Below are 576716 nucleotides of genomic sequence, written 5' to 3' on the forward strand. Positions count from 1 at the left end.
ATTTAAAAGCAGATCTTTGTCTTTTTCTGTCTCCGTCCACTGGTCCCAAGAACGACAAAGGACAGCAACTCGCACCTTTTACACCTGAACGGTGTGCGTGGAACTATAATTAGATTCTGATCCACAGACCTCAGAGCCCGAGCTGGGGTGTAAGGCTGGATCATATCAGTGATGTAAGGAGGAGCTTGACCGTGAATAGCTCTGAAAGTAAGAACCAGAATTTTAAAGTTGGTCCTGAAAGAAACTGGAAGCGAGTGAAGAGTTTTAAGGATTGGAGAAATCCATATAAGGTCTGGTGTATGTAGTATTTGGGTATGCAAAATATATGAATGAAAGACATAGTAATAATATTTGGAAGGTGTTTGAAAAGTGTCAAGTGCAACTTCATTTGTGGTTATGGGAGATCTCAGAGTGTTTTGGATTTTAGTAAGAAAAGTGAATTGTGTGCCAAAAGCAGGAAAATAAATATATTGATTTACAAGCCATATATTTTGATAAAGGGAGTAGGTCGGTGACGCTTTTGTTCATGATGACAGGTATATAATGTCCCATAGGAATTGTTGTCTAGAATATAATTAATTAATTAACCTAAAACTGTTCAATATAATAACTTAAGTAATCCTCCAACCCATTATATGCCCAATTAGAGGTATTATTAGAAACTCCCAGGATGCCACGCCTCATCTTTTGGCTCTGGTCATGACTTCTCTTCCATGTGTTGTCCAAACAGAATAATTAGAAAAATATCAGTGAAATCTCATACCCTGTCATTCAGCAACTCCACAAGTCAGTAATTTTGCAAGGAAAGTCATTGAAAACCAAGAGCTAAACATTTAAAATAGCAATGCTACAATGTGAACAGGAATCGAATATTTGGATCACATGATCACATCAGGGAAACCGGCTTCAGCAGCTTTCATTCTGCATGTTACAGTTTGATAAAACTGACGTGGTTTTATTTCACAAGAAAGTTACTCTTGTAGAGAAGACTTATAGCGATCAGATGCAGATAATTTTGTTTGTCATATATAAAAACAAGCTTATAATTCCTTTACATTTTTTCTGAATTGTGCGAAATAAAGGATTAACATATTCACTATAAAACGTTAGATGTTGTCTTAATAAACAAAGATCATCAAAGAAACATCATTTTGTGAATGAGAACATATTTCTAAGTTTGTGAATTATCTGCTTGTTAACACATGTTTGTGTTAATATTAATTCAATATTGATCATTAATGTAACTCTGATGTGAACATCTCAACACGACTAATTTTTATATTTAACAATCCAAATCTATCGAATTTAATATCAAACCAACTTCACCGCGGTATTATAGTGCAGTGTCTATACTGTAATTGTGCAAATCCTGTATTGATAGTTGCGTATGTAGCAATTGTCCGACGGTGTTATGAAATCCTTTGAGTTCATGTCTGACTAAACTTTATAATCTACTGGGTCTGGCTGACGACAATTTCAATGCCTCTGTAGGTACAAATTCTGTCCCCCCCACTTCCTACGTGATGACGTCACACGCGGCATATGCGAACGTCTCTTTAAACTATTTTTTATGGGTTAAAGAAACGTCAACAGAAGGTTTACATGATACTTTTTACCACACATAAAACATTTATATTGACAGAAAAGACGATGTTCTGAAGCTGTTTTACTAATAACGCACAACTGTACAATGCAATACAAACATTCGAGTTCCGAAATAATTCGCTTATGTACATTTAATAATTGATTTAAATCGGGAAGAAAAAAAATCGGAATGAAAACTAAATAATTACTGAGGTTTTTATGATCCTAACTACAGACAGGTAGAGTACAGAGGTGTACAGTTGTGCGTTATTAGTAAAACAGCTTCAGCCAATCAGCGGCTTCGTCACATGTAGCGCGGTCACTTCCGTTGGTCTCAAAGTCACGTGTGTCGTCAGACCAGGAAATGAAAGAACAGAAAGTGATTATGTTGACGAACATCGCCTTTTCGTCAATATAAATGTTTTATGTGTGGTAAAAAGTATAATGTAAACCTTCTGTTGACGTTTCTTTAACCCATAAAAAATAGTTTAAAGAGACGTTCGCATATGCCGCGTGTGACGTCATCACGTAGGAAGTGGGGGGGCAGAATTTGTAACAACACCGCCACTGTTGTCGACAGAGATTTATGTGAAGGCCCGAGTATAACCTATTTACGTTGTATTGTAAATTAAATCTCACCAAATACAAATTTTAGTAATTAAATGTTGTATCTGACAATAATTACCTGTTTGGTGGCGGAGACGAGATGGCTGACTTTACGGAGGTGCATGGCGTTGGAGCCCATGTTGTAATGATCTTCGGCGAACTTCAGAACTTTCTTCAAGCCTGGATCGCTTTCTTTCAGATGAATGGGAGAGCCAGGAGGGCCTAACCGTGGCCCATCCAGGTCCTCTCCCAGCCCCATCACTGCGGCCAGAGCCATTGTTGACGCCGCAAGCAATAGCAGGCAATCGAGTAGTCCTGTCGCCATGTTAGAACCACTGTTTTCTCTGGGAAGAGATCGGGTTCGTAATCAGTTCTGTTTATTATTTTTTAAATAGCTGTTACACAAAACCAACCTGGGTCACTGCGGTTCTGTCTGTTGTCAAACAAAAACACTTAGTGGGAGGGGTTTAACAAGAAACAAATGGTGTGTTCATGAGCAGTCGGAAATCCTTTTTACATGACAAACTCGCTGAATCTTTACAAGCACACTGGTGCGTTCTCTGATCACATCCTATCAGTTATACCTTAACAATTGTGTTTAAATAATCTATATAACTGCAACGGCTGCCAAGGCTCACTCTTTGTGTGTGCGAGTAAAGCAACTTAGAATTTAGACTTTCTTTATTGTCATTGCACAGAAGAACACAGCAGTGAAAACTGGCAACGAAATGACGTTGTTTGGCAATCGTTTAAAAAAAAGCAGCATATGGTATTTTAAAGGGTACGTGACGTCATCAAGTTTGCGCCGCAGGGATACTGCAGGTTCCCCCGATCCTCTACTGATAGGACAGAAAGTGTACCTACAGCGCCATCTACTGTATGTATATATGTCTGTGGTTTTAGGGCAGTGGCACCTGTCGTCACAAACGTGAAGTGACGATGTTTTGACGGATGTGACGTATCATGTTAAAAAATATAACTTTTTCGAGAAAAAATAAATAAAATAAACGTTTTAATGATCAACGCTCGTTTTGTGCAAGTTTATTCATTTAAAGAACACACATTTAAAAGCAATTGAAGGAACATTTTAAATACTCAATGAAGTGCTGTGAGGTTCATGAGTGAAGTCAATTATAAGAAGTGGAAAATAGCATATTATTTCATTATTCATACAACAACATGCAACTCTTAATGGTTTATATCAAACCATCATCATTCTCTTAGGTTGACACTTAAACAAACACACACAGAAACACATTTGTCCAACCAAATATGTTTATTAAATGTCAATATTGTTTAACGAGACTGCACACATTCACCAACGACATCACTGACACACGGTGGAACCGCTGCCCCCAAGTGTCAAAACCGCATATTGCCTAATTGTATTTTTCTATTTACAAGACCTTATTTTCATTATTTATTGCGTTTTATAAAAACACATTTACACAATCCTATTGAATGTGTCTAAATATGTTATTGTGTCTATATAAAAATAACAAAAGTCAAATAAAAAAAACACTGACAAACAACCATCATGAAAAAGTGCAAAATAATTTATTTAAATTAGCACACAAAGTGAAAATGCAATAAATATAAATGAATGTGCATATTGAAGGACAGAACCACAATGAGAAGTGCAAAATGCAATAGAAATAAATGAACACCCACGTGGAAACACAACTACAAAAGTGCAAAAGGCACAATGTCTAAACTGGCTACAGTTTTCTCTGTCTCTTGTCTTGTAGCCAGTTTTCAAGGGTCTTGGCAGCACGCTCGCAGAAAGTCTCGCTGCCATGTCCATGTCTTTGGTTGTATACACTGGCTATAAGTGTTGTACGCCACCTTTCAGGAATATTTTCTTTTCTGGACACCACTCGCCTCCTCCTTGGCCTCCGCTGCCGCTTAAGTGTTCTCCTCCTTGCAGCAGCTGGCCGCGGACGGGCCGCAGAACAGGAAGGGCTCCTCCCAGATTTGGAGGAAGAACAAACTCGTGCCTTTGGCCGGAAGGCGACGGGAGACGATCCAGCTTGCGCTCCGGTGGGTGATGGGAAACGGGCGCCACAGGAAGGCGGGGCGTCTGATGGAGTCCTTGAGACAGGACACTCAACTCCTGGTTCTTCTGACGCCGTTGGAACCTGAGAGGTAATTATTGTTAGATGTGTTACTTTGTCATATTACTAGATCACTATTTTGTCAACGATTTGACTGACTTACCACTGGGTGAGTGTCCGCTGATTCACCTCAAACAGCTGGATCAACGTGCCATCCACCACCCGCTGGCTGTCGAGAACCATCTCCCGTAGTTGACCGTAACTCCGGAGGATCGTGGACCATCTTGGGGTGGACACTCCAGCCTTCTTGGTGTCATTTTCTGCATGTTGCACAGCTTGATGCACTTCGCTTCAACCAATGGCTGGTGCTGGGCCACTGAGCCGGTTACAGGATGGCCGATGAAGCAGCGCTTGACGCTCTCGGCACCTTCCGTGACTCCCGCCCGCTTCGGAGCTTTGAAGCGGCCGCTCACCAGACGCGGTTGATACCTGTGTACTTTCCAGGTCTGTGGAACCGCTCATCCCACATCCGTTCGAGCACCAGCCAGCTCAGCTGCTCCACCGCCTCCCTGACAGTGCAGTCATCGTTCCAGCGCATCAGCCCCTCCAGAAGATACGCCGGTAAATGCACTGGTTCCTGGAGATTAAATAAACATGAGTCAATGGGTTTAAGCTGTGCAATGATCCTGAATAATAATGCCAATGGTTATTACAACGGTGTCTCGTCACTGAGAAGGACTGTGGTGTCATTGTTAAGACTCGTAGCTCACCTGGGATGAACCTGTTTAGGTGGAGGTGGAAGGACTGGACAGGGACGTGGAACCACGGGCACACCTGTAGCACGGCAGCTCAACGCCTTTCCTCAGGGTGCCTGTCTTCATGTACAAAGACACGCCCTTGGGTTCCTCGATAAACAGCACGTGTCTCCGCCGCTCCTTCCAGATTTGCTGGATCCACTCGTGGTCCAACAACAGAACGCCCAAAGTGTCCTTCCTGCTCGCGCTGTCAAACAGACTGATCAGCGAACCGATCTGTTTGACGGTCACCTCCGTCCCCCTGGTCCTCCTCCGGCAGTGGCGCGCCAACTCATTCCGGCTGATGAGACCGTCGACGGCGTCCACCGAGACGCAACCGGCCTCCCACGCCACCATCTCCTCCTTTTTGGCACGACGTCCTCCGGATCCCACTCGAAGATGCACCTCGAGAGGCGGGCCATGAAAATGCCGTAGAGGGGATGGGCCTCCGTGGTGACGCCGGCGCAGAAGCGGAGCATTAAGTGCCATATGTCCAGGCGAACCGTAAGCAGCAGCCACTCGGAGAACATGACCTTCACCCGAAAATGGCGGTGCCTGCTACAGAAGTCTCTGTCCACTCTGTACCTCTTCATGAGGCCGGCCGCCATGGCATCCAGGCCTTTGCCCTCGCTCGCTGTGAGGACAGAGACAAGGACCTGGCCGTGCTTGTAGCACCACGCAGCTGTGCCCGTAGCGGCGCCGGCCAGTTTCTTGGTCACCTTTGGAGATAATACTAAAGAGTCAAAAACTATATGGTGTGTATGCAATCAGTATTCTGTGTGTAAATAAAACATAGTATTGTAGGGCATTATAATAGGTGCTATGATACCTTTTTGGTGGAGTCCATCTTCAGGAAGGAACCCAGGACGCTGGTGATCTTGGCCTTGACTTCCGGAAGGCGCCTCAGAACATCCCTGGCTCTCCGCCGCCTCCAAAGGTGCCATCAGATGCTGTGGGTCGACTCCCGCCGAAAAACCGGATATGCATACATTATTCTGAAAAGAGAAAAGGGACTGTTACGTCTGGTGATTTGATATACTTTATTAATCCCTGTCAGGAAAATGGAGTCTCCAGTACACAGCAGGCAGAGTTAGTGAGACAGTGGAGACAAGTGTCTGTCCTGAGTGAATGCCATCCCTTCCCCCAGCTTTGTTGTGCAAAACACTGGCCATCCAAAAAACACACCTGAATGGGCAATAAAACATTTAACAACCAAGACATTTAGTCACACTTTATTTGTTTATTTGACAGGCTGGAAACGTACAGTGTTTTTAAAAGTAACAGAATATCTACTACATCTGCAATGTTTGTTTGTAATCGTCTACACACAAGAGTCTGTCACGTTAGGCAGCTACTGATTCGTGAGACACAGATTCATTCAGTGAACGAGGATTCACATCCAGGGATTCGCGAGACACGGATTTGTTCAGTGAACGAGGATTCCCATCCGGGGATTCGCGAGACACGGATTGGTCCAGTGAACGAGGATTCTCATCCGGGGATTCGCGAGACACAGATTCGTTCAGTAAAGGAAAATTCACATCCAGTGATTCGCGAGACACAGATTCGTTCAGTGAACAAGGATTCGGCTGTGTTTTCGGCTGTGAACACACCTCAAGATCTTCTCTATTTGCCTAATTTCTCACGAATGTCTGTGTACTGGTCCTTGTTTGGAACGCACCGGTCGCCCTTTTTTCTTTTTTTTGCATTGTCCCTGAAGTGCAGTGAATGTGAACCTCGGGTCTGAATCATTAAACCTAGTAACGGATTGTTTATCTGCGTTCAGGAAGTAGGAGAAATTGCAGTCAGGGCTCTATAAGCACTGAGTTAGTGATTTGGTGAATGAACAATCTGAACAAATCTTTTGAATGAATACTTTCAATGAACTGATTCTAGCGATTCAGTACAGTCAAAAGAACTGCCGATCCCATCACTATCCTATTGGACAGAGTTCATTTAGATGAATAAACTCTTCCTCTCTCTGCCAAGTCTCAGAAAGACATATAAAATCCAAATTTACTCTTGTAAAAAGATCATTTAGAGAAAAGGATTTATTAGTAATGGAGCAAACATTCAAAAGTCCCAAGTTCAGCACCGATGACGTCACTGATGACGCCGGGTCACTGACAGGTGTGCAGAGCAGGATCTTTTGAAGAGAACAGCAGAGGTCACGTGGGTGACAGCTGTCACTCACGTTCAACTCTGTTGTAAAAGCCGAATTAAAGAGAGGAAATGAAAAAATCTTAACACCTTTCGTTGAGGTCCAGGCAGCGGCAGTGCTGACGTGTCACCACTCTCTTCAGTGAGAGGAACGTCAATCAAACATCGATGACATCCAATGACGTTGGAGTTCTTCCGAACGTTCGCGACTGCGCATCTCATCCGCACCTGTACTCTGGATCTCCTTCTCGGTCTCTTGTGGAAATCGCCCGATACCCGAGAGTTCAACCGATATTCCACAGAGTCCGATTCGATGAGAAGCGGAGGAGATGTAAGGAGGAGCTTGACCAAGAATAGCTCTGAAAGTAAGAAACAGAATTTTAAACTTGATTCTGAAAGAAACTGGTAGCCAGTGAAGAGTTTTAAGGATCGGAGAAATGTGAGTTCTTCTACTTGAGCGGGTTAGAATTCTCGCTGCAGAGATTTCCTGATGTTTCTTATCAAATTTTTGCTGATGAAATCCAGCTCTACTGCTCTTTTAATCCAACTGAGCCCCAGAGGCTGAAAAGCTTAGTCAATTGTTTGTTAGAAATCAAACAATGGCTGAGTGAAAACATTTTACAGCTAAATGTGGACAAAACTGAAACTCTGGTGATTGCTCCTGATAAGATTCCAGGGTTGAGTCAGTACTTGGGTGACTTGGGTCAGTCTGTCAAACTGAGCCAGAGAAACCTGGGTGTTGTAAGACATGTCTCTCAGAAACCGTTTCCTTTAAATGAGAAAAATCTCTAAACTTAGGAAAATGTTGTCACAACATGATCTGGAGCTTGTAATCCATGCGTTTGTTTCTTCTCGTCTGGACTATTGCAACAATTTTCTTTTAATGATGACGTGATGCAGATATTTATTTCATTTCAAATTAGCAACAATTAGATGCATTGTTATGAGTAACAATTTAAAATTGAATAAAAGGCCAACTCTCTTTTTAATTTAGACAATGTGTAGCGTTCGCAGAGAGAGAGAGAGAGAGCATGAACGTTTTATCAACTTTATGATAATGCTGATTAGGCTGCTGGGCCACAGACAACGCCAAAAAACAGTGAACACACCTGTCCCTGTCTTCTTCTTCTTCACAAACAGAGACTTGCGATGCCTTCAAGGACCTCCGTAAACTCTGAACTTAACACTTCAAACCACAGTTACAATTGTTTGTATTCTGACATGGTTGACACCTGAGTAATTATACAAGTTGTTAGACTTGAGAGACATTACACTGTGATTTGCTCACCCAGCTGTGCAGGAAATGAATAACTCAGGTTCTCTGATCACTAGACAACTGGACACAAAACTTACTTATGAACATAAACGCAGCACAACCAAATGAACGTGTGATGCTCTCAAGGCAGTGGTAGTTGATCCGAGGCTGTCCCAATCACTGTCTTAGACTGATGTTAGACCCAGCCACTGAATTTGCATACGGACAACGAAATGTCAAAATGTCAAAATGATTGACCTATACTGTATCTCTTAATCTTGGAACCTCTAGAGTTGCTGTTGTTATATAGAATCATTATATTTTGTTATTTTCAATAATCATCCTCTGGTCTAAATAGCTTAATGTTTGGTTTGGATTACAGAGATAAACAGTATTTGACTCAACTGGCTTTATTATACATTTGTAGCTATATTGATTGGCTTTCAAGCTTCTTTTCCCAGCTTTTTCAACTTCAATTGTGTTCATTTTACTTATTTGGTCCGTTTGCTTCTAGCTATGGTAATTAATAACTACATCTCTTACCACAATCTGCCAGCAAGGAATGGTATGCATTACCTATCTTTTTCTGTGCAAAAGGTGACACGGAGGCCCTAAAATAAGTGTGTTTGTGGTATACCTTGTGTTGCCACTGGGTCAATATGAACTAGGGATAATTATTTAAAACATATCAGCTTAATTCAAATCACTTAGCTACTGTATATTCCATTTTCCCATTTACAAATATACAAGTTAAGGTTCAGCTCCTGAAACACAACAGGGAATGATCAGCATTAATGCCAAATTTTGCAAGGACAGTATAATTTTCTCAACGATACTAAATTGAGGAACATATTCCTTGAGAAAAGGAGAAAATACATTTTTTGTTTCGTTTTTCAGCGGCTGCCGTTTTTTTTAGAAAAAAAAATCAAAACTGACAGAGTTGCAGTAGAGGGACACGCTCCAGAAGTTGATCCCCTATGCACCTGATAGGAGGAGGAGAGTGGCGGAGTTGCAAGACCAAGGAAAAAAACGAGCTAAGAGGACAAATTGTTTAATTAAATACGTTGTTCAGGAAATTGTTTATGTTCATTATGTTTATTTAGATGTTATTATGCATGAATATAGTCATTTGGAATTATTTGGCTAAATACCTTATAAATAACTAAACTAATAATGGACTTCATTTTGTCATAATACTATGCAGTAAAGCAGCCGTTATGTTTGTGTCTATTGTAATGCATATACCGTTGATTCAATGTCGATTTATTGTTATAATTGTTCTAAATGTAATGTTGTTTTAATGTTGTTAATAACATAGTTGAAACAACGTTGATTCAATGTCAGAATTGACTGAAAATCTAACATTGTTACAATGTTTATCATAGCGAGCACTTTCAGTGTAGGTTTCAATATCAGATATCAATGTTGAAACTAACCATCCGCCTGCCAATGTATCAATGTTGATTCAATGTAATGTTGCTATCTGAGTCTACAATCTCCTCTTTACCCCTGTCTTAGTTACTCAAATTATTGGGCGGCTGTGGCCTTTATCCCTCTGTAAAACACAATACGCGTCTTCATTTGTTATTTCTGCTAGTAACTTCAAACAAAAATAAAGCGTATCGTACGTAAATATCGTTTCGAAGAGAATCGTTTTATTCTGAAAAGCCTGGTCGCGGATGTTAGCTTTAGCTCTGTTAGCATTGCCGTTTTATGTTGACATTAGCTGTTAGCTAGCCTCAGGGTTATTCTTTTATTCCTGACGCTGCACAAAAACTCTCCCCGTAGCTGGCCGTGATCAGCCATAGAGCACTAAGGTCTCAACAGATGTGTTCGTTATGACTCACCTATTTTTGGGGAGCAGGTCCTGGTTGTGTTCATAGCAGTGGCCACTGAGTGAAGGCTCGACTTAAAAAAAAAATGGACACCACGGTGATTGAAGATATGTTTGACTTTCGTCGGTAAGTTAATCTGTCTCTTAGAACCTCTAATGTACCTCGAAAGACCTGTTGTAGGTCAATGTAAACATTTTGAATAGCTAACGTTCCTACTACGTGTACACTATGTGTTGTTGCAGCTAACGAGCTAGCTTTGCTAAGGTGTCATTTATTATGAAACGGTGCTATAGATTATTACATACACCTGATAATATATGGGTATTGTATATTGTAATCGAGTATAATAGAATAGAAGTCTACAAAACGGAGCCCTTTAGATAGTCTTCAAATGAACTGGCATCGTGTACGGTGTCAGGATAAGGAGGTATAAGATATTTGTACCTCTTATCTGTCTTTCTTTTAAATCTGAAAATAAACGATCTGAGGGAATTAAATATGATATAAGAAGGTAAAGCATGTATATAAAAATATTTTAGCTTAAGCATGAATGTAAGGACACTGTTCTATTAACACAAAATACACTGATAAAGTGACGCAATATCCCAAACATTTTATTGCCAATGTTGTAAACACAATATTGATTTTTTTTTTTTTTTTTTTTATGGTGAGAGTACAGAATGAAGTAATGAAAATGCTTACGTTTTTTACAATTCAGAGCCTAATGCATGTCTTATTTTCACTTAAAAAAAAAAAAAAAAATTGCTTCTATTTCTAACAAGAATTCAAAATCCCTCTAATGCAACCTCTGTCAATGCTGAATAAGAAATTGTTAAATCTAGGTGTAGGTTAAGCATTGTAAAGGTCAGGCCATACCGCCACTTTACGTATGTGGCCAGTAATTTAATCTTTCTCAGCACAGAGGTCAGGCCTTGGGGTGGTAAATTACAGAAATAGCCAGTAGGAGGCAGAGTATGCATGTTTATCATTGATTACAATTCGCAGCTGCTGTCACTGTCTTAAGGCTTTTTAAATGTTTTTTTAACCAGGTTTCCTAAAGATGGATTTCTTCTCCTGCTGTTGCTGATATATTTTCCTATTGGCATTTGTTTAATGCTTATAAGGATTTTTATCGGCATTCATGTATTCTTAGTCAGCTGTGCCCTACCTGAAAGTTTTATCAAAAGGTGAGTGTTTAATAATCTCTCATTTTATTATGCAAATATTTTACAATATACAAACTTAGACTAAATGTGATGTGTATAATGTGAGACAGAGTAACTTATGAATTGTAGAGCAGTAACATTGAGATGCTTTAAGGGGGATTTACAGCCAAGGTCTTTATAATTAAGGAGGTAAACATGAATTCCTTTTATTTATTTTACCATTATGCTTTTAGAAAATTTGTGAAGCTACAGGGGATTCTTAATATGTACTGTGTGTAAAGAATAATTTCCCTCCAAAATAAGGAGTACGATGCAAATCTCTGTGATAGCCAAATCAACCACACATCTTAAAATTGTGTCAACAAGAAGAGGTTACTGATGAGATCGAAATTATTATGTTTGTCAAACACTTTAAGGGAACAGGCATATAAAATGAATACATTACGTTTAAATAAGTACATTAAGTTGGTAAACTTATTAACCTGCTGTGGTCCTAGTGTTTTAACATTCCTCATGGTCCGTTATATGTCTTTTTTCATCTGTTAGGTTTATTGTGCGGGTAATGTGCTCAATGCTGGGGATGCACGTGAGACAGAAGTATCCTGGCGCTAGAGACCGAGCTATCAAGCTCTTCATATGCAATCATGTGACAAGGTTTGATCACAACATCATCAACCTCCTGACCTCCTGCTGCACTGTAAGTTTACACGAAGGTTGGCTAAATAAGATATAGTGCTAACACAAGTATTTATGTACAGTGGTATGCAAAAGTTTGGCCACCCCTCTAAGATTTCATGATCATTTGTAAGAGAAGATCAAAGCAACACAATTTGATTTTCTACAGAGCCAGTAGTCATTTCAGTTTTTTCCAGACCAAAATTCTTAGAGTATCATTACATAACTTTATGTTGATAAACTGAAGAAGGTTTGAACTGTCCGTCTCCACAGTCAGAAATGTAGTGCAGAAATGGAAGGACACAAAACATCTTAACATCATTGAAAGTGTATGGATTGATTTGAAGCAGGCCGTCTTCGCACAGAAGCCAAGAAACCTGACTAAACTAGAAGAACTTTTGTATGGAGGAATATGTCCGTGTTTATAGTAGGGTCTACAGGCTGTTCTTTCAGCAAAAGGAGGCTCTACTAAATATTAAAGAAATTATTTCTTTAGGGTGCCAAAATGTATGCACATTCCTATTTTTGCTTAAATGCACCTACAAATGTTTCTGTTCGACCAATAAAAATGATTTCACTACTGAGATGTTTCTGTTACCATAAGGTATAACATGTTAAAATTAGGTTGCTGCTTCAAAAGCTCAGCAGGTGCCCAAACTTTTGCATACCACTATGTATGTATCACATGATGCTGTGCTATGGTGGTAAATAATTAAGTAAGTAATTGACAACATCTTCTCAAGCCTCAACTGCAGGGTTCCACAGGCTTCATGTGCTGGGCCAGAGGATTCATGGAAGTCCAGTCGGGGGATGAAGCCATCGGTGAGTCTCTTCAGAGATATTGCTCTACTGAAGGAACACCGCCGCTGCTGCTGCTCCCTGAAGAGGAGACCACAAATGGTCGGGCAGGCCTTTTAAAGTTCACGTGAGTCCAAGATCACCTTTTCTATTAGCATCATTCATAATTAATTTAGTTTACTGTATAAGGGAAATCTTTTGTCTCTTTCAGTTCCTGGCCTTTTTCTCTGACTCACACTATTCAGCCAGTGGCCTTACGAGTTACAAGACCCCTGATTGCATTGGTAATGCCAAAGAAAATTGCTTCTTATTATTATTTCATCACACTGTTATTATAAATGCCTGAAATCGATGTCTATTTGTCTATTTGTGTATTTCACGAGATTGCCTCATTATAAAGAACAGGGCATTCAATATCATAAATGAAGCCAATGAATACAAGTCACCTTGATGATAACAGGCTCATACAGTACCTCTTTACTGTAATTCCCATCAAGAGTTATCGTAAAATAATTATGCTGAAGGAAGCACTAGAGCAAATCCTGTTGAAATCTATTCTAGAGGTTTTAAAATAGTTTGATGCTGCTGTCATGTTGCATTTACCTGATCTATATGGAAGTTGCGAAGTATTTCTGAATGAGGCAAAGTAGAAGATAACTGATGTTGCTACTTCAGGTTAAATATTCTTTATGCATGCTTTATGAAGTCATTTGTGCTTGATGACCATTGGGTTTTCTGTCTACAGAACACACCTGAGTCCGGCTGGCTGATTGAGCTTCTGTGGACATTCTTTGCTCCATGTACAGTGTATCAAGTAAGGTAGTAAATAATTTATATCTTTATAAACCTCTGCAAAGTACACATTGAAACCATAATCAAGGTTTTTGTTGTGGTCTTTAATAACCAAATGAATTCTGATGTTTTATTTGAAAATCTTTTCACGAAGTAAATGTGACTTTAGTGACCGAAGCTTATTTTTTTTTTACTTTAGTTGGCTGCCTCCAGTGTCAAGACAAGCTAGTGAGTCCACGCAAGAGTTTGCCAACAAAGTTCAGGAGGTACTTAAAATCGTTTCAAGGTCAAAGTACACGCATGCGTTCTACATTCCCTCCGCATTGCTTTGCCTCACTAGATATATTATGTTTTTCACTTGTATCAGTGTAGTGGTTCCCTGCTGTGACATTGTCGATATGGCATCATTAATGTGGATTGTACTTTTAAAACTAATTTATTAAGCGCATGCATGCAATGAGCTTAACCTATTATAAAAAGTGCTTGAACATTAACTTTCTTGGACCACCTTGTCCTTTCTCTTTGGTCACACCTACCTTCCTCATGTCCATAGTTAGCCTTCTGACTTGTATAAAGATTTTTCCGCTCTTAGACCAGCAACCTCTGTTACTGACGACGATCACTGTCATTCCAACAAGTCTTGTTTTCTTTTCTTTTTGTCTTTCTCTCCTAAAGATAAGTAAAACATAAACACGTTTTAGAAGATTTTCTCTTACAGAAAAAAAAATTGACATCCTTTTTCAAGAGGAGCCGCATGATTGACATTTTAATGCATTATCTCCAATTCTGTATGATGGCATCATTCATTAGTATTTCATTTTAATTAGCTGTGGCATGAAGACAAATGCATACGAAAATCTCTTTGGTTTTAAGATGAACACTGTGTGTTTTCCAGCTGCTGGCCTGTGAACTAGGCCTGATCCCAACAAAGATAACAAAAGCTGACAAAGCTGAACACCTCAAGAGAAAAAGACACTCAAGGCCACAAACCACCACAAGTGAGTTTAAAAATACAACCTGTTTTTTTAATATGTTGTGCAGTCTCCGTTTAAGATGAATCCTACTGCATAGTATTTTTAAGAATTATTTAGTCCTTTTATTTTATTTAGTTGGAACAAATTCTATTACATCATCAACCTTTTTTGACTCGTGTGATCATTTCTTATTGCTGATGTTTAAGTTCTGGTATTTTGACAAAAAAAAGGTCCGGTTTGTGTTAACGATTTCTCCTCTCAGGTGTTCGACCTGTATCCATGGGGCTTGGGTTTATGGTTCAGAGGGTGGGAGTGGGTGACAGCAGTATGGCTAAAATGGCACAGCAGGTGAAGGATGTGCTGCCTCACATTCCTCTGAATGTCATCAGCAGAGACTTGGGTAAGTTAATGCTCTCCCTCACATGGATTTATGGGCTTGATCATATAATAACCATCTTATTAACTTCCAGCAAAAACAAATTGTGTCGACACCACGATTACCAATCTGCTGGAGAACAATGATGAAAATCAGGCAGAGGCTTCTGGAACATCATTTGAGGCCTCTAAAAGTAGCGCCTACTGCTATGAATCTGCCGCTACCATTAAGGTTTTACTTTTTAATTCATTCACAACTCTGTTTTTGTGTATGTGTATTTTTGTTTACTTGTCAAAATTAAAGAATCTGTTTTATCCCTTTAAACACACAGTCATGAACATAAAATAAAGTTAGATATCGTTTATACTTCTTTCCATTTTCAATAAACTCTTGTTTTCCGTTCACAGCCTGCTGTCCAATCTTTTGGGAAATCACCAGCTGACAGACACTTGTCTTTCCAGGAGAGAAAAGAAGCGCTTTATAACTTTGCAAGAAGGTAAAATGTGTCTTGTGACAAAATATCAATTTATCTCATAAAGATGTGCTTTTTTTGTAAAATATTTCCTCAACGCTATTTAATTACCTCAGGCAAAAAGGGCGTGATTTTCTGTCTTTGAGGACAGAAAATGTTCTGGATCAATTGACCTTTTTTGGATTTGTGACACTCTAGACCAGGGGGTTGAGGTGTTTGGCTTCTTTTGCTTTTGTTGGGACCAGGCCTAGTTCACAGACCAGCAGCTGAAAGACACACTGTGTTTATCTTAAAACCAAACAGATTTTCATATGCATTTGTCTTCATGCCACAGCTAATAAAAAAAAAACTAAAGATTCCTGCCAACATCACAGAATTGGAGATAATTCATATGTATCAAAAATGTATCAAAAAGTTTGGACTTCCCTACAGGCATTACACACAATTCAGAAAAAAGAGAAGGAATTGTAGGCTTGTTTTCGCTTAAAATCTTCATTTTGAGAGTCGCAGAAACCACATCACGTCAGTTATTTCAAACTAAAGCTGCAAGCGTGATCAGAGATGCATTCTTTAAAAACACACTTATATTAATACACATCACATGATGACTATTTGTAAACACTAGTCAGATGAGTATAATAAGAATGTACGTGTTCTGCAGGTGATCAACAAAATCTCTGAAGCTCAAAGACGATCAGACAAAGCGCTCAGTATTTATGACGATGTTAAGATTAAGTTTCTGAGTAACAGTTTTATTCTCGCTAAACTTCATCTGAAGATGTTTCAAATAAGCCACGGATCGTCAACATACAGTATTCTTGTATTTAACCGTGGATGTAACACTTACACCGAAGGTTGTCTGAACCGAATGTTGTGTAATCCATGTCAATAATGTTTCAAAGTAACAAATTTCATTTTTTCTATGATCGCGGAGAGAAGAGTCTCTGGTCTCGTGGTTTATTTAAATATGACTGACTCATACGCTGGAATTTTTTTAGTGAACCATTTTCTGAGTTTGAATATTTTTAGTAGGAATTACACAAACTCCTTTGTACATTAGGCCTGAACTTGTCTGTATTGGAGGTTTGAGAACATGAATAGGACCCATGGGCACTTCTGGAAGTTAATTTTACTTTAAATATTTTCTCTTCAGATGCTACATAGAGAAACATGGATTGGATCTCAAGGACGACTCCCAGTGAACTTCAAAAGCCGCCATCACTGAGAAGAAGGAAGCATAAATGATTTGCTTTACTTTGTAATTTGAATGATTATTTTTATATTTCACAGGTCCTGTTGAATCCTTCCATTCAGTGTGAACAATAATGGAGTGTCCTAAACATGTATCGGTTGATGATTATGCATGTTGTTTAATTCTTCATTCTGCTCAACACATAATTTTGATAACAATTTATATTACGGTCACAGATAGGAAGCATTTATTTATTTTTCTATCGTCAAGTTATAAATGATAATAAAGTCCCGCTCAAAGGTTTTCTTCCATCTGAACTTTTCTTCAACTAGTGTTAGGCCAAAGAAACGACTACAAGAAGCAGTGGCATTATTTTCAAAGCTTGGTAGGTAGTGCGCTCTGTATCAAAAGTATCTGCCATTAAAGTGACAATGGCATTCAATGAAAGCAGACAGTCCTAATCTCTAATACATAGGCATGCCTAGTTTAAACAGGTACGTTTAGTTTAAAATGTACACTTAAAAACAATAAATTCTTAAGGTTGCTATAAAATGCACGAGTTAGCACATGGGTTTGGATTTTTAATTTTAATCTCGGAACGTCTGAACATTTCAAATGTAAAAAGAAATTTAATCAGAGCGATATTTCATTAATTCACGGGAAGTGACGCATTCCTTTTCTGCCGGGGCACGGGCAGGCCATCTTGGCTAACAAACTTAGCTATGTCTGCTAACGACGATGTTTTTGATGGAACTTCAAAAGTTACTGAAGAAAAGGAGTACGAGGACGAGTTGCTCTGTGACCCTACCAGATATCAATTTTACAGGTATTGTTCATCGATTCTCCTCCTAAAGCTCGCCTCTGGCTAACAGACTAGCTTGTTTGTGACGATAACTGCCAGCATGTCTGACTCAACTGCGAATGTTACAAACGTTTTTTCGTCATATAACAGCTATTAAAGTTACAAACTGTGTAATGTATTGTGTATGCATCTGACAATAATATAAAAGTAACCCGTGCTACATTTTTGCATGTAGAAATCACTGTAATAAACATTCTCTAGTATGTAGCTTGATAAATGGGTAGATCGATCCCGAGCTTGTATAATACAGAAGAATATATGATATACACACATTTTTCTCTCATTAAACTGGTCCAACTGCTGGGGACATACGTTCACCTGTAATAAGAAATAAAAAGGACCAAAGCAAGTAAAAAAAAACTCTAAAGCCGATAATGACTGCGATGCAAATGCGCATTATGTAGTCCTAAAACGTTATATTTTACGGTCAACTATCAACATTTTAACAATTAAATAATTCGGCACCTATTTGTATTAAGTCAGACTGATTTAAATGACGTTTATATACCTGATTATTGATGCATATTGTGTGTTCTAGGGATAGGAAAGAATGGGCAGATCTAGAGCCCGTTCCTCAGGACGATGGACCAAATCCCGTTGTCAAGATCGCTTACTCTGAAAAATGTAAGCCTGTTCAAACTGAGCAAAAACAAGATGTTTGATTAAAATGTGTGGGGTGTGAATATTATGTCCAAATCGCACTGTGATGCGTTCTTTTTCCCTTCTATAGTCTCTGATGTGTACGACTACTTCCGAGCTTTACTGAAGAACGATGAAAAGAGTGAACGAGCTTTTGGCTTGACTGCGGATGCCATTGAACTCAATGCTGCAAATTACACAGTGTGGTGAGCACTATCCATTTAAGAATAATAACGGTATAAATGACTGAAGTAGAAATGATCAACAATTGATTTTCTGATTCTTTTTAGACCATTAAATGTGCTCACATTATTCCATGCAAGAACTGTTGTTAGTGTTTATTTTATTTCATTTTCATTTTATTTTAAGTGATTAGATTTCTTTATATGTGTATTGAATAAGCTCACTGCAAGCATGATCAGAGTTGGAAGTATTCATAGTATAAAAGCATAAATAAATATTGTTGTTTCAAATATCTCGCCAGGCATTACAGACGAGTTTTACTACAAGCTCTTTCCAAGGACCTGAAGGAGGAAATGAGGTACATCACTGCCATCATTGAGGACCAACCTAAAAACTATCAAGTTTGGTTAGTTTGACTTAAACGCTATCAATTTTCACTCAAGTTTGCTATCTGACCCTTTTTCTCTGGGTGCCAGGCATCACAGGCGTATGGTGGTTGAGTGGCTGAATGACCCCTCAGAGGAGCTGGAGTTCATCGCAGATATTCTCAGCCAAGACGCGAAAAACTACCACGCTTGGCAGCACAGACAGTGGGTCATCCAGGTAGGTAGTATGCCTCTCCTTCAAAGTGAAGAGTGCCATTCAGTTCCTGCCTGCTCGTTAGTAATGTGCAAGGCTGACTAAATAACATTTGTTTTATTATCCTCATTGTTTTCTTCAATTGGAGTGATATCCAGAGTTTAAATTAGCTGTGTTATTTCTCAGGAATACAAACTCTGGGACAAAGAGCTGGAATTTGTGGAAAATCTCCTGGAGGAAGATGTGAGGAATAACTCGGCGTGGAACCAGAGACACTTTGTTATTTCACACACTACAGGCTTTTCTGATCCTGCCACTTTGGAAAGAGAAATAGAGTACGTATTGAAACTATCTTGAACCTTAAAATGAATCATCAAAAGATGGCTAGTTGCTTTGACTTTTGTTTCTGAAGTCAGATTGTAATCAAATGAATTTTTCAATTTTATTTAAAGTGTAAAATCAAGAATCTTTATATTTTAAATAACATGATATTAGAGAAGTGAAAAAAAGACCCCAGCGAAGCAATGAGTGACAGTGGCAAAGAAAAAACAAACACAAAAAAACATCCCTTTTAACAGATAGAAACCTGTAGAACAAAATATCCTGCTTGATCAATGATTTCCTTCATCCTGCCATAATCTATCCAGTTTCCCCTCCATGGCTGTCTCTGGACACTACTGACCCTGCCAGGAGCATGATTGGGAGTTGCAGAGGTGGAGCACTGGGAACACCTAAAATGTATTCTAAATTCTACTGAAAGTCAATGTAAAGAGGCTAGCACAGGATAAATGAGATCACCCCTCTTAGTTACCAGCTGCAGAGCAGATCATAGCTACTCGGTAGTTTTGCAATGTGTAAGATGCCATGGACCAAATAACATTTTGGGTCATCCAGGAATTTATATATATCACAGGATTGCAGTTGTGTTAGCTGTTTGTGTTACTTTATTCTGGTTTCATTGATAAATACAATTGGGTGTCATCAGCATCACATTGAAAAGGTGTAGTGTTTTATTATCAAATTGCCTAGTGGGAGCACTCACTATATATTGTGAATAGGAACAGGCCAAGATGAAAACTTTGGTGTGCATTGTCGAGGGGAGATTGAAATGTACAAACTTTGTCTGCCTGATGGCAAGACTTGGCCCAGTTTACACCAATTTCATTTCTAGTCTTTCTAAAAATGATGATTTTTACCAATGCAGTCTCTGTGCTGTGGTAAACTAAAAGAGAAAAAAGATTTCAAATGGAGTGTGAACATGGATATACTTGCACAGCTGACTAGCAACAATTTTCAAAATCTTAAATAAAGAGAAGATTGAAGATAGGCTTGTAGGTTATTGGATCGCCTGGATCATGAGTGGGCTTTTTATTTGAGGTTTTATTACAGCAACTTTAAAAGACTGCTAGACAGAAGATGATTTTATTGAAGTTAACAATATCAAGTACTGATGTACTGAGTAATGGGTAGCAGCCCTTTAATGAGGTGTAGTTGTGGATTTAGTGTAGCCAAGATATACCATGTTGATGTTAAAGTCACCAACAATTTAACTGATCAGATTTAGGCACGATATTTAAGAACTTGGGGAAATCGGATACAATTTCAGAATATGTACCTGGAGGACGATACAGTAGAGCAAATTAAACGGAATGACCTTAGTCTGTCTCACACCACCTTGAGATAAGGACAATGCTTTCTAAAGTTTTAATATCTGATTGTGGTCTTGTGTATAATGGAAAAACACAGAGCCATCCTTAACCCCACTTCTTTGACCAGAGCATTGAGTTGGATTAGAGTTAATATTATTAGGTGGTGTTGATTCATTTAAATCATTCTCAGACAGACAGGTCTAGTTACTTAGTTACTTAGTTAATTAATTAACTAATGGGAAAACCCAACTCTCACAATATTGAAGTCTTCCTCTCCAAGATGCAGCAATTCTCTCATCATGACTCTGTTTTGAAGTTGTTACTATATATATAAATGAGGAACATGCACTGTTCTTATAGGGTTTGGGGCAATTTTGAAAGGGATGATCCTCTCTGTGAGCCGCATCATAGAAGTCACAGAAGATGCACCAGCAATATTTTTCTCTGAATTTGTTTTTTGCACTCAGGTATTGTCTGACACAGATAAAGAAGGCACCACACAATGAAAGCGTTTGGAACTACTTGAAAGGGTAAGATGTCAGATGTGTTTGTTTGTTAAAGAGATTAGACAAAATAAATAAGTGGAGTGGCAATTTCAGACCGTAGAAAAATCAACGAATTAAGAAATTGGTTTACTGGTATTAATTATATCGGTGTCATCAAAATACTGCTTGGTTAAATTTAACATTTTAAATGTTGAAACTTATGTTACCCCATATATCTGTGATTTAAAACAGTTTCAGTCACACAGACAACTTTACTTTCCTGAATCAAGCTTCAGATAAAAGAAAAAGTAAAAATGGATGAGTCTATCATCATTTGTCAACTTGTATTGTTATGACTAAAGTTGCTCTTGTTCCAGCATGCTACAAGATAGAGGCCTGTCAACTCAGCTGGGTCTTCTGGAGAAGGCTCTGGAGCTAAAAGACACACACTGTTCACCACATCTTCTTGCTTTCATCTACGACTGCCACGAAGATGTCCTGGAGAGCAACAGTCAGAACGAACATGCAGACAAGGAACGAAAGGAAACTTTACTAAAAGCTTTAGAAGTACGTGACTATAGCTTAGATCTTACAAAAGTTTTCTTATTATTATTATTATTATTATTGTTGTTGTTTTTGGTTAAGATGTTGGGATTACTGCTGCTTGCTGACAGTTTCGACCATACTTCAATCTTCCTCAGAGCTTCTGTTTTCTTCCAATGCGATGTGTTTTTAAAAACAGCTGTTGGGGCTGAGAAACTTTTGAAGCAAAGTTTCCCGACTCAACTGTGTCCGTTCCTCACCCTGTTGCTGCTGGCAGGGAATGGTGTCACAGGTGTTTGGGAGTAAGTATGCCCCCTTGTCCATGTGGATGGTGTTGCCCTCACACGCCTCCTTGATCCATCTTCAGGATTTGTTGGTTCCTGCTTTAATGAGTTTTCCCCTGTCCCAGTAGTTGTCTGTTATGGCAGATTTTTTTGCTCCAATTTAATAGCATTCTGCAAACCGCTAGTTTGTGTGCTTTGGGGTGTTCTTTATTTTTTTTTTTTTTTTAAACGCATCATTCCAGATGAAAACTGAATCTCTGAGGAAGACTACAGTAAAGTCGAAACTGTCAGCAAGCCAGTCAACAAACGGTGTCTATAATGTTTCTTTAATATAAATAAAAAGGACATTGAGAACACTTCATATTAGATAGAGCTAAGAAGCAGCACTATAATAAAACTTTTTTTCCAGATCTGTGACCTCCTTGCGCAAAAGGACACCATCCGGAAGCAGTACTGGCTGTTTTTGGGGCGGTCTTTACAGAGCAAGTATGGAAGTGACCTGTCAGAGTAGGGGCTTTCGTTGCCAACATCTGATCAGATGGCATGAACTACACATGTAAGGTTAAGGTAAATTGTTTAATTAGCTTCTTGATTTGCTTACTGAGTTTGGATGTCACCTCTTGCTGTCTTTAACAACACAGTTTATTTAGAACGGCACATGTGATTTGTTTTTTTTGACCAAAAGTCATGTCTGTTGGCTACAGACCTGTAGAACCTTGTTTTTTAATGAATGTCAGTTTTCTTGAAGGAAGGAAGGAATGGGTATCAATCGTCGTCTTCTTTCAACTTCTGCTCTATTGACGACACCATTCATCCTTTCCAGCTTTTTGCCAAGCAGCCCAGAAATGTTTAACCATGGCTTTACACATGGACAAGACCAACCTGATTAGCTCTTACCGCGATTACGACGTCACCCAAGTATTAAGTGTGTCCCAGATTTAGGACGTTTAAATGTGATGTTTTATTCTGCTCCAGTTATTGGAAACATGCGTGCCCTTTTAAAGTTGTCTAATTATCATTGTGTCTATAAAGTTTGTGAATGGGAAATAATTGTGGCACAGGCTTGTGATGAATATCTGCTAAATAAAACTCCTCGCATACATTTCGTTTATCTTTCGTTGAGCTTTTCACAGTATTTACATTGACTCATTGTTTCAACCACACATAAGATCTTGTTCTAGCATACGGACTTGAAATTAAAAACAAAGTCTCCTCAACTTGTTTGACAATCAATGAATAACTTGATTTTATCTTAACTGACCCAGCACTAGAGAGCAGAAGCACTCAAAAGAGGATCGAGTGCTCGGACTTTGGCATTTTTTAATAATTTGAACATCTTTGAATAGTTATTACATTGCACTTGAGGTCTTGCATATTGCCAATTTTTAATAATCATTTTACCTTGAATAAATGTACTGTTTTAATTCTAAGTTTCACTCTTCCTAGGATCAAACAAATGCGCAGAACTCAAGAGAAGCAGAGGACTGAGTTCTTCAATAATACTACGACTCATTTTTACCACTAAGTCCTCGACAAGTACCTTCTGTTATTTCCCCCTATAAATCCACAACATGTCTTTTGGATCCTAATGTCAAACAACTTGTCAAATCAGGTTATGTCCCTCAGTCTTTTAAAGTGGCAGTAATGAAACCTCTCCAAAAAAGCCCTGTCTTGATCCAAGGGGATCTTATAAACTATTGCCTATCTCCAATCTTGTCTTCATTTCAAAGATTCTGGAGAAAGTGGTTGTTAGTCAGCTGTGTGATTAGTTCCATGATATCAATTAAAAGTTTGCAATAACCTGTTAATTATTAGTTAGTTATAATTAGTACTATTTCAATTCAATTTTATTTAAAGTGTCTTATCATAACAAAGTTATCTCAAGACACTTAACAGTTGAAGTTAGACTATAGTGGAGAAAGGAAAAACAGATCCCAGCAATTCCACAATGAGCAATAAGCAAAACACTGCAATGAGCTGTGGCAAGGAAAAACTTCCTTTTAGAAGGCAGAAACCAGACAGATGGATGAAGAGAATAGTGAAGGACGATACAGTGAGAAAAGAGGAGAGTATGGGAGAGTCCATGGAGATGCTGGAGAGAACTTTAAATTGTATTCTAAATTCTACAGGAAGCCAATGTTTATTTGAAGCCACAAAATTATTCCACAAAGACTAGACTAGACTTCCAGGCCAACTATAGGATGATAAACCCTCTCATTTCTGACAATGTCGCATGACTAAGATGGTTAAAATACGACAAATTAATTGACAATTTCTCTAAAAGTCTATATTAAATTTGGATAGTAGTATCTTCTAGGAGAGATGTAAGGCTAACTTGGGATGATTATGGACTTTTAGCATCATAAACCTTATGAGATGTATGTAACACTAGGAAATTAATGAAAGCAAGTCATGTCTGCTCCCACACAGTTATGACGCTGCATGACCCTTTGCACCATAAACTTGAATTGATTATATGGATGTTCATGCAGTAACAATAATGAAAGACTTAATTTAACAATGAAAATGTTGAAAATATTTCATTAAAATTTGATTTTGAATAATTTAATTCAATAATATCTATGTTGAAAGGAAGAATTTAATTTGGGGGCAGGGTCAAACACCAGAGATAAAGGATGTGTATTTCTGTTGTATTATTCGCTATTCACCTACGTAAAAACGGCAATAGCACTCTCTAGAGTTTCTGTAGATATTTGGAATACCATTTAATTTGAATTAATTTTCTATTGTTAATAATTGAATTTTAAAAATTGAATATTGTAAAAATTAATGCATTTTTTTGTTTTACATATAAAGTTTGACAATGCCAATGAGTATCAAGCTACTTATTGGATTCCCAGCTGTGGTCTTCAGAAAACTTTAAATAAACCACTTTAGCACTGGACTCACTGTTTAGAACTCACAGAGTGACAGCCGTAACTTGTGAGCCAATTTTAACTCATTATCATAGCCTTCTGGGTTAACCTTGGCTTACACCGGCAAAGAAAATGTTTGTCTATGGTACGTGTTGTGAGAATGTTGTAGGCGGGATGCGTTCCAGGTGCTTGCCAATGCAGAGCCGTATCAGTGCAACTTGACCACAATCAAGATTAAACAAAAGTTACTGTTGTAGTCTCAGAGCTGCCGAAGATTGTCTGCAGCTCTGCTCTAACCCTGTCATTTTCCCAGACCCTTTCCAAAATAATAATTTAACAATCAAAAAACAATTTTTTTATTAAAAAAAAACAAAACAAACAGAAAATCCACAAGCTTCAACAGAGTAATATTCAAATGAAAATACTACACACGTCAACCTTCAAAATGCTTTCCTTTACTTCGAAACATGAATATAATAAAATGAATGAATGAATACTGTGGCAGGTGCAAATTTAACTCTACAACCTGATTGCTCCTAGTTTTGTGCAACTCTTATCATGTGATTGTGTGCGTGATTAAGTGTTGTATGCTGTAAGTAAGAACCAATTGCGGTATCTTTTCTGTTCCATTATTCATGTTATTGAGAGGATTTCCAGAAAACACACGGGGTCACGTGACCAATGGTAACTATTTCAGGGTAGCAGAAGTCTCCGTCCAAAAAAACTCTACTTTTGATTTTGCGCTGGATCAACAGTTGATCCGGAATGGAGAAAAGTGTCAATATTCGGGTCTCTAGTGCACCAATTTGCGTCAAAAGACTGTATTTATGTGGTCAGTGAGTCCTTTCCTCCTCCGTCAGTCTGCAGCTGCTCTCAGCAGGAGAAGCAAACTTTTGTCCTGGTGATGCAGCACAGTAAAGTGATATCTGTGCTATTTCGGGATTATCGACGAGCCTGTGCCGCTGGTTAAATATTCATCTGATCGTGTGAAGCGCTGGATAATATGCGGCAGCGACGCCGCGGAACCTCTGCTCTAGACCGGGGGAGTCGCCGGCAGATGATGCCCCGAAGTCAGCGCCCTGCCAGAGGAGCGGAGCGAGGATGAGGCAGTGGGGCGGAGGGTCGAGCGCGGCACCGGCGGGATATAATGACGTGGAGTGGCAAAGGATTGTGCACCGTCTTCTCCAACACGCTCCTGTTCGTGTGCGCCCTCGGCGAAGTTGTGGTGGGATTACGGTGCGTCTCTCTGGGCTCCACGGTGAAGGACCACTTCCATCTGGGCGCCGCGGCAGGAGCCTTCTACTCGGGGATACTGGTGGGGTTTGCCCAAGTCCTGCTCGGCACCGCCATGCTCTGTTGCACCGACAAACCCGGCTGCAGGAATTTCTTCCTCCTCGGAGTAGTGGTGTTTTTGCTCGGGGTGCTCACCGCCTTCTCCGGCGCCGTGGTTGACGGAGACACGGCGGCTCTGGTGGAGCGGAAGTACTCGCACTACTGTTACCAGTCCATGTTCCTGACCCCCGCCTGCGAGCGGCTGAAGGGCTACCAGCGTGGGCTGGTGGTCTCCACGGTCCTCAGCACTCTGGAATGTGTCCTGGGTCTGATCAACCTGCTGGTCATCAAGCGCTACAAGGCGGCGCAGTTTGCGCGCAGCCGGCGCGGTCAGCGGGACAGCGGGGCGATCCTCTGCCGGGACTCTTTCAGCGCGGACCTCCAGCCGGTGTCTTACATCAACCTGGCGGTCTTCAGTGTGCTCGAGGAGGGCGGGGTGGAGGTTCGAAGCGCCGGACACCCATCAGTGGAGCTACCGGGCTACTCGTCCTCCGATCCGCAGGTCAACCACTGCTTCCCCTTCAGCTACCCGCTGCCCAGTGAACTGCCGCCCGCATACGAGGACATATTTCCCGCTGAACCTGTCGCTCACAGTCGCTCCTGATCTTCCGCCGAGGCAACCAGACTTGAAGCAGAATTCCGACTGAGTCATCAGCCACAAGACAAGCGCATACGCTTCTCAGTATATGTTCATTCGTTTGCTGATTTCTACCTGTGAATAAAAATGTATTTAATCTTACAGCAGCTGTTAGATTCTTGGATGCTGTCCAGGTGACTGAACTTAATATCAGCACTGCGGGGATTTTTCACAAACATTCCTGAGATATCTTTTTTTTATTTTTCTCTCACAATGGAGTCTCATTCTCAGTTTCTGTTACGAGTTAGCCCACCAGAAAGCACACATTATTGATTATCGATTAATCCTTCTATTATTACATAAAATTTTGAGGCACAAAACCAACATAGAACAAGCAAAGAAAAGGGTATATATTTACAATTAAAATTGTAATCTAGAAGAAAATGATTTCAACATATATTTAATTTTAATGAACACGTCAAGCTGAGAGGCCATATGAGTGATAAGTTATTGAGCAAGTACAGAGAGTTGCTTAATTTCAATGAAAAGGTTTGGAAGTTACATCTCAATAGTTAAAGACACCTGATGTGATTTTGCCCTAAGACCCCTTAGCTGCCTGTAATTGTAGCTAAACCCATGCCTTTTTCCTTGTGGATAATTTTTACTTTTATGGCACATAAATCTTCTTTTAAATCAGTGCAACTGCTCTTATTTAGTTATCATTTTGAGCTGAATCCTAGTTTGAGAGTCACTATCCAAACATAAACTAATGTCTTATGACAATTGTAAATCAATTCATAAACATGTTATACAATATGTTGTTGGACGAATATCTCTTAAAATTAAACTATTAATTGAATCTGTTTCAAGGATGTTTTATATTCAGGGAAATAAAATACTCTAGGATCCTCTACATGGGGAAAGTTAATGTAGTTTGACAAATGAGATGCCAAATGGTCAAAGGAGAAATGTTGGGCAATGTACGATAGAGGAAGTTTTATTTAAATCACAGAATGTTATGTTTTTAATTCTGGTCTAGAAATTAATTTTTGTCCTAATCAAATCTAAATGCATAAGGACTGGATATATCCCACAGGCCGGATGTTGGAAGAGCCTGATGTAACTACCTCTTCCTAAAGCTCTATCTTCACTTTCCCCCATCAGCTTTGACTAGTGCAATTTCGCCACACGGGTGGAACCACTTTGTCAGGAAAAAAAATCTGAAAAAACATTGTTGTAACTTTCTATCTATCACAAAAGAAGACAAAAAGAAATAAATTACTGTCTAATTGTCAGAGCTTCAGTAGCCTCTGAGCAACTAAGGGTTGCCAGCGGTTTTGCTGAAATGGCTCCCAAAAGGCTGAAAATATTCATCATGCATCCTAGTCTCTGAGTGAGAAAATATGAAATCTGCACGCAATAGCCAACCCCTTAACCGTTTTCTGAAAAGCTAGCCTTGGCTCATTAGGCTGTCTTTCAAAAATGCTCCCCATGACTGTCATGAAAGAAGAAAGCAGAGGAGTAAGAGGAGCAGGAGCAGGAGCAGGAGCAATCAGATTTTTGCTGGATTTGTTAAGAATTCCCATTGAAAAGTTCTGGAGACTGAAGTTCCTGTCCTCACCTGTGCTAGATACTGAAATTTTGTTAATTTCAGTAGAACAATGCAAAGGCAGATGAGCTTTGTGTCTCATTTCCTAAAGTGGAGTGAATTTTATTGAAAAGAAAACCACAGATTTTTTATTATAAAATTTGCATTAGAATTAAGATATTATATTGACAAATACAGTGCTTGAATGCATTCCACTCACACATGTCACCAATTCATCTCAGCCCCCATCCTTCACTCACTTGTGAAAGAGCCACCAAAATACTTACCTGGCGATAAATAGAGATTAACTCACCTAATAATAGGTGAGTAAATAATACACTGTGCATCTAATGCTAATGCCCTTTTAAACCTGCTAGCCTCAATTTTGTACTATGAAAAGTCCCCTTGTTTATTGCAGGGTTTAGTGTTAGGAAACCCCTGCATTAAAGTAAAACCAAAGTGGTAAATATATTATGACAAGAAGATAAACAATGGACATGGTTTAAAATAACATTTATGTAACAACATGTATTTTAACTTGCAAATCAACATTGCATATATATATCTCACTCCAACAACCACCTTTGAAATTGCAACATAGACTTATCATTAAAATACAGCTTATATTAATTCAAATACTTAGCACCCTCTAGCAAAAACATGTGTAACTATGAGGGGCTGTTTGAGACAAAATTCAGTTTTTCTCTCACACCTTCTATCAAACTCTCTCACATCTACTATAAACTCTCTCACATCTACAATCAAACTCTCTCACACCTTCTATCAAACTCGCTCACATCCACTATCACATTCTGTATGAGCACTTAATTAACTAATAACTGTAGTCTTATTTCAACTGTATAGTGTCTTGAGATAACTTTGTTATGATAAGACACTTTAAATAAAATTGAATTGAATTGAATTGAATTAATAGAACATGTATGAGTACTTGATTTTATGTGTATGAGTATTTGATAGTACGTGTAAGAGATCTTGCATGTAAGTGCATGAGCACTTGATAGTGAGTGTGAGAGATCTTGACATGAAAGGAAGCCGCCCCCCTTTTAAAAAAGAAATTCAAAATAAAGTTGTTTAATCATTACTTAATCTCCAGCAGTTTAATACAAATGTTTGGATTGGTATCATGTTATTTTTGACATCATCATGTTATTTAATCATATCATCGCATAAATAACGTGGTTAATAAACGTTTATGCTGAAATACGTCATATCCGCCTGAAGTGCGTCTAAGTGTTGGACTATTTACAAAGTCATTGAGCCTGAAGAATGAATTCAACGCTTGGAAGATGAGCTTGTAAGATGTTTATTAGTAGTAGTTCTTGTTGTGCACATATTAGATTGTCTATTTTTTATGTACTATTGCAGCAATATCATTGCTATCGCTAGGAACGTTTTTGCAAGTTTCCGGTCAGACCGTTACTTGTGTTCCAACAGGGAAAAATGATTTACGGCCTGTTAAAGTTTGCTCCTCAAGTTAATGTTACAGAATTTGTTCATGAAGAAGTAAGTTTCTATAGCAGTACTGTGTGCTTGTTCAATTTTAACAAGGTTTTTCTTTTTATATTTAGACGAGTGTTTGTTTACTTATGCATACGATGCATTGAGTTTAAAGGATCACTAATTTTTTCTTCTATGAAGTCTCTTTTTTTCAATATTCTTTGCAGTGTTCTCACTTAAATCTTTTATTGCCTGACATGTTCATGAGGTCAAATTACAAGTAAAATGTTCTTCATTTACTTGCTTTAATATGAACTATGAATTTTATGGTTTTCTCTAGGTGTCTCCACTTCTTCCAATTGTCTTAAAGCGGCAATACATATGATTAAACAGATAATTTCTGGCTCCCCCCGCGTTTGAACAATTCAAATGATTGGCTGAATTATTAAAAACACGAAAATAACAAAACAATTCAACCTTTTAGTCTACAAACTTTTTAATTCAGTTATTAAATAAAAACAAATTGACCCAATATTAAAATAATTGAATTGAATCAATAAAAAAAAATCAAATAAATGTTTGAAAAAACAACAGCAATTTAAAAAATACCCAAAAACCGTTCTGGTCACCTTGACCGTAAGATAACAAGGCTTAATAGATAAAAGTAGATGATTAAGAATGTATGTTATGTAAAAGAAACTTAATAAAAAAAACATTATATGTCCTTAAAGATGGAAATTTGGAATTGTTTGTGTTACTTCTGTGCTAGATTTCTTTCATCTATCATCGGAAACTGATTTAAAACTGAATAAACTACAAGGTGTCTAAAGATAGCCAAAGATACAATTTAGCACATGTATTACACAAAAACTGAAAAGATTATTAACCAACCAGGATTAAGTTTGGAATTATTATTTAAATATACTTTATCAGACAAATATTGCAAATGTATTTAACAAGTAATTACAGAACGTTTCTCAACAGCTATGATCTGACTTTGCGTGTTATATATATTTATATATTTATCTGTAAAATTGTGATGCAAACCTTTGAAAAAAACAATAATGAACTTGTGATCAAGAAATCACATAATGCGCCCCTGCAAAGCAAATTCTATTTCGTCCCTACTGACCGCCACAGGCGGTGCTTCCATCACGCGACTTCTGTCGGAGCTGCGAAACTTTCGCCCTCCAGAGCGTTCTGTCACTCAGAATCCTTGTGACTTTGCGAGAAGATTCTGCAGGAACAGATCCTCTGATGTCACCAGAAGATATACCCTATCCGGGGTCATCAGGGGTCACAGGTGACTTTGTTGGTATTAAACTCGAACAGCGTATGCGCGAGATGGATACATTCAGTGCCTGAAGCACCGCCTCTGGCGGTCATCCGGGACTCATAGAACCGTAGTTACATACGTAACTTTTGTTTTAAATGCATAGGATCTTTTTCGGACAAAACTTCAAACAGAATACACTTAAGTAGTTAAATTACTCAACAACCGCTTCACAAAGGTATGGCTCAACACAAGAGAGCCAGCTCCTCAGGCCAGGACTCGGCTGTCCATCTGCATAGTACAGGTGTACAGCATAGTACAGGTGTTGGCCAGAGAGGAAAGATGGTTTGAGAGAGTGAAAGAAGCCATCTTTACAAGACTAGAAAAACCCTTCTCTCAACAGAGGTGGGAGCTTAATGCATATTCTTATCGGCTACTTACAATGCAGTTCTTAGCTCTCTCCCTAGAAAAGTCCCCCTCACCAGGCTTCAGCACCCTAATGGGTTTCTACCGACCTCACCAGGCCAGTTACCCTGATGGGTTTCATTCCAAGCATTGTGCCAAACCCTGGCAGGCTCCTAAACTCCAGCTTTGTTGGAAACAAAAAAGCCTCTCGGATGAGAGGCGAAACGTCTTCCTAGAAACTCTATACAGTCCAGTTGACTCGCTTTTGAATCTCTTGGAAAACCATGACCCGGATGAATGAGAACCCCAGTTATTCATTTCACTTTATTAACCCCTTAACACCGAGTGTCGCGAATTCGCGACATACCGCTTCCATTAAAAATGCGCCAGAGACAGTGCGCGAGTTTCCCTAATGTTGGTTCATGCCTCTTCGATAGGAACCTAGGAACGTTTTGCAATCACTAGTTTCTTGTAGGACCAATAACATTTAAAACCACGTCCGGTTTACGATCGTGTTTTCTTCCTGGTGTTGCGCAACCCATTCAAAGTTGGAAGCGCGAAAGGATCGTCTTGTTTGAGGTAAGTTACCGTAAAAAAAAAATACACGTCTGCTTATTGTTTGTCTGTGGAATTGGGAAAAGTAAAATAAAGTAGTTTTGAACGTAATTTTTGAAGATATTTCAAGTTTTCGGTTTGTCGCGAATTCGCGACATTCGTCCATAAGGGCTAAATTAATCAGTATGGCCAGATGCGCAATGGCGCAGTACACACTAATATATTCAGATGGATTTTAGCCGTCACGCTTTCTATAGCAAAAACAATTCTTGTAACAATCTGTAATCATGTAGCATGTTTTATGAATTAAATTATTGACTTATTTTTCCTCAGGAATGTTTTATGGTAAGCAAACTCCTGTAGAAACCAGAGTTCCACCAGCTGAGAGTGAGGACATCCGTCTCAGTGAGAGTGGAGAAGTTGATGAGGAACACATACCTGCACAAGGTGGTGAAAATAGCAGTAATAATGCTATAATATTGTATTGTACAGACTTTCAGCTTTTGTGTTGTAAGCCACATATTTGAGGACGTCGCTTTGAGAGCAGGTTGTGTAAAGTTCTACCTAACCTAACCTAAATAGAATAGTCTGCACTTTTCAATGGTGTTTTTTTTTTTTAAAACACCAGGTGACAGCAGTGAGGAAAGCTTTACTGCTGAAGAGGATGATGAGCTTCCTAGTGTAGCTACTCCTGAACAAAAAGACAGAGTAGAGTGAGATGAAATAAAACCTTACATCCATTTCAATGACAACATGGCTACAAACAATGACAGACTTTTCAAAATAAGGCCACTGATTGATGCACTTCTTCCCAAATTTCAGGCTGTTCTACAAGAGCAAATGCTCTGTGTTGACGAGCAAATGGTTCCTTTCAAAGGAAAATCAAGTTTAAAACAATATGTCCCCAAGAAGCCACATAAATGAGGATATAAAATATTTGTGCTTTGTGACACAAAAGGGCTGGTGCATTCCTTTGATGTCTTTGAAAGGAAAACTGACCTTTTGTTCAAGTGTTCTAAGTGCAATGTTCCCTTGTGCCTGAACAAAAATAACAATTGCTTCAGGGAGTTTCATGAGTAAGGCACCCCACAATTGAAACAGCTCAGTTATCGTTGTTATAGTAGTTGTTGTTATAGTATTAGTTGTTGTCATTGTTGTTGTTGAATATTCAGGTACTGCATATCTTGGTGTTAGCTTTTACTCAGTGCACCTTCACACCTGGGGATTCCTCGCACCAGAGAACACACAGTGGGACCAGAAACGACCAGCTTATTAGTGACACGTCTGCAGCACGTCAGGTGACGATTCTGAGGAAGACTTGAGTCACTTTTTTTTATTGTTGTTTTCTTACCACTGTAATGTACATGTTGGCATTAAAAAATAAAATTTCATGCTTAAGATGGGAAATGTGTTTTTATTATTTTTTGGTCCTCCAATGCCTGTTTTGCCAATTTTACAATAATTTTATGTTCTACAGTAAAAAAAAAATTATCTTCACTTAATTTAGTCTCTGCTTGAAAGCAAAAACACACATAATTATTTTTTTTGAACAATTGCAAATAAATTCAGGCGTCAAGGGGTTAATAACCAGTCATTGTCTTAGGGGCCCAGGCCAGCTGGGGACCTCAATAAGTAGCTTGGTTTGCTTGCCTTCTTGTGACAGGCCTTCATCTGTGAGAGACATATGCACATCAATGTTTTACAATAAGAGTCAAGAGTGTCATCCTCGACAGTACACTTTCATTTAATATCACATAAACAATATAATCCGTTCTGCATTTTCACCTCCAAAACATCAACAGACTGCGCCTCTCCCCAACCCCGCCACACCGCTGCCATCCTTGTCCACAGCCTCGTTACATCCATCACCAAAACCCCGACTTCCCGTCAAATCACACCAGCATCTTCACTTGCTTCCCATCAATCAACAAATCATCTACAAACTACTCCTGTACACCTTCAAGTCCATCCACAACCTCACCCCTCCATACCTATCCCCCCTCATTCACACCAACGTTCTCTCCATTCCATCTCCTCCATCCACTTCTCTGCGCCCTCTGCCTGCATCAGCACCATGGAGAGTATAGCCTTCAGTCACTCTGCTCCCAAACCATTGAGCTCTCTTCCACCAGACCTCCGCAACTGTGACTCTCTCCCCAAATCTCAACTCAAAACCCACTTGTTCCATATTTGTTTTATAACCCCTTTCATCTGCTGCTATAACCTTGTTTTATCATGTTTCTTTTATCCTCCACCTCCTTGAATTGCTGGGATCTATTTTTCCTTAATCAACTGTAGTCTTATTTCAACTGTATAATGTCTTCAGATAACTTTGTTATGATAATACACTTTAAATAAAATTGAATTGAATTGAATTGTATTATTGTATTTTGTGATTTTATTATATTGTGTGGTTTTATTGTGAAGTTTCTTGAAAGGCGCTCTTAAATAAAATGTATAATTATTATTATTATTATGAGTTGGCAGCAGAGTGTCAAAGCTACTGTAGCTTCTCCAGACACAACTTTCTCTGGCAGCTGCACACAGAAATGGATAAGTGTCTAACTAAAGGCCTTTAGAGGATATTGATTCTGTTGGTGTACAAGTATGGCCTGAAGTTCGCCCTTGACATATAATCACTTTTTTAAAAGAAAAACTGAAATGGATGGTTCATATGTGATGAACGGTAGTTCCACCAGTAGGTATTTATTTGTTCTTTCATTAAGAAAGACCACAGCTTGTCGGTTACTGGATCAATGCTGACTAAAGACCACCTGATATTCCTCCAAGTAAGAGCATTAAAGTGCAAGTCAGCACTTTTCCCCTCATTGTGACCGGTGCCAGTGGCTGTCATTATGCTAAGGCTGTTATCCAGCAACGGATCACTGGTGTGTAAGTCTGGAGGTAATAGACACTCTGACATGTCAAGTGCACCATTACTCCTCAGTATCTGTCCCAAGGCCACCATTTTCTTTCTTTCAAAATCAGAATTGGTTGGCTTCAGACAGAAGCTACTGACACAAACAGGGAGACTTTTGGGATATTTGACATGCCTGTTTCCCCCATAACCTATATCTTGTAAAACTGAGAAGAGATCAGTTGCTGCTCCGGAGGAATATGGGTCCTGTTCCTGTTTCTGGAGCCACACCTGAACACACCACCGTGTAGCGGCTCTCTCCCTCTGAGCCGAACGATCGTTTCTCGCCTTATCTTTTTTGTTAATGGAGCATTTTTTAACATCTACATTTATTTTTGTATCAACATTCTGAAAGATTGTTAGCTAGATTGGAGGTCAAGCTCATTGAACTAGAGGGCCTGTGTAGGTGCAATTTCGGTCCCCCCTACAATTTCGCCCCCCCCCCTCGCTGCATCTGCGAACGTCTCTTTAAAAAAAAATTTTTGGGTTAAAGAAACGTCCACAGAACGTTTACATGATACTTTTTACCACAAAAAACATTTAAATTGACAAAATGACGATCTTCGTCAACATAATCACTTTCCGTTCTTTCATTTCCTGGTCTGACGACTCAACGGAAGTGACCGCGCTACATTTGACGTAGACGCTGATTGGCTTAAGCTGTTTCACTAATAATAACGCACAAGTGTACAATGCAATACAAACATTCGAGTTTTTGAAATAATTCCCTTTTCGAATAACAAAAATGTTAGAATATTCCCCTTTCTGTAACTCATTCTACCTAGTTTGGATCATAAACAACTCAGTAATTTAAATAAATTGTTAAATTTATATACGCCCACTTTATTGAACAAGTGATTTCATTTTTATTTAATGTGTTCCATTTGTATAATGTATGCGATACAAAAAACTAATTGTGTCTTAACACTTCTGGCAATAACCCTTTTCTAATTTTCATGATATTATTGTAATTTATTCTCTTCACAAAAAAGGTTGTAATATATGAGGCTTTTATGGTCTTAATTGTAACATTAAAGTAGCTAATCAGCGGCTTCGTCACATGTAGCACGGGCCGTTGCGTTGGTGTCAAAGTCACATGTATCGTCAGACCAGGAAATGAAAGAATGGAAAGTGAATAGGTTGAAGAAGATTGTCTTTATGTCATTATAAATGTTTTGTGTGTGGTAAAAAGTATCATGTAAACGTTCTTTTTTTTAAAGAGACGTTCGCATATGCAGCGTGTGACGTCATCACGTAGGAAGTGGGGGGACCGAAATTGTACCTACACCGGCTGCGCACTATTGAAGCTAAACTGCTAGCTAGCCAGTCTCAGTTGGATAGGGCTGGGCAACAAAGCTTAGCAGTTAGCTCTCATCCAGCAATTCCGGAGCAGCCAATCCGTACGTGACTGTTCATGGGAAGAATAGTTTGAGACCAAAGCCCACGGGGCAACACCAACCCCTTAATGTTTCGAATAGATTTTCCCCACTCGACGAGACACCAGTCGAGCAACCAGCTCTGTTTATTGACGATTCTATACTTAGGAACGATAAACTAGCGAAGCCAGCCACCGTAGTCTGCATTATTGGGCCAGAGCAGGTGACATTTAATCAAATTTAAATCTGCTGGCTGAAGCTTAACATAAATACAGTAAGATAATTATTCATGTTTGCGGCAATGACACCCAATTACACCCGTCGGAGATCACCAAAATTAATTTTCAGTCGCTGTGTGCATACGCACAAACAATGTCCGACTCTGTATTGTTCTCTGGACCCCTCCTGAATATGGCCGATGATGGTGTTGGCTTTGTAAACAAATGGAAGATTTTCTGGGGAAAACCTGGCCTGATTAGGAGAGACTGCATCCATCCCTTCTCTCATTTCTAGCAATGTGGACAGTTTTATTAGTCCTCGTTTAACCTGACAACTCAGAGCTATGCACTTCTCCCACAGCAGTCTCCTGCCTTTAACCACATAGAGGGGTTGAATCTAACCCGTTTGATAAAACAAAGAACAAATGTCCAAAGTAGAAGAGCTGTTAAAGAAAATATAATTAAAATAAATACTTCCACTACTATTGTGCAGGACAGGAAAATTAAGTGTGGATTGTTGAATATCCGTTCACTGTCCTCAAAAGCTGCACTTATTAATGAACTCATATCAGATGAAACCACTGACTTGTTCTGCTTAACTGAAACCTGGCTGTCTATAGATGATTACGTATCTTTAAATGTATCAACACCAAACTTAACTTTAATGCCCCTCGGCGCTCTGGTCGAGCCGGTGGGGTCGCAGCCATCATGAACTCCTGTCAATCAGCCTCTTCTCGACCACAATCTGATTTCAACTCTTTTGAAATTATCGTTATTAGCATGTCTCATACAACCGTGAGATCAGGTCAGTCACTACTTTTTGCTGTACTCTTTCGTCCTCCTTGTCCATATTCTGGAGTCTCAGTTCCTTGAGTTCTTGACCAGCCTGGTGCTTAAATCAGATTAAGTTATTGTTGGCGACTTTAACATGCAGGTGGATACAGTCAGTGACGTGCGGTGAGGTTCATGGTTGGTGAGGCAGTGACTCCTTTAGTGTCAGATTTACAAGTATATAAACCCAAAAGAGTAACTTATTCAATTGTCTACTGGTTATTTAATATCTCATCAGCATTCTTCACACACATATGAAGTACAAAAAAATATATGATTTAATTAATAATTTCTCAACAAGTCTATATTGAATTGTTGTGCTAAGTTGTGGGATATTATTCTACATCCTCTAGATCTACGGCAGTCATCGATTGTGGATAAATATTGACTTATAGCTTCATAAAACTGTCATCTTTGATAAAGACATAATTTAATTTAATTTAATTTAATTTTAATTTAATTTCAGAGCCAGATATTACTCATCACTTGTAGAAGAAAATTAGAATAACCCCAGGTTCTTATTTTATAGATAGAGCCCTCATTCCATTGAGCAGTCCATTCCCCCATATCTCAGCACAACACGTTCTCACACCCAAGACGTCATACCGTCCTACGCCGTGCAATGTCCCCCTGGCGTCCCTAAGGTAACGTTACAGGGGGGACAAAAACGTCGGTTTTCGCCTACCTGGGTCACCCAGTAATATACAGAGCACTCCCCGACGTCGGATTCAAACGACCTGGGTTACATTTGAGGCGTCGCCTAACTCGTCGTTGCCATGGTAACGTGACGTGACGTGTCGCTGTTGTCATTTGGCTACCGTAATTCTAGAACTATGAAGCGCACTTGAAATGTTTAATGTCAACAGTGCAATTCTACCCCCGATTGTGCTTAACGACCTCGAACCACTTTAAGAGATGAACATAAATCGGTAAAAAATGCTTAATTTTTATTTTTTGAAGCTTGGATTGTTCACGCATCGCGGAAGCCAAAGGCTCTCACGGATTAATACATGCCTAAAAGGTCCTGTAAAAGTGACTATATTGTATATTTTTAGGTGTTTCAACTCCATAATGTTGACATTGTTTTATGAATGAGTAAAATAAAGTCTGGATGTGTTATTTCGCTTGATCCTCTTTATAATCTGGTGCGCTTTTCTATGAAAATAGAACCTTTCATTGAGATTGCGTTTATGGACATATGTTTTCTTTTTATTTAGCTGCGATTATGAGCGTCTACGTGTCGTTTGTCAACAGTAATCGCGATCCTGTAGAGGTGACGTCACACACGCTAATAAACTGATCATACAGAGGTGACGTCACACCACAGGAATAAAATGAGATATTGTGCTTGTTTGTTTAAAAGCGCCATGGAATACAATTGTAGATGTGTGCTTGTATAAAGACCGAGTTAAGTTTTGTATTTTGCTAAAATACAGCTAAAAAGTTTTCAAACTGCCGCACACGCAACTTCCCCCAAACCCCCGGATGATGACGTCAGACTTGTTGTTACTCGTCCCAGAACATGCGGTTTTGCCTCAAGTTTGTGCTGTAACTTGACGGAACCAGGTGCGCGTCACTCGTCTATTGAGGTAAGATATAATTATTGCTTTAAGACTCAGAAATAAGGTTTCATTGCGTATAATGTAACTTACTGTGGTGCGTTAACACGAGAGCTAGTTCGCTAAAACTTAGCCTTTTAAATGATAATGTAACTCACACACGTATTTTGTTTGTTATTTTGAAAGGACGAAAATATATTTATATTACAATAAAAAGTTTGCTATATTGGTAGGTCATGTTAGGCGATTTATTTTATTAGTATTCAAGATATTGATGTCATTTATCACTTCCTTATATTAATACAGATAACATATTTATCGTATTTAAGTATATAAGTATACGTTTATTTGAACCCTTTTGGATGAGGGATTTGATCTTTTGTTGTTTTCTTTAAATGAAAGAATATATATATAATAATAATGAAAAGTATTTTAAATTCCAGCATAAAGAGGTAAACCAGATGGAAACACCATCAAACAACGGATGAAGGAAACATGGAGAGCTTATCTCTGAATGATCAAGTATACCTGCTTGTATTTATTGATTTATTATATTTAAAAGGGAGCACTAGTATGTTTTTGTTTTGTTTTTGCATGGAAGTGACCTGCAAGAACTGCCCAGAACTCCAGACCTGCTTGACATGAAACCTTTCTCTCTGTGGTTCCTGCCAAATGATGTCAAATGTGAAGTAAGTGAGTAAGTAATATTTGTAACATAGTGAACACAAACTTGTAAACCTACAGCACATCCCATCATGGAAATAATCTAAAATGCAATTCTATGTTCTTTTCTAGGTGAGATGGAGTGCTGCATATCAGGTGCTGGACTAACCATCGGAGGTGGAAGGGGTCAACACATGTCAAAAGCAGGTGAGATGGTTACATCACACACACTTTGGTCATTAAAATAGTCATGTTTGGTAATAATGATAAATACATTTCTGTGGCAGGACGCACTGACATGCTGACGCTTATGTCAAGGTTTTCTGGGTTCTGTTGTTGGAAACACTTGGTTTTGCCCGTCAAGGTGAAAGGTACCAACTGAAGAGCCTTTTTAAATAGAGTTTACACTTTAAATGATCAGAATCATACAACTTCATTAATACAATGTTTTCCAGGTTCAGTTGACTTTCAGACAAAGAGGATTCAACGTTGTTATGGCAGTAAGGAGACGGCAGGAAGTGAAAGATTCTTGAGAAGGAGATGAACCACCACTGGTCTCTGTCAAGTCGTTGTGATTCCCTGAAAGAGTTGTCTCGCATGACAGCGTCACAGCAAGGTAAGAGTTTATTTAGCAAGTGAAGAACAGAAGTACAGCTGATCATTCTTATTGTCTTATTCTTTTAAGATGCACCATGGGCTTGACTGGTGAGGCTTTGAAGGATCTTCAGAGCCTTTGAGGAGCAGCAGCAAGTCAGCGTGACGTCACTCGAACCATAACTCAGACCAGAAACTACTACACACAAGTCTACGATGAGGATGAGACCATCAACGTCGTGCAGATTGACTCTGATGGTTACTCGTGACATTGGTGACGATCTGTGAACATTTGTTTGATATGAAACCTGTAATAAAGCACAATTTGACATCATTTTGAATAATGCTCCCATAGTATTCATCATAAGTGCAGTAATGTGTTTTGAAAATGACTATTGGTGATTTAAAAGTTGTAAAAAGGTCTCTGTTTACCCCAGTTTGAGATCGACGTAGAGTTCAACATGAACAATATTCAGGCAAAGCAGACATCATATGTTAATGATCATGAATGAATTAATGCTGTATTTCGAACATGTTACATAAGAAAGTAAACTTAAGAAAAAAAAACAAAACCAATGACATTAGTCAAACAATAATATTCACCCAACATGTCGAAAAACTAAGAAGGATGAAGCATAAGCTCGTCTATACCTAACCCTTCACTACTCAATTCAATTCAATTCAATTCAATTTTATTTAAAGTGTCTTATCATAACAAAGTTATCTCAAGACACTATACAGTTGAAATAAGACTACAGTTGATTAAGGAAAAATAGATCCCAGCAATTCAACAAAGAGCAAGAAACAAAACACTGTACAGTGAGCTGTACAGTGAGCAATGGCGAGGAAAAACTTCCTTTTAGAAGGCAGAAACCTCGAGCGGAACCAGACTCATTGTTGACGGCCTCCTGCTTTGACCGGCTAGGAGGAAGGATGGGGGGGTGGACAGATGGATAAGGAGAGGAGTGAGGGAGGATATAGTGAGAGAAAGGTTGAAATAGCCAGGCCAGAGGGCACATACCTAGCACAGCAGATCCAGACACAGGGGCCCAAGCCGCGGCAGGAACCCACGGGAGACCAGGACCCGGCAGGCGAGATAACCACCAGAGCCGACCCCAAACACCAGTGAGAAGGCGGACCACCACCGGGGGCGCGAGAGGGCAAGCACAGGCGAGGGCAACAGGGGAAGCAGAAAGGGGGAGGCACCAGGCGCAGGCACCGGGCAGAGGGGCAGCCAGAAGAACCAGTCAGGGGATAGGGCCCCGGGGCCAGGCCGGGCGACGGAGGACCCCCACACCGTCAGGCTGCCACCAGGTCCATAGCAGGGGACCGAGTCAAGGAGATAGGGATCTACCACAGCAGCGGCGGCGGAACCCCCCCCAATACCCTGCGGACACGGCCAGTAGCCGGGTCGAGTGCCACCGCATGAGCCCGGGGGAGCAATGGCCAGGCACCGGTCCAGGTCCCCCGGGTCACAGGGGGGCCACGGTTGTGCGGGCAGGGCGGGGGCAATGGGGCTGCAGCCGTCCGGGAACGGCCCCCAGTCTTTGAACTGTAGACCGTCCCCAACAGCCACAGCCCACCTCCCCCATGAGGGAAGTTTGGGGGCCCAGCAGTATTCCATGGGCGGTCCACGGTCTCTAAGGTGCCGAGGCCCCGCCCATCACACGTACTGACCCCCAGCCCCCGCCCCCACCCACCATGCAGCACCCAGGGGGACAGCAGCACTTGCATGGTGGGTACATGGTCACTACGGTAACGTGGGTCCGCCCAATGCCTCCGCCGTCCCCCCAATGTGGCCCCGCCCAGTTTGCCCCCCCCCACCCGGGAAGCCCCCGAAAGACCGACCAACCCGGCCACGAACCCCCGGGACCAAGGGCGACAAACTCCCCGACCACGGCACATGCCACACAGGGCGGGTAGAGGACCACAGCCACCGCTGCAGCAGACACCCACCCCAAGACAGGCCCCCCACCACAGACCAGGTGAAGCCATCGGGGCCGGAAGGTCATCCAGAACACCCGGCCAGCCCCAGCCCCACCCCTAACGGTTCACCCGCCGACCCCGTCGGACCCCCCAGCCCCAGCACCGCCCCCAGCGCAACCCCCCATCCACACCCCCAGCCACTACCGCCAGCACCAGCCCCCACGCACCATCAAAAAAACCCCGGAAGCGGGCCACCCCCCCGCCGGCACACGGGGCCATCGCGGCACCAGCGGTAACCACCACCAGGCCCAAGGCACCCACAGGCCCCACCCGCCAGACCCCCACACCCGAACCGGCCAAGCCAGAACGGCCCCGGCGAGAAAAGAAGGATATACAGAGCCCGGTGTCTAAAACTAAAACTAAAACTCCCCCAGCATTCTCAGCCTATAGCAGCTAAGATAAACAGTTTTGTTAGTTATGACAGCTAGAGATAAACAGTCAAGTTAATTATAGGCTTTATCAAAAAGTAAGGTTTTAAGATTATTTTTAAACATAGAGAGGGTGTCTGCCCTCCGGACTGAAGCCGGTAGTTTGTTCCACAGCAGAGGGGCTTGAAAACTGAAGGCTCTGGCTCCGAATCTACATTTAGAGATTTGTGGTATAACTAGTAGATCAAAGTTTAGGGATCGTAAGGTCCTTGAGGGTTGGTAAGTTTGGATTAAATCTTTAATGTATGTTGGCGCTAGACCATGTAAGGCTTTATAGGTTAGGAGAAGGATTTTAAATTGTATTCTAAATTCTACAGGAAGCCAATGTAGGGAAGACAGTACAGGGGAAATGTGTTCGCGCCTCTTAGTCTTTGTCAGGACACGAGCTGCAGAGTTCTGAATGAGCTGAAGAGTTCTGAGAGACTTTTTAGAACAGCCTGACAGAAGAGAGTTACAATAGTCCAGCCTGGAGGTAACAAAAGCATGGATGAGCTTCTCAGCAGCATCTAAAGGAAGGAAGTGCCTAATTTTTGAAATGTTACGAAGGTGGAAGTAAGCAGTCCGTGAGATTTGTTTTATGTGTGAGTTAAATGATAAGTCCTCGTCAAAGCATACACCCAGATTCTTTACAGTGGTGCTAGTAGCAGGAGCAAGTCCATTTTCTAAAGCTAGATCATTAGTTAATGATTGTCTGAGATGTTGCGGACCAACTAGTAAAACCTCAGTCTTTTCCGAGTTCAGTAGGAGGAAGTTTTTGGTCATCCATGACTTGATATCTGTGATACAAGACTGTAATTGTGTTAGCTGAATTCTTTCATCTGGCTTCATGGACAAGTAAAGTTGGGTGTCATTAGCATAACAGTGAAAATGTATAGAGTGTCTTCTAATCAAGTCCCCTAGTGGGAGCATATAGATTGTGAATAGTATTGGACCAAGAACAGAACCTTGTGGGACACCATAGCTGACCTTAGTGTGTGTCGATGAGAGGTGGTTGACATGTACATAGTGCGTTCTATCCGACAGGTAAGATTTAAACCAGTTAAGAGCAATTCAACGAATGCCTATATGGTTTTCTAGCCTCTGTAAGGATTTGGTGGTCGACAGTGTCAAATGCAGCACTAAGATCTAGAAGAACAAGAACTGAAACATGGCCCTGATCAGAGGCCAATAGTAGGTCGTTACTTACTTTTACCAGGGCGGTCTCTGTGCTGTGGTGTTCCCTAAAACCAGACTGAAACACCTCAAATTGATCATTGTCCTGGAGATAATCACAGAGCTGACTCGTTACCACTTTCTCCAGAAGTTTTGAAATGAATACTAGATTAGAGATAGGCCTGTAGTTAGTGAGGACCTCTGGATCGAGAGTGGGTTTTTTTAAGCAGAGGTTTAATTACTGCAACTTTAAAAATCTGAGGCACATAGCCGGATGTTATTGACAAGTTAATAATGTCAAGTATGAAAGTGCTAAGTAAGGGGAACAGTTCTTTAAGTAGCCATGTGGGAATAGGATCGAGAAGACATGTTGTGGACTTTGAGGAGGAAACAACCTGGGACAGCTGTCGAGGACTCACTGGTAGAAAGGAGTCAAAGTATGTATCAGTCATAGTGTCTGTGTCCGGTGAGGCTGCACTGGTTGTATTAGACGAATCTAGGAGGTCTTGAATCTTTCCTCTAATAGTTTCCTCTAAAATTTTTTCATTAAAAAGTTCATGAAGTCACTGCTACTAAGATGAGAAGGGATGGACTGCTCAATGGACTGATGGCTCCGTGTCAGCCTGGCTACAGTACTGAATAAGAACTTGGGGTTATTCTTATTTGCTTCTATAAGTGATGAGTAGTAGCTGGCTCTGGCTTTCCGAAGAGATGCCTTGTATATTTTAAACTTATCCTGCCAGTCCTGGTAGAATTCATTATGTTTTGATGAACGCCATTTCTTCTCTAGTCGTCTAGAATCCTGTTTTAATTTACGTGTTTCCTGAGTATACCAGGGAGCAAGACTACTTCTGTTAACAGTCTTTTGAGTTAGTGGTGCGATTAAGTCAAGCGTATTGTGCAACGAGTCTGTAAAACTGCCCACAAAGTTATCAATGTCTGGGTGACTATGGGTAGAGTTTCTTGACACACTGAGGCTAGGCGTTTTACTGAGCACAGAGGGACTTATTTCCATAAACTTGGTAACGACACTTTCAGACAGACATCTTTTGAGAGTGCTCCTGCTCTGTAGACTTGGCTCATTTAAAATGAAGTCAAAGGTTATTAATTGATGGTCAGAAAGAACTGAATTCTGAGGGGAGACAATAACATTTAATTTCAAGTCCGTATGCTAGGACAAGGTCTAATGTGTGCTTAAAACAGTGAGTCGGTTCATGTACATACTGAGAGAAACCAAATGACTCCAGGATAGAGTTAAACCTGTTAGCTAAGCTATCATGGACCATATCAACATGGATGTTAAAGTCACTAACAATAATCACTTTATCTGATTTAAGCACCAGGCTGGTCAAGAACTCAGGGAACTCAGACAAGAATTCAGAATTAGGTCCAGGGGGACGATAGACTCCAACAAAGAGAAGTGAATGACCTGATCTCAAGGTTGTATTAGATACGCTAAGTATAATACTTTCAAAAGAGTTGAAATCACATTGTGGTCTAGTAAAGGTTGACAGACATGAGTTGATGATAAGGTAAGGTAAGGTAAGGTAAAACTTTATTGATCCCTCAGGAGGTCTCCTTTGGGAAATTGTTTTTTTACAATAGCCAGCAATTTTCCATAAACAATAAGAAATAATACATAAAAAATAAAATAAGAAGAACATAAAGAGGAAGAACAAGATGACACAATCTAAGTCTAAAGACAAAGACAAAGAACATAGGTCAAGGAAAGAAAAACAACAAAGACAAAGATACAAAGACTAACATGGAACAGAACATCCAGATACTCTCACTCCACTCCTGCCCCCGAACTCAGAATTGTACAATTTAATAGCCCGAGGGATGAATGAGTCCCTGAATGGCTGATGGCTGCGACTCCACCTCCTCGACCAGAGCGTCGAGGGGCGTTAAAGTTAGTGTGGCTGGGTGGTGTTGATTCATTTAAAGATACGTAATCATCTATAGACAGCCAAGTTTCGGTTAAGAATAATAAGTCAAAGGTTTTATCTGATATAAGTTCATTAATTAGTGCAGCTTTTGAGGACAGGGATCGGATATTCAACAATCCACACTTAATTCTCCTGTCCTCTACAATGATAGTATTTATTTGATTTAGATTTATTTGAATTAGATTATCTTTAATAGCTCTTCTACTGACATTTTTACTTGGTTTTATTAAGCGGGTCAGATTGACCCTCTATATGTGGTTAGAGGCGGGTGGCTGTTGTGGGAGAAGGGCAGAAGAGTGTGGAAGACTGCAGTTCTGCCTTCTGATCTGTGCTCTGAGTTGTCACGTTACACTAAAACTGTCAACACTGCTAGACAAGAGAGATGCTCCTTCCAACGTGGGATGGATCCAGTCTCTCCTAAGCAGACCAGGTTTTCCCCAGAAGGTTTTCCAGTTGTTAACAAAGCCAACCCCGTTTGCGGGGCACCACTCGGACAACCAGCGATTAAATGATGAATAGCGAGTAAACATATCATCATTGGCCATATTGGGAAGGGGTCCAGAGAACACTACGGAGTCCGACATTGTTCGTGCAAATGCACACACCGACTGAACGTTTACCTTGGTGACCTCCGAGCGACGTAATCGGATGTCGTTGCTGCCGACATGAATAATTATCTTACTGTATTTATGTTTAGCTTTAGCCAGCAGCTTTAAATTTGATTCAATGTCGCCCGCTCTGGCCCCAGGAATGCAGACTACTCTCGCTGGCTTCGCTAGTTTAACGTTCCGAAGAATGGAATCGCCTATGAACAGAGCAGGTTCCTCGACCGGTTACTTGTCGAGTGGAGAAAATCTGTTCGAAACGCTAAGGGGTTGGTGGTTCTCCGTTGACTTTGGCCGGGAACTATTCCTCCCACGAACAGTCACCCACCGACCCTGGTTTCCCGGCTGCTCGGGAATTGCTGGGGGACTACTTGCTAGGCTATGTGGCTGTGCACTGTCTACCTGACACTGGCTAGCTAGCGGTTTAGCTTCGACAGCGCACAACCGGCTCTCTAGTTCAACGAGCTTCACCTCCAGTCTAGCTAACAGGCTACACTTTACACAACTAATGCTATCTCTAAAGGAGGTCGAAGCGTAACTAAACATCTGACACACCGAGCAGGAAAGAACAGAGGAGGGAGAGGGAGAGGGAGACATAGTGAGGGGAAAGTTTGACGAATGCGCTCACCGGGAAGTTTTTCAGACTTGTCCTCGGCCCGATTCGACTTCGGAGGATGTTGGTCCAAAAATAAATGTAGATGTTCACGGATGCTCCTGGAATAAGGCGAACAAAAAGAAAAAAGATTGTTCTGCTTGGAGCGAGAGAGACGCTGCACGGTGCTGCACTACGATACGACAGGCGCTAGGACCAGTAATCATCATTGTTTAAAATAGCAACTGAAGAGCTATTTGTAAATTACACTCAAACTATGAAATAGAAGACAGCACGTCTAAAAGCTTTGTGAGACCCACAGTACATGTTTGAACTTTAAAATATACATATTTATGTTATTGATAGGTGACTCAAGACTGCGGTTATACTATCAGAAAACTACACACACCAACATAATTCATTTGTTTGTAGTGGCCTGTGCTACATCAAAGGGTTAATTCTCTATCTTCAAGAGGCATGAAGGCCCTTGTAAAACTGATATTTATATGACACATTCAGATGGTCTCCTACTATCATGTGAGAAGTTTGGTGTCAATGAGTCCAAAAATGAGGGAGAGGTTGTCATTCTTCTGTCAAGATGGTCTCTGAGTGTAACAGAATGACCAGACCTGATCCTTCAGAAATGGACTTAGGCAACTTTTTTTCTACTTGGACCTCAGAGCTGATATTTGGATATGTTATTCTAGACGTTGTTGCTATGAACTTCCTGTGCCCCATGGTATCATGGGAAACTTGGAGAAATCTGGACTTTGAAGCTCTATAAATAGACCATTGTTAATTCAAATGATCTGAAACTTTTAGAGGTTCTTCATGTTCCATTTGTACACATATGTTTTCAAGGGCGTTTTTCTAGGTGCTTCCTGAAGCTACTTCCGGTTTGGGAAGGGCTATCATTATGGTTCTACCAGCATATTATTTTAGAGGTGTAAGAGGTCACGCAGACCAAGTTTCATATGTCTGAGGGTCACAGAGGTCAAATAAGAGCAAAATAGCAACAGTCATGAAAAACACGTTTTTGGCCCCGGTTCATTCCCAGCGGCCCCTGGGGGTCTGAAAATGATAGTTCACACTAGCCTCAATATCAAGCCTCTGTTAATTAATGTACATGTTATTGATTACTAATGTATGATTATGTTTGTACTTATGCAATACATATTATTGATTAGGTGTGATTATAGAAAATAATAGTAATTATTCCAATTGTAGTAAACTTTCAACTTTTGACACTGGATAAGCTATTAACTCCAATATGAATATTGTACATGAGTTGCTTTTTATAAACCTGTCATAATAAAAGATATGAACTGTTATCATAAAAACTTTATTTTAATTTTTTATGCATTCATTGGTATCAATTATAGGCATCTCTGAAGTTACAACTGCATTGATCATGTTGGGATGAATACTATGGGAGCATTATTCCAAATTATATCAAATTGTGCTTTATTACAGGTTTCATATCAAACAAATGTTCACAGATCGTCACAAATGTCACAAGTAACCATCAGAGTCAATCTGCACGACGTTGATGGTCTCGTCCTCAGCGTAGACTTGTGTGTAGTAGTTTCTGGTCCGAGTCATGGTTCGAGTGACGTCACGCTGACTTGCTGCTGCTCCTCAAAGGCACTGAAGATCCTTCAAAGCCTCACCAGTCAAGCCCATGGTGCATCTTAAAAGAATAAGACAATAAGAATGATCAGCTGTACTTCTGTTCTTCACTTGCTAAATAAACTCCTACCTTGCTGTGACGCTGCCATGCGAGACAACTCTTTCAGGGAATCACAACGACTTGACAGAGACTTCCAGAGGTGGTTCATCTACTTCTCAAGAATCTTTCACTTCCTGCCGTCTCCTTACTGCCATAACAACGTCGAATCCTATTTGTCTGAAAGTCAACAGAATCGGAAAACATTGTGTATGAAGTTGTATGATTCTGATCATTTGAAGTGTAAAATCTATTGAAAAAGACTCTTCAGTTGGTACCTTCCACCTTGACGGGGACGACCAAGTGTTTCCAACAACAGAAGCCAGAAAACCTTGACCAAAAGCGTCAGCATGTCAATGCGCCCTGCCACAGAAATGTATTGATCATTATTACCAAACACGACTATTTTAAAGACCAAAGTGTGTATGATGTAACCATCTCACATGCTTTTGACACGTGTCCACCTCCCATGGTTAGTCCAGCCTCTGATATGCAGCACTCCATCTCACCTAGAAATGAACATAGAGTTGCATTTTAATATTACTTAGTCACTTCACATTTGAAATCATTTGTCAGGAACTACAGAGAGAAAGGTTTCATGTCAAGCAGGTCTGGAGTTCTGGGCAGTTCTTGCAGGTCACTTCCATGCAAAAACAAAACAAAAACATACTAGTGCTCCCTTTTAAATATAATAAATCAATAAATACAAGCAAGTATACTTGATCATTCAGAGATAAGCTCTCCATGTTTCCTTCATACATTGTTTGATGGTGTTTCCATCTGGTTTACCTCTTTATGCTGGAATTTAAAATACTTTTCATTATTATATATATATATATTCTTTCATTTAAAGAAAACAACAAAAGATCAAATCCCTCATCCAAAAGGGTTCAAATAAACGTATACTTTTATACTTACGATAAATACGATAAATATGTTATCTGTATTAATATGGGGAAGTGATAAATGAAATCAATATCTTGAATATTAATAAAATAAATCGCCTACCATGACCTACCAATATTGCAAACTTTTTATTGGAATATAAATATATTTTCATCCTTTCAAAATAACAAACAAAATACGTGTGTGAGTTACATTATCATTTAAAAGGCTAAGTTTTAGCGAACTAGCTCTCGTGTTAACGCACCACAGAAAGTTACATTACACGCAATGAAACCTTATTTCTGAGTCTTAAAGCAATAATTATATCTTACCTCAATAGACGAGTGACGCGCAGCTGGTTCTGTCAAGTTACAGCACAAACGTGAGGCAAAACCGCATGTTCTGGGACGAGTAACAACAAGTCTGACGTCATCAAAATACAAAACTCAACTCGGCCTTTATACAAGCACACATCTACAATTGTATTCCATGGCACTTTTAAACAAACAAGCACAATATCTCATTTTATTCCTGTGGTGTGACCTCTGTAAGATCAGTTTATTAGCGTGTGTGACGTCACCTCTGCAGGATTGCAATTACTGTTGACAAACGTCACGTAGACGCTCATAATCGCAGCTAAATAAAAAGAAAACATATGTCCATAAACGCAATCTCATAGAAAAGCGCACCGGATTATAAAGAGGATCAAGCGAAATAACACATCCAGACTTTATTTTACTCATTCATAAAACAATGTCAACATTATGGAGTTGAAACACCTAAAAATATACAATATAGTCACTTTTACAGGACCTTTTAAGCATGTATTAATCTGCGAGAGCCTCTTGACTTCCGCGATGCGTGAACAATCCAAGCTTCAAAAAATAAAAATTAAGCATTTTTTACCGATTTATGTTCATCTCTTAAAGTGGTTCGAGGTCGTTAAACACAATCGGGGGTAGAATCGCACTGTTGACATTAAACATTTCAAGTGCGCTTCATAGTTCTAGGACGTGTTGCTCAGCAGCAGTGATTCCATGAAAATCGTAACTATTAAAGGAAAGATTGAAGACCTCCTAGAATCTTATTATACAACCGATGCAGCTTTGCTGGACAAAGAAACTAAGCCTGATTCATATTTTGACTCCTTTTTACCAGTAAGTCCTCAACAACTGTCTCTGATTGTTTCCTCCTCTAAATCCACAACATGTGATTTGGATCCTCCATGACACAACAATCAATTTGAAGTGTTTCAGTCTGGTTTTATGGAACACTGTGGCAAGACAAGGAACGCAGATATGTGGTACAGATCATGGCCTTTAGTTAACAGTGCCATGGATCAGAGAGAGCTCAAATGCTCTACACACAAACTATATAAACTTGGGTGACACACCACTTCCCACAATCCACTGGGTGAAAGAATCCACCCCTTAGTGCCCGCCACACAACCGTTCCCCGAACACCAAGAAACCCTAGGGTTAAAACAGGTTTTGCCTGGGAGGCTTAACAAGCCTGCCACAACAGCTACGCAAAACTGTGTCCAAGACCTCAGGAGTGTGACAAGAAAAGGGGACCGGATCAGCAGAAGGCACTGGAGAATAACTTATTTTAAAAGGGGGACGACCTCGACTGGGAACCCGGCCTGGCAAAACTTCCTCATCGGCTAACAAATAGGCTAGCTTTAGTCAGTCCAATGAAACCCGTTCTCTGCGCCCACCGTAGTCTAGGAGGAAAGTATACAACCGGTGACGCCTCAATGGACACAGACACTTTGACTGATACATATTTTGACTCCTTTCTACCAGTGAGTCCTTGACAGCTGTCCCGGGTTGTTTCCTCCTCAAATCTCTAATCTTGTCTTCATTTCAAAACTTCTGGAGAAAGTGGTAACAAGTCAGCTCTGTGATTATCTCCAGGACAATGATCAATTTGAGGTGTTTCAGTCTGGTTTTAGGGAACACCACAGCACAGAGACCGCCCTGGTAAAAGTAAGTAACGACCTACTGATGGCCTCTGATCAGGGCCATGTTTCAGTTCTTGTTCTACTAGAGCTCAGTGCTGCATTTGACACTGTCGACCACCAACCACCTGTCATCGACACAGACTAAGGTCAGCTATGGTGTCCCACAAGGTTCTGTTCTTGGTCCAATACTATTCACAATCTATATGCTCCCACTAGGGGACTTGATGAGAAGACACTCTATAAACTTTCACTTTTATGCTGATGACACCCAACTCTACTTGTCCATGAAGCCAGATGAAAGAAATCAGCTAACACAACTACAGTCCTGTATTACAGATATCAAGTCCTGGATGACCAAAAACTTCCTTTGGCTGAACTCGGAAAAGACTGAGGTTTTACTAGTTGGTCCGCAACATCTCAGACAATCATTAACTAATGATCTAGCTTTACATAATGGACTTGCTCCTGCTACTAGCACCACTGTAAAGAATCTGGGTGTATGCTTTGACGAGGATTTATAATTTAACTCACACATAAAACAAAGACAAGGATTCAATTCAATTCAATTTTATTTAAAGTGTCTTACCATAACAAAGTTATCTCAAGACACTTGACTCATTGTTGACAGCCTCCTGCTTTGACCGGCTGGGAGGAAGGATGGGGGGGTGGATAGATGGATAAGGAGAAGAGTGAGGTAGGATATAGTAAGAGAAAAGAGGAGAGTATGGGAGAGTCCATGGAGGTGCTGGAGAGAACTCGGGATCTGATGACGTGGTGAAGATCCTGGATCAGCACCGGCCTTGGAGGTGGAGCCCTGGGGCTCCGGGAGAGAAATAAAAAGGTGTGGGTCTAAACTGCACAGGTGATGAATGTAATGCAGAAAAGAAGGATAAACCTCCAGCATTCTCAGCCTTTAGCAGCTAAGATAAACAGTTAAGTTAATTATCGATTTTATCGAAAAGTAAGGTTTTAAGAATAGAATAGAATAGAAAATGTTTATTCATCCCCAGAGGGAAACACACTTTTACAACAGTACAGTTGAAAAAAATAAAGTGCAAGAAAAAAATAAATAATAAAAGAGACAATAAAAAAAAATAATAATAAAATAAAATAAAATAAAACGATCTTAAAAATATACAAATTATTTAAAATATTAGAAATGTAACACTATTAACAAAATAAAATAGAATAAAATAAAAATAAAATAAAATAAAATAAAATAAAATAAAATAAAAACACACGAGAAGAAAAAGAAAAACACACTACGTATTAGCATCAGGATATTTAAAGTAGAGAGTTAAATATCCTGACACCAGTTGGGATGAACCTTGACCTTCTATAACGCTCCGTCCTACACTGGGGGTGCCTGAGCCTGCCACTGAAGGAGCTGGCCAGCACCTCCATGGTCAGGTGCAGTGGGTGAAGCGCGTTGTCCCTGATGGAGGATAGTCTGAGTCTGAGAGTGTCCTCCTCTCGCCCACTGGTTTCCACCGGTGCTGCAGATGGTCACCTCAGACCTGCAGTCCTGCAATCTCACATACTGCGGCCTGTTGGTGAGGTAGTCCATCGTCCATGCTGCCAGCTGTGTCCCAACTCCTGCGTCCCCCATCTTCTTCCTTAGCAGCGCCGGCTGGATGGTGTTGAAAGCACTTGAGAAGTCAAAAAACATGACTCTCACAGTGCTACCGGCGGCTTCCAGATGAGTCAGTGCCTGGTGCTGCAGGTAGATGACGGCGTCATCCACCTCCATCTTTGGCCTGTAGGCGAACTGCAGCGTATCCAACGCAGAGCTCACCGTCATCCATAGATGGTGGAGTACCAGCCTCTCCAAGGTCTTCATCAGATGGGAGGTCAGGGCGACTGGTCTGAAGTGGCTTGGCTCCTTCGCGTGCATCGCCTTGGGAACCGGAACCACACAGGAGGTCTTCCACTGGACCGGGACCTTCTCCAGTTTGAGGCTCAGGTTGAAGATGTGTGTGACCAACTCACAAAGTTGATCAGCACAGTCCCTGAGCAGTCTGGGGCTGAGTCCATCTGGTCCAGCAGATTTCCTGATTTCAGTCACCTTAATTCTCTCCTCACCTGTTCAGATGTAACAGAGAGAGGTGGCTGTGGGGGGTTGGGCAGCTGAGGCAGTAGGGCATGTTGGGGGGGGGGGGGGGGGGGTAGAGGTGGCTTGGAGGTGAGAACAGTTGGGGGGAGGGGGCTGAAGCAGAGGAAAAGCAGCTTTGTGAAGAGTGGGGGGCAGAGGTGGAGGGGGGCCCTGATCAAACCGGTTGAAATACTGGTTAAGTTCAGTGGCCCATCTTTGGTCTCCCCCTGCTGTGGCTCTGGCTCCACTCTGGCCATGACCTGAGATGTTCTTCAGGCCTTTCCACACAACCCTTGTGTTGCCCTGCGCCAGTTGCTCCACCAGTTTCCTCTTGTACTCCTCCTTGGCCATCCTGATCGCCTTTTTGAGCTCTCGCTGGACCTCTTTAAGCTCCTCTCTGCTCCCTGAAGCAAACACCCTCTTCTTTTTGTTCAGCAGAACTTAAAGTTGAGGGGTCACCCATGGCTTGGTGTTGGCAAAGCACCGCACCTTGCGGGTCGGTGCGACGTTGCCCTCACAGAACTTGATGTAATCCGTGGAATAGTCATTGAAGGTGTTGATGTCATCACCATGAGAGAACACGCTCCAGTCTGTAGACTCAAAGCAGTCTCTCAGCCTCTCCTTGGCTTCATCATTCCACATCTTAACAGTTCTTTTCTATGCAGGCTGCCTCCTCACAATGGGAGTGTATTCAGGTCGCAGACGTATCAGGTTGTGATCAGAGCGGCCGAGGGAGGCTAGGGGGGTGGAGGTGTAGGCACCTTTTTACATTTGCATACATAAGGTCCAGAGTCTTGTCCTCCCGGGTGTGGCACTTCACGTATTGTGTGAAGGTGGGAAAAATGGAGGAAAGTGAGGCATGGTTAAAATCCCCGTTTATGAGCAGGAGAGAGTTCGGGTGTTTGAGCTGCAGGTCAGACACTGAGGCGCTCAGTCTCTCGCTCGCTGCGGCTGCGTCCGCAGAGGGGGGAATGTAAACAGTGAACACAATCACATGTGAGAACTGCCTCGGGATGTAATACGGGCGGATGCCCACCGCAACAAACTCTATGTCCTTAGTGCACACCTTTTCTTTAATGGAGACATGCGCGGGATCGCTCCATCTCTCATTAATAAACACCGCCACTCCTCCTCCTCTGCTCTTTCCGTCCATGTCCCGGTCTGCACGCACCATCTTGAACCCCTCCAGGGAAACAACAGAGTCCGGGGTCTTCTCCGTCAGCCAGGTCTCCGTGAAACATAGAAGGCTGCTCTCACGGAAATCTCTCTGATGCCGGGTCAGCGCAGCGAGCTCGTCCGTTTTATTCACGATCGAACGTACATTTCCCATGATGATCGATGGAATAAAGGGACGGAACCTACGTTTCTTCTCTTGTTTCATCCGACCTGCTCTGCATCTGCGTCTTTTCCTCTTAATTTCCACGGGAATCATCCATTCCGCGCTGAGAGAGAGAGCGGTATTGCGCAACACCAACAGCTGATCCCTTGTGTAAACAATAGACCCGCTGAGCGTGTCTGCCGACGGAGTTCCCAAAAGTGATGAAAGTAGTAGAAAACCGTAGGCAAAAGTTGTAAAAGTGGTCTCATTTTGTGCACAACGGCAACAAGATCCGACCATTCTAAAGAAAAAATCAAAAAGACGCCAAAAAAATGGAAAAAGTGTGATAAAGAGTAAGAAGAGAGAGGGAGCTGTTGTAACAAGCTGCTGCTCGGGCAGTGCCATATTGATCATAATATGATACGTATATATATATGAATTATTCGCTTTTCAAATAACAAAAATGTTAGAATATTCCTCTTTCTATAATTCATTCTTTCTGTGTGTAGTTTATAAACACCTCAGTAATTATTTAGTTTCATTTCGATTTTTTTTCCCGATTTAAATCAATTATTAAAAGTACATAAGCGAATTATTTCTGAACTCGAATGTTTGTTTTGCATTGTACAGTTATATAACAGCGTTATTATTAGTAAAACGGCTTCAGCCAATCAGAGGCTTCGTCACATGTAGCGCAGACACTTCCTGTTGGCATCAAAGTCACATGATCGTCAGACCAGGAAATGAAAGAAAGTGATTGTGTTGATGAAGATCGTCTTCTTGTCAATATAAATGTTTTATGTGGTGAAAAGTATCATGTAAACGTTCTGTTGACGTTTATTTAACCCATAACAAATATTTTTAAGAGACGTTCGCATATGAAGCGTGTGACGTCATCACATAGGAAGTGGACACGATATTGTAGCTAAACCGGTGCTCAACTTGGCGTTGCAAATCATGCAGATACGACGCTCACTCCCATCACATTCCGTGATACATGTGAATCCATGTTGTACATATTTGTCTGACCACTTTCCTGTTTTGCCCGACATAGTGAGTATGGATTAAAATATGAACAAAGAAATCTCACAACGTACTACCACGACAGTCGCACGTTGACTACTGAGCGCACTAAATTCCCCGCAGCACTGATAGGCCACACATTATCATCTGCAGCCAGTGATGGCCCAGCTGGGTGTGTCATCATGAATTTAACACGATAATTCAGGTGTGTCGGGACCTCAGCGGCGGAGGCTCTGCCGAACCCCTGAGGTTCGATCGAACCCAGGTTAAGAACCACTGTCCTAGAGGGTAGGTAAGTTTGGATTAGATTTTTAATGTCATCGGCATGACACACTGTCCCTTCCATTCCTGTCAACATTTGTGTCAGCCTCTTTTGAAAATGTTCAGGTGCAGACGAAATCCCGAATGGCAGTCTTTTGTAGCAGTATCTCCCAAAAGGAGGGATGAAGGTGGTCAGCGGGACTGAATCTGGATACAAAGGTATCGGCCGGAAACCCGCTGTTGAATCTAGTTTTCCTAGTTTTGTAAAGATTGTTGCTCCTGCTAGCTTGACCAGGGTTTCATCGATGAATTGTAAGATGTACCTTTCTCGGCAGATATATTCATTCAACCGGGTCATGTTGGAAGAGATTCTGATCTTTCCTGCAGGTTTTGGGGCTACCACTATACCTGCACACCAGTCTGTAGCATCTTCACTGGGCATTATTACCCCCAATTTTCTCCATTCTCTTGAGCTCTTCTTTTACTTTTTCATAAAATGGAAGTGGGAGAGACAATTCATAGGGCTTAACCTCCACTTTAGGCTTGATCTTGTATTCCCCTTTTAAGCAGCCCAGTTATTTGAAGAACTTTGGGTATTGACTTTACATGTCACCCTCCAGCTCTTTTACACTATCTACTATGTGCAATAGCTATAAATCAGAGATTGCTGGAAACCCAAGCAGAGGAGTGGCTACATTTATGCGATGGTTTCAAACTTCACCCCGCAGTCTATCACTCAACTAACGTTAGCCACAGGAGATGTGCTTCAGCACTCTTCTGACACCATGTAACATGCCGTGCTCAGCCTGTCAATCAGGGACCAGACGGGAGACGTTCTGAGCTCCGTGTTCAACGTTTATTGACAACCACTATCTCTTATCACTTCCGCTTCCGGTAAGCCTTTGATCGGCCTGCTTGAACGTAAGCTCCTGCAATAATTGCCAAAAACAGTCGTTTTAACGACTACTTGTCCGGATATTATGCTCATATCACTAAAGATATGTCTCAAGCATCTCGGATCTATGATGGTGATGCTCTTTTCAACATCAGAGAGTCGATGGAGGATTATAATCGCGACCGTTATCAACGTCCGGAGAATGTGTTTCCGGCTCCGCTTCTCATCGACTAGGACTCTGTGGAATATCGTTTGATCTCTCGGGTACCGGGCAATTTCCACAAGCGATCGAGTCGGTCTGGAGTACAGGTCAGGATGAGACACGCAGTCGCGATCACTCGGAAGAACTCTGACGTCATCGGACGTCATCGATGTTTGATCGACATTCCTCTCGCTGAAGAGCGCTGCCGTCTGTCCAGACCTCAACGAAAGGTGGTAAGATTTTTTCATTTCCTCTCTTTAATTCGGCTTTTACTACCGAGTTGAACGTGAGTCACAGCTGGTACCCACGTGACCGCTGTTCGCTTCAAAAGATCCTGTTCTGCGCGCCTATCAGTGACGCGGCGTCGTCAGTGACGTCATCGGTGCTGAATGTAGGACTTCTGAATGTTCGCTCCATTACTAATAAATCCTTTATTCTTAATGATCTTTTCACAATCTAATTTGGATTTATTATGTCTTTCTGAGACTTGGCAGAGAGAGGAAGAGTTTATTCATCTGAACGAACTCTGTCCAGTAGGGAGTGCTGTCCTGGGGAAGCCTCGCCTCTCTGGTCGTGGGGGAGGTCTTGCTACTGTTTATTGGGAGAGTTGTTCTTGCAGAGTGATTCAGATACAGGAATTCACTTCTTTTGAGTCTCAGATGATCTTGATTGGTTCTACAAGACCTTTCTATTGTGTATCAATCTACCGCCCGCCTGGTCCTGCGGCGGTGTTCTTGAAAGACTTCAGTGACTTCTTATCTTCCATTATTCAAATGGAATCTGTTCTTGGAGACGCTAATCTTCATGCTGATGACGTCAAATCTTGTTCTGCTAAAGAACTTTTAACTTTAACAGAAGCCTTTAATTTTGAGCAACATGTTTCTGAACCCACTCATCAAAAAGGCCACATTTTAGACTTAGTTTTTACTCTTGGCCTGGACATTTCTAATGTATCTGTACATGATGTCCATCTGAGTGATCATTCTCTTGTCTTGTTTAACCTGGACTTCATCCCTGAACCTAAGCCTTTGAAAGTTAGGTCTCAGAGACGTGTCATCTCAGCTGATACTGCAGACAGTTTTTCTGCTATGTTTGACCCTTTTTCCTTTGATGACTGCCCAGATGTGGACAGTTTGGTTCACTGTTTCACTACTCATTGTGTTGAAATACTGGCTCAAGTGCCAACTGTTAAATTGAACTTGAAAATTCAGAAAAAACGGTGCCCTTGGACAAATGAAGATCTCCTGAGTCTGAAGAGACTTTGTCGAAAGACTGAAGTCCACTAAACTTGAGGTCCAGAGACTTCACCTCAGGGATCTGATTTCTACTTCTTACAATGAGATGGTAGAAACTGCTAGATCTGATTACATCAGAAAACTGGTACCAGCAAACAAGAAAACCCCCAAAGTTTTGTTTGACACAATTAATTCACTCCTGTCTCCTGCTCCTCAAATCACGCCTGTCTTCTGTGAAGCTGACAGCAATGCATTGTTGAAATTTATCATTGACAAAATTAAATTGATCAAAGACAAAATCTCTCCCCCTTTGTTTGGAACCCCTACTGTCTCTGAGCCCCTCTCCTCCTCTTGGTCCTCCTTCACTGCTGTATCTTTGGTTGATATTTCAGCACTAGTGAACAAGATGAAACCCTCCTCTTGCTCAGATGACGTCCTTTCTTTTTATCAAAGTATTTGATGTAATTGGCCCCTGGGTTACCAATATGGTGAACCTCTCCCATTCCACGGGGGTTTTTCCCAATGCATTTAAACATGCCATTGTGGAGCCTCTGCTCAAAAACCCAACTGACCTCAGTAATTTCAGGCCTATTTCTAAGCTCCCTTTCTTGTCCAAGATCTTGGAGAAGCTAGCAGCAGCTGTCTTTGTTCCTGGATCAGTGACATCCATGAGAAGTTTCAGTCTGGCTTCCTTAAACATCACTCTACGGAGACAGCTTTATTGAAGGTGTCCAGTGACATCATGATGTCGGCTGACTCGGGTAAATCCACTGTTCTGGTTCTCTTGGATCTGTCCTCTGCCTTTGACACAGTTGATCACCAGATCCTGCTAAGTAGACTGAGGGATGAAGTGGGACTGTCTGGGTCTGTGTTAGAATGGTTCTCGTCTTACCTTTCTGGGCGCAGTTTTAGTGTATCTGCCAATCAAATGAGGTCTGAATCGGCAGATCTGTTGTGTTGAGTCCCTCAAGGTTCTGTTCTGGGTCCTTTATTGTTTTTGCTGTACTTGATTCCCCTCGGTAAAATCATTCAGAGATTTCCTGATGTTTCTAATCACATTTTTGCTGATGACATCCAGCTCTACTGCTCTTTTGTTCCAATTGAGCCCCAAAGGCTGAACAGCTTAGTCAATTGTTTGCTAGAAATCAAACAATGGCTACTCCAACCAGATTTCTTTTTTTTTTTTACCTCTTGAGTGAAAAAACTCTACAGCTAAATGTGGACAAAACTGAAACTCTGGTACTTGCTCATGATAATAAGGTTCCAGGGTTGAGCCAGTACTTAGGTGACTTAGGTCAGTGTGTCAAACTGAGCCTGAGAAACCTGGGTGTTGTATTTGATAAAGACATGTCTCTAGTTTAACACTGCAGAAAACTGACCAGAAACTGTTTCCTTCAACTGAGAAAAATCTCTAAACTTAGGAAAATGTTGTCGGAACATGATCTGGAGCTTTTAATCTACGCGTTTGTTTCTTCTCGTCTGGACTATTGCAACAGTTTGTTTTCATGTCTTAACAAGAAGGCGCTGTCTCGCCTGCAGTTGATTCAGAACTCTGCAGCGAGAATTCTAACCCGCTCAAGTTAAAGAACTTACATTTCTCCGATCCTTAAAAATCTTCACTGGCTTCCAGTTTCTTTCAGGATGAACTTTAAAATTCTGGTTCTTACTTTCAGAGCTATTCATGGTCAGGCTCCTCCTTACATCACTGATCTGATCCAGCCTTACACCCCAGCTCAGGCTCTGAGGTCTGTGGATCAGAATCTACTTATGGTTCCTCGCACACGGTTCAGGACCAGAGGAGATAAATCTTTTCAGGCTGTTGCTCCTAAGCTTTGGTACAATCTTCCTCTTTCTTTGCGCTTGATGGAATCTACTGACTCCTTTAAGAAACATCTTAAGACGTTTCTATTTGTTCAGGCTTTTCCTTGATTTTCTGGAACTCCTGTTGTGTTATCAGTTTTATCTTGCCCTTTAAAGTATATACTTTTTTGAATATTGTTTTGATTGTTTAAGCGCTTTGTGACCCTGGTCTGGAAAAGCGCTATACAAATAAAAATGACTTACTTACTTACTTATACACTTGTACACCGTCCTTCTATTGAGAGCCTTCGAATACATATAGTGCTTGCCAAGAGGAGTCAGTTTAGGTGTCTTGAGCTTCTGAGTAAGATGCCTCCTGGACACCTCGCTGGGGGTTGTTCAGGGAATGTCCCACTAGTATGAGACACCAGGCAAGCAAAGACACAAATGCCAAAGTCTGGAGAATGTCATGTGACAGGATTTATCCAATGTTGCTGGTTTATTGTTGAGCGCGCACACACACACTTTTTATTATCATATTTTAAGATACATACATATAAATATAAATACACATATATAAAAATCATTGTTTCCCTTTCCACAAGGCAGAGAAAATAGCCCATTAGCATTTCGGAAAGAAAGAAAACATCATAGAAACAGAAACACAAAGCTACAATTTGTCATTCAGAATAATATCAGGAAAACAGTTAAAGACAATTGATGATATTTTGATTATGTTCTTCTTAATTAATTTGAAATTTGATTTAGCAAAAAAACCCAAGATTTTCCCAGAGGTGAAAAAAAAAGAATGTGTTTATGTTTATTAGTCCCAGAAATAACAATCCTGTGTGAGTGTTTCAAGTGCACATCCAGCTCTGTATCACTCTGCTGCTGGGAGCATAAACACTTTGTCCTTGAGAGACTTTGGGGGATATCGCAGCAGTAAACGAACAAAAGAGACTATCTTTGTTACTTCTAGTCATTTTAAAAGCCCTTGCTCATGGGCCTCGGGAGAGTTTGTGTATCCAACCTCCTCAAAGAGAAGTCAAGTCTAAGACTGGCTGTGACTTTGCTCCATCATGTTGAAGATCAGACAAACTACAGCAGTCAGAAGCAAGTGCATGGCCTCGTAGAGGAGTTTGGGGGAGAAGACACTCCAGATGAATAGATGGTAGCGCAGGACAGTCACCAAGATGATGAAGGCAGCGGCTGGGATCGACCTTAACAGAGCCAAACAGTAGCAGCCATGACCAATAGAGACGGTACTCCTGCAGACAGAAGGCACAACTTGACGTGGTGGTAATAAAAACAGGTTAAAGACAGACGAGTCTTCATGGACAATCATGGCGAGAAGAGACAGTACCGGACAAAGGCTGTTGGAGATGAAAATGCATCATAGACAAACTCATTTAGCTAGTAATGAACAAGTCAACTCAGATTCCAAAATGACACTAATGTCATGATGGTGTTGGAGCCTTGTCTCCTACACTAGGGGTTCCCAAACTTACCAGGCTTATTATTCTTCTTCATGTCTGTGTTTACTTTTAGGTTAGTTTAGGTTAGGTAGCACTTTATTTATCTTTATTGTTTTTTTCCAATTTGCCACAGCAATACAGCAATTATTCATAAAAATAAATAAAAATAAAATAAGAACAAGGACAAAAAGAAATAAAGAGAAAGAACAAGATCATACAATCCAAGTCTAAAGATAAAGAACATAGATCAAAGAAAAACAACAATGACAAAGGATACAAAGATTAACATAGAACAGAACATCATGATACTTTTACTCCACTCCTGCCCCCAAACTCAGAATTGTACAATCTAATAGCACGAGGAATGAATGAGTCCTTGAGTCTATTTGTTTTGCATCTGGGAAGGAGCATTCGTGCACTCCATCTGCTTCTCTGCTCACTGATGAAAGTGTTAAGAGGATGAATCATCATCCAGGATGGACAGTAGTTTGTCCAGTGATCTCCTCTCAGCAACTGTCACCAGTGAGTCCAGCTTCATGCCAACCACAGAGCCAGCCTTTCTGATCAACCTGTCCAACCTGTTGTTGTTTAGTTTGTGGTTAAACATTTACATTTCAAGAAAAATGTATTAACCCCTTTTATACGCTGATATTTGCTGCTAGAATAGAAAATCTAATACAGAAATAACATATTTATTTTAAAGATTGCCGGTTAGCTTCCAGGTCGGGAGGGAACCGACTTGTGACCTTTAAGTGTGGAGTTTGTATGTTCTCCATGTGTTGCGTGGGTTTACTCCTGGCACTCCAGTTTCCTCCCACTGTCCAAAAACATACAGAGGTTGATTGGGAACTTGGGGAAATTGTCCATGGGTATGAGTGTGTCTGTTTTATTTATTTTTTTATTATCTCTTTTATTATTTCTTTTTTCCTTGCACTTTATTTTTTTCAACTGTGCTGTTGTAAAAGTGTGTTTCCCCTCTGGGGATGAATAAACATTTTCTATTCTATTCTATTCTATTGTGTGTGAATGTGTCTTTGTGTGCCCTGAAACAGAATGGCTTCCCCCGAGGAAACTGGGAAAAACTCCAGCCCCCCCGCAACCCCCATAAGGGAACATGCAGCAAAGTCAATTTATGAATTAGCTCATAATGGTGGCATTGATCTGTACAACATATTTTATCCAACTTTTTTTATAGACTCATTAAGTGTTCGGCAATTTTCAAATTACCCCTTTGGATAGAGTCGCTTTGATGATGTCACAGAACTGTTTCATTCTCTGTGAAAACTACTATCAGAATTATATCTTTTTTTATTAACAAAGTACAACAAAAGTGCTGTTCCATAAAATTTTGTTTAGTGACTCTACTGTTAAGTTCATTCTATCTGGCAAAGGCTTAACGGTTCTGCCAAACCACAGAGGCTTGATGATAAAGAAGGAGGAGAAACAGGATCAGGCCCAATTTGGAGGTGGAAATCTAATCAGATGGCCAGCAAACACACTTTCACTTTAATTTTGAGAACTAACACTGAGCAACTGATTAACAAAACTGTGACACACAAGGAACAAGACATTATATTATCCAAACCGTTGGTAATTAATATGAAATCTTTTAAGACTGTAAAGCATTGTCAAAGCTCGTTGAATTGAAATTCTGATCGAGAGGGTGGGTGTGTTTTTAGCCCCATTCCTTTATAACCACATGCACAACGCTCTGACCAGCTCAGACACAAACATTAGTAACCTGATACACGACATGAAACTTCAAACAATGGCCTTAAAATTGTTACACTGCTGATTGATCTATAGTTTAAAGGTAGATGTGGGCCTCATTAATACAACTATCAATGGGCCACATGCATGTGCCCGGTTGAAGGAAATGTGAAAAATTCTAGCTGTGGGAAATGAACGATTTTGGGATAAGACAAGGGTTCAGGTAGTTTCCATACCGTCGCACCCAACAGCCATTTTACGAGTTAATTGTTAGGAGTTTCTATCCGTTAATACACGCAGGACTGACCAGCCTTTGGACATTGCTGCTTTTTGGGTCGATGATCATGTAAATTGTTTTACCTGACTTTGCATATTTCACAAAATTTTATTTATATTCATTTTATTTTCAACTCATTCCTGTGTCTCCGCCTTTCTTCACCACCCGCACCACCAACACCACCACCATTCCAATTACTCCCAAAGTTTTGGACAAGAACTGGATCATTATGTCCACATCAAGATTCACATACTGCTGAGGAGCAGCAGTTCATAAATGTTTAAATGCTACAGTTGCTGGGACAGTTGCAATAAATGTCGGAGCTTCTTGGTGGGATCAATCAAACACGGCATCAATCAGAAGTACACTTGAACAGCTTCAACAATTGTTCATTTTTTTTCTTGGTTATCGAGCAAAGAGGATGCTCTCAGGACACTGGCTGCTATCAGCAAGGGTCTCTGCAGGTTCTTCACAGCAACAGGAATTTGTTTGATAAAAGTTCCGGGTCGTTCAGCCAACAATTAGGAGAGAGGTTGATTGAGGTAATTCTCTGCTACCCAATTCTTGCAAAAATAAACATTTATCAAAGGCTAAAGGATGAAGGAAGGATCAGACTCACCGCCTTCTCTCGGAGCTGAGGTAGCAGACAAGGTGACAGGCCCAGAGCAGTGGGCCGGCGTAAGTACTGAGAGCAGTCAGGAGGACGGCTGGAGCTTCCACATAACTCTCCAGACCAACAAAGCCAACTGAGATGTCAACAGTGCCGATGTTGTTGGAATTTCCCTGCAGAAGCAGAAAAAAAAAGTTTAACGTCAGAATGATGAGAGAGACTGAGAGAGATAAGTTTGATAACGTTTCTTAAGACCTATTATTTAAATATGTCCATCGTCTTCTATCTCACACTCAGTTCCTAACACAACGACCATCTAACAGTGGCAAAAGATGCCCTCATTGCCAAGAAATATGCAGTTTTATTGTCTTTTAAAGTTTCCAGCCAAAGTTTACGGGGCATAGATGATCCTTAAAACATTATGAACAAACCTAATTCTGAATTTAAAGAGCACCTCTGTTACGAATGAATGAGAAATATATCATTGATATCTTATAGCTTATATAGCTTTGTGTTTCTGCTTTTTTTTTTTCTTTCAAATTGTAATGGCCATTTTCTCTGCCTTGTGGAAAGGGAAACAATGATGACTGTTACTAATAATGTATATGGTCAAATGGTTACCCTCAATTTAATACATTTTTTGAAAGAGTCAATTACAGAGTAATCAAAGGGAATGTCATTTAATTTTGAATATGTTATTGTCCCTTTAGCAAGCGTGTATGAACTTATAAAGCTGGTTCTGTCATTTATTGGCTGAAAGCGACAGATTCCACAAAATGACGCGGAAGCTGCTAAGGGCCAAAAATGTTGGGAGGACTCGAAGCTTTTAAAAAGCTGTAACTGCTTAATATTCGAGCTACATTGCTCTTATTTAGTTTTAAAGTGCCCTTTATAGATAAAGATATAAGAGAAAAGAAAAATTTAAAACAATTCCCAGCAAATCACAATGAGCAAATGCACAATGACTGCTCTGAGGGAAAACTTCCTCATAACAGGCAGAAAGAAAGGGAAATGAATGAATCCGACAAAAATGATCATTTTATTAGATTATTAATTGTGTTGTTGACTATTCAATACTATGTTATTGTCATTTTTACAGATATTTTATGAAAATCTGCAAATATTTCAGTAGACTCAGTAGTAGTTGACTTCTGCAGTTCTATAATATTGTTGTGATTTCCACCTACATAGATGCTGATAGCAGGATTGCCTAATGGGTTGCAGAATAACCAGGAGATGAGAAAAAAGTGGCTCAACCACATAGCAAGGATTGTGTCTCTCACTATGAATCACTAAAAACTGCACTCAGGGATCCAAGAATAAAAATATGGAGCTGGAATCAATGATCATGTCCCCTTTAAGAGTACATCAAGTACATCTTTTGGTGCGACTGGTTTTTGATTGGGTTTGCGAGGACACCTACACACACTGCTAGCAAACACACTCCACATCAGCTGATGGTCCACGTGATAACAATTATTCTTACCACACCATTTACTTATCGGAGAAATTACTGAGTAGCCTGATAATGTCTTGGTGGAGCCTAGTGCAGCACGTACCCCTCCATCAAAAGCTGTTCTTCCTTGAAATGGATTGTCTGCAGGTTGAGAGCTGCATATGGCTCTTTTTAACTTGATCACATGCCAAACTTTGCTGCAATGTTTATGGGCCGTCATGTCGCAATGGTGAAAGGGTAGGAAATGTTGGAGAAAACAATGCTGACAGTGCCCCACAGTTATTATGAAAGATTCAGCAGTACAGTAGAGTTAAAAATTTCATTTAATGTCAACTTGGAGGAGCTAATATGTATAATATATATCTATTTACCTGATACGTGTTGCATGTTTAGAATGCCAAACACTGCCAATCATCACCAACTTGCTTAGGCGCTGGTCTGCCTCTCTCCCCTCTGCCTTCTATTCTTCATACATTTCCTACATCAACGTCATCATCACACTGACATAGTCTCAGATATCTGGCGCTCAAGGTCTTCTTCATGTCAAAATGGGATGCATTTATGACTATTGTGGCATCTGTGATGCAGTTGCAAGTTGCTCCCTGGATGTAGTGCGCCAGTATCATTGGGTAAACCTGGTGAAGGTGTGAAAGAAATGTGACACTGGGAGGGACCAAAGTCAATTCTAATTCATTTCTGGGTCAATTTCATGTAAATACAGGGATAAACTTATTATTCTGGTGATTTGGCTGCAGTATAGAAATGGGTAAATTGTTGTGCTACAAAATAGGAAAGGGCAGCTTTCAATATGTCATATACACCAGGCCTATTCCTCAGAGATTTCTTGAGGGACATCTTTTCAGAAAGTTGTCAGACTTTGAGCTGCTTAACCCCTCTACTAATGTTTATATTGAATAATATGCAAACAGGTGAAAAATATGTACACGATAACTTAGCACGTATTAAAATAACAACTGTCTCCTCACTATATACTCCTTGTAGTCGGTAGGAATCCTGGAGTAAAAAAGGTACATGGGAATGCCTCTGGCATTTTCTTTGTAGGAATCTTTTGTCCATTCATTGTTAAATCTTCCCGTTTTCCATGTGGAATTGAAATCCCTCTGAGAGGACCATGTTGTATTGTTTAAACTGTTCTTCTGCTTACAGTAAAAAAATAATCTTTCCTAAGTCATAATATCTGCAAAAATAGTTTTAAAACTTTTTAATAATGCATCAATTATTCATTGGTAAATAGGACAGTCCAAAATGCTTGAGGGCCACATCTGACTCTCAGGCCTTAAGATGTAGAGCACTGCTAGGCACTATTTTTGTACCTGTTGTATCAAAGAGGTCAAACATGATCAACCTTTGGACAGATACAAATGCGATCTTTAAAAATGCAATTCCTAAATTGCAAAGCTTGTGATTTAATTTAATTTAATGTTAATTTGACTTGACGAGTAGAACAAGCTGAGAAAGACGTCAACACTATGCTTTAACCTTATGTTCAATGACCTCAGACTCAAAAGAAGCTGCCAAAGAGTAAGGCAGCTGTATTGCTAAAATTCTACAGGTGTCTCAACTTCATAGAAGCTGCCAAAACCAAACAATTCAAAACCGCCATATAACCACATCTCGAAACAACATACGGAAAGAATGAGTAGTGAGTTAATAAGACACAAACAGCATGTCAAATATGATAATGGGAGCACAGCTGGAAGAAAGGACCAGACTCCAGTGTTTTAAGCACCGCTTACATGATACATTGAACATTAGTATTGTGACTTGTGCTGCTGGTGCGTGTGTAAAGTTCATTACTGTACAATCACAGAATTCAAAATGTATAAATCATACTCTTAGTGCATCTCCTATAATAAAGATAGATACTAATAATAATAATAAAGGGAAACTCATGTCATACAACAAGCAACTTTTTGAGTGCCGGTGAAACCTATTGCATAACCACGCTTGGTTATTTTTTACATTTGTTGGTGACGACAGCGTGTTATCTCCCTCTCCCGACATCTGTACCAATGATATACAGCTACCGTTATTGAGTGCCGCTGAAAACTATTGCACTCGCTTGGTTATTTTTTACATTTGTTGGTGACGGCAGTGTGTTATCTCCCTCTCCCGACATCTGTAACGCTGATATACAGCTACCGTTATTGAGTGCCGGTGTAACCTATTGCACTCACTTGGTTATTTTTTACATTTGTTGGTGACGGCAGTGTATTCGCTCCCTATCCCGACATTTGTACCGCTGATTTTCAGCTACCGTTATTGAAGTACCTGTGCAACCTATTGCACTCGCTTTTGTTTATATTTTTATATTTGTTGGTGACGACAGCGTATTGGCTCCCTCTCACAGCATTTGTGCTACTTCTATCTCACATGTGTAACACTCGTTGGTGAAGGCTGTGTTTTCGCTCCCACTCCCAGCGTTTGTTGTTTTCTCTGTGTGGCCTGCCGCTCGTTACTAACATGCTTGACGGCCACTCTTGCTCAGCCTGTATGGCTTCTCTGCAGCCTGAAGATGGCCATGATATGTGTCCCTCATGCCTTGGTCCTGAGCATCTGAGGGATGTCTTTCAGAAGATCCCTGCATGAACTGCAGCTTCATGCCCCGGGGAGTAAGGCCTGCCAGACTTGCTGAGGTGGAAAAACTGTTGGGCCTCGTTTCGTGGCCTGAGCAGTTGACCTCAGCCCAGCAGCAGACTCCAGCTCAATCCGGCCAATCTAAACGGCGGGCTGCTGAGACTAGAGGCCCCACTTCTAGGAAGAAGGTTAAAGAGTCCGGACTTGCTTCCAAGGTGGACCAATTAACGGAGGAGGTTAATCAAATGAGATCCTCTTCCTGGCCTTCAAGTCTGGGACTGGTGAAAGAGAGTTTGGTGATCCTGCTCCTCCTCCAGCCATCTTGGAACCGGAGGAAGCTATAATCTCTGTGGTAAACCGATAACAATCTCCATGGCAGCTTCAGCCACTGAGTTCGCCGAATATGGAGAGGATGTGGTGCCCACAGCTCTACTGTTGGTTCTGAAGACGGCTCTATGGGGGCCATCATTCGTACGGCCCTGGCTCGCCTGCAGTTGGATATACCGCAGGCTCAGCCAGCTTCGGTCAGTGCCTTTTTCAGGCGTGGATCAGCTCCCGCCAACTTTACTGTGCGAATATTTGAGGGAGTTGCATGCAAGACTCAACAAGTTCCTGATGGTCTTGAAATTCCACATGCTCAGCCCTGTAGTGGTTCTGCGCACTGTTTCCAGAGAGGAGTGGTTTACTTCAATAGACCTGAAGGATGCTTACTTTCATGTGCCCATAGCACAACACCACAGACAGTTCCAGAGGTTCGCTTTTCAGGGCCGTCATTTTCAGATCAGGGTGCTCCCTTTCGCCGCGGGTATTTACCAGGGTTGTGATGGCAGCCCTCTCGCCCCTGCAGTCGCAGGGCATGAAGATCCTGCCCTATCTAGACGATTGGCTCATCTTTGATCCGTCCCGGTCTCGGGTGACCCTGGACACCACAAGCCTTCTTTCCCATGTGTCTCGACTAGGTCTCAGGGTGAACTCTACAAAGAGTTGCCTAGTTCCCTTGCAGAGCACAATTTTTCTCGGGATGACACTCGATACCGTCTCAATGAAGGCCTTGCCGTCACCACAGCGGGTGGACGACATCCTACGCCTCCTTTCCCTCTTTTACAGGGGCATGTGGTTGCATTACGTGGAGTTTCTGCGACTCTAGGCAAACTGACGGCTGCCGCCACCGTGATCCCTTTGGGGCTGTTGTCGCTACGTCCCCTTCAGAGGTGGCTGAACAGCTTTCATTTGGATGCCAGGTGACACCGGCACAGGAGACTCAAGTTGTCACACCGTTGCTTCCTTGCTCTGGCTCCGTGGAGAGAGAGACATTTTCTCCTCCAGGGCATGCAGATGGGTTCGGTTGCATTCCGTCGAGAGGCCATCACAACAGATGCCTCCCTCTCGGGATGGGGTGCAGTGTGGCAAAACCTGATAGCCCAGGGGCTGTGGTCTACTCAAGACTGCTCGGAGCATATCCATGTTCTAGAGCTATGAGTTGTGTATCTGGACCTGCAGTACTTTCTTCCCTTCCTGAGAGGGCTACATGTGCTTGTGCGGTCAGACAATGTGTCGACCGTATCGCATATAAACCACCAGGGTCGCAGAGCTGCTCTCTCGGGGCAAGCCTCCGCCAGGGGAGTGGCGGCTTTATCCAGAGGTGGTGCTCAATATCTGGGACATCTTCGGCAGACCAGAGGTAGATCTATTTGCCACAGAGGAGTCGACCCATTGCCCCCTCTGGTTCTCCCTGAAAGAGGAAAGCAGTCCTCTGGGCCAGGATGCTCTTGCGCACGACTGGCCAGAAGGTCTCCTCTATGCTTTTCCCCCAATCCCTCTGATTTTTTTTAATACTACAGAGGATCCTCCAGCAGGGTCACAGGCGGCTGTTGGTAGCCCCCTTCTTGCCAGGGAGAACATGGTTTCCACGGCTGCGTAGGCTCTGCCACAGCTCACCATGGTGCCTCCCTGACAGGAAGGATCTCCTGTCTCAGCTAAAGCGAACCTCTTTGCCTGCAGCTATGGGTCTGGCAGCTGCAGGGCCCAACCTGCTCCTGATGGAGTGTTCAGATGCTGTCTGCGATACTATACTAAATTGCTTCAGCGAAGCGTGTCGGAGAACTTCATGCCCTGTCTGTGAGTGAGTCATGTCTGCGGTGGAGCTCAGATGGCTCAGGGGTTACCCTCGGGCCAAATATGGCCTTTCTCCCAAAGGTTCTGTCATTATCGAACCTCAACCGTCCCATTCAAGTGGCACAATTTATTCCCCCGGAAGGGGAAGACAGGTTGGGAATGCTGTGCCCTGTGCGGGCTTTGAGGAGCTATGTAAGTGCAACCGCAAGTATAAGATGGTCGGTGGCCCTATGAAAGGCTGTGCTCTTTCCAAACAGCGACTGTCTCACTGGATCGTAGATGTTATTACCCACGCATATGAAGGAAGTGGTCACCCCCTGCCATCCAGAGCGATGTCTACGTCATGGGTGGCCATACACGGGGTACCCATGGAGGACATCTGTGAGGCAGCGTCATGGGCCTCACCAAGTACTTTTTCAGGTTCTATCGGGTGAACGTCACCACTCCTCATCCATTAGGTGTGGTCCTGTTGCCCGACTCTGCTGCTTCCTCTCAATTAGGTATGTACTGGGATTCCTCGTGAATTTGTTGTTATGGTTCAACCAGTGCTTGAAGTACCGCCTCTGGCGGTCATCAAGGATGAAATAGAACGAAAGTTACGTATGTAACTACGGTTCTACAAGTCCTGGATGACCGCCAGAGTGTTCTGTCACTCAGAATCCTTCTGACTTTGCGAGGAGATTCTGCAGGAACAAATCCTCTGGTCAAGGAAGATATACCATATCCGGGGTCATAAGTGGCTTTGTTGGTATTAACACTCGAACAGCGCATGCGCGAGAGGGATACATTCAGTGCTTGAAGCACAGCCTCTGGCGGTCATCCAGGACTGATTGAACCGTAGTTACATACGTAACCTTCGTTTTATCTCTTCAGTGAGAATAATCCAGTCTGATCTGGGCTTGAAAAAGTTCAGTGAAATCTGTCTGAATGTCTGCCTTAGAGTGCTTGGGCTAAGTATATGACATCAAGTTTGTTCGTTAGTGCAGTCATATCCACAGCAAATCGAGGTCTGGTCTTCATCAGAAAACTCTGGGATGCTGCTCTCTCAGGACACCTTTCAGTACTTTGACCAGGCTCAGCCAGTGATAGCTTATATAACCATGTTCAATCTCATTTTCATCCAAAAATGCAACAAATTGTCTGTGATTTAATGCTCTCATGCTGATGAAGTTAACTCTTTTCATTACAGCATCAACAACATAGTTCATTTTTAACACAGACTTAACAATTTCCCAAAGGAGACCTCCTGAGGGATCAATAAAGTTTTTTTTTTACCTTACAACACTTCCTGATGTAAAAAGTCCTTGTTGGGTTTGCAGTTTGGCTAGCAAAGCATCAGACTCTCTTGCACGCTCTTTATCAGACAGATTTCTGTATTCATCCTCATGCTTTGTCGTGTAATGGCGATTTAAATTATAATCTTTAAACACAGCGACCTGTGAACCACAAATCAGGCACATGGCTTTACTTTTAATTTCTGTAAAAAAAATACCTGGCAGTCCATGTCTTGTTGAAAATATGGCATTCATTGTCAACTTTTCTTTTCTTAGCATTAGCACTCATCTTGAGGGCAGCATCACTTATCCATACAGAAAATAGGCTTTTCAAACGCACAGTTGTATTTCATACTCAACATATATATTTTTTAAATTTATGTTGTAATGTAATTTATGATTGGCCTCACGCGGGCAGCTTCGCGTTGCAAGTGAGATATCAGCTTGACTGAGTAAAACTCCAGTCATTGATTATCCATGACAGCCCTCAGTGTAGCAAGAAGACATTTCATTGCCTCTGGTCGAGGTAAAATAACAAGATGGGCATCACTTAGGTGGCACACACGACTAATGTGAGTGTGGAGGTGTGGTTGCTAGACAACAGTGTGGCAGTTTCTTCGGAGAGCTCAGAAGGTGAGAGGTGCAGCTAAGATGTCTATAATTCACAAACGATCAGGCTTCAGGACGAGGGCAGAATCAGACCTGATGTGTCAAGAAACAATACTATGAGCTTGGTGATGTTTGTCTAATTTTCATTTAAAAAATATGACTTTTGAAATAATGCAAATAGAACAAAACCCTCAAGCCAGCTGCTCTTTAAGATACATCTGTGAATATCTCAGACGGACTACTCTATAATTTCAAGTGGCAAAGGTGAGACATATTTTACAGACATTTAAATAAGAGAACTCCATAATAAATGTTAAGTCTTTTAATCCATTGTTAACCTATTTGTTAAAGTAAATTTCAGTTCTTAACATTTTGAAAAATACATGCATACAAATATATACTTATTTATATATATTTATTATATTTATTTTGTTCATGAAGTTGAACCATTTACGCACCTGGAAGTAGAAGAAGGCCTGTCCAAACCAGTAATGCATGATGGTGGTCTGGGCTGCATCGTAGTGGAGCTTCTTCCAAATGAACTGGCTCATGAGTGTCTGGATAAGCAAGCTGCAGCAGAGGACTGGCATGTTGTGGGCACGGAACAAAAGCGAGGCCAACAGAACCAGGCCGCTGTAGATCTCCCACAATCCTCTACTCATCAACTTTGCGTCTGCGGTGATGATCTGGGAGCGCAACAAGTCCTTGGTGCCGGAAAAGAGGATGCCCAGGACAAAGACGTAGACGAAGCGTGCCTCCACTGTTCCTCTGGAAAGCAACAATTTTGATAAGGTTATCACATTAACTAGGATTGTGGCAAATGTAAAATGTATTTTATCTATTCCTGAAAAGTAAACCAAGGAAGAAACTTAAAAACAAGCTTGAAAAGTAAATTTTGTTTGACATTGCATAAAAGTTTTTTTTTTTCTTAAGTTCGTCAAACCTGATGAATTGATTTAGTTGTGAAGCACATTTTAGATATGTCCAATGAAGAAACTACTTTTTGTCTAAATAAATAAAAATGAATCGTTTCAATCAAGTAAAATCCATTTTATGCATGCTTTTTGCTGTGTATTAAATGGTAATTAAGTAAATTAAAAAAAGGTTTAAACAACTAATTGAAAAAATGTGCAGGAAATAATTATATATTGAGCCCCCAAATACACTGACACAAACTGCAAGTTTACTTGCAAGCTACTTCAATGAAAAATTGAATGACTACTACAAGCCACCTTTTTCAGCAAGTAGATTAGGAGAAGGAGCAGTCAGAGCAAAGATGCCATTTTCTCTCACAAGAGACCTCTTCCAGCACATCTGCGAGAACAATGAGCTTAATAGGTTGCATCTCTAACATGGCCAAGGGACCCCTTGAGGTCTTCTCCCAGTTGGACATGCCTGCACATCCCAATATGATATCCAAAACATTAATAAGTATAAATGAAACTCCATTTTAATTTCTACACCCGTGCTGCCAATCCACATCTTGCATTTTTTAAAGAGGGAAGCTTAAGCCCACCTATTTCACATGGAATTAGGTAGTGCTTCAGGAAGTTCTTGAAAATAATCCAAAATCTGGGTAGAGTAATCATTTTAATGAAATGTATTCGCTCAAAAATTGATATGGGCAAGTTGAGCCAGCGATCCAATTAATCAGTTAGCAAATAATTATGATTCGCAGAGACAGATCACTAGAAGACCTCAAAAAATATGTATTTACTCTCACAGAACCTTTATTACTCTCTTGACAATATTTTACCTATTTGGCTAAAAGAAAAAAGTAAGCACCTTTTCCTCATCTGTAAGTCATATAAATGAATGAAAAAGCTGCAACTTAGGGAGGAAACCAGAAAAACCGAGGGATACCAGAATACAATAACACAGTGAACGTAAAAACCACAGGAAATGTACTGCCTCCCTTAGAGTACAGCTTTAACAGTAAAGGAAACAATTGGGGGGAGTTTAGTAAAACCTAAGTGATGATTTAGAGGTTTAACAATTACATTACAATACTTTTATTTCAAAGTCTCTCAGCAAGTCACTATTGTGAGCGAGGAACAAAAGTTTGGCTCTCAAAACTGCAAGTTGGCAAAAACGGACTAACATTCAGTCAATCTTCAGCCAGAAGATTCAAGAGGGAAAATTTTGCAGTGACTTCTTGGCATTGCAGGGAATTATTCAGATTTATTTTGGCAGCAACATTTGTTTACATCATCGCTGATCCTCCAAGGATGTCTGGAAATATAGAATCCCTATTTTAGGAGGCAGAAATATTAAAAAAAAAAAATATCTTAAAGAAGTGACTCTTAAGTCACTAAATATCTGATTATTAGCATAACTCCATGTGCTTGAAACTCTGAAATAGGAAAAAGCTTCCATTGGAAATCTGGAGAAAATGGAGAGCTGTTGACTCATGTGCCATCCATTAGTTTAAATAACAGCTGTGTTGAAGCAGCATGTTATGACACCCTAAGAAGCATTATGTGGACAATATTTTAACAGCAGTTGTGAGAGGCTATAAAACAGAAAGGAACAAGAAGCCATAACTTCCTAAGAAGAAGTGTAGAGTCAGCAAATGTCAGGCGAGATGAAAGCTTATAACTCCTGCCTAGTTCTTCTGTTTAAATTTGAAAATTAGCTGGCGTTTCCACTGTGATGGCAAACATTGATCAATGAGTCGAGCAGGGATGAATGCCTTTTAAAGAATAAAAATAAAAATTCTGAACAACGATTTTGTAGTACGACAATTAATGGTGTAGAAGATCTCCTTACTTTTCCATTACCTTCATTACAACAACTCTTTTGAGTACATACCAAGGATAAGTTTTACATTCTTCAACTATGAATGAGACAAGCCTCCAAACTCATTAACAGGAATCAAGCTTTTGACTTTCATATTTGAAGTCAAATGTCTTTCTCCCTCTCAAGTCTAAGCTACATTTTTTGCCATGCTTTACAAGGCTATGATCTACCAAACCATGGACGGGTTGCGATGTCTAACGACACTCCGCGGCCTGGTCTTCCGTGCTGGTAAAGTCAGACCAAAGATGGAGTTTGCATCTCAACTCTAATATAAATTAACCTTAAGTAACTCTATGACGAGCTATCACCTCTGTAGTCAGCCTTTAGCTGTACAGCGGTTTCAACTTGAAGTTGCCAACAGAACTTGGGGTAAGGCAATAAATATCCAACCTAACTTATTAATGATGCACACAAAACGGCCACCTCCCGTGATGCATCCCTGCCCAATAGTGAAAGCTGATTGGTCGCTTCAAATATCTCAATGATATTTAAATGAACCAGAAGCAGTGATTCTCTTCTTCAGGGTTTTCATTTGATCAGAAAACAAATGAAAACTTTTTGATAAATGATTTTGAACTGGATTAAAATGATTTCGAACTGGATTAAATGAAATGAATCACATATCTTAAGATTTAATTGAACAATTGTAAAACTGCAAATCAGTAACTTAAAGCGCTGAGTTGTGATGATGAAGATTGTCTGATGTCACTGAGCTACATTAAAATGTGAGGGTCATCCGGGCAACACACGCGCATATTATAATTATATTTATAGAATTAAAAATATTTTGTTAAAAAAATCCCCATGTGATGTGCATTAATATAATTTGTTTTTTGAGGAGATAGCTTCGATCACGTGATCACACGAGGAAAAAAATGGCTTTCTTCAGTTTGATATAAGTGATGTGATGTTGTTTCACAAGAACGTCTATGACTCTTGTAGACTCCACTTCAAGCGATCAAACGCAAATAATTTTGTTTTGTTGTATTACATAAACAGATCTTATTCCTTATATACGTGTATTAATATTTGATCAATTTATTTTAATACAAAGGTTGAACAAAATCCAAGAAGCTTTACTTGTGTACATTAGTCATTTATAAAAATACATTTAAATACATCAGCTGGATGTCAGTGGATTCACTTCACTGTTATGTCATCACTGCATGTTGTTGCTTTTGGAAGTCCAACAGAGCTCCAACAAGCCCAAAATGGCGCACAGACACAATGTCCTGCTTAAAAGCTAACTATTAATTGATTTAAGTACCTCTTAAATTGATCTTGGACCTCCATTGTACTCATCAGCATGTGTCTGTTTGTACAAAACTCTCTTTTAATTAAAAAATAAGATAAGCGATAATATCTTACACAAACCATGGCCACTTTTCTGTGATTGTTTTTTCCAACCGTGCATCATCAATCCCGGAAGTTTACACTTCCAAGGGACTTTAACAAAGAGGGGCGTAACTACAGCTGTCTGGAGGAGGAGCAGAGCCCATTATTACATCATAATCACCAAAATTTCAGATAGAAAAACTTTAATCTGCAAATAAATATACTGTATATATGTATGTATACTTCCAAATTAAAGTTTTTTACAAAACCAACGCAGTCAGACTTACATTTGTAACAAGATAATAACAGAACCTGCAGCAGAAGAGCTAATTAATCATTACATTAATCCCTCTGGAGAGCTCCTTCGGCAAATTAGGTTAGGTTGTCTCTGTTCGTCATTAAAATTTGGGCGCACCTGCGCAACACAAACACACACATATTATTATTATATTTATAGAATAAAGGGGTTTTCTGTTTACATGAAGTCATCATGTGATTGTGCTGTTATAGCACCTAGCACGTGACCACACAATGTAAACAGGCTTTTGCCGCATTCTAATTTCAACCTTTATAGCTTCATTTTTAAACAAAGGGCTGACAGTGATTCCATCTGTTATTAGATGACTGCGACTCTTGTAGAGAAGACTTATGCAAACTAATGGGATCCTGTACTTTGATATATGATAAAAAAATGTATCCAGTTATATCAGCCATTTTTTCTGAATTGTGTGAAAAACCTCAAAAACAAGCAGTATAAAACGATCATGTGGTCATAATCAATGAGATTAAAATGAGAAATATATTTATAAGTGTGAATAATTTGCTATCCACTCATGTCACTGCAAACATGCATACATATGTGCGGTAATATCTGACCAATTTTAATTGTCAATTTGTCTCTGATGTGCACAAAGGCTTCAACATGAGGCCCCTGCAAACTGAAACACTGCTTTCATAAACACAGTCATACTCATATCTGAAACACTGCCAAATGTTTACATGAAACTAATGTAAATTAAATTAATCTGCGGTGTGAGAAGCACGACCACTTCTGGGAGATATTTGTGGAGGTTGGACGGAGTAAATTTGTTACACGGAATCATCAATAGCTGACGTAAACAAAATAAGGACAAAATGACTAAATCAAAAGAACTAGTATGAGAATAACAACATGAACAATAACATGGACAAGAACATGAACGACAAAAAAAATGGGGGACAAATTAAGTGAAAACCGAATTTAATGCTTCACTGGTATGAACTGACCATCACATGACGCAGGAGGAAATTAAATTTACAAAGTGTGATAGCATCAGGTGAATCAGAAGAGAGAAAGAGGAACATTTATGTGCTAAGCACTTTGCTGGCACATTGCAACTCTGGGACTAAAACTCTGCCAGGAGAAGACATTATTTGAAGGTCGTGATACATTCAGGGCAGGTTTAAGGTGCATGAAGATGTAAAATGTGAGCTGGAGTACTAAAGCAGAAACATTGAAAACCTGATGTTCATGACTTTATTTCTGAATGAAAAATAATGAAAACAAAAGACTTGGAACATTATTATTAGATGGTTTGAGGATGCTGATCATCATTTATGGTGTCACCGTACATTATTAATCCTAAAAGATGCCACCTCTAAGGGATAAAGGTATATAAACAACAAGGGTGTCATAACATCGGGCTCCAGAAGGAGTGAAGCACATTACTGCTTCATAACAGGCTGCGCTCTCGTTCAGTCCCGTTCGCAAAGATTTCGTACAGGAGAGGAATTCAAAAATGATTAAATGAGCAATGTCATGATGAGGGACTTACTGAATACTTGAGAGGAAGACAACCTCTGAAATACATGTGAAAGTCAGAAAAGTTGGGTTTTCGCATTAGTTGCCCTATAATGAAATTGTATATTTTAATACAATATAATAATAACTAATTCTTAAGTTTGTGCCAGTTAGGCCTCATCCTAAAGAAGTCTTGAATCTTTTCATGTACCCTCACATCTGACTCTACTTCACTCTTCATAATTAATTCATAATTAACATTTTATCTGTCTTATCAGTGTTATTACCTAAATTTTCTTTCACTTCATGTAGTTGTTGTTTGATAGACGTGGTCACTTACGCTGTTGGAAATTCATTACATGCTGAAGAAACACACCTCAGGTAGCAGGCTACATTTTTAAATTGTGATAAACATATTGTGAAACGGCTGCTTTTCACACTGTATCTAAATTAGTGTATTTACTTGAGAAGGAAGAAAGTTATTCTTTTTTTTAACAGATGAAACAAGAGATTGGTTTAAGTTCTGAAAAAATAAATGAAGAGCCTTCTTCTTATGCACCCATAAACCATGCTTGGATTCCATTCTGTGTGTGTAAGGTGCACAGGTGCTCCGAGATGGGAAGGAATACATTTCCATTTGAAACAAGCATTGCATTGAATTGGAAACCAAGTACAAAAGCCGTCTGGTGATGAATCCGAAACTGATAAAATGGGATGTGACATGCATGAGTGCATACACACAGTCAAAGCCTCAAACCACATATTCCTTCCATGTACTCTAGATATACTCATAGACAACTTAACATAGAATATTGAACATAGAATATTGAAACTTTTGAATTGAGAGTTGGGCCCTGGTACTCACCAGACAGCACAGATAAATAAAGAATCTATAATTTATGATTTATGTCATATGATCATGATGAAATGACCAGATATTATCCGATGTACCGTATGACTGTTCCTGAAAACGACCTCAAATTCTCCAACATTACTGGAATAGTAATTGTATTATTATATTTTCTTCAGTCATGTACAGTTCATCCCAAAAGTATTCACAGTTCTTCACTTTTTACCAATTTTGTTATGTCACAGCCTTATTCCAAAATGGATTACATTAATTTTTTCCTCAAAATTCTAAACACAAAACCCCATAATGATAATGTGAAAAAGGTTTTTTGACATTTTGGCAAATTTATTTATAAATTTAAAAAACGAGAAATCACGTGTACTTAAATAATCACAGCCTTCGCTCAAAATTCCGGCAGTAATTACAGCCTCAAGTCTTTTCGAATAGGATGCCACAAGCTTGGCACAACCATCTTTGGGCCGTTTTCCCTCACTCTACAATCCTGTCTCCAAGGTCTACAGACAATTCCTTTGACTTCATGCTTGGTTTGGCACTGTCAACTATGGGACCTTCTATAGACAGATGTGTGCCTTTTCAAATCATCACTGAATTCACAATTAAGCTGCAGTAACATCTCAAGGATGAACAGTGGAAACAGAATTCACCTGAACTCAATTTTGAGCTTCATGGCATAGGCTGTGAATACATATGTACATGTGAGTTTTTTAAATCTTTAATAAGTTTGCAAAATGTAAAAAAAAAAAATGTTTTTTCACATTCTCATTATGGGGTGTTGTGTGTAGAATTTTGAGGAAAAGATGATTTTAATCCACTTAAAATAAGGCAGAGAATAACAAAATGTGATGAAGAAGGTGAAGCGCTGAACCAGCAGTTTGGAGTTACTCAGCCATCCAGGAGTGGCTCAAATGAGAACCGCTTCTTTAGGAAAAGCTAGTTGCTCAGGCATCTAGTCAAGATGTCTCCTCAATGCCCCACTTAGAGAGGTCTAAGGTTACCAGGGGATTCCTAAGAATTCCTCCAAAAATACTTGAGGGTGTTGTGGGGAAAATGGAAGTCAAGATGTTTTGTTTAGCAGATTTTTATACAGATAACCAAACAATACATTTGGAAAAGCAGAGAAAGTGGAATTAAGTGACCAGAATCGAGTCTTAGAAAGTAAATAATAGAAAGAGGGCTGATATTTAGCAGCATGGCACCCAGATGGCAATGTCATGCACTGTGCTCTGTTCAACGATAACATAAAAAATACAAACAGAATGTGGTGAAATGTTGGCTGGAGGACGATTGAAGCACATTATTAGGCTGTAATGCTCTGCACTCTCGTCATCTATCGTTTCCTGAAGATTTCAGACAGGGGAGAAAACTTTATATTAAGTTCAAAACAGAGCATCTTCATGTTGAGGGACTTAAGGGAGTGTGAGCAATTAAACGTTATCAAAAAGTCTATAGGAAGGACATTTTGTCATAAAATGTAAAGCTTGTAGGCCAAACTAAAAGATAGGCCAACCAGATTCACACCACAGGCCTGAAGTTAAACACATGTGCTTCATACCATTATTTCTTTAAATTGCTGATTACACTGTGACTATAAGTGTGATAAAAGGCTCTAAGTCAGGACTACACCGCATGTAAAACATTTAATGAATGGCACGCTGGGTCTTCAAGGTGACAGCTAAAAATGTAACACTTTCTTGAATGTGTGGCTGCACATGGCTTAAAAGACAAGGGCTTGGATTTGTGTGCAGATTGATACATCAAATAGTGAACCATTTACTGGGTTTGAGTGTACATCTTTTTCAGTAGGATATGAAAAAGATGAGAAAAAAGGCGTTTTATGTGTTTTTAAAGTTTTATGAAGACAACTTGGAAATATTTTAGAAGGAAGTGCCTTATTCACAGAAAAGCCTTTATAAAGAGACTCTGTATCACCAGATACAAGCCAATTCTAAAAAAAAAAAACACTTTAAAAAAGTCAAGAGCAGGGACGAGGGTTTCAAACCTGCGACTAATAAAACAAACAAACATTTTTTGCAAATTTAAATATATTGGAGCAAGCTGCCATCAGAATGGCAAAGCCCCTTGTCATTTATCACAATGATACAAACAATAATGTATTAAAACAGCAGATAAACTTCAATATAACCACAGAACTTAGTGGAAGGCATTCACACACCCAACCTAATTATGGTGCCAACAAAACAGTATACTCCCATGATGCCTTTCTACACACAGCTCTATTTAGCTGATTTGTCGCTAAAATTCTATATTTAAGATATATGTTTATTTTTGCAGGGTAAGAGAATAAACGAGGGACCACAAGAGGGACTATTGTAATCCATACTGTAAATATAATAACAAGTAACAAAAAACACTCGTGCCATACAGTCTCTGATTGCAGAGACATTGACTTGAATGTTTTCTCATTAAATACTGTATAGTCACAACTTCTTATAATAGCAGCAACGCAGCGACTAAAAGTAACATTATCTTCGGGAAAAGGATTATAATAATAAGAATCCCAACACAACATCGGAAAATTCTAAAATGTGAGCCTGCTCAAAGCTATAAGGCTTCATTGCGAAATGGTCTGGACAGATAAGTTAAAAAGCGTCCGGGTGCATTTAATTCAAAATCATGGCTGGCTGAAATAGCCATCAACTAGGCTTAGATTATGAAGTAACCCTGTACTTACACCAAGCTGGCTTGGGACAGCACTTGGTGATCAATCACAAGCTACATCGCAAGATAAATGCTATAATATTGATGAACTCGTTGAGGTCATGAATTGTTTTGATTGTGTGTAAACGATTGCAGGAGTTGATATATATAGTGAAGGTATACCAGAGAACAGCTGTGGAGACATAGGTCTAAATGAATGACAGGCTGTCAGTGTTCATAAAGTGTGGCTTAATTTTTTTCCCCTGATGAACAGGAACTGACCAAATCTGAATGATGAGATTATTTTAAAACGTATTTTTCCATTCATTTTAATTCCTCTGATTGCATGTGAGAATGTTCTACACAAGCGTTTTGTCATTTATTCTTTTTGGAATATTTGATATTTCTTTTGGATCTAAAGTGATAGTTCACTTAAAATTCAAAATTCACTCAGTTTCTACTAGTTATCCATCTATTTTTGGAGTTATAGGCAGAAATGTATGTACATATGACAGTCACGAACCGTGTTCCTTAAATTTGTCCAAAAAGAGAGACTTAAAAACATCCAAATACCGTTAGTCTGTAATGTCTGTCTTCTAAAGACACCTTAACAAGAGAAATTGTCCGGATTTTTTTCAAGTCCATATTTTAAGCTTGTTTGTAGCAGAAGCTAAAAGGCTGATATGCAATACAGACAGGAAACACTCTGGGTAAATATTGCAGGAACAAAAAATAATCCTAACCCTTAGTTCAACATGACAGTGAGTAGAAAAATAGTACATTTGAATTATAGGTGACTTTCAATTTTGAAGCAAAATAGCAGTGATGAAATCTGATTATATGAATATTCACTTCATAAAGTGTTTAGAAGATCATAGACGGCACTGAGAGAATTCAGCAAACTCCCTAGTAAACACTATGACATTTGAGTCAGCTAACAAGCTGAAACAGACATTTTTCTGGTACATCACAGGACAGATTTTACCATGCAATGCATGTTGTTTTTTTTCCATTACTCGAACCATGATATGTGACCATGAATGCAGTCCATTAATTGAATCTGTAATATGGACTTAATGAAGTATCAGTATGGATAAGGGAATTTGGTCCTGGAGAAACTTACTTGGAAGTGTTGGGATCAGAGTGATGCCAGGGGAACACGACATTGCCGACAGCTGCCCGGTAGCTGTAGACTCCTAATAGACCAAGGGCGAGTGCAACTTTAGAGACACAGGAGCAACGTCTTTGGACCAGGAGGTAGATGAGAAGCAGGCAGAAGGCAGCCAGCAGGGACAGTACCATCTTGTGTTCCGAGCTGTAAGTAATCAGACAGACATACATATTTTAAATGTTTGCCTGAAATATTTCAAGAGATTTATGAGGTGTATTGGATGGAGAAAGGGGAAATCTAGTCATTTTAAATTAAAACAATGAAAGATGCTGACGATAAGACCAAACAAGAAAAAACATTGAAAGTCTTCTTCTCTAGCACTAGCTTAAATATCGAAGAGAACAGGATCTTAAATTATTCTCTTCATTCTAAGCAATACAGAGAACTTTTTCAAAGATACGGATGATAACTGTGCGAGAAAGCATAGAGCGAGGGATGGTTGATGATGTCATTACCCAGAGAAAGTATTAGGAAGGTATAACATGGATATAAAAAGCCTGCCTGACCCAAAAGATGAACAAGAACAAGTTGGTTGCCTGGATTGACCAAATCTGTCAAAAATCCTGCTACCACTCGACATCAAACCTAAGAAGAGGGGTGAATCTGCCCCGTTTACTAAAACCAAGAAAAAATGTCCGCAGTAGAAGAGGTATTACAGAAAATCTAATTCACATATATACTTCCACTACTATTGTACAGGACAGGAGAATTAAGTGTGGATTGTTGAATATCCGATCCCTGTCCTCAAAAGCTGCACAAATTGATGAACTCATATCAGATAAAACCACTGACTTGTTCTGCTTAACCGAAACCTGGCTGTCTATAGATGATTACGTATCTTTAAACAAATCAACACCACCCAGCCACACTAACTTTAATGCCACTCGACGCTCTGGTCGAGGAGGTGGAGTCGCAGTTACCATCAACTCATGTCTGTCAACCTTTACTTGATCACAATCTGATTTCAACTCTTTTGAAAGTATTATACTTAGAGTACAGCAAAGACAAATGACTGACCTGATCTCAAGGTTGTATTAGATATGCTATAATCCTCCTGGACCATATTCTGAATTCTTGTCTGAGTTCCCAGAGTTCTTGACCAGCCGGGTGCATAAATCAGATAAAGTGTTTATTGTTGGTTACACATACATGTGGATATGGTCCATGATAACTTGGCTTACACTTTAACTCTATCCTAGAGTCATTTGGTTTCTCTCAGTGTGTACATGAACTGACTCACTGTTTTAAGCACACATTATTCTTGTTCTAGCATATGGACTGGAAATTAAAAATGTTATTGTCTCCCCTCAGAATTCAGTTATTTTCGACAATCGATTAGCATATTTTGATTTGATCTAAATGACCCAAGTCTACAGAGCAGGAGCACTCTCAAAATATATCTGTCTGAAAGTACCTTAACGGAATTTAAGGAACCAATTCCCTCAGTGCTCAGTAAAATGTCTAGCCTCAGTGTGTCAGGAAACTCTACCCATAGTCACCATGACATTGATAACTTTGTGGGCAGTTTCACAGACTCGTTACATAACACGCTTGACTTAATTGCACCACTAACTCAAAAGACTGTTAACAGTAGTAGTTGTACTCCCTGGTATACTCAGGAAACACGTAAATCAAAACAGGATTCTAGACAACAGGAGAAGAAATTGCGTTCCACAAAAAACTATGAATTCTACCAGGCCTAGCAAGATAAGTTCAAAATATACAGGGCGGCTCTTTGGAAAGACAGAGCCAGCTATTACTCATCACTTATAGAAGGAAATTAGAATAACCCCAAGTTCTTATTCAGCACTGTAGCCAGGCCGACACAGAGCCATCAGTCCATTGAGTAGTCCATCCCTTCTTTTTAATTAAATAAATCGTAACTACTAGAGGAAATATTCAAGACCTCCTAGATTCTTCTAATACAACCGATGCAGCTTTACCGGACACAGACACTAAAACTGGTATATATTTTGACTCCTTTTTACCAGTGAGTCCTTGACAACTGTCCCCTTTTGTTTCCTCCTCTAAATCCAAAACATGTCTTCTAGATCATTTTCCCACATGGCTACTAAAAGAAGTGTTCCCCTTACTTAGCACATTCATACTTGACATTATTAACTTGTCAATGGCATCAGGCTATGTGCCTCAGTTTTGCAGTAATCAAACCTCTGCTGCTTAAAAAACACACTCTGGATCCAGAGGTTCTCATTAACTATAGGCCTATCTCTAATCTTGTCTTCATTCCAAAGATTCTGGAGAAAGTGGTTACAAGTCAGCTCAGTGATTATCTCCATGACAATTATCTCAGTTGCCCCTGGTAAAGGTTAGTAACAACCTGCTAATGGCCTCTGACCAGGGCCGTGTTTCAGTTCTTATTCTTTTAGATCTCAGTGCTGCATTCGACAATGTTGACCACCAAATCCTTCTATAGAGATTAGAAAACTATATAGGCATACGTGGAACTGCTCTCAACTGGTGTAAATCCTATCTGTTGGATAGAAAGCACTATGTACATGTCAACCACCTCTCGTCGCATACACTAAAGTTATCTATGGTGTCCCACAAAGTTGTGTTCTTGGTCCAATTCTATTTACAATCAATATGCTCCCACTAGGGGACTTGATCAGTAGACAATCTATAAACCTTCACTGTTATTCTGATTACACTCAACATGTCCATGATGTCCATGAAGCCAGATGAAGAAATCAGCTAACACAACTACAGTCCTGTATTACAGATATCAAGTCCTGGATGAACAAAAACTTCCTCCTACTGAACTTGGACAAAACTGAGGTTCAACTAGTTGGCCCACAACATCTCAGACAATTGTTTAAATAAAATCGAATTGAATCGAATTAAAGAGGGAAATTAACCTGAATGACTTGCAACCACCATCTACCCTGCAACAACTAATTTGTGCTGATACATGCAGCACCTGAAAATGGTGACACAACACAAAATACTCTAAACCCTAAAATACATACGAGGGTGGAAAATATATTTCTTCTGAGGCAATGTTTCATATTGTGGGTCGTAAAGCAAAAATAAATTACGAAAAAAGAGCTTTAATATAATAGAAAATAGAGAAAATGGTTCTAATTTATAATATATTAGGGTTCGCCTCGTAGCTCTACTCGTGTAGTGAGGGACACGGGACACCAGACTGGATGTTGTTCCGGGTAGTTTTTTAACTAATGACTTACGTAAGCAATGTACGTTAAGTGTGTAATTAATGTGCTTCCGTAACACACACACACACACACACATCATCATGAGGACACAAACATAGTCAAGAACTCCTTGTAGTACAATGGCTGACATAATACATAGAATAAGTATAAATATATATATCCATATATTACACTCCTCTAGTTTAAATAAAAACTCCTGCAAGGTCTTTTCTTTTTGTTTCTAATGAACATAAATGCTATACAAACGGCATCTTAATTACCTTTTTTTTTTTTACAATAAAGAACAAAAAAGATAGCCATAGCTTACCAATAAGATACACAGAAACAATTATTTCTGTATATATATATATATATATATATATACACACACAGAAACCAAGTCTAAGGGATTATTCTTCCCTTTAAACAGACTTGGGTCCTATGCTAATATTTCAGTTGAGCAGGTTTCAGGCGCACATGTTAAGGATAATGGCGCATGGCAGGACTTCTGGACTTGACAGGCATAGTCAGATGATCTCAGGGTGGCACTATACTGTCCATGGTAGGTATTGCTGGAACGTGAGTCTTCCTCAGTGTAGGCTCCCTGGTCATCTGGGTTTCTGTAGCAGCTGGGATAGCAGGTGATTTTACAATATCTCTCATCAGTAATAAGTTGTCACTGTTAGTCTGGTGAATTTGACCGAGAATATTTCCATTCAGTTCAGCCTGAAGGTGTTCAGCCAGACAAAACCTAGTAGAGTGGGCCTGTCACCCTTCACAATCATCAGGCGCAGCTTTGCAGTTTGCTGTTTATATTGTACAATCACCTTCACTTTTTCCAAACTGGAAATTTCTTCTCCGTTGTAGTTACTTTTTGTACAAACTCTGTCTTTTTAGTTCAACATGCCCATGCTATATGTCCAATCTTTGAACAGAAATTACATTTTTCATTTTTAAACCCCCAAATGCCTTGGCCCCTGGTTGTTGTCTTTTATTTCTTTGGGTTGATTGGAACCTCTTCTGGTCTTTGGTTGATTTTGACTGGCTATTTACAATTCCAGCATCTTTAAACTTTCTAAAAAATTCTTTGCATTGAGTGAGGCAGTTTTCATTGCTGCTGCGGTCTCACATGCATCCTGAAATGTCAATCCTAGCCCTGACAAAAATCTCTTTTACACGCTCTCACTTTTTAATCCGCTCGGTCATGGAGAGCATCATTGAGGTATGCACCAAAATCACAATGTTTACAATGCACTATATAGTCAGTAATTGTCTCACCATCATGCTGATTTCTTATCTGAAATCGGAATCTTTATCTGCCAGTAAGTTCTTGTGCTTGGTTTATCAGGGCTTACCTATGGCGTTTTATTTGTGCCCATTTGTTGAACGTGCAGACAGAAATTTTGAGCACCTGAGAATATATATTTTTTTCCACGCGGTTTGCATGGTTTGAGCAAACAAAAATCTCTTTTATGTTCAATAAATCTCACTTTGCGCACGCTTTTCCAATGCTGTATGAGTGCTGTACGAGTCCTCAACTTCATCTCCCTGCGCACGCGCGGATTTTTCGTTTAACGATCGCTCAACTTCGATAGAGCACTTCATTTGTGCCAATGAGCCAACCAATCACAGAGACCGGGGAAAGCTTGTTTCTGATTGGCTGTTTGGTTTCATACGGCAACAACATGCCTGGAATAGAAGAAAAGGTAAAAATGTCGAATGAACAATAGTTTGCATTTTTGCTTCATCCCATCCTCGTGACAACACGATATGGTTGTTTCACAGAGATAGTCTATTGAGGCAAAAAAGGTTCTTTACTGTATCTTTGCTGACCAAAAAACTTTGGATTAAAATCCTTAACTTAAAGCTAAAGTAATCTAAAAATTAAACATTTCGTTAAAGACCATACTGCATGTATACTGCATGCTGTAACTTAATGATATTTTACTTCTACATAATTCAATATTTCAATTATTGCACTCTTGATCAGTGATTCTCAACAGTTGAGGGGCAAGAAGCAGCATTTTGCACCGGCAAAATAAATCTACTTTTGTTTTTAAAGATGGAATTGGAAACCTAATCATAGTTTTAAATTCAAATTCATCATATCAGTTTGCTTATTTATCTCTTTTTAGCGTTCTAACTATGTTAAACAGTTTGCATTTAAACAGAAATTACATTCAAAAAGTCTCAGTAATGTCAAATAACCACTTAAATTTAAACATTTAAAAAGCTTTGCACACTTTTCCAACAACCATGAAATCATAGAAATTTAAGTCTGACCTGTTGAGCCAGTGTCCTACATCAGGAAGATGAGCCCACTGGACTCCAGTCTGGTTGAGGGACCGAAGCAGGCGACAGCAGAGCAAGATGAAGGGTGGCGTCGCTAATGATAACCACTTCTCTGAATTACAGTCCTTTTTTTTGTGGGCCAAGGGGAGATAATCTTTGGTAGGAAGAAATCGCTCGTCTTCTTCCTCATCCTCTTCCAATTCTTTAACAATGGTCTTCTCGCTGAAGTATTTGCGGCAGACGTCCTGGAAGACAGCCATGCAGAGCGTGCTTAGTAGGAAGTACCAGGTTTGGTGCTCTTCCTCAACAAAGCTGCTTGCCGCAAGGCTGAGGGTTTGAGTCACTGTGCCAGCCAGAAGTAGGACATCAAGCTCTGAGAGTGACCACTCACTTCCACTGCTCAGTTGAGGAGACTAAGGACAGAAAGAGAATTTATTAGAGATTTCTTATTTTTCACTGTTCTACTAACAGGTTTTTGACCAAACAAGGTGAGACAAGAGGGACCAAAAGTCAGGTCAAAAACAAAAACAAAAACCACAGAGCCAATGGACTTAATGTTGCAGAAGGCAAAGATGTCACAGAGGAAGGCCTACTGGTGGGGAGAGAGTCCCCCCCCGAATACCAAGACCCAGTCATCAACAACTCACACAGGACAGAGCCCAGGTCAGAGACTGTAGGAAATTCAGCTGGTTTAGGCCCCGAGTAGAAAACGTGTAGAGTAAAGGAGTGTTCACTCATCAATGTTCACTGTTCAAAACAGTGATTTTGAAGTGAACGAGGAAAGTTTGGAAAGCAAAACTGACTTGAACCAATTCCCACCTGGAGGGTTCTGATTCCAAAGTATTGCAATGCAGGGTAAAAATCCAATGAAAACAAAAGCCCTAAAATCTTACATTGCTATGCTGAACGAAATTAAACATTACATCAAAAATAGTGAGAGTTAGAGAGTCCAGCTGCTTACATTAGAAGACAGTTTAAGCAGTGTTATAAAAAAACCCAGAAAGGACGGGGGGAAGTCGGGGAAAAGCCCTCAACTTACTACCGTGTTCCGGACCTCAGTTGTTGAGGCAATGCCATTCAAAGTCAGAGACAAGTTGGAGGACGTGGTCAACTTGAAATCCATGTCACACAGACAGTTCTGTGACCATGTCATGCATGCCGTTTGAAAATACAGAAAGAATGAAAAGCAACAGAGAGAGAAAGAAAGCGGACGCAACTACAGCTCACTTAACTACAACTCCAAGACAAGAGTAAAGCAAAGACTGATTTCCGTCAAAGAACAGCCCTTGCCATTTAAAAAAAATGCATAGAAAAATATTTTTTGTTTGTCTTTTAAGGAATATCAAGGGGATGAGGCTTTGGTAAATATCCATTCAACCTCAATTGATGTCAACCCTGGCATAATACAATTCAAAATCATAAATCGTCTTCATTACTCTAAAGTGAGATTAGCTAAAATATACCATATTGTGGACCCTATCTGTGATAGATGCGAACAACACCCTTCCACTCTTGGACATAAGTTTTGGCACTGCTCACTTCTGGACCTCTTTAAAACCATATGGCATATAGGGCATGTTTTTAATTCTGATTCTGGAAAGATAATTTGATTTCAGTCACATAAATACAGAGCTTTATCTGTCAGGATACCGGAGCTCTTAACCATATTCCCTTCATCACCATACTACAGCAATTAACGTGGCCACACATGCCGTTTATCTGCATTGATTATTTCTGTATAACACCTGTGGACAGCAAAAGGCAAATTCTTGCACTAAAACAGGTATGAATAAAAATAATTGTTAATGTTACGCTGTGCAAGTCAGGCTCCTTCATTTTAATTTACCTCTCTAGTCATGTGTACATGTACTGCTTTATGGCATCCATGAACTACGACTTTATCTTTTCATTCCACCCCGATTTTCCCTTTTCATCTAACACTTTCTGTAAAAACCTTATGTCAATAACGTTCTCACGATCCTCTCTACACAAGCTGTTCCACTTACACCCATCTTGAATCTTTAACTTTCTAGAGACCCAAAGTTTTTTTTAACTCTGAAATGTTTCATTCTAATTGTTTTCTTTGTGTCAGAGAAAATGTATATGTATTTCTTTGCAGGGCTGCGTACTGTCCCCCACTCTCTTCTCCCTCTACCTTGGGGCTATGATCCACAAGCTCCCTGACACGGCCTCCAGCATCTGGCTTTGCTGCCGAATGGATGCAGGCCTTCTCAACACAGGACGACTTTGTGCCTGATGACTCGCCATCTCGGTCAGAGTCCAGGAGCTGCAGAATGCTGACTCCTTTTATCACAACTTGAAGATGGCACAAGATCCAGAGGAGCTCCCAAGCACCAATTTCGCAACCCAATGAAGGCAACTCTCCTTCACTGCAACATTGACCAGGCCAACTGGGAGATTCTTGCTGAAGTCTGCACTGGATTGAGGCAAAGCATCACAATGGGGACAGACTAACTGGAAAAGCAGAAAGAGAAAAGAAGCGGCTTCTCCAGCCTCACTCTGCCGTGTACAAAAGGCCCCCAACATTTCTATACAGCTTTGGGCTTGGGCAGTCACACCAGACATTACCACCCAAGAACAGCTAAAACCTAACAAAAGGGCAATACTGAACTTGACTAGGATACAATGTTCAGACATGAGCCCCACCGATGATAAACATAAACTACAGCAAGCAAGAAAAAAAACATCACATCAAATTTCTGTACCTTAAACTTGTTCTTGTTCCATAAGTTTAGTATCGGTAATTGGTTAGTTATACATTATTGGGATGTTATTTCAACTATTCATAATCAACAAACAGTTAGGAAATAAGTAACTAAGTTTAAGTATTATACTTATAGCTTGTTCATGATCCATTTCTGATTCATAAAGTCAAAGTGTAAATCATTTACAGTTAACTAGTCATTATATCTAGTTAACTGAAAGTTAATAAAGTCTTTTTAAACTACAAGGTAAATACATTTACATATAATAACTTATTACAAATACTACAAAGTCATTAATAACTCATCAATTAAGTAATGATCTATGAACCAGTTACTAAGGATAGTTATTCTGAAGTGTTACCCCTGATGGATTTGTTAAATATTAAGAGCCAATGACACCCACAGTGAATGCACAGAAGGACACTGCAGCAAAGTCAGCCTTCTATAATCCTGTCATTGGCACTTCTTGAAAAAGTGGTCTGTGACATTCACTTCTTTTGCAACACATTTTAAATACTGTATTAAAAAAAAGTGTTGATGCAGCCAAACAGAGATATTGTTTCTTTCTTTGCAATATTTTATTTGAGCACATTTAGAAAGGTTCAAATTATAGTTGTTTTTGTGTTCTCTAAATAAGATGTCAGAAGTGTTTCTGGCTAACGGAAAATGAAACAACAAACATTGAATTACCCAAAGATAAATAATCATGTTTTTTGCTCAATTTTGAGTGAAAAAAACTCACCTTGCCCTGAATCCTAGATCCTGCAGGAAACCGCCTCGCAACCATGGACACCAAAATACAGAACATGGCAGAGCAGAAGACAATTACAGCAAACACCAGGCCCCAGGAAAGGCTGCAGAAGAAACAAGTGTTTCCAGCTGATGTGCACACCAGGACGTGCACTGATGCCAGGAACAGGCACAACAGGTAAAAAGGAAGCGACAGCAGGGCTGAGAGGATGGGGATGTCTACTGCTGCAGTGCCACTCAGGGCTTCAGGCATGGCCAGCAGCAACATCAGCACCAACTGATTGAAAATAAAGAGACATCTTGGTTATAATAAAGAATCAGGAAAATTGAAATGACCATTTAAACGATTGTTTAACTAATGTTTTGTCGAAAATATTAAATATCAATTTACATTGGGTTACATTTTGAACTTTTAAAACATTTATTTAGCAGTTATTGCAGACAATCTTCTTCTTTTTTTAAGTATTTTCTCATGTAAAGCATTTTGTGACTAGAAAGGTTGTACATTCATTTAGATGATGATGATTTAGATGAATATATCATAATAATTCTATCATTATTTTCATTATCAATTCAACACATTTCAATTGATATTTTTGAACAAACTTAAGTAAATACTGTAAAGTGTGACGTGTGTTACTTAACCTTTGATGATTTAAGTGCATCTTACATTGATGTTGGACCTCTATTGTATTCATCAGTAAGTGTCTGCACCATCACCACTTTGCTGTGATTGGATAAGCATTGAGGTTCGTCTATGTGCAATATAAATCACAGAGGTCTCCACCTCCAATGGATTCAAGCTGAGTGTGATGACAGATGACTGGAGGAGGAGTGAAGCCCATTATTGCGTCTCACATACCGGGCTCCGCTCTCTTGACCTCCCATTTTTCCGGAGATTTGAGATGAAAGAGAACGTTATGAAGAAGTAACTTCCAAACGGAGCATCGTCATCATGAGGGACTTAATACATGTTGGTGAGGAAGACTTTGGTGTTTGAAACATGTGAGGAAAGTTGGGTTTTGACATTAGTAGCGCTTTAAGAGGTTCAGACTGAGAAAGGTCTGGAATGGCGCTCTACAAAAATAAATTACTTACTTACTTACTTACAGGTAAGGGGGCAGGGGAGCAAAAGTGGTGAGAGTGAGGATCTTGTGTACTTTTTCTGCAAGTTACCTCTTACAGTAACAGTTTTTTTGAAATGTACTTGTAAATGAAAGGCAATTTCACTGTCATGGACCAAATGAAAAATGCTAGAAAACGTTTTAATTTAATACCCACATTTATACCAATACCTATTTTCAAAAACCCAAGTGAACCACATGAAGAGTCACATGGCCATGTTGCTGACTTTTTCTAGAAGAATAATCGTTATTGTATTGTGAAATGAAAAAAGTAATTAAATCACCTGAAGGACAAACACCATCCCGACGATCATGGAGTACATGTCGTACTTGCCCAGCTGTTTGCTGAGAGCCAAGCTCATGGCCGCCAGTGCCTCCAGATATTGCTTCAGGACTTTTTTGCCCATGTTGCTAAGAACCTCTGATGTGTTTCCTTCCAGGTACAGCTTCACCCAGTTCCCATGAGCCCGCTCTGCCATGCGGAAGTTTTCAAAGCCGACATCTGAAACACAGAAAAATGCTTTTTCTTGAGTAATTGATAGCCCGTCACAAAAATAGTCACACATTTGATGATATTTTGCTTTGAGAAAGATTTAAGTTTGTGTTTTGTTTAAGACATTTATTCAATTTGCTATAAGGAAATTGACGCTAGCTTTATGAAAAAGTCCAGTACAATACTTTATTTCAAATATCACTCATAAATTGTGTAGATCTATAACAATGAAGCTAAAATAGTCAGTTTGTATATTCGATACACAGTTCTTCTTGTACATATTAATCACACAATCTGAGAAATGAATCGATAGGTTCAGGGAAAATGTTAATGGGAATATTTCCAAATAGCCACTTAAGATTCACTCGATGTGTAGTAATGATTTCACATCATGCACCATTACTTACTTTAAGTTCTAAACCTTGACAGGAGAAAGCTCAAATAGGGGAGTTGACGTTGCACTTGGTTAAAGTGATAGTTCACCCAAAATTCTAATTTTACTCATGTATTTACTGATATGTATATTATTTTTTAAGCTTTGGGAAACCTTACCTCTATTTAACCTCTAGCAGTTGATTGCTTACTTTTAGCACTGTAAGTGATTTATAAGACAGCTTTAATTTAAAAAAGAAACTGAAACAATCGGGGTGTTCTTAAACTTTTGCCCTAAAGTGTATGTTTGGTCATATGTGAAAATATGTGTGACTTTATGGTTGTTGATAAAATGACCAAAAGAGTGAAATTTAAATTTAAAACAAATGACAGAACAAAGCAATACAATAAAATATTTTTTTTGATTATTTGATACATGCTTGTCAATTCCTGGGTGGCAAAGGTATCTTTGATAAAGATTTTATATACAGTATCTTAATTAAAGCTAAGATTTGAGTGAGATCTTTTTTGGGCATAAGACAACAGTTTAAATGAAAGCTTGTATGCATTTAGGGATAGTGAAAATACCTTTATGGTAGTCGGGCATGCTGTCTTTTAGCAGGGAGCTAAGCTGGTGGCCATTAAGATGCAGGAAGCGCAGCTGGTCTCGCATTGAAGTTTCCTCCATGACACTCAGGATGAGGCGACCCACACTGTTCAGAGATATAGGGAGGCCAAGTCCCAGGGCAAGCGTGGGGGTCAGGTCAACCTGCTCCACGACTCCGGGCTTCTCCATCCCCACTGACAAGACAAAAAAAGAGGTCACTTCAGATGGGAAAATGAGGGATGCAAAGCCTGAGTTTTCATGTTTTTCACTTACCAAACAGAAATGTATTCATATTGGTACAACTAAAGCACAGCGATAACGCTCACTTTCAACTCCATTAATGTCAAGATAAAATATAAAATAGAGAATATAGAAACGACAGAATAAAATATATTTATAAAATTACAAAAAGTTATCCATTTTTAAATTGAAACCTTTCCTTCAGGACTTTGTGAACATAAACAGACGATGATCCATAAAAATGTTTTCAGCTCTCTGCTGGCGAATGAGGATTTAGAAGAGCAAGATGACTGATGGTATAGTCCTGAGCTTAAGTATGTTTATAACATTTACTTAACCACATACAGTGCAATCTGAAAGTATTCACGACGCTTCACCTTTTACATATTTTGTTACGTTACAGCCCTATTTCCAAGTGGATTCAATTCATTTTCCCCCTCAAACTTCTACACACAACACCCCATAATGAAAATGTGAAAAAAGTTTTTTTTTATAAATTTTGGCAAATTTAATAAAATTAAAAACTGAGAAATCATATAGATATTCACAGCCTTTGCTCAATACTTTGTTTATGTACTTTTGGTAGCAATTACAGCTTCAAATCTTTTCTAATATGATGCCACAAGCGTGGCACACCTATCTTTAGGCAGTTTCGCATATTTATCTTTGCAGCACCTCTCAAGCTCCATCAGGTTGGATGGGAAGTGCCGGTGAACAGCCATTTTCAGATCTCTCCAGAGATATTAAACTGGATTCAAGCCTCAGTTCTAACTTTTATTCACGACCAACAAAGCAGCTGAGTATCCCAACAGCACAGCCCGTCCATGGAGACATCAAAGGCGGCGTGAGAGAAAGCTGCCAAGGTGGACTTAAAGCTTAGCCAAAAGCTAACCCGTTCCGATCGTGGCTTCCCTCCATCCTTCTCGCCAACCTATGTTCCCTTGAAGGACAGTTGGATTACTTGAAGCTGGATTTAACAACCAAAAGGGAAACAAGTGACTGCTGCATCCTTTTTTTTAAACTGAAACGTGGCTAAACCCATCTGTCCCTGAAGCTGCGATTAGCCTGGACAGGCTAACAACATTCGACAGGAGCCACACTATCACAGGTAAAACCCGAGGGGGGTGGCATTTGCATATACACTAATAACTGCTGGTGTAACAACGCTACCCTGGTCACCAGTCATTGATCTGTGGACATCCGAGTTTTTGATTGTGAGATGCAGACCCTTTTATCTGCCCCGGGAATTTACCACTGTCATCGTTGTTGCTGTGTATATTCCACTCAGTGCTAACACCAAGCTAGCACTAAGTACTCTCTATAGTAAGTAATTAAGTAATTTTTATTTGTAGAGCGCTTTTCCAGACTAGGGTCACAAAGCACTTAAACAATCAAAACAATATTCAATAAAGTATAGACTTATTAAAATATATACTTATAGTACCATCAATGACACGCAAACTACACATCAGGAAGGAGTTTTCATTGTTGCTGGGGATTTTAACCAGGCCAATATGAAGACTGTGCTTCCTAAATTCCATCAACATTAAGAAGGCCTTCAGAGCAGACCCTCGCCCACACCTCGGCTCCTCAGACCATCTCTCTGTTATGCCAGCTTACCAGCCCTTGCTCACCAGAGAAAACCCTGCTGTGAAGAAGGTGAGAGTGTGGCCAGAGGGAGCTATGTCTGCACTGCAGGACTGTTTTGAATGCAATGAGTGGAAGATGAAGCGGCTGCAACAGACAATCACACAGATGTGGAGGAGTATGCTGCTTCTGTGACCGGTTACATTCAGTGGTGCATTGAAGAGGTCACAATAACAAAGACAATAGTCACACAGGCTGACCAGAAACCTTGGATGACCAAAGAGTGCCTTTAAATCGGGTGATGCTGAGGCTCTCAGATCAGCGAGGGCCAATTTGAACGGGGTCATCAGGCTAGCAAAACAGGCCTACAGTCAGAAGATCCAAGGTTTCTTCCATGACCCCAACAACACCCCTTTACTGTTTAGTGAGTTTGTGATTATTTGGTAAAGATTTTGATCAATAATCAACCATTTTGTATACATGGTTTAAAATCTCTCTGCTGCGCGCTCAACCAGTCATACACACACACTCTAGCTGTCATACACTGGCGCTCTAGCTGTCATACACGGGCTTAACCTCACTGCTGCGTTTTAAAATGATCTATTATCGGCCCTCGGATTATCAAAAAGCCAGACTATAGGTCTATCCCTACTCTAAACATAGTTCGTTACTGTTTATATACTTTTAAAATTTACAACAAAGAAACACATACATCGCTCTCTGTAATGTTGGTAATTGTTTTCAAGCAAAATCATACCGTGGAATGTTCCACCAGCACTTTGATGTTTCGAAGATATCTTCTTTTACGCAGATGACAGCGTCTTATTGTTTAAAGACGCAGGAGCAACACCACTGTTGTTATTGCAGACATGTTGTCAGTCGCTTCTGACGATGTAGTAGTCAGTGAGCAGCAACGATTGATGAGTAGTGAAGGATAGGGCTGGCCCAATTCTGATATCTAGCCCTACCCCTTGACGCTCTTTTTAAAGGGGAAGACAACAGGGAAGGGCTAAGGGGTAGGACTAAGACAGAGACTGGGAACACAACCTTAAAGGGTTTACCTTTCCTCCTGAAGGCTGGGCTTATGAGCACCAATGGTGTATTGACTTCAGTCTCTGTGGAGCCTCCGTGGCTGCCCGTCTCCGACATTCCGTGGTCTCCGCAAAGCACCAGAAGGTAGGGCAACGATCCTTCTGACTCCTAGGGGAAACAGACACAAGGGTTGATGGACTCTTGCATGTTTTTTGCAAATGTGGGAGAGTAAATCTGTCCGTTGTCAGTGTCAGGTAAAGAATCTGACGTAAACTGTAAAGCTAAACAAGGCAAGTATATAAGATTTAGATAAGATCTTACATGCCTGATGGACTGCAGTCTAAAGCACAGAGCTGTTAGGTCACTCTTCTACCCTCTGTGTAGTAACACAAGCTGTTAAATATAATATTCAAAAGCTTCAACCAAAAGCACACTTTACTGAGTTACAGTTGTCCAAGGCCAGACCTGCGTACCATTCTTCAAGATTTGAAATTGTTGGATTAATGCTGGTTAAAATAATAGATATCTTGTGATTATTTGTTGAAATTACATAATTTGTGTTGAATTTTAAAATATATAATATATGTGGTGCCTGGACTGAAAAACTACAAATACTAGTTAACAAATTGAAATTCCATACAATGTCAATAAAGGAGCATTAGGAATGTAATGCGAAGTTATGTAGGGTTGCAGTTTACACAAGAAGGCGCTGACGAGAACGGAAGCCTCTCCAGTAATGATCAATAACTTTCTGTTTTTTATTAATATTTTTTATTATAATCTTTTCGCACAGAGGAGGAGATCTAATCATGTAAATGAATAAACGCTGGTGGACCTTACTGTGAAGAAAGTTTTGTGTTGTCAGGATTTAGAACTGTTGGCCGTCACCCTGCGGCCATACTATCCACCATGTAAGTTCAGTAACATGATCGCACTGCATGTCCTCCAAGTGCTGCGGCTCCCTCTGCCTGGGAGAAGATTCACACAATGACAGCTAGACTTCAGAATCAGCATCCTGATGCTTTTGTCTTCATTTCTGGGGATTTTTATCATGCCAGCCTGGACTCTAAACTGCCTACTTTCCACCAGTCGGTGGATTATCCCACAAGGAATAACAGGACAATTGACCTTCTTTATACAAACTTGAAGGATGCGTACAGAGCCAAACCTCTTCCCCTACTTGAAAGGTCCGTTCATAACCTGGTCCACCTACAGTACAGTCACAGTACACTCCTCTGGTGCAGATACAGACTGTGACCACTAGGACAGGAAGTGGACACCAGCTGTGGAGGACAACATCAGAAACTGCTTTGACACTATAGACTTGGATGTGCTGATTAAGTCTCATGGTGAGGACATCAAGTGTCAGACACACTAACAGATTATTAAAATGTCTGCTTAGACGTTGTCGCTCCTGCCAAGACTTTCTGCTGCTACCCAAATAATAAACTGTAGGTAACAAAGGAGGTCAAGGATGTCCTTAACAGGAAGAAGGTGGCTTTCAGGAGCAGGTACCTACAACAACTTTTTCCAAAAGGTTTAGGCAGACCGCCTCAGCCTCATTGCAGCCCGCTTCAGAACCTGCCCCACCTTCCTCTACCTCCCTCAGCTCCACACAACCACTTTCCAGCATCACCTCACTCCAGGTACGCGATGTACTTCGGAACATTCGTCCAGGGAAGGCTGCTGGTCCTGAAAAGTTGTCTGCTCAGCTGCTAAACACCTGCGCTGCTGAACTAGCTGAGCTGCTCCAGCATGTCTTCAACCTCAGTCTACGGCTGGGGAAATTACCAACCCTGTGGAAGACTTCCTGTATCGTTCCAAAAAAAATCTAGCTGAGCGAGCTGAACGATTACGGACCGGTGGCACTGACTTTGCAGCTGATGAAGAAACTGGAGCGGCTGGTCCTTAAACATCTCAGGCCACAAGACCAGCACGCGCAAGACCACCTGCACTTTGCCTACCAGCTCACGGTTGGTGTAGAAGACGCCATCCTTCACCTCCTGCATTGGACCTATTCCCACCTGGATAAAGGAAGCAGCTAAGTAAGGATCCTGTTCATGGACTTTTATAGCGCCTTTAACTACATCCAGCCCACTTAATGCAGGAAAACTGACAAAGCCCGGTCTCCTGGATTTCGGACTATCTCACTAATCGACCACAGTATGTCAGGTTGAAGGACATCACGTCTGACACTGTGGTGTGCAGTATAGGAGGAGCACCTCAGGGGACAGTACTGGCCCCGCTACTCTTCACCATATACACATCAGACTTCTGCTACAAGTCCGAACTGATTCTTGTCCAGAAGTATGCTGACGACACTGCCATTGTTGGATGCATCAGGGACAACAGCAAGGATGAGTGGACTGAAGTGAGAGGAACCACTTGCAGCTGAACACCGCAAAGACCAAGGAGCTGGTCTTGGACTTTGGGAGGTCCAGGACAAAGCCCGACCAGTGTCCATCAGAGGCGACGAGGTGTAGATAGTTCACAACTATAAGTACCTTGATATGTATAATAATGTATAATTGACCTTCTTTATTCCAACTTGAAGGATGCCTACAGAGCCAAACCTCTTCCTCCACTTGGAAGGTCAAAATCACAACCTGGTCCACCTTCAGTCACAGTACATTCCTCTGGTGCAGAGACAGACTGTGACCACTAAGACAATCAGAAAGTGGACACCAGCTGTGGAGGATGCTATCAGAGACTGCTTTGAAACAACAGACTGGGATGTGCTGCTGAAGTCTCAAGAGGACATCGAGGGTCAGACACACTGTCTAACAGATTATTTAAATTTCTGCTTGGACGTTGTCGCCCCTAGTAAGACTGTCCGCTGTTACCCTAATAATAAACCGTGGGTAACAAAGGAGGTCAAGGATGTCCTTAACAGGAAGAAAGTGGCATTCAGGAGCAGAGACAGGGACGCCATGAGGTCAGCTCAGCAGGAGGTGAAGCGATGCTTGAGGGAGGCAAAGGACACCTACAGGAGGAGGTTGGAGGAGAAGCTGAGCCGAGAAGAAATAAGAGAGGTCTGGGATGGTGTTAAAACCATCACTGGACACAAGACCAAGGCCTCTCTGACTGAAGTGGACACGGTGGAGGAGACAAATGGTCTGAACAACTTTTTCAACAGGTTTGAGCAGGTCACCTCACCCTCACTGCTGCCCGCCTCAGGACCTGCCCCACCTTCTTGTGCCCCCCTCAGCTCCACACAACCACTTCCCAGCTTCACCTCACTCCAGGTACAGGATGTACTTCAGAGGATTCGTCCAGGGAAGGCTGCTGGTCCTGATAAGGTGTCTGCTCGACTGCTAAAGACCTGCGCTGCTGAACTAGCTGAGCCACTCCAGCATGTCTTCAACCTCAGTCTACGGCTGGGGAAAGTACCAACTCTGTGGAAGACTTCCTGTATCGTTCCAGTCCCTAAAAAGACCCGACCGAGTGTGCTGAACGATTACAGACCGGTGGCACTGACTTCGCAGCTGATGAAGACACTGGAGCGGCTGTCCTCAAACATCTCAGGCCACAGGTCCAGCATGCGCAAGACCCCCTGCAGTTTGCCTACCAGCCAGCAGTTGGTGTGGAAGATGCCATCCTTCACCTCCTGCATCGGACCTACTCCCACTTGGATAAAGGAAGCGGTTCAGTGAGAATCCTGTTCCTGGACTTTTCTAGTGCCTTCAACACTATCCAACCCACTCTGCTGCAGGACAAACTGACTAAGATGCATGTGGACCCTGGTCTGGTCTCCTGGATTACGGACTATCTTACTGATCGACCACAGTATGTCAGGCTGAAGGACATCAAGTCTGACACTGTGGTGTGCAGTACAGGAGCACCTCAGGGGACAGTACTGGCCCCTCTCCTCTTCACCATCTACACTTCGGACTTCTGCTACAACTCAGAGCTGAGTCTCGTCCAGAAGTATGCTGACGACACTGCCATTGTTGGATGCATCAGGGACAACAGCGAAGATGAGTACAGGAGTCTGATACGTGACTTTGTGGACTGGAGTGAGAGGAACCACTTGCAGCTGAACACCTCAAAGACCAAGGAGCTGGTCTTGGACCTCGGGAGGGCCAGGACAAAGCCACATCCAGTGTCCATCAGAGGCGACGAGGTGGAGATAGTGGACAACTATAGGTACCTCGGTGTGTGGATGGACAGTAAACTGGACTGGTCCTGCAACACAGACCATGTACAGTATATAAGAAGGTTCAGAGTAGACTGTACTTTCTGAGGAGGCTTCGATCATTTAACATCTGCAAGAAGCTCCTCTGCATGTTCTAACAGTCTGTGGTGGCCAGTGTCATGTTCTATGCTGTGGTGTGTTGGGGTGGAAATGTTTCCAAGAGGAGTGTCAACAGGTTGGACAGGTTGATCAGGAGGGCTGGCTCTGTGGTTGGAATGAAGCTGGACTCACTGGTGACAGTTGCTGAGAGGAGATCATTGAACAAACTACTGTCCATCATGGATGATGACAGTCATCCTCTGAACACTGTCATCAGTGAGCAGAGAAGCAGAATGAGTGCACGAATGCTCCTACCCAGGTGCAAAACAAATAGACTCAGGGACTCATTCATCCCTCGGGCTATTAAATTGTACAATTCTGAGTTCGGGGGCAGGAGTACAGTGAGAGTATCTGGATGTTCTGTTCCATGTTAGTCTTTGTATCCTTTGTCTTTGTTGTTTTTCTTTCCTTGACCTATGTTCCTTGTCTTTGTCTTTAGACTTAGATTGTGTCATCTTGTTCTTCCTCTTTATGTTCTTCTTCTTATTTTATTTTTTATGTATTATTTTTTATTGTTTATGAAAAATTGCTGGCTATTGGTAAAAAACAATTTCCCGAAGGAGACCTCCTGAGGGATCAATAAAGTTTTACCTTACCTTACCTTACCTCGGTGTGTGGCTGGACAGTAAACTGAACTGGTCCTGCAACACAGACCATGTGTATAGGAAAGTTCAGAGTAGACTGTACTTTCTGAGGAGGCTCCGATCATTCAACATCTGCATGAAACTCCTCTACATGTTCTCTCAGTCTGTGGTGGCCAGTGTTTTATGCTGTGGTGTGTTGGGAATGTGTCCAGGAGGAGTGTCAACAGGTTGGACAGGTTGATCAGGTGGTGGTTGGCATGAAGCTGGACTTACTGGTGACAGTTGCAGAGAGGAGATCACTCAACAAACTACTGTCCATCATGGATGATGACATCCTGTGAACACTGTTATCAGTGAGCAGAGAAACAGATGGAGTGCAGTGGAGTGAAGAGATGATATTCCATGTTAATCTTTTTTATCCTTTTTCTTTGTTATTTTACTTTGATCTATGTTCTTTATCTTAAGATTTAGATTGTGTCATGTTGCAATTTATTTATATTGCACTTTGTTCTTGTTATTGTTTTATGAATCTATTTTCTGTGTTGCTGTGTGCTGGAAAAACAAATTCCCGAAAGAGACCTCCAGAGGGATCAATTCAGTTAAGTTGTAAAGCAGCCAGCTTTACACAAGGGGGATCACACTGTAGGCAAGTTTTCGAGGCAAGTTCAGCAATGCTGTAATAACTGAATGAAGGAAATTTCATTAATTTAAGAGCTCAACTAAGATTTATGTGTTTTTTTATTGGAGTTCTGGCAACAATCCATAGCTGGTCCACTCAAATGTAAGGTACAAGATCGGCCCTGCACTGAATTTCAAAAGGTTTTTAAACTTGAAGCAATCAATTTATTCTGTAGTAGAGTTTCCACAAGGTTCCAAAGCAAAGCAACCGAATTGTGTGGAGTTTTTCTTGTCTTGGGAAGTCAGAGAAACAACTTTGTTTGCCTTGCTTTGGAACCTTCTGGACCACTATGAACTGGAAAAATGAGAATATTAGCAGACCAGGCAGAGTAAAACTGAATGATTAACCTCATTAAACTGAACTAACTAAACTGAAACTGAAGTGTAATTATTTTTCAATGTCCTCTTTTTATGCATTTCTTCTCTTACACAAGACTTCCAAAATACATTTAAATAAACATCACTTACATGTTTTACTTTATAATTTTTAAACTAAACAAACTTTTGTGCAGATTAAAACAATAAAGTGGGGAAGTTTTACTCTCATCAATCACCTAGCTTTAGCAGACATTTCAAATAGTCGCTTGATTATAAAGAGACTCTATGCTCGGCTTCCTATTCATTGAAGTGGATGGCGGCTTGTAATGGATGAGCAAAAATGTAGGAACAGACAGAAAGAATGACTTAGAAAGCCATGGAAGAATGTTAAACAATAACGATCTGAAATCTTTCCAAGATAAGTAGTTTGGCAAAGCATACTGAACAGTAAATGCGAATGTTGACAATGAAAAGTAAGATTTGTGTTCATTTCAGTGTCTTGCTGCAGGAGTTTTTCAAACTTCAGAGTCTTCAGGTTAGATGCAGTCACTGAGTAAGGAATTTGTGAATGACCAAGAGAACTAGTTTGACACAAAGACCCATGAGCAGGCTGCACAGTGTGTCAGACAGGTAGCACCTGTTGATAGTCGGTCCACATCATCAAAAGTGACCATTCGAAGTAAAGCTTCATCACAGTGTGGAAGCTCCTTTTCCTCAACATCTTAGATTGAAAGGAGAAACGAAATAGGAATCATTGAGAGATGGAGAAGTTGGCTTAAGAGTAGTAAGGAGCAGACTGGGATAAAGAGAAAAGAAGAAAGGAAATACAACTTCAAAAAATGAAAAGCGAAGCCGAGTTCGAGGCCCAGAAAAGGCAGATAGAAGCTCCAATAAAGGCTAAAAAAATAACGCATGCACTGGCTGAGTCCGATGCTAAAATGGAGCCATCAAGACCCATGTAAGTAAGTAAGTAATTTTTATTTGTATAGCGCTTTTCCAGACCAGGATCACAAATGCGCTTAAACAATCAAAACAATATTCAATAAAGTATATACTTTAAAGTGTACAAGAAAATCAAGGAAAAGCCTGAACAAATAAAATCATCTTAATGTTTCTTGAAGAAGTCAGTAGATCCCTCAAACAGAGAGAGAGAGGAAGATCGTTCCAAAGCTTAGGAGCAACAGCCTGGAAGAATTTCTCTCCTCTGGTCCTGAACCGTGTGCGTGGACCCATCAGTAGATTCTGATCCACAGACCTCAGAGCCCGAGCTGGGGTGTAAGGCTGGATCAGATCACTGATGTAAGGAGGAGCCTGACCATGAACAGCTCTGAAAGTAAGAACCAGAATTTTAAAGTTGATCCTGAAAGAAACTGGCAGCCAGTGAAGAGTTTTAAGGATCGGAGAAATGCGAGTTCTTCTACTTGAGCGGGTCAGAATTCTCGCTGCACAGTTCTGAATCAACTGCAGGCGAGACAGCTCCTTCTTGTTAAGACATGAAAACAAACTGTTGCAGTAGTCCAGGCGAGAAGACACTAACACATGGATAACAAGCTCCAGATCATGTTGTGACAACATTTTCCTAAGTTTAGAGATTTTTCTCAGTTGAAGGAAACAGTTTCTGGTCAGTTTTCTGCAGTGTTGAACAAGAGACATGTCTTTATCAAATACAACACCCAGGTTTATCAGGCTCAGTTTGACAGACTGACCTAAGTCACCGAAGAACTGACTCAACCCTGGAATCTTATCATCAGGAGCAATAACCAGAGTTTCAGTTTTGTCCACAATTAGCTGCAAAGTGTTTTCACTCAGCCATTGTTTGATTTCTAGCAAACAATTGACTAAGCTGTTCAGCCTCTGGGGCTCAGTTGGATCAAAAGAGCAGTCATCAGGATGTCATCAGCAAAAACATGATAAGAAACATCAGGAATGATTTAACCGAGGGGAATCAAGTACAGCAAAAACAATAAAGGACCCAGAACAGAACCTTGAGGGACTCAACACAACAGATCTGCCGATTCAGACCTCATTTGATTGGCAGATACATAAACTCCCAGAAAGGTATGATGAGAACCATTCTAACACAGACCCAGACAGTCCCATTTCATCCCTCAGTCTTCTTAGGGGGATCTGGTGATCAACTGTGTCAAAGGCTGCGGACAGATCCAAGAGAACCAGAACAGTGTATTTACCCGAGTCAGCCGACATCATGATGTCACTGGACACTTTCAAAGCTGTCTCCGTAGAGTGATGTTTACGGAAGCCAGACTGAAACTTCTCATGGATGTCTCTCTGATCCAGAAACAAAGACAGCTGCTCAGACACCACCTTCTCCAAGATCTTGGACAAGAGAGGGAGCTTAGAAAAAGGCCTGAAATTAAGCCTGTTTTTTTGAGTAGAGGCTCCACAGTGGCATGTTTAAATGCATTGGGAAAAACCCCTGTGGAAGGGGAGAGGTTAACCATATTGGTAACCCAGGGGCCAATTACATCAAATACTTTGATAAAAAGCCTACAAGGAAGGACGTCATCTGAGCAAGAAGAAAAAAGGTTCCACTTGAGCCAGTATTTCAACACAATGAGTAGGGAAACAGTCAATCAAACTGTCCACGTGTGGGCAGTCATCAAAGGAAAGAGGGTCAAACATAGCAGAAAAACTGTCTGCAGTATCGGCTGAGATTACACGCCTCTGAGACCTAACTTTCAAAGGCTTAGGTTCAGGGATGAAGTCCAGGTTAAACAAGAGAATGATCACTCAGATGGACATCATGTATAGATAGATTAGAGATGTCCAGGCCAAGAGTAAAAACTAAGTCTAAAATGTGGCCTTTTTGATGAGTGGGTTCAGAAACATGTTGCTCAAAATTAAAAGGCTTCGGTTAAAGTTAAAAGTTCTTTAGCAGAGCAAGATGTGACGTCATCAACATGAAGATTAAGGTCTAAAAGAATAAGAACAGATTCCATTTGAATAATGGAAGATAAGAAGTCACTGAAGTCTTTCAAGAACACCTCCGCAGGACCAGGCAGGCGGTAGATTGACACACAATAGAAAGGTCTTGTAGAACCAACCAAGATCATCTGAGACTCAAAAGAAGTGAATTCCTGTGTCTGAATCACTTTGCAAGAACAACTCTCCCTAAAAACTGTAGCAAGACCTCCCCCACAACCAGAGAGGCGAGGCTTCCCCAGGACAGCACTCCCTACTATATATTCCCTACATACAATATATGTAGTGACTTGTTATTAAATAAAACAAAACAAACCTAAGCCACTGAGGGGCTGCTGTAGGGTATATTTTAGTTGATGCGTCGTCTTCCCACATGTTTGGATTTTGTGATAATCAAACTTTATTTTCACTTTCTTCTTTGCATAACATTTTCTAACTGAACTCAAAGGATTTTAAATAAACAATGTGGTGACGGTGATGGTCAAAAACTGTGTGCTCGTCCCGTCACTAGCACACCTGTGCTTGATTGCCTGTGGCTCATTTAAATCCTCACACAAAGTCAAGTGCGCCACCTACTGTGGACTTGGGAAATAACAAAAACCCATAAAATGGCTCTTACAACCCATATTACCAGAACAAAGGGTCACAAAAATGATCCAGTAGTAACACATCTAAGGGCTGCACCACCAAACTAAAGATTCGAAAGGGCAAGTACTTGAAGGACTTTTTCAGGCCATTTCTCAACAAGCCAGCTGGCAAGAGTATCTTGTGAAGAGTAATAAAGCATCTCCACTTCCTGACCTCACCATAAAAACAATAACAAATCTTTCATTAGACCCATTGGAGATGGAATTGAAGGCCACACAGACGACAGCTGTAATTGTCTTGATTTTTGCTGCACTTTACAAGCCACAACCAAATGTGTTCACATGGAATCTTCAGTAGGGTATACACAGTTAACAAATGTTAACGGAGTTCAATGGTGATAACTTTAATATAGCAGAAGCTTACATTTAGGAGCCTATGGACTGGCCCACAATCAAGCCAGAGGATGGTGTTTCTCTGCAATCATTTGCTTTATTCCTCACAGGATCTAGTAACTCAATGACAGATATTAGCTACTTGGACGACACAATATAAAGGCAATATGCCAATATAAAGGTACTGGCAAACAAAAATATATAAACTCAAATAAAGAAAGTCTGCTTGTGATCTGTAGGATAGAACACAGAAAAGAGTTAAGTTCAAAGATATCGTAGACTTTGCAAACAAGCAAGTAAAGTATATTTTGCTCTATGGAAACAAAGTAAAACACAATGAACATGAAAAGAGTTTCAAACCCACAATAATCAGAGACGCTTAAATCAAGGAAAGAGTTTACAACAGTTGTTTTTCTCCAAAGACAAAAACAAAACCCATCTTAGTAGACACCAAGTCAAGATTGGTTTCTTGAAGAGCAAAGGTCTGTGTTTCGCCTTTTTGAAACATGTGAAGAATGTTCCCACACCATTGCACATTACAAATAAAGACTCAAGATTACAATAGGAAAGAACTATTGTGAACAGCCATCAGTGTCAAGCGCCCTCTCTCTTTGCGCTTGATGGAGTCTACCGACTCTTTCAAGAAACATCTTAAGACGTTTTTATTCGTGCAGGCTTTTCCTTGAACTCCTGTGTTGTTCTCAGTGTCATCTTGACCTTTAAAAGTACAGTATATACTTTATTGAATATTGTTTTGATTGTTTAAGCGCTTTGTGACCCTGGTCTGGAAAAGCGCTATATAAATAACAATAACTTACTTACTTACTAGTACAAACTTCTGAATGTTTTGGTGTAGCAGGGGCGGGTAAAGATGATTGTGTTCTTTTAATAGTTCCAGTGTGTGTCAAGGCTCAAAGGGAACCAAGACAGTGACAACGTATACATTGCTGGATCCAGGAAGCTCGGCTACATTTGCAACAGAGTGATCTAATGACTGATAAACCCAACTGTACATGAACAGGTGACATGTAAGCATCTCGTTGAGAACTATGGGGAATAAATGTTCATAGAAAAACACGCATTCTGACTGGTCTAGAAATAAGCAGTTTGAACAGCAATCATGAAGTGTATTGACAGAAAAACTTTCCTGTAGCAAAAAACAATATAATCCATCAAGAGGATCTTAAGTTTTACAAGGAATGCATGGATACTTTGCTAAAAAAAAGGTTGTAATAAGCAAAAAACCTGCCAAGGGGCGAACATGGTTTCTGTTTAACCACAGAGAAGATCAAACCAAGAAGTAACATGTAGTCTTCGACTGAAGTCCCAGCTTTAACGGATTGAACCACCAGCTTATGCAGAGTCCTGACCTTACAAGTTCGCTAGTAGGAGTCCCATGAGGTTCCGACAGGAGGACAAATTTAGATAAAGAAATAACTTTGTCAAGAGCTTCAAGGAGTTTCTAGTGTATCAAGCCGATAGATGAGGAATAGATGAGGACATTTACCAACGTTGTTAGCTACATGCTACTTTAGCAACTATGTTTAAATTTGTTGATACATTGCTTTGATGTCTGCCAGTTGACTTAATCACTTTGACTTAATGTAAAACATGTCATGTCCATGTTTTTCTCATTAAAAAGTGACATATCAATCCTCAAAAAGATTGTGTATCTTATTAGGCAAGTTTTTATCTTGTTCATATTCCCTATATTCACACCTCTCCTCTCATGTAAGTCATGATGAAGGTTGGAATAAACACTACTATCTGTAGTTACTATTAATTTGATTTTTTATATGTCAACAGTTACAGTAACTCTCTCACAATATTATTGTACCAGCAGCCATAAATTAAGCATCATATTTTAGTAATTGATGAACCACTTCTCTTCCTGGGTAGCTTTGAAACATGCCATAGGCTAGTTCTTGAGACTCAAATATTTTCTGAGAGTGCTAAAGGAAAAGAGAAAGAAACAACAAGCAATGGTAAAAACATTTTTTTTTTAAAAAGGCAGGAGGATTGATTTCAAGAAGTTTCGTTAGGAAATGATCTGACTTGCGTCGACTTGTTTAAAGCAGAAGCAGAAGTTGTACGAGTATTGTGAAGTATCAAGTAATCTTAACTGTAACTTTCCATAACAACCATGTGGCAAGGCCATTTTAGGACCCAATTGTTTTGAATTCAGAATTGCTGTTGAATAGTATGCACAAGACTGACCAGAGGTGTTTACTCTCACCTTTTAACACAGCCCTGTTGCTCTTTTCACTTTCATCCTTGAGTGCATCTACTCTTGTACAAAAGAATAGTGTAATGTATCACAATTTAATTGTGAGATGACTCAAACTAATTAGTAAACCTAGTTTGGTTAGACACACCCACCAACCCTGGAGCCAGATCCTTTTATTCAGCTGTGCTGCAATCACTAATTAGATGCTTTGTCTTTTGTTATGAACATTATTTTCTAAATGAAGCGTTAAGGGGGTCACCAGTCCGGATAAATACAGAGGTTTGTGTCATGAAGGGCATTTGACGTAAAATCTTTGCCAAAACCAAATATGCAAATCACAACCATGACTTCCATATCGGATTGGTCAAGGCCCGGATTAACAATAACCTACTGGGCAACAAAGGAAATTGGACTACTGTGGGTCGAAGTCGAAGAAGGAGAGGAGGAAGGTGGGTTAGATTCAGAGAGAAAAGAGGAACGGCAAGAGTCTTGGACTGAGAGTAGGGACTTTGAATATTGGGACAATGACGGGAAAAGCTAGAGAGTTGGTTGACATGATGCAGAGAAGGATGGTGGATATACTCTGTGTTCAGGAGACCAGGTGAAAGGGCAGTAAGGTGAGAAGGTTAGGTGCAGGTTTTAAGTTGTACTACTATGGTATTGATAGGAAGAGAAATTGAGTAGGGGTTATCCTAAAAGAGGAGTTTGTTATGAATGTTCTGGAAGTGAAAAGATTGTCAGATAGACTGATGAGTCTGAAGCTTGAAGTTGAAGGTTAGATGTTAAATGTTATTAGTGGCTATGCCCCACAGTTGGGATGTGAATAAGAGGAGAAGGAAACCTTCTGGAGTGAGGTAGAATATGAAGCAGAAAATCCCCAGAGGTGAGAGAGTGGTAATTGTTGCAGACTTCAATGGACATGTTGGTGCAGGAAATAAAGGTGATGGCAAGTTTGGTATCCAAGACTCGAACATAGAGAGACAGATGGTGGTACAATTTGCAAAAAGGATGGAGATGGCTATAGTAAATACTTTTTTCAAAAGAGGCATGAGCATATGGTAACTTATAAGAGTGGAAGTAGGAGCAAACAGGTAGACTACATCTTGTATAGATGATGTAATCTGAAGGAGATCAGCAAAGTAGTGGTGGGTGAGAGTGTAGCATGTTGGCATAGGATGGTGGTTTGCAGGATGAATCTGGTGACAAGAAAGAGACAAAGGGAGAACAAAGGACAAAGTGTTGGAAGCTGAAAAGACAAGATTGTTCCATGGTTTTCAGGGAGGAGTTCAGAAAGAATCTGGGTGGTCAAGGGGAGCTCCCAGATGACTGGACAACTACAGCTAACGTTATCAGGTGGACAGGTAGGATAGTACTTGGTGTGTCATCTGTAAGGAGAGTAGATAGGGAGACTTGGTGGTGGAATGGGGAAGTGCAGGAGTATATAAAGAGACAGAGGTTGGCAAAGAAAAAGTGGGACACTGAGAAGACTGAAGAGAGCTGACAGAAGTACAGGGGGATGCAGCAAAGTCCAAACAAAGGGCTTATGATGACTTGTAAGCTAGGTTGCTAAAGAAAAGAGGGAGAGAATGATTTATAATGGTTGGCAAAACAGAGAGATGGGAAAGACGTCCAGCAGGTTCGAGTGATCAAGGATAGAGAGGAACATGTGTTGACAGGTGGCAACAGAAGTGATAGGAAGATTGAAAGTGCTCTTTGAAGAGCTAATGAATGAGGTAAATGAAAGAGAGCAAAGGGTGGAAGCAGGGACTACTGTGAACCATGAAGTAGCAGAGATTAGTAAAGGTGAAGTGAGGAAGGCATGAAAGAGGATGAAGAATGGAAAGGCAGTTGGTCCTGATAATATACCTGTGGAGGTATGGAAGTGTCTAGGTGAGGAAGCAGTACAGTTTCTGTTTAGACTATTCAACAAGATCTTAGAGAGTCAGAAGATGCCTGAGGAATGGAGAACAAGTCTGATGGTGCCCATTTTTAAGAATAAGGGAGCTGTTAGGAAATGCAGTAAGTATAAACGAATAAAGTTGATAAGCCATACAATGAAGTTATGGGAAAGAGTAGTGGAAACTAGACTAAAAGCAGAAATCAGTATCTGTGAGCAACAATATGGTTTCAAGCCTAGAAAGAGTACTATGGATGCAGTATGTGCTTCAAGAATGTTGGTAGAGAAATACAGACAAGGTCAGAGCAAGCTTGAAGTGCCTTCGTAGATCTGGAAAAAGCCCATGACAGGGTGCCAAGAGAGGAACTACGGTACTGTATGAGGAAATCTGGAGTGGCAGAGAAGTATGTTAGACTGGTGCTGGACATGTATGCCAACTGTGAGACAGTGGTGAGGTGTGCTGTAGGTGTGACAGAGAAGTTCAAGGTGGAGGTGGGACTACATCAGGGCTTGGCTCCGAGTCCCTGCGTTCACCAGCTCTTCTTGGACTAAACCGTTCAGAACTGTGTTGTTTAATGGACCCGACATCTGGACCAGCCCAAGTTGTTATTATCGGTAGTGAGTAGGTGATGTAGTTGAGGTTGTTGTGGTCTGACACACATGTATTAATCTCTTTCATCAATTAAGTAACTTCAAATAACTGAGTTACTTTTGAAAGAACAAGTAAATTTAACCAAGTATCTTCACTGCTTGAAGAAACTTTGCCCATTACTTTTCACAAAAAGAAAAGAGGATCTACAGATCAGCAGAAAAAATAAATGTATATTAAATTAATTACATTACACCCCACTACCAAAGACCACATTTTTATTTGTTTACAAAATTAAACAAAGGATAGTGATATCTCCAGAGCTGCTGCTGAATCCAGGTTATCCACCATGTCAAGGTATCCAGATTTCTCTCCATGACTTCTGCCCTTCTCTATACTCTCATCTTTTCTCTCACTGTATCCCTCCTCATTCTTTTCTCCTTCTTCTCCCTCCACTCATTATTTAGAACATTTTACAGAGATGACCAAAGTGCAGTTCAGGGGCCACATGCGGCCCTTTGACTGTAATCACGTACAGATAAAAACCCAGGTATAATTTGAAATCTAACTTGTGGCTGTGTGACAAGCAGCTGTGATTAAAATGTTTTCATCTCGAAAACGAAGAAAGAGGTCATGTGCTATTTATTGACACGAGTTGAGTTAATTTGAATTACTTACTGGAAACCAGGTTTTGTTGCAAAACAATGTGATCCATCTCAATCAGGCTTCTGATATCAACCCACGAGGATATTTATATTTCAATCTGACCTCACAGCAGCAGCAGCCAGCTCATGCATGAAGTAGAAATTAAATGATGAGATTACCCCGCTGGCATCCAGAGAGTGAGATAATCAATGAGAACATCACTGTGTGTGTGTGTACTGTATTTCTCTGAGGGCTTCACACATCAGTCTGTGTCAGGGTATCAGGTGAGTCAGTGCCTCGCCTCTCAACGCGCAATCCACCACAAACTGCGTTGATACATGCAATTGACGCGCGCTGTTTATGCATTTCTTTATGTCGTCAGTGCTTGCAGATTAATTTATTTGCATGATTTTCCACAATCTGGCTTATGTCTTAACCATTAAAGATTAATGTTTGTAAGGGTCTTATTTAGTTTTGCATATTGGAAATACAACCAGTGAAAAGGCAAAGTTTGAGGCACACACTACTGTGCATCATAAAACTATGTCACATCTCCATTCAGGCAGAGAGACTTTTAAAACTAAAGGAAATAAGGTGGACTTTTATACCAAAGTAACTGAGGTTTTGGGAGGCGGATGGACTTTATCTACAGATAAAGGTAAGATTAGAAATGATTTTAAGATATTCTTTTTTTTCCTCACCCTTATATTGACCTATTTAATACTCAATATTTATAGTTTCATGATAACAAACTTTAGTGTTTTTTCGTAGATCTAGCCAATCACAGATATATTAACCAATCAGAAGCAACAAAAGATGGGTCTATCACGGAAGGAACCACGTAATATTAACCAATCAGATGCAACATAAGGCCGGTCTATCTTTCAATACAGCATCACTACTATTCACACAACAACAAGTGATGGAGTCATCGTCACTTAACATACAAATACAGCGCTGACATCATAAAGCTGTCAAGCTAGGCTTCGCTCTGGATTCTTTACTCTTGAGCTAAATTTAAATCTGGAGAGTTCCCGCTAAACTTTACGGTAAATTCCCTTCAGTGAAAGGAAATAAATGTTCGACTTCCAAATTAAGTGCATTTAATCAGCTGCGTCTTCCTTGTTATCTTTTATTATCATATAACTCTATACTGTTTAAATCTACGTTTGCTAATCCTTTTTTTTATAATTATGTATCTGTTCATTCATTTTTTCTATATCTATTAATTTTTTTAAACAAATTTAGATTTTCAGCCAAATTCAAAGGTCTCAGATCATTAAATATGGGAGGTTAATATTTTGAATATAGAATGTTAAATACATTGATAATTAAAACATCATATTTGAGCAATGACTTATGTCGTTGTCAAAGATGACAGGTTTATTAAGCTTTAAATCAATTAACCACGATTGATGACTGCCATTGATCTAGAGCAGTGATTTTCAACCAGTGTGCCGCGGCACACGAGTGATTTAATAAAATATAAGAAAAATAGTGAAGAGAGCTAAGATTGGCTGCTGTGCATGTCAATCAAATAGTTATTGCGCCGATTGGTTGTCAATTTGATTGACATGCACAGCAGCCATTCTGAGCTCCCGCCTCTTCCAGTGTATGCACGGCAAAGTTAATGTAAATCAAGAATAAAAAGAGCAAAACGTGCTCACTTCTTGACAGTCATTTTACGCAATTCAGAAAAACGATATAGAATTAAAAGCTTGTTTTTTTAATAACATATCGAACAAAATAATGCGCGTTTGATCGCTTCAGGTCCAGGGCTGGGTCTAGACAGGCATGTATGAGGGGGCAGCCACAAATCTTGAGGGGGCATTGTGCTGTTACTTACTTACTTACATGTACAGTGCCTTGCGAAAGTACATATTCTTGCCCATTCTTCCTTGCAAAACAGCTCGAGCTCAGTGAGGTTGGATGGAGAGCGTTTGTGAACAGCAGTCTTCAGCTCTTTCCACAGATTCTCGATTGGATTCAGGTCTGGACTTTGACTTGGCCATTCTAACACCTGGATACGTCTATTTGTGAACCATTCCATTGTAGATTTGGCTTTATGTTTTGGATCATTGTCCTGTTGGAAGATAAATCTCCGTCCCAGTCTCAGGTCTTTTGCAGACTCCAACAGGTTTTCTTCCAGAATGGTCCTGTATTTGGCTCCATCCATCTTCCCATCAAGTTTAGCCATCTTCTCTGTCCCTGCTGAAGAAAAGCAGGCCCAAACCATGATGCTGCCACCACCATGTTTGACAGTGGGGATGGTGTGTTCAGGGTGATGAGCTGTGTTGCTTTTACGCCAAACATATCGTTTTGCATTGTGGCCAAAAAGTTCGATTTTGGTTTCATCTGACCAGAGCACCTTCTTCCACATGTTTGGTGTGTCTCCCAGGTGGCTTGTGGCAAACTTTAAACAAGACTTTTTATGGATATCTTTGAGAAATGGCTTTCTCCTTGTTTGAGATGAAAGTTTGGAGGGACGGCCGGGTCTTGGTAGATTTGCAGTGGTCTGATACTCCTTCCATTTCAATATAATTGCTTGCACAGTGCTCCTTGAGATGTTTAAAGCTTGGGAAATCTTTTTGTATCCAAATCCGGCTTTAAACTTCTCCACAACAGTATCTCGGACCTGCCTGGTGTGTTCCTTTGTCTTCATGGTTCTCTCTGCGCTTTAAACAGAACCCTGAGACTATCAAAGAGCAGGTGCATTTATACTGAGACTTGATTACACACAGGTGCATTCTATTTATCATCATCAGTCATTTAGGACAACATTGGATCATTCAAAGATCCTCACTGAACTTCTGGAGTGAGTTTGCTGCACTGAAAGTAAAGGGGCCGAATAATATTGCACGCCCCACTTTTCAGTTTTTTATTTGTTAAAAAAGTTTAAATTATCCAATAAATTTCGTTCCACTTCACATAAAGATATAAAATTAAAATTTTATATCTTTATGTTTGAAGCCTGAAATGTGGCGAAATGTTGAAAGGTTCAAGGGGGCCAAATACTTTCGCAAGGCACTGTAAGTTTGAGGGGGCACAACATTTATTTGAGGGGGCCAGGCCCCCTCTTGCCCCTGCCTAGACCCGGCCCTGTTCAGGTCTTCTCTACGAGAGTCACAGGAACTTGACGTCAGATCCATCAAAGTCAAGCTGCAGGTTCCAATGAAAGCGCAACAAATGCTGGTTTTCCTTATGTGATCACGTGATCGAGGAAACATCCTTAAACACACTTGTATTAATACACCATTGCATGATGACTATTTGTAAATAACCTTTATCTCACGAATATAATAAGAATAAGCTCAAAACCAAACACGTTAAACAGTTGCAGGTGAGCCACAAATTCTAAAGACTCTCAGAGACGATCAGACAAAGCGATGATGATGTGAATTTAATGATGAACAGTTTTATTTTCGTTAACTTCATCTAAAGATGTTTTAAATTTTAAATAATCCACTGGTCGCCTCTCTAAATGCAGTATTCTTGTTAATAACTGTGTGTGTAAAATATAAACATTTACACAGAAGCACATGACTCATTAACAATAGTGTGAATCATGTCAGACATGTTTAAAATAAAAAAATATAAACTGTTAGTTTGAATTCATGTTTGAATACATATAGTTAATATGTTTTTTAATGTATTTAAAAACCATCTTAGTCATATAAAGGATGTATGCTATTCTGGCATAAAGGTGAAGACCTCAGTCTAATAAAATAATTTAAATCGTCTTTAAAAAAATTCACCCAAGACCATGCGTGTGTGCATGTGTGTGTGAAGAATGCTGTTGAGATGTGAAATGGCCAGTACCCAATTGAATTAATTACCCTTTTGGGTTTATATACTTGTAAAACTTACCAACCAACCATGAACCTCACCGCACGTCACTGGTCTGTGTTCAAATTTATTTCATAGAGAGAAAGAACGTTAACAATTACCAATGGAGATTTTGCATTGCTTGAACCTACCATAGCTTGTATACTTTCAATCCATGATATATTTCACAATTCTAAAATAAACAACTAAATGAATTGATAAGTCGTGTTACTAGAATAAATGCCTTTAATAAATAAATAAAGAAGCCTAAAGCATAACTTACTGACATGATTAAAATATTGTCTAAAGCAGGGGTAGGGAACCTGGTCCAGAAAGAGCCGCAGTGGGTGCAGGTTTTCGTTCCAACCATTCAAGAGGACACATTTTATCCAATCAGGTGTCTTAGGAGTGTAATCAGTTGATTGTCAGTCTGGTGTTGCTTGTTCAGCTGAAACCTCATTGGTTAAACTGTACATGCTTGATCGGTTGGAACAAAAACCTGCACCCACTGCGGCTCTTTCTGGACCAGGTTCCCTACCCCTGGTCTAAAGTCTCTAAAGTCAAGATGCAGTCCCATATCTTGACAATGCTCTGTTTTAAATGTATTACTTCATGATGTTCTTCCCCGTCTGAAATCTAGGCAGTGAGAGGTTACGAGAAAGGGACCCATGATGATGTAATAAAGCGCTCCCGACTCTTCCAACAAGCTGTAATGACGCCCAGCTTTGGTTATACTAAAGTGCTGAGTCTCAAATCGCATACTTGCGTACTCAAAGTTTAGTATATTTAGTGCGTAAAAGCGTCTCAATTCTTATTATGCAAAATTTAATGCGCCATGCACACCAAATTGGCGTACTAAAACGCCCAAAAAACTGAATATGGTTCGATGGACACTATCTACCCTGAACCTCTGCCATCTTAAGGAGTCATTAGACTCCATCAAGCGCAAAGAGAGAGGAAGATCGTTCCAAAGCTTAGGAGCAACAGCCTGGAAGGATGTCTCTCCTCTGGTCCTGAACCGTGTGCCAGGAACCATCAGTAGATTCTGATCCACAGACCTCAGAGTCCGAGCTGGGGTGTAAGGCTGGATCAGATCAGAGATGTAAGGAGGAGCCTGACCATAAATAGATCTGAAAGTAAGAACCTGAATTTTAAAGTTGATCCTGAAAGTAACTGGAAGCCAGTGAAGAGTTTTAAGGATTGGAGAAATGCGAGTTCTTCTGCTGTCTGTCCTCACCGGAGGACCTGAGCCGGTGCCTGGCCATTGCTCCCCCGGGCTCATGCGGTGGCACTTGACCCAGCTACTGGCCGTGTCCGCAGGGTATTGGGGGGGGCTCCGCCGCCGCTGCTGTGGTGGATCCCTATCTCCTTGACTCGGTCCCCTGCTATGGACTTGGTGGCAGCCTGACAGTCTGGGGGTCTTCCGTGGCCCGGCCTGGCCCTGGGGCTCTATCCCCTGACTGGTTCTTCTGGCTGTCCCTCTGCCTCCGTGCCTGCGCCTGGTGCCTCCCCCTCTCTGCTTCCTCGGTCGTCCTCGCCTGTGCTTGCCCTCTCGCGCCCCCGGTGGTGGTCCGCCTTCTCGCTGGTGTTTGGGGTTGGCTCTGGTGGTTATCTCGCCTGCCGGGTCCTGGTCTCCCGCGGGTTCCTGCCGCGGCTTGGGCCCCTGTGTCTGGATCCTGCTGCTAGGTATGTGCCCTCTGGCCTGGCTATTTCAACCCCCCCCCCCCCCCCCTCTCCCCTCTATATATCTTCACCCGTCACCGGAGTCTGTATACCCGTGTATTGTATACATTTGTCCCAAACCCACACCTTTTTATTTCTCTCCCGGAGCCCCGGGGATCCACCTCCAGAGCTGCTGCTGATCCAGGGATCCACCTCCAGAGCTGCTGCTGATCCAGGATCTTCACCACGTCATCAGATCCCGAGTTCTCTCCAGCACCCCCATGGACCCTCCTACACTCTCCTCTTTTCTCTCACTATATCCTCCCTCACTCCTCTCCTTATCCATCTGTCTACCCCCCCATCCTTCCTCCCAGCTGGTCAAAGCGGCAGGCCGTCAACAATGAGTCTGGTTCCGCTCGAGGTTTCTGCCTTCTAAAAGGAAGTTTTTCCTCGCCATTGCTCACTGTACAGCTCACTGTACAGTGTTTTGTTTCTTGCTCTTCGTTGAATTGCTGGGATCTATTTTTCCTTAATCAACTGTAGTCTTATTTCAACTGTATAGTGTCTTGAGATAACTTTGTTATGATAAGACACTTTAAATAAAATTGAATTGAATTGAATTGCTAGAGCGGGTCAGAATTCTCTCTCCAGAGTTCTGAATCAACTCTAGGCGAGAAAGCTCCTTCTTGTTAAGACATGAAAACAAACTGACAGACTGACCTAAGTCATCCAAGAACTGATGTCATCAGCAAAAATGTGGTAAGAAACCTCAGGAAATCTCTGAATGATTTTACCCAGGGGAATCAAGTACAGCAAAAACAATAAAGGACCAAAAACAGAACCTTGAGGGACTCCACACAACAGATCCGCCTTTGATTAGTAGATGCACTGAAATTGACCCCAGAAAGGTAGACGAGAACCACTGTAACACAGACACAGAGAGTCCCACTTCATCCCTCAGTCTTCTCAGCAGGATCTGGTGATCAACTGTATTAAAGGCTGAGGACAGATCCAAGAGAACCAGAATGAAGTATTTACCCGAATCAGCCGACATCATGATGTCACTGGACACTTTCAGTAAGGCTGTCTCCGTAAAGTGATGTTTATGGAAGCCAGACTGAAACTTCTCATGAATGTCTCTCTGATCCAGGAACAAAGACAGCTGCTCAGACACCACCTTCTCCAAGATCTTAGACAAGAAAGATAGCTTTGAAGTAGGCCTGAAATTACTGAGGTCAGTTGGGTCTAAGCTGGGTTTTTTAAGCAAAGGCTCCACAATGGCATGTTTAAATGCATTGGCAAAAATCTCCAGCCTCAGAGGCTGAAAAGCTTAGTCAATTGTTTGTTAGAAATCAAACAATGGCTGAGTGAAAACATTTTACAGCTAAATGTGGACAAAACTGAAACTCTGGTGATTGCTCCTGATGATAAGATTCCAGGGTTGAGTCAGTACTTGGGTGACTTAGGTCAGTCTGTCACACTGAGCCAGAGAAACCTCGGTGTTGTAAGACAGCTTGTAATCCATGCGTTTGTGTCTTCTCGTCTGGACTATTGCAACAGTTTTGTTTTAATCTCGTCTTAAAAAGAAGGAGCTGTGTGGCCTGCAGTTAATACAAAACTCTGCAGCGAGAATTCTGACCCGCTCAAGTAGACCCGCTCATTTCTCCGATCCTTAAAACTCTTCACTGGCTGCCAGTTTCTTTCAGGATCAACTTTAAAATTCTGGTTCTTACTTTCAGAGCTATTCATGGTCAGGCTCATCCTTACATCACTGATCTGATCCAGCCTTACACCCCAGCTCGGGCTCTGAGGTCTGTGGATCAGAATCTACTGATGGTTCCACGCACACGGTTCAGGACTAGAGGAGAGAAATCCTTCCAGGCTGTTGCTCCTAAGCTTTGGAACGATCTTCCTCTCGCTTTGCGCTTGATGGAGTCTACTGACTCTTTCAAGAAACATCTTAAGACGTTTTTATTTGTTCAGGCTTTTCCTTGATTTTCTGGAACTCCTGTTGTATTATCAGTTCTATCTTGACCTTTAAAGTATATACTTTATTGAATATTGTTTTGATTGTTTAAGCGCTTTGTGACCCTGGTCTGGAAAAGCACAATATAAATACAAATTACTTACTTACTAATTACATCAAACACTTTGATAAAGAGCCTACAAGGAAGGACGTCGTCTGAGCAAGATGAGGGTTTCATATTGCTCACTAGTGCCGAAATATCACCCATTGATTACAGCACTGAAGGAAGACCACGAGGTGGAGACAGGCTCAGTGACAGCAGGGGTTCCACACAAAGGGGGAGAGATTTTCTCATTGATCAATTAAATTTTGTCAATGAAAAAACTGTCCACGTTCAGGCAGTCATCAAAGGAAAGAGGGTCAAACATAGCGGAAAAACTGTCGCCTCTGAGACCTAACTTTCAATGGCTTAGGTTCAGGGATGAAGTCCAGGTTATACAAGATAAGAGAATTATCACCCAGATGGACATCATGTACAGATACATTAGAAATGTCCAGGCCAAGACTGAAAACTTAAGTCTTAAGTGTGGCCTTTTTGTTGAGTGGGTTCAGAAACATGTTGCTGAAAATTAAAGGTAAGTAACTTATATTTATATAGCGCTTTTCTAGACAAGGGTCACAAAGCGCTTAAACAATAAAATAAAAAAATAATAAAAACAACTAAAAAAACAAAATAAAATAAAGGCTTCTGTTAAAGTTAGAAGTTCTTTAGCAGAGCAAGATGTGAGGTCATCAACCTGAAGATTAAGGTCTCCAAGAATAAGAACAGATACCATTTGAATAATGGAAGATAAGAAGTCACTAAAGTATTTTAAGAACACCGCCGCAGGACCAGGCGGGTGGTAGATTGACACACAATAGGAAGGTCTTGTAGAACCAAGCAAGATCATCTGAGACACAAAAGAAGCCAATTCCTGTGTCTGAATCACTTTGCAAGAACAACTCTCTCTATAAACAACAGCCAAACCGCTTCCCCAGGACAGCGCTCACGACAGGACAGACAGACATTCGACTCAGACAGACATAATAAATCCAACTTTTCTCTTGTGAAGTGATCATTCAGAGAAAATGATTTATTTGTAATGGACCGATGACGTCTCTGATGACACCGCGTCAATGATAGGTGTGCAGAGCGGGATTTTTAAAAGAACGGCAGAGGTCATGTGGGTTACCGCTGTCACTCATGTTCAACTCTGTTGTAAAAAAAAAGCCCAAGTAAAGAGAGGAAATGAAAATATCTTACCAACTTTCGTTTCGGTCTAGGCAGACGGCAGCGGTGATGTGTCATCACTCTCTTCAATGAGAGGAACATTGATCAAACATCGATGACGTCTAACGGCATCGGAGTTCTTCTGAGCAATCGCGGCTGCGCGTCTCATCCTGACCTGTACTCCAGATCTCCTTCTTGATCTCTTGTGGAAATCGTCTGGTAGCCGAGAGGTCAACCGATATTCCACAGAGTCTGTGTCGATGACAAGCGGAGGGGGAACAGACTGGCGGGACATTGGTCACCGTCGCGAATGTCAAACTCCTCCATCGACTCTCTGATGTTGAAAAGAGCATCACGATCGTAGATCCAGTCATGGGTAATATTCAAGATTACTTGGTGTTCTACAATCCACGGATGTAGATCTGTGATGCTTGAGACATATCTTTAGTGATATGAGCATAGGACAAGTAGTCGTTAAAACGACTGTTTTTGGCAATTATTGCAGGGGCTCTCGTTCGTAGCAGCCGCTCAAAGGCTCACTGGAAGCTGAAGTGAACTTAAATTAACATTATGTCTCACATCATTATTTTTACCGTTACTAAGCGTTGATATTATATGTCATATTATTTGGAATTTAAATTAGTAATGGGTTGATGAGGTCTCATGATACAACAGTTGATGTATGATGATGAACAGTCTTCATTTTTGATTGCACGGTCTTATTTAAAATGATTGGCCTTGATCTACTAATTCAGAGCACATTAACTTAAAGAGTTAGTTCCCCAAAAATTCAAATATAATTTTCCTTCGACTAAGGTATAAAATTATTTACAGGTTAATCTGTTCCTTTTCATAGTTATATGTATACTGTGTACAATATACAGATGCCTTCGAAACATGCAATATGAACATAGCAAAAAATACAAATATTACATATTTAGTTAAACTAGTTGGCTATTAGCATATTTACCATCCAGATTATTTATTATTATCAGATTGTAAATCAAAATAAATGGATACAACAAATGACACGTTATAACATGATGAATGTTAATTTAAAAAAAAATGAAATAGAAGAAGATTGTTTAATAATAGGCGAACATTACAAAATATGTAAACAACCTTCCTGACATAGATGTCAAGTTTCAGATAACAAGCTACAGTTGAAGTGAAGTAAAGTACTTAGGTTTTCTGCTAACTCAAGAAGGAAGATTATTAAATGAAAATAGAAAAACTGCTATACTCTATGCCAAAACCGATAACAAAAAGACAAGTTATGGCATTATTAGGAATGAAAAACTTTTGTAGATTGTGGATACCAAACTATTCATTTATGACATGATTGCTACAAGAATTGATTAAAAACTGACAAGTCTCCATCCGATCAAGTAGAGTGGACAAAAGAAGCTGAGAAATCTCTCATTGATATTAAAAAGGCACTCACAGACAGTTTTAAGTTTGCCTAATTATGGTAAACCTTTTGAGCAAATGATCCATTGTAAAAGTGGTCATATGACATCGGTGTTATTTCAAAGTTCTGGAAGTTGGCTTAAACCTCTAGCTTACTATTCTAGAAGACTTGATGATGTGTCACGTGCACTACCACATTGTGTAAAAGCAGTAGTAGCCTGCTCAATGGCTATACAAGCATCTGCACACGCAGTCCTGTTTCATCCACTCACATTGTAGGAGCAAAGCAGAAACAGCATGAGGCACTTTCAAATTAAAATACAGTTTTTGTCACCAGCAAAACACTTTCAGTCATGCTTAGCTGTGTTGTTATCACAACCTCACAACAGAATAGAAAGATCACAACATTAAATGCAGCCACTCTTTTGCCAACAGCTGAAGATGGTGATCCACATGGCTGTCTAACAGAAAGCACCTCTGATTCAAAGCCTAGACAAGACCTCAGTGATTATCCTCCAGAAGGAACACAGGACATTGTCACTGATGGCTCATGCATGAAAGATCAATTTGGTAAAACAAGGACAGCAGTTGCAGTTGTTACAAAAGATATTATCTTGCACACGTCAGAAAAAAATAAAAAAAATAAAATCAGCGCAAGAAGCTGAATTATTAGCACTCTGCATTGCACTTACACTATTAGAAGACAAACAAAAATTAACAGCACAATGGGAAAGACGAGGAATGGTGACATATACAGGAAAACCAGTTAGACATGCTAACCTATTAGCTAGATTGCTTAATGCTATCTAGCTACCAAAGAGGGTTGCGGTTTGTAAATGTGAAGAACACACAACAAAAACGAACAGACTAAATTTCATCAAGCAATGCATTTGCAGACAAAACAGCAAAAGAACTCATCCATGCTTTTGTTACCTCCAGGCTGGACTATTGTAACTCTCTTCTCTCAGGATGTTCTAAGTAGTCTCTTAGAACTCTCCAGCTCATTCAAAACACTTCAGCTCATGTCCTGAATAAGACCAAGAGGCGCGAACACATTTCACCTGTGTGGTCCTCTTTACATTGGCTTCCAGTAGAATTTAGAATACAATTTAAAATCCTTCTCTTAACCTATAAAGCCTAACATGGCCTAGCACCAACATACATTGAAGATCTAATCTTTAATTGCCAGGGCCATCAGTTTTTAAGCCCCTCTGCTGTGGAACCTATTTTTTGTAAATCTTGATGTATATGTATTAAACACAACCCAAAGGGTAATATCAGTCAAGAACTTGGAACATTTCCAAAACCAACTTTATCCATTTCAGTCAATCTGTATGGACTTTATTGAGTTAAATCCATGTGAAGGGAAAACATACTGTATGGTAATCATTGATTAATTCTTCAAAGTGGACTGAAATAATTCCATGTAAAAATAACAATGCTATCTCAGTAGCAAAAGCATCATTGACTCGCATAACACCAGTATTTGGAATACCACAAATAATCAGATCAGATAATGGTACACATTTTGTGAATCAAATTATCACACACCTCTGTAAACAGTTTGACATTGAATTGAAAAATCATTCACAGAGTGCAGGGTTGGTAGAAAGGGTTAATGGCACAATTAAGAACAAATTAAGGAAATCAATGGAACAAACGGAAAGAACATGGGTACAACTATTACCATTGAAAGCTTCTATCCAAGAATAACACCGACTAAAGAAGGATTAACACCATTTGAAGTAGTTCATGGTAGAAAATAACATTGACCAACAACAGCAAAAAAGAAACATTCATACTGACTCTTAAGGAATAAAGACTCAGCAACTGAAGACAGGAGAAAAGATTTTTACCAAATCCATCAAAAGAAAACACTAGCATTGTGCTCGTTGGGAAGGACCCAATCAGGTGATCTTAAGTACACCTACCGAAGTAAAAATGGCAGAAAGGCCTATGTGGATTCACAACGCCCACTGTAAAATTGCACCAACAAACCTAGTGTCAGAGTAAAGGGAAAGGTCCTAAGCCTTCCCATCCGACAAGTCCAGTTAGCTTAAAAGGATTGGGAGGTGGAGTGACTAGCACCATCTTCTACAATCTTCTGGCAGAAGAAACCAATGGATGATGGGATTGGCAGCATGGATAATATTAGGGACATCGCTAGGGAAAGCAGGTGCAAAATTGTGTGGGACAACTGTGATTAAAGTATGCCAGGGAGAAACAACAAAGATTAGGGAATTGGACTTATTATATCAAGAAATGCAAGCTCAGTTAGTACCAACTTCTCTTATGAGCCTAACAAAACAGAATGGCGTTTGATATCCTTTTAGCAGAAAAGGGAGGAACATTTTTATGTTTAAAGATCATTGTTGTACTGTCATCCCCAATAGTACAGCACCTGATGGATCTATCACTAGGGGGATTCAAGGTTTAAAGGCATTTTTTCTGATGCCTTGACCAAGTGGTTCGTTAGATGGGGAGGTTACATGAAGAGCATCTTTTTGGCAGTACCTTTCGTCATGCTTTGTTTCATTCTTCTAGGGTGCTGTTGCATTCCTAGTGTCCATATGATGATGGAGAAGATGATTGGATAGGAAGAAACATTGAACTTCCCGTTACATTTAACGACATCTGTTGTGGTTCTGTATTTGTAACTCTCCTCAGACTCTTTATGAGTAAACAGTTGTGAAGCTGAATCAAATGTGATGTCTCTTCTTTTCTAAGTTTACAGCTTTAGGTCAGATTCCTAACCTGACACTAACATTCTTCGCTGCCACCTGGTCTCTTCTCTCACCACAGATCACAATGCCATCTCCAAACATCATAGTCCATGGAGATTCTTGTCTAACCTCATCTGTCAGTCTGTCCATCACCACCACAAGCAAGAAGGGACTCAGAGCCTAATCCTGATGTAGTCCCACCTCCACTTTGAACTTCTCCGTCACGCCTACAGCACACCTCACCGCTGTAGGCACCCTGTTATGGGCTTTTTCCAGATCTACGATGGCACAACACATGCACATCTTATAATTATGTGATGGTGCATTAATCATTTATACAGTAATTGTGTTTTTCGAGGAGACATGATCAGCTACGCTTTGCTTGCTGAAGCTTCAGGTTGATGTAACAAGGTTTTTTCCTTAAAAAAAACATCTGTGACTCTCGTAGATACATTTCAAGCGATCAAACCCAAACCCATTTTGTTCGTTGTATTATATAAACAGATCTTATTCCTTATATACGTGTGTTAATATTTTATCAATATTGTAGTGACCAATAAGCTTTCGCTGATGGGCAGGGATGCAACATGGGAGATTGAGGTTCTGTATGCATCATTAATCAGAATCAGAATCAGAATCCTTTATTTGTCCCGCAATGGGAAATTCGGTTTAAACAGCAGAGCAATATACAAACAAATAAAAACACCCATTAATAAAATAATAAAATGAAATAAAATATAATTCTGCACCATATTATATATACAACATATTTACAAAAATAACAAGAAGAGGTGCTTTTAAATATTATCTGGCTGTGTTCTTGTTGTGGAGTCTGATGGCAGCAGGGATGCTCCATCCCCTCACACACCGGGGATGGAGCATCCTATCACTGATGGAGCTCCTCAATGCCCTCAGTGTGTGCTGGAGAGGGTGAGATAAGTTCTTCCTCATGGAGTTCAGCTTGCTCTGTATCCTCCTCCCAGACACTTCCTCCACAGGATCCAGGGGGCGCCCTAGGACATAACCGGCCTTCTTAATAAGGCTGTCCAGTTTAGCCCTATCCTTTGCTGTCATGCTGCTCCCCCAGCAGACCACACCGTTGAAGATGGCAGAGGCCACTACTGAGTCATAGAATGACTTCAGGAGTGGCCCCTGGACACCAAACGACCTAAACCTCCGGAGCAGGTAGAGTCTACTCCGCCCTTTTTTATAAAGAGCAGCAGTGTTATCCACTCAGTCCAGGCGGTTGTTGAGGTGAACACCCAGGAACTTGTAAGATGTGACAATCTCAATGTCCTGTCCCTGGATGTTCAGTGGTGAGGGGGAGATGGAGGGACACCGCCGGAAATCCACAATCAACTCCTTAGTTTTGCTGGAGTTGATCTGGAGGTGGCTTTCCAGGCACCAGTCAACAAAGTCCTGGACAAGTCCCCGGTACGACCCGTCATCCCCGTTCTTAATGAGGCCGACGATGGCGGAGTCGTCCGAGAACTTTTGCAGGTGACTGGTTGGAGACAGGTGTTGGAAGTCTGCAGTGTACAGTGAAAAGAGGGGGACCCCTACACTGCACAGTACAGTCTTCGAAACACCATCCCGGGTCGGTGAGGTGAGTGTCCGCTCCAGACAGCTCCAGCTTGTCCCTCAAGATGTCTGACCTGATGGTATTGAAAGCACTGCTTAGATCCAGGAAAAGGATCCTCACAGTGCTTCCAGGGGACTCCAGGTGAGAAAGTGCTCGGTGGAGAAGGAATATGATGGCGTCCTCCACGCCGATGTCAGGTTGGTAGGCAAACTGCAACGGATCCATGGAGGAGCGCACCAGAGGACTCAGGTAACTAAGGACCAGCCGCTCCAGAGCCTTCATAAGGTGGGATGTCAAGGCCACAGGTCTGAAGCAGCTTAGGGTGCTGAGTCTTCACCACCAGTACCACACAGGACGTCTTCCACAGTAGTGGAACTCTTCCCAGGGTCAAGCTCATGTTGAACAGAAGTCCAACAATTTCACTTAACTGGTCAGAGCATGTCTTGAGTACTTTGCCACCGATGCCGTCTGGTCCAGGGGGCTTTGTTGTCCTGGTTCTACTGAGCTGATTTCTCACCTGGAGAGGTGTGAGGGACAGGCTGGGGTGGGGGGGGCATTGTCCCCTCTGGAGTCAGCGGGGGGGCTGAAACAATACAAGCTCGGGGGGGAGGAGAAGGTAAATGTAGAGGTGTGAATGGTGGAGCAGGGGGGAGAGCAGACACCTCAAACCTTGAAAAATAACTGTTTGAGTTTTCCGCCAAATTTTGATCCCCCGCCGCTACAGAGAGCCTGGTCTGATGTCCGGATATGGATTTTAAACCTCTCCAGACATCTCTGGTGTTGTTATTGGCCAGACTCTCTTCCATCTTCCTCCTGTACCTCTCCTTTCCCTCCCTGATCTTTCTTCTAAGCTCCTTCTGAACTGCCCTCAGATCCTCTTTGTTTCCTGACCTAAAGACTCTCTTCTTCTCCTTTAAGAGAGCCTTTATATCAGGATTAATCCAGGGTTTGTTGTTGGAGAAGCATCGTACAGTTCTGGTTGGCACAATGCTCTCCACACAGAAGTTAATGTAGTCCGTGACACATGTGGTTAGACCGTCAATATCCTCCTTGTGGGACTGAAAATGCTCCAGTCCTTGGTCTCAAAGCAGACCTTCAGAGCTTCCTAAGCTTCTTCAGACCACTTCTTGACCGAGCGAGTCACTGCTGGTTGCCTGCTCACAAGTGGCTTGTAAACAGGTAGGAGATGGACCAGACAGTGGTCAGCTCGTCCCAAAGGAGGAAGGGGGGATGATAAATAAGCGTCTTTTGTGTTCGCATAAAAAATGTCCAGTGTGTTATTGTCCCTGGTGGCACAAGTGACGAACTGCATGAATTTGGGCAGACAGGAAGAAAGAGATGCGTGATTAAAATGATAAAGAGGGCCTGAGGGCTCTGAGTCTCTAATCCGTTCACTACTCCAGTGATGACGTCACATGCTGCCTCCGCGCTCGCCGACGGTGGGATGTACACAAGCACCGCAACAACATGTGAAAACTCCCGTAGCAAGTAGAAGGGTCTCAGACTCAGCGCCAACATTTCAATGTCAGGAGAGCAGTGTTGATCCTTTAAAGTGACGTGCCTGGGAAGGCACCACTTCTCGTTAATGAACACCGCCAGTCCTCCGCCCTTTCTCTTCCCGCTCATCTCCATCCGGTCCGCACGTAATAAATAGAATCCATCCAGCACAGCAATCGCGTCCGTGTGGTTCTGGTTCAGCCATGTCTCCGTAAGCATCAGCATACTGTACCGTCGATATTGCGGGTCGTACCTGGTCGCCGCCGCGAGTTCGTCCATCTTGTTTGGGAGAGATCTCACGTTGCCCATGGCGACCGATGGGAGCGCTGGTCGATAAGCTCTCCTCAGGTCCCGGCGTTTAACTCCGGCGTGGCATCCCCGGCTCCTCTTCATAATATCCCGGGGGATGATGGGTCGCTCCTCCAGCCGCACCGCAGAGAAACGCAGCGCCAGCAGCTGATCCCGACTGTAGACAATGGCCATTACGCGCGCAGGACGCCCGTTGCGCACCAGAAAAAGCGATGAAAAACTTTCCTTTTTCACTGAAAGTTTCCAATTCTTGTAGAAAACTGTCTGCGAGTCTTAAAGAGACAGTGTGATGAAAAGAAAAGTTTGAAAAGACGGAGGCAATCCTCGGAGAAAAGTGAATAAACCCAAAAAAGCACTCGAAGCTGCTGTTTAAGGCTGCCGTCCTGTTGGCGCCATCTTAAGGCTAAGTAAAGTTGGATAATAATGGTCTACCCACAAGTTATTTTGACAAGTACAAGCTGTTAGTAATGACAAATAAAGCTAACTGTCGTGGCAAAGGAAGCCACAAGCCTTTCGGGTTTGACAACGATCGTTACCGATCCGCAGGGATTGGGGATCCCTGTTATACGGTACACTTTGTCAGGTGCTTGATCAATAGGTTATGTGCAATAATTTTAATATGTTTTAATAAACATTGAATCAGTCCAGCACTTGGCCTTCTGATGTATTTGACTTTGACATCCCTGCCATAAGGGAATAGGTGGCTGGAAAATGGATGGATAGATGGTGTTGAATCTTGTGGCGTGCCTTGTCCCATGAAACATTCGTACACATCTCCACTGCAGCAGAGCCGGTGCTTGACAGGCACCACATGTGACGTCAGCACAGACATGAAGTTATTCAACTGACTAGAGCCAATTCCCGTATCTAACCTCTTTCACCGATTTTGAGAGGATGGACTGGACCGATACCCGATACCAGGATCGAAGTGTCTCTAAATAAAATGCTTTTCCAAAAACTTCTAATCTTCACTTTAGTTCTAAACTCCACCCAATATTATTTCAATCTATGCATGAGAAAAGATTGTTTCTCTCATTGCTGACAGGATGCATTTAAAACACTATATAGTGTTTATTGTCTATTCTTGGGCGAGGATTTAGGCCAATTTCTCATTACCACAAGCTGCACTAATTTTCAAGTGATCGGCATTCACCTTCATACACAGATTTGACAATAAGTTCTGAGTTTTCTGCGTGGTTCATATTTCCAGAGTAGGATTTTAGCAGCTTAACTTTTATGTTCAAATCTGTATATCTGCATATTTACATTGTTGGTGAATGATGACATGTTGATGAATATGCATTGTCCTAGTTCAAATAATTAATTTAAAATAGACATTATAACAATTGTATCATCTTTGTTATTATTATTATAACAACAATGCAGAAAATTAAATAATGGCACATTCAAAATGAAATGATTTGCTATCAAACTTACCTTAATTTAAAATATTGTTAAGATCTGTAACTGACTGACTTGCTGAAAATATAAAACGTTTTCTATGTAGGCTGATAGAAATTATAGTTTACCAGGTCTGCCAAAAATTCAAACATTTTTGAACAAACTAAAGTAAAATACTATAAAGCTCATTGCAACACTTCACACCCACGTCATCAACCGTGTGAGGATGTGTTGGGATCATGTTACATTTGAGGGAGACAGGTGAGGGAAGAGAGAGTTAGTTAATACGCAAGCGGGGCTTCCAACTGTGTTGCTGATATAGAAAACTGATTCATAACTATGTAAGCGGGCAATCGACCGATTCTACTTGAGTAAAATTATAAAAGCGAGGGCAAAAAGTCTCAGAGGGCAGTTTTGTGTACAGGTGGAATGGACCTAACAGACCCCAAATTATGGACACAACACTCTAAACCAGGTGGCCTGGATTTGAGCCAGTAAGATGCTTTGGTTAATTTATATGAAGTAGTTAATAATGAATGATTAAATAAGTTAAAACTGATAAACATATTGATAGGTTGATTATTTAATTTTTAATTTCAATATTCGTAAATAAACAAATAGAGCAATGATTTAATGATTTAATTGAATGGAAACTACATCAATAAATAATATAAATATAATATATAGTACACTTTTAACTATAAAAACAATGCATTATATATATAAATAATGCCTTGTTTTAATAGTTAAAAGTGTACTATATATTATTACATTTTGCTTTTTATATTATTTTGCTCTATTGGTGAATTCTGATTGTGATCTAATGTGACATTAACCTATTCATCATTCAAGAAAATAAAACTTGATTAAACAAAGTGGAATTATAACGCATCCTCTGAGGGGTTTGAGAAAAAAAAGGAAAAAGAAGATATATTTTTTCACCATACTATAGCAATATTGATAAGCACTGTATCATAGATCTTTTTGGGTTCATGGATACTCAATCAATAGTTTGTATAGTATAACTGCATCAGTGGACAGAAAGGTCTAGTCACATGTAGATGGTAAAAGTCGCACATGTCACCTTGGAGATGAGAGCACTGTGAATCTTCTTTAGGATGTCATCCATCTCCATCAGCTTGGGTTGGATGAGGGAACTGTGTGGCCCGCTTATGTGGCCGATGTGGTCCAGACCCAGGTAATGGAGAATAAGGATGTCCCAGTCGTCTCTCTTCAGAGTGCTGTCCAAGTGTCGAGTAACATTGTTGTCCACCTAACATGACACAGCCAACTTTCTCTTTAAATGTGTATGCATGTATATATAGTATATATATATATATATATATATATATATATATATATATACTGTATATATATACACTGAATATTTACACAGACAAACACACACCAAAATACTTACATTAACATACTACTTAATTTCTGGCAACACATAACCTCAAAAATCTGGCTCAAGTTGTGACTGTTAGTCTGGTTAATAATAATACATCTATAAATCTGCACTAAAAGCTTCTCAACCCACCTCTGTGTAGTCCGACACAAAGAAGGAGGTCACGCCATCGTACTCCATGAAGTGTTTTGGAAACAGGCGCACCCACGTTTCATCCCCATAGAAGATTATCCTCTTCCCGGCAGTTTTGGCCTGCCAAATGAGGTTGTCTTCCAAGAGGGCAAGAGAATTCAGGTTCACAACCACATCGATGAATCCTGGGATGCTGCCAGTGGTAAGAGCCTGCAGAGGGCAAAGTTTTGTCAACAAGACTTAGTAAGAGTATTAATCAAGCTAAAAGTTGCACAGAAATTCCTTTAATTTTTTACCGGCTCGTTACATCACAGCTTTTTTCTTGTGTTTGTGTAATAATATTTTATTTCTATTTTTTTTTACATTGTGTCATATACAGTAGGTCATAGATGTTTTAACGAAATATGGTGAAGTGTGAGGGTGCAAAGATGGAATTTGATGGATGGGTGGGCGACTGTATAAAACCAAAACGCTTCTTCATTTTTGGTAGGAGATCTTAATGAATGCTTTTTCCGGGCCAGGTACAGAAAGTAGAGTCGTCACTTTACAAAAATGTTCAACTTTTGATATGAAAAAAGGTGACACTCAATAACATTTTGGATGAAAACAAAGAACCCCCTATTTAAAAGAAATCTTTTAATTCATGATAAAAATTTAAAAAATAACCTCTGTTGCAACATCTAATTAGCAGAGCCACCCATTCAAAATGTACAATACAAATATATATATACTGTATATATATATATATATATATATATATTGGAGCATCTTCCACAGATGGGTCTCTTAAGGGTTCCTTCTCACTTCTTTGAAGACATACTTTTCTTGGTTTACTTTTGACACCTTGTGTCCTAGGACTAGTGGCGTAGAGCAGTGGTCCCCAACCACCGGTCTGTGGATCAATTGGTACCAGGCCGCACGAGAAATAATTAATAATTTCCGTTTGATTTATTATCCAAGTTTGAGCAATCTTTTATTTTGAAAAACCTTTTATTTGGATAAATGACCGGATTCTCTCGATTACATCTGTGCGCCAAAATTTAACCCACAAGCTAGCAAAATGAGTAAGAAACAGACGTCTTTGGAAAGTTTCATTGCGAAGGGGAAAAGGTGAAGAGACAGAAGAAGAGCCTACGACTTCCAAGAAAAAGAAAGCTTTTAACAGACAATACCAGAAGAGCTACTTGAAATATGGATTTATTGCGGCAGAAGATTCCCACATACCAAGCCCGCTCTGCATAATATGCGGCGACCGGCTTTCAATGAGGCAATGAAGCCTTCAAAATTGCTCCGCCACTTAGAGACCAGGCATCCTGGATTAAAAGACAAGCCCCTGGAGTATTTTGAAAGAAAAAAAACAGGAAACGAAGGACAGAAGCAATTGATTTGGCGTTATGGTGAGTTAAAATTTTCATGCACTTTATCTTCCTTTTTGTGGCGTATCGGTATCTTATTTTGCAGGCATGTTTAAATGTTACCATAGCAACTAGAGTTAGATCTGACGCTTCAAACTTTATTTCAGCTGTTTAATAATAAATAATAATAATATATTACAATACCGGGCCGTGGTAAAATTGACAAGCGTTGACCGGTCCTTGGTGATGAAAAGGTTGGGGACCACTGGCGTAGATAATCGTCCCAGCCTAGGCCTGCTCTGCCTACTTGCACCCTGCCAACTATCTTCTGGTGCTGGAGCCTGCCAATGGCCTTGGAAACCTCTGGCTCTGCATGCCACTTCCGGCTTGTTAGGACTGGTAACAGGATTCTTTCAGCTCCAGAACCAATCTAGTCTATTCCTGTTAATAGTCCAGGATGTTGAACTGGATGGGTGGAGAAGGGGATGTACCCTAGCGGCCCTAAAGGCCTTGACATACCGTGCCGTTTAACGGGTGCCGTTGGTTAGTCCAGTGTGGTCAGACTACAGACCACACAGGACTGCGTGGCGGCGTCAGACGCCCAACAATCCCCATGGTGTGCCCAGGCCTTAAAGGATCGTTCCATTTCAGGTTGCTGTATTGGCGCTTGATGTGACAGGCAACACAAATCATTCTGATTCCGAACATACGGACTATACTCTCTAAAACAGTTTTTGTGACTGTGTAAACTTGTAGCTCGTCTTAATAAATGTTAAACAAGACCCTGAGTTTTATCTTTGTGTCTTCTCCCTCATAGTAATAAACTGTTTGTGTTGTGCATCAACAAGTTTGTTGTGCTGTGTTGATTCTCTGCGTTGTTTGTGAGATAAAAACTCCACAACTTCACTCTGTGTGCAAGTGGGTCTCCCTCGCATCCCCCCTTCGGGGTGTTCGCCATTGGCTGGCTTCAGCTGTCACTCATTGGCAAAGGAGGTTTGTGGCCGGCTAGAACGGCAGAAGCAACTTTGCAACTGCCTCAGTTTACATGCAGGGTAACGGGGATAGCCAGCGATAAAGTTGGTTTTGCAATATTAATATCCTGAAATTTAGTTATCCAAAATAATGAAACCCTGTGTGTTTCTATTATATATCCTGACCACAGTAGGCAAGAAAGAGCGGGGCATTATCTCCTTAGAGGGAATGAATGAGTCTATCACTTAATGTTGAACAGAGTTTCCTGGATGGGACAGGTTTGCTATGATGGAAGACAGTAGAATTGAATAATAAATAACATAAACAATAAAGTGCTTGATTAGATTGCAGGATGCTGCTTTTTAAATATAATTAATAAATAGAAGATAGTAAGATGATTAGAGGGTTTTTTTTTAATCATACAATCAACATTTTGTTAAATGTCTAGCCCTCTTTTGATATTTTTTTTATCGAACTAATAAAAAGAAAAGCAGATATCAGTAGTATCCATTATTAACTGCGAAGAGTGATCAAACTTAACCTAAAAGGCGGACGGAATGCTTGAATAGAATTGAAACTCGTAATCTTCCTCTTGCTCCCCCCCCAGTTACCCAGCTGTATGCAGCACAAGTGAAATAAAATAAAAACACCAGGTAGATAGATGAGTAAGATGTTTTTTCTGGGTTTCATTATTACATAAACAAGGGTTGTCTCTCCTTGACTGACAATGAATGCTGAGAGTGTTTTTACAGTTCAAGTCCAGCTTGAACACTGCAGGGTAAAGTATGAAACTCCAACATGGAAATAGACGGGCAAGTAAGTAAGTAAGTAAGTAAGTAATATTTATTTATATAGCGCTTTTCGAGACCAGGGTCACAAAGCGCTTTAACAATCAAAACAATACTCAAAACAGTACATACTTCAAAGATCAAGACAACACCGAGAACAACACAGGAGTTTGAGAAATTCAAGGAAAAGCCTGAACAAATAGAAACGTCTTAAGATGTTTCTTAAAGGAGTCAGTAGACTCCATCAAGCGCAAAGAGAGAGGAAGATTGTTCCAAAGCTTAGGAGCAACAGCCTGAAAAGATTTCTCTCCTCCTTCTCCTGAGCCGTGTGCGTGGAACCATAAGTAGATTCTGATCCACAGACCTCAGAGACCGAGCTGGGGTGTAAGGCTGGATCAGATCAGTGATGTAAGGAGGAGCCTGACCATGAATAGCTCTGAAAGTAAGAACCAGAATTTTAAAGTTGATCCTGAAAGAAACTGGAAGCCAGTGAAGAGTTTCAAGGATCGGAGAAATGTGAGTTCTCCTACTTGAGCGGGTCAGAATTCTCGCTGCAGAATTCTGAATCAACTGCAGACGAGACAGCTCCTTCTTGTTAAGACATGAAAACAAACTGTTACAATAGTCCAGACGAGAAGAAACAAACGCATGGATTACAAGCTCCAGATCATGTTGTGACAACATTTTCCTAAGTTTAGAGATTTTTCTCAGTTGAAGGAAACAGTTTCTGGTCAGTTTTCTGCAGTGTTGAACAAGAGACATGTCTTTATCAAATACAACACCCAGGTTTCTCAGGCTCAGTTTGACAGACTGACCTAAGTCACCCAAGTACTGACTCAACCCTGGAATCTTATCATCAGGAGCAATCACCAGAGTTTCAGTTTTGTCCACATTAAGCTGTAAAGTGTTTTCACTCAGCCATTGTTTGATTTCTAGCAAACAATTGACTAAGCTGTTCAGCCTTTGGGGCTCAGTTGGGTCAAAAGAGCAGTAGAGCTGGATGATGAGCTGAAGAAACATCTGGAAATCTCTGAATGATTTTACCAAGGGGAATCAAGTACAGCAAAAACAATAAAGGACCCAGAACAGAACCTTGAGGGACTCCACACAACAGATCTGCCGATTCAGACCTCATTTGATTGGCAGATACACTAAAACTGCGCCCAGAAAGGTAAGATGAGAACCATTCTAACACAGACCCAGACAGTCCCACTTCATCCCTTAGTCTTCTCAGCAGGATCTGGTGATCAACTGTGTCAAAGGCTGACGACAGATCCAAGAGAACCAGAACAGTGAATTTACCAGAGTCAGCCGACATCATGATGTCACTGGACACTTTCAATAAAGCTGTCTCCGTAGAGTGATGTTTACGGAAGCCAGACTGAAACTTCTCATGGATGTCGCTCTGATCCAGGAACAAAGACAGCTGCTCAGACACCACCTTCTCCAAGATCTTGGACAAGAAAGGGAGCTTAGAAATAGGCCTGAAATTACTGAGGTCAGTTGGGTCTAAGCCTGGTTTTTTGAGCAGAGGCTCCACAATGGCATGTTTAAATGCATTGGGAAAAACCCCTGTGGAAAGGGAGAGGTTCACCATATTGGTAACCCAGGGGCCAATTACATCAAATACTTTGATAAAAAGCCTACAAGGAAGGACGTCATCTGAGCAAGAGGAGGGTTTCATCTTGTTCACTAGTGCTGAAATATCACCCAAAGATACAGCAGTGAAGGATGACCAAGAGGAGGAGATGGGCTCAGAGACAGTAGGGGTTCCCAACAAAGGGGGAGAGATTTTCTCTTTGATCAATTTAATTTTGTCAATGAAAAATCTCAACAATGCATTGCTGTCAGCTTCACAGAAGACCGGCGTGATTTGAGGAGCAGGAGACACGAGAGAATTAATCGTGTCAAACAAAACTTTGGTGTTTTTCCTATTTGCTGCTACCAGTTTTCTGATGTAATCAGATCTAGCAGTTTCTACCATCTCATTGTAAGAAGTCAACAGATCCCTGAGGTGAAGTCTGTGCACCTCAAGTTTAGTAGACTTCCAGAGACGCTCAGTCTTTCGACAAAGTCTCTTCAGACTCAGGAGATCTTCATTTGTCCAAGGGCACCGTTTTTTCTGAATTTTCAAGTTCGATTTAACAGGTGCCACTTGATCCAGTATTTCAACACAATGATCAGTGTAACAGTGAATCAAACTGTCCACATCTGGACAATCATCAAAGGAAAGACGGTCAAACATAGCAGAAAAACTGTCTGCAGTATCGGCTGAGATGACACGCCTCTGAGACCTAACTTTCAAAGGCTTAGGTTCAGGGATGAAGTCTAGGTTGAACAAGACAAGAGAATGATCACTCAGATGGACATCATGTACAGATACATTAGAAATGTTCAGGCCAAGAGTAAAAACTAAGTCTAAAATGTGGCCTTTTTGATGAGTGGGTTCAGAAACATGTTGCTCAAAATTAAAGGCTTCAGTTAAAGTTAAAAGTTCTTTAGCAGAACAAGATGTGAAGTCATCAACATGAAGATTAAAGTCTCCAAGAATAAGAACAGATTCCATCTGAATAATGGAAGATAAGAAGTCACTAAAGTCTTTCAAGAACACCGCCGCAGGACCAGGCGGACGGTAGATTGACACACAATAGAAAGGTCTTGTAGAATCAACCAAGATCATCTGAGACTCAAAAGAAGTGAATTCCTGTGTCTGAATCACTTTGCAAGAACAACTCTCCCTAAAAACAGTAGCAAGACCTCCTCCACGACCAGAGAGGCGAGGCTTCCCCAGGACAGCGCTCCCTACTGGACAGAGTTCGTTCAGATGAATAAACTCTTCCTCTCTCTGCCAAGTCTCAGAAAGACATAATAAATCCAAATTAACTCTTGTGAAAAGATCATTAAGAATAAAGGATTTATTAGTAATGGAGCGAACATTAAGAAGTCCCACATTCAGCACCGATGACGTCACTGACGACGCCGCGTCACTGACAGGCGCGCAGAGCGGGATCTTTTGAAGCAAACAGCGGTCACGTGGGTACCAGCTGTCACTGAAGTTCAACTCGGTTGTAAAAGTCGAATTAAAGAGAGGAAATGAAAAAATCTTACCACCTTTCGTTGAGGTCTGGACAGACGGCAGCGCTGATGTGTCGTCACACACAGTGAGAGGGATGTCGATCAAACATCGATGACGTTCGATGACGTCAGAGTTGTTCCGAGCGATCGCAACTGCACGTCTCATCCTGACCTGTACTCCAGCCCGACTCGATCCCTTGTGGAAATCGCCCGGTACTCGAGAGATCAAACGATATTCCACAGAGTCCGAGTCGATGAGAAGCGGAGCCGGAAACACGTTCACCGGACGTTGGTAGCGGTCGCGAGTGAAGTCCTCCATCGACTCTCTGATGTTGAGAAGAGCATCACGATCATAGATCCGAGATGCTTGAGACATATCTTAAGTGATATGAGCATAATATCCGGACAAGTAGTCGTTAAAACGACTGTTTTTGGCAATTATTGCAGGAGCTTACGTTTCAAGCAGCCGATCAAAGGCTCACCGGAAGTGGAAGTGGAAGCGGAAGCAAGCACAGACTCTGGCAGGAAGTACCGTTATTCATAACCAGGAGAAGAACACAATAGCTGAGCCATCTACCCTCAGAGCGGGTGGGTAACCATCCATCGTTTAGGTCTCCTCTAACAACATTATTACATCATAAATGCATTTGCCCTTCAATAGTCCAATTCACTGCTCTGCTCTAGCAATAAATTATATGAATTTATATCCTCACCTTAAGTGTTTTCATATCGCTATATGTCATAGTTATAGTAATTTGTAAACCGCCTTTCTAGACCAGAGTCAGAAAGCACTTGAACAATCGAAATAAAAACACAGTTAGTTAAAAAAAAAAAAAGTATTTAGATCTCGCTAGGATCTATATCCCGTTAGTTTATCGCTCAATATTTCATCCGGTGACTTTAAGTCCTTCGATCTTGTTTATCGGTCTTTCAGCTGCTTTTGAGGCCCAGATGTGCTATTAGTGACACATACTGCAATACTGCACAGCGCTGTGGCTGAACTACAAACACAGCATCCAGAGGCTCTTGTGTTAATCTCTGGGGACTTTAATCATGTCACTCTGGACAAAACACTGACTGCTTTTCACCAGTATGTGGACTGTAACACCAGGGGGAATAGGACTTTAGACCTGATGTATGCAAACGTGAAGGATGCATACACAGCCTCCCCCCTGCCTGCACTGGGAAAAGCTGATCACAATCTGGTCCTGTTAAAACCTCATTATATCCGTCGTTTAGTGTCCGGGGGCCACTCCTGAAGTCATTCTATGACTCAGTAGTGGCCTCTACCATCTTCAACGGTGTGGTCTGCTGGGGGAGCAGCATGACAGCAAAGGATAGGGCTAAACTGCACAGCCTTATTAAGAGGGCCGGTTACGTCCTAGGGCGCCCCCTGGATCCTGTGGAGGAAGTGTCTGGGAGGAGGATACAGAGCAAGCTGGCCTCCATGAGGAAGAACTTATCTCACCCTCTCCAGCACACACTGAGGGCATTGAGGAGCTCCATCAGTGATAGGATGCTCCATCCCCGGTGTGTGAGGGAGAGGTACCGCAGGTCCTTCCTCCCTGCTGCCATCAGACTCCACAACAAGAACACACCAAGATAATTATTTAACTGCACCTTTCTTGTTATTTTTGTAAATATGATTGTGTATATATAATATAGTGCAGATTTATTTTCTATTCTATTTAGATTTTCTTTTTCTTTTTATTATTTTATTTCTGGGTGTTTTATTTTTTTTGGTATATTGCTCTTGCTGTTGTTAAACCGAATTTCCCCTCGCGGGACAAATAAAGGTTTCTGATTCTGATTCTGATATCCAAAGAGTTAGGAGGCTGCCTACAGTCACACGCACATTCAGGAAGTGGTCTCCTGAGGCTGAACTGGCACTACAGGAGTGCTTTGAGACCACTGACTGGGATGCTTTGCATGGATCCCACGATGAGAACATTGAGGAGGCTGTTGACTGCACAACTGAGTATATCAACTTCTGTATGGACGTTGTTGTTCCAGTAAGAACTGTACGCTGCTTTGCTAACAACAAGCCCTGGATTACAAGCAACATCAAGGGCCTTCTGAACCAGAAAAAGAGGGCCTTCAAGGATGGCGACACCCAGGAGCTCAAGCGGATACAGAAGGAACTCCGAGTCCAGCTCAGAGAGGCCAAAGAGCAGTACAGAAAGAAGATTGAACAAAAGATGCAGGAAAACAACATGAGGGAGGTGTGGGAGGGCATGAAAACAATCACTGGCTGCAACTCCAAGAGGAAACCCCCCATGGAGAGCGATGTGGGAAGGGCAAACCAGTTAAACCAGTTTTTTAACAGGTTTGATCACCCACTCAAACCTATGAATGCAGATGCCCTCACCCCTCACCTCAGCCCCCAACTCACACAAGCCTCCACAAACTCAGATGAGGACAACTCCCAACCCCCCACCACACTACCCACGATCACAGCAGCTCAGGTCCATGGAGAGCTGAGGAGGCTGCGCCCTAACAAAGCTGCAGGTCCAGATGGAGTGTCGCCTCGACTACTAAAGGCCTGCACGCGGGAACTGGGTCACCCCCTTCAGCACATCTTCAACCTGGGACTGGGGAAGGTTCCCCAGCAGTGGAAAACATAGTGCATCATCCCAGTCCCAAAGAAACCCCATCCTGGAGAGATGAACGACTTCAGACCTGTGGCCCTGACGTCACACGTGATGAAGACCATGGAACGACTGGTGCTTCATCACCTCAGGCCACAGACCTGCCACGCCCTTGACCCCCTACAGTTTGCATACCGGGAAAAGGTGGGAGTGGAAGATGCCATCATCTTCCTGCAACACCGATCTCTCTCTCACCTGGACAGAGGCAACGGTGCTGTGAGAATTACATTTTTGGACTTCTCCAGCGCCTTCAACACCATCCAGCCTCTGCTCCTGAGGGACAAGCTGTCGGGGATGGGAGTGGATTCACACCTAGTTGCCTGGATAAGCGACTACCTGACCGGCAGACCCCAGTATGTGAGACTGGGGGAATGCAGGTCTGACACGGTGGTCAGCAACACAGGGGCGCCACAGGGAACTGTGCTCTCTCCTGTCTTGTTTTCCCTGTACACATCTGACTTTCAGCACAACTCAGAGCTCTGCCATGTACAGAGATTTGCGGACGACACAGCCATTGTTGGCTGTATCAAGAGCGGAAAGGAGGACGAGTACAGGGAGCTCATCCAGGACTTTTTCAAATGGTGTGACAACAATCATCTGCTCCTAAACACCACCAAGACCAGGGAGATGGTTGTGGATTTCCGGAGATCCAGGGTGTACCCAGAACCAGTTCTCATCAAGGGGGACTGTGTGGAGGTGGTGCACACCTACAAATACCTCGGAGTACAGCTGGATGACAGGCTGGACTGGACCACCAACACAGATGCTCTGTGCAAGAAAGGACAGAGTCGCTTGTACTTCCTTCGAAGGCTGACATCCTTCAACATCGGCAGGAAGCTGCTACAGACCTTCTACCAGTCTGTGGTAGCGGGTGCCCTCCTGTACTCAGTGGTGTGCTGGGGGGCAGTCTAAAGAAGAAGGATGCTTCACGCCTGGACAAACTAATAAGGAAGGCAGGCTCTGTTGTAGGCACAGAACTGGACAGTCTGACATCCATAGCTGAGCGACGCACACTCAACAGGCTCCTGTCCATCATAGACAATCCACACCATCCTCTTCACAGCACCATAGACCGACAGAGGGGCAGCTTCAGTGACAGACAGCTGTCAATGTCCTGCTCCACCGAAAGACTGAGGAGATCATTCCTCCCCCATGCCATCAGACTCTTCAACCTGCATCACACATGACGCAGACTCATCCCATCCTTTTTAACGATTTATATATATTTTTTAATATTTTTATTTTATTTTATTTTATTCTATTTTGTTTCGTTTGTTTTTTCCCGTTTTATACATATGTTTCAGTATATTTTAGACTGTACATAACTTGCATGCCTCTGTGTTCTATCTCTTTGTAACATATTCTGGAGCTGCTGAACTGTGAATTTCTCTAAGGAGATGAATAAAGTATCTATCTATCTATCTATCTATCTATCTATCTATCTATCTATCTACAACATTATTACATCATAGATGCATTTGCCCTTCAATAGTCCAATTCACTGCTCTGCTCTACCAATAAATTATATGAATTTATATCCTCACCTTAAGTGTTTTCATATCGCTCTATGTAATAGTTATAGTAATTTGTAAACCGCCTTTCTAGACCAGAGTCAGAAAGCACTTGAACAATCGAAATAAATACACAGTTAGTTAAAAAAAAAGAAGTATTTCGATCTCGCTAGGATCTATATCCCGTTAGTTTATCGCTCAATATTTCATCCGGTGACTTTAAGTCCTTCGATCTTGTTTATCGGTCTTTCAGCTGCTTTTGACGCCCAGATGTGCTATTAGTGACACATACTGCAATACTGCAGCAAGCAATATTGGGCCCATAATGGGGTCTGTTCTCGTAACCTCTCGTTCTGCAAGAATCCAGACAGGGAACTTTAAAGTAATAACTTCAAAACATCACCATGGTAAGGGACTTGGAGCGGAAGACTTCAACATTTGAAACATGTGAGTAAGACAGGAGAGTTGGGATTTCACATTAGTTGCCCCTTAATATATTTTAAACAATTCTAAACATTGTGCTCTCTGGTTTAATGGCAGCAATTTATTTATTTTCAAAAAGATGTCATTGGTGTATCCACCTGTCACTCAAACATGTCTGGCAAATGAGGAAGTAAGCAACTGCCCATATGAGAAAGTTGTGTCAAAATGATTAAACAAAAAATAAATAGATATTTAAAAAATTCACTTCAATCAAAAACAAAAACATCTTCAAAAACGTTTTCACTTGAAAACTAGTTGGTTGAGGTAACCTTTTTGCGATTGAATAATTACCCATAACTTGGCCCGACACAAAATTAAAGAAAACAGTTTGGAAATATTTTTGGGAAATATTTTTATTAAAGTAACTTTGCTTTTGATTGAAGCAACTCTTATGTGGGTGGAAAATAAATACTTTTTGATTGAAGTAACTTTTTATGGAACAATAAAGATACAAATCCATCTGCCAAAAGATGCTAGAAACCAGTGGATAATTGTGACCAAAAAAAGGTGGCCTCTACGGTTGATACTGATGGCCTTTCTGGGAAGAATTTTGAAATTTAAATATAAAAAACAAACATTTGAGGCTAACTGGGAAAAGTTTTCAATTAAAATTGATTACTCTTTATGCTCATAGCAAATGAGATTTATTCCAGTTTTTGCTTAGTCAATTCTCATCAGGCCTTCTGTCTTTGACAATGTTACTCCCCTGGTGCTGCCAGTGTTGGTCACTTGTAAACAGCTGAGTGAGCAGTATTTTAGTTTAGCTACTGCCAGTCAGCCATCAGTGTCTCCAGCGGTGGATTCCAATACAGTACAGCATTCTGGCCGCCAGCATCTTCTTAACGTTTGGCAGCACCAGGCTTGTGACAAAAGGTTTTACCATTTGTTAATCTTTGTATCCTTTTCTTTGTGTCATTTACTTTTGATCTATGTTCTTTATTCTTGAACTGGTCATCCGTGGCACTTAGTTCTTGTTTTTATGATGTCTGCTTTGAACTGGAAACAAAGATTTCCCGAGGGCGATCTCCAGAGGGAGAATTAATGTCAATTTATATATCCATCTAGCTATTGTCCAATCTGAGACTATTTTCAGTTGATATTACTTCGTCACTGTGAGAAACTTTTAATCACAGGTGAAAGTGGTTATGTTGGAGATTGTATTGATAATTTGTTACGTTAGGTTAGGTAGAACTTTATTGAAAATTGTTACAAGATTAATAATAAATACTCTTACAAATTGTCAAATTTGAATAAAACAAATGTTGCAGCTTCAGCATGTATGACATAGAATAATGTGTATAGTAGTATAGATTGATTATTTGTTAAATAATAGTAAGTAAGTAAGTAAGTAAGTAATTGTTATTTGTATAGCGCTTTTCTAGACCAGAGTCACAAAGCGCTTAGACAATCAAAACAATATTCAATAAAGTATATACTTTAAAGGGCAAGATAAAACTGATAACACAACAGGAGTTCCAGAAAATCAAGGAAAAGCCTGAACAAATAGAAACGTCTTAAGATGTTTCTTAAAGGAGTCAGAAGACTCCATCAAGCGCAAAGAGAGAGGAAGATTGTTCCAAAACTTAGGAGCAACAGCCTGGAAGGATTTCTCTCCTCTGGTCCTGAACCGTGTGCGTGGAACCATAAGTAGATTCTGATCCACAGACCTCAGAGCCCGAGCTGGGGTGTAAGGCTGGATCAGATCAGTGATGTAAGGAGGAGCGTGACCATGAATAGCTCTGAAAGTAAGAACCAAAATTACCAGAATTAATACCAGGGGGTGCGTGCTTGGCAGTAAGACGTGTTGTGCGTGTCTCCTGTAGATTTTGTCTAGATTGTCATTTAACAACCTTCGAACATTTTTTCCAAGTTCGTGCTTTTTTATATCACTCTTGGATTAAAAATAATGGAACAAATTTGGATGCTGTCTCTAAGCTAAGCAAAGAAGCTGAAGAAGGCGTTGCTACTTGACCGAGCGCACCGGACCAGCCAGCCTATGCCAGAACCTGGGGAACGGCTCTGGCCGATCATTGCGAGGGTCCACTACTACCATGACTGTTTCGACATACTATGGCGCATGAAGGATATTTCACGGAGAGGCCCCAGAGATTGAGGATATCCATTTTCCCTTCAACTAGGTCAGGCAGGAATTACGCGCCATGCAGGGGATTCCCTATGGTCTTGTAAAAAATTTCAATTTCTGATAAAGGTTTTGTATATATGAATGCACATCCACAAAATGTGTCACTTGGAATAATAAAGGTATGGGTAATCCTATTAAAAGGTTTTAAAATTTTTAAGTCTGTGTTTCCACCAGATGAAACACAGGTGAATGACTTCCTAACCACTTCGAATAACACTATGATTACTTGCACTGCCCTTTAACATTAATACAACTGGTTTTAAATATCTCGGTATTAACATAACCGTACATTCCCAAAGCTAATATCTGCCAATTTCACTCCACTAATGGATAAAGTGAAATCTGACCTTCAGAAATGGAACAATGTACCCCTCTCACTAATAGGAAAGATCAACATAACAAAATGAACGTCTTTTCGATAAATTGGATAAAATGGTTGGTAGCTTTTCTTTGGGGTGGGGGGTCTCCGAGGATCCGCAGCTCACTACTCCAGAGATGCAAGTTTAACAGAGGTCTCGCACTTCCTAACTTTCAATATTATTATTGGGCTACTCATAGCACAAAAGAGAGGACACAAGCTGGAAGCCTGGGGGAGAGGGGCAGTGACTTGGCCAGTCACTGCAGACCCACAAACTGGAGGGCGTCGTTGTTAAGGGTCAAAACGCCCAGAGAAGGTTGGGGACCACCTGATGACCTCCCTCCCAGGCCAAGGCTTCACCCATTAGAAATGGGTGTATACTAGCATCCCAAATGTATTATACAACATTGGGCTACTCATATCCCAAAAAATAAGATATCTTTTTGACGCTCTAGATTTCCTTTGGTGCAAGTTTGAATCATCTTCATGCTCACCTTCCTCACAGCCAACAAAGATACCTACAGAAGTCCAGAATCCTATAGTACGCCATGCTGTCAGAATTTGGTATCAATTTCGGAAACACTTCAAATACAAAACAACCACTCCATTAGGTCCAATACAAAATAATAATTTGTTTCCCCCCTCTTACTTAGACAAAGCCTTCTCCTTCTGGTATAAAAAGGGAATACACAACTTCCAAGACCCATGGAGTCGCCATAGCTCGGATAGTTGAGAGGTTGCAGGTTCAATCCCAGCTCCAGACATGTTTGAGGCGTCGTGTCCCTGAGCAAAACACTTTATCCTGATTGCTCCTGGTGGCAGAGCTGGCGCCATGCGTTGCAGCCTACTCCCATCAGTATGTGATTGTGTGTGTGAATGGCTGTCAAAGCGCTTTGTGACACTGGTCTAGTAAGGCGCTATATTATTATTATTATTATTATTATTATACTGTGATGGCTCTTTCAATAGTTATTAAAACCTAATGGAAAAATTTGAACTCCCTTCAAATAATCTTTCCAGATATTTTCAAGTAAGACATTTTGCATCAAATTTTGCCGGACTGAGCACTATAATAACTTGTTGTCAACCATATACTGTTTAAACCACAGTTCATAGATGAGTAAAGTAATGAGCGGGGGTTGGGTAGGTTGGGGTGTTCTTTGTGTCTCTGTATTTTTTTATTTTTTGTCTTTCATTTGTCATCGTCTACCAAAAACAAAAAAATAAACAAGAAAATGCAAATGTATGTATGATGCCATGTACGTCTTCTTGTCAATAAAACATATTAAAAAAATGAAAAGATAATACTGTTCATGGGGATTCTTCTTCAACCATTATTTTAAAGGCTTTAACATCAAAATTTGACAATTTTAAAAGAACATCAGCAGTAAAACACGTCTGACACGTAGATTAAGAAATTCGTTTTTTAGTAAGTAATGGAAATTTAAATATTGAATGGTACCCCACTGAAGGGAAAATAATAATATCACATAATATCTTATGTTAACAGGACAAAGGTTGTCCTAATAAATATAAATATAGTCGTCTCACCTTGATTCTGGGCATGGTGACGGTCGGAGGTCGTGCTTTGGCCACAAAACTATGCGAGGAACCTTTCTCCACCACATGTCTGGTGTAAGGCATGTTCAGATGACCATTGGGACCAAAGACGAAGTCTTCTCTCAGGGCGTCCACCAACAGGACGACAACTCTCTTGAACAGAGGACCAGGCAGGCGGCTAGAGTTCTGTCCACCTCCTGGAACAACATCGATGGTTGAGTGCAGGTCAGTGCAAGCATATCAGGTGTACTTGCCTGTCCGTGGTTCGGTCGGCAGGTCTGACAGTTTGTTTTTAGAAGCCGCGGGAGACTTAACAGGTAAAGGGAAGAACCCCCGGAGAAACAAAGCTACCCCGATAACTTCAAATATTAAAATAAAAGACGCGAAGACAGATGTGCGGACTTTCATGATGCTGTTGGTACAGAAAGTCAAGACGCTTGTGGTCACTTCTATATTAAAGCTCGCAATTTAATCATACATACTAATTAGCCAACTTCTTACCGATTGTAGTGAAATGTTAATCTTAAATTATATTATTTTAATCTCGCGTGGGACATATTACTCGCTGCGATTCATAATAGTAACAGCGAATCTTGAATCACTTCCGCATAAGGGATTACAATACGGGTCCCAATTTAGGACAAACTATGTCCGTGTTTGCTTTTGGCTTTTTTCTTTTCTTTTCTTTTCAGATTAAGCAAATAATTACTATGGATGATCATGGCAACCAGGAAAATAAAAATGAGTATTCAGAAGAACAATTCATCTGCAGTCGTGTTGTTTACTCGTCGCTGTCTATAAATGATACATTTTATATTTAAATGTATTTTAGTTGCGGTCAGATACAACGATATCGTTGATTGTTGGATCTAAGGAAATACATTGAAAAGATCTGCACTAATGATATGTTATTTGGATTATCCTATGGAATTATGCATTTTCAGATACAGTATACAGAATAAATACACTAATCTTTTGACAACAGCTCGCTACTATTGCATCATAATAAATTATAATAAATAAACAGTCTTGTTAAATACTTTTTTTACATAGTTGGATGTGCTAACAAAAAATATCAATGGAAATCAAATGTATTGATCCATGGAAGTCCGGATTTTGAATCACATTCATAATTAAAGTGGAAAAATACACTTTGATGAAATGTCCTTCAAACAAATCAAAGCAATGACCTCCCAACAACGCTTGGGCATGCTGTTGATGAGGTGGCGGGTGGTCCCCAGACCAGGACTGAAACATCCACCAACAACTGGACAGTCTGTGGTGCTACTTGACATTGGTGGTTGGAGCGCGACATGATTCCATTGTGCTCAATTCAAAATACTTTATTATTGAGTATACAACAATTTCATTTGTTTAGAATAATGTATGTACAGTGCCTTGCGAAAGTATTCGGCCCCCTTGAACCTTTCAACATTTCGCCACATTTCAGGCTTCAAACATAAAGATATAAAATTTTATTTTTTTGTCAAGAATCAACAAGTGGGACACAATCGTGAAGTGGAACGAAATTTATTGGATAATTTAAACTTTTTTAACAAATAAAAAACTGAAAAGTGGGGCGTGCAATATTATTCGGCCCCCTTGCGCTAATACTTTGTAGCGCCACCTTTTGCTGCAATTACAGCTGCAAGTAGCTTGGGGTATGTCTCTATCAGTTTTGCACATCGAGAGACTGGAATTCTTGCCCATTCTTCCTTGCAAAACAGCTCGAGCTCAGTGAGGTTGGATGGAGAGCGTTTGTGAACAGCAGTCTTCAGCTCTTTCCACAGATTCTCGATTGGATTCAGGTCTGGACTTTGACTTGGCCATTCTAACACCTGGATACGTCTATTTGTGAACCATTCCATTGTAGATTTGGCTTTATGTTTTGGATCATTGTCCTGTTGGAAGATAAATCTCCGTCCCAGTCTCAGGTCTTTTGCAGACTCCAACAGGTTTTCTTCCAGAATGGTCCTGTATTTGGCTCCATCCATCTTCCCATCAAGTTTAGCCATCTTCCCTGTCCCTGCTGAAGAAAAGCAGGCCCAAACCATGATGCTGCCACCACCATGTTTGACAGTGGGGATGGTGTGTTCAGGGTGATGAGCTGTGTTGCTTTTACGCCAAACATATCGTTTTGCATTGTGGCCAAAAAGTTCGATTTTGGTTTCATCTGACCAGAGCACCTTCTTCCACATGTTTGGTCTCCCAGGTGGCTTGTGGCAAACTTTATACAAGACTTTTTATGGATATCTTTGAGAAATGGCTTTCTTCTTGCCACTCTTCCATAAAGGCCAGATTTGTGCAGTGCATGACTGATTGTTGTCCTATGGACAGACTCTCCCACCTCAGCTGTAGTTATCTGCAGTTCATCCAGAGTGATCATGGGCCTCTTGGCTGCATCTCTGATCAGTCTTCTCCTTGTTTGAGATGAAATTTTGGAGGGACGGCCGGGTCTTGGTAGATTTGCAGTGGTCTGATACTCCTTCCATTTCAATATAATTGCTTGCACAGTGCTCCTTGAGATGTTTAAAGCTTGGGAAATCTTTTTGTATCCAAATCCGGCTTTAAACTTCTCCACAACAGTATCTCGGACCTGCCTGGTGTGTTCCTTTGTCTTCATGGTTCTCTCTGCGCTTTAAACAGAACCCTGAGACTATCAAAGAGCAGGTGCATTTATACGGAGACTTGATTACACACAGGTGCATTCTATTTATCATCATCAGTCATTTAGGACAAAATTGGATCATTCAAAGATCCTCACTGAACTTCTGGAGTGAGTTTGCTGCACTGAAAGTAAAGGGGCCGAATAATATTGCACGCCCCACTTTTCAGTTTTTTATTTGTTAAAAAAGTTTAAATTATCCAATAAATTTCGTTCCACTTCACGATTGTGTCCCACTTGTTGTTGATTCATGACAAAAAATTAAAATTTTATATCTTTATGTTTGAAGCCTGAAATGTGGCGAAATGTTGAAAGGTTCAAGGGGGCCGAATACTTTCGCAAGGCACTGTAGTTATACTAAGTGTCCAGTAGATGGGAGTAATGTATAGAAAAATAAAAATGTTGAGCGATAGAAAGAGAAAGACGTGTGATGTCATACAGTAATTCGATTTCAGTATTATTTTCTGTCTTACCAAGCATTTATTTATGAATCCTTCAAAAACAATGACATTTATAAAATACTAATTAAATAAAACAAAGGCCTGGTGTTCAGGTTGTTTACTTCATGAAAAAGTATAACATATCAATCTGAATCAAAGATTATATATATATATATATATATATATATATTAAATATATTACTGCTATCTAGTTGATTATCAGTATAACTAAACCTTATATTCTAAGCAACAAATACAATAATAATAACACACCATACAAATTCATGAATAAAATAACTTCAATGAACAAACAATTGTCTTCGCTCACGTTAAAAAAAATAAACCGTTATTGGTATTTCGCCAAATAGTTTGTTTTTTAGTTGCATTCCTTTTGAAGAATGGAAATTAAAAAAGTTGAATGTTGAAACACCTTAATATTTTGTACATCAATGTGCTACTTTAATAATCCCCAAATAAAAATAAAGCTACTTAATGAATCCATTTATTTCAAACAAATAATCGTCAATATCGTATCGTTATTCAGTTACCATTTGGATTCTATCTCTCTCTGTCCCACCAAATATTCATTAATGTATACGTAAACAAAAGTGATATGTACAAAACACTGATTAAGTAAAACTAAGGTATGTTCTTTTTCACCCGTTTACGCACGACACCATATTAATGTTTTAAATAATTGTTGGTAATTGAGTTGACACTTGACAGTAAAAAGTTCCAAACCATTTTTAAGGTGCATTGTCTGCCCAGATCAAGTGCCAACAGTATTTACAAATGTCAATTGACGATGTGTCCAAAAACATTTTATATTTTTTGAAAAACTTAACTAAACCAAACCGTAGTTTCATGATGGTGGACCACCCTTTACGCAAACCAACATTTAAAATCATTAACAAAAAAAACCCCATTGATATAAAATTATTAACAGCTTTTTGAGATGCTGATCTAGAACTATAATATCATTTGGATAGAAGACTTTGATTTACATTTTTATGTGGGAGGAAACGGGAGTGCACAGAAGAAACCCACATAGGGAGAAAAATCACAAGTATGCAATCTTTTTTTTCATTAATTCTTTATTTGTCTTTTATTTTCAGAACTTTAATAAAAGCATCTTTAGGGACCTCCACGTTGCCGATGCGCCTCATCTTCTTCTTCCCTTCTGCCTGTCTCTTCAAGAGCTTCATCTTCCGTGTGATGTCGCCACCATACTAATGAGATGAGGTTAGTTAAGAACTTAAGAGTGAAAATTGTAAAAGAAACGAAAAAAACGTTGCAATATTTATACTGCACTTACGCATTTTGCTAAGACGTTTTTCCTATATTGTTTTATCCTGAAAGAGTAACACAATTTAGTTGATGAGAGATCATTTTTGAGCAATCTGGAGTATTCTTACGTCTCTCTTGCGATGATTTTACTTCCAATGGCAGCCTGAACAGCGATATCAAACATTTGTCTTGGTATAGTGTCTTTCAGTCGTTCACAAATGGCTTTTCCTGCACTGTAGGCACGGGCACTGGAACAGAAAATATAACTAGTTAACCCTCATTTTAATTGGATTATATACATGTTCATACAGTTTTCACATTCTAAGGACATTTAAACATTTAAACAGAATGAACCTGGTAATAACTGTTTATAACTGGTGGTCTGATCAAAACAATCTCTCACAAAAATCCTGCTTAATTCCTTTCCATTTTCATCCAATTCCTTATTATATTATATATTAATTTTGTTGTAGGTCATAACCCTGACATACATTTGAGGTGTTCCATTTTTGATCCGATTTTGTATTGAATTGCATTTTGAGGAATGTTTGTTTTAAAAGTCTTGCAGGCAAAATAAATCTAGTTGTAGGGCCAGGTTTAAATTAAAGTCGAGTCTGACAAATGTGAGGTAGATAGATTAAATAAAGACAATTGCCCACCACTGAATTAGACCAAACATAAGTTTAAAGTTATTTAATATGTTTTAATCTTGTTTGTATTTCAACAGATTCTGCAGTACAATACTCACTTATGCACTATAGTGGCAAGTTCCTCCACAGGACTTCCATTTAGCAGAAAGTCTATCTTGATCAGATCTGCTTCCTGGTAGCCTGCGTTCTCGTAGTCAAAGCTGTAAGAAATTATGTGATGTCATCAACTGTTGAATTGTTTAGGCTATATATAGGCTTTATTTAGGCTCATATCTCACCTGGCGTATCCAGAGGATATGGACTTGAGCTGGTCATAAAAATCCACCACAATCTCATTTAAAGGAAAAATGTACTTCATGATAACACGCTGCTCGTCTATGTAAACCATGTTCTTCTGGGTCCCTCTGCGATTCTGAGAAAATTATTCAAAACATGGAGACAGTTATGAAAGACAGTAAGTAAGTAAGTCATTTATATTTATATAGCGCTTTTCAAGACCAGGGTCACAAAGCGCTTAAACAATCAACGAAAAAAAACAACTAAAAAGATCAAGATGACACCGAGAAAAACATAGGTGTCCCAGAAAACCAGGGAAAAGCCTGCAAGAATAAGAAAGTCTTAAGATGTTTCTTGAAGGAGTCAGTAGACTCCATGAAGCGCAAAGAGAGAGGAAGATTGTTCCAAAGCTTAGGAGCAACAGCCTGCAAGGATTTCTCTCCTCTGGTCCTGAACCCTGTGCGAGGAACCATCAGTAGATTCTGATCCAAAGACCTCAGATGCCGAGCTGGGGTGTAAGGCTGGATCAGATCAGTGATGTAAGGAGGAGCCTGACCATGAATAGCTCTGAAAGTAAGAACCAGAATTTTAAAGTTGATCCTGAAAGAAACTGGCAGCCAGTGAAGAGTTTTAAGGATCGGAGAAATGCGAGTTCCTCTACTTGAGCAGGTGAGAATTCTCGCTGGAGAGTACTGAATCAACTGCAGGCGAGACAGCTCCTTCTTGTTAAGACATGAAAACAGACCGTTACAATAGTAGCAGAGTCTCAGTTTTTTCCACATTTAGCTGCAAAGTGTTTTCACTCCGCAATGTTTAATTTCTAGCAAACAATTTAATAAGCTGCTCAGCTCAGTTGGATCAAAAGAGCAGTAGAGCTGGATGTTGTCAGCAAAAATGTTGTAAGATACATCAGGAAATCTCTGAATGATTTTACCCAGGGGAGTCAAGTACAGCAAAAACAATAAAGGATCCAGAACAGAACCTTGAGGGACTGCACACAACAAATCCACCGATTTAGACCTCATTTGATTGGCAGATACGCCAAAACTGGGCCCAGTAAGGTATGACGAGAACCACTGTAACACAGACACAAAGAGTCCCACTTTATCTCTCAGTCTTCTCAGAAGGATCTGGTGATCAACTGTATTAAAGGCTTAGGACAGATCCAAGAGAGCCGGAACAGTGTATTGACCCGAATAAGGGGACATCATGATGTCACTGGACACTTTTAATAAAGCTGTCTCCGTAGAGTGATGTTTACGGAAGCCAGACTGAAACTTCTCATGATGTCACTCTGATCCAGGAACAAAGACAACTGCTCAGACACCACCTTCTCCAAGATCTTGGACAAGAAAGGGAGATTAGAAATAGGCCTAAAATTACAGAGGCCAGTCGGGTCTAAGCCTCGCTTTTCAAGCGAAGACTCCACAATGGCCTGTTTAAATGCATTGGGAAAATCCCCTGTGGAAAGGGAGAGGTTCACCATATTGATAACCCAGGGCCCAATTACATCAAATACTTTGTTAAAATGCCTAAATGGAAGCACGTCGTCTGAGCAAGAGGAGGGTTACAACTTGCTCCCCAGTGCTTAAATATCACTTTAATTTTGTCAATGAAAAATCTCAACAATGCATTGCTGTCAGCTTCACAGAAGACAGGCGTGATTTGAGGAGCAGGAGACGACAACACTTTGGGGTTTTTCTTATATGCTGCTACCAGTGTCCTGATATAATCAGATCTGGCAGTTTCTACCATCTCATTGTATGGAGACATCAAATCCCTGAGGTCCCTGAAGTCTGTGCACCTCAAGTTTAGTGGACTTTCAGAGACGCTCAGTCTTTTGACAAAGTCTCTTCAGACTCTGGAGATCTTAATTTGGCCAAGGGCACCGTTTTTTCTGAATTTTCAAGTTCGATTGACAGGTGCCACTTGGTCCAGTATTTCAACACAATGAGTAGTGAAACAGTGAATCAAACTGGGCAGTCATCAAAGGAAAGAGGGTCAAACATAGCAAAAAGACTCTCTGCAGTATCGGCTGAGATAACACGAATCTGAGACCTTACGTCTAAAGGATTATGTTCAGGGTCAAAGTCCAGGTTAAAGAAAACAAGAGAATGATCACTCAGATAGACTTCATGTACAGATACATTAAAAATGTCCAGCCCAAGAGTAGAAACTAAGTCTAAAGTATGAGTAGAGTTTTTCCGAGCTATCGCGACTGCACGTCTCATTCTGACCTGTACTCTGGACCTTCTCGATCACTTGTGGAAATCGCCGGTACCCGAGAGATCAACCGATATTCCACAGAGCCCAAGTCGATGAGAAGCGGTGGAGGAAACCGTCTCACAGGACGTTGGTAACCGTCGCGAGTGAAGTCCTCCATCGACTCTTTGTTGTTGAAAAGAGCATCACGATTGTAGATACGTGATGCTTGAGACATTTCTTTAGTGATAGGAGCATAATATCTGGACAATAATTGTTTTTGGCAATTATTGCAGGAGCTCACGTTCTAGCAGCCGTTCATAGGCTCACCGGAAGCGGAAGTGGTTTGTGGAGAAGAGAGCTTTGCGATTGAGGAAGAGGAAGACAACCAATTTGGTTAGGAAAAAAAGCATTATAAAGATGATGTTAAAACCTCATGAATGCTTGAAAATTTGCTCCACAAGTGGCTGCAGGTGCATGTTCAATGTTTGCGTGGAGAAATCCTCACCATACAGAGAGTCATTATCTGCCCAATGAATTCATCTGGAGTCAGGATGGTTCCCTGCACCAGGGGCTCCAGATACGCAGACACAGCTGATCTGTCTGGAAACTGGGCTGGATTCACGATGGTGATCTCTTCAGCACCATGCTCCTGGAACAGGATTAAAGTTTAAATATAAGGCGTACATTTATAACATACAAGTCATAAATTAACAGGGACTCATTCCAACTCTTAGCTCAGGTCTGTTTAATAAAAAAAAAAAGTAATTAATCACAACTGCGGCTTTTGCAGACCAGTGTCACAAAGCGCTTAAACGACAAAAGGACACAGTTAAAAGTACATACCCTCCAATGAATGTTGAACATGGTGCTGCGTTCACGTTAATTCATACACTAAAACTGATGTGCACCAGCAATGAAAGAACGTTGCATAAATTATAGAATAAAGGTACCTGCTGCTGATCTGAAAAGTTTTCAATCATTTATCCAATCTGGCCGCAATCTTTCTTATCTGTCAAGGGTTTTGTTTTTTATTATTCTGTCAAGTCCTGCTCTTCTGCAAGGAATCACAGCATTGATGTCCACACGGTTCTATTGATCATCTCTTTCCACAAATGATCCCAAAAAAACATCTGGCTCCACAAAGGACTCGAGCAGACATCCAGCACTTACCTTGATGAGTTTTAGCGACGAGAGAATGGCCTTGTAAGGAACCGTGGGAGCGGTCACGATAACAGAGGCATTGTATTCCTGCTCAAGCCGCTGATTGAAAACTTCCATGTGAAGAAGACCTAGAAAGCCGAGCCTGCAAATTAAAAAAAAAAATCTTAAAAAAGATAATGTATTTTTTCAGAGCCCCGGCTATGACATGGTAAAAAAAAAATTGTTTACATTTGTGGCCACAAAAAATTAAGTCATGTACACAAAATAAGTTACATTTTTGAATTCATAAATGGCAGTTTCCCCCTTTCAGGCCAACAACTGGTATAGTTCGTGGCTACAGCATACAGCACTTCACCTCAAAATTCCAGGTTTAAGACCTGTCTATGTGATTGTTTTTAAAATTATAGTGAGAATTAAATATTTAGGTATTAGTCTCAATAAGAGAAAATGTTTAGAGGAATAACTAAACATTGAAAAATAGGTAACTATAACTATTACTCTCGTTTTCTTATTTTTGCTTAGACATTATTTTGGATTCTCACATTATTGACACCAGAGAGTTTATTCTGAAGAATGTACAACCCTAATATTATTTCCATTCGTTAGACCAGAAATGAGGTATTACATTGTATTATGTTAAAAATCGGAATACTTTGTAACAGAGAAGACTATGGAAGGTTTCTCGTAAAGGTGTCCTCGGTTTGTTTACCTGGGTCAGCAAACCGAGCGCACCTTCGTATATGTATATACCAATATATGTATATAAAATGGAGCTTAAAAAACAAGTCAAATATACAGTATTTCCAATCAACGGTCAAACACATATTTTAAAAGACCATTTAGAAAAAAAATGTAACCAAAAGACAACTCAACTATGTATCTTACAAATTTCTTAAATATGTAATATCAAACAGTAATGTGAAAAATAAGAACCCTATCAAAGCCAGCGTGTTTGGACATATAGATCATCAATTTAAACCATAGAGAGATATCTTAAAACTATTTGAAATTTACTATACATTTATTTTTGATTCCCCAATGATCTTTGTTGATTATGAGCACATGATTGTCATAATCAGCTATCTCACATAATTTAGGAAAAAAAAAATTCAGGAATGCTAGGCTTGTTTTTATAATACAACCAACAAAAAGTTATGCTAACTAATCGCTTTAAATCTTCTCTACCAGAGCCGCAACCGACCAACGTCATCCGCATGTCCGCCCTCCACACCAAATTGTGAAATGTTTCTATCTAAACCACGGCAAGAGCCGGTTTTCTCATGTGGTCAGAGTGATCTCCTTTAAAAACACTTCTATAAAAGCACCATTACATGATGATATGTGAACAGAAAACATGCGTGTTTGTGTGTGTTGAACAGGTGTGCCCCAAATTCTAATGAAGCACTGTGAAGCATGGAGGTGGAAACGTCATTGTAAGAGAATGGAATGGCAATTTTTCATTGAAATCATCGTCTTTTCCAGACGAAAAAAGTAAAAAGTAAAAGTTGATCTTTAAATAGTGACAACCAAGCAAATAAATAAATAAATAAATATTGGATGGAAATCCAAACTCCACCCACCTTAACTTAATTTTAAATATTACAGTAAAATCATGAACATCATTTAATAATGATGCTGAATAATGAATAATAATAACGATGCTTAAATGACATTGTCATTGTCCAAATTCATTATTTATTCATTAAGTTAAAATACTGCATTAAAAATGTACTGTAATTCTAATTCTATTTATAAGAAACAATGTAGTTGTTTTTTTTAACGAAAGAGCTTAGATGTATACTAAAAAAGATTTATAATAAGAGATTATTTAGCAATTTAAACTAAGAGATCAGTATTAAAATTGTTAAATTTTTTTTTTTTTAAAGCATGCCGCTTAAAGTTTACATTAGTCAGTGGTCTGTAACAGCAGTTGTCATTGTAATTCAGAGCGTTGATGCTGACCTCCAACCAGCTCCAAGGGCCTGACTGCTGTCTCTCTGCACCATGACGCTTGAGTCATTCAGGGTTAGTTTCTCTATGGCACTGCGAAGACCTGGGTATTCTGACTGGTCCATGGGATATATGCCTGGGTGGCAGAAAAAGCAAAATTAGTAGCCAAATTGTACATGAACAGCACAATTTCCATCCATGCAGAAAGCCCAAACCACAATCTCCACTCCCAGAAATGAGTCAAAGTTCATTAGTCTTCAGGTTAAAACCTTTTTGCCTTTGGCCTTTCTTCAGCAAAATACAAAACACACTAGAGTGTTTAGATTAGTTACAGACAAGATAGTAATTAAAAGTTCTACCTAACCTAACCTAAGTAACAGTTCATTGTAAAGTGCCTTTCTAGACCAGGGTCACAAAGTGCTTGAACAATCAAAAGCAATACATGGTTAAAAGTACGTATAGATAGATAGCTGCTATTTGGTTTATAAGAAGAGAAAAGTACCGTATTTTCCGCACTAAAAGGCTCTAATTTTCTTAAAAAACAACAGTGCGCCTTATAATCCGGAGCGCTTTATATGAACATTACCTGTTGGGTGACTTGTTTACAAACACTTCATGACTCTACGCCCGACTCAGCCGACACTCCGTGGGCGGGATTACGTCATTGCGTCATCACCGGGTGGCATTTACTCAACCAGTCATACATTTAACATGCGTTAAACATGTCATACACGCCCGCTCTAGCTGTCATACACACGCTCAACTTTACTGCTGCTCGCACAACATTTGTCTGCTCACAACACCAGTATCACACGCTGCTGCTGAAGCCTTTTAAACATCATTTGAACATTGTTACAATGGGAGTGAACAGAGTTTTCAGAACGCTTAATAAAATTTGACTTTATCTGACTGTTATGTTGACATTCCCTTTAGCAAAGCTTTATCTAGTGGATGCAGAACGCAACCCCAGTTAAACTTTTGACTGTATCTTTTATTCTATGCGCTTTATATCCCGTGCACCCTATTTATGAAAACATTTCTAAAATAGGCTATTCATTGAAGGTGCGCCTTATAATCCGGTGCGCCTAATAGTGCGAAAAATACAGTATGTGCCATTTTAAAAGAATTGAGCAGTTCAAAGACTTTAAAGTTACTTCTGGCCATCTTCCTTAATTTCCTATGATGATCACAATCTCAACTCTTAAAACTATGGATGGGTTAATAAGGCTACCTTATAAAATGTCCTGATATTTAGCTCTAAGCTCTTTAACACAGTACTCGGTTCTGAAGGATGAACTCAATTAACCCTCACATAATTTTGAAGCACCACCTGCTTAGAACTAAAAATTACAACACTGTATCATAAAACCTCCATTGCAGTTTCATGAAACCTCATTAACCCATAACTATACAGAAGGTGTGAGACTACACTTGAATACTCTCACTGATCTCAAAATGGATGTTTATGGAAAGCTGTCCTACAAAATCCTTACCAGCAAAGACCATAGGTCTGGCTGGCTTGAACCCAGGAAGAGGCGTTACTGGCTGCAGGTGGTTGAAGAGTGTGTCTCCGATCTGAGCTTCCTTCACCTCTTTCATCCCAGCAATGAGGTAGCCCACCTGACCCGCAAACCTGCAGGAGAGCACAAATTCCTTATATGTATTACATGAAGATTTATAGTGACTCATCACTTTGCTCATTGCACATGTTTTAAAAAGGAAAAATGGAACCAAGCACAGAGTCAACCATCTGCGGTGCCATGCACGTAATTTATTTTTAATCATTTCATTTTTTCTTTTTTGTTGAGAGGGGATTCTGTGTGTGATGAAAAATGTGTTTATAAAATGGCTACGGAAAGTATTAAGATCCCTTCAAATTTTTCACTCTATTTAATTGTAGCCATTTGCTGAAATAGAAAAACAGAAATGTAAGTAAGGAAGGAGATCTCCAGAGGGATTCATAAAGTTTATCGATCTATAGATCTATCTAATAGGCATTTGTAAAGTGCCTTTCTAGACCACGGTCACAAAGCGCTTATACATTCAAAAACAATACACAGTTAAAAATATTACAAATTTAAAAACTCTAAAAGGCCACAACAACATAACACAAACACAGGAGTCCCAGGAAATGAGGGAAAAGCCATTAAAGCCCATTAAACGCAGAGGAAGAAGATCGCTCCAAAGCTCAGGAGCAACAGCCTGGAACGATTTCTCTCCTCTGGTACTGAAACGCGTGTGCAGAACCATCAGGAAATTCTGATCCACATACCTAAGAGCCAAAGCTAGGGTGTAAGTCTGGATCAGATCAGTGATGTAAAGAGGAGCTTGACCATGAATAGCTCTGAAAGTAAGAACCACAATTTCCGAATGGATCCTGAAATTAACTGGCAGCCAATGCAAAGTTTTAAGGATCGGAGAAATGTGAGTTCTCTAACTAGAGCTGGTCAGAATTCTCAATGCAGAGTTTTGTAGTAACTGCAAGCGAGACTGCTCCTTCTTGTTTAAACACGAAAATTAACTATTACAATAGACAAACGAGAAGATGCAAACGAATGGATAATAAGCTACAGATCATGTTGTGACACCATTTTCCTATGTTGAGAGATTTTTGAGAGATTTTTTTCAGTTGAAGGAAACTGTTTTTGGTCAGTTCTCTGTGTTTTACTAGAGACATGTCTTTGTCAAATATAACACCCAGGTTTCTCAGGCTAAGTTTGACAGACCGGCCTAAGTCACCCAAGTACTGACTCAAACTCCTGAAGTTTGCTAACGACACAACCGTCATCGGCCTGATCCAGGAGTCTGCATATCGTCTTGAGGTGGAGCGGCTGGTTCGGTGGTGCAGGAGCAACCTGAACTTGAACACGCTAAAGACTGGACTTCATTGGGCACCCCTCACCATCAGAAGAAGCCTGATGGCAGCCGCGGACTTGTTCAAGTTCCTGGTAACAACAATATCCTGGAACCTGAAGAGGGAGACTAACATCAACTTCATCCTGAAGAAGGCCCAGAAGGCAACACTTTTTCCCTTCCGCCACCTCACTCATGAACAGATTATTGCCATTTATTGCACTGTTTGGCCTTTTTTTTGCATCGTGTTTATTTTTTTCCCCTTTCTTTCAGCAAAATGTATATTTTTGTATATATCGTTTATCCTTATCTATAATTCTCTTCTAATTTTTGTTACAACCAATTCTGAAGACGTCGACAGCCACGAAAAATTCCAAGTATATATTTATATATAATTTATATAATTGTATATATAATTTATTCAGTTTTGTCCACATTTAGCTGCAAAAGGTTTTCACTTAGCCATTGTTTGATTTCTAGCAAACAATTGACTAAGCTGTTCAGCCTCTGGGGCTCAGTTGGATTGTGGTAAGAAACATCAGGAAATCTCGTAATGACTTTACACAGGGGAATCAAGTACAGCTAAAATAATAAAGAGAACCTTGAGGGATTCCACAAAACAGATCCTGTCACAGAGACACTGACAGTCCTTCATTCCTCAGTCTTCTCAGCAGGATCTGGTGATCAACTGTGTCAAAGGCTGAGGACAGATCCAAGAGAACCAGAACAGTATATTTACCTGAATCAGCCGACATCATGATGTCACTGGAAACTTTCAGTAAGGCTGTGTCTATAGAGTGATGTTTGCGGAAGCCAGACTGAAACTTCTCATGGATGTCGCTTAGATTCAGGAACAACAATAGCTGCTCAGACACCACCTTCTCTAAGATCTTGCTCACCAGTGCTGAACTATCAGCCAGAGTTAAAGACTTAAAGAAGGCCCACAAGGTAGATACAGGCTCAGTGACAGCAGGGGTTCCACACAAAAGGGGAGGGATTTTCTCTTTGATCAATTTAATTTTGTCAGAGAAAAATCTCAGCAATGCATTGCTGTGAGACATGCAGCAGGAAACACGAGAGAATTGATCGTGTCTAAAAACACTTTTTTTTTCTTATTTACTATTACCAGTTTCCGAATGTAATCAGATCTGGCAGTATTCATCTTCTCATTGAATGAGGAAATCAGATCCCTGAGGTAAAGTCTGTGCACCTTAAGTTTAGTGGACTTCCAGAGACGCTCAGTCTTTCGACAAAGTCTCTTCAGACTCAGGAGATCTTCATTTGTCCAAGGGCACTGTATTTTCTGAATAGTCAAGTTCAATTTTGAACAGGTGCCCACTGATTACGTATTTCAACACAATGATTAGTGAAAAAGTGAATCAAATTGTCCATGTTAAGGAAATCGTTGAAGAAAGAGGGTCAAACATAGCCGAAAAACTGTCTACAGTATCGGCTGAGATAACACGCTTCTGAGACCTTACTTCTAAAGGCTTAGGTTCAGGGACAAAGTCCAGGTTAAAGAAAACAAGAGAATGATCACTCAGATGGACATCATGTACAGATACATTAGAAATGTCCTCGCCAAGATTAAAAACTAAGTCTAAAATAGGGCCATTTTGGTGAGTGGGTTCAAAAACATGTTGCTCAAAATTAAAGGCTTCAGTTAAAGTTAGCAAGATGTGATGTCATCAACGTAAAGATTGAAGTCTCCAAGAATAAGAAGAGATGCCATTTGAATAATGGAAGATAAAAAGTCACTAAAGTCCCTTAAGAACACTGCCTCAGGACCAGGCAGACAGTAGACTGAAACACAATAGTCTTATACTGTAGTCTTAGAACCAAACCAAGATTATCTGGGATTCAAAAGAAGTGAATTCCTGTTTCGGAATCACTTTGCATGAACAACTATCTCTATAAACAACAGCCAAACCAACCCCCACGACGACAGCGCAGCCAGCAGGACAAAGTTCATTAAGATACTTCCTCTCTTGGTCATGTCTCTGAAAGACACAATAAATCCAACTTTTCTCTTGTGAAGAGATAATTCAGAGAAAAGGGTTTATTTGCAAGCGAGCATTCAACAAGCCAATATGCAGCGCTGATGACGTCACTCAGGCAGTGACAGCGTAGCAAAGCGGGACCTTTTGAAGACTACTCCACCGGTCACGTGGGATAAAGCTGGAGTAAACACCGAAGTAAAAAGAGGAAATGAAAACATCTGACCACTACTACTGCGCTGTGTAGGCTCCAGGATCTCCGTTAAGGTCCAGGCAAACAAAGCCGCTGAAACACTGTCACACACATCACAGATCACAGGGAGGAATGTAGCGCAGACATCGAGGATGTCCGATGACGTCAGAGTCCAGGCGAGCTGCAGCGTGTCTTCTCTTGACTTGTACACCAGAACGGGAACCTCTCCTCGATTTCTTGCGGAACTCGCCCGGTATCCGACAGAGCAGCAGATATTCCGGAGAGTCCGTGTCCATGACAAACCGAGGAGGAAACGCTCGATCAAAACTGTCCTGTGTGTAAACTTCCTCCATCGACTTTCTGATGCTAAACAGAGAGTCTATATATCCATCCATCTAACTATCTATCTATCTATCTTAGTGTTCATTAATGAGAAAGAATAACTTTAGCAAACGCTGGCAATGAAACAAAGAAAAGAAAAAAGACAAGAACAATTTAAAGGCTGAATACTTTCGATACCCACTGTAAAATATCTATCACTAACAAAGCAGCTAATGTTTCAATTCAATATTTTGATAGTGATTTGAGCAATTAATTAGACATAGCATTCTTTGTAAACATGTTTTAAACAGCTCCATACACAAAATAAAAACATATGTAAATGGAAACTGCATTAATATGTAGATATTTGTAAAGATAATTGCAAGAAAAATAAGAAAAATAATATATAATTTTAATCAAGAAATTAAATTTATCAAAAGAAATGTAGTCAATACCTTCTATAGTATAAGCGCAAACATCTGACCAAATAAAGTATAACATACAGTTTTTGTGTCGGATGCTCATTTGGCCGCAGAATCCCAAGCTCGTTGACCTCGTACGTTTTGCCGAAATGTGACGACATGATCTTGTCCCCTTTCTGGACCATGCCGCCAAACACTGCAATGTTGGCCACAACTCCTCTGTATCTGTCAAAATTAGAGTCAAACACCAGAGCTTTGAAGGGGTCCTGCACACTGGCCGGAGGTCTGGGAAGACAAGGTGAGGGAAACACAATTATTGTAACGACAAACGATGACTTTAATAGTTGAATGTCAAGAGAGGATACTTACGGCGGGATTCTTTCCACGACTGCTTGCAAAACTTCATCAACATTGGTTCCTAGTTTAGCAGAAATCTGTTAATTTAGAAATAAATGTTATGTGAATACTGCTGCTTTGCTCACTGCTGCACCAATTCTCTTTTATACTCACCCTGATAATTTCATCTCTTGGAATGTCAAACACCTTTTCAATCTGGGCCTCCACTCTCTCTGGATCTGCGTTCTTCAAATCAATCTAAATAGCAAATAAATGTCCATATATGACTGAAAATTATGCATATTATTATCTAAGAACAAACCTTATTAATGACAGGGATGATGGTGAGCTGAGATTCAAAGGCCAAGTAGAAGTTGGCCATGGTTTGCGCTTGAATTCCCTTTGAAAAATAAAAGTAAAATCGGATTGTTACGGACAAAAAAAAAAAGATTAAGTTAAATTCCAAGCTTCTACCTGATTGGCGTCGACAATCAGCAGAACCCCCTGACATGCAGAAATAGAGCGAGAAACTTCATAGCTGAAGTCAACATGACCCTTGGAACAGATAAGACAATAAAATAAAAATTCTTCATTATTACTTTCTTCAAACTGAGTTAATGACTGAATGTCACACATGAAGCTCCTGGATACATGGGGAATTACTAATTCTGATTAAGTCTGATTAAGTTCAGAACATATCAATTACAGTGATATAGGGAACAATTAGGGAACTATGTATTGTTAACATTCCACCTGTGAATGACTTTTGTTTGTTGCCCTTTGGGTTTGAAATAGAAATTCTACAGTTCAAAGAAAATATTACTTGTGAGAAACTGCTTCATTTGGGGATGAATGCAAATATATAATCTATTACTCTAACCATCTTACCGGTGTGTCAATGAGGTTAAGGAGGTACTGCTGACCCTTGTAATTGTGGAACAACGAGGCAGTCTGAGCCTTGACTGTGATCCCCCGTTCTCGCTCTACCTGCAGCTTGTCCAGCACCTGCTTATTCTTTGTTGTCTTGGATATAGCTCCTTTAGTAAATAAAATAAAATAAATGTATACAGAAATGCATGATCCTGAGATGAAACTACATCCAACGAATTTAACATCAACTTTATATATCAAAAATCATGTCATCATGAAGAGAAGAAATCTTCATACCCGTCATCTCCAACAACCTGTCAGCCAAAGTGCTCTTGCCATGGTCGACATGAGCAATAATGCTGAAGTTCCTGATCCGATCCACAGGGAACAAGGTCAGATCAATTACCTCCTGGAAGATACAAGAAAACAAATAGTGTATTTTATTAGTTGTTTAATGTTTTGATGTTTTTTTGTTTGACTTTTAAGCATGCATCAATATTAAGCCAGAGGAATCTGTCAAAAGAAGAAGATGCAGGTTTTTGCTAATAATTACTTCTGTCAACATAAAAAGATTATTGTTGCAACCCAAAACTGTGTTGGTTGGTAATGAGAAAATAGTTATTTGGTGTTTTGTGAATCCTTTGCAAGTATGGATTTCTGTGTTAAAAATAGAATTAAATCGGCTATTGTTATTACAATGAACTGTTAATACCAATTACACTTATCTTACCATAAACGTTCATGTATCAGTCTACTTTGCCCTTTCAAAATCAGCAGTACATTTAACAGTGTTTTCATTGTGATTTTAACATATCAAATGTTGACCAAAGATAAAAATGTCAAATGTTGGAATATAATATAATTACATTTTCATCTCATATTTAAAAATAACGATTCTGTTAGTCTACTCAACATCAAGTATAACTTGTATAAACATATATTTCCGATTATGTTAACAAAAGAAATGTCAGATTACCGGACAGTAAAAAATAATTGTCACAACCATGTTTCCTAGTTAACATTCCAACCTTGTCAGCTTGTGTGCTCATCATCTGTAGGTCACTGGAGTCAATTGACAACCTTCTCATACGTTTTAAAACCGAGTAATTTAACCAAGATGCATGTTGTTTCCTATTACGCAATCCAAACTGCTTGTCACAGTTCAAAAATGTGGTTCCACGCAGACTTTTAACGAGAAAATGAGACATATTTAAAGCTCACGACTGGCTAGCAGCATTAGCCAGCTAGCTAGTCTTAAAGCTCGTGTTTGAATTTACACAAGTCACACTGCTCTACTTAAATACTATATTTAATAAATTAAATCCAACTATATGAACAAATATGTTTTGTAATGGTTGCCTAAGAGCCTCACTAACTCGTAAGTTCCATGAGGTTTGTGACGATTACTTTCAGGGACTTCTGGGAAATGGAGTTGAGTCTATGCAAAGATGAAACAGGAAGACAAGATGTTCCCCCCCCCGTTATTTCATCTCATATACAACGGAGCGGTTAGAAAAATGGTCGTTTGAGCTACAACAGGGGAATTTAAATAAATGAAAACCCAACCACGCTAATCATATATTGTTAAATTGGTTACAGAATAAATAAAATAATATTATAATAAAGCAAGACGAAATTTGTTACAATTTTAATCTGTCCGTAATCCTTGCAGGTTTAAACCGGAAATCGAAGAGATGGCGGATTAGGTATAAAAATGGATGCCAGTTGCTATGACAACGAAATGTACTCAGAGGTAGGTTATGTTTCCTTTGTTTGAAAGAACACACAACGAGCACACACTTTTGTTATTTCAGTGATATATACACATTGATATTGTATCCAAGATGATCATTTATGACACATTTGCAGATCATAATAATTAAACTGCAAATTGTCATTTTATTTTTCCTTCCAAGTCAAAACAAGAATGATATAAATGTATTTGTGACATTCCCATGCAATGGTGTCTAGCACATTTCATGTGACACTTGATTAGTTGATGAATAAGGTCAGCTGTTTGACGAGGAGTTCACTCACGGCACCATGGTGATAGAGAAATGAGACCATGCAAAAAGAATTCTATCAAGTCCTTGCATCACCGCGCAGTGCCACAGGGCTTTGAACCAACACTCATCATGATGGTTCAGGATGATGGTGTTGGCACCCTCTGACGTGTTACTTTCCCTCGTGGTTCCAATCTCCAAAGGCTGCAAAGAATATAATGACACCACCCTAAAGATAGTAAATGAATGAATGAACATTTAAAATAACAGTTATCTGAGGTGCCCCAAATTTAATGATATGTTTAAATGTCATTGTAAACACAAATCTACACATTTTAGTCATTTTAATTAATTATTTAACAATCTCACAATGAATTTCAACTGATGAAGAAATGCACATCCACGATGCTTTGTAGTGATGTTTTAATAATGCCTAATGAGGCAGCTGATGCAGCATCATGATACAGTTTGAAAGGTTTCATAGAATTAGTAGAGTGCCATCTAGCAACCATTGAAAATAATATTATAGTGCCTGTCTGCAAGAGCCCTTGGACAGCAAACAGTTTGTGATTTAGGACAATGAAATTAGCACTGCACTGATTGTAGGATGTATCCTTCTCCTCTGATATCCTTAAAAGTTATTTAAGGTGGGCAAAAGATAGGCCAGTGCCCCACTGACTTAATGCAGCCTTTTTCCAGTTGACTCCTTTGCACAACAAACACTTCTTCGTGTCGTCTTAGATATTTCCGAAACAAAGTATTTGCTCCTTGGTTGCTTTTCTGGCTAGCTCAGCTCTCAATTTACACAATATAGAGTAACACTCTATAACATAACAAAACAAATGGAGTGTTATGTGCTTGGTATGGACCTACTTATGGACACTCGTGATTCCTAAGAGTGATAAATAACAGTCAGTAGTGGAAAGTGATCATCTACTAAACCATGATTCTATGTTAATTAATCACATCACTTGCAGAGTATTAAGTTGCTCTATGGTGGAACCTTTAATCACTATTCATTCTAGAAGCTTCCCTCAATATAAGGTTAGGTAAGGTAAAACTTTATTGATCCCTCAGGATCAATCAATATAACGTGTTGGATATGGTCAAACTTTGTTGCTTGGTTATAAACCTTTCTGTTGCCTTGGATTGAAAATGTGTTGTTTTTTTTCTTAATTGAAATCATGTTTCACCTTATTCCGACGTATTTTTACCGACTAAATGACAAAGTTCCATGTTCCACCACCTACCCAAGGTTAAGTCGAAGGGGCAGCCGCTGAAGAAAAGTGGCCACCTGTTATTGACAAATACTGTAGTTTTCTCAAATATACAGTACTTACTAACATCAAAATAAACAAAACATAAATATAAAGAATAATAAAGAACAAAAACTCTAACACCACATCTCTACCACAACAGTTGACCCAATTCAACATGTTGTCACAGCACTTATAAGACTCAATATGTTAGAGATGATATGTGTTTTTATTAGAAAGTGCATGTGCACCGAAAATCAAGCATCAACCTTGTGAACAATCATTTTAGCTTTAATGTTTTTAGTTGTTTTCTTTTTACATGAAGTTGTGATAAAAATAAATACAAGAATATGTTTAAAAACTGGTATGGGAAGAAAATATAAATAAAGATATTAATCAAAAGAAAGAAAGCAAATGAGCTACTTCATGCAACATTTGGTTTAGCATTTGTAACTAAATAGCTCAAATATATATATATATATATATATATATATATATATATATATATATATATAAATAAATAACATCTTGATAACACATGGGTGTCCAGCAGAGGCTCCTGGGACATAATATGAGGTTAAGATAAAAAAGTACCGGTATAATAATAATGTGGGGAGATACATGTAGGTGCTTTTTGTGGTTTTGTTCGTCACTTAAGCGTGCTTGTGCTTCTGGCTGTTAAGCTAGTTTAGCTGGCCAGTAAAAAAAAATAATTAAATTCTTCTACTCTTGATCTGCATTTAAGGCCAAGTTGAGCTCTTCTGGGGTAATAAAGAGTTCCAAGATCAAAGTTTCACTTCTGCTCCAAATCATGGATCTTATCTCCAATCATGACACCCAATATGAGAATCAGAATCAGAAACTATTGCCCGTGTTGTAAACACAACATAGACTTTTTTTTTGTGGAAGTTCAGAATATTTTATATTAGGAAAACATTTTTTTTTGTTTTTGTTATATGAAAATACACATTTTGTTCTGTGTTTTTGTACGAGTTTAAGTCTTTATTCTTCGAATAGGCGTTTTCAAACGGATGATAACAGGAGATAAGAGCACAATGCCAGTTTTCTTTCATATGAACAATATTTTTTACTAAGGTTTTCATTGTAACTTTTATTTTTTTTTAAATCATTAAAAATCCAACTTGGAATTTATTTTACAAGAGAAATTATGCTGGACAAGTTTAAATGAGTCAACATTTTTTGATGACTTGATATTTAAAATGTTGTCAGGCCCCACACAAACAACTACATGTCATCAAAGCTCTCGTTCACAGTAACAATATAGTTCAACAGTATTTTTGCATTGGCTTGGATGGAGAAAATAGGCCAGTTAAAATTGCTACGAGGAAAAAAAAGAACAATTTGCCTCAAATGTGAAATTCCTTCAAGATATAGTAAATGATCTATTCCAGTCTATCAAATTCCAAACATTTACACGTAAATTATATGTAATAAATAAACTATGTGTCTGAGTGTTTCGTTGTTTGAGTTATGTATAGTGGTCACATATTTAGAAACAAACCTTTAAGTAAATAAGAACTTTAGTTGAATAAGTAACACAAAGATATCAACATGAAACCATCGATATAAATATACAGACACATTTACAAAAGTACAACTTTTCAAAAGTGCTGTGGAAGGTATATAAAACAGGTGGAGATAGAGGACCAGTCTAGGAGTTCACTCTGAAAACGGATGTGTACACAGCTGGAGGTATTTGGTTCATCTGTAGGTCCCCAGACCAGAACATCAAAAGGTGGGCTCTAGGTGCAGGGGACCATGTCCTTTATAACAGGTTCTCTGTTTAAGTAGGTGGCCCAGTAGACTAAGTTGAACGAGCCAAAGAGAACCGGAAACAAAACCCTTGACATCCTGTCGATTTTGCTAACGCTGTTGAACGTCTTCTTGCTGTCTGGGGTTTTGCCATCACCTTTTGGTTTGTTAGGATCCAAAGCTCCATCTTTGGCGATTGTGGGCAGCGTGCCAGAGTCCTTTGTAATGTTGGGAGTGTAGTTGGCGACAGCTACAGCATAGGCATTGTTCTTCTTGATGATTGAAGCTCTCTCCTTCTTCTGTAGATACAAAAAATGGTGAATACAAAACACATTGACCACTTCTACCATCACCAGTCCAGTTGTACTGTAGTTTACCTTTTTGGTAAAAAAAAATAATAATAATAATCTGGCACAACACAATTGCTGCCTATTAATTAAAACGCTTGAACACAAAAGCAAAAGTTTTAGGCCATTAACTTAATGACACTGCCAAACATGACTTGATGCACAAAGATTCACAGCACTTGAAGTCGTGTCTAAACAGCTCATTGCCTCAAGCAAAATGAATTATGTTAATCTTGTGATGTAGTAACTACATCTGACCGTCGAGTAACAGTGTATTCTTTTGCATTTATATTGAAAAATAAAAGTTATGACAAGGATGTTTTTCTGCCAGTTTAAGTACAGTGCATGTGCATAGCGATGCCTGCCTACATGGCATGCACCTGCTTCTCAGCACCAACACAATTTCCAATTGTTTACACGGCAACAAAGCCGGCACTGACGAGTGACCATTTGTTTAAATTCAATAACAATAGTCTTGGTGATTTGGTTGGTAAGAAAGCAGTTGCAAGCTAAAAACAAATGCTGAATAATGTTCTTTAACATTTCTGCTTTGGGTGTTCTTATGTTTTTTTATTAAGCCTTTTAATTTAAAGACCCAAAAAATACCAACAAAGTTAAAGTTCAATGAACACATGTTTTGCAATTTCTCCTATTTTACGTGCTGTATATTAGATATGGACAGTTGAGCATTCAGGTCAATGCATAAAAATATAACCATTATGTGTTAAGTTGGGAACCCAATGTTTCTTTACAACTGCATCCTGCTATGATGATTTTTAAAACATGAAATAAATATTCAATATAAGTTTTGATGTTAGATATTTCATTGTGGTTAACTTGGACCTGATTTTTTTTATATAGAGTTATTTAAACTGCGTCTTGAGTTAAATCTGCTATGATTTGGACATTAAATACATTTCAAAAGTTCCCACTCAGGACCCAATTTTCAAAAGTTCAGGGGGTCGACAGCAGCAGCATCATGTAGCCGAAAAACAATTGTTGAATGTAGTAACAAGGATCAGCCTGAGAAGACAGAGATTCATGAGATTATAGCTTGTTCGCCTACACATAAAAAAACAGTAGCATCTGAGATGAGTTTCTTATTCTGTCTAAGAGACAGACCAAAAAAAATTTGATGAGGTAGCTGCCCCAATAGCCCCTTAAAAAACTATGTCTAGGTAATCTCCTTTTAAATTAAATCTATTTCTGGTACCATCTAGTGTAGCTTTTTAGGAAGTGTGTTTGTCACCTAAACGTTTACAACAGAAGTTTTATTAGCCTGGGTGCCATCCTATTTTTACCAGGGGCTCCTACACTCACTACCCTATAAAATACTCTGGGATCGCTTGACCCACTTTTGGAATTCAAAATCAGGTAATGAAGGCCAGTTCCAATCAGATCGCCTTATTATTCACCGACCTTGTTGTCGTGTTGGGATTAGAAATCATTAGCGAGGGCGAGAATGTCTTTCCTGGTAGGAAAAGCTTTCAGTTCCTCATGTTGCGCACGTTTCAGCTCTGAAACTCATTCTAAATCAGCAAGAACAGACAAAAATCGCCTGTTCGATCAAGCTACAAGTATCGCTAGCATTGGCTTCCATGTTGGCCATGTTGATGACAATGTGAAGCCCTGATGATGAGGCGGAGATAGCAGGGACCAGTCAGCGCTTCGTCCACAGTTGGGACAAATTTTTTCGATTTCCAAACGGAGGCGGGTCAAGCGATATTTTTTCAGGGTAGCGAGTATAGGAGCCCCCAGTAGAAATAGGATGGCACCAAGGCTAAAGTTTTTTTTAAGAATATTTAAGAGCTTTCTTTGACCTGTCCTACCACGTTTACACTGTATGAATCAGTGTCAGAGGTTCCTTTAACACGTTAACATCAGGCTGGACTGACTCTCTTGCGGTATTGCTGCAGCAATAGCCTTGTCCCAAACACTTTTCTTGCATCAAAAACAACAAAACTTTCTGATCTCCCTCATCACCTTTTCAATCACGACACTCTTCCCATCCCAGGCCCAGCCGCGCTTGGTGAAGTAGTTAACTGTGGCAAACTCAATTAAGGCCGAGAAGACAAAGGCGTAGCAGACGGCAATGAACCAATCCATGGCGGTGGCATATGCTACTTTAGGTAGAGAGTTCCTTGCACTTATACTCAAGGTGGTCATGGTCAGGACGGTGGTCACACCTAAAAACAGAACATTTGAATTAATGATATGCAATTTCAGCTCAAAAACATCCTATTTAGGCTGGATATACTTGATAATAAAGTCTTTAACAGTTTGTTTCTCTTATATAATTGCTATTCTATTAATACCATTAAGTGACCTCAGTGACCTATCAATTCCAACTCTGCTTTCCAGGCTGATATTTCCCTTTGGTTTTATGTAATATGACTTCCAGTGCTCACTGAACTGTTTTCAAGTGTGAGGCATGAGCAATGGAAATGGGCACTACCAAGTAAGGACGTAAGGTTTTTGTCTTGAGTCAGGGACCGATGAGCCACGAGATTAATTCAAAAGAGTGAAGTGTGTTTTTGTTTTGTTTTTTACATAAGGAGTAACATACCGTTTTTTTATACTGCTGGCTACACTGAGCGCACTGAATGAACGACTACAAGTTTGATACTGCTTTCCAATGTAACAAAGGTTGCTTTTTAATGTTTTATTAATGCTGAATATAATATGTCAATTTACTATTTACAATAATTGTCAATAATTTCACTGATAGGAAACATTAAATCATACATTGTAAGTGGGTGGGCACAATGTAGGTGATCCCTATTTACAGCACTCATAGGCTGAAAATATACAATAATAATGAAGGTTGCGTATGAACGAGACTTCAAATGGACTTCTTTGTTGATCGACGAGGTTATACGTTAATCAAATAACAAATGAACCCAAAGTTAGCATTGGTAACATTGTAAAGTACATTTTGTTTACCGGAATTAAAATAAGATTACCTTCGAAGTCTAAGATGTACTCCCTGTTTTTTTTCCCATTTTTTATGTAAGATTTATCTCTCAGTTTGATTGCCCTACATCTATTTTTTTTTAAATACAATTTGAATTCTTTATTAGCATGGTAAATCAGGTTGCTTGCAATGAGCTCAAAGGGACTTGCACAACACACAATAAGCAGGACATATCACCAGACAAGTGACTTATGTTTAATCTTAAAAGTTAAAGTAAAATATTTTAGTTTGTTACTGAGTTCTTGTTTTGCTCGAAGAGCGATTAAAGATAACACAACACCATGACACCACGAGTAACTAACCTGTATAAATTGTATTTCGATTTTTATAATTTCTTAAATTTCTCAGTTGTTTTACATTTAATATTTTAAATATTTCTATGAACTTTACATCTCAGAAGCACTTATTTCTTATAATTTTTTTCCTACAAAAAAATGCATCTTCACTGGAGAAAGAGACTAAGCATTGTTAATACCTAGATTGAGTTCTCTTGCTAATCCTTGGCAATTGCCTTCTATTATTTCCTCCTCTTCTTAGATTCTATTCCCACGTGGTTGCTTAAGTGTTCCCCTTACTTAGCCCATCCCTACTTGACATAAAGAACTTGTCAATAACATCAAGTTAATGTTCCACAGGCTTTGAAAGTTGCTGTAATTAGAAAATCCAAAAGGAACTACTTTAAGGTTTCTCTATCTATCAGAAAGAAAAAAAGATATGTTCATATTATCCACCTCTTGTCCACTTGCAGGTTAGCTTTAATGATTCACATGGTTCTGCTTTTGGCCATAATCTTGCTCACACTCTATATACTCACTATGCAATTCTTTTAGAAATCAGCCTATAAATGTCCACAGCCACCTTCTGTATGTTTAAAAGTAGTTTTAAGACTGCCAAGTTTGGCGCACTCACACAGTTAGCTTCTGAGATGATCTAATGATAGCTATGTAAATATGCATGTTTTTTGTTTACTTTAGATAGGCAATAAATGAACCAGTCACTTATAAAATGGGCTTAATTATATATTATATTGTTATTATATATTATTATCGTCATTGCTTACTTTTGCGTGGGGGTGGGGGTATACATTTTTTTCTTTAAGAGAAGGACAAAAAAAATCTAACTAGTATAAATCAGTTATTTCTAAATTGGAGACCATTGAGTAGTCCTACTGACTATTTTTGATTTCTCGGTAAGTTGTCCTTCTAGCTTATCAATTCTGAGACTCTGTGATCGATTCCTTTTGGCTTACAGGAACAGACCTAATTAACCCATGGCGATATGGCTTTGTATTCCTTCTATTTTTCATCACACAGCAGACTTATCCTCCCCCACGCTGATATTGGTGATGTCTTACAAAGCTGACATTTTGGAGCGAGATAAAAATATCCTGGAATTGGATATGAATTAGAAACAAAGGCGTTTACCGAACACAGTCCTGGCCGGCACGGATTCTCTGTTCAACCAGAAAGACACTTGGGAGAGGATGACAGTCATGATGCACGGGAGGTAAGTCTGGATAACAAAGTAGCCGATCTTCCTCTTCAGATGGAAATGAGCTGTCATTACTGTGTATTCACCTGTGGAGACAGAAATCATGGTCAGCGAGGTGCATTGAGACAGCTCCTGTGGCTCCACTCTTTCAATCTAAAGGTTTAACTTCAAATGAACTTGTGAGAAGTCTCAGCCCTGAATATTCCATTCTGAGTGTTGAATATAATAATCTGTATCTGTCAAAGTACATAAATCAATTGCATAAATATATATACAAATTTAAAAAATATTTTTAACATTATTTCTTCCCAGCGTCTTGGTGGAGGGCCAGCTGTTTCTTCACGTTTATGTTCAAATTAGGGTTTTAGCAAAGAAGACAGAGTTAACAAAATAACCACAGCACATTTTGCTTATTCATTTATTTTAAGTTAGATACAAATTTTACTCACAGCTTTTTTTGGAGGTTATCAACACAGGACGAGCCACATTAAAATGAAAACATTTAAGTATCTTTTAACCTGACAAACATTAATTAATTTTGTCACTATTAAACTATACATACTATTAAACAAAGTTGCTGAAAGTAATAAAGTGTTGGATGCTGGTGTCGTAAATTTCAAAACTCGTGTGTACGGAAGACAAACAGTAGATGGCGGCTAATAATAATGTCTACTTTTTACTTATTTGTCCTTATATGAGACATTTTTTAAATGTGTGTGATCATGAATTTATAAAAATAATTCAACAAGAAGTTAGAACTTGAGCTTGCCTTGATGAATGTGCTGCTTGTTTATGTGGAAAAAAAGACAACATTGATGGGTTGATCTGACAAACCATGTACCAGACGTCAGTTGAAAGAAGACGTTAAACTAAATAAGCTATAAATGCAAGGGTAAGTAAATTGCTTATAGCTGACGAAGCCTTGAGTCACTGCCATTGTTGCAGTATCAGGCAGACTTTCCAAATGGAACATATCTCATAGAGAAGCCAAGATTAGAAATGAGAAGAGGAAGATGTGTTACCCATGGCAACAGAACAGAGAAACATAGCCCATTTGCTGCAATTCTGAAGTGAAGCCTTTGGAACACACACACATGCCACTTGGCAAGAGGAAAGTCCTTTTCAGCAACGCAAAAGGGGAAAGGGGGTGTCAAATCCTGAGCGCTGTACTGTGTTTTATAGTGGCCATAAAAAGAGAAACGCACCCCGGCACATTCAGGCGGTGGGAATTTGTGGGTAGTGAGTAGGCTCTCGCTATCCTACAGAGCTTTGTATGATCTGTAATTTAATTTGCATGCCAGTGGTGATGCCCATGTTGGGGGTGGGGAGGAGGCATAGAAATCCAGCACATGAGGCAGAAGCCTCTCAAGATGAGCTTGTGATCTCTTGACAAAGGGAGGAAGCTGATAATTATAGAATTAAAATATTAAAAATTGTGTCATGTTTTTCAACATTGTCCCCTGATTTCACCACAGGAAAGCAACACTCAAACCAGATATGCTGAGATGAAAACTGCTGCAATTATCTCAGCCCAGACACGGACCACAGCACGGAGGACACAAGACAACATCTAGGATAATTATATTTTACTTATATCACCTATTGATTAAGCTAGAAGCTGTGAATAAAATCATCACACAAAGTAAAAAGAAAAATAACTGGAGTGATCCAAAAATTATTTTGCATCGCCCCAGAGGTTTGCTTTTTTAAATCAAACCAAGCAATCATAATTATTTAATCTATCTTGAAAAATCGCGTTATGGGCCCACAAAGGTATTATATAACACATTTCACCATTTTTTTTCAGGATCAGGAATAAGTTAATTGATGTGTTAAATTAGTGCACATTCCGTGTATTTTGATACGCAGAGCCGTCTAAAGAGGACATCCTAAGGATCTCTGCTGTCACTGGAAACATAGAAGATAAATAAACACACCAATGATTACATACTCTTTGATGAAGGAATAGTAAGGAAATGACAACTCACACTGAAGGACACAAGTCGCTGGGAAGAGACAGATTTGAGAAAACAACAACCTTCAGTAAGTTTCCACTACGATCACGTGCGACATTTTAGAATCAAGTGTTTAGAGTCACTGACCAATCCTACATTCACATTTGACTAGAGGCGTTAACCTGAATATTCTACTATAAAGATCCACCATTTTGTCTGATCTTTGCGTTCTGGCATTCGAAGACGTCTGCGATAGATCTCTCTGCTTGCTAGCGCCCGTGTTCACGTAAGTTTGTCTCTGACTTTTGCATAATTCACTAAACAAGCATTTTTCTTAAACTCATCCATGTGTCTGTCCTTCATTCCATCACCACGTACGAGGCTGGGGAGGGGTCGGTTCATCGGAACACAGAAACCCCATAACAAATCAAACTGCATCACTTCTCAGATTTACACTCATTCTTATATTTAGACTCTGGTGTCTATATTTCTCCATGTGAACCAATATATTTGTACATAACTACATAGCTGTCACCGCTTATGTTTACATGGTGGCAGTAATAAATATTCCATAAGCATGTTTTCTCCTGGAAATGTAAATTCTACATGAATGTGGAGCAATGATGATAAGGAATTTTAACATAACGCATGTGTGTGACGTATGGATGATTTAAGAGAATTGTTTAAACAAAGCTTTGAATTTTTCAAGCACTTATGCAAGATGCTCGCCCCAGCGAAGCCTCTGAGCACATTCCTACGTGCCAAATGACCTAGTTTGCGAGTACACCACAACACTGACACACTACTAATGAATGATTAATTTAAAGTCAGCCATGATGTAGGCTGACTAGTTAAACAAGAGAAAACTGTCACTGCTAGGTATTTTTTGCCTCCTTTCAATCATACACCACTAAACATACATTCATTGGAGCATTTAGTTCATAAAAGAATATACTCACGAACTGTAACAGAAGCAAGGGAGACCCTTGATATAGAAGTGCAGTTACTGTCGTGGCCAGGCATTTAGGGTTGCTGCTATAGTACAGTACAATATGCTGGTACATTTTCAAAACCAAAGACAAATTAACTTCCAAATAGAAAAAAACCTGTCGACTGATGTCTCATCTCATTTTGAATGTTCACGCCTACACATCCCCAAAACGACAGCAGATGTGAAAATAGTGAACACTCATAATCAGGAATGTAAAAATAAAGCAGCTCACGCCACAGCGGTGCTTCAATGTTTTGCTAACCACCCACCACTTATTCTATTTTACAGTTTTAGACTGAAGGCAGACTAGGGCTAGCTGCCCCTGTGTAAGGCAGGGAAGTAGAAAATGTGGTGTTCCATAGAGAACAATGTATAAAACCAAGTGTAAGGAATATCAGAGATATATGTTTGAAATCATTCTTTGAATAATTTAAAATTACCACTGACAAGGAGCTAATGTGGTTATCAGTCTGCTTGAAAACAACTAAACTTAGCTAGAAATCAAGGTAAGAAAGAAGAGTAGGTGTCTTGGGAGAAGGAAAAAAAAATTACATTTATTTTTTGGAATTCGGTATAAACTTAACGTCACCAGCATGTTGTACTGTACCGCCCCTACCTATAGATATTAGCTAGTAGTGTAAAGGATTTCCACAGTGACCGTGTCCTATCAAATAAAAAACAAGATGACACAAAGTTCAATGGCACTTTAGAATCTTCAACAAAGTGCAGAAAAGTTAATCTGAATCAAACGATAGTTGCTCCACAGATTAATAAAAAAAATAAAAAAATAATCTTTGAAGATCATTAGCGGATATGTGAGAACACTGCTCTTCACTCTTTACACCACTATTATCCACCCTGTTACCGCTGCTCTTCAATAACTATCTATCAAACGACTCTTTTTTTCTCTTGCTAGTAAGTTTGTGTGGCAAAATTTAGAATTGGCTGTCTCTCAGCGACACAATGATTTTCATTCTTGCTTTTATATTTCTCATCTTGTAGCAGTCAAGAGAAAACCCCTCACAATAATCTTGTTTTCCTGCTGAAAGTGTACAACCATTGTTGTTTTGGGGAATTCCAATCATCCACTTCTGACACCTTTAGTTCTCAAATTGATTTCTGGATCATACTGTTTTTTCGGAGGCGTATTATACTCCTAGACAGAACCATTATAGCTGAGGTCAAGTTGTATCACTTATGCCATAATTTACATAAAAATGGTTTTACTGAAATTCCTACCAGGCTAAAAAAAAGGTAAGTAAATATTTCAGTGTTGTTTTTTTTGGTGTCATAAGGGGACTTGCAGACCTTTTCCCAGAAAGAATCTTAAGTAAAGGCATTCTATTTACAGTGGATATCACCACTGTAAATCATATGGCTTTTTTTTTTTTAACAGGACTTGTTTCGTTATTTCATACACATTAAACAAATGTCATCGATTGATACTTCCACTTTCATATGTTTGATCAGGCATATCCTTCCCTTAGACACTGCTGAGAAGCCTGTCCATGCTTTTCTTTCCACTAGGCTGGACTATAGTTCTTTTCTGTCAGGATGGTAAGTAAAACTTACTTATTTTTCATCACAATTTCTAGTACCATATGGCCATGGCGTTGTGTTTCAACTTCTAAGAGAGGGTAAAGGGCATAATTTGGGCTGGGGCGGAATACAAGGTCGTGACGATTTCTTGCTTTACCAATGCAAAGAGGAAGTTGCTCTGATGATAATGTATTTCTTCCTTGAAATGTGAGAAGAACTGAAAGAACTGAAGTTCATTCAGAGAACTGATCACTTTTGTTTTAGCAGACATCTAAAGTTGTAGCTTCTCAAAAGCAATACTGTAGTCAGGTCGAGTCAAGGCAGAAAAAAAACAACAGTCCTCTCCTTGGATCAAACCTTTACAGCGTTAATGTGTAAATAGGGATCAGGCGTCTCTATTGATTTGTAGTATATCTTTGATTAAAGGTGAATTGTGTTTACAGCTGTTAATAGATTGCACCGAAATCAGTATGAATACAGATAAAAACTGACCTCAGGCTGAAAATGTCTAAAACAGGGAAATTGTTTGATTATATTTGAAATGTGAATGATAAACATTATACATAAGCATGAAACCCAGAGTGCAAGATATAGATGTTACTTATACATTTAATGGAACTGTTGTAAAGGGAAAGATGAAATGAAACCACCCAAACAAACAGTGTTTACAATGCTAAAATGTATTACTAATTTATTTAGAAAAATACAAAATTATTACAGACATCTATTTACAATTGGTGTGGGACAAGCTATTTCTTCTGCCCCATTGCAGCCTTGACCAGGTCTTCAAAAACACCAGGGAATGCCTGGTTCAATAAGTTGTTTTGGGCAACCTCCTCTCGCCTGAATGTCTCCTCCCAAGCTTCTTGGAGACAAACTGGAAATTCCTCTCTGACTGTGGGCACTGTTCTCCGTCCTTTAATGTATAGCTCAATCATTGTGGACCAGTTCTCTTAGTAGCTGGGTCTCTTCCTCCTCCCTGGACGACAAAACACATAAATATACATATTGATCAGTTTATGATGAAATAACACAAACTGTAAAAACAGAAATACATTAAAAAAAAAATCTGCCAATAGGGTAAGATACATAAAACATATTTGTTTGGTTTCTTGTGTTTTGACATTATTTTTGTTTGCAGCAACTTGATAAGAAAATGGTACAAACCCCATTTGCAAAATGTTTTAACTTTAAAATAGTAATTTAAATGTATTATATATTAAGTATCCTAATAGTCATGTGATGAAAAAAGGACGAAATAAGACTAATTACTTAAAATAAGACTCAAACACAATTAAACTAAATTTCAATGTTACCATGAACAACTGGCGTTGGTGAAAAAACAACACCAAAAAATAGAACTAGATGTTTTAATCAAGATGATATATGTAAACAGTTCAGTTTTGCTCCAGAAAGCAACAGGTATTGTCACACACCAATAGGTCTTAAAAAAATGTATAATAAATTAAGAAAAATGGCAACACTCACCCACTATTGTCTCCAGTAAAACTGTGGCTGAGTCTGTTTTACTCTCTGACTGCTGGCCAAATAACACCGTCACTGTTTTCTGTCGGATCCACTTCAACTATTGTCGTAAGGCGTATGTGTATACAATATACATGTGACCACTAGGACAATCAGAAAGTGGGCACCAGCTGTGGAGGACATCATCCGAGACTGCTTTGACACCACAGACTGGGATGTGCTGCTGAAGTCTCATGGTGACGACATGGAGGGTCAGACACACTGTCTAACGGATTATTTAAATTTCTGCTTAAATGTTGTCACCCCTGCTATGACTGTCCGCTGTTACCCTGATAATAAACCGTGGGTAACAAAGGAGGTCAAGGATGTCCTTAACAGGAAGAAGGTGGCTTTCAGGAGCAGGGACAGGGACGCCATGAGGTCAGCACAGCAGGAGGTGAAGCGATGCTTGAGGGAGGCAAAGGACACCTACAGGAGGAGGTTGGAGAAGAAGCTGAGAGGGGAACAAATAAGAGAGTTTTTATCTATTTTGGTCCTTCGCACTGCTGCAGTTGTGTTTCAGTTGTGTTTCATATATATATGAATATATATATATATTCGTGTTTCTTGAACCAGAAAGTCGTTTACCTTGACCCCGAGACAAGGGATTTTGGACCAAAACTAAATGGACTTCAATCTACTTTTGGTGTGTTTGGCATTTTGATCTGTGCTATGTGTTTGAAAGCCAAACAGTACTCAACTTGTTGGATTTGTATTAAATTTATTTGGTAAACCTTAACTGATGTAAACAGTCCACTAACTAAGCTGCAAAGAAATACTCCTCTTTGCTCTACAAAATGACTATAATACAAATACTAGGACCAAAACACACCCTACATAACTCAAAGAGAATGAAAAACAAATTGTAGGTCACAGTAACCTGCTAGTCCTGCAATGCATGCTTTGACAAAATATTAATTTTTAATTATCAGCAATGAAGGGTTAGCTTACCCAAAATTGGAATTTCACTCATTTTCTACTCAACCTCATGTCCAACCAAGGGGTGGGAAAACTTTCAGAGTTATCGCAGTCTTTTTGGAGTTAAAGGCATAAGTGAATGTCGCAGCCAGGGCACACTTTTCTTTCTCCAAAGAGACAGACTTAAAATCATTCAAATATCTCCATACTGCTTGTTTGTAACAGGCATTTTTTAAAACAAACACAAAAAAATGAATATACTTGCTGTAGCTAAAAGGCTATCATGCTACACAGACAGGAAACCCTCTAAGTAAATATTGTGCAACATACCAGTGTAGACAATAGTAGCCTGTGTGATATCTGTTTCCTTTTTGTAGCATGTTGGCCATTTAGCCTATGATACAAACAAGCTTAAAATGCAGACTTATTTAACTATTTATATTTAAAAAGTCCGTTACCAGAGGGGTATTGAATATGAGCAGTATGGAGATGTTTGCATGTTATTTAGTGTGTCTTTTTGGACGAAGAAAAGAAAAGTTAGCTTTGGTCCCAATTTTTTTTTTATGGAAATACATTTCTGCTTGTAAAAGACACAGATTACTCTGACAATAATAGCAACTGTGAGTGAGGAGGTCAAGGATGTCCTTAACAGGAAGAAAGTGGCTTTCAGGAGCAGGGACAGGGACGCCATGAGATCAGCTCAGCAGGAGGTTAAGCGATGCTTGAGGGAGGCAAAGGACACCTACAGGAGGAGGTGGGAGGAGAAGCTGAGCCGAGAAGAAATAAGAGAGGTCTGGGATGGTGTTAAAACCATCACTGGACACAAGACCAAGGCCTCTCTGACTGCAGTGGACACGGTGGAGGAGGCAAATGGTCTGAACAACTTTTTCAACAGGTTTGAGCAGGTCACCTCACCCTCACTGCTGCCCGCCTCAGGACCTGCCCCACCTTCTTGTGCCCCCCTCAGCTCCACACAACCACTTCCCAGCTTCACCTCACTCCAGGTACAGGATGTACTTCGGAGGATTCGTCCAGGGAAGGCTGCTGGTCCTGATAAGGTGTCTGCTCGACTGCTAAAGACCTGCGCTGCTGAACTAGCTGAGCCACTCCAGCATGTCTTGAACCTCAGTCTACGGCTGGGGAAAGTACCAACTCTGTGGAAGACTTCCTGTATCGTTCCAGTCCCTAAAAAGGTTCCGACCAAGTGTGCTGAACGATTACAGACCGGTGGCACTGACTTCGCAGCTGATGAAGTCACTGGAGCGGCTGGTCCTCAAACATCTCAGGCCACAAGTCTAGCACGCGCAAGACCCCCTGCAGTTTGCCTACCAGCCAGCAGTTGGTGTGGAAGATGCCATCCTTCACCTCCTGCATCGGACCTACTCCCACTTGGATAAAGGAAGCGGTTCAGTGAGAATCCTGTTCCTGGACTTTTCTAGTGCCTTCAACACTATCCAACCCACTCTGCTGCAGGACAAACTGACTAAGATGCATGTGGACCCTGGTCTGGTCTCCTGGATTACGGACTATCTTACTGATCGACCACAGTATGTCAGGCTGAAGGATATCAAGTCTGACACTGTGGTGTGCAGTACAGGAGCACCTCAGGGGACAGTACTGGCCCCTCTCCTCTTCACCATATACACTTCAGACTTCTGCTACAACTCAGAGCTGAGTCTCGTCCAGAAGTATGCTGACGACACTGCCATTGTTGGATGCATCAGGGACAACAGCGAAGACGAGTATAGGAGTCTGATAAGTGACTTTGTGGACTGGAGTGAGAGGAACCACTTGCAGCTGAACACCTCAAAGACCAAGGAGCTGGTCTTGGACTTGGGGAGGTCCAGGACAAAGCCACGTCCAGTGTCCATCAGAGGCGACGAGGTGGAGATAGTGGACAACTATAAGTACCTCGGTGTGTGGATGGACAGTAAACTGGACTGGTCCTGCCATACAGACCATGTATATAAGAAGGTGCAGAGTAGACTGTACTTTCTGAGGAGGCTTCGATCATTTAACATCTGCAAGAAGCTCCTCTGCATGTTCTACCAGTCTGTGGTGGCCAGTGTCATGTTCTATGCTGTGGTGTGTTGGGGTGGAAATGTGTCCAAGAGAACTGTCAACAGGTGGGACAGGTTGATCAGGAGGGCTGGCTCTGTGGTTGGAATGAAGCTGGACTCACTGGTGACAGTTTAACAAACAAAAACAATACACAGCTAAAATACATGCTGTAAAAGGCCAAGACACATAAGACAAACACAGGAGTCCCAGAAATTCAAGGAAAAGCCTGTACAAATAAGAATGTCTTAAGTTGTTTCTTCAAGGAGTCAGTAGATCCATCAAACTCAGAGGGAGAGGAAGAACATTCCAAAGCTTAGGAGCAACAGTGATTTATAATTAGTTCAAGCATCTCTATAATGCAAGCTACCTGTTTAGCTGGACTGTTAGCTGCTGATTCTGACTTTTACTCTTTCCTTTCTTTGATGGCATTATGGTAATGAAATTCCTTTGTAACTTTTTGTATTTTTCAATGAGATTCAATAAGTATAATAGATAGATACTTTATTGATCCTCCAGAGGATACATGTTTTAGTCCAGCAGCAATAACACATCCATCCATACAAGCAAGCATACAACCATAAATACATGTAAAACAATCAAATGAAAACAATCAAATGAATACTTCCATAATACTTAAAACATACATTGTATTGTATGTATTGTATGTATTGTATGTATTGTATGTATTGTATGTATTGTATGTATTGTATGTATTGTATGTATTGTATGTATTGTATGTATTGTATGTATTGTATGTATTTTATGCATTGTAAGTATTTGATGTATTGTATTAATTGTATGTATTGTATGTATTGTATGTATTGTATTGTATGTATTGTATGTATTGTATGTATTTGATGTATTGTATGCATTGCATTGTATGTACAAGAAAAACAAATCCTATGCATTAACATTGCACTTGAAGAATTGTTGTCGGACATTGGATACCTCACCCAGGACAGACAGAATATTGTTATTGTCTTTTTTTTCTCTCTCATTGTCACTGGTGAAGGTATGTAAATAAAAAAATATATACGTAAATAAATTAATATGTTCATGTCTACATGGTGAGTGTTAATGATTACAGTTACATCTTACACTGATTAACATATAAGTCAAGGCAAAAAATGCTATATTGTATATATTTGTGTATATTACATGACAAGTGTGTTACGTTTCCATGGCAACAAGTGCTGCTACCATGGTGACAAGCCCCTTTTTAAAGATAGTCCCCAACATGCCTTTATCTGACAGGTAAAGCTTTAGTTCCACCCACAATTAAATTATGGGTGATTAAGAGGATTTTGGTTTTACTATAGCCTCAGTAGTTTTACATACACACTTACTCTACGCTGCTATTTATCCTGTCAGTCACCTTGCACACATAAATCACATCTATTTTAAGAAGCCTCTCCTTCACGATCATTCAGCACTGTCTGAGGCTTTTGTAACCAGATACTGCACAAGCACTACCTGTTTTTGACTTAGTTATGTTTTTGAACACAGCTAAAAGGCTGGACAATCATTGGTGTATATGATCGGCTCTAATCTCCTAAAGAATAATAGAACCCAGAACCCAAGACTTGGATGATTATCAGTGTAAATTAATTATTATGTTAAAGTTGTGTTATGATTAAATCAACAAATAATGAATCTTTTCAGGTTTCTGGGCCAAAATGCATGCAAGTGAATACAAGCATTTCATCGAATATTGTAATGTAAAAATACAAAATATTTATTATGTCTAGTTCCATATTTAATTACACAAGTGGCATCAAATTTATCAAACCTTTACATTTTAGAACGAGCCAAATTAATTGTTCAATAATTGAGGCGTTGCCTGTGACCATTATTGAGTGTTAAACAGTTGTTTTCACAACTTTTTATGCCGATATTATGCTCATCTCTCTAAGGATATGCCTCAAGCCATATGGATCTATGGTCGTGACTCTCTGTTTAGAGAAGACGTGCAGCTGCTGCAGCTCGCCTGGACCCTGACGTCATCGGATATGCTCGATGTCTGATCTACATTCCTCCCTGTGATGTGTTTGACAACGTGTCAGCGCTGCCGTTTGCCTGGTATGGTATAGCTGTGCCCACTTGACCGCTGCAGTAGCCTTCAAAAGGTCCCGCTTTGCTCCAGTGACGTCATCAGCGCTGCATATCGGCCTGTTGATTGCTCGCTCCATTGAAAATGAATCATTTTCTCTGAATGATTTATCCACAAGAGAAAAGTTGGATTTACTGTATTGTGTCTTTCAGAGACATGGCAGAGAGAGACAGAATTATTCATCTTAATGAACTTTGTCCTACTGGCTGCACTGTCGTAGGGGAAGACCGTCCCTGTCATTGTGGGGGTGGTTTGGCTGTTGTTTATAGAGATAGGTGATTCAGACACAGGGGTTCACTTCATTATCTTTGTTGGTTCTACAAGAGCTTTCTAATGTGTTAATATCTACCGCCCCAAAGTGTTGTTTGAAACTATCAATTCTCTTGTGTGTCCTGCTGTCCTGCATGTTAAGATCTTTCATTGACAAAATTAAATTGACCAAAGAGAACATCCCTCCCATTTTCTGTGGAACACCTGGTGTAGCTGAGCCTGTCTGCACCTTGTGGGTCTTCTTCTTTAACTCTGGCTGATATTTCGGCACTGGTGAGCAAGATGAAACCCTCCTTTTGCTTGTCTACCATCTTTCTGTGTATGCTCTTTATTAAAGTGATGTAATTGGCCCCTTCATTACCAAAATGGTAAACCTCTCCCTTTCCACAGGGGTTTTTCCTAATGCATTTAAGCATGCGAATGTGGACCCCTCATGAGTCCTATTGCAGAGGGGAAGAAGGAATTGTTGCGGCGGGAGGTTCTGGTCGTGATGGAACACAGTCTCCTGCCTGATGGCAGTGGTGTAAAGAGTCTGTGCCAGGGTGAGAAGGATCAGCTTTGATCCGACCTGCACGTCTCCCGGTCTTGGAGACATACAGGTCTTAAAGGGATGGAAGTTTACAGCTGATCACCCTCTCAACTGCGTGCACAAAGCGCTACAGTCTGGCTTTGTCCCTGGTGGTGGCGATGGCACACCACACAGAGATAGATGAGGTGTGGATGAGGTCAGGTGTTTCTTCAGCTGCCGCAGGAAAAAAAATCCTCTGCTGGGCCTTCTTGGTGAGGAAGCTGATGGTCTGCTCCCACTTAAGGTCCTGTGAGATGGTGGTGCCCAGGAAGCGAAAGGAGTCCACAATGGAGAAGGGGGTGGAGGAGTCAGCTAGGGTAAGGGGCAATGGTAGGGCTGTGACTTTCCTAAAGCTGACGATCATCATCAATGTTTTCTGAGCGTTCAGCTCCAGGTTGTTGCTGCTACACCAGGACACCAGCTGATCCACCTCCCTCCTGTAGTTTGACTCATCCTAGTTTGAGATGAGTACAATGAGGGTGGTGTCGTCTGCAAACTTGATTAGTTGAACAGACTGATGGCTGGACATGCAGAAGTTGGTGTACAGGGAGAAGAGCCAGGGGTAAAGTACACAGCCTTGAAGGGATCCAGTGTTGAGGATCCAGTTGTCCGAGACAGTTGTACGAAGCCTCACATGCTGGCTCCGGTCCGTCAGGAGATTTATGATCCACCTGCAGAGGGAGTGCGGCACGTTTAGCTGGTAGAGTTTGTCAGAGATGGGAGGATTGTGTTGACTGCAGAGCTGTAGTCCACAAACAGGATCCTGGCATAGGTACTTGGGGAGTCCAGATGTTGTAGAACGAAGTGAAGGGCCAGGTTTACTGCGTCATCTAAAAACCTGTTCTCTCTGTAGGGTGAACTGCAGTGGATCCAGGAGGGGGGCAGTTAGGGATTTGAGGTACGGCAGTACCAGGTGCTCAAAGGATTTCATGACTACAGATGTTAGCACCACTGGCCTGTAGTCATTCAGTCACATGATCCTGGGTTTCACTGGAACAATGTTTCAGAGTGGACAGGGAAAGATTGTCTGGTCCTGGACCTTTCTGGTTTTTTTTTTTTAAACTGTCTGTAGATGTCCCTCTCCAGGATTTAGAGGGCAGGGGAGGGAGAGAGGGCGGGGGTCTCAACCATGCCTGTGCTGTCCGTTGATGGAGTTGCCACAGCGGTGTTGGAGGGGGAGGAGGTGGTGGAGGGGAAGACCAGAGAGATGCCGTAGATAACAGAGGTGTCGGAGGTGCTGAGTGCAGACGAACGGTCAAACCAGCAGGAGTGTGTATTCAAGCTCTGAGCAAGGGCAAGATTGTTCAGGGAGGCTTGTAGTTGGTTATGCTCTTCAGCCCTTTCCACACCGCTGCCGAGTCATTGGTCGAGAACTGCTGCTTGAGTTTATTTGTGTACAACTTTAGCTTCCTTCAACTCCCTTCTCAAGCAGAACTTCAGCTCCTTGCTGCGGTTCTTGTCTCCATTTCTGTGAGCTACTTACTTCTCACATCAAAACTGGTTAAGTGTAGGTGTAAACCAGGGTTGGTCTTTGTGATAAAACACACTGGTGCGCCTTGGCATAATGCGCTCCTCACAGAAACTGATCCATGACGCCACAGTTTCCGTGTACTCGTCCAGATTGCTGGAAGCAGCTCTGAATACCTCCCAGTCTGTGGTCTCCAAACAAGTGTGCAGCTCCTCCACAGCTTCTTCAGACCAGATCTTTGTTTTCCTCACCACAGGCTTAGTGGGGATAAGATGGACCATCACGTGATCTGAAAAGCCGAATGCTGCGCTGGGGAAAGCGCGGTATGCGTGGTTTACAGCGTGTAGCAATGATCCAACGTGTAATCTCTGGTGGCACATTTTACAATCTGTTTGTAGTTTGGCAGTTCCTTGCTGAGATTCGCTTTGTTGAAGTCACCAAGCACAAAAACAGGAGAGTCTGGGAAGGTTTGCTCCACATGTAGAATCTGGTCTGCGAGCGCGCTGTGCTTCGTGCGCATATGCGTTCGGCGGGATGTAAACAGTGGCCAGAGGAATGAAGCAAACTCATGCGGAGTGTAAAATGGCTTGTAGTTAACAAAGAAATATTCCAGAGTAGGAGAGCAGTCTTGATAGATTGCAGTCACGTCTGTACACCAGCAGTTGTTGATGTGGAAGCACACACCTCCATCTTTGGTTATCCCAGAGAGTCCCAGGAGACGATCCGCGCGGTGGAGCTGGGACCCCTCCAGATGAATCGCCCTGTCCGACACGTTCACTCAACCACGTCTCCGTGAAGCACAAAGAGCAAGATTAGGAAAAGTCTGTATAGTTTTTCATCATCTGTGTCAGCTCATCCATCTTGTTGCAGACTGAACGGACATTTGAGAGAAAAATACCAGGAAAGGTGTGCGCACTGCTCACCGAGAGCTCCAGCTCACTTTTCTATCTTGTGTTTTCTCCCACTTTTGGCCAAAAATTGGACCAATTCTGAGGCATAGCAATAAAATGATGATGTCGTCTTATTCGGGTTAATACACTGTTCTGGTTTTCTTGGATCTGTCGTCAGCCTTTGACAAAGTACACGATTTTACCCTCCCCTACTGGCTGTCCATTTTCTTTTTTTCCATCAACTGAATATATACTCTGAACTAAATTTGACTTGCAATCTCCAAGCTCAGATTTGCTTTCTGATTTGTCTTGTGGTTTCAGTTCCGAGAAATGTTCCATTTTAGTTACACACCAACATCCTCCCTCACTGGGTCCAAAATGTTAACGCATGACTGCATCATTGCACTTTATTGAATAATCTTTTGTGTGTTTGTGAACCCACACGATATACAGAAAAAGACAGCAGAATATCATCTTGAATATAACTAAATGTCAGACATTTGCAGATGTGTGCTGTCTCTGCAGATTGTATCACACTCTATCTAAGCAACTAATCGTGAAAGTGATAGATTTCCACACCACAGATTTATAAGATATGGCCATTTGAGGTGTCAGAAGTAGAGGGGATTTTCAAACGAAGGACTATCTGTTCAAAAATTAACTTCATCCTTTCATCAGCAAAATAACTACATACATAAAGTTACATCCATGTTCTATCTAGAATTACTAAAAAAAAGAATGCAAGTATTATTGTATGGATAAGATGTTTCTACTAAGATGGGTTAAAAAAAAGGTTTTTATTACAACATTATCTAGGTTGATCCCAATATATTGACATCACAGAAATATAGCTTTGCTAAAAGCACTGACATTTAATTTTTGCTTTGTCCCCAAATATATTGAATTATATGCTGTATTTTTATTAAGTCATGCATCATTAGTTCCTTACTTTTCTATTTCGTATCAATAAATGCATATGGCCTAACCTGAGCTAATCATATGACCTAACCTGAGCTAATCCCAAAAATAACCATGGTAGAAACTTAAGCATGTGGCTGTAATAGCTGCAGCTCCCCAACTAGCAATACAGTGTGTTATTAGTTGTCTATTTTCAATCAATGTGTCATCTAAACAGCCTTTTACAAAAGTCATTAATCAACCCCAGTGCTGCTAATAAAGAAACAGTCTACACGGCAATGATCTTTCTCAAATGTTGTATAGGTCTAAGAAGCAGAGAGAAATGCAAGTGCTGTGCTGTGCTGTGCTGTTGTAATCCAGGCATTTAATATTTTTTCTCTGAGGCCTGTTTTAAAAACAGCTGGACATTAAGTCCAAAGAATGAGGGGCGCAGGAAGTTAAGAGATATTTTGGCTTGGTCTTATCACAACAAAATCTTACCTGTGCTAGATTTGATGGTTTCCTGTCCCACTGTTTGTCCCAGCAGGTCATACTGGTTTAGACGAGAGCTTTCACCTCCAACCACTACTGAATCGGTGGCGTTCAGAGTCCAGGCATAAGTCACTTCTGAGATTGTGTAGGCGTCTGAAAGGATGGGACAAGAGAGGCAGTGAATCAGGGGTGGCCTTTTTAGAAACGGTTAAGAAAATACCGAATACATGACGGATATGATATTTTTTGACTTCATTGTGATAGGAATGACAATACCCAGAGCAAACGTTAGAATAAAGAAGAAGAATATGAAGTACTACAACCTTTTGCTTAATACTCTCATACCTATTGACTTGCTGCATGTGACTCAGCCTTTCTCAGTAGAAAATAAAGTTGTATCTAAATTTTGTCCCATTCGAGCAAAAAAAGGTAAAATCGTTGAACTGATTTCCAAACTATTCATATATTTTATTGCTTTTCCATGAACTGAACTTATTAAATTCTGATGGGCCGCTGCCAGAAGCATGAGCCATGTATTTCAATTAAACCCCAATTTTTTTTCCATTGGCCAAGAATCAATAAGTAGAGGGGGCGGGGAAAAGCCAACATTGCATATAAGTTAAAGATTCCTCAGGCACTATTATCATCAGTTACTCACAGCTGCCAAATTTGAGTGGACAGGAATGGAAGTCCATTGGGAAATCCTCCAGATGCATCGGGCACTCTGCATGTACAGTTAACCTGCACAGATGGCATGGAAAAACAAGTGAATGCAATACATATGCATGGAAAATAAACACCACAGACAACTCATATAGATACATGCACTGTTCAAAACACATTGTTATTAAAAATTAAATGAGGCAGAAAAATCAGTTAATTTACAGGTGAAGTTGGTAATTTTAGCTTTATAGAATTTTAAAGACATGTGCTATGAGTGAGGACATTGACAAAAATAAATAAATAAAAAACGAAAACAAAGTAAAACCATTAACAAACTTGACTGCATTGTCGCAGGTGTGTGTGTTTTCTGTCATCGCGCATGTCCGTTAACTCTGAGGGCCTTTGTTGTGCTTTTAGCCTTTTAACATTAGTTGCTCTTTAAAAAAACTTTCAAAATTAAACAGTTAAACAGAATTTGTATTTGGGTATTACAATTTACAGTAAGCCTATCTAAGTTATGTTAAAAAACATCTAACATGCTTGAGTGATCTTGGTGTGTTTCTTATTTACCTCATAGTGTAAAGCAGTGTCCCATCATCTTTAATCCTGAGTAGTTTGTTTGGCATGGTCATGTTGTGAGCCACTGACTTTTTCCCATTGTGGAAGAAAGTGTCAGGGGTCCAGATTTTACTCGCCATCAGGTTGTTGAGGGGCAGTATGTTCATCGGACCATGAAACTTTAACCTCTCATCCTTCCAGCTTTGCCTGAAGAACACGTCTATGGTGTACTCCTGAAATACAGATGCAAAGTATTTAACAGTTATTGCTGATCCAAAATTATGCTTGATTTCCCTGTGGATATTCAAACTTTCAAGTCTGCCATTTTAATCTGAAGCTAAGACTAACCCTTGACGTGCAATCTTAAAAAACCTCTTAAAAATTAATCGTGATTAATGTAGATCATGGATCATAATGAAATGTCTGCATATACTACTGGAAACTATTTACATTATGTAAATCTATATATATATGTGATCTAGTGTTAGTAGTAAAGGCTGCAATGACCATGAACCTCACTATAAACATCTGTGTAGGAAGTGAAAATTGTGGCTGTGTAATGACGGTACATAATGAATAACATAATACTAAATAAACTCAACTTAAAATCAGGAGTTCATATTGCATAAAAGATGAAGGATGAACAAGAGGTGGAAAAAATGGTACATTTCATTCCGCCTGGCCAAGCTCTTACTCATGCTGCTATAGGTTAGGATTGCCGTAGGAGTTCTTTATACACAAGCTCTCTCGCTCTACTTTTCGTTCCTGCATCATGTCTCAACACCTGTGCACTTCTAACTCGTCCTCTTCCTCTCCAACTCCCCCCTCTTTTCACAGTTCCTCCAGAGCATGCTCCTGGATCCTGCACTTCCTTCATCCTGCAATGATGGTGTCAATGCAATGCATCCCTCTGCTTCACTCTTCTCTTCCGCTCTCTCTCTGCTCTTCTTTTCCTCGTCTCTTTTCTACCTCCCAGCCACTCACAGCAGAAGGCCATTCACACTGAGTCTGGTTCTGCTAGAGGTTTTTGACTAGTAAAAGGAAGTCTTTCCTGCCGTTGTAGCCCATTTTTGATGGAAAATCCATTGAAGGGCTGGAGAATTATGTGTATTTTTAATGGATTTATGAATAAATCATTTGAGGAGATGTCATTGATTCCTTATTTCTATGTAAGTACTGCACTGAAGCTTTTACTATCACTCTGGATGCAAAAACTTAAACAACACTCAACACTCAATTGCGCACTGCAGCGCCATAAAAGACCAAACTTATGTTTCAATGCACAATATTTCATTTCAGATTTCAATTTTCACACTATTCACACTATAAAAGGCCTTAATCATCATTCAACTAACTGTCATTTCAATTTATTATGCAAATGATGTTAACAAATGTGCAGTCATGGCTAAAGCTTATTTAGACTGTTTTCTTAGATCATGTTCAGCACTTTCCTAAACAATAGATTACAAGTGATCTCATTTGACAAGTGATGCATTTATTCCCAGGGGAGTGCTTTTTATTCTACACATCATCCAGAGGCTACCAAAACTCTACTGTCAATCCATCAATCAGCAGGTACACAAATCTTATACAATATAATATGCTGATGGTATGTCATGCATTGCCAAATGGTGAACAGGGAAGCCAGAATCTATATACGTAGTTAGTGACTGGAATAACAAAAGTAAAAACTTATTTAAGATGAAAGTTGTCGGATTAATCGAAATTGGACTACAGCAAGCAGCACTGCTTTGTGCGTGTAAAGAAAACCAAGGAGCACAAAATGTGGATGTGGATAACAAGATGTTTTTTTTTCCTTTTTAAGTGAGGCAAATCAGGCTAGATTGAAAAACAATGAGTTAATGTCACACACGTAAATGTCTCACCATGTCTGTATCAGAAACCGGTCCCAAGCTTGTGACGTAGATGTTCGTTTTTACCTCGGTTACCCGGTCTGAAGGGAAAACAACCATCAAGAACAATTGGTTAACATTAAACATGTCTTTTTTAAATTGTTTCCTTTAATTATTTAACATGTAGCCTAGTATGAATCCTGAATTAAACATTAACTTAAGAGTTAGAGGAAGGAAAAGTGAATGTTATACTGCAATTTTCAAGACAAAAGCACTTTTGTAATCACAAGTCTTTCTTGTCTAATAAAATAGGAGGCAGGAGCTTTTAATCATTTCAGCCACTCAATCACTGCATCATTCCTGGGTAAAGAAAAACACTGCTATGATTAAACAATATATTAAATATGAATGTCCATTCACATAATATCTAACCACAGTGGCATATAGCCATGCTCACGTCACTGATTGAATTTAGTGGTTGCTCACGATACTTGACCCGTGCTGAACCTTAACATAACCCACTTGTACAAGACTGAATCTAGCAGCGGTGTCATGCATGCTATGTTTTTAAGCGTACAAAATTTGTCCTAAATGTTCACACCAATGTGACAGATAGGAAGAGGGGAGCCTCATATGCTCCCTACTCAAGTGATAATGTGCTCCTGCATCAGCGGCTGCTGCATTTGGTCCATTTGGTACTTCTACACTATAGCTTTTGTCAATAATTACTGAAGCTCCCTCGCTCATGCTTAGTCCATTCAAAAAGCTTTACTTTGATTCTGTAGGACAGAGCAAACAGAATCACAAGTACAATCTACAGCGATCATTGCTTGCCAGTAAAGTGGTCTCATGCCTAGCGAGGCGGCCCGCAATCCATGTTCCTCGATCAAGACATATCACGCCATTGCTTTCTTATTTATAGGATGATGTCAATTGAAAGTAGCAGGTTGATGGGAGACAACTGCAATTCATTGAGTGAGAAATACTGTGGTTGATTTTATTTTTGTAAACCAGAAAAACAAGTGAACCTAACTCATTTAATTACTATCATTATTTTTAGTAATATTATTTTAATCTGGTTTCTCCTCTTCTATGATGTATTTAAATAGTACAATTCCCTGAAAAGGAGCACCTAAGGGGGAAAAAATCTTGATGATTTATTTTACCAGCCCCCCAAACAGATTATGTTGGGGCAGGGTATAAAATATGCAGAGATGTTGATGCGCTAACATCAGGGATACACAGACATTCAGAATAACATCAAACATCACTTAATCCCAATTGCCTTTTAAAAAAAAAATCCAGTGAAAATGAATTGAATGGAACAGACATTTTTATGTGGTGTAGAATTTAGGTTGGTGAAAAGGTAGGGAAGAGTACAGGAGAGTACAGAGTTGGGAAGCAGAGGTAAGGTATGGTCATGGAGAGAAATATAGACCAGTTTACATCATTGTGGAGGAGATCCTGGATCCAGCAGCACCTCCAGAGGTGGAGCCGGAGCTGTGAAGCTCCAGGAAAGATGGAAAAGAAAAGTGTGGTAGAGAGCTTGGTGTCTAAAAACTCTTCCTCCAACAATTTAAGCCTATAGCAGTATAACAAAAAGGGCTGATTCAGGCAGAGCCTGGGTACTATAGGATTCATCTAAAAGTAAAAATTAAAGATTACGCTTGAACATTGAGATGGTGTCTGCGCTCTGGACTGAAGCTGGTAGTTGGTTGGTTTAAGGATTGTAACATCCTAGATCGCTGATTTGTTTGGATTAGACCTGTGATGTATGTTGGTGATTTGTAGGTTAAAAGAAGGATTTATTCTAAATTCTACTGGAAGCCACTGTAAAGGTGACAGCACAGTAGATATGTGACCACACAGTCAGTCAGAAAATTAAGTGAAGAGTTCTGAGAAACTTTTCTCAGCCCCCTGAGCAAAGAGAATTAAGTCCTGATCAAAACACATAGTCAAGGTGCCAAGATTCTTTAAAATTGTGCTAGCATCAGTCCATTATGGAAAGCTAGATCATTAGTTACGGGTTTGTCTAAGATGTTGGATTGTAGAATTGTAGTCGTGTTAGCTCATGACTTTCATATGGTTTCATTGACAAATACAGTTGGTAGTAATCAGCATAAGAATGAATGTTCATAGTGTTTTCTGATAAGATTGCCTATTGGAAGCATATAGATTGTCAGCAGTTCCACTTATACCTATTTGGTTTTCTAGTGTGTAAGGAGGAGCTCTGAAAGTAAGAACCAGAATTTTAAAGTTGATCCTGAAAGAAACTGGAAGCCAGTGAAGAGTTTTAAGGATCCGAGAAATGTGAGTTCTTCTACTAGAGCGGGTCAGAATTCTTGCTGCAGAGTTTTGTATTAACTGCAGGCGAGACAGCTCCTTCTTCTTTAGACACGAAAATAAACTAACTTTTACAATCGTCTAAACGAGAAGACACAAACTTGTACAGATACATTAGAAATAATTAGGCCAAGAGTAAAAACTAAGTCTAAAATGTGTCCTTTTCGGTGGGTGGGTTCAGAAACATGTTGCTCAAAATTAAAGGCTTCAGTCAAAGTTAAAAGTTCTTTAGCAGAGCAAGATGTGTTATCATCAACATGAAGTTTAAGGCTCCAAGAATAAGAACAGATTCCATTTGAATAATGGAAGATACAAGACACTAAAGTCCTAACAGCCAAACCATCCCACTACAAAAGGAGGTTGAAGAATAACTGAAATCTGACAAATGTCTAAGATGATCAAGTTTAAAAAACATTTAAACAAGAAGGATCTTCCAATCAGAGGGAGTGAGACAATGTTTAGTGGGGCATTCAAGTTCTCCAAATGTTTTGCTTGGTTATTTATACATTTGTGTGTGGTGCGACACAATAACTTTTTAGGAAATGCGAATGTAGAAAGAAGAATTTAGGAATCTCTTCAAATTTTTTCATGGTGAGGAGAAGAGAAAAGGACTGTGCACAAGTTTATCCTTTAATGCAGCATAAACTTTACTTAACAAACACAAAGTAAGGCTAAGCAATAAGTGCTGCAGGACCGACTCTCTGGTGGCAGACCATAGTCATCTCTGGACACAGTGGAATGTGCTCAGTGTCATCATACCAATTTATTATGGTTCAACAAACCCAACTGTACTAAATTATTCATGTTGCATGGAAATTATGTTTAAAACTGTTACTGTGGAAGAACTATAAATCTCCATCCTCGCATCCTTGGGCAATAAATGCATCTTAGTTATTTATTAACAACTAAAAATTGTTTTAGAGCAAACATCAAGAGTTTATATTGGTTGGTAACCATTACCTGGGAGGAGAGGGTGGAGGAGGCCCAAGAAAGGTAGAGGGAAAAGTACCAAGAATTGGTGGAAGATCAGTATCCAAGTTAAAAATAAATAAAGATAAAAAAGCAGATATCGTAAAAAAAACATATCTGATCATTTCTGGAGCAGAATTAAGTAGAATTTGATTTATTTTGACAACGGAGAAAAAAAGAAAACAGTTGTAAAAAGTAAAAAAACATTTTTTAACGTCCTCTTGAATTATGTAATACTTAACAACCATATATGTTTACTTCAATGAAGGATTGTGAACAGACAAGCATCCATCACACTGCTATGGATGTATTAATCTACCCCTTATACAATTGTACATTACTTCTTATACAATTGTACATTACTTCTCAGACAAAGGTATAGTAGGCATTGTAAACAAAGGTATAGTAGGCATTGTAAATTTTTTTTTTTTTTTAGAATCCCTTATTAGTCCCGCGAGGGGAAATTCAGCCATTCACACATACTGATGTGAGTAGGCATGCACACTTGCGCCAAGTTCACCATCAGGAGCAATCAGGGTGAAGTGTCTTGCTCAGGGACACAACAACACAAGCTTGTCTGGAGCTGGGATTGAACCTGCAACCTTTTGGACTGCAGGCAACCACTCTACCATCTGAGCTATGTCGCCCCTCTAATGCAGAATTAAGGTAGGACAAGACCACACTTGTGTTACCAGCTTGTGAGAAGTACGATGTGTTTACTCATGAAACCAATTGGCACTTTATTGGCCTATTGTGTATTAGCGTTGCATTTATTCAAGTGAAGCACATTTAGCCAAGCCCACAATTTACTGCTGTAGCGATTACTGTGGTTGTTTGCTCTCTTCTCTCAAACCTCTCCGTAGCACAGAGGAGACACGTTGGTTAATCATGAAAATGTCTGTGCTACATTTTTTTTTTTCCATCTTGTAATTGGATCAACAGGAGATCAATTCTTCTGCAGTACAACAGTTGTTAAAAGCCAAACAGCAAACAATGTTTGCATTTTACAAAACATTTACTGTCTATCATTGCATTGTTAATGTGCATTTGTGTATTTGGTTTTTCCGATGTACTGAGTGGTAGCAATCACCACAACAAAATCATCAAATCCACAAGGAAAAAGTTAAACATTCTATTTAATATTTAGTTACAAATTTACAGTGTGTATGATTTGCAGGAACAATCCTGCAGTCCTTTAAGTGACAAAGCTACTTCTGGCAGTCTCATTACTGGCCTACACAGCTTCCTTATTTACTATTACTGCTACAATTCTGTCACACATTAGCCAGTATGTCTTACTTCACTCACTCGCTAATATCTGATTGAGACTAAGGTGCTTTGCTAAAATAGAAATTAATAAGTATCAGAATCCTTTTTTTTTGCAATTAATAGTGGAGAAGGTCCACTAATTTGGAATTTGTTTTGGTCCACTGTGCAACATACATCAATAAACATCAAATATTATAATAATAATAATAATAATTCTTTGCTCAGCCTTTCCTAACCACTATAGACTGCACTTGCTTCAACCAAAGGGGGGGCATTTGACATTATAAAAACCATAAAACAACCGGTGGAATGATGGAACGTGAATTTGTCATCACAGTCACATGCAAATGACATTACTTTACTGTATATGCTTTTGCTAGGTTATATTTTCTACTGTTGCTAGTTAATATCATTGTGTTCATCCTGCGGTGAGGTATCCATTGTCCAACAGTTTTTCATAAATAGCAAGTGTAAGCTTAGTTGTTTTTGTTGTGGTACATTCAATATTGGACCTGATTAAGGTCAGATTTGTTGCAAGAATCCTTCCAAAACCTTCCTAGATGCTGATGGACCTTCAACAACATCATTCACTTGTCATTGCCTTCCATTCTTATAACCTTAGCTACAAACCAAGCTTCAGGCATAGTTATTGTCCTGTTAATATTGTACCGCCTAATTCAATATGTAACAACTGGATCGATAAATGATTGATTGGCTGGCTAAATGTTTCAAACAGATAATTAAGAATAGAAGACAGCAGAATACAAATATTAGCATCATACATACAGCATATTAATATATAAAACACCCCCACAGCGGCAGTGATGTTATTTTCCAGCATTTAAAAACGTGTTAGGAGCCAAACTCCATTAAAGCATTAACATGTTATCCCGCAGATAAGATGTACAGTTCTAATGTGTCTTCCATGTGGAAAATTCCTTTTCCTCTTCACATGCAATTCTGCTTCTCAGTGTCATCTGTATGTACTGTATGTGACTGGCTACGAAATGTGAGGGAGGGGGATAGGAGTGGGCTCCAATAAGGCTCCGCTGATAAAAATGTATGTTCTGAGAGTTCCGTCACACTTAGGTTAGAGATGGAATTTATGTTTGGATGATTTATTCATTTGTCTACAGAATGGTTAAGGTCTTCATCTTTCTTGTTGTTTTGTGGCAGATAAAAATTAATTAATTAAATTCGGCTGTTCCCTAAACTGTAAACAAGCTAGCAGCATTGGTTTAGCTGTAGAAATGAAGCGCTGCCAATCTTAGGGAGGTTGCTGCCCATATGCCATCTTCTGGGCTGATGGCCCCAGGAATTTAAATTTAAAATGGCACCAGGTCCTGAGGGATAAGCTCTGATTTTGGGGTGAGGGACCAGCTGCAAATGAAATACAGAACAAGAAAGATGATGTGAGGAGTGACACAAGAAGAGAAACATTTATCTATCTTCAATTTTCCTGATGTGAAGTTTCATGCTTGCACTGCATATCAGGAGGTGACAAATTAAGACATCACTGTCATGACTTTCTTTTCTTCACGATCTTGGTTAAAATCAATTTGAAAGAAAATCAGCTTTTTCATTTTTGGACACAAAAATATATAACTGGCTGGGTAATAAGTAATGAGTAGTGTTTCTTTTGTCATCAATATGTTGCCTTGATATTTTTGTTCAGAAAATCCTAAAGCTTCTATCAATTACATTTTTTCAATCAATGACATTTCAGTGAGGGCACAGACCTTTGGAGTGCAGCTCAGACTCATACTGTGATTTTTATCCTTTAGTATTCATTTACCATCACGAGATGCATTTTTTTTAATGCAATTCATATCATCAGTACTTCAATCAAAATTAGCTTCATGGGTCAGCAAATGACAGTAGAATGCCAGAACCAGTTTTCACCCTCCATTAGAAACCAATCACAAAGTCAATCAAGCCGGAGTGTGGCAATGGCCCCCTACAGAATCCAGATGATAATATAGAATACCACTAAATCCTTTAATCCTTCTTATTTCATTATTTTATTAAAATTCAGTCATATTCTTTTGAAAACGGACAGAAAATCAATCAATGAATTGCTCAATATAGCACCTTCCTGGTGTCAAACTATAGTTTATTAGCCGTGAGAGATCTTCATTATATCTGTAAAGCTTGGACTTATCTAATGAATCAACTTTTAAATAAAAAAAAACATAACAAGATACATCTGCATATCATGATGAAAGCAATACAAAAAACTACTTTCAGGCTTGTAGATGACCACAGGACCACAGAAAATAGACTGAAAATGGAAAAAGGACACTTATTTGGACCCACTCTAATTAACTATGTGGTATCTTTTTCATTTTAAAATGCCAATTTTATTTGCCAACAATAAAACTGTGTGTCTTGGCTACAATTTTATGAGGTTAGTTATCTTCTTTGATGTGACAGTTGGCCAAGTTGGTCGCTGCCATACTCTGAAAGAGCTTTTGACACTAGATCTACTCACCTCCCAGACCAGGACGCAAACGGTTGTCGTAGCCATCCAGCAGACTATCCAAAATACGTGTGAAATAGGTGATGTTGGTTTTAGTGGCATCAGATGTGGCTCCAACACTCACTGATCTGGCCAACGCACACAAAAAAGACATTTAAATAAAACAGATTAAATTTAAAAACATTTCTTCACCTGTGTTATAGAGGGGACAAAAAAGGGGTCGCTGTTATCTGGCAGAGATCCCTTCTCTGCCCACACAAATGCACACATTATTCCTCCTCATCCACGCACTGATGACCCAGTTCAAGCCAGAACATTTCTGAGCCATCTGATCTTGACGCCAAAATCCCAACTGATAATGTAAATGCGCAAATTCAAAGTGAATTTGTTCACGTTTAAAATCTCAGCTTGATGGCCGACAATTTCCGTGCAACAGCCCAAGTTCATGGGTGTAATCTGTCTACAATTAGGGAACATTAGGCACTGTACATGCAGCACTAATAATTTTGTATCATTTGGGTATTTACAGTTTGACAACATTCCTCTAATTACCATTAGTGAAGTAGCGTGATTGATGTAGTCTACTTACTGGAAACACTTTCAGTTACAATACTTTACAATAATGCTGTTTCTGCTCTAGAATTCTATCAGCAACAGGTCTTGGGAAACCACTGCTTACGGAACTTTACGTTTCTATCATAGGTTGATTTGTATTTTGAGATTTGTGGAAACTTGGAAATACCATGGAGATAAATGGAGTCAAGCTAACATTACACATTTTTAATATTTGTTAAAGTACTTTAGGAAGATACATAAAAGCATCATTCATTATGTCAATAATTTCACTCAGCATTTTACAATGTCACTGCTCCCTGAGCAAATGTATAGTCAACCACTTAGTAGTGATGGGCTGATGAAGCTTCATGAAGCAGGGTCATGTTGTTTAGAGGTAAGTAGTTTGCACCATAAGTTTAAAAATGTGATCTCTGGAGAAACCTCAGCTAGCTTAGGGAGAATGTTTCACCCTTACCTATTGCCATAACAATTATTTTATATTATTATTATTTACTAAATATGTTTATCACCAACACTGGGCTGGTGGTTTATGCAGACTGTTTGAATTAGAACTGCCCCATGTCACTAATAATTTAATTCAGAAGTGGTAAACTAAAAATTAACTAAACATGACAAAAAAAGTAAATAAATGTGTAATTGATAGATTATTGCTTTGTTCTATTTAAACATTTTTTGGAAATAAAGGAACATGCATTTGTGGGCTGAGCAACAGAAACAAGTATCTTGGATATGTATGGATAACAACAATAAAAAATGTGACAAATGTTCTCTGCCCCGTCAAACAGCTTATTTTTTATAATTATTATAATAATGTGCTTTGATTTATCCGAGGCAAAGGTGCTGCCAATCGGGTGCAGATTGGAGTTAATTGTTTGGAGTGAGCCGGTGTACTGTCCAAACTAAAGAACAAGTTCAATATAATGGTGGATGTCAGAGACAAGCCTCTAAGTGGGCGTCCCAAGACAACGACACCACAAGGAGAATGTTTCCTCACCCTCTCAAAACTAAGGTGTCGCAGGCCTCATCTACAGATTTGCATTTAAGGATTGTAGAACCATATGAAGATAAAGAGATAGCAAGATTGATTCTTTAACTAGCGGCATGGGATTGCCTCGTAGCAATCGAATCTTGCTATATCTTTGCATCTCCACAGTCTGGGACCAATCCACCCTCTAAGATGACAATACTCGCCCCCCCCCCGGCATGAGGTTTAACAGAGACTACGAACAAAATGTAGTGGAGTGGAGAGGATAAAATGAACTGCCAGAAGTCATGACCTCTATCTTATTGAAAGTGGGATAAGGCTGGGCGTGCTATTAATACAAGAGAGATCAACGCAGCCACGTTGGCTGACTTGTGACATGCTGTTTCAAAATGGGATACCATCCCACCACAGCAGTGTGTGAACAGGCTGGTGACCAACATGAGGAGGAAATGCCAAGCTGTTGTGTGTGTGTATAGTTCATCCACATGCTAATGAGCACTCTCTTGTTAAAAAATTAAATTGGTAAAACCTACTCCTTATTCTCCCTTCTGCTTGCTGGAAGACGGATAGTAGGAAACTATTCAATTTTGATCATACAAGATTATTTTTTTTTCGATATTTACAAGTTTGACTAATTCTCTAAGATGTCCCTCATGCACCCCCTGAAAATGAATGTGCTGAGGGCACAGCAGAGACAGAATATCAGTGTTATGAACCCTACTAGTCGGTGCACTTGTAGGTTAAATTGGCATAAATACATAGTAACAAAGTAAAAGCCTTGTCTAATCTAATTTCCATTTGAACTGTTCTTATAAGTTTATTTGTGTAAGTATTTTTTTATGGACCCTTATGCTGCTTCTAAGACATTAATTCAGTCAAAACAATTCATGTTTTATAAGTGTGTTTTTGTTTTTTTCAATACATTATTCCCTTTTAATTACCTCCTATCTGTTTCAGACAGTTAAAGCTGGGGTAAAGGTAGCAGTGATGGTGGTGGAACACAATATGCCATTTGCAAAAACCGAAGACTGCAGCCCATTGTGAAATAATGTTTTAAAGATTTAAGTGCCCCAAACAAAGATGTGCTAACAAGAAGAGAATGTAATAAGAATTATTATTTAAATGTATAATTTGGCTGTTAAATCTACCATGGTGCCACAATAATAGATGAAATTGAAGATTCAAAATATACAGTATGTTCATTCGGTTTCAAATGCACTGAAATAAAAGGCTCCTTATTTGGTGGTGATGATTTAACAAATCATTTCTCCAAAAGTCTACAATTAATAGATATAATATTTTGGGATAAAACAAATTATACCTTTTCTAGAATAGATCTATGGTCATCGATTGTAACTTGGGATAGTTATTGATTTGTACGATTATCTTTGACAATGACATGTATAAGTCACAATAATATGTTTGATTTCTCGATTTTTACGAAATTCTACTCTTTTAAAAAAAAATTTGTAATATTAAATTATTATTCTATTTTTTGCATATTAAACACAGTATGTTCATATATTCAATTATTTTAAAACGATTTGTTGAATGACAATCTAAATTCGTTTTAAACAATCTATATGTCAAAAATAAATGGACTAATGAATGATGATAAAAAATTACGAACGTGCATTTAAAACATTTCAGAGAATCACAGTGAAAATGAAGGCAGACAGTTGCGCTGATCGCTTCTATTAACCTGAACAACTGATAGATTGACAGAAGTAGGATGTTGTTGTCAAATTGAGATATAATGAGATTGAGAGAGTCTTTCACGTGATTTCTTTCTGTTTTATTTTCATCACGTTGTATTTGCAACCGCATTTCTACGGAAAAACCTTTTAATTTTTCTATGGCAGATTATGCACTCCAGATCAGTTTTATGGCAGTTCTTTACTGCGGTCAAGCTATCACACGTTTGAGTTTCGCCACTCTTGAACTGATGTGCCCCTTGTCACTAAACATTACGGTAATATCCCTGAACGCCGTGCAAAAGAATGAGACAAACCCCCGGTTTCAAAAATAAGAGCAACGCTCTGCGTGCCTTTAATCCTTCATTATTACGGTCATACTTGGAACTGAAAGAAACGTTTGTTCTTTATCGATTCATACAACTTTTTGTTATTGTTGGTCATTATTATTTTTCATACAAGGTTTGATTGGTTGAAACAAGTTGAGTTTTAAACAAGTTGCTGTTACATGTCAAACATGACACGTTTGAAGGACTATAAATCAATAAATCTCCAGAGTTCCAATTAATGTCTACTGTGTATGCATTAAAGAGGATGTATACTACTATAATACAAAGTATTATAACATTTGAAAATAGAAATTTATAGATATTGATGTTTAAATATCTACATTTTGTTGCTGTTTCACATGTCAAACATGGGTTTGAGGGACTATAAATCAATACATCTCCAAAGTTCCAATCAATGACAACTATGGATGTATTATAGAGGATGTATACTACTATAATAAAAAGTATCACAACATTTACAAATATAAATGTAGAGATATTAATATTTAAATATTCATATTTTGTAGCTGTTTCAAATGTCAAACATGACAGGTCTGAGGGAGTATAAATCAATAAATCTCCAGAGTTCCAATAAATGACAACTATGGATTTATTATAGAGGATGTATTCTACTATAATATAAAGTATCACAACATTTGAAAATAGAAATTTAGAGATATTGATGTTTAAATATTTACATTTTGTTGCTGTTTCACATGTCAAACATGACAGGTTTAAGGGACTATAAATCAATAAATCTCCAAAGTTCCAATCAATGACTACTATGGATGTATTATAGAGGATGTATACTACTATAATAAAAAGTATCACAACATTTAAAAATATAAATGTAGAGATATTGATGTTTAAATATTTACATTGTGTTGCTGTTTCACATGTCAAACATGACAGGTTTGAGGGACTATAAATCAATAAATCTCCAAAGTTCCAAGCAATGACTACTATGGATGTATTATAGAGGATGTATACTACTATAATAAAAAGTATCACAACATTTAAAAATATAAATGTAGAGATATTAATATTTAAATATCATATTTTGTAGCTGTTTCAAATGTCAAACATGACAGATTTGGGGGGAAATAAATCAATATATCTCCAGAGTTCCAATCAATTACTACTATGGATGTATTATAGAGAATGTATACTACTATAATATAAAATATCACAATATTTGAAAATAGAAATTTAGAGATATTAGGATTTAAATTTAATATTTTGTAGCTGTGTTGCATGTAAAACATGACAGGTTTGAGGGACTATAAATCAAGAAATATTCCAAGTCTCTCTATATAGAGAGAAATATACCGTGTGTATATATATGTATAAATACGTTAAGGTTCACCTTCAACCCAAGCTAGGTTAGCCTGGTCTGCGTGACCAGAATGTCTTCGGTAGCACCAGAGGACAAGAGAACCAGGGTGCAGAAATACAGGAAAAACATGTATGACATTAAAAACTCGAAAAAAAAAAGCCAGAAGAAGCAACTATATTTTACAGTTTATTGTGTCTTCAGAACTCTTGAAAATTACCACTTCAGCGCTGGAGTCACAGCTCAGACCTCACCTAAAAGCCGGAACTTGTCAACTTGTGAGCCCAGACTCACAAGCTTAGATGTTTCCTGTAGCTTTAGGCCTGACCTTGGTTCACACAGTCACACCTTTCTGGGCGCAGTTTCAGTGTATCTGCTAATCAAATGAGGTCTGAATCGGCAGATCTGTTGTGTGGAGTCCCTCAAGGTTCTTTTCTGGGTCCTTTATTGTTTTTGCTGTACTTGATTGCCCTGGGTAAAACCCTTCAGACATTTTCTGATGTTTCTTACCAAAAATATTTGCTGATGACATCCAGCTCTACTGCTCTTTTGATCCAACTGAGCCAAACAACAGCTTAGTCAATTGTTTGCTAGAAATCAAACGGCTGAGTGAAAACACTTTGCAGCTAAATGTGGACAAAACTGACTTTGGTTATTTCTCCTGATAATAAGGTTCCAGGGTTGAATCAATACTTGGGTGACTTAGGTGTCTCTAGTTCAACACTGCATAAAATTGACCAGAAACTGTTTCTTTCAACTGAGAAAAAACTCAAAACTTAGGAAAATATTGTCACAACATGATCTGGAGCTTGTAATCCATGTGTTTGTGTCTTCTCGTCTGGACTATTGCAACAGTTTATTTTCATGTCTTAACAAGAAGGAGCTGTCTCGCCTACAGTTGATACAGAACTCTGTAGCGAGAATTCTGACTCGCTCTAGTTACAGAAGAACTCACATTTCTCCGATCCTTAAATCTCTTCACCGGCTGCCAGTTTCTTTCAGGATCAACTTTAAAATTCTGGTTCTTACTTTCAGAGCTATTCATGGTCAGGCTCCTCCTTACATCAGTGATCTGATCCAGCTACACCCCAGCTCTGGCTCTGAGGTCTGTGGATCAGAATTTGCTTATGGTTCCTCGCACATGGTTCAGGACCAGAGGAGAGAAATCCTTCCAGACTGTTGCTCCTAAACTGTGGAACGATCTTCCTCTCTCTCTGCCCTTGATGGAGTTTACTGACTCCTCCAAGAAACATCTTAAGACACTTTTATTGTAGGCTTTTTCTTGATTCTCTGAGGCTCCTGTGTTCGTCTCGGTAGTTTCTTGACCTTTTAAGCATATAGTTTATCAGCTATTGTCTTAATTGGTTAAGCGCTTTGTGACCCTGGTCTAGATGAGAGCTCTACAAATATTACTTACTTACTTACTTACAGGCACAGAACATGTTTGTGTATGGTATGTGTTGAAAGGATGTTATAGGCAGGATGCATGCCAGGTGCTTGCCAATGCTGAGCTGTATTAGTTATACTTGACCATGAATGAGATTAAGCAAAAGGGTGCATCTTAAAGCTGCACAAGATGGTGTTTGTAGCTCTCATTTAACCCTAATTTCAATATAATTATTTTTTTCTTAATCATGAGAAAATTCTCATTAACCATGGCTTTTCACACAGGAGCCTGTAGAACCCTCATGCCCTGACTGCTAATTAAGGTCATATCGAGTTCACATCTAATGAATAGAGGGGTCACATTTTTTTTGAGATACTCCCAGTGCACTGGGTGACACAAAGGGAAACTATCAGTTTGTTCTGAAATAACGTATATTAGTTATAAAACGTAGTGTGATGTTTTCCCGTGGTGCTCAAAGGATGACATGTGTTCTTTCTCCAGATTGTTATTTTCAAATAAACAGTTACTCTTGGCTTCAAGTACGCAAGACAATCTTCCAACACAAAACAATGGTCTTACTCCTTCAGTAGTCAGCACACACCTGCCCAAACAAAGACTTCAAACAAGAGTTCTCACTTCTGCTGACCCTCCCCCACCTGCCTCAGCTTTGCACCTCAAAGCAACAGCCGCACACACACAAACAAACAAAGTTACAATATATTATTATATATACTAAATGTTTTTGCTCAAATACACTATCTTATGGTGGCCAATAAAGCTCAACAAATGCAAACACAGAGACGAGAACACTTCAAAATTAAGCCACAACAGAAATGTGCAGCATAATTCCTCAGAGGAAGTGATGTCTTTGTGAGTTTGGGGACTATTGTTGAAACACAGAGAGACTGGAGCAACATGAAGCGGAGGATTTGGAACGTAAGAGACTAAAAAGTAAGTACATTTCATCTAATGTCATGCTCCGAGTGTCATAAATCATTGATATTTACGGTATATTAATTAATATTTTATTGTTCTTTTAGCTTCTCCGTGTTAACGTCAGGGTTAATCTTACAAATAAAGCAAACTAATGATTTAACTCAATCAAATTCATGGATGGGTTTGTTTGTTTGTCTGTAATAATGTTAATGAAAGGGAAGATTCAGAAAACCCTTTAAAGGAAATTCTTCATTGTTTATAATATTAAGGTGTAGTTGATTTGTCGTGTATCAGTGATGTTTAATATAAATGATAGTTGAGTAAATGTAAGTAAGTAAGTAAGTAATTTGTATTTATATAGTGCTTTTCCAGACCAAGGTCACAAAGGGCTTAAACAATCAAAACAATATCCAATAAAGTATACCTGTATACTTTAAAGGTCAAGGTAACACTGAGAACAACACTGGAGTTCCAGAAAATCCAAAATGTTTAACAATGAATGTCTTCTTTGTTCCCCTGTAGATCTCAGTCCACCTCATGCAGCTGAAAGATGTTAACCTGACATCTGTTAGAGGAAAGTACTCACTAATTAACTTACTTACTTTCATTTAAACCAGGGCTACATTACAAGTTATAGTACAATGCAGCGCTTCCAAAATTAAAGGCCTATATCAAAATGTCCCCCCCTCTTCTGCTATACCTGACGTTAAAGATTACAAATATTACACAGATTTTACATTCTCTTCATTGTAAGGAAGTGGTGTGGTAGACCTATCAATGCATACCTAGATGTCTATTATGATGGATAGATTCGACATAGTTGTCTTCTTAGGCTTCTTAAGTTGAAGCTTTTCTCCTGATTACGGTGATATTTAAGACTGAAAATCAAATCAATTAAACAATTTAAAATAAATGTTCCTGTTAAAGGCTTGGGGCAGACTGTACACTTAACATAACATTATATTTTATGGACACACATGTGTTGATTGAGTCTTTCATTGTCTCAGCAACATTGTGAGTGGTCAAAAACTGCAAAGATTAGTGCATCATTTTTTAATAGAACATATTATAGATGGATTTTACAACTTCCTTTAAAAAGGCTGTCAAAGAAGAGGGAGAGTCTCGGACAGGAAATGCTTAAAGCCTAAGGTAATTACATAAATTCAACTTTTTTGGTTTAGTATTGTGTTGTTCATTGCCATAATGAGGTCCCTTTTTTTCTGCTCCAGTTTTGATTATTACAACAACTGCGGCATGTGTGCCACTGCTGAACCACCAGGCCAAGGAACAGGACTCATTGACTAGGTAATTATAATTCTCATTATATAGATAAAAGGAAAATGTGTATGCATTTCAAAAAATGTAATTGTTTCTTTGATTGTAATCTCCAGTGTTCAAAATGCAAAGGTGGTATCATCAAGGTTGCCTTCAGATGACTGCACCACAATTGAAATTGACGACTAGAATTGTTGTCTTTGCTAGGTTGAATTGTTTAAATATGTTGTTCTTATTATTGTGTTCCCTTTAACATCTGCGATGTTAAATAAAACTTGCAATCAATTTAAAAGCTTCCCACACTTGTATTAACATTGGGAAATGTCATGTTATAGCTGAAGTAAGATTATTTAATAATTCATATCTGTGTTTTTATTTTATTTACTGTATACTCTCTCAAACCTGTCATGTTTGACATTTGAAACAGCTACAAAATATGAATATTTAAATAGTAATATATCTAGATTTCTATTTTCAAATGTTGTGATGCTTTATATTATAGTAATATAAATCCAATATAATTCATCCATACATGTCATTGGTTGGAACTCTGGAGATTTATTGATTTATAATCCCTCAAATCCGTCATCTTTAACTCAGCTCCGAAATATGAATATTTAAATCTTAATATCTCTAAACTTCTATTTTCAAATGTTATAATACTTTATATTATAATAGAATACATCCTCTTTAATACATCCACAGTTGTCACTGATTTATAATCCCTCAAACCTGTCATGTTTGACATGTGAAACAGCAACTTGTTTAAATCTCAACTTGTTTCAAACAATCCGAATTTATGTCAAAAAATAATGACCAACAAAAACGAAAAGTTGTATGAATCGATTAAGAACAAACGTTTATTTTACAGTACCGAGTGTGACCGTGATCATGAAGGTTTAAAAGGCACACAGAGCGTTGCGCTGATGTGCTGCTCTTATTTTAAAACCGGGGGTTTGTCTCATTCTTTTGCACGGCTTTCGGGGTTATTACCGTAGTATTTAGCGAAAAGGGGCACATCAGATCTAAGAGCGGCTCAGTTGACCGGCGAAACTCGAACGCGTGACAGCTTGACCGCAGTCCCTCACTGCGCATCTGTGGCTAGCTTGATAGAGATGCCATGGTCAAAGAAATAAATGAAAAAAACAGGACAGAGTGTAGATCTTCCCATCGCTCTCAGACTAGGGATGCTTAAAGGGGCAGCACTCACCTGGTGTTCCAGAGAGACGTGAGCGCCAGGCAGCTGAGGAGGAGAGACGCGCTCCTCCTGCTCCACATGACTGCTTCAACACCTACACACATCACAAAACACCTCGACATGTCAGTGGGTCACGTTTTTAACATACACCTGCAGCCATTATGTCAGCCGGGGGTTCCCTCTCAGTGGGAGGAATAACAAGCGAGTGAGAAGAATTAGTATTCACTGTCATGTCCCACTCCTCATGTTACTGACGCCAAAAAAACAACACAATCTTTGTCACCCATAAAACCCACATCAAATGAATAAGTTATTTCACATTTGTGTCGACCAGTCAAAGCGGAGCCACACCGTTGAATTTAAATATTTCTTTTGTGCTGACGGTTAAAATAACAAGTGCTCAAGGTACCTGCTGCTACCAGATGTGTCCGAGATTTAAAGAAAGTTAAAGACAATTCAGGTGTCTCCTCTGCTCCTGTTGGTTCCAAGTCTGTCATGAGAACAAAGCTGCGAGCTCTGACAAATCATAGTACCCGCCAGCAGGAAAGCACCATGCATCCGCTGGCTTTCATAGTGACCCCCCAGTAATGAACTCAAATGTTGTATTCATATAAAAAATAATAATAAAGGAAGCAGGCGGCCGTGCTGGTATTCCTAAATGTCCTTGCTCATCGCTCCTCAGCTGGTACAAACTGGATAAAAGTCGTGATAAGCAAGAAGCACATCTCAGTCTCCCTCATCTCCCTCACACCAAAACTACAAAGGATGATGAGGAGGAGACGCACTGGGTCCTAGAGCCAGCAAAACTCACTCACCATAAGGAGAGAAATTCCTGCGTCTGATGTTGGATAACTAGAAATTGATTAGAAAAAATGCACACAGCAGTCACAGAGGGCTGGTGAGTCAGAGGCCATGGAGTGACATATGTGATGCGGGAATTGACTTTCTATCTATTTGCATATATTATACTGGCTTCTTCTACTGGATTTATGTCAATGTATTAGCAATGTCACCCAGAGAAACTGGACAGTTTAAGAAAACAAACGGTGAGTGCAAGGATTTTATATAGCCATTGAAACATTTTGAAAATGCCTTTGCTCCTTCAGAAGAAAAAAAATGCTTCAATGCATTCACTTGTATGTGTCGTGCAAGGTCTAGAAGAGTACTGAAGTGTTTGTTGAAGTGACTTTGATTTTCTTTTTTTAGCGAAAATCTCATAAATTCATCTCATGGCTTTTCTTCAAAAATAAAAAATAAACTTTAAGGTAACTTTTCATCTTTTAACAACGTATATAACATGACTTTTAAAGGGCTGATGTAAGTAAGTAAGTAAGTAAGTAATATTTATTTATATAGCGCTTTTCGAGACCAGGGTCACAAAGCGCTTTAACAATCAAAACAATACTCAAAACAGTACATACTTCAAAGATCAAGACAACACCGAGAACAACACAGGAGTTCGAGAAATTCAAGGAAAAGCCTGAACAAATAGAAACGTCTTAAGATGTTTCTTAAAGGAGTCAGTAGACTCCATCAAGCGCAAAGAGAGAGGAAGATTGTTCCAAAGCTTAGGAGCAACAGCCTGAAAAGATTTCTCTCCTCTGGTCCTGAGCCGTGTGCGTGGAACCATAAGTAGATTCTGATCCACAGACCTCAGAGACCGAGCTGGGGTGTAAGGCTGGATCAGATCAGTGATGTAAGGAGGAGCCTGACCATGAATAGCTCTGAAAGTAAGAACCAGAATTTTAAAGTTGATCCTGAAAGAAACTGGAAGCCAGTGAAGAGTTTTAAGGATCGGAGAAATGTGAGTTCTCCTACTTGAGCGGGTCAGAATTCTCGCTGCAGAGTTCTGAATCAACTGCAGACGAGACAGCTCCTTCTTGTTAAGACATGAAAACAAACTGTTACAATAGTCCAGACGAGAAGAAACAAACGCATGGATTACAAGCTCCAGATCATGTTGTGACAACATTTTCCTAAGTTTAGTGTTGCTTTGAGCATCCTGCAGCATCTTGAGTCAGCTGCAAGGTCAACTCTTTAACCATGGAACACCTTCTGGTGATGAAGCGGTGACCGGACCCTGCCATCCCATGCAGCTGGCCAATCTTATTGTCTTGATCCACAATTATTGTACCTTCTCCTCAACCATAGCCAGAAGCTTACTTTTATGCTTACTCAGCAAGGGCGATTGTTTTCCTTCCAAGCTTAGCCTCAGTTGTTCCCACGCCCTGAAGCAGCCTTGTTGTTGAGGTGCCATCATAACTCCAACAGCCTACTTCCACCGGGTAGATGTTAGTGGACAAGCCTGCCTCAGCGGCCAGATCAGAGTACTTTGCTGCTCTACGCGTATGGGTGGAATGGCATGGACTTGGTAGCGGTATACCAAGGCACTGAGAGTGTCTGGCCGGAGTGAAGTGGAGGTAATCTCGAGGTGAAAATGAAGCTGTTTACAGATGTCGACCTTCATGTTCAAGTGTCTTGCCAGAGAATGGACTCTACTTGGGCCTTGGTGGTTGGTGAAGCCTTTGCCTTCCTCTGGTCTCACAAACCTGACAGGAAGTTCTTTGTCTATGGGTTGGTTGGAAACGCTTTGTCTTTAGCTCTGTAGAACTTGGGCCAATTTTGTATATAATATAATAATAATTTATATTTGTAGAGCGCTTTTCGAGACCAGGGTCACAAAGCGCTTAAACAATCAAAAAAATACTCAATAAAATATATACTTAAAAGGTCAAGAAAACACAGAGACAAACACAGGAATCTCAGAAATTAAAGGAAAAGCCTGCACAAATAAAAAGGTCTTAAGTTGTTTCTTGAAGGAATCAGTAGACTCCATGAAGTGCAGAGAGAGAGGAAGATCCTCTAAAGCTTAGGAGCCACAGCCTGGAAGGATCTCCCTCCTCTTGTCCTGAACCGGGTGCGAGGAACCATCAGCAGATTCTGATCCACAGATCCTTGATTAAACTATGATTTGAAGGCGCTGGACACCCATCAGACTTTTGCAATTAATATGTTGAAAATAATGAAACATAGCGAGTAAGTAATTAAGTAAGTAAGTAAGTAAACGTTATTTGTAAAGCACCTTTCTAGACCAGGCTCACAAAGCGCTTTTACAAACAAACTCAATATACAGCTAAAATACAAGCTTTAAAAGGCCAGAACACATAAGACAAGATTCCCCCCAAAAACAGGGTAAAGCCTGCACTAATAAAAATGTCTGAAATTGTTTCAAGAAACAATTTCTAAGAATTCAGTTTTAGACCAGAGCCAAATATTTAAGAACAGAGAGTGCCATCTAGTGGCCCTTCAAAATTATGAGATACTGTATCATGATTGAGCTGATGCTGTATCATAAGGCCTTATTAACCCATGACTAGAGGCCAGTGCGTGCAGAACTTTTAAAATACGCCAATCACCTATTAAAAAACTAAATCTCATTTAGAATATAATATTCACCACAGGAAAGAATGTTATGTTTTTAATTATTTTCGCTTTACATGGACATATCAACAAAATCAAGAAAAAGTTTGTGATTGTTGTATAAAAGCAAAGTAAAATAAGACTTTACTTCAGAATAAAAAAAGGGGATTAAAAACATTGTTTCTAAAAAAAACAACCTTCACCTTGACCAAGAGACAACACAAGAAATGCCAAAAACTTGTTTTCAGACCATTAGGTCCCCTTGACCCAGAGATAACACAAAGTTTTGATACTTGATCAACACTTGCTGAATCATGTGACACACAACAATATTCAGTAGGCCCGTATTATGACAACGTGAAAAATGTCTGCAGGCAAAACTATAGATGGAGTGCAACCTTTTCCCGGCTCACTATATACTACGATAATCTGGTTTACCTGGTCCAACATTTCTGGACTTGCTGTTTTCTGTGGAAATCTGCACAGTCAACATTTTGGACAGGTTAAAGCAACATGTGTTTCTTTTCACAGTGTATTTAAAGATCAGGCCACATATATTCATTTTATAACATTACATAACATTCATGTAACAGTGATGCAAATGAAATGCATATTCAACATGGCAGAAATAACACTTTCAACAAAAGTAGGATGATTTCTTGCATTTTACAATGGTGTAAAAAACAACAACAAAACAACACTCGAGAATAGAAAACACTGTCTACATCTGATACCTAATGGTGCAGCACGTGCTCCTCATGAGGCCAACCGCCTGCTCTTCTGAATATCCCTCTCTATATCTTGAGTAAATTCTTGGTTCACTGTCTCATTATCCTCTCTTTTGTCTTCTCACTTTCATTCTCACTCTTGAACTTTCATTCTGTCTTTCTCCTCCAACTCATCAGGCTATCCATCTTGAATTGGGCAAGCTTCCAGTTCTATGTTTTTGTTTTTATTGAATAGAGCAAATATTTTACAACATTTCTTCATGTTTTTTATGTTCATCATCAGAGGATAGACAGGATATATACCACATTTTTCACAAGTTTCGATTATTGGCAGACCATGATGATGACTTTGATCATCATAATCGTATAAATGATTTAACGAAATTCAACGGTGCAGGCTGATACAAAATTAAGTTAGATAAAATTGTTTCACTTACCAGAGTCTTTAACAATATATGTGAAAACTTGCTGTCTTCAGCCATCTTCATTGTCATGGTCATATTGGCATATATATTTAATTGCAGAAGAACAATGGTCTTCTGATTTAAGTTAGATTAAATCCTTGTGAACTTTGGCACAACATGTCATGTCCCTTTTGTTGGTTGGAATTCATTTAGCTCACATTAAACGTCCAACTGACCCCCATGTTGCATCAAACTAGTGCTGTCTTGAATAGACGGAGATGAAAGTGTTCAGTCACTTAGACAAATAACCTCATGCAGTTGGTAGGTATTCATTTAATTTTAATTAATATGATTTTTTTCATTTTTTTTATTTTAATTACTTGCACAAAGCTCTCTTGACTGTGCCATCTATTATTTTTACATTTTGTCCACATGCACAAGCCCAGCATTACCAGAGTGGAGACAATCACGACATTTGTGTGAAATAATACCTGAGCAAGTGAGTCTCTGTGCTATTGTCAGTTGGATGTCAACGTGAGTTGATTCAACAGGCCAAAATGGAAATGCTAAGTCAATCTTTGTCCAGTTACCTCGGCAACAAGCCATGCATGGCGAAAGATAGATGTGGAGAGAGGGGAGGGAAAAAAGGATGAGGAGCCTATTGAGGAGCTCTGGTACTCTAAAAGTGACAGGATGACCTAAAAAATCATTAGTTTGACACAAGCAGCTCACACAATAAAAGCTCATTAGGGTCTCAGCTGACCTGTAGATCAGACATGTTATCTACTTTTATCTTAACTATAATAAAAACAATAATTTGTATTATAAGCACCTTGCAGGATTCAAAAGCATACTTTACCCATTTCTTCCAGAGTATCTGACATACATTTACATGTCACACAAACAACAAAGTTGATGTTAACACCTTTTACAGTACAGCAGGGGTCTACTTTTTTTCATCAATTGAAAAAATATAGAAAAAAAAATTGTTATGTTTTATATCAAGCCTGTAAGTAGTAATGAAGAACGAAAGGATTCAGTTGAGACTTAAAGCACTCAGATGTGACTTGAAGAGGGAGCAGACCTCAGCCAAGATTCTCATTTTCTCTCAATATTTTCCTATACATTAACTTTATTTAGCAGCGTTTAAAAAAACATTGATAATAATGAGCTGATTATGACATTTATTGCATTACTGCCACTAAGACTCCTCATAACTCATGCCATATCTGAGTTACCTGAGATTAAAAAATATGAGGTCAAGTTATAACACAACCAATACTGGTCTCTGATTATTCTGTGTCTTACCCTTGTTTGTATCCTTCCATGTCTCATGACTACCTCATTAGCTCAACTAAGCTGTATTCTGAAGGCAGCATGACTTTGTAATTTCGGCCAGGTTACCACGGAAACTAAAACCAATGCTGGTAGTTAGTTACTGCAATAGGTGATTTGACTCAGAGCTAAAATTAACCCAGTGAGGCTGTGGAGAGACATACTACAAGCACTCACCTGAAATCTGTTCCATCTCAGAACAGCAAGAAGTGCAGTGGCCAAACAATGAAAGCAGATCATCTTTCTTAAAACAACTCCCCTATCCTGCTCTTGATATTCATGTTTCAACATTTGAATTTTTATTGGCTCTGACAATATGGTGAGGGCAGTTGCTGAGATTGAGGGCACATCATTTCATCAGAACTTCTTCTCCTCACGTATCTCCATATCCATCAAATCCAAAATGACATTTCTTCCCCTTTCCTGGCTGAAAATGTAGAATCTATAAATATGAGAATAATTTAACTGCACGACCTGATAAATCCATTTAAGTCAGCTTTTCGGAAACCTTTCTGGGGAAAGAATTTCAGGGGGAAAGAAAATGACTTTCTCTAGTCTAGAACAACATTCCAAAATAAAAGCACAAGAGCCTTACCTGAACGAAGTAACCAACAAAGTCTAGCAATTTTTAATTAATCAGTACGATAAATGCATGTTCTTATTCTTATAAGTGTTATTCATTTTATTATAATGACACCACAGTTCCCAAAGCCCAGCATGTGCATGTCATTTTGTTTTTGTATTCAATTTCCAAACACACTTGCATCAGAACAACATTTGAAATGTTTGAGTTTTGAGTTGTATGTAAGTTTTTTTAAATCTTGCCCCTTTGCTAAAAATAACTGATGCTGCTTGTTCATGACTGTCCCACATTCCTTTGTAGTAATGCTCCTATTCATAACAATCCAACATATTATTATGGGCAACACTTTAGAATGGGGAACACCACAACTGCTGATTATTAACCTGAAATAAAGAAATGATTGCAGATGTACTTGATAAAATGAAAATTCTCTCCGTTGATCCCTTATTAAATCCTACTACCACGAAAGAAGTAATACACTATTAACATTACTATTAGTATTAATAACGCAGTAAATAACCCCCCCAAAAAAATTAAAATTTGTGAATATGTTGTTCCCTCTTCTAATGTGGCACCATATTCATACTTAATTTACAAGTATTTGACAATTAAAACGTCAAACATGTTTACTTAGACCCTTTTTTTTCCTGGAGTACAATCATTAACACCCTCCTAAATGGCGTATATGCTCACAATTACAAAAACTTTTTGAGTAATTAGGATGCTATCAATACTAGTATATATATATATATATATATATATTTTTTTTTTTTCCCTTTAAAATAGAAAATATTATTAATAGAGAAGTACTACTCTCATGGTAACTACATCTAATAAGGGGTGAATAGAGGGAAGTTAGTTTTCACCATAGCTAATATTTATGAACTTCTTTATTTCCTGTTTATAACCATTAATTAAGCTGTTGTTCAGCATCAACTCATTATTATCATGCTATTATAGGTAGAATATAGTCACAATGAAGAAAGCATAGGTTAGAAAGAATGAGTAGAAAGTTAAGTGTTTCCCATTCTAGTGTGTTACCATTATTTTTTGTTAAATATTGCGCTGCAACTGTTTTAATTCTCAAAACGGCATTTCAGAATTAAGGCATTTTACCGTTCTTCTCCTACTTAACACATAACACAAGATAAACGAAGTACTATCTCTATCTAGAAACAAAACTTGTTAGTGATGGGTTCCTGAAGCATCATGAGCCAGCTGATGCTACACAGTTATAATGTTACAGTTAGAAATGCTACCATGCGACTGGCAGTAGTAAGTAAGTAAGTAAGTAAGTAATATTTGTATATATAGCGCTTTTCGAGACCAGGGTCACAAAGCGCTTAGACAATCAAAACAATACTCAAAAAAGTACATACTTTAAAGATCAAGATAATACTGATAATACTCTTCCGAAAAAAAAAAGAAAAAAGAAGCATCCCCACTTCCACTGGGTTTGTGGAGAGGATTTTCTCATTCATGAAGAGTAAGTGGACAGATGTGCGGAATAAATGTTCGGCTGAACTGATTGAAGTTGAGCTAATTGTGAGCCTAAGCTATGACTTGTCTTGTCCTTGCTTTAAACTGTAGCAGCCAAAGACAAAGCGCTCCTTACAGCAGCAACATCTCAGAGGAAATATATATGGAAAAAAATAGTATAAAATAAATGACACTGAGCTGTTCATAAATTACAGGATTATTAGTTTAGGATTATATTTATTATTATTTATACAGTTTTAAGTTAAGCAGGAAAGGTTTCTGTTTGAGAGTTAAAGTTAATGTTGTTATTTTGTATTAAAGTAAATTTTTGGATAATAACTTGTTTATCATGTGTTCAATCAAAAATACTCATTCAATCAATTCAATCAATCAAATCAATTTCAACTCAGGTTTAAATAGTTTAAATAAATAAATAGTAAAATATTTCACACACAATAAAAAAGAGGTTAAAAAAAATCACGACCAGAAAGGTTGAAGGCAATCAGGTCGGTTGATCCTGCCGATGAGGTGTCCGTTATTTATTTTTCAGGGAGTTGGCAACCCTAGCTTTAGAACAAGCAGCTAAAGTGGATCTTTGAACAACGTTTACATCTTTTATTGGTCACTACTAAGACAAGTCAATTAAGGGCAATAACAGCTCTTCCGGGCCACAAAAAAATAACCCTGGAGCTGGATTTGGCTCCCGGGCTCACAAATTTGACACATGTGACCTAAACTATTCAAACAGACTTGTTATTTTACCTTCGTCAGCGCCTGATTTTTGGCTTATAAGAATTTAGCTTTCCCTTTTCCGTTTTTTCATATTAAAACTAAAAGTTTAACATAAAGCAGCAGCACATGATCCAGCATCATAGTTGAAGCATACAACTTTACATACAACCGCTAGAGAGCAGCACAATTCTTTTTTTAATTGTATTTGAGGCCTGAACAAAGATCAGCACAGGGGCCACATCACATCCACTTCCCTTTGACTATACATGTGGCTCAGCAGCTCAGGATCAAACTCTAATTTAGAAATGTTTCGGAGAGACTATACATTTTTTTTAAAAGTGGACAATTTTAATTGTACTTAAATATTTATTTTTATTATCTTATTTATAGATAAAAATACTCAATGGAATTATCGAAGATAAGCTCACATTTATTTTCAATTTCAATTTACCTTGTGTTTAAACAACTACTTTATGTTTATAATAATAACTAATATAGTTGGGATGTTTAGTTTTATTTCATGTATAATATAGCAATGTATTTCATTGCATCCTCCCTTTTATGATTTTCATTAATTATTATTTTTTGAATGCCAATTTATCATTATAAAAGGATGTTATCGTAGGTAGAAGAACAATATTTAGAACAATAATCTAAAAGCAATCAGTGTTAAAAGAATCATCTTGCGCCAACAACCACCTTGATCTTTGTTATGGTTGCTAAACGTCTGACCTGTTTCTAATAAATCTCACGTATCGCAGGTGATCGCAGTCCAAAACAACCTTACTTTTGGGCCATTTTTTAAAACACCAGCAGGTGACTGTGGACCATCTCGAACCATCTGTCGTCCAATGTGTCCCAGCACTAGAAAATACCCCCACAATCTTTCCATCAATCACATATCATATCTTCAACCTCAGTCTACGGCAAAGAACCGAAAAAGATCCGACTGAGCGTGCTGAACGATTACAGACAGGTCCAGGACAAATTAGCCACAGCTGTATTGCTGTGGCTAATTGGAAAAAAGCAATTTCCCGAAGGACACCTCCTGAGGGATCAATAAAGTTCTACCTAATCTAACCTAACTTGACGGTAAATACAATCTGCCATTGACTGTGTCCTCATCTGAGATTTATTTTTATAATGAGATATGTTGAGTTTATATAAGCAATAAAAAAAGAGAAAATAACTTCAAAAATCAATTTCACACATTGCTAGGTTGATAAGAGGTGAGCTGCTTGATCTGTCCATCAGTCTGTTGCGGACGCATCAGAGTCCAAATGAGTGATGAGCAATTTAAGAATAATAATTTAAAACATAATATTTTCTCATGATTTCCCTGTCATTTTGTCCAGACTAAATAATGACATTGAGATCAAATATACTTAAAATACACAAAGAATAACAAGGAGTAAAAATACAACACAAAAATACATCAGCCTGAGCGAAACCTTTTCTGAAAGCTAAACTGACATGAAGATAAGAGTTTGAAATTCAAATCTCTCACCGAATGCATCACTGATCCACTTTACAAAATAAAATGTGTTGCTGAATACGAGGTGGTGGTTATCTGTTAACAATAGTAAGGTAAGGTAAAACGTAATGGGTTGATGAGGCCTCAGAAGAACAGCATTATTTTGACTGCAATTGCCATCTAGTTGATAAAACAATAAAGAAAGATCTCTCATCGTCTCAAATCAAGTTCAAGTTCTATTTGTCAAATATACATGTATCAAGACATACAGCTACATACATCAGACCCACGATGCAAAACATGAAGTAGACAGTGAAAGGATATTAAAAAATAAATTATAAATGAAAATAAATATCAACAAAATGAAATAAATATTTAACAATAGCTAAATAATCAACTAATAAACAGAATATCAACAAAAAACAAAGTTAAAGCACAGGTAGTGCAAGCAGAGGTGAGAGTGAAGGTAGGACAGGGAGGGAGTTGAGTCTGCTGACAGCCTGGTGGAAGAAGCTGTCCTTTAACCTGGCCTGAAGACTGCGCAGTCTTCTGCTTGACGGCAGCAGGCTGAAGAGGCTGTGGGACGGGTGAGTGGGGTCACCAGCAATCCTGATGGTCTCATTGCAATTGTTAAAACAAGCTTGGTATCTTGAAGTTTCATTTAAGTGCATATGACATCCCAAGACAACAGGCTTATTATATGTAACAATAGTATTATTATTCAAAAACCCAGCCCCGCAACTAAAAAATCTACTCGCCGCAAAGAAACCGGAATCGACGTAAGGAAGAGTTATCATGTTCCCGCTTGTTTCTGCCTGCATGCCTGGAGACATTGTTTAGCCTGGGTCAACAGAGTCAGAAAGTTTGGTAAACACAGTTCTCATGGATTTGTTTTGTTGTATAAGTGTTCACTTATGCAAATGAGTGTGGGGGATCCCAGGCATGGAGACAGGGAGAAGGAGAGAAGTTGTGCTAAGAGAGTGTTCAAATAAACAGCATTATCCGAGAGCCTCAGCGACCTTTTATTCTTACGGAAATAACTTCCAAAGACATGCTCAGCTACTGTTGCACAGCATTTTGATCAAACAAGACGGATGGTTTTAGACTTTTCTTCCAACGGACAAAAATCCGCGAGCAAAGTGGATTGAGCAAATTCGTTGTACACGATCGGGACCAAATGGGACGATGTGGAACCATACTGACAGTTCAGTTTTGTGTCTTGCACATTTTGAAGAGGATTGTTTCAACCCATAAACAAAGTAGTGAAAATACTTTGGGCTCAAGGTGCGTTACAAGAAGGTTCTGTTGCCTGGGGCCATTCCAATAGGTGATAGAGAAAAGGCGCAGACAGGAGGTGGGTTTTTAGATCTTTTTCTGATGAGCACTAGAACTGAAATGCGTTTGGGAGTGGGACTGTAGCAAACATTTCATAGGTCTTGTCGAGTCAGAGTCGAGTTACCTCCTTACAGAGACAGTCCTGGACGAGGAGTCTGAAATGTCTCAAGATCGTCACTGTCCATGCTGTTATTATGGGGACCTGGCACGAATAACGGCCCTACTCTTTGAGTGAGTGAGTAACTCTAATGAGTGACTCTTCGTTACGTACCAGCATCACATGAAGGCTGATGGAATGTTTGCATCATGCTCTCTTTGATGACAACTTTGAGAAGCTGTATAAAATTAATTAATTGGTCAAAGTGATTACGAAAACTTTCAATTTACTGCACAATAGGTATATTTTTGATGTTTATATCGATTTTACTTACATTTCCATACGTCATATGCACTTTAAGCCTCATTTTCAGATCTTAGTAGGTTGGTGTACAGACATGACTGTGATATCTCAAGACTGCTCTCCTACTATTTATTTGTGGACAGCATGCCATTTTACTCACTGCAGGTGTGCGCTTTATTTTTGTTTACATCCCGCTGGATGTGCACAAAGCGCAATGTGTGCTCGTGGACCAGATTCTACATGTGGAGCGAACTTTCCCGGACTCTTCTGTAATTGTGCTTGGTGAATCTCAGCAAGGAACTGCCAAAGTACAAACAGATTTTAAAATGTTCCACCAGAGAAGACAACACGCCGGATCATTTGTTTAGCGTCTGTAATCAATGCACACGCGCCCTCCCCTGCGCAGCATTCAGCTTCTCAGATCACGTGATGGTCCATCTTATCCCCATTGGAGATGACAGACTGGGAGGTATTCAGAGCTGCTTCCAGAACAGAAACCAGGATGAGTACACAGATGCTTTGAACTCATGGATCAGTTACTGTGAGCTCTGCATTCAACACCATCCTCCCGTCTCTGCTCCAGGACAAGCTCTTCCAGTTAAATGTGCCGGACTCCCTCTGCAGGTGGATCCCAGACTTCCTTACGGACTGGTGCCAGCATGTGAGGCCCGGGGACAACTGTCTCAGACAATCGGACCCTCAACACTGGATCCCTTCAGGGCTGTGTACTTCCCCCTGGCTCTTCTCCATATACACAAACTGCTGTGTTGCCAGCCATCAGTCTGTTTAACTAATCAAGTTTGCAGCACCACAACCGCTATTGGACTCATCTGAGATGGGGACGAGTCCGCCTACAGTTTGGAGGTGGTTCGGCTGGTGTCCTGGTGTAACAGTAACAACCTGGAGCTGAACGACCAGAGACCATTGGAGATGATCGTCGACTTCAGGAAAGTCACAACCCCACTCCCCTACCCCCTTCCTGGTCACCACCATCACGCAGGACCTCGAGTGGGGGTAAACCTCCAGTCCCCTCACCAAGAAGCCCCAACAGGGGATGTTCTTTCTGAGGCAGCTTAAGAAACATTGTCTGCCCACCGTGATTCTGGTGCAGTTTTACACATCCATAATTTAGTTTATCCTGATCACATCCATCTCCGTGTGGTGTGCCAGCGCCACCACCAGAGACAAAGTCAGACTGAAGCGCATTGGGCACGCAGCTGAGGTGATCGGCTGTAAACCTCCATCCCTTCAAAACCTGTATGTTTCCAAGACCAGGAGACGTGCAGATAGGATTACAGCCGACCCTTCTCACCCTGGTCACAGAATTTTCACACCTCTGCCATCAGGCAGGAGACTGTGTTCCATCAGGACCATAACCTCCAAGACTCATTAGCATTCACTCTTCACTTTGTAAATAGCCAAATTGTAATTGTACCTGTATTGTATTTATGTTTAATATTTCATTCTATCTGGTTTGATGTTGATGTTGCACAGTGGACCAAAACAAATTTCTAATAAGTGGACCCTCTCCGCTAAAAATGGCAAAATAATTCTGGTTCTGATTCTTTAGATGTGTTATTTAGTTAGTGGTGTTGAATATTTTGGTCTCGCGTTGTCCCCCAACCTAAGATTACCAAAAGAAAAAGGATCAGGGTTTATTTTATGCAGCGTCTTTTGAAGTTGATGTGTTTGATTGAGAGAACAGGTTTTAGAGGAAGTTGAAAAAAGAATGCCATTTGGGGTTAATTAAGAGCCAACATTACATTGCAACACATACGTCTGTTTTACACAAGTCAACCCCTCAGCCCAAATCCATTGTAGCCCCCCCAGTGTAGCCTCTTCTGTAAGTTGCAACTATGACCTTGAGGTCAATATGGTGAACAAATTCAAACAACAAAACTAAAAAAAGAAACACAGTGAAATGATCAACATGTGTATTATTGCTTTAATTGAACAAATGTTATTGGCTTGGTCACAAACAATCCTCCATTCAGTCCCTTCAATTCAATGATGATGAAACAGCAGCTTATGTTTTTTTCCCCGACTGCTGAACTACAAACCTACACAGTGACTCAATTCAGACTCTTTATCATGGTGTCAGGGTGAAGAAAGAAGCATCCTATTATAACAGGAATTTGAAATTACAGTCTGGTTCATCCTAACCCAAATTTGATCTTCAGTAACTTGTATTTTAATCCAAGTTTAATTTGTTAGGCTTTTTGGTATGGATCCAACCTAAAACAAAGCCTGCTTTGCTCATACTTCATGGCAGATGTGTTTTCCAATCAGTTACTTCTCTTTACCAGTGATTCAACCTTCCTTTGATCGACCAGCAGATATCCCAAGATCAGTCGGAAATTAGTTAGCGTATCCAAAAAGACAACATGAAACAAGAGGTGGTGCTTGTAAGTGGGTATTTACAACGTACTGCAGTGTATGTTTGCACATTCACACGTCTTCAGGTACCAGATACAAAATAGGAAAATACTCTGTGACTGCAGGCAGTGCTGACATCCAGAGAGGCGGGGCAGTGGTATAGTCCAGTGAGTCATATGTTTTTGATGTGATTTCAAACGTGAATCAAATGTTATCAAAGTGCTTCACAAGGAAGTTCTGTGGATTTGTTTGGTGAAAAGACCTTGTATTGCTTGCAGACACATAATCCATGTTTTTTTCTGCAAAAGTTCTCAATGCAAATCTTAGCTAGCCTTAGCCACCATGGTTTCCTTGGACAGGTAGACTACCCAGTAGACTAAGTTAAAGGCGGAAAAGGACACTGGAAAAAAGATCCTTGCATATTTGTCAATTTTACTGGTTCCACCCATGTCAGCGACCGTGGGCTGAGAGCATGGTGTCAGTTTCCTCTCCCCCTTGTTCACCATCAGCTGTATTCGCTCTAGTTTGGGGCCCAGTAGTTGATGCAGAGAGACGTTTTGATTGCATTGGTTCTCAACGCTAGTGTTTAGCGTAGAGGCTACCACCTGACTTGTGTTTTTGACCAACTTTGTGGAGGAAGACACCACGCTGAGCAACCTCTCTGATCTAAGACTGGATCGTGAGAGCGTGGAGGAGCTGCCCTTGGCATTGATAGCTACATGACGCAGAATCCTGGCTGGTCCTGGTCCTGAAATGGTGGTGGTGGCCCAAGGTTGATGGTGGCCACACTCCTGCTGGGAGATATAGTTGATCCTTTTCCTTAGGTTACCATTGGTGTCCTGGTTTTGCTGTTGACGAGACAAAATATATACATTTAAAAATTAAAATGTATTGATATGGTACGAATATTATGATAATAGTGTTCATAGAGATATACTCTCAAACATCATCAGGATGTATATTTCCTGTTAGTGGGAAAGCAAAATGCTAAATTGTGGATAAATTGTTGCTCTTGTTAAAGTGAGGAAACAATTTTAAAATTGACTAGGCTGAAGTACTGTTCGTCATTCCCGTGAAACATTGCACTCATAATATGCTTTAGATAATTGCCTTGACCGACACGTTACATTGTTCCTTTAGCAGATGCTGACTTACTATAATTATTTAACTATTGATATATACCTCAAAAATAAAATATAAACTTATCATTGGTTTGAGGATGTTTGAGTGAAAATATAACCAGTTGAAAAAAGGATTTTAAGTGTTACACAATTTTGTTAAGGTAATCCACAAAGCACTACAAAGGGGACAACATTTGGAAATATGGGTCTGAAAGAGACTCTTGACTGTGAAATAACTCATGTACATTAGAGAAGTCCAGAAGCATGGAGGACATAGAGAAATTCTCTACAGAGATAAATATAAGTATTTATTATGTTATCTCAGAACAACTAACACCTTGGATAAATTATTTTGGATTATTTCAATTATTAGGTTGAATCAATTGATTCACAGCTGCAGAGTTTCCAGTTTTATTTCTTATGAGGCATAGGTGTACAGTCATCACAAATGTTGAAGTTTAAGTTTAGGACAAAAGTAGGTTTTGCAAGTTGCATCAAAGATGTTTCAAAGAAATTGAGACACATTTACAGAATTAAAATCCACCCCTCTAAAGTGTTTTGTGTCACTGGATAGCTGGCCGGTTTTCACTCTAAGCACCCTGAGCCTCTCTGAAACCTATACAGATGTAGACAACCTCCTAATCCACTGAAGTGCTGTTGTCACTTTTTTGCAATGAAGCGTGATAGTGCTACAATGGATTGAGGAGTTTTTCACCTTCTTCTAAAACCTGCTCCCTCAATCAAACACATCAAGTTCAAAGACGCTGCAAAAAAGAAACCCTGATCCGTTTTCTTTTGGTTATCTTAGGATGAGTTGCAGGGTTAGCACTATAAGAAATAAGGTCTGAGTGCCTCTCACTCCCCTCTTAAAACAAAGACATTTTGAGGCAAACGGAGGGTCAATAACCCAATTCCTATGAATAATATATATAGATATTATTGGTAAGTATATAAGTACACATATAATCATAGGCTAGTAATCAATTACATGTATTGCATTAATGTACTGCTAACAGCAAATAATAAACACATTAAGTCCCAGAGTCAAATTAAGAAAAGGATACGCATGAAAGGGTGCAAGTGGAAATGTACTGAGCATGGGTCAAGAAAAAGTTTTGCAGATGGGGAACTGCACGGTTGAACAACGATAAGCAGCGGAGCCAAGGCCAGAATAAGCAAACACAAGGCCATGTTTACCCACAAGCTAATGTTAACAATATTACCTTTTGTATTAGAACTAATATTGAAATATATTTTTGTATTAACCTTCATTACATTTTCTTTTATCATTCACAAACCAAGGTTGAACTATATTACTTTATACATCCTGCATTGAAAGTGTGTGAACTCCGTGACCCTGAATGTTTTTCTGTTCCTACATTTCAACAGTTTCATGATTATCGTTTATACATGAGTTGAGAGTGACACTGCACTCAACGTGGGTGGTGAATGTTTTCAAAGATATATGTTCCATTAGAGGCATGTGCTGAATAATTTTACTATCTGGTAACCATCACAGGTTTAAAGTAAGTAAAGTAAAGTAAAGGTTATTTGTAAAGCGCCTTTCAAGACCAGGGTCACAAAGCGCTTTAACAAACACAAACAATATACAGCTAAAATAAATGCTGTGTCAAGTCACCTAAGACAAAAACAGGAGTTGTGACATAATTTTCAAGTTTAGAGATTTTTCTCAGTTGAAGGAAACAGTTTCTGTTCAATTTTATGCAGTGTTGAACTAGAGACACCTAAGTCACCCAAGTATTGACTCAACCCTGGAACCTCATCATCAGGCGCAATAACCGTTGTTTCAGTTTTTTCACATTTAGCTGCAAAGTGTTTTCATTCAGTCACTGTTTGATTTCTAGCAAACAATTGACTTAACTTTTCAGCCTCTGGGGCTCAGTTGGATCAAATGAACAGTAGAGCTAAATGTGGTAAGAAACATTAGGAAATCTCTGAATGAATTTACCCAGGGGAATCAAGTACACCATATTATAAAATAATACAAATAATAAAGGAACCAAAACAGAACCCTGAGGGACTCCACACAACAGTTCTGCTGATTCAGACCTTATTTGATTGGCAGATATACAGAAACTGCAACCAGAAAGGTATGATGAGGACCACTGTAACACAGACCCTGACAGTCCCACTTCATCCCTCAGTCTTCTCAGCAGAATCTGGTGATCAACAGTGTCAAAGGCTGACGACAGATCGAAGGAAACCCGAATCAGCCGACATTATGATGTCACTGGACACTCAGTAAGGCTGTCTCCGTAGTGTGATGTTTGTGGAAGCAATACTGATTAATGTCGCTCTGATCCAGGAACAACGATAGCTGCTCAGACGCCAACTTCTCTAAAATCTTCGACAAGAATGGAAGCTTAAAAAAGGGCCTAAAATGACTGAGGTCAGTAAGGGTTAAGCCTGGCTTTTTCAGTAAAGGCTCCACAATGGCATACTGAAATGTATTGCAAAACCCCTTTGGAAAGGGAGAGGTTTACCATTTTGGTAACCCAGGGGCCAATTACATCAAACACTTTAATTAAGAGCCTACACAGAAGGGCGTCGGACGAGAAAAATTAATAACCAAGATATTTATCTGCATTCTACCCTGCATTCTATGCACCTCCACTTCTCCTTCTTCAAGAGTCAAGGTCAAGTTTCATGTAACCCACTGATAATTGCTACTTCAAGTCAAGAGCTTTCCAGACCATTTGCACTTTCACACAAATCACCTGCGGTGCTTCCTCCACGCCCTTGTCTTTGACGGACGTGGTCTGAGGGCCAGGGGGACATTTTGCAGGTTTCTTCTTGGTGCGCTCCAGCTCCGCATTGGTAAAGTAGTTAACGGCGGCAAATTCGATGAGGGCGGAGAAGACAAAGGCGAAGCAGACGGCTATGAACCAATCCATGGCAGTAGCGTAGGAAACCTTTGGAAGTGAGTGTCGAGCACTGATGCTGAGTGTTGTCATGGTAAGGACCGTTGTGATACCTATTAGAACACAAGAAAAAACTTCAGAACAGAAACTCGGAAGAGCTTTCTTTACTTCACTGAAGAAGATAGTAAGTAAAATAGACCATTTGCAGTGCCTAATAACCCGTGTGCTCATGAGCGTTGGCATATTTCATAAGCTGATGAGACATGGTGCTCCAATATATATTATATATATATATATTCCCAAAAACATTTAAGTTCTCATGCATTTGTCATGGCTCATATGTCAGAGAGAGAGACAGCATTCTGACTTGAAATATACAAAAGTCAGTAAAACCAGCACAGTGAAAGTAAAATTTTCTTACTTCATTACATGTCTGCAATGCTTTAGTTTATAAGATTTGATAAACAATATATTCCTCGATCAGTGTGCTTCCTATATTTTGTTAAAAAACTGAAAGCATCATTTAGAAAAGAGAGAAAACTGATGGGGTCATTTTTCTTGCACATTCTAGACTTGTCGTTGGAGAATTACAGTTTTCAGTCATCATACGATATTATTTGACTCAATTACTGGTTTAAAAGAGTGGTGACCAAATGATTGTTGAACCTGCAAAATCCTCAACCAGGTTTTGATGGGCTCCCTTCTAAGTGGGATTGAAGATGAGGTGGAGGGGATCTGTGGTGGTTGCCCTTCTCAGGATGACGTGGATATTTGCTGTCCTGGAGGAGATATGTGTTTTTCCATCTTACCAGTGGCATGAAGTGGGAAGAAGTCTAGAGGGCAGTCGTTCCTCTGGTATCCTGGGTAATGTCGGGGCGAGGAACTACCACTCACGCTGATGGAAAATATGTGGAGCTCCAATCTTGAGATGGGAATCTCCAGCAGAGCAAGAAAATGAGTAGAACACTACGCTTGATGCACGCCTGAGGTTCTTCACACATTTTGTGCCCTTCGCTACCGGCCCACTTCAGCACAGTCATGGATGCAGGAAGAGAAACGTATTTGGCATAAGAGCCCTCTGATTCTACTTTAGTCCAGATGAGCAAATGAAAGTGATCAGGTGGTGCTGAGCGCTCCAGTTTGCACTTCAACCTCCATCTTGTTCCGGAGTTGGTGTTAAAAGCGACAAAAAACAACAAAATTAGGGTGTGACTCTTGACTAGTGAAAATGAATAAAACACAAAATCTTTAGAAACTAAACTATTGTTTCTGCTTCAAAACATGCTTACATATTGGCACAAAGTCTCTAAAAGCTATGAAACATAAAGAACACCATCCTGTGAATAGGTGATGTCTGAACTTCCGGACACATGTCAGCCTTACAAGGAAAAAACAGTCCCTAGTCGGCTTCTCCCCAGGAGATAAAGATGGGAGGTGGACTACTTGATCATCTGGTTTAGGAGATAGAGTTGCTCTCGTCACAACCTTCTCCCGGTTGGATGGGTCTGATCTTTTCGCTGAAGCTCAGGACAGGAATTACGTAAATGTCCTGGCCGACCGCATTAAATGCAGCATCTCAAAAGCCTCCTCTGTTCCTTCTCTTCCGGTGAGACCTTGTAGCGGCCAATCTGCATGGGCTCAGGTGCTGCTGAAGGTAAACCTGTAGTCTCACACACATTGTTGAATGGCAATTGGTCCCTACAACCCCCCCATAAACAACTATGTTGTCAACCGGACTAATGGAGAGAGCACAAGGCTTGCTCTCTTCGTGGATGTGTACCAGAAGGAGCGAGACTTCAAACAAAATGTCCAGTGGGACTTGGTTCAAAGAGGCTCAAATGTCAGGTCTGCGAGAGAATCCAGCACCAGCTGGAGATCCCGAGAAGGGCTGGAAGGCCTCACAGGAGGTTGAAGCCTGTAGGCCCCCAGTGAGAAAAACACCACTAGAGGTTGGGTACGCGCTGAAGCACCTGACGTGCCTTGTTGGCTGATATGAACACTCACAGTCCGTCCTTTATCCAGCAATGTTGCAGGTAAAACAGGACAGCAGAGGCCAATCAGTAGCTGTGGACCAGGAACCATCCTCATTCCAGAACATTCCTCATTTGGAAGCATAAAGCCTATGTGTAGACGGGGGACTCGGGCATTCTCCAGTGTGTGGAGACCAGAGTACCGCTCAGCTCATCCCGTGCAAGAGCCACAATTTGAGAGGCAGACCCAGCACCGGGGGTGCTGTCAGAGTCTCCCCAGCCCGGGGGGGACTCTGACGGCCAAGGCGTCCACACCTAGTCGGGGCAATCAGAGGCCCTGAGGGACAACCAAAGAAGACATTTGGGCTGGTGATCTGACTCCACCCTGGCGATTGACGTACGCCACCAGTGGAGCTGTCTGATAGTACTAGGGCGTTGGACTGTGACAGTTGGGGAGAGAGGTGAAGCAGGACGTTGGGAATTGCTTTCAACACTAGCCAGTTGATGTGTCTGTACACCGGTCTGTTCCAGACACTGCTGGCGTAAGTCTGACCAGAGGTGCCTCCCCAACGTGTCAGTGAACACCTGATTGTAATGAAGGATGCAACCTAATGGAACTCTCCGTCTGAGGTTGGTTAGAGAGTTCCAAAAACTTGATGTCCTGCAAAACCAAAGCGGGAAGGCTCACTTTTCGACATCGGCCCTGCTTAGGGTCTAGCTCAGGAGTGGCCAACCCGGTCCTCAAAGACCTAGACCGATCAAGCATGCACAGTTTTACCAATGAGGTTTCAGCTGATACAAGCAACACCAGACTAACAATAAACTGATTACACTCCTAATACACCTGATTCGTGAAAATGTGTCCTCTTGAATGGTTGGAACAAAAACCTGCACCCACTGCGGCTCTTTGAGGACCGGGTTGGCACCGCATCACTCTCCGAGTCCAATACATTCTCAAGCTCTGCTGGCGGTCCTGACCTACTCGCTCATGAGATCAGACCGCCACGCACCTCTCCAGCTGCCTGACCAGCAGGGGCGGTAGCTCCTCGCCCTCCTCTGGTCCCGGGGATGCGGGAAATTCTTACCTCCTCAGATGACGAAACCCGCCGGTCTGGCATCTCAAACGTCACACAGAAGTGAAAGTAAACACAGCTGATCGAGTTGGTCTCTTGAACATCTGTATCTTAAAGGGCAATAAAAGATGGGCAATCTCTCAACTGTCTGGACAAACCAGACTATGAAATAACAGACTAAGGTGTTAGACAACACTTTAAGTTATGTGGTGAGAGTAAAAACCTTGCCAGCTTAGAGCGGCAGAACATGATAGCTTAGCATTAGCAGCGAAGACTTGCGAGTAACTTACTGTCACAGGCTTGAAGCTGCGCGCTCTGCCAGTAACACTCATAATAAACCCCAGAAGAATCATCCGTTTCAGTCCTCTATTGCCATAAAGTGTATTTTGTAGAAGGATGAGATCGCTCAAAGACAACTGTTGCATGATCGGTGACAGTGCATCCGATGTCCGGGGTTTTGAAACACTCAGCTGAACTGACACCTGCTGAGCGACATCACTTCTGACGTCTGTGTCCAAGAGGTCCGGTTCGATCATGGGAAAACTCCCACACCGGACCTCCGGGGATATTCCTGCAATCTCAGGAAAAATATGTTCAAACTCACCACAGATGTCGATGTTTCATACGGAACCTCCTCCAGTGAAGCATTTGCACACGTCATCCTGAGGAGGGCAGTCTCTGTGGTTCTCCTCTACCTCATCTGCAGTACACTGTAGAAGTCAGCCCATCGAGTGCACTGCAGGAGGGCCATGTTGTCTGCAAGAGATACTTACCTGGATCGCTCTTGCATACCTCATGGCCAAACTCCATGCAGCGAGCCAGTCGTCCTCCTCGTCGCAGTCTGTTCATGATCGAGGGACGACTCAGCTCGACTCATCAGGGCCCAACAACCTTTTTTTTCTTATCACATTGGAACGTGAGCTTGTCTAGTGTACCGCAGAGGAATGCCATGTTGTTTGTTTTTCCTAAACAACATTGTGTTAACCTGTCTTGATCATAATCATGATCTCTGAGGCGGTGGGGGTCGACAAGCCTCGAACGCTTCCCGTCACTGTCAAGAGCCGTGGGAGGTGTCAACAGGCCACACAATCAGACATCGTGTGATTTGGGCCTAGGCAAACTAAGCAGACATGTGGTTCCCCCCTCTTCAGGGAGGCTTAGCACTTCATGCACACACATTTGTTCACTTCAATATTCATTCTCCATCATTACAATCCACTGTTAGGAGCTTTCTGCTGAGTTGTAAAGGAGGAAGAGCGACGGGTATTTCCCGCCTTTATAGGAAGTGGACTGCACCCAGCTGGGTAGCGAGTTCATTAAGCTTTCTCAGAGACGAGGCGGGGACTCGAGGATAAACCAATAGCGAAGCAGTTAGAGGGCGAAGCACCAAATGACGTAGAACCACCTGAATTTATCAGGGATTATTTTGTCATTTGGGCTAAAAATAAGCATAATAAGCATCAACCTGATTTTTTTAATGTCCAGCATTGAACACCAATTTCATCAAAAAAGTCACAACAATACACCTGTGAATGATGAGGAATACGTACCAAATACAGTGCGAGCTGGGACTGACTCTTTATTTATCCAGAAGGACACTTGGGAGAGTATTACTGTCATAATGCAGGGGATATACGTCTGAATCATGAAGTAGCCCATTTTACGCTTCAAATTGAAGAAGACAGTCATCACCACATATTCACCTAGAGAGTCAACACAAAGCAAAAAGATAAGAGATGTTAAATTAAAGGAGTTTTGCCTGGAACTGTGCTACTTACATAAAAGTAAGTAAGTAAGTAATTTTTATTTATATAGCGCTTTTCCAGACCATGGTCACAAAGCGCTTAAACAATCGAAACAATATTCAATAAAGTATATACTTTAAAGGTCAAGATAAAACTGATAACACAACAGGAGTTCCAGAAAATCAAGGAAAAGCCTGAACAAATAAAAACGTCTTAAGATGTTTCTTGAAAGAGTCAGTAGACTCCATTAAGCTCAAAGAGAGAGGAAGATCGTTCCAAAGCTTAGGAGCAACAGCCTGGAAGGATTTCTCTCCTCTAGTCCTGAACCGTGTGGGTGGAACCATCAGTAGATTCTGATCCACAGACCTCAGAGCTCGAGCTGGGGTGTAAGGCTGGATCAGATCAGTGATGTAAGGAGGAGCCTGACCATGAATAGCTCTGAAAGTAAGAACCAGAATTTTAAAGTTTTAAGGATTGGAGAAACGTGAGTTCTTCTACTTGAGCGGGTCAGAATTCTCGCTGCAGAGTTCTGAATCAACTGCAGGCGAGACAGCTCCTTCTTGTTAAGACATGAAAACAAACTGTTACAATAGTCCAGGCGAGAAGACACAAACACATGGATTACAAGCTCCAGATCATGTTGTGACAACATTTTCCTAAATTTAGAGATTATTCTCAGTTGAAGGAAACTTCTTTATATAATTTATTTTTATTCTGATCATTATATTTGTACAAACAACTGAACCTTAGCTGTACCACACATTAAACTCAAAAGCAACAAAGTGTATGAGTGTATACACTGATAAATGATTAAGTGTATTTATAATGATTATTTGATGGGCGTCTCTTCAAAAGACGATCAGAGGAGTTGAAAGAGAAAACAAATCTCTTGTGATTAGAAATGCGTTTTCAGCTCAATTGGAATTGAATGCGAATTAAAAGCCCCTGAAGGGAAGGGACCTTTTTGATTATAGACAACGATATTTTCTTATGCCTCCTTATTAAACATTCAGACATCTTTAAAGTCAATCAACATCTGAGTTTAGGATGACATCTAAACTAGGCTGCTGATTAAGTTTTAAGATGACCCAAAAGCTCTCTCAAGTTAAAAAGTGTCCACACTTTTGTGAAGAAAAACTGACTTCTTCTGACAGAATATCATTTTTGTGCTAAAAGTCAAAAATGGAATGGTGCATATTAAATTCGACAAAACATTCATGTAACCTCTTGTCCCGGCAAACCTATTCTTTATAAAAAAGTAAAGACACAGACAATTTAGACGAAAAACATGCAGCAATCCTCCTGATCAGAGAATCTTCTTACCTGTGATGGACTTGATGATTTCACTGGAGACCGTCTGGCCAATGAGATCATACTGAACTAAGCTGGAGGACTCAGGAGGGACCTCCACTGAGTCCTCAGGACCCTTTGTCCATGTGTAGATCATTTCTGTTTTAGGATAAGCATCTATGGGCAAAGAGCATAAAATTCAGAAGGTTGCCGGTAAAACCGAGTTAGATTAACACTGTACGATTCCTCTACCTGTTATAAGGCTGTTGTCATGTAAAGCAGTATAAAGAGAGACTATTCAGAAGCTTCTCTCCAGAATTTTTCTTCTGTAAACAATATAAAATAAATAAATAAAATCCCTCAGAGACAAGTTTATTAAAAAATCTAAGTATTGCTTTGTTACTATTCAACTTAATTAACTCTTTCCTGCTGGCTGTCACCGTGGGGTGGTTTGGCTGTTTTTTATAGAGATAGTTGTTCATGCAAAGTGATTAAGACACAGTAATTCCCTTCTTTTGAGTCTCAGGTGATCTTGGTTGGTTCTATTTTCTATATTCTATGTTCTATTGTGTTTCAATCTACCGTCCGCCTGGTCCTGCGGCAGTGTTCTTAAAGGACTTTAGTGAGTTTTTATCTTCCATTATTCAAATGGAATCTATTCTTATTCTTGGAGACTTCAATCTTTACGTTTATGACATCACATCTTGCTATGCTAAATAACTTCTGACTTTAACTGAAGCCTTTAACTTTAACTGAAGACTTTAATTGAAAACTTTAACATGTTTCTGAACCAACTCACCAAAAGGACCCCACTTTAGACTTAATTTTTCCTCTTGGCCTGGAGATTTCTTTTTTCTTTTTCAGGTTTATTATTTACATTGTTAGTTTAAACATGCTCTATGCTACCAGTGCAGCTCTAGTTCCCTGCCAAGAGCTCAAGATAACAACATCACTGTGGCAAGGAAAAACTGCCTCTGGGAGGCAGAAACCTTGAAAGGACCAGGCTCCCGGCAGGCAGTGTCCTTCACAACTGGTCAGGCCAGTTGCAAATGTATGTAATACACAGGTAAACAGACTCAATTGGGGGGAGAAGATACAGAGGAGAGTGTGTGTGTGTGTGTGTGTGTGTGTGTGTGTGTGTGTGTGTGTGTGTGTGTGTGTGTGTGTGAGTAAGAGTGCGTGTGAGAGTGTGCAGAGACCCAAAAGCGCCAGCTGTACACATCTGCAGGAGGGGCAAGAGGGACCCAAACAAGCCCCCTCCTAAACATGCCTGTGAGCCCATGCCTTGCTCGGCAAGATCCCGGCGCGAGTGCCCCAGCAGCGGTCGGAGCCCACGGGAGGTCCAGACCTGGCAGGCAAGATAACCACCGGAGCCAGCCATGACCCAGAACACCGGCGAAAAAGCAGACTACCCACGGAGGCCCCCACACCGCACAGAGGCAAGGACCAGCGAGGAGATGGCGGAGGAAGTGAAGAAGGGAGGCACCAGGAGCAGGCACCGGGACAGAGGAGCCCGAGGGCCAACCGGCGAGGGACAGCCAGCGAACCAGTCAAAGGACAGTGCATCAGGGCAAGCCCTTGCTCCAGAAGACCACCAGGCCACCACCATGCCCAAAACAGAGAACCATAGGAAGACAGGCCAGTGGGACGGAAAGCCACCACAGCAGCAGTGGCGGGGCCCACGCATGCAACGCAATAACAGTGGGGTTGAGTACCACCCCAGGAGCTAGGGACATTTCTAATGTATTTGTACATAATGTCCATCTGAGTGATCATTGGATTGATTTGTTTAACCTGAACCTAAGCCCTTAAAAGGTAGGTCTCAGAGGCGTGTTATCTCAGTTTTTCCCTCTTTTCTTTAATGAAAAAACGGTGCCTTTGGACATGTTCTCGGTGTTATGACTTTAAGTATATATTTTATTGAGTATTGTTTTGATTGTTTAAGCGCTTTGTGACCCTGGTCTAGAAAAGCGCTCTATGAATATAAATAACTTACTTACAGTACTTACTTATAAGTATAACTATTAATATTAGTATAACTATAGGTATAAGTATAAGTATAACTATTAATATAAGTATAAGTATAACTATAAGTAAAAGTATAAATATAACTATTAGTATAACTATAAGTATAAGTATAACTATTATTATAACTATAATGAAGATCTCCTGAGTCTGAAAAGGATCTGATGTCCTCATTCATTGAGATAATGGAAACTGACAGATCTGATTCCATTCGGAAACTGGTAACAGTAAATAAGAAAAACCGCAAAGTGTTGTTTGACACGCTAAATTTTCTTGTGTGTACTACTGCTCCAATCACCCCTGTCTTCTGTGAAGCTGACAGCAATGCATTGTTGATATTTTTCAGTGAAATTAAATTGATCAAAGAGAAATTCCTTCCCATTTTGTATGGAACCCCTGCTATCACTGAGCCTGTATCCATCTTGCCTGTCCGACATCCTTCCGTGTAGGCTCTTTATTAAAGTGTTTGGTGTAATTGGCCCCTGGGTTACCAAAATAATAATTCTCTCCCTTTCCACAGGGCTTTTTCCTAATGCATTTAAGCAGGCCATTGTGGAGCCTTTTCTCAAAAAGAGAAACCTGGGTGTTGTATGTGTCTCTAATACAACACTGCAAAATCTGACCATAAATGGTTTCCTTAAACTGATAAAAATCTCTTAACTTGGGAAAATGATATTGCAACATGATCTGGAGCTTAGAATCCACGCTTCTGTGTTCTCTCGTTTAGACTATTGTAACAGCTTTTTTCATGTCTAAACAAGAAGTAGCTGTCTTGCCTGCAGATAATACAAAACTTACGCAGCTATAATTCTGACCCTGAAACACTTCACTGGTTGCCGGTTTCTTTTAGAATCAATTTTAAAGTTCTTGTTCTTACTTTCAGAGCTATTCATAGTCAGGCTCCACCTTACATCAGTGATCTGGTCCAGCCTTACAGCCCAGCTTGGGCTCTTAGGTCTGTGGATCAGAACCAGAGGAGAAAAATCCTTCCAGGCTGTTGCTCCTAAGCTTTGGAAAGATCTCCCTCTCCCTCTGCGTCTTAAGTTGTTTCTTGATGGAGTTTACTGACTCTATCAAGAAACAATTTAAGAAATTCTTATTAGTGCAGGCTTTACCCTGTTTTTTGGGGGAATCTTGTGTTTGTGTTATATGTTCTGGCCTTTTAAAGCTTGTATTTTAGCTGTATATTGAGTTTGTTTGTAAAAGCGCTTCGTGAGCCTGGTCTGGAAAGATGCTTTACAAATAACGTTAACTTACTTACTAACTTACTCGCCATGTTTCTGTTCTCTCATTATTTTAAACATATTAATTGCAAAAGTCTGATAGGACTTTCTGGTGTCCAGCACCTTCAAATCATAGTTTAATCAAGGATCTTCAATATCACATCTTTTCTATCTATTTTCATCAAGTAATAAAGGGTATTAGAACAATATTTTACTCTTTCGGTTGATCATGGCGGCTTCTCTAAGTGCTATGTATATGGTTGGGTTTTCCCCCTTGATGGATGCAGTTAAAAATGAGAGTTGTCTTTGCCTGCTTCTCACTCCGGGGGTCCACATAGGCTGGATATAAAGGCTGTGCTGCCAAAATAAAATGACTCTTGTGTGTCATGGACTGGAACTCAGTGGTTATGCATGTATATCGAGATGGAGAAACACAATAGGGGAGAGGGTGATGGAGAGAAAATGAAGGCAGGGCAGACACAATTAGAACACAAATCAGCTATCAAAACTAGGTGCATATATCTGTGCTATCCTGTGACAGAGGAAGGGAACCTGACCTTTCCTGCGCTTTAGGCCACATCCGAAACATGGCTGATGCCTCTTTACCAGCAAAGGATGACAGTGACAGAGACAAGTATTTGTCCTTAACAATGTCACCAAAGTGGGTAATTGACAGTACAAACACAAATCTCTTTTGTTTTGTGGAAGATGGAATCTCAACACCGCTGCATATGTCCAATTAGACTGAGGGAAAGACTTGAGAGAAGCTATTTCTGCTGATCAACGCCTCCAATACAAACACTGATGCTGAGTTAGGCCTTCATTTTTAATTTGGAGAACAGAACATTTCATTATCCATAATAAAATTCCATTTTCTGGCTTTGTCTTACAAATGGTGCATTCCAATCCACATCACTTCCATTTTTTCATTTTAATTTCACACTCAGGAAATTCATGTGGTCAAGCTGTTAAGACCAATATATAATTGTTTCTTACATTTCTAAGCTCCTTAAAACACTCTTCAAAAGGCACTGCCTGTTTACTAAGATGCATTATGCTTAAAATACCCATGCACAAGATGTCACAGATATTTTTAGGAATCACTTTGAAGTTTTCCAGCTAAATAAAAGGGTAGAAATGGTTCAGGGATCAATCTGTCCATGTAGGTTTTCATTCAATGAGGTCATTGTTATCAACGTTGTTCCTAAGCAAGTCTACTGAACGGAGCACAGTTTCAGAAAGATAGTTGAACTTGCATCCAAGAAGCTTCTTCAGTTCCAAATGAACTTTGTAGTTACTCCAAAACTGATCACGAACAGATCAGTGGTGGACATCATACGAGCTACAGACTCTGAAATCTGTAACAACAAGCTGGCAGGACCGGAGGCTGAAAGACTTCAATATAACTACTCTCTCCAATACCAGAGAAACTTCTTCGTAAGTCACTATTTAGCAAAAAAGGGCCTTGGTGTCATTGCAGAAGGAGAAAAACATCACTATATGGCACCTGTGGACAAAGAGAGGTGCACTGTGCTACTCAACAAAAAGGGCTACGAGGAAAAAGTAACAAACCTTAGTGATACTGCCACCTACGAGACTCTGAAAGGAGATCTCTGTCACATATAATCTGGCTAAATATTGGCTACCATCCTATCCCCATGGTTATCATCCTAACTCCCACGGCATTTCCCATAAAATCAGGGAAATCACACATCACGCATGACTGAAACAAGGAAACAACACCTAGCCACTAATCAGATATGTTGATGACACTTGAAGATGTCAAAGAACAACTTTTGAACCTTTCCAGAGTACACGGTACACATGGAGGGAGATGGGTGCCTCAATGTGGAAGTATACAGTAAAATCACACATATGGACCCTACACAATAAAACAAACAATTTCCCGAAGGAGACCTCCTGAGGGATCAATAAAGTTTTACCTTACCTTACCTTACCTTACACAGTTCAGTTCACTTGCATTGATACAACTTTGTTTTACGAATAAATATTGAATTCATTATACTAATCCAACAACCAGTGTTGCTCACTACTAGTCACTAACAGTAATATTTAAATTTTAACTGGCCTACAAGTGAGTGTAGGTTCTACTTTATACAGATCCCTTATTAATTCAACATGTGACTGGCACCAGTTAGAATCATCAGAACACTGCAAAAGCATTTTCAGGTGAAGCTTGACTAAATGTAATTTAAAAAAAGTAAACCCTCTCTGCAACTGAAAGACTGGCAGTGCCTCCAGAATCGACCTAGTAAGTAATTTAGCTGGTCTTCTGTGAAATGTGTGAGAAAGCAAAGTGTGCATGGTCCAAGACCTTAGAGTCTGCATGTGGACATATAACAACTATTCCTGTCAAGAGATTAACTTTTTAATTCTAATCTGTAATGAATTGATCAAGTAATCTGTTTTTATTTTACATGTCAAAAGAAATTTAAGTAGTTGGATGGATGGGTGGGTGGATGGTGGTATTTCACCATATCGCAATTCACTCTATGCAGTCTCGCTTTTTCACAAGCACTTTTTTTTCAACACAGTACTGAATATTTAAATATTTTATAGCAAGCCTCAGTCAGGATGTCAAAGCTCCTCTGGTGAATAATCTAAACGATATAAACTTCAGATAGAATTTTGTTGGTACTTTTGACAATGCTTGGTGTAATACCCACCCGAGTAGGGGTTGGACTATTGTTTCTTCACCTGTACTGTTGCAAGCTCAAGTTCTTATGACCTCATTTCTATTTGGTTCCGATAGAATAAGATCTTTCTTGTTTCCTTCATTCTCTTCGTACTTAGCTTAAACAATAGGATAAGGACTTACACCTAGCCACTAATCAGATATGTTGATGACACTTGAAGATGTCAAAGAACAACTTTTGAACCTTTCCAGAGTACACAATACATGTGGAGGGAGATGGGTGCCTCAATGTGAAAGTATACAGTAAAATCACACATATGGACCCTACACAGTTCAGTTCACTTGCATTGATACAACTTTGTTTTACGAATAAATATTGATTTCATTATACTTATCCAACAACCAGTGTTGCTCACTACCTCGTCACTAACAGTAATATTTAAATTTGAACTGGCCTACAAGTTAGTGTAGGTTCTACTTTATACAGATCCCTTATTCATTCATTCCATTCTCCTCCTTGTAATAACATGTGACAGGCACCAGTTAGAATCATCAGAACACTGGAAAAGCATTTTCAGGTGAAGCTTGACTAAATGTAGTTAAAAAAAAGTAAACCCTCTCTGCAACTGAAAGACTGGCAGTGCTTCCAGAATCTACCTAGTAAGTAATTTAGCTGGTCTTCTGTGAAATGTGTGAGAAAGCAAAGTTTGCATGGTCCAAGACCTTAGAGTCTGCATGTGGACATATAACAACTAGTCCTGTCAAGAGATTCACTTTTTAATTCTAATCTGTAATGACTTGATCAAGTAATCTGTTTTTGTTTCACATGTCAAAAGAAAGTTAAGTAGTTGGATGGATGTGTGGGTGGATGGTGGTATTTCACCATATCGCAATTCACTCTATGCAGTCTCGCTTTTTCACAAACACTTTTTTTTTAACATGGTACTGCATATTTAAGTATTTTATAGCAAGCCTCAGTCAGGATGTCAAAGCTCCTCTGGTGAATAATCTAAACGATATAAACGTCAGATAGACTTTTGTTGGTACTTTTGACAATGCTTGGTGTAATACCCACCCGAGTAGGGGTTGGACTATTGTTTCTTCACCTGTACTGTTGCAAGCTCAAGTTCTTATGACCTCATTTATATTTGGTTCTGATAGAAAAAGATCTTTCTTGTTTCCGTCATTCTCTTCGTACTTAGCTTAAACAAAAGGTTAAGGACTTACAGCTTCCGAACTTGAGCGGACAGGCATGTCCGTCCATGGGGAAGTCCATAAGCTTCATGGGACATTCAGCACTGATAGTTAATCTGTGAAAGGTCACACAAATACTATCTTAACAAAATTAAACATCAGTTAAACATTGAATATTGGTTTATATGAATTAAAATGTTTTCCAAGATAGGGATGTACTTAAAGCAGCATTAATTGAGCCTTAAACAGGTCATATAACCTTTTGTATGGGAACCAGGAGAAATTTTTATACAAATTACCATATTTGATTATTTTAAATACATTTTCTGAGAGCTCATTAACATGCCAGAATATGTGCTGTTTTATAAAAAATGACCAACAGTTAATATCATATGAAATAACAAGATACATATTAAAGCATTATCAGACTCACAACAGCACCATTATAAAGTATTTGTAATCACTTTGCACCGAACAAGGTCTGTGCTCTGGTTACTTGAACCAAACCTTGCGCTGTGTATTCCAGGAACGGAAGACTCACCTCATGGTGTAGAGGATGGTGCCGTTCTTCATGATGCGGAAGAGTTTGTTAGGGGCAGTCATGTTGTGAGCAACAGACCTCTTGCCGTTTCTGAAGAAGGTGTCTGGGGTCCAGACTTTTGTCACCATCAAGTTGTTCAGCCTTAAAATCTCAACGGGGCCATCATACATTAAGCGGCGATCCACCCACGTCTGCCTGAAGAACACATCCATGGTGTACTCCTGACAATGTGAAAGGTGCAAGTTAGTTGTTTACATGAAATTGATTTTAAATACATAATAATAATAATTATTGGAGCTATTAAATCATTTGTCACTGTGACATATGCAGAGTGAAAATCAACAAGAAGTAACGAGATAGAATAAAACCCACGGACAATAGAACCTCTGAATGATCCTATAAAATCAGAGATGATTGTGTCTAAATATTTATTTTGCTTTTTTCTTACTTCCACATTATACAAGCGGAAAAATGGTTGCCTCTCTGTTCCACTATTACGAGTTTTCAGTAACTTAAGGTATGTTCTTAGTTCTAGGCACATGCACAGTGCTGTTTTAGGTTAGGTTAGGTTAGGTTAGGTTAGGTTAGGTTAGGTTAGGTTAGGTAGAACTTTATTGATCCCAAAGGAGGTCTCCTTCGGGAAATTCTTTTTCCAATTTGCCAAAGCAATAAAGACGGCTATTCATAGAAATAAAGATCAAGAACATAGATCAAAGACAAAGGATACAAAGATTAACATAGAATAGAATGACAAGATACTTTTGCTCCACTCCTGCCCCCAAACTCACCTCCAAATCACCTCCACCTCCACTGATTATCACTGTGTGTGTGGTACTTGGGTGCAAATGTAATGACCGACTGAAGCTGAACTGAACTTCTCCCTGATTTTTCACCCACTTATTGCCTCTGTCTTGTTTTTCTTAACCCTCGTGTTATCTCAGGGTCAAGGTGAACGGACAACCTCCTTCGGTTCCAGAAATACATAGAGGTTGTTCATCTTGACCCAGAGACAAGAAAAGGTTTACTTAAAACACATTTGTTTCATGCCACCCAGATATCTCAAGGGTGAAGAACTTTTTGTGATTTGGGAAACTCACCCTACTGGTCCGATAATTATTACAAGTCACAAAGCCTACTTTTTAGAGCAATAGAATTATTGAATTATTTATATATTTGTTTTATTAAATAGTATGCTAGATGTTTATCGAGCAAAAAAGGCTCCTTGGCAATAGTATGCACTGCACTGATTTTCTGATTCTGTGATATAAAGTGCTTTGGCGCATCTGATCCATTTGTGTTGCTTGAGACAGATGGTGCATGTAGAGATCCTAAAGAGATCCTAAAGTATGTTAACAGTTTTTCCTCTTCATAATTTGTAAAAACACAATTTGAAAATTGTAAGTTTACTTACCATTTCAACATCTGAAACCGGACCAAAACTTGTCACATAAATGTCAGTCTTGACCTCTGTAACAGGACCTAAAAAAAAGTGTCTCATTTAATGTTTTATCTTTTAAATCCTTCCGTGTCCTATCCAAGCTATCCAAGTGCGTGGTCTCTGCAAACTATCTTGGTAGTTCCATAAGAATGCTATCTAAAAAAATGGACGGAATACATAGCTTAAAATAAGTGAAAACCTTATCGATTTTGACTTCCTCACATCTGTAAATGAACATATGTGTTCTTCATATACAGACTGGATGCAGCTGTGTCGTTAGTGTATATTCCTGACAGGATGTGGTTCACTGAGAACAAGCCATCAAACATGTCTCATAACCAAAGCCGCAATTTAATTGGGCATTAAACATTCTGTCGGCAACATGGTTATATAACAGCAGAAACCTGTGAGCTTAGAGGAATGGCTTCTGCAAAAATCAAAAGTAGCAAGATTACAGGATGAAGCCTGTAATATAGGATATGGTGATGCATGAGATGTCAAGCTCTCAACTTTATTTTAGTCTTGTCTACAAATAGAACAAAACTCAATACCTCCAAATCCAGGTCTAAGCCTATTATCATATCCATCCAGAAGTCGGTCCAGAATGCGAGTGAAATTCTCCGGGTATATCCTCTCATCTTTCCTTGTCTGTCCTGTGCTTCTGTTCACGCTGAAACAATGATGATACAAACTTGAAGTTGAAGCAGCAGATCAGCAGACAGATTCACTCACCATGTAGTCAGGCAGAAAAAGTACATCAGGGTCCGGATTCGATTGGGAATCATCGCTGTCACCATCTCCGTCTTCTTGGCAGAAACCATTTTTACATGCCATACTTAAAGCTTCTTCACATTTCACCACCATACATCTTGTCTTTTCATGGAGCAAGAAAGTTTTCCTAACGCTCTCAAACACATACACTTCACCTCCAGCTCATCCTGCTCCCAAAGCCAAACTGCTGCTGCTGTAGCAGCTGACACACAGAAGAAAGGGAGCAGAGCTTCGTCCATTCTCTCTCTCTCTCTTTTTCTCTCTTTCTCTCTCTCTCTCTCTCGCTTACTTTCTCACAGCTTGCCAATCTGTTCATCCGCGCTTCTACTGGCTCTCCTGGAAACCCGTTTTAAACACACACATGTTCCTGAGGTGTAGAGGATTTTTTTTTTTATACTAAACTGCTGTAACATTTTTGTAATTTCTGCTGTGGCTTAAAGAATCACAAACGTGTTTGCCTTTTCTAAAAACTGCATTTGTGACAGGATCAATTCATTTTCAATTAAGATTTGATTAAATTATTAAAAATCCTTTTTTTTTTATTCAAATATGTACAGTAGTTCCCTACAAAAAAATTATTCAGTTTGACCATGCTGTGTGTGTAAATTGTTCTTATAGTTGTTCTAGTTAATGGAATATTGAATGGTTGAATATGTTTTTATGGGAGATTCACAATTCACACACATTTTATATATAATATAAAAGGTAAAACATGGCAATTTTTAATCACAGTCAAGCAAGAAACTGTGGATAGAATTCAAATGGGTCATCACTTGTTGCAACAACCCCACACACGCAGATGCACGCACACAGAGACACAGTTGCGCACACACACACACACACACACATACACACACACACACACACAGTTAATAGAAGAAGTAGGACACGCTACATACTGCTTCAAAGATTTCTCTGCACCTGTGACAGGAACAAGTCCTTCACATTGTGTGTGTTGTTGTGTATGCAGCTATGAAGGTCAAGTGTGGGTAAATCCTGCGGGAGTTACAAGATGTCTGTGGTCCACAACTGCCTCCTCTGATTGGTTTGAAATAATAAAGGGTGATGGTCGAGGAATGTGAGACCTCACTAAAGATTCTTTAGATTGGACCTCAAATAATAAATATGTTGAAAAATCCTGCTCAGCCGCCCACTCAGTACACCCATTACAAACCATAGAAGAGCAGCGCAGCCAAAAAAATGTTTTATTCTTAAATGATATCTATAATTATTTATTTTTTCCAAGATAATTGAAAACCTTACAGAATTTAAAAATAACACCATGTTTCAATGTATTAGAAATTGTTTAAATGAACTTCCCTTCCTGAAAAAAGAAATAGTAGATAATAAACAAAAATCTGATTTACTGGCCTCAAACCTCAGTGGAGGATTTTGTCCACATATGTGCCACATTAAAGGGCACAAAATGCCCTTTTAGGTTCAGTCTGGTGTGCCTGCACTGAAGGTGGGTTGTTTCGTTTGCTGGTGAGAATTTAAATTCACAATTAACTGAGAAGCTGAAAAAAATAATGGTTTACTTAAAAGAATACTGATCTTGGTTAATAGGTCCTTCAGCAAATATTCATGTATACAATTCAATTAAGAATTAAACAACCTATACATTTTAATGACCACAATTTAATGACCAAAAGATTTTGCACATTTTCCTCCTTAAGGATCTACTCCTCTCCTCAATTGCTGTTAAGTGGTTCTTTTTACCTGAATCCAGATGACTTGTCTTAGGGGAGAGCCTGATTAAAGGACTTGAATTCAACCTTAAACTTTGGGCAGTTTTCCTCCAGGGTGTCCCTTATGACCCTGGTATTCCAAGATCAATTGACTCAAGATGCCACCAAAGCTGTTAGGACAAATTAAGTTTCAACTATAATAAGGGTCCTGTGACATTGGATAGTTAACAGAAGGTGTGCCATTTCAGTACTTCTCAAGTTCAGTAAAGAAACATAAAACATAAAATGTTTAACCTGCTGCCTGAATATCCTCAGATAAACCCCCCTAAAATGTTTCAGATGTATGAGGAAAAGCTGTTACAACTAATACAACTAAGGCTCCTTGCAGTAGTTCAGGGAGCTAACAAGAAAAAAACACGAGTCAAGCTGCTGAAAAATCCATATATTTCTCGAGAGAACAAACTACTAGAAAATGGGAAGAAAGGAACAGACACGTGACAGAGCAGTGCAACTGGATAATTAGCTCAAAGGGACACAATAAGGTTACTGAAGGACTCCCAAATGTAAGCTTCCATTATGTGCTGATATCTTGAATAAATTACGCCAACTTTTGAGAAAAATCAAAAATTGAATGGACCATTTAGATTTTATGCATGTATGTCCTGCACTAGAAGTAACTTTTGCTCTGTTTGAAAATGTATATACAGTGGTATGAAAAAGTTTGGGCACCCCTGTACATTTTCATGATTTTCCTTTATAAATCATTGTTTGTTTGGATAAAAAAATCCAGTTAAATATATCGTATAGGAGAAAAACACAGTGATATTTGAGAAGTGAAATAAAGTTTACATGATTTACAGAAAGTGTGCAATAATTATTTAAACAAAATTAGGCATAAGGTTAGGTCATAAATGTTCTGTTGCCACCAAGTACTGTAGATAAATATCTCGCTTTCAAAATTGGCTCTACACTTTGACTGTCCTGAGAAGTGGCACATGCGCAGACTCCCACTAAAACAATTCGGGTGAAATTGTTTGAAAGAAGGATACCATCAGGAGAGGGAGAGAAGTTATTTTTATAACCACATAAAGTACACAAAAACACATTTCGGTATTTATATTTTTCTTTCACTGCAGGAGAAACGACAAGCATATTAGGTGGTATAGATTTTAAGATTTAGACGCTGATATTCTTCTTTCACATTTCTTCATCAAATTAATCCAAGCATGCACTGACTCGTGCAAGCGCAGTCAGAAGTGTGTTGTGTAAAACAGCTGTTGTGGGCGTCACTGTCTTAGGTTTTGTTTTTTTGTTTTCTTCTTGACTTGGGTGGAACTGGAGGGCTTGCATGAAGATGTTCTAATATGATCTTTGTGCTCCACCTGTTTCTTTATTTTGAATATTTCCAGGAGAATGTTGGCTGTCTATCAAATTATCTTTTTTCCTAAATTTTACTCATTAAGGGGTGGTCTTGGGTGCCAAAGTTAGAGCAGTTGAGAACCACTGATAGGTACTCCATGCAGTAAATGTATATTAACTGACTTTTCTTAACACAGACAGACAAGCAGCTTTTTCTCTATCCTCCATCCTAAATGAGCTGGGGACACATTACACATCATAATGGGTGATATGATGAAAATGTGGTCCCATTGTGCTCTTGCTCTGCTTCCTCAGTCTTCTCCACAGCAGCCGGCCCCCCCGCCAGCAGCAGCAGATGTATCCAGAATACTCCACTGAGCTGTTTTGCTGAGCCATGACAATCTCACCATAAACAGTGTATCTTCAGATAACCTTCAGACACAAACACTTAGCCGGACAAACTTTTACCACACTGCAGCAACAATATAATTAATTTGATCTAAGATTAGGTAACGGAATTTGGGTGCCAATTTTAGCATCAACTCTCCCTTCGATCAGCACTCACCTTTAAACCTATGTAACTTACTGCCTGATAGCGCGTCCTGTCATCAGCCTTAGCAGTCCATGCATTTCCAGATTGACCCTTCTCTAAAGACTAGAATAGGAGTGAACAATGACATTTCCAGTCTTTTATGTGGCAATTTACAATTAAAAAAAAAAAATGTTGGAGTTTTGAAGAGGTAAACAAAAAAAAATGTTGGAGTTTTGAAGAGGTAAAAAAAAATAAAAAATGTTGGAGTTTTGAAGAGGTAAAAAAAAAAAAAAAATGTTGGAGTTTTGAAGAGGTAAAAAAAAAAATTAAAAAAAATGTTGGAGTTTTGAAGAGGTAAAAAAAAAAAATGTTGGAGTTTTGAAGAGGTAAAAAAAAAAAAAAATGTTGGAGTTTTGAAGAGGAAAAAAAAATAAATAAAAAATGTTGGAGTTTTGAAGAGGTAAAATTTAAAATTCATCCTGAAAGAATCTGGCAGCCACTGAAGAGTTTTAAGGATCAGAGAAATGTGAGTTCTTCTACCAGAGCGGGTTGGAATTCTTGCTGCAGAGCTTTGTATTAATCAGACAGTCTGACTTCATCCCTCAGTCTTCTCCGCAGGATCTTGTGACCAACTGTGTCAAAGGCTGAAGACAGATCCAAGAGAACCAGTCAACCGACATCATGATGCCACTGGACACTTTCGGTAAGGCTGTCTCCGTAGAGTGATGTTTGTGGAAGCCAGACTGAAACTTCTCGTTTCTTCTCGTGTGTTTTATTTTATTTTTGTTTTTATTTTATCTTATTTTATTTTATTTTATTTTATTTTAATTTTATTTAATTTTGTTAATAGTGTTAAATTTCCAATATTGTAAATAATTTGTATATCTTTAAGATCGTTTTATTTTTTTTATTTTTTATTATCTCTTTTATTTTTTATTTTTTCCTTGCACTTTATTTTTTTTCAACTGTGCTGTTGTAAAAGTGTGTTCCTCTCTGGGGATGAATAAACATTTTCTATTCTATTCTATTCTCATGCCTCTCTGGTCCAGGAACAATGACAGCTGCTCAGACACCACCTGCTCCAAGATCTTGGACAAGAATGGGAGCTTAGAAATAGGCCCTGAAATTACCGAGGTTAGTTGGGTCTAAGCCTGACTTTTTGATTAAAAGCTCCACAATGGCATGCTTAAATGCATTGGTAACCCAGGGGCCAATTACATCAAACACTTTAATAAAGAGCCTACATGGAAGGACATCTGACGAGCAGGAGGAGGGTTTCATCTTGCTCACCAGTGCCGAAAATATCAGCCAGCGTTACAACATTAAAGGACCACAACGTGGTGACAGGCTCAGTGGTTCAGGAGTTCCACACAGAAGGGGAGTGATTTTCTCAATCTCAACAACACCAGCTTCACCGAAGACAGTGGTGATTTGAACAGCAGGACACGCAAGAGAATTTATTGTGTCAAACAACACTTTGGGGTTTTTCTTATTTGTTGTTACCAGTTTCCGTATGTAATCAGATCTGGCAGTTTCCATTATCTCATTGTATGAGGACATCAGATCCCTTCCAGAGACTTCCAGAGATGCTCAGGCTTAAGATAAGATAAGCTGGTCAAACAGCAAAAAAACTGACTGCAGTATCGGCTTAGATAACGCGCCTCTGATACCTAACTTTCAAGGGCTTAGGTTCAGGGGTGAAATCCAGGTTAAAATAAACAAGAGAATGATCACTCAGCTGGAAAGCATGTACAGATACATTAGAAATGTCCAGGCCAAGAGTAAAAACTAAGTCTAAAGTGTGGCCTTTTTGGTTAGTGGGTTCAGAAACATGTTGCTCAAAATTAAAGGCTTCATTCAAAGTTAAAGGTTCTTTAGCAGAGCAAGATGTGATGTCATCAACATGAAGATTAATGTCTCCAATAATAAGAATGGATTCCATTTGAATAATGGAAGATTAAAAACACACTAAAGTCCTTCAAGAACACTGCCGCGGGACCAGGCGGATGGTAGACTGAAACACAATAGAAAGGTCTTGTAAAACCAACCATGATCATCTGAGACTCAAAGGAAGTAAATTCTACTTCCGAATTCTACAGCTTTTAAAAATTATAATTCTCCTACTAATTCTACTACTACTACTACTTCTACTTCTAATTTATTACAAATTCTTCGACTACTTCTTCTATTTCTACTACTAATTCTACTACTGCTTATACTACTTATACTTGTACTAATAATTCTACTACTAGTTTTACTAATTCTACTTATACTTTTACTCCTTATTATACTACGTTTTCTACTCCCACTACTACTTCTAATACAAATTCTACTACTTCATCTGCTTCTACTACAAATTCTACTACTTCTTCTACTTCTACTACAAATTCTACTACATATTTCTTGTTCTTTTTCTTCTTCTCTTTTGGATTCTTTTTTTTTCTTCTGAACCTTTTTCAGTTTATTTCAAGGTCATCACATCAGTCTTTTTCCTTCATGAATTATTTCAACTGTTTACATTTTTACTTTGAATACTAATCCAATACTTTCAAGCATTACAGTTTACAGCTTCAGGAAATTCAGCACTGCATTTCCTTGGGAAATGCAAATTTTCTAGTGAATTCAGCTGAGATTGTAGTGATGCTTGTCAGATATTATGGAACTGGTTTTGGTTTTGATGCTTCCCTTATAAGTAGGTATAAAAGACTACAGTCTAATCAAACTGGATTTAGGAGTAAATAGCAAAACCTACACTCTTACCTGGGTAGTTTGGTGAAAGAAAATAAGGGGATGTTGTCAGTGTACTTAATATGATACTGCTGGTGCCAAGATCATTTTTTTAGAATGAACACTGTTGTGTTTCATGTTTAATGGACTTTAGAAGGAATGCTGCAAATGATTTTGATTAGAAGACACCTTAAGCTTCCTGGCCTGATTGCTTCAAAGACTGTAATCCATTCCCTGTCTCTATTGAGGCAGTCACTGTATAAATGGAGATACTGGAAATAGCAATTTACTCTCTGAGGACCTTGTGAGGGACCCATGGACATGATACAGATGTAGGTCGGAACAGTACAGGCATCTGGGTTGATGAAAAAAAGATTTTTCCTCCTCTTAAGAGATCTCAAAGTGATGCTGAACATAAAAAGAAACGCATTCCCCTGAGACCAGGACAGAATCGGGTGATTGAGAAATGTGTGTGTGAGAGTGTCAGGACACTGGGCAGGAAACTCAAATTCAGAGGCAGGGAACATGATTAAAGAATCGACTACTTTATTAATAAAAAGGCAATCAACAAGAGCTGGCACAAGCCAATAATTAAAACGCACAAAAACAGGTAACCAGAACTGAAATGAAATATTTTTACACGTACCATTAATTCTGTGACGTCACGACAGAGACTGACAGACAAAGGAGTGTTTTAAACACAATCAAGGGGAACAGGGACGTGAGACAAAGACACTGGTGACACAAATCATGGCAATCAGGTCAGGAGCACGAGAGGAAGTTTACAAGACTAAAACACACACATAGGGATTGGGACTTCACAATAAAACCAGAAAGTAAGACAAGAGGGTAGATATGTGACCGGACATGACAAGAGAGTACATATGAGAAATCATCTCAGTATTTAAACACTGGATTGTACCAAAAGGTTCTAAAGAAATCAAACTTTAAACTTACTCCAGGTGTCAGGTTAGGAATATGACTTTGGATGTGCACACAAACAGAAGAAAGATGTTAGAGAGGGTAACATGTAACACAATACTGTATGACAGTTGTATAAGCTGTTTCAATATCACTATCAAATGTAAACATCTGATGCATCGATTTTTCATCGGCCTATCAGAGACAGCATCACTTAGTTGCTCCTTCCCAATGAGTCAATTCAGTTTAGCTCCGTCTATATATTATCTGAAGGGAAATTTGGTGCTGTACTGTTGATGGTGATGATAACATAAATGACACTCTAGCTCAGTCATTTTCAAACATTTCCTTCCTTTTTGAAATTATATAGATTTGTGCAAATCACAAAGCAACTAAGCAAAATGTATTATCAGGTATATTCTTTTTCTCTTGGTTTTTAGTACTGTAATGTCAATACTTCTTGAAAGATCTCAAAATGATAAACAATAAAAGGAATAAGGGAAATAATTAATTTAAATACACCGTTTTGGCACCCTATGTAGGACAACCTGTCCTTCTCAGAAACTCCACTACCAGCCCACATTGACTGAGAAGTAACGTTAAAATATTTCATATCAGACAGTCTGAAGTTATTCCAGACACAAAGGATAAAATCACCTTTCACCGTGTCCACCGCCTGGAAGCGATTAGGAAGGACAACAAACATCCTGACACAGATAAGTTTCAACATTTCAAACACAAAAAAACTGTAGAGAAACAAAGAGTCCAGATGAAAGGATCTATAATAAATTATCAATATCCTGGTGAGATCCAGGCCCCATGCAAGATGCTATTTCAATTCCCTAAACCTTACCTGGTGAAGCAGAAGAGAGCGCAACTGCTGTTGAGACACTTAATATTGATGGTCAATTGTTCTGTAATCGAGAATTAACCTCATAGTTCAATAATCATAACATAAGCAAACATAACACATACTGTAAATAGTAATCACAAGTCTCATAATGCTACCCTGCACAGTCACTACAAAAGGGTTTATTTCCAAAAACTTTAGGTTAAACAAGGGCACCATTGTGTGCTTTTATTTAACCTCTTGCAGCATCAATCAGGAAAAAAAAAGCACAATTAAAGGCATCCCAAAACCAATGTAAGGAAATGACATCTTTACTGTAATCAATCATCTAGATTTAACACACATTTCAAAAAGTCACTTGATTAACTGAGAATCTTCATTCGTTCTGGCATTCGAAGACGTCTGCGATAGATCTCTCTGCTTGCTAGCGCACGTGTTCACGTAAGTTTGTCTCTGACTTTTGCATAATTCACTAAACGAGCATTTTTCTTAAACTCATCCATGTGTCTGTTCTTCATTCCACCACCACGTACGAGACTGGGGAGGGGTCGGTTCTTCGGAACACAAAATCCCAACAACTTGGTGCCGTGACCCGGATCGAGGGGCTGCACAGGTATTTGGCAGTATAGTTAGGGCTAGTTAATTTTCCGAACAATCACGGTGATGGACAAAGTCTCATTGGTGATTAGTTTAGAGTTAGTTCGACAGGGGTTGAAATAGATGGATGAGTTGAGGGGTCTCCTATCCAGTGTGTTTGGAAGCTAATTGAGCGGTCGAGGGGCTCCCGCCATTATGACTTCAACACTTTAGACACGACAAGCTGGTAAGAGTCTAGTTCCACGTAGCATAGTGTGTCTCTCTGACCTGTTTTGGTAAAATACTGTTGTCGTCGTATTGTCATGACATATTGTTTTGTTTAAATTGTCTGTGTCTGTATATTTTTATCTTTTGAATATTGTTTTCTCGCCGCAGTACTTGTAAAAAATTGCATTAATTTGTGTGAGATCTCTGACTTTTTGTGACTCAGCTGAGAGTCCGCGTGTGTGTGTCTTTGGACACTATCTCTTGCTGATAAGAACACTGCTGCTTGGCAGACGTTGTCTTTTCAGCTGCTACAAGGCAACTGAGCTCCAAATCCTAGTTTCCTTGTTGGTGGGAGTGGTTTCGCTTGGAGGTTGAACTTTTAAGACTTCCTTCTTTTCCTCACCGACCCTCCCATTGTATTCATGTCTTCTCTAACACACATTCTTACGTCATTTTGAATTCTATTCACTATTGGGTTTGATATAATTATCTTTTCTCTTTATAAAGTAACATTCTTTGTTGACTTTTACTATTAATCCTGTTTCTTAATTGAGGTATATATGAATATATACAGTTAATTACTGGTATAATTGGTTTAAGAAGAAAAACAAAACAACTCACATTTAATTGTTCTCCTTTTTCTGCTGTGTTCAATAACAATAACACAATTAACATTGATGGTTGGCACACTGTTTTATGTATTAATGATCTTGACCATCCTCTCTTCCTATTTCACATTGTCAATTGATCAACTCACAATTGGTCACATTGCGTGTAACTTTTTTTCACTTCCGCTTCCGGTGAGCCTTTGATCGGCTGCTTGAACGTAAGCTCCTGCAATAATTGCCAAAAACAGTTGTTTTAACGACTACTTGTCCGGATATTATGCTCATATCACTAAAGATATGTCTCAAGCATCTCGGATCTATGATCGTGATGCTCTTTTCAACATCAGAGAGTCGATGGAGGATTATAACCGCGACCGTTATCAACGTCCGGTGAATATGTTTCCGGCTCCGCTTCTCATCGACTCGGACTCTGTGGAATATCGTTTGATCTCTCGGGTACCGGGCGATTTCCACAAGCGATCGAGTCGGTCTGGAGTTCAGGTCAGGATGAGACGAGCAGTCGGGATCGCTCGGAACAACTCTGACGTCATCGGACGTCATCGATGTTTGATCGACATTCCTCTAGCTGCAGAGCATGACGACACATCAGCGCTGCCGTCTGTCCAGACCTCAACGAAAGGTGGTAAGATTTTTTCATTTCCTCTCTTTAATTCGGCTTTTACAACCGAGTTGAACTTCAGAGACAGCTGGTACCCACGTGACCGCTGTTCGCTTCAAAAGCACCCGGCTCTGCGCGCCTGTCAGTGACGCGGCGTCGTCAGTGACGTCTTCGGTGCTGAATGTGGGACTTTTTAATGTTCGCTCCATTACTAATAAATCTTTTATTCTTAATGATCTTTTCACAAGAGTTAATTTGGATTTATTATGTCTTTCTGGGACTTGGCAGAGAGAGGAAGAGTTTATTCATCTGAACGAGCTCTGTCCAGTAGGGGGCGCTGTCCTGGGGAAGCCTCGCCTCTCTGGTCGTGGAGGAGGTCTTTCTATTGTTTTTAGGGAGAGTTTTTCTTGCAAAGGGATTCAGACACAGGAATTCACTTATTTTGAATCTCAGATGATCTTGGTTGGTTCTACAAGACCTTTCTATTGTGTGTCAATCTACCGTCCGCCTGGTCCTGCGGCGATGTTCTTGAAAGACTTTAGTGACTTCTTATCTTCCATTATTCAAATGGAATCTGTCCTTATTCTTGGAGACTTTAATCTTCATGTTGATGACGTCACATCTTGTTCTGCTAAAGAACTTTTAACTTTAACAGAAGTCTTTAATTTTGAGCAACATGTTTCTGAACCCACTCATCAAAAAGGCCACATTTTAGACTTAGTTTTTACTCTTGGCCTGGACATTTCTAATGTATCTGTACATGATGTCCATCTGAGTGATCATTCTCTTGTCTTGTTTAACCTGGACTTCATCCCTGAACCTAAGCCTTTGAAAGTTAGGTCTCAGAGGCGTGTCATCTCAGCCGATACTGCAGTCAGTTTTTCTGCTATGTTTGACCATCTTTCCTTTGATGACTGCCCAGACGTGGACAGTTTGATTCACTGTTTCACTGATCATTGTGTTGAAATACTGGATCAAGTGGCACCTGTTAAATCGAACAAAAAAACAGTGCCCTTGGACAAATGAAGAGTCTGAAGAGACTTTGTCGAAAGACTGAGCGTCTCAGGAAGTCCACTAAACTTGAGGTGCATAGACTTCACCTCAGGGATCTGATGACTTCTTACAATGAGATGGTAGAAACTGCTAGATCTGATTACATCAGAAAACTGGTAGCAGCAAATAAGAAAAACCCAAAAGTTTTGTTTGACATGATTAATTCTCTCGTGTCTCCTGCTCCTCAAATCACGCCTGTCTTCTGTGAAGCTGACAGCAATGCATTGTTGAGATTTTTCATTGACAAAATTAAATTGATCAAAGAGAAAATCTCTCCCCCTATGTTTGGAACTCCTACTGTCTCTGAGCCCCTGTCCTCCTCTTGGTCCTCCTTCACTGCTGTATCATATTGGGTGATATTTCGGCACTAGTGAACAAGATTAAACCCTCCTCTTGCTCAGATGACGTCCTTCCTTGTAGGCTTTTTATCAAAGTATTTGATGTAATTGGCCCCTGGGTTACCAATATGGTGAACCTCTCCCTTTCCACAGGGGTTTTTCCCAATGCATTTAAACATGCCATTGTGGAGCCTCTGCTCAAAAAACCAGGCTTAGACCCAACTGACCTCAGTAATTTCAGGCCTATTTCTAAGCTCCCTTTCTTGTCCAAGATCTTGGAGAAGGTGGTGTCTGAGCAGCTGTCTTTGTTCCTGGATCAGAGCGACATCCATGAGAAGTTTCAGTCTGGCTTCCGTAAACATCACTCTACGGAGACAGCTTTATTGAAAGTGTCCAGTGACATCATGATGTCGGCTGACTCTGGTAAATTCACTGTTCTGGTTCTCTTGGATCTGTCCTCAGCCTTTGACACAGTTGATCACCAGATCCTGCTGAGAAGACTGAGGGATGAAGTGGGACTGTCTGGGTCTGTGTTAGAATGGTTCTCATCTTACCTTTCTGGGTGCAGTTTTAGTGTATCTGCCAATCAAATGAGGTCTGAATCGGCAGATCTGTTGTGTGGAGTCCCTCAAGGTTCTGTTCTGGGTCCTTTATTGTTTTTGCTGTACTTGATTCCCCTCGGTAAAATCATTCAGAGATTTCCAGATGTTTCTTATCACATTTTTGCTGATGACATCCAGCTCTACTGCTCTTTTGACCCAACTGAGCCCCAGAGGCTGAACAGCTTAGTCAATTGTTTGCTAGAAATCAAACAATGGCTGAGTGAAAACACTTTACAGCTAAATGTGGACAAAACTGAAACTCTGGTGATTGCTCCTGATGATAAGGTTCCACGGTTGAGTCAGTACTTGGGTGACTTAGATCAGTCTGTCAAACTGAGCATGAGAAACCTGGGTGTTGTATTTGATAAAGACATGTCTCTTGTTCAACATTGCAGAAAACTGACCAGAAACTGTTTCCTTCAACTGAGAAAAATCTCTAAACTTAGGAAAATGTTGTCGGAACATGATCTGGAGCTTGTAATCCATGCGTTTGTTTCTTCTCGTCTGGACTATTGTAACAGTTTGTTTTCATGTCTTAACAAGAAGGAGCTGTCTCGTCTGCAGTTGATTCAGAACTCTGCAGCGAGAATTCTGACCCGCTCAAGTAGAAGAACTCACATCTCTTCGGTCCTTAAAACTCTTCACTGGCTTCCAGTTTCTTTCAGGATCAACTTTAAAATTCTGGTTCTTACTTTCAGAGCTGTTCATGGTCAGGCTCCTCCTTACATCACTGATCTGATCCAGCCTTACACCCCAGCTCGGGCTCTGAGGTCTGTGGATCAGAATCTACTCATGGTTCCAGGCACACGGCTCAGGACCAGAGGAGAGAAATCTTTTCAGGCTGTTGCTCCTAAGCTTTGGAACGATCTTCCTCTCTCTTTGCGCTTGATGGAGTCTACTGACTCCTTTAAGAAACATCTTAAGACATTTCTCTTTGTTCAGGCTTTTCAGAATCAGAATCAGAATCAGAAAACCTTTATTAGTCCCGCAAGGGGAAATTCGGTTTAACAACAGCAAGAGAAATAAAAACACCCAGAAATAAAAACGAGAAAGAAAATCTAAATAGAATAAAAGATAAATCTGCGCTATATATACACAATCATATTTACATAAATAACAAGAGGTGCAGTTAAATAGTTATCTTGGTGTGTTCTTGTTGTGGAGTCTGATGGCAGCAGGGAGGAAAGACCTGCGGTACCTCTCCCTCACACACCGGGGATGGAGCATCCTATCACTGATGGAGCTCCTCAATGCCCTCAGTGTGTGCTGGAGAGGGTGAGACAAGTTCCTCCTCATGGAGCCCAGCTTGCTCCGCATCCTCTCTCCAGTCACTTCCTCCACAGGATCCAGGGGGCGCCCTAGGACGTAACCGGCCTTCTTAATAAGACTGTCCAGTTTAGCCCTATCCTTTGCTGTCATGCTGCTCCCCCAGCAGCCCACACTGTTGAAGATGGCAGAGGCCACTACTGAGTCATAGAATGACTTCAGGAGTGGCCCCCGGACACCAAACGACCTCAACCTCCGGAGCAGGTAGATTCTACTCCGCCCCTTTTTATAAAGAGCAGCAGTGTTATCCACCCAGTCCAGGCGGTTGTTGAGGTGAACACCCAGGAACTTGTAAGTCGTGACAATCTCAATGTCCTGTCCCTGGATGTTCAGTGGTGAGGGGGAGATGGAGGGACACCGCCGGAAATCCACAATCAACTCCTTAGTTTTGCTGGAGTTGATCTGAAGGTGGTTTTCCAGGCACCAGTCAACAAAGTCCTGGACAAGTCCCCGGTACGGCCCGTCATCCCCGTCCCTAATGAGGCCGACGATGGCGGAGTCGTCCGAGAACTTCTGCAGGTGACTGGTGGGAGACAGGTGTTGGAAGTCTGCAGTGTACAGTGAAAAGAGGAACGGTGCTAACACTGTTCCCTGGGGGACCCCTACACTGCACAGTCCTCGAAACACCATCCCGGGTCCTCACGAACTGTGGACGGTTGGTGAGGTAGTCCACAATCCAGTCCGTGAGGTGAGTGTCCGCTCCAGACAGCTCCAGCTTGTCCCTCAGGATGTTTGACCTGATGGTATTGAAAGCACTGCTTAGATCCAGGAAAAGGATCCTCACAGTGCTTCCAGGCGACTCCAGGTGAGAAAGTGCTCGGTGGAGAAGGAAGATGATGGCGTCCTCCACGCCGATGTCAGGTTGGTAGGCAAACTGCAACGGATCCATGGAGGAGCGCACCAGAGGACTCAGGTAACTAAGGACCAGCCGCTCCAGAGCCTTCATAAGGTGGGATGTCAAGGCCACAGGTCTGTAGCAGCTGGGATCCTTAGGGTGCTGAATCTTCGGCACCGGTACCACACAGGACGTCTTCCACAGTAGTGGAACTCTTCCCAGGGTCAAGCTCATGTTGAACAGAAGTCCAACAATTTCACTTAACTGGTCAGAGCACGTCCTGAGTACTTTGCCACCGATGCCGTCTGGTCCAGGGGCCTTTGTTGTCTTGGTTCTCCTAAGCTGATTTCTCACCTGGAGAGGTGTGAGGGACAGGCTGGGGTGGGGGGGCATTGTCCCCTGTGGAGTCAGCGGGGGGGCTGAAACAATACAAGCTCGGGGGAGAGGAGAAGGTAAGTGTAGAGGTGAGAATGGTGGAAGAGCAGGGGGGGAAGCCGACACCTCAAACCTTGAAAAATAACTGTTTAAGTTGTCGGCCCAATTTTTATCCCCCGCTGCTACAGAGAGCCTGGTCTGATGTCCGGATATGGATTTCAAACCTCTCCAGACATCTCTGGTGTTGTTGTTGGCCAGACTCTCTTCCATCCTCCTCCTGTACCTCCCCTTTCCCTCCCTGATCTTTCTTCTCAGCTCCTTCTGGACTGCCATCAGATCCTCTTTGTTTTTGTTTCCTGACCTAAAGACTCTCTTCTTCTCCTTTAAGAGAGCCTTTATATCAGGATTAATCCAGGGTTTGTTGTTGGAGAAGCATCGTACAGTTCTGGTTGGTACAATGCTCTCCACACAGAAGTTTATGTAGTCCGTGACACATGAAGTTAGTCCGTCAATATCCTCCTTGTGGGACTCACTGAAGATGCTCCAGTCCGTGGTCTCAAAGCAGACCTGCAGAGCTTCCTCAGCTTCTTCAGACCACTTCTTGACTGAGCGAGTCACTGCTGGTTGCCTGCTCACAAGTGGCTTGTAAACAGGTAGGAGATGGACCAGACAGTGGTCAGCTCGTCCCAAAGGAGGAAGGAATGATAAATAAGCGTCTTTAGTGTTCGCATAAAAAAGGTCCAGTGTGTTATTGTCTCTGGTGGCACAAGTGACGTACTGCGTGAATTTGGGCAGACAGGAGGAAAGAGATGCGTGATTAAAATCACCGGATATGATAAAGAGGGCCTGAGGGCTCTGAGTCTGTAACCCGTTCACTACTCCAGTGATGACGTCACATGCTGCCTCCGCGCTCGCCGACGGTGGAATGTACACAAGCACCGCGACAACATGTGAAAACTCCCATGGCAAGTAGAAGGGTCTCAGACTCAGCGCCAAAAGTTCAATGTCAGGACAGCAGTGTTGATCCTTTAAAGTGACGTGCCTGGGAAGGCACCACTTCTCATTGACGAACACTGCCAGTCCTCCGCCCTTTCTCTTCCCGCTCATCTCCGTCCGGTCCGCGCGTAATAAGCAGAATCCATCCAGCGCAGCAATCGCGTCCGTGTGGTTCTGGTTCAGCCACGTCTCTGTGAGCATCAGCATGCTGCACCGTCGATATTCCGGGTCGAACCTGGTCGCCGCCGCGAGTTCGTCCATCTTGTTTGGCAGAGATCTCACGTTGCCCATGACGACGGACGGCAGCGCCGGTCGATAAGCTCTCCTCAGCTCCCGGCGTTTAACTCCGGCGCGGCATCCCCGTCTCCGCTTCATAATATCCCGGGGGATGATGGGTCGCTCCTCCGGCCGCACCGCGGAGAAACGCAGCGCCAGCAGCTGATCCCGACTGTAGACGATGGCCATTACGCGCGCAGGACGCCCGTTGCGCACCAGAAAAGGCGATGAAAAACTTTCCTTTTTCACTGAAAGTTTCCAATTTTTATAGAAAACTGTCCGCGAGTCTTAAAGAGACAGTATGATGAAAAGAAAAGTTTGAAAAGACAGAGGCAAACCTCAGAAAAAAGTAATAAACCCAAAAAACACTCGGAGCTGCTGTTAAAGTCGCCGTCCTGTCGGTGCAATCTTGAATTTCTCGAACTCCTGTGTTGTTCTCAGTATTATCTTGATCTTTAAAGTATGTACTTTTTTGAGTATTGTTTTGATTGTTTAAGCGCTTTGTGACCCTGGTCTCGAAAAGCGCTATATAAATAAATATTACTTACTTACTTACTTACTTTTGGTGTTTCGTCTAGCTAATACTGCTTATCTGAAACAATTGTGTCATTGACTGCTTGCACATGAGTACGTTTGTTGATATCTAGTTCCTGTTTTCTCTTCTTCTACTCTCAATTTCTGATCTTTGGTGTTGTATTTGCTATGCTGCCCCCTGCTGGTTTTCTCTTTGCTTGATTCTTAATTGACTTTTGTTCTGACTCAATTGGTGTAATTATTTAATTAGTAATTAATTGAATCAATTGCAGTTTATTCTGTTTTCTTAATTTTTCAATTATTACTTTAAATTACATTTTATTATTTTAACAATACGTTAAATTTACTACTGTTTTATTATTTTTAGAAAATTAGGGATTGGATTTTTATTTTTTTAATTATTGGAGGAATATTTAGTTATATGTTGTATTTGGTCTTTAGACGGTCACTTTTATTCCTCTTTGTCAATTGTGCTATATATATGTGTAACCCCTTCAAATCGTTCGCGCTTCAAACGGAGGAAGTCCACACAATCCAGGCTTGCAGATCTCTTTACTGTTGAAACAGACAAACATGAAGTGATGCTCTTGACGCACACACAGCTCCTGCACCTCATACGTCTTGAGTCCAGTAGTCAAGAGAGAGAACTACTACAATTGATCGTATAGTGGATTTGTTGTTACGAATTCTGTCAAGCCTGATTTTCCTTTTTTATAACCAAACATATAAAATATAACAAAATTACAATACATACATATTTTACAAATAAACACAGGCTCTTTAAATAATGAATAAATAAAATCAACATTACACATACCTGTTGAAACAGACAAACATGAAGTGATGCTCTTGACGCACACACAGCTCCTGCACCTCTAAAAAACACACACACACTCAATGAAGTACACACCCACATGGCTAAAACGTTAGCACGCGCATGCTAACAGTTTAGCGATCTTTCTATATGACGATAAAACGCGTCAAAAGACAAGTGACACACAAACGGAACGTTTCTTAAACAAGTAATGGTTAGTAGCCATTCGTGTGTGTAGTAAACACCACAACAAAACAAAAACACAAACTTGAACGAACACCACGAGTGGAGCTGAAAGTTTCACACACCATACGTCTTGAGTCCAGTAGTCAAGAGAGAGAACTACTGGACTTCCGCCAAAAAGCAGAGCATTGACCTTCAAAATAAAAGCTCGCAAACAAAACAAATAGAGCCAGAACTTAATATAAAAAGTAATAAACACACAAAGTGAAAACAAAATACAAACACTACTAAACAGAACAACAATTTGGACGAACTTCAATCTATACCAAAACATACTTGTTACATATGCAACTAATTAGGAAGTTAAATAAATAATGAAAAATAAATAATAAGTTGTTAATTGACAATTGTTTTGACTTGAATAATTTTAATTAATTAGTATACATTTGATTAGATCTAATTGTATTAATTATTTTCAAATTCTTCCATTTAATTTTATTGTTTTTATTATTGATATCTTAATTTACTATTTGTTTTATTTTTATTATTATCTCGGATTTTATAATATTTGAATTAGTTAATTAAGGTTTTGGTTCTTAATTTAGATTTTTAGATTCTTCCTCTTTCATATTTTCATTTAATTGTTTATTATGGTAATTTCTTCTTTACCTATTATTATTATTATTATTATTAATAATTATTAATATTATTATTCATTTGTGCTATTCATTTATTGACCTTCTCTTTTTAAGACAAAAGTAACTATTACTACAGGTGACAAGTTAAGGCTCCTGACAGGGAAGAAAAATAAGAAATGTTACTCTGTTTTTTAATTTAATGGTAAATCTTATGAGTAGGTTACTCACATCAATGATTTCTGAGAATTCATAATAAATAAAATAGTTACACAAAAAGCTCTCATTTAGCTAATTAAAGACTTGAAAGAGCTTCTCTAAAAATAGAGAATTGATGATAGTTCTAGGGTCCTATCATAGCTCCCTATTGGCCACTGGCTGGAGTGCATGGGTGTGGCAGGAGAAGAGGACGAGGGTATGGAAACAAACAAAGAATTTTGGTCAACAATGGCGCATTTTTGGCTTTTAGTCCAGGAACTTTGGATCAGTTACCTATTGGTGACACCTACGATTGAAGGAATTTTTCTGAGTTGAACAAACAAGAACTCAACCTCAACAACTCTCCACCAAGAATGAACTTCTGTGAGGGAGGCAGCTGTACTGGTTCAACGTGATTGAACATCTGATTTCCCTGATCTTGAAAATACTTTTGAGACTTCATTCCTATGATCCACCTTTGGACCCCCCACACTGCACTATGAACTACATCTGGGATGATGATGTACGTGATTATGACGACAAATGGCACGATCTGGTCGCAAACATGAACTTGACTCTTGTCTGCGGTGACATTTTTGTGGGTCCTGATGGTGAGGCTGCTGAACTAACAAACGAACAAGGTGTTCTCTAGGCTCTCTCTGACACTTCTGTCCCTCGTGTTGCTCTTGCTGTGGTTGCTGGTGGAGAAGCTAGGGCCCTGAGACACATGATTAAGAAATGCAAAGTTGTTTGCGATTTGACGAAAAAAGCATAGAAATATAGCCTGTTAGAGACATGATATCAGGTCATAAGACACTAATTGAAAACTTGTGTGGTCAACTGATGCAGAATTTTATTTAAACTAATTAAAAGTGACTCTGTCTAGAGCTGCTGACTTGTCACCTCCAGACTATACTATAGAGACTAGACTAGACTATACTAAACCACCCCATCTTGATGCGAATGAAATTTATGATATTTTTCTTTGGTAATTAGACTAAAATAGTGAAAATATTTTTAAAAATAGAGACTAAAATACTGTAGGAGGAAAGGTCAAAGAAAAAATAATAGATTAAAAGATAAATTAAAAGGAACACTGAGAAAAATAAATATGACATTCTTCTCTCTAGTTGAATAAACCAAACAACTATAGACTAAAAGGAAATCTCCTTGACGTGAATATTAATTAAAGAAAACAAGTTAAGATAAGCAAAAGAGTAATCTAGAATAGATATTGTATTTCTGTTGTGGGTAAATAATCAAAGAGATCTGACTGACACCTGATCTAATTAACTTTTACATTCATAAAACACATTTGAACTCACACAACACTCTCAGACATTCACATAGATATTACAAATAACATACTGAGCTCAGAGATAAACAAACACATGATGTCTTAAATTTTAAATTGAATAAGATAAAAAAGTGTCTCTGCTACAACCTGCTCCCTGTGTGTGTGTGAGAATGAAAGAATTCCCTCGAACCCCCGCCTCTGTTTCTCTCTTCTCAATGAAGTCAAAACATACTGATAATTTGAACTCTCTGCTAACTTCAAGGTTTATTCAAATAAAACACATGACAAACTTTAACAGACATCCACATATCTACAAAGTTTGGAATACACAACTCATGACACACACACAATATCCTGATCACCACCTGAATAGATTCATAACTGACCTCATAACTTCTGATCATTCTTATCCTGTTAGAGGTGGTGATCTGAGAAGCCCTCCAGTGAGGGAGAAATAAGAAGCCACTGTCCACTGCAGACTTAAATATATCATAGAAGGTGAACAAGAAACATGAGCCAACATGAGTAAAGCTAAAAACTTGACTAGCATACTTTTAAATATATGTATGAACAAATGTAGTTTTAGGAAACTACTCTTTGGACATGTGGTGAGATAGTTAAGATGTTTAAATTACCAAACACAAGAAATCTTGATTTGAGATAAATACAACTTCCCTCAAACTAATAAGACTTGCTAAAAGAAGGAACATATTGGTATTATATATTTATATATATATATATTTAAAAGGACAATCAAATGGGCTGGAAATTGTCCAAACATTAGAAACTTAAAAATTAAATTGATTAATTAAAAAAGTTAAATAAGAAATGGAAATATGTTTCTAAAGCTGCTTCTAACGACCTATCAGAAATAAATAAAATAAATGATGCCTTCAAAAAAGAAAATAGAAAATAATCGATTTAGAAACTACAGAATCATATCAGTCTCTAAATTACCTTTGTTAAAGATAAATGTACCTTAAATCTAAGTTAACCAATAAAAAAAGAACTAGAGCAAGAGATTGATGGAAAATAAACAAGTTGAATTCTAAATTGAAAACATATGGACTTGCAAGTGTAATTTATTGAAGGAATTAAATTATACAAGCATTGAAAATTACTAGTCTTCATCCACATGACAAAATTATTTGATTGAAGTCTTAAAAGGTGTTAACCTAAAATAAATACCAAATTAATACTAGAGTTTAACAGTTCTTTGGGGAACTTCAAAATAAAGATAATAAATTGGTTGTTACGATAAGACACTTAAAATAAAATTGAATTGAATTGGTTAATAATGGAAAATAACGTTAACAATTTTAGTGGAGTTCTATATCTAACAAATGAGAAGAAAATAAAATAATGAATCATTATAATTATAAAATCAATTGAATATATTTTATAGAGTATATTTTTACTTTTTACTTTTTTAGTTTTTTAAATTTTTTTTTACTATTCATAAATTAAGTCTTAGTTAGTCTTTTATTAATTGGTTAAACTTAGGTCCAGAAATCCAACAATAGAAATGCTAATATAGAAAAAACAAAATTGAATAAATAAACGACTGCAGAATAGTTTGCACATAGTCACTTTTTTCTATTTGATATTATCCATTTACTTTAGCAATAGACTTTCAAACCAAATCTAAGGAAATAATAATGATTCAACTTAGAATATCTTTCTGTAGCCAATCATGTCATATAATTGAATAAATGTATTCATAAATAAATTTAGGAGAGTTAATACGAAAGTTATGTATGTAACTACGGTTCTATGAGTCCCGGATGACCGCCAGAGGCGGTGCTTCAAGCACTGAATGTATCCATCTCGCGCATGCGCAGTTCGAGTTTAATACCAACAAAGTCACCTGTGACCCCTGATGACCCCGGAAGGGGTATGTCTTCCGGTGACATCAGAGGATCTGTTCCTGCAGAATCTTCTCGCGAAAACACAAGGATTCTGAGTGACAGAACGCTCTGGCGGTCATCCGGGACTCATAGAACCGTAGTTACATACGTAACTTTCGTTCTATTTCGTCCCTACTGACCGCCAGAGGCGGTGCTTCAAGCACTGGATGACCCATAACAACAAGGTCACAAAGAATCCCAGTACATACAAGAGAAAACAGAGTCGGGCAACAGGACCACACCTAATGGATGAGGAGTGGCGACGTTCACCCGATAGAACCTGAAAAAAGTGCTTGGTGAGGCCCATGATGCTGCCTCACAGATGTCCTCCAGGGGTGACCCGCGTAGGGCTGCCCATGACGTAGACATCGCTCTGGTAGAGTGGCACCTCACCCCGAATGGCAGTGGGTGACCACTTCCTTTATATGTGTGGGTAATAACATCCACGATCCAGTGAGACAGTCGCTGTTTGGAAAGAGCACAGCCTTTCCTGGGGCCACCATAGCAAATGAAGAGCTGGTCCGACCGTCTTATACTTGCGGTTGCAGCTACATAGGTTCTTAGAGCCCGCACAGGGCACAGCAGTCCCAACCTGTCTTCCCCTTCCGGGGGAATAAATTGTGCCACTTGAAAGGGACGGTTGAGGTTCGATAATGACAGAACCTTTGGGAGAAAAGCCATATTTGGCCAGAGGGTAACCCCTGAGCCGTCTGAGCTCCACCGCAGACATGACTCACTCACAGACAGGGCATGTAGTTCCCCAACACGCTTCACTGAAGCAATGGCAAGGAGAAAAGCAGTCTTAGCAGAAACCCACTTCAGCTCTGCCTGAGCCAGGGGTTCAAAGTGAGGCAGATACAAAGTGTCGAGAAATCCCATGCTGGGGCACGCTGTGTGTGTGGGGGGTGTAATCGCCACACGCCCTATAGAAAGAGGGACACCAGTCTGTGGGACCCCACTGTGTTATCATCTACCGGAACATGTCGAGAGGAAATGGCTGCTGCGTATACTCTCAGTGTAGCAGGAGACCGGCCACTGTCCAATAGTGACTGGAGGAACTCCAGAATCTTTGGGACTGAACAGTGCACAGGGTCCTCACCCCTGTCTGAACACCATGCAGTAAACAGTTGCCACCTATTTGCATACTGCAGCCGTGTAGAAGGCGCCCTGGCGTTTAGTATAGTGTCGCAGACAGCATCTGAACACTGCGTCAGAAGCGGGTTGGGCCCTGCAGCGGCCAGACCCATAGATGCAGGCGAAGAGGGTCGGGATGCCAAATCTGGCCCTCTAGCTGAGACAGGAGATCCTTCCTGTCGGGGAGGCGCCATGGTGAGCTGCGGCAGAGCCTGCGCAGCAGTGGAAACCATGTTCTCCCTGGCCAGAAGGGGGCTACCAACAGCAGCCTGTGGCCCTGCTGGAGGACCCTCTGTAGTGTTGAGAATATCAGAGGGATTGGGGGAAAAGCATAGAGTAGACCTTCTGGCCAGTCGTGCGCAAGAGCATCCTGGCCCAGAGGACTGCTTTCCTCTTTCAGGGAGAACCAGAGGGGGCAATGGGTCGACTCCCCTGTGGCAAACAGATCTACCTCTGCTCTGCCGAATTTGTTCCAGATATTGAGCACCACCTCTGGATGAAGCCGCCACTGCCCCAATGGGGGCTTGCCCTGAGAGAGAAGGTCTGCGGCCTGATTCCGGTCCCCGGGCAAATACATTGCTCTCAGGCTGGCCAGGCGTGGAGCCGCCCACAGCAGGAGGTCCCGAGATGCTTGCAACAGCTGTGCAGACCTGGTGCCCCCCTGGTGGTTTATATGCGATACAGTCGACACATTGTCTGACCGCACAATCACATGTCGCCCTCTCAGGAAGGGAAGAAAGTACTGCAGGGCCATATACACAGCTCGTAGCTCTAGAACATTGATGTGCTCCGAGCAGTCTCGAGCAGACCACAGCCCCTGGGCTGTACGGTTTTGCCACACTGCACCCCACCCTGAGAGGGAGGCGTCTGTTGTGATGGCCTCTCGGCGGAATGCAACCGAACCCATCTGCACGCCCTGGAGGAGAAAACGTCTCTCTCCACGGAGCCACAGCAAGGAGGCAACGGTGTGAGACCTTGAGTCTCCTGTGCAGGTGCCACCTGACATCCAAATGAAAGTTGTTCAGCCACCTCTGAAGGGGGCGTAGCGACAACAGCCCCAAAGGGACCACGGTGGCGGCAGCCGTCAGTTTGCCTAGGAGTCGTAGGAACTCCACGTAATGCAACCACATGCCCCTGCAAAAGAGGGGAAGGAGGCGGAGGATGTCGTCCACCCGCTGTGGTGAAGGCCAGGCCTTCATCGAGACTGTATCGAGAGTCATCCCGAGAAAAATTGTGCTCTGTGAGGGAACTAGGCAACTCTTTGTAGAGTTCACCCTGAGACTTAGTCGAGACACATGGGAAAGAAGGCTTGTGGTGTCCAGGGTCGCCCGAGACCGGGACGAAGCACAGATGAGCCAATCGTCTAGGTAGGGCAGGATCTTCATGCCCTGCGACAGGGGCGAAAGGGCTGCCATCACAACCCTGGTAAATACCCGCGGCGAAAGGGAGAGGCCGAACGGGAGCACCCTGAACTGAAAATGACGTCCCTGAAAGGCGAACCTCAGGAACTGTCTGTGGTGTTGTGCTATGGGCACATGAAAGTAAGCGTCCTTCAGGTCAATTGAAGTAAACCACTCCTGCCTGGAAACAGTGCGCAGAACCTCTGCAGGGCTGAGCATGTGGAATCTCAAGACCTTCAGGAACTTGTTGAGTCCCCTCAAGTCGAGGATAGGGCGGAGTCCGCCATCTTTCTTTGTAACCAGAAAGTAAGTCGAGTAGACCCCTCCTGGTTGTAACAGGGGATCTATCTGCTCGATTGCACCCTTGTCCAGGAGGACGGACAACTCCTGGGTGAGGGTTTGGGTTTTTTCCGGGTCGCGTATGATGGTCATCTTGACCCGGCCAATGGTTGGGGGCCGGCGTCGGAACTGAAGTTTGTACCCGTTGGTCAAGGTGGAGAGCACCCAAGGATCCCGGGTGGAAGCAGCCCAATAGCTGAGCTGCTGTTGGGAAAAACAGCTGACGGCCGACCCCAATGCCTCAGCGCCGGGTCCCCCGGCCTCGAAAGGCTCTGGAGGAGGAGCAGGATCACCCAACTCTCTTTCACCAGTCCCAGAATTGAAGGCCAGGAAGAAGGATCTCATTTGATCAACTTCCTCCGTTAATTGGTCCACCTTGGAAGCAAGACCGGACTCTCTAACCTTCTTCCTAGTAATGGGGCCTCTAGTCTCAGCCGCCCACCGTTTAGAGCGGCGGGATTGAGCTGGAGTCTGACGCTGGGCTGAGGTTAACTGCTCAGGCAACGAAACGAGGCCCAACAGTTGCTCTACCTCAGCAAGTCTGGCAGCCCTTATTCCCCGGGGCATGAAGCTGCAGTTCATACAGGGATCTTCTGAAAGACCTTCCCTCAGATGCTCGAGACCAAGGCATGAGGGACACATATCATGGCCATCTTCAGGCTGCAGAGAAGCCATACAGACTGAGCAGGAGTGGCCGCCAAGCATGTAGCAACGGGCGAAAGGCCACACAGAGAAAAAACAACAAACCCTGGGAGCGGGAGCGAAAACACAGCCTTTACCAAAGAGTGTTACACATATGACATAGAAGTATTACAAACGCTGGGAGCGGGAGCGAAAGCACAGCCTTCACCAACGAGTGTTTACACATATGAGAGAAGTATTACAAACGCTGGGAGTGGGAGCGAAAACACAGCCTTCACCAACGAGTGTTACACATATGCGATAAGAAGTAGCACAAATGCTGGGAGAGGAAGCGAATACGCAGTCGTCACCAACAAATATAAAAGAATCCACTTCAGTAGCTGAAAAGGCAGCAGTACAAATGTTGGAAGAGGGAGCGAAAACACTGCCGTGACCAACAAATGTAAAAAATAACCAAAAGAGTACAATAGGTTGCACCGGCACTCAAGGGTAGCTGTATGTCAGCGGTATAAATGTTGGGAGAGGGAGCAAAAACACTTCCGTCACCAAGATAAATCAAAATACAACCAATGGCGAGTACAACAGGTTGTACTGATATTCAATGATATATAAATAAAGAATACAATGTCGGGAGAGGGAGCGAACCCACTTCGTCACCGAAAGAAATCAAAATACAACCAATGGCGAGTACAACAGGTTGTACTGATATTCAATGATATATAAATAAAAATTACAATGTCGGGAGAGGGAGCGAACCCACTTCGTCACCGAAAGAAATCAAAATACAACCAATGGTGAGTACAACAGGTTGTACTGATATTCAATGAAAAGAAAATTGGTACTTAGCCAAACAAAGACGATCTCTCGGAAGTGTCCACGGCGAGCCGCTACAACTTCTCCACGTCAAAAGTTCGTTGCAGTCTCTGGAGGGCGAAAGTTTCGCAGCTCCGACAGAAGTCGCGTGACTACCACCAACGAAAGAGCTAGTCCTTGAGCTAGCTCGGTGACATGCTACTTGCGCAGCGAGAAGATGAAAAGGAACAGATCCTCTGATGTCACCGGAAGATATACCCCTTCCGGGGTCATCAGGGGTCACAGGTGACTTTGTTGGTATTAAACTCGAACTGCGCATGCGCGAGATGGATACATTCAGTGCTTGAAGCACCGCCTCTGGCGGTCAGTAGGGACGAAATAGAACGAAGAGTTTTATGATTAATTAAATGATTTGACGATAGATTGGAATATAAAGTTTGTCAAGAAAACATATTTTAAATACAAATAAATAAGGTTGTTTATTTGTCCCTCAGGGGGAGGACTTAGATAGATACTTAGCTGGATAATTGGTTTGTTACATGTTTGGTGATTGTTGTTGCACGGTTCTGCCGATCAACACTGCTGAAGGGAGCTTCGTCCAGATTGCATTCAATTAGTTTAAATTGTTCATGTAGACAACAGCTCGAGAATAAGGTACGACTGTGTTTGACTATCTCTCTGACTTAGGTAGTAAATAGGAAGGGGTTAATTTTGTCTGCATGAAGTAGTATTAGTAAATTCTAAATAAAAAGCATGATTTAAAGATGTATTGGTTCTCATTTGTCTAAGAATGCGATGCTGTTCATGTCTTTTCTATGTTGCAGGACGAGCTCAATGATGCACTGTTGACGGGGGAGTACGTCAACAACACCTCACATGAAGAGCCCATGCAGTGGATACTGGCTCCATATCAATATATATTTTATCAAAATTTCTACTTCAAAATAGACTTATTAGATTTGAGTTAGTTAGTGTGAATATGTTTGTTTTGATGATTTGGCATTCAATTACTTCAGTTTTAATTCATAGCATAATTTGGAATTATTATTATTTTTAAAAAAAAATTGGATTTTTTCTTTTTTTTGTGATTTGAGAGAAATGCTCATAATGTATAATTGTATTCATTAAATGAATCTGCGTTTCCTCTGTTGCTTTCTCACCATATGTAATCTTTGTGTGGCACTACGGATGATAGTTTAGCATGTTTAGTTTATAATCAGATTCGCGATTATTTGTAATCAGACTTGTCTTTGTTTTATTGCATCATTAGTTCATGATGCAATCAGGGGGAATGTAAGGAAATGACAACTTTACTGTAATCAATCATCTAGATTTAACACACATTTCAAATAGTCACTTGATTAACTGATAATCCTTCATATTCAATTCATATTAAATAATCCTATTCTTGCATTGGATTCACTGACTGCAACACAAGGCAACAAATTACCCTTTGGGGTCCGTGTGCTCTCTTACACACACCTTACCTATTCTCCCCCTTAAAAAAATGTTGTTGGACAATCAGTCGGTGTCTGTGTTCTGAAGACACAATAAACGGATCGAATCTAGTTCCTTCTTTTGTTCTTAATCATCATTACCCAAAGTACTACAAAAGGTATTTACACAACTGAACTATTTCAGTGCTGGCTCGCTTCATGATTGAGAGTAAATCGGGTTTTAGAAAGTATCAGTCAGATACCTGAGACTTAGGACTGTAGCGATCACACGATACAATTTGCTAAGCTAAATGGCTACCTCCATGTCCCTACGGGATCATCAACAATTGAAGAAAGCTCACAAAAAGATCGTTGACCTGAAAGATGATAATCGCCGACTTTCTGAAGAGCTGAGAAGGAAGGAGGACCTTCTCCAGCAATCCCTGGACGTTGCTTACAAGCAGTGTCTCCGGATCTCATCGCTGTCAGCGGCTCTCCAGGCGAGGCTAGCCGCTCTGCTGGTGCCTTTACTGTTCCCCTGCTGACAGACACCACAGCCTTTCCTCTACTCACGGCTGCCTGCGCTCCAGCGGATAGACGTCCTGCATCTGGCCACTCAGCCCAGAGGAGGCGGCTCCTGAGGGATGCGGTGCAGTGGCACCTGTTATCCTCCCCACCAGGACCGACATCACCCACAGTCCCCAGACGGAAGCAACGGCGTCTTCCAACCGGCCTCCACCCCCAGACAGCAGGCAACAACGCTTTCCTTTCCCAACGCCACCATTGCTGGGGTGACGGATAAAATCCCAAACGTCCTGGCCCACTCACAGGTAAATAAGGTTGTTATTCACTTGGGTACAAAGGCCACCTCCAAGCAACAGTCTGAACTTTTAAAGCCGGATTTTACGCAGCTTTTTAATCAACTGTCCCTGTTCCGGCTGAATGTTTTTATTTCCGAGCTGTACAGTGAGCTATGGCGAGGAAAAACTTCCTTTTAGAAGGCAGAAACCTCGAGCAGAACCTGACTCATTGTTGACGGCCTCCCGCTTTGACCGGCTGGTCGGAAGGATGGAGTGGGTAGACAGATGAGTGAGGGAGGATATAGTGAGAAAAAAAGAGAGTGTAGGAGAGTCCATGGAGGTGCTGGAGAGAAGTCGGGATCTGATGACGTGGTGAAGATCCTGGATCAGCAGCAGCTCTGGAGGTGGAGACCTGGGGCTCCGGGAGAGAAATAAAAAGGTGTGTGCAGACCACTTTTAAGGACCTTTTATGACTCCGTGGTAGCCTCTGCTATCCACTACGCTGTGGTCTGCTGGGGAGCAGGCAGCACGGACCGGGACAGGAAGAGACTGAACAGGCTGGTCACGATGGCCGGCTCTGTCCTGGGCCGCTCGCTGGACTCGGTGGAGGAGGTGGGAGAGAGGAGGACACTCTCCAGACTATCCTCCATCAGGGACAACGCTCTCCACCCACTGCACCTGACCGTGGAGGAGCTGGCCAGCTCCTTCAGTGGCAGGCTCAGGCACCCCCAGTGTAGGACGGAGCGTTATAGAAGGTCCTTCATCCCAACTGGTGTCAGGATATTTAACTCTCTACTTTAAATATCCTGATGCTAATCCGTAGTGTGTTTTTCTTCTTGTGTGTTTTTTATTTTATTTTTTTCCGTTTTTATTTCTATTTTATTTTATTTTTATTCTATTTTATTTTGTTAATAGTGTCAATTTCTAATTTTGTAAATAATTTGTATATTTTTAAGATCGTTTTTATTTTATTTTGTATTATCTCTTTTATTATTTCTTTTTCCTTGCACTTTATCTTTTTCCAACTGCGCTGTTGTGAAAGTGTGTTTCCCCTCTGGGGATGAATAAAGCTTTTCTATTCTATTCTATTCTATTCTAAACTTCACAGGTGATGAATGTAATGCAGAAAAGAAGGATATACAGAGCTCGGTGTCTAAAACTCCTCCAGCATTCTCAGCCTATAGCAGCTAAGATAAACACTTAAGTTAGTTATAGGCTTTATCGAAAAAAAGGTTTTAAGATTGTTTTTAAACATAGAGAGGGTGTCTGCCCTCCGGACTGAAGCCGGTAGTTGGTTCCACAGCAGAGGGGCTTGAAAACTGAAGGCCCTGGCTCCAAATCCACATTTAGAGATTTGTGGTATAACTAATAGATCAGAGTTTAGGATCGCAAGGTCCTAGAGGGTTGGTAAGTTTGGATTAAATCTTTAATGTATGTTGGTGCTAGACCATGTAAGGCTTTATAGGTCAGGAGAAGGATTTTAAATTGTATTTGTCTAAATTCTACGGGAAGCCAATGTAGGGAAGACAGCACAGGGGAAATGTGTATGAGTCCCCTAGTGGGAGCATATAGATTGTGAATAGTATTGGACCAAGAACAGAACCTTGTGGGACACCATAGCTGACCTTAGTGTGTGTCGATGAGAGGTGGTTGACATGTACATAGTGCGTTCTATCCGACAGGTAAGATTTAAACTAGTTAAGAGCAGTTCCACGTATGCCTATATGGTTTTCTAGCCTCTGTAGAAGTATTTGGTGGTCGACAGTGTCAAATGCAGCACTGAGATCTAGAAGAACAAGAACTGAAACATGGCCCTGATCAGAGGCCATCAGTAGGTCGTTACTAACTTTTACCAGGGCGGTCTCTGTGCTGTGGTGTTCCCTAAAACCAGACTGAAACACCTCAAATTGATCATTGTCCTGGAGATAATCACAGAGCTGACTTGTTACCACTTTCTCCAGAATCTTTGAAAGACAAGATTAGAGATCAGCCTATGGTTAGTGAGAACCTCTGGATCAAGAGTGTTTTTTTTAAGCAGAGGTTTAATTACTGCAACTTTAAAAATCTGGGGCACATAGCCTGATGTTATTGACAAGTTAATAATGTCAAGTATGAAAGTGCTAAGTAAGGGGAACAGTTCTTTAAGTAGCCATGTGGGAATAGGATCGAGAAGACATGTTGCAGACTTTGAGGAGGAAACAACCCGGGACAGCTGTCGAGGACTCACTGGTAGAAAGGAGTCAAAATATGTATCAGTCATAGTGTCTGTGTCCGGTGAGGCTGCACCGGTTGTATTAGAAGAATCTAGGAGCTCTTGAATCTTTCCTCTGATAGTTACAATTTTTTCATTAAAAAAGTTCATGAAGTCACTGCTGCTGAGATGAGGAGGGATGGACTGCTCAATGGACCGATGGCTCCGTGTCAGCCTTGCTACAGTGCTGAATAAGAACTTGGGGTTATTCTTATTTGCTTCTATAAGTGAGTAATAGCTGGCTCTGGCTTTCCGAAGAGATGCCTTGTATATTTTTAACTTATCCTGCCACTCCTGGTAGAATTCATTATGTTTTGATGAATGCCATTTCTTCTCTAGTCGTCTAGAATCCTGTTTTAATTTACGTGTTTCCTGAGTATACCAGGGAGCAAGACTACTTCTGTTAACAGTCTTTTGAGTTAGTGGTGCAATTAAGTCAAGCGTGTTATGCAACGAGTCTATAGTGAATTTTCAGAATTTTATCAATAATCAATGCCACTTACAATTTTATTATTATATCTGGTGATTTTAATCTGCACATAGACAACCCATCCGACTCTATGGCAAAATAGTTTTTTAATGTAATTAGTTGCATGAACTTCAAACAACTTTACTCTCAGCCGACTCACAACAGGGGACACACTCTGTATTTAATCCTCACACATGGCCTGTCAGCGCGTGTGTCCTCTGTTGTTGACTTGGCTGTCTCAGACCATTACTGTGTGTTTTTTAATGTCACCAGTTTTATTCAACGGGAGACATCGGTGCGAACTGTCAGGAAACGCCATTACCCCAGAAGTGGCTGCAAATGTTATTGATATCTTGAGTAAGAACTCTCCAGCTATTGTACCTGCGTCCTGTGATTTTATCGTTGAACATGTTATGGATAAACTCAAATCAACAGCTGATCTTGTGGCTCCACTAACTGTAAAAAAGGTGCCTACTGCCTAAGCAGTAGGAGAAGTGAAGAAATAAAAAAACTGAAAAGAAATTGCAGGGTAGCAACATGGAAATGGAGAAAAAATTAATTAACAATAGATTATGAAATATACTGTGAGCAATTAAAAACTTATAATTCTCTCAGGAATGCAACAAATACCTATTTTTCTAATCTAATCACTGATTTATGATCAGGTAACCCAAAAGTACCTTTTGATACTATTGATCTTTTAGCCTGATTTTAACAGATGTCAAAACACTCCTACAGACTCCCTTTGCGAGGACTTTGCAGACCACTTCAGGGGTAATATTGATTCTATAAGATCTTCTATTTTATCTAATCAAAATACTTTTCTTAACACATCTGAACGCTTGTTGTAAAACGGATGAACCAGGAGTCCGTTTCCGTCGCTCCAACACGACGTCACGTCCGGGTCTTAATACTTTGCTTTATGGAGAAAAAAGGTAAATTCAGAGTGTAACGGGTCGTTTATTCGCCGCTTCAAGTCAAACAAAGATAAAAACCTTTACGATCGATCGGACACGCTCTTTGCCGGCAGCTTTACATATCAATAGCTCCGGGAAAGACGGTCCTGAACAATAGTAACATCGCTATATTTAACGCAAATTTGCGGGCCGAGAGGTCCTCCCCCTATCGCCCTATTGGTTCCCTCAAACTCCCTGTGTCACGATCTCCTGTGGAGAGCTCCTCCAACTTTGCTTCCTTTTACAATCATGCAAATGCTCTTCAGTGGAAGCTCCTGTCGCCTAAAAAAACTTGTTTTTATTCAGTTGAACGATTTTTTTTAAATAGCAATTTTATCTTTGAGAAATTTCAATCTGGATTTAGAACTAACCACAGTACTGAGACTGTGCTACTGAAAATTGTCAATGATATTGGGTGCAACTTGGACTCAAACAAGCTTACAGTTCTAAGCGCTGCTTTCGACACAGTTTATCACCTGATTCTTCCTGAGTTCTCACAGAAAGAACATTTCTCAAGTCTGGACACATGCTCCTCAAGGATCCATGACATTAAATGTGGTGTGCCTCGAGGTTCAATTTTGGACCCCGTACTTTTTAACTTGTATATGCTCCCACTGGGTAATGTCATCAGGAGGCATGGTATCAAATTCCACAGCTATGCGGTTGACACACAGCCAATTGATGCCTTTTTTAAATGTATTTTAAACAAAAAAACTTGGATAGCAGAAAACTTCCTACAGCTAACCCAGGACAAGACTGAGGTTTTTGTCACGATCCGATCAGGGCAGGAGACCCAGATGCGGAAGAGTCAATAATCCACGGAGGAAAAGTTCAGAAGAAAAGTCTTTAATAAATCCAGAGCGGTCCGTAATAGGAAGGAACAGGAACAACAAACAAAACAGGCACTCAGGACGAAAGCAGGGCACGTCTGGAGATCGGGGTCTCAACAGCAACTAAAACAAAAAGACAAAAGGACTCACGTGAGTAAAATAAAGCGCTGACAACGTCAGGAGTATCCACAGGATTTCCAAAGTTCAGATTCAAAGGCGAGGAGCGAGATCGAAGTGATAGCCAACCTGGTCTGGAAACGCAATACTCTGTTCTTCCGGGTAGAGACGCTCCTTATCAATGGGAAGAACCCACCACTTAATCATCCCCAGCCGCGCACCTGCCAGCGTCTGTCAACGGAAAACACAGGACACAATACAAACGGAAAACCACCTTCAAAATAAAACGGGAAGAACATAAACATGACAGTTTTAATTATCGATCCTAAGGCTGAGAGAGAATCTTTTATCAAAACTGTTTGTCAAAACTCAAAACCATCCAGTCAGGTTAAGAATCTGGGCGTAATTTTTGACTCTGAGCTCAATTTTATTCCACACATTAAACAAGTAACAAAAACAGAATAGTTTGCCGGAGGACCTGAGGGCCGCAGAGAATGTTAATATTTTTAAAGGCAGGCTCAAGACCCACCTATTTAATTTTTTTTGATTAACGTCTTACATTAATAGTGGTTTTAATGTTTTAATTTCATGTCTTTAATATTGGTTTTATGTTTTTATTTCATGTCTTTTATAGTGGTTTTATGTTTTTATTTCATGTCTCCAGTGTTTCCTCAGTAGGGGCCGTCTGTACTGGGGGCTGTGATTGGCTCTCACTGGGATGTCTCTGACTTGTGGTGCATAGCTGCTCGGCCTGGTGGGGGATCTATGGAAGTGCGCCACTGCTGTGGACACCCTCCCCTCTAACTGGCCTGTGATGGGTGCCTGGTTGGAGGCGTGCTGGCCGTGTCCGGTGACCAGTGCCCAGTTCAGACAGCCTGGTGTTTCCTGACCTTGCGCCTCTGTATTCAGCCACATGTTTTCACGTTTCCTAGATCTTGCGTCATCTGTGCGTCCGTGCGTTTGAGCGTATGGGTGTGCATCTGGGTGTGGTTTTCATGGGCTGGGGTTTGGTGCTGTGGGGTAGGGGTGGCTTTTAATCATGTTAAGTACTTTGTGCTACATTTTTTTAAGTATGAAAAGTGCTCTATTAATAAAGTTCATTATATTATTATTATTATTATTATTATTATTATTAATGGAAACCTATGATTCTGATTACATTGTCAATGTATTACCCACCCAAATAAATTTAATTAATTCTACATTTAATATGACACATTTAACATGGTGAGCTTACTTTATTTGTCAGCACAGGCTCATTTAATCTCTGGTGCAGAGACAGACTGTGACCACTAAGACAATCAGAAAGTGGACACCAGCTGTGGAGGATGCCATCAGAGACTGCCTTGAAACAACAGACTGGGATGTGCTGCTGAGGTCTCATGGTGAGGACATCGAGGGTCAGACACACTGTCTAACAGATTATTTAAATTTCTGCTTGGATGTTGTTGCCCCTACTAAGACTGTCCGCTGTTACCCTAATAATAAACCGTGGGTAACAAAGGAGGTCAAGGATGTCCTTAACAGGAAGAAAGTGGCATTCAGGAGCAGGGACAGGGACGCCATGAGGTCAGCTCAGCAGGGAGGCAAAGGACACCTACAGGAGGAGGTTGGAGGAGAAGCTGAGCCGAGAAGAAATAAGAGAGGTCTGGGATGGTGTTAAAACCATCACTGTACACAAGACCAAGGCCTCTCTGACTGCAGTGGACACGGTGGAGGAGGCAAATGGTCTGAACAACTTTTTCAACAGGTTTGAGCAGGTCACCTCACCCTCACTGCTGCCCGCCTCAGGACCTGCCCCACCTTCTTGTGCCCCCCTCAGCTCCACACAACCACTTCCCAGCTTCACCTCACTCCAGGTACAGGATGTACTTCGGAGGATTCGTCCAGGGAAGGCTGCTGGTCCTGATAAGGTGTCTGCTCGACTGCTAAAGACCTGCGCTGCTGAACTAGCTGAGCCACTCCAGCATGTCTTCAACCTCAGTCTACGGCTGGGGAAAGTACCAACTCTGTGGAAGACTTCCTGTATCGTTCCAGTCCCTAAAAAGACCCGACCGAGTGTGCTGAACGATTACAGACCGGTGGCACTGACTTCGCAGCTGATGAAGACACTGGAGCGGCTGGTCCTCAAACATCTCAGGCCACAAGTCCAGCACGCGCAAGACCCCCTGCAGTTTGCCTACCAGCCAGCAGTTGGTGTGGAAGATGCCATCCTTCACCTCCTGCATCGGACCTACTCCCACTTGGATAAAGGAAGCGGTTCAGTGAGAATCCTGTTCCTGGACTTTTCTAGTGCCTTCAACACTATCCAACCCACTCTGCTGCAGGACAAACTGACTAAGATGCATGTGGACCCTGGTCTGGTCTCCTGGATTACGGACTATCTTACTGATCGACCACAGTCTGTCAGGCTGAAGGACATCAAGTCTGACACTGTGGTGTGCAGTACAGGAGCACCTCAGGGGACAGTACTGGCGCCTCTCCTCTTCACCATCTACACTTCTGACTTCTGCTACAACTCAGAGCTGAGTCTCGTCCAGAAGTATGCCGACGACACTGCCATTGTTGGATGCATCAGGGACAACAGCGAAGACGAGTACAGGAGTCTGATACGTGACTTTGTGGACTGGAGTGAGAGGAACCACTTGCAGCTGAACACCTCAATGACCAAGGAGCTGGTCTTGGACTTCGGGAGGTCCAGGACAAAGCCACGTCCAGTGTCCATCAGAGGCGACGAGGTGGAGATAGTGGACAACTATAGGTACCTCGGTGTGTGGATGGACAGTAAACTGGACTGGTCCTGCAACACAGACCATGTATATAAGAAGGTTCAGAGTAGACTGTACTTTCTGAAGAGGCTTCGATCATTTAACATCTGCAAGAAGCTCCTCTGCATGTTCTACCAGTCTGTGGTGGCCAGTGTCATGTTCTATGCTGTGGTGTGTTGGGGTGGAAATGTGTCCAAGAGGAGTGTCAACAGGTTGGACAGGTTGATCAGGAGGGCTGGCTCTGTGGTTGGAATGAAGCTGGACTCACTGGTGACAGTTGCTGAGAGGAGATCACTGAATAAACTACTGTCCATCATGGATGATGACAGTCATCCTCTGAACACTGTCATCAGTGAGCAGAGAAGCAGAATGAGTGCACGAATGCTCCTACCCAGGTGCAAAACAAATAGACTCAGGGACTCATTCATCCCTCGGGCTATTAAATTGTACAATTCTGAGTTTGGGGGCAGGTGTGCAGTGAGAGTATCTGGATGTTCTGTTCCATGTTAGTCTTTGTATCCTTTGTCTTTGTTGTTTTTCTTTCCTTGACCTATGTTCTTTGTCTTTGTCTTTAGACTTAGATTGTGTCATCTTGTTCTTCCTCTTTATGTTCTTCTTCTTATTTTATTTTTTATGTATTCTTTTTTATTGTTTATGAAAAAATGCTGGCTATTGGTAAAAAACAATTTCCCGAAGGAGACCTCCTGAGGGATCAATAAAGTTTTACCTTACCTTACCTTTATAACCACTTTTCATTTTCAACGAGTTATTGGGTTTAATCATTTAAAATGGCAAGGTTCTGATGCTTAAAATCAATAATTATCGCAGGTTAATATCAATGACGGGCTCAACTCCTCATCTAGAGAATGTGAACTATTACTTAAAAAACTTCATAACATTTCAGATGAAAGGTTTATGCAATTAAACTTGCAATACTTAAAAATATTCCACATTTTACATGTCATTTAGACAATTTTATCACACCACACCATAGGAATACCGCTTGTTGAGGTCCAACATCTATTTAAGACACACTTAAATCAACACATTAGGTGCCCTTTAAGTTCTTACCCAGTCTTCCAAATCAACTATTACTTACCTACTTACCTACAACCTTGTCTCTAGTGGATCTCAAACCTATACGATTTCCAGTCCCAGGTTGATCACCAGAAGTATTGCTGATGGCTCCCAGTGTAGAACAACAGACCAACGTTAGAAGGACACAAGATCAATTAACCAAAAAAATAACATTCGACAATCTTAAAATAAAAACTAACGAACATACTGTAATGCATGCACACACAACGTTTTTTCATGTTAGTATTACAGTAGAAACTTTTTAGAAACGTATTATTCGAAAAAGATTAACAAATATAAATATAAATATAGATGTTTAAGTAATGCTACAGAATGTTAGAGGTAACTACATTAACAATTATTTCAAGTTATCAAGGATATTTTGCGGATTTCAATAAAGTTGCGAGCAGAACAACGTACATCCAGTTTTTCGTTTGTCTTTGACAGGCTGGCGAAGCCGCTGATAGGCTGAAGCTGTTTTACTAATAATAACGCAGAACTTTACAATGCAATAAAAACATTTCAGTTCCGAACTAATTATCTTTTTAAAATAACAAAAATGTGAATATTCCCCTTTTTATAACTCATTCTACCTGTCTGTAGTTCGGATCATACACACCTCAGTAGTTATTTAGTTTAATGAAAACTAAATAATTAATGAGTTGTTTATGATCCGAAAAAAAAATATGGAAAGCGAATTATTTCGTAACTCGAATGTTTGTATTGCATTGTATAGTTGTGCGTTATAATTAGTAAAACAGCTTCAGCCAATCAGCGGCTTCGTCACATGTAGGGCGGACACTTCCGTTGGTGTCAAAGTCACATGTATCGTCAGACCGGTGCTGTGTCTCAAATCGCATACTAGCGTACTAAAAGTTAGTATTTTTAGTACGTTAGTGTGTCTCAATTCTTAGTATGCGAAATTTAGTGCGCCATGCATACTAAATTGGCATACTAACACGCCCACAAAACTAGCACGGTTTGATGGACACTAACCATACTAAACAGCCGCCATTTTAGTGACGTTTTAAACGGAAGTTACGTCATATATAAATGCATATATGTGCTTATACTTAAATGTGTATTTTCAGCAGCAGTAGGAGGATAAACACGTCTTCGCTGCTGATACCAGCTTAAATATCTCGCGATTATTTCGATTCTCATATTTTTTCTTTATTTCTTTTTCCAAAGTTGCAATACGTGCTGCCAGCAGGTGTCGGCGATAGCGTTCAAACAGCTGCTTGAAACATCGTTAAATAGAAGTAGAAGAAGAAGCTGTCATGTGATTTCCGGTTAGTGTGTAGCTTCAGGGTTTGATTTGAGACATACTATCTGCGGAGAATTTGCGTACTAGTTAGTATGCATACTAAACTGATGCATACTAACTTCTAGCATACTAAGATTAGTATGCGATTTGAGACACAGCACAGGAATTTAAAGAACGAAAACTGATTAGGTTGACGAAGATCGTCATTTTGTCAATATTAATGTTTGATGTGTGGTAGAAACTATCGTGCAAAAGTTTTGTTGACCTTTCTATAACCCATAAAAAATATTTTAAAGAAACATTTGCATATGCAGCGTGTGACGTCATCATGTAGGAAGTGGGTGAAAGAAAATGTAGGGGGGGACAAAAAATGTACCTACAACGATCTCGATTCACACAAAAATATAGCAAAGAACACGATCTGGGAAATCAGCGATCAAAATATAGCATTTTTTATATATATATATATATATATATATATATATATATATATATATATATATATAACACGCGCATGAAAATGGCTCACTCATTTCCCAGATCGTTTACTACGCTTTATTTTTGTCCGAATTTAGTTGCCGTAAAAACATGGCGAAACTAGATATGCAGTTTCACATGCGCTCCCGGATCGGGCAGATTTCCCAGATCGTGTGATGACACGCCGCTGTAGGTACAAATTTAGTCCCCCCTACAAATTTAGTTCCCCCACTTCCTACGTGATGACGTCACACACGGCATATGCGAACGTCTCTTTAAAATATTTTTTATGGGTTAAAGAAACGTCAACAGAACGTTTACATGATACTTTTTACCACACATAAAACATTTATATTGACAAAAAGACGATCTTCGTCAACATAATCACTTTCCGTTCGTTCATCTCGACACACGTGACTTGAGACCAACGGAAGGGTCCGCGCTACATGTGACGAAGCTGCTGATTGACTGAAGCCGTTTTACTAATAATAAATTAAATACATTATACAAATGGAACAAATACAAATAAAATGACTCGTTCAATAAAGTGGGCATATGTACATTTAATAATTGATAAAAAAAAATCGAAATGAAACCTAAGTAATTACTGTGCAGTTGTGCCTTATTATTAAGTTTTCGATTTATTTTAAATCAATTAAATCAATTATTAAATGTACATATGCCCACTTTATTGAACGAGTCATTTTATTTTTATTTGTTCCATTTAAAAAAATCGAAACCTAAATAATTACTGAGGTGTTTATGATCCGAACTACAGACAAGTTATTGAAAGTGGATTATTCTAACTTTTTTTTTATTTGAAAAGCGAATTATTTCGGAACTCGAATGATTTTTATTTCATTGTACAGTTGTGCTTTATTATTAGTAAAACAGCTTCAGCCAATCAGCGGCTTCGTCACATGTAGCGCGGACCCTTCCGTTGGTCTCAAAGTCACGTGTGTCGTCAGACCAGGAAATGAAAGAACGGAAAGTGATTATGTTGACGAAGATCGTCTTTTTGTCAATATAAATGTTTTATGTGTGGTAAAAAGTATCATGTAAACGTTCTGTTGACGTTTCTTTAACCCATAAAAAATATTTTAAAGAGACGTTCGCATATGCCGTGTGTGACGTCATCACGTAGGAAGTGGGGGGACTAAATTTGTAGGGGGGACTAAATTTGTACCTACACCGCATCGACTGTAGACGGATGTGCCTAACGCGCCGCCATCTTGGTACAGTATCATCAGAGGCAGCGGCGCATTAGCAACTGCAGGGAAGGAGGTCCTTCTTAATCTTAAAATACAATTATTCGCTGAATTTTGATTTTCGAACGGTTTAGTTAGTTAAAAACGCCAAACAAGTAGCTATGATACAGGGTGCTTGGATAATAATAATAATAATAATAATAAAAAGATTCCTTCTGATAATTTAGCAACTATCGCTAGACCTTGGATAGTTCCTGACCATAGAAGCTGCCGTTTGAATTTAATGTTCTCAAAAAGTTGTTGACAAATGAGAACTTCTGTAATAAGAAGAAAATATTCAAATGCAGTAGAACTTCAAGCATTAAAGACCTGAACGATTTCTGGGTTATTTTCGTTTTATTTATGTCTGTCTGTCTATCTAGCAAACAATTATTGATAGTGTAAACGTATCATTCCACTATAGATGTAATGCACTGTAGGAGCGAGTAGCACTGTACCAAGATGGCCGCCCTGTATATGCGGCGTCTATGTATATATGTCTTCGATCGGCACGGGGAAGGACAGACAAATGTCAACGGACTTCCTGTTTGTGCGCGCTCCCGCGGAGGTATGCGCTTCTCCGCAGTTTCTAAACAGTTACCACGACAACCCCAAAACAGAAAGTCTTCAGGCTACAAGTTGATGGAAGTTTCTTCTATGGAATGTTGAAATCTATATTCACAGAGAATTCAGGTGAGTAACTTAAAAACTCAACATGTTTAAACTGTGGCGCACCACGCCAGCGAGCTTGTCTCGGTAATACGCGTTAAAATTAAGCTTATCGTTAACTCGTGTGAAGTTCGTTAAAAACTAAAATGTACTATGACTGTTTTATATATATAAATAGAGATTATTATTATTATTATTATTATTATTATATATGTAACTATAAATATACACTTGTTAATGGCCAGTCAAAATCCCCGTTATTTGCATGTGGTCAAATTAATAGAAGGAACATTTTTTAGCTTGTACATTTAGACTCTTGTTTATTTTTTTAACATTTATTTTCTATCTATGACACTCCTGTCTTTGTTACATGTTGTTAAAATAAGTAACAAATACACTAGAAGTTTGTCATCTAATTTGTTTGTATCAACATAAGTTTCACATTTGTGCTTCTTCCATCAACAGTTATTTTCCCTGTGAGCCAGTTTCTCAAATTGAGAACAGACGATGTCCATCCCACAGCCGAGTATGTATGATCAATGTAATTTTTCAAGTCCTCTTTAAAGAGCTTAGGCCTTAAAAGAAAAAAGAAAAAAAAACAGAATGTCATTTACATTACATTTAAATTTAAGAAGTGTTTTGATCTTCGGTGATACAGGAAAGAAGAAACCACAAGACAATGCATTCACCATCACAAATGATTGCAGTGCCTTGCATTTGAATGCAATTGAAAAGGCAGAAAGACAAGAGGTGAACATATGTATTTCAAAACATTATACTGTATGCTCACATTCAAATCTTTCAAAAGGAGAGGAGAAGATTCCTAGCCCTGCCAGTGAGTGAGAAGACATATCAAAGCACCCGTGTGATGTCAATGTTGAAGAAAGAACTCTTAAATGAGGAGGAAGAGGAGCACCACAAGCTAACGGAGATTAGAACACAAGGCAAAAACAAGAAGGTTCTTCCTGTACAAACACCAGCTAGGCAGATGCTAAAGATTGACATGATGAAACGTAGGATGGAATTCAAACTCAAGAGTTGTAATGACACCTTAAAGCTGTTCTTTATCGTCGCAGAAAATTTCAAGAGAGAAAGCAAACACTATTTGATCTCCCTCGAGCGTCAGAATGCAGTTTTGGAGGTAAACTGGGACAAATTAATAAGCATATTTTTCAAAACAAAGGTAGAAAACATAACGGCGCCACATACCAGAAAACAATTAAATAAATCTACAAAACAATGTAGATTATTTGGGCAATATGCGGCCCTATTTAAAAAAAACAACAAAAAAATTAAAAATAATAGTCATTGTATATCGTCATATGTCATTTTATTTACATTTTATGCCATTTATGCCGATAATCTCAAAACTAATCTATATAAAATGAAACAATATATAAGTAAATGTATCTTATATTTATCTCATGGCATATATCTTTTTTTTCCCTCATTCAATCTGCCCACCACTGCTTAAGTTAATAACTGTTTGATTAATTTGAATTCCCAAGTAAAAACAGTTCTTGAAAGGTCATCACTACTTCTTCCATTTTCTCGTTTGAGATACATCTAACAACCCTTGCTTTCCCCCTCAGCTTTCACTGATGGAAAAGAGGGCAGAGATTCAAAAAATGGATAAGGTGATTGGAGAAGAGGAGAAACAGTTGAAAGAACTGCAGCAGATTATTGACATAGATAATCTTCAATTTAATGAGCTCCTTAAGGAGAATGAGAAGAAATCGCTGGAGGCAAAAACACAGTTTGTAACCTTCATTTTTTCTGTTAAAATAATTAAGTAAATGTATTAAAACGTCCACATTTGTTTTTATGCAGTTTTGAACAGCAGGCACAGTCCAACCAGGATACGAATGCTGAACTAAGGAAGTTGTCTTCAAAAATAGGGATATTAAAAAGGTAATGTCATTTATTTCATGTCAAAGGGGACTCAACATTGTAATGATATGTTTTGCCTTTTAACAGTGAGGTAGAAGACTGTGAACAAACCCTTAATGACTATAGGAGATACAAAGGGCTTCTCTTCAAGTTGTCCCCTCCTGAGTGGCAGGAAGCCAAGAGGGCAAAAGTGGATTGCAAAGTACCATCTGGTGGTCAAAAGGAGCTTGACCTAAGTGCAGCAGGTGTTATGCATGGACAATACTACAGAATTAGTAGGATTTTTTGCCTTCATTGATAAGATTGTAGCACCATCAAGTGTTCTATTCCATGTTAGCAAGCTAGCTAAAAGTGCAATGCAGTTTGCAAGTTGTACACTAATAAATATTCACACACAGGTCAAGATAAAAAGACAAAAAAGGGAGCCATTAAAGAGTCCACAACAAACAGTTCCAGGTAGGTACAAATACATGAGGTAAAAACAGTACAGTAAAAAATAATTAATATATTAAATAGATTATTCCCTATAATAAAGGATCCTAGAGTCAGCATCAGCGATTGACAGCTCTGAGTTTGAGGTTTGTCTCTAACTTTTTGGTAAGACCATATATAGTTTCATTATTTACTTTAACATATTTTCCCCTAATAGGATGAGCCAGAGTTGTACTTCACTGACCCCCAGCAGCTTGTGGAAGTGGTGACAGAGATGACGGAGCAGATCCCTTCACTGATCCATAACACAACAAGGGTAGAAAAAATACAGGAAGATCTGCGACAGGCCACAGACACAACCAGGAAGAAGATGTGAGTTGTTGTAACTTCCGAGAATGGAAGTGTTAAACAGAAGCTGATGAGCAGGAATAACATCTATTCATGCCGTGTCATGAATCTGATTCAAACAATTCACTCTTGAATATTAATTTAAATTTTATTTTAAAGAATTGAGAAAAGGAAGATAATTCTGGATCTGTTGACACAAGTAAAGTTTTATCATGGAAATGAGGATTTGCTAAGTAAGGAGAACACAGCAGCCATGTGTGAATATGGACAGACAGACGGACAACTATTTAGGCCTTACTGGTAAACATGAGTCAAAGTATGATTAAGGCTTCCTTTCTGTGTCTAGTAAAGCTGCAACATTTGTAGTAGAGGATATTTGGAGGTCTTGAATATTTCTTCTAATGGTAACATTTTTTTTATTAAAGAAGATCATGAAATCACTCCTGCTGAGAAATGGAGGAATTTACTGCTCGATAGAATAATGGCTCAGTGTCAACTTTGCTACAGTGCTGAATAGAACCTCGGGTTAGTTTTATTTTCTTCTATAAATGATTAGAAATAGATTACACTAGCTGTCCAGAATGCTGCCCTGTATATTTTTTTAATATCTTGCCAAGCCCGATAGAATTCATCCTCTTTTGTTTAAAGGAGATGACTTCAAGGGATGCAGTGCATTATGGGATTTGTTGTGTTCTGTTCATTTTGTAAACTTTTCTTAATTATTGTCTCATAAGAGAAAAGAAAGAAGAACAGCTTACCTGGCAGATTAGTGACATGAAGCACAAAATTAAAAAGGAGAAGATGAGAGCTACCAAGCTGAAGCAGAAGGTCGACCTGCACAACAGTGTGAACACACAAGACCAGGTAGGAAATTGAAGACTGTCTTCAACGATACATGTTTAAAAATTCCCTATCTTGCTCGTTCATACAGAAAGACATGTTGGTATTTCTTGGTGAGATGGTGACTGAAGTTTATAGCATCTGCGTGGAAAACAGGGAGACAGGTTTCAGTACCCTGCAGAAGCTGGCCAACATTGAGAAGTATGTGACATTGCTGCTGCAGAGCCTCGAGAGCATCCCAGAGGAACGGCTGGACACGATGAGGAAAATCAAGGAGAGCGAGCAGAGGATCAGGTATGAGCCTGAGAATACAACTGGAACTCAAAAAGTGACTATAAAGCAAACACAAATCTGAGAATGATTTAACAATTTAAGTAAAATCAGAACACACAAGGAACAAACTCAGTGAGCAGCCCTGACGAGGGAAACTAAGAGTAGTCACAAAGAGTCACATTACAAGTTAGCAGTGTTGGGCAAGTTACATAAAAATAGTTACTTAGTTACAGTTACTCGTTGATTACAAAGTAACTGGTTATTAGGAAAAGTAACTTTGTTATAAGAGAGGAATAAATGCATATATACTGGTTAGTGTTAAGTTGGATGCCTTGATAAACAATTTAGGAATAATGTAAAAAAAAAAAATGAAATAAACAAATACAAATTAAAAGTACAATTAATTAGAGGTGAGTCCCTTTTGTGACAAGAATGAAGTTGTGTTTATTTGAAATTAATTTATGTATCTGATGCATTTCACAACAAAATGATCAGCAAAAATTATTGATGGCATGGTAGAGCAAATGAAGCCTCACAAAGCCTTGCTCTAAGGATGAACTACTCGGCTGGAAGGCTTCAGTGGTTCATGAGGCTTCATCTTGCCATTACTACGCTACAGCAGTCAACTTAATCATTTTCGAAATATTTGTATTTTTTAATTTAATTTTAATGAATTTTTTAGGCAGCGTGAAGAAAAGCTCATGGAGCAAAAGCGCAAACAGAAGGAGAGAATGGACAGATACTTGGAGAGATCCCTGGCTGATGTAAAGAGAACGGTATGCCTTTTTAATTTGTAATGCTACCTTGCGAGAACATTTAAAATAATAAATATGTAGTCCTTAACACCATTTAGAAGCTAATACCTAAAGAATGTATATTCCTATCCTTTTTTTTTTTAAACAATATCTTCACAGACATTTTAAATTAACAAAGATTAAACTTGTTTTCTTTTTTCTTCATCTTCCAGGGTGGAAGAAAGCTCATGCCGAGATGCATACCTGTTTCACAGACGGTAAAATTAACCAAAGAAGAAAACAACCCCACTGAGTCAGAAATCAGCACCTACTTGTACAGCTCCTTGCCAGAATAGTGTTTCTTTTTTTTTTTACCTGGTCACATTTGTTGTTTAATTGTCATTGTACAGAGTTTGTGTTCACAATAATCAACTGACCACAAGGCAAATAATGAAACAAATACAATGTTTTTGTGCACTCATCATTTACAAGATGAGAAATCTAGTCCTACAAAGTGTAAAATTAAATGGCTATAGGAAGAGCATATTGAAATAAATGAATTAAAAGCCAACATTGCTAATATGCAATAAAAAGTGAAACTTCGTCTCCTTAATTTCTTTTGCTTGCTTCAAAAATAGCATTTGGATAGCTTTTCATCGTAACATTAGAGCATCACGTGTTTTCTCATGTTAAAACGTCACATATTTCACATACTTTTCGGTATACCAAATAAATGTGCAAAGCTAATGACTGCAGCTCGACTTAGGGGGCGATGTTGGTGATCTTTTTACTCAGCGTAGCATCATGATAACGTCGAAGAAGTAAATCCAGGAAGCAGTCAGAGAAGATGACAGCTCACCTAAATGTAGTTCGCTAAACTATCACGCCAAACAGAAGTGCAGCTTTATACAAATAATAATAACATTCGACAATGAGATGGGTAACTGCTGGACCTACTGTGTCGGTCTATTCCGGAGAGAAGCCAATAGGATCCAAAGAGGGGGCGGGTGAGTTGACCAGAGTTTCTTGTTTAGCCCTAGCTGCATCCGGTTACGTTACTTACTGCTAGTGACAGCAGTGACAGAAATTAACTCGCCATTAAAACTCACATGTCCATCAACAATGAAAACATATATACGTATCCTTCCGCGACAACTTTTGCTTGTAATAGAGTGCATATACTGTAGTTCCAAGTCGGGTATATCAAACAGACAAAATGACCTCACGTCATATCTACGGACAGGTCAGGCGTTGACCAATTGATCGCAAAATCCAATTCCTGAACCATCCCCAGGTTCGGGTAGAATAAATAAATAACATACATGACACCAGCTTGATTCGAAAATGTTTGAACTATCCTCAGGTGCGGCTAGAATAAAGGAAAACATGTTTGATAAGTGGCGTAATGTAAACTTAATTCAAACTAGCACACTCGACTCATGAAATCATGTTTAGTGTTTGTTGTTATCTGTTATTTTGCCCCTTGTGTTCATTGGGGTGATCAACTTGTTAATATATGTTTTAATATTTTAAGCTTATCTACGTTTCATACTTTCTTCACAAATGGCATGTATAATGGCTGGGTTAGTGTTTGCAACAAACATTTTAAATTGATGTGCAAATTTGCTGTGCTTCCTTTTACTTTTTCAGTGCATGACAGGACCAACAAGTATTTACTAGTCTTGATTTAAAATGCATAGAAGACATAGTAGACTGAATGAAAAGACTGTCAATTTTGAGTTTTGAAAACATTTTCCTACTTCTGAATTGCCACTATGTGTAAACTTGATGACACAGTAATGAATTAATATTGAAAACATTTCATGTGTACATTTAGGTCGAAATACTTTCGAAGCAGCACTGCAGGAGAACACTATACAATTGAGGTATAACTGTTAATTCTTTTATAGATTCTTAATTTTTTTGACTTTTTAAAGCTGTTTATTTCTTCCAGTTTGAAAATCTAGTAGAGAGTGATGAGGTAAGAGAGATTTGTTGTTTTTAATCCTTAAACCTTAGTTTCTATTGGCGTTCTTTTTTGTTATTTCATGATTATCATTATTAGTTTTCCTATTATTTGTTTGAGAACTTTTTTAATCTGTTTACTACTGTAATATAAATTAAATAAATTGTATTTTCCAAACAATCCAATTTAAAAAGAACCAGGAGCCAAATGATGCGTCTGTCAATGCTGATTTGCAATTTATCAGAATTGCTCAATTTCAATAATTCCATCCAAAACTTTTACAAATACTGTGTATCTGTTTTGTGACTTCTTTGTTCTAAGGTCAAAGGGTTGAAGTCCAATGTGTGCTATTCTTGTAAAACGTAATTTTTTTAGTCTTTGTTGAGATACATTTAAGTACGTCAGTGATTTTATTTTATTTTTTTGCTTTCCATAATTTATTTTACATTTCTTGTAATTAATTTCTAGGCTGAGAGCCCGTTGACTTGCCCGAGGTGAGTGTTTGTATCTATAATGAATTTTCTTTGTTAGTTTCTTTGTGTAATATATACTGTTATGAATTAGACCCATCAATGAAGATGAGCTGACTCACCTGAAGGAACATTGCTATGCTGCCATCTCTGACAAGCAGATCCTAATAGACCAGAAGCTGCAAGCAGATGTAAGACCACATTTTTTCCCCTCGATGTGTAGTTAAAAACCCGCCCGTTTTTGCCTTTTGTTTATACGTTTCATTTGCTTTTTGAATTTGTTTTATTATTATGTTTTCACCCTTTTAGTTACATTTTGTTATTTCTGCTCAGTTAGAGGCACAGGAGGAGAAGTTGAGGCTAGAAGAGGAGGCTAGAAATGCTGCCCAGCGTGCTGCCGCCAGACTGGCACGTGAACGAAAACTGAGGGAGGTGAGGTGACACTCCTCCCTTCTGACAGTTTACATAAACGCTCCACTGGGCAACTTCTCCTCTAAGCTACATGGCATGCTGCACGGCACTCTGGAGGTTGTTTATGTTCACAAGGGAAAGTTTTGTCTTCTTTTCATCCTGTACTCCCTCACAGTCAATGCTCAACTGCCTGTAGTTTAACACTTAAAATATCTCCCACAACTTGTATTAGAAGGACTTTATTTTGATTTGTACTCTTACCTTTTCTAAAAAAAAAACCTTTTTGCATCCGTGTTTTTTTTTTGCAGCTGACAAACACTCAAGGGAGAGAAAACAGTGCAGGTGGAGAACAGAAGCAAAGAAAGTAAGTCACTTGGATCAGATGAATGGATACAAAGTGCCTTTGTGCTTCACAACATTGGCAAAAGCTATTCATTTGTTATTATAAACATACCACCACCCAACTACCTTTAATCTAAATCCCTCCAGACATTGACTTAGATATTAATAGATTGAAAAACGTATGTTCAAGCCAAAATCAAAAAGGCTAATCTATATAAACGTTGCAGGCATACCGCAGGGGAGGGTTTCGATGTCTACCTCCAGAATGTAAAAGCCCAGTCTGAAGCTTTCAGAAGCAGCAGTGAGTACAGCTGCCGCACTAAGTTCACTGGTTGATACAAACAAAACGGCAACGCCTAGGTCATTTACAGGAATCCCCTCTGAAACTAATGTGATGACTCCTAACACCGAGTACAGCTGGGACTTCACCACGAAAACCCGCTCCACTAATGATGATGGTACCTCACTAGACCTGGAGTGGGAGGATGAGGAAGGTGAGAGTTGCTGAATTAGTTGGTGAATAAATAGCTTAATAGTCTTTTGTTAATACTCACCAATCTGCTCATGAAAAAGGATTCAACCGAGGACTACCTCCCTGGGAGAGATCACGGACAGAGGAGGACATCCTGCGTGCAGCCCTTAGGCCCGGGGCGAAAGAAGTGTACAGTGGTCCAACCTCAGCCTCGGAGGACTTCAATACTCTCGAGTGGGAGAATGACTTTGTAAGTACTCACCTAGAGCAGACTGGTGACACTGAGTACGAAGGGTTCGTCAATTCAGTCCTGAACACTCCTTCTGAGGACGCCACAGACTTTGGTTTCGGGTCAGACAACCAGGACAGATGATGTCTGTTACCAAACAGGAGATGCTGAGTCAGCGCTCACCAGTTGTTTTGGCCTAGTAAATGTACCTTGTAACTTGTGACTGATGTTGCATGAATATGAGGAAGTATGCACTACAATACAGTACAGCAACATAACATTTCAGTGCCTTTATTTGCTTTATCTTCAACCATATCCAGAGATAATTCACCGTGAGAAACTGAGCAGTTTGCTACTTTTATGTCTGAAAAAATGTGAAATGTTTCAGTTTGTGTCATGAACAATTAACCTCTTTTCTAGCAGCAGTGTGTTGTCTGAAGTGAGGCTTTTGCACTGCTAAATGGCTAGAGAAGTTCATAACTACTGGTGGTTGGGAATATCAAAACTCTCCAGCAGGTTTACAGTTAAGTTCTTCATTTGGTACATGGACCCATGCACAGACACATAAAAACACACAAGACGACAGTGCTTGGACGACATTGCGTCTTTAAGTTTTCCATTCTTCCACAGTAGCATTCATATATGCAAATAAAATGCATTTTAAATGGAAACAGTAAGAAGGACTACATTCTCATGATAAAAAATAGAAACCAGTTTCTTATTATTATTATTCCCAGTGTGAGTGTGTTTTTTTCTGCTCAGCCGGAGAGCTAATTTTATGTAGACTTTAAAATCATCTTAAAGGGCTCACTTATATCCAACAGAAACCATTTTCTTAACAATAATATATTTTATTATGTTTTAGGTATTAAAAAAAAGAATTTCAATAATTGAATTAAACATTTTTTTGAGCTAACCTGGACTGAACATTTAAGTGTTGCCGTTTCTGTGGCTTGACAAGAAGGTTGCAAGGCAAAATGAGTGAATTAAATAAAATCTAAATTAAAATTTGTTTCAGTTGTGCTAGCCTACTTTATAAAGTAGTGTCAGAATCCTGTGACAACAACACACAAATGAACAGTAACAACAGTAAACAGGATTTTTAAAGCTTTTCTTGTCAAAATGATTAGTTAAAATCCTGCTATGTTGAACATGAAAAGGCTTAATTATATATACTGTGAATTTAACTTTCATTAAGCAGAATTTTTAGCCACACAATAAAGTTCAAAACCAAATGATTTAGGGAACAATTGCTATAGTGATAATCTGAGTCACATGACTTTGTGTCAATTCACTCCTGGATATAAGTGACCCTGAGAAGTGAGAAGCTTATTATATTGTTATAATGACAGTCTTCTGGGTAATAATATTCCAATTGTACGAAGATGTTCTTTGATTTTCTGTAAAATGTTTTAATCTCATTTGATTATGAGCTGTTGTACCTGATCTAGTACCTGAATGATTGGGGGGGGGGGGGGGGGGGTTGTGTTGAGTAGATGACAAACATGCACTACTGACATGTATCCAACATGGCCTGAAAATTAGATTTTTAATTTATGTTATGTAATTTCTTGAACATTTTCTTTCACTTTCAGGTTTTATTTAATCACTGTATTCTCTTCTCTGTATGATGCTACACCATGGTTTCTTGTATCTCTAAAAAGAGAAGGAAAAGTTTCAATTTAAGATCATGTTTTCATTTTTATCATCCAGAAAATTAAGAACTGTGAGGAGTTCTATTCTGTAGACAATTGTGAAATGTATTGTTTGAACACAAGGTGGCAGCAGTAGCACACTCTTGTGGCTGATTGACACACATTTCACATTGTCACCTTTACTGTCCTCATTTTTTTAATTATTAAAGTTTTACAATCTCTAGTATGTGAATGTCTCTTATCATTACACTCTTATGATTTTTCTCTGATTAATGTTAAACTCTCATGCCTCTCTGCTTTATATTTCGCTTGATAAACAGAATATTTAGAAGTTTACTTAATAATACAAGACAAGACAATATAAAACAAGGGTTGAATGTTAGCACTGGAGCACTTGAACACTTCACAGTTTCTTCTGCACATAAGCTGTGTTCCTGCTGCACCTGATGGAACATTTCAGCAACCATTTTCTTTGTTAAATGTTCTTTCACATATGTTGGCTTCTGTGGAATATTTACTGCTCAATTTTGTTTTTTTTCCTATTTCTTGAAGGCAGAAAAAAACAGTTTTTTTAATTTGCAACCATAGGTTGGTGAAGCTTGGACAAAACCGTCCATTTAAGCCGTCTTGGGTCGCCCATCAAAACAACGTCGGGTTCAGGCGCAGATAACATTTACGATCACGTCATCGACTTTCTCAAAATTAAAAAGGAATGGGATTGTGAATAAATTCTAAAATGAGAGTTTAAGCTTGTCTATTATAAAACGAAATTGCAGTGCAAGCAAAAATACAGATAGTGATCAGAGAAAAGCCTTCATACAAATGAAGGCAGGTTTTGTTTATCAAAAAACTTGCGAGTAAATCCTAGTAACGCAAACATTATCTATTGCTTCACAGCGTTGATCATTCATCTAAAAAATGTGAAAAAAATCAAATAGATGAGATTTGACATGACTTGACAACGTAGAGCAGCAGAATATAGTGCGGTGTGAGGCGGAGAAACACATTGTGATGAGGTCGCCACAAGTCCCGAGTTATTTTATTACTGAGCTTAGTTCACGTCTATAATAAACACAAAAAAAGTTCATGTATAAAGAATAACAAATACTTGTCGCAAAATAACCCAGGAGCAATTGGTTTCATAACTTCAGGTTCTACGAATTGGTGCGTAGCCTTCCAACTGCTTCGCTACCATTGAGGCCCTGCCTCACTTAACGAACTTGCCACACAGCTGGGTGAGAGCCAATTCCTATAAGAGGTAGGGAATCCCCATCGCACTTCCTCCTACTGAAAACTCAGCTGAGTTTGGCAGGTATGGCAGCACTCAAAACCATATGAGCTACTGATCCTGTCGCCACATCAAGGACATAGGACCCGAAAAGTTAAGGTGTACGCCACGGGTGAGCAGATGTCTTCCACTGCAACACCCCACAAAAGACCCACTGAGTCTGCCACCCCACGGGTTGAATGTGCCCTTAGGCTGCTAGGCACGGATCCACCTGCTGCCTGGTAGGCCTGGATAATGGCTAATCTCCCCCAATGAGAGTTCCACTTAGGGGTGACTGTTTCACCTAGCCGACATCTACCGTGGCAGATGAACAGGACAAGACAAGATATCCAGTGGGACTTGGTCAAGTGGCTCAAAGGTTGGGACTGTGAGCGAGTCCTGCACTAGCTGGAGATCATACTGAGGGCTGGAGGCCTCACAGGAGGTCGAGGCCTGAAGGCCCGCTCGTAAGAACTGCACCCTCGAACCCAACATGCCTTGTTGCTATATCTGAGGTGAACACTTTAAGTGTCACCACAGTCTGTCTGTTATCCAGCAAATGTTGCAGAAATGACGGGAAAGCGGAGACCAGACAGGTGCTGGGGTCCAGGGACCTCCATTTGAAAGCATAAAGCCTACGTGTAGACGGGGCCCGAGAATTATCCAGCGTGTGGAGAACGTGGGGTCCAGAGTCCCGCTTGGCTCATCTCGTGCAGAGTCCTCCTGCCTGACACAGTGTAGCAGGGGTCCAAGGGATAGCCAACGGGTGTGTCTGCACCTAGTGGGGGGCAGGCCGCGGCCCTGAGGGAAAACCAAAGAGGACACTTGAAGTTCTCCTTGTCGGCGAAAAGGTCCGCCACCGGATGATCGAACTGAGACCAAATCTCGGCCGCCACCAACTCGGACAGACCCCATTCGTCCTGGTTAGCCAGTTGATGTGTCTGTACACCGGTCTGTTCCAGACTCCGCTTGCATAGTTCTGACCTGAGGTGCCTACCCAACCTGTCAGAGATGCATCTGTGCAAACCTGAGTGTGATGAAGGACGCAACCTAGTGGATCTCTCTGCCTGAGGTTGGCCAGGGAGTTCCAAAACTGGATGTCTTGCAAAGACAGAGCGGGAATATGCACTCTCTGACCTTGGTCCTGCTTGGGGTCTAGCTCATCACGACCGAACCATCTCCGTCGAGCAAGCCCACCCATGGCCCCAGGAGGGACATAACAGCGTCTGCTATTGTCACACTACGTCGAGCTATCAGCAACTGTGTTGTCAGTCGGAGAATGCTGCTGAACTGAGTAAGAGCGCTCTTGCTGAGGTTCACCATGAACCCCAGAATGGCAATATGGCTCAACAACTTCTGTGTGTGAGCGTGACTCTCTGCCTCTGACCTGGCAAGGATAAACCAGTAGTCTAGATAAGTAAAGATCCCCACCCCACTTGCTCTGAGTGGTTGTAGTAGCCCCGCCTAGTCATCTCATCTTGTCCATGCAGAGAATCCCTGAGCTGCACAGACTCCTGGAGCGCCGCCTCCTGGCGAGCCACGATCTACCAAGCCACGATCTGCCAGAGTTCCTCTGTTGTTGTCCCATCCAGGAGCGCCCGGTCTAGCCACAAATGCCGGTGGCCCAGCTGTCCAGCATCGCGGACTCTCCCTCCGAAGATCGCATATGCCTATGTCATCCTGGGGAGAGCGGCCACAGAGTCCTTGACCTCTCCCTCATCTGCTGGTCCCAGAGGAGAGCCATGTTTTTTGCGAGGGACGCCACCTGCGTCCCCCCTTATATGGTCTTTTGAACTACATCGCCGTAAACATGTCTTCAGCTCTAGGCATAGCTACAGGGCGGCCTGTCCAGAGCCAAGCTCCAGGATCTAGGTTTGCCGTGGCACGGCAGGATGACAAGCGGATAGTGAGATACCAGCCCGGTTCGACCTTCCCCCCCCGGTCGGATCCAAACAGGGAGTTAGGATCTACACCACCGATCGTCCTCCTGATCATGATCTTGGAAGACGTGGTGGGAGTGCGTCAACTGCCCTCCGACGCTTTCGGGGCTGGCGAATGTCCTAAAATTCACCTAATAGGATACAAAACCTTTTTTAAGACTGATATTAAAAAAGAGGATTCGACGTTGTTATGGCAGTAAGGAGACGGCAGGAAGTGAAAGATTCATGACTCGGACCAGAAACTACTACACGCATGTCTTCTCTGAGGACGAGACCATCAACGTCGTGCAGATTGACTCTGATGGTTACTTGTGACATTTTTGACAATCTGTGAACAATTGTTTGATATGAAACCTGTAATAAAGCACAATTTGACGTCATTTTGAATAATGCTCCCATAGTATTCATCCCAACATGATCAATGCAGTTGTAACTTCAGAGATGCTTATAATTGATACCAGTGAATGCTTAAAAAATCAAACTAAAGTTTTATGATAACAGTTTATATCTTTTATTATGACAGCGTGATAAAAAGCAGCTCATGTACAATATTCATATTGGAGTTAATGGCTTACCCAGAGTCAAAAGTTAAAAGTTTACTACTATTGGAATAATTACATCTACAATCACACGTAATCAATATGTATTGCATAAGTACATACATAATCATACATTAGTAATCAATAACATGTAAATTAATTAACAGAGGCTTGATATTGAGGATAGTGTGAACTATCATGCTCATTTTCAGACCCACAGGGGCCGCTGGGAATGAACTGGGGCCAAAAACGTGTTTTTCATGACTGTTGCTCTTTTGCTCTTATTTGACGTCTGTGACCCTCAGACATATGAAACCTGGTCTGTGTGACCTCTGACACCTCTAAAATCATATGCTGGTGGAACCATAATGATAACTCCTCCCAAACCGGAAGTAGCTTCAGGAAGCACCTAATAGAATAACATATCAAAATATCAACTCTGAGGTCCAAGTAGAAAAAAGGTTCCCAAAACCATTCCTGGAAAATTAGGTCTGGTCATTCTACTACTCTCAGAGACCATCTTGGCAGAAGAATGACAACCTCTCCCTCATTTTTGCACCGATGGACACCAGATTTTTTTACATAGATACTAGGGGATCGTCAGACTCTAATTTTATCTTTCTAGCTTCACATGTGCCCATATGACAGTCTCTTTAAGTTATAGAATTAACGCTTTCATGTCCAACAGGCCACAATAACCAAAATAGGTCAATAGGTCAGAGATTCCTAAAGCTACTTAAACAAAAATTTACATGTTTGATATTTAGTTCATTGTGCACACACACTCATTGCCAGACCTCCAGGGGCTTCAGAGTAGAAACAGGAGCCAAAAAGCACATTTCTTCATAACAGTTTCTCTTTTGCTCTAATTTCACCTCTGTGACCCTCAGACATATGAAACTTGGTCTGTGTGACCTCTGACACCTGAAAAATCATATGCTGGTGGAACCATAATGATAAGCCCTCCCAAACCGGAAGTAGCTTCAGGAAGCACCTACAGAAACACCATTGAAAACATATGTGTACAAATAAAACATGAAGAACCTCTAAAAGTTTCAGATCATTTCAATCAACAATGGTTGATTTATAGAGCTTCAAAGTCCCGATTTCTCCAAGTTTCCCATGATACCATGGGGCAAAGGAATAGCAACATCAAACCACCACAGTTCAACTCAGAATGGAGTCTAGAATAACATATCCAAATATCAGCTCTGAGGTCCAAGTAGAAAAAAAGTTGCCTAAGTCCATTTCTTGAAGATCAGGTCTGGTCATTATTTTACACTTAGAGACAATCTTGACAGAAGAACCTCCCACTCATTTTTGGACTGATTGACACCAAACCTCTCACACGATAGTAGGAGACCATCTGAATGTGTCATATAAATATCAGCTTTACAAGGGCCTTCATGCCAGCCTCTTGAAGTTAGAGAATGAACCATTTGATGTAGCACAGGCCACTACAAAAAAAGAACCCTGTTAGTCGTTCAGTATTTGTTGATGTTGGTATGTGTATTTTTCCGGTAGTATAACAGCAGTCTTGAGTCACCTATCAATAACATAAATATGTATATTTTAAAGTTCAAACATGTACTGTGGGTCTCACAAAGCTTTTAGACGTGCTGTCTTTTATTTCATAGTTTGAGAGTAATTTACAAATAGCTCTTCAGTTGCTATTTTAAACAATGATGATTACTGATGAATTGTGTGGTGATTTCAAGAAAGCAGTGGTTTATCTCTATTTATATCTTAAATATCTATACTGTGTTTTGCTGAATGTTTGTTTGTTTATGTTTGTATTTTGTTGATGTACTTTGGGTGATGGTTAATAATTGAGTAGTGGAGAGGGGGTAGTTATAGACGAGCTTATGCTTCATCCTTCTTACTTTTTCGACATGTTGGGTAAATATTATTATTGTTTTGAATATAATTATTGTTTGACTAATGTCATTGGTTTTGTTTGTTTGTCTTAAGTTTACTTTCTTATGTAACATGTTCAAAATAAAGAGTTCATTCATTCATGATTCATTAACATATGGTGTCTGCTTTGCCTGGATATTGTTCATGTTGAACTCTATGTCAATCTCAAACTGGGGTAAACAGAGACCTTTTTACAACTTTTAAATTAACAATAGTCATTTTCACAACACAATACCTGCACTGATGATGAAAACTATGGGAGCATTATTCAAAATGATATCAAATTGTGCTTTATTACAGGTTTCATATCAAATAATTGTTCACAGATCGTCACAAATGTCACGAGTAACCATCAGAGTGAATCTGCACAACGTTGATGGTCTCATCCACAACCACTTGACAGGGAGTTCCAGTCTTGGTTCATCTCTTTCTCAAGAATCTTTCACTTCCTGCTGTCTCCTAACTGCCATAACAACGTCGAATCCTCTTTGTCCGAAAGTTAACAGAACCTGGAAAACATTGTATTAATGAAGTCGTATGATTCTGATCATTTGAAATGTAAAATCTATTTGAAATGGCCATAAGCGTCAGCATGTCAGTGCCACAGAAATGTATTTATCATAATTACCAAACATGACTATTTTAATGACCAAAGTGTGTATGATGTAACCACCTCACCTGCTTTTGACATGACGTTGACCCCTTCCACCTCCGATGGTTAGTCCAGCACCTGATATGCAGCACTCCATCTCACCTAGAAAAGAACGTAGCATTTTAAATTATTTCCATGATGGGATGTGCTGTAGGTTTACAAGTTTGTGTTCACTATGTTACAAATATTACTTACTCACTTACTTCACATTTGAAATCATTTGGCAGGAACCACAGAGAGAAAGATTTCATGTCAAGCAGGTCTGGAGTTCTGGGCAGTTCTTGCAGGTCACTTCCATGCAAAAACAAAACAAAAACATACTAGTGCTCCCTTTTAAATATAATAAATCAATAAATACAAGCAAGTATACTTGATCATGCATTCAGAGATAAGCTCTCCATGTTTCCTTCATCCATTGTTTTATGGTGTTTCCATCTGGTTTACCTCTTTATGCTGGAATTTTAAATACTTTCCATTATTATTTTATATATATTCTTTCATTTAAAGAAAACTACAACAGATCAAATCCCTCATCCAAAAGGGTTAAAATAAACGTATACTTATATACTTAAATACGTTAAATATGTTATCTGTATTAATATGCGAAATAAAAAAAAACATATGTCCATAAACGCAATCTCAATGTAAGGGTCTATTTTCATAGAAAAGCGCACCTGATTATAAAGAGGATCAAGCAAAATAGCACATCCAGACTTCATTTTCACTTTTACAGGACATTTTAAGCATGTATTACTCCGCGAGAGCCTTTTGACTTCCGCGATGCATGAACAATCCAAGCTTCAAAAAGTACAAATTAAGCATTTTCTACCGATTTATGGTCGCCGTGTACCACCTCAAAGTGGTCGAGGTCTTTAAGCACAATCGGGGGTAGATCGCACTGTTGACACTAAACATTTCAAGTGCGCTTCATAGTTTTAGAATTACGGTAGCCAAATGACAACAGTGTTACGTCACGTCACGTTACCATGGCAACAAAGCGTTGGGCGACGCATCAAATTTGAATCCGACGTCGGGGAGTGCTCTGTATATTACTGGGTGACTCGAGTAGGCTAAAACCAACGCTTTTGTCCTACCCTATACCGTCACCCCAGTGACGCCCGGGGGCATTGCACGGCGTCGGACGGTATGACGCCTGGTGTGAGGACGTGTTGCATATAGTATAATAAACAAACTCTGCTCAGACTGGCAATGTCTAACATCTCTGTCTCCTCAACATAATTAAATAACAAGAGAACTCAAAAGTTTAAATAGAAAGGAGAGGTTACTAGCACATCACTTCCTTCAGGTGTCTTTACCACACCTGTCCCTGAGATGCTAACAAAGGCTCAGTTTGTCCATCAAACTACAAGTTCAGTTTATCAGGGTTTTGCAACTCTGCCTCGTCTGGTGGTGTACAGTTTGCCGGTTCGGGTTCATGGAAAGCTTGGTGCTACCTCACGCAATGAAGAGTGGTGTTCTGGAGGAGCGGGGGGCTGCGGCTCTTTCACTGCAGGCAGTCCAGGGGTCTCACGCCAAGGCTCATCATACATCATGTGGTGTGACTAATTGGCGGCTGCAGTGCTGGCACGGAGGTGTTGGCTCTATGGCAGATATGGGGATCAGACCCCGATCACTGTCTTTGATTGCCCTTTGGGACACAGATGTTGGCAATCAGCTGTGTTTACTTTCACTTCCGTGTTGACATTTGGGCCAGCCCGGCGGGTTTCGTCAGCTGATGAGGTAAGAAAATGGAATCTCTGTTCCGGTGTTTCTTGGCGGGAGTGCCATGGAACGGCGCGTCCCGTCACCGCTTCACACCAAGGGTTTAATGCCGTCCAGGGATCCTAAAGGAACTACCGCCTCTGATGACGGGACATGTGGTGACATGTTTGAAGACCTAGTTTCGAAATCAGTATCTCCAGCGAGCCGGTTCACCTATAAGCAGATGTCCACGAGACCGGCTTAATCAGCTGTGTTTACTTTCACTTCTGTGTTGACATTTTGCACCGGTCCAACGGGGTTTGAAAGTTGATGAGGTAAGTGAAAATAGACTTGACTTGTCTATGTTGACCTGAGGTTTTTCCTTCACCCACAGCGTTGTCAAGAAAGACCGGCGCCATGGATGGCGTCATGTTTGGCGGCAGAGAAATGCTATGGAACGGACGCACCATGGCACCTTTGCGCGCGGGTTTTCTCGCTGTTCCAAGACCAGACCAGACCAGACCAGATGACGGCAAGGAGCTGCCGCCCCTGCTTGTCAGGCAGCTGGAGAGGTGCGTGGGGGTCGGATCTTATGAGAGACGAGCAGGTCAAACGAGGTCTCTACTCTGCTGCTGAAGGAGGTGATAGAGCCGATTCCAGCAGCAGAGATGATGAGCGGGTTTTACTCCAGGTACTTGCTTGTGCCAAAGAAGATGGAGGCCCATACTGGCCCTTAGCTATTTATAACAAGTTTATAGCTACCCGCCCATTTCGGATGTTGACGGTAAAACGAGTGCTGTGTAAGTCCAGGAGACTGGATGACATCTATCGACCTGATCGACGCATACTTTCACGTTCGGATATTCAAGAGACTTCGGTTTGGCCCACTTGAGTTTGCCGGCCAGCTACTGTTCGCCTGTCCTCCTCCGCGACTCCTCCTCCTCTTGGTTTGGCGAGCGAAGCAGGAGAGTCTTAGTTAATAGTGATGGCACCGTACTCCCCGGGCAGGGGGGACTCTGACGGCACCCCCCGGGCTGGGTCTGCCTCTTAAAGTGTGGCTCTTGCACGGGATGAGCTGAGCGGGACTCTTCCCCCATCTACATGTAGGCTTTATGCCACTAAATGAGGTATGTTCTCTTTTGACATCCATAAAGCGAGCGAGCTTTGTACTCTCTCCATTAGTCCAGCTGACAACACTGTTGCTGGAAGCTTGACGTCATGTGACGTCAGCAGGTGCTGTTGTGTCCCTCCTCCCTCATGGCAGCAGCTCACACGGCGGTGCGGCTGGGCTTGCTGCAAATGATTGACATTTTGTCTTTTAAGGTTTCACTTCTTCTGGTCTTCTGGCGACATCGATGAAGAGAATGAGTGAGCTTTGTGCTCTCCCCATTAGCCCTGAGTTTCTTTACTTTTGAGTTGAGGAGTCATCAGTGTCATTGCGGTCCGAAGGTTCTCAACTCCTCCTTCCGGGCTCATACTGTGGGCTTACAAACCACCGCCTCACTTGGACCTTGGTCAAGATCGCGTCAAGTGTGTCCTGTGAGAGTTTTGCTTTGTGGCGCCTGGCCTCATTTGGCCGCTCTGATGCCTTATTCGTTTGCCACAGTAGTTGTTGGCTGGGTGAGCCGGCCTCCCCTCAGAGGTCTCTCATTGGGTGAGTTTAACCATTATCAAGGCCTACCAGGCAGCAGGGGGATCTGCTCCTAGTAAATTAGGGGCACATTCCACCTTTGGTGTGGCAGCTTCAGTGGCTCTTTTGCGGGGTGTTGCAGCAGAAGACATCTGCTTTGTCACTTCATGGGCGTCCACCATGACCTTCACTATAGCCTATCTCGTCGACGTGGCAACAGGATCGGTAGCTCATACTGTTTTTGAGTGATGCCATGCCCCCCGAGGCCTGTGGCTCCAGTGGATTTGGATCCTGGGCTGGGGGGGCCCTAGTGATGCTGCTGTCAGGAGCAGCATCCAGCTGGGAGTACATGTATCCCGTTGTGTTTCGCCTTGGGTTTAAACCAATAACGAAGCTGTTAGTGGTCAAGCACCAAATGAAGTAGAACCCCTGAGTTATGATCATAATCTCAGGTTCTACCTTTCTTGCTATGTTTTCATTAGGAGGAAGTGCGGCGGGTATTTGCCGCATTTATAGGAAGTGGACTACACCCAGCTGGGGGGCAAGTTCATTAAGCTTTTATCAGAGACGACGCGGTGCCTCGGGGTAATCCAATAGCAAAGCGATTAGAGGGCTTAGCACCAATTCGTAGAACCTGAGATTACGATCAACTCAGGGGTTTTGTCCCCCCTTTCGAGTCACTTGGGGCAATGAACAAATGTCGGACGGTTGACGACTTGGGTGTGAGGATGTGTTTCTCAAACACATACAAAAGTACGTTGACAGTTTTCAGCCTCTACTTCTCCTAAAACCAGCCTTGCTGGCAGAACTTTGAATTACTTTTAAATGGTGGTAAAGATACTGGAAGTCTGGAATTAATAATTGGTAAAATAAACTTTATCAGAGTGAGTCTATGGTTTAATCTTAATTGTAAAAGAGGTTCATTTATTTATTTATCTTTGTATCTCTTCTGCGCGTTTGTGACCACAAACTGATCTGAAATTAATCATCTTTCAGATCCCATCAACAAATCCATAACTGCCTCTGTAATGTTTACCCTCTGTTGAAATTCAGTCGTTGTAAACTCTGGTCCATATAACTTTGACATTGGTCTCATTACGACCCTCAACACTGATTCATGTAAAGCAAGCATATAGCAGGATTTTGCAAATGTAAGGCAATGGTAATATTGAAATTGGAATTCTGTGACCATCATCTAAATGCAAATTTCCTGCGTTGCGTTTTCATTTGCATTATTATTAAATATGTATTTATTTTCCGTTCAGCTGTTGTTTTCTCATTAATATTTTATTAGACTACATTTTTTTCCTGGAGAGTCAAGCGGCTGAAGGAATAGTGTTTAAGACTTAAGTTCAAACCTGCATTGAACTAGCAACATGAGGTAAGATTTTTACATTTCTATTAATACAACTTTTGGGATAACTGTTTGGATAAAATATCTTTTGAATCTTTCTTCCCTCTCTCTGCTCCTGAAAAATGCCCAAAACGACAAGATAAAAAATTCAATGAAAAAACACCTGCGGACTGAGCTTGCCAACTAGGGAACTCTGGAACTCTCGTTTTAACTGTTGATGCCAACTGTGGCAATTTTTGTTAACAAAATAATACATTCATAAATGCATAGTTCGTTTTTGAATCATAATTTAGTAATTTCCTTTGTCTTATTAACCAAGTTTGAACATTAATATATTATACATTTGTTAAACTATTTTTGACATACTGCAGGGCTGCACTACAATAAGATTTAGCTCTATATCTGTAGCTGTATGTAAACTAATAACAGAAATAATATTTGTTCTGACCTTTGACGAAACTATCTTTGCAGCACTGATTTGGGTGACAGGAAGTGTCAAAACTACTTAATGCAAGTGTCAATGTGACTGCCAAAATGACTATTTTAACCAGTCGGGTCAGTCATTCATGTGCTGCACCTGCTCCGGTCATCAATCATCATGTTGGCATCTAAAGACATCAACGTGTGTCGACAAACCAAAATAGAAATGGTGCTGCTAGAGTCTGAGTCGCGGCGTTTACTCTGATTTGAAATGACATTGTAAACGAAGCAAACAGACTTATCAAGTCTTAGGAAGATTGCATACTTAGAGGCCACCAAGCAGAAGTGGAACAGAAGGCAACAAAAGAGAATCTTTTGGCAAATATTGAAACCTATAAGTTTAAACATAAATTATTTTATTCATGAGCTGTCCAATAATGTTTGTGAAACTAGACTTACTTAGTCAACCTGGTGTCTGAGTTGGTCAGCAGAGGGTGCAAAATGTTCAGTGTTCTAGACAGAGTTCTCTGTCCTTTACCACATTTCATCCATTGCGACGATTTAGCATTTTATTCTCTCACATCTTTAATAAGATAATATATTTAAAATGGTGTTTTAAAAGCCTTGGTATGAATAAACAATGCTATTTCAAAGATAAAGACAGTGTTGGTTATGGTCCCCTGGTTTTAAGACCACAACGTTTCAGAAAATTGTATGTGACACAACAGACAGAATTTGTAAAAACTTAATATTTACAATGAGTATTTGACTTTACATTACTGTATGTGTGAGTGGAATAAAACACTATATTAGAGAATTACATCGCAGGCCTAGACAGGAGATGAATTGCTCTTCATCACTATGTTTCGCGTATGCCAGATACTATCCATTTCCCAAGTCCATCTAATACAGCAGTCAAGTAAAGGACCCCAGCGGTAGTTTTCTTCTTTTTTTTGGATGTTTTTTTTCATTATTATTTTTCTTTTTCTTAACCTTTTCCGCCAAGTCTTTAAGTTTGTATTAATGGTCACAGTTTTAGAACATTGATTTTTGATCTTCTGTCTTGTAAATGGGAGATCAGATAGTAGTAAATTGTTACAATGAGATTGTTCTGTCTAAAGCCAGGAGGAGTCAGACTTTGGATCATTTATACACCGAGTCAGATATTTCAGCTGGTTGGAGAGTGATAAAATGTAAAGTTTGGAGCTTCAAATCAACCTTTTCCTGATTGATGCTTCTGCTCCTGAAGAGGTTAAATAAAAAATGTCGAAGAGGGCAGTTATGGGAGACACCCCTGCCGGGTGTTATTGTTTAACCCAAAGTTTTTTTTAATTATACTATTTGTGGTGACTCTGGTCATAGTAGATATATAAAGTGCCTTAATCCAGCCTATAAATTATTCCCAAAACCTTAATGTTGGTTAAGTTAAGAACAAGAAATTCTAATTAAGTTTGTCAAATGCCGTCTCTGCATCTAGTGATAATATCAAGTCGGAGTTTCTGATTTGAGATTTGTATGAGATTGAATAGTTTTCTTGTGAGTTCAAAGGACTGTCTTTCTTTGGCAAAGCCTGTTTGATCTGGATGTATTAGAGTTGGTGTGACACGTTCTATTCTAGATTCTAGCACCTTACTGAATATTTTGCTGTCTATATTGATCAGTGAAAGGGGACGATAGTTAACCAAGTCCTTTAATACATTTATGTCTTCATGTGTATGAAAATATTTTCCACTGCATCCACTTCTCCTTAATAACAAATATTGCTCATTTTGATTTTTCATTTTCTCGTCTGATTAGAGTTGTACGAAGCCCCAGAGGTGACATAGATGAATCCTTTTTTTATCTTGTGATATTCGTATCTAATGAAAATCCCATCAAGTGTTATTTTGATGCACTATTTCACAAAGCTTCAAAGCTATAAGGGACCAGAAATATTTTCCAGTTATAATGGTGAAGTAGTTCCATTTAGTGACTTTGTATTGGAAGCCAAGTTAGGTTTACATTACTAATGAACTAGGTTAAAAAGGTTAAAAAACGTACTAGTGGACTAGTGAATAACGAAACGATCACTAGTTAACTAGTTCAACCTTTTATGCCCTTACTAGTAAACTAGTTTGATCGAATATGTTTACTAGTGAACTAGTGACAGTAATGCAGTTGATTCTGTTCTACGTCATATTGGTGCTCCGCCCTCTAACGTCTTCGCTATTGGTTTACCCCGAGGCACCGCCTCGTCTCTGAGAAAGCTTAATGAACTCGCCACCAAGCAGGGGGCAGTCCACTTCCTATAAAGGCGGGAAACACCCGCCGCACTTCCTCCTTTACAACTCAGAGAGAAAGCTCCTGACAGTGGAATGGAATGATGGCGAATGAATATTGAAGTGAACCATGTGTGCACGAAGACTCCCTGAAGAGGAGACACACATGTCTGCTTTGTTTGCCTAGGCCCAAATCACACGTGATGATTATGTGGCCTTCCGAGCGCTTCCCACGGCTTTTGACAGTGACGGGAAGCGTTCGAGGCTTGTCGACCAACGCCGCCTCAGAGATCATGATTATGATCAAGGCAGGTTAATGCCATGTTGTTTAAGAAAAACAAATAACATGGCAGTCCTGTGCGGTGCACTCGACAAGCTCACGTTCCAACGTGTTGGGCCCTGATGAGTCGAGCTGAGTCGTCCCTCGATCATGAACAGACCGCGACGAGGAGGACGACTGGCTCGCTGCATGGAGTCGACCATGAGGTATGCGAGAGCGATCAGGTAAGTATCTCTTGCAGACACATGGTCCTCTTGCAGCACTCGACGGGTTCACCTGAGAGAGATGTTACTAGTGTGCATGTGTTTCCGCCCGTGAGTGTGACGTATTCACAGGCGTCATTAGAAACTTTCGCCGCTAATGCTAAGCTAACATGCTCCGCCGTTCATAGACGGCGAGAGTTTCCTCTTAGAACACAGTTCGGAGGAGGTTTTAAACCCCTTTCGTCCGGGTCATGCCGAGACTGCAATAACGGAGTCTGTCCACACGAATGAAGGGCAGACTCAACCGTCTGTGTGTTTGTTTCCAGATAAGAAAATGTCCACGAGACCGGCTTGATCAGCTGTGTTCGCTTCACGTCCGTGTTGACATGCGCTGACGGGGTTTAACCGCCGATGAGCGTTGTCAAAAAAATCCCGGCGCCATGGATGACGTCACGTTTGGTGGAGAAACGCCATGGATGACGTCACGTTTGGCGGAGAAAACGCCATGGATGGCGTCATGTTTGGCGGGCAGAGAAACGCCATGGAACAGACGCACCATGGAGAGGAATGGCCAGGCAGGAGGCGGTGCAGCTCCGCCATCACCTGCATGGGCGTGATGACGAGGCGCGGATACGGCGCTCGGGGCTCCTCCCCCCTATTCATTCAAGGGCATGTGTCGGGAATAAAACAAGAGAACGTATGACGTTTCTGTGGTTCGTTCTGAGAGATGTTAGTAGTGCGCATGTGTTTCCGCCTGTGAGTGTGACGTATTCACAGGCGGTTTCTCACGCGCCCTTGCGCGTTTCTCCCACAGAGCCGGATTTTATGTATGAGGGTGGGGGTTCTAGTGAATCCAACTCGAGTACATGCTCTGTTGATTCAAGAGATAGAGACACAGCTTGTGTGATGCCCTTTCGTCTACGGCCCGCTCTTGGACGTTCGCGGGGGCGGGCCGGAAGACAACCCAAAGTTCGCCAGGGCTGCGGTTCTGACAGAACATTATTCGGCTTGGAGTCGCCTGGTTTTACTTCATTCCAAATGGCTGGGGGGAGTAATCAGGTGGGGCTATGCTCCAATTTGCCCGTCAATCCCCGCGTTTTTCAGGGATTCTCCGGGACTCGCGTGGTGGAGCAGGAGAAATGATCCTGTTTGAGAAACGAGGTGTCTATTCTGCTGCAGAAGGAGGTCGTAGAACTGGTTCCTGCAGCCGAGATGATGACAGGGTTTTACTCCCGGTACTTCCTTGTGCCTCATCTATTTGAACAAATTCATAGCTACCCGCCCGTTTCGCATGTTGACGGTCAAGAAACTGCTCTCAGGTGTAAGTCCAGGAGATTGGATGACATCTATCGACCTGACCGATGCGTACTTTCACATACCGATAGTCAAGAGACATCGAAAGTACTTGCGTTTTGCACTCGAGGATCGTGTGTTTCAATACACTCGACTCCCGTTCGGCTACACTCTGGCACCCAGGACCTTCACCAAGTGTGTGGAGGCGGCACTGGAGCCATTAAGAGTGAGTGGGGTAAGGATCTTGACCTATCTGGACGACTGGTTGATCCTTGCCAGGTCAGAGGCAGAAAGTTACGCTCACACACAGAAGGTGTTGAGCCATATTGCCACCCTGGGGTTCACGGTGAACCTCAGCAAGAGCGCTCTGACTCCAGTTCAACAGTTAGTTTACCTGGGGGTACTGTTGAACTCGGAGGAGGGATACGCTCGCCTCCCGGACGTGCGTATCCAGCCCATTCTCCGACACACAACACAGTTGCTGGAAGCTCGGTGTCATGTGACAACAGCAGGCACTGTCCCTCCTGGGGCTCATGGCAGCAGCTCACACGGTAGTTCGGCTGGGCTTGCTGCATATGAGGGAGCTTCAGAGATGGTTTGGTCGTCTCAAGCTAGACCTCAAGCGGGAACGAGGTCGGAAAGTGCGCCTTCCCGCTCGGGTTTTGCAGGACATCCAGTTTTGGAACTCTCTAGCCAACCTCAGACGGAGAGTTCCATTGGGTTGCGTCCTTCATTACACTGTTCACAGACGCTTCTCTGACAGGTTGGGGAGGCACCTCGGGTCAGGCCTACGCCAGCGGGGTAGACCAGTGTACAGTCACATAAACTGGCTAGAGCTAAAGGCAATTACAACGTCCTGCTTCACCTCTCTCCCCAACTGTCACGGTCCAACGTCCTAGTGCTATCCGACAGTTCCACCGCCCGTGGCGTACATAAATCGCCAAGGTGGAGCCAGATCCCCAGCCCTTCTGAGTGTGGCAAAGAAGATTGGCTGTGGGCAGACCGTCACTTGCTTTCTCTCAGAGCTCAGCATGTACCGGGCGAGATGAACGCAGTAGCGGACAGACTGTCGGGTGGGGGCCGTCCACGACGAATGGGGTCTGTCTGAGGCAGTGGAGAGCCGAGATATGGTCTCGGTTCGGTCACCCGGTGGCAGACCTCTTCGCCAGCAAGGAGAACTTCAGATGTCCTCTCTGGTTCTCCCTCAGGGCGTCGGATTGCCCCCATTAGGCTCGGACGCTTTAGCCCACTTGAGTGGCTGGCCGGACTACTGTTCGCCTTCCCTCCTCCACTGCTCCTCCTCCCCTTAGTTCGGAGGATGAGGCGGGAGGCGCTGAGGTTAATACTGTTGATCCGTGGGCCATCCATTGGACCGGCCGAATTTCCCCTCGCGGGACTAATAAAGGTTTTCTGATTCTGAAGTGTGGCTCCTGCACGGGACGAGCTGAGCGGGACTTTGGACCTGGGCCACGTTGACACGCAGGCTTATGCCTCGAAGTGGGAGATTTTCTCCCGCTGGTGTGCAGACAGGTCCTTGGACCCCAGCTCCTGTTTGGTCTCTGCTTTCCTGTCTTTCCTGCAACTTTTGCTGGATAGCGGACGGACTTTGGCGACATTGAGAGTGTTCGCATCAGCCATAGCAACGAGGCATGTCGGGTTGAGGGTGCTCTCGCCCACCCTCTGGTGGCGCGTTTTTTCTCACGGGGTGCCTGCAGGCTTCGACCTCCTGCAAGGCCTTCCAGCCCTCAGTGGGATCTCCGGTTTGTACTGGACTCTCTCACAGGCCCGACCTTCGAGCCTCTTGGCCAAGTCCCACTGGATATCTTGTCTTCAAGGTATCGCTCCTTGCCATCCCTTGGGCCCCGCTGCCCTGGGCCGGCCTCTCAAAGTGTGGCTCCTGCACGGGACGAGCTGAGAGGGACTTTGGACCCTGGAGTTCTCCACGCGCTGGATAACGCCCGGGCCCCGTCGACACGCGGCCTTATGCCTCGAAGTGGAGGATTTTCTCCCGCTGGTGTGCAGACAGGTCCTTGGACCCCAGCTCCTGTTTGGTCTCTGCTGTCCTGTCTTTCCTGCAACTTTTGCTGGATAGCGGACGGGCTTGGCGACACAGAGTGTTCGCATCAGCCATAGCAACGAGGCATGTTCGGGTTGAGGGTGCTTCGGCTCACACCCACCCTCTGGGGGCGTGCGTTTTTCTTACAGGGTGCTTGCAGGCTTCGACCTCCTGCAAAGCCTTCCAGCCCTCAGTGGGATCTCCAGTTTGTACTGGACTCTCTCACAGGCCCGACCTTAACCTCTTGACCAAGTCCCACTGGATATCTTGTCTTCAAGGTATCGCTCCTTCTGACACTAACAACCACGAAGAGAGCGAGTGAGCTTTGTGCTCTCTCCATTAGCCCTGAGTATCTTCCTTTGGAGTCGAGGAGTCTTCTGTGTCTTTGCGTCCTAACCCAGCGTTCCGCCCAAAGATTCTGAGTTCCTTGTTCCGGGCGACGACCATCACGCTGCGGGCCTTTCATCCGCCGCCCCACTCGGACCCGGGTCAGGAACCTCTTCACCTGTTGTGTCCAGTGAGGGCGTTGGCCTGTTCCTTGCGGCGGGTGGCTGTGTTTAGGCGCTCTGATGCCCTTTTCGTCTGCCACGGTAGATGCCGACGGGGAGAGGCGATCTCCTCCCAGAGGTTTTCTCATTGGGTGAGATCAGCCATTTTCCGGGCCTACCAAGCAGCGGGTGGATCCACTCCTAACGGTCTGAGGGCACATTCCACCCGTGTTGTGGCAGCCTCAGTGGTTTTTTCACTGGGTGTGGCAGCAGAGGACATCTGCTCAGCTGTTTCTTGGGCATCCACGTCAACCTTTGCTAACGCCTATCTCCTCGACGTGACGGTGGGATCAGTAGCTCATACGGTTTTGAACACTGCTGTGCCCCCCTCGAGGCCCACGGCTCCAGTAGACTTGGATCCTGGGCCGGCGGGGCCCTAGCGATGCTGCTTCAGGAGTGGCGTCCAGCTGGGGGTACATTTATCCCGTCAGGCTTCGCCTTTGGATTAAACCAACAGCGAAGCCGTTAGAGGGCGGAGCACCAATATGACGTAGAACCCCTGAGTTATCTATCATAACCTCAGGTTCTACGAATTGGTGCGAAGCCCTCTAACCTAGTCGCCTAGCTGCCGCCCTTCTCGCTGAGTTTTCAGTTGGAGGAAGTGCGGCGGGTGTTTCCCGCCTTTATAGGAAGTGGACTGCCCCCTGCTGGGTGGCGAGTTCATTAAGCTTTCTCAGAGACGAAGCGGTGCCTCGGGGTAAACCAATAGCGAAGCCGTTAGAGGGCTTCGCACCAATTCGTAGAACCTGAGGTTATGATAGATAACTGTTTTCTTGTGCTTGACAGGCAGAGGTAGTGGTAGGCTACCAAACCCAGCTGTTCCAATCAGCGTCGTCCTCTTTGCTGGGATTTAAGGAGCGACTTTCTCTAGACAGAGTATTCCTTCTCGTCGCCTGGTAAAGCACCCCAAGTTCTCATGTTCTCTGTGTAACTAGATCACCTGAGTGATATTTAGTTTGTTAGCAGTTCGCTACCTTTTTCCTAGTAATGGGTCGATGAGGCATCATGAAACGTTTCAACACACAGCAACACTTTATTAATACTGTGTCATTGAATAGGGGCATCTGCTGGACGTTATGAATCATTACAAGAATCCTAGTTGAGGCTCAACTGACATTGATTTGATGACCTTGTATATACAATAATATAATTTAAGTCATTGTATTTTACATTGCATCATTTTACATCATTTTGATACTGTAAATAAAAACGTAAATATGTACACAATGTTAACATGTGGATGTGTTGTGAATGAGGATGCTTGTGGACACAAAAAAAAGGGCCTTTTTCTTCAGTCTGTCAGGATGAATCTCATCAGAGCCTCATCAAGGAACTTCTTCCATGAAGCTGCAGCTTTAAAATGAGACAATAAAGTAATATAAATGAATTATGAATGAAGCAATCTTGAATTTTTTGTACAGTGGCTGTATACCTGAGTTCATTCTGGACGTTTGTGGGACTTCATTTTCGTGCCTAGCCTGATAATGCCTCAGCATTGAGTAGGTTGATTCATTCAAATACGACAATTCTGTCAAACAGATTGACACATAACATGCAGAAAAAATATGAATAGTTAATACTTTTTAAATGAATTTGATTTAAAACAGACCAAGGGAAAACTTTGAGAGGAACAGAACGAAACGACACGAAAATTGAAACAAATACCTTATTTTCCGAGACCAGATCAAAGTGGTCCACACTGGGGAAAGCTTTCTTTTATTGTTGGGCTGCTCCATGATTCAATCTGTTTCTATGCAAACGATCCGCGATCAGTATGGCAGAAGCAGCGCGCTGACAAATGCGCTTCATTTTAAACACAGTTTGGCGCTTTGACGTCAGAATGATACAGTCCAGGTATCGGTCACATGACCTTCTTAAAGCGATACGCGCACCAACACGGGTGTTGCTGTCTGAGCTTGATGCATGCTTCGACGCACCGACCCAATACTACTTTTTCCCTAGCTTTTCTAGCGCTTTTAGTTCTGGAGATTCCTTGATGATGATGATTTTTTTCAGACAGTGGAGATTTCTTAGTTGCTTAGTTTCTTTTTGATCACTCTTTTGCCCAGAGTGCCGCTGTCTGTTGGACGCTTGCCGCCGCTGTCCTCTGCCTCTTCACCTAGTTGATTGACCCCCTTTTCGTACCCTGTTAATAATTACATTTCTTATGAACTGAACAAAGACTCTGACTTTTGTTTCCGCTCTTGGATCCACCCAATCAACACGTCACAGTATACTCTAGCAACAGATGGAAACAGCGAAGCAAGAACAGAATTTGCTTCACGCCGTAGCAGCACAAGGCAACAGGCTTCTTTTTTGTTTCCAAGAAGGACAGAGGACTAAATGAGATTACTGTGAGAAACAAGTATCCTCTTCCTCTTATAGATCCTTTTTTTGAGCCTCTCAATAGAGCAACTATTTTCACCAAGTTGGATCTACATAATGCTTACTAATTAGTTTGTATAAGGGAGGGTGATGAATGGAAGACAGCTTTCAGGACACCGTTGGGTCACTTTGAGTATCTGGTTATGCCTTTTGGTCTCAATACAGTTTTTCAGAAGTTGATTAATGTGAACATGTCCTACGTGACATGCTTAATAAGTTTGTTTACGTTTATCTTGAAGATATTTTGATTTTTTCTGGATCGGCTGATGAACACCGTCACCAAGTTCGTTGTGCATTGTGCTGCAATGCCTACTAGAAAATAAATTATTTGTCAAGGCTGAGAAGTGCGACGTTAAATATAAATATATAAATATATAACCTTTCAAATAAACATTTACTTGACACAATTTAAAAGTTAGTTAGTAAAGCATTGTGTTATGACTAAACTAAACTTGTATTTTTGTGTCATCAGTGATTGTCTTGAAGTTTGTGGAATTTAAATTTCAGGCTGATGTCACACACACGAAACTCAGCGCTGTCCGCCCTCATTCAACTAGTATTAAACAAAAACTCTCCATTTGTTGGATTGAGGCATAGTTCATATTCTGCTGCATCACCGGCGCGTGACGTCAGCGCAAGAATATATACATTTTTAAAATATTAATACAGTGCTTTTGAATATATTTAATAATATATTTTGAATAACTATATATACCGTCATTAAAAATATTTGCTATATATCGTTATATCTTATACCCCTAGTATCCCAGGTTATAATCAATGACTGCCTCAGATCTTTTCTGGGCACATGGACTACTATACCTGAATATCATAGCAATTGAATGTACTTAATACAAATAATAATAACATAATCACATGACTAAGATGGTTAAAATATGATAATGTGAAAGATGACAATTTTATGATGCTATAGCTGGCAGGAGGTTTGGACACACCTTTTCATTCAATGTATTTTCTTTATTTTCACAACTTGTTAGATTGTAGATTATCACTGAAGGCATCAAAACTATGAATGAATACATGTGGAATGATTTACTGAAGTCTTATAGTCCATTTTCATCACAGTAGCCACATTTTCTTAACAACAGCTTTGCAGACTTAAGCGCTTTCTGGTCAGGCATGACTTTCACTTCACAGGTGTGTCGGGTGGTTACTTTTTGGAAGTTCTTGACTTTTTAATGAAGTTGGGGCCATCAGTATTGTTGTGCAGAAGTAAGATTGAAACAAACATAAGTGACTTTGATTAATATTATTCACATAACCCTGCACCTCCCATACAGAAAGAGAAATTATAGAACATGTAAAAAATACACCCCGTAATGAAAAGTGTAATTCCACACTTTTGGTACCAAATATAACAGGCACGGCTGTGAATAACAGTCTGCCAACACACATCAGTCTACTCTATCTTGGTCTTTTTACTCAGAACTAAACCTTTCTTTTTCCAAGTTGCTGAAATAATTTCAGACAATTGAATTAAACATCACTTGTATGTAAGTTTTAAAATGAAAGAGAGTCCGACAGTTTTCCCTTTCTTAGACTATATTCAATCTATGTTTTGGTTGCATATGCACATGCGTGCACACATAATTGCTGTTGTTTCACACCTGCTAAAGGCACAGATAAAGGCATCAATGGTGTTCAACACTCGGATAAAAGAGCCCAGCACATTAGAAGGGAGTGTGTAGGATCATAGGCGGTTCACTGCGGGGATGGATGCTTTAGAACCCCACAAAAAAGTATAATCATTACTTCTTGCGCTCTACAACAAACTTAACATGGTGGAAATATGATTAAAGAAAATGTCAGAGGTGTCAGTTCTGGATAAAGTGTGTAGAACCGCAGCCTCCTCTTTGATCACACAGATGATTCAAGACTTAAGAAAAAAGAATCCCAGGAGGGATGCTGTGATGTGGTCTGTAACTGCTGTGCTGTGCAGTCCTTCTTAGACTTGCTGAGCTGAGAAGTCAAAGCTTTCAGAATTAAATTGTGGAATGATTGGCACTACTGAAGCTACATAACTTTGCTGATATCCTCAGGGTTACTAACTCAGGTTTATGATTCGAGAACCAGTACATTAATACATCTGACACTGTTGGATTTTATTTCATGCTGCTTTAACATTTGATAAATTGTTAGTTTTGTCCACTTTTTTTTTTTTTTTTCGGCTGCTTGAAACGTAAGCTCCTGCAATAATTGCCAAAAACAGTCGTTTTAACGACTACTTGTCCGGATATTATGCTCATATCACTTAAGATATGTCTCAAGCATCTCGGATCTATGATCGTGATGCTCTTCTCAACATCAGAGAGTCGATGGAGGACTTCACTCGCGACAGTTACCAACGTCCGGTGAACGTGTTTCCGGCTCCGCTTCTCATCGACTCGGACTCTGTGGAATATCGTTTGATCAAACGAGTACCGGGCGATTTCCACAAGGGATCGAGTCGGGCTGGAGTACAGGTCAGGATGAGACGTGCAGTTGCGATCGCTCGGAACAACTCTGACGTCATCGAACGTCATCGATGTTTGATCGACATTCCTCTCACTGTGTGTGATGACACATCAGCGCTGCCGTCTGTCTAGACCTCAACGAAAGGTGGTACGATTTTTTCATTTCCTCTCTTTAATTCGACTTTTACAACCGAGTTGAACTTCAGTGACAGCTGGTACCCACGTGACCGCTGTTCGCTTCAAAAGATCCCGCTCTGCGTGCCTGTCAGTGACGCGGCGTCGTCAGTGACGTCATCGGTGCTGAATGTGGGACTTCTTAATGTTCGCTCCATTACTAATAAATCCTTTATTCTTAATGATCTTTTCACAAGAGTTAATTTGGATTTATTATGTCTTTCTGAGACTTGGCAGAGAGAGGAAGAGTTTATTCATCTGAACGAAGTCTGTCCAGTAGGGAGCGCTGTCCTGGGGAAGCCTCGCCTCTCTGGTCGTGGAGGAGGTCTTGCTACTGTTTTTAGGGAGAGTTGTTCTTGCAAAGTGATTCAGACACAGGAATTCACTTCTTTTGAGTCTCAGATGATCTTGGTTGGTTCTACAAGACCTTTCTATTGTGTGTCAATCTACCGTCCGCCTGGTCCTGCGGCGGTGTTCTTGAAAGACTTTAGTGACTTCTTATCTTCCATTATTCAGATGGAATCTGTTCTTATTCTTGGAGACTTTAATCTTCATGTTGATGACGTCACATCTTGTTCTGCTAAAGAACTTTTAACTTTAACTGAAGCCTTTAATTTTGAGCAACATGTTTCTGAACCCACTCATCAAAAAGGCCACATTTTAGACTTAGTTTTTACTCTTGGCCTGAACATTTCTAATGTATCTGTACATGATGTCCATCTGAGTGATCATTCTCTTGTCTTGTTCAACCTGGACTTCATCCCTGAACCTATGCCTTTGAAAGTTAGGTCTCAGAGGCGTGTCATCTCAGCCGATACTGCAGACAGTTTTTCTGCTATGTTTGACCGTCTTTCCTTTGATGACTGTCCAGATGTGGACAGTTTGATTCACTGTTACACTGATCATTGTGTTGAAATACTGGATCAAGTGGCACCTGTTAAATCGAACTTGAAAATTCAGAAAAAACGGTGCCCTTGGACAAATGAAGATCTCCTGAGTCTGAAGAGACTTTGTCGAAAGACTGAGCGTCTTTGGAAGTCTACTAAACTTGAGGTGCACAGACTTCACCTCAGGGATCTGTTGACTTCTTACAATGAGATGGTAGAAACTGCTAGATCTGATTACATCAGAAAACTGGTAGCAGCAAATAGGAAAAACCCCAAAGTTTTGTTTGACACGATTAATTCTCTCGTGTCTCCTGCTCCTCAAATCACGCCGGTCTTCTGTGAAGCTGACAGCAATGCATTGTTGAGATTTTTCATTGACAAAATTAAATTGATCAAAGAGAAAATCTCTCCCCCTTTGTTGGGAACCCCTACTGTCTCTGAGCCCATCTCCTCCTCTTGGTCATCCTTCACTGCTGTATCTTTGGGTGATATTTCAGCACTAGTGAACAAGATGAAACCCTCCTCTTGCTCAGATGACGTCCTTCCTTGTAGGCTTTTTATCAAAGTATTTGATGTAATTGGCCCCTGGGTTACCAATATGGTGAACCTCTCCCTTTCCACAGGGGTTTTTCCCAATGCATTTAAACATGCCATTGTGGAGCCTCTGCTCAAAAAACCAGGCTTAGACCCAACTGACCTCAGTAATTTCAGGCCTATTTCTAAGCTCCCTTTCTTGTCCAAGATCTTGGAGAAGGTGGTGTCCGAGCAGCTGTCTTTGTTCCTGGATCAGAGCGACATCCATGAGAAGTTTCAGTCTGGCTTCCGTAAACATCACTCTACGGAGACAGCTTTATTGAAAGTGTCCAGTGACATCATGATGTCGGCTGACTCTGGTAAATTCACTGTTCTGGTTCTCTTGGATCTGTCGTCAGCCTTTGACACAGTTGATCACCAGATCCTGCTGAGAAGACTAAGGGATGAAGTGGGACTGTCTGGGTCTGTGTTAGAATGGTTCTCATCTTACCTTTCTGGGCGCAGTTTTAGTGTATCTGCCAATCAAATGAGGTCTGAATCGGCAGATCTGTTGTGTGGAGTCGCTCAAGGTTCTGTTCTGGGTCCTTTATTGTTTTTGCTGTACTTGATTCCCCTTGGTAAAATCATTCAGAGATTTCCAGATGTTTATTATCACATTTTTGCTGATGACATCCAGCTCTACTGCTCTTTTGACCCAACTGAGCCCCAAAGGCTGAGTGAAAACACTTTACAGCTTAATGTGGACAAAACTGAAACTCTGGTGATTGCTCCTGATGATAAGATTCCAGGGTTGAGTCAGTACTTGGGTGACTTAGGTCAGTCTGTCAAACTGAGCCTGAGAAACCTGGGTGTTGTATTTGATAAAGACATGTCTCTTGTTCAACACTGCAGAAAACTGACCAGAAACTGTTTCCTTCAACTGAGAAAAATCTCTAAACTTAGGAAAATGTTGTCACAACATGATCTGGAGCTTGTAATCCATGCGTTTGTTTCTTCTCGTCTGGACTATTGTAACAGTTTGTTTTCATGTCTTAACAAGAAGGAGCTGTCTCGTCTGCAGTTGATTCAGAACTCTGCAGCGAGAATTCTGACCCGCTCAAGTAGGAGAACTCACATTTCTCCGATCCTTAAAACTCTTCACTGGCTTCCAGTTTCTTTCAGGATCAACTTTAAAATTCTGGTTCTTACTTTCAGAGCTATTCATGGTCAGGCTCCTCCTTACATCACTGATCTGATCCAGCCTTACACCCCAGCTCGGTCTCTGAGGTCTGTGGATCAGAATCTACTTATGGTTCCACGCACACGGCTCAGGACCAGAGGAGAGAAATCTTTTCAGGCTGTTGCTCCTAAGCTTTGGAACAATCTTCCTCGCTCTTTGCGCTTGATGGAGTCTACTGACTCCTTTAAGAAACATCTTAAGACGTTTCTATTTGTTCAGGCTTTTCCTTGAATTTCTCGAACTCCTGTGTTGTTCTCGGTGTTGTCTTTGATCTTTGAAGTATGTACTGTTTTGAGTATTGTTTTGATTGTTAAAGCGCTTTGTGACCCTGGTCTCGAAAAGCGCTATATAAATAAATATTACTTACTTACTTACACTTTTGGTTCATTATATGATATTGTATGACTGTAACAATAAGTTAAAAAAAAGTTCAAAATCTTAAAAGGTGTTTCATAATGTTAACCAGGAAGAAAAAAACATACAACATAGATAAATGACAAAGATTTTAAAGCGATTGCCATCTAGTATCCTGTACTAGTTGTAAAAGCGAACACTTTCACTTAACAACAACAATTATTGGATAGAGAATATTTTTAAACCCACAATCATTTATATTAGTTAGTTAGCTTAAGTAGTCAACAACATTGTTACAACAGTGAGGTTAATTAACCACACGGTAGCATTTTGTATCTTCTTTTTTCCAGATTGATTAACGATATTTGAGTGAAGATTATTAACATAGCCATTGAGATTGTAATTAAGACCCTGAATGATAGAAAAACATTTTCTTCTCTCGGATAAAAAAATACAGGGAAAATGACTACAATAAGAAAAAAATATTGATAATGTACAGTGATGTTGCCAAGTTCAGACATCTCTTTTAAAGTGCCTATTTTTGTCTCAATGTTTTTTTCCTAAGTAAGCTTATTCACTGCAACATTCATTTAAATAGATAAAGAATCAGGTTTGTGGTATTTGTCATAGAATAATATAATATTTTTTATTTAGTATTTTGTGATTAGCCAGAAGCTTCTCTATTCCTGTTTAAGGACCCATCAGTTCGGCTCAACCTTGAGGAGTTTGTCTTTTTGTAGCTAGAAAGTGTTTTCTAAGGTTAATTTCTGCCTCTATATTGGTATATTTACATCTCTGTGTGTCCTTAGATAGCCCAGTGAACTGTCCATGGTGTTTCTCTTACACTCTGTGGTGACCCAAGCCCTAGACAACCATTAGGAGCAAGACACCAGAGAATCTTTAAATATCTTAGGTTGTTTTTGTAACAAAAGTCTTCTGCCTTTAAAATATTTATTATTAAATATTTTCATAAACCGTATTTTTTGTATGCACGTTGGTTAAAATGAGCTTCATGAGCTTCACACACCCACAGCTTAACTGAAGAGGCAAGTTCAATGAGGCTAATATGGGTGGTGAGACACTTGATTATGGCCTGAAGCTTTAAAAACAACTCCTAAAGATGAATGAGACGTTGTGGTGCTGAGCAAGATGGATGTTAAACATTAGGACATTGAACTTTGACGGTATTTCTTGGTATAATTCAACTTTCTTTTTTAAATTTCTTTTTTTAGTTTGAACTGCTAATTAATTAACCTCTTTGCTGAATTGGTGATTGGATAGCTTCATTAAATCCTCCACATCAGAGTTTAGATACAGGAATAAACAATGTTTTATTAAAAGTCTACAATTCAAATTATATCCATTAATTTTCTCTATTTTAGAGATGCATAAAACTGCCTCTATAGTAGAAGTGATTCAATTATGCCTCTGTGTAATGCATTTATAAATCATCTAGTGCTAATAATGAGGTTTGGGAAGTTGAGTGTTTCAAAATATAAATTTTACTTTATTCAGTTGGTGAGGAACTGCTTACCTTCAACCCTGCTGAAGATATAACAAAAGGGAGCTGTCTCTCCTGCATATAAACTGCAGTGAGAATTCTCACCTGCTCTAATAGGAGAACCCACATATTATGAAGTTAAAACAGGTGCTTAAGTCCCATATACCCGTAACATGAGATCTGTACACATAACTACATGTGAACTACATGTAAGTAAGTAAGTAAGTAAGTAAATTACATTTATAGAGCGCTTTTCAAGACCAGGGTCATAAAGCGCTTAAACAATCAAAACTATACTCAATAAAAAATATATACTTAAAAAGGTCAAGATAACACCGAGAACAACACGGGAGTTCCAAAAAAAAAAAAGTAAAATGTAAATGTTAAAAAAATAAATGTAAATGTGATCTAACACTCTCTTTTCATTTATTAAAAACTCCCTTCACCCCCAGCGGACTATCTTCCCCCACATATCTACTCTGTTGACCACTGAAATACCCTCATTCCTTTCTTTAATGCAAAAATTGAAAATATTAATAGTCAACTAACCTTATCCGTTTTTCTATCCCTCCTGATCCCCAAACACCCTACTCTCAGCCTTTATCTAGATTCCACCTCCCCTTTTGCTCTTACAATAAACAAAATAATCAGTAAATTCAAAACTTCTACTTGTCACCTAGACCCACTTCCCACCCATCGTATTAAAGCCTGTCTTCAATCCCTGTTAACTCTTATCACTGCCATTATCTACTCCTCTCTCTCCTCTGGTATTGTGCCACTTTCACTCAAGACTGCTGCAATCACAACTATCCTTAATAACCAGGCTCAGACCCCAACAACTTCAATAACTATTTTCCAAACTCCCTCTCTAAAGTTTTAGTAAAAAATAGTTGCATCCAAAATCCACTCCCACCTTCTATTACGTACATGGTCCTCCCTCGCTTTGCTATTGGTTAATCCCTTGAGGCTTCCGCATCTTCAACTGAATAAATGTAATCTACCCTCTGCCCAACTGGGGGGAAGGGTCCACCCCCCTATATAGGCCCTCTGCTCCCACCATGTTTCCCCTTTTTTTTACTCTTACTAGAGCAATTTGATCCTGTACCTCTTGTCAACAGGATGCAAGAATTAACCATCTGTCACGATCCGATCAGGGCAGGAGACCCAGATGCGGAAGAGTCAATATATCCACGGAGGAAAATTTCAGAAGAAAGTCTTTTTAATAAATCCAAAACGATCCGTAATAGGAATGAATAGGAACAAAAACAAAACAGGCACTCGGGACGAAGGCAGGGCACGGCTGGAGATCGGGGTCTCAACGGCAACTAAAACAAAAAGACAAAAGGACTCATGTGAGTAAATAAAAGTGCTGACAACGTCAGGAGTATCCAAAGGATTATCAAAGTTCTGATTTAAAGGCGAGGAGCGAGATCTAAGGGATAGCCAACCTGGTCTGGAAACGCAATACTCTGGCGAGTTCTTCTGGGTAGAGACGCTCCTTATCAATGGGAAGAACCCGCCACTCAATCATCCCCAGCCGCGCACCTGCCAGCTTCTGTCAACTCAAAACACAGGACACATAAAAACGGAAAACCACCTTCAAAATAAAACAAAAGAACATAAGCATGACAGTACCCCCCCCCCTCTAGGTAGCGCCTAGCGTCTCTCCGGGTGCTCCCAGTAGAAGTCTCGGAGGAGGGAGAGGTCAAGGATGAGGGAGCGGGATATCCAAGAGCATTCCTCTGGACCGTAACCCTCCCAGTCCACTAGATACTGATAGCCCCGACCTCTGCGGCGAACCTCCAGGATCTTGTGAACTCTATAAGCGGGATGATCGTCGATGTTGAGTGGAGGCTCGGCTGGAGAACTAAGAGGACTAGAGGTGACAGGCTTCAGTTGTGAGACGTGGAATGTAGGGTGGACCTTGAGCGAGGGGGGAAGCTTGAGGCGCATGGCCGTGGGACTGATGATCCTCTCAATCTCGAAAGGCCCTACGAACCTGGGGGCCAGCTTACGAGATTCCACTGGAAGGGGGAGGTCCCGGGTGGAAAGCCAGAACTTCTGGCCAGGTGAGTAATCTGGGGCTGGCACACGGTGCTTGTCAGTGAGACGTCGATTACGGATGGTGGTGCGGGAAAAAGCAGCCCTGGTATGGTGCCAGACAGACCGACAACGTCGTAGGTGGGCACGGACAGAGGGAACCGCTGCTTCCCTCTTCTGAGAGGGTAAGATAGGTGGTTGATAACCATAGGCGGCCATGAAAGGTGACATCCCAGTGGCTTATGACGTCAGGGAATTGTGGGCATACTCCACCCAGGGGATATGCTGACACCAGGAGGCGGGGTGACGAGCCGACACACAGCGTAGTGCTGACTCCAAGTCCTGGTTAGCCTGCTCCGTCTGTCCATTGCTTTGCGGATGGTAGCCTGACGAAAGACTAGACTTAGCCCCCAGGGACTTGCAGAATGCTCTCCAGACCTGAGAGGAAAACTGAGGTCCACGATCAGAGACGATGTCCACTGGAATGCCATGAATTCTAAAAATGTGTTGAACCAGAAGGTCCGCTGTCTCCAATGCGGACGGCAACTTGAACAGAGGGATGAAGTGCACCATCTTGGAAAAACGGTCTACCACAGTGAGGATTACCGTCATACCCATAGAGGGAGGAAGACCAGTGATGAAGTCCACTGAGATGTGCGACCAAGGGCGACTCGGAACAGGTAAGGGTTGAAGGAGTCCAGCTGGGGGGCGACGAGATGACTTTCCACAAGCACAAATGGCACAGGCAGCCACAAACTCCTTGACGTCGCGTTCCATCTCCGGCCACCAGAATCTCTGTCTGAGAAAAGCAAGAGTCCTTGAAACGCCAGGGTGGCATGCTACCCTGGGGTTGTGCCCCCACTGAAGCACTTGGGCACGAGCTGGCTGAGGAACAAAGAGTCGATCAGACGGTCCAGAGCTGGGTCCTGGGTGATTCTGCTGAGCCTCCAGAACTACCCTCTCGTTATCCCAGCTGGCCGCCCTAACAAAGCACCTTTGAGGGAGGATGGTCTCATCCGCAGGACCCTCCTTGGGAGGAGCAAACTGTCGGGACAAGGCGTCAGGCTTAATGTTCTTACCTCCTGGGCGATAAGTCAGTGAAAAGTCAAACCGCCCCAGAAACAGGGCCCAACGGGCCTGGCGGGAGTTCAGGCGCCTGGCCTCCTGTAAATAAAGCAAGTTCTTGTGATCCGTTATCACCAGAAAAGGTACCTCTGAGCCCTCCAGCCAACGCCTCCACTCCTGAAGTGCAGCCACCACCGCCAGGAGCTCCCGGTTGCCAATAACGTAGTTGCGCTCCGCTTGAGACAGTTTCCGGGAATAAAAAGCACATGGATGCACCTTGTTGTCCTTAGAGCACCTCTGGGAAAGCACCGCTCCTATGCCGGTGTCAGAGGCGTCCACCTCCACGATGAACTGACGGGCTGGGTCAGGGTGTCGTAGGATGGGTGCGGAGGAGAACAGCGAGGGCAGCTGGTTGAAGGAGTCTTCTGCCTTGGCGGACCAGAGGAAAGGACTCTTAGTGGAGGTAAGCTGAGTTAGTGGAGCGGCAACCTGGCTATAACCCCGGATAAACCTACGATAGAAATTAGCAAATCCCAAGAACTGTTGCAACTGCTTGCGGCTAACAGGCACCGGCCACTGAGAAACTGCCTTAACCTTAATAGGATCTAGCCTCAGTTGACCCTGCCCTAAAATAAAACAAAGAAAACTCACGGTTGAAACTCCAAACTCACACTTCTCCGCCTTGACAAACAGTCTGTTCTCTAAAAGCCGTTGGAGAACTCGGCGGACATGGCTGAGGTGTTCTTCACGGGAACTGGAAAAAATCAAAATGTCATCAAGATAGACATAAACGAAGTCATTCAGGAAATCCCTTAAAACCTCATTAATGAGTCTCTGAAAAACCGCTGGAGCATTGGTCAGGCCGAACACCTTAACACTATAATCAGAGGTAAAGATTACCAGAAATGGACCCATCCACCTAGGTTTACTCCACAGCCTGCTGTGGATCCTTCTCAGCACCCTTTCGCCCACGTCCACGACCGGCGGTGGTGTGGAAGATGGTTCTGGAATCAATCCCTCCTCTACTCCTTCAGAGAGACACTGCACAGCTGACTTTAGTCGTTTCATATACTCACCCATCTCCTTGGAAAAATAGAATAGAATAGAAAAGCTTTATTCATCCCCAGAGGGGAAACACACTTTTACAACAGCGCAGTTTAAAAAAATAAAGTGCAAGGAAAAAAAAATAAATAAAAGAGATAATACAAAATAAAATAAAAAAGATCTTAAAAATATACAATTATTTACAAAATTAGAAATTGAACACTATTAACAAAATACAATAGAATAAAATAAAATAAAAATAAAAACAAAAAAGTAAAGTAAAAAATAAAATAAAACACACAAGAGGAAAAACACACTACGGATTAGCATCAGGATATTTAAAGTAGAGAGTTAAATATCCTGACACCAGTTGGGATGAAGGACCTTCTATAATGCTCCGTCCTACACTGGGGGTGCCTGAGCCTGCCACTGAAGGAGCTGGCCAGCTCCTCCACGGTCAGGTGCAGTGGGTGGAGAGTGTTGTCCCTGATGGAGGATAGTCTGGAGAGTGTCCTCCTCTCTCCCACCTCCTCCACCGAGTCCAGCGAGCGGCCCAGGACAGAGCCGGCCCTCGTGACCAGCCTGTTCAGTCTCTTCCTGTCCCGGTCCGTGCTGCCTGCTCCCCAGCAGACCACAGCGTAGTGGATAGCAGAGGCTACCATGGAGTCATAAAAGGTCCTTAAAAGTGGTCTGCACACTCCGAAGGACCTCAGTCTCCCCAGGAGGTGGAGGCGACTTCGGCCCTTCTTGTACACGGCGTTGATGTCTGTGGACCAGTTCAGTTTATTGTTGAGGTGAACACCCAGGTATTTGAAGCTGTCCACTAGCTCAATGTCCGAGCCCTGGATGCTCACCGGTTGATGTGGTGGGGACTTTTTCCTGAAGTCAATCACCATCTCCCTTGTCTTACCGGTGTTTAAGCAAAGGTAGTTGCTCTCACACCAGTCAACAAAGTCCTTGATGACTGACCTGTACTCCAGCTCGCCCCCCCCAGACACGCAGCCCACAATGGCCGAGTCGTCAGAAAACTTCTGGAGGTGACAGCTGCTGGAGTCCTAGGTAAAGTCCGCCGTGTAGAGGGAAAAAAGGAAAGGTGACAGCACTGTCCCTTGAGGCACCCCAGTGCTGCAGATGGTCACCTCACCCAGTCCTGCAGCCTCACATACTGCGGCCTGTTGGTGAGGTAGTCCATCGTCCATGCTGCCAGCTGTGTCCCAACTCCTGCGTCCTCCATCTTCTTCCTTAGCAGCGCCGGCTGGATGGTGTTGAAAGCACTTGAGAAGTCAAAAAACATGACTCTCACAGTGCTACCGGCGGCTTCCAGATGAGTCAGTGCCCGGTGCTGCAGGTAGATGACGGCGTCATCCACCCCCATCTTTGGCCTGTAGGCGAAGTGCAGCGGATCCAACGCAGAGCTCACCGTCGTGTGTAGCTCGCGGAGTACCAGCTTCTCCAAGGTCTTCATCAGATGGGAGGTCAGGGCGACTGGTCTGAAGTGGCTTGGTTCCTTCGCGTGCACCGCCTTGGGAACCGGAACCACACAGGAGGTCTTCCACTGGACCGGGACCTTCTCCAGTTTGAGGCTCAGGTTGAAGATGTGTGTGACCAACTCACAAAGTTGATCAGCACAGTCCCTGAGCAGTCTGGGGCTGAGTTCATCTGGTCCAGCAGCTTTCCTGATCTTCAGTCGCCTTAATTCTCTCCTCACCTGTTCAGATGTAACAGAGAGAGGTGGCTGTGGGGGGTTGGGCAGCTGAAGTAGGGCGTGTTGGGGGGGAGAAAGGTGGCTTGGAGGTGAGAACAGTTGGGGGGAGGGGGCTGAAGCAGGGGAAAAACAGCTTTGTGAAGAGTGGGGGGCAGAGATGGAGGGGGGAGGGGGGCCCTGATCAAACCGGTTGAAATACTGGTTAAGTTCAGTGGCCCATCTTTGGTCTCCCCCTGCTGTGGCTCTGGCTCCACTCTGGCCATGACCTGAGATGTTCTTCAGGCCTTTCCACACATCCCTTGTGTTGCCCTGCGCCAGTTGCTCCTCCAGTTTCCTCTTGTATTCCTCCTTGGCCATCCTGATCGCCTTCTTGAGCTCTCGCTGGACCTCTTTAAGCTCCTCTCTGCTCCCTGAAGCAAACACCCTCTTCTTCTTGTTCAGCAGAACTTGAAGTTGAGGGGTCACCCATGGCTTGGTGTTGGCAAAGCACCGCACCTTGCGGGTCGGCGTGACGTTGCCCTCACAGAACTTTATGTAATCCGTGGAATGGTCATTGAAGGTGTCGATGTCATCACCATGAGAGAACACGCTCCAGTCTGTAGACTCAAAGCAGTCTCTCAGCCTCTCCTTGGCTTCATCATTCCACATCTTAACAGTTATTTTCTGTGCAGGCTGTCTCCTCACCATGGGAGTGTATTCAGGTCGCAGACGTATCAGGTTGTGATCAGAGCGGCCGAGGGGGGGTAGGGCGGTGGAGGTGTAGGCACCTTTTACATTTGCATACAAAAGGTCCAGAGTCTTTTCCTCCCGGGTGTGGCACTTCACGTATTGTGTGAAGGTGGGAAGAATGGAGGAGAGTGAGGCATGGTTAAAATCCCCGTTAATGAGCAGGAGAGAGTTCGGGTGTTTGAGCTGCAGGTCCGACACTGAGGCGCTCAGCCTTTCGCTCGCTGCGGCTGCGTCCGCAGAGGGAGGAATGTAAATAGTGAACACAATCACATGTGAGAACTCCCTCGGGATGTAATACGGGCGGATGCCCACCGCAACAAACTCTATGTCCTTAGTGCACACTTGTTCTTTAATGGAGACATGCGCGGGATCGCTCCATCTCTCATTAATAAACACCGCCACTCCTCCTCCTCTCCTCTTTCCATCCATGTCCCGATCCGCACGAACCATCTTGAACCCCTCCAGCGAAACAACAGAGTCTGGGATCTTCTCCGTCAGCCAGGTCTCCGTGAAACATAGAAGGCTGCTCTCCCGGAAATCTCTCTGATGCCGGGTCAGCGCAGCAAGCTTGTCCGTTTTATTCACGATCGAACGTACATTTCCCATGATGATCGATGGAATAAAGGGACGGAACCTACGTTTCTTCTCTTGTTTCATCCGACCTGCTCTGCATCCGCGTCTTTTTCTCTTGATTTCCACGGGAATCGTCCATTCCGCGCTGAGAGAGAGAGCGGTGTTGCGCAACCCCAACAGCTGATCCAAAATCTCCCAGATGTGTGCGAACATCCAGGCTGCAAGACTAAGACGTATGCATACGCTGTCCAGTCAACACTTCATGAGGTGAGAGGCCATGACAGGCCGACTCACCAGATCGCATGCCCAACAATACAATTGGAATGGTATCCACCCAACTCAAAACCTGTTGGCTCTTTCTACAATACCCTATGAAGAGGTACTATAAACACTTCCAAAATGATGCTGCAAACCAAAGTATTCTTCAACTTTTTTCAATTTATCAGCAGTGAAATGGGTGCCTTTATCTGACATAACCATTCTGGGCATGGGCATACCGTACCGTGGTATCAATTCCGTCACCATCCAGTTGAAGACCACATCCGTAGTTTCCTGTTTACATGGGACAACCTCAATCCATTTGCTGAAAACATCCACTGCCTCAAGAATATACCTCAATCCCTTTGTTTCGTTATCAAGACCCATATCAGTGAAATCAATCTATCTCTTCCCAAGGGTATTGTGGGACTGGGAAACTTCCTTGTCCTAATTTTCATGGCTGATGTGTTGCATTTAATGCAAATCATCCTTGTCTGTACCAAATACTTACAGATATCTTCTAAAAACTGATTCCACCACCATGTTTTCATTTCATTATGCATTTCTTCTTCAGCTTATTTATGAGTTGCTCATGACAATCATTTCTGGCCACTCATCCTCCGGTGGAGGCACATAACCTGCGACTGTTTTAGCCGTCTTATCTGCGAATTATTTCCTGAAGCAATTTTGGTATTACTTTTAGAGTGTCCAGGTACTTACTAATAACTATAACTTTACTCTGTAATTTTATTGCCCCTGAAACCGGACTTTGGACATGCCTGTACTTTACGTATACGCCATACTTAAATTAATGCTAAAAGATAATTTAAAATATAAAGTATAAATTACTTGCATGATCTAAGAGCAGAAACGTTTCACTACACATTCACAATCAACATTCCACTCAGACTGATTCACACTGGTTCGAGGCAAGCTTGGATCAGAATTAGAGATACGACACCGGTAATTTAGAACATCTTAATCACACCTTAATCGTAGATCAAAGAACAAAGCAAGACACACCCGGGAAAGGGGGGCTAAAAGATGGAAGAGAGATAACTCCCACCCAAGAACATTTGAATGATTAGATTACAAGAAAACAAATTAGGATGTCTCTCTGCGGGGGATCGTGGCACAGGGAACTTGAAAGGACCATTTGGCCAGAAAGAGACGACCTCCCGGACGAGAAATTTGCCTTAAATCCAGCCTTACACCCCAGCTCGGGCTCTGAGGTCTGTGGATCAGAATCTACTGATGGTTCCATGCACACGGTTCAAGGTAAGGTAAGGTAAGGTAAAACTTTATTGATCCCTCAGGAGGTCTCCTTCGGTAAATATTTTTTTTCCAATAGCCAATACATACAGCAATTTTTTATAAAAAAATCAAAAATCAATCAAAATAAAATAAGAACAAGAGAAATAAAGAGAAAGAACACAATTACACAATCGAAGTCTAAAGATAAAGACAAAGAACATAGATCAAAGAAAAACAAAAAGACAAAGGATACAAAGACTAACATAGAACAGAACATCCAGATACTTTCACTTCACTCCTGCCCCCGAACTCAGAATTGTACAATTTAATAGCCCAAGGAATTAATGAGTCCTTGAGTCTATTTGTTTTGCACCTGGGAAGGAGCATTTGTGCACTCATTCTGCTTCTCTGCTCACTGATGACAGTGTTCAGAGGATGACTGTCATCGTCCATGATGGACAGTAGTTTGTTCAGTGATCTCCTCTCAGCAACTGTCACCAGTGAGTCCAGCTTCATTCCAACCCCAGAGCCAGCCCTTCTGATCAACCTGTCCAACCTGTTGACACTCCTCTTGGACACATTTCCACCCCAACATAACACAGCATAGAACAGGACACTGGCCACCACAGACTTGTAGAACATGCAGAGGAGCTTCCTGCAGATGTTAAATGATCGAAGGCTCCTCAGAAAGTACAGTCTACTCTGAACTTTCTTATAAACATGGTCTGTGTTGCAGGACCAGTCCAGTTTACTGTCCAGCCACACGCCGAGGTACCTATAGTTGTCAACTATCTCCACCTCGTCGCCTCTGATGGACACTGGACGTGGCTTTGTCCTGGACCTCCTGAAGTCCAAGACCAGCTCCTTGGTCTTTGAAGTGTTCAGCTGCAAGTGGTTCCTCTCACTCCAGTCCACAAAGTCACGTATCAGACTCCTATACTCGTCTTCGCTGTTGTCCCTGATGCATCCAACAATGGCAGTGTCGTCAGCATACTTCTGGACGAGACTCAGCTCTGAGTAGTAGCAGAAGTCTGAAGTGTAGATGGTGAAGAGGAGAGGGGCCAGTACTGTCCCCTGAGGTGCTCCTGTACTGCACACCACAGTGTCAGACTTGATATCCTTCAGCCTGACATACTGTGGTCGATCAGTAAAATAATCCGTAATCCAGGAGACCAGACCAGGGTCCACATGCATCTGTGTCAATTTGTCCTGCAGCAGAGTGGGCTGGATAGTGTTGAAGGCACAAGAAAAGTCCAGAAGTAGGTGGGGCAGGTCCTGAGGTGACCTGCTCAAACCTGTTGAAAAAGTTGTTTAGTCCATTTGCCTCCTCCACCGTGTCCACTGCAGTCAGAGAGGCCTTGGTCTTGTGTCCAGTGATGGTTTTAACACCATCCCAGACCTCTCTTATTTCTTCTCGGCTCAGCTTCTCCTCCAACCTCCTCCTGTAGGTGTCCTTTGCCTCCCTCAAGCATCGCTTCACCTCCTGCTGAGCTGATCTCATGGCGTCCCTGTCCCTGCTCCTGAATGCTACTTTCTTCCTGTTAAGGACATCCTTGACCTCCTTTGTTACCCACGGTTTATTATTAGGGTAACAGCGGACAGTCTTAGTAGGGGCGACAACGTCCAAGCAGAAATTTAAATAATCCGTTAGACAGTGTGTCTGTCCCTCGATGTCCTCACCATGAGACCTCAGCAGCACATCCCAGTCTGTTGTTTCAAAGCAGTCTATGATGGCCTCCTCCACAGCTGGTGTCCACTTTCTGATTGTCTTAGTGGTCACAGTCTGTCTCTGCACCAGAGGAATGTACTGTGACTGAAGGTGGACCAGGTTATGATCGGACCTTCCAAGTGGAGGAAGAGGTTTGGCTCTGTACGCGTCCTTCAAGTTGGAGTAAAGAAGGTCAATTGTCCTGTTATTCCTGGTGGGACAATCCACAGCCTGATGGAAAGTAGGCAGAGTAGAGTCCAGTTTGGCATGATTAAAGTCTCCAGAGATGATGATAAACGTGTCAGGATGTTGATTCTGAAGTCGAGCTGCTGTCTCTGTGAAGATCAACAAGCTGCTCTCTCTGTAGATCCGCTGATTGTTGAGGGCAGACAGCTCGTCGATCTTATTTGTCAGTGAATTGACGTTCCCCATCGTGATCGTTGGGATCGTTGGTCTGTGACGTCTCCGATTGTCCGTTAGCTTAGCCTTTAGCCTCTTCCCTGCTCTACAGCCTCGGTAGTGGCGCTGAAGTTCGATCGGGATCCCGTGGCGATCTCCAGCCCGTGCCATTGACTTCAGCGACAGTAGATCCTCTCCTGAGTAAACAAGACGATTCTCTCATGTTCAAAAGTATCCAGTTAAAAAATTATAGTAAAAAAATTAATAAAAACAGAAAGTTATAGATATTGCTGCGGAGCTACTGGAGAGGCAGCCGTCCTCGTCGGCGCCTTTAATGTTCAGGACCAGAGGAGAGAAATCCTTCCAGGCTGTTCCTCCTAAGCTTTGGAACAATCTTCCTCTCTCTTTGCGCTTGATGGAGTCTGCTGACTCCTTAAAGAAACATCTTAAGACGTTTTTATTTATTCAGGCTTTTCCTTGATTGAGCGACGGAACGGACTCCGTGTTTTGATCGTTTTAAAAGTGTCAAATATTAATTTCCAGCTTCTCCATCTTTGTACATGCATGACGTCAGTTAATTCACATCCACCTTTGTAGGGAACTCCTTCCTCATGGCCATCCATCCATATGAGAATGGTGCCTGATGAGGCTCGTCATCAGTTCCTGCTTCTGCTTCGATTTTTTACACTTTATCAGCACCCACACATGCTGTGACAATCTGTCTAGCCAAAACAATCCCTGTCATATTCTTGCAATAAACACTAATCCAAGCACCTGCTCCCCTTTCCAAAGGAGAAAGCCTTTCTTTCAGACGTTGCACAACTATTATGGTTGCTGAGATGTAATCAGTATAATCCCTCTTCCTTCCACTCTTCACCACTAGTGGAAACTGCCCATAAAGGCCTGTTCCCAATCCATTTGATCTCCCTTTTAGTGTCCCTTTCTCACCTTTTCTCTCTGCATGTTTAGGGGGTTTTAGTGGCGTGCCTGGGTCAAGTCTATAATTACAATGTTTGTCCTGTTCCTCATTCTCACTGCTGCTTCCTCCCTACTGTAATTTTTTTTCAATGTTCTTTTCATTTTTTCTGATTACGCAGCTGCTCTATAGTCTCTTGTGCACTTGTCATGGCTGCACTCACAACCTTATCTTCTTTATCATGTCCTTGTCTTATTGCTATTTCAACTGATCTGCTAAATGTCTTTTCTGCTGTGTCTACCAGATCTCTTGTGAGAATTTCTGGCCTGTGTATTATTATTGCTACATTATCAATAATCTCTTTTACCATGTATCATTTTTGTTTTGTCTATTTCATTACCAACTTGATCCATCATCAGCTGCCCTCCTGTAACATTGAACACTGGTGCCTGGGTACTTACTTTCTCTTTTATTACCATTTCTTGCAACTCAGCAGACAGTTGTGCATAACAAAAGGATTTTTGTCTGACAGTTGTGGATCTAGTTTTTGGTTTCCACCTTTTAGGTAAGGTGGTGGTATATCTGTTTTTTCCGTTACACTATTTTCATCAACAACTTCCTTTTTAGCAGCTTTCACTCAGCATAGAAAATCTGTCTTTACAATTTTTGTTTTTTCTAAAAGGGCCAGTCTGCGTTTTTCCCTAAACAACATGCTTGTTGTCCTCCTCCTAATGACTTCAAGTTCTAGAGCAATGCTTTTAACTGTTTCTCCAAGAATATCTTCTTCAGGCATTGGCATGCCCCAATCAGGCAGATTTCCAACCTTTCTCTGCTTTTTAGCCCATTCATACCAGTTTTTCACAACAATTTTCGACCTAACGGAGTAATTTTTTCTACATATGAATTGACAGAGCGAAATACAGCACCACATGATCCTATTCCACGAGACTGCCATTTTACCCGTAGTTCAGATAAATCTTTTTCTTATTTTTTATTTATTTTATTTTTTCCTTAATTATTTTTATTTTATTTATTTTTACACCAACTGTTCGTCTCCCTCTCTAGAAGAGACCTGTCACGCTTGAATACCTATATTATAATCACAAAATGTATTAAAAAACCTGTGATATGAAAAAAAAAAACGCCTTTTTAACCCAATAGATGTTTTCTAAGATAATTGACCAGAAAACTACTTTTCTTTTTTTTTTTTAAGATATTTGTTTATTGATTTTTTACATAAAACAATAAGTACAGCTCAACAGCTTAAATGGAATGATACATAGAAAATAGATAATAATAAAAGAAAATAAAAATATGAAAGAAGAAAGAAGGGAAATAACATTTTTGCCGCTGTACAAATAAAAGTATACATATATATCCACATGCACTCAAACATATACAGTATATTCATAAAAATAAAATAAAAATGAAAAGATACATTCTTGTATAATTAACAGAAAAGGTAAGAAGAACTAAGACAAAATAAATAAATAAAAGACAGCACAACAAAAGAAATAAAAAATAAAAAAAAGTAAATAAAAATAAAATAAAAACAAAAATTAAAAAATTAAAAAATATATACATATAAAAAAAACACAAACAAAACAAAACATGCCTGGTCCGCACATACACACACCCCACCCCACATAGATAATAACATTATCAATCTAAACAAGCATTTAAAATAAACAAGAAATAAAAGGGAAGATGTTCATGAAGTGACAGTCAAGTGCATTGTCCTTGCATATACCAGAAAAGGTCCCCACATCCTTTTAAATTTGGTGCTGGACCCTCTTAAAGTGTGGCGTATTTTTTCCAATTTTAAGTTGCTGAGAACTTCTTTCAGCCACGATGTGTGTGATGGAGGTGCTGGTGATTTCCATCTCAACAAGATGAGGCGTCGGGCCAGTAATGTTGCAAAGGCTACTACATCTTTTTGGAGCTTGGTTAAGGGTAGATCAGAAATACCAAATAAAGCAGTTAAAGTGTTAGGTTCTATATTGGTCTCAGTGACCTCTGACAATGTCCTAAAGATGTTTTCCCAAAAGATGGCCAGAGAGGGACATGACCAAAACATGTGTAGATGGTTAGCCGTTCCATTATGACACTTCTCACAAACTGCATCAACGTGGTCGTATATTTTAGAGAGTTTCAGTTTCAGTCCGGTGAACAATCTTGCATTGGATCAGTCCATGTCTGGCACAAATACTTGAAGTATGAACACGCTTCAGAACTCCCATTGGTCCACAGAAATGATCTCCCCGATCTCCTCCTCCCAGAGAGCCTTAATCCCATCCAGAGATGTTGAAGTGAGATTTTGGATTCTATTATAGTTATGTGTTATTAAGCTCTTCATCACTGGAGTTTGTGAAAGAAATATATCCAACGGAGTTTTTTCAGGCAAATTTGGAAATTGATCAAATGTTTTTTGGACAAAAGTACGGATTTGTAAATATCTGAAGAAGTGTTGTTTAGGAAGAGAGTGTGATTCTGATAATTCTTCAAAGGTCGCAAATGTGTTGTCCTTGAATAGATCTTTAAACGTGTTGATCCCACATCTGGACCAGGTCAAGAATGCATCGTCTACTAATGAGGGGGCAAATATGTGGTTTCTAATTATGGGAGCAGTGATGGGGATTGACTGAAGATTGAAATGACGTTTAAACTGAGTCCAAATCTTTAAGTTGTTTTTGATTATAACATTCTTAATAGGAGCATAAGTGGGACAGTTAACAGAAGAATGAGCCAGGGCAGACAGTGAAACTGGTTTGGAAGATGCAGCTTCCATAGCTATCCAAGACGGGGGATTGTGAGACCCCTCAAAATTGATCCAGTACTCAACAATACGGATGTTTGTGGCCCAATAATAGTGTTTCAGATTGGGTAAAGCCAATCCTCCATGTGACTTTGACCTTTGCAACAGTTCTTTACGTATCCTTGGGTTCTTTTTATTCCAAATAAATTCCAAAATTGATGTGTCTATTTTTCGAAAAAAAACCTGTGGGAGAAATACTGGTATGGATTGAAAGAGATATGAGAATTTGGGTAAAATGTTCATTTTAACAGAATTTACTCTTGCAGCAAGATTAAGAGGTAGTAGTGACCAGCGCTCAAAATCCTTTTGCATCCGTTCCAAGCAGGGCTGAAAGTTTGCCTTGAACAATCCTTGATATTTGCGTGTAATTGTAATTCCTAGATAAACAAAACTTTCATGTGCTACTTTAAAGGGTAAACTATGTAATTGATATTGAGTTGCTAAGGTGTTAACTGGAAATAATTCACTTTTATTTACATTTATCTTATAGCCTGATACAAAGCTGAATGTTTCAAGGACCCTGAGTGTTTCCGGCACCGTCGTGCATAAGATAGAAATGTATAATAAGAGGTCATCTGCATAAAGTGAGACTTTGTGCTCCACGCCATTTCTTGTTATGCCAGTGATTTTAGGATTAGAACGTAGGGCTACAGCCAGAGGTTCGACTGCAATAGCAAACAGCAGTGGACTTAAAGGGCATCCTTGTCTGGTGGATCTGAAGAGCGAAAAGTGTTCTGAATTATTGTTGTTTGTACGTACAGAGGCTTGAGGTGAGGAGTACAACAATCTAATCCAGTTAATAAATCTCTTGCTGTATCCAAATCTGTCAAGAGTGTAAAAAAGGTATGGCCGGTCAAAGGCTTTTTCTGCGTCAAGAGATATAACAGCTTCAGCAGTAATGTGACTGGATGAGGTATAGATTATGTTGACTAACCTTCTCAAGTTAAAAAAAGATTGTCTATTTTTAATGAAGCCTGTTTGATCAGGAGAAATAATTACCGGGAGTGACGATTCAAGACGTAAAGCTAGAAGTTTGGATAATAGTTAAAAGTCAACATTCAAGAGGCTGATGGGGCGGTAAGAAGCACATGACAGAGGGTCTCTGTTCTTTTTCAGAATGAGGGAAATAGAGGCCTGTGTAAGAGTTTGGGGTAGTTTAAGTGACTCGTATGATTCGTTAAACATGTCGACCAAGGTTGGAGCTAATTTGTGTAAAAATTTCTTATAAAATTCTAATGAGTAACCATCCGGTCCTGGGCATTTTCCACATTGCATGGAACTGGCTGCAGTGGAAAGCTCTTCTTTAGTGATGCTTGAGTCCATGTTTTTAACTAGTTCTGGGGGTACAAAAGGAATATCAAGTGATCTGAAAAAACTTTCAGAATCTGAAATGTCTGCCTTATTCTCTGACTTGTACAGATTTTTGTAGAAGTCTCTGAACTCATCGTTTATCTTTTTATGATCAGTTGCTATTCCAGAAGGTGTTTTAATTTGAGTTATTTGTCGTGAGGCTGAAATCTGTCGTAACTGATATGCTAATAATTTACTGGCCTTATCACCATGCTCGTAATAGTTGAATTTAGATTTTAATAACATCTCAGTCGTTTGGTCTGTGGATAATAGTTCAAATTCAGTTTTTAGGGAAAGGCGCTCTTTATAGAGGTCAGGTGACGGGGAGGATGCGTAGATCAAGTCAAGCTGACTGATGCGTTTCGTTAATTCTTTAATTTTAGTGTTTTTTAATCTTCTCTCGTAGTTAGTGTATGACGTTATTTCACCTCTAATATAGGCCTTGAGAGTTTCCCATAGCAGTGAAGCTGACACTCCCGGGGTCTTGTTGAAACTAAGAAAGAAATCTATTTGTTTTGATATAGATTTAACAAAGTCGTCATTTGACAAAAGACGGTTGTTAAAGCGCCATGGAGTGCGGCTGTTATTCATATCTACAAAATTTACTGTCATAGTGACCGGAGCATGATCTGAAATAACAATTGCTTCATATAAGGTGGATTTTATCTCAGGCAGAAATCGGTTGTCAACAAGAAAATAATCTATACGGGTGAAAGTGTGGTGGACATTTGAGAAGAATGAATAGGCTTTAGCGGTGGGATTTTGATATCGCCAAGGGTCAATTACTGAAAATTGCTCCTTAAACATTTGGATAATTTTGGCCGAACGTGAGGGTAAACAACTTCGACTAGAAGAGCGATCAAGTTTTTGGTCTAGCCAGCAATTAAAGTCTCCTCCAAATATAGGGAGGTGCGAGGATATGTCTGGCAAATTAGAGAATAAGGATTTAAAGAAGCCCTCGTCATCCCAGTTTGGACCATAAACATTGATGAGCATGACTGGAGTGTGGCACAGTTTCCCAACAACAATGAGATAACGCCCATTTGGATCCGTTATTGTTCTTGTGCATTCAAAGGGGACTGATTTGTGCAACAGAATAGCCACTCCCCTGGACTTGCCGTGGAATGAAGACTGATAACTCTGACCAATCCAACTGCACTTCAGCTTTCTTTGGTCTGAATTTTTAAGATGAGTCTCTTGTAAATAGACAATTTGGGCTCCTAGATGTTTAAGATGGTGTAGTACCTTACTGCGCTTGATGGGATTGTTGAGGCCTTTGCAATTCCAGCTGCAAAATTTTAAATCACCCATAGTTTCCACTGTACTGTTAGATGCTATCATGTCTGAAGAAAGTTATGCATAATGCTTGAAAGACAGGAAATGCGCACTGATGGCGGACCAGGCATGGATCCCAAACACAGAACAAAAAAAAAACAACAAAAAACAACAACAACAACAATCTCTTAAAACAACATAACCCAAAACCCACCCTCCTTGGCAGAAGTGACTCCCCAAACGAGACACGCCCAAACCCTAACAAACACACTCTCTTGGCAGCTTTCATACCCTCCACTACAAACTGCTGCTCCTAACTGGATTGTGACAATAACACAAATAAGTAAATATTAGTTGCACACCTCTTGAACAAACAAAACTTGACGCAAACATTAGTAAATATACATGTATATATGTATTTATGTAATACTGATAATCTATATAAACAAGATATATTTAACACAAAAACTTTGTAGACAAAAACTCACTCTGAGAACTTCTTGTTGTCAACATTTAAATCAGAATATTTGCTCACCCACAACGACTCAAGTATTTGGATCCACCACCTTTCTCAGGTGTTTCTTAACAAAGTCAGATGCAGCTGTGGGGTCCTGGAAACGATGCGTTATCCCATCAGAAGTTGTGATCCTGAGAACCGCCGGGAAGAACAGACCAAACTTGATGCCGGGGCAAGAGTGCAGCGCGCGCTTCACCTCCGTAAATGCTGCTCGTCTCCTAGCAACAGCGGGTGGATAGTCGGCGAAGATGAAAAATGGTTTGCCCCGGTAGAGAAGAGGAGAATGTTCCGCCGCTCGTCTCAGAATCTCGTTGCGAACTTTGAAATAGTGAACCCTCGCCAGGAATGATCGCGGTGCCGTCCCCTCCTTGTTCGCGGATGTCCGGTGAGCTAGGTCCAGCAGCGGCTCCGTGTCCAGGTGTAGAACGTCTTTCAGAAGTTGAGAAATAAACTCCGTGGGACGGGAACCCTCCACTCCATCGGCCAGTCTCACCAGTCGGATATTGTTCCTCCGCGAGCGTCCCTCCAGGTCCTCGCACCTGTCGTCCAGTCGCTTCACCTGCGAGGTCAGCGTGTTCACGGAGGCCTCGAGCTCCGCGATGCGGTCGCCATAATCTGAAGCAGCGTGTTCAAGATCCAGGAGGGTCTGCTCGTGTTTTCCGATCTTCTCTTTTAGCGGCTCAATGCACTCAGTCACTTCCCGTTGTACTGCTGCGATCTCAGAGCGAATAGTTGCCATTGAAGAGTCAATTTTGACGAAGATATCGGCTTTTAGAGAGTCCATCATGGCTTGCAAAAGTTCGCTGCTAAGCGGGCTATCGATGTTAGCCTCCGGGGCTTTGTTGCGGCCTGCTCTCGGCGGTTCTGTTTTCTGACGAGTCGATGACATTGTGGATGAAAAAAAGTTTCAAAAATAAATTCGAAGAATCTGTTGAGGTCTTGTCGCTGTTTTCTGTGGTTATAGTTCGCAAAAATGGTGTATATTATATAAAATTAGTCACAGTTCCAGGAGCCGCAGAGAAACACGTCCTACATCTTCAGCCTTCGACCACGCCCCCCAAGAAAACTACTTTTACCTATTACTTGATTAAAAATAATTAACCAAGAAAGCTGTTTTTTACCCTTTTAAAAAAAACCTTGTAGAACTTACAAGGAAAAACTTTTTTTTTAACCAATAGAAACTGAAGCCTCATTATATTTCTGTCAATCTGTTTGCATAACCTTATCACCTGTATTTGTTCGGGTGACACGCACTGAGTGTTCTATTCAATAAAGGTCAAGCCCGAACACTCAGGAAACGTGTCAATAACTTCTGTCTGTAACTTTCACCCCAGAAAGTTACAGACAGAAGTCAGACATAACACCATCTGGATGTTACCTTATAAGGACTTGTGTGCAACAGTAGACAACGGCCTTGTAAGAAAATATGCGCATGTTTTCACAACAGTAGATAACGGCCTTGTAAGAATATATGCGCGTGTTTTCACACTCGTAACTCAGAGCTCTGGGCACCTCTCGTTGTTATACATCTTGTGTAACTTCTTAATAAACCTTTTTGCCTGACTTCACGGACCGGACTCTGTCTCTCTACCCAAAGGATCCAACGAATCTGCTCGACTACTTCAAAACTTAAGAATTTCTTCACACGAAACTTGAAAAACACGCAATAGCATTAACATCGCATTAGTAAAGAAAGCCTTTTTTTTTATCACAATATAGGTACTCACTATGCAACTAACGTAAACATAAGAAACGACCAGAGTATTTCAACTTGTTTAAAAAAACTTGCGGCACCAATCCTCGCAAGAAACGCATTTTTTCACGAAACACACTTGAATACTTATATTACAATGACAACAATTCTTTACAAAAAACTTGTGATATGAAATCCACAAGCAAAAAACGCCTTTTTCAACCAATACGGTAGTTGACCGTAAAACTACTTTTACATATACCTTGGTAAAGACCAAGTAAGCCGTATTTACTCTTTCTTTAAAAAAAAAACTTGCAGCACAAAACTTACAAGAAAAAAACTCTCTTTTTTACCCAATAGAAATTCAAGAAAGCTATCTATAAATTTCTTCACACAAAACTTGAAAAACACACATTATCCTTAACGTTGCATTAATCAAGAAAGTTTGTTTTTCTTTTTTATCATAATATAAGTTCTCACTATACAGCGTATCCATACCAAAAAACTTGATTATTCAACCAAGAAAAGCTTGGACTCAGCAGCCAATTGAAAAGCCAATTTTATTTAATCTATGGTTACTATATAGGCCGAGAGTTGTAATGGAAAACCACAACAACAAGCTACCTTTTTCTTTGTCTTAGAAGCGAAACCATTCACAACCCATTCAACTCACACAGCACTAGACATCGATTACTCAGCCAGACGAAACTAAATGCATAAATTTATACGAGAGGTTTTCTTCTTACTTTAGTTTGGCCCAGTTCGGGCGCAAAAGAAGGGGCCCAATCTTCTCGCCCACCCCCGCGCACATAAGAGCCCCCGCGAACACCTGTACGTTTAGAGAAAAAATTCTCTCTCCCCAATGTTCGCGTGACGCGCCGACAAGCGGAGGTCTGAGAGATGAGACCCACGGCTGGGCGGCTGCTGGATTCGATCCAGCGATCAGCTGGAGATGCGCCTGACATGACGTCAACCGCTGCCCCCAAGTGTCAAAAGCGCATATTGTCTGATGGTATTTTTCTATTTACAAGACATTATTTTCATTATTAATTGCGTTTTATAAACACACATTTACACAATCCTATTGAATGTGTCTAAATATGTTATCATGTCTATATAAAAATAACAAAAGTCAAATAAGAAAAACACTGACAAACAACCATCATGAAAAAGTGCAAAATAATTTATTCAAACTGTCACACAATGAATGTGCATATTGCATATACAGAACCACAATGAAAATCTCTAAACTTCAAAGGGTCTTGCCGTTGGCGGCACGCTCGCAGAAAGTCTCGCTGCCATGGCGACTGTGTCTTTGGTGTTTGGTTGTCCACACTGGCTTCAAGTGTTGTACGCCACCTTTCTGGACACCAATTCAATTCAATTCAATTTTATTTAAAGTGTCTTATCATAACAAAGTTATCTCAAGACACTATACAGTTGAAATAAGACTACAGTTGATTAAGGAAAAATAGATCCCAGCAATTCAACAAAGAGCATCAAACAAAACACTGTACAGTGAGCAATGGCGAGGAAAAACTTCCTTTTAGAAGGCAGAAACCTCGAGCGAAACCAGACTCATTGTTGACGGCCTGCCGCTTTTACCGGCTGGGAGGAAGGATGGGGGGGTAGACAGATGGATAAGGAGAGGAGTGAGGGAGGATATAGTGAGAGAAAAGAGGAGAGTGTAGGAGGGTCCATGGGGGTGCTGGAGAGAACTCGGGATCTGATGACGTGGTGAAGATCCTGGATCAGCAGCAGCTCTGGAGGTGGATCCCTGGATAGGCAGCAGCTCTGGAGGTGGATCCCTGGGGCTCCGGGAGAGAAATAAAAAGGTGTGGGTTTGGGACAAATGTATACAATACACAGGTATACAGACTCCAGTGACGGGTGAAGATATATAGAGGGGAGAGGGGGGGGGGGGGGGTTGAAATAGCCAGGCCAGAGGGCACATACCTAGCACAGCAGATCCAGACACAGGGGAACCCGCGGGAGACCAGGACCCGGCAGGCGAGATAACCACCAGAGCCGACCCCAAAAACCAGCGAGAAGGCGGACCACCACCGGGGGCGCGAGAGGGCAAGCACAGGCGAGGACGACCGAGGAAGCAGAGAGGGGGAGGCACCAGGCGCAGGCACCGGGGCAGAGGGGCAGCCAGAAGAACCAGTCAGGGGATAGAGCCCCGGGGCCAGGCCGGGCCACGGAGGACCCCCAGACCGTCAGGCTGCCACCAAGTCCATAGCAGGGGACCGAGTCAAGGAGATAGGGATCCCCCACACCACTCGCCTCCTCCTTGGCCCGCCGCTGCCGCTTAAGAAGTGTTGACCACGGCAAAGAAAATGGGCGTGACAGGAAGGCGGGGAGTCTAATGGAGTGCCCGAGACAGGACACTCAACTCCTGGTTCCTCTGACGCCGTTGGAACCTGAGAGGTAATTATTGTTAGATGTGTTACTTTGTCATATTACTAGATCACTATTTTGTCAACGATTTGACTGACTTACCACTGGGTGAGTGTCCGCTGATTCACCTCAAACAGCTGGATCGACGTGAACCATCTCCCGTAGTTGACCGTCGCTCCGGACGATCGTGGACCATCTGGGGGAGCCTTCTTGGTGTCGTTTTGTGCATGTTGCACAGCTTGATGCACATCGCTTCCACAAAGCGGGTGGTGCTGGGCCAATGAGCCGGTCCCAGGATGGCCGATGAAGTAGCGCTTGACGCTCTTGGCACCTGCCGTGATTCCAGCCCGCTTCTGAGCTTTGAAGCAGGCGCTCGCCAGACGCGGTTGATGCCTGTGTACTTTCCAGGCGGACCAGAGGCGTTCCCTCGACCGCCGCCTCCATTCAGTCGTCGTTCCAGCGCATCAGCCTGGATACGCGTGGAAATGCACATCACCGCCACTGGTTCCTGGAGATAAAATAAACATGAGTCAATGGGTTTAAGCTGTGCAATGATCCTGAATAATAATGCCAATGGTTATTACAACGGTGTCTCGTCACTGAGAAGGACTGTGGTGTCATTGTTAATACTCGTAGCTTACCTGGGATGAACCTGTTTAGGTGGATGTGGAAGGACTCCATGGACGTGGAGCCACGGACACACCTGTAGCACGGCAGCTCCACGCCTTTCAGGGTGCCCGTCTTCGCGTACAAAGACACGCCCTTGGGGTCCTGGATAGAAGGCACGTGTCTCCGTCGCTCCTTCCAGATTTGCTGGCAGCGGCCACTCGGAGAACATGACCTTCACCCGAAAATGGCCGTGCATGCTACAGCAGTCTCTGTCCACTCTGTACCTCTTTATGAGGCCGGCCGCCATGGCATCCAGGCCTTTGGCCTCGCTCGCTGTGATGACAGAGACGGGACCTGGCCGTGCTTGTTGCCCACGTTGGTGCACCACGCAGCTGTGCCGGCCAGTTTATTGGTCACCTTTGGATATAATACGAAAGAGTCAAAAACTATTCGGTGTGTATGCACTCAGTATTCTGTGTGTAAATAAATAGTATTGTATGACATTATAATAGGTGTAGTGATACCTTTTTGGTGGAATCCTTCTTCAGGAAGGAACCCAGGACACTGGTGATCTTGGCATTGACTTCCGGAAGGCGCCCCAGAAAATCCCTGGCGTAGACGGTCAAGGGCTACTTGGGCTTAGGCAGGGAGTCCGGGAGGCGCGGCTCTCCGCCGCCTCCGAAGGTGCCATCAGAGTCTGTGCAGGCAGAGTTAGTGAGACAGTGGAGACAAGTGTATGTCTGTGAGTGAATGCCTTCCCTTCCCCCCCAGCTTTGTTGTGCAAAATATGCCCATCCAAGGTGTGAAAAAACACACCTGAATGGGCACCCACACTTTCATTCAAGAATAGAAGGTAAATAATCAGCTTTTGTATGTACAGTAGCCTAGCGTTTTTTATGTTTATTTACCACAAAAACAAGCTAAACTTTCATTGAAAAACTAGCGTTTTTAATGTACAGTAGATTAGCATTTTTTTTGGTCTACATACCACAAAAACAGCCGGAAGTATCACAAGTTTCATTCAATACAGGACAAAACATGAACTTACCTCTCTTGCTAACAATGCTGTCGTAAATAAACAAACTGTCCCGCTCTGATGCTCGTCGCAAATCAAATCCACACAGCGCGTCATCACTCGGAAGTCCGGCGTCAGAGGAGGGAGGAGTTTACCTGAGCGTCAGGAGGAAGAGGGAGGAGTTTATCCTTTCTCAGGAGGGGAGGGGGGAGAAGAAGAGGAGCTCCAAAAGTAAGCTCCTGAGCAACTGCGATTGGTCAATATCCCGAAGTAAAGAAGGGAAAAGAAGCTTGTTCAACCACGCGATTGGTCGTTTGGTTCTACATAGGACTTACATTGGCGCACACTTCGGACTCCAAGGAATCAGTCACTGCTCCTTGTCCACAACTCTCCACTACAAATCCGTCGTCAACGCACCATTTAAAACCATAAAAACACGGAGTCCATTCCATATTTGACTTGACATGACTTGTATACAGCACATGATACTGTTCCCCGAGACTGCCATTTTACCCCAATTGTGATATAAAAATCACAAGCAAAAAGGCCTTTTTAACCAAAAAGACATTTTTAACCAAAAATACATTTTTAAGATACTCCGACACTCAAAGCTTCTTTCCAAAATAACTGGAAAAATACTCCGCATCAATCAAGAACGCTGTTTTATTTAATCATAATATAGGTACTCACTACGCAACGTAAACGATGACCAGAGTATATTCCAACTTTGTTTTTCACTTAAATATATCTTTTTCCAACAAACTTGCGACACCAAACTCACAAGAAATGCTTTTTTAACCAAATAGAAATTAAGATCATACCCAAAACTTGATTAGTAACCAAGAAATCTGTTTTTAAAGAAAAAATTCCATCCGCACTCCCGAAGTTAAAGAAATCTCTAAAGGGATGATATAGATGATTCTATACCCTGCCAAAAGAGTGCAATTTACTAATCGAAAGAATCCCCAAGCCAATTTTATTCAATTTGTGATTACTTTTTAAGCTGAGAGCCGAAATGGAACAAAATAAAAACAACAGCTATCTTTTCTTTGTCTCATAAGTAGAACAATTCACAACCCATTCAACTCACACATCAGTTGCTGCTACTTGCTCCACCATAAATCCGTCGCCACGGCACCAGTAATTAAAGTCAAACACAACGTCTGCGCACAGACACCGGTCACTCCGTTTGGGTCTTATACTTCGATATGTGGAGGAAAGGAAAATTCCAGAGTATGTTCGAGTTGTTTATTTACCATTTCCAAGCAAAAGAAATACAAGCTTACTTCACGATCGACTGGGCATCCCTCTTCTGCGACTCAACATATTGACAGTCCAGGACAGAATAGCGTCGAGCTGTAGAAATCTTTATTTACATCCAATTCCTCGAACGGGGGGTCAGGTCTTCTGACCAAATTGTTATTTCAAGTTTTCTGATTCCCCGGTGTCCTACTGGGAAAGCTTGCCAGTTGTCTCCTGTAATCTAATAATTCAAATGCTCCCGGGCTGGGGTCACACTCGTTATAGGCGTTGGTCTTCCACTTCCCCCCTGGGGTCTCGGGTCAACTTTAAAGACTGTGAGAGTGTTTTGTTTCTTTGTTTGTGGAAACATGGCTTAACGACAGCGCCATTCAACTAACCGGGAACACGTGTTATTGGATGGAGTTGTCGAGGGGGGAAGAAACATGGCAGGGGACTCTGTGTTTACATCAGCGACGACTGATGCCGCAACGCTCTTTATGGTCTACAAACACAGCTCATCTCTGGTGGAGTTTATGATTATTAAATGTCGGCCTTTCTACCTGCCAACGAAATTTAATGCCATATTACTGTTGGCAATATACGTATATATACCCCCTGGCTCCAATAACAACGAGAGCAAGGGACTAAAATAACTCCACCAGCATCAGTGACCAGCAGACGGCCCACCCAGATGCCTTCCTCATCCTGGCTTGGGATTTCAACCACGGCAACCCAAAGAACGTGTTTCAAAAACTCACAAACACATCAACTTCCCAACACGAGGAAAAAATATCCTGGACAATGTTTACACCACACACAAATATGCCTACAAAGCTCGTCCCCTCCCCCATCATGGAGCCTCAGACCACACCATTGTTATGCTAAAGAAACCATACAGCTGGTTAAAGACAAACCAGCTAAAAGGAAAATTTGCGTGTGACCTGAGGGTTGTTGAGATTTTTTATTGACCAAATTCAATTGAACAAAGAGAAAATCTCTCCCCCTTTGTTTGGAGCCCCTACTGTCTCCAAACCGCTCTCCTCCTCTTGGTCTTCCTTCACTGCTGTATCTTTGGGTGATATTTTGGCACTAGTGAACAAGATGAAACCCTCCTCTTGCTCAGATGACGTCCTTCCTTGTAGGCTTTTTATCAAAGTATTTGTGTTCACAATATGGTGAACCTCTCCCTTTCCACAGGGGTTTTTCCCAATTCATTTAAACATGCCATTGTAGAGCCTCTGCTCAAAAAGCCAGGCTTAGATCCAACTGACCTCTGTAATTTCAGGCCTATTTCTAAGCTCCCTTTCTTGTCCAAGATCTTGGAGAAGTTGGTGTCTGAGCAGCTGTCTTTGTTCCTGGATCAGCGCGACATCCATGAGAAGTTTCAGTCTGGCTTCCGTAAACATCACTCTACGGAGACAGCTTTACTGAAGGTGTCACCAGTGACACCATGATGTCGGCTGACTCGGGTATATTCACTTTTCTGGTTCTTTTGGATCTGTCCTCAGCCTTTGACACAGTTGATCACCAGATCCTGCTGAAAAGAATGAGGGATGAAGTGGGACTGTCTGGGTCTGTGCTAGAATGGTTCTCATCATACCTTTCTGGTCGCAGTTTTAGTGTATCTGCCAATCAAATGAGGTCTGAATCGGCAGATCTGATGTGTGGAGTCCCTCAAGGTTCTGTTCTGGGTCCTTTATTGTTTTTGCTGTACTTGATTCCCCTCGGTAAAATCATTCAGAGATTTCCTGATGTTTCTTATCACATTTTTGCTGATGACATCCAGCTCCAAACTGAAACTCTGGTGATTGCTCCTGATGATAAGGTTCCAGGGTTGAGTCAGTACTTGGGTGACTTAGATCAGTCTGTCAAACTGAGCCTGAGAAACCTGGGTGCTGTATTTGATAAAGACATGTCTCTTGTTCAACACTGCAGAAAACTGACCAGAAGCTGTTTCCTTCAACTGAGAAAAATCTCTAAATTTAGGAAAATGTTGTCGGAACATGATCTGGAGCTTGTAATCCATGCGTTTGTGTCTTCTCGCCTGGACTACTGCAACAGTTTATTTTCATGTCTTAACAAGAAGGAACTGTCTCGCCTGCAGTTGATTCAGAACTCTGCAGCGAGAATTCTGACTCGCTGCCAGTAGAACTCACATTTGGGGGCGCTCTTGTGCAGTGATGGAGTAAGACGTACTTTTTTGAGCTCCGTGTGTTTCGCCAGAAAATAGTTATTTAAAAGACTCTGCACCGCGCATTTTCTGGAACAAGACGAATATCAACTTTTTTGGAACACAACCACTTTGAAATATGGGGAAAAGAGACGAGAATCAAAGCAAGTCGACTGCGGGACAGGCCAGCGGTGCTAGTAACGACGCCATCTTGGCGGACGTTGCTAACCAAAGCACCGAACTCGCGAAAGTTTTTGAACTTGTGAGCGCCATGAAGGAATCCATAGACGGGCGTTTTGACGCAATGGAAAGGACCCTGGCTTCCCTGCAAACTGACCACCGCGAGGTGAAACAACGTCTAGAGTGTGTGGACGAAGCTTTAACGTCCGCAGACTCACGCATCACAGCACTGGAGGCTACGTGTGTGGAGCTGGGGACCGCAAATGCTAAGCTAAGGGCTAAGCTGGTGGATCTGTAGGGGCGCTCACGTCGTCAAAACATCCCTGTTATTGGCATCCCAGAGGGGGAGGAGATGGGTCGCCCCACCGAGTTCATCACTGGATTATTACCCCAATTGCTTGGAATTGATAATTTTCGGAAGCCTCTTAAGGTGGATCGGGCGCATCGAGTCAACAACGCCTGACCCGGGTCGTCATGGCCAAACTTCACAACTGCTGCGACATCGCTAAGATCTTCCGGCTCGGGCGCCAGCGTGGACCGCTGAACTAGCAGGGGAAGCCAATCTTCATTTTTCCTGACTATCCACCAGAAGTCATTGCTCAGCGCCTCGCTTACACCAGTGTGAAGAAGACGCTCAAAGATGCCGGCACCGAGTGTTCCTTTCGCTTCCCGGCCAAGCTACAGGTGACATTGAACGGCTCTGTCAGCACTTTCAACTCGGTGCCTGACGCTGAGAGGTTCGCTGGTTCCCTGCCTGCCAGAGCATAATCTCATGGTTTGATCTGTTTACATTACGTTCCACTGTTTACAAACATATATATTCATACTTAATATTGTTTTAGTGACGACTAGCCTGTGTTCCTATGTACATGTAAAAATATTTTGATACGTATAAAAAAGCAGAAATAGTTATATAAAAGTTATAATATTCGGGTTATTTGTTTATAAATATACTTTTTTTTTTCCATAATAATATTGAGGTGTTTGGGTAAACTTCTGTTCACATTTACTCCTTTTTTCCTAAATAAGTTATTTGTGTTATACAATCGGTGCATCTAAATAACACACAGGTTTGGGAAGGTTTTTTTTTTTTTCTCTCTCTCTTTTTTCTGAGGGGGGAGGGGGCTCTATCGCCCAGCAGCCTCTGAGGCTTAGGGTTTTTTTGGTGTCCTTATTCTAATGACACCGGGTTTAGGGGTTTATATGTGTTCATTCTTGTTTTGTGTTTGTTTTATGTTTCATTTTTTTTTTTTTCGTTGCCAGTCCACAGCTACATATGTTGCAGGTATATTCCTGTTAACAGACTGCTTTGATGCAGGATAATTCAATAACTTGGTCAGATTTGAGTTCAATTAATTTCACAACTTGGAACTGCAGAGGAATGGGCAAGGCTTTAAAAAGAGGAAAAGTTTTTCAACATCTAAAATTTATTTCCTCAGACATTATCTCTTTGCAAGAAACCCATATATCTTCATCAGAGCAAAGAAATCTCAGAGCACAATGGATATCAAATGTCTATCAATCAACATTTTCCTCCAAAGCTAGAGGGGTTGCCATCCTCATCCGGAAAAATGTCCCATTCTTGTTTTCATCCATGACAGCAGATCCAGGTGGCAGATTTGTGCTCGTAACAGGTTCCATTAATTCTGTTCCGCTGACACTCCTTAACATATATGCCCCAAACTTTGATTGCCCAGATTTTTTCCAGAAAATGTTTAATCTTGTTGCAGACCATGACAACTCAAATATTATAATAGGAGGTGACTTCAATTGCTATCTTGATGCTTCCCTCGACAGATCTTCTTCAAAGACACCATCCCCTTTGAAATCGGTCCCTGTGCTTAATAATTTAATTAAACAGCAAAATTTAGTTGATATTTGGAGAATACAACACCCTTTGGACAAGCAATATTCCTTTTTCTCACCGGTCCATGGTAGTTTCACTAGAATTGATTATTTCCTGATGGACTCAAGATTAATTTCTAATGTGTCCAGCTCAAAATATAATAACATAATAATATCCGACCATGCTCCAGCTACAATGAAAATTGACTTTAAACTACCAGCTCGCTCTTACAATTGGAAATTTAACCCCTCACTGAACACTGACAAATCTTTTCTTGAATATATCTCAATCCAAATTTCAGACTTCTTCCTTTTTAACGATAATGATTCAGTCTCCGATGCAACTTTGTGGGAGACATTTAAAGTGGTAATGCGTGGACATATTATTTCATATCAGTCAAAACAGAAAAAGGAGAGATGTAAACGTTATAAAGAAATTGAATCTGAACTTGAGACACTGCAGTCTGATTATCTTAACACAAAATCTGAAAACACCCTAGATGCAATGCTCAAATTAAAAATAATTCTGCAGAACAAGTAAAAAACTATATACACAAACTAAAACAAAAGCATTTTGAACTGAGTGAGAAAGCTCATACACTCCTCGCCAGGCAGCTGAAAGGTGTGCAAGCAGACAGGGCTATCCATAAGATTTCCTCTGCTGCGGGAGAATTGATCACAAACCCAAAGTCAATCAACAAGTGTTTCCGGGACTATTACTCTGACTTATATTCATCTAAGACAAAGGCCTCTCTTGATGACATCGATGCTTTTTTAAACAAGCTTGATATTCCCAGACTTGGTAACGATGCTCGTCAGGAATTAGAATCTGAGATCTCATTGGATGAAATCAAAGCGGCTATCCGCTCGTTTCCCAGTGGGAAGGCATGTGGCCCGGATGGGTTTGGGATTGAATTTTATATAGCAAACATAGATAGATGCAGTCTCACCCTTGTTACTGAGGATGATAAACTGTTTGGTAAAGAGCAACATCTTCCCAAACTCTATCTATGAGGCAAACATCTGTTTACTCCTCAAAAAAGACAGAGATGCAACAAAGGTGTCTTCATATCGTCCCCTGAGCCTCTTAAACAGCGACCAGAAGATAATTGCCAAAGTTTTGTCTTCTCGGTTATCAAAGCACATCTGCAGTCTAATTCATCCTGACCAAACTGGATTCATTCCTGACCGCTATCCTGTCTCAAATACTCGGCGTCTTCTAAATATCATGTACTCATCAGAAAAACCACAGTCAGCAGTAATATCATTGGATGCACAACAGGCCTTCGATCAAGTAGAGTGGACATTTATGTTTGGAGTGCTAAGGAAGTTTGGATTTGGCGAAAAAAACTATTTTAAAACTTCTCTATGCTCATCCTAAATCCTGTATCTTGACCAACTACGATAGATCCACTCCTTTCGATCTTAATCGAGGGACCAGACAAGGGTGTTGTACTTCTCCGATGCTCTTTGCTTTGGCACTGGAGCCCCTGGCTGTGGCGATCAGATCCTGTCCCCAAATATGTGGAATAGAATGTGGGAAGGTAACATCTAAAATTGGCCTTTATGCTGACGATGTGGTGTTGACAATTTCAAAATTAACAGAGTCTCTACCATCCCTTCTTGATCTCATTAAAGAGTTTGGCCAGCTTTCTGGATTTACCATTAATCATGACAAAAGCACTTTGATGCCCCTCTCGAAGGACTTGGATCCAGATTATTTGACTAAATTGCCCTTTAAAATCAGTTCAGATTATTTTACTTATCTCGGTTTCAATGTCACAAGACAACCCAAGTTGTTGTTTAAATTCAATTTTTAAAATTTGATTAATGCATTAAAAAATAAAATAAACAAATGGAAGCTCCTGCCACTGTCGCTTGTTGGTCGGGTTAACATTATTAAGATGACTATACTTCCCAAATTTAGCTATCTCTTTCAAAATGTGCCTATTTTTCTCACTTCCTCATTTTTTAAGACAATTGACTCAATCATAGTACCTTTTATTTGGAATTACAAACCTCCTCGCATAAGTAAGGCACATCTCCAGAAATCCAAGGCAGATGGGGGTCTTGCTCTTCCAGTGCTCAGACACTATTACTGGGCATGCAATGCTAGAAACTGGATCTTTTGGAATCAATTTTCATCTGTGTTAAATTCAAATGACGCATCTGCCCCCTCATGGCCTCTTATGGAAACTAACATCACACTTTCTCATTTCAATACTTCTCCCTTTTCTATCTTACTCTCAAATACTATTCCTCAGCTCAGAGTTCTAAAAAATGATTTCATCTTATTCAATTCCTTTAAAATATTAAAACAAATTTAAAATGTCCTAAACTTGTCAGAACACTCTGTTTATACACCTATTTGCCATAACACTTCTTTTAAACCAGGACAGATGGATCCAGTGTTCAGTGAGTGGTCTGAGCGAGGTTTATGTTCCTTCAAAGATTTGTATTTTAGCGGTAGATTTGCTTCTTTTGCTCAATTGCAGTCAAAGTTCAATTTGCCGAACTCTCACTGGTTCAGATATCTTCAAATCCGGAACTTTGTCAGCAAATCATTTCAGTCTTTCGAGCGTTTGCCAAAAGAACATACCTTTCATCATACAATGAGGAAATCCTCCACCTCAAACCATTTAATTTCAATACTTGTGTCTCTATTTTACAAGGCGGTCCCTTCGTCGCACATTAAAGAGTCGTGGGAAAAAGATTTGGGCGAGAAAATATCAGACGATGTGTGGACGAGGGGATTGAGCTGGATTAAACTCTGTTCGATAAATGCAAGGCTTCAATTAATTAAATTTAAGGTCGCTCATAGACTCCACTATTCCAAAACAAGGCTAAACAGAATCTTCCCTGCCATTCCATCCTCATGTGATCGCTGTTCAAGGTCAGAGGGTTCACTCGGACATATGTTCTGGTCTTGCTGCAGGTTAAGAACTTATTGGTTGAAGTTTTTCAATTTTTTCTCTAAAGCATACGAGGTGAATGTGATCCAGACCGGTGCTTTGGTTGTTTTGGGATGTTCTGAATCAACCTCCAATCTATCCAGCACTCAGCAACAAGCTCTAGCTTTCTCTCTGGTTGTTGCAAAGAGAGTGATCCTGAGTGAATGGAAATCACCATCTCCACCTTCCTTCAAAAAATGGCTCAATGATATGGTTTCTCTCCTGTATCTGGAACAAATTAGATACACAATGTCTAATTTACACTTGAAATCCGCAAGATCTGGGGACCGTTTCTGGATGCTATCAGGAAATGACAATGAAACATATGCCACCTATTGTTGCTGTTCCTCTAGAGGGAGTTTTGTGAACTCTCTGACCTCCTTGTAAATATTTTTTTTTTTCTGCAGCATTGAAAATGTTAACTTGTTTTTTTTTCTTTTGTGGTTTGTTTGTTACTCTGTACTGTCTTTTTTGTCTGAAATGAAAATAAAATTTGTAAAAAAAAAAAAAGAGCTCACATTTCTCCGATCCTTAAAACTCTCACTGGCTTCCAGTTTCTTTCAGGATCAACTTTAAAATTCTGGTTCTTACTTTCAGAGCTATTCATGGTCAGGCTCCTCCTTACATCACTGATCAGATCCAGCCTTACACCCCAGCTCGGGCTCTGAGGTCTGTGGATCAGAATCTACTGATTGCACACGGTTCAGGACCAGAGGAGAGAAATCCTTCCAGGCTGTTGCTCCTAAGCTTTGGAACGATCTTCCTCTCTCTTTGCACTTGATGGAGTCTACTGACTCCTTCAAGAAACATCTTAAGACGTTTCTATTTGTTCAGGCTTTTCCTTGATTTTATGGAACTCCTGTGTTGTTCTCAGTATTATCTTAATCTTGAAATATATACTTTTTTAAATATTGTTTTGATTGTTAAAGCGCTTTGTGACCCTGGTCTGGAAAAGCGCTATACAAATAAAAATTACTTACTTACTTACTATAGCAGCATAACAAAAAGGGCTGGTTCAGGCAGAGCTAGGAATCCCAGAGAGTCCACCATCACACAGAGTGAACACAAAACACAGGGAATGGGAACCACCTGTGAACGAGACAATTGTTGTAAAATTACACACACAAACATTCACTCAAAGACTAGACAAAACATAACAATTAGGCTAAATTTGTGACCTGTCCGGAAGCCTGATGACTCAATTGCAGACTTGTTTCTCACAACAATTTTTATTTAATTAAACTTTATGGTGTCTTGCTTGTGTTTGTGATGATCAATTCGTTCCTCTCTCGAATAGCAGTGACCACCAAACTGTTAGATTAAAAATTAATATACACTATACGTATACGCCATACTTGGATTAATCAAAATATAAAGTATAAATTACTAGCTTCATGTAAGAGCTTAAACGTTTGAATACACATTCACAATCAACATTTCACTCCAGACTGATACACTGTTTCAAGAAAAGCTTGGAGCGGACGTAAAGTCATAACAGCGATTACTTGAACATCTGTCCGTCTGCCCGTTTCACACCTGGTGGCGTGAAACAAAGAGCGAAGCAGAACACACCCAAAAAAGGGGGGCTGGAAGACAAAGGCATCCGCCCACGCAACAGGGAAGCAAGGAAGTTGCTCTCCAGGTGACCCGAGACATGGACAAACTTGAAAGAACCATCTGCCCCGGAAGAGACAACCTCTTTTCTCCATAAAGCAAAGTATTAAGACCCGGAGGTGACGTCGTGCTGGAGCGACGGAAACGGACTCAGTTTTAACTGTTTTAAAACACATGTCAAAAGCAGGTGAGATGGTTACATCATACACACTTTCCTAAAATAGTCATGTTCAGTAATAATGATAAATACAAGTTTCAAATGATCATAATCATAAGACTTTATCAAAACGTAAATTGTACCTTGTAAAAAGAAAGCTATACGCATGTTTTGATCTGATTCTACGTGTGTAAGGTAAGGTAAGGTAAAAACTTTATTGTTTTTTTTCCAATAGCCAATACATACAGCATTTTTTTTAAATAAAAAATCAAAAATAAATCAAAATAAAATAAGAACAAGAGAAATAAAGAGAAAGAACACAATTACACAATCTTAAGTCTAAAGATAAAGACAAAGAACATAGATCAAAGAAAAAACAACCAAGACAAAGGATACAAAGACTAACATAGAACAGAACATCCAGATACTTTCACTGCACTCCTGCCCCCGAACTCAGAATTGTACAATTTAATAGCCTGAGGAATTAATGAGTCCTTGAGTCTATTTGTTTTGCACCTGGGAAGGAGCATTCGTGCACTCATTCTGCTTCTCTGCTCACTGATGACAGTGTTGAGAGGATGACTGTCATCGTCCATGATGGACAGTAGTTTGTTCAATGATCTCCTCTCAGCAACTGTCAGGAGATCATTGAACAAACTACTGTCATAATACATAATAGTGTAGGTGTTAAAAAATAGAATTTGAATACAGATTAAATGCGCATTCTTCATTGTGACTACCTTTTATTTAAGTTATTGTATCATAATGTCTTAAAATCAAAGTTCCTTTTATTTTGAAAGAGTAAGTAAGTAAGTAATTTATATTTGTAGAGCGCTTTTCCAGACCATGGTCACAAAGCGCTTAAACGTTCAAAACAATACTCAATAAAATATATACTTAAAAGGTCAAGGCAACACAGGAGTCTCAGAAAATCAAGGAAAGAGTAGCTCAAGTGTTGTTTCGAGCGCAGCTGTAATGTGGCAATTTAAATGCATTAAGTTAAATAAATTGAACGTTTAACAAGGAACTGGATCATGACTTTGTAATTGTTTGTTTTTACACCCTAACCTTTTTAATAGCGTGTGTGACGTCACCTCTGCAGGATCCCAAGTGTTGACACATGTCACGTAGATCGCATATAACCGCAGCCAAATATTATGAAAACAATAATAAAGGTTTTTTTATTGTGTTGTTATTTAAGCTATTTATTGGGGCTGATGAACCAGAATCCACTCACATTAGTGACCGGTATGACCAGTACAGGAGATTCTGCAGATGTGCTGCCCAGCATGTCACATAGACGCACAGAGGGAGAGAGGTGGCAGATGCCAGTGTCGTATTCATACGACGCTAATGGAGAGCCGTGGCGTCAACATGAGACGCTGAGGGGCACCCAAAAAACGTCAACATATTACACCTTGGGAGTGAGACTGTGTTGGATGATGGGGGCTGGCCTCCCAGGTTGAGAGGAGTCGTAACAAAATTATACAAAATTGACAATACAAATTATCAAAAAACATAACACAAAAGTATCCCTTGAATTTTTTAAATGTCCATTAAAAGTCCTTTAAAAGTTGTACATCACCAGCTTGACTTCAGAAAAACAATAGGTGAGCTGGGGTCAATTGGGGTCGTTACAGCAAAACTCTAGAGGTCCACCGCTGCTACTCTGCGGGGTTGGTGCAGGCCAGCAGATAAAGTTTATTTAAAACTAGCAAACAGGTCAGGCAAAGCACAGCAGAGCAGTGTACAGGCAGAGGTGTACAGAGCAAGCCGTGTAAGCATGTAGTAAACGTAGAAAATGCTTATAGCATGTCCTGGAGCTTGCGTTACAGCTGAGAGAAAAGAAACAGTCCATGCGAAGCAATCAGTGTAATATTGCATGCAAAAGCATCCCCGTTGCTACGGTGCTGATAGCGATCAGCACAAAGTGAGGTAACCTTGAGGTAGGCGGGCCCCACAGCCAAAGTGAAGGTATAAAAGTTGGGGATAGTTCTCTTGTGAGAGTCTAGAAAGTATGAAGAGAGATCTTGAATCCAGTGAGCCTGTCAAAGGAGCAGAGATGAATATCAGAGCTTGAAGACTAGATGTGTATGTGGAGGAGATGAAAGAGTTTTTTACTTGAAAATCAGTGATAATTGGTCTACGGAGGAGCTGTGATGATGTGATTGGATGAGGAGGATGGTTTATTGCCGGTTGGGAGTTAGAGTGACAAAGAGAATGAATGGAAAGAAAGTCCCAGCCGAGTGAAAGAGTTGTGAGAAAGAAACACAGAGGTCGTCCTGATTGAACATTCACTTAGCTTCATTTTTCATGGATGACAGAGTAAACAGGTTAGTCTTAATGAATATTTTAATTGCAGTTCTACCTTTGAATGCACTGCTCTGATTACTTCTTCTGCCAGCATCATTGTCAGTTCCCATTTACAGGCATTTATATTTTGTGGATTTAATATTGACAAACAGTGTGATGTGCCTTAACCCATGTGATATCTCAGGGCCAAAGGCCCAGAAACAAGTGTGATGTCTGAGGTATTCCTTGTTTTGCTTCAGGGACGGGGTGAAAAAGCTCTAACACTGCATATGTATTTATCGCCATAGTTTGTAGTCACAAATGATCAAAATTTGTGTAAAAAGTGTCAGTTGGAAAAATCTCTACCTCTGCCCCCCCTCTATGGGAATTTATATATGTCCAATATTCAGTTACTCTGTGATAACTATTTTTATTTTTTAATCAGATTAAAAATATGGGGAGCATTGAAAGCCCTGCTTGTGTCTGTTATGGAATCCACCAGAAGTTCCACCAGTGGCAGGCCGTCAGGGCCTGCAAAGTCTTTTCTTCTGGCGAAAAAATATCTGAATTACAGACTTGTTTTAATTATAATATTTGTAAACGTATTATTTTTTTTTCCATGAATAGCTGCTTAATAACCATTCCAAATGGTCTATCCACCTCCTTCTATAGCTTCCCCCTGGTTTTGCTGCTTCAAAAGATTAATTTTTCATATAACTGCTTTCATCCAATCAGTTCAGCCATTACTTGTTGCTATTTGGCCTTCACAGTCAGTTCTCTGGGCCCTGATGCATAACATAGGTGTCGATTAGACTGACTTTTTGCTAGATGAAAGAAAATAATTATGCCTGAAGGAGGAGAAGAAATTAACTTGGTTGCATATTTACCATTGAAGCCATCTTCAAGAAGGACTTTTCGAAAGCTGGTCATCGTAAAGAAAGTTATGCCAACTCCGAGGCGAGTTTTAACAAGCGGTCATAGGACTTTTTTGCCACTTTTAGTCCATGAACTACGTGGGTAAATGCTATTTTACTAAATGTTGTGCTTTTATGAGGTTATAAGTGATGCTTTTTCACAGCTGTAGCTGCAGTGTAAAGAGACTTGTGCGCTCTGATTTTGTTTCCTCACTAAGGGCATTTATTCTGGCAACAGGAGTTATCTGTCTGTGATGCAACAGCTCTTCATACTGCCTCTCTGCATAATGGTTTCTTTAAATTGTCGATATGTAACTCTGGAGGAATTATTTACTCAAGATTGGTTCTCAGTGTGGTTCGGGCTACATTTTTGTTTGGATCATCGTGGCTCTCAATGTGATGTAGCTGCTGATTGAACGCAGGCCAATGTCTCCATGTTTTCTTTTTTTGTATTGCCTTTACTAACTTCTGATGCAGGAAACTTGTATTGTTGCCATGGAAACCGCACAGACCAATAGTTAGAGTGATATTTTCCGTGTTGCCCTGATGTGCTCATTTGATGATGCTCTAAATTACTTATTGACCTATAACATTAACATTTGGATCTACGTGGTGTATAAATAACAACTTGTAGTTGTTGGAGGTGGATTCATTCAAATGAGTGCCACTGAAGGCCTATGTGTGAAATGCATGGCCCGCTACTGTATTCCACACAATTGTAAAACATAAAAAGCAAGCAAATATATATGAATATAACGCTGAGTATAATTTATATATTTATTTTAAATACATTTGGTATAGTGTTCTCAGTTTAAAAATATTTGCGGCTGTCTGTAATATTCATATTGTAAATATTAAAGTCAACTGGGGTAAAATATTCTCATAAATTAATAATTGTGAATGGATCTGAGTCTAGCATTAATGGTGTAGGTGTTCTGAATGTTTCAGTGAATTATTTACCAAGATCTTAACAGCACATAACAAAGCACATTATTTCTAAAAGCTGACAAGAGAACCATTACATTTCTACAATCAAGACAATCAAATAACTAAATTAAGGTCCATGATACAAAAAATGTTGGCTCGTAGTAAAAAACGATCATGTGATTAATGATTGGAAACTTTCCATTCGACCTTATAAATGACAAGATTCATCCAATTGAAGATACAACCAGGGCTGATGGTCTGCTAGACAAAAACTGTTGGTACAAATAATCATTTCACCAGAGCTCATGGAACAGCAGTCATTCTCAGCTTTGTGAGATGATGCAAAGGAGCCATATTCACTACCTTGCTCAGCACTTTCAGAATATGTTTTTAGCACCATCTAAAGATCCAAACACATTTAAAATATCTTCTAACGCCGGTCTACACAAATAAGCATTGGAACAATCCCTTCCATTGATGGGAGTTGAAAAAAATTAGTGAATTTTAACACCCAAGGCCCAAAAATGCCACAAAGAAGGTCAAACGGGTCATTTCTGCCATTATGTGTCCGATTTTCTAACAATAGAAGAATAATTTGCCAATTTAATTGAATGTTCTATATATTTAATATTTTTCAGTGCAATTGCAAATTGAAATTACATCACACAATCAAGCACTCTGATGGTGTATATTCTTGTAGTATCATCAAATATATGAAAGCCAGCATTTTTCGACAGAACTCAGGCATTCATAATTGAATTCACTCATGTGATGACAAATTCTGTTTGCCTCAACAACTTCTTAAAGCATTTAGGTATAAAATAAATGTGACATTAAAAAGGTGACTTTTAGTCAACCCCACATGTCAGATTTCGAGATCAAGACCACCCCAACGATTGAAGTCACTCAGATAAAAGAAGAATTTATAAGGAGCTGTCTAATCTTAAACTAGAATTAGATCACTGGGGTTGTCTTTAATAAAACTGTTATGTAGAGTGGAATAGGTATCTTTTCCTTTTTAGATTAGAAGGTGTATTACATTTTTTTTTCAAAATATTTGGTTTTACACATGAAGAAATCAGATTAGAATTTTCCAATCTACCCAACGTGCACATGAGCGTAAACATCCATCCTGAATAAAGAATCTATCAGAAACGTGACACTCCTCTAATTGATGAGGAATGTTTGCGTCGGAGGATGAGATGTGTCTGTAAGCACCAGCATTTTTATGTTTGTTGGCCCTTTAAATTGCATAATTTATTGCTGTTTCATTGATCTCTCCTCTTTAATATGTATCTAAAATGTGTTTATATGTTTTAGCAAAAGGGATATAACCTGCTACATCTCTTTGGAAGGCCTCATGAATGTATCAAGAAGAAAAACAGATTTAACTGGCTAAACAAACTATCTCTACTGTGCACTGTTCTTTTCATTGCTGTATAGATAACTTACACAGCTGGATAATGTGAAATGTGCGAACCACACACCGACTTACACAGAGCATACTACTTCACTTGCTTTTTTTTTTTTTTTTTTTTTTTTTTTTTTTAGAATCCCTTATTAGTCCCGCGAGGGGAAATTCAACCATTCACACATACTGATGGGAGTAGGCATGCACACTTGCGCCAAGTTCACCATCAGGAGCAATCAGGGTGAAGTGTCTTTTTTCCTCATCCCTTCACATCTCAAAAAAAAAACACACACACACAGTCCCAACCTTATTTTCCTGATGCACAAGCATTTCATTTCATTTGCATTTATGACTTCTATTGTGACAGCCAAAATGCCTAATTTTATATGCAGAATGCACAAATTAGGTTGAACACAGAAGATAACCTTCTTTCACCCATAACAACCAGGAGCAACATCTGAATCTCCTACTGCTCCCTGACTGAGGTGCCTAAAATTGAGAGAGAGAACACATCATACTTAACAAACAGTATGACATCTTACACACATATTCGAAAAAGGCAATGCCAAAAAATAAGCATAATAATATAAAAATAGATACAAAGTGGCAACATTTTTTTAATAACTGCTTTGCAGACTTACCTTTCCTTGATGAATTCAAGAGGTAGTCACCTCCTTTGCTTCCCAAAATTCTTCATACAAATCCCACAATGTACCCCAACAATTTAAGCCACTCAAAGAAGGAGTTGGCTGTATTAATACCTTACATGGTTACTCAGTGAATAGGTTTGCAAACGCTATTAGACAGCACATTTAAAAAAAAAGGTTTGGGGGCAGTCGACTTGTATTTTTTAGCAACAGAGGTGGGCTAAATATTAATAATAAATTTATTTATTGGTTAAATGAAGTTTTATCCTAAGTGTTGATGAAAAAAATATTTTTAATGTGTGACAGGGCTTGACTGAAATGTTGTTTTTTTTTGTTCATAGAAATGTCAATGTCACATTTCATTTGTCATTTTTGGCAGCCATTCCTTTAATACATTATAACATGGGACATTTAAACTTTATTGACAATACTTGTTCTGGGAAGCTAAGTAAAGCTGAATGTCCAGCCGCTTTTTTTGTCATTCGGTTCGCACATTAAGTCAGAGTGCTAAAATATTTCACTGGATTAGCTGACTTTCATAAAAAAGGACTGATGGAATGTTCTGATTGCATCAATCCAAAAGGCATTGCCCAATACTCCTGATAACCCGTCCAGCCCTGGTGTCGTACACAATAGGGAACTATGGATTTCCAAACTAATCTCTACTCAGCATAGTGCCCACTCTCCACTTTTTGTAGTCTTGTGATGAATTTCTATCACCGATGTATGACATTTGTCTTTCCATTGTCCACAGAAAATAACAGGACAACTACTAGATTATTTGTAGTTACTCAGTGACACATCCTTGCCATATGTTCTTCCACTACCTGTAACTCTAGGTTGATGTCAATCAGGGCCCGGAATTCTTTACACCAATAACAGCCTACTCCCATTGCCAAATCTGTATGAAAAACCCCTGAAACAGAACAGAACTTTCAGAACTTTTTTTTTTTGTTTCGCCTTTTTCGGAAAGCTTGGATGAGGTCTGTTGTGTCATGTGTCATATATCTTATTATAATTTATAACCTTGTCTCATATTTCAAGCTTCTAGTTTTTTTTTAAGTAGAAGTATTTCAAGTAGACTGGAAAAGTATAATTGATTAGTTAGTTCTACATCGTGGAGCTCTGCCCTCTGCAGGTGGTCGCCTATAGGATTGGATTTCTCATTCCACTTGCTCCCCAGCAGGGGGTAGTAGGCCGCCTCCATATAAGGCCTCCCACAAAATGGAAGTCTTTTTTTTTTCCAGCATTGACGAAAGGTTTTGTGCTATTGCTAGTCAAGATTCATCAGGAGATGGATCCCCGCACATGTGTCTGATTATGGCATGACACTGTCCACTTCAGTTCAGCAAGACTGACTGTTTGGCAGAAGCAGATAATTAATTAGATGAGAAACTCCAGACGCAATCGCGTTAGAATGGCCAGGCAACCAAGAATGTCACCCCTCCACGCTCCTCGCATGCCACTCCCAAGTTTGTCACAACGACTGTGCATTGTTTGCAATAATGACAGCCTTGACTTGGTACAGTTATTTGACCCATCAGGGACTTGTGGCAGACGGCTCAGGACCATTTTCTGATGCTTGTGTTTGTGTCAGCTGATGTGCTCACACTTTCAGTACAGGCGCCACTGCCAAAAGCTTTTTTTTTCACAATGCAGATCATGTGATGAGTTTGTTGCTTGCAAACCGACTCTCACTGTGGATCATGTCAGTGGTGGTGTCTGGTTAAGAGGCAGTGGATCGAGAACCACCGCTTGGTTTCAAGCTGTCTCGTGGCTTGTGATGTCACGGATCCCATGGTTTGTTGGGTCTCAATGGAGAAGATCTTGTGCTGCCTCCTGGTCCTCCACCCTGGTTTTAGCAAACTAGGTGCAGAGACACCCGCTTTGCGTTTTTCAAACGTTGGTCAATGTGCTGTCTTCATGGAGTACATTTGTCTCCAACGCTCTGCATCGTGTAACCCATAGTGACAGCCTGTAGAGGGCGGAGCTTCACGATGTAGAAACCCCAGCTCTATATATCTATATAACCATGGTTCTACCATGGTTTATTATGGTCTAGCTCTTAATAGGCATGGTCCAGCAGCCCACATCCAAGTGTCAAATACTGCCAGTTTGTGAAAGTTGAGGCCTTATATCGGGGCGGCCTGCTGCCACTCGCTGGGTGGCAAGCCAAAATAAACTTTTCTCAGCAAGTGGAAAGAGCAATCCCTAGCAACAGCCTGTAGCGGGTTCCACTTCACTTGTAGAACCATGGGTATTTTTTTTTCTGCTTCCCTAAAGTTGGAGAAACAATGTGACATTGTATGTTCAACACACAAACTAATGGTTTGCTTCCTTGAAAAGATAATCAACGCTGAAAACTCTAGGCATTTATTTTAGTTTCATCGGGAAACGGCAGCAATCAACGAGTAAAACGGAGGTGGAGGCACAGGTTACTCTTTGATTGTTAGAATGCAGCTCATAGCTTCACATTATTAAGTACTTTTAAAATCATTTTGAATAAGACTTAAAAGGATTTGTTCCTTTATATGTTAATTTATAAGACTAATTATCTCATTTTAATATCTCTTAACTTTATTTTTAAATGTAAACCTGAACGTAAAAGTGATTGGATCCACTGCAATCACTGTCCGTTTATTTATGCCTCTGAGTTTTTGAATGTGTCAGTGAGCCACGTTGATGATGGATGAGGCCAAAATTTTGATATTAAATCTAATCAGCACTGTCACTCATCTACTCTGAAACGGCCTCAACTCAGGTCTGTTATTTTATACTCCATGTTTGTTGATCTCTGAAATCCAGTCTCTTTTCTCCCTGGACTTCTTTTTTACCTTTTTTTTAATGACCGTTTAACTCTCTTTTTCTATTTGACATCAACATCTCATTTCTCACAGTTAACTAAATATCAATCAAATTTCAGACGTAATTTGGCTAGGATGTTGTTAGTTTGACTTTCTCTACTTTGAGCTTTCATTTAAAGAATACATATTATCCAGCTTTTTAAAGTGAACAAATACAAAAAATGCATGTGGTATACATTATATAAATGTATACCACATGCATACATATGTATGTATAATGACTCATTATATAAAAAACTAAATGTTCTTCCAATTATAAGCTATATAAAGAAATATGCAGTTTAACCAGGCAACAGCTGAGCAACTGGCAGACATTGTATTACAGGCTAAAATAAACAAATAAACTACTGTTTTGTTTTTTTCTCTTCACGACTTTACATTAACTTCCCTTTCTGTGAGGTCAGTACAGACATTAATTGCACTTAAGACAGTTTATTTTATGTCTGTAATTTGATACACTTTTAACATTATAAAGACAGATGGCAAAACACCTAATAAAAACCTTATCACCTTTTTTGTCAAATTAATGAAATTAAATGAATTGTTTAAAAAATATTTCAAGTTATAGCATAAAAACTGAATAAATTGTTTAACGTGATGTTTCTTTAGATCGAGCTAAAGACTTGTCTCCTGAAATCTAGAAAGACCTTGAGTAAAATAAAACAGGTGTTCATCGAAAGTGCAAATGTAAATGAACGTCATATAAATAGATGCAAATATACCAAGAGGTCTCTCATTGGGTTTGATCGGCCATTATCCAGGCCTACGAGGCAGCGAGTAGATCTGCTCCTAGTATATTAGTGACATTCATTACCAGACATAGGCTTTTGCCCAGAACTTGAATCTACCAGATCAGAGAGTTCACCCTGAATGACGTCTTCCACCACCAGAATGACGTCTGTTAGTTGGTAACTTCATCATTATCATTATGGACAGCTCTATAAGTTCTCCGTGGTTCCTCGTACTCTGAAGACAGATCAGAGTCTTCTTTTACTTCAGGTGGATAATCATTCAGACACTCTGCTGGCTTACTAGTGTCCTTACTTAATGTGGGACTTTCAGACAGTTCCTCAGTCTTGTCTTCTTCAAGACGCACCAAATGTCCGATCGGTAGAATGTGGTTCCGGTGTAATGTTTTTGATCCTCCATAACCCCTTTCTGGTTTTACTTTAAAAACAGGGAGGTTCGGCAATTTTGAAACCACTATGTGCGGCACAGGATTCCAACGTGGAGCTAACTTGTGCTTTCCCTTTAAACCCAAGTTTTTACCAAGCACCCTGTCTCCAACCTCAAGAGAATGAAAGACTACACGTTTATCATACATTCTTTTGTTTCTTTGGTGGGACTTAATAGCAGCTTCAGTGGCCAGTTTAAAAGCATGTTGCAGATTGCTTTTGAGTTTCTCTACATAGCTACCATGACAAGAACTAGGTTGACCATCAGGGGAAGTTCCAAAACATATATTTACTGGAAGTCTAGTTTCTCTTCCAAACATTAAGGAGTACGGTGAAAGGCCAGTTGCATCACATTTTGTGCAATTGTACGTGTGTACTAATGGCCAGACATGGCGACTCCACTGCCTCTTTCTCCCCTGAGGTAAAGTGCTTAACATGGACAGCAAGGTTCGGTTAAAACGTTCAGGCTGAGGGTCCCCTTGTGGATGCTATGGTGTCGTCCTAGACTTTATACCCAACATTTTCAAAAGTTCTTTAAATAAATTGCTCTCTGCCTTGGTCAGAATGGATTCTAGCAGGTAACCCGTAATGCACAAAATATTTCTCGGTCAAGACCCTTGCAAACGTGTGTGCCTTTTTATTCCGAGTGGGAAACACTTCTGCATACCGTGTAAAATGGTCTGTGACTACCAAAACATTTGAAAGACCCTGTGAATCTGGATCTAGGGAAAGAAAATCAAGGCAAACAATTTCCTTTGGTCCATTACTTATTATCTGGTTTAGATGAGCTGATCTCTGGTAAGGCGTCTTTCGAGTCACACACAGTCCACAATTTTATATATAATGCTCGACCTCTGCAGACATTTTGGGCCAAAAAAATCTATTCCTATGAACAGGTCCGTTGTTCTTTCAATGCCTAGGTGGCCTAGATCATCATGTAAAGAGAAAAATCACTTTTTGTCTAAAAACAGGCAAGACTAGCTTCAACTCAACTTTCCCGGTATGTCCCTTGCTCAACCTGTAAAGCAATCCATCCTTGATGGTAAGCTTCCCCAACTCTCTTCACCGTTTTTTAACGCTTCCATTACTTGTTTTATTACTTTGTCCTCTTTCTGCGCTGTTCTAAGCTCTTCTGAGGACATTTGACCGAGTGATGCTAACTCTAGCTGTGACGGAAAAGCATACATTTTGGGAACACTTGCAAAAGACAACCCAAGTTGATCCACACACCGATAGTCACCGTCAGTAGAATCCAGAATACGAACTCTCTCACAGATGGCTCTCACACCCTTCGGAGAGATAGTTCTTGTTAGATTAAAAATGATTATACACTATACGTATACGCCATACTTAAATTAATGCTAAAAGATAATCAAAATATAAAGTATAAATTACTAGCTTCATCTAAGAGCTTAAACGTTTGAATATACATTCACAATCAACATTTCACTCCAGACTGATACACTGTTTCCTACACGCCTGGGGGCGTGAAACAAAGAGCGAAGCAGAACACACTCAAAAAAGGGGGGCTGGAAGACAAAGGCATACACCCACGCAACAGGGAAGCAAGGAAGTTGCTCTCCAGGTGACCAGAGACATGGACAAACTTGAAAGAACCATCTGCCCCGGAAGAGATGACCCCCTGGACAGGAAACTTTCCCTTAAATATAGCGATGCTCTACAGTACTGTGCCGTCTTTCCCAGAGCTATTGACCTGTAGAGCTGCCGGCAAAGAGCGTGTCCGATCGATTGTAAAAGTTTGTATCTTTGTTTGACTTGAAGCGGCGAATAAATGACCAGTTACACTCTGCATTGACCTTTTTTCTCCATAAAGCAAAGTATTTTTTTCAGTTTTAACCGTTTTATTCTCCACTCATCATCTGCAAAAGTTCGAGACCGACAATCTGCGTCAGTATTGAGTTGTCCTGGTCGATATTGAATATCAAACTCATATGTGGTCAATGCTGCTACCCATCGATGTCCTACCGCGTTCAACTTGGCGGTACTAAGAATGTAGGTTAGTGGGTTATTGTCAGTCATAACAGTGGATTTTGCACATACAGATAGACGTGAAATGTATCTACTACAGACCACTTTAGTGCCAGAAACTCTTATTGGTGAATGGGATAGTTTTTCTCCGACTTGGTGAGCTTTCTACTAGCAAACGCAACAGGCCTTAACCCTTCGGAATGAGACTGATACAGGACAGCTCCAAGACCCTTTATGCTAGCATCCACGTGGAGTATATAAGGCTTCTTTGGGTCTGCAAAAGCCAGCACAGGTGCGTGAGTCAGGTAGTAGATGATTTTATGGAAGGTCAAGATTCCTGGGTCCTAGCGCCTGTCGTATCACCTGTCGTATCGTAGTGCAGCACCGTGCAGCGTCTCTCTCGCTCCAAGCAGAACAATCTTTTTTTTTTTTGTTCGCCTTATTTCTGGAGCATCCGTGAACATCTACATTTATTTTTGGACCAACATCCTTCGAAGTCGAATCGGGCCGAGGACAAGTCTGGAAAACTTCCCGGTGAGCGCATTCGTCAAACTTTCCCCTCACTATGTCTCCCTCTCCCTCTCCCTCCCCTGTTCTTTCCTGCTCGGTGTGTCAGATGTTTAGTTACGCTTCGACCTCCTTTAGAGATAGCATTAGTTGTGTAAAGTGTAGCCTGTTAGCTAGATTGGAGGTGAAGCTCATTGAACTAGAGAGCCGGTTGTGCGCTGTCGAAGCTAAACCTATAGCTAGCCAGTGTCAGGTAGACAGTGCACAGCCACATAGCCTAGCAGGTAGTCCTCCAGCAATTCCCGAGCAGCCGGGAAACCAGGGTCGGTGGGTGACTGTTCGAGGGAGGAATAGTTCCCGGCCAAAGTCAACGGAGCACCACCAACCCCTTAGCGTTTCGAACAGATTTTCTCCACTCGACAAGTCACCGGTCGAGGAACCTGCTCTGTTCATAGGCGATTCCATTCTTCGGAACGTTAAACTAGCGAAGCCAGCGAGAGTAGTCTGCATTCCTGGGGCCAGAGCGGGCGACATTGAATCAAATTTAAAGCTGCTGGCTAAAGCTAAACGTAAATACAGTAAGATAATTATTCATGTCGGCAGCAACGACATCCGATTACGTTGCTCGGAGGTCACCAAGGTAAATGTTCAGTCGGTGTGTGCATTTGCACGAACAATGTCGGACTCCGTAGTGTTCTCTGGACCCCTTCCCAATATGGCCAATGATGATATGTTTACTCGCTATTCATCATTTAATCGCTGGTTGTCAGAGTGGTGCCCCGCAAACAGGGTTGGCTTTGTTAACAACTGGAAAACCTTCTGGGGAAAACCTGGTCTGCTTGGGAGAGACTGCATCCATCCCACGTTGGAAGGAGCATCTCTCTTGTCTAGCAGTGTTGACAGTTTTAGTGTAACGTGACTCAGAGCACAGATCAGAAGGCAGAACTGCAGTCTCCCACACTCTTCTGCCCTTCTCCCACAACAGCCACCCACCTCTAACCACATAGAGAGGGTCAATCTGACCCGCTTAATAAAACCAAGTAAAAATGTCAGTAGAAGAGCTATTAAAGATAATCTAATTCAAATAAATCTAAATCAAATAAATACTACCATTGTAGAGGACAGGAAAATTAAGTGTGGATTGTTGAATATCCGATCCCCGAAACTTGGCTGTCTATAGATGATTACGTATCTTTAAATGAATCAACACCACCCAGCCACACTAACTTTAACGCCCCTCGACGCTCTGGTCGAGGAGGTGGAGTCGCAGCCATCATCAACTCATGTCTGTCAACCTTTACTAGACCACAATGTGATTTCAACTCTTTTGATAGTATTATACTTAGCGTATCTAATACAACCTTGAGATCAGGTCAGTCACTTCTCTTTGTTGGAGTCTATCGTCCCCCTGGACCTTATTCTAAATTGTTGTCTGAGTTCCCTGAGTTCTTGACCAGCCTGGTGCTTTAATCAGATAAAGTGATTATTGTTGGTGACTTTAACATCCATGTTGATATGGTCCATGATAGCTTAGCTAACAGGTTTAACTCTATCCTGGAGTCATTTGGTTTCTCTCAGTATGTACATGAACCAACTCACTGCTTTAAGCACACATTAGACCTTGTCCTAGCATACGGACTTGAAATTAAAAATGTTATTGTCTCTCCTCAGAATTCAGTTCTTTCCGACCATCAATTAATAACCTTTGACTTCATTTTAAATGAGCCAAGTCTACAGAACAGGAGCACTCTCAAAAGATGTCTGTCTGAAAGTGTCGTTACCAAGTTTATGGAAATAATTCCCTCTGTGCTCAGTAAAACGCCTAGCCTCAGTGTGTCAAGAAACTCTACCCATAGTCACCCAGACATTTATACTTTGTGGGCAGTTTTACAGACTCGTTGCACAATACGCTTGACTTAATCGCACCACTAACTCAAAAGACTGTTAACAGAAGTAGTCTTGCTCCCTGGTATACTCAGGAAACACGTAAATTAAAACAGGTTTGTAGACGACTAGAGAAGAAATGGCGTTCATCAAAACATAATGAATTCTACCAGGACTGGCAGGATAAGTTAAAAATATACAAGGCATCTCTTCGGAAAGCCAGAGCCAGCTACTACTCATCACTTATAGAAGCAAATAAGAATAACCCCAAGTTCTTATTCAGTACTGTAGCCAGGCTAACACGGAGCCATCAGTCCATTGAGCAGTCCATCCCTCCTCATCTCAGTAGCAATGACTTTATGAACTTTTTTAATGAAAAAATTGTAACTATTAGAGGAAAGATTCAAGACCTCCTAGATTCGTCTAATTCAGCCAGTGCAGCCTCACCTTTGACTCCTTTCTACCAGTGAGTCCTCGACAGCTGTCCCAGGTTGTTTCCTCCTCAAAGTCCACAACATGTCTTCTCGATCCTATTCCCACATGGCTACTTAAAGAACTGTTCCCCTTACTTAGCACTTTCATACTTGAAATTATTAACCTGTCAATAACATCCGGCTATGTGCCTCAGATTTTTAAAGTTGCAGTAATTAAACCTCTGCTTAAAAAACCCACTCTCGATCCAGAGGTCCTCACTAACTACAGGCCTATCTCTAATCTAGTATTCATTTCAAAACTCCTGGAGAAAGTGGTAACGAGTCAGCTCTGTGATTATCTCCAGGACAATGATCAATTTGAGGTGTTTCAGTCTGGTTTTAGGGAACACCACAACACGGAGACCGCCCTGGTAAAAGTAAGTAACGACCTACTGATGGCCTCTGATCAGGGCCATGTTTCAGTTCTTGTTCTTCTAGATCTCAGTGCTGCATTTGACACTGTCGACCACCAAATCCTTCTACAGAGGCTAGAAAACCATTTAGGCATTCGTGGAACTGCTCTTAACTGGTTTAAATCTTACCTGTCGGATAGAACGCACTATGTACATGTCAACCACCTCTCATCGACACACACTAAGGTCAGCTATGGTGTCCCACAAGGTTTTGTTCTTGGTCCAATACTATTCACAATCTATATGCTCCCACTAGGGGACTTGATTAGTAGACACTCTATACATTTTCACTGTTATGCTGATGACACCCAACTTTACCTGTCCATGAAGCCAGATGAAAGAAATCAGCTATCACAATTACAGTCCTGTATCGCAGATATCAAGTCATGGATGACCAAAAACTTCCTCCTACTGAACTCGGAAAAGACTGAGGTTTTACTAGTTGGTCCGCAACATCTTAGACAATTATTAACTAATGATCTAGCTTTACAAAATGGACTTGCTCCTGCTACTAGCACCACTGTAAAGAATCTGGGTGTATGCTTTGACGAGGACTTATCATTTAACTCACACATAAAACAAATCTCACGGACTGCTTATTTCCACCTTCGTAACATTTCAAAAATTAGGCATTTCCTTCCTTTAGATGCTGCTGAGAAGCTCATCCATGCTTTTGTTACCTCCAGGCTGGACTATTGTAACTCTCTTCTGTCAGGCTGTTCTAAAAAGTCTCTCAGAACTCTTCAGCTCATTCAGCTCATACCGTCTTCCCTACATTGGCTTCCTGTAGAATTGAGAATACAATTTAAAATCCTTCTCCTAACCTATAAAGCCTTACATGGTCTAGCACCAACATACATTAAAGATTTAATCCAAACTTACCAACCCTCAAGGACCTTACGATCCCTAAACTCTGATCTACTAGTTATACCACAAATCTCTAAATGTAGATTCGGAGCCAGGGCCTTTAGTTTTCAAGCCCCTCTACTGTGGAACAAACTACCGGCTTCAGTCCGGAGGGCAGACACCCTCTCTATGTTTAAAAATAATCTTAAAACCTTACTTTTCGATAAAGCCTATAATTAACTTGACTGTTTATCTCTAGCTGTCATAACTAACAAAACTGTTTATCTCAGCTGCTTTATGCTGAGAATGCTGGAGGAGTTTTAGTTTTAGTTTTAGACACCGAGCTCTGTATATCCTTCTTTTCTCGCCGGGGCCGTTCTGGCTTGGCCGGTTCGGGTGTGGGGGTCCGGCGGGTGGGGCCTGTGGGTGCCTTGGGCCTGGTGGTGGTCACCGCTGGTGCCGCGATGGCCCCGTGCGCCGGCGGGGGGGTGGCCCGCTTCCGGGGGGTTTTTGATGGTGCGTGGGGGCGGGTGCTGGCGGGGGTGGCTGGGGTGGTGGATGGGGGGTTGCTGGTCCCTTCCGGCCCCGATGGCTTCGCCTGGTCTGTGGTGGGGGGCCTGTCTTGGGGTGGGTGTCTGCTGCAGCGGTGGCTGTGGTCCTCTACCCGCCCTGTGTGGCATGTGCCGTGGTCGGGGGGTTTGTCGGCCTTGTTCCTGGGGGTTTGTGGCCGGGCTGGTCGGTCTTTCGGGGGCTTCCCGGGTGGGGGGGGGGCGCATTGGGGGGACGGCGGAGGCATTGGGCGGACCCATGTTACCGTAGTGACCATGTACCGCCCATGCAAGTGCTGCTGTCCCTCTGGGTGGTGCATGGTGGGTGGGGGCGGTGGCTGGGGGTCAGTACGTGTGATGGGCGGGGCCTTGGCACCTTAGAGACCGTGGACTGCCCATCGAATACTGCTGGCCCCCCAAACGTCCCTCATGGGGAGGTGGGCTGCGGCTGTTGGGGACGGTCTACAGTTCAAAGACTGGGGGCCGTTCCCGGACGGCTGCGGCCCCATTGCCCCCGCCCTGCCCGCGCAACCGTGGCCCCCCTGTGACCCGGGGGACCTGGGCCGGTGCCTGGCCATTGCTCCCCCGGGCCCATGCGGTGGCACTCAACCTGGCTACTGGCCGTGTCCGCAGGGTATTGGGGGGGGGTTCCGCCGCCGCTGCTGTGGTGGGTCCCCATCTCCTTGAAATGGTCCCCTGCTATGGACTTGGTGGCGGCCTGACGGTCTGGGTGTCCTCCGTTGCCCGGCCTGGCCCCGGGGCCCTATCCCCTGACTGGTTCTTCTGGCTGCCTCTCTGCCCCGGTGCCTGCGCCTGGTGCCTCCCCCTCTCTGCTTCCTCGGTAGTCCTCGCCTGTGCTCGCCCTCTCGCGCCCCCGGTGGTGGTCCGCCTTCTCGCTGGTGTTTGGGGTCTGCTCTGGTGGTTATCTCGCCTGCCAGGTCCTGGTCTCCCGCGGGTTCCTGCCACGGCTTGGGCCCCTGTGTCTGGATCTGCTGTGCTAGGTATGTGCCCTCTGGCTCTGGCCCCCCCCTCTCCCCTCTTTATATCTTCACCCGTCACCGGAGTCTGCATACCTGTGTATTGTCTACATTTGTCCCAAACCCACACCTTTTTATTTCTCTCCCGGAGCCCCAGGGATCCACCTCCAGAGCTGCTGCTGATCCAGGGATCCACCTCCAGAGCTGTTGCTGATCCAGGGATCCACCTCCAGAGCTGCTGCTGATCCAGGATCTTCACCACGTCATCAGATCCCGAGTTCTCTCCAGCACCCCCATGGACCCTTCCTACACTCTCCTCTTTTCTCTCACTATATCCTCCCTCACTCCTCTCCTTATCCATCTGTCTACCCCCCCATCCTTCCTCCGAGCCGGTCAAAGCGGCAGGCCGTCAACAATGAGTCGGGTTCCGCTCGAGGTTTCTGCCTTCTAAAAGGAAGTTTTTCCTTGCCATTGCTCACTGTACAGCTCACTGTATAGTGTTTTGTTTCTTGCTCTTTGTTGAATTGCTGGGATATATTTTTCCTTAATCAACTGTAGTCTTATTTCAACTGTAAAGTGTCTTGAGATAACTTTGTTATGATAAGACACTTTAAATAAAATTGAATTGAATTGAATTGAAGGCATCGGTGCAAGACTGGTCCCATCTATCCCCAAATTGCTCAGACTTCTTTCTATAGGACTTGCCAGTTTTCTTTTCTTTCTTTATACCTTTTTATGTTGGTTCATAACCCTTCATTAGTTCTGTTAGAGGTCTAACAATAGCAGAATAGTTCGCTATAAACTGCCTATAATAACCACAAAATCCTAGAAAGGACTGTAAAGACTTCAAGTCGGTAGGTTGTGGCCAGTCAGTGATCGCCTCAATCTTGGCTGAATCAGTTGCAACACCATTAGCAGACACTACATGCCCACGATACTTAACCTTCGGCAAGCAAAACTGACATTTGTCTATAGATATTTTTAGCCCTACCTCACCAAGACGGTCAAGGACTTTGAGCAGTCTCTCTTCATGCTCTTCCAATGTACTTCCAAAAAGAATAACATCGTCTAAATAAACGAGAACTTGAAGCAAATTAATTTTACCCACTTTATCCATCAGCCGTTGAAACGTTGCTGGAGCCCCAGTTATGCCTTGCGGCTTTCTCTCAAATGGGTAGAATCCAAGGGGACAAATAAATGCGGTTTTCTCTTTGTCCTGCTCGGCCATAGGGATTTGATAATATCCACTTCTTAAGTCAATGACAGATAACCAACTACTTCCAGTCAACGAGTTCAAAGCATCTTCTATACCAACACGTCCTCACACCCGATGCGTCATACCGTCCGGCGCCGTGCAATTTCCCCCTGGCGTCCCTAAGGTGACGTTACAGTGGGGACAAAAACGTCGGTTTTCGCCTACCCGGGTCACCCAGTAATATACAGAGCACTCCCCGACGTCGGATTCAAACGACCCGGGTTACATTTGACGCGTCGCCTAACTCATCGTTGCCATGGTAACGTGACGTGACGTCTCGCTGTTGTCATTTGGCTACCATAATTCTACAACTATGAAGCGCACTTGAAATGTTTAATGTCAACACTGTGATTCTACCCCCGATTGTGCTTAACGACCTCAAAACCACTTTGAGGTCGTACATAAATCACTAAAAAAATGCTTCATTTGTATTTTTTGAAGCTTGGATTGTTCACGAATCGCGGAAGTCAAGAGGCTCTCGCGGATTAATACATGCTTAAAAGGTCCTGTAAAAGTGACTATATTGTATATTTTTAGGTGTTTCAACTCCTTGATGAGGGATTTGATCTGTTGTAGTTTTCTTTAAATGAAAGAATATATATAAAATAATAATGAAAAGTATTTTAAATTCCAGCATAAAGAGGTAAACCAGATGGAAACACCATCAAACAATGGATGAAGGAAACACAGAGAGCTTATCTCTGAATGATCAAGTATACTTGCTTGTATTTATTGATTTATTATATTTAAAAGGGAGCACTAGTATGTTTTTGTTTTGTTTTTGCATGGAAGTGACCTGCAAGAACTGCCCAGAACTCCAGACCTGCTTGACATGAAACCTTTCTCTCTGTGGTTCCTGCCAAATGATTTCAAATGTGAAGTAAGTGAGTAAGTAATATTTGTAACATAGTGAACACAAACTTGTAAACCTACATCACATCCCATCATGGAAATAATCTAAAATTCAATTCTATGTTCTTTTCTAGGTGAGATGGAGTGCTGCATATCAGGTGCTGGACTAACCATCAGAGGTGGAAGGGGTCAACACATGTCAAAAGCAGGTGAGGTGGTTACATCATACACACTTTGGTCATTAAAATAGTCCTGTTTGGTAATAATGATAAATACATTTCTGTGGTAGGACGCACTGACATACTGACGCTTATGGCCGAGGTTTTCTGGGTTCTGTTGTTGGAAAAACTTACTGAAGCGCCTTTTTCAATAGATTTTACACTTCAAATGATCAGAATCAAACAACTTCATTAATACAATGTTTTCCAGGTTCTGTTGACTTTCGGACAAAGAGGATTCGACGTTGTTATGGCAGTAAGGAGACGACAGGAAGTGAAAGATTCTTGAGAAAGAGATGAACCACCTCTGGAAGTCTCTGTCAAGTCGTTGTGATTCCCTGAAAGAGTTGTCTCGCATGGCAGCGTCACAGCAAGGTAAGAGTTTATTTAGCAAGTGAAGAACAGAAGTACAGCTGCTCATTCTTATTGTCTTATTATTTTAAGATGCACCATGGGCTTGACTGGTGAGGCTTTGAAGGATCTTCAGAGCATTTTATGAGCAGGAGCAAGTCAGCATGACATCACTCGAACCATGACTCGGACCAGAACATACTACACACAAGTCTTCACTGAGGATGAGACCATCAACGTCGTGCAGATTCACTCTGGTGGTTACTCGTGACATTTGTGACGATCTGTGAACAATCGTTTGATATGAAACCTGTAATAAAGCACAATTTGATATCATTTTGAATAACGTCCCATAGTATTCATCATCAGTGCAGGTAATGTGTTGTGAAAATGACTATTGGTGATTTAAAAGTTGTAAAAAGGTCTCTGTTTACCCTGGTTTGAGATCGACATAGAGTTTAACATGAACAATATTCAGGCAAAGCAGATATCATATGTTAATGAATCATGAATGAATAAATGCTTTATTTAGAACATGTTACATAAGAAAGTAAACTTAAGACAAACAAACAAAACCAATGAAATTAGTCAAACAATAATTATAGTCAAAACAAAAATACTAACCCAACATGTCCAAAGTAAGAAGGATGAAGCATAAGCTCGTCTATACCTAGCCCTTCACTACTCAATTATTAACCATCAACACCCAAAGTACATCAACAAAATACAAACATAAACAAACAAACATTCAGCAAAACACAGTGGAGATATTTAAGATATAGAGATAAACCACTGCTTTGTTGAAATCACCACACTTCAAATAACTTTCAGAATTTTGTCATTCCATGTGATATGGGTAACAGTAAAAAAATGATTCAATTCATCAGTAATCATCATTGTTTAAAATAGCAACTGAAGAGCTATTTGTAAATTACACTCAAACTATGAAATAGAAGACAGCACGTCTAAAAGCTTTGTGAGAGCCACAGTACATGTTTGAACTTTAAAATATACATATTTATGTTATTGATAGGTGACTCAAGACTGCTGTTATACTATCAGAAAACTACACACACCAACATGATGTATTTGTTTGTAGTGGCCTGTGCTACATCAAAGGGTTAATTCTCTATCTTCAAGAGGCATGAAGGCCCTTGTAAAGCTGATATTTATATGACATGGGTTAAAATAAACGTATACTTATATAATTAAATACGATAAATATGTCATTTGTATTAATATACGGAAGTGATAAATGAAATCAATATCTTGAATATTAATAAAATAAATCGCCCACCATGACCTACCAATATAGCAAACTTTTTATTGGAATATAAATATATTTTCATCCATTCAAAATAACAAACAAAATACGTGTGCGAGTTACATTATAGTTTAAAAGCTAAGTTTTAGCGAACTAGCTCTCGTGTTAACGCACCACAGAAAGTTACATTACACCCAATGAAACACTATTTTTGAGTCTTAAAGCAATAATTATATCTTACCTCAATAGACGAGTGACGTGCACCTGGTTCCGTTAAGTTATGCACAAACGTGAGCACAAAATGCTATCGATCTTTGTCAACAATTGTGACGTCAACATCCGGGGGTTTGGCGGAAGTTGCATGTGCGGCAGTTTGAAAACTTTTTAACTTAACTCGGTCTTTATACAAGCACACATCTACAATTGTATTCCATGGCGCTTTTAACAAACAAGCACAATATCTCATTTTATTCCTGTGGTGTGACGGCTCTATATTCCTGCACGATCAGTTTATTAGCGTGTGTGACGTCACCTCTGCAGGATCGCGATTAATGTTGACAAACGTCACATAGACGCTCATAATCGCAGCTAAATAAAAAGAAAACATATGTCCATAAACGCAATCTCAATGAAAGGTTCTATTTTCACAGAAAAGCGCACCGGATTATAAAGAGGATCAAGCGAAATAGCACATCCAGACTTTATTTTACTCATTCATAAAACAATGTCAAGATTATGGAGTTGAAACACCTAAAAATATACAATATAGTCACTTTTACAGGACCTTTTAAGCATGTATTAATCCGCGAGAGCCTCTTGACTTCCGCGATTCGTAAACAATCCAAGCTTCAAAAAACACAAATGAAGAATTTTTTACCGATTTATGTACGACCTCAAAGTGGTTCGAGGTCGTTAAGTACAATCAGGGGTAGAATCGCAGTGTTGACATTAAACATTTCAAGTGCGCTTCATAGTTGTAGAATTACGGTAGACAAATGACAACAGCGAGACGTCACGTCACGTTACCATGGCAACGATGAGTTAGGCGACGCGTCAAATGTTACCAGGTCGTTTGAATCCGACGTCGGGGAATGCTCTGTATATAACTGGGTGACCCGGGTAGGCGAAAACCGACGTTTTTGTCCCCCCTGTAACGTTACCTTAGGGACGCCAGGGGGAATTGCACGGCGTCGGACGGTATGACGTCTTGGGTGTGAGGACGTGTTGTCTATACAGGGCGTGATCTGCAGGAGCAAGTCTCCGTGAACGCTGTCTAAAAGGTCTAGAATCAGACAGTCGGATTTCATGCTGGACACTTTTTGCTAGTCCCACATCCAAATCGCTAACAGAAAAAACATGAGACCTAGAGGACAATTTTCTCTTAAGTCGCTCCTTCCATTCTTTTGAAATGGGTGAGTCGCCAAATTTTTTTTGACTCACTTCGAAGTCTGGGGACTTTAGAGCCGGCGATATGGTACTAACTGATTACACTAGACACACTCGTCCAAGAACAGTGCCTATAGGCAACACATTATCTCTTGACGTGGGATTTTGCACAGAAATCCTAAAATTATTCACATTGACTTTATCTGATAAAATAACTGGCTGTACAAGTAAACCAGCAGGAAGGACCTCTGCAGGGGAATCAATGATAACAATTTCTTTCTCCACTGATTGAGTTAGTTGAACTGTACAGGCCACTGTAGAGTCCTCACCAGGTGGAATCGTTAGGGTTTTTGGACCCGTCCACACAACCCGTCCCACACCAGTATCATCTCCCTAGTACTTGAGGAACATTCTGTAGCATGTTCCATCTTCCAACTGTTCACTGGAATGCCTAATGTGTGAGCTAAATCAATACCATTTTCTTTACATTGTTTAACCAGACGACGAATAAGGCTAGTGTTGGTTGCAACAATGATGGGAGTCTGACAAGAAGTTGTTGGCCTTGGACAAATGAGAGCGAGGACAGGTATCGGTGTGCAGTCTCTGGTCGGGTATTCTATTTCCACAATTATGTATCCTAAGTAAGGGTAGCTAACATCGGATTCGCTTGGACCCCAAAGTGCTAAACCGGTAACAGAATTTAAAGGAACATCCGAAAGTAATTCACGATACCAGGTCTCAAAAATAATAGTGACCTTGGACCCACTGTCAAACAAGGCATCACAGGAATGTCCATTGACCTTAACAGGAACAATAGTGGGTGGTCCAATCAGACCTTTGGGGATACTCTTATGCTCTTTAGCCATTACAACGGTCTTTTTAACGTCACAATCAGCATCAGTATCTGCAGCATCTCTAGACTGAAGTTGCTCCTGAGTCCTCTTCAAAGCTTGAATCAACATTCTTATAACTTTGCCTTGATTTTCAGGATTAAAAGATTTTCCAATGAAATTGGGTTCGGATACCTTTTGTTCCAGTTTCAACTGCAGCTGGCTAATCTGCCGTTTCAAAGCTAAAACATGAGCAGCAGTATCATCAGTAGCAGTTTTCGAACTTGCTGAAACACGTTGATCTCTTGATTGTGCAGATTGTGAAATTGCACCAACAACCATGGACTTAAACTCTTTCATTTCAGATTTTAAACTCTGGAACTCACTTTCCTTAACCTCACACGACTGGACTTGGATTTGGTTCATTGCACTGTTAAGTTTCATTTTAGATGCTTCATATTCTTCTTATTTTCGAATTTCACTTAACAGCTGCAAAAATGTCGGCGGAGCACTCTTCCTTTCCCTTAGCCGAAGCTTCCCCAGATTCAGCATTTCCAAATGCACTCTCTAGCGCCTCCAAGTAATCAAATGGACTTACATCTGGGCTTGAGTCTCTAACGACAATCTCTAAAGCAGGCCCTTTCAAACTTTCAATTAGTCTACGTTTCTTTTCTTTATTTGAAAAGTCACTTTCCTCTACCATAAGTTTAGCCTGCTCCAACCAGTGTTCATACGGCTCTACCCCCGGGGGTACAGGCAAAATACGTAAACATCTATATCCGCCACTTTCTTGCAATGGTTTTGTTGGTTTAACTGCTTGTTAAATGGACTTAGTAGTGCCAGGAGCAGATTGTTCAACAGGAAACATGTTTTGAAGGTCATCAAGGGTTTCCTCTTTGGCCTGCAATAACCGGATCAATTTAAGTAAGTAAGTAGGTCATTTTTATTTGTATAGCGCTTTTCTAGACTAGGGTCACAAAGCGCTTGAACAATCAAAACAATATTCAATGAAGTATATACTTTAAAGGTCAAGATAAAACTGATAACCCAACAGGAGTTCCAGAAAATCAAGGAAAAGCCTGAACAAATAAAAACGTCTTAAGATGATTCTTGAAGGAGTCAATAGACTCCATTAAGCGCAAAGAGAGAGGAAGATGAAACGATTAATTTTTTCCACCCGAGATTAAACATTTGTCCTCTGACATGTACACAGCCTAGACATTTCATCGTCTGAAGTGTTCTCTGATCCTTAAATCTCTTCACTGGCTTCCAGTTTCTTTCAGGATCAACTTTAAAATTCTGGTCCTTACTTTCAGAGCTATTCATGGTCAGGCTCCTCCTTACATTACTGATCTGATCCAGCCTTACACCCCAGCTCGGGCTCTGAGGTCTGTGGATCAGAATCTACTGATGGTTCCTCGCACACGGTTCAGGACAAGAGGAGAGAAATCCTTCCAGGCTGTTGCTCCTAAGCTTTGGAACGATCTTCCTCTCTCTTTGCGCTTGATGGAGTCTACTGACTCCTTTAAGAAACATCTTAAGACGTTTTATTTGTTCAGGCTTTTCCTTGATTTTCTGGAACTCCTGTTGTGTTATCAGTTTTTATCTTGATCTATTAAGTATATACTTTATTGAATATTGATTTTTTTAATATATTGAATTTAAAACGCTTCGAATTGAAAAATATTGAATAATTGAAATTAACTATTCCATAGTTTCGTAGCATTTTTCGAATGATGCCTGAAAAATGAGCCGCGCTCTCCTTCAGTTTAACTTTTATATAACAAACACTGACACTTAAGACGTAACTTGGTCGATATAAGACCAACATTAGTTCTTCACGGTCATCAGCATAGAACACTGACTCTTCGCTAACCCCTCTCTCACCTGGCTCACTCTTAAAGGAACAGTAACACGCACAAACTTTCAGTTCGTTTAAATTTGTGCAGACCTAAAAAAAATAAAAACTTGATGAACTGTAATTTCTTTCAGCCTAAATATATATTTTTTATATTTTTCAGCAAGACAGTCGTTTACAAATGTGTACATAATTATAAATTAGATTAATAATAATAAGGTCACACATGGCGCCAGCTCTGACATCAGGAGCATTCAGGGTAAAGTGTCTTGCTCAGGGACACAACGCCATTGTGTCTATGAGATTCATAGCAAATCATAATAATAATGATGATTATTCTGATGTATATTAATGTATATATAACCCTTCAGAGTCACATAGTGCTTTACATAAAAATTGTAATAAACAAACATTAGTCAGTTCATCAGGACAATATACAGTAAAAAACATTGTTTTGATAATTATTATTTATTTATAAAAAGCATAAGGGCAAACAAAGAAAGTGAACTATTCTCTATGAATCTGTATGAGTATGAAATATTTAATTTTAAAAGTCAAAAACAGTTTTGAGGCTACCAGGATTTTCTTTGCCGACCCCTGTCCTAGACCTATGGTGCTATTGATGGTAGCTTGTTACCTCACGTGACCCATCAGACCACTTCTGTGTCCCTCACTGTTTCTGGCGACCACTCAGAGTGTATTAGTGGTCATGATTCTCTCTCCTTCCTCTGCTGTCGTTCTGAGTCTTCCATGGCTTCGTCTCCACAACCCACAATTCGACTGGGCTAATTCCTCTATCTCTGTGTGGAGTACTTTATGTCATTCTCACTGCCTTCGGTCAGCTAAGATCTTTGCTCAATCTCCTACATCTCCTCCTGTCTCTCCACCTGATCTCACTTCTGTGCCGCCCGAGTATCACGACCATGGCCAGGTTTTTAGCAAAGATCAGGCACTCTCCATACCTCCCAATCGGCCCTATGACTGCGCTATTGAATTTATTTCTGGAGATCCATATCCTAGTAGCCATCTTTTTGACTTGGCTCGTCCAAGATGAAGGTGATGGAGACTTGTATTCGAGACTTGCTGGCTGCCGGTCTTATTAGGCCATCCTCAGCAGGCTTCTTCAGTTTGTGAACCCTACAACTAGCCCTACCCCTTCGCCACCCACGGAGACCCATCGCATCACCATCCAATGAAAGTGTAAGATTTTGGCCCGGTGTAGGTACAATTTTGGAAACACATACATCACTGTTGTTAGCGCGTGGGGATCTGTTAAAACTGTCAAAACAAAGTGTTGCTGTTGCAGGCATGTTCTCAGTCGATTCAGTTCTCAGTCGCTTCTGCTGACATTATAATCAGTCAGCGGTAACGATTGATGACGTATCGGAGGGTACGCCGGTGTAGGTACAATTTCGGTCCCACCTACAATATCGGTCCCCCCACTTCCTACGTGATGACGTCACACGCGTCATATGCGAACGTCTCTTTAAAATATTTTTTATGGGTTAAAGAAACGTCAACAGAACGTTTACATGATACTTTTAACCACACATAAAACATTTATATTGACAAAAAGACGATCTTCGTCAACATAATCACTTTCCGTTCTTTCATTTCCTGGTCTGACGACTGAAGACATATTCTAAATTACTTTCCTATAGGTGTATCCATTGATGAGTTGAATGTATGTCCTTTGTGTAATCAACTGTTAAACATTGATAATGTCATCTCTCATTCAGATCTTAAACATCCTGTGTTGTGTTTTACGACCGCTCCCTTCCTCACAGCAGGGGTTATGAAGTTTCAGGGCTCAGGGGCTCTGCCAATTGTTCCTTAACTTTTATGGCCCTTGGTGACATGGCTTAAAGGTGACTGTGAAGATAACATACTGTATGTATTGGGGGAGGAAGGATAAAGCCACGGTAACAAATGTCGTGATTGTTTAGACAAGGATGTTCCCGACTTTTGAAGTATCAAGACACAGAATTTATGGTCCACGAACCTGGTTGGAGATAACAGGTGTGAAGGAGGTCAGGAGATTCTTTGTTTAGATTAGTGATCAGATCAAACAACATCTGTTGTGCATTATGGAGTCAGATTTGGTTCTGGGAGTGTCTTGAGTGTCTTGGCTTTAAAAGACGAGACGATCTAAAGATTAAGTGCCACTCTCTGGGAGGACCTGGGTGAGCCAGGATGACTGACAGAGACTGGACCAAGCGCTGGAACTGTGGTATTTCTGAACAATCTGAACAATTTGAATAATTTGCATTTCTTTGTTTAACTGTTGTATTTAAGGTCTTGTAAGGCCTACTTTGGTAATCATACTTTGTTATTAATAAATTGACTGTCTTAATTCTAAAATGTCACTCTTCCTTGGATCAAACGAATGCGCAGAACTCATTAGACAGGAAAGAGATTTGAGTTCCTTTACGACACACGTGACTTTGAGACCAACGGAAGGGTCCGCGCTACATGTGACGAAGCCGCTGATTGGCTGAAGCTGTTTTACTAATAATAAAGCACAACTGTATAATGAAATAAAAATCATTCGAGTTCCGAAATAATTCGCTTTTCAAAAAAAAAAAAGTTAGAATATTCCCCTTTCAATAACTTGTCTGTAGTTCGGATCATAAACACCTCAGTAATTATTTAGGTTTCGATTTTTTTTAAATCAATTATTAAATGTACATATGCCCACTTTATTGAACGAGTCATTTTTTTTAATTGTCATATTTGTATAATGTATGCACTACAAAAAAAATCGTGTTTTTTTTAACACTACTGGCAATAAACATTTTCTAATTTTCATACTATTGAGATTTATTGTCATATTATTGAAAAACGGTTGTAATATATTAGGGTTTATGGTCTTAATTGTAACATTAAAGTGGCCAATCAGCGACATTCTCACATCTAGCAGTTGATTGGCTGAACCTGTCTATATAAATATCGGCGATATTCAAAATTCTTCCCTTTGATTACTTGTAAGTGATCAAATACCGACCGAAAAATGGACAACATTCACGATGAAGTTCGCCATTTCTTGCTGAATAACGACTACAACAACCTTACTCTTGACTGTGATAATCCTAAGAACAGAAGGAGGATAATTAGGAGAGCAGCCAAGAAATACACCATCAAAGGTAAGCACTAATTACATGTATCTTAATGACTAGTTTTTAAGTTATCTGCATTTTTTTTTCTAATAAATAAATGCAAATATAGTGAACATCTTAGTTAACCACCCTTAAAAGGTTTATCTGATTGCTTTTTATTGTATATGAATGAGAAAATGATTTTAATATATGTTTAATTTTTGTTTTCTAATAAACAAATAGAAATGTAGTGAAAATCTTTCTAATTCACCCAAAACGTTTTTATCTGATTGCTTTATGATTGTATGTGTATGAGAAAATTATTTTAATATATGTTAAATTAAATAAAGCGACGGAAGTGTCGTGTTTTGATCGTTTTATGAACCATTGGTGGTCAGACAGTTTATTAGTGTTGTGACCTAGAGGCCACATGCTCATGAATATACTGAAAGGCCGTAATTATTAAATGTTGTTGTCATTTTATCATTGTTTCTGTCATTTATTTGTGTTGCAGTGTAAATAAACAGACTTAACTGTAGAATTGTACGTATTATGCAACTGGAATAATCAGCCTAAACATGTTTCCCCATTGTTCTACAATTGTTTACAATTGAGAACAAAAAGCAATATAGGAGGGTATATTCCAACAGTATTATGAAGAGAACAAATCTCAATAGTGTGAAAATTAGGAAATGTTTATTGCCAGTAGTGTTAAAAAAACACGATTTTTTTTGTAGTGCATACATTATACAAATATGACAATTAAAAAAAATGACTCGTTCAATAAAATGGGCATATGTACATTTAATAACTGATTTAATTGATTTAAAAAAAAAATCGAAGCCTAAATAATTACTGAGGTGTTTATGATCCGAACTACAGACAAGTTATTGAAAGGGGAATATTCTAACTTTTTTTTTTGGAAAAGCGAATTATTTCGGAACTCGAATGATTTTTATTTCATTATACAGTTGTGCTTTATTATTAGTAAAACAGCTTCAGCCAATCAGCGGCTTCGTCACATGTAGCGCGGACCCTTCCGTTGGTCTCAAAGTCACGTGTGTCGTCAGACCAGGAAATGAAAGAACGGAAAGTGATTATGTTGACGAAGATCGTCTTTTTGTCAATATAAATGTTTTATGTGTGGTTAAAAGTATCATGTAAACGTTCTGTTGACGTTTCTTTAACCCATAAAAAATATTTTAAAGAGACGTTCGCATATGACGTGTGTGACGTCATCACGTAGGAAGTGGGGGGACCGATATTGTAGGTGGGACCGAAATTGTACCTACACCGGCGTACCCTCCGATACGTCATCAATCGTTACCGCTGACTGATTATAATGTCAGCAGAAGCGACTGAGAACTGAATCGACTGAGAACATGCCTGCAACAGCAACACTTTGTTTTGACAGTTTTAACAGATCCCCACGCGCTAACAACAGTGATGTATGTGTTTCTACGTTGTTGTTTTCTTAAAGTATGCAAATGGTAGTAAACTAAAGTATGGAGCTTTATGTGGCTGTGTTGATCGATGTATGTTGAGGTTTATGCATTTTTACGACCACAATTGTAAGCGGAATGCTAAACGTGCTAGCAACGGTCAAAACAAGCGATCTATTTATGTGTGTCTTTGTCGTTTTTTTCTAAAATAATGCAAACAGTAGTGAACTAAAGTTTGGAGCTTATTGTGGATGTGTTGATCGAAGTATGTTGATGTGTATGCACTTTTTAGAACCACAATTGTAAGCGGAATGCTAAATGTCCTAGCAATGGTCAATACAAGTAATCTATTTACGTGTTTCTTTGTTGTTGTTTTCTAAAAGAATGCAACTGGTAGAGAAATAAAGTTTGGAGTTTATTGTGATGTAAATTGAGTTGTACACTTTTTTTTTCAAGACCGCATTTGCAAGCTAACAATAGTCAATAGAAGCCCTCCATTTACCCGTTCCTTTGTTTTGTTTTTCTAAAATGAAATGAAAACAGTAGTAAACTATTTTTAGAGCGTATTGTAGATGTGTCCCGGACAGAATGGCCCCAAGCTCTAGGAAGCTCGCTGTATTTAAGTCAAATTCTCCGCCCAGGAGGTCGTATTCTTCCGGCCAAATTGTTCTTTAAAAGTTAACTGTCTCGGATCCCCTGCTGAGAGAGTTAATAGGAAATCAATGCTGTAGATCTTATTATTCAAATGTTCTCAGACGGATGTCAGATGTTGTGGGCGTTGTTTTCTGGTTTTCTGCTCCCCCCCTGGGGTGTCTCCGGCTATGTCTTTTCTTTAAAGAATTAAGGTGTGAATTCAGGCAGACAAATGGTGATCCTACCGGTGTTTTTGAACCTAATTCTGATTTGAGCTGGTAATCAGTATGCGAGAAATGTTGATTGAATGTGAGTGTGTGTGGACAAAGGTTTCCCGCTCTTAGATCAAACGAGTATATTGTACTTTATATTTGATTATCTTTTAGCATTAATTTAAGTATGGCATATACTTAAGAAGGTTCAGAGTAGACTGTACTTTCTGAGGAGGCTTCGATCATTTAACATCTGCAAGAAGCTCCTCTGCATGTTCTACCAGTCTGTGGTGGCCAGTGTCCTGTTCTATGCTGTGGTGTGTTGGGGTGGAAATGTGTCCAAGAGGAGTGTCAACAGGTTGGACAGGTTGATCAGGAGGACTGGCTCTGTGGTTGGAATGAAACTGGACTCACTGTTGACAGTTGCTGAGAGGAGATCATTGAACAAACTACTGTCCATCATGGATGATGACAGTCATCCTCTGAACACTGTCATCAGTGAGCAGAGAAGCAGAATGAGTGCACGAATGCTCCTACCCAGGTGCAAAACAAATAGACTCGAGGACTCATTCATTCCTTGGGCTATTAAATTGTACAATTCTGAGTTCGGGGGCAAGAGTGGAGTGAGAGTATCTGGATGTTCTGTTCTATGTTAGTCTTTGTATCCTTTGTCTTTGTTGTTTTTCTTTGACCTATGTTCTTTGTCTTTATCTTTAGACTTAGATTGTGTCATTTTGTTCTTTCTCTTTATGTTCTTCTTCTTATTTAATTTTTTATTTATTATTTTTTATTGTTTACCTTACCTTATACATATATAACAATTTTAATCTAACACACTGTTAACTCTTAAAAGTTTATAAGCATGGGATATCAGCGAAAATAATGCTTAATTAGCCTCAAATTGAACATTGTTTTTTATGTGCAAGAAATAACAATACTTTTCACGTGAAATACACAAACAACTAGCATCTTCTGTTACTCATAAAAGTTTATAAGCATGGAATATCGGCAAATATAATGCATACTCACAAGTTTACAAACAGTCACTAGTCCAACTCATGGAAAGTAGAATTGTGCTTCAGCTCCACCTCGCGGCCACGTGCAAACAAAGGGTAAGGGCTGACTTTTAGGGCTTAAACTGAGAATCGTAACTGGACCTAAGTCTCTTTGACCTTGTATCGACTATCCCGGTCTTAATGCCATTAGTGTTAAGAATCGCTACCCTCTCCCACTTATTGATCCGTCGTTTGAACCTCTTAACAAGGCTGCTATATATGAAGGATGATAAATGACTTATGTATACATTAATGTTGTGTCTATGTCAGAATTTAGCGCATCTTGATTTACAGTTATCTTTGTCTCACTGGAGAACAGTGACTGTTATTTAGCTGATAGGGTTTCTTGTCTGAAAAACGTTTAACATGCACAAGACTTTAAAAGATCGCTGGAGTGAAAAGTTTATTTTTGAAGTTTAACAGAAAATGGAGAAAATAAGTTAGAAAGAAACAATAAAACAAGAAGAATGGTAGCAAAGGAAAGACAAAGAGCAAAGGCTGTAAGCGTGCACTTTAAGATTAAAAGCTCATCATTCAGAAAAGAGGGAGATACATTTTGGCTGCACAAGCTTGGGTCGTTTATCACCCTGGCAGCAGAACAGACAATTGACATCAATATGACATTAAACTTAAGAACATTTGCTCTCCAGAACCAAATCATATTTCATTACTAGGCACACCAGCCAAGTGTCACACCAAATTACTCCAGTAGTTTAATAGAATATCAGCACACATAAATCACACACCAGAATCCAAGGCGTATGCAGTTGTGTATCAGTTCTCAGGAAATGATTTGGTTTGACTACTCAGCAGTTGTTAGTCATAAATGGGACATTTACTTTGAACCATCATAGCATAGTGCAAATTATTTTGGGGGATAAAGCTTACACAATATCTATGTAAAAGATTCTGGATGATTAAAAACACAAGGGTAAGATATTGGAACAAGATAGCATAGAGGTGAGCTTTTTAAAGTGCTGTATCCTATTCTTTTGCAATCATTCTTAATCAAGGGTTTCAAAAAATGATGGGTTTATGGAGTTTATGCAGCAGTGTCATCGTTTTTAGAGGTTGGTATGTGGCGCTTTCAAAAATATGATTTTTCACAAGAATAGAAGCATCATACTGTGATTAGTAAATATCAATCTAGAAGTCAACACAATGAGTTGATCATAGAAGTTAAGTGACTGACTTATTTGTATAACTATCTTTGAGAGGAAGACTCGAGGAAAGTGGGTTTGCCTTTTAAGATTTGACTTTTCCTGGTGGTTTTCGCTATCAGAGTTGGAGCTCAGTGTAGAGGATTACTCTTAAAACTCATTTATTAAAACGGTCATGGACTGCTGGAACCAAACAAAAGGGTTGCATGTATTTTTTAGTAAGTTATAATTACAGTCTTATGGTGAGTTTTCTAAATGTTGCTGACTAAACAAACTGACCTAACAGATGGGTGTATTGTCTTATGTTAAAGTCTGTTTGTACAGTATAGACTAACTTTTCAATTTTTGTTTAGACATTGTGTAGTATTCGCTAAGAGAGAGAGAACATGTTATACACATTAAACACAATATTTGTTGGACTGTGATCTAATTCTTAATATTTATTCTTGGAGACTTCAATCTTCACGTTAATGACATAATTTCTTGCTCTACCAAAGAACTTTTTACTTTAACTGAAGCCTTTAATTTTGAGCAACATGTTTCTGAACCCACTCACCAAAAATTCCACACTTCAGACTTTTGGACATCATCCATGAACCTAAGCCCTTGAAAGTTAGGTCTCAAAGGTGTGTTATCTCAGCGGATACTGAAGACAGTCTTTCTGCTATGTTTGACGCTCTTTTCTTCAATGATTGCCTTAACGTGAAAAGTTTGATTACCTGTTTCACTAATCATTGTGTTGAAATACTGGATCAGGTGGAAACTGTTAAATTGAACTTGAAAATTCAGGAAAAAACAGTGCCCTTGGTCAAATGAAGATCTCCTATGTCTGAAGAGACTTTGTCGAACGACTGTGTGTCTCTGGAAGTCTACTAAACTTGAGGTGCACAGACTTCGCATCAGTTATCTGATGTCCTCATTCAATGAGATGATGGAATTTGCCAGATCTGATTAAATTCGGAAACTAGTAACAGTAAATAACAAAAAGCCCAAAGTGTTGTTTGACACAATAAATTATCTCATGTGTCCTGCTGACAGCAATGAAATTGATCAAAGAGAAAATCCCTCCCCTCTCTGCTGTCACTGAGCCTGTCTCCACATTGTGGTCCTCCTTGAACTTATTAACTCTGGCTGATATTTCGGCACTGGTGAGTAAGATGAAACCCTCTTGCTCGTCCGACATCCTTCCGTGTAGGCTTTTTATTGAAGTCTCTGATGTAATTGGCCCCTTTGTTACCAAAATGGTAAACCTCTCCCTTTCCACAGGTGTTTTTCCCAATGCATTGTGGAGCCTTTACTCAAAAAGCCAGGCTTAGACCCGACTGACCTCAGTAATTTCAGGCATATTTCTAAGCTTTCATTCTTGTCCAAGATCTTAGAGAATTTGGTATCTGAGCAGCTATTGTTGTTCCTGGATCAGAGCGACATCCATGAGAAGTTTCAGTCTGGCTTCCGCAAACATCACTCTACGGAGACAGCCTTACTCTAAGTGTCCAGTGACATCATGATGTCGGCTGACTCGGGAAAGTACACTGTTATGGTTCTCTAGGATCTGTCCTCAGCCTTTGAAACAGTTGATCACCACATCCTACTGAGAAGACTGAGGGATTAAGTGGGACTGTCTGGCTCTGTGTAACAGTGGTTCTCGTCATACCTTTCTGGGTGCAGTTTCAGTTTATCTGTCAATCAAATAAGGTCTGAATCAACGAATCTGTTTTGTGTGTCAAACTCAAGGCCCGCGTGCCAAATGTGGCCCACCATGTGATTTTATGTGGCCCGCCTGCCTTACCTTGACCAATGAGCAAAAAATAAAAAAAAAAAAAAAACTTGTCCGACAAACCAATCCCACAACAGACAAAATGGTTTCCTTTATTTTATTCACGCTGCTTGCTTTCCCTTCTCCGACTCTGACTCGGTCAGGTTTTCACAAGCCCAGGCACGCACGCAATCCATGGCGCAGCAGTGCTGTTGCGGTGCGCTGCAGGGTCGGGTTCTCATTGCCCAGCCTGTTGTAATGCAAAGCGGGAGGCGATGGACCATACAGTCTGTCGGTCTGTCTGGCTCGAATCAACAACATCAGCCCACCCGAGATTGTCATCCACGCTACGTGTTTTCATTAGCGCCGCTGCTTTGGGAAAACCGGCACGCACGCACACACGCACAGTCCGTGGCCTGTCAATCGCTCCCTTTCACATGACCGATTTCAGCAGGAAAAAGTGTCGCACAAGTTGCTGGCTGCTGGCTTGTGTATTTGAGTATACAAATACATCCTCGCAAAATGTCCAAGAAGAGAAAAGTTGATGCGGAGGGAAGGCTATTTCAAGAAAGGTGTGAAGGCGAATACATGTTTGTGCTTCAAGGAGAAAGGCCTGTATGTCTTTTGTGTTATGAGGCAGTGTCGGTCAAAGAGTACAATCTACGCCGGCATTTTGACACCAAACACGGAGCTAAGTATGCCACATTTACCCATCAAGAAAAACAACAAATTGCCGAAGAATTAAAAGGCAAACTGCAAGCACAGCAGAATGTTCACGAAAGCCACAGCTAAAAATAATGTTATTTTCAGGACATGACCAATGGATGGTGGAGAGGGGATCCACTTTTCGTGTTCAGGCACAGGCATCTACTCATCCACAAGAATTGACAGCTAATATGTAAGCTGGGGAACCTAAAAACGTGACCAATAACTGGTCTTATAACTTGAAACTGAGACTTTCTTTCTTGTTGGGACATATGACTCACCAATCTGATTTTCCTGCAATTTATTTATTTTTTCTCTGCTTGAGATGACAAGTGTGATGACACATGTGCATCAACAGCAAAAGTTGCTTGTCAGACTTATTTCAGTTGCAACTGATTAGTCTTGAGCTGTAAGTTTTTACTTATTTTTATGTGTAGCAATATATTTAGTGCACCACATGCAAGGCTGTGTGCAGCCATTTTTATTTTATTGTAAAATGCTACTGTCACAGTTCAAAAAGTCTTGAGACCCAGGTGCGGAAGTAAAACAAAGTTCCGAGTAGGTAATCCAACAGGGTTTAATAAAACAAGTAGAAATCCAAAACGTAGCCCAGAACGGGTGTCAATAAACAAAAGTGGATCCACAAAAAGGGGATCAGGATCACAGGCAAAATCCAGGACCCAGGCAGGGGCGCAGCTGGCCGATAACTAAAACAGCAGGAACAAAAAGACTCACGTTAGGACGGGGAGGTACGGGCAACGTCGGAAACAGGAACAGGTCAAAAACTGCGGAATAATTGTCCAGAGACATACGGGGAAGCCAAACCTCGATCAGGAGACGCAAAACTCTGGCGGATTCTTCTGGGACGAGCTGCTCCTTAAGACCGGGAAGAAACCGCCCACCAATCAGCCGCAGATCATGCGCACCTGCCTGCGCCTGTCACAGAACAAAATCAAAACAAAGGCATCACGTGGTCAAAACATGACAGCTACATCACACATGTTGTTAGCAGCTCACAATTGTTGGTTTTACAGTAGTTATGCCCCCTCTCAAGTAATAAATTCAAAGTCATTTAACATTAAGGAGTAGTTACATTTATTTTACATTAGCTTACATTTAGTTACATTTATAAGTTACATCTGGCCCTTTGAGGGCAGCCATTATGATGATGTGGCCCCTGGTGAAAACCAGTTTGACACCCCTGCCCTAAAGGTTCTCTTTTGGGTCCTTTATTATTTTTGCTGTACTTGATTCCCCTGAGTAAAATCATTCAGCGATTACCTGATGTTTCTTACCACATTTTTGCTGATGACATCCAGCTCTACTGCTCATTTGATTTAACTGAGCCCCAGAGGCTGAACAGCTCAGTCAATTGTTTGCTAGAAATCAAAAAGTGGCTGAGTAAAAAAACACGTTGCAGCTAAATGTGGACAAAACTGAAATTTTTGTTTATTGCGCCTGATGATAAGATTCCAGGGTTGAGTCAGTACTTGGGTGACTTAGGCCAGTCTGTCAAACTGAGTCTGAGAAACCTTGGTGTTGTATTTGACAAAGACATGGCTCTAGTTCAACACTGCAGAAAACTGACCAGAAACTTTCCCCTTCAACTGAGAAACATCTCTTAATTTAGGAAAATGTTGCCATAACATGATCTGTTGCTGGAGCTTATAATTCATGCGTTTGTTGTTCTTGTCTAGACTATTGCAACCGTTTGTTTTCATGTCTAAACAAGAAGGACCTGTGTGTCTGCAGTTGATCCAGAACTCTGCAGCGAGAATTCTGACCCCAGTAGAAGAACTCACATTTCTCTAGTACAACAATGCAGAAATCTGACCAGAAACTGTTTTCTTCAACTGAGAAACATCTCTAAACTTAGGAAAATTTTCGTGTTCAAACCGTTTACTATTTTCTGAAAACGATATGTATAGTTAATGAGTCACTTTGAAATGAGTTTGATCTCAAATAGATCAAGTGGTTAGTTGAGATGAACAGGATGAAAAAAACAATAAATGCCTTATTTTCTAATAGAAGATCACAATTTCCCCACATGGTGAATGGTTTCCTTTTAGTTGGAGGCTGCTCCATAATTTTCTTTCAATCTCAACGATCCGTGACCCTTTTGGCATAAGCATATACTTTTAGATTAAAACTGTTATATTCATATAAGTAATTAAATTATATAAGATCAAGATAACACCGAGAACAACACGACTCATAAAATCAAGGAAAAGCCTGCACGAATAAAAATGTCGCAGAGGGAGAGGAAGATCGTTCCAAAGTTTAGGGGCAACAACCTGGAAATATTTCTCTCTGGTCCTGAACCATGTGCGAGGAACCATCAGTAGATTCTGATCCACAGACCTCAGAGCCCGAGCTGGGATGTCAGGGTTGGATCAGATCAGTGATATAAGGAGGAGCCTGACCATGAATAGCTCTGTAAGTAAGATCCATAATTTTAAAGCTGATCCTGAAAGAAACTGTAAGCCAGTGTAGAGATTTAAGGATCAGAGAAATGTGAGTTCTTCTACTAGGGTCAGAATTCTCGCTGCAGAGTTCTGGATCAACTGCAGACGAGACAGCTCCTTCTTGTTTAGACATGAAAACAAACTGTTGCAATAGCCTAGACAAGAACAACAAACACATGAATTATAAGCTCCAGCAACAGATCATGTTATGGCAACATTTTCCTAAATTAAGAGATGTTTCTCAGTTGAAGGGAAAAGTTTCTGGTCAGTTTTCTGCAGTGTTGAACTAGAGCCATGTCTTTGTCCAATACAACACCCAGGTTTCTCAGGCTCAGTTTGACAGACTGACCTAAGCCACCCAAGTACTGACTCAACCCTGGAATCTTATCATCAGGAGCAATAACCCAAATTGCATATTTTTTCCCAGGGAAATCAAGTACAGCAAAAATAATAAAGAACCCAGAACAGCCTTGAGGGACTCCACACAACATATCTGCTGATTCAGTCATTATTTGATTGGCAAATACACTGAAACTGCGCCCAGAAAAGTATGACAAGAACCACTGTATCACAGAGCAAGACAGTCCCACTTCATCCTTCAGTCTTCTCAGCAGGATCTGGTGATCAACTGTGTGTCAAAGGCTGAGGACAGATCCAAGAGAACCAGAACAAAGTATTTATCCGAATCAGCCGACATCAAGATGCCACTGGACACTTAGAGTAAGGCTGTCTCCGTAGAGTGATGTTTGTGTAAGCCAGAATGAAACTTCTCATGGATGTCTCCCTGATCCAGGAACAAAGAGAGCTGCTCAGACACCACCTCCACCAAGATTTTGGACAAGAATGGAAGCTTAGAAATAGGCCTGAAATTACTAGGATCAGTCGGGTCTAAGTCTGGCTTTTTGAGCAAAAGCTCCACAATGGCATGTTTAAATGTATTGGCGAAAAAAACCCTGTGAGAGGGAGAGGTTAACCATATTGGTAACCCAGGGCCCAATTTCATCGAATACTTTGATAAAGAGCCTACAAGGAAGGATGTCGACGAGCAAGAGGAGGGGTTCATCTTTCTCACCAATGCTGAAATATCAGCCAGCGATGCAGCACTGAAGGAAGACCACAAGGAGGAGACAGGCTCAGTAACAGCAGGTGTTCCACACAAAGGAGGAGACATTTTCTCTTTTATCAATTTAATTTTTTCAATTAAAAAATCTCAACAATGCATTGCTGTCAGCTTCACAGAAGACTTGGGATTTTACGAGAAGTAGACACGAGAGAATTAATCGTGTCAAACAACACTTTGGGGCATTTCTTATTTGCTGCTACCAGTTTCCTGATTTAATCAGATGGCAGTTTCCAGCATCTCATTGTATGACAACATCAGATCTCTGAAGTGGACTCAGTGCACCTCAAGTTTAGTGGACTTCCCGAGACGCTCAGTCTTTCGACAAAGTCTCTTCAGCCTGAATTTTCAAGTTCGATTGCCACTCGATCTAGTATTTCAACACAATTTTTATATATATATATATATATATATATATATATATATATATATATATATATATATCACATATAAGCCATACTTAAATCAATGCTAAAGGGTAATCAAATATATTGTTGTATTAAAACAGCTATTTATTCTGTTTGAGGTTGCATGATATCAGCTGACACACACGCACAATCAACATTCCAACATAGTGATTACTTTGTTGAAACAATCTCAACTCAGGTTAGAGTCAATACAACGATAGAATAAACCTTTTTAATCTGCCTTGCAACAACAATAAAAGATAAACATGAAAAGGACACAGGTTCTTGTAAAACTCTACTCACAGTCAGCAGGACATTGATATATTGGTATACCCAGGAAACATGTAAGTTAAAACAGGATTCTAGACAACTAGAGAAGAAATGGTGTTCATAAAAAAAACAATGAATTCTACCACCCCTGGCAAAATAAGTTAAAGATACACAGGGCAGCTCTTTAGAAGCCAGAGCCGGCTATTACTTTATCCACATCTCAACAGCTGTGATTTAATCAACTTTTTTAATGAAAAAATCACAACTTTTAGAGCAGTGGTTCTTAACCTTGTTGGAGGTACCGAACCCCACCAGTTTTATATGCTCATTCTTCGAACCCCTCTTTAGTAAAAAATAAAATATGATTTCTTGTATTCCCCGTCTCCACGCAGCTACAAGAAGTGTTCCTTCAGTTTTTCCGGGGGTCAACTTGGTGTTGCAAATCATGCAGATAGGACGCTGTTATAATTTAAGTGATCAGAATGTTTGTCCCTCACAAGTCGGTGCCTTGTGACTGATAAAACTTGTACATCATTACTGATAAAACTTGTGCATCATGGCTGATGAAACCACATACCATGACGTTTAACCAACAAACTGTAGATGGTTCTTGTCTTGCTCCTGCCAACCGAAGGTCAACCCCCGCCAGCGTGTGTGCCCTCTCTAATCAACGTTCATCGTATCTGTAAACCTGTTCCAGCCTGGTTGTGGCTGATGTAGCTGTGAAACTAAATAAACGTCAGCGGTGGTTCCTTCCTCGTTCTTCGCACCACCGGAGCAGACAAACGCGATCCGAACCCAGCTGCCGGACAAGTGACGCCAACTAAGGTCAGTAGGATTGTTGTCAAACGTAAAACAATAGACGAATAACGAAACTCAGCTAAAGTGCTTTGTTGAAGTGTTACACGGTGGTACGTTTACAGCCATCGTTAAGCTTATCGTTAGCTTTCCAAAATGGGCTTGCCCTTGCTACGAGAACCACTGTAAACAATCTGGGTGTCTGCTTTGAGACAGACTTATCATTTAACTCGCACATAAAACAAATCTCAAGGACTGCGTACTTCCACATTCGTAACATTTCAAAAATCAGGCACTTCCTTCGGATGCTGCTGAGAAACTCGTCCATTCTTTTGTTACCTCCATGCTGGACTATTGTAACTCTCTGCTGTCAGGACGTTCTAAAAAGTCTCTTTTCAGCTCATTCAGAACTCAGCTCGTGTCCTGACTAAGACTAAGAGGTGCAAACACATTTCCCCTGTGCTGTCCTCTTTACATTGGCTACCAGTAGAATTTAGAATACAATTTAAAATCCTTCTCTTAACCTATAAAGCCTTACATGGCCTAGCACCAACATACATTAAAGATCTAATCCAAACTTATCAACCCTCTAGGACCTAATGATCCTTAAACTCAGATCTATTAGCTATACCATCAATGTGTGCTGTGGAACCAACTACCAGCTTCAGTCGGGAGGGCAGACACCCCCTCTATGTTTAAAAACAATCTTAAAACCTTACTTTTCGATAAAGCCTATAATTAGCCTTTCTATTTATTTAGCTGCCATAGGCTTAGAATGCTGAAGGAGTTGTACACACAAAGCTCTGTATATCCTTCCTTTTTCTGCATTACATTCATCACCTGTGCAGTTTAAACCCACACTTTTTATTTCTCTCCCGGAGCCCCAGGGCTCCACCTCCAGAGCTGCTGCTGATCCAGGATTTCCACCACGTCATTGGATCGAGAGTTCTCTTCAGCACCTCCATGGACTCTCCTATACTCTCCCCCTTTTTTTTCTCTCACTGTATCCTCCCTCACTCTTCTCTCCATCCATCTGTCTCCCCCCTCCCCATCCTTCCTCCGAGTCGGTCACAGCAGGTTTCTGCCTTCTAAAAGGAAGTTCTACTTCATATTGGTGCTCCGCCCTCTAACGGCTTCGCTATTGGTTTACCCCGAGGCACCGCCTCGTCTCTGAGAAAGCTTAATGAACTCGCCACCCAGCAGGGACAGTCCACTTCCTCCCTTACAACTCAGCGAGAAAGCTCCTGACAGTGGAATGTAATGATGGCGAATGAATATTGAAGTGAACAATGTGTGTGCATGAAGTGCTAAGACTCCCTGAAGAGGGGAGACACACATGTCTGCTTCGTTTGCCTAGGCCCAAATCACACGTGATGATTATGTGGCCTGTCAAGCGCTTCCCACGGCTTTTGACAGTGACGGGAAGCGTTCGAGGCTTGTCGACCCACGCCGCCTCAGAGATCATGATTATGATCAAGACAGGTTAATGCAATGTTGTTTAAGAAAAACAAACAACATGGCAGTCCTGTGCGGTGCACTCGACAAGCTCACGCTCCAAGGTTGTTGGGCCCTGATGAGTCGAGCTCACTGCATGGGGGTGAAAGGGTACGTGCAAGACGCATCTGAGGTTTCTCACGCGCACTTGCGCGTTTCTCCCACAGAGCCGGATTTTATATATGAGAGTGGGGGTTCTAGTGAATCCAGCTCGAGTACATGCTCTGTTGATTCAAGAGATAGAGAAGCGGCTTGTGTGATGCCCTTTCGTCTACGGCCCGCTCTGGGACGTTGGCGGGGGCGGGCCGGAGGACAACCCAAAGTTCGTCAGGGCTGTGGTTCTGACAGAACATTATTCGGCTTGGAGTCGCCTGGTTTTACTTCATTTCAGATCTCAGAGGGAAGTAATCAGGCGGGGCGATGCGCTCCAATTTGCCCGTCAACCCCAGCGTTTTTCAGGGATTCTCTGGACACGAGTGGCGGAGCAGGAACAATTATCCTGTCTAAGAAACAAGGTCTCTAGTTTGCTGCAGTAGAGCTGCTTCCTGCAGCAGAGATGATGACAGGGTTTTACTCCCGGTACTTCCTTGTGCCAAAGAATACTGGACCTCAGCTATTTGAACAAATTCATAGCTACCTGCCCGTTTCGCATGTTGACTGTCAAGAAACTGCTTTTGCTCGCGCCCACCCTCTGGTGGCGCGTTTTTCTTACTGGGTGCCTGCAAGCTTCGACCTCCTGCAAGGCTTTCCAGCCCTCAGTGGGATCTCCAGTTTGTACTGGACTCTCTCACAGGCCGGACCTTCAAGCCTCTTGACCAAGTCCCACTGGATATCTTGTCTTTCAAGGTATCGCTCCTTGCCATCCCTTGGGCACCCGCTGCCCTGGGCCGGCCTGTCAAAGTGTGGCTTCTGCACAGGACGAGCTGAGCGGGACTTTGGACCTGGGCCCCGTCGACACGCAGGCTTCATGCCTCGAAGTGGGGAATTTTCTCCTGCTGGTGTGCAGACAGGTCCTTGGACCCCAGCTGCTATTTGGTCTCTGCTGTCCTGTCTTTCCTGCAACTTTTGCTGGATAGCAGACGGACTTTGGCGACACTGAGAGTGTTCGCATCAGCCATAGCAACGAGGCATGTCGGATTGAGGGTGCTTCGGCTCGCGCCCACCCTCTGGTGGCGCGTTTTTCTTACAGGGTGCCTGCAGGCTTCGACCTCCTGCAAGGCCTTCCAGCCCTCAGTGGGATCTCCAGTTTGTACTGGACTCTCTCACAGGCCCAACCTTCGAGCCTCTTGACCATGTCCCACTGGATATCTTGTCTTTCAAGGTATCGCTCCTTCTGACACGAAGATAGCGAGTGAGCTTTGTGCTCTCTCCACTAGCCCTGAGTGTCTTTTCTTGGCGTCGAGGAGTCTTCGGTGTCATTGCTGCGGGTGGCTGTGTTTAGGCGCTCTGATGCCCTATTCACCCGCCGCAGTAGATGCCGACGGGGTGAGGCGATCTCCTCCCAGAGGTTTTCTCATTGGGTGAGATCGGCCATTATCCGGGCCTACCAAGCAGCGGGTGGATCTGCTCCTAGCGGACTGAGGGCACATTCCACCCGTGGTGTGGCAGCCTCAGTGGCTCTTTCACTGGGTGTGGCAGCAGAGGACATCTGCTCAGCTGCTTTTTGGGCGTCCACGTCAACCTTTGCTAATGCCTATCTCCTCGACGTGACGGCAGGATCAGTAGCTCATACCGTTTTGAGCGCTGCTGTGCCCCCCCTCGAGGCCCACGGCTCCAGTAGACTTGGATCCTGGGCTGGCGGGGCCCTAGCGATGCTGCTTCAGGAGCGGCGTCCAGCTGGGGGTACATTTATCCCGTCAGGCTTCGCCTTGGGTTTAAACCAATAGCGAAGCCGTTAGAGGGCGGAGCACCAATATGAAGTAGAACCCCTGAGTTATCTATCATAACCTCAGGTTCTACGAATTGGTGCGAAGCCCTCTAACCTCGTTGCCCAGCGGCCGCCCTTCTCGCTGAGTTTTCAGTTGGAGGAAGTGCGGCGGGTGTTTCCCGCCTTTATAGGAAGTGGACTGCCCCCTGCTGGGTGGCGAGTTCATTAAGCTTTCTCAGTGATGAGGCGGTGCCTCGGGGTAAACCAATAGTGAAGCCGTTAGAGGGCTTCACACCAATTCGTAGAACCTGAGGTTTTCCTCGCCAACTCCACACTATGCTTTACTCATTGTTGAATTGCTGGGTTTTCCTTTCTCCACTATATTTTTACTTCAACTGAAAAGTGTCTTGAGATAACTTTGTTATGGTAAGACACACAATAACATTGAATTGAATGTGTCACAATGCACATGCACGGTTTAAAAACACGCATTAGCGCAAAACTAACTGAAGTGATCTGGTTCTAGGTTCATGTGCAATGATAATAAAACTTGAAAAATCATGTGAAAAAAAATGTTACACAACTTACTCTTTCCACACAGTTTATTTATTACATCAGAATCGATTACATTTATAGTTTTACTTGAATAATTCCAGTGCTCATTGTTCCTTAGAATTATAAACTCAAAATTGTGACAGCTAACCTAGTAAATATAACTTAAAACAAAAAAAAAAGTTTGCACAGGCTAAACGCTTGAACACTATAAGGCTCAAACAACAGCTATCAGCTATACCCTGGCAGATAGTCTCAACAATTTATATTGTTGCTTCACCCATCAGTGGAATGAAAACAGCCTTCAGCCCACTGTCATTCCACAAGCCTGTGAACTCTCAGCAATTCTCGGTTGTTTGTTACAGCTGGAACACCATCAACCATCACAATAGTGGTAAACCTAAAAGAGGATGTGCGTAGAATATTAAAAAAGCAGAAGATCAGTAAGGCACCATGACCCGACCAGATTGTTTGTGATGGTGAGTTGATTGGCTGCTCTTTCATCTCTGCAGGAACAGTACTTCACCAAACATCGAGGCATGCAATCAGGATCGTAGCTGACACCTCTAACCGGGCCTCCTCCTGTTCCATCTACTTCTGTCTAGCAGGAGCCTGAGATGTTACGGACCAGAACATCATGGTTAAATAACTTTTTTTTTTCTGTCTGCTTTCTGGATCATGAATATAATTTAAGTACATTTGAAGTGTTTTATTTTCATCAATTATTTATTTTTTGATATGACATATTATGGTAATGTCTCCTATTTAATTTTGATGTATTGTATTCTATCAATCTATTTTTATTTCATTCATAATGTTTTATTTTTACAATCTGTAACGCCAGCACAGAAAATTCCTGTGTTGGGTTTATTACACTGGCTATAAGATTTCTGATTCTGATTCATAGAATAAGATAATATAAGTTAAAAATAAAATATTTAAAAACACAACCAATGTGGATGAATAAATAAGTGAAAGGCAGAGTATGCACCCATCAGCTCAGGTCAAAATAATGATATAACGTAATCTAATTCAATTTTGCTCAACAAGACATGAAATAAACCAACACTTCAGCTGTTAAAGACTAAAACAAATGTTTCACCAAAGCATTCCCTCCAGTCTGTACTCTGCATTCTTGTCTGCTTGGGTGTCTCCTGTGATTGATGAGGACACATTCGGCAGTGGAACGTTTCCTGCCTGCCTTTTGGTGTCTCAGCTATTTCCGATTTCTTTATCTCTTCCTGCCGCTGCAGGGTCAAATCCAGCTGGAGTGTGCGTTGAATGTGTCACTTCTACTAACCGTCTTGCTCTGGTTGGCAGCAACGCTACTCACTCGTTTAAACTCTAATCATTTTTCTCAACTAAGTTAAGGGTTAACCTTTCATTTGACCTTCCTTACCTGTTTCATGACCTCCTTCCGTGGTGCTTTTGTGTTAATGTTAATGTGTGTCAATGGTTGCTTTAAGTTTGATATTAATTCCACCACCTAACATCAACATACTATAAGTTGCAATATGTTGATTTTTTTGTTTTTGTGATAGACTACTACATTCAAATATATTATACCCTTTGATGAATGAACAAGTCATATACAAGAAGTATACAAAAAATGTTTGCGATTTCACAGATTAAATATTGATTGGATATTGATTACACGTATAATTGTACAGTGTTAATTATGTAACTGGATCAATACAGAACAATTTACACAAAGTAATGTTATATATATATTTGACAGTAGAATTTGCGGTTGCGATATTTCGCCGGAGTATTTCCTGTCTGTGAGGTATGTTGGCCTTGCAGGGATCGCTAAAAACAGGCTTAAAATATCAACTTTTTTTAAGGTTTTCCAGAAAAATACCTATGGTCGAGGTTTTTTTTTTTTTTAAAGATGGACATTACAGACGAGCACTCTGGAAGTATTTGGATGTTTTTAAGGGTGTCACTTTGGAAGAAAATGAAGACAAAAACAATGGAGCATCAGTCGCTAAGTAACGGACTTACATTTTTACCTATAAATCCCAACATTTATTGGACAGGAGGGTGAGTAGAAAATAAGTTATGTTTGAATTTTGAGTGAACTATCACTTTAGGAAAAGTCAAAAACTTTCTGTTCCCTGTTTATTATTTTTTTTAGCTACAAAAAAATTGATGCAGTTAGCTCTTTATCAGCAACATAATTACAATGTTCTTCATTGTGATAGGCAGTCATCATATCTTCGCCAACAAGATCTCTGAACCTTCCTGCGGATTTTTTAAACCTGCTGGAACATTTTTTGTTAACTTTGGATCCAGCTGAGTCGATTCCAGATTATGATGAGAAAAGTTGGGATAAGGAAGCTGCAGCTTGTTTCGCTCAATATGCCCTTTCATGGCTCTGGATTCAGATGTGGAGTAATGGAGCAGTGAGCCATCTGAAGTCTGAGACAGATACTGGGAAACCTCTCTGCCAGCAGATGGTCTTTTTAACCCAGCGGCCACATTTTTAAGTGGAATATTTATTTCGATTTCCGTGAGATTGACTTTGGCCAGAGGATGAGAAAGCTCCAGTTTGTTTCGTTCTATATGACCCTTTATGCCTTTCGTTTTTGCAGTACAATACCGAGGCAGGCATTCATTTGACGGCCTTGTAAGATATTGGGACTCATCTCTTCCAGCCTCTGGCCACATTTCAGTTATCTTTGTCACTTTCTGAGTTGGTGTAGACGGCTGGTAAGGTAACTGTAGCTGAAGTTCTGCCCATTTGTCTTTAATAGCTTTTGTTTTCTCTGTTCCTAATCGAGGTAAAGACTCGCCCGTTTTCTGGGAAAGATAGCAAGATCTCTCTGAACCTGGTGGAGGGTTTGGATGTCCTGCTCTTGTGTCATTTATTTGTACTGGTTGGCATTTCATATTATCAAGAAAGTCTTTTGGATGAGTCAACCAAAGCTTGTTTCTTTCCAAATTCTGTTTTATTTTACGAGTCTTTGGCGTAATGAGACTTGTTAAAGGCTCACACTTGGTTATGGATAGGTACTGACAAACCTCGATACCAGCAGGGGTGAAGATCTTTCCAGCAGTTTCCTGCACGGCTTCCTTGTGTAGCGATCCTTTGTACTCACTGTTGAAACTCTCGTCGTAGCGCAACTCAAGCTTGTTCTTTTCCAAGTGCTCTTTCATATGTTTTGTTTTTAGAGTTATATGGCGGGCAAGCCGCTGACCTGTTGCTTTAGAAACATACTGGGAAGCGACTGTACCAGGTGGAAGACATTCCTTTCCAGCGGGGGCTTCGTTGGTGGCTTGTCGAGAAGTAGGTGAGTGATCTGCTCGTGCATGCCCGGCATGAGCTAAATTCAGCTTTCGTTTGTCAAAATGAGCTTTCATGGCTCGGGTTCCTTTGGTCTCAACTTTGGGTAACAACTCAACGTTCGACTTACAGAGGTAATAAGAGTTCATTGTGTTTGGTTTGAATCCGTCATAATTTGTTTCACTATCTTTGGTTTTATTAGATTTCCAGTTTTTTATTAATGCTATCTTTGGCCTGTTTCCCACCATATATGGCTTCAAGATCTGTTTGTCTGAAGTTGCAAGTTCATTTCTCAATGGCGGATGGATTGGCGTGGAAGGCGGAATTTTCCTTGACATGATTCTTCCAGACATGTTTAAATTTAGTTTGATTTTAACCAAGCATTAACATCATCTGGTATAAGATGCAATAAGTACTGATAATATACAAGATATGATTTGAACACTGCTGTTCTGCACGATAGGGAAAACGGCTTAATAATATTTGGTACTTAGGTATCCACGCATTATTAAAATAATCGATATCAAAGGCATTTTATGATGTAATAAAACTAGCCTTTGAGGTGTTATTCCTTACATTCATGTCACTTGTTTTCTTAATAATAATAATTTCTTAAGGCAATTATTCAGAACATATAAACTACCAAAGAACATCAAAATACTAACATGTAAAATGTATTAGTAGTAATGTATCATGTATCTGATGCCACACATCAGATACATGATACATTAATACTATAAAATGTTCTTTTATAACTGAAATGGAGAGGCATGAGTTTGACTTGGGATCTACTTCAACAAAGGTGCTTGTATCTCACTCACAAGAAGTAAGTCATGTTTTATATCATCATACATCATAATTCCTAAGAATGTAAGTAAGTAACAGTTCTTTTTAAAATGCCTTTCTAGAACAGGGTCACAAAGCGCTTGAACAATCAAAATCAAAACACAGTTAAAAATAATTTCATATTTAAAAACTCTTAATGGCCAAGACAACATAGATACAAACACAACATAAAACTCTTAATGGCTAAGACAACATAGATAAATTTACAAACACAACATAAATACAAATGTATTACTTACTTACCTACAGGAGGGAAGAAACTTAATGGACATCATTAGGAAAGTTATGGTAACTAATATTGCACTTTTATAAGGGTTTTTGGTGATCCTTTTGTGTGTCGAGATTTAGCTGCAGTGTATAGAGACTTAGATATTGTTTCCTCAGTAAAGGCATTTCTGGGAGTCAAAACGACTGCCGATACCTCATGCTGGTGGTCTGGGCTGTGTTATTGTTTGTCGATCATTAGGGTCTCAATATGACGTAGCTTCTGATTGAACGCTGGCTGTGGCTATTCATCACGGTTACATAAAATTCATGGAGGATCATATTCTTATTTGCTAACTTGATGCAGGAAACGTGTATTGTTGCCATGGAAACCACACAGATTCGTAGTCGGAGTGAAATTTTTAGTGATGAGCTGATTTTGTAATCATTTGATAATGCTCTAAATGTCTTATTGACCTATAACAATGCATGGTCGGAACTACGTTGTGTACAACACGTCCTCACACCCAAGGCGTCATACCGTCCTGCGCCGTGCAATGTCCCCCTGGCGTCACTAAGGTAACGTTACAGGGGGGACAAAAACGTCGGTATTCGCCTACCTGGGTCACCCAGTAATATACAGAGCACCCCCCGACGTCGGATTCAAACGACCCGGGTTACATTTGATGTGTCGCCCACCTCTTCATTGCCATGGTAACGTGACGTGACGTCTCGCTGGTATCCTTTGGCTACCGTAATTCTACAACTATGAAGTGCACTTGAAATCTTTAATGTCAACAGTGCGATTCTAACTCCGATTGTGCTTAACGACCTCAAACCACTTTAAGGAGGTACAGAGTGAATATAAATCGGTAAAAATGCTTATTTTTAATTTTTTGAAGCTTGTATTGTTCACGCATCGCGGAAGTCAAGAGGCCCTCGCAGATTAATACATGCTTGGCGTGGAGGACGCCATCAGAGACTGCTTTGAAACAACAGACTGGGATGTGCTGCTGAGGTCTCATGGTGAGGACATCGAGGGTCAGACACATTGTCTAACAGATTATTTAAATTTCTGCTTGGACGTTGTCGCCCCTACTAAGACTGTCCGCTGTTACCCTAATAATAAACCGTGGGTAACAAAGGAGGTCAAGGATGTCCTTAACAGGAAGAAAGTGGCATTCAGGAGCAGGGACAGGGACGCCATGAGGTCAGCTCTCAGCAGGAGGTGAAGCGATGCTTGAGGGAGGCAAAGGACACCTACAGGAGGAGGTTGGAGGAGAAGCTGAGCCGAGAAGAAATAAGAGAGGTCTGGGATGGTATTAAAACCATCACTGGACACAAGACCAAGGCCTCTCTGACTGCAGTGGACACGTTGGAGGAGGCAAATGGACTGAACAACTTTTTCAACAGGTTTGAGCAGGTCACCTCACCCTCACTGCTGCCCGCCTCAGGACCTGCCCCACCTTCTTGTGCCCCCCCCCAGCTCCACACAACCACTTCCCAGCTTCACCTCACTCCAGGTACAGGATGTACTTCGGAGGATTAGTCCAGGGAAGGCTGCTGGTCCTGATAAGGTGTCTGCTCGACTGCTAAAGACCTGCGCTGCTGAACTAGCTGAGCCGCTCCAGCATGTCTTCAACCTCAGTTTACGGCTGGGGAAAGTACCAACTCTGTGGAAGACTTCCTGTATCGTTCCAGTCCCTAAAAAGATCCGACCGAGTGAGCTGAACGATTACAGACCGGTGGCACTGACTTCGCAGCTGATGAAGACACTGGAGCGGCTGGTCCTCAAACATCTCAGGCCACAAGTCCAGCACGCGCAAGACCCCCCGCAGTTTGCCTACCAGCCAGCAGTTGGTGTGGAAGATGCCATCCTTCGCCTCCTGCATCGGACCTACTCCCACTTGGATAAAGGAAGCGGTTCAGTGAGAATCCTGTTCCTGGACTTTTCTAGTGCCTTCAACACTATCCAACCCAATCTGCTGCAGGACAAACTGACTAAGATGCATGTGGACCCTGGTCTGGTCTCCTGGATTACGGATTATTTTACTGATCGACCACAGTATGTCAGGCTGAAGGATATCACGTCTGACACTGTGGTGTGCAGTACAGGAGCACCTCAGGGGACAGTACTGGCCCCTCTCCTCTTCACCATCTACACTTCAGACTTCTGCTACAACTCAGAGCTGAGTCTCGTCCAGAAGTATGCTGACGACACTGCCATTGTTGGATGCATCAGGGACAACAGCGAAGACGAGTATAGGAGTCTGATACGTGACTTTGTGGACTGGAGTGAGAGGAACCACTTGCAGCTGAACACCTCAAAGACCAAGGAGCTGGTCTTGGATTTCGGGAGGTCCAGGACAAAGCCACGTCCAGTGTCCATCAGAGGTGACGAGGTGGAGATAGTTGACAACTATAAGTACCTCGGTGTGTGGATGGACAGTAAACTGGACTGGTCCTGCAACACAGACCATGTATATAAGAAGGTTCAGAGTAGACTGTACTTTCTGAGGAGGCTTCGATCATTTAACATCTGCAAGAAGCTCCTCTGCATGTTCTACCAGTCTGTGGTGGCCAGTGTCCTGTTCTATGCTGTGGTGTGTTGGGGTGGAAATGTGTCCAAGAGGAGTGTCAACAGGTTGGACAGGTTGATCAGGAGGGCTGGACTCACTGGTGACAGTTGCTGAGAGGAGATCATTGAACAAACTACTGTCCATCATGGATGATGACAGTCATCCTCTGAACACTGTCATCAGTGAGCAGAGAAGCAGAATGAGTGCACGAATGCTCCTACCCAGGTGCAAAACAAATAGACTCAAGGACTCATTCATTCCTCGGGCTATTAAATTGTACAATTCTGAGTTCGGGGGCAGGAGTGGAGTGAGAGTATCTGGATGTTCTGTTCTATGTTAGTCTTTATATCCTTTGTCTTTGTTGTTTTTCTTTGACCTATGTTCTTTGTCTTTATCTTTAGACTTAGATTGTGTCATCTTGTTCTTTCTCTTTATGTTCTTCTTCTTATTTTATTTTATTATTTTTTATTGTTTATGAAAAATTGCTGGCTATTGGAAAAGAACAATTTCAATAAAGTTTTACCTTACCTTAATACAAGGACCTGGTGGGCAATGATGCAGAAATCATTACACCAGCTGATGTGGTTCAGACACGTGATGACACATTGCCCCCATCTCTCTGAAAATAGCACTATTCAAACTCTTTGGATATAATACAGGTTTTCTGGGTCTGTATCAAAATATGATTATTGTTTCTACTTTGTAATTCATTTTCCTAATGAATACAGTCAGATTCATTAAGTGGGTGTGAAAAGCAGCTGACCTAGTTTTTCAGTCCGTTCTGCTAGCTGTGGCGTTTCTCTCCATCCCTGTATGGCGCAGGAGCTAAATCATTTGTTTCGTCAAGTGTGAAGTTTGTGGGTTTCAATTGAACGTGTCATGAAGCTATTTCAGAGACAGAATCATTTTTAGGCATTATAAACATAAAGAGAAGCTGAAGCAACATTTATAGCTTCAGATGAGATTTAAAGTATATATATCGTAAAATATTTTGCGACCACATTGTTGGTCCTTTCCCATCAAGGTGGTGCTTTTGATCAAAGGTTAACACTTTTTTTTCTGAATATAAGGCACTTGGAAGCAAAAATGTATTTAAACAAATATGATCCTAAAAGGGCCATGCCAAGTGAGTATAAATAAGGTAAGGTCTCCTTCGGGAAATTGTTTTTTTCTAATAGCCAATACATACAGCGATTTTTTTATAAAAAATAAATCAAAAATAAATCAAAATAAAATAAGAACAAGAGAAATAAAGAGAAAGAACACAATTACACAATCTAAGTCTAAAGATAAAGAACATAGATCAAAGAAAAACAACAACAACACGGACAAAGGATACAAAGACTAACATAGTCAAATAAATAACCTAGAGCAAATACGAAAGACCATTGTAGCGCAGTTGAGGTCACTTTGTTGCCGTGGGGGTGTGTGTAGGGTACTTTACTGCTGTGGGACATTCACATTTCCGACATTTGAAAAGCCGTGGGCATCTTTATAGCTGTAGCTCTTTCTGGTGGAGCTTGAACTTCTAAACTTAACCGTCTTTTCTTTCTTAAGTATTAAATGTTAAATATTAAATTGTCTTTTCAAAGCTCTTAATATCTTCTTAGAGCATGCATACAAACCATTTCTCTCCTTGTCACCTGGTCTTTATTCTTATCCCCATTGTTACCTCCAACGTCTGGAACATGTGCGGATGGAAAAGTGATTCTTCACGCCTCGGCACCTGATGTTAAAGAATATGCACACATATGAATGCATAGAGCCAACTCTCAGGTCGATGGATGACATTAGCGACAAAGCTTCCCTGTGGATGCCCGACCTTTATTAGGTGTCAGAAGCAAGTCCTTACACAGTGCCTCACTAATCATAACCATGATGCTTCCCTTGACCTTCTAGTCTCATGATCTCTGTCAGCATTAAATAGCCTTTTCAAGGTTTCACCTGGCTTTATGATGACATGTTCAGAATTCAGAGCATAGAGAGAGCATTTATGGAGCAATTTTATGGAAGTGTTTCCTAGAAGACATTCTCAATTATTTTATTTTTTTTACCATTGGTCTCAGACACATAACCTGTGGATCAATTGCGGCTGAGAACCAATATTTTGCTTGATATCAAATTTCATGTAAGTTCGGCCCGCAGTGGCAGCGTAAGAGGAAGCGAAAAACTGCAGACTTGAGCAGCTGCTGAAACAGTATACACAAACATATCTATATCTCAAAGTCTCAGCAGAATTCTCAATGGAAAAGCGCTATATATATAAATAATTACTTACTTACTTACATTATGCAGTTGTCAACACAAATCTACCTGTTTTGCTGATATTGATACCTGAGAAAATACAAGACGTCAGATAGGCTTCTATCTGACAGTATCATTAGGAAAGAAGCCCACTCTTGGGTTTTGAGTCATTATCTTAACTCAAAAGCCACCTGTTTTGCACCACAAACCCCTTATAACCTTCATCTACTTTTACCAGCTTGTTTGATTGTGTTTTTATCCTCCTCCTGATTTTATTGTATTCTGTGATTTTGTTGCATTGTATGATTTTATTGTGAAGCGACCTTTTAAATTCAATGTATTACTATTATTGTTATTATTTTTATTATATTTATTATTCTATTCACCCGCAGGTGCCAGGGAGAAGATATAAGTCAAGTCAACACTGGGATATAACCGCAGTGTTCAACAGAGTCAATGGCCTGTTAGTGGGAAGTTTAGGGATAGGATTGACTGTGGGGTTGCCATAATGTCACAAAGTCAGGAGACTTGCATTGTAACAAACATCAAGTGTCAGTCATAGATGGATGTATTGGAGATCTTTTGTTCATTTTTCAAAATAAAACATGTAGTTGCAAATAATAACAATGTATTCCTGAAATTATATTTAAACTATTATTATATTATTAAATGTCCCACAATGTGATCCCTTTCATTTTGAAATGCAAGGAAGGAGTCCTAGAAAACCAGGGAAAAGCCTGCACAAATAAAAAGGTCTTAAGATGTTTCTTAAAGGAGTCAGTAGACGCCATCAAGCGCAGAGGGAGACGGAGATTGTTCCAAAGTTTAGAAGCAACAGCATACAAATATTTCTCTCCTCTGGTCCAGAAGCGTTTGCGCGGAATCGTCATCAAATTCTAATCCGCAGACCTCAGAGCTCAGGCTAAGGCTGGATTACTGATGTAAGCTGGAGCATGACCATGATTAGCTCTGAAAGTAAGAACCAGAATTTTAAAATTCACCCTGAAGGAAACTGGCAACCAGTTAAGAGTTTTAAGGCTCGGGAAATGTAAATTCTTCTACTATAGCAGTCAGAATTTTTAGATTTTTTGACGCAAAAATTATTAAGGATCCAAAATATCAGCCAGTCACATTGTTAAATGAGGCTAGAGCTAGAGTCAGGCTCAGTGACAGCAGGGGTTCAACACAAAAGGTGTTTTTCTGTTTGATAAACTATTTTGTCAGTGAAAAATTTCAACAGTGCATTGCTGTCACAGCAGGACACATGATATAATTTATAAAGTCAAACAACAATTTGGGGTATTTATTATTTGCTGCTACCAGTTTCAGAATGTTATCAGATCTGGCAGTTTCCACCATTTAATTGTATGAGTGCATCAGATCCCTGAGGTGAAACTTTCGAAGTCTCTCTAGACTCAGGAGATATTCATTTGTCCTAGGGTACCATTTTTCAGTGAAACAGTGAATCAAACTGTTCACGTTTAGACAGTCATCACAGGAAAGAGGGCTTAGGTTCAGGGATGAAGTCCAGGTTAAACAAGACAAGATAATGATCACTCAGATGGACATCATGCACAGACATTAGAAATGTCCAGGCCAAGAGTAAAAACTAAGTCTAAAGTGTGGCCTTTTTTCTCCCTCATCCTGGGTCCTATACTTTTTATTATATAAGCTGCCTCAGGGGCCATTTTTAAGAAACCACAATATCGCTTTTCACTGATTTGCAGATGGTATTCAGATCTACCTTTCTTTTAAATCGAATTACGATGACTTCAAACCCTGCTTGACTGCTTAAAAGATGTAAAACCCTGGATGAACAGGAACTTCTTGTCACGAGTCGAACACGGCAGGAGTCCTGGGTCACTCTCCTGAGCCTCCTGAACTACCCTCTCTATATCCCAGCTGGCCGCCCTAATGAAGCACCGCTTAGGGAGGATGGTCTCATCCGCCAGACCCTCCTGGGAAGGAGCAAACTGTCGAGATAAGGCATCAGGCTTAACATTCTTACCTCCTGGGCGGTAAGTCAGGGAAAAGTCAAATCGGCCAAGAAACAGGGGCCAACTTGCCTGGCGGGAGTTCAGGCGCCTGGCCAGGAAGTAGGTCGATGGCGCAGTCATAAGGACGGTGCGGTGGTAGGGATAGCGCCCTCTCCTTGCTAAAAACCTCACCCAAACTGTGATACTCCGGAGGAACGGAGGAAAGATCAGGAGGGGGAGAAATGGGAAGTGGAGGACGAGAGGTAGTGGGTGCAGACCGGAGACACTGTGAATGACAATGAGGACTCCAACCAAGTACCGTTGAGTTCACCCAGTCAAAGTGAGGATTATGGATACGAAGCCAGGGGAGACCGAGAACTATAGGAGAAGAGGGAGATGAAATGAGAAGAAAACAAATGACCTCAGAGTGGTTACCCGAAATAGTGAGGGAAAGGGGAGTGGTCTGGTGAGTCACATCGAGGAGCGGTCGGCCATCTATGGCGCAGACCGGGCGGGGAAGGGCCAGTCTAACCAGGGGAATGTTAAGGGAAAGGGCGAAGTCTCGGTCAATGAAGTTGTCGTCAGCGCCAGAGTCGATCAGAACAACCTCAGCAGTCGAAGTCATGTCAACAGTCAATAGTCCAGGTAGAGTGATCCGGTGAGTGTGGTCATGAGAAGAGCGGGTGTGTCCCACCCGAGCACTAACCTTAGGGCGACTTGGGCAGACACGTAGTAGGTGACCAGGCTCGCCACAGTACAAACACAATCCCCTCGTGAGCCTGTGGGAGCGCTGTTCGGGAGACAAACGTGTACGACCCAGCTGCATCGGCTCGTCGGGTGGCGGCGTCGGAGTCGCAGGAGTCAACTGAGGAGGTGGTCGGTCAAAGATGGAAAAAGGAGGAGAGAAAACGTCCTTGCCACGTTCCCTGCGCGATCCCTCAACCTATTATCGATCTTGATAGCTAGGCTGATAAGAGCCTCTAACCCCTCTGGTTCATCCCGTGTGGCGAGTTGATCCCTGACGGAGCTACTTAACCCCTGGGTAAACGCGGTTATAAGTGCGGGCTCATTCCAACCACTCTTGGCGGCTAATAAACGGAAATCTACAGAGTAATGCCCCACAGACTCATCTCCCTGTCTTAACCTAAGTAACTTGCGAGAGGACACAGCGGGAGAGCGATGTGGCAGGTCGAAAACCCGGCGCATCTCGTCAGTAAAACTGTCATAATTAGCTAGAGCCGGAGAGTTAGACTCCCACAGAGAAGTTGCCCAGTCAGCTGTCCTACCCCGGAGGAGATTTATCAGATACGCGATCTGGGCGCGACCAGTGGAAAACGAGGAGGGCTGCTGGCTAAACACTAACTGGATCTGGAGCAAAAAACGTGCACAACCACCCACTTCTCCACTATAATGTTCCGGCGTGGGTATCGTGGGTTCGCGTAGAGCCGGCAGTCTTTCAGGGTGAGCAGGAGCGGAGACAGTCGGCGCGCGCACAGAGGCTGCGGCGGCTGCAACAGGTGCGGGAGGGGCCAAACGAAGAGTCAGCTCACCCATGGTGGGTGACAGCTGGACGAGCGCTGCGTGACTTTCCCGTGTCACTTCCTCGAGAGAACAAAGTCTGGTATCTTGAGAACCGAGGGCTCGGCGGAGCTCCTTTACTTCCGCTGGGTCCATCTGGTGGCCAGGGTATTCTGTCACGAGTCGAACACGGCAGGAGACCCAGATGCGGAAGTGAGAAATAATCCTCGGAGGAATAGTTCAAAATCAAAGTCTTTTAATAATCCATACGGTCGGAACGGACCGGACCGGAACAAAAACAGAACAGGCGCTCGGGACGGAGGCAGGACGCGGCTGGAGATCGGGGTCTCAGAACAGCAACTAAAAAACAAAGGGGAAAAAGACTCACGTGAGTAACTTAAATCGCTGACAACGTCATGGGTCTTCAAAAGACGGTTCATACGAATGCGAGCGCGGAGCGAGATCGAAGATGCCAACCTGGTCAGGAAACTCAATACTCTTGCGAGTTCTTCCGGGCAGAGATGCTCCTTATCTGTGGGAAGAACCCGCCATTCAATCATCCCCAGCCGCGCACCTGCCAGCGTCTGTCAAAACAAAACAGAGGACACGTACCAAAACGGAAACACAACTTCAAAATAAAACAGGAAGGAACATAAACATGACACTTCTTCAATCTTATTGAAGGCAAAACGAAAGTCATTATCTTTAATAACAATGCCTCTGGTCTTTTAGGCTCCTCTCTACCTAATTTCCAGTCATCAGTTAAAAATCTTGATCTGATATTTGACAATGCTTTTAAATTTGACAAACAAGTAAAGTCTGTAATCAGGAATAGTTTTTGTAAATTGAGAATTGAATGACTTTATGACTCTGAAAGGTTATATTAAAGTTATTTTTAAATTAAATGATTTTGAAATCCAGGTGCAACAGAGAGAGAATACTTTCATTTTGGCAATACGTACTAAAATAAATCTAAATTTGATTTTGTGACATTTCAAAATTACAATCACTTTTACAAACATTTTGGAGGAGAATTACGTCTGGCACATGTGCAGAACGTACACTTTTGCCGGCAATCTCTGGTGTTTTTTTTGCAGGTGCGGTGTGTCAAGGCATTAAGACCTCTGATGTTTTTTTAAAAACAAGTATTTGTATAATGTGGATATGTAATATAAATCTTTTCTAGAGTATTTCAGTAAATATAATTTTTATAATTGATTAAATTAAATATAATTATTTAATTAACATTCAAACTTTTATCATACTTATCTACTCACCCTCATGTAGACTAAGGATTATTTTCAGAGTAATATGTTCCTTTTTAGAGTGAAAATATATTTTGTCTATAACTCTAAAAAGAAACAGATTACTCATGGTTGTGAGTAGAAAATGAGAGAAGTATATTATATTGACACTCTTTATTACGGACAAGAGAACATGGGAGGCCGAGGGAAAAGTTCGAAGGGAAAATCCTACACACCACACGAAGCGGCAAAGATCTCCAGACTCGCCTAAAGTTATGGATTCGCCGACCCAGACGGATTTACCTTCATCATCACCACCACCGTTCTACAGAGAGGTTAGTGACAGTCTAATGTCAATAAATACAACCCTTAACGCTCTGGAGTCGCGGATCGCCCTCGTGGAATTACTCCACAAAGACTTTCAATTCATAAAAAATAGTTTAGAGTTCTGTCATGACCGCATTGAAACGCTTACGAAAGAACAAATAAACCTAAAAGATAACGACACCTCTCTAACAAAAGAGATGACCGAAATAAAAAAAGAAAACAAAGAACTTAAGGAATCATTATTAGACCTCCAAACCCGCTCCATGAGAGACAACCTCATATTCAGCGGGATACCTGAATCGACGGCACCGACCGACCCAGAATTGGCCCTAAAAAACTTTATGACGGACAATCTGAAGTTACCCCCCGACACAGTGAGTAAAATCACTTTTCACCGCGTCCATCGCCTGGGTCCAGTCAAGAAGGACAAGAACTACCCCCGTCCCATTATCGCCAAGTTTGAACACTACAAACAAAAGGAACAGGTGAAGAAACAGGGAGTCCAGCTCAAAGGAATAAATGACCAATATCCCCGCGAGATCCAGGCTCGACGCAAGATCCTGTTCCCGATCAGGAGACAGTATCTGGAGAAACAGAGGAGGGCTGTTATCTCAGTGGATAAACTCTACATCGACGGTCAATTGTTCCGTGACAGCAATCTAACGCCATGGCTGTACTGATACAAAAAAACTACAACCGCTAATATAAAACGATGAACATATAATATACTCACATCTGCTCGCATCTCACTGGCACTTGTTGTTTTTTTCTGTTTACTAACCACACCTATCGCTCTTTGCTCTACAACATGTTTCACTTCATTCATTCTTTCACACTCATACATTCGCACACACGTCGGGATGATAGCCTCTTAGACATACTGTTCGATGGACATGGTTAGGTTTACAAGCTGGAATGTTTGTGGACTTGGAAGTCAGGCAAAAGTTATTAAATTTAAAAAACAATTTAAAAAACTGAATACAGACATCTGTCTCCTACTGGAAACCCACTTGGTTGACTCAAGAAATGCAGTATTGCAATCTCCCAACTTCCCACACACCTTTATGGCAAATTTTAATTCCAGACAAAGAGGAACTGCAATCTTAATAAATAATAAAATCAAATTCACACTTAACACTACAATGTCTGATCCAGAAGGCAGATACGTCATTATTCATATCTCCTTAAATAACAAACAAAATCTGACTATAGTGAGTGTATATGGGCCAAACAAGGACGACCCAGACTTCTTTAACACCTTGTTCTCTAATCTAATTGATTTGCCCTGTTCTAATCTTATTATAGGCGGTGACTTTAACACTGTGCTCGATCCAGTCCAGGACAGATCCAGTTCAACTGCAAACACTAAAACCTCAGTATCAACAGCAGAACTAAAACAGTACATGGAGGAGTTTGGACTGGCTGATAGCTGGAGGCTAAACCACCAGGATGAGAAAGGATTTACATTTTTCTCACAGGTACATCGCACTTCATCTAGAATAGACTTCTTTTTGACCAGTAAATCCCTACTATCAATCACATCAGAAACAAAAATCCATCCCATAATTGTAAGCGACCATGCACCAGTCTCACTTTGTCTTAATATCCAACCTCAACTGAAGTCTTCCACTCGATGGAGGTTGAACACATCTCTACTGAAGGATAAAGATTTTGATGATTATTTTAAAAAAGAATGGTCCTTCTTTCTAGAAACCAATGATACACCAAACATCTCTGCGTCCCTCCTCTGGGAGACGGCTAAAGCTGTGCTAGGCGGAAAAATAATCTCCTTCTCTTCCCATAAGAAGAAGACTGAAGCACAGAAAGAAAAAGATCTAGAGACCAAACTAAAAGAACTTGAGGTAGAATACTCAGAAAACCCAGTCGACACTCTTCTGTGTCAGATTAGGAACGTTAAACTGGATTTAAATGATATCTTGAATAAAAAGGTGAAATTCCAAATACAAAGACTACGTCTAAATGAAATCCAGCACAGCAACAAATCGGCTAAATATTTGGCAAATTTAATTAAACGAGGAAAAGAAAAATCAACTATTTCCACCGTAAAAGATAGCAATGGAAAATATGTTAACTCACAGGCAGAAATTAATAAGGTGTTTGAAGACTTTTATAAACGACTATACAGTGACGATTTAAACCCAGACACGGACAATATCAGCAAGTTCCTTAACGGGTTAAAATTACCACACCTATCTAGAGAACAAGCAACAAGTTTAGACAGGCCAATTTCACCAGAGGAAATGTACATAGCTCTTAATAAAATGTCCATTAATACATCTCCAGGCCCTGAGGGTTTTCCTTTTGAGTTTTACAAACACTTCTGGCCAACTATCAACAACTAGAATTCCCTCGTCAATGAATACAGCTATGATCACACTACTATTAAAACCAGATAAAGACCCCACCAACCCAGCTAACCCCTTTCGCTGATCAACACAGACATTAAAATCTTTAGCAAAGTGCTAGCCTCTAGAATAGAACGAGTCATGACAACTCTAATACATCCAGATCAAACGGGTTTCATCAAAGGTAGACAGTCCTCTGAAAACACAAGAAAACTATTCAATCTAATACAAATTTCAAATAAAAGTAATGCTGATGACTTTGTATTATCACTAGATGCAGAGAAAGCTTTTGAAAAAGTTAACTGGAAATTCCTCTTTTCATGTCCATCAGTATTTGGTTTTGGGGAATCATTTACAGGGTGGATCAGAGCACTTTACACTTCTCCAATGGCCACAGTCACAACTAACAGGATAATTAAAAAAAACTTCAGATTAAATAATGGCACTAGACAAGGGTGTCCACTGTCACCGTCTCTCTTTGCTCTCTTCATCGAACCCCTTGCAGCTTTAATCAGGGAAAATAAAACAATTTTAGGAATACCAACACCAACTAGGGAACACAAAATAATACTTTATGCAGATGATGTGCTGATCTTCCTTAGGAAGCCAGAGTCATCTCTTAAAGAATGTTTTGACAGCATCAAAACATTCTCTAGTATCTCTGGTTATACTGTGAACTGGTCAAAATCAACTATTTTACCACCTAAATCATGTCATTCAATGTTAGTTTCTCCTCACGATCTAACAGTAGGCAACATAAAATATTTAGGAATCAATATCTCCCCAAATCTATCAGAATTGTTCTCCTTGAACTTCTCTTCACTACTTCAATGGATACAGGATGATTTAAGTCGCTGGACGAAATTACCATTATCACTTATAGAAAGAATAGAAACAGTTAAAATGTCAATCCTGCCGAAAGTCAACTACCTATTTACAATGATTCCCATCACACCAAACTGTTCTTTGTTCAAATCACTGAATACTGCCATTATCAAATTCTATTGGAAAAATAAAACTCCAAGAATAAAACTAACTACATTGCAAAAACCAAAGACACAGGGTGGACTTGAAGCCCACCTCTCCGTATTATGGTCAAAATAAATATCAATTTGTTTTCCAATTAACTCGAACCCAATCAATTCTGGATATTTTAACCAGGTTGACTGTAGTGGCCAATTGGGGTAGTGATATAATATGTTTGGAAATTGAAGGCAGAAGGATACAGGGGCATGATCATAACTAAGTATACTGTCATACCAACATGTTCTAACCCTTGACAGTAATCAGCAGACAGTTGAAAAAATATATATTCAGGTACCCCCCCAATTATCAGTTGGGCCAGGCAAGGGAGCAAGGGACAGATAAAACATCTGTAAAGTCAGGATTATCATTGTTAGTTCAGTATTTATTAATGAAATTAAATTTAGTTGATGAAATTTCACATTGAATAATAAGATACCTGCCGAGTTTATCTTCTTTACAATTAATCAATTTAAAGAGTAATAATTTGTGGACCAGTGTAATGAAGAAGAAAGAAGAAAACACCTGACCAGGCCAACTCCTTCTCACTCTATTTACATCATCCAGAGTCAAGTGAGTCTCCTGAAGAAACACCACCTTAGTTTTGGATTACTTGATAACCTTCATAACTGGTTTGAATTTTTTTTAATGGATTAACCCCTCTCACATTACAAGAGGTAAACAATAAATTTGAAGTCATATATAAGATAGGGACCTGAAGATACGACCCCCTGGTTGGTGAGATGGATGTAAATAGAGGAAGATTTCCAGAGCTCGGCTCTTCTGTTCTGGACCGTCAATTTATTGTGACGAGGCCCGGTTGATTGTTAAAGCCTGTATTTATTTTCCTTGGAGGGGTAAATAAGTAAGTAAGTAATTTTTATTTGTATAGCGCTTTTCCAAACCAGGGTCACAAAGCGCTTAAACAATCAAAACAATACTCAATAAAGTATATACTTTAAAGGGCAAGATAAACCAAAGCCTAGGAGCAATATAAAACCACTACAGTTCAGCTCAAAATGGAGTGTAGAATAACATATTCAAATATCAGTTCTGTTCAAAGTTCAAACATGTACTGTGGGTCTCACAAAGCTTTTAGACGTGTTTTCTTTTATTTCATAGTTTGAGTCTAATTTACTAAATGGCTCTTCAGTTGGTATTTTAAACAATGATGATGGTTCTGTTAAAAAAAAACAACAACATGTTAATCAACGTAAGACAAACACAGGAGTCGCAGAAAATCAGGGAAAAGCCTGCACAAATAAAAATGTGTTAAGATTTTTCTTGAAGGAGTCAGTAGACTCCATCAAACGCAGAGAGAGAGGAAGATCGTTTCAAAGCTGGCCACAGCCTGGAACGATTTCTCTCCTCTGGTCCTGAACCGTGTGCATGGATTACAAGCTCCAGATCATGTTGTGACAACATTTTCCTAAATTTAGAAATTTTTCTCAGTTAAAACAAACAGTTTCTTGTCAGTTTCTTGCAGTGTTGAACAAGAGACATGTCTTTATCAAATACAACACCCAGGTTTCTCAGGCTCAGTTTGACAGACTGACTTAAGTCACCCAAGTACTGACTCAACCCTGGAACCTTATCATCAGGAGCAATCACCAGAGTTTCAGTTTTGTCCACATTTAGCTGTCAAGTGTTTTCACTCAGCCATTGTTTGATTTCTAGCAAACAATTGACTAAGCTGTTCAGCCTCTGGGGCTCAGTTGGATCGAAAGAACAGTAGAGCTGGATGTCATCAGCAAAAATGTGATAAGAAACATCAGGAAATCTCTGAATGATTTTACCGAGGGGAATCAAGTACAGCAAAAACAATAAAGGACCCAGAACAGAACCTTGACGGACTCCACACAACAGATCTGCCGATTCAGACCTCATTTGATTGGCAGATACACTAAAACTGCACCCAGAAAGGTAGGATGAGAACCATTCTAACACAGACCCAGACAGTCCCACTTCATCCCTCAGTCTTCTTAGCAGGATCTGGTGATCTGGACATTTTCAATAAAGCTGTCTCCATAGAGTGATGTTTACTGAAGCCAGACTGAAACTTCTCATGGATGTCGCTCTGATCCAGGAACAAAGACAGCTGTTCAGACACCACCTTCTCCAAGATCTTAGACAAGAAAGGGAGCTTAGAAATAGGCCAGAGGTCAGTTGGGTCTAAGCCTGGTTTTTTTTTTAGCAGAGGCTTCACAATGGCATGTTTAAATGCATTGGGAAAAACCCCTGTGGAAAGGGAGAGGTTCACCATATTGGTAACCCAGGGGCCAATTACATCAAATACTTTGATAAAAAGCCTACAAGGAAGGACGTCATCTGCGCAAGAGGAGGGTTTCATCTTGTTCACTAGTGCCGAAATATCACCCAAAGATAAAGCAGTGAAGGAAGACCAAGAGGAGGAGAGGGGCTCAGAGACAGTAGGGGTTCCAAACAAAGGGGGAGAGATTTTCTCTTTGATCAATTTAATTTTGTCAATGAAAAATCTCAACAATGCATTGCTGTCAGCTTCACAGAAGACAGGCGTGATTTGAGGAGCAGGAGACACGAGATAATTAATCATGTCAAACAACACTTTGGGGTATTTCTTATTTGCTGCTACCAGTTTTCTGATGTAATCCGATCTAGCAGTTTCTACCATCTCATTGTAAGACATGAGATCCCTGAGGTGAAGTCTGTGCACCTCAAGTTTAGTGGACTTCCAGAGACGCTCAGTCTTTTTGACAAAGTCTCTTCGGACTCAGGAGATCTTCATTTGTCCAAGGGCACCGTCAAGTTCGATTTAACAGGTGCCACTTGATCCAGTATTTAAACACAATGAGTAGTGACAGTGAATCAAACTGTCCACGTCTGGGCAGTTATTAAAGGAAAGAGAGTCAAACATAGCAGAAAAACTGTCTGCAGTATCAGCTGAGATGACACGTCTCTGAGACCTAACTTTCAAAGGCTTAGGTTCAGGGATGAAAAACAAGGTCCAGGTTAAACAAGACAAGAGAATGATCACTCAGATGGACATCATGTACAGATACATTAGAAATGTCCAGGCCAAGAGTAAAAACAAAGTCTAAAATATGGCCTTTTTGATGAGTGGGTTCAGAAAAATCTTGTTCAAAATTAAAGGCTTCTGTTAAAGTTAAAAGTTCTTTAGCAGAGTGACGTCATCAACATGAAGATTAAAGTCTCCAAGAATAAGAACAGATTCCATTTGAATAATGGAAGATAAGAAGTCACTAATGTCTTTCAAGAACACCACCGCAGGACCACGTGGGCGGTAGATTGACACACAATAGAAAGGTCTTGTAGAATCAACCAAGATCATCTGAGACTCAAAAGAAGTGAATTCCTGTGTCTGAATCACTTTGCAAGTATAACTCTCCTTATAGACTGTAGCAAGACCTCCCCCACGACCAGAGAGGCGAGACTTGCCAAAATAAAGAAAGGAAATGAAAAATTCTTACCTTTCGTTGAGGTCTGGGCAGACGGCAGCGCTGACGTGTTGTCACACATTTCATGAGAGGAACTCTGACGCGGACGTCAGAGTTCTTCCGCGCGATCGCAACTGGGCGTCGCATCCTGACCTGTACTCCAGACCGACTCGATCGCTTGTGGAAATCGCCCAATACCCGAGAAATCAAATGATATTCCACAGAGTCCGAGTCGATGAGAAGCGGAGCCGGAAACAAACTCACGGGACGTTGGTAACGGTCGCGAGTAAAGTCCTCCATCGACTCTCTGATGTTGAAAAGAGCATCACAATCATAGATCCGTGATGCTTGAGACATATCTTTAGTGATATGAGCATAATATCCGGACAAGCAGTCGTTAAAACGACTGGTTTTGGCAATTATTTCAGGAGCTCACGTTCGCAGCAGCTGATCAAAGGCTCACCGGAAGCGGAAGTGAATAGATAACCCGAATATACTCTGGATCCCAATCCCAACATTTGCAAGTTCCAAATTGTGGCTGGGGTTTTCCAGGTCGTCCACCTTAAGTGTTAGCCCTGCAATTGTTGCTTTCTGTGTTGCGTTCATGGTCATCAGTGAAACTATGACGTCTTGGTTATTCCAGATTCTTTTTTCAGCTTCAGTGACACGTTCTGTTACAGACTTTAAGTCATTTGGATTCCTTGCATTACATTAAGCAGACTATCCAGTCTTACTGCAAAGTCATTTTTCAGCTCGTGTATAGTCGCCAGAACTGTGTCTGCTGCCATGCCGGGTTTCTTCGAGTCTCCTTTAGCTCGGCCTTAGCATGTTGGCTACAGTCTGTTGCATCAGATTTAGGAGGTTGCTTTGTCGGTTTTGGAGCCATGATGAGTTGCAATTAAGCAAAAAAAAAAGAAGAAAATCCATTGGGAGTAGGCAGTCAAAAATTGAATTAAAGATTAAAGATCAACAATAATACACACAGTGCTTTTTCTTTGTTTTATTTTGTTTTATTATATACTGGATTCCGCCTCAGTTACTGTTGCGCATGCGTCAACTGAGCTCGCACACATCGAGCCATCTTCACCTTCCCCAGAAAAGTATGACGGGAGTGTGTGCTCGTATTTTGTGGCTGTGTCAGTTAGTGTTTGATCAACATCATACTCTACTTGTCTTGCTAAAATTGCATTTTTAATTAATCTTCTCCGGGGTAGAGCAGGGACTATGCCACTTTTTTATGGGAGTCTAACTCACCTGTCTTGTCTACTTATGAGAGTTTCACTAATGAGTTGCGTCATGTTTTTCATTTGTTTCATTTTGTCTACCTCTTTTCATATAGTTGTTGGTCCCCCTTGGCTCCATAACCCTTGCTTTGAATGGTGAATTCTGCTGTACTAGGTTGGTGATTCACAGTGCCTTCGTTCTGCTCCTGCTACGTCTCGTCCTCAGCTTCCTGTTTCTCCCCCTCCTGATTGGTTCTGCCAGAGAATCACGATTTGGATGAGGTTTTTTGCAAGGAAAGGGCTTTATCTCGACCTTCGCACCGTCCTAATGACTGCACCATCGACAAGCCCCTCTTCTTCACCACTTGGTGCAAGTTTTATTTGTTGTCAGCATATTTGGTTGGATCATATTTTTGAATCTTGTGTCTTGTGCACAGTTCCTGAAGTTGTCAGCACTTTATTTTACTTGACCCCCTATTCCAGCCCTGCCCTGCCTCCACCAAGAGATCCAGTCTTTTAGTAGAATTTCTCTTATTGTGGATCGTTCTGGAGTTATTAATTAAATACTGTATCTTTTTTACTTTCCCTTGTGTCTTGTGACAATGTACTTAACATTGTACGTTACAACAATTTGTTTGTTTCTTCTATCATCTGTCCAATGCACTCCCAATGAACCTCACAGAGCATGTCCCCAGTAATGTCCTGGCAGCGTGGGTGCCAGAGAGTTAGTTGCATGATTGTGGCTCCATTTACCCACGCCTTCAACCAAGATGGCAGCATGTTAGTCCTTGTTGATCCTTGTTTGTTTTAGTCCTACAATTTTAAGTGCTTGTGTACTCCATAAGATTTTATTCTTTAAATTTTCTATTTAACATGCAACATTTTTAACAGTAAAAACGGACTATTGTTAACTTTTTACATGGCTCATGACTCATGTGGCTTGATACTTGCTGGAGGCCTTGAGTGAGCCGAGGCTAGCTACCTACTGTAGCTAAAGCTTTGCATACACTGAAGTTGGCTGGAGGCAGAGAACTGTTTCTAGCTACTTTCTTGATGTCTTGAGTGTGCGGATACTTGATTGATACCTGAGTGAGCTACTACCTGCCGGAGGCCTTTGGTGAGCTACTACTTGCTGGAAGCCCTGGATGAGTTGCTAGCTGCTGGAGGCCCTGAGTGAGCTACTACCTGCTGGAGGCCCTCTGTGACTTGCTACCTGCTAGAGGCCCTGAGTGAGCACTACCTGCTGGAAGCCCTCCGTGACTTGCTACCTGTTGTAGGCCTTGAGTGAGCTACTACCTGTTGGAGGCCCTGAGTGAGCTACTACCTGTTGGAAGCCCAGAGTGAGCTACTACCTGTTGGAAGCCCTGAGTGAGCTACTACCTGTTGGAGGCCCTGAGTGAGCTACTACTTGCTGGAAGCTCTCCGTGACTTGCTACCTGTTGGAGGCCCTGAGTGAGCTACTACCTGTTGGAGGCCCTGAGTGAGCTACTACATGTTGGAGGCCCTGAGTGAGCTACTACCTGTTGGAGGCCCTGAGTGAGCTCATACCTGCTCGAGGCCCTCGGCGACTTGCTACTTGCTAAGCTGTGGCTAGCTACCTGCAATTCTGTGTGCTAATATTTTCTGAGCTCAAAATGAAAATGAAACAAATCCTAACCTTTCTCTGCTTGATGACCTATATTGACTATGTGGATTCTGGGCCTTACTTAGCAAGTCAGGCAGACTCTGTACAGGTTCCTTCTCTTTACTTTTCAGGCAGGGACACGCTCTGTCCCACACAATTAAAGTTATTATGCCATTGCATTTATCCGTATGCTCATAAAATGCTTTTAATTTCCTCCTCATTTTGAAAAACTGGTTTAACATCTCTGTAAATTAACTCCCAGCTTTTGTAAGCTCTTTAATTTTTTTTTAATGAAAGGCTTATGTCAGGCAGGTCTACTAGGCATAGACTCATGATCATGATGTTTTAAATTATATCTGGAAATGTTCAGCCAAACCCTGGTCCTGATATGCCTCAGCAATACGACACACCTGCAGACTTTAAAAGAAAAGACCAGGCCTGGGTATCATACATCTTAATGTATGGAGTTTAATCTCAAAATTGGACATGGTGGGGATTTGGGTCAATTCAACTGATGCTGATATTGTCGTTTTATCCTAAACCTGTTTAACTAAATCTGTTCATGATAAGGATATATACATTGATGGTTATAATGTTTTTCGAGTCGACCGCCCTAAGAAGGTGGATGGTGTTGCAATTAACACCAAAAGAAAATTAAATATTAATTTAGTGCTCACTGAATCACATAGTAAACAATTCGAGCTCCTGGCGTGCAATTATGAAGTTAAGAAAGACCATCATATCATGATAGTTGGCTGTTACAAACCTCCCTCTGCAAAAGCTAACTCATTGTCCACACTGGTGAATAGTCTGTCACAACTTCAATATAAGAAAATTGCTATAGTTGCTGGGAATCTTAACTGGGATTGGTTGACACCTGTGTCTGATGCATTTAAAGTACAGTGTGACACTTTAAATCTGACACAAATTATTACCTCTTCTGCAAACCCAATCTCAAATATCCCTTATTGATGTCATTTTGACTAATGTCCCCTTTAAATATTCTGCTATATAAAATCGGTCAAAACACAAAATACTTCGCTTCGTGGAGAAAGATGGACAATCCAGAGTGTGTTACGGGTTGTTTATTCGCCGCTCTAAGTAAGTTCCCCTCGGTAAAATCATTCAGAGATTTCCTGATGTTTCTTATCACATTTTTGCTGATGACATCCAGCTCTACTGCTCTTTTGATCCAACTGAGCCCCAGAGGCTGAACAGCTTAGTCAATTGTTTGCTAGAAATCGAACAATGGCTGAGTGAAAACACTTTGCAGCTAAATGTGGACACAACTGAAACTCTGGTGATTGCTCCTGATGATAAGATTCGAGGGTTGAGTCAGTACTTGGGTGACTTAGGTCAGTCTGTCAAACTGAGCCTGAGAAACCTGGGTGTTGTATTTGATAAAGACATGACTCTTGTTCAACACTGCAGAAAACTGAACAGAAACGGTTTCCTTCAACTGAGAAAAATCTCTAAACTTAGGAAAATGTTGTAACAACATGATCTGGAGCTTGTAATCCATGCGTTTGTGTCTTCTCGCCTGGACTACTGCAACAGTCTGTTTTCATGTCTTAACAAGACAAGAACTAGAAGGAGCTGTCTCGCCTGCAGTTGATTCAGAACTCTGCTGCTAGAATTCTGACCCTCTCAAGTAGAAGAACTCACATTTCTCCAATCCTTAAAACTTTTCACTAGCTTCCATTTTCTTTCAGGATCAACCTTAAAATTCTGGTTCTTACTTTCAGAGCTATTCATGGTCAGGCTCCTCCTTACATAACTGATCAGATACAGCCTTACACCCCAGCTCCGGCTCTGAGGTCTGTGGATCAGAATCTACTGATGGTTCTACACACACGGTTCAGGACCAGAGCAGAGAAATCCTCTCTATTTGCGCTTGATGGAGTCTACTGACTCTTTCATGAAACATCTTAAGACGTTTTTATCTGTTCAGGCTTTTCCTTGATTTTATGGAACTCCTGTTGTGTTATCAGTTTTATCTTGACCTTTAAAGTATATACTTTATTGAATATTTTTTTGATTGTTTAAGCGCTTTGTGACCACTATTATATGATGCTGGTAGTGTCCCTATATGTGGCTTATGTAATATATTTGAATGAAGGCTCTGTGTCTCAGACGTAGCAACATATACAACGTTTGACAAACATCTGCTCTACTTGGGAAGCATAAGTGTTTTTATGTAATCATATTTATTCTTCATTTAAGATTGATGGTAAACATTAGCAGATATGAATGACTTGTGACATATTTGTTCTTAACCTTCTGGCAGACAAATTGACAGAACTCAAATATGAAGACCTCCTCATATTTCTAACAGGAGCAGATAGTAAACCCTCCATTGACTTCTTCGACCAGGATGCATACGAGCGCTGACTTCCATACGCATCAACATGTGCAATGTCCCTGTTCCTGCCAAGAGGTATTGCAGAAGAGGATGAGCTGCACAACCTGCTTCTTCGAGCTACAAGAGAGTGAGTGGGGTTTGGAAAAGTAGATGTTTTTATTTAGACATCAATGCACAATATTGGACTGTTGAATGAAATCTCGCTAACAGATATTAGATAGTGTTGCTTTAAATCTGTTGTCCCAAGTAATATGTTTTTAAGTGTCTGTAATTGTTCCTTGTTCAGGGTGACACGTAGCTGGGTTAGCTCCCTCCAAAGACGTTCAATTCTTTGATTGTGAATGTAACACCCTGTGATATGTTTTGCATGTCCTTGTCCCTGCAGAAGGTTCATCAACAGGGCAACCATGGTATTCTCTCCTCCGTGATCAGATCGAACTCTGGAAGGTAACCGATATGTGATGGAGGCTCGAATAAAGCTGGTCAGTATTGTTTGTGCTGCATTTCAGATAGGTGATGAGCCAGAATACCCATTGATTCCACCATGTGTTACAAACCCCCACCTGTAATACATTAAACATAATTCAACGTTTATTGATTGATTGCAGGTTAAAATTAATAAATAAATAGTAATATAATGAGCAAAAGTGATGAAAGTGGTGAATTTGTCAACTTATAATGACTTGGAATATTACTATAGAAAGCAAACAACAGTGTGCATGGGCATCATTTTAGTTTCCATTAATTCTTGGATGCAAGAATATGAGAAAGTGATACATTTGCCATTAAGCATATAACTAGCATAAAATCGTAGAAACGTACCGAATAAGTCGCATATGGCCATCTATGTGCCAAAGGCTGTTTGGAAATGGGACATAGTATTTCCTTCTAGCCAGGCCTGGCTCCATCTTTGTGCTAAAGCTGCCAGGTCAATTCTGTTGAGGGTTTCTTGCAATCGTCTTCTTTTGACATTTACTCATCCTGCCAGCACGTACGCTCTCATCATCTGAAAGGGTACAACAAGATAGATTATTTATTCTGTATAAATGCATGTATTTCTAAAAAAAACTTAGATATCCTGGTCTACTAACATTTTAGCCTGCATTTGGAAACTGGTTATGGAGTCTCTGTACACGATCCTCCAGGTCAGTGTTGCTGATGGAAGTAAACCTGCCATGTTCTATCTGAAAACTCTATATTTTCCTATGGAGGTATGAAGAGGAGCAGTCCAACGTCCTTGCCATGGCCCTCACTGTAAAGCCCTGTGTGATGAGCAGTTGATTTGGCTCCTTTGTGATATCTAGGGTGGGTCTCCCAGGTCTTCCTGAAATATTGAAAGAGAAATGATATTAATAAATAAATATTAAAGAAATTATACAACGTGTGGTAATAAATGCACATATGAAATATTTTGTAAAGAATGACGGCATTGACGAATAAATAATCGTGATATCGATAATCAGAAATAGTGTGCAATTGGACTTTGATTTACGCCTACCTGTATGCAACGGATGGGACACATGGTGACTACAGCGTAGAGCTGTGGACCCCATAATAACTGCTCTCAGGTTGGTGAGACTATCAACAATGTCTTGAACAGACTCAGGACTAACAATACCCTGGATTCTCTGCACATTTGCGATTGAAACATTGATGGCCTGTATCTCGCTTAGACCTGCAGATCCTTGGCGATATGCTTGTTCTATCGCAGTGCATCGTCTTGGAATACGTCTTAAGACAGGGTCCGCCATTCCTGCATCCATATTTAAGATAGTTAAATTGTGTCGTCTACTGCTGTCAAACACATGTAATGGGGAAATGGTTAAAGTGAAAATTCACTTTGGGAGTTTTTGCAGGGCTATATTAAAACCTTTTTTATGTTTTATATGAATCATTGCGATAGGGAAATAGACTACAGTCTGTTAGATGTTCCTGTGACATAATGATCATTCACTACACACTGCTCAATAAATTTGGACAACGGTGCCAGGGTACATCGAAGGCAGCAATCAGGAGACAATGGTTGTGAGTTTACACCAGTGGAGGTGAATTAAAAATGTAAATAGGCAGAAAAAGAGTTTGGGGCTCTAAATGAAATCAAATCATTGTTATTGTCATCAGGTTGTACAACAGTTGTGCAACAAAAAGAGAGAGTTTCTCCGGGATCCAAGACCTACTAATACACACCTAAGCAGCACACACAGCACCCCTATCAATTGCGATATGATTACCTGAAAATAATCTTAAGCAGGGGTGGGCAACCTGGTCCTCAAAGAGCCGCAGTGGGTACAGGTTTTTTTCCAAAAAGTTCAAGTATGCACAGTTTAAGGACCGGGTTGCCTACCTCTGATATAGGTAGACTGAAATACATTTTTTTTTTTTTTTCCCAAATATGTTTATTGTGACATATTCAACAGTGTATACATTTTCACACATGTAATATACTTTTTTGTTTTTTTAACAGACAAGGAAAATTCAGAAAAACAGATTTTCGTTTCTTTTCCCCCCAATCAGAAAATAAAATAGAAATGAAAATAATAAATAAAAATAAATAAAGTAAAGTAATACATTAACTACAAATACTAATACTAAATAATAATACATTTTTCTCTTTTGAAATGCAGTGTATACATCTAAAAGGTTTGAGCATTTGAATTCAATGTGAATTTAATATGAATACCCGTGTGCTCCCCTCCCTCCCCACCCCTCCCCGGCTCATCTCACAGTACCGATGGAATGACACGTAAAAATATAGTTTCTTCTCAGTCAGGCAGTGCCTGAAGTTCAGTAAAATATTTGATGAAAGGTTTCCATTTGACATAGAATAACTCTGTAGTGCCTCTTAATGTGTATTTGATTTTTTCCAATTTAATATAGTACATTGTTTCTCTCAGCCATTTTGGTATTGGTGGAGCATCAGATGATTTCCAGCTCTGGAGGATGCAGCGTCTGGCAAGCAGTGAAGTAAATGCAACCATTTCTCTCTGTGCGGTGCTCAGTCCACTGGTGATGTTAGGTGTACCAAAGAGAGCAATATATGGACAAAGTTTCAACTGCACGCCAAGCACTGTGCTCATGATTGAAAAATGTCTGGACCAAAACATCTGAATTTTTGGGCATAAGAAAAACATGTGTGAGAGGTTGCATGGAGAGCTCTGACATCTGTCACATACATCAGTAATGGTGTCGTAGATCCTCGACAGTTTGGACTTTGAGTAATGAACTCTGAACAGAACTTTGAATTGGATCAGTCCAAGTCGAACACACGAGATAGAGGACCCAACCATACGTAATGCCCTCTCCCAGTAATCCTCAGTGATGCGCATCCCCAGCTCCTCCTCCCATCGCTCCCTTGTTCTTGTATCTTCTGTGCTGATTGACAGGATAGAGGCATATAATTTAGAGGTTGACCCCCTCTGCTGGTGATTAATTGTAAGAAACTCTTCCCAGGGTTGATTGGGAGGCAGTCAGGGAAAGTATGAAAAAGTTTTGGAAACAAAACTTCGGATCTGCAAATATCTGAAGAAGTGTGAAGCCGGTAGCTCATATAATGTAGAAAGCTCATTCAAATCAGGAAAAATGTCATTTATGTACAAATATTTTATATGTTTAATACCTCTATCCTGCCAGGTAGCGAATGAAGAGTCTAACACAGAAGGAGGAAACGCATGGTTAAGGCTCACGGGTGTAAAAGGAGAAACATCTCTAAACTTAATGTGACGCCTGAATTGAAGCCAAATTGTAATTGTGTTGTGAACAACTGGATTATTTGTAAATTCTGAAAGTTTTAAGGGAAGTGAAGAATACAACAGAGCTGTCATAGAGGTTCTCCGACAAGACGCCAGCTCCATATCACACCAAGAAAATTTTGACGACGCCACATAGAAGCCAATTTTTTGAATGTGAGAGGCCCAGTAGTAAGCTTGAAAATTTGGTAGAGATAGACCGCCATCAAATTTGCAATTTTGAAGAATTGCCTTTTTGATCCACAGCGTTTTTCCAGACCATAAAAAATAAGTTATTATCTTATCAATAGTGTTAAAGAAGTACTTGGGCAGAAAGCATGGCAGAACTTGAAAACAAATACAATAATTTAGGAAGAATATTCATTTTGACCACATTGATTCTACCAATTAATGAAAGGGGAAGACTTGACCACCTACGGATGTCAGATTTCATCTCTGAGATTAAAGGGGTAGAATTTGCTGAAACTAGTTTAGATATAGTTGAAGTAACATTGACCCCCAAGTACTTGAAGCCAGTCAGATTAAATTTAAACGGGAAATTGGGCAATTGCATTTGTTGTGCTGAGCCATTAATAGGGAAACAAACACTTTTATCGAGATTTAATTTGTAACCTGAACATTTACCAAATTTGTCCAGAAAGTTCAAAATCACAGGCACACCAACAGCAGGGTTTCAACATAGAGAAGCAAGTCGTCAGCATAAAGAGAGAGTTTGTGTTCTTTTCCATTGCGTATGATACCTTGAAACCCTCTTTCAGACCTCAGTGCAATAGATAGCGGCTCGATGGATAGAGCGAAAAGTGACGGAGAGAGTGGGCAAACTTGGTGAGTTCCACGTTCTAGACCAAAATGATTAGACTTGATATAATTTGTGATTACACTGGCAAGAGGCGAAGAATACAAAAGACGTATCCAGGAAATGAATACGTCCCCAAATTTGAATTTTTCTAAAACGGAAAAAAGGTATTTCCACTCTACTCTATCGAAGGCCTTCTCGGCATCCAACGATATTGCAATCTCTGGTTGAGCCTCAGTCTGATCAGAGTAAATGATATTAAATAAAGTGCGGGTATTGAAGAATACCTGACGTCCTTTTATGAAACCATTTTGCTCTTCGGATATTATGGTAGGCATGACTTTCTCTAATCTAGTAGCGAGGATCTTTGCTAATACTTTGACATCAGAATTTAGTAGAGAGAGCGGTGTGTAAGAGCCGCACAAGCTCGAGTCTCTGTCTTTCTTGGGTAGTATTACAATTTGTGCCTGGGTAAACGTTGGAGGCAACGTGCCAATCAGGTCCAGGGGCTTTGTTTGATTGCATATTTCTAATTGATTGTATGATTTCTTCTAGGGTCAAGGCTGCATCTAGTTTTTCCCGTTGAGTTTCTTCAATTAGTGGGAAGCACACTTTGTCCAGGAAGTCTCTCATTACATGATCATCCTCCGGAAAATTTGATCTATATAAATCCGAATAGAAGGTTTTAAAAATATTGTTAATGTCGATGGGGTCGTCTGTCAATGAGTTATTTTTGTTTCTTATTTCCATGATATGACGAGAGGTTGCTCGCCTGCGGAGTTGATGAGCCAATAATCTGGATGGTTTTTCCCCATGTTCGTAATAAGTGCCGCGACTACGGAGAAGTAAGCGTTCTGCATCTTTGGTAGATATCAGATCGAACTCTGCCTGCAAGTCGAGCCTCCGTTTGAACAACTCTGGAGTTGGATTTTCAGAATATTTTTCATCCAGATTACTTATGTCAGCAACAATTTGTGAGAGTCTAGCATTTAATTTTTTTTTGTATGGGACGAATAAGAAATTATTTGGCCTCTGAGGTAACATTTTAATGTCTCCCATAGTAAACTATGAGAGGAGCAGTCTTTACGATTTATGTCCAAAAAGTCATCTATTGATTTATAAATAAATTTACAGAAGTCCAGATCTGCCAGTAGAAGTGAATCAAACCTCCAGGGTGGTCGATTGTGCCTGTGAGTGGACAAATTTATATCAAAGATCACTGGAGCGTGATCAGAGATAACAATACTTAAGTAATCCGAATTGGATAAGAGAGGGTTCAAAGTCTCATCTATTAAAAAGTAATCTATTCTTGAATATGAATGGTGGACTGGGGAAAAGAAATAGAACTTCTTGGAGGAAGGATTCCTGTGTCTCCAAGGATCAACCAGACCACTCCGAATAGCAAAATCCATAAAAAATTTTGACATTGATGACTGCGTCTGTTTTTTAGAGCTAGAACGATCTAGTGTATTTTCCTGGACTCAATTAAAATCCCCACCCAAGATTACAAAGTGAGAGTCTAGGAAAGGAAGACCACTAAGTAATTTCCCTGCAAATGTGGCATCGTCAAAATTAGGAGCATAGATGTTTACCAAGAGAACTTTGGTTTGCATGAGGGTACCAGCAACGATAACATACCTGCCATCTATGTCCGCTATTACCTTTGTGGCTGTAAACTGTGTTCTCTTGTTGACAAGAATGGCGACCCCTCTAGCTTTTGAGTTAAAATTTGAGTGGAATATTTGACTCACCCAGGGGTTCCGCAGTCTATAGTGATCTTTAATTCTCAGATGCGTCTCCTGCAAGAACACTATGTCACAATTATTTTTTTTCAAATGAGTGAAAACCTTGGATCGTTTGATGGGCTCTCCCGTTCCTTTAATATTCAGCGGCCTCCCTGAGAAGTGATTTGTGTTACTCATAAGCAAATGCTGTGTACATTAATAAGTGAGTCGGTGACGATGAGCCGAGGAGAGTCCCTTCCCCTTTTCCCCGAAAACCACCAAAAACAAGTGAATAAGAAAAACAATAAAAGTTAAAAGAAAAAACCCACAAACCCGAACAACACGCAAAGTCCCCTCCAAAAACAAAACACTGGAGTGACGGCCGTGTAAAACCCACTAAGTAAGAAAAGTCGTTCATAATAAACGACAGGGAGTTAGTTTACCAACCCACAAAAAAAAAAAAGTTAACGCAACTACCTCAAATGAGTGGCCCCCGAAATCTGGCCACATCCTAATAGAGCGCAGATGAAGAAACAATTAAAATACAAATTGTTATTATCCGAAAGATACTTGTAAATCATATTAAGATACAGAACCATATTTGCAAGTGCAAAGAACAATATAACAAGTAAAATGTAAAAATGAAATGTTTCAAAATAGAAATCTTATAAAAACTTAATGTATAACATTAAACCATTTACAGCTTTTCAAGCTGTCAAGGAACAGAAACCTTAGTTATGCAGCAGCACAGACACCATCACTTCTCACTCAATGTTTTGACGTATTTTGCTGCTTCATCGGCTGATGTGAACTCCCTCTCAGTCCCGTTATGTGTGACCCGTAGGCGGGCAGGGTACAACAGACCATACCGAACTCCATCCAGAGCCCGTAGTTGTTGACGTACCTCGTTGAATGCAGCCCTGGCTCGGGCTACCTTTGCGGTGTAGTCAGGAAAGATCAACAAGTTATTGTCTCCAAACCTGATGCGTCCTCTCTCCCTGGCCCGGCACAAGATGTCAGCACAGTCTCTGTGGTAGTGGAACCTGACGACGATGGGACGTGGACGATCCCCGGGATTCGGTTTCGGTCGTAGTGTGCGATGGGACCGGTCGAGCTCCGGCATCGCCTCCAAACCGAACGCCTCCTTCAGCATGCTGGACACCACGGATGTAGAACAGCTGTCGGGTCCCTCCGAAACGCCCAGGATGCGCACGTTGTTACGCCGTGATCTCGCCTCCAGGTCCTCACACTTGTTCTCCAGTGTCGTCACAACCGTCTCAAGACGCTTAACTGTGGCTTTAAGTTGAGTGATGTCGTCGGAGCAGCCAGAGAGAGAAACCTCAATTTCCCCCACAGTAGACTTTAGCCAACGGGTTTAAAGTGCTGGTTTAAGTCGATTTCTTCAGCGCTAATGTAATTAAATTTAAAGTTTTACTGAAAGATTTCGGGAGCCTTCTCAAACACGTCCTACTCCATTGCTGGCCAAACCACGCCCCCGACTGAAATACATTTTAAATGTAATTTAATTTCCCTTATAACCTAGCTTTTGAAAGAACAAGAGGATCCCAATGTATTTATTAAAATTGAAATGAACAAAATTTACATTAACTTTCTGATCAGGTAAAAAAATGATAGAATTACTTTGCAATAGAAATATATGTGGCTGTGACACTTCGCCTTTAAGACAGTTATTCTGTTTTTGTAATTGTGATAGAACATAGTTATTCCAAAAAACACAATATCTCTGACACAACCACATACAATTAAAGATACTTGACTTGTCGGATCGACCAGAAAGGACCTAAACATTTGCTTGCTTGGTAGTATTAAATACGAATGCTCATGAATGTGTCAATTAGAACAGAGGCCTATTGCACAAAAGTAGGATACAGAATTATGTTGGGCTGTATTGGTTCTACGTCATATTGGTGTTCCGCCCTCTAACAACTTCGCTATTGGTTTACCCCGAGGCACCACCTCGTCTCTGAGAAAGCTTAATGAACTCGCCACCCAGCAGAGGGCAGTCCACTTCCTATAAAGGCGGGAAACACCCGCCGCACTTCCTCCTTTACAACTCAGCGAGAAAGCTCCTGAATCAGCATAGCAAATGTAAGCATGAGCATCGATGTGGACAAAGCATTGTGCCTGACATGTGACACCCCCCTGGGGAGGGAGGACACACATGTTTTCTGTTTTGTCTGCCTAGGCCGGGATCACGCGATTGCGGATTGTGGGGCCTGCCGTGTGCTTCCCGTGGAGGTCTGAAGGAGACGGGAGGCGTACGAGGCCCGCCGGTGTTATGAGGCGGATCCGAGCACCCTGTTCAGATCCGAGCCGGGAGATGTCGAAGCGGGCGGGGGAACCGGGCTGGTTCCTCGCTACCCGCTTGACGTCCTTCCGCGCATATTCACCGCCGCGGCAAACCGAATGTCGAGCTCCCCCCCGCACCTCCACTCGCGCCACCCCGGTTTACATGCGGAGTGAAGGTTGGGCAGAATGAGGCGCGCAGGTCTGCGGTTCCGGGGGTTGTCTGTCCTAAGTTGGACGAAATCTGGGACTTTGCGCTGCGGGGGTCTGCCTCTCCCATGGCTGCGGGGCCTCCCATAGGAGCCTATGGACCCTACTGCCGTGTGGACGGGGTGGACTGGCGGCGCAGTGTCCCGGAGCCCTTGGATGCGGTATGTGCTGACCTCGACCTGGGAGCTCGGCTCTGGCCAGGTACCCTGTAGCTCTGCCTAGAGCTGAAGACAGGTTGACGGCGATGTTGTTCAATAGAACCTATTTGGGGGGGACGCAGGTCGTCTCCCTCGCGAACAACATGGCTCTCCTGTGCGGTGCGCTCGACAGGCTCACCGTGGACCGAGACGACCTTGGACCTTCTGACATGGAGGAAGTCAAGGACTTGGTGGCTGCGCTCCTCAGGATGTCGCAAGCGTATGCGATCCTGGCAGGAAGACTCCGCGACGCTGGACAGCTGGGCCACCGGCATCTGTGGCTAGACTTGGTAGGAGGGTACTCCTGGATGGACCCATAACAGAGGATTCTCTGTTTTGTCCGGAGCTCCGTAACATCGTGGCCAGCCAGGAGGCAGAGCAGCAGGAGTCAGCGCAGCTCCGCCATCACCTGCATGGGCGTGATGACGAGGCGCGACGGAGATTCGGCCCTCTGAGACGGAGATCCCGTTCGTCGGCCTCATCATCTGGTGCTGGGGGGAAGCGTCACCAGAGCCAGCCACCCCAGCAACACCAACAACAACGGCAACAGCCGCGGCGGGCGAAGAGTGAGCGTCGCCATGATCCGCAGCAGGAGCCGGGGAGCCAGCAGCCGCAGCGGAGTCGGCGGCCGAGGGACCAGCAGCAGCGGCGGCGACGTTGCAGAGGCGGCGAGGCTTCTTCTCGGGGGAGCCCTCCTCCCCCCTATTCTTTTAAGGGCTTTTATTGAAATAAAACAAAGAAAACGTATGACGTTTCATGTGTTTTGTTTACAGACGCGCAGATGTCCGCGAGACCGGCTGAGTCAGCTGTGTTTACTTCCGCGTCGACCAGAGCTCGTGCCCGACAGAGCTTGTCAGCTGATGAGGTAAGTGGAACTAGTCCGGACATGTCTATGTTGACCGGAGGTTGTTCCTTCCCCCACAGCACTGTCAACAAACACCGTGGAGGACGTCACATATGGCTGCGGAAAAGAGAAAACGCCATGGAACTGACGCAACACGGCGCTTTTACGTGCAAGTTTTCTCGCCGTTCTGAGACCAGGCGTGGACAGGGAGCTTTCACCCCTTCTGGTTGATCATCTGGAGAGGTGCGTGGCGGTCGGATCTCACGAGTGATGAGCAGGTCAGGACCGCCAGCGGAGCTTGAGAATGTACTGGACGCGGTGAGTGATGCGGTGAGTGATGCGGTGCCGACGCGCGTGCGACCTGTTCTGAACTCACATCAGCTCCGGGTAAATTCTCAAGCACATTCCTCCACATCTCGGGTTTTGTCAGCTCCAGTGACACTAAGGAGTGCTTAGGGAGCTGGGAAGACTTCCGGGGGGGGGTAAGGGGACACGCACAACACGCATCTGAAGTTTCTCACGCGCACTTGCGCGTTTCTCCTACAGAGCCGGATTTTATGTATGAGAGTGGGGGTTCTAGTGAATCCGGCACGAGTACATGCGCTGTTGATTCAAGAGATAGAGAGGCGGCTTGTGTGATGCCCTTTCGTCAACAACCTGCTCTTGGACGTTCACGGGGGCTGGCCGGAGGACAACCCAAAGTTCGTCAGGGCTGCGGTTCTGACAGAACATTATTCGGCTTGGAGTCGCCTGGTTTTACTTCATTCCAAATGGCAGAGGGAAGTAATCAGGCGGGGCTATGCGCTCCAATTTGCCCGTCAACCCCCAGCTTTTTCAGGGGTTCTCTGGACTCGTGTGGCGGAGCAGGAGAAATTATCCTGTCTAAGAAACAAGGTGTCTACTCTGCTGTAGAAGGAGGTCGTAGAACTGGTTCCTGCAGCAGAGATGATGACAGGGTTGGAAGACCGGGGGTTGGAGGCCCATTCTGGATCTCAGCTATTTGAACAAATTCATAGCTACCCGCCCGTTTTGCATGTTGACAGTCAAGAAACTGCTCACAGGTGTAAGTCCAGGAGATTGGATGACATCTATCGACCTGACCGACGCGTACTTTCACATACCGATAGTCAAGAGAGCACTTGCGTTTCGCCCTCGAAAATTGTGTGTTTCCGTTTGGCTACTCTCTGGCACCCAGGACCTTCACCAAGTGTGTGAGTGAGTGGGGTAAGGATCTTGACCTATCTGGACGACTGGGTGATCCTTGCCAGGTCAGAGGCAGAAAGTTACGCTCACACACAGAAGGTGTTGAGCCATATTGCCACCCTGGGGTTCACGGTGAACCTCAGCAAGAGCGCTCTGACTCCAGTTCAACAGTTAGTTTACTTGGGGGTACTGTTGAACACGGAGGAGGGATACGCGCGCCTCCCGGACGAGTTTTGCAGGACATCCAGTTTTGGAACTCTCTAGCCAACCTCAGACGGAGAGTTCCATTGGGTTGCGTCCTTCATTACACTCAGGTGTTCACAGACGCTTCTCTGACAGGCACCTCGGGTCAGGCCTATGCCAGCGGGGTCTGGAACAGGCCGGTGTACAGACTGTCGAGGGGGGCCGTCCAGGATGAATGGGGTCCATCCAAGGCAGTGGCAAACGAGATATGGTCTCGGTTCGGTCACCCGGTGGCAGACGTCTTCGTCAGCAAGGTAAACTTCAAATGTCCTCTCTGGTTCTCCCTCAGGGCATCGGATTGCCCCCCACTAGGCGTGGACGCTTTAGCCCACTCGAGTTGGCCGGCCGGACTCCCTCCTCCGCGGCTCCTCCTCCCCTTAGTTCAGAGGGCGAGGCGGGAGGGGCTGAGGTTAAACTGGTAGCGCCAGACTCCCCGGGGGCAGTCTGGTTCCCAGAGCTGATGCGCATGGCGGTCGGGGACCAGTGGGCCATCCCTTGGGCCCCCGCTGCCCTGTGTCACGCAGGGGGGACTCTGACAGCGCACCCGGTGCTGGGCCGGCCTCTCAAAGTGTGGCTCCTGCACGGGACGAGCTGAGCGAGACTTTGGACCCAGGCGTTCTCCACACGCTGGAGAACGCCCGGGCCACACGCAGGCTTTATGCCTCAAAGTGGGGGATTTTCTCCCGCTGGTGTGCAGACAGGTCCTTGGACCCCAGCTCCTGTTTGGTCTCTGCTGTCCTGTCTTTCCTGCAAAATTTGCTGGATAGCGGACGGACTGTGGCGACACTGAGAGTGTTCGCATCAGCCATAGCGACGAGGCATGTCGGGTTTGAGGGTGCTTCGGCTCGCGCCCACCCTCTGGTGGCACGTTTCTTGCGGGGTGCCTGCAGGCTTCAACCTCCTGCAAGGCCTTCCAGCCCTCAGTGGGATCTCCAGTTGGTACTGGACTCTCTCACAGGCCCGACCTTAGAGCCTCTTGACCAAGTCCCACTGGATATCTTGTCATTCAAGGTGTCGCTCCTTCTGGCACTAACAACCACGAAGAGAGCGAGTGAGCTTTGTGCTCTCTCCACTAGCCCTGAGTGTCTTTCCTTTGGCGTCTTCGGTGTCATTGCGTCCTAACCCAGAAGTCTCCGCCCGAAGATTCTGAGTTCTTTGTCTTCACCTGTTAACTAGTTAAAATTAGCTAGTTAAAGTAGCTGTATGAAAAAAATGCAAATGAGGAGGGTGGGACTCTTAAAAGGGCTGCAGACCACAATGCAAAAAACAGACAAACCATGTTCCTTGATGCAATAGTATACAATTTGCAGATCGATTTTCAAGATTGTAGAAGAAAAATTAAAAAACTTGCAATTTTGCGTAATGAAAAAATTCTCTAAAAGTCAGAAAAAGATGCGATCCTAGCAGTTCAGAAACTATATTTATGCTGACGTCAGGCGCCATTGCTTGTGACGCAGCTGCTGCTAACAACAGCAGATTCTCTGCTGTAGTGATGATGTGAGCGGATGTTTGTCGAAGAAAAATCACTTCAGAAGATTCAACACCACTTATTAAGCTTCTAGAGAAGAATCACGACAAAAAATATGAACACGCTGAATAAACAAGAAAGGCTTTTGTGTGACGTCACGACCTGAACTCCAGGACCATCAGTGTTGACAGAAAATTACATTTAACAAGTGTAGTTCATTGATAACACAGTTAAATGCTTTACTAGTGATATTACAAAAGTATCATCATTATTTAGTTCTGGAACTTTTTACGATCACTTACTAATCTTGAAAATTGCAGGATTGTTTGCCCCTTTTCCACATTTTCACTCTTATTGTTTCACCAACTTGTCAAGTCCAGAGACTATCTAGGTATTTTGGGGAAATAAAGTTTCCAATTTTAAATGTTTCTATTGTTCTAAAAATGCTAAGTATTTATTTGAATAACTTATAATTGTTTGAATAATAATGACAACTTTGCTGCAGAGGAAGATCTTTGAACACTAAAATCAAGTAGAGTGAAAGAATAAAGAGTTACAGTAATGCTATGGGTTACAAACCTATATATAATGTAAATGTAAGCATAATTAGGTTAAAAAGGTTGTCGTATGGAGGTTTGTGTATTTTCAGAAATCATTTTTAAGTTGCAAATTTTGACTTTCTGCAATATTGAACAACACTATTAAAGTATTTCTAACACTGAATCATCATGATATCACATAGAAAGATACATATATACATATACATATACATATATATCTATATATATATAGATATATATCCCGTAGGGTTCAAAGCAGAAAACCTCTTGACTTGGTGTAACCCTAACCCGCATGAAAAAGGCTGAGATTCTAGATTTAAGAGATGTAATGCCTTTAAAAGGCAGTTGATGATCTATTGACATGTCACATTATTTGTCTTTTCTACACCTAACCTGGCATTTGTACTCTGCTGGATTACGTTTTGCAGTTTTGTATTAGTAATTGGCCTAGTAGGCCAAAATTATAGCAGATTTCACCGCATGTGAAAAGTGGACACCGGCATCTACCATAGCAGATCAACAGCACGTCAGAGCTACTGATCTTCATCCGTTTATTGTGTCTTTAGAGCGCTTAAAAAGTAACCACTTTAGGGCCGGGACTCACTGCTCAAACTCACTGATTAAAACAAAAAACCTTTAAGCAAAAATGGATCAATTTGAGTTACACAAACATTATTTTTACTTAGGTGGTATTGGAACGACACACAATTAGGATACACTTAACCTTCCATATGTAATATTTATATAATATAAATTCTTAAAATAGTGAAATCAACAGGCTTTTCTCTTCTTTAAAAAAGAAACAGGAATAAGGGTTCTCTCATGTCTCCGCTCTCCCTGTTTTATTTTGGTAGTGTATTTCCGTCTTTATGATTTTCTTTGTCTTGACAGGCGCGCAGGTGGGGTTGATTGAATGACGGGTTCTTCCCATTGATAAGGAGCGTCTCTACCCGGAAGAACTCGCCAAAGTATTGTGTCTCCAGACCAGGTTGGCTTTTCCTTTGCTCCCGCTACTCGCCTTTGATCTGAATTTAGAAAATCTTGTGGAAATCTCCTGATGTTGTCACCGCTTTAATTTGCTCACATGAGTCCCTTTCGTCTTTTTGTTTAGTTGACGTCGAGATCCCGATCTCCAGCCGTGCCATGCCCCCATCCCGAGTGCCTGTTCTTTTTGTTCTCTTTGTGGACCAATCTGTATTCATTAAAGACTGTTTTTGAACTCTCCCACGTGGGTGTATCCTCTGATTCCGCTTCTGGGTCTCCTGCCCTGATCGGATTGTGACACTCTCAAGCTCTTTGAATTCACCTCCTCACTCCCGCTTTGACACTAGCTTGACATCAAACACTTCAGCAGTTGGTTAATATTTTTTTCTTTAATCTCAGATGACGTCCACAGTAAAATGTAATATACCATCCTCCTTCAAAGATATAATAACTTTTGTCTTTCTGCCAAAGAACCTTTATGTGCACTTGTGATGTGGATATTGAAGTTTTTTACTGACATACTGAGTACAAAAGAGATCTTGGAATTTAAAAGACACTAAAATCACCACATTAGTTGCCATTTAACCTTTAACAACGTTTTAGTAAGGGTTGCTAAGTGATGGACGCGTTGCAGTAGCGGCTGCTGGTCATTCAAGGAGGGGAGGCTCATTTAAACACAATGGTGATGCAGAAAAGGAAAGAAGAGTCATCAGTTTCATTAGCATTCAAAAAGGCGCTGTCATTAAAATTCCCCCGCATGTAACCTATGACATTATCAGGGATCCCCTGAACTCTGATCCCATTTTCATGTGGCATACGCATTCATCATCCAGATGCTCTCCTGCATCCGCAAAAGCCAAAGCCTTTTGAGGAAGCAGCGGTTAGTAAACCTGACAAAGGCTGCATTAAATTGTGATTACTGCAATGAGGTGGGGGTCAACACACTCAGAGTTCACCAGTCGTGAATCTTCCGAGTCTAGAGTTGATGTGAAAGCATGGGAGAAAGAAATTCCTCTGCATCCCCAATGATTATGTTTGCAGACCTTTATTTTTTGCCATATTATGGAATATATTAGACATTATATTACTACCGAACACAGCAGTCATAAAAAGTGGAATTAAACTTGTTTCTGATAGAAAACTCTTTTACTAGAGGTCTACTATAATCCAAGTACAAATATAGTGTAAATGTACCCAATTCTAAGAAAGAACCGGCATACTGCAATACTTGGATGAGGGGAACCTTAGCCTGGAGAAAGATCCTATCACCATACTGATAAACTCTTGTATAGGTTTGAGGAATCTAGAGTTGCTGGAATATAAAAGAAGGTTAAACATTGATGTTGCTGAAACCAGTCTGAACAAGAGCAAAGTGATGGAAAAACACGTTGTATCAGACAACAATGTAATCTGACGTAGCTCAGATGGTAGAGTGGTTGCCTGCAGTCCAAAGGGTTGCAGGTTCAATCCCAGCTCCAGACAAGCTTGTGTCGTTGTGTCCCTGAGCAAGACACTTTACCCTGATTGCTCCTGATGGTGAACTTGGCGCAAGTGTGCATGCCTACTCATGTTCTAGTTATTTCTAGAGCGACTTTCTAGACCAGGGTCACAACACACTTTCACAATCACAAACAATACAGAGTTAAATATATACTTAAAAGATCAAGACACATAAGACAGAAAGTCATGGGAAAGCCTGCACAAATAAGAATGTCTTAAGATGTTTCTTGAAGGAGGTGTATTGCATGTAATCCATTCGATTTGTTTCTGTGCCTGTATTTTCCTCCAAGAATATATGAGTGTATGAGAATGAGTGGTATATTGTAATGGCCATTGTGGACATGGCAGTGGAGGATTGGTATGGCAAATAACTCAGTATGGTTTTGTAAGTTAACAGTGATCTTATAATTAAGCAAATTTGGGCTGATGGATTGGTCCTTGCTGCCTTATGAGGTCTAATCAAACCACTATTTTTTTTAGGGTTTTGCAAATCACTGTATGTTTGTTCTGCAATCATTTTTAATTATCAAAAAAGTAGTCATAATTAAGAAAAGCTTAGAATCATGGAGCAAAGCATCAGACAATATTTTCACTATTGAATTGAACCTTGTTTACCGCATTCACACCCACCCTGTTGGAATTGGACACACACACAATAAAGATCGGTGTGATTACAGGTGTGAAATGGAGCCTGAGTCAGTCCTTACTATAGGCTTTAATGAAAAGTAAAGTTTCAAGCAGTTTCAAACAGAGATTGGTTTGATTGATTTGGGGTAACTCATAGATCTGAGTTTAAGGATTATAGCATTTATTTCATGATACATTTTAAAATTACTTTCAGAGCTATTCATGGTCAGGCTACTCCTTACATCAGTGATCTGATCCAGCCTTACACCCAAGCTCTGGCTCTGAGGTCTGTGGATCTATTGATGCACACGGTTCAGGACCAGAGGAGAGAAATCCTTCCAGGCTGTTGCTCCTAAGCTTTGGAACAATCTTCCTCTCTCTTTGCACTTGATGGATCTACTGACTCCTTCAAGAAACATCTTAAAACATTTTTATTTGTGCAGGCTTTTTCCTGATTTTCTGCGACTCCTGTGTTTGTCTAACGTTGATTAAAATGTTTTTTTGTTTTTTTTAACAGAACCATCATTATTGTTTAAAATAGCAACTGAAGAGCCATTTAGTAAATTACTCAAACTATGAAATAAAAGACAACACGTCTAAAAAGCTTTGTGAGACCCACAGTACATGTTTGAACTTTGAACAGAACTGATACTTGAATATGTTATTCTACACTCCATTTTGAGCTGAACTGTAGTGGTTTAAATTGCTATTGCTATACTTCCTGTGCCCTGTAGCACAATGGGAAATTTTGAGAAATCTGTAAGTTGATGCTCCATAACTCAGCCATTATTGTTTTAAATGATCTGAAACCTTTGGAGGTTCTTAAGGTTTTATCCATCCACAATTGTTTATAAGGGCGTTTCTCTAGGGGCTTTCTGAAGCTAAATCCAGTTTGGGAGGGGCTATTATTATAGTTCCACCAGAAAATGATTTTAGAGGTGTCAGGGATCACACAGAACATGTTTTATTGGTCTGAGAGTCAGAGATCAAAGAAGAGCAAAATAGCAAAATTCAAAACATGTTTTTTGGCTCCTGTTTATTCCCTGCGGCCCCTGGGGGTCTGAAAATGAGCATGATAGTTCACAATAGACTCAATATCAAGCATGTCAAATTTTGTTCATTTTGGTATTCAAATATTTGACCTTTCTGTGGTTTAACATGGCCATTTGGAAATGGAAGGGGTAAATTCTCTAACCACAAGAGGCTGGCATTTGAGACCATGTGAAGCTAGAAGGATAATATTTGATTTGCGCTACTTCCGGTTTGGGAGGGGCTATCATTATCGTTCCACCAGCATGTTATTTTAGCAGTGTCAAAGGTCACACAGACCAGGTTCCATTGACCTGAGAGTCACAGAAGACTAACAGTCCTGAAGAACTTGGTCATGCCTTGAGTATAAGTGTTCACACTAGACTCAATATCAACCCTGGCCTTCTAGAACTGGTCTCATAATGAACATGCAGAGTCATGGGTGCTCATATTACCTGTGTGTAAAATTCGGTGTGTATAGAAGAAAGTGAGGTAGGAGCACTCACTGTTGTTCTAGAAGTTCTCAGGCTTTTTTCTCCAATAATGAATGCATTTATAATCCAGCTTGTGTTGATGTCATGCTCATCCCAAACAACTTAAGTAGTAAACGTTAAAGGCATAAATGCCTTTTACACTGGATAAGCTATTAACTCCAATATCAATATTGTACATGAGCTGCTTTTTATCACCCTGACATAATAATAGAGGTAGGTTCACTTCAGTAGCTCCTAAATTTGAAGGTAACAATCTCAGTTAGTAAACTTGACATCTTCAAGTCGTAAAAGGAGTGAGTGAGCGAGCGAGTGAGTGACACATACAGTCACATGCCACACAGGGCACAAGCATAGAGTCACAGCCACCAACAGCCCCCCATCATTAGACTGTAGACTTTCTTTTATTGTCATTGCACAGAAAACACAGCAGTGAAACTGGCAACCAAATTCCGTTACTTGGCAACCGTTAAAAACACACCTTAATTAATTTATGTATAAAAAGTATTAATATAAATAACTTAAAAAAAATGCAATATAGTATAACAGAATAAATAATTAATGTTTTAAATATTGCATATAATAATTAATGTATATAAAAGTATAAATATACATAAGTTAAAAATAGTGCTAATATGTTATAAATAGCATAAATACATAATATTTTAAATAGTGCACAGCTCAAGTCATATTTCATTCAGTAGTCTGATGGCCAGAGGGAAGAAGCCATTTCTAAATCTTTCTGATCTGCATTGGATGCTGCGGAACCTTCTGCCAGACGCCAGGAGAGGGAACAGTCCATAGAGGGGGTAGGTGGGGTCAGACAAAATTCTGTCTGGATTGGGGGGAGTGGTGTCCCGATGATCTTCTCTGCAGTCCCCACCACTCACTGCAGAGAATTCCAGCCAGTTGCACAAGGGGGTGTTGAGGCCCAAAGGGCCCAGTTTGCATACCAGGTTCTGGGGAATAATGGTATTGAATGTTAAGCTGAAGTCCAGGAACTGCATTCGCATGTGGGTGTTCTTGTCATCAAGGTACTCCGGACTCCGGTGGAGAGCAGTGGAGATGGCATCCTCAGTTGAGCGTTAGGCTGGTATGCAAACTGGAATGAGTCAAAAAATTTGGGCAGTACAGAGAGGATGAGGTCCTTAACCACCCGCTCGTAGCACTTCATTATGGTTGTTGTTGCAATCGGACGAAAGTCATTAAGGCGCGTGTTGGTTGGTTTCTTGGACACTGGGATGATCAAGGCAGACTTAAAGCACGCGGGGACAATAGCCTGGATCAGTGACGTGTTTTAAATATCAGTGAGGACGCAGGCTATTTGGTCTGCGCATTCCTTGACAAGATCATGGACAAAGGGAAATGCCACCCAGGGCCATCTAGAAAAACTACCCCCCCCCCCCCATCCACCGCCACCAGCCTAGCACCATCAGCACCACGCCCCCACAGACCCCCAGGGGGCGGCGAACGGAGCCAACGCAACACCAGCAGCCACCACCGCAAGGCCCAAGGTCCCACAAGCAACAATTTATTCACTTTATTTGAATGATTAGAAAATGAAACAAAGTAGGAAGAACTCTCCACAGGAGATCGTGACACAGGGAGTTTGAAGGAACCAATAGGGCTATAGGGGGAGGACCTCTCGGCCCGGAAGTAAGAGAGCGCGCACACAGTGAACTTGTGGCCGCAGAAACACAAACAGTGAGCACAAAAAGCTATCATGGACCGTAAAACATGATGTTGTGGTGACTAAAAATTATCGTGGTGACTCGCTTGGCCCTGAGTCGGATCTTCGACCTCTCTCTCTCTTTTGTGATCCGAGTGCTCTCTGTACTTTTTTTCCACATCGCTCTCGACACATTCTACAACTCAGTGACGTCACCAAGTCAGACTTGATCACCAGATCGCCTGGTAATCACAACTATAAATCACAACAACACTACCCCATCAAAATTTGGCGCTCGTAAATTGATATCATTGTTTTACAATACTTAGCATATTTCATTAGATTTGAGCTCATTTTAAATGTTCATATAATTATAATTATTAAAACTATAATCAGTATATTTTGTTTTATGATAGGCTGATGAAGACACGCCTGGAAAGCATCGTTTAGCATTTATCATGATAGCAAATGTAATGTTGAAGCAGTAGTAGTGTGACCACTGCATCAAATAATATACAAATTGGCCTATAAATTATTCTGTATCGCAGCTAAATGATAAACTGTACTCTATAGTTTTTTTTAATGTGTTTTGTTTATTGTGACAAATGTTTATTATTCTCTTCAAATAAATACTTCTAAGATAAATTGATACTACACTAACAGGGTGGGTCATGCCCTCCCCTCCCTCGTAATACTGTATATGATTTGTTTATACGTGTAATTAATTACCATTTTAATTTCAGGTACCGCTGAAGAGGGCATGTCTTCAGCATCTCTTGATCAAAGTTACAGAAGCTTTGCAACTTTGTGGTGAACCACGAAATGTTTTTCTTTACAGCTTTTGTCAAGCCAAATCCAGTTCCCCCAGAGTGTACTAGGTGCCTGAGCGGAGCTCTCTATGGCACTAAATCAAGAATAAAACCATGGACCAGACACCGAATGTCACATTCCAATAATGATCCAAGGAGAACAGGGACGACCCAAGTATGAAGTTACTGTGGAGCAACTTCAGACCCTTTTAGCAACATTGCAAACATCCTAATTGTCTCCATAAAAACTGTCTAACGGCGCATGCATGAATATGGACTGACTGTCTCGCAGTCGTACAGCGGGCCTAATAAATGACCAAATTGACGACGTCGAAGGTCACTAAAAGAGAGGGAACCACATGTTGGAATTCGTGTATTGAAAGGTGTTCTGAATTCCCTGGGCCATCATCTTCAGTGACGTCGAGTGTTGGTGTGCTGTCATGTATCATAAAAATGGGTTGTGTTGCACATATAAAAATATTCTGTTCCTGGTCAACTGCACTTGGTTCATGTTTACACTAAACACAAACTTGTTAGGTAAGTTGTATTATACTACATACTATTTTATAGGTAACTTAGATCAACATAATTGTGTATGTCTCCTTGCACGGGTCCAGTGATTCAATCTCGCTCTTCTAACTTCCACCTCTTTGATATGTTTCATACATTTTATTTGAATTATTTGAAAAAGGATAATTAAATTCAGCACTTGTATTTTTCTCAATTGTACCTTTTATTGGAAAATGTATTTAATTTTATGCTGCAGATCATGTTTCTTGGGGCTCCTAATAATAATAGAGCTGCAACTGCTCTCAACTTATTTTTGAACGGAGTTCAGTTAAATGGATTTCCGTTGCGGTAAGTTTGGAATCTATTCTGAATTCAATCATTTTTTAAATTATTACTACAAGAGTGTGAACATTAATGTGTGTTTTCTAAACTCCCAAGCTTTTTTTTTATATGAACTTTGTACACATGAAAACAAACTTGTTTTATGTTCTTTTTCAGAGTAAGAGGTGATCAAGGAGTCGAAGATGTTGACATTGCACGATGCATTAAAGGTTATGTACACTATTTCAGGAAAGAGTGTACATAATCAATGGTTTGTTCGTTTTTTATTTTAAGCGATAAGAAAGTAAAAGCAGTAAAAGTAAGATGGAAATGTTTCTTCTTGCCTATCTATGTTTTAATTTTTCTTACAGAATTCAGCGTTTATGGAGAGATATTTGGAGTGCTGTTTCAAGCCTGTACTATGAGACTTTCCATAATCTTGAAGATGAAGTTCTTCTAGATCCCTCCAATAGCATCCAGCTATTCTGTGCCCAGCAAGAGTGATTTAGACCTCTAAGAACGTAGTCTAATATGACCCCACAACAACTGTGGACATTAGGACTTATCCAGAATCCTGTTGAAGCTCCAAACCTCACAGAAGTAATAACTTGTACTTTAGTCTATATTGATTTTCGATTCATTGTTATTTTGTATATTTTTTTATAAATCCCTTTTAGAGATCTGAGTGTCCTACTCCAGGCACAAGCAGCTCGAAAGAGGAAGAGTTCTTTAATGATACTTTCACCAACAGAGTGCCCCCTCTCTGAGCAAGTATGGAATATCTCCAGGCCACCATCAACGTCACTGCGACATCTCAATGGGCAGAGATATTTATGTACGTATAGATATGTATTGCAGTATGTCTTCAATCATGTCCATTAAATCAATTGTACATATGAATATGTCTCACTGTCTATTGCTTTGACTATATATTTTAATACAAATGCAAAATTGCCCAGTCAATGCATGCATACCTCATGCAGCAGGCTAACGTCTTGAGTGCATTACAGATACAACAAATACAGTCAAGAAAAACCCAATTTTAAGTAACAAATGCCGTCACAGCTTCTTGCTGTTCACGACAATAAATGCAAAAGAAAACATATGTCTGACAGTGAGGAAGAGTGCACACACATAGCCAATATGTCAGTGTGTGACTAACTTTTTCTATAATTAAATAAACAATTCCTTATTACATGCTTATTCTTATAATAAGTTGGAGATTCAAGGCAAGGGCCTGGACGTGGAGTTGGTGTCACTTTTTCATGATGGAAATGAATCCAAAAAGGTTATTATGATTCTTACCTCTTATACTTGTTATTCATACATTTTCATGTGTTACTCATCTAAAACATCATCTAAAACAATATTGTAGAAGGACAGTTCTGCATGCCCAATTTGAAATATTAAATTCCCAACAGAGTTATTGGAGATCCATGCAAGTTCCTGTGGTGAGAGGTAAGAGTGATATATGCTAGGTGCTGAAATCAGACAATATTTGTCCAAATTTGAATGACAACGTCACTGCCATTGGGTTTGCAGTTTTGGTGATTTACATGTATTCTCTCTTGTCAGAGCGGAGTCAAATCCATCTACAAATGAAACATGCAAAAGGTAAAAAGTGGTCAGATTGGAATATCTATAGTTTTAGTATTATCATGGTATTTTTCAGCCTTGATGACCTATTGCAAATTCCCTTTGAACGAGTGGAGCAGTCTCAGACTATTACAATCTGTGTTACTCGAACAAAAGTCCTCTACCGGGGCTCTTTAAAATGGGCATGACAAAAACAAACAACCCCTTAAAGCACCCTCCGTGTATCATATGTTGGAGAGCCAGGGATTGACACGGGAGCTATCAGAAAGGAATTCCTGGCAGGTGGCAAATTTTTTTGTATTAATCAATTTATAGTGTCATTATTTTGCATGTTCAATAAACAATAGGTAATGTCATCTTGCTTCGTTACAGATTTGATGTCATGGTCGACCAGAGGCATGGTCGTTCAAAGGTAAACGGGTGTCATAAAACCGGAAAAAAAGGACAATATACTAAGGTAAATAAGCTTGATATGTGGCTAAACTCGTGTCTTAACAGTGTCTCAAAAGACCTAATCGAGAGACATCTTTAAGGTTGATTTGAGGGTTGTTCAGTCACCATACCAATAATGTTGTCAGAGTACATGAGTGAAATATACTGTTCACATATGTAACTATATCTAAAGAAATGAACAGGCTCTGTTTTTTTTTAAATTATCTTTTCCCCTTCAGAACCATTGTTTTAGGCTCACTGGTGCGCCTCCTACCAATACTTGACCAACTTCGAAAGGGTTTGCAGCTCTATCAGCTTCCTCAACTTTTGAGGAACAACATGGGCAATGTCAAACACTCTTTGTACAGGGACAGGATAACAAGGTAAAAAAAAAAACAAGAACGACAAACGACAATAAAGTCGAAAAGATGTTGTTGTATATGAAAATAACTTTCAAATATCCCAACTTCAGTTTCAATATTATTTGTGTTGTCTTGTCAGAAAGATGCAAGACATGCACAGCAAAAATATGCATTTTTATTGAAGTGAATCAGATTAATCTTAATATTTCTCGGACGATCTTAGAATAATAATAACTACTACTAAGTATTAACTATAGACTAAAAACTTGTAGGATACATTGAATTGTGGCTCAGTTATATTTTGGGTGCTGCATTTACTCTCCAAAGAAGAGTGACTTGCTTTTTAATCAGCCGGATGCAAACTACGTCATAGACCACTGCAGACCCGACTGGAGCTTGAAGGGCTCCGAACACTATTGCCTTGAGCAAGGTGTCCTGAATTACTTTCAGGATTTTCTTTAGGAGCTGGAAGATGATGGTAAGCGGCCTCAAACTTTTGAATTATTTACGCTGTAATAGTTATGTACAGATTTTCATGATAGCTCTTCCTTTTTAACAGGAAGAACTGGCCCAGACTGTGAAAGTGTGGCCACAACTGAGTAGGAGAGATGCAGAACGAAAAAATCACAGTGTTAGTGGTTGTTTTCAGTGTGCAGTGGCAGGCACACAAGCCTGTACTGCCAAGTGAACGGGACATTTTCTATATCACCATTTTGTTTAATCACGATTGCCAACAAGATCCTCATGATATTTGTTTTCAAGTGGTCAGTGCATGCACAAAAACCGTAATGTTTCCAGTGGCCCACATGAAATCGTGCAATGATTTAAAAAACAATTTCAAACTTGCACTTCAATTTGGCAATGACTTTGGGAGAGCATAGGTCATTTGTTTTGGACCATCTGAGTTGTTAGTGTTCAATAACATTTTGCAAGTTAGTCATGTTTGAATAAACATTTGCCAAAGCATTGTTTTTGGTTTTCAGTGCTGGGTGTGGATTGCCTATTCTGCATCCACATTTTCAAAACACACAAGGTCACCATACACACATACTGTATTATAAAATAACAGTAAAACAAGAGTTTAGCTAAATTTTAAAGAAAAATACAAAACATGGTTGTTATATAACAAGAATTACAGTGAATAAGCCAGTTAAAAAGGTCGGTTTTAAAAATGGTCTTAATGCGAATATCCTGTGGAACTTCCAGAGGTGAGGGGCTTATTGGCTGAAGCCTCTGGATCCCATGATGGTCACATAAGAAGGTAAGCTGGTGAGATTGATGGAGGAGGATCTGAGTGTCTGGCTGTGGCATGGTTGTTTTCAAAGTAAAGAAGATCTTGTAGCTGATTCAGTAGGTGATGGGGAGCTAGTGAAGTTGTTGAAGGACAGGTGCTATGACTAGTAGCCAGGGAGCATCACAGCCAGGGACACTTTAATCTGTGCTACATTTTGTCGCTTCTTCCTGCCCACTGTGGTCAAGTACTTTAATTAAAAAATATTGAATTTAGTTATTTTCTCCACTTTTTCTGTACTTTGTAGTGTGTACATTTTTTTTTAAATAAATTATATTCCTAGTAATTGTCTTCTCATAAATGTTCAATGTTGTTGATATATTTAGAATTTTCCATTATTATGTTAATGTTATTTTAATTTATTTATAAGTATTATTGGATTGTTATGATTGATAATATGTAATTTTGGAACTTTTTAAAAGTGTAAGTGCACTATTCATTCAGTATTGTGAATAATGGACTTGAAAAGACATTTAGAGAATTAAATAGAAGAATTGTTTCACTGCATAAACCAGGTAAGTTATCTGGAACAGCCACTGCATCTGTTCTGTCCAAAACGGTGTCCCCAAGTTTTTTAAAATACGTAAGGATCTAATGTAGATGATCTGTTGATCGAATCTGACTTGGTGACTTCACTCAGTTGTACAATTTGTGTCGATAGCGAGGAGCAAAAAAAGTCAAGAGGGCGAGTCACCACTGCATGCTGGTTGATCATTTCTAGTCGCCACAACATCATGTTTTACGCTCCATGATAGCTTTTTGTGCTCGCTGTGTTTCTGATAGATTGATTTTTCTTTTTCTCGTTTGAATACATTTGACAAATTATAACAGCACAGTCTTTGTATCTGGAATTTCACTTTTTTATTCAAGATATCATTAAATTCTAGTTTAATTTTCCTAATCTTACAGAGAAGAGTATCGGTTGGGTTGTCTAAATAATCTGCCTCAAGTTCTTTTAGTTTTTCTATAAATCTTTTTGTCGTTGGTCCTCAGTCTTCTTCTTATACGAAGACAAGGAGATTGTTTTTCCACATAGTACTACTTTAGCTGTTTCCCAGAGAAGGGAAGCAGAGGTGTTTGGTGTGTCTTTAGTTTCTAGAAAAAAGGACAATTCTTTCATAAAATAATTCAAAATCGTATCTTTCAGTAGAGATGTGGTAAACCTACATCGAGTGGAAGACTCCAGTTGAGGTTTAATATTTAGACCAAGTGTGACTGGTGCATGGTTGCTTACTATTATGGGATGGATTCTTGTTTCTGATATGATTTATTGTAGAGATTTTCTTGTTTAGAAGTAATAAATTCAACACGAAGTGTGATGTACCTGTGAGAAGAACGTGAATCATCTCTTATCTTGATGTTTCAGTCTCCAGCTATCAGCCAGTCCAAACTCCTCCATGTACTGTTTTAGAACTGCCGGTGATAGCGAAGGTCTGGTATTTTTGATTGAACTGGATCTGTCCTGGACTGGATCAAGCACAGTGTTAAAATCCTCCTATAATCAGATCAGAACTGGGTAAGTCAATTAGATTTTAGAATAATGTGTGGAAGAAATCTGGGTCCTCCTTGTTTGGCCCATACACACTAACTTTGGTCATATTTTGTTTGTAATCTAGCGATATATTGATTATTACATATCTACCTTCTAGGTCTGAGATTTTTTTTAAAGCTTTGAGTGCAAATTTAATGTGATTATTCATTAAGATCGCAGTCCCTCTTTGTCTGGAATGGAAATTTGCTACAAAGATGTGCAGGAAGTTAGTAACAATACTGCTTTTTTTTTGTTAATCAACCAGGTGAGTTTCTTATAAAAGACAGATGTCCATCATAAAGTTTTTAAGAGTCACTTCTGCTTGAAGATCCAACACAGTGTATTAACTATGTTTAATCAATTGAAAGTCTTTGTGGAGCAATTCAACAAGGGTGATCCAAGATTCCAGTGAGTTAAGGAGGGTAGTAATTGACATTAAGTACTCACTAACCTCTCCGTAATATGGTGGTGGTGAAGAAGTAAAGTATGTTTGGGTTCGGTGAATCCATAAGCTTTGGCGAGTTTGGGGATAGTTGCCGCTTCGCCACTCCCATGTTTCTTTGTCCGTAGTAAAGGTTATCAATGAATTCCTCAGGTTGCTCGCAGGATTTCATAGGTGCTGCTGGATTACTTTTTTGAAATTATATCGCTGAATAGTTTGTTTTCTTTTAGTGACAGGGGGCCGCCATATTTAAGTCACTCACATCGGCGTCTCGCGAGAACGGGAATCACAGCGTCATCTCCTCTAAGGTCGTGTCTCCTCTCAGTGAGCAGTGAAGCAGATGGAGTGTATGAATGCTTCTTCCCAGATGCAACACTAATAGACTCAGAGACTCATTCATTCCTTATGCTAATGTTTGTATCATTTTTCTTTGTTTTTGACCTATGTTCTTTATCTTTAGATTGTGTCATCTTGCACTTTTTTATTGCTCTTTGTTCTTGTCCTTATGAATCTATAGTCTGTGTTGCTTAGTGCTGGAAAAATAATTTCCGGAAGAATACCTCCAGAGGGATCCATAAAGTTTATCTGTCTGTCTGTCTATTAGCCTCCTGCATGCTGGACAGTGCGTTCTCGAGGTCCTTAAACACGCTGTGTTAGGTCGTCTGCTGTAAGTTCTAAGGAGGAGACTCTTTCATCATTGTTGTCCACTTTTAGTCACATCTGGTCGAGCTTGGTGTCCAGGAAGCTAAACAATGTTTTAAAGTTGTTAGCTAGCCCTGCCCGACGCTTCTCTAGTACCGCCATGATGGCTTCCATGCCAACACGTCCTCACACCCAAGGCATCATACCGTCCGACGCCGTGCAATGTCCCCCTGGCGTCACTAGGGTGACGTTACAGGGGGGACAAAAACGTCGGTTTTCGCCTACCCGGGTCACCCAGTAATATACAGAGCACTCCCCGACGTCGGATTCAAACGACTTGTGTTACATTTGACGCGTCGCCCACCCCTTCGTTGCCATGGTAACATGACGTGACGTGTCGCTGTTGTCCTTTGGCTACCGTAATTCTAGAGCTATGAAGCGCACTTGAAATGTTTAATGTCAACACTGCAATTCTAACCCCGATTGTGCTTAACGACCTCAAACCACTTTAAGGAGGTACAGAGTGAATATGAATCGGTAAAAATGCTTAATTTTAATTATTTAAGCTTGGATTGTTCACGTATCGCGGAAGTCAAGAGGCTCTCGCGGATTAATACATGCTTAAAAGGTTCTGTAAAAGTGACTATATTGTATATTTGTAGGTGTTTCAACTCCATAATGTTGACATTGTTTTATGAATGAGTAAAATAAAGTCTGGATGTGCTATTTCGCTTGATCCTTTTTATAATCCGGTGCGCTTTTCTATGAAAATAGAACCTTTCATTGAGATTGTGTTTATGGACATATGTTTTCTTTTTATTTAGCTTTAGTTTATTGAGCGTCTACGTGACGTTTGTCAACAGTAATCGCGATCCTGCAGCGGTGACATCACACACGCTAATAAACTGATTGTGCAGGAATGTAGAGCCGTCACACCACAGGAATAAAATGAGATATTGTGCTTGTTTGTTTAAAAGCGCCATGGAATACAATTGTAGATGTGTGCTTGTATAAAGACCGAGTTAAGTTAAGTTTAAGTTTAGCGTCAGCTAAAAAGTTTTCCAACTGCCGCACACGCAACCTCCGGATGTTGACGTCACACTTGTTGACAAAGATCGATAGCATTTTGTGCTCACGTTTGTGCAGTAACTTGACGGAACCAGGTGCGCGTCACTCGTCTTTTGAGGTAAGATATATTTATTGCTTTAAGACTCAGAAATAATGTTTCATTGCGTGTAATGTAACTTTCTGTGGTGTGTTAACACGAGAGCAAGTTCGCTAAAACTTAGCTTTTTAAATTATAATGCAACTCACACACGTATTTTGTTTTTAAATATATTCAATATTCAAATAAAAAGTTTGCTATATTGGTAGGTCATGGTAGGCGATTTCTTTTATTAATATTCAAGATATTGATTTCATCACTTCCGCATATTAATACAGATAACATATTTATCGTATTTAATTATATAAGTATAAGTTTATTTGAACCCTTTTGGATGAGGGATTTGATCTGTTGTTGTTTTCTTTAAATGAAAGAATATATATAAAATAATAATGAAAAGTATTTTAAATTCCAGCATAAAGAGGTAAACCAGATGGAAACACCATCAAACAATGGATGAAGGAAACATGGAGAGCTTATCTCTGAATGATCAAGTATACTTGCTTGTATTTATTGATTTATTATATTTAAAAGGGAGCACTAGTATGTTTTTGTTTTGTTTTTGCATGGAAGTGACCTGAAAGAACTGCCCAGAACTCCAGACCTCCTCACAAACGTGAAGACAAAATGCTATCGACCTTTGTCAACAAGTGTGATGTCAACATCCGGAGGTTTGGCGGAAGTGGCGTGTGTGGCAGTTTGAAAACTTTTTATCTTTAGCCTTTAGCTGACGCTGAAACTGCAAAACTTAACTCGGTCTTTATACAAGCACACATCTACAATTGTATTCCATGGCGCTTTTAAACAAACAGGACAATATCTCATTTTATTCCTGTGGTGTGACGGCTCTACATTCCTGCACAATCAGTTTATTAGCGTGTGTGACGTCACCTCTGCAGGTTCGCGATTACTGTTGACAAACGTCACATAGTCGCTCAATAAACTAAAGCTAAATAAAAAGAAAACATAAGTCCATAAAAGCAATCTCAATGAAAGGTTCTATTTTCATAGAAAAGCGCACCGGATTATAAAGAGGATCAAGCGAAATAGCACATCGAGACTTTATTTTACTCATTCATAAAACAATGTCAACATTATGGAGTTGAAACACCTAAAAATATACAATATAGTCACTTTTACAGGACCTTTTAAGCATGTATTAATCCGCGAGAGCCTCTTGACTTCCGCGATGCGTGAACAATCCAAGCTTCAAAAAATTAAAATTAAGCATTTTTACCGATTTATATTCACTCTGTACCTCCTTAAAGTGGTTTGAGGTTGAAGACATATTCTAAATTACTTTCATATAGGTGTATCCATTGATGAGTTGAATGTATGTCCTTTGTGTAATCAACTGTTAAACATTGATAATGTCATCTCTCATTCAGATCTTAAACATCCTGTGTTGTGTTTTACGACAGCTCCCTTCCTCACAGCAGGGGTTATGAAGTTTCAGGGCTCAGGGGCTCTGGCCAACTGTGTCTTAACTTTTATGGCCCTTGGTGACATGGCTTAAAGGTGACTGTGAAGATAACATACTGTATGTATTGGGGGAAGAAGAATATAGCCACGGTAAAGAAGGTCGTGATTGTTTAGACAAGGATGTTCCCGACTTTTGAAGTATCAAGACACAGAATTTAGGGCCCTCGAACCTGGTTGGAGATAACAGGTGTGAAGGAGGTCAGGAGATTCTTTGTTTAGATTAGTGATCAGATCAAACAACATCTGTTGTTCATTATGGAGTCAGATTTGGGGAACTTAACTTATGATGGGAGTGTCTTGAGTGTTTTGAGGGCTTTAAAAGACGAGACGATCTAAAGATTAAGTGCCACTCTCTGGGAGGACCTGGGTGAGCCAGGATGACTGTTAGAGACTGGACCAAGCGCTGGAACTGTGGTATTTCTGAACAATTTGAAAAATTTGCATTTCTTTGTTTAACTGTTGTATTTAAGGTCTTGTAAGGCCTACTTTGGTAATCATACTTTGTTATTAATAAATTGACTGTCTTAATTCTAAAATGTCACTCTTCCTTGGATCAAACGAATGCGCAGAACTCATTAGACAGGAAAGAGATTTGAGTTCCTTTAAATTGGTGGACCCTCGACGTGATCCAAGGAGGAAAAGACGATTCCGGTTGAGGTGACGGGGCCTGGATTCCTGGACTCAAAAATTACAAGCTGCGCAGCATAAAACGGTAAGAAGACACCACTTTATTGATTAGAAGTCTTCTTTTGAGTCCAGATCCAAGTTTCGTGGCTGAGATCAAGATAAATTTAAATTTAAATAAGTATAGAGCAAAGTGTGTTTGATTGTTCGGAAATACCAGAGGTTGATTGTTAAATTTTGTTGTTGTTGTTAAATATGTGTAAGGAAAAAGGTCAGATGTGCTGCTTTTGATTTGAAATTTTATAAAGTAAGAAAATAAGGGTCATTTTTGATTTAATGAATCAAGTTTTATGAACCTAAAGGGTGTCAACATAAATAACTTGTTCATTGAATGAGAAATGATCATAAGCTGTTAAAATTGATAAAGTTAAAAAATAAGGGTCGTTTTTGATTTAATGAAGCAAGTTGTACGAACCTGAGGGGGTCGACACAAACAACTTGTTCATTGAATAGGAAATGATCATAAGCTGTTAAAATTAAAAAGTTAAAAAATAAGGGTCATTGTTGATGCAATGAGGCAAGTTGTATGAACCCAACTTGTTCATTGAATTAAACATGATCATAAAATGTTAAGATTAAATCAATAAGGGTTGTGACTACTTTCACGATCATAGAAAAGCAGACACATCTGGAAGAAAAAATAAATAAAAAATAGATAAATAATAAAATAAAAATAAAAATAGAAATGAAACAAATATTTTAATAAAGGCTTAGGCTTAAGACGCCTAATATTGATTGGGAATCAATGCCTTTAAGGTTTGGAACCTGCGTTCTCCTCGGGCTGGGCCCGGAGTATTGAGTTGTATCAATAACTTGAAGAACCGAAAAAGGTTGGAGGCCTTGGGGTCTGATCCGCCCCTAAAGAACCCAAGGAGTTAGACTCCAAGTTCAAACTAGGTTGAGTCTTTATAAAAAAATATATAAAAAAAAGGTTAGGAACCTGCGTTCTCCTCTGGAAGGGGCCGGAGTATTGAGTTGTATCAATATCTAGAAGAACCGAAAGGGTTGGAGGCCCTGGTAATTACAACCAAAAGAACCCAGAGTGGGACTCTGTGTTTGAACTAGGTTTAATTAAAGACGTCATTTTTGTTAGTTTTGTTTTGCGTTGTATTGTGATTATAGCTGGATTTTGTGTTGTCAAGAAATTCATTTTCTATGAAATTGAAATTAATCTGTGGTTTGAAGTGGAATTTTGGGTGCAGCCTGCTGAGCTGAGGAAAAAACCTACGATCTTGTCCTTTTTTAGGTGAATCCCTGGACTAAAACGCAGACAGAGCGTTGATAAAACAAATTCTCTTGAACTAAAACGTATAACATCTTTAATGTTACGTTTTTCTTTTATTTCCATATTCTCTTAAAAAAACGTAGCTTCTGTGAATGTTACGTTCTCCTTTTATATTTCCTTTGATATCAAACTTACAGCGTCTTTGAACGTTGCATTTTTTCTTCTTTTACTTTCCTAATTTACAGCCGCTGTGCTGAGAAACGTCTGTGGACGTTTTCATTTCTTGTAACAAAATGAGTGTGGAAATTGACCGGGAGAAAGAATGGTTTGACTGGGGAATGGTTCCACGTTGTGGTGAATCTGTTGGGATGCAACTTGAAAAAATATTCGAGCAAATGAGAAGTTCTGTCCCAACAGCCAAGGATGCAAAGGAAGTTGAAAAAGAGGGTAAAAAGAATGTGAAAGAATGGCAGAGTACGGGATTATTTTTGGCAAATAATCACAGATATGTTGTGTTGAAAGGATGTGCAGAGAAATGTTTGAAAGGAGAGTGTCTCTGAGAGGAGAAATGAGGGGGAAATTCCCCACAACCCCCGAAATACAGAAACACAGGAGAAACCTGGAACTACATGCAGGATCACGGCAAACATCCACGTCACTCGACCATCTGATCGACGGGAGGAAAGCAGACAACTTTCTAAAGCCAGTGACTTGACATGGAACTATTGACGACCCAAGAGACTTCTGACTCGGTAATATAAACACAAAAATACACTTATTATGAATGGTTTGGAAAACTAGGCCTTAAAATATTGTTATTGAAAATAAAAATTCCTATTAAAAATACCAAATTGATAAGAACTGAATACAATAAATTTCTCTAAAGAAAATAATTAAGATTATAGCGCTAAAAAATCCTATACCAATAAAAAGTAACAATAGGTAAAAAGATAAAAGCTTTTAAATAAATTAAAATAAAACATATAAAAGGAAATACTTAATATTTCCTTTGTTCCTCAACATCAGTGAAAAGACAAGAAACTAACTGTTAAAGATAAAAATGAATTTGATCATATTAAAGTAAAACCAGTTCCATTATTGAACAGGCTCATTGTTGGACAGAGTTCTGTCATGGAGTAACACATGTCTTAACAGGGGGGATGGTAAGGTCAAAAGGACACTGTGTAGCAACAGGCATCCCTCCATACTGTGAATTTTACTTTTTGTAAATCTTAGTTTAAAAGCTTAAAAACACAACCCACATTGTATCATGAGGTTAAATCTAGTTGGTTTTATGGTTGTTCTGTGAATTTATGTTGCTTGACTCTATTTGGTTGGACTATGGAAGTATTTGTCTTGGCTGATAAGAGTAATGGTTACTTGTTTAAATTGTGAGCTAAAGTTAGTCCTTGTTGTAAAGTTTCGACTCTGACTGAGATTGTTCTTTGTGGCTTGTTTGTTTACTCTGAGACTGTGTCAGCTGTTTTAACATCTAGGATTGTTTAAATTAGGTATATTTTTTAGGTTTTCAAGATCATTTTATAATTCAAAGTAAGTTCTGCTCCACTGAGTGTTTTCTTGTCCATGACATGAAATTAGACTGAACCTCTAGAGGGAGGAGCTCTATCTGTGGGATTGTTCACTACTTGTGGTTAGACTCTGAGATCTGTTCCTGCCCTACTAACACACTCCTTCCACTCTGTGACTTTTAACACAATTTTGAGACATAGTGTCCATTTAATTACACTTTTTCAAAAAAGCTTTCTTTTATGGAGATGAAATTTTCTGTCAAACAATCAAAGTACTATGGGTCACAGTGAAACATCAGAAAATGACCATTACTTTGACAAACAATTTTCTGGGGTCGGACAGTCATCACAACAAATGTTTGGTTTAAGAAAAAGGCAAAGTGGCTTCTCTCCCCTCTACTGTTATCACTCTCGCCCTATGAAGCAGCCTGATTCAGGAGAGTATGGAAGGCTGGTTCGCTTATGACGGGTAAGATCCTGACTCAAACCATGGGACAACCTAAGACAGGCACAGTCACGATTACTTGACCTAAGTCCCGTGAGAAGATGTCTCACTGATGGGACCATGCAGGTGATGCTGGTGAGCCGAGGTGGAAGAGAAAGTTTGTCAGAACCCTGTCTGATGATACGACGAAGCCACTCATGGGTCATGTTTTGCGAAACAGGCCAAAACCAATACATTGACTGATCCCATGAGGATGTTTGTAGCTGAAGAAAATCCTCCTTTTCTTGCATGATATTGTTTTCTTGACATTTTCTTGTCCGTTAATTAAAAGCATTGAAAGCTCTGATTTAAAATAGAAAAGGGGAATTCTCTGTAGAGAAGATTTTGAGATTTTTATTTTTTGATTGGGAAGTATAATTCTCTAGTAGAAGAGATTCTGAACAGTCATAACTGTGAGACGGTGTAATGTAGGGAGTTAGGAAATTTAAGTGAAATGGAATTGCATAAAAAGCGGGAAGTAAACTATCCTTTTATCTGCTACTTTTGGAAAGAAAACAGGGATAAAAGGAGAGGAAGAAGATATATGGTTGAAAATGTAGTATCATTGAATTTGGATAATTTTTAGGATAAGTATTGCTACATGATATTCTGATTGTAAATGATTTGATACGCTGACTGGTTTGGAGTGACAGGCTTGACAACAGAACAATCTCAGATCTACTTTGAAGATGAAAGAGGAAACTTGTTAATTTGTGTTTAGGAATGTTGAGACTTTACCAACCAGAAGTGAATGAATAATCGAAGAGATAAAGAAGTTAATGAAGAAGTTGATTCTTAATTCAGTCTGTTGAGGTCTGTAAGTAAAAATAATTTTTAACTTAGATTTGAAAAGTAATGACGAGGCTTGATACATTGTCATTAGCGCTGATGGCAGTGAGATCATGTCCTATGAAGGATTTTATAGAAGTAATAATTGATAATACAATTAAAATGATTGATTTTAAGATTCTTTAGGGAACGGTTTGGTGTGTGTCATAAAGAAAAATATAAATACTTTAAATAACTATAAGGGGTTAGAATATTTTTGGGAACTTTTGATAATTGTTGATTTGAGGGTTACTTTAAAATGGTTAAATTCTAAAACTTAAACTGGAAATCACTTATTATGAATTTGATTTGTGTAAAGTTTAATAAAAAAAAAAAAACGTTATGAGTCGATCAACTGGATAAATGAATTGAAGAAAGAACATAAAAGAAATAACCGCTTTATATTTGATCACATCAGTTTGATCAGATGATACTGAACTTATGCATTTGACTGACTTACAGACATGACATGACGTAGACCAAACACTGTGCATCTGCAGTGCAACAGATTTTGTGTCTATGTGTTTGTGTGTCTGTGTGTCTATGTGTCCATGTGTCTATTTGTCTGTGTGTCTATGTGAGTGCCAGGATGCAAGAAGATGAGATCATGTGTGTTTGCACTGAGAGAAAGAAGCAATGAACACTAACATATACCGGCATGTGATACGTGCATGTGCATGATTCGATTGATCATTGTTTTGATATTTGTCTAACGAAGTGAACAAGATTTATCCTAAAAGGTTCTAGGAATGCTGCACCTCAAGTGAGGTGGGGAAGAGTCCTCATAAATCTCTTCTTTCCTCAATTCTGTGTGTGTGAGAGTGAGAGAGACCCTTCACCAAAAACGTTTATTTTGCAGGATCAGGTTGGAACCTGAAGGCTCCATTTCACATATCAATGATGTTTAGTAACAGTGTTTGTTTCTAATGATGACTTAAATTCTCCAGGAGCAGAAGCAACACACCTGTCAGTAGTTTGGTGGTCTAGAGACACCAGGACCTTGTTGAGTGTGTTGTGTCTCATGATATTGTGATAATGTGTAACTGTCTTGTCCTTTGTGATGAACATTGTGCGCTTGCGAAATAACCTTCAATTTTATAGAGAAATGATTTGCAGCACTGATAGGTTTAAGTGTGGGACCTCCATGACTAAGGTAAGACCAGGAATTCATAACAAGAAAAGATTTTTCGAAATTTAGGAAGGTGGTGATAGCTGCCGCGAGACGATGCCTGGTTGAGTTTGGAGACTGTGCTGGGTGGGACCATGACTAAGAGCTCACCGCCGACATGGCTTTGAGGGTCTGAGAAAGGAGACCTAGTCCAGATGAACGGCGAGTCTAGCGGAAAGGTCGAAGGTGCCACGCTGGAGACAGGACCAGCCGAAGGAGGGTGTAACGTGAGACCAGACCAGACACGTGAGGGTTCTACACGGGAGGCTGAACCGGCTACATCCAAGTCCGGACCGGATTGGAGTTCCAGGTGGACAGAAGATGCGTGCTGTCCCCAACAAGTGGTAGAACGTTACCACCAACTGCGGCCCTACAATCTGTGGCCCTACTTCCTGTGGTCCCTGCATCCTCACTCCTTGAAGTCTCACTGCTTTTCACCAGCAGTGATCCACCCCTGCACCTGATGAAGTCTCGCTGCCAGCGATGACCTTTTCCACCACATCACTACCGCTTGATGGCAATTTTCCTGCTTTTGCCTATTTTTGAAATATGGCTTTCCACAACAACCAGCGGAAACACCCTACAATGCCTACATGAGTGCATTGTCCTGAGTCTTGAGCCCACATGGACTGGGACGCTCAGGGAATTTCCATTTCTTTCTATCAAAGAGGTGCTGAATGGAATCCTGCGCCTCCACCAAGCGATCATGTCCCTCATTGAGTGTTTGTTTTGCTCATGAAATCATCTCAATTCACTTGATGAACTAAGAAGTTTGGAAGCCCACAAACGACATTGGTAGCTCGCTTGAATACTCTTTGAATGATATCCCTTGTAATGCTGCCTTTCTGACACAAACTTGGGAATTAACTATTGAGGTTTTCTTAATTTAAGATTCACACTGGAAGTGATAAAATCTTGGTTGGTTTTGAACAAATAGATAGATAATGTTATTGAGATTTCACTGTAGCAATTGGTATTGTTCAGTGAAAGGAGGGTGTATGATTCATATCAAATTCACAGGTTAAATAGTTTTTGAATGCTTCCAAAAAGTAAGAAACAGACACATAGGGTGTCCTTAAAAATTGAAAGATTGTATGAGATGATGTTTTTGGGAGTAATCTGTGAGCATGAATTTAGTTAGAAGCCACAGTATTTAAAAAATAATAATTTGGAAAAAAGAAATGAGAAAAAATCTAATTGTATAATCTACAAAGTAGGGGATTTGTAAAATTTTTGCATATTATAATTCTCACGTATAAGGCCGTTTATGAAATTGTGTTGAGGTTTTGGGGAAATACATGTAGAAATACATAGACCCTATGATTAAAAACTCCAGAATGAGTTATTAGAATAATTCGCAATGTTTCCCATTAGAAAAACTACTAATACATAGCTTAGAAAGTCTGGCATTTTAAAAATTAGTTGACATTTTACATTTAAAAACATTAGAAGCATTATTTTGAGTTAAGAATTGAGAACTAATGTTAGATATAGTTGGTTTCATTTATGTAAGCGAAATAATGAAAGAGGCTTTGTGACATAGTTTTGTAGAAACTGGTCAGTTTAAAAATAAAATACATTTAAAAAAAATATAAATGAAAAGCTAATAACATTGAAATGTAAAATACCTAAGGATTACAAGGTGAAATGAATGAAATGTGAAATGATTTTGTTTTTATTTTTTTGTTTAGAAAATTGATATTTTGGGTTTATTTCATGGATTACATAGGATAGGAAAATAAGTTTGGGCTTCAGCTCCTTTTTCGATTACAGAGTTTGTTTAAGGGTTTGTGGTGAGAAAATGGTGTGTAGAAGTTATGGAAATAACTGCAAACTGATTGATCATTTACCATGTACCAGATTTTGAGACAAAAGGTTTGTTTTGAACTTCAACATTTTAAAGGTTGACCTCTGGTTTCAGAGGTCAAAGGAGGGATTGAAGACATATTCTAAATTACTTTCATATAGGTGTATCCATTGATGAGTTGAATGTATGTCCTTTGTGTAATCAACTGTTAAACATTGATAATGTCATCTCTCATTCAGATCTTAAACATCCTGTGTTGTGTTTTACGACAGCTCCCTTCCTCACAGCAGGGGTTATGAAGTTTCAGGGCTCAGGGGCTCTGGCCAACTGTGTCTTAACTTTTATGGCCCTTGGTGACATGGCTTAAAGGTGACTGTGAAGATAACATACTGTATGTATTGGGGAAGAAGAATATAGCCACGGTAAAGAAGGTCGTGATTGTTTAGACAAGGATGTTCCCGACTTTTGAAGTATCAAGACACAGAATTTAGGGCCCTCGAACCTGGTTGGAGATAACAGGTGTGAAGGAGGTCAGGAGATTCTTTGTTTAGATTAGTGATCAGATCAAACAACATCTGTTGTTCATTATGGAGTCAGATTTGGGGAACTTAACTTATGATGGGAGTGTCTTGAGTGTTTTGAGGGCTTTAAAAGACGAGACGATCTAAAGATTAAGTGCCACTCTCTGGGAGGACCTGGGTGAGCCAGGATGACTGACAGAGACTGGACCAAGCGCTGGAACTGTGGTATTTCTGAACAATTTGAATAATTTGCATTTCTTTGTTTAACTGTTGTATTTAAGGTCTTGTAAGGCCTACTTTGGTAATCATACTTTGTTATTAATAAATTGACTGTCTTAATTCTAAAATGTCACTCTTCCTTGGATCAAACGAATGCGCAGAACTCATTAGACAGGAAAGAGATTTGAGTTCCTTTAAGGTCGTTAAGCACAATCGGGGTTAGAATCGCAGTGACGCCTTGGGTGTGAGGACGTGTTGTCCATGCTCACGCTAGCATCATCCTTCTTGAATTTGGATGCCTTAGAGCTCATTTTCAAAGTTGAGCTTGTTGGTCAAAGTGAAAGGTGCTTCAATGAATTCCTCAAGCAGGGATTGATTAGGTTGGTTTTCTTGAGAAGTTTACTGGAGCACATGTGTCACACACCTTCTCCATCTCACACCAACGCGGAAGTCCTGCCATCTATCTATTTAATAGACTATATAGTTTTCTTCTAAGACCTGCGACTCAGATGACTTTATTGATATGTGACAGAGATAACCAACACATGTCTGTGCTAATGAAATGCTATTCATGTATGTTCGGTTCTAAAGTCACCGGTCGAGGAACCTGCTCTGTTCATAGGCAATTCCATTCTTCGGAACGTTAAACTAGCGAATCCAGCGAGAGTAGTCTGTATTCCTGGGGCCAGAGCGGGCGACATTGAATCAAATTTGAAGCTGCTGGCTAAAGCTAAACATAAATACAGTAAGATAATTATACATATCGGCAGCAACGACATCGGATTACGTCGTTCGGAGGTCACCAAGGTTAACGTTCAGTTGGTGTGTGCATTCGCACGAACAATGTCGGACTCCGTAGTGTTCTCTGGACCCCTTCCCAATATGGCCAATGATGATATGTTTACTCGCTATTCATCATTTAATCGCTGGTTGTCGGAGTGGTGCCCCGCAAATGGGGTTGGCTTTGTTAACAACTGGAAAATCTTCTGGGGAAAACCTGGTCTGCTTAGGAGAGACTGCATCCATCCCACATTGGAAGGAGCATCTCTCTTGTCTAGCAGTGTTGAGAGTTTTAGTGTAACGTAACAACTCAGAGCACAGATCAGAAGGCAGAACTGCGGTTTTCCACACTCTTCTGCCCTTCTCCCACAACAGCCACCTGCCTTTAACCACATAGAGAGGGTGAATCTGACCCGCTTAATAAAACCAAGAAAAAATGTCAGTAAAAGAGCTGTTAAAGAAAATCTAATTCAAATAAATCTAAATCAAATAAATACTTGCACTACCATTGTAGAGGACAGGAGAATTAAGTGTGGATTGTTGAATATCCGATCCCTGTCCTCAAAAGCTGCACTAATAAATGAACTTATATCAGATAAAACCATTGACTTATTCTGCTTACCCGAAACCTGGCTGTCTATAGATGATTACGTATCCTTAAATGAATCAACACCACCCAGCCACACTAACTTTAACGCCCCTCGACGCTCTGGTCGAGGAGGTCGAGTCGCAGCCATCATCAACTCATGTCTATCAACCTTTACTAGACCACAATGTGATTTCAACTCTTTTGAAAGTATTATACTTAGCATATCTAATACAACCTTGAGATCAGGTCAGTCACTTCTCTTTGTTGGAGTCTATCGTCCCCCTGGACCTTATTCTGAATTTTTGTCTGAGTTCCCGGAGTTCCTGACCAGCCTGGTGCTTAAATCAGATAAAGTGATTATTGTTGTTGACTTTAACATCCATGTTGATATGGTCCACGATAGCTTAGCTAACAGGTTTAACTCTATCCTGGAGTCATTTGGTTTCTCTCAGTACGTACATGAAGCGACTCACTGTTTTAAGCACACATTAGATCTTGTCCTAGCATACAGACTTGAAATTAAAAATGTTATTGTCTCTCCTCAGAATTCAGTTCTTTCTGACCATCAATTAATAACCTTTGATTTTATCTTAAATGACCCAAGTCTACAGAGCAGGAGCACTCTCAAAAGATATCTGTCTGAAAGTGCCGTTACCAAGTTTATGGAAACAATTCCCTCAGTGCTCAGTAAAATGCCTAGCCTCAGTGTGTCAAGAAACTCTACCCATAGTCACTCCGACATTGATAACTTTCTGGGCAGTTTTACAGACTCGTTGCATAATACGCTTGACTTAATTGCACCACTAACTCAAAAGACTGTTAACAGAAGTAGTCTTGCTCCCTGGTATACTCAGGAAACACGTAAATTAAAACAGGATTCTAGACGACTAGAGAAGAAATGGCGTTTATCAAAACATAATGAATTCTACCAGGACTGGCAGGATAAGTTAAAAATATACAAGGCATCTCTTGCCAGAGCCAGCTATTACTCATCACTTATAGAAGCGAATAAGAATAACCCCAAGTTCTTATTCAGCACTGTAGCCAGGCTGACACGGAGCCATCAGTCCATTGAGCAGTCCATCCCTCCTCATCTCAGTAGCAGTGACTTCATTAACTTTTTTAATGAAAAAATTGTAACTATCAGAGGAAAGATTCAAGACCTGCTAGATTCTTCTAATACAACCGGTGCAGCCTCACCGGACATAGACTCTATGACTGATACATATTTTGACTCCTTTCTACCAGTGAGTCCTCGACAGCTGTCCCGGGTCGTTTCCTCCTCAAAGTCCACAACATGTCTTCTCGATCCTATTCCCACTTGGCTACTTAAAGAACTGTTCCCCTTACTTAGCAGTTTCATACTTGACACTATTAACTTGTCAATAACATCAGGCTATGTGCCTCAGATTTTATAAAGTTGCAGTAATTAAACCTCTGCTTAAAAAACCTAGTCTTGATCCAGAGGTCCTCACTAATTATAGGCCTATCTCTAATCTTGTCTTCATTTCAAAACTTCTGGAGAAAGTGGTAACAAGTCAGCTCTGTGATTATCTCCAGGACAATGATCAATTTGAGGTGTTTCAGTCTGGTTTTAGGGAACACCACAGCACAGAGACCGCCCTGGTAAAAGTAAGTAACGACCTACTGATGGCCTCTGATCAGGGCCATGTTTCAGTTCTTGTTCTTCTAGATCTCAGTGCTGCATTTGACACTGTCGACCACCAAATCCTTCTACAGAGGCTAGAAAACCATATAGGCATTCGTGGAACTGCTCTTAACTGGTTTAAATCTTACCTGTCGGATAGAACGCACTATGTACATGTCAACCACCTCTCATCGACACACACTAAGGTCAGCTATGGTGTCCCACAAGGTTCTGTTCTTGGTCCAATACTATTCACAATCTATATGCTCCCACTAGGGGACTTGATCAGAAGACACTCTATAAACTTTCACTGTTATGCTGATGAAACCCAACTCTACTTGTCCATAAGCCAGATGAAAGAAATCAGCTAACACAACTACAGTCCTGTATTACAGATATCAAGTCCTGGATGACCAAAAACTTCCTCCTACTGAACTCGGAAAAGACTGAGGTTTTACTAGTTGGTCCGCAACATCTCAGACAATCTTTAACTAATGATCTAGCTTTACATAATGGACTTGCTCCTGCTACTAGCACCACTGTAAATAATCTGTGTGTATGCTTTGACGAGGACTTATCATTTAACTCACACATAAAACAAATCTCACGGACTGCTTACTTCCACCTTCGTAACATTTCAAAAATCAGGCACTTCCTTCCTTTAGATGCTGCTGAGAAGCTCATCCATGCTTTTGTAACTTCCAGGCTGGACTATTGTAACTCTCTTCTGTCAGGATGTTCTAAAAAGTCTCTCAGAACTCATCAGCTCATTCAGAACTCTTCAGCTCGTGTCCTGACTAAGACCAAGAGGTGCAAACACATTTCCCCTGTGCTGTCTTCCCTACATTGGCTTCCTGTAGAATTTAGAATAAAATTTAAAATCTTTCTCTTAACCTATAAAGCCTTACATGGTCTAGCACCAACATACATTAAAGATTTAATCCAAACTTACCAACCCTCTAGGACCTTACGATCCTTAAACTCTGATCTATTAGTTATACCACAAATCTCTAAATGTAGATTTGGAGCCAGGGCCTTCAGTTTTCAAGCCCCTCTGCTGTGGAACCAACTACTGGCTTCTGTCCGGAGGGCAAACACCCTCTCTATGTTTAAAAACAATCTTAAAACCTTACTTTTTGATAAAGCCTATAACTAACTTAACTGTTTATCTTTAGCTGCTATAACTAACTAAACTGTTTATCTTAGCTGCTATAGGCTGAGAATACTGGAGGAGTTTTAGACACCGAGCTCTGTATATCCTTCTTTTCTGCATTACATTCATCACCTGTGCAGTTTAAACCCACACCTTTTTATTTCTCTCCCAGAGCCCCAGGGCTCCACCTCCAGAGCTGCTGCTGATCCAGGATCTTCACCACGTCATCAGATCCCGAGTTCTCTCCAGCACCTCCATGGACTCTCCTACACTCTCCTATTTTTTTTTCTCACTATAATTTCCCTTACTCCTCTCCTTATCCATCTGTCTACCCCCCCATCCTTCCTCCCAGCCGGTCAAAGCGGCAGGCCGTCAACAATGAGTCAGGTTCCGCTCGAGGTTTCTGGAAGTTTTTCCTCGCCATAGCTCACTGTACAGCTAACTGTACAGTGTTTTGCTTCTTGCTCTCTGTTGAATTGCTGGGATCTATTTTTCCTTAATCAACTATAGTCTTATTTCAACTGTACTGTATAGTGTCTTGAGATAATTTTGTTCTGATAAGACACTTTAAATAAAATTGAATTGAATTGAATTAAAGCACTATAAAAACCTAGTGACACTAATAGCAGCATAACATGAGGAGCAATATAGTTCAGTAACACAAAAGTTATCTCAGCTAACTCTGTTAGCGTGTCAACAGAGATACGCGACGTATAAGTAATAAAGTATTTATTAAACATGCTTTACACCAAACTATGCCGACATTACTACATTGCGCTTTACTTACAGCGATGGTTTTCACATTAGTTGCCATCTAAGCACATTTTCTAATCTAAATATCTTTCTTAAAAGTTTTGTACAATAGAGGTCCAAGATCAATTCAAGTCATTATAAAAGTGAACAGATAACAGTGGTGCTAGGTAGCTTCTAGAACTCCTACATCATTTTAATAATCATCACATTATATTTATTTAGAACTTTTTGGGACACTCAGACGCTTTACAACTAGGATTACAAACATGTACACACAATTTGTTAAACAGAGACTATTAAGAGAAGGAAATTTTGAACAGGTAGGTTTTGAGGAGTGATTTGAAAGTCTGGAGTGAGTCAGAGTTCCTGATGGGTTGAGGGAGTGAGTTCCAGAGTTTTGGAATGGCAGCAGAGAAGGCTTGGTCCCCCAATGAGGTTGACATGGAGGATCTGAGGCGGCAGGTTGGACAGTGGAGCTGGAGGAGGTTAATGAGATACGAGGGGGCCAGATTATTGAGGGACTTGTAGGTGATGAGGAAAACCTTGTAAAGTATGCAAATGTACTTCACTTGGTAATTTAATACTTGGTTACACAAAGTGTAAAGGGAGCCAGTAAAATTCTTTGAGCATGGGGCTGATGTGGTCTCTGGAGTGGGTGTGGGTGAGCAGACGGGCAACAGAGGATCTGGATATATTGTAGTTTGTGTAGGTGGGAGAAGGGGAGGCCATAGAGGAGACTACTGCAGTAATCAAGTCTGGAGGAAATGAAGCATGGATGAGGATTCCAGAAATTAATTGGTTTGTTTTCTGGGAAGAAAGTTTGTTTGTTTCTTCTCCCGAATGGAGAGTGGGGAAGCGGCAGCCAACTCGCGCCAGCGTCCTGTACACGTTCTGGAGAGGACCTAAATGTTCAAGTCCCTTTTACTTTTAGGAGATTATAGGTGGGCGGATGATGGTGATTTATGAAAGGACACTGACATAAATAATGATTTAAACCAATAACAGCAGTGAGAGGCTAATTTTTAAAACACAAGTTTTACTCAGGCATGTTCTGTGGTTTAGATTTATTTTCTGATCATTTAACACTCAAGTAGAATCCTGAAGCATTTCCCCCCATACTTTTTATCACGCAAGTACGTCATTTTGTTTGTTTTTCATAATACCTTTTTTAACTTTGTTACTCTTTACCTGTCTTAGACTGAAATCCTGGATATGTCTCGTTCTACTTGCAACATTTTATTAAAAGATATGAAAATGTAACCTACTTGATGATAATTATAAAAATTATCAACAATTATTATAACAGTGAGGCACTGACTCCTTTTGTCAGGGTGCGGAAGGAAACCCAGGCGCAGAAAGTGTCTGATTGTCAAACGTGACAGATTTATTAGCAGCAGCCAGAGGGATCGTCACAGGTAGTCCAGGAAATATACAGGTGCTGGTCAAATTATTAGAATATCATGAAAAAGTTGATTTATTTCATTAATTCCATTTAGAAAGTCAAACCTGTAGAATGTATACATTCATTCCAAACAGACTGATACATTTCAAGTGTTTTTTGCCAAAAAGAAGATGATTATAGCTGACAACCAATGAAAACCCTAAATTCAACATCTCAGAAAATTAGAATATGGTGAAAAGGTCAGATGTTGAAGACACCTGGTGCCACACTCTAATTTGCTAACTAACTCAAAACACCTGGAAAAGCCTTTAAATGGTCCGTCGTTTTGATTCTGTATGACACACAATCATGGGGAAGACTGCTGACTTGACAACTGTCCAAAAGAAGACCATTGATACTTTAAAGAAGGAGGGCAAGACACAAGGTCATTGCCAAAGAGGTTGGATGTTCCCAGAGCTCTGTGTCCAAGCACATTAATAGAGAGGCAAAGGGAAGAAAAAGATGTGGTAGAAAAGAGTGTACAAGCAAGAGGGATAAACGCGCCCTGGAGAGGATTGTCAAACAAAACCGATTCAAAAATGTAGGGGAAGATCCACAAAGAGTGGACTGTAGCTGGAGTCAGTGCTTCAAGAAGCACCACGCACCGACGTATGCAAGATATGGGCTTCAGCTGTCGCCTTCCTCGTGTAAAGCCACTCTTGAATAAGAGACAACGTCAAAAGCGTCTCAAGACAAAAAGGACTGGACTGCTGCTGAGTGGTCCAAAGTTATGTTTTCAGATGAAAGTCAATTTTGTATCTCCTTTGGAAATCAAGGTCCCAGAGTCTGGAGGAAGACAGGAGAAGCACAGAATCCCCGTTGCCTGAAGTCCAGTGTAAAATTTCCACAGTCAGTAATGGTCTGGGGTGCCATGTCATCTGCTGGTGTTGGTCCACTGTGTTTCCTGAGGTCCAGGGTCAATGCAGCAGTCTACCAGGAAGTTTTAGAACACTTTATGCTGCCTGCCGCGGACCAGCTTTATGGAGGTGAAGATTTCATTTTCCAACATGACTTGGCACCTGCACACAGTGCCAAATCTACCAGTACCTGGTTTAAGGACCATGGTATCCCTGTTCTTGATTGGCCTGCAAACTCACCTGACCTTAACCTCATAGAAAACCTATGGGGTATTGTGAAGCGGAAGATGCGAGATGCCAGACCCAACAATGCTGAAGAGCTGAAGGCCACTATTAAAGCAACCTGGGCTCTCATAACACCCGAGGAGTGCAACAGACTGGTCGACTCCATGCCACGCCGTATTGCTGCAGCAATTCAGGCAAAAGGAGCTGCAACTAAGTATTGATTGCCCCACATGCTGAAACTTTCCATGTTCATACTTTTCAGTTGGCCCACATTTCTAAAAAATCATTTTTTGTACTAGTCGTAACTAATATTCTAATTTTCTGAGATACTGAATTTGGGATTTTCAGTAATTGTCAGTACTAATCATCCAAATTAAAATAAATAAACATTTCAAATATATCACTCTGTGTGTAATGAATTGATATAATATGTAAGTTTCACGTTCTGAATATAATTACTGAAATAAATCAACTTTTTCATGATATTCTAATAATTTGACCAGCACCTGTACATCAGACAGGTACGATATCCAGAAAAACAGCTCAAGGGCACAGGCAGGCAGAAAAACGAGAAGACGTACCAGGGTCAAAACCGGAAGGCGAAACAATTGTCATGTGTATGTTCCTTCCTGTTGTAGTTTGAAAGTGTGTTTCCGTTTTTGGTTCGTTTCCTCTGTTTTGTCTTGACAGACGCTGGCAGGTGCGCGGCTGGGGATGATTGAATGGCGGGTTCTTCCCACTCAAGAGGAGCGTCTCTAACCGGAAGAACTCGCCAGAGTATTTAGTTTCCTGACCAGGTTGGCATCTCGATCTCGCTCCGCTCTTGATAATCTGAACAATCTGTTTTTTGAAGACCCCTGACGTTGTCAGCGCTTTTAGTTGCTCACGTGAGTCTTTTTCCCTTTTGTTTTAGTTGCTGTTCGAGACCCCGATCTCCAGCCGTGTTCCTGCCTCCGTCCCGAGCGCCTGTCCTGTTTTTTGTTCCGGTCCCTTCCGACCGTTTTTGGACATTAAAAGACTTTTTGTTCCGAACGATTACGCCGTGGATTATTCACTTCCGCATCTGGGTCTCCTGCCGTGTTGGACTCATGACAACAATCTCGAATTGGGATTCTAAAACATGAAACACAAACTAGACGACCATGGGACAACAAGTGTGACGAACCGACAAAGACTGAGGGAGAGTGAGCAGAATATGAAGGCTGCCAGCAATCACTGGCATCTTCCACTCCCACCTTTTCCCGGTAAGCAAACTGTAGGGGGTCAAGGACATGGCAGGTCTGTGGCCTGAGGTGATGAAGCACCAGTCGTTCCATGGTCTTCATCACATGCGACGTCAGGGCCACAGGTCTGAAGTCGTTCATCTCTCCAGGATGGGGTTTCTTTGGGACTGGGATGTAGCACAATGTCTTCCACTGCTGCGGAACCTTCCCCAGTCCCAGGCTCAGGTTGAAGATGTGCTGAAGGGGGTGACCCAGTTCCCGCGTGCAGGCCTTCAGTAGTTGAGGCGACACTCTATCTGGACCTGCAGCTTTGTTAGGGCGCAGCCTCCTCAGCTCTTTATGAACCTGAGCTGCTGTGATCGTGGTGGGGGGTTGGGAGTTGTCCTCATCTGTGTTTGTGGAGGCTTGTGTGTGTTGTGGGGTGAGGTGAGGGGTGAGGGCATCTGCATTCAGATGTGTTAGTGGGATGGGGTGATCACACCTGTTAAAGAACTGGTTTAACTGGTTTGCCCTTCCCACATCGCTCTCCATGGGGGGGTTTTCTCTTGGAGCTGTAGCCAGTGATTGTCTTCATGCCCTCCAACACCTCCCTCATGTTGTTTTCCTGCATCTTTTGTTCTATCTTCCTCCTGTACTGCTCCTTCGCCTCACTGAGCTGGACTCGGAGTTCCTTCTGTATCTGCTTGAGCTCCTGGGTGTCGCCATCCTTGAAGGCCCTATTTTTCTGGTTCAGAAGACCCTTGATGTTGCTTGTAATCCAGGGCTTGTTGTCAGCAAAGCAGCGTACAGTTCTTACTGGAACAACAACGTCCATACAGCAGTTGATATACTCAGTAGTCCAGTCAACCACCGCCTCAATGTTCTCATTGTGGGATCCATGCAAAGCACCCCAGTCAGTGATCTCAAAGCAGTCCTCTAGGGCCAGTTCAGCCTCAGGAGACCACTTCCTGAATGAGCGTGTGACTGTAGGCAGCCTCCTCACTCTTTGGATATAGTGAGGTTTTAACAGGACCAGATTGTGATCAGCTTTTCCCAGTGCAGGCAGGGGGGTGGCTGTGTATGCATCCTTCACGTTTGCATACATGAGATCTAAAGTCCTATTCCCCCTGGTGTTACAGTCCACGTACTGGTGGAAAGCAGTCAGTGTTTTGTCAAGAGTAACATGATTAATGTCCCCAGAGATTAACACATGAGCCTCTGGATGCTGTGTTTCTAGTTTAGCCACAGCGCTGTGGATGACGTCACACGCAGCCTCCGAATCAGCCCGTGGAGGGATGTAAACAATGAAAAAATGGCGTGGCTGAACTCTCTGGGCAGGTAATATGGTCTTAAACTTACCGCCAGGAGTTCAACGTCCCTGCAGCAGGTGGAGATTTTAATCCTGACATGTCCAGAATTGCACCATCGTTTGTTTGCATACAGCGCGAGTCCCCCTCCTTTGCGCTTTCCACAGGCTCTTGTGTCCCTGTCCGCTCTGACTGTGCTGAACTCAGGTAGCTCCACGTTAGCGTCTGGGATGCTATCCGTTAGCCACGTTTCAGTTAGGCACAGTAAACTGCACTCCCTGTAGATCTTGATGTTCTTTGTAGGCGCAGCCAGTTCGTCGATCTTGTTTGGTAGTGAGTTCACATTCCCCATGATCATAGAAGGTACCGGAGGCTTGAATCTCCACTTCTTAGCTAGCCGCCTAGCTAATATATATATATATATACACAGTATATGAAAATTTAAAAGGCAAATGTTTATTTCCTTTATTTCTGAATGACGTTTAGGGTTTAGCAAGGAAGTCTCTAGCAAGATTTAAGTGCGGCTCATGAGTGGAGAATCCCGAGCAACGATTAGCCTAACAGCAGTAGGATGCTGGCACTGTTGTGTTAAAATGTTGTTAAGTTAAGATGACTCGGTTTGTTGTCTACATCAGTGTAAGTAGTGATGCTGTATTAAAAGATAGACCCAACTGTTGTTGCTTTTGATTGGTTGAATTTGTGTGGGGCCTTCTGTGATTGGCTTGATTCACGCAAAGATCCTCGGCCGAGTTGTCGTAACCGACCAGAGACGTATCTTTTACTCGGTTCAAGTGATCACAAGTCTTTGACTGGAAGAGCAGTTTGTTTGCTTGTTGGAGCCAGAGAGGTTCAGGCCTGCTTGGCTGGCTGCTGGAGGTTGGATTGTGTGCAGCTTGCTTGCATCTTGAGAAGGTCGTGCAGCTGGGGAGTCTTGCTGCACCAAGTTGCATGGTAAGACCGAAAGGTCGAGGAAGGGGGCAGGAGTCATGGGGAGAGCATGGGACGCCACAGAAGGGGGCGAGAAGGGACAATTTGTATTACGCGGCCCTCTTTAGGTCATTCAGTCGTGCTCCTGGATTGGTGGGTGACATCTGATTTATCAGCACCCATTGGCTAGAGATTGGCTCTGGTCCACTCCCTCTGTCCTTGACTTTGAAACTTATTTTATTTGACGTTATTGAAAGATCTGAGGTTAAAGCATAATGCTAACATATAACTTTCCCAGCTCTTTCTAAGGATCAGATATCAAACATTGCATGTTATGAAAACAAAATATTGAGATGTATGGTCAAACAGCATAAAGACATCAAAACACTTTTATGTTTGGTTATATAGTTCATGTGACTTTCTTCTTTGGCTTCTCTTTACCAGAAACTATTTTATTGAACAAGAAAATTACATTTAATACTCTGAAAGTCATCTGGTGGTTATGGTTCTCTGTGGTCATTCTGGTTCTCCAGCCATCTGTGGAGAATGGCCGATCTTTGAATGCCAGAAGATTGATTGGGGAGGGTCTGAATTCCAAAGTCGTAAAATGAGGACTTCGGTTTTTCAGTGGAAGCAAAATCAAACATGAAGGACTTCACTACAACCTTGTAGTCAACACAGAAATATATTTATAGAAACAATTTGCACACAATAATTACAAAATTAAAAATCATAATTTCAAAGCAAAGATTTTTAATAGCAAGACAAAAGTCAAAATTGGCATTCAAAATGAATTCAAAGTTACAAAGAAAGTTAAATTAGTAGCAAAAAAGAACATTAAAATTCAAAACAAGAAAAAAAATGACATTGAAGATATAAAGGCTTGTAAAAGATTGTTTCTTAATATGATTGTTAATTTTGACCATCCACAATGTTGCACAGTGTAGATGCACACTCAAATGATATGCCAAAAACAAAGAGAAAAATAATTAAAATAATTACAGCAATTATAAAGCTATCATTTAATTCTGGGATCTATAAAAAACAGAAAGGTATTGACCCTGATATAATGATACTAGAGGTTTTGTACTGTTTCAAGTTATTTAAATGACAAATACCACTCATGCTTTTTTGAACATTGAATGATCATTTCCACCACACCATTAAAAACTTTAAAATTTCAAAAATCAGGCACTTCCTTCTTTTGGATGCTGCTGAGAAACTCATTCATGCTTTTGTTACCTCCAGGCTGGACTATTGTAACTCTCTTCTGTCAGGATGTTCTAAAAAGTCTCTCAGAACTCTGCAGCTCGTGTCCTTACTAAGACTAAGAGGCGCAGACACATTTCCCCTGAGCTGTCTTCCCTGCATTGGCTTCCTGTAGAATTTAGAATACAATTTAAAATCCTTCTCTTAACCTATAAAGCCTTACATGGTCTAGCATCAACATACAGTACATTACAGATCTAATCCAAACTTATCAACCCTCTAGGACCTTATGATCCTTAAACTCGGCTCTATTAGTTATACCACAAATCTCTAAATGTAGATTTGGAGCCAGGGCCTTCAGTTTTCAGTTTGTGCTGTGGAACCAACTACCGGCTTCTGTCCGGAGGGCAGACACCCTCTCTATGTTTAAAACCAATCTTAAAACCTTACTTTTTAAGCCTATAATTAACCTTACTGTTTATCTTAGCTGCTATAGGCTGAGAATGCTGGAGGAGTTTTAGACACCAAGCTCCGTATATCCTTCTTTTTGCATTAATTGATCACCTGTGCAGTTTAAACCCACACTTTTTTATTTCTATCCCGATGCCTCAGGGCTCCACCTCCAGAGCTGCTGCTGATCCAGGATCATCACCACGTAATCAGATCCTGAGTTCTCTCCAGCACCTCCATGGACTCTCATACTCTCCTCTTTTCTCACTGTATCCTCCCTCACTCTTCTCTTCTCTTTATTCATCTGTCTACCCCCCCCATCCTTCCTCCCAGCCGGTCAAAGCAGGAGGCCGTCAACAATGAGTCAGGTTTCGCTCGAGGTTTCTGCCTTCTAAAAGGAAGTTTTTCCTCGCCATAGCTCACTGCACAGTGTTTCGCTTATTGCTCATTGTTTAATTGCTGAGATCTGTTTTCCCTTTCTCCTCTATAGTCTTACTTCAACTGTAAAGTGTCTTCAGAATAACTTTGTTATGATAAGACACTTTAAATAAAATTGAATTGAATTTAAATTGAATTAAAAATGTAATACAAAAAACTGATTATAAACAAAACACACAAATTCATGTTGCTGCTCGTCCGGTTTGGTTTTGCTAGTGTTCTTCCGTTTTGATGTGAGTGCTTTTTCTTGACAGACACAGGCAGGTGCGGAGTTGGGGATGATTGAGTGGCGGGTCCTTCCATTTGAAAAGGAGCATCTCAACCTGGAAGAATACACCAGAAAAATAGTAAAATTAATTCTGGAGCCTGATGAAGCATTTTTTTTAATATAACATAACATTCATTAAATACAAACATTAAAAAATAATAATAAGTTCAGATACAATAACCCTAGGGGAGGAAAAAATACAGGTGATAAATAATAGGTCTACAGAGCATAACCACAGTTGGTGTTCCTCAGGCCGATGGTTCCACTTTGGATGCTCTGCAGCCTCCTCCCATGGCAAAAGAGTACATGCAGAATAGTTGGAGTGTTATACAATTATACAATAATACTTGGTTATGGGAATCATCTCCTTTAACAACAGCTGGAGCTGAGGACTGAGCTTTGAAGGTCGTTATACCTTATCATCTGAAGATCATTCATGAGAGCTAATTGAAAGGAAAATCTACTACAGCTGCATTAATCTAATAATATATTTCATGGTACATGTTTACTTTAAATCTTGAACCACCTCAAGGTTATTGCCTCATGTATTCTGACAATACATCTGTGCAGCAGATGCATGACTTCTTGACTATAAATCATGTTTCACTTTTTGTAATTCTTGATTCTATCATTTTGTGTCAAGGGCTACATATCCTGCTGTTATTCCATATAGCCCAGCGTTCATCAAGAGTGAGACATAATATGTTCATCTTTTATCATGTTTGCTTTCCACACAGTGGAATGGAATCAATGATTTACTGTTTCCCATATTCTTGACCCCAGAACACAGAACATGATGTTCTTGTTTACCACATAAACCCAGTTTCCTCCTTATTTGTTCCTCCCAGTTTCCTCTGCAATGCCTCATCATAGATATGTATTATTTCTGTCTAATCATGGGTAAAATGGAACTTGTGGCCAGATCTGAATTTCTAATCTGATTCAAGTCTCTTTCATCTGTGGCTACTGGAAGCACAACTGGAGTGTTTCCTGCCACAGGACATATTTAAATAATGAACCTGCTCTTTCATCACATGCTTGCTTTAGTTGTGTTTCCCTTCTCTTGGTGTGTGCTTACAATGACTAAGAACATGTACCTCTTTAATGATTAGCAACATTATTTTAAACCTAGTATTATCAAAGTTCAAAGTTTGCCTCATGATTGGAGGAAGAGAATATTCTATCATATTACAAACACAACTAGTTATGTATAATCAAAAGTGAAGCTCAATATGCATGAACGTGTGTAATCAAAATAAAACGATAACGCTTTCAGGGAAAGATTAATTTTATTCGTTCATTCCTCACTCAATAAGGAAATTTCACAAAGTTCACAAAAAAGATTAAATACAGAACAATTATTGTAAAATAAAACAATAACAGAATCAGTAGTAATTAGTTAAAGATAAATATAACAATACATAGAAGAATCCTCAGAATTAGCATACCATCAAATATAAAAAAAAACCTCACATTAGTCTCTCTGAGCAGAAGATTGTTTTTGTTTAATCAATTTCGTTACTTGATCATTTTGAAATTGATATTCAGAGACTTCAGGTGAGTGTTTGTAGTAACCAGGGCTGGTGGGTGGCTGTTCGAATTTAGGTTCCACTCCAAAGCCCACTGAGCACAACTAACAACTGCGGAAGGAAACCCAGGAGCAGAAAGTGTCTGTTCGTCAAACTTGACAGTTTAATTAGGAGCAGGCAGAGAGATCGTCACAGGTAGTCCAGGAATAACAGGAAACAGGTACGATATCCGAGAAACAGGTCAAGGGCACAGGCAGGTAGAAAAATGAAAAAACGTACCAGGGTCAAAACCGGGAAGGCAAAACTATCTCGAATCAGGAGTCTAAAACGTGAAACACGAACTAGACAAACACGGGACAGCAAGTGTGACGAACCGACAGAGGGAGAGTGAGCAGAATAAGAAGGCTGCCAGCCATCAGTGGCAGCTGTGGAGCACGAGAACACAAAACAGGTGAAGACAAAAACAATCAGCAGGGGGAGGGACCGGAAATGAAACCCCTGAGTTATCTATCATAATCTCAGGCTCTACAAATTGGTGCTCCGCCCTCTAACCGCTTCGCTATTGGTTTACCCCGAGGCACCGCCTCGTCACTGAGAAAGCTTAATGAACTCGCCATCCAGCAGGGGGCAGTCCACTTCCTATAAAGGCGGGAAACACCCGCCGCACTTCCTCCAACTGAAAACTCAGCGAGAAGGGCGGCCGCTGGGCGACGAGGTTGGAGGGCTTCGCACCAATTCGTAGAACCTGAGATTATGATAGATAACTTAGGGGTTCTACTTCATATTGGTGCTCCGCACTCTAACCGCTTCGCTATTGGTTTAAACCCAAGGCGAAGCCTGACGGGATAAATGTACCCCCAGCTGGATGCCGCTCCTGAAGCAGCATCGCTAGGGCCCCGCCGACCCAAGATTCAAGTCTACTGGAGCCGTGGGCCTCGAGGGGGGCACAGCAGCACTCAAAACCATATGAGCTACTGATCCCGCCGTCACGTCGAGGAGATAGGCCTTAGCTAGGTTGACGTGGACGCCCAAGAAGCAGCTGAGCAGATGTTCTCTGCTGCCACACCCCGCAACAGAGTCACTGAGGCTGCCACACCACGGGTGGAATGTGCCCTCAGTCCGCTAGGAGCAGATCCGCCCGCTGCTTGGTAGGCCCGGATAATGGCCGATCTCACCCAATGAGAAAACCTCCGGGGAGGAGATCGCCTCACCCCGTCGGCATCTACCGCGGCAGATGAATAGGGCATCAGAGCGCCTAAACACAGCCACCCGCCGCAATGACACCGAAGACTCCTCGACGCCAAGGAAAGACACTCAGGGCTAGTGGAGAGAGCACAAAGCTCACTCGCTCTCTTCGTGGTTGTTAGTGCCAGAAGGAGCGATACCTTGGAAGACAAGATATCCAGTGGGACTTGCGCAAGAGGCTCGAAGGTCGGGCCTGTGAGAGAGTCCAGTACAAACTGGAGATCCCACTGAGGGCTGGAAGGCCTTGCAGGAGGTCGAAGCCTGCAGGCAGCCCGTAAGAAAACGCGCTACCAGAGGGTGGGCACGAGCCGAAGCACCCTCAACCCGACATGCCTCGTTGCTTTTGCTGATGCTAACACTCTCAGTGTCGCCAAAGTCCGTCCGCTATCCAGGAAAAGTTGCAGGAAAGACAGGACAGCGGAGACCATACTGGGGTCCAAGGACCTGTCTGCACACCAGCGGGAGAAAATCCCCCACTTTAAGGCATAAAGCCTGCGTGTCGACGGGGCCCGGGCGTTCAGTGTGATAGCGTTTTCTCTTTTCCGCCGCCATACGTGACGTCCTCCACGGTGCCAGTGCTTGTTGACAGCGCTGTGGGGGAAGGAACAACCTCCGGTCAACATAGACATGTCCGGACTAGTTCCACTTACCTCATCAGCTGTCAAGCTCTGTCGGGCATGAGCGCTTGACATCGCTCTGTCTACATCGATGTTCATGCTTATGTCTGCCATGATGATTCAGGAGCTTTCTCTCTGAGTTGTAAAGGAGGAAGTGCGGCGGGTGTTTCCCGCCTTTATAGGAAGTGGACTGCCCCCTGCTGGGTGGCGAGTTCATTAAGCTTTCTCAGAGACGAGGCGGTACCTCGGGGTAAACCAATAGCGAAGCGGTTAGAGGGCTGAGCACCAATATGAAGTAGAACTCACAGACACAGAAGGGAGCAGGTTTCAAAATAAAAACAGGAAACACCAAGAAAGACACACGAGACATAACAGATACTTCAAAACGTTTAGGTTAGCGACTAGACCGTAGTGTGGGGCCAGAGCGGGCAACATTGAATCAATTTTAAAGCTTCTGGCTTGAGCTTAACATAGAGTAATATGGTAATTCATGTTGGCAGCAACTGCACTGGGTCCCCCGATCAAGGTCACTACATTTCATGTTGAGTCAGTGTTTGCGTACACACACACAAAAAAAAAATCATTTTTCTAAGTGTTCTCTGGACCCCTGCCCAGAATTGTGAGTGATAATATGCTTGGCCACCACTCATCATTCAATCGCTGGTTATCATGGTGGTGCCCCGCAAATGATCTGATCTCTGTAGACAACTGCTAGACTTGAATATCCGTTCATTGTTACTAAAAGCTGTACTCATTGGATCAATACATGACAGAAAATCACATACTATTATTCTGTCTTTCAGGCTTAAGTGTAGTGGTAGGACTCACAATAAAGATCATCGACCACAGGCATCAAAGTTATTAGGAAGGGCCACAGCTTTTTTTCCAATATTTTATCAAATAAACATGGTTTGTATTCATCATTTTCCATTGTAAGTCATTTATATTTATAGAGAACTTTTCTAGACCAGGGTCACAAAGTACGTAAAAAATATATACTAAAAAGATCCAGATAACACAGAGAACAACACAGGACTCCCAGGAAATCAGGGGAAAGCCTTCAAGAATAAAAAAGTCTTGATGTTTCTTGAAGGAGTCAGTAGACTCCATCAAGCGCAGAGGGGAATGAAGATCATTCCAAAGCTCAGCAGCAACCGTCTGGAAGGATTTCTCTCCTTTGGGCCCACTCCCCCTTCCCACCTTTCTCAGCATGTTACCTCATGTGGTGCCAAATGATCAATTTGTTTACATAACAAATTGAATGTCCACAGGGGGTTTCCAGCCAATCGACTGCTGTGTAGGTGTTCTAGGTAGAAGAGCCAAATGCTGGGACTTCTAGTGTTAAGGCAAATTCTAGCAACAGCGAGTAGCATCGACTCACAACTGTGTTGACATTTTGTAGTCGCATCTGGGGGTCCGACCCACTTGTGGTCTGTTTGATTTAGTTTTGTTCAGCGATTGTGTGTTTTGTTCCATGAATTGGTTTAGTTGTTTCCGCGATTTCGTATTTTGTTCCGTGAATTTGTAAAGTTGCTTCAGCGATTGTGTGTTTTGTTCTGTGAATTTGTTTTATTGTTTTTTTGTTTTGTTTTGTGAATTTGTTAAGTTGTTCAGCGATCTCAGCCACCATAGTGGACCCAGGTGCAGAATAACAGAAGTGCAGAAGTGTATTTCTAAAATAGTTCAAAAGTTCAGTAATGTAGATAGTTCGAAAGGTAAATCCAAAACTAAACAAAATAATATCCAGGCGAAGACAAAAGCAGGATGGAGGCTGCGCTCCCTGCCAGAAACACTCTCACTCAACCGACACTTGCTGAGCTACGTTACTTCCGACTTCTGTGTCCAAGAGGTCTAGCTCGATCATAGAAAAACTCCCACAACGGACCTCAGGGGATATTCCTGAAATCTCAGGAAAATGAGGGACAGAACCCGATCACTGTCTTTTATTGCCCGTTAAGATACAGATGGCTGCGAGACCGGCTAACTCAGCTGTGTTTACTTCCGCTTCCGTGTTGACATCTGCGCCGGTGCGACCGAGTTGGACAGCTGATGAGGTGAGTGAAAATAGAATGGATATGTCTATGTTGACCGGAGGTTGTTCCTTCCCCCAAAGCGTTGTCGGGAAAGACAAGGCATCGTGGATAGCGTTATGTTTGGAGGTGGGGAAACGCCATGGAATGCAAACAAAAGTTGCAAACAGGTTTCTGCTTTCCCAGGATGAGGGCAGTTATTTGGAGCATTACATTAAAAAGCAACGCAAAATCAATCCAAATCCATATCTTAATGATACCTAAAATTTCTCAAGAAATACACTTTTAAAAGTACCAAAAATAACAACTACATGGATAGAAGAAGTCAGTATCAACCTTTATTAATTAAAAAAATTATATATAAATAATCCTTGTTTAACCTTAGAAAAGATGCCTTGACAAAAGTTTGTCTTTGGACTCAAATTATGCTACCTCTACAATGTGCCGGAAAGTCTTGGGACCAGTGTTCTGCAGACTGTATACTAATATGTTCTATTGCTACTGACTGTTAACTGGTTGACAATTATTAAAACATTATTTTGCTGTCCCTTTATGAATGTTGTTCTTGTGAGCATTTACTTGTTCACCTTTCTTAGATTTAACCTTGTTCCATGTGTAACAATAACCCAATGTTGCCTTGCTTTTCATTGACAATCTATAATCATCAGGGAATCTGCATGTTGCTTCATGTTGAATCCCACTCAGTCCATTGTGTACCTTGTTATATTACCAAATTGAATCAAAATCAGAATTATTTTTCTTGCCATTTTAAAAATCGTTAACATTTATTTAAACTGTCAGGTTAGGAAACTTACGTTGAACTGCACCTCTAAGATTAAACACAATATTTTGTGTTGCATTTAATCTTGCAAGGAGAGACCAAATAGGAACATACAATCAGTCTGTCCGATTTTTCTCTAAATTAAAGATCTCGAATGTTTCCATTTTAAGCCCGATCCCAGCAACACAAACGTTTAATTAAAGGTCAGCAAAACAGACATGAAAATGCTTTATTGCTTTAACTTCTTGGGTATAAATTCCTTCAGACTCCAACACGAACATTAAATGAAGGTACAATGGCTATATTGTATCCCTGACATACTGTAACTGTATTTTGCACCTGCAATATTCAACCACTACAATACCCAAATCTTTGCACAACTGAAGCTGTGCTTGAATGAGAAATATTGACAACACACCAAGGTAAACTCTTGCAGAACTCTATTGGACATGAAGGAGAAACACATTGTAGTCAGCAATATGCACGTGACAACAGATAGTAACAAGACCAATAGTTGTTCTGGAACCATTTCAGAGGGAAAAGGTGCTGCCATATTGCTTAAGTAAAGTAAATACTTAAATTGCTCAAGCGCTTGAAAAAAAGACATGATATGCAGCTGTTCAGAAATTGTTTTGCATTATTATCAGAACTACCAAACGATCAGTAATTTTTTTCGGCATCTATGCACTCCTTTACTCTGTATTGTTGAGCCAGCTAAGCATGAGTGCACAGACCAGTGAGATGACATGGAAAAGTCCTGCCATGTCAACAGGGACTGCTATTCAATCACTTGAGACAGAAATACAATAAGGCCTCTGACTCGCAAAGGGTCGAAACCAGGATTACCTCGATTATGTTTCGATTTTAGCTGCAGCTACCTCTAAGCTATTGGGATTTCATTATTTTCTTTGTACGTAGAAAGAAAGAACCTACCTTCTTACTTGAAGGTAGCAAAAGATAACCATTATGAGGAAAACCTTACCAATTAGCCGTAAGGATTTAACCCCTTCAGATTTTCATTTTTCATTTTGATTAATTCACTGTTATGTCCTTTCTCTGCATTACCAATTTACAAATACAATTGTCCATATTCATTTTTTAACTTTGAAATAAATAATTATGACTCAAGGAAAAGTCATAGCAATGTCTAATACACACATATACACACACACACACACACACACATACGTGTGTGTTTACCGTAATAACTTGCAGACCTAGTCTAAGCTCTTTCTGTTACATCTCTTTTAAACTCCCTTTATACCTAAAACTAAAATAATTATAATTATGACTCAAGGAGCAGCTTCAAGTGTTTGCGGTGTCTTTTTTGAACATTGACTGCTACTTTCTGGTGGTTGTCAATGTAATCCCAATGTGGACACTTTGAGGTCAATTTTAAATATGCAATAGCAGGAAGTGATCGATCATTTTAGGATGAAGTAAACTATAAAGCTAAGAGCTACTCAAAAGCCACACTTAATGTCTCTCTCGCTTTGTGTCTCAACCCCTTTGTAAGCTTAACCATTTCAAACCATGTTTTTTATTCTTTCTCTTCTCATATGTTAACCACTTAGCTAAATACAGCAAAACAGTCCCTTCTTAAAAGTCAGCTTAAAGATAAGATCAAACAAAATGTCTCACAATTTGCCACTGTGGATGAAGCTGCAGCTTTTATAATACTCTTTTGCTTTGGCTTCTCAGATTTTGACTAGTTAATCAATCAATCAATATACTTTATTGATCTCTATAGAGAAATCTCATAGAGAAATTCAACAAAAGTCAAAAGGTCAGCAAAAGGTCTTAATGATTCTGAACAAAGAGTGATTTATTGCGCCTTGACCTTTGACTTAGACCTCATCTACTTGATAATGACTTTGTGATACCATGTATTTGATGTGCTGAATTGGCAGAATCACTTCCTCGGGTATACATTAAATAGGAAAAAACGATGTTTTGTTTTTCTGGTTTTATGTTGGTAGTTAATATTCTGAACCTTCATTCATAGAAATATCTGCATATGATAATTCACATGTACAAGTATCGAAGAACGATTCAAAGCAATTTAATCTCTGGAATAATAACTAACAGAACTTATTCCTATTTTGCCAGATATTATCATGTCATATATTATTAAATATTTAGTATCATTGTTTGTTTTAATTTTGATGACTAATTTTCCCCTGAGAAGCCTAAATAACTTTGCGATGATGCATGTAAAGGTGAATCCAGTCATGTTACGGTAGTATAACAGTAGAAGTGTTAGCTGCTGCCGGGATCAGAATCGGAAACTTTTATTGCCAGTGCTGTCTTTTTTTTTGTGCTGGCAGTACAGAATAAAATGGCACAAAGTCACTCAAAGCCAGAATTTGTTCTTTGTATGATTGCATATTTTAGATATGTAAAGTATATAATAGTAGGCCAAGGACAAGCTGTTGTTTTCCACTGCGATAAGCACCTTCAGTTGGCTCAGGCTAGGCTATAGGGGTTTTTAGTTTAGAGGACTATTCCCCAGACAAAGCTAGCAGAGGCAGTGTAGATCCCAGTGACTATGATAATTCTTCCTATTTATAGATGATACATTGCAGTAGAATCATGACCTTTAGCTACACTTGATGCATTGATTGCACAACTGAGAAGGATGCTGCTGGTATTAATACATAGCTCTGACACCATTGTTCGTCCATTTTCTATTGGTTCTGGGAGAACAACGGAGTGTTAGAAATAGAAATAGAAAAAGCTTTATTCATCCCCAGAGGGGAAACACACTTTCACAACAGCGCAGTTGGAAGAAAATAAAGTGCAAGGAGAAAGAAATAGTACAAGAGATAATACAAAATAAAATAAAAACGATCTTAAAAATATACAAATTATTTACAAAATTAGAAATTGACACTATTAACAAAATAAAATAGAATAAAAATAAAATAAAATAGAAATAAAAAACGGAAAAAAAAATAAAATAAAAAGCACACAAGAAGAAAAACACGCTACGGATTAGCATCAGGATATTTAAAGTAGAGAGTTAAATATCCTGACACCAGTTGGGATGAAGGACCTTCTATAACGCTCCGTCCTACACTGGGGGTGCCTGAGCCTGCCACTGAAGGAGCTGGCCAGCTCCTCCACGGTCAGGTGCAGTGGGTGGAGAGCGTTGTCCCTGATGGAGGAGAGTCTGGAGAGTGTCCTCCTCTCTCCCACCTCCTCCACCGAGTCCAGCGAGCGGCCCAGGACAGAGCCGGCCCTCGTGACCAGCCTGTTCAGTCTCTTCCTGTCCCGGTCCGTGCTGCCTGCTCCCCAGCAGACCACAGCGTAGTGGATAGCAGAGGCTACCACGGAGTCATAAAAGGTCCTTAAAAGTGGTCTGCACACTCCGAAGGACCTCAGTCTCCCCAGGAGGTGGAGGCGACTTCGGCCCTTCTTGTACACGGCGTTGATGTGTGTGGACCAGTTCAGTTTATTGTTGAGGTGAACACCCAGGTATTTGAAGCTGTCCACCAGCTCAATGTCCGAGCCCTGGATGCTCACCGGTTGATGTGGTGGGGACTTTTTCCTGAAGTCAATCACCATCTCCCTTGTCTTACCGGTGTTTAAGCAAAGGTAGTTGCTCTCACACCAGTCAACAAAGTCCTTGATGACTGACCTGTACTCCAGCTCGCCCCCCCCAGACACGCAGCCCACAATGGCCGAGTCGTCAGAAAACTTCTGGAGGTGACAGCTGCTGGAGTCATAGGTAAAGTCCGCCGTGTAGAGGGAAAAAAGGAAAGGTGACAGCACTGTCCCTTGAGGCACCCCGGTGCTGCAGATGGTCACCTCAGACCTGCAGTCCTGCAGCCTCACATACTGCGGCCTGTTGGTGAGGTAGTCCATCGTCCATGCTGCCAGCTGTGTCCCAACTCCTGCGTCCTCCATCTTCTTCCTTAGCAGCGCCGGCTGGATGGTGTTGAAAGCACTTGAGAAGTCAAAAAACATGACTCTCACAGTGCTACCGGCGGCTTCCAGATGAGACAGTGCCCGGTGCTGCAGGTAGATGACGGCGTCGTCCACCCCCATCTTTGGCCTGTAGGCGAACTGCAGCGGATCCAACGCAGAGCTCACCGCCGTGCGTAGCTCGCGGAGTACCAGCCTCTCCAAGGTCTTAATCAGATGGGAGGTCAGGGCGACTGGTCTGAAGTGGCTCGGCTCCTTCGCGTGTACCGCCTTGGGAACCGGAACCACACAGGAGGTCTTCCACTGGACCGGGACCTTCTCCAGTTTGAGGCTCAGGTTTAAGATGTGTGTGACCAACTCACAAAGTTGATCAGCACAGTCCCTGAGCAGTCTGGGGCTGAGTCCATCTGGTCCAGCAGCTTTCCTGATCTTTAGTCGCCTTAATTCTCTCCTCACCTGTTCCGATGTAACAGAGAGAGGTGGCTGTGGGGGGTTGGGCAGCTGAGGCAGTAGGGCTTGTTGGGGTGGAGAAAGGTGGCTTGGAGGTGAGAACAGTTGGGGGGAGGGGGCTGAAGCAGGGGAAAAACAGCTTTGTGAAGAGTGAGGGGCAGAGGTGGAGGGGGGAGGGGGGCCCTGATCAAACCGGTTGAAATACTGGTTCAGTTCAGTGGCCCATCTTTGGTCTCCCCCTGCTGTGGCTCTGGCTCCACTCTGGCCATGACCTGAGATGTTCTTCAGGCCTTTCCACACATCCCTTGTGTTGCCCTGCGCCAGTTGCTCCTCCAGTTTCCCCTTGTATTCGTCCTTGGCCATCCTGATCGCCTTCTTGAGTTCACGCTGGACCTCCTTAAGCTCCTCTCTGCTCCCTGAAGCAAACACCCTCTTCTTCTTGTTCAGCAGAACTTGAAGTTGAGGGGTCACCCATGGCTTGGTGTTGGCAAAGCACCGCACCTTGCGGGTCGGTGTGACGTTGCCCTCACAGAACTTTATGTAATCTGTGGAATGGTCATTGAAGGTGTCGATGTCATCACCATGAGAGAACACGCTCCAGTCTGTAGACTCAAAGCAGTCTCTCAGCCTCTCCTTGGCTTCATCATTCCACATCTTAACAGTTCTTTTCTGTGCAGGCTGTCTCCTCACCATGGGAGTGTATTCAGGTCGCAGACGTATCAGGTTGTGATCAGAGCGGCCGAGGGGGGGCAGGGCGGTGGAGGTGTAGGCACCTTTTACATTTGCATATAAAAGGTCCAGAGTCTTGTCCTCCCGGGTGTGGCACTTCACGTATTGTGTGAAGGTGGGAAGAATGGAGGAAAGTGAGGCATGGTTGAAATCTCCGTTAATGAGCAGGAGAGAGTTCGGGTGTTTGAGCTGCAGGTCAGACACTGAGGCGCTCAGCCTCTCGCTCGCTGCGGCTGCGTCCGCAGAGGGAGGAATGTAAACAGTGAACACAATCACATGTGAGAACTCCCTCGGGATGTAATACGGGCGGATGCCCACCGCAACGAACTCTATGTCCTTAGTGCACACTTGTTCTTTAATGGAGACATGAGCGGGATCGCTCCATCTCTCATTAATAAACACCGCCACTCCTCCTCCTCTCCTCTTTCCATCCATGTCCCGGTCCGCACGCACCATCTTGAACCCCTCCAGGGAAACAACAGAGTCTGGGATCTTCTCCGTCAGCCAGGTCTCCGTGAAACATAGAAGGCTGCTCTCCCGGAAATCTCTCTGATGCCGGGTCAGCGCAGCAAGCTCGTCCGTTTTATTCACGATCGAACGTACATTTCCCATGATGATCGATGGAATAAAGGGACGGAACCTACGTTTCTTCTCTTGTTTCATCCGACCTGCTCTGCATCCGCGTCTTTTTCTCTTGATTTCCACGGGAATCGTCCATTCCGCGCTGAGAGAGAGAGCGGTGTTGCGCAACCCCAACAGCTGATCCCTTGTGTAAACAATAGACCCGCTGAGCGTGTCTGCCGACGGAGTTCCCAAAAGTGACGAAAATAGCAGAAAACCGTATGCAAAAGTTGTAAAAGTGGTCTCGTTTTGTGCACAACGGCAACAAGATCCGACCACTCTAAAGAAAGAATTAAAAAGACGCCAAAAAAAAGGAAAAAGTGTAATAAAAAGTAAGAAGAAAGAGGGAGCTGTTGTAACCAGCTGCTGCTCGTGCGGCGCCATCAAAGCAAACTCAAGCAAACAGAGGATGAAAACATACAAAATCCTCACAGAAAAGCTGCAAGTTTCTACCCTCTCTCAAGCTGGGAGCAAAGAGTGTTTTTCACAACAAAGCTGGGGGGAAAGAGAAGGCATTCACTCACAGACAGACACTTGTCTCCACTGTCTCACTAACTCTGCCTGCACAGACTCTGATGGCACCTTCGGAGGCGGCGGAACTCCCGTACTCCCTGCCTAAGCCCAAGTGGCTCTTGACCGTCTATGCCAGGGATGTTCTGGGGCGCCTTCCGGAAGTCAAGGCCAAGATCACCAGCATTCTGGGTTCCTTCCTGAAGAAGTACTCCACCAGAATCAGAATCCTTTTATTTGTCCCGCGAGGGGAAATTCGGTTTAACAACAGCAAGAGCAATATACCAAAAAAAAATAAAACACCCAGAAATAAAATAATAAAAAGAAAAAAAAAATCTAAATAGAATAGAAAATAAATCTGCACTATATTATATATACACAATCATATTTACAAAAATAACAAGAAAGGTGCAGTTAATTAATTATCTTGGTGTTTTCTTGTTGTGGAGTCTGATGGCAGCAGGGAGGAAGGTACCTACACTGTTCCCTGGGGGACCCCTACACTGCACAGTACAGTCTTCGAAACACCATCCCGGGTCCTCACGAACTGTGGACGGTTGGTGAGGTAGTCCACAATCCAGTCCAGGAGGTGAGTGTCCGCTCCAGACAGCTCCAGCTTGTCCCTCAGGATGTCTGACCTGATGGTATTGAAAGCACTGCTTAGATCCAGGAAAAGGATCCTCACAGTGCTTCCAGGCGACTCCAGGTGAGAAAGTGCTCGGTGGAGAAGGAAGATGATGGCGTCCTCCACGCCGATGTCAGGTTGGTAGGCAAACTGCAACGGATCGATGGAGGAGCGCACCAGAGGACTCAGGTAACTAAGGACCAGCCTTTCCAGAGCCTTCATAAGGTGGGATGTCAAGGCCACAGGTCTGTAGCAGCTGGGATCCTTAGGGTGCTGAGTCTTCGGCACCGGTACCACACAGGACGTCTTCCACAGTAGTGGAACTCTTCCCAGGGTCAAGCTCATGTTGAACAGAAGTCCAACAATTTCACATAACTGGTCAGAGCACGTCCTGAGTACTTTGCCACCGATGCCGTCTGGTCCAGGGGCCTTTGTTGTCCTGGTTCTCCTGAGCTGATTTCTCACCTGGAGAGGTGTGAGGGACAGGCTGGGGTGGGGGGGCATTGTCCCCTGTGGAGGGGCTGAAACAATACAAGCTCGGGGGGAGGGGAAGGTAAATGTAGAGGTGTGAATGGTGGAAGAGCGGGGGGGGGGGGCCGACACCTCAAACCTTGAAAAATAACTGTTTAAGTTGTCAGCCCAATTTTGATCCCCCCCCCGCTACAGAGAGCCTGGTCTGATGTCCGGATATGGATTTTAAACCTCTCCAGACATCTCTGGTGTTGTTATTGGCCAGACTCTCTTCCATCTTCCTCCTGTACCTCTCCTTTCCCTCCCTGATCTTTCTTCTGAGCTCCTTCTGAACTGCCCTCAGATCCTCTTTGTTTCCTGACCTAAAGACTCTCTTCTTCTCCTTTAATAGAGCCTTTATATCAGGATTAATCCAGGGTTTGTTGTTGGAGAAGCATCGTACAGTTCTGGTTGGCACAATGCTCTCCACACAGAAGTTAATGTAGTCCGTGACACATGTGGTTAGACCATCAATATCCTCTTTGTGGGACTCACTGAAAATGCTCCAGTCCGTGGTCTCAAAGCAGACCTTCAGAGCTTCCTCAGCTTCTTCAGACCACTTCTTGACCGAGCGAGTCACTGCTGGTTGCCTGCTCATAAGTGGCTTGTAAACAGGTAGGAGATGGACCAGACAGTGGTCAGCTCGTCCCAAAGGAGGAAGGGGGGATGATAAATAAGCGTCTTTAGTGTTCGCATAAAAAAGGTCCAGTGTGTTATTGTCCCTGTTGGCACAAGTGACGTACTGCATGAATTTGGGCAGACAGGAATAGAGAGATGCATGATTAAAATCACCGGAGATGATAAAGAGGGCCTGAGGGCTCTGAGTCTGTAACCCGTTCACTACTCCAGTGATGACGTCACATGCTGCCTCCGCGCTCGCCGACGGTGGGATGTACACAAGCACTGCGACAACATGTGAAAACTCCTTTGGCAAGTAGAAGGGTCTCAGACTCAGCGCCAAAAGTTCAATGTCATGAGAGCAGTGTTGATCCTGAAGCCTCATTATATTTCTGTCAATCTGTTTGCATAACCTTATCACCTGTATTTGTTCGGGTGACACGCACTGAGTGTTCTATTCAATAAAGGTCAAGCCCAAACACTCAGGAAACGTGTCAATAACTTCTGTCTGTAACTTTCACCCCATGAGCCAGACATAACACCAACTGGATTTTACCTTATAAGGACTTGTGTGCAACAGTAGACAGACAACGGCCTTTTAAGATAACGGCCTTGTAAGAATATATGTGCGTTTTTTCACACTCGTAACTCAGAGCTCTGCGCACCTCTCGTTGTTATACATCTTGTGTAACTTCTTAATAAACCTTTTTGCCTGACTTCACGGACCAGACTCTCTACCCAAAGGATCCAACGAATCTGCTCGACTACTTAAATTGGCGTCACGAACAGGATCCTTTGAGAGAGAGGGTTCGGAGGAGCCGGATCCCATTCCGGGGGAGGTGGACTCGAGGCGCCGAGTAAGATAAGGTATAAAACCATCGAATTAATTTATTTTTAAACGAGTCGTTACCTCTCTCTGGGTGGGTAAAGGTTTTCCTATCTCCAAGGTCTGTCAAAATGTGTTAAGGTATTGAATGTATGTGATGAAAAGTGTCTAAAAGAAATGACTATATCCTCGTGTTGGAATAGTTGTGGAAATTTCTTGTGTTTTTGAAAAATACTACGTCCTCGTGTTGGAGTAGTGAGAATTGTGAAATTACTATATCCTCGTGTTGGAATAGTTGTGAAAATTTCTTGTGTTTTTGAAAAATACTACGTCCTCGTGTTGGAGTAGTGGGAATACTATATCCTCGTGTTGGAATAGTGGTACAAGTGTTGTTTTAACAGGTTTTAAAGAAAATACTATATCCTCGTGTTGGAATAGTGGTACAAGTATTATTGTGGCAAGTTTTTTAAATTTTTAGAAGTCCTCGAGGTGACAATTGTTGAAAAATATTGAATAGAAGATAATAGGTGTTGGCTTGTTCCGTAATTCTCGTGTTGAATTCCGTCGTGCTCGGAGGAAAAGTTAACTGGTCCCATATTCTCGTGTTGAATACCGTCGTGGTCGGGGGACAAATTGATAAATAAAAGGTTTTTAAATATTGTATTGTTGTATGTGAAAATAATTGTAGGATAAATATACAATTTTGAACATAAAAAAAAAAAAACAGGAACTAGGGCGTAGTCCGGAAATACTGGTCTCATTGGTATCATAACTAGACTAAGAAAAACTGTTAAAATTTTAGAAGTACTATAAAAATAAATCCAAACTAAAATGTCGAGTAAATTACAGAAAGAATTTAATCTTTCTACAAATTGGATTGATTGGTCGAGATGTGTCCCGCATCCTCAAAATATTTCTTTGTCAGATCAGTTACAGGCCGCAGTTCAGGTCTATAGTGGAAATTTTGCGCCAAATGAACGAGATGAAAAAAAAAGCAAAAATGGTGAAATGGTTTACAGAGACTCAAAATGCAGGTTACCTTCCTCAAAACAGTTCCATTCATATTCTAACTGATGTGTTGAATAGAGTAGAACACAAGCTTATCGGAAGAATAAACGAAATGGAGGCGGAAGGCACTTCGAAATTAACATTGAAAGGGAGAAATAGAGCAGGAAGAGTGAAAAATCTTCAAGACACAAAATGTTTGGTAAGATGGTTGCATCTGTCCACTGCTCTGCTTGTGACTTAATCAGTTACAGGAAGTACAGCTGCTGGTATCAAAGGGGTGGAGTCAATCCCGCCCTCTGAGAAAGAGGCGGGGGAAGATTGGAAAGGAAAGTTGAAACAAGGCCTTTTCGATTCCGAGACGAACTCTGAGCTGATTGTTCTCCAGGCAACCAGGGATCCCACTATACCTTACTTCAAGAATCAGGTGAGAAAGATTTTATCTTATTTTCCTCATAGATTTATAATCTAAAATTAAGTTTATATTTGGTTAGGAAAAGATTACATTTATATTTTATATTCGTTTTGGTTGCCTGGAAGAATAAACGTAAGTCTCTGGTTCTGTCACAAATTTAGATTATATTTTTCAATAGTGCTTTCTCAAGCTGATGCTCGTTTTTTGGGGTATTGCATGGTCAGTGTTTTTTGTTGTTGTATTAAGTGTAGACGACATTATCGTGTCCCGGGAAGAAGAAGCATCGTTGAAAAAAGGAAAAAAAAAAAACGTTGATTAGATTAGAAGTTGAATTGATGGGCAGAGGAGACGGTTACACGACCGGGTAACCCTGGGGAATTCTGAGTAGGGGTGGAGTGTAGCTGGCTCCCTCTACAGGGCATCTGACGTTTTTCCAGATTCCTAAACTAGTTAGGATGCTTGGCCAATGGGTGATTATGGTAGACGTACTTTTTCAGTAAGCCAAGTAGCTATCATAAATTGGGGGATATGTGGTGATGGAGGGGTCTCTCCCAATATCCTGTTCTGAAGACTCTGCCAGCCGGTGTGTAGGCCAGTTAGATATCATTGTGTTCGGTGTTGAGGGGTCTCCACAAAAATTTGGCAGTATAGTTAGGGCTAGTTAATTTTTCCGAACCATCACGGTGATCGATAAATTCTCATTGGTGATTAGTTTAGAGTTAGTTCGACGGGGGTTGAAATAGAATGGATGAGTTGAGGAGTCTCCTATCCAGGGTGTTTGGAAGCTAATTGAGCGGTCGAGGGGTTGCCATTATGACTTCAACACTTTAGACACGACAGGCAGGACTAGAGTCTCGTTCCACGTAGCATAGTTTGTCTCTCTGGCCTGTTTTGGTAAAATACTGTTGTCGTTGTGTTGTTTGTTTAAATTGTCTGTGTCTGTATGTTTGTATCTTTTGAATATTTTTCTCGCTGCGATACTTGTAAAAATTAGCATTCATTTGTGTCAGATTTCTGACTTTCTGTGACTCAGCTGAGAGTCCAGGTTCGTGTGTCTTTGGACACTATCTCTTGCTGATAAGAACACTGCTTCTTGGCAGACGTTGTTACTTGTCAGCTGCTTCAAGTTCGAATGAGCTCCGAAAGAGTTTTTTCCTTGTTGGTGGGAGTGGTTTCGCTTGGAGGTTGAACTTCTAAGACTTCCTTCTTTTCCTCACCGACCCTCCCGTTGTATTCATGTGTTCTCTAGACGCACACACATTCTTACGTCATCTTGAATTCTATTCACTATTGGGTTTGATTACTTAATTATGGTATATATGAATATACAGTTAATTAGTGGTATAATGGGTTTAAGAAGAAAAACAAACCAACTCACATTTCAATTTTCTCCTTCTGCTACATCGTCAATTGATCAACTCACAATTGGTCACATTGCGTGTAACTTTTGTGTTTTGTCTAAAGCTAATACTGCTTATCTAAAACAAGTGTGTCACTGACTGCTTGCACGTGTGTACGTTTGTTGATATCTAGTTCCTGTTTTCTCTCCTTCTTCTCTCAATTTCTGATCTTTGGTGTTGTATTTGCTATGCTGCCCCCTGATGGTTTGCTCTTTGTTTACTTCTTAATTGACTTCTGTTCTGACTCAATTGGTGTAATTATTTAATTACTAATTAATTTAATCAATTGCAGTTTATTCTGTTTTCTTAATTTTTCAATTATTACTTTAAATCAATTTTATTTTTTTAACAATTAGTCATAAATTTACTATTTTTAGTAAATTAAGGATTGGATTTTTATCTTTTAATTATTGGAGGAATATTAAGTTAGATGTTGTATTTGGTCTTTAGACGGTCACTCTTATTCCTCTTTGTCAATTGTGCTATATATATATGCAACTAATTAGGATTCAACTTAAAGACTTAAAAGAGCTTCTCTAAAAATAGAGAGATGATAGTTGATGATAGTTCTAGGGTCCTATCATAGCTCCCTATTGGCCACTGGCTGGAGTGCATGGGTGTGGCAGGAGAAGAGGACGAGGGTATGGAAACAAACAAAGAATTTTGTTCAACAATGGCGCATTTTTGGCTTTTAGTCCAGGAACTTTGGTCCAGTTCCCTATTGATGACACATACAGTTGAAGCAATCTTTCTGAGCTGAACAAACAAGAACTCAACCTCAACAACTCTCCACCAAGAATGAACTTCTGCTCCAGAGAGGGAGGAGCTGTACTGGTTCAACGTGATTGAACATATGATTTCTCTGATCTTGAAAAGACTTTTGAGACTTCATTCCTATGATCCACCTTTGGACCCCCCACGCTGCACTAAGAACTATATCTGGGATGATGATGAACGTGATTATGAAGACAAATGGCACGATCTGGTCGCAAACATGAACTTGACTCTTGTCTGCGGTGACATTTTTTGTGGTCCTGATGGTGTGTCTGCAGAACTAACAAACGAACAAGGTGTTCTCTATGCTCTCTCTGACACTTCTGTCCCTCGTGTTGCTCTTGCTGTGGTTGCTGGTGGAGAAGCTAGGGCCCTGAGATAAATGATTAAGAAATGCAAAGCTGTTTGTGATTTGACGAAAAAGTAGACAAATCTAGCCTGTAAGAGACATATCTTCCTGAGTCTTGCTCCACTATGAAGAAAGCAGCCATAAGAAAACTAAACAAAAACTTGTGTGGTCGACTGATGCAGAATTTTATTTAAACTAATTATAAGTGAGTCTGTCTAGAGCTGCTGACTTGTCACCTCCAGACTAGACAATAAAGCGAGTGAAATTTATGATATTGTTCTTTTGGAATTAGACTTAAATAGTGAAAATGGTAGAAATAGAGACTAAATTACGGTAGGAGGAAAGGTCAAAGAAAAAATAATAGATTAAGAGATAAATTAAAAGAAACAATGAGAAAAATAAATATAACATTCTTCTCTCTAGTTGAATAAACCAAACACCTATAGACTTAAAGGAAATCTCCTTGAAGTGAATATTGATTAAATTAACTAGTTAAGATAAGCAAAATAGTAATCCAGAATAGATACTGGATTTCTGTTGTGGGTAAATAATAAAAGAGGTTTGACTGACACCTGATCTAATTAACCATTACATTCATAAAACACATTTGAACTCACACAACACTCTCAAACACTAACATAGATATTATAAATAACACACTGATCTCAGAGATAAACAAACAGACACATGACTTAAATTTTAAACTGAATAAGATAAAAAAGTTTCTCTGCTACGACCTGCTCCCTGTGTGTGTGAGAGAAAGAAAGAATTTCCTCGAACCTCCGCCTCTGTTTCTCTCTTCACCATGAAGTCAAAACATACTGATAATTTGAACTCTCTGCTAACTTCAAGGTTTATTAAAAAAAAAAAAAACACATGACAAACTTTAACAGACATCCACAGATCAAAGTTATGAATACACAACTCGTGACACACACACAATATCCTCATCATCACCTGAATAGATTCAAAACTGACCTTCTCATAACTTCTGATCATTCTTATCCTGTTAGAGGTGGTGTTGAGAAGCCCTCCAGAGAGGGAGAAATGGGAAGCCACTGTCCACTGCAGACTTAAATATATCATAGAAGGTAAACAAGAAACATGAGCTAGCATGAGTAAAGCTAAAACTTGACTAGCAAGTTTAAATGTAGTTTAGGAAACTACTCTTTGGACATGTGGTGATATAGTTAAGATGTGTAAATTACCAAACACAAGAAATCATGATTTAAGATAAATACAACTTCCCTCAAACTAATAAGACTTTACTTAATGCTAAAAGAAGGAACATAGTGGTTTTATATATTTAAAAGGACATTCAATCGGACTTGACAAAATATCAAAAGGTAATCGCGCGGCAGATGCATTGGCAAAACAAACCGCGGGTTATCAGCCACAAGGGCAAATGATGGTGGTTCCAGCTGAAGAAATGGATGAGCAGTCATCTTCGTCAAAAATTCTTCACATTCAATCTCAAGCATCACCTGAAGAAATTTCAATGTGGATAAATCAAGGCTCAGGGAAAACAGAAGAAGGTGTCTGGTGTAAAAGGGGACGCCCGGCTGCACCAGTAGCCTATCTGAAATCTCTAATCCTTGAGGCACATGGTCCTACACATGTAGGCAGAGAAGAAACAATTCGAAGATTGGACAATTGGTGGCATCCATTTAAAAACCAAATGGTGAAACAAGCACTAATCTCGTGTAATGTTTGCAATCAAGCTGCAATTAGGCCTACTCTCAAACCATTACCAGGACTAACACACCCTTCAGTTTTCTTTCCAGGACAAATGGTTGTTATCGACTATACTGACATGTTGGTCCCAGTTTCTGGATACAGGTACCTGTTGGTGATGGTGGACGCCTACTCAGGATGGCCAGAAGCATATCCTTGCCGGAAAGAAGATGCAAAAAGCGTCTCTAAACATTTGGTTTACCATTACATTCCAACTCATGGTTTTCCCCATTGTCTGAAAAGTGACAATGGCACGCATTTCAAGAACACCCACTTACAACAGGTGGAGCGCCAATTGGGCCTCAGACACAAGTTTGGTTCTGTTTACCACCCCCAGTCACAGGCACAGGTGGAGAAAATGAACAGGACGTTGAAGGACAACCTCAACCGAGTCATGATAAGTACCGGAGTCAACTGGCTCGCGGCACTACCAATGGCACTGATAAGTGTTCGAATGTCTGTTAATACCCGGACGGGCTACTCTCCATTCGAACTCCACACAGATCGCTGTTTTCCAGGACCCCACGCTCCATTACCATTATCAAACCTAAAGGGTAAGACAACACACACGCCATTTGTCTCAACTGTACAGTTTCTTGGCTCCAGGTTCTCCAAGCAGACTGAAGAGGACCCCAAGCAAACCCGTCCCACTGCAGGTCACCCCTTGTGTCTACCTGAAGGTGTTCAAGCGAAAGTGGACGGAACCACGCTGGACTGGTCCTCATCGCGTACTGGAAAGGACGTCTCATGCCCTCCGGCTGGAAGGCAAAGGAGACACCTGGTTCCACCTGACGCAGTGTGCAGCTGACCCCGAGAGCTGTGACAAACCCCTCCTCAACGTCAACGCCCACACCCCATCTACAACCCTGCCCCCCACCAACGTCGTCCCCCACACCCCATCTACAACCCTGCACCCCACCAACGTCGTCCCCGTCAACCTGGACAATCCTTCATCACCCCCGTCATCACTGTCTAACGTCTGTCTGCTTGGCATGGCACCAAGAGTCGTGTGAGGAATTTTCCCTGCATCAACAACTGCCGCAGGTTTTTGCCCACACTCTGAGCACTGAACACTGTCCTGATCAAGAAAAGGTGCAAGACCTCCTTGAATCCGCTGTTTCATTTTGCACTCTTTGAGTTTCGTTACGTTCTCTCGCATTTTTAATAATTTAGCTGTTGCACACTTAGTATTTCCCATGGCTACCAGTATTCCACGACATGTAATATGCTTGCATGTTTCTCAGGCGATAATTTTAAAGGGTTTTAAAATTTGTAGCAATTTTGTATTCCGTTTTTTATCCGTTTTTATCTCTTGGTTGTTGTCCTCCTTCAGAGGCCAAAAGGGGAAGTTGAAGCCTCATTATATTTCTGTCAATCTGTTTGCATAATGTTAGGGGTTTTTGTGTTTCCATGAACCGACCCCTCCCCAGCCTCGTACGTGGTGATGGAATGAAGGACAGACACATGGATGGGTTTAAATGCTCGTTTAGTGAATTATGCAAAAGTCAGAGACAAACTTACGTGAACACGGGCGCTAGCAAGCAGAGAGATCTATCGCAGACGTCTTCGAATGCCAGAACGCAAAGATCAGACAAAATGGTGGATCTTTATAGTAGAATATTCAGGTTAACGCCTCTAGTCAAATGTGAATGTAGGATTGGTCAGTAAGTGTAAACATTTGATTCTAAGATGGCCGTTCGCACGTGATCGTAGTGGAAATTTACCAAAAGTTGTTGTTTTCAAGAATCTGTTCCCAGCGACTTGTGTCCTTCAGAGTGAATTCTCAAACAGGTGTCCAGACGTCCTGGAATCTGGGATTGTTTAATCTTTCTGTGTGTGCAAGGCTTTGTGACCTCGGCCTTTGAGTTGTGAACCTGAGTTTAGTTTAAGTGAATGCAATGCAAGAATAGGATTATTTAATATGAATTAAATATGTAAGATTATCAGTTAATCAAGTGACTATTTGAAATGTGTGTTAAATCTAGGTGATTGATTACAGTAAAGTTGTCATTTCCTTACAATAACCTTATCACCTGTATTTGTTCGGGTGACACGCACTGAGTGTTCTATTCAATAAAGGTCAAGCCCAAACACTCAGGAAACGTGTCAATAACTTCTGCCTGTAACTTTCACCCCATGAGCCAGACATAACACCAACTGGATGTTACCTTATAAGGACTTGTGTGCAACAGTAGACAGACAACGGCCTTTTAAGATAACGGCCTTGTAAGAATATATGTGCGTTTTTTCACACTCGTAACTCAGAGCTCTGCGCACCTCTCGTTGTTATACATCTTGTGTAACTTCTTAATAAACCTTTTTGCCTGACTTCACGGACCGGACTCTGTCTCTCTACCCAAAGGATCCAACGAATCTGCTCGACTACTTCAATCCTTTAGAGTGACGTGCCTGGGAAGGCACCACTTCTCGTTAACGAACACCGCCAGTCGGAGGCAATCCTCGGAAAAAAGTAATAAACCCAAAAAAGCACTCGGAGCTGCTGTTAAAGCTGCCGTCCTGTCGGCGCAAAAAAGGTACCAAAGCACCTATTATAATGTCATACAATACTATGTTTTATTTACACACAGAATACTGAGTGCATACACACCCAATAGTTTTTGACTCTTTCGTATTATCTCCAAAGGTGACCAAGAAACTGGCCGGCGCCGCTATGGCCACAGCTGCGTGGTGCACCAACGTTGGCAACGAGCATGGCCAGGTCCTCGTCTATGTCCTCACAGCGAGCGAGGCCAAAGGCCTGGATGCCATGGCGGCCGGCCTCATGAAGAGGTACAGAGTGGACAGAGACTGCTGTAGCATGCACGGCCATTTTCGGGCGAAGGTCATGTTCTCCGAGTGGCCCCTGCTTACGGTTTGCCTGGACATATCGCACTTAATCCTCCTCTTCTCCGTCGGCGTCACCACGGAGACCCATCCCCTCCACGGCATTTTCATGGCCTGCCTCTCGAGGTGCATCTTCGAGTGGGATCCGGAGGACGTCGTGCCAAAAAGGAGGAGATGGCGGCGTGGGGGGCCGGTCACATCTTGGTGGACGCCGTCGACGGTCTCATCAGCCAGAATGAGTTGGCGCGCCACTGCCGGAGGAGGACCAGGGGGACGGAGGAGACTGTCAGACAGATCGGTTCGCTGATCAGTCTGTTTGACAGCGCAAGCAGGAAGGACACTTTGGGTGTTCCGTTGTTGGACCACGGGGGGATCCAGCAAATCTGGAAGGAGCTGTGGAGACACGTGCCGTCTATCCAGGACCCCAAGGGCGTGTCTTTGTACGCGAAGACGGGCACCCTGAGGAAAGGCATGGAGCTGCCGTGCTACAGGTGTGTCCGACAAGACACCGTTGTAATAACCATTGGCATTATTATTCAGGATCATAGCACAGCTTAAACCCATTGACTCATGTTTATTTAATCTCCAGGAACCAGTGCCAGTGATGTGCATTTCCAGGCGTATCTTCTGGAGGGGCTGATGCGCTGGAACGACGACCGCATGGAGGCGGCGGTTGAGGGAACGCCTCTGGTCCGCTTGTACAACAGCACTGTCAGGGAGGTGGTGGAGCAGCTAAGCTGGCTGGTGCTCGAACGGACGTGGGATGAGCGTCTGGCGAGCGGCCGCTTCAAAGCTCAGAAGCGGGCGGGAGTCACGGAAGGTGCCGAGAGCATCAAGCACTGCTTCATCGGCCATCCTGGGACCGGCTCAGTGGCCCAGCACTAGCCGCTTGGTGGAAGCGATGTGCATCAAGCTGTGCAACATGCACAAAACGACACCAAGAAGGCTGGAGTGTCCCCCCCCAGATGGTCCACGATCCTCCCGAGCTACGGTCAACTACGGGAGATGGTTCTCGACAGCCGGCGGGTGATGGACGGCACGTCGATCCAGCTGTTCGAGGTAAATCAGCGGACACTCAACCAGTGGTAAGTCAGTTAAATCGTTGACAAAATAGTGATCTAGTAATATGACAAAGTAACACATCTAACAATATTTACCTCTCAGGTTCCAACAGCATCAGAGGAACCAGGAGTTGAGTGTCCTGTCTCAGGGACTCCATCAGACACCCCGCCTTCCTGTGGCGCCTGTTTTCCTTCACTTGCCGGAGCACAAGCTGGATCGGGTCCCATCGTCTTCCGGCTAAAGGCACGAGTTTGTTCTTCCTCCGAATCTGGGAGGAGCCCTTCCTGTTCTGCGGCCCGGCCCGCGGCCAGCTGCTGGAAGGAGGGTGGGCCCCGTCGCACCCATTTTCTTTGCCGCGGTTAACACTTCTTAAGAGGCAGCAGCGAGCCAAGGAGGAGGCGAGTGGTGTCCAGAAAGGTGGCGTACAACACTTGTAGCCAGTGTGGACAACCAAAGACCAAAGACACAGTCGCTATGGCAGCGAGACTTTCTGCGAGGGTGCCGCCAACGTTAAGACCCTTGAAGTTAACACATTGTGCCTTTTGCACTTTTGTAGTTGTGTGTTTCCACGTGTGTGTTCATTTATTTCTATTGCATTTTGCACTTGTGGTTCTGTCCTTCAATATGCACATTCATTTATATTTATTGCATTTTCACTTTGTGTGACGGTTTCATTAAATTATTTTGCACTTTTTCATGATGGTTGTTTGTCAGTGTTTTTTTTATTTGACTCTTGTTATTTTTATATAGACACAATAACATATTTAGACACATTCAATAGGATTGTGTAAATGTGTGTTTATAAAACACAATAAATAATGAAAATACAACCAATTAGAAAAATACCATCAGACAATATGCGGTTTTGACACTGGCAGCGGTTGACGTCATGTCCGGCGCATCTCCAGCTGATCGTTGGATCGAATCCAGCAGCCGCCCAGCCGTGCGTCTCATCTCTCGGACCTCCGTTCGTCGGCGCGACACGCGGACATTGGGGAGAGATAATTTTTTCACTCACTGTACAGGTGTTCGCGGGGGCTTTGATGTGCGCGGGCGTGGGCGAGAAGATTGGGCCCCTTCTTTTGCGCTGATGGAGTCCCGCTAACCACTGCAATACTGTGTCACTGATACTACCATTGTAAATGATTTATTTGAATTCTAAGACATTTCAAGACTTCTTCGTATGTGTATCTCAAAGAAAAGGAAAGCCATACATTTCCCTCTGCTGGAGAAAGGCTGACATCAAATCAATATCCACTCCCGGTTTTAATTTAAAAGTTCTCCATCTCCAAGCCGTGTTGCAGCATTGAGATGTGTGTACATTGATGAATAATGCAGCTTTGTAGCAGAAACTATATGGGGGGTAATGGATGCAAACCTCCTACCCAAAAGGGGACACTAAGGCTGAATGAGATAAGTAGTTATCTTAAATATATATTTTCTGCTCTGGCAGGGAGATGTTTGAGCCAAATGCTCCGCAAAGGTTAGCATGTTGTCTGAATCATGTATCTTTATTATTTCAAACAACTACATTGTCTCTTAGAGATGGTAGTGGCAGACAGAACAAAATACAATTTGATTTTTTTGTTTGTTAATAAAGTCTAAATAGCACATAGAAGCGCATTTCTTTCCAAAATCTCGTTCTAATGTAGTTTTTTAATATGCACTTGCAAAAAAGCTAACCGAACGATGTTTCCTGGCCATTGAAATGTTCGATGATCTCAATGTTGACATTTGTAGTGCACTAAAAAAAGGGGTATTAAATTTGACTGTTTTTGTTTTTAAAACCCTAGCAGGCCACATAAAGAGACCCTGGTCCTTTAGTTTGACATGTTGTCTTGGCGTCTCAGGATACCAATTTATATCCCTATAAACTCTGTGATCTAACCATGAGTGATTTGGATATTTATTATGAATGCTTTACTTACTTACTTACAATGGCGAAACACTGTGTACTCTATAAAAGTCAGTCAGATCTTGAACTGGAAAAATAATTGTAGGCATTTTCCAACTCACTCCACTCGCAATTCCTTGCTTTTCCAATTTAAAATTCATATAACATTTTGTGTAATCTTATTTTATTATTTTATTATGTACTGCGACTAAAAAAGCCCATGTTGTGTGCAACTATTCGGTAGAAAAACCTCTTAGAATTAAGGAAATGTTTCCTTTATTATTTTTATTTTCTGCAAGTAATTGTGCATGGAACCTGACACTAAGGTTTGCATATGGATGCTCACTGTGTAATAAGTACGGGAAAACAGGTTTGTTAAATGCACTCTTTAATGAAGGTCAGAGTGGTTGGCGTAGCTCTGGATCACTTATTTCCCTACAGTAATCAGCAGAGCTGGATGCTCTGCTATCACTGATTACATGGCCTCTAATTGGCTAATGGTTTAGTTTAACTGTCAGTAATCCAGAAGAGATACACATATGCCAGCATCATTAAGATTTAGCACTTATATCATGGATGAAGAGCTGCTGCTTATTAGATCAGATTAAATATTAGATTGTAAAATAAAAAATTGTCATGTTTATGTCCTTCCTGTTTTATTTTGAAGTTGTGTTTCCGTTTGGTACGTGTCCTCTGTTTTGTTTTCTCAGACGCTGGCAGGTGCGCGGCTGGGGATGATTGAATGGCGGGTTCTTCCTACAGATAAGGAGCATCTCTACCCGGAAGAACTCGCCAGAGTATTCAGTTTCCTGACCTCGTGGCATCTCTGATCTCGCTCCGGGCTCGTATTCTGAATGAACAGTCTTTTGAAGACCCCTGACGTTGTCAGCGATTTAAGTTGCTCACGTGAGTCTTTTTCCCCTTTGTTTTTAGTTGCTGTTCTGAGACCCCGATCTCCAGCCGCGTCCTGCCTCCGTCCCGAGCGCCTGTTCTGTTTTTTTGTTCCGGTCCTTTCTGACCGTATGGATTATTAAAAGACTTTTATTTTGAACTATTCCTCCGAGGATTATTTCACACTTCCGCATCTGGGTCTCCTGTCCTGCTCGACTCATGACAAAATATTGTTTTAGTTTTTTGTGATAATACATTTAGTTACTCCTAGTTAATCTTGGTCTGAGGTGGTCAGTGTCACTTATGCTGCTATAAAAAAAAAATGGGGAACCCTACCACAAGAGAAAACTACAAATGTGCAGACTGATAAAGGCATATGTTTCTTCTCCCTTTCACACACCCACTGGAAGTCTGGAAACAGAAATGTAGAACTGCAGATGATACTTTTAAAAAGCTATAAGCTAGACCTAGGGAAATGTGGTCGCTGTCATGGTCTCCTTCATGAGACTCTCAGCACCTTTTGTTCCTTTTTTTTTGTTTTTCTCTAGTTCTAATTTTTGCCTTTTTGTTCACAGCGATCTCGCCTCCTGTTGAACCTCGCCGGCTTTTGTTGTGGACTTCTTGTTAATTATCCCCATCTTGTGGACGTTTTTGTTATTTAAGCTTTCAACCTTCGCTTGATTGACTTTGTTACCATCTTCTTCTGGGTCACTTTGATCGTAAATTTGCCACAGTCGCCCTTAAGGCAGAAAAATACAGTTTTTTATATCACAGTTTGCTAATGGAGTATCTATGTTCTCATCTAAATAGATTAATGTGAATTGCAAAATTTATTTCTATTTCCATAGATAATAATAATGTTCGGTTTTCTTCCTACACACCAGAGGCCTATTGCACAAAAGTATCATTGAGACATCCAGGATAAGTAAGTAAGCTGGGTTCGATGAATCCAAAACAAGAGCGTCCAGGCTTACTTGGTTGCACAAAGGCCAAGCCAGGATGAGCAAATACGGATTCATCAAGCCAGGTGAAACCAATCCTGGATAAATGCAAATCACGGCTAGACCCTGCGATCGATCACTGATGCACTATGGCAAAAAGGGCAACAAGACATCCTTTTAGAAGCCTATGAAGAACTCAAAGACAAAATAAAAAACAAAAAACAAACAGGAAACATTGCTTATTGTATTTGTCTCATGCTTCTAAACACACTTTTAAGTTATAGAAGAAAAAAAAATGCAATTTTATTTCATGGCTTCCTTACTCTTTTTGCGTGAGGTCTTGGGTTAAAATCCCAGATGTGACATGAATTTTTTGTCTCTTCCACTACCTAGAGATTTGGCTACTGAAGTGCTTTCAGTGCCTGAACCATTGAGTGTTAGCCCTGACATGTGATATAATTGTGGCCTGTGCTGTCCTCCACCATGTGGCCTGCATGAAGAAGAAGAACGCCTCCTACAGTGCCATCACTGATGGACTGGGACAATGCTGCCATCTTCCCATATGATGACAGTGGTCGGCTGGTCTGAGATCAGTATGTTTTTAATAATTTTCGTTAAGTTGAGAACTTATGTTAAATATGGCCTGCAATGGTAAATTAATTTTGGTTTATCCTTAAATTAAAGTAACATCATGTTACTCTTTGCGTATCTATATGGGTTGTGTATAGTCTTTGGAAAAGTGTAAATGATGAAATAATCTTAGATAATCAGTTTTTAAAATTATGTAGACTAATCATCACACATATTTTAATAATTACAGAGGGTTTAGTTGAATGTTTTAGGGTGTGAGGTGTGCAGTGGAATAAATATTCCACTGTTGATTGATTTGTGGTGACTTCTGACTGAGTTAAAGGAGCAGATCATATAGATCCTGGAATTTAGCCTGGTCTAGAGAAGGTCTGGCTCCACAGAATAAAGCTCCATGGTAACTGATGTCAAAACATATCCCACTTTCTTCAATCCCGCTTTGTGCAACGGGACCATTGATAAATTGAGCCAGGATAACGATAAGATAGCCCGACTTAATCCCTTATCCTACTTTTGTGCAATAGGTCATTTTCATGTAAACTCTGATCAAAAGCCATCTCAAAGCCAATTGTTTCTTTTCCCTGGGCAGATATGGTACATACAATAAATTAGAAACAATTACAAAATGCATTTCAATAAGAAGGTTAAGAGGTTAAGAATACCCCCATTCCCACATCATTACATTATACATGCACACACACACACACACACACACGTCTGCAAGTATGCTGTAACAGAATCTAACGTTTTGTGTTGTATGAGAATGTTTTAAAATCCACACCTAAAATCAGCTCTGAGTGTAACCGTTCTTTTCAAAGGAGGAGCAGTAGCATCATGAATGGTTTTAAACAATAGGCATACATTTGTATGCATTATTAGATTTTCAAGATTTAAAATACTAAATTTGGTTAGTATATGGCAGTGCTGATAATGTGTTTTCTTGTCATGAATCTTAAGGGCACTATTATATAAAATGATTCAAGGGGTTTTAAGGCTGTTTCACAAGGAACGGGACCATAACTTCTTGGCTTCCGGTGAGCCTTTGATCGGCTGCTTGAAACGTAAGCTCCTGCAATAATTGCCAAAAACAGTCGTTTTAACGACTATTTGTCCGGATATTATGCTCATATCACTTAAGATATGTCTCAAGCATCTCGGATCTATGATCGTGATGCTCTTTTCAACATCAGAGAGTCGATGGAGGACTTCACTCGCGACCGTTACCAACGTCCGGTGAACGTGTTTCCGGCTCCGCTTCTCATCGACTCGGACTCTGTGGAATATCGTTTGATCTCTCGAGTACCGGGCGATTTCCACAAGGGATCGAGTCGGGCTGGAGTACAGGTCAGGATGAGACGTGCAGTTGCGATCGCTCGGAACAACTCTGACGTCATCGAACGTCATCGATATTTGATCGACATCCCTCTCACTGTGTGTGACGACACATCAGCGCTGCCGTCTGTCCAGACCTCAACGAAAGGTGGTAAGATTTTTTCATTTCCTCTCTTTAATTCGACTTTTACAACCGAGTTGAACTTCAGTGACAGCTGGTACCCACGTGACCGCTGTTCGCTTCAAAAGATCCCGCTCTGCGCGCCTGTCAGTGACGCGGCGTCGTCAGTGACGTCATCGGTGCTGAATGTGGGACTTCTTAATGTTCGCTCCATTACTAATAAATCCTTTATTCTTAATGATCTTTTCACAAGAGTTAATTTGGATTTATTATGTCTTTCTGAGACTTGGCAGAGAGAGGAAGAGTTTATTCATCTGAACGAACTCTGTCCAGTAGGGAGCGCTGTCCTGGGGAAGCCTCGCCTCTCTGGTCGTGGAGGAGGTCTTGCTACTGTTTTTAGGGAGAGTTGTTCTTGCAAAGTGATTCAGACACAGGAATTCACTTCTTTTGAGTCTCAGATGATCTTGGTTGGTTCTACAAGACCTTTCTATTGTGTGTCAATCTACCGTCCGCCTGGTCCTGCGGCGATGTTCTTGAAAGACTTTAGTGACTTCTTATCTTCCATTATTCAGATGGAATCTGTTCTTATTCTTGGAGACTTTAATCTTCATGTTGATGACGTCACATCTTGTTCTGCTAAAGAACTTTTAACTTTAACTGAAGCCTTTAATTTTGAGCAACATGTTTCTGAACCCACTCATCAAAAAGGCCACATTTTAGACTTAGTTTTTACTCTTGGCCTGAACATTTCTAATGTATCTGTACATGATGTCCATCTGAGTGATCATTCTCTTGTCTTGTTCAACCTGGACTTCATCCCTGAACCTAAGCCTTTGAAAGTTAGGTCTCAGAGGCGTGTCATCTCAGCCGATACTGCAGACAGTTTTTCTGCTATGTTTGACCGTCTTTCCTTTGATGACTGTCCAGATGTGGACAGTTTGATTCACTGTTTTACTGATCATTGTGTTGAAATACTGGATCAAGTGGCACCTGTTAAATCGAACTTGAAAATTCAGAAAAAACGGTGCCCTTGGACAAATGAAGATCTCCTGAGTCTGAAGAGACTTTGTCGAAAGACTGAGCGTCTCTGGAAGTCTACTAAACTTGAGGTGCACAGACTTCACCTCAGGGATCTGTTGACTTCTTACAATGAGATGGTAGAAACTGCTAGATCTGATTACATCAGAAAACTGGTAGCAGCAAATAGGAAAAACCCCAAAGTTTTGTTTGACACGATTAATTCTCTCGTGTCTCCTGCTCCTCAAATCACGCCGGTCTTCTGTGAAGCTGACAGCAATGCATTGTTGAGATTTTTCATTGACAAAATTAAATTGATCAAAGAGAAAATCTCTCCCCCTTTGTTGGGAACCCCTACTGTCTCTGAGCCCATCTCCTCCTCTTGGTCATCCTTCACTGCTGTATCTTTGGGTGATATTTCAGCACTAGTGAACAAGATGAAACCCTCCTCTTGCTCAGATGACGTCCTTCCTTGTAGGCTTTTTATCAAAGTATTTGATGTAATTGGCCCCTGGGTTACCAATATGGTGAACCTCTCCCTTTCCACAGGGGTTTTTCCCAATGCATTTAAACATGCCATTGTGGAGCCTCTGCTCAAAAAACCAGGCTTAGACCCAACTGACCTCAGTAATTTCAGGCCTATTTCTAAGCTCCCTTTCTTGTCCAAGATCTTGGAGAAGGTGGTGTCCGAGCAGCTGTCTTTGTTCTTGGATCAGAGCGACATCCATGAGAAGTTTCAGTCTGGCTTCCGTAAACATCACTCTACGGAGACAGCTTTACTGAAAGTGTCCAGTGACATCATGATGTCGGCTGACTCTGGTAAATTCACTGTTCTGGTTCTCTTGGATCTGTCGTCAGCCTTTGACACAGTTGATCACCAGATCCTGCTGAGAAGACTAAGGGATGAAGTGGGACTGTCTGGGTCTGTGTTAGAATGGTTCTCATCTTACCTTTCTGGGCGCAGTTTTAGTGTATCTGCCAATCAAATGAGGTCTGAATCGGCAGATCTGTTGTGTGGAGTCCCTCAAGGTTCTGTTCTGGGTCCTTTATTGTTTTTGCTGTACTTGATTCCCCTTGGTAAAATCATTCAGAGATTTCCAGATGTTTCTTATCACATTTTTGCTGATGACATCCAGCTCTACTGCTCTTTTGACCCAACTGAGCCCCAAAGGCTGAACAGCTTAGTCAATTGTTTGCTAGAAATCAAACAATGGCTGAGTGAAAACACTTTACAGCTTAATGTGGACAAAACTGAAACTCTGGTGATTGCTCCTGATGATACGATTCCAGGGTTGAGTCAGTACTTGGGTGACTTAGGTCAGTCTGTCAAACTGAGCCTGAGAAACCTGGGTGTTGTATTTGAAAAGACATGTCTCTTGTTCAACACTGTAGAAAACTGACCAGAAACTGTTTCCTTCAACTGAGAAAAATCTCTAAACTTAGGAAAATGCTGTCACAACATGATCTGGAGCTTGTAATCCATGCGTTTGTTTCTTCTCGTCTGGACTATTGTAACAGTTTGTTTTCATGTCTTAACAAGAAGGAGCTGTCTCGCCTGCAGTTGATTCAGAACTCTGCAGCGAGAATTCTGACCCGCTCAAGTAGGAGAACTCACATTTCTCCGGTCCTTAAAACTCTTTCAGGATCAACTTTAAAATTCTGGTTCTTACTTTCAGAGCTATTCATGGTCAGGCTCCTCCTTACATCACTGATCTGATCCAGCCTTACACCCCAGCTCGGTCTCTGAGGTCTGTGGATCAGAATCTACTGATGGTTCCACGCACACGGCTCAGGACCAGAGGAGAGAAATCTTTTCAGGCTGTTGCTCCTAAGCTTTGGAACAATCTTCCTCTCTCTTTGCGCTTGATGGAGTCTACTGACTCCTTTAAGAAACATCTTAAGACGTTTCTATTTGTGCAGGCTTTTCCTTGAATTTCTCGAACTCCTGTGTTGTTCTCGGTGTTGTCTTGATCTTTGAAGTATGTACTGTTTTGAGTATTGTTTTGATTGTTAAAGCGCTTTGTGACCCTGGTCTCGAAAAGCGCTATATAAATATATATTACTTACTCACTTACTTACAAGCCTGAGACCAACTTTTCATGTGTGGTGTATTGAAGAGTACATCTTTGTAGCTCACAGAACTTTTACTTATTCATTCATGCTCAACAGGAAGTATAGAATCACAACATTCGCCTTTTTTCTTCTCCTCCTCTACATACATACCGAGTATAATATTATTCAGTAGTGCCTCCTAGCAACACTCCAATGTAACAACGTTACAAAACACATCATCTCTCCATGTAAAACAATACTCTGGGTTCAGTATTAAAATAAAAGAAGTACAATTAGAACAGAGGTGATTCATTAAATCTACAAATCAACACCTTGAATAGAAAAACATTAGGCCGTTAACTGCATATGTATGTGGCACTATCATTAAACAAAACAAACATCCACCTTCAACCATGGAGAGTAATAAGTAGAACTTTTGTGAAAACATGTCAGTCAACAACATAATCCTGCTGCCACTTAGGCTTGACTCTAGAGCGTGCAGGTAGTGGGGAACTTTGTGCATGGGCCTATGATTTTGGTAAAGAGTCTGTGTGTCCATTAACCAGTATTTCAACCGGTTTGATCAGGGCCCCCCTCCCCCCTCCATCTCTGCCCCCCACTCTTCACAAAGCTGTTTTTCCCCTGCTTCAGCCCCCTCCCCCCAAATGTTCTCACCTCCAAGCCACCTTTCTCCCCCCCAACACGCCCTACTGCCTCAGCTGCCCAACCCCCCACAGCCACCTCTCTCTGTTACATCTGAACAGGTGAGGAGAGAATTAAGGCGACTGAAGATCAGGAAAGCTGCTGGACCAGATGGACTGAGCCCCAGACTGCTCAGGGACTGTGCTGATCAACTTTGTGAGTTGGTCACACACATCTTCAACCTGAGCCTCAAACTGGAGAAGGTCCCGGTCCAGTGGAAGACCTCCTGTGTGGTTCCGGTTCCCAAGGCGGTACACGCGAAGGAGCCGAGCCACTTCAGACCAGTCGCCCTGACCTCCCATCTGATGAAGACCTTGGAGAGGCTGGTACTCCGCGAGCTACGCACGACGGTGAGCTCTGCGTTGGATCCGCTGCAGTTCGCCTACAGGCCAAAGATGGGGGTGGATGACGCCGTCATCTACCTGCAGCACCGGGCACTGACTCATCTGGAAGCCGCCGATAGCACTGTGAGAGTCATGTTTTTTGACTTCTCAAGTGCTTTCAACACCATCCAGCCGGCGCTGCTAAGGAAGAAGATGGAGGACGCAGGAGTTGGGACACAGCTGCCAGCATGGACGATGGACTACCTCACCAACAGGCCGCAGTATGTGAGGCTGCAGGACTGCAGGTCTGAGGTGACCATCTGCAGCACCGGGGTGCCTCAAGGGACAGTGCTGTCACATTTCCTTTTTTCCCTCTACACGGCGGACTTTACCTATGACTCCAGCAGCTGTCACCTCCAGAAGTTTTCTGACGACTCGGCCATTGTGGGCTGCGTGTCTGGGGGGGGCGAGCTGGAGTACAGGTCAGTCATCAAGGACTTTGTTGACTGGTGTGAGAGCAACTACCTTTGCTTAAACACCGGTAAGACAAGGGAGATGGTGATTGACTTCAGGAAAAAGTCCCCACCACATCAACCGGTGAGCATCCAGGGCTCGGACATTGAGCTAGTGGACAGCTTCAAATACCTGGGTGTTCACCTCAACAATAAACTGAACTGGTCCACACACATCAACGCCGTGTATAAGAAGGGCCGAAGTCGCCTCCACCTCCTGGGGAGACTGAGGTCCTTCGGAGTGTGCAGACCACTTTTAAGGACCTTTTATGACTCCGTGGTAGCCTCTGCTATCCACTACGCTGTGGTCTGCTGGGGAGCAGGCAGCACGGACCGGGACAGGAAGAGACTGAACAGGCTGGTCACGAGGGCCGGCTCTGTCCTGGGCCGCTCGCTGGACTCGGTGGAGGAGGTGGGAGAGAGGAGGACACTCTCCAGACTATCCTCCATCAGGGACAACACTCTTCACCCACTGCACCTGACCGTGGAGGAGCTGGCCAGCTCCTTCAGTGGCAGGCTCAGGCACCCCCAGTGTAGGACGGAGCGTTATAGAAGGTCCTTCATCCCAACTGGTGTCAGGATATTTAACTCTCTACTTTAAATATCCTGATGCTAATCCGTAGTGTGTTTTTCTTCTCGTGTGTTTTTTATTTTTTTTCCCCCGTTTTTATTTCTATTTTATTTTATTTTATTCTATTTTATTTTGTTAATAGTGTTAAATTTCTAATTTTTGTAAATAATTGTATATTCTTGAGATCGTTTTTATTTTATTTTGTATTATCTCTTTTATTATTTCTTTTTCCTTGCACTTTATTTTTTTAAACTGCGCTGTTGTGAAAGTGTGTTTCCCCTCTGGGGATGAATAAAGCTTTTCTATTCTATTCTATCATCAGTTCCAAGTGGAGCGTAGGCCAGATGAGTTGCATTCTACTTTTTTCCCATCACTGAGTTGGAAGATTTTTGGGCCCACCTGCTTTTCCACTAGCACAGGTGGGGAGAATCTCGGGTGCGCTTTAGGTGTTGTTTGAGGAATCCTTATTCTCACCTTCTCTCCCTCCTGAAATGGAGGATCACATGCACTTTGCTTTGAATCAGTGTACACTTAATTTTGTCTTGATTCCTCTCTACTGTGTTGCATACTTTTGTAGGTGAAGGCATCACAGTGAGAGGTAGAGGTGCGCATTTTACGGCCATAGAGCCGTTCATGAGGTGAAGCGGATGTAGTGGCAAGCGGTGTCACACGAAAAAAAGGGGCATGAAGAGCAAGCAGATCAAAATTAGCCACCAGAAGAGCAAGCAGTGTGGAGGTGATCAGGGCCATTATTTCGGGCTCCACATCAGTAAATGCCAGGAGGTGGCAAAGGGAGGCAAGAAAGACAATCAGCAGTGTAGTTTTGAAACCCTGGGCTATACACCATGTTGTAGTCAAAGCAGAGTAGGCGCCCCGACCAGCATGGCACAAGCATCCCTTTTCAACTATTGAGTACTTACGTTCTGTTTTAAGTGTGTGGGATGCGAAGACCACCGGTTTCTGGGTGCCATCAAGCTGTATTTCAGCAGAGACCGTACGAGACAACTGAGCAGAGTGTGGGGTTGTAGAGGGAAAGGGCCGGACCAGCTCCCAGAAGCTTTTTAACCTCCTCAAAACTGCTTTGAGCAGCTTCAGTCCATGTTTCAGTCTCTTTGGCACACTCAAGCATCGGGGCAACAACTGTAGCAAAACCTGGCAAAAATGTTGAATACCAGGAAGCAAGTCCTGAGAAAGACATCAGAGTGGCTGAATCATAAAGGGGCAGAGCATTCAGGATTGCATCAATGTGTCTACGGCCAGGCAGGATCCCTCCCTCAGTGATGAAATGACCAAGGAACCGCAAGGTAGTCTGTTTGAATTGTTTCTTGTAATTCGTCAACCCAGCCTCTTTTAGTTTGAGTAGGACAGTTCTGAGGCTATTGTCGTGATCAGCAGGTGTGGTTCCATAAATGATCAGATCTGAGTAGTTTTGTACACCAGTTACACCCTGTAGAATTGTCGCCATAATTTTTTAAGAATAAGAGGGCGCTGACACCAATGCATGCATGAAATTCTTTACACATCCAATGTCTGGAGCAGTAGATGTTTGCAGTGTTTGTAAACATCACCGGTGTGGGTGGCATTGAGGCTGAGGTGAGGACAGTATCTTCTTTGATGCACAGGTCCAGGGCAGTGAATAAGTCCATACCTAGCAGTGCTGTCCCTTTCTCCACTATGAAGAATGTTGCTACAGCGGAGGTGTTGTCCATGTGTACTTGGGCAAGCAGACTTCCTAGTACAGGAACGTTGTCTTTCGTGTAGGTCACCAACCTGGTAGAGGCTGCAGACAGTGTGTTGCCTCGGAAGAAGGTCTGGTAGATGTGGTGTGGCAGTATTGACACAGCTGAACCAGTATCAACAACAAGTTGTATTGACACAGCAGAGGTAGTAGAAGTGGCAACCTTAATATTGCATAGCAGTCTCTTTGGGTTATGTGTGGAATTCTCCAGGTACAGTATGGTGACTGCACTTCATGCACATCACTGGATGGGACAGAACGACATACATTGGCATAATGTCCTCTTTTGCCGGAGGATTTACATTGTTCTTTTGCTGCAGGACACTGACAATAATTTGCTAAATAATTATCTGAGCCACATCTGAAGATTTGCCCTGGGAGAGTGCTGCAGTAGCAACGGGGCGATAGTTATTTTTGTATTTCACATTGTGAGACTTGTATTGTATAGCATGTACTGCAGCACCGTTTGACTTAATTTGCAGCAGCTTCCATCCGTATTGCTAATGCAGTAGCTTTCTCCAGAGTAAAATTGGGCTCCAACAACAGTCCCTCTCTCATTTTGTCACACTGCAGGTGTTCAAACAACTGGTCCAAAATCATTTTGTCTGTATTTACATCAAATGCACATTTAACAGAGAGTGCATTGAGGGCAGTTTTGTACTGAGTTACCGACTCATGTGGAATTTGTGATCACATGCTGCTCCACTACGATATTAACTTTTGGCAAGAAATGTCTCTTGGGGGCGTGGTTAGCAGGCTATGGAGTAGGTTGTGTTTTCACTCGGCTCTTCCACCACATGCAAATTTAGTTAAAATATACATTTATCCAACGCAACTATTGTCTAAAAGAGGTCAAGAGGATGGTGAAAAGCAAGAAGAAGTCACTCGCAGCGCCGGACCTACATTCATGGAGTGAAGAAGAGCGAAACTTCGACGAGCTAGCTTGTAGCGTTAGCCCGCAAAGTTCGCCAGCTCATGAGTCCGCGTCCCATGACCCTCTGTCATCTATACTTAAAGCTATCAAGCAGATGGAAAATAAGATGGACAACAGATTTGCCGGCTTGCTTTCATACCTCAATGGTGTCAATTGGACTTGAGGAGGGGCGGGATGACTACGAGACACTTATTGCAAGCTTGGAGAAGAAGTGCGACAAATTGATGTCTCTAAACCAGAGTTTGAGCACCACATTGTGTGATCTGGAGGTACGATCAAGAAGGCAGAAAATAAAAATTATGGGAGTTCCAGAGAAGACACAGAATGGATCCCCAACGTCATTTGTTTCAGATCTACTAATAAAGATCCTGGGAACAGAAAACTTTCCACACGCAATAGAAGTTGATCAGGCACACCGTATGGAACGAGTGCTGCAGGTCGCCCGCACCAAAACGCCGCTGAGCTACGAGGGACACCGGATCGACATCTTCCAGAACCTGCCCGTCGAGGTGATTACGGACTGAAAGGAGTTTGAAGGAGTTAAACAAGCTCTGAGAGTGGCTGGAATAAGGTATGGGTTTCTTTTCCCGGCTCGTTTAATTCTCACGCACAATGGTGACACAAAAATATTTAATTCCAACTGTGATGCCGAGGAGTACGACAACAATCGCGTCCAGCCTTATCGCGCACCATTGAGGAGCACCGCTGCAGTCGCACCTTCTGAATGAAAATCAGAACACTGACATCTACTGGACACTCATGGTCAGTAAAACAAAGAAGTGTGAATAAATATGTATGAGTGAAAAGAATTTAGTAATAAAAAAAATACAGACAGATCGATAATAGAGTAATAATGCTACCTAATCAATTGATTTAATGATAGATTCTTTAACAATAAGTTGTTCACTGGGTTTTGTTCGTGCCTTGTTCTTTTCATGGATGCTACACGATTATTTAGTTAAAGCAGCACTGGGCGATTTTTAGTCGAGCGACGCCAGTGGACTTAAGTGGTAGTGTTTAGCCCGACGTCACAAAAGTTGCCATGTCCCGGTTTGCAGCAGTTGGACGAATTTTCTGTATAAAGGATGGATATCGATGAGGTAATGAATCAGATTGTGGATAATGAAATAGGATGTGTTATGACGGCTTTGTTAATAACATAACTTTAACTTTGTTTTGTACCGTAATTCACCCCCTTTCTTAATTACTAAAAAGTAAGAGCACTTTGATACATTGTTTGACGAAAATTGCAATATAGATTAAATGTATTATTATCAATAGTAATAAGATACCTTCTTGAATTAAGTAACACATAACGTTCAATATGATTCAGATCATAAAAAAATATTTATTTTACATTTGTAAAGTAACATTTGTGTTTTTTTTAAAACAGGATTCGTGACTGCAATATGGCCCGTATGCAGCTGTACATTCTCGACCAAGACAGCCGGGAGTGGAGCAAAGATACAAACATGCGTTTCCTTCTTCACTATCAGATCCTGTGTTTCTAATATGTAAAAGGACTGGTTAAAATTCATGACTTATATTCTGACAACGTCTTCTCTTCATTACCCAAGCTGACAGATAGGTTCCAACTTCCAACATCACACTTTTTTAGATATCTACAAATTCGGAGTTATGTTAAATCTCACATAACTAACTTTGGAAATGTAGATCCTTCTCAACACCTTGATTTGCTAATGTTGAAAAAACCTGAAACCAAGCACCTGCTTTCTGTCTTTGTTAATGCATTTTCGGTAAATTCAGATATACCAAGATGGCGCCGCACGAGCAGCAGCTGGTTACAACAGCTCCCTCTTTCTTCTTACTTTTTATTACACTTTTTCCTTTTTTTTGGCGTCTTTTTAATTTTTTCTTTAGAGTGGTCGGATCTTGTTGCCGTTGTGCACAAAACGAGACCACTTTTACAACTTTTGCATACGGTTTTCTGCTATTTTCGTCACTTTTGGGAACTCCGTCGGCAGACACGCTCAGCGGGTCTATTGTTTACACAAGGGATCAGCTGTTGGGGTTGCGCAACACCGCTCTCTCTCTCAGCGCGGAATGGACGATTCCCGTGGAAATCAAGAGAAAAAGACGCGGATGCAGAGCAGGTCGGATGAAACAAGAGAAGAAACGTAGGTTCCGTCCCTTTATTCCATCGATCATCATGGGAAATGTACGTTCGATCGTGAATAAAACGGACGAGCTTGCTGCGCTGACCCGGCATCAGAGAGATTTCCGGGAGAGCAGCCTTCTATGTTTCACGGAGACCTGCCTGACGGAGAAGATCCCAGACTCTGTTGTTTCCCTGGAGGGGTTCAAGATGGTTCGTGCGGACCGGGACATGGACGGAAAGAGGAGAGGAGGAGGAGTGGCGGTGTTTATTAATGAGAGATGTGGGCATCCGCCCGTATTACATCCCGAGGGAGTTCTCACATGTGATTGTGTTCACTGTTTACATTCCTCCCTCTGCGGACGCAGCCGCAGCGAGCGAAAGGCTGAGCGCCTCAGTGTCGGACCTGCAGCTCAAACACCCGAACTCTCTCCTGCTCATTAACGGAGATTTCAACCATGCCTCACTTTCCTCCATTCTTCCCACCTTCACACAATACGTGAAGTGCCACACCCGGGAGGACAAGACTCTGGACCTTTTATATGCAAATGTAAAAGGTGCCTACACCTCCACCCCCCTGCCCCCCCCTCGGCCGCTCTGATCACAACCTGATACGTCTGCGACCTGAATACACTCCCATGGTGAGGAGACAGCCTGCACAGAAAAGAACTGTTAAGATGTGGAATGATGAAGCCAAGGAGAGGCTGAGAGACTGCTTTGAGTCTACAGACTGGAGCGTGTTCTCTCATGGTGATGACATCGACACCTTCAATGACCATTCCACAGATTACATAAAGTTCTGTGAAGGCAACGTCACACCGACCCGCAAGGTGCGGTGCTTTGCCAACACCAAGCCATGGGTGACCCCTCAACTTCAAGTTCTGCTGAACAAGAAGAAGAGGGTGTTTGCTTCAGGGAGCAGAGAGGAGCTTAAAGAGGTCCAGCGAGAGCTCAAGAAGGCGATCAGGATGGCCAAGGACGAATATAAGGGGAAACTGGAGGAGCAACTGGCGACACAAGGGATGTGTGGAAAGGCCTGAAGAACATCTCAGGTCATGGCCAGAGTGGCGCCAGAGCCACAGCAGGGGGAGACCAAAGATGGGCCACTGAACTGAACCAGTATTTCAACCGGTTTGATCAGGGCCCCCCTCCACCTCTGCCCCCCACTCTTCACAAAGCTGTTTTTCCCCTGCTTCAGCCCCCTCCCCCCAACTGTTCTCACCTCCAAGCCACCTTTCTCCACCCCAACAAGCCCTACTGCCTCAGCTGCCCAACCCCCACAGCCACCGCTCTCTGTTACATCGGAACAGGTGAGGAGAGAATTAAGGCGACTAAAGATCAGGAAAGCTGCTGGACCAGATGGACTCAGCCCCAGACTGCTCAGGGACTGTGCTGATCAACTTTGTGAGTTGGTCACACACATCTTCAACCTGAGCCTCAAACTGGAGAAGGTCCCGGTCCAGTGGAAGACCTCCTGTGTGGTTCCGGTTCCCAAGGCGGTACACGCGAAGGAGCCGAGCCACTTCAGACCAGTCGCCCTGACCTCCCATCTGATGAAGACCTTGGAGAGGCTGGTACTCCGCGAGCTACGCACGACGGTGAGCTCTGCGTTGGATCCGCTGCAGTTCGCCTACAGGCCAAAGATGGGGGTGGATGACGCCGTCATCTACAGCACCGGGGTGCCTCAAGGGACAGTGCTGTCACCTTTCCTTTTTTCCCTCTACACGGCGGACTTTACCTATGACTCCAGCAGCTGTCACCTCCAGAAGTTTTCTGACGACTCGGCCATTGTGGGCTGCGTGTCTGGGGGGGGCGAGCTGGAGTACAGGTCAGTCATCAAGGACTTTGTTGACTGGTGTGAGAGCAACTACCTTTGCTTAAACACCGGTAAGACAAGGGAGATGGTGATTGACTTCAGGAAAAAGTCCCCACCACATCAACCGGTGAGCATCCAGGGCTCGGACATTGAGCTGGTGGACAGCTTCAAATACCTGGGGGTTCACCTCAAACAATAAACTGAACTGGTCCACACACATCAACGCCGTGTACAAGAAGGGCCGAAGTCGCCTCCACCTCCTGGGGAGACTGAGGTCCTTCGGAGTGTGCAGACCACTTTTAAGGACCTTTTATGACTCCGTGGTAGCCTCTGCTATCCACTACGCTGTGGTCTGCTGGGGAGCAGGCAGCACGGACCGGGACAGGAAGAGACTGAACAGGCTGGTCACGAGGGCCGGCTCTGTCCTGGGCCGCTCGCTGGACTCGGTGGAGGAGGTGGGAGAGAGGAGGACACTCTCCAGACTATCCTCCATCAGGGACAACGCTCTTCACCCACTGCACCTGACCGTGGAGGAGCTGGCCAGCTCCTTCAGTGGCAGGCTCAGGCACCCCCAGTGTAGGACGGAGCGTTATAGAAGGTCCTTCATCCCAACTGGTGTCAGGATATTTAACTCTCTACTTTAAATATCCTGATGCTAATCCGTAGTGTGTTTTTCTTCTCGTGTGTTTTTTATTTTATTTTTTTTCCGTTTTTTATTTCTATTTTATTTTATTTTTATTCTATTTTATTTTGTTAATAGTGTCAATTTCTAATTTTGTAAATAATTTGTATATTTTTAAGATCGTTTTTATTTTATTTTGTATTATCTCTTGTATTATTTCTTTTTCCTTGCACTTTATTTTCTTCCAACTGCGCTGTTGTGAAAGTGTGTTTCCCCTCTGGGGATGAATAAAGCTTTTCTATTCTATTCTATTCTATATGTCGACAGATCATCAAAAAACATCATGGGCGAGTGAACTGGCTGTAGAAATAACAGATAAAACCTGGTTGAAGTTCCTGCTTGCCGTACATACATGTTCAATAAATTCTAGACACCTGTTAATCCAATTCAAGGTCATTCATAGTTTTGACTCAGATTTTTCATATATACTATGACATTTTCAAGTGCAGCATACAACCGGATGCAGAGGCTGCAAACTAGGGTCAATGCAACTTTCTGATCTGGGTCACTGTATGACAGGAGCATTTTGGTATGGATTATTGTTGCAAAGAAAAGTATTGTGATGTTGTGGAACAAAGAGGAAGCGCCTTCTGTTGACTCATGGTTGATTGAAATGTACATTTTTGTTCATGGAAGAAATTCGACACGAAAGACTTGGAAAACAAAGAATATTCAAAAAAATAAGGCAACCTTTTCTTGACTATATCGCCTCCAAATAAGAATATCTATAGACCTAATTTTGATTATGTATAATGTACCTATATGTGATATTTTGTCTTTCTGAAAAACCTGAAAAATAAAATATTACAAAAAAAGGAAATGTCTCTCTAGTGCTGTCACAGCATCTTCAAAACGTGTACCTTTCCCGCTTTAAAGTGAGCATAACATTTTAAGATTACATTGTTCACAAAGTGCTCTTCTTCAATGTCCAAACAAGTGAAATTAGCTAGCTACTTGCCCTCACAAGAGTATTTTCCAGAACAAATCAGTTTTAGTTAGCAGGCAGAAGTTGTGCTCCGAAAACTTTGCAAACTTGCTGAGGGTGATACATTACTCATCACTTTGTGCAGACACAGAAGCTGACTTCAGCCTTCCAGTTATGTGAATGAATCAGGGGAAAAGACTTGTGAAGTCAGAAATAATTCTGTCATTAAACTCTACTCTAGCATTAGTGTACAATGCTGTTTATTTTTCTAATTTAAGGACAAAAGAAAAAAAGGATTACATATTACTGCCAATATTCTTGACATAATCGTACAGTTTGAGTTTTGAAGTTAACATGCTGATTCAGGAGAGAACATATCCTTTGTTTTTGGTGTTATGTTGACCTTTTAAGTTTATATTTTATTGGGTAAAGTTTTGATTAATTAAGCGCTTTGTGACTCTGGTCTGGAAAAGTTCTCCTAAAATATATATTACTTTCTTACTTACTTACTTTGTATCAGTTGACAGAGGAAAAAAATGCTACTGTATTCTGTCCAGTTAAGGCAACAGAGAGGGCATAAATAACTCTGTGCAGGCTATATGATGCCAATGAGGTTCAGTACACAAGACAAAATGAGAAATGCAGAGACAAGATCAGACTAAAAATGATCATTAAAAAAATACATGCTCTCAGTTTTGTGCTGATATTTTAACTATGAGGGTATTCAACGTACAGGTTCAAGTTCTCTGAGCAACTGTAATACGAATAAAGCTGAGTGTTGCAGGTGTAAAACGTTAAAATATTCGTTTATCTGTCATGACCAAAATATAAATATGTTTTAGTTATTTGGTAGGGATAATAAACAAATAACACATATATTATTTTTTCTGAAACTAAACAGAGACTGAGACAGTAAAACTGATGTGAAAGACATTTTTGGTAAAGGATAACAAACAGCAAAATAATTTGGAATAATTGAAATATTTAAATACAACAGATGATGACAGTCATCGTTTGAACACTGTAATCAGTAAACATAGAAGCAGATTCAGCGTAGGAATGCTTCTCCCCAGATGCAAAACCATTAGACTCAGGGACTCATTCATTCCTCGTGCAGGAGCAGAGAGGAGGGATTTCGTTATTCTATATTTGTATCCTTTTAGGTCTTTCTGCTATTTGCTTTGATCTATGAACTTTATGTTTTCACTTTGTTATATCCTTACACTTTGAACTTCGTTCTTGTTCTTGCTTTAATGTAACTTGCTGTACCCTCTTTTGTCTGGTCTGTACATAAAAACTAATTTCCAAGGAGTTCTCCAGAGGGATTCAGTTCAGTTCAGTTTATTTTAAAAGGACAATGTGCAGTTAGATTAAAAAGATGGCAACACCAGATTTAGCACAATGCTACTTTCCATTTGTAGTCCTCAACAAAGATGCAGATAGTTTACAAAAAACATCACATACAAATAAAGCAAAAACACAATAATATACAAAAACACAGTACAATCTAATAATGTCATCTGATGGCCAAATACCTATCTGGTACTATTAGTGCAAGCAGTGTAACATACAATGATGTCACAGGATACATATCTACGTTTTGGAAAATATGAGCATGTTTTGTTTGATGTTTGATGCTCTGTACATGATGTCATTGTATATTCTGTTTGTGTTTGTTGTTTTGAATGGGCGGAAAATCTTGGGGTTTACTTTTGGATTTATTTCACGCTGATTACAGCCTTTTTCGGACCTTAAGTTGGACAAGAACATTGTACTTGTCTTTGTGGGGTTGTGATGGGTGTTTAAGTTTTTTTGTTTCCTGACGAACTGTTTATTTAATCCCGCCGTTATGGAGCGCCTTTTGTTAAATTTCCAAGAATAAGTTAATAAGTTAAGATATTTGGATTTCCTTCGATATCAGCTTCATGTGTGGTCAGTCTTCATTTTAGTAAACGCTGACACTGTGGAGCCATCACTCCAAGTCTGCACCAGAGCTCCGCCCAATGAAAATGCGTTTGTGACGATCTCTTTATTAGTTATTCGAGACAGTCCGTTACAGCAGGACTGGTGGTCCAAAAGCCAGTCTTTGAAAGCCCGTGAGAAGTTATGAAAATCGGCCTTGTTCTTTAGTATGTCTGGGACCCCTTTCTATTCTTTGATGCTTTTATATGAAAAGGCTGATCGAGAGAACGCAGACTTTCTTTTGGGAAATTGCAGTCGCCCCTGGACACTGACCTTAAAGCTCTGCTCGTTAGTTGAGAGCGTGGCTGTATAAAGGTCTTTAGAGGAGAAGGGGCATCATCATGCTAAAACGTCTAAAATGACACACCACTTCCTCTACATTTTTGATAGTGAAATTATCCACATTGATATTTGGAAGGACACTTTGGATTCGTCTGTTTGAGCAGAACATTGAGACCATTTTCTCCGTGTTTAGCGTAATGCAGGACCTGTCAAGCCACTCAGTTGCTTTCTTCATTGCTGTAGAGAGCCTAGCTGCTACAGAATTTGCATCGGGGCCGTGTGTAAAGAAGACTGTAGCATCAGTTTACATCAAGACCTACACATTGCCACAGATGGAGGGTAGATCGTTGATGTACAAGCTGAATAGTAACAGCCCTAGAATAGAACCTTGTGGGTCACCTGTTGTGCAGGGTTTGAACAGTGACGTTTTGTCGCTTATTCTAACGCACTGAAAACGGTAAGCGAGGTACGACTGAAACCAACTGATAGAGTTTGCAGAAAGATTTAAATTAATATGTTTTCAGCAGCACTGAGTGGTTGACAGTGTCAAATGCCTTACGAAGATCAAGAAACACGGCCCCCACCACCCCTCCCTTGTCGAATCTGGATTTGATGACCTCAAGAAAGTAACAGCATGCCGTGTCATTGGAATGTTTTGACCGGAAGCCGAATTGCATAGGATGTAACATGTTTCCGTTATCAAGGGGCTCAATCAACTGTTCAGCTACAACTTTTTAAATGACTTAAGAGACAGCTGGGTGTATGCTGATGGGTCTGTAGTTTTTAATATCTTCTCTGTTACCTGATTTGAAAATGGGTTTTACAATTCCAGTTTTAAAAGCAGATGGAACCACACAATCAATGACTGATTGATTATGTGTGTGATGGGTGCTTTAGCAACATTTTTGTATTTCTTTAGGAAACATGAATCTAGTCCCCATGAGTCTTTGGCTCTGGTATTTGAAAGTGATGAGATTTTTTCACCTTGTCCTCATTCACACATTCAAAGACCATTACACCCTCCAGGGGGAGGATGTGAAGGCCACAGGCCCCTCATAGATGTGCCCGGTGGCATTGAAGCTCTAGGTTTGAGTGGCTGCTCCTCCACTGGACTCGTCTCTGGACCTTCTTTCTCAGGTCCTGCCAGCTGCTGCTGATGCTTTTCATCTCCTCCTCCGTGTCTCTCCTCCAGCTGTTTTTAGGCCTTCCCCTCTTCCTTTTGCCCAGTGGGTTCCATGTCAGGGCCTGCTGGGTGACACCTGGAGCTAGGTTTCCTAAGTGTGTGCCCTGTCCAGGACCATTTCCTCTTCAGGATCTGGCTACTAACTGGGTCTTGTCCTGCTCTGTCCCACAGCTCCTGGTTGCTAATCTTATCCCACCGCCTGATCTTGAAGAGTCGTCTCAGACAGGTGTTGATGAAAGTCTGTATCCTATGCTGTGTGGATCTATTTATTTGTTCTCCATGTCTCGGAACAATAGAGGAGGACTGACTTGATGTTGAAGTTGAAGATGGGGAGTTTGGTGGCTCTACTTATCCCTCTAGAGCAGTGTTTCTCAAATAGGGGGGTGGGGGGGCGCGGAGCGATGCCAGGGGGGGCGCGAGTGACCCTGGGGAACATGTTTTTTTTTTACGTGTCGTATAAGAATAAAGTGTAATTGCGCATCCACTAAGGTAGGTGGCAGTGGCGCTCTCGTTGTCAGTGTACGCAGGGAGTGGGTCTTTTTGCACCGAAGAAGAGCCCGTAGCACAGAGCAGAGCAGGAGTGTGTGGAGTAAACGAACAGTGGAAGTGCAGTGAATAGCATGGATAAGTATCTAACGGGGAGGAAAAGAGTAGTGGACAAAGACGGAGATACCGAGGCAAGTGTCCCGAAAGCCAAGACGAGGAAGTATGACGAGGCGTATGTAGCGCTTGGCTTCACCATTAATACGGTGGGAGAAGAGGAAAGACCGGTCTGTTTGCTGTGTCTGAAAACATTGGCAGCGGACAGCATGAAGCCATGTAAATTAAGGCGCCACCTTCATACTACACACCCCAATCACGCTGATAAGCCGCTTGAGTTTTTCCAGCGAAAACGTGCTGAGTATCATCAACAGTCGTCCTGTTTTTTGAGTGCTAAAGAAGCTGTGCTCTGCAAAACGTGCTAATTGTAGCCATTAAGTAAGTAAGTAAGTAAGTAATATTTATTTATATAGCGCTTTTCGAGACCTTGAGACCTTGAGATTAAGCTTCCTCACTTCCTCATTATGATAAAAGAAACAAATCAGCACACATTGTCTTATTCATTTTCGGTTTTTAAGAGTTTAATATTTTATGCTCCTGAGTTGATGTTGCGGATCAATTACAATGTATAAGTATTCAGTATCATAGTGTTTTATATATTGCTGGTTCAAATAGTTTTATATATTGTGCTCCTGAGTTGATTTTTCTGAGCAATTTGAATGTATTATTTATTGATTATAGTCTTTATTTTTCAGTATCAGCTCGTTCAAATTGTTGTATATATTGTGCTCCTGAGTTAATGTTGCTGGTCAATTTCATTTAATTATTATTTATTGATAAGTTTTCTTTCAGTATCCAATGCTCAAAAAATGTTTGCACTAAATTTATGCTCTTTAAGTTTTTTCTACTGTGTTAATAAAGTAATTATTTGTTAAATTGATCCATATTTCTTTATTTAGTCTTCTTTAATGTTAATAAGAATATAATGTTATGCAGAGGTGCAATTTTATTGACAAATGATATCATTTCCGGTGGCAGCGTATAGGGGGGGCCTAACAGCAAATAATTGAGAAGCACTGCTCTAGAGGCCCAAACCCTCCTTAGCATGATGAACGCTGCCCTGGCGTTACCAATCCTGGCTGTTACATCTCTGTCCGTGCCAATCTACCACACTACCCAAGTACACAAAGGATTCTGTCTCCTTCACCTCTTCCTCTCCAAACATGACTGGTGTGCTGTTTGTCGTGTTGATCATCATGAGTTCTGTCTTCTTTTTACTGATTTTGAGTCCTGTACCAACCGAAACTGTGTCTAAGCAAGTTGTTTTATCTTGCATCTGCATGTGTTGGTGTGAGAGAAGTGCCAGGTCATTTGCAATCTAGGTCCTCTAGCTGTGTCCAGAGTATCCAGTGAATCCCATTTTTTTTTCCTGTAGTAGTTTCTCCCATGATCCAGTCGATAACCAGTAGGAAAAGAAGCGGCGAGAGTAGGCAGCTCTGGCGTACTCCTGTCTTCACATCGAAGCTCTCTGTTAGCTGTACTGCATGTGTTACCCTACAGCTCATGTCCCTGTATGTGTTCTGGATTAGAGAAATTACCTTTACCGGTATCCCGTAGTGTCGCAGTATCTTCAACAGGGTGGCTGTGTCTATACAATCAAAGGCTTTTTCATAGTCTATGAAGTTATTGTTGGATTAAAATTATTATATATGGATACGCTTTACTTAAATAAATGCTAAAAGATAATCAAAATATAAAGTATAAATTACTCGCTTGATCTAAAGAGCGGGAACGTTGGACTACACATTTACAATCAACATTTCAATCCAAACTGATTCACACTGTTTCAAGTCAAGCTTGAAACAGAATTAGAGTTACAACACAAGAAAATTAAAACATCTGTGTATCTGCAAATCACACCTTCAATTGATCAAAGAACAAAGCAAGATATATCCTGGAAAGGGGGAACGAAAGACGGAAGAGAAGATGACACCTGCCCGAAAACATTTGAATAATTAGATTACAGGAAGACAAATTAGGATGTCTCTCAGCGGGTGATCTGTGACACAGGGAAGTTGAAAGAAAAATTTGGCTGGAAAGGAAGACCGCATGGGCGGGAAATTGTACTTAAATATAGCGATGTTTCTACAGGTCGGGACCTTTCTGCCCGGGGCTATTGATCTGTAAAGTTGCAAGGAGAAGTGGGTCCTGTTACAGACTCTGTATTGTTCATCTTTCTCGCAGACCTACGTTGTATCATTTACATGGTTTAGTGGTTGTGGAATACTTCTTCATCCTCAAGTGTGCTGACGTCAGATGGTGGTCTGAAGACACATCCGCCCCTCTCATCACCCTTACATGACTCCACAGTCGTCAGAACATCTGGCTGAAGCACATGTGGTCAATCTGGTTTTCTGTAATGTGGTCTGCAGCCAACTTGTTTCCCTGAGCCCTAATGAGGATAGATAGTAATTTCTCATTTCCTTAGTAACTTGTGCTGTTCTTTCTGACTCGTATATGGTTCTAACATTCCATGCGCCTATTCTAATTGTTGTCTTGGGTGTCAGAAGGGGAGTCGGCATTGCGGCTTTCTTCAGGCTTCCTTCCGGCTTTCACTGCCTTGCATCATAGGCCACCTGTGTGGACCCCGACAAGTTCATCCAGGTTTTTCATCATCGGTGCTTCCTTAGCTGGTGTGTTTTACGAGTAGGGATGTTGACCAACCCATTTTACCTCTGGGAAGAGGTTATCCACATTTTGTCTGGCCTCTACCCGTTGACCTGACCATCATGGGTGACCCTACCAGGAGTGCTGAGGGTCCTGCACTCCTGCTGGCATAGCTCTTGGGGTCATTGAGACATGCAAGCACTCACACCGCTTCAAGGCGTGGACATTATGAGTTCTGTTTCCTTTAGCTTGTTTAATTTTTTCGAAGAAAAAGTCTGCTTTTGCTTTTCTCAGCTGATCATTCCGCAACCTGGATTTCAGATACTTTTTTAGGGCAGCATCTCTTTCCTTCATTAAAAGCCATAACCTCTCATTGAGCCATGGTAGGATTTTTTACTTTTGAAATTTTACAACTGTGTTTTGGTGAATTTAAGAAGGATTTGAGTGATGGCACTTTTAAATGTGCTACAAGCCTGCTCAGTGTCCTGGCCACTAACTAAATCATTTTGGATAGCATTATTTATTTCAGTATTAAAACGACTCCATGTCACGCTTTGGAATACATGAAATATAGACCTTTTCTCTATTTAGATTTCTGTATCGAGTTTTTGAGAGTTGCCTTGAGACCAGGGTTAATTAAATTGTAGGTTTTACTAACACAATCACAATTGTTAGTAAAAATGAAATCCAAGAGCTTTTTTGAGGAACTAGTAATCCTTCTTGGTTTATTTAACATTTGGGTTTGATTGAATTATTTTGTGAAAGACCTTAACTTACTGGAGTGAGCTTTATCTAACCAATTTAAGTTGAAGTCAACCATTAGTATTACTTCTTTGTTATTACAGGAGAACATCCTTCAACATGTCAAAGAAAACATCCTTTTCATTAGGTGGCCTATAAAGTACAATGATTAATAATTTCAATCTAATCTAATCCGATTCATACTACCTGCTACAGAATGTTTGGTAAGTATTTCTTTGTTCTGCATTAACCTTACATCGTTGAAATATAAAATGTCTAACTACATGAGTTGCTTCTGTAGCTGGGTGTGATGCTGTGCTGGTGCATATGAGTCATTTTCTTTTTTATGTGCAGTTCTGGAAGTCAAGTCACTAAGATAATATGTTTAGCTCTTACATATTTGCTGCCAACTGGTTGGCAGTGGAAACAGGGAGCTTTGGCGTAATAGACCTGGGCCGCATCGGCTGGCTCTGGGGACATGGAACGTCACCTCTTTGTGGGGTAAGGAGCCTGAGTTTGTGCGGAAGATGGAGCGTTACCAGTTGGATCTAGTGGGGCTCACCTCCACGCATATCTTGGGGTCTGGAACCCGAACCCCCGAATAGGGGCTGGACTCTGTCCTTTCCGGTGTTGCTCATGGTGTGAGGCGTTAGGCGGGTGTGGGGATACTCACAAGCCACAATCGTATCATCTGACTTGAGGCGGAATGTACTGCCTCTCACCATCTGGTTGTGAGCTGGCTCCGGTAGCAGGGGAATGCACTTGGACCGACCAGGTAAACCCAAACTTGTAGTGCGGGTGAACTGACAAAGTCTAGAGGACGAAGCTGTCAAAGGTGTATTCAGCTCACACATCCGAGAAGCTTTTGCCCACATACCTGTGGAGGTTGGGGACATGAACATGAGTGGTCGGTGTTCAAAGCCGCCATGGCTGAAGCTTCATTTGCAAGCTGTTGTCTGAAGGTCATCTCTGCCTCAAGGGCGGGTAACCGAAGTACATCTTGGTGGACACCAGATGTCAGGGAAGCCGTTGGACTGACGAAGGAGTCTTATCAAGACCTAGTGTCTTGGCGGACTCCGGAAAAAGTTGCAAAGTACCGTTGGCTCGAAGGGCTGATGCTTCAACTGTTGCAAAGGCTAAACAGCTGGTGTGGGAGGAGTTTGGAGAATCCATAGAGGAAGACTTTCGGTCGGCACCAAAGCGCTTCTGGAAAACAGTCAAGCACCTCAGAAGGGGAAAGCAGAAGAGTGTCCAAGCTGTTTACAGTAAGGATGGAATGTTGCTGACTTCAACTGGGAATGTTGTTGGCCGTTGTAAAGAGTACTCCCAGATGTCCCCCCTCTCTAGTGAAGACAGAGCTGGAGGCCGGTGGGCCGGCTTCATTGATCTCTCGTAATGAAGTCGCTGTGGTGGTCAGAAAGCTCCACAGTGCTATTTAAAAAGAGGGACCAGAGGTTGTGTGCCAACTACAGAGGCATCATACTCCTCACCCTTCCTGGTAAGGTCTATTCTAAGGTCCCTGGAAAGGAGGGTCCGATCGATGGTTGAACCTCATATCCAAGACGATCAATGCGGGTTCCATCCTTGCCGTTGAACTACGGACCAACTCTTCACTCACTCTATGTTCTCAAGGGTGCTTTGGAGTATGACCTGCCAGTCTACATGTGCTTTGTGGACTTGTAGAAGGCGTACGACTGAGTGCCCAGGGTAAAGTTGTGGGAGGTGCTTCGGGAGTATGGAGTGAGAGGCTCTCTATTGAGGGCCCTCCAATCACTCCGGATTTAAATACCATAGGATCCTTGGATGAAGATCGGATGCATTACCGGTGATAGTTGGTCTCCGTCAGGGATGTGCATTGTCTCCAATCCTGTTTCTTGTTTTCATGGACAGTATTTCGAGGCGCAGCTCTGGCGGGGAAGGTTTGCGGTTTGGTAGCCTGAAGATCCGATCGATGCTTTTTGCAGATGATTTGGTTCTCATGGCTTCATCACGCTGCGACTTTCAGCTCTCGCTGGATCTGTTTGCATCTGAATGTGAAGCTGCTGGCATGAGGATTAGCACCTCTAAATCTGAGGCCATGGTTCTAAACAGGAGAAAGAAGGATTGTTCTCTCCGGGTTAGGTTTGAGCCCTTGCCTTAAGTGGAAAAGTTTAAGTATCTTGGGTTTTTGTTCTCGCGTGAGGGTGAATTAGAAATTGGCTGACAAATTGGTGCAGCAGGGAATTGCTGCATGCAAAATTTAAAAGGATAGCTTATTCCATTGTACCTGGGAATATGACAGATTAAATTTTTTTTGGGAAGTAAATATTTAAGCTTATTTAAAAAATGACAAAAACTAAGATTCCCATGGAACCTAAACTGGGTATTTTTACACAGGTTTCCTGTAAATCTTTTAATGGATATAAGAAAAAACCTTTTTTTCTGTATGTTACAACTACCGGTCAATGTGGAAAAAGAGATAACATGTAACCTGGCCCTTGAGGAGTTAACTTTTCTGGCAAAAGGGGAAATAAAGGGCTTTCATTATTTTTGGACACCTTTTATGCAATTCGAAAAACAACATTGCTGAATAACCAAAACTGATTTGCAATGATTTTGTTTTATTTATTTTTATTTACGCTGAGAGTAAACACTGAAAATTACTGCTGTAATGAGTGGGGACGGGAAAGGGGAACTGGTTTTTGGTGTATTATTTATGTGGTGTATTATTGGTACTGTTATGTTTGTCTCTATGTTGACTTGGCCGTTTAAAGCATATATTTTAACTGTGTATTGTTTTGATTGCTTAAGCTCTTTGTGACCCTGATCTGAGAAAGGCGCTTTACAAATAATAATTACTTACTTAAGAAGCACTTTTGTTTTATCCATCATATTCATACCATCGAAAAAAAAATGTCAAACTACAATTAGACTTTTTCAACTGTTAACCAAATTATAAATAAATACAGTTTTCATAGGTCTTTGAAAACATTTACGCTGGTTAGGTTTTTCATTTCAGTAGGTATTGTGTGACACATTTTACCTTCTTTAACTAAAGTGTTCATGCCTCGTAGTACTTATGGTTGGTGTGAATTGCTTCACCATCATTTATGCTACTCATCATCCCCTCAATATTTGAAAGACAGGGACTATAAATAGATAGGATAAATAGATAAACAAATAAAAAATTAAAAAGTTCTTTACAATGGTCAATTTTAATGACCTTTATATAATCCCCATTATGGAGTCAGTGGAGTGTTGAAGTCCCTCCCCCACACAGAAACAATTGAGACATGTTAGTCCTGACAAATTCTAACAGCAAGACTCATGGGAGTCTCTTAAATCCAACAAATGGGAAATAATTTGCCAGAATGGCTTCTGTGAGCACTCTGGACATTAGGAATGAATATTCATTTAATCTTGCATGAGCAGTGTCCATGTTAAGTCAGTCATGCAGTGGAAGCTTTTTTAATAGATACTTTATCTCTGCCTTGATAAAGCAGTATTTTCTTTTTTCTTAGTCTTGTCAACATACTTTCTTTGAACTGTAACTACTGGACTGAATTCTGACATGAAATCCATGCAGAGGATTTTCGAACAGTGTTTACTTATCAATAGTAATCATAATTTAGATGCTTGGTAATTCCTGGATCCCAGTGATTGCATTTGAATTGTATCACATAACATTCCTTCTTAATACACAGATCGAGAAAAGGTTGAGAAAGGATCGTAGCTGTACAACAAACACAATCTAGTATTCCATTTAAATATGTCCGTGAATAAAAGTTAAATGAAAGATTGATTCCTACAGAGTTTTGTAATGTTGTCAGGCAGCGTTGGGAATTGAACCCGGGCCGCTGGATTCAAAGTACAAAATAATTTCAATTGACCCAAAATTAGAGATGTAAAATTTAGAAAGTTTAATAACAAAAAGTATCCGAGCAAAGGGAAAGTAGGTCCAAAAATAGGAATGAACAGAGGTGTGAACTTAAATACACAAACACAATGGGGAACAGAAATAAACCAGTGTGGCTAGTTACAAGTGATTGCTAGAAGAAAAGTGGAAAAAGCAAAAAGGTCAGATGTTTCTATGGCACACTGTTATTCAAGGAAAACAACTATAACAAAAGGCTAAATCCTTACAATGCTTTTGAACAAAGAACAACTTTTGCACATACAAAACAAACAAAGTGACGCATATCAACACCCCTACCAATCCACGGAGTCACCCCCACCCCACACACGCACTTTTAAGCTTGTATGCACAAGAAACACATTAAGTCCCAGCATTAGCTAATCAGTCTGCAAGTACAAAGGTCAACCAAACCGCATGAGATATCAGAGCAGGTAATGGTGCCAAAGAGTGAAATCAAGGAATAAATGCAAATCCAATAGATTGATGCAGCCATACGACTTCTTTCACTTATACTGACCAGGTAAACCTCAGCACTTTTCTATATTGGCCATACCCCAGATAATACATCAACTGGTTTTCCACAACTTAGAGAGCTCACATGCACACACACCCAAAAGCACACTCACACACACGTGCTGGCAATATTAATCACTACATTTATGGTTCGATCCAAGAGACCTCAGAAGTAACAGCTGGTGCAACGGCACACAGCATCATTGCCATTGCGACAATCCATCAAGCAAGCCTCCATCAGTCATGAATTCTACAACCACCTCTGTTGAAAATATACTGTTGCTAGCATTGGTGTGTGACACTGCCACATGATTGATTGCCTCTGCTGGCCAACACTGCATAGTCACCGCTGAGATACACTCTTAAACCTCAAATTGACCAAAAAAGAGAAAATATATTCAGTCACAGTTTTTCTCTTTTCAATGAAACCATTGCAAACGCACACACACACATCTGTCAAGTCCATTTCACACTGATTGCCATGATATAAGGGTTATTACAGTGAGGAAGCTTGATGGGGATTATGCCTTTAGTTGTGTTTATCCTCAGCGAGATGTGTCACTGAACTTCAACATTTTAACATGCCTTACTTCTGAGACATTTTTGTTACTGGAAAAAAAAAACAGTTGTTTATTCATTGCCTATGGTTGAACTTTTAATGTCGGTTCTGAACTGAACAATTTCCAGGAATATTATTTGTAACAATGTCCTTCTAGTGCCAGTGCCAGTGTTTTGTTGTTTAATTCAGCATGTTTTTTTTCTAATCACCACTCTCTTTGTTTTTTGTTCTCCGCCAGACTATATATATATATATATATATATATATATATATATATATAAATCATTGTTTTAAACTCACAATAAATTCAAGCTCACTTCAAGGGACTGTGACGTTGCCTGATATATCTGCACTGGTGAGCAAGATGAAACCCTCCTCTTGCTCGTCCGACATCCTTCCGTGTTGTGTAGTGTTTGATGTAATTGGCCCCTGGTTTACCAATAGGGTAAACCTCTCCCCATCCACTGATGTTTTTCACAATGCATTTAAGCATGCTGTTAGAGTTTTGTTCCGATGAATCGACCCTTCCCCAGTCACGATACGTGGTGGTGGTAAAGAAGGACAAAGACACAGGAATGAGTTTAAGAGAAAATGCTTGTTTAGTGAAATATGCAAAAGTCAGAGACACAACTTACATGATTCATGGGCCTTGGCAAAGCAGATATCTATCGCAGAGAAGACTTTGAGTGCCAAGGGCAAAGTTTTGACGAAATGGCGGATCTTCATAGTATGAATAGTCTCCACACAGGGTCCTAGCGCCTGTCGTATCACCTGTCGTATCACCTGTCGTATCGTAGTGCAGCACCGTGCAGCGTCTCTCTCGCTCCAAGCAGAACAATCTTTTTTTTTTCTTTTTGTTCGCCTTATTTCTGGAGCATCCGTGAACATCTACATTTATTTTTGGACCAACATCCTTCGAAGTCGAATCGGGCCGAGGACAAGTCTGGAAAACTTCCCGGTGAGCGCATTCGTCAAACTTTCCCTTCACTATGTCTCCCTCTCCCTCTCCCTCCTCTGTTCTTTCCTGCTCGGTGTGTCAGATGTTTAGTTACGCTTCGACCACCTTTAGAGATAGCATTAGTTGTGTAAAGTGTAGCCTGTTAGCTAGACTGGAGGTGAAGCTCGTTGAACTAGAGAGCCGGTTGTGCGCTGTCGAAGCTAAACCGCTAGCTAGCCAGTGTCAGGTAGACAGTGCGCAGCCACATAGCCTAGCAGGTAGTCCTCCAGCAATTCCCGAGCAGCCGGGAAACCAGGGTCGGTGGGTGACTGTTCGTGGGAGGAATAGTTCCCGGCCAAAGTCAACGGAGCACCACCAACCCCTTAGCGTTTCGAACAGATTTTCTCCACTCGACAAGTCACCGGTCGTGGAACCTGCTCTGTTCATAGGCGATTCCATTCTTCGGAACGTTAAACTAGCGAAGCCAGCGAGAGTAGTCTGCATTCCCGGGGCCAGAGCGGGCGACATTGAATCAAATTTAAAGCTGCTGGCTAAAGCTAAACGTAAATACAGAAAGATAATTATTCATGTCGGCAGCAACGACATCCGATTACGTTGCTCGGAGGTCACCAAGGTAAACGTTCAGTCGGTGTGTGCATTTGCACGAACAATGTCGGACTCCGTAGTGTTCTCTGGACCCCTTCCCAATATGGCCAATGATGATATGTTTACTCGCTATTCATCATTTAATCGCTGGTTGTCGGAGTGGTGCCCCGCAAACGGGGTTGGCTTTGTTAACAACTGGAAAACCTTCTGGGGAAAACCTGGTCTGCTTAGGAGAGACTGTATCCATCCCACGTTGGAAGGAGCATCTCTCTTGTCTAGCAGTGTTGACAGTTTTAGTGTAACGTGACTCAGAGCACAGATCAGAAGGCAGAACTGCAGTCTTCCACACTCTTCTGCCCTTCTCCCACAACAGCCACCCACCTCTAACCACATAGAGAGGGTCAATCTGACCCGCTTAATAAAACCAAGTAAAAATGTTAGTAGAAGAGCTAATAAAGAAAATCTAATTCAAATAAATCTAAATCAAATAAATACTACCATTGTAGAGGACAGGAGAATTAAGTGTGGATTGTTGAATATCCGATCCCTGTCCTCAAAAGCTGCACTAATTAATGAACTTATATCAGATAAAACCATTGACTTATTACTCTTAACCGAAACTTGGCTGTCTATAGATGATTACGTATCTTTAAATGAATCAACACCACCCAGCCACACTAACTTTAACGCCCCTCGACGCTCTGGTCGAGGAGGTGGAGTCGCAGCCATCATCAACTCATGTCTATCAACCTTTACTAGACCACAATGTGATTTCAACTCTTTTGAAAGTATTATACTTAGCGTATCTAATAAAACCTTGAGATCAGGTCAGTCACTTCTCTTTGTTGGAGTCTATCGTCCCCCTGGACCTTATTCTGAATTCTTGTCTGAGTTCCCTGAGTTCTTGACCAGCCTGGTGCTTAAAACAGATAAAGTGATTATTGTTGGTGACTTTAACATCCATGTTGATATGGTCCATGATAGCTTAGCTAACAGGTTTAACTCTATCCTGGAGTCATTTGGTTTCTCTCAGTATGTACATGAACCGACTCACTGCTTTAAGCACACATTAGACCTTGTCCTAGCATACGGACTTGAAATTAAAAATGTTATTGTCTCTCCTCAGAATTCAGTTCTTTCCGACCATCAATTAATAACCTTTGACTTCATTTTAAATGAGCCAAGTCTACAGAGCAGGAGCACTCTCAAAAGATGTCTGTCTGAAAGTGTCGTTACCAAGTTTATGGAAATAATTCCCTCTGTGCTCAGTAAAACGCCTAGCCTCAGTGTGTCAAGAAACTCTACCCATAGTCACCCAGACATTGATAACTTTGTGGGCAGTTTTACAGACTCGTTGCACAATACGCTTGACTTAATCGCACCACTAACTAAAAAGACTGTAAACAGAAGTAGTCTTGCTCCCTGGTATACTCAGGAAACATGTAAATTAAAACAGGTTTCTAGATGACTAGAGAAGAAATGGCGTTCATCAAAACATAATGAATTCTACCAGGACTGGCAGGATAAGTTAAAAATATACAAGGCATCTCTTCGGAAAGCCAGAGCCAGCTACTACTCATCACTTATAGAAGCAAATAACAATAACCCCAAGTTCTTATTCAGTACTGTTGCCAGGCTGACACGGAGCCATCAGTCCATTGAGCAGTCCATCCCTTCTCATCTTAGTAGCAATGACTTTATGAACTTTTTTAATGAAAAAATTGTAACTATTAGAGGAAAGATTCAAGACCTCCTAGATTCGTCTAATACAACCAGTGCAGCCTCACCGGTCACAGACACTATGACTGATACATACTTTGACTACTTTCTACCAGTTAGTCCTCAACAGCTGTCCCAGGTTGTTTCCTCCTCAAAGTCCACAACATGTCTTCTCGATCCTATTCCCACACGGCTACTAAGAACTGTTCCCCTTACTTAGCACTTTCATACTTGACATTATTAACTTGTCAATAATATCCGGCTATGTGCCTCAGATTTTTAAAGTTGCAGTAATTAAACCTCTGCTTAAAAAACCCACTCTCGATCCAGAGGTCCTCACTAACTACAGGCCTATCTCTAATCTTGTCTTCATTTCAAAACTTCTGGAGAAAGTGGTAACGAGTCAGCTCTGTGATTATCTCCAGGACAATGATCAATTTGAGGTGTTTCAGTCTGGTTTTAGGGAACACCACAGCACAGAGACCGCCCTGGTAAAAGTAAGTAACGACCTACTGATGGCCTCTGATCAGGGCCATGTTTCAGTTCTTGTTCTTCTAGATCTCAGTGCTGCATTTGACACTGTCGACCACCAAATCCTTCTACAGAGGCTAGAAAACCATTTAGGCATTCGTGGAACTGCTCTTAACTGGTTTAAATCTTACCTGTCGGATAGAACGCACTATGTACATGTCAACCACCTCTCATCGACACACACTAAGGTCAGCTATGGTGTCCCACAAGGTTTTGTTCTTGGTCCAATACTATTCACAATCTATATGCTCCCACTTGATTAGAAGACACTCTATACATTTTCACTGTTATGAAAGAAATCAGCTAACACAATTACAGTCCTGTATCACAGATATCAAGTCATGGATGACCAAAAACTTCCTCCTACTGAACTCGGAAAAGACTGAGGTTTTACTAGTTGGTCCGCAACATCTCAGACAATCATTACCTAATGATCTAGCTTTACAAAATGGACTTGCTCCTGCTACTAGCACCACTGTAAAGAATCTGGGTGTATGCTTTGACGAGGACTTATCATTTAACTCACACATAAAACAAATCTCACGGACTGCTTACTTCCACCTTCGTAACATTTCAAAAATTAGGCACTTCCTTCCTTTAGATGCTGCTGAGAAGCTCATCCATGCTTTTGTTACCTCCAGGCTAGACTATTGTAACTCTCTTCTGTCAGGCTGTTCTAAAAAGTCTCTCAGAACTCTTCAGCTCATTCAGAACTCTGCAGCTCGTGTACTGACTAAGACTAAGAGGCGCGAACACATTTCCCCTGTACTGTCTTCCCTACATTGGCTTCCTGTAGAATTTAGAATACAATTTAAAATCCTTCTCCTAACCTATCAAGCCTTATATGGTCTAGCACCAACATTCATTAAAGATTTAATCCAAACTTACGAACCCTCAAGGACCTTACGATCCCTAAACTCTGATCTACTAGTTATACCACAAATCTCTAAATGTAGATTCGGAGCCAGGGCCTTCAGTTTTCAAGCCCCTCTGCTGTGGAACAAACTACCGTCTTCAGTCCGGAGGGCAGACACCCTCTCTATGTTTAAAAATTATCTTAAAACCTTACTTTTTGATAAAGCCTATAATTAACTTGACTGTTTATCTCTAGCTGTCATAACTAACAAAACTGTTTATCTTAGCTGCTATAGGCTGAGAATGCTGGAGGAGTTTTAGTTTTAGACACCGAGCTCTGTATATCCTTCTTTTCTCGCCGGGGCCGTTCTGGCTTGGCCGATTCGGGTGTGAGGGGCCCGGCGGGTGGGGCCTGTGGGTGCCTTGGGCCTGGTGGTGGTGACCGCTGGTGCCGCGATGGCCCCGTGTGCCGGCGGGGGGGTGGCCCGCTTCCGGGGGGTCTTTGGTGGTGTGTGGGGGCTGGTGCTGGCGGGGGTGGTTGGGGTGGGTGTCTGCTGCAGCGGTGGCTGTGGTCCTCTACCCGCCCTGTGTGGCATGTGCTGTTGTCAGGGAGTTTGTCGCCCTTGGTCCTGGGGGTTCGTGGCCGGGTTGGTCGGTCTTTCGGGGGCTTCCCGGGTGGGGGGGGGGCACACTGGGCGGGGCCACATTGGGGGGACGGCAGAGGCATTGGGCGGACCCATGTTACCATAGAGACCATGTACCGCCCATGCAAGTGCTGCTGTCCCCCTGGGTGCTGCATGGTGGGTGGGGGCGGGGGCTGGGGGTCAGTACGTGTGATGGGCGGGGCCTCTGCACCTTAGAGACCGTGGACCGCCCATGGAATACTGCTGGCCCCCCAAACTTCCCTCATGACTTGAGGGAGGTGGGCTGCGGCTGTTGGGGACGGTCTACAGTTCAAAGATTGGGGGCCGTTCCCGGACGGCTGCAGCCCCATTGCCCCCGCCCTGCCCGCACAACCGTGGCCCCCCTGTGACCCGGGGGACCTGGGCCGGTGCCTGGCCATTGCTCCCCCGGGCTCATGCGGTGGCACTCGACCCGGCTACTGGCCGTGTCCGCAGGGTATTCGGGGGGGCTCCGCCGCCGCTGCTGTGGTGGATCCCTATCTCCTTGACTCGGTCCCCTGCTATGGACTTGGTGGCAGCCTGACGGTCTGGGGGTCCTCCGTGGCCCGGCCTGGCCCCGGGGCTCTATCCCCTGACTGGTTCTTCTGGCTGCCCCTCTGCCCCGGTGCCTGCGCCTGGTGCCTCCCCCTCTCTGCTTCCTCGGTCGTCCTCGCCTGTGCTTGCCCTCTCGCGCCCCCGGTGGTGGTCCGCCTTCTCGCTGGTGTTTGGGGTCGGCTCTGGTGGTTATCTCGCCTGCCGGGTCCTGGTCTCCCGCGGGTTCCTGCCGCGGCTTGGGCCCCTGTGTCTGGATCTGCTGTGCTAGGTATGTGCCCTCTGGCCTGGCTATTTCAACCTCCCCCCCCCCCTCTCCCCTCTATATATCTTCACCTGTCACCGGAGTCTGTATACCTGTGTATTGTATACATTTGTCCCAAACCAACACCTTTTTATTTCTCTCCCGGAGCCCCAGGGATCCACCTCCAGAGCTGCTGCTGATCCAGGGATCCACCTCCAGAGCTTCTGCTGATCCAGGGATCCACCTCCAGAGCTGCTGCTGATCCAGGATCTTCACCACGTCATCAGATCCCTAGTTCTCTCCAGCACCCCCATGGACCCTCCTATGCTCTCCTCTTTTCTCTCACTATATCCTCCCTCACTCCTCTCCTTATCCATCTGTCTACCCCCCCATCCTTCCTCCCAGCCGGTCAAAGCGGCAGGCCGTCAACAATGAGTCTGGTTCCGCTCGAGGTTTCTGCCTTCTAAAAGGACGTTTTTCCTCGCCATTGCTCACTGTACAGCTCACTGTACAGTGTTTTGTTTCTTGCTCTTTGTTGAATTGCTGGGATCTATTTTTCCTTAATCAACTGTAGTCTTATTTCAACTGTATAGTGTCTTGAGATAACTTTGTTATGATAAGACACTTTAAATAAAATTGAATTGAATTGAATTAAATGCCTCTAGTCATTTGTGCATGTTTGATTGGTCAGATACTCTAAACACTTGTCTTCTAAGATAACCGTGGTTAAACGTGGTTGTTGAAAGTTACCGCAGTTGATGTCTTCTAGACAGAATCTGTTTATCAGTTGACTTACGCAGATGACTGACCTTGGTCCAGAGTCTAGCTGGCAGCATCGAGATATTGTTTTGTCTTTCTCAGTGTGAGTGTAGGCTTGACCTGACCTGAATAATAGCTTAGCAAGTGGATTCTAAAAAGAGGCAATGATTATTTAATATGAATTAAATATGAAAGATTATCATTAATCAAGTGATTAGAAAGTTTCCAATGACATCATGATGTAGGCTGATTCGGGTAAATACACCATTCTGGTTCTCTTGGATCTGTCTCAGCATTTGACACAGTTGATTCTGGTGTGTTGGGGTGGGAATGTGTCCAAGAGGAGTGTGAAAAGGTTGGACAGGTTGATCAGCAGGGCTGGCTCTGTGGTTGGCATGAAGCTGGACTCACTGGTGAAAGTTAACGAGACAACATCTCTGGACAAACTACTTTTCGGGGGTGCTAGTGAGCGACCGATGGTGTAGGACGAGAGGCACGAGAGCTCCCACAGATTTTGACAACAATTGTTATTCATTGAGTCTTTGTGAAATATTTTCACAGAAATTTGATGTCTGAAGGCAAGCGAAGTAATTTTGGCTCCATCCCGGGCAGCTACTGTTGTGGCGTAAAGGGTTATTGGTCCAAGATCACTTACATCATCCTAATGACTTTTCTAGCTACTGGAGAAACCAGAAACACACACACACATTTGAGAGACAAACATCTTATACTGTATAATGAGATTAGGAAACATCTTGTGAAATCACCTTGGCCGAGTGTCCAGGCATCGTCATGCCGAGGAGGTCCGGAAGGCGGACCCCACTGTGCACTGGATAAAGTCAATGTGAATGTTGTAAGACTTTGATGATGTTCGGATTCTAAGCTTGTACGGATTGCTTGTGAATTATCTGCTGGGCTTTGACCCACAGTTAATAAAATCCATCATCCCATTGACCTGGTCTGGGTTCACTCATTTCCAGTCGACAACCTCTGGTTCTTTCTTCAATACTACCCCGGCAGGTATGCTATCTGTCGACAATGACGCCCTGAGAGCTGGAGCTGATGGTATCACTGAAAAAAGAAATATCCGACATCTTCAGAAACCAACTCAAGGCGGTACTCGGTGATGATTTAAGCACAATTAAAGCTTATTCATCTTTATAAAGTCATTGAAAACACAGCTCGCTAACAATAAGACGGCGTCAGATGCAAACATGGTGCCGTTGAAAAACAATGTGGGCTCAATAGAGGAGTCGCTGTCAACGTACACGGAAGATGTTGTGGAACTGAAGAACAAGTTTGAATACTTGGCGGCCAAATATGTCAAGTATGAAGACCTCGAGTCCTGGTCTCGGCGTAATACTATTAGAAGTATTGGCTTTCTGACAGCGTCGCCGCCCTGCTCAAAGACGCACTTCAACTGGAAGAGACGCCCCGGTTGGATCGGGCTCATCCCTCCTCACAGCCGGTTCCGAATACCAGGGGAACGTCCTCGACCCATTATTGCAAGACTGCAGTGACTGTGTGGACATTTTCAGACAGGCGAAGAAGGGCAGGTTGACCATTGGGGACACTCAAATCTCCTTGTTTCAGGACTACACCCCAAAAGTTGCTCGGGCTTGAGCTGCTTTCAACAACGTTTGGAAGGAGCTCCGTTAGATGGATAGTGTTCGTTATGGCCTGTTCTTCCCTGCTCAACTGAGAATCAGCTACCAAGGTGCCCAGAAAGATTTTGTGTCACGAGCGAATGCCATGGAATATGAAAACATCTAAAATCACAGTAAAAAAAAAAAAGAATTGGTAAAACAATAATACAGAGCTGGTATAACACAGTTTACTGTGTTTACAATATCGTTTATTACAGTCAACTTAAATTGAATGTTTGGGTTTATCTTACTTAAGTTACTGTAGTTTGCACAATAAATGTTTACAATTCAAATTGAAGTATATTTAGTTTCATATCTTGATGTTTATAATATTAAATTTCAAGTTGGTGGTTTAAAAACTTTAATATTAAATCATTATTTATTTTATTTATTGTTGTTATCTGGGTTTACATGCTACATTAATACTAATAAGTATTAATGTTTCCTACTAATTAAGTCATATTTGAAATTTGCTTGGTACAATTTATTTACCTACCTTTATCTATCTATCTAAGTCTATAACTATATGCTGTGTGTATTGTATCATAAGTCTCATTTTTTTAAATTAATTATCCTTTTTTCTTCACAAATGATCTATGGTGGTTTTCCACATCATAAGGTTCTTATGGTTTTTTTCCCGAGTTGGTGTCACCTTAGTGTGGCAACAACAGTTCTTCCGTTTTCACACTGCTATCTCCCTTTTGCAGATTTTAGGTGTTTTTTGTTTTATTTGGTGTGTTTTTGTGGGTGGTTTGGGTGGTGTATCCTGGCATTTATTGATACATTTGGTTCTGGTCTACGAATAAATGACTTTGCTTCATTTGAACTCAGCTTCTCTCAGTCCAAGCTTATCTGTTCGGTTGGTCTCCTGGAACATCTGGTATGGGAAATCCTAAAAAAAAGGTCATGGTTTTCAAACATCTAAAACGTCTCAATTCTGATATTGTGTTCATGCAAGAAACTTATTTAATGGTTAAAGATCACAGTAGGTTAAAGAGGTTTATCATTCAAATTTTAATTCAAAATCAAGAGGGGTAGCTTTTCTAATATATAAGAGGATTGACTTCACAGCCACACACATTAATTCAGACAATAATGTTTTTGCATTTTAGTATTACAGTAGAAACTTAATATAAACTTATTATTTGAAAATGGTTAACACATATAAATATAGATGTTAAGTAATGTTACAGAATGTCAGAGGTAACTAGATATACAATTATTTCAAGTTATCTAGAAAATTTAGCTGATTTCAATAAAGTTATCAGATTGTTCTTATCTTTTAATAAAAGTTGCGAGAAGAACGGCGCATATTCAGTCTTTAGGTCTTTGACAGCCTGGAGTCAATGACGAAATATATGTTTTAATGTAGCAAACATTACAGAATTAAGAAATATATGTTTTAATGTAGCCAACGTTACACAACTAAGAAATATATGTTTTAATGTAGCAAACATTACACAACTAAGAAATATATGTTTAAATGTAGCAAAGATTACACAACTAAGAAATATATCTTTTAGTGTAGCAAACATTTCACAACTAAGAAATATATGTTTAAATGTAGAAAACATTACACAACTTAGAAATATATGTTTTAATGTAGCAAACATTGCAAAATTAAGAAATATATGTTTTAATGTAGCAAACTTGGAAGTTTTAAAAAGTAACTGATCATTTTCAAATAAACTCATTGTTACCAGGATACATATCTGATCCACATTAATCAACAACATGTGTATCTAGCAGCAGAGAAAGTGTAGGGACACAGTTTTGTATTCAATAAGTCTTTAATCATAATCAAAATAAAAAAAACAATACACCTGCTTCAAAAATGTAACAACTTTGACGCATGATTTGACTCTTAAAGCAGGTATATTTAGTTTTTCAACAACCGTGAGGACAGAATAAAAAGATTAAAATAAAGTGCATGTGCCAAAAACTGCAACCAAAAATCAAAAGGGTAACCAGCAAACGAAGGGTATTAACTTGAAAGTTCCATGTATATGAAACCCTGAGGGAATATGAGGGATTACTGTTACTGAATCAAAAATACAAAATCCATGTTGGAGTTTTTATTCTCAGTTTCAAAGTGAAGGTGTGTGTATGCAAATCCTTCAGTGCATGAACTACTTTGTTGCTATAGAATACAAAGCACATGATATCTGCTGCAGATGTCACAAGTAGATTTTGTTGACGAGAATTTTCTCAGTTATCAACTTTTCCTTATGACTAAAATTAATTCTAATGGACTAAGAAGACGACCAGGTGTTTTGTCATTTTTTGGTCAATGCATATAAACGAGAAGAAAATGTATGTTAGTAACAAGATCCAATCAGCGCTCATTTCATTTGTGGAAGGACGGAATGTCTTAGAATGAGTTGGGAAGAGAGGCAATGACATGAAATACACTGACAGGTAAGTTAAACAAGAACTTATATTAAAGGACGCATCTTTCAATAACGTTCCTTATTGTCGTGATTATTATTCCATAACATTCATGGACGACAATGTTACCTGCATAAGTCAGTGAAAAATTGCATTTGACGCACGATGTTCATCAAAATATACCTGTTATAAATGATTTAATATTATTTAATATAATTTATAAAACATTTCGAAGTTATTATCGCTGTTTTGTTAACTTGGTTAATTATAACGGCTCCAACACCAATAACAATACAGAATTTAAGAGCAACGCATTATAATGACATACAACATTAATAATAATAATAATAATAATAATAATGTCTATTTGTATAGCGCCTTTCTAGACCAGGGTCACAAAGCACTTTGACAGTCATGCACCAGCTCTGCCATCAGGAGCAATCAGGGTAAAGTGACTTGCTCAGCCACAAATTCGTCTGGAGTTGTTAAGCACAAGTGAAGCATGAATTAAAATTCAAATCATTTATAACGCATGAATAATCATTAGTATGTAGTTTATAAATGTTGTATTATTTATAAGACAGTAATAATAGATGAGTAAACACTGAGAGACGTGCAATTTTAAGGTGAATGGGGCTTTATAAGAATGTAATACACTGTACTGTGAAGCTAAAGGTATGATTTAAGGTCCATGTGCCACAATTTGAAGAATATTTAGTGTAAGAAGAAAACTACTCTATTTTTTTCCTTTCAATATTTATGTTATATTGGATGGATTAAAACTTTATTGATCCCTTATGAGATTTCCGGAAGTAAATTTGGGAATGGATTAATAGAGCAGAAAGGCAGAATGACATTTATGTTTTTATTTATGCACTATACTGCCAATGTCACTGTATTATCAATATTGTGACATCATCTTTGACATAAATAAATATTTGATCTAAATAACAAGTCTGTGTAGTACTATATTATTTGAACCGGCATTAAGGTCAACCTTTATCTTGTCAATTGTTGACATTACTATTAACATTAGAAGAAGTGGAGCTAAAGTCACAAGCATCATAGTCAACTGGTTCTCAGGTTTCATTGGTAGTTATGAGGAAGGATGAGATTAGACACGAGTCTATCAGAAGGATAGTTCATATGGAGACATTTGGAGACAAAGTTAGAGGACAGACTGAAATGTTTGGATGGACAGGTGGAGAGGGGGAGACAGGGAACATGTTGGAAAAGGTATGTTAGGAATGGAAGTTCAAAAGAAGCAGAGGATGATGAAGTTAGGTGAAGGTGAAGCGAGTAATAATCCACTTCTAAATGATAGAAATCTTTAAAGACATGGGTGATCCATACCATCATCCACTTCTCTGCTGGTGTTCTCAGATGGTGGACATTCAGCTGTAAGAGATAGAGGTATAATATTATTGCTCAATAGTATTGATGAAGGCCTCCAGAAGACAACTGACAGACCATGGCAGCAATGACGATAACACTCTACAAGGGTTACTTACAACAAAACGAAAGATTGAGTGAACTAAGGTTCTTCCCCTTCAATTTTCCGGGGCTTTGCTCCATTGCAAACAGAAGCTTGATCATTTTTACAATCTGAAATTTTTTGTCAGTCTGCCGGTAGAAGTCGGGGGGCACCCTGAACCATGAACTTGGCTACTTGCTCCAGTTCCCTTTCACCAAGATCTAGGAGCTGACAAAGTGTGGCAACCTGCTTGTTTAGTTCGGTCGACCGGAAGAGCTCTGGGTTTTCTGTGTTGCTGTCACAACCTCTGATGTTAGTGCAGGCACATAGTCTTGCAAAGAGGTATGGATTTTCTCCAGGAACTCCTGCTTCATCTCTTCATCTCACAATCTCACAACCAAGGACTCTTTCATTCTCTCTGTGAAAAAAACAGGCATCTTCCGGACACTTTTTCCTTCAGATTTCAATAAGTGTTAGAAGCTACTGTCAAGTGAGAGGCTTCTCCGAAGTTTATTAAAAATAATGAACTGAGCCAAAACATTCTCATTTAATATTTTAAATACTTTCATATCGAACTTGTGGGTCAGTTTCTCCCGGACTTCATCTTCCACCTTCCTTAGATTGTCTCTGAGCATGATGATGTTTTTTGTGAGTGGAATGTCATCATCCTTGTTCCAATGTTTTTCTGGTATCGTTTGGTGGGCACTAACTGCAACATGATTATTCCAATTCCTTTGTAAAAGTTCTAAGAATTTATTTGCTTGCTGTTCTGCTGCATGGTCATCGTCCATAAGTGTCTGTCCAATCAAAACGTCCACAGCACCTTTTAAAACAGAATCCAATTTTGACTGCTGTGGACAGTTTTCCGAATTCATTGCACAGATCCTTAAGAAAACACACAATCTTGATATCGATATTATTGCCATATTTTTTCCTTCACTTAAAATGTATCTGTGAGTACTGCAGGGCAGTGTTTTTCAACCTTTTTCGAGCCAAGGTACACTTTTTCAAAAATCATGAGGCCCACCACCACCCAAAATGTAAAAAAAATGGTAATATGTAGATCTCTATGACTGCACATCAACCAATCTGTCCAATAACCATTTGAAATTCAAAGCAGCCAATCTCAGCTCTCTTCTCTGTTATTTACAGATAAATTATGTTTTTTGACTAATTAGGTAACATTTGATATTTTTCCACGGCACACCTGATAATCTCTCAAGGCACACTAGTGTGCCACGGCACAGTGGTTGAAAAACACTGCTGTAGGTGGGGTCCGAGGGTTTAGAGTAGGAAAACGATGCAATATTCATCTATCGTTTATTTACACTCATAACGCTTAGTTTCACGAGTTTCACAAGACTTGCATCGGTTTCCTGCGAAAAAGAGAGACATCTAGAGAAGAGTCGCCGGCACGTCGCGATATCACCAAATCAATAATAAATCCCACCTCCTTGTACACGCACACATAACAGTTTATTAATGACCTGACGCTTACAACTTAGCTCATTAGCATACGGCGAAGACGGACAGGTTTACACTTGTTTTGAAGTTCACGATACTATAAGAAAACATCGAGTTCTGAGACGAGTTTTTACAATATTTTGCTTTATCAAAGCGGGTTGAAAGAGATGAGTGACCGGATAACTAGTGTTTAAGTAGATCACAAGCTAGTTTTACTTCAGTGTATATACTGAGCTGCGCTAACTCAGCGCCACCAACACCGTCGCCATAGCAACCGAGTCTAGCAAGCTGTGCTGCACAGCTCACAGACAGACAGAGACGTAAATGACAATGAGACATAGAAGTACAAATTGACAACTTTACAGAATGTAACACTGATTGGTCGAATTGCGCATTTAAGAAATACTTGATTTTACTGATTGATTGATCAATAAAAAAATGATAAATTTTCGTACATGTTTTCGATATGCATATCGCACTTGCCAATATTGTAATATTGATATTTTTTCGATATATCGTGCAGCCCTAGATTAAATTATATTTAATTAATCCTTTCAGAGATTTGATTCAGGAAATTAAGAGACCAAGATCAGATTATTTGACTGAATGATCAATTCCTATCATAACCAAAAAATAAACACAATTTTCTAACTACGAACTGGTTTACCACACAGGCCTAGTGGCATTTTATAATATTTTAAACCTGGAAAGAAGTACTTACCGTGGTGGTCTTGCTGTTTGTGCCAACATTGGTGGGAGGATTCTGACCCTCATTGTTGGAATGGGATTGTTTGTTCTTGCTTGACTTTTTGACCTTGGACAGCTCAAGATAAGTCATCAGGCACTCTTTCTTTTTCTTGAATCTCCAGCAGTGCTGCTTCGTAGCAACTCTCAAACATGATGTAATGCTGCTGCAACTACTGAACTCGCTCACATACTCGACTCATCACCTGTTGGTGCAAACACAAAGAGTTAACCATAAAAAACACTTCATAAATTAAAATATAATTAAATTTATCATTATGAAAGACACAAAAATGACGTCTAGCTGTTTCAGGATGGTCTAATCATAAATCAGGTTTTAGGAACAAAGCAGTGACATTCATAGGCCTAAGTTGAACCTTTCCAGCAGTGTTACATCTAATCAAGTTGAAACCAAAACAATCTGAATCCATCTAAAGCTCTTCTCAGGTCAGTTATTAAATGATGCACAATTTAGCTTTAGAAATGAATGGGATGGATCTTAGAGGTTGTTATATACCTAATGAAATGTTACAGTGTAAGTTTACATAACCATTTGTCAATATTAAAACAAAACAATATGTACGGGCTTGAGTGCAAGTCATTTTTGTATGCAATAGTGTTTTTCCTTTTTCTTAATAAATTAATAAATTAAAATTGATTTTAATCATGTCTGTTACAGAAGAGGCTCTCATTCATGAAGTGAGTAAATCCTCAAGCAGATCTCCACATTAAAGGTCTCCACTATGAAAAATCTACTCTGGATTCATGACGTGGAACACTTAGATGTGATCATAAAGACGTGTTACTTTGATGAATCCCAAATGTAACAGGAAGTTATGGAAATGAGAAATGAACAAATAACCATAAATAGACAATGATGACCATACAAGGAGGAGAAGAAGATCATGTCACCTGTCAGTCAAACAGAGCCAAACAAACTTCACTGTAGAGGAGATCAAAATAGTTTTGGCTAAGGTGGACTTTCATTTTGTCAAGGTTTATTTAAGCGCTACAGCTCTTCTTTGTTTAGTGTTTCTATATAATCGAGCTGGTAACATAAAGCCAACAAGCTGATTGCTATCAATCATACTCAAATTTTAAAAAAATAAATAAAACAACAATCATTAAATATAAAAAATATGGATATTCATTTGTGAATTGGGAGAGTGGAGATAGAAACGTTGCCTTTTTAACACCCCATAGCAGCTCATTAAATATTCTTAGTTTGATTTGATTTGTAATGTTTTCCTGAGGTGGTGATCTTTATCAGCACTAACTTTTACTAGCCTTCTTGTTGCTCTCATATTTAGGTTGGAATGAAGAGTCAGCCTCCAGGAAATATCTGCTTTTCTACAATCTACATTAGGCAAGATTTGCAAAGCAGAGGGCAGAGATATAGACAATATTTGGTAGGAAGACGCAATTTCCTTGCACAAAAGCTACAGATGGTGGTTGATAAGTTGTTTCTAAACATGCTAAATTGATTAGACGGAGGCAGTGCTGTCATACCACCACATATGTTTTCTTTGTAAAAAGGTGCTTCTAAATCAACTCCATAGAAACAATTTCCTTAACGTTTTCCTTAATGAATTAATAATTGCCCAACCTGAAAAATTATAGATATTTAAGTTGTGGTTATCAATCACTCATTTACTACTTCAGTGGAAGCCCTGTCTTTCTTTTAAAATAGGTTAAATTATTACTGAAGCTATTTATTTAGGGTAAACAACGGAATAGTGGTTCACAGAAATTCAAATTACTGGGACTAATAATTAGTTAATGCATATCTGGATAATGATCGAAACAATGTCAAATGTAAAACTATATTAACATTATAATATTGATGTTTTCCTGAGATAAACTCATCAAGTCCCTTTTTTTAATAAGATTGAGTCTTTTCTGCCTCCTAGTGGTGTGAGAGATACATTAAATGAGAATAGAAAAAAAAACCTTTTTTTCCCAGCAGCTGACTTCATGGGCTGGCAAAAACATTGACAAATTCGTTGCAGTTGTGTCTGTAACAAGGTAGGCAGTAAACAAACAAAAAATTTCTTCCTAAATGCATGTTGTGTGTTTTAATCATGAATAACATAGACATGATGGATTAATCATCACAGCGTGTTAATAAAATTAGTTGGCGCTTGGAAATGTGTTTAATGGTGACGTAATAGTCACTCTCTCGCTCTCTCTCTCTCTCTCTCTCTCTCTCTCTCTCTCTCTCTCTCTTTCTCTCCCTCCCTCCCCCCCCCCCCCTCTCTCTCTCTCTCTCTCTCTCTCTCTCTCACCCCTCCTCCTGCTCACAGCAGTCAGAGTCAGGCAGCAGACCTTCAGTGTTGCTCTCTTTGTGCTGGAGGAGGAAGAGCGACAGAGCCGACTGGAGACTATGCTTCAGCTCCAGGGAAGATATATATCCCCTGGCTCCCCATTCAACGCACGTTCGCTGCTCTCCGCAATTTTCCACCTAAATCTACGTTCTTATATCTTTTGGAGTGGGCGATAAGGACACACAGCCGTGTTTCCAGACGTCTCCCTGTGCATCTACGCTGGATCGTTTATCTACTGTTGTTGTTTTTTTTCCTTTGGACCAAAATGAAGACTGCTTCCTTTGTGAATGGGGTTAGAGAGAGAGTCTCGCCATCCCTGTCCCTGCCCAAATATTTGGCAGCCGATGCTGGGGATATGCACGTAGATGCTGAATAAATGGGAGGACTCCGTAAGAAAGGGGGGCTAGCAGCAGACATATATTTTCACTCTTGGACCCTTGTATGCGTCTGACAATGCTTCATCCACCACAGCGGATTCTGTTGGTTCAAGGTGTTTTTGCTCATTTCCTTTTCTTGGATTGACTGCTCTGGAGGGGGATGGCACCTTTGTATTGACAGTTAAGGTCAGTGGAGTGAGCTGAAGGTCTGTATCTCATCATCTGTTAATTTAAAAAATAGTCTTGCAATTTGCAAGTGTTTAATTCGGCTTTTTTCCGAATGTGAAACAACCCCTCTTTTTTTCATTTTAATTTGTGGCTTACGCTGCAAAGTTAAATGGTGGATTTTAATTTCAGCATCCATTTTCAGCTTTAAAAATGCTGAGCAGCGTTCTGTTTCTGAGCTTCCTTACGGTCACAAGCCTGACACCGTCTGAAACGGAGAGCCGGAAAACTTCAGCATCTAAAGATATCTGCAAGTTCCGCTGTGAGTGTGAGGAGAGAGACAGCATCCTAAACATCAACTGTGAAAATAAAGGATTTACCACAGTAAATCAATTCCAGGCGCCAACAAATAAGATATCTCAGCTTTTTCTTAATGGTAACTTTCTTTCACGAATCAGTGCCAATGAGTTTGTGAATTATGGAAACGTCACATCACTGCATCTTGGAAATAATGGCTTACAAGAAATCCGCAGCAACGCTTTTAATGGACTACGTTTCCTAAAGCGCCTCCACTTGAACAACAACAACCTGGAGCTAATAAAGGAAGACACATTTTTAGGACTGGAGAGCTTAGAGTACCTGCAAGCTGATTATAATTACATAAGCACCATTGAACCAGGTGCGTTTAGTAAACTGAATAAACTGAAAGTGCTAATTCTCAATGACAACCTGTTGCTAGCGTTGCCTCCAAATATATTTCGCTTTGTCCTTCTCACTCATTTGGATTTACGAGGCAACCGGCTCAAGATGCTGCCATTTGCTGGTGTTCTGGAGCACATAGGCGGCATCATGGAGATCCAGCTGGAAGAGAACCCGTGGAATTGTACCTGTGACTTGATTCCTCTGAAAGCCTGGTTAGACACTATCTCAGTCTTTGTTGGAGACATTGTGTGTGAGACGCCCTTTAGGCTTCACGGTAAAGACATCACACAGCTCATAAAGCAAGATCTGTGTCCTCGGAGGAATGCTGGCGAGCGTGCACACCCTCCCTCTGATTCTAACTTTCAAGGGGCCCTTCCCCCAACCTACCACCCAGGCATGATCACCCCCACTAGGGCCCCGAAAGCTTCCCGACCTCCTAAAATGCGCTACAGACCCACTCCTCGTATCACAAAGGACAAACATGTGTTTGGGCCAATTATGGTCTACCAGACACGGTCTCCTGTACCTATGTTGTGTCCCAGTGTGTGTGTGTGTACTTCTCAGAACCCTGATAGTGGACTTAACATTAACTGCCAAGAGCGAAAGTTGCATAATATCAGTGAGCTGAACCCGAAGCCCTCATACCCAAAGAAGCTCCACCTTACTGGCAATTACTTAAATGTGATTTATAGGACTGATCTGCCTGAGTATAGCTCACTGGAGCTACTCCATCTAGGAAATAACAGAATAGCTGTAATTCAAGATGGAGCTTTTGAAAATCTAACCAACCTAAGACGACTTTACCTAAATGGGAATTACATTGATTCACTCTCAAAATCACTATTCTCTGGCCTGCAGTCTCTGCAGTATCTTTACTTGGAATATAACATCATCAAAGACATTTTACCAGAGACCTTTCATGCTTTGCATAACCTGCAGCTTCTGTTTTTGAACAACAACCTGTTGAGATCGGTACCGAACAATGTCTTCAGTGGCACCATGCTCACAAGACTAAACCTGCGAAATAATCATTTCTCATACCTTCCAGTTCGGGGTGTGCTAGACCAGCTGTCTGCGTTCATCCAAATTGACCTACAAGAAAATCCCTGGGACTGCACCTGTGACATTGTGGCATTAAAGAATTGGATGGAGTTATCCAGTACTAGTGTGGTGGTTAATGAAATAACTTGTGATTCCCCTTCTAAGCACGCCGGTCGCCTCCTGCGCTCGCTCCGAAATGAGGCCATCTGTCCAGAGCCAAGTGAAGTTCCTCCACTTCAACAGATCCCCCCAACAAAAGCCCCTATATCATTAACCCCACAAACCACTGAACACATTTTGCCCTCTCCATCCCCTTCATTTACCCCAGCTAGTCCCACTGAATCCCAAATTGGTACTCTTGACTTACATCCAGAGGTCCCACTTTCAGTCCTGATCCTAGGCCTTCTAGTTGTATTCATTCTTTCCGTTTGCTTTGGTGCTGGGCTCTTTGTGTTTGTTCTGAAACGGCGTAAAGGGATCGAACATGTTCCAGCAGGAGCCAATAATTTGGACCTCAACTCTTTCCAAGTTCAATATGGCTCCTACAATCCAGAACCCATGCAACATAAAACTTCAGAGAGCCACGTGTATAACTATATCCCCCCAATGAGCTCCATGAGTCAAAACCCTATCTATATGCAGAAAGATGGCGAGCAGGTAGCATTCTATTGCAACCTGAAGGAGCTCAGCTTTGGGTCCTTGGATGCAAAGAAGGAGGACCTTCTGACCCACAGTCCAGGGGCCTACACTATCAGTACAGTAGATTTTATGGACAAGTCTCCAACATCATGTGATGTCGCCGCCCCGCAGCCTTCAGAGGGGTTGTATCAAAACTTAAGTGAAAGGCTTAACAAAGAGCTTCCCACATCAACGAACACCCCCCCTTTTAGTTACAACTTTTGCACTTTACCCAAGAGACCCTGTATTGTGCCCCCATTTGAGGCCACCACAGCCAGGCGGCATATCACTAACACAGACAGAGGCAACAAAACAGTATTGTACGGAACTCCCAGGAAATACTATGGGGCTGAGCAACCATCCAAAAAGAGAGAGCACCCTCTTCTGCTCCCTGGGAAGCTTAAAACAGAACCAGATTACCTAGAGGTTCTGGAGAAACACACTGCAGTGAGCCAACTGTAAAAAAAGCAAAGTTCATCCCAGGATTTGTGCAGTACTCATAATAATCCTGCTGTACTGTTATACTCTCTCTCTCTATATATATTATATATCTCTGTTCAGCCCTATATCATTGACTGGAATCATAACGAAACCTTGGGTGATTTGTTTTTTGGTTTTATTCATTTTGTGTAAAAAAAGAAAAAAAAGAAAAGAAAAACAAGAAAATAAGAGGCATATTCATATGCTGTTATATTTTTCTCCTGGAGCATAAACAATTGTTTTTAAACAAGAAAAAGACTGATGACAGGTTCATTACGTGTTGAACTGTAAATGGATTATTTTGTTTAACATAATGTTTTGAGAAACATGAAAATATGGCAAATGATGCGGAAATGCTACACATATATGTGATATATATGAAACCTCTGCAGACGATGTGTGAGTGACGAACTAATCCATAAAATCTCTCCTAGTTCAACAAGCGGTAAAGTGTCATTCTATATACTCCATATTGTGCCTTTGCACTAAACTCTTTCATCTCTCTCTGCAAACTGGAAATGCCAATTTTTCCTATGTTTTTGTGGGCTTGGGATTGTGGGGAAAATGCTGTATTTTCAAGAGTCTTTATGTAAAATAGAAGATTTATTTGTCAGTTAAAAAAAAGAAAATCTTGATTAAAAATATGGATATAAAAGTTCTTGAAAAGGTAAATGTTTCATTTCCATCCCAAAAAAGTGTTTTGGAGATTGTATAACTTGTATGCTATAGGGTCGCAATACCTTGCAAAATTACGTCATTAAATTTTCACTAAAGCACTTTGTCAAGAACCTGAGCTTGAGGTGATTATTTTAAGTTACTGTGTGTTCTTTACTCTAAGTGTGCGTATGTGTATGTGTGTGTGTGTGTTTATGTGTTTGGAGAGAGAGAGGGGAAGAGAGAGACAGGTTTGCGTCACAGAGAGAGACTATAGATTTTTTTTCTGCTGCTGCTCAATGTGACGTAATGTAAATACATTTATGGTTCTTGTTGAAGGATTTTGCGATGCTGCATGATTGGATTTCAGACAGATGAAGAAAGTTCTTTCACTTGTACAAGGCTGCATAAACCAACCATGTGGCTCAACAATAATTAATAACATACATAATGTGTTGATTTGATTGTCTCTTCAATAGATCTTGGGAATTATGCATTAGAAAAGGCGCATAAGCAATGCCCAATCAAAACACTTTACTGGAGCTTAACTCTTGTTTACCATAATCACACCCAATCAACTGTGGTCAAGCATCGGGTGTCATCATTCCAGAAAGGTGCCATCTCCAAGGTACAAAGCCAGCTTTGTTTATACAATGAGTAACCTGCTTTAGAGACCAGGTAGACTTGAGATTACCAAAGAGAGCTTGCGTCCGGGTTCAGTGGCTTTCTTTTGATGTTGTTGAATTCTCCTTTGGTATGCCACTAACACATTTCACTTCTGTGATTTATTGACATAAAGTGTATCTGACCATACTTTTGTAATACAATCATGTCTGTTGAGTATTTCAAACTATGCATATTCTTTGCTTTAACACGAGTAGATCTGGCTCCTTGTGTCGGCTGTGAATGTCGTCTCTTGAGCCAAATTCCCTTCCTCCCCACCTTCAATACTTTGTTTTCTGAGACTACCTCCCTCCTCCTGCTCTTTTTTATCTTTGGTCCTGGTGTTTATTTCCTCTCTGCCATTCTGCTGGCCATTGTGTAGCTGTCCAAGGTGCTGAAATGTTGTCGGCTCACACGCACTGCGGTCAGTTCTGATGTCTGGACCTGCTGAAAACTGCCGCAGTGAGGACAGGCACGTCCTCCCCTGCTCTGAGATTGAGATAGAACATATTACATATTATTCCAAGTTTTAATAATCGTCTCATTTTAGGAAGCACATCATTGCAGTGTTATAATAATTAATATCATTTCAGCTGTTAAAATATGGGCCTTCAAGTGATAATTTTCTTTAATAATTTCACTGAATCTAAGCATGACATGTTAAATCCACATAAATTAATGAAGCTTAATCATAATATAAATGCCCCCAATCAATTTAATATTTCCATCTTAAAATATATCATTAAAATGTTATTATTTTGTCCTATACTAATGTGTATGAATTGAAAAAAAATTATTGTTTATATTGCAGCCAAAAAACAAAGAACAAATAACAAAAAATTGTAAGTGTTACTCTTCAGGATGCCTTTCAATTTACAAATAACTATGGTTATCATTTTCCATTTTCCAATAATAATATTTCAAATAATAATAATGGGTGTGTTGAACACATGAATGATAACTCTGACCATGTGATTATTTTATTTTGGGTACATACTTATTTCTGTTTTGGGGTGTTAAATAAAGCAATTGGTTTAATTTTTCAGTTAACTAAATATCACATAATTATTGAAACACTTTAAAGGGCAACTTATGTGGTCCATTTGACATCCCGGGTTGAATAAGTGCAATGAGAAAACTCGATTTTTGATCACAGCAGAGTGGGTTTGGTGATGGTAAACAAGAGTTAATCTCCAGAAGAACTAAGCTCTGTGGGCAGGTCTTAAGCACAATTTCTAATGTCAATTTTTGAATTCAAAAAAGAGTTTTGGGAGAACATTTACATACTATTTACATATACGCAATAGTGTTATTTTGGAAGATACGCTTTACTTGCATCTTGTCAACAGCAGTACCGCTAGAATTATAACCCCAGAGCTGAGGGGAGTAAGCCGTGAGCTTCACCAAGGAGTAATAGTCCCCGTTTTTAATTGTGCTGTACTTGACAGTGGCAAATGACTTAACACATGCATCACTAAGCAAACAAAACATAGCAGGACTGAAATGACAACAGCAAGAGACATGATGGGGGCGATTGAGGCGAACAATTCTTTGCTTTTTCAACATGTGCAGTGCACATGTGAATTGATTGGTGACAGAAAGCGTACAATTATTTTTTGCAACAGAAATTACATCTTGCTAAAAAATTAGACATTCTAGACTATATTTTTCAATATGTTTTAAGTGCTAATTTATTTTATTTAATCATTTATTTATTTTTTATGAATGGCTGTTAAGTCACAGCCATTAATAAACTCTATAGTGTGATATTTGTTTTGTTATTTGATTGAGTATAGATTGCATAGTTGTTCTTTTACGTGAGTCATTTTTCAGGCTTCAATATAACATGTTTTTGACAGAAAAAAAATATTTCTGTAACAACATGAAATATTTGTCACCATTAAATCTTAGGCTTACTAAAAAAACAGCTGACCCTCACTCATCTTACTTTCCCTCTTTCCTGTTGTCATTCTGCAAACAAGATGCCTTTATTCATGGATTTGGTAGAGTAGCACACTGTGAACAGGGGAAATGCTGCAGTAAGCAAAGCTGTGAATGCTGTCACGCAGGCTTCTTTTTTAACAAGCTTCAACATCTTAGCTGCTGGCTGAATGAGAGGAGAGAAATACAGAGATAGAGAGGGAGAAAGTGAGAGAGAGGGAGAAAGTGAGGGAGAGAGAGAGAGAGAGAGAGAGAGAGAGAGCGAGAGCAGAGCATTCCTCTCTTTCTCTGAAAATGAAGTGATTTTCCTTCCTTGGGCACAATAGGTCCTCTGTGTCTTTTTAGTGGCGGTGAAAGAAAGAGTGCGACACACAAATACACACTCACTGCATATAAGGGAGGGTTGAAAGTTGTGCAGCTCTGCACACCAATAAGGGCGCTTTTTCCTTAGAACACTCTCCTCCCTTATCTTGCAGATTTGTGTGTGTAGGTGTGTGTATGTGAGTTTGTCTGGAGTGTGTTTGTGGGAATCGGTAAAAAACACCCTGTGTGACAGTGCGTTCATATATTCAGATTCCATTCTATTGTTGCTATGTGGCAGAACTTCCACTCTCGAACCATCTTTGATACAATTGAATCTGTCTCTGTATATTACTCTCTCTCTCACTTACTCACTTCTTTTTATCTAGCTCTCTCAAGTTGCTCTCTATGAGCGATATGATATAGAACTATAAATTGGTATTGGAATGGTGTGGCTTGATCCGTGGATAAGCGATTAAGAGATTACTTTGAAGCATGAGCAGTGTTGCTTTTCAGTTGAAGTTGAGTAGGTCTATTTCTATGTTGGTGGGTTTCTGGGGTTTTTGCTTTTGACACACACTTTTTAAACAATCATTCAACTATAAAAGACAGCTTCTCAGATAAGTTTAGTGTTACCATTTCAAATACAAATACAATTTATTGTATTTTTATTTGTAAATAAAAAAACAAAACATTTATTAATTGGAAACATTATTTGGTATTCTTGAGACAAAAGACAAACATTACTACATATATTTATTAATTAGATCATTATGTATAATAAGCTCAGTGACGTCCGGTGAGGTTCATGGTTGGTGAGGTTCTGACTCCTTTAGTGTCAGTTTTATTTTAGTGTCAAGTATATAAACCCAAAAGAGTAACTTATTCAATAGGCTACTGGTTATTTCATATCTCAACAGCATTCTTAAGACATGCATGCACACACACACATACACAGACACATTGTCCATGGTAGAATTTTTTAATTTAAATTAGCCTCTTACGCGTGAAGAATCCCGAGCGACGGTTAGCTTTAAAGATGTAAGTAAAGTAAAGTAAAGGATAGTAAAGGTTACTTGTAAAGCGATATTATAATGTGATCTGTAATTGGCTAGACTTAAGCAAAGACCAACGTCTATTATCATGAAAAGATAAATATTGAGGATTAAATGGGTCAATATAGGTGGAAGAAAAACAAAGGCCAAAATGTAGTTTATCTCTTTCTTATACGATTGAGATTAACACCGTTACTGGTTTTACCTTTATCTGTAAATAAAGTCCATGCGCCTGTCCTACGCCATTCAAACCTCTGTTACTTTGTTGTAAAAGTCCACGTTATTAAGTTTTAAAAGTCTCTCAGCCTCAATCGAGATGTGACATAGTTTGTGGAGGCACACTGGTACGTGCCTCGATCTTTGCCTTTTCACTGCAGTTGTATCTCCGATCAGCGAAACTCAATAAGACCTTTACAAACATTAAACTTTAATGGTTAAAGACATCAGTAAGACTGTGGAAAATCAAGGCAAATAAATGTATCTTTGAGCATTATATTGGGGATATTCAGAGATACGGCAACCGGCGAGTGTCAATTGCATGTATCAACACGGTTTGTGACTGATTGCGCATTGAGAGGTGAGGCACTGTCTCACCTGCCTTCCCTGACCGCACGTCCCTGAATAAGCTAAATTAAACACAACTTAGAATAGTACTCTGCCATTCAACCACACCCATATATTTACTTTAACTCATTGTCCCCCATCTCAAGAGATCAACCGATATTCCACAGAGTCTGTGTCGATGAGAAGCGCAGGTGGAAACAGAGATGGGGGACGTTGGTACCTGTCGCGAATGTCAAACTCCTCCATCGACTCTCTGATGTTGAAAAGAGCAGCGCGATCGTAGATCCGTGATGCTTGAGACATATCTTTAGTGATATGAGAATAATATCAGGACAAGTAGTCGTTAAAACTACTTCTTTTGGCGATCATTGAACAAGCGCACAGCCGCACAAAGGCTCGAAGCGGAAGATGAGCACAATCTGTTAGACATTCAAACTTTTTATTAAATAAAACTTTCAACAATATTTTGGTGTAAAATGGGAAAACATTAATGACAAAACACAGGAAGACAGTAGTTTAAGAACTTTTACAATCAATAACTTTCTGCTTTTTAGAATTTTTATTATAATTTCTTGATGGATACTTTTGAACATGGAGAGAATCATCTTGTTTACTCAAGAGAGGATCTGCTGTCACTGAACTCAATGGCATGGGCTGGAGATGATCATGATATTCCGATGGAACTTCTGCGCCGCTATCGTGGATGTAGAGCAGAATAAAGGCTAAGCTAACAACTATCTAAGACGTCAGAGACCATCGATCCCCACGATGTGGGGAGAACTGTTGGCTAGCCTGTGGTCATACTATCTACCAAGCGAGTTCAGTCACGTGATTGCGCTGTGTATTTACATTCCTTTGAGTGCTGCGGCTCCATCTGTCTGTGAGAAGATTCACACAACGAAAGCTAGACTTCAGAATGAGCATCCTGACGCTATTATCATCATCTCGGGGGATTTTAATCATGCCAACCTGAACTCTAAACTGCCTACTTTTCACCAGTAGGTGGATTGTCCCACCAGGTATAACAGGACAATTGACCTTCTTTATTCCAACTGGAAGGACGTGTGCAGAGCCAAACCTCTTCCTCCACTTGGAAGGTCTGATCATAACCTGGTCCACCTTCAGTCACAGTTCACTCCTCTGGTGCAGAGACTGACTGTGACCACTAGGACAATCAGGAAGTGGACACCAGCTGTGGAGGACACCATCGGAGACTGCTTCGACACCACAGACTAGGATGTGCTGCTAAAGTCTCATGGTGAGGACATCGAGGGTCAGACACACTATCTAACGGATTATTTAAATTTCTGCTTAGACATTGTCACCCCTGCTAAGACTGTCCGCTGTTACCCTAATAATAAACCGTGGGTAAAAAAGGAGGTCAAGGATGTTCTAAACAAGAAGAAGGTGGCTTTTAGGAGCAGGGACAGAGACATCATGAAGTCAGCACAGCATGTCTTCAACCTCAGTCTTTTTAGCTGGGTAAAGAACCAACCTTTTTGAAAACTTCCTGTATCGTTCCAGTCCTGAAAAATACCTGGCCAAGCAAGCTGAACGATTACAGACCGGTGGCACTGACTTCACAGCTGATGAAGACACTGGAGTGGCTGGTCATCAAACATCTCAGGCCACAAGTCCAGCATGCACAAGACCCCCTGAAGTTTGCCTACTGGCCCTCAGTTGGTGTAGATGATGCCATCCTTCACCTCCTGCATCGGACCTACTCCCACCTGGATAAAGGATGCGGCTTAGTGAGGATCCTGTTCCTGGACTTTTCTTGTGCCTTTAACACCATCCAGCCCACTCTGCTTCAGAACAAACTGACCGAGATGCATGTGGACCCTGGTCTGCTCACCTGGATCTCTGACTTTCCCACTGATCGACCACAGTATGTCATGCTGAAGGGCAATCACGTCTGACACTGTAGTGTGCAGTACAGGAGCAACTCAGGGGACACTACTAGCCCCTTTCCTCTTCACCATATACACTTCAGACTTCTGCTACAACTCCAAACCGAGTCTCGTCCAGAAGTATGCTGACGACACTGACATTAGATAGATAGATTAGATAGATAGTTAGATAGATAGATAGATAGATAGATAGATAGATAGATAGATAGATAGATAGATAGATAGATAGATAGATAGATAGATAGATAGATAGATAGATAGATAGATAGATAGATAGATAGATAGATAGATAGATAGATAGATAGATAGATAGATAGATAGATAGATAGATAGATAGATAGATAGATAGAATTAATCAATATCAAATAATAGACATTTTATATGAATGTTTACCTTTTTCTTTTTTTCCCTGCCATTGATTTAAGTGTTGATGTGCAAGGTATTCTGGGATACTTACTGCCCAGGGAGGTAATGAAAAATCTTACTATTAAGGGCAATACAGCCTTAACACTTGGCCCTCAACCCTAAACGCTCGCCGGGAGTCCGGATTGTGCGAGTGAGGGTTATAAGAGGGGTTACGGGGGTAAATGAATAGTAAAAATGAAAGTCAGATGTGTGATCTTTGTCGTAGCAGGAGAGGCTCAGGACAGGATAATAAATGACATGTCAGGGACATTCATGGACGTTCAAAGGCCCAGATATGGCCTAAGATACATTCTCTTGACATTCGCGTGATGAAGAAAACAATGAGAGAGCTGTTTTATATGATGGACAATGTCTTTTTTTTCGAAGCTGTTCAGAACTTCCATATCAAGGAGCCTGTTAACATAAATCATGTGATCTGTGAAAACCTCTAATGGCAAATAATGAAGCCTGACAAGCAAATCTGATCAACCCTTAAGGACAATCTTTTGACCCGAAAGGACCTTGATGTGACTGGCCCCACTTATGGTGTTTGCTCAAAATGCCGACACTTGTGTTTTACGACTGACTTGGGCAACACACCATTGGAACAAAAAATTAGCATAACGGATGGAGCTTCTGAAGTTATAAAGCTAGGAGTGCAGATCTCAAACACAAAGTCAAGCGAGCAGAGCCTCACTTCAGATATTATCAGTGTAATTAATTTGAAACAGTATTTAAGTATCTGATCAACTACAATTGATCATACACTTTTAAAAGCACCTAATGTGTGTTGCATGATAGTAATAACAATGTATTTTTTAAGATAACAGTGCTTCACCACAATCATGCTATTAGTCATTGTTGCCCTCTAACAATGTACCTTCTTGAAGCACCATATCTTTCCAAAAACTGCCTCAGAAAATGTCATTACAGAAGAACAATGGTTAAATGTACATTAAAATGTTAAATGTTCAGTCTAATGCTTATATTATAGATTTCAAATGATTTCAGGTCACGGGGAAACACTTTTGTATGTTCCTTTGGTTATCAATTGCAATTTATGTGAGGAAAGTATATTTTCTCTTAGCTCATTTTGTGCTGCACAGTTGGTTGTGGTCATTGGTCAAAGGTGAAGCTGCTTCAGTCCAGATTATATTTTGTTGTATTCAGAAAGCATACAACATTGAATCTGAATCTGATTACACAGCAGCCTAAACCAGATATTATTGTGCTACAATTCAATAATTAAAATGAACAGCTGAAAGAAACTGGTGAACTTACAACATGAACAAACCTCAAATTATTTATTAATTTCATGTTTAATATGTCAAAGCAAAGAGTAGACCTTAAGACTCTCTCCTTGGCCCTCAAGCCTATAGATTATTAAAACTCCAGGGGAAATAATCTCTTCAGCGTGTCCTGGGTATGATACCGATATCTCCTCCCAACGTCAAAATTCCAAGAAAAAACACAAGGTTTCTTTAAAAGGAAGTCACCAAAGCTAAAACACACATTCAAAAGGCCATGAAGTGACTAAGATATTGAAAAGAGAAACTATATCCCATGATCCCTGCTGATAACTGCTCTGGGCTGAGAAGCTCAAGTGCCCCATATTTACCTTGATGGGCTGGGTTAATCTTAAAAAAACTGGTCAAGCTGTTTATAAACTGACTGAAGATTTACAATTTTTCTCTTTCAGTTATATGTTTCAAGGTTGGATTCATTTTACAACAGTGATCCGCTCACAACTAATGTGGTTTAGTTTTGGAAGTAAAGGCTTGTTTTCGGGTTGTTGAGGTTAGACTGTGTTACACAATAATTACATGTCACCTCCAGAAAGTAATGTATACTGTATTTCATCAACATTGTATGGTCATCTGGGGAAATACTTCTGGAACCTCTGAAACAGAAAGAGCAATGTGTTTTTGTCCAGAGAACAGACAGCCAGAGTCAGAGCTTGGTCCACATAGCCGGTATTAAGTCAAGTTTGCTTCCAGTCATGGTTGGACCCACCACGGCTGCCCTTTGTCGTCAAGTTTGTTAATAACTTTTATGGACATCATTTCTAGAAGTAACTGGGCGTTGACGGGTTCTGGTTTGGTAGGACTAGGATTGGATCGATGCTTTTTGCAGATGACGTGGTCCTGTTGGACTCATCAGACCGTGAACTTTAACTCTCGCCGGAAAGTTTCGCAACCGAAGCACGGTGGGTAGCCAACCCCAGGTGATGGAGTTCCCCGCTCAAGACCCCAAGAATCTTGGGGTCTTGAGTGTGGGAAGAATGGAGACCATATAGCTGGGGTGAGGAAAGTCTGAAACTGCTCTCTCGGTGACCCAAACCATATAAAAGGTGGAAGAAAACGAGATGAGACGAGACAGATGTATCATCAATGGCACTGCCAAAGCCTATGTGGAAATGAGGTGTATGGTTTATGTCTAACTTTATTAAATATTTCAATAATCATTGCCCACAATTTTGCAACTCCTAGTTGATTTTTCTCTTTCATAAATGTTTCTCATGTTATTACCCTCTTTAATCTAAGAAACTATTATACTTATTATATAATTATGTGAATCTTTTCAGTCTTTGACTCTCTATCTCTCTTTTGTGTTCTACAGCTGGTGTTACATCAAGTTTAATTGCAAGATAAGCGGTGGTTGTATTTAACGTATGGTCAAGTAATAACACAAAGAACAAATGTTGGAAAACACGTAAACTTGGGGCAATTAGATTTACAAAATATAACAATGCAAAAATGTATTTTAAGAAGAATATTCACAGCCGCAAGCCAACTTCTTCGAGCACCCTCATTCTAATGTTGACATATATTAGGTGTAAGCACTTCTTTAAATAACTGCTTAGTAGTGAACAAGTCAAGCTGCTTCTGACGCCCTCTCTATCTTCCACTGAAAACTTGTGTTAGGGTCAAAGTAGCCTGAATCAGGCGAGGCTTCCTGTTCCTGCTAGAGAATACAGTGTGGCTGATCGATTACAGCAAGATAAGTGATTGTGGGCAGGAGGAAGACACGATAAGAAGAAGAAGGACATACAGCAAGATGGTGGGTTGACGGACAAAGCAGCAAGCAACAAGAGCTTAAAATCAATAGCGATGGTTCAATAGAATTATTGAGCTTACCATAACTATTTGTGTAAGCGCATCAGAAAGTTTTTATTATCCCACTCTGTTATTTAAAATTGATCCTTTGAATGCAACATTCTTACAGTTAAAAATTGTGTTAATGATATTAAAGCGAGATCGCCTCAACATAATAACCAGTGAATGTAACACAAGTTTCACATAGCACAGGCCCTTTCAGTTATTTATAATTTGTTTCTCTAAAATCTTACTGGAAGTAAATAAAACTAAAGTTTATCTTGCTCTTGGCAGCCAAAATATGTCAGTGCTGTCTTCCTGTGTAAAGAGCAATGAACTAACAGGAAAAATGGTAGGGCACAGAGACAAGACAGAGAATTCACACCAATTAATAATTTAGTGTCATAATTTCAGGATACCTGGATGTAACCTCTACAGTTGCTGCTACTGAATGCCCTTGCTTTTTTGTCTAGCTTTTAAGCATTCAGAACCTACTAGCTATTTTTTTTAATGATGTGAAAGACCAAACTGTTTATAGTGACAATGTATTATAATTGATACACATGTTCATAGTAAAAATGCATTTCATGTTAAGGCACCTTTCAGATCACTCAAAACACCTTACAGGACAGTTTGGAGTAAAACAACAGTATGAGTTAAAAGTTAAGAAAAATACACTTACTTAAAAATATATCCTTAACAGAAACAAAAAATAAAATAAATAAACTAGTTTTAAAAGGATTTTTGGGGGGTCGAGTAGAGTCATATTGCTGAAAATCAATGCATAAAAACATATTTGTGACTTGAAATGTCGTTTTGAATAGATTCAAAATAACATTTACAACTTTCAATTACACTAGTTTAATCCAAGTGTGAACGAGACAGTTGACATACATTAATTAAAAAGTAACATTAAAAGCTGAATTACAATGTGAGAGGAGAAAGTGACAGTGTTCAAATAATCAAAGCAAAAGGGTTCAGACTCTGTAATTTAACAGTTTTTGTGAACAAAGACTAGAATAAAATCTCAAACCCAGTGAGTTTTCATGCCTGGAGGGATGAGGATGTGGTTTGGTGCTAGATTTGACACGTTTAAGGTCCTTGCTGGAATCCTTTGCTTTCTCATAATCTACAAAGCTTTACATGGCCTAGCACAAACACACATGACCAATCTAATCAAAACGTATCATTTTTCAAGGATGTTACAATCCTGAAACTCAGATCTATTTGTGATTCCATAAAGCTATAAATGTAGATATGGAGCCAGAACCTTCAGTTTTTAAGCCCTTCTTCTGTGGAACAACTACTGATTTCAGTCCTGAGCCTGAACACCTTCTTTAGGTTTAAAGGGTACTCTGATTTTAGACAATGAGATAAAATCTGTTAGCAAAGATAGCAGGGACATCTGTTTTTTTTTTTTTTTTCTGAATCTTTGGATGTGAAGTGAATCTTGAATTACTACGTGTTGATTTCAGTGTCTCTTAAATAGTTGTTGGACCTCCATTGTATTGTGTCATTATTAATCTTTTTGTAGAAAACTCTCTTTTAATTGAATTAATTCTAATAGAAAATGTGTTTAAGTCCCGCCCAATGAAAACGCTTGGTTTGTCTGGAGATTGACTCTTGTTTACTATAGCCACACCAACTCTGCTGTGATTGGTCAAGCAACGAGGCTTCTGACCGCACATCCTCAAACCCCGAAGTCTCCACCTCTAAGGAACTCATTGTATTAACAAAGAGGGGGATAATCACAGTTGGCTGGGGAAGGAGTGACGCCAATTATTACTTTTACAATTATTGTCAAAATTGGCTCCACTCTCGTAATGGAAATTTTTAGAAGGTGTAGAACTTCATTAAGTAATAGCAAAATAGAACCAATGCTGTCTGTCCATCCATGCATATGCATTGATGGTCTAATGAAGCTTCATGAAGCAGTGTCATGTTGTTTAGATGTCAGTAGGTGGCACCATTAGTTTTATATGTGATGTTTCATTAGAACAGTTTTTCAAAACAAAACAAAAAATAGTGCAGAGACCGCCATCTAGTGGGCTCTGAAAATAATGACACTGCTTCTTGAAGCTTCATCAGAACATCACTATGTATCTATCTATCTATTTATGTTAATGCATCAATCTATGTTTATGTATGTGTGTGTATTTTTTGTATATCACATTCTGTGGACAGTTGGTGAGATAGTCCACAATCCAGCCTGTAAGTTGTGTGTCCACTCTTGACAGCTCCAGCTTGTCCCTAAGGATGTCCGACTTGATGGTGTTGAAAGCACTTTTATGGTTCAATAAAAGGATCCTAACAGAGCTTTCAGGAAACTCGATGGAGGAGGAAGATGATGGCGTCTTCCACTCCGATGTCAGACTGGTACGCAAACTGCAACGGGTCCATGGAAGAGCTCACCAGAGGACGCAGTTGATTGAGGACCAGCCGCTTCAAGGCCTTCATAAGGTGGGATGTCAGACTCAAGTCACCAGATGAAGTGTTCATTGACTTGGGACTCGGTTGAACGTGACATATCGTTCAGCACCGCAGTGACTAAGGCTGTGTACCAAGTCTCTGTCTTAGCCCTTCCCCTTAGCACTGGTGTTGCAATTCGCTGTTGGATGAAGGGGAACAGCTAAGACGAAGGGCCAGCTAGCCCTTGAAACGAAGGGAGGTCTGAGGCACACTTGAAACGGAGTGGTATAATGGATTTCCCAAGGAACATTGCGTTATAATGACGAAAAAGGAAAGCAAATTAAATGCGGGACACAAATGTGAGTATTTAACTACTATAATTTTTCAATAATATTACAAAAGACTGGATGCTAATATTTAACTTTTAGGGAAAACCTTAAATAAAAGTATAAGATATGTCTCATTTATGATTATTAAACCTATAGATTCAGTAAAAACAACAAAAATGAATATCAACATCATGATTATTTATTATTATGGATCTATTAATAAAGATGATGTGTGTGTGTTTTTTCTCCCCGTGTGCCTCAATCCCCCCCTCTCTTTTGTCTTGCTTTCTGTGCACATGTGGCAGGACCTCTGAATACCAAGGACGGGATCGGACACTGATGGTGATGATGTGACGGCTGTTACCTGGCATTACTTTGAGGCAATGCACCAAGTGCTGGGAAAAAGGCTTCTGTCGAACCGCCGGTTGTGGTTTTCACTTCCCATGCCACTACTGATAATGTTACTTCTCAAATGCAGCTCACATTACACTTTTTCTTAACACTTAACAACACATCACTCCTAATAAGTATAGCCTTAATCATTTCCAAATTATCTTAATATTTGGATCATAATCTCTTGATGTTGCTAAGGTCTCCAGGACGATGCAGAACCGAGTACGTCGTAATCCAGTTGACCACAATCACCAGGTCCGAGCCAGCAGCCAGTTGGTCTCTATGTTAAACCATAACCTGCAATTAATGTACTTATTAGAAATACGTTCATCCAAAAAGAAAAATTAATATTTTGTAGGCTGTAAAACTTTAGTAAACAACAACAATGCAACATTTAAATAGATATTGTTGGTACGTTTGGCATTGCCGCTTGCATAAATCTTAATAAACATCAAGCAACAAAGTTACCATTTAAATTTCATAAATTTTAAAACAGTTTCATGGAAGGACAGGGAAAATATGCCACAAATTCGAAAGCCGCACATGTGCAGAATAATCGTCATTCACCAAGGCGACTCGTTCAGTCCCAGTCATTTAAAAACTCGTTCATGAACGCCACATAACTAATTGAATCCAGAGACACGTCTTTAGATGTCAGATTGCAGTTTAAAAGCGCATAGTAAAACTTCAATATAATTATTTCTTACAAAATTACTTCTGCTAAAAGGCTCTTATTAAAAAAAAGCGTAAATGACACTTGAACAAATCACAACATTGTCAGTTTTGAAATCAGTAAGGTTAATGATAATTGAAAAAAAAATATGAGCCTACAAATATGGAATCTGAAAGAACATGCAGTTAATGATGGACGATGAATAGACAAAGGAAATTGTGTCAGTAATTGTAGTTGAGTTATTGAGTATCTGTGTCTTTCATGTTCCTATTAATTTTTAAATGTAAACATTGTGTTCATGATCTTTATACACTGATAATGTGTCCATCCTTTTGTATGCGCACTTAAAGTTAAGATGGAATACTAGCTTGATGGATATGTCAAAGTTTTGGAATTATCACGCCCATCTTCTTAATTCTGAATCCCAGCTGTTAAAAAATACAACTCCCCTTTCAAATTACATTATTGACAGATTTGGACATCTGAAGCATGGCCACCATAATGCACAGAGTGGAAAGGTGGAAAACAAATTATAATTAATAATATTAAGGGGCACAACCAATGATATCTATTTTGACTGTATCATTAATTCTCTGCTTTTACTTTCCTAACAAATTACAATAGCTGCCTTTCATAAGGAATGGGATGTAGCTGCCCAGTTCATCTACTACTTCCTGCTCACAACTGCTTTGGTTGTTCCTGTGTGTGTAAAAGAGAGTCTAAATCAATAGTCAGTTTCCAGATCGGGCTTCTTAAGGGTTGTCCTCTCCAAGGAGGGAAAATCTTTAAAAAAAAAGCTTGCGGCAAATTTTATTTTCAATCTAACAGCAGGAGAGGCAGGCTTGACACAAAGAAATTATTCTGAATGTTGCATAGATATAACAGTGTGAAAGCTGATTATCCTGGTGACGGTGCTGATTATGTTACATTCAGGATTCATACAGATAGACTTGATATGCGTAGGTTAACAATGCGCGTATCATTTCGTGTGAATTTATCTGCTTGAGTGTGTAACAGTCCACATCTAGTCAGTGCTGGAGCCATAGGAAAACACTTTTCCCTTTTTTTGCGGTGCTTGGTTAACACAGATGCAGCCTTTGCTATAAATGAGGTCATGTCCTCCGGATTGCAATTATGAATCTATAGATTGTATCAACCAGAAGAGAGGGTTAATTGTGTTACAATACAGCGTGCACTTACTCAGTGGACCTGAAATCAGATAAGTAATATATTTAATCATAACTTTATCTGCAGCCTCACTTTATCCTTATGAAGATTTATAGTGAGTTTCAGCCGATGTGTACCTGTCAGCTCTAACCTAGCATAAAATGGTACTATGATTGATGGAGGTGGCGTCAGGTGATGGTCAAAAAAAGGACAAGAAACTTGGAAGGTAGATTACAGATCCAACATTAGATAGAATAAGCAAGACAGAGCAGGAAGTGGGAAAGACCGGTGGTCAATCAAACTTATTTAATCCAATTATCAACTGCTTATCTGTTGCAGCAGGGGAAGTGGTTTAGGCGAGCAAATCACAACTTTTCATTTCCTGGGAACATTATTCAGATCATATCGAGATCTGTGACATGAAAAAATGCAAACAATAACAAGAAGTGACAGGCATCTAATTGCAGAAGCAGTCAGTGACTGTGTTAAAGTTCACAAGACTGCTGTCAATGCGCAATTTAAATGCAGGGATGAGGGAATATATTAATGCCACTTCTATAGCACTAGGAATGTGAACATTGAATATGTGGTCCTTTTATTAATGGTTTAAAAAATAAACAAATATGGTTGATCTAATGTAATCCATCCATCAATGAAAATTAGGGACTAACTTAAACTCTGTGATATAAATGTTTTCAACTGGGTTTCAAAAAGTTCTCTTTGCAAAATACAAGCAACATGTAAGAAAGCTTTGAGGAAATTCAATTTCTGGTATGGAATATTTTGTATTCATTTGATAGTTTAAGATAACATTCACTAATTTAAAGGAAAAGCCATATTATAGATAGATAAACTTATTAATTAAAATTCGAATTAAAAACAAATGACAAAAATCTAAGTATAGAGAACATAGATCCAAGAAAAATAACACAAAGAAAAGGACACAAAGATTAACATAGAATAGAATCATCTTTTCACTTTGCTCCTGCCCACAAACTTAGAATTATACAATCTAATAGCAAAAGGAACGCATGAGTCCCTGAGTCTATTAGCGTCCCATCTGGGAATGAGCATTCGTGCTCCATCTGCTTCTCTGCTCACTGATGACAGTGTTCAGAGGATGAATGTCATCATCCATGATGGACAGTAATTTATCCAGAGACAGTAGTTTCTCCTCTATGCAACATCAAATTATTACTATTATTATTATACAATTATTACTTAAAACACATGACACCAAAGCGCCACATATTCATAAAGATATTTAAAATAATAACAGGAAACATGGATCTTGTGAGCTCATCATAAACCAAATTTAGCTGTCACAACTAGTACAGGATTGCTGACTCACACCTCTGCATGTAACAGCAAGCCACGGTCACCAGTTGCCTGGGGCAAAGTCAACATTTGTTCTAAATAACAGCATTGTGAAATTGAGGTCATGTGTCAGTGACCTTAAGACCATACTTGTAAATTTGATTTAGGGCCTGACTGGAAAGATACAATGGGGAAGATTCATCAATTGTGGGATGGGTCTTTGCCAATGTTGGATTGACATTATGATTAAGTCGAAACACACAATAATGAAATTGTATAAGCTATGAATAAAACCCCTACCCCACCTCCCAACCATATTTCAGCTTCCCCCTCAAACCATAAAGCAGAGGTCATTTATGGGCCAATAGCTGCAAGCTGTGCTGGATTGCTGCTCTAAACCTGCTCTTGATGTGACAGAGCTCTTCTGACACTTCTGTATTATCAACATCTCATGCTTCCCCAAGCTGACGAGAAAAAAAGAAAGCTGCTAAATATGCAAAATAATTAATATAAACAACTTCAATAAACAACACTAGACCAAGTTTTTCATACACTGTATACTGTTAATAATTAATAGCAACTATCATCGACTGAACAGTAAATACTAGAAATATCCTGTAAAATGAGATTTTAACTTAGACTGATTGTAAGTGCAAGCAGTAACTGTGGCATGTTTTCAATAAGCTATGATGTACCATTATACTTGCCTACCAGGCCTACAAGCCCTCTTACCTTGTAGCCCAGCTGCCAGCCCCGTCTTAGCTGAGTCTCAATAGGAGCTAGTGCGGCTAGCATCCCTGCCCTATATGGGCAAGGAGGCTGCACCCAGCTGGGTTGATTGAGTTTTCTATTTTACATAAACAGAAAGGAACAGAGAGTCAGATCTTTAAACAGACAATAAAACATATGAAAATAGTTGTATCGAAGGTATATCACTTTTAAATTAACCAAAGCATTTCTCATAATCCGATATGCAGCCCTGTTGGGACATATCCTCATTCCATATCTCTGCTCTTGAAACCAAGATAATAAACAGCTGATATCCTACAAAGTTTTCTCTTAATTTATTGTTCCTTATCGCATCTGAGCAGGGACTCTTTCATTCTCTATTGGGAAATTGTTACGTGTTTTATTGTGAGAGTCAATCTGTCACTGTCAAATGTGCAGAGCTGGATTAGAGGTCAAATTTGCTAGTGACAGCTGACAATTAATTTATTTAATTTCACATGAACTTGTTTACAAAATAGAATGGCTCATAGACTGGTATTAAATATGTAAAACATATATTTAATTTAAACCTCCATCTTTTCTGATACCTTAATTTTTCATAGGAGCTGAAGGAATACAAAAAATCTCTCTAAGAAGACTCAAATGAAGTAGCAGCAACACTTCGTTGAGTGTTTTTATGATGACAGAGATCAAATTCTGAATAAAACTATTCTCTACACAAGATCCCACGCTACTCCTCCCCTTGTTAAAAGGATGTCTTCTTCAACCTCAATGAGACATTCTAACTGTTTTCTCAAAAAGACCCATGGATTAAAAGAAGGCGATTTCCATCGTATTTAGCTATGAAACATCCCAGCGATAACATGAAATTTCATTCTAAGAGGGCCAACATGACCATATCATATCTGAAAACGGATCCTGAAGCTGAGGACTGTCTCAACAGTTGTTATAGCCTGTAATTGTTTTGTAAACAAAGAAGGAAAATAAAACCAAACATAAACGCTATCAGTCAGCATTAACCTCTGGTAAGGAAATTATTTGACATGGTTAAGAGTAAGTATACTAAACCAGAATCCAATCCAAAATGAAGGGTTGTGACATATCCATTACACGACAAGTTACTTTAACTTTACTATGGTCCCAAGGTTAGATCAGTTGAGAACAGCCCTTAAACAATTATTTGTTTTTACATATGTTCAAAACTTTTCCTGTACTTTTATTAACATACTGTGCATGCTTGGTGATCAGACAACCTACCAACCTTAGCCATGTACATTTTTTAACTATAATACATAAATGTAGATACTGGATTTTTGGTATTATAGATTGATGTAGAATCAACAGCATCTTAGCTTCCAACTTTATTGAATAGTGGCTTGTTAAAATACTGTATATACATATATTCAGTGCTCAGAAGTGAGATCATAATTTTTAGTGCAAATACACATTTGCACAGAAGAAAAAATTAACATTTCTCATTTCTCAAAAATATACCAACATTAACCTCACACAGGTCATGAAAAAAACTCTAATGCATGGTTTACCGATGATTCCTCGCACACGGTTCAGGACCAGAGGAGAGAAATCCTTCCAGGCTGTTGCTCCTAAGCTTTGGAACGATCTTCCTCTCTCTCTGCGCTTGATGGAGTCTACTGAGTCCTTCAAAAAACATCTCGACATTTTTATGTGTGCCAGTTTTTTCGTGATTTACTGAGACTCTTGTGTTTGTCTCTGTCTTGACCTTTTAAGTATTTATTTTTATTGGGTGTTTTTGGATTGTTTAAGCATTTTGTGACCCTGGTCTTGAAAAGTGCTCTATAAATACTAATTATTTACTTACTTACTTGCAAGCAAGGCATCTATAGTCTTTTTCTGTAACGGTGCTTGCTCACTGTTGTTTGTTTGCATTTGGTGCATTTGTTGAAATGTCAGATGGTGATTTATGGCAAATAATAACACCACTCAAGAGCAAGAGTGGGGGAAGAGGGAAAAAGGAGACAAGGTAGATAATCTAATCTATATGGGTATATTGAAGTGTATGATTGAGGCCATGAAAGAGTAGAGGATGGTGGAGTGGAAATAGAATAAAGCCAAATGCAGGCTATAAACAGACAGGGAGTTAGAAGGAGGTGGTGGGAGATAGAGATGAGGGATGAAGGATTTTGCAATCTCACCATGACTAAGATCAATGTAACCTTTGTGTCAGCCTCCTCTGTGATTCATGTGTGTTTGTGTGCATCAAAGAGAGAAACAAATTCTGCAAGCCCTGGTGCACACACAATAGTATACTCTTTGAATGTGTATGAATGTATGTGACGTTTTCGGAGTGATGATGTTGTTTTTTTTGTTTGTTTGTGGGTTTATGCATTTGCAAGGGTTGGAATGGTAAAGTGTCCACACAGGAGAAGTGCACCAGTATACCACAGGTCAAGTAAAGCTGCTCTTGGTGGACAATCTCTCTCATCCAGCAGCCATTGATCTTAGAAGAGTCAGACAGCCAGGGCGGGGCATTGAGCAGGATGAGGGACAGAGTGAGGAATAGATAGAACAGAAGTATGCAAGGGCATTTTTCAGATCTTAGAGCATTAAGAACAGGCCAAATTCAAATTGGGTTTAGAAAACAAGCACAGACATTCAAACATGTATGTTCAAATAATGGAACTGTTGGATAAGTTGCAGTTAAAATGATTCATTTTACCTAGGGAGGTGGGCTAAGGCACGAAGCAGCAGATATTTTAGTTCAGTCTGAATGTGCTTACTGTGATCCTTACGGCACAACATTGATGAAGGTAACCAGGATTTGTAGAGAACTGGAAAAACTTGCCGGGCTACTAATTAGGGTACTAGTTAGGGTACACCATCTGTAAATAACACAAATAAAAAAGAATATATTGGAAAATGTTTTGTTTGTGAACCATGGCATTGGACTGTATGCACAAATAAAACTAACAACTGCTCTACCTCCCATTGGCACTATGGTCTTTCCTGTCGAACAACATCAAAGATTAACAAAGAGAGAACATGAAGCCAGGAGAGAATCAGACGACCCTTTCTTCTTGTGTTAGGGCTATACAAATGAGCAGTTGTAAATTCATAATCATTTTGTTGTTGCATTTACTAACCTGGAGCACTATTGCACAAAAGTAGGATAAGGGATTAAGTTGGGCTTTCTTGGTTATCCTGGATCAATTTAGCTATAATCCTATTGCACAAAGCGGGATTGAAGAAAGTGGAATATGTTCTGACATCAGTTACCCTGGAGATTTATTCTGAAGCGCTAGCCTGCTCCAGACCAGGCTAAATTCCATGATCTATATAATCGCATCCTTTGTCTCAGTCAGAAGTGAATATTTATTACACTGCACACAATACACTCTAAAACATTCAGCCAGACCCTCTGTAATTATTAAAATATGTGTGATCATTAGTTTACATTTTAGATAACTGATTATCTTATTTTTGTAATTATCGCTTTTGGACAGACTATACAAACAATAAAATAGATACGCAAAGAGTAACATGATGTTACTTTATTTAAGGATAAACCAAAACAAAAAAGCAGCATTTTCCCAGTCTATCAGTGATAGCACTGTAGGGGGCGCTTTACTTCCTCATACAGGCCAAAATTACCTGTATATCACATGTCAGGGCTAACACTCAATGGTTCAGGCAGCCTTCAGTACTCCAAATGTCTAGTATTTTAAATGTTGTCTTTGAGTTCTTCATAGGCTTCTTAAAGAATGTCTTGTTGCCCTTTTTGCCATAGTGCATCAGTGAATCTGAGAATCGATCGCAGGGTCTAGTTGAGGAAGCCGTGTGTTGCATTTAGCCAGGATTGGTTTCACCTGGCTTGATGAATCCGTGTCTGCTCATCCTGGCTTGGCCTTTGTGCAACCAAGTAAGCCTGGACGCTCTTGTTTTGGATTCATCAAACCCAGCTTACTTACCTGGATGTCCCAATCCTACTTTTGTGCAATAGGCCTCTGATGTGTTTGTCTTGTTGTTTCACTGATTACATCTAGCAACATCTTTAGAGAAGCCTTCAACTTCCTTTTTTATTGTATTTTTTGTACCAGATGATCCAGATCTAGTTAAGGTAACCTATTTAACTGGATAGCTTTAATCCTAGTAACAACATGTTAGAATGTAAACCTAAAAGAGATTATCAGAAATACCTGCAAACAAGTATTTTTGGTTGGCAAGCAAGGTACGTTTATATAGTTTATAGTTATACAACAACAGTGTAAATGCATCCCTTTGAATGATGAGATTTATGAGCACAAATTACCTTAACCTCAAACTAATAAAATGGACTATACACAATTATTGATCAACACAACTGCAACATAAGGAAAACCTGCTGGCTCACATCGTACAGAACACTTTTTGCCTCACCTTCCTTTTCATGTTG

At 40.9% G+C, this 576716-nt stretch overlaps 17 protein-coding genes, 1 long non-coding RNA gene and 2 pseudogenes across 26 annotated transcripts in view; 11 read left to right on the forward strand and 9 right to left on the reverse strand.

The window, feature by feature from the left end:
* The window catches only part of ctsf (cathepsin F), a 13921-nt gene extending 11259 nt beyond the window's left edge, over positions 1 to 2662 (reverse strand). For 2 of the 3 annotated variants that reach the window (XM_087798698.1, XM_087798696.1), the window contains exon 1: positions 2270 to 2614. In XM_087798698.1, coding sequence (XP_087654824.1) covers positions 2270 to 2515 — 246 coding nt within the window. In that variant the 5' untranslated portion in view covers positions 2516 to 2614. Of the gene's footprint in view, positions 1 to 2269 lie in introns of all 3 variants that reach the window. The other variant, XM_087798697.1, reaches the window with a different exon arrangement.
* A 1290-nt stretch (positions 2663 to 3952) lies between these two features.
* Positions 3953 to 4487, reverse strand: LOC148071379 (uncharacterized). Its single transcript, XM_087799222.1, has 2 exons — positions 4408 to 4487; positions 3953 to 4328 (listed from the first exon to the last, which is right to left on the reverse strand). Exons 1-2 carry the CDS (start codon positions 4485 to 4487, stop codon positions 4016 to 4018), a joined length of 393 nt encoding a protein of 130 aa, XP_087655348.1. The 3' UTR covers positions 3953 to 4015.
* Positions 4488 to 4636: 149 nt separating this feature from the next.
* On the forward strand, positions 4637 to 5473 carry LOC148071380 (uncharacterized). Its single transcript, XM_087799221.1, has 2 exons — positions 4637 to 4865; positions 5034 to 5473. Exons 1-2 carry the CDS (start codon positions 4637 to 4639, stop codon positions 5471 to 5473), a joined length of 669 nt encoding a protein of 222 aa, XP_087655347.1.
* Positions 5474 to 10120: 4647 nt separating this feature from the next.
* On the forward strand, positions 10121 to 17036 carry aup1 (AUP1 lipid droplet regulating VLDL assembly factor). The gene is made up of 12 exons (XM_087799398.1): positions 10121 to 10414; positions 11338 to 11475; positions 12001 to 12151; positions 12873 to 13054; positions 13139 to 13211; positions 13673 to 13746; positions 13919 to 13985; positions 14615 to 14717; positions 14956 to 15093; positions 15164 to 15300; positions 15477 to 15565; positions 16695 to 17036. The coding sequence occupies exons 1-12, from the start codon at positions 10374 to 10376 to the stop codon at positions 16741 to 16743; spliced, it is 1242 nt and encodes a 413-aa protein (XP_087655524.1). The 5' UTR covers positions 10121 to 10373; the 3' UTR covers positions 16744 to 17036.
* A 356-nt stretch (positions 17037 to 17392) lies between these two features.
* Positions 17393 to 23663, forward strand: fnta (farnesyltransferase, CAAX box, subunit alpha). Of its 2 annotated transcripts, XR_015712860.1 has the most exons (10): positions 17393 to 17559; positions 18134 to 18219; positions 18326 to 18440; positions 18719 to 18823; positions 18894 to 19020; positions 19183 to 19331; positions 21113 to 21175; positions 21508 to 21697; positions 22367 to 22524; positions 23404 to 23663. XR_015712860.1 is itself a non-coding variant. In XM_087799399.1 (9 exons), the coding sequence occupies exons 1-9, from the start codon at positions 17456 to 17458 to the stop codon at positions 22466 to 22468; spliced, it is 1041 nt and encodes a 346-aa protein (XP_087655525.1). In that variant the 5' UTR covers positions 17394 to 17455; the 3' UTR covers positions 22469 to 23059. The 2 variants fall into 2 exon arrangements, 1 of the variants encoding a protein (XP_087655525.1); XM_087799399.1 differs by lacking the exon at positions 23404 to 23663 and having other exon boundaries at positions 17394 to 17559; positions 22367 to 23059.
* A 1778-nt stretch (positions 23664 to 25441) lies between these two features.
* Positions 25442 to 26801, forward strand: tmem271 (transmembrane protein 271). The gene has a single exon (XM_087799185.1). It carries the CDS (start codon positions 25981 to 25983, stop codon positions 26767 to 26769), a length of 789 nt encoding a protein of 262 aa, XP_087655311.1. The 5' UTR covers positions 25442 to 25980; the 3' UTR covers positions 26770 to 26801.
* Positions 26802 to 60761: 33960 nt separating this feature from the next.
* pigg (phosphatidylinositol glycan anchor biosynthesis class G (EMM blood group)) lies at positions 60762 to 147255 on the reverse strand. Its single transcript, XM_087799396.1, has 13 exons — positions 146913 to 147255; positions 146650 to 146855; positions 131766 to 131975; positions 131310 to 131498; positions 97455 to 97593; positions 94548 to 94760; positions 93379 to 93596; positions 91963 to 92247; positions 88486 to 88907; positions 82982 to 83173; positions 72874 to 73183; positions 64373 to 64536; positions 60762 to 61559 (listed from the first exon to the last, which is right to left on the reverse strand). The coding sequence occupies exons 1-13, from the start codon at positions 147064 to 147066 to the stop codon at positions 61343 to 61345; spliced, it is 2919 nt and encodes a 972-aa protein (XP_087655522.1). The 5' UTR covers positions 147067 to 147255; the 3' UTR covers positions 60762 to 61342.
* Positions 147256 to 150854: 3599 nt separating this feature from the next.
* guf1 (GTP binding elongation factor GUF1) lies at positions 150855 to 165665 on the reverse strand. Its single transcript, XM_087799397.1, has 17 exons — positions 165313 to 165665; positions 164582 to 164693; positions 164303 to 164451; positions 163889 to 163969; positions 163737 to 163814; positions 163589 to 163672; positions 163448 to 163512; positions 163160 to 163363; positions 158786 to 158925; positions 157305 to 157428; positions 155352 to 155484; positions 154687 to 154830; positions 151979 to 152112; positions 151799 to 151900; positions 151179 to 151298; positions 151079 to 151115; positions 150855 to 150992 (listed from the first exon to the last, which is right to left on the reverse strand). The coding sequence occupies exons 1-17, from the start codon at positions 165490 to 165492 to the stop codon at positions 150858 to 150860; spliced, it is 2022 nt and encodes a 673-aa protein (XP_087655523.1). The 5' UTR covers positions 165493 to 165665; the 3' UTR covers positions 150855 to 150857.
* Positions 165666 to 167952: 2287 nt separating this feature from the next.
* Positions 167953 to 210388, reverse strand: gabra2b (gamma-aminobutyric acid type A receptor subunit alpha2b). Its single transcript, XM_087799515.1, has 10 exons — positions 210068 to 210388; positions 209671 to 209752; positions 199958 to 200073; positions 192919 to 192986; positions 191045 to 191265; positions 190470 to 190552; positions 189821 to 189964; positions 174062 to 174214; positions 171647 to 171849; positions 167953 to 169615 (listed from the first exon to the last, which is right to left on the reverse strand). The coding sequence occupies exons 1-10, from the start codon at positions 210153 to 210155 to the stop codon at positions 169307 to 169309; spliced, it is 1467 nt and encodes a 488-aa protein (XP_087655641.1). The 5' UTR covers positions 210156 to 210388; the 3' UTR covers positions 167953 to 169306.
* Positions 186049 to 186995, reverse strand: LOC148071387 (uncharacterized; annotated as a pseudogene).
* Positions 210389 to 221977: 11589 nt separating the features above from the next.
* On the forward strand, positions 221978 to 222769 carry LOC148071388 (uncharacterized; annotated as a pseudogene).
* A 1228-nt stretch (positions 222770 to 223997) lies between these two features.
* On the reverse strand, positions 223998 to 244024 carry gabra4 (gamma-aminobutyric acid type A receptor subunit alpha4). Of its 2 annotated transcripts, XM_087799512.1 has the most exons (10): positions 243949 to 244024; positions 243815 to 243885; positions 243634 to 243752; positions 243056 to 243123; positions 241645 to 241865; positions 241137 to 241219; positions 234039 to 234182; positions 232521 to 232673; positions 227784 to 228040; positions 223998 to 224772 (listed from the first exon to the last, which is right to left on the reverse strand). In XM_087799512.1, exons 1-10 carry the CDS (start codon positions 243997 to 243999, stop codon positions 224248 to 224250), a joined length of 1692 nt encoding a protein of 563 aa, XP_087655638.1. In that variant the 5' UTR covers positions 244000 to 244024; the 3' UTR covers positions 223998 to 224247. The 2 variants fall into 2 exon arrangements, with proteins under 2 accessions (XP_087655638.1, XP_087655639.1); XM_087799513.1 differs by having other exon boundaries at positions 243815 to 243972.
* LOC148071390 (uncharacterized) lies at positions 244016 to 318336 on the reverse strand. The gene is made up of 3 exons (XM_087799645.1): positions 318301 to 318336; positions 259533 to 260179; positions 244016 to 244055 (listed from the first exon to the last, which is right to left on the reverse strand). Exons 2-3 carry the CDS (start codon positions 259949 to 259951, stop codon positions 244016 to 244018), a joined length of 459 nt encoding a protein of 152 aa, XP_087655771.1. The 5' UTR covers positions 259952 to 260179; positions 318301 to 318336.
* Positions 283815 to 289142, forward strand: cfap100 (cilia and flagella associated protein 100). Of its 4 annotated transcripts, XM_087799394.1 has the most exons (15): positions 283816 to 284046; positions 284488 to 284548; positions 284681 to 284772; positions 284831 to 285035; positions 285099 to 285163; positions 285615 to 285778; positions 285853 to 285933; positions 286000 to 286187; positions 286311 to 286368; positions 286448 to 286490; positions 286562 to 286716; positions 287427 to 287556; positions 287624 to 287826; positions 288488 to 288581; positions 288773 to 289142. In XM_087799394.1, exons 2-15 carry the CDS (start codon positions 284530 to 284532, stop codon positions 288893 to 288895), a joined length of 1620 nt encoding a protein of 539 aa, XP_087655520.1. In that variant the 5' UTR covers positions 283816 to 284046; positions 284488 to 284529; the 3' UTR covers positions 288896 to 289142. The 4 variants fall into 4 exon arrangements, with proteins under 4 accessions (XP_087655517.1, XP_087655519.1, XP_087655520.1 ...); XM_087799391.1 differs by having other exon boundaries at positions 283815 to 284046; positions 284831 to 285163; XM_087799393.1 differs by having other exon boundaries at positions 283815 to 284046; positions 284831 to 285163; positions 286000 to 286157.
* On the forward strand, positions 289379 to 292709 carry ap1ar (adaptor related protein complex 1 associated regulatory protein). Its single transcript, XM_087799330.1, has 10 exons — positions 289379 to 289546; positions 290377 to 290425; positions 290494 to 290520; positions 290974 to 290999; positions 291070 to 291166; positions 291309 to 291407; positions 291695 to 291750; positions 291956 to 292029; positions 292100 to 292222; positions 292302 to 292709. The coding sequence occupies exons 1-10, from the start codon at positions 289476 to 289478 to the stop codon at positions 292571 to 292573; spliced, it is 894 nt and encodes a 297-aa protein (XP_087655456.1). The 5' UTR covers positions 289379 to 289475; the 3' UTR covers positions 292574 to 292709.
* Positions 318337 to 322933: 4597 nt separating the features above from the next.
* On the reverse strand, positions 322934 to 377296 carry LOC148071393 (uncharacterized). Its single transcript, XR_015712807.1, has 3 exons — positions 377243 to 377296; positions 323119 to 323225; positions 322934 to 322995 (listed from the first exon to the last, which is right to left on the reverse strand). It is a non-coding gene; the product is annotated as an uncharacterized LOC148071393 (long non-coding RNA).
* A 26736-nt stretch (positions 377297 to 404032) lies between these two features.
* On the forward strand, positions 404033 to 440884 carry LOC148071394 (uncharacterized). Of its 2 annotated transcripts, XM_087799516.1 has the most exons (6): positions 404033 to 404194; positions 426336 to 426489; positions 426748 to 426809; positions 427508 to 427667; positions 440552 to 440648; positions 440772 to 440884. In XM_087799516.1, the coding sequence occupies exons 1-4, from the start codon at positions 404153 to 404155 to the stop codon at positions 427577 to 427579; spliced, it is 330 nt and encodes a 109-aa protein (XP_087655642.1). In that variant the 5' UTR covers positions 404033 to 404152; the 3' UTR covers positions 427580 to 427667; positions 440552 to 440648; positions 440772 to 440884. The 2 variants fall into 2 exon arrangements, 1 of the variants encoding a protein (XP_087655642.1); XR_015712864.1 differs by lacking the exon at positions 427508 to 427667 and having other exon boundaries at positions 404033 to 404218.
* LOC148071395 (uncharacterized) lies at positions 435921 to 466094 on the forward strand. The gene is made up of 3 exons (XM_087799646.1): positions 435921 to 436010; positions 437743 to 437886; positions 465600 to 466094. Exons 1-3 carry the CDS (start codon positions 435921 to 435923, stop codon positions 466092 to 466094), a joined length of 729 nt encoding a protein of 242 aa, XP_087655772.1.
* A 69248-nt stretch (positions 466095 to 535342) lies between these two features.
* LOC148071396 (uncharacterized) lies at positions 535343 to 536203 on the forward strand. The gene has a single exon (XM_087799701.1). The coding sequence runs from the start codon at positions 535343 to 535345 to the stop codon at positions 536201 to 536203; it is 861 nt and encodes a 286-aa protein (XP_087655827.1).
* Positions 536204 to 551288: 15085 nt separating this feature from the next.
* slitrk2 (SLIT and NTRK-like family, member 2) lies at positions 551289 to 555343 on the forward strand. The gene has a single exon (XM_087799091.1). The coding sequence runs from the start codon at positions 552014 to 552016 to the stop codon at positions 554681 to 554683; it is 2670 nt and encodes an 889-aa protein (XP_087655217.1). The 5' UTR covers positions 551289 to 552013; the 3' UTR covers positions 554684 to 555343.
* The last annotated feature ends 21373 nt before the right edge of the window (positions 555344 to 576716 follow it).

The sequence above is a fragment of the Callionymus lyra genome, chromosome 9, assembly GCF_982586985.1.
Source record: "Callionymus lyra chromosome 9, fCalLyr1.hap1.1, whole genome shotgun sequence".
Taxonomy (NCBI): domain Eukaryota; kingdom Metazoa; phylum Chordata; class Actinopteri; order Syngnathiformes; family Callionymidae; genus Callionymus; species Callionymus lyra.

Coding starts and splice junctions, on each gene's coding strand:
- LOC148071379 (XM_087799222.1), bottom strand. CDS start 4,487: ATGGTTCTCGACAGCCAGCGGGTGGTGGATGGCACGTTGATCCAGCTG. Junction 4,329..4,407: donor CAGCGGACACTCACCCAGTG/GTAAGTCAGTCA, acceptor ATTACCTCTCAG/GTTCCAACGGCGTCAGAAGA.
- LOC148071380 (XM_087799221.1), top strand. CDS start 4,637: ATGGCCGATGAAGCAGCGCTTGACGCTCTCGGCACCTTCCGTGACTCC. Junction 4,866..5,033: donor CCCCTCCAGAAGATACGCCG/GTAAATGCACTG, acceptor GAACCTGTTTAG/GTGGAGGTGGAAGGACTGGA.
- aup1 (XM_087799398.1), top strand. CDS start 10,374: ATGGACACCACGGTGATTGAAGATATGTTTGACTTTCGTCG. Junction 10,415..11,337: donor GATATGTTTGACTTTCGTCG/GTAAGTTAATCT, acceptor TTTTTTAACCAG/GTTTCCTAAAGATGGATTTC. Junction 12,152..12,872: donor TCCTGACCTCCTGCTGCACT/GTAAGTTTACAC, acceptor CATCTTCTCAAG/CCTCAACTGCAGGGTTCCAC.
- fnta (XM_087799399.1), top strand. CDS start 17,456: ATGTCTGCTAACGACGATGTTTTTGATGGAACTTCAAAAGTTACTGAA. Junction 18,824..18,893: donor CCTAAAAACTATCAAGTTTG/GTTAGTTTGACT, acceptor TCTGGGTGCCAG/GCATCACAGGCGTATGGTGG. Junction 21,176..21,507: donor GTTTGGAACTACTTGAAAGG/GTAAGATGTCAG, acceptor CTCTTGTTCCAG/CATGCTACAAGATAGAGGCC.
- tmem271 (XM_087799185.1), top strand. CDS start 25,981: ATGACGTGGAGTGGCAAAGGATTGTGCACCGTCTTCTCCAACACGCTC.
- pigg (XM_087799396.1), bottom strand. CDS start 147,066: ATGAAAGTCCGCACATCTGTCTTCGCGTCTTTTATTTTAATATTTGAA. Junction 131,976..146,649: donor TCACCATGCCCAGAATCAAG/GTGAGACGACTA, acceptor TGCCCTCTGCAG/GCTCTTACCACTGGCAGCAT. Junction 88,908..91,962: donor GATCTAGGATTCAGGGCAAG/GTGAGTTTTTTT, acceptor TTCTGTCCTTAG/TCTCCTCAACTGAGCAGTGG.
- guf1 (XM_087799397.1), bottom strand. CDS start 165,492: ATGTCTCATTTTCTCGTTAAAAGTCTGCGTGGAACCACATTTTTGAAC. Junction 163,364..163,447: donor GTCGTGGAAAGAATCCCGCC/GTAAGTATCCTC, acceptor TTGTCTTCCCAG/ACCTCCGGCCAGTGTGCAGG. Junction 151,116..151,178: donor AAAATCATCGCAAGAGAGAC/GTAAGAATACTC, acceptor TTACTCTTTCAG/GATAAAACAATATAGGAAAA.
- gabra2b (XM_087799515.1), bottom strand. CDS start 210,155: ATGACAGACTTGGAACCAACAGGAGCAGAGGAGACACCTGAATTGTCT. Junction 191,266..192,918: donor CGGTTTCTGATACAGACATG/GTGAGACATTTA, acceptor TCTGTATTTCAG/GAGTACACCATAGACGTGTT. Junction 190,553..191,044: donor ACACTGCTTTACACTATGAG/GTAAATAAGAAA, acceptor CCATCTGTGCAG/GTTAACTGTACATGCAGAGT.
- gabra4 (XM_087799512.1), bottom strand. CDS start 243,999: ATGTGTTTGAGAGCGTTAGGAAAACTTTCTTGCTCCATGAAAAGACAA. Junction 243,886..243,948: donor GCTCCATGAAAAGACAAGAT/GTATGGTGGTGA, acceptor TCTGCCAAGAAG/ACGGAGATGGTGACAGCGAT. Junction 241,866..243,055: donor CGGTTTCAGATGTTGAAATG/GTAAGTAAACTT, acceptor TCACATTGTCAG/GAGTACACCATGGATGTGTT.
- LOC148071390 (XM_087799645.1), bottom strand. CDS start 259,951: ATGGCCATCGTCTACAGTCGGGATCAGCTGCTGGCGCTGCGTTTCTCC. Junction 244,056..259,532: donor GAGAAGTGGTGCCTTCCCAG/GCACGTCACTTT, acceptor TCTGTGTGTCAG/CTGCTACAGCAGCAGCAGTT.
- cfap100 (XM_087799391.1), top strand. Junction 285,164..285,614: donor GTCAGAATGCAGTTTTGGAG/GTAAACTGGGAC, acceptor TTTCCCCCTCAG/CTTTCACTGATGGAAAAGAG. Junction 288,582..288,772: donor TGGCTGATGTAAAGAGAACG/GTATGCCTTTTT, acceptor TTCATCTTCCAG/GGTGGAAGAAAGCTCATGCC.
- ap1ar (XM_087799330.1), top strand. CDS start 289,476: ATGGGTAACTGCTGGACCTACTGTGTCGGTCTATTCCGGAGAGAAGCC. Junction 291,000..291,069: donor AGCCCGTTGACTTGCCCGAG/GTGAGTGTTTGT, acceptor GTTATGAATTAG/ACCCATCAATGAAGATGAGC. Junction 291,751..291,955: donor GGAGAACAGAAGCAAAGAAA/GTAAGTCACTTG, acceptor TAAACGTTGCAG/GCATACCGCAGGGGAGGGTT.
- LOC148071394 (XM_087799516.1), top strand. CDS start 404,153: ATGGAGAGGCATGAGTTTGACTTGGGATCTACTTCAACAAAG. Junction 404,195..426,335: donor TGGGATCTACTTCAACAAAG/GTGCTTGTATCT, acceptor TATTTCTAACAG/GAGCAGATAGTAAACCCTCC. Junction 426,810..427,507: donor ATCAGATCGAACTCTGGAAG/GTAACCGATATG, acceptor ACGATCCTCCAG/GTCAGTGTTGCTGATGGAAG.
- LOC148071395 (XM_087799646.1), top strand. CDS start 435,921: ATGATCCGCAGCAGGAGCCGGGGAGCCAGCAGCCGCAGCGGAGTCGGC. Junction 436,011..437,742: donor GCGGCGACGTTGCAGAGGCG/GCGAGGCTTCTT, acceptor ACCTCGGGTCAG/GCCTATGCCAGCGGGGTCTG. Junction 437,887..465,599: donor CAGACGTCTTCGTCAGCAAG/GTAAACTTCAAA, acceptor TCGGTTCTAAAG/TCACCGGTCGAGGAACCTGC.
- LOC148071396 (XM_087799701.1), top strand. CDS start 535,343: ATGTCTCCCTCTCCCTCTCCCTCCTCTGTTCTTTCCTGCTCGGTGTGT.
- slitrk2 (XM_087799091.1), top strand. CDS start 552,014: ATGCTGAGCAGCGTTCTGTTTCTGAGCTTCCTTACGGTCACAAGCCTG.